This window comes from Manis pentadactyla, chromosome 8 (genome assembly GCF_030020395.1).
Source record: "Manis pentadactyla isolate mManPen7 chromosome 8, mManPen7.hap1, whole genome shotgun sequence".
Classification (NCBI taxonomy): domain Eukaryota; kingdom Metazoa; phylum Chordata; class Mammalia; order Pholidota; family Manidae; genus Manis; species Manis pentadactyla.
The window spans coordinates 100,789,756-101,334,204 of record NC_080026.1 but is presented as its reverse complement, the minus strand read 5'-3'; the positions used below and the strand labels follow the sequence as shown (position 1 = coordinate 101,334,204).

Below are 544,449 nucleotides of genomic sequence, written 5' to 3'. Positions count from 1 at the left end.
TTATGGGGTTCTAGGGCAGTTGGTGGGGTGATGGTCGTGGCTCTGGCTGATTGGCTGGATCTAGGGGTACTTGGTGGGGTGATAGGTCGTGGCTCTGGTCAATTGGCAGGGTCTAAGGGTGGTGGGTGAGCTCCTTGCTGACTGGAGAGGAGAGAGACCAAGCTCCGATTGGGTGAAATAGGATCCGGGTCCTGATTGGCTGAGGTAGGATCCGGGTCCCAATTGGCTGAAATAGAATCTGGGAGCTTGCCCTTTCAATGATATATGCAAAAAATGCATGTTTTCCATTGCAACATTATTTGTGACAGCATATACTAAAATATTATGCAGCTGTTAAAGAAAAAGAATGAGCAAATTCTTTTATGTACTGATATGGGAAGATCTCTAAAAAACAAGTGGAGACAAAGTGTAAGAATATGCTAATATTTGTAACAAAACAGAATCTATGTTTATTTGCTTATGTATGCATAAAACAGCTCTTGAAATGTTCGCATTAATGATAATATAATGGGAGCATACATGTTTACTCTACTTGCGTATATTTTTCCCTAAACTGAACGCGTCTACTGACCAAATAAGCTAGCGTTACTTTTCATAATGCTTAAATTTGTAAAATCAAATTTCTGTTTAACAAAATTGAATTATACTGATGAATTTTACTGCAATATGTTTTACAGTTTGTTAGCTTGAAGATAATTTCTAGGATCTTTAGGTAACTTAAAACCTTGGACGGATTGATCCGTGGATATTCATTGGGTACTTTAAAAAAATGAAAGAATGAAACATGTGCAGTAAATATAATTTAATTTTGGATGCTTTTGCTTCTTTTTTTTATATGCTATACAGAGCCTATCTCTTTGGCTTTGTTAATGGAAGGCAGGTAGATCTAATTCTAAAATCCATGCTCTTGCATTTTATCAGGCCTCGGACTCTCGGCCCTCGGTGAGTGCTGATGTAGTGAGGGAGGATGCAGTACACGCTGCTGGGAAGACCCTCCTCGTGTTCACAGATGCCCGTGACTCTGCACCTACTTCAGGAAGCAGAGTCAGCTGCTGGCTCCTACTTGGGCACCAGCTGGCTTTCCTGACTCCCTGGAAACCTTGAACTCCCTCCAGGGGCCTCTGCAGGCCTGTCAGGCTCTGCCCACACCTTTTCTACCCCCGGGAAACTCGCAACCTACATATAAATAAGGCAAGGGAACCACAGTGACAGGCTCAAGAAAACTCAAGAAAGCAGGTCAGAGGCAGGCAAGGGAACTCACATTTACTGCTATGGTAGATGTTATTGTTACCCCCTCTTTGCTGGTGAGAAAATTGAAGCTTAGAGAGACGAGGCGACCTGCTTATGGCTACACAGTCAGTGAGGATAGAGTCAGGGTTTGAACTCAATTCCCTGCTTCCCCTACTAAGGGATTCTAACTCTGAAATGCTTTGAATAGTTGGTCAAACAGGCTTCTCAGACAGCTTACATTTTACCCCAACTCCAAACTCAAGTAGCAAAATGAGATCTCCCTAGAAAGCACTGCTGACAAGGTTCTCAAAGAGCTGGGGGTAAAGCCAACTGACCCCTACCTGCCAAACCAAGAGGGTCCCGGAATCATGGATTAACACATCCTTGGGAAATGTCTATGGCTTTTCAGATTAACTGATTGACACTGAACAACGTGAATGTGTGCAAAAGTATCTCAAAGCTGAGCAGGTGGAACACCTTGCTCAATCCTGTTAGGCCTGTTTCCTCCACCTTTAAATGTGGCTTCATCACTTCAAAGAGCACCAGGTAGGTAACTATTATTGCTAAGCTCTGGGATAACCAATAGAAGCCACCTCATACGGTAGCAACTGAGAAATCTGTTGCTTCAAACAGTGCTTGGCATAAAGTTGGAATCAGTGAATGTCAGCTATTAGGGTTATAGCTATTGATATTATCATTGTTATTATTAAACCTCTGCCCTCTCCCCACATTCCCTTCTCCCTGTACCCAGCAGATTTTCCCATCTTCCTACATCTTTCTCTACTTGAGGGGACTTGGAACTGTGTGCAAGAAAATGGGTAGATTTTTTTAAAAAACAAGATTTCTTAAATCTTAACTTGTCAAGCACTGCCGCCCTTCTCCACCCATACCCACACCCCACTGGTTCACTATCTCTGACCATAATTTGGGTGACCCTGGGCTAGTACCCCCTCCACCTGTGTGGGGAGGTGGGCCAGCCCACCCAGCACCAAGGGTTCTCCTGGCCAGGTCTTGCCTGTGGCAAGATGAGACAAGGAGGCTTTGTGGGGCTTGACCCTCCCAGTCACCAAAGCCCTTTCAACTGGGCTGACCCTCTCCCCGACCTCCATCCCCAGAGAGTTGGCCAGCCCCATTTCCTTTTTCCCTTGGTTCTCTGCCTCGGGGCCTCTGAGAATAAGCTCCCTGCTCTCCTCCCCACCATTTGCCCATCACACAGCCAGGGTGGGAGCCCTGTGCACAGGCCGCAGCTTTGCCTCTGGGCCCAGGCCCCCTGGGAGCAAATCCCCACATTTTTACATGGTATCTGGGGGGCCTTGGGCCACCTCATAACTTCTCTGAGCCTCTCATGTGGATCTGGATGCCAACTGCCAGGGTGGGTGATGGAAGCATTCCATGAAAGAGAAGCTCGGTACATGAGGGCACTTCGCATCTGCAGGTGGTTGTGGGTGTTTCTCCCCAACTGCTAAGACCTTGCCACTCTGATCCCCAAACACTCCATGTGCTCTCTTCTCACCTCTACCTCCCTCCGGACTCCCTCACCACCTCGTTACTCACCTGGAGCCTGAGAGTCAAGAGACCATGCAAGAGCATGGATTTTAGAATCAGACCTACCTGGCTTTCAAGATCTGCCCCTCTGACCCTGATCAAATATATCTTATCTGAAAAATGGAGATAAAGACCCCTTGCTTATAGGTTTATTGGTGATAGGTTTATTGCTGCAAAGATAAAATGAGAGCACACAGGTAAAGCCTTTGCACAATATCAGGTTCAAAGAAGTTTAGCAACTAAGAGTAGCAATACAAAATGATACCTACTGTCACTAGTCCCAGCTGGCCACCAGCTTGCTTTGAGCCCTGGTATATAGTTGGCATATTTCCATAATTCCTGGCACTCATGCCAACCTCCCTTATTTTTCAATTCATTGGCCGTATCTAGAGAACACTGGAAGGAAAAATTAACAAACTGGGTCCTTATTATCATCTTGTCCAGCAATTTTCCTTTGTGTGTGTAGGCTAATTCCTATTAGTGTGAGGAAATACACTGGACTCTTGAACAACACGGGGGTTAGAGGCATCAACCCCCATGCAGTCAAAAATTCACATATAACTTGACTCCCCCAAAACTTAACTATTAATAGCCTGTCCACCAGAAACCTTACTGATAACATAAACAGTCAATTAACACGTTTTATATGGCATATTATATACTGTATTCTTACAATAAAGTAAGCTAGAGAAAGGAAAATATTTTTCAAGTTACAAACCTCCAATTTTCCAGTATACTTATTGAAAAAAGTCCATGTATACATGGACCTGCAAAGTTTAAACATGTGTTATTGTTCAATTAAAAGCAAATGGGTTTCAAAACACTTATGTTAAATTCAGCCATTTTATAGAGTAATTCAAATAGTTTTTCTAGTTCTACTGGATTCTCTGAGAAAGCAATTAAATCTTCACAATGCCTCTTATTCTCATCTGTGTCTCATTGCATTGATCAGGCTGTGAATAATGAATAGTGATAATGGTGCATCTGTACCTCAGTCCTGGCTTAATAAGGAATACCTCTCTCCTTCCTGCTGTATGTAGCGTGAACTATGTGGAAGGTAAAAGTAGTTAGTTGTTTAGGAAATGTCTCTTTATTTCCTTTATTTCTACCTGTTATAGCATTTGTTGTTTTTAAGTCTGGGATGGCTGTTTAATTTCATCAAATAGTTTCAGTATTTATTGAAATGATAAGATCATTTTATTTTTGTTTCTTTACCATGTCTGTCATAGCAGACATGATGGCTAGAGATTTCTGTGGAATTCCACTGGGAATGAATAGCTCACCAAAAATTTATTTTATGTTCAAATTAGTGGTTAAAGGATGAAGTATGAGATAAAGAGCATTAGGATATTTAGATGTCCACTGGGGGGGAAAAATATGTTTGCATCTTTCCTTGCAACCACATAAAAATTCTAGATGGATTAGAGATTGTACTTCAGGAAAAAAAAACCTTTAAACTATTTTTTTTAAATATTGGAAAATATTTTTATAGCATTGATGTGAGGAATCATAAACAAGTTTTAAAACCTAGAAGACATGAAAGAAAATATTGAGAGATTTGGCTACCTAAATATCTGAAACTTCTGTATGATAAAAGATACCACAAAGGAAGTTAAAGACAGTGGAAGAAAACATTTCCAATGTATGTAACAGGCCTTAGGTTAATTATCAGAATATGTAAAGAAAAGAGGAAAAAATAGAAAAAAAAATGTGTTTGAAAAGGCAAACGAAGCTTCATTTCACTCATAATAAAGAACATGTAAACAAAAATAACAAGGTAACACTTTTTATCATCAAACTTTCAAAATTTTAAAATAAATAACCAGTGTTGAATATACATAAGCTGTACATGATTTCCTACAACTTCAGGGTTCTTCACTCCACAAGTATTTTAAGAAAATGGCGCCCCCTGCAGCACAACTCTGACATGGACTACGCCATATAATTGGGTGCCTTCTTGGAGCGGCTCTCAGAACCTGGCCCCTCCTATCTATGGGTTTATTGAGTTTTTGGCATATCCAGCAAAATGTAAAAGGCCCTCTGATACAATGATTCCTCTTCCAGAAATCTAGGAATCAGTCTTTCAGAAATACATGAATATGTAATAAGTACCTAAAAAGAGATGCAAAAGAATGTTCATTGAAGCATGTTTTATATTGGGAAAAAAAGCAAACTCATATACATGTCCATCAAGAGGGGCTGGCTGGTCTGGACCAATAATGGTGCATCCATTCATGAGATATATTGCAAGTCTTCAAAGGAGTGGATTATGTGCACTTACAAAGAATGACCTTCAAGATTCCTTGTTATGACTGAGATGAATATGAATGTGAAAGCAAATCTCCAAAATATCTAGTATTTAATCCTACTTATGTATGTTTGTGTCTAAGTACATGCTAGATAGACAGGCTTGCACAGACAAGGAACTGGGAGAGTCCCCAAGCTGAGGGGACTGCACTGAAATCGCTGGGCAGGGGGAGGTAGTAACAGAGTTTTATGTTTTTCTCTGTATGCTTTATTACTCTGGCACTCTACCACAACAGGAAAATATTGTATATGTGTTGTTTTTATTGCAAATTCAAAATATTAGATAGCCCACTCCTTATGAGCTGTAAGAATCCCTGTGAGTTGAGCTATTCTTTGACAAGTTCTCACCTGGCTAAACTACCAAGGGCTGTCCTATGACCAAGTGTGAGAAATTCTTGGCATGACTGAAATGAATCTTCGGAGCCAGCTCCTCTGGGCATCCTAATCCCCGTGAGAGCTTCTTAACAATTTAAGTCCAAGCCTCTGTCCAAGATCTGCTGACTCAGAACCAGAATTTCTATGCCTGAGGCTATTGTCTGCAGGAGGAAGCTGAGAAGTGAGAATTACTGGTTAGTGTGGTGACTGCACTAGACAACTCTCAAGTCAGCAGGAACAGAGAAGGCAGAGAGGCAGCCTTGATCAGCAAGGGTTCCAGGGAAGCCTAACAATAACCCTTGATGGATAAAGACATTCTCCTGGGCTTGTGATGAAGGCTCACCTCTTGCAGCCAGGGGAGGCACTTAAGGCTCTACAGCCTAGATGTTAGGGCACCTTTCCTCTTTGTTTTCACTAAAATGTAACCCTTTTTTTTGTGCTTATTGGGTAGTTATGTCCTCTGGGTTACGGTTCACCTGTTGGGTTCTAAACTGGTAGGAGGTGAGGATGATTTGAAGTTCACTGAAACACCTCCCCAGCCCTTAGCTGCACGCACTTAGAGTAGAGAAAGACATATTTTATTATTATATTATATGTATATTATTATTTAAGCGCTGGCCTGCAGAAGCAGCAGAACTGGATTCAAATCCTGACTCCACATTATGCCAGCTGTGTGATTTTAAGCAATGTTCTTAACATCTCTGAGCCTCAATTTCTTAATTTGCAGACAAGACATAATTATGTACCCCAGAGTTGCACTAAACATCAGAGGGGTGGTATAAAAGTAAATCAAAATGTAGCTACTATTTATTAATACTACAGTGGTTTCTAGCTACCAACTACTCAAGGGCAGACATAGGTGAATATGAAAATTATTTCATCTCCTTCCAACTCTAGAATTCATCTAACACTATGGCGTACAGGGCTTAAGTATTTGCTGAACACTCATTCTGATTCTGACTCTATCAGGGTTCTAGGCCTTTCATTGCCTGTAGGCCATTTTACAAGGAAAGTGTAGACAGCAATGCAAAATAATTCATGTCTATTGATAAGCAAATCGTTCCTGTTCCCTCACGGTGTGGAGGCAGCCAGTTTACCTCTCTTTGGCACCTGCATACCAATAGTCCAGGTCTCTGGTCTTTGGACTGGTTGTCACCTCTGACTTGTTCCCTCATTAATGAGTTACATGAAATCTTCAGCACTATCTCATTTTATGTCTGTATGAAAGTCATGACTTCACCTTTTTTTGAAAGTAACTTTTAACCTTACCGTGATTCCTTTAGAAGACCAGAATGTTTCTATAGCAGACAGACACCACTCCTGAGTCCTCCTCTCCGGTCCAGGCACTGTTAATTACTTATTTGTGGGTGGGCAGAGAAAAGCTCACTCCGCGCTGTCAGGGGTTCAGATCCTGTGCCATCGCTGTCGGTGACACCAGGAAGGCACCTCTCCCTAAGCTTCAGGCTGCCGGCCTGGGAAATGGGCTCCTAAGGGCCGGGCGCGGCCGCTGAGAGCGCAGCCCCTCAGCCTTCTCCAGCTCTTTTGCGCCCGGGCGCCGGGAGGCCCCTTCCTGGGGAGGCGCCCAGGCTGGCACGCCGCCCCCTCCCCCCGCGGGGTCTCTGGAAGGGGCGGGTTCGCTGCAGCCAGAAGGCCCGGAGCCGCCCAGGAATTTAGGCTGGGACTGCCCGCGTTTCCTCCCAGGCGGGTCCGGCGCGATCCCGGGCAGGGCGGCGGCGCGCGGACGCAGCGCTCGATCGGCCGCCGGCACCATGCGGCTCCTGTTCTGCGCGCTGGCCGGGCTCGCCCTGCTCCGCGCCGCGGGCGCCTTCGCGGGTGAGTGGGCCGCGCGCGGGCGAGGGTCGGGGAGGCGCCGACCGCCAGGAGGGAGCACGAGAGGTGCAGGGAGGGAGACGGAGGCAGCCAGATGGGGAGAGCTGGAGAAAGGGGAGCGTGCAGCAGGGAGGGACCGACGGAAAAAGGCAGCGGAATAAACGCAGAGGGACAGAGAGAAAGGGAGAGGCTGAGGCAGAGAGGGACTTTGGAGGTAAACAGATGGGTGCGATCTATGAACGAGGGTAGAAAGAAAAAGGGGTTTGAAAGGCAAAAGGAATAAGGGGGAAAGAAATATGTCCAGAGATAGTTGGGGAGCGGGGGGAAAGGGGGAAGAGACAGAGAGAACAAGGACCGCGGGGGGTGGAGGTCAAGCCTGCAGAGCGGGGCACCTAGAGGCCCGGCAGACGCACCCAGGCCTGGTTTACCTGGCATTGCCTTGGCAGCTGAGCGCCAGCAGTGCACGGCCCAGGCCCGGCCCAGCACAGCCGGTCAGGGGCTGTGCAGGTGGCCTGGGTGAGGAGGCCAGTCTCCCGGCTTCCAGAGAGCTTCCTGAGGGTGGGCGCTCCCTGGGTGAGTGGGAGGGGAGGCGGGGGTCGTGGGGAGAAAGGGGCCCTCAGGGTGCTCCACTGGCTGGGCTCCTTGCGTTGCACTGTCCCCTCTACCCTTCCTTGACAGTTGTCTCCGTGCTGACCCTTTCACGTGGGGCTCAGACAGGGTGGCTGCAGATGTACACACAGGTGGTCATTCCACCACACTGCTTCACAGTTCACAAGCCACGTTCCCGTTCACCCAGCATCTCAGCCAGAGGCAGCTGGGGCTCATCCCAGCTGTGCAGGCGAAAGGAAGGCTCAGTTCTCTGGTCGGAGCCGGCAGAGCCCTCACCACGCATCCAGGCTCCTGTCCCCTCGGTCAGATCCTTCCCTCCATGCCCGACTGCTCCCCCTCAACCTGAAGCCGGAGATGGAAGTCACCCAGGGGAAGGGCCCTGCGTTAAGACGGAAACCACCCTCACCCCACCCAGTCCTTTTCAGGGCACAGTGGGCTGTGCAGGTCTGATGGAAGGGGAGGTGCCTGGCAGGGAACACATGTCCACACACTCTAGCTCCTTCTCTCATGACCTCTCTGAGCCTGTTTTCCACCTGTTGAAGACCATCAGTGGCTTCCTCACAGGTTGTGTGAGGCGTGGCTGTGACCGTGGCTGGCGAGGCGCCAAGCCTACAGTGCACGCACGTCCTTCTCTTTCCTTTCCCCCTCCTTACCTTCCTGGCATCCCCTCCTCCAGGACATGAGGGGACAAAGCCGAGTCTGTGCTGCCTCAGCGGTTGCCCGCCCACAAGTGGCTGGCATTCTGTGGCCCCTTTATCCACAACTGGCACGTGCACTTTCATTTAAAACCATTTTGAACGTTATTTTCTTTGTGATGATACATGCTCATTGCTACAGATTTAGAAAAAAAGAGGAAAGTATAAACATATTAACATAATTTCACATTGAGTTCATACATTTTTGTGTATAACCTTCCAGAGTTAAGACAATATGCCATTGTTTTTCTTAACTTTTGATTATGGAATCGTCTGGATATAAAAACAATTGTATCGTGAAACCCTGTGTACTTATCACCTGCTTCAGCAAGTATCAATTCATGACCAATGTTATTTCACTTCTCATCCCTACTTTCTCTCCCCTCCCTCAGATTATTTTAAAGGGGATTCCAGGAATGATCTATGATTATTTCCTTATGTATCACTAAAAGATAAGTAATCTTTTAATAAACATTAACTGCAATATGGTTACCATTACATCACACCCTAAAAATAGACAGCAATTCCTTCAATTCACCATATCTAATCAGTGTTCAAATGTCCTTGATTGTGTCGTGCTTTGGTTTATTTGCTTCAAATAATGTGCATTCATTGCTCTGGGCTAATATGTCTGTTAAGTTTCTTTTAATAGGCAAGTTCCCTTCCCCCCTTTTTTCCTTAAAATTTATTTGTTGAAGAAACTGGGTCTTTTGTCCTATGAAATTTTCCACGTTTAGATTTTAGCTGATTGCATCCCCAAGGTGTCATTTAAATGTTCTTCTCTTCCTCTGTTGTCTGTAAACTGGTAGTTAGATCTCGAAGCTTGATCTAATTCCAGTTAGACTTTTGTGTTCTGCACGAATACTTTAAGATGGCTTATTGCTTTAATTTGCATTTCTTTGATTACTTCTGAGGTTGGACTTTTTAGAACTGCACATTGGTCATTTCTGCCATTTCTTGTGAATTACTTTGACTTTTCAATTGTGGTATTGGGATTTTTCATATTGATCTGTAAAAGCTCTTGATGTATTGAATGAAGCAAACTGTTTCATGCAATTTGTAGGGATGTTTTTTGAAGTCAAGACTCCAGCTGAGTTCCTTTCCTATTTTACTATCAGGGGAGGGACCAAAGTCCTATAGCCTAGTCCTTTTAACCATCCTCAGCCATGCCTCAGGGGCCACTGGGGAAGCTCTCACTGCCAATGTCCCAAGTCCTGGTGGACATCTGTCTTCCACTGTGATTCTGATTTTTGCTTTGGGTGAAAGAGGAAGATGCTGAAGGGCTGTGGTGAGGATCACAGCCTTTCTTCTTATAAAAATGGATATTGTGGGAGTGAACCACTTAAAGACAGTTTGATCCAAGACACACGTTTGGGCTTTTGTGGTGCCTGAAGACAGCTGCAAAGGTGCCATGTGTACAGGTCCCCTTTGTCCCATACCTGTCCAGCCCCTCATTTTACAGAGGAGGCAGCTGGCCCTCAACTGCCAGGGGACTGCATGGACAGTATCAGGCAGGTAGGACTCAAATCCTGGCCCCACCACCTACTGGCTGTTTAATCATGGACATGTTACTCAGTCTTTTTGATCTTTGGGTGTCTAATCTGTAGAAAGGAGATGCGAGAGTACTGAGCTCCCAGAGAGAATTAAATGAGAAAGTGTGTGTAAGCGCTCAACAAAAGCTTGGCACATAAGTGATCATAAATTGATAGTAGCTGTGAATATAGAGTAATGTTATGCCCACTCCAAAGGTGAAGAAATCAAGGGTCCAGCAAGTTGGGGTTGGCTGGCAGCAGAGCCCAGAGAGCTGGGTCGGCCCTGAGCTTTTTCTATCCTTGTTGAAGAAGCCCCTCCCAAGCATCCCTGGATTCCTCTCCAGGCTTAATTCTAGAGCAGATGCATGAGAACTGGGCAAGGTGATGTGGCAAAGAGCATTGGTTCCATATGGAGAGGTGGAGCTGTGGGGAGCTTTCCCTGCCTGGCTCAGTCTTCAGCTCACCTGGTAAGTGCCCCTACATGGCATTTGCACACAGTGTGACAGTTCCAAGTGTTCTTCACATTGCAGGATCCCCTTTGATCAGTGCCAGAATACTGCAGAGTATACAGGGTGGGCAGATCCCCTACAAACAAGGAAGCTGAGTGGGAGGCAGAGAGCACCGTCAGTGAGCCAAGCGGGAGGCAGAGAGCACCGTCAGTGAGCAGTGGGGCCCGTGTGCTTGTTCAGCGTCTCCAACTCCAGCCTTGTGTGCTTTCCACAGCATGTGGGGAGAGATTTATCCCGGTTGGCTTCTGAGACCTTCTCAGCCTTACGGAGGTTTTGGAGTGTTCTGGTATGTTATAACCCCGTGGATTGAAAAACACAATATTCCAAGATAGAAGGAATCTGGGCTCCTGTCTGACATCAGGGAGTAGAGCTCCCTGCCAGCCCTGACCACTAGCTAGGCTGCCCCTGAACTGATGATACATGAGAAAGAAAGAAACGTGTGTAATTGAGGGAGGCTCTTTGTTAAGAGTAGCCTAGCTTGAATCTTAACAGTACTGAATGTATTAGAATGACATTGGTAAGCTGTCAGAGTGATGGGCAAGGCTCGAGTACACATTTGGAAAATGACCAGAGACCACGGCATATAGGAGGAAATGCCCCTCACAACACAAACCTGTGCCTCAGAGTCCGAGTCACTCTTAGGTGGCTGGGAGGTCTCTCTCCCAGAGTTTCAGCCAGAACAATTGCACATATTGGAGTTCTTCATACAGCTGTTTGAAAATAATATTCTTTTGTTTAAAAGAAAAATCCACTGATGGTTTTGAATTGAATCACAAATTTTAATACAAATACTGAATATGATAAAATTTATCATTCTATTATATTGAATGCAGTGAAATATCATTAACCCCCAAAGGATAAACATAGCTAGTCAAAGCAGATAGTATGTCTTTGGTGATTTGGAAGGTACACCCCACACCATCAAGGTCACCACTAAGAAAATATTTGCCACCACCTAGCATGGCAGAGACCCTTTGAGTTGTGGGTGCTTCCTTAGTATCCGAATCCCACATACAAAGGGTCTCCTATGCCTGAAAGTGGGAGGAGACCGTACTTCCTGCCTCAGCAGATAGGGTCCCAGTGGCCATGTCTCCAACTGGAGGAATTAGCCCAGCATCTCTGCCTGGGCCTCTGGCCTCTACCGGCTGCCTGCCCTCACAGTGCACTGTGCTCCACCCATGGCTGCTGTCCAGGGTACAAATAGGCCCTGAGTGGGAGCTGGGCCAGGGAAAACAGCCCAGCATCCAAGAAGGTCCATTTTCCAACTGGCTGGGGGGGGGAGGGAGGGTGGGGGTGCAGGAGAGAAGCCTGGGGCCACAGCCGAGGCTGCTCGAGGTCCATCATGGTAAACCCCCAGCCCTCCTCACTCCTCTCACTGGGGTGTCTGAAAGCCCAGGGAAGCAGGCATTATCATGACCCCTTTCCACTGATAACGAAGCTCGGAGAAATGGAAGGCACCCAGGTCTTGCCTTGCTGGGGCTTCTGGTCCACTAAGCACCTTGTGATTGATTCACCCCAGTTCTGTCCTTGCAGCTAATGTTTGAGGCCGTTCAGCAGGCTCTGAAAGACGCAGTGTGGATGGGCTGCATGTGGGTGGCAGTGCCCCAGGCCAGCCTCGTCTGTGTTACAAAGAAGGCAGCAGAGGCTTGGGGAGGAAAGTTTGCTACAGGCCCACACCAACTCGTGGCCTGGCCGGGCTGAGAACAGGGGTCTCCAGTGTGTTTCCTGCCGATGTTCGTTGAGGTCAGTGTCACAGTGGTGCAGGGGAGCTGTGAGGGCCCTACCCCAGTTTTCTCTATCCACGACCTTGTTGAGAGGCCTGGATGAGCTCATGGACAGTTGTGCAGTGGGGCCCAGGCGAGGTTCCATCCAGATGTGAGGGGTTAACGCTGTGTGATGTGCAGAGCAACCGCAGCCCAGCTTTTTCCCTGGAGGGTTTTGGGAGCCAAGTTAGACCTCATCGCAGACACGCAGAGAACAGGATGTTTTCGGCCAATGGCGGGGAGCAGCTTCATGTCCGTGACTCACAGAGCTGGCAGAGCCCTACTTGGCTGGCAGAGTCGCATTGCTTACTCTTTGCCTAAGGGGGTCCTGGGGGAGGGCAAGGGGGGCTCAGGGGAAAGACTTGGCCAAAGTTCCCCTGGGCAGAGCCTACGGAGGATGTGTACGGACTCAGATCACACTGGGACAAACCCACTCTTCCCAGACAGCCCTCCCTTTGGGTGCAGGCAGCTCCTCCTGTCCCTTGAAGTCTATACCCGTCAGGTTGAGCACCCCTGTTCTTTTAGCTGAGACAAATGGGTCAAAATTTGGAGTCTCTTCTAGACCTGTATCTGCCTATCAAGGGCCTTCTCAAGCCCAGAATGGAGTGCAGGTAGGGTCTCTCAGACCCACATTTTGCATCCACGCATGCAGCCCATGATGCTGTCTGCTTTTTGCTAAAGGCCCATCAGACAACTGGCTTTTATTATGGAAAAATTTCAAACCACATACACCAAAGTGAAGAGTGGTATTAACTCCTATGTCCCCATCACCCAATTTCAACAATTATTAATCTTGGCCAATCTTGTTTGCTCTAAATTCCCACTCATGCCCCTCCCCACTCCCAGTCCTGGATTATTTTGAAGTAAATCCAAGAATTCATAGCATTTCATCTGTAAATATTTTTCAGTATGGAGCTCTAAATGACTCCCTTTTAAAAAATAACCAGTGCTTTGGCAGCACATATACCAAAAAAAAGCATTATAATGTCTCCCTCCCTCCCCCAAATCTACAAGACCATTGTCTTTTTTTTATTAAGGTACCATTGATATACAATCATATGAAGGTTTCACATGAGCAACATTGTGGTTACTACATTCTCCCATATTATCAAGTGCCCCCCACCCAACCCCATTGCAGTCATTGTCCATTAGCATACTAAGAAGTTATAGAATCAATACTTGGAAGACCATTGTCTTTTTTTTTTTAATTTTTAAAAATTTTGGTATCATTAATATACAATTACATGAGCAACATTGTGGTTACTAGATTCCCCCCATTATCAAGTCTCTACCACATACCCCATTACAGTCACTGTCCATCAGTGTACTAAGATGCTATAGAGTCACTACTTGTCTTCTCTGTGCTTTACTGTCTTCCTTGTGCCCCTGCCTACATTATGTATGCTAATTGTAAAGCCTCTTATTCCCCTTATCCCTCCCTTCCCACTCATCCTCCCCAGTCCCTTTCCCTTTGGTAACTGTTAGTCCATTCTTGGGTTCTGTGATTCTGCTGCTGTTTTGTTACTTCAGTTTTTGCTTTGTTCTTATACTCCACAGATGAGTGAAATCATTTGGTACTTGTCTTTCTCCACCTGGCTTATTTCACTGAGCATAATACCCTCTAGCTCCATCCTTGTTGCAAATGGTAGGATTTGTTCTCTTCTTATGGCTGAATAATATTCCATTGTGTATATGTACCACATATTCTTTATCCATTCATCTACTAAGGAACACTTAGGTTGCTTCTATTTATTGGCTATTGTAAGTAGTGCTGTGATAAACATAGGGGTGCGTATGTCTTTTTGAAACTGGGATCCTGCATTCTTAGGGTAAATTCCTAGGAGTGGAATTCCTGGGTCAAATGGTATTTCTATTTTGAGTTTTTTGAGGAACCTCCATACTGCTTTCCACAATGGTTGAACTAATTTACATTCCCACCAGCAGTGTAGGAGGGTTCCCCTTTCTCCACAACCTTGCCAACATTTGTTGTTGTTTGTCTTTTGGATGGTGGCGATCCTTACTGGTGTGAGGTTGTATCTCATTGTGGTTTTAATTTGCATTTCTCTGATGATTAGCGATGTGAAGAATCTTTTCATGTGCCTGTTGGCCATCTGAATTTCTTCTTTAGAGAAGTGTCTGTTCAGATCCTCTGCCCATTTTTTAATTAGATTATTTGCCTTTTGTTTGTTGAGATGCATGAGCTCTTTGTATATTTTGGATGTCAACCCCTTATCAGATATGTCATTTATGAATATATTCTCCCATACTGTAGAATGTCTTTTTGTTCTACTGATGGTGGGAAGACCATTGTCTTTTGAAGAGGCTTTTCTGAATTCAGTAGAGGGAATTAATGAAAAGGAAAATGTAAAAACACAAACACAAATTGTTCTCTATAAAGATGCTCAAAGTGGAAGGAAGTCTGTCCCTGCTCTTCATTCTCTCCCCTGAGAGGGAGAGCTGGGATCCAGACAGAGCTGGAACCAGGGCATCTCAGGGTAGGGGGCCTCAGGCAGAGCTCCCGAAGGCCAGCTTGCTGAGATGAGGTCAGGGGAAGGCCAGGGTGCTTGGGGTCAGTCATTTGCTGACTGTGTGAACCTCTAAGAGTTAACACATTCATCACCAGTGAAACAGCTCACCATCTCCACCCTTTATCCTCCCACCTTCTGGCAAACTTCATATATCCCTTTGGGCAACTCAGCCAACCTCAAGGTCTCACAGTTACAAGGGTTTTGCACCTAGAGAGATCAAGTCCAATAACTCTTACCCCCTCTCTGCTTCAGATGCCCAACTCTGTGGCAACAGCCTTGATATTATCACTATGAAGTTTCTCTCCCTCTAAAAGCTAACATTGCAGTCTGTTCCCCCTGGTTCCTTCTGTTACTCCCCTCCTTCCAAGCCCTCCAGGCTCTGCAGCCCATCCATGTCTCCCAATTCATTGGCCCTCTCCCCAGCCACCTCTCCTTCCATTCCAAGCTGGAGTCGATTTGCTAGTCAAATCCTCAGTCTTTGCTCTCTTGCCCTGCCCCACCCTCATCCTACGGACTCCCAGGTTTCAGCTCCATCCTGCCAGTTGACTTTGCTGCTCTTTACCCAGCCTGCTGAGCCACTGGGGGGTGGGGGGTGGGGGGTGGTACTGGTGCTCCCAAAGGTCCTCATTGATGTTGGGTGATCTGCACGGTGGTCCTGACACTGCCTCGTCAGCCTCCTCATTCCCTTTTGAAGCCCTCTCTTTATTCAAGACCCCTACCCAATGGTGTGACAAATTGGTTTTCAAAAAAAGAGAAAGAAACCTTTCAATTTCCAGGGTGTAAATCTCTCACCATGGCTCCCATTTTATGGCTATGTTTGATAAGGACTCACAGAACTCCTGAAAACTTCACAGCTAGCTTTCACTTCCTCACCCTACATGACTTTCCAGCAGATGACTCCCCTTTACTTTACAGAGGGAATAGAGGCCATCAGATGGGAGCTTCCACAATTTTTTGGCCCTGTAAGGGCAAGTTCACCTTTGCCCATTTTTCCCTCCCTTCCCTGCAGGTGTTGCCCTTACCCCCACCACCGTTTCTGGATTCCACAGCCTCTCATCTTTTCAGGAAAGGCATTCCTTCAGTTCTCCTGTCTCCCTGGCTATACACAGGGTCGTGTTCCTGCAACACTTAGAAAAACAGAAGCAAGGACAATAAATATACTCAACACCATGCCAGGTTTCATGAAGACGTTTTCCAGGATCCAAGTTTCCACCTCCTGACTCTCCTTCCTTTCTCATCCCACTAACCGAGACTTTGCTTGCCTCCACCCTCCACCCGAAGCGCTGGGGTGGAAGGTAGCAGCGATTTTCCTGTTGCTCTGGTTTTTGGTTCTTGTCTTGCTAGACCTCCCTTACTAGGTCTGCATTAGACCATGCTGGCCGCCTCATCCTCTGTAAACTTTTTTGCTTCTCTGTTTCGAGGAAGGTATCCTCCCTCCTGAGGGTCAGTGTTCTGTGAGGTTCGCCAAATCTGATACCCTGCAGGCATCTTAGAGCCACCCACACAGAAACCTGAGCTCAGAACCAGGGCTCTAAGACTTCTGGTGTGAAGGTTGGTTATGCCAGGAAGAACCAGGGAGGGAAAAATGGTGAGTCAAGAGTTGAGGAGATCTTCCACTTACCAGCTGTGTATGGGGGACATACCGATTCACCTCTCTGCCTCAGTTTCTTTACGTGTGAATTCGGGATGATAGCTTGTTGTAGAGACTGAGTTTTAACATACGTGTTTACCACACTGTGTGGTACACAGTAAGGACCCATCAAATGCCAGATGCTGCGCCTGGTCACCAGTGTCACTGCTCCTACTGAAGGATGTTCATGTTCTCCCTCCCTGAGGACCGCAGCACTCTCCTGCCTTCAAAGACGAATCTCTCCAGTATGTTCTCTGGATTTTAAAAATTCATATATGACAATGTGACTCTTCTGTTAAAATAAGCCCCCAAACAGGCATCGTGCTTGGTTGATAGGCCCTCTGTAATCTCATCTCCAACCCACCCTGTTCTTTCCAGCCTCGCCGAACTCCCTGAGTGTTTGTGCACCAAGCTGTGCAATTTCTCACCTATCTTTGCACTTGCCATCCTCCCTGGCTAAACCTTTCCTTCCTTACCTTACCTGTTCAGGCAGGACCTCCTTGAGGAAGCCCACCTGGGTTTGTAGATGACCACGGCCATCAAGAGAAGTGAGAGCCAGGGGCAGCCCCTCACCCACACGCCGACCTACACTGAGCCTTTCTTTGCTGCTCTTTGTGACTGTTTTCCGGACCTACCTCACCCAGGTTCAGGGCTTTCCATGAGTCTTAGTATCATGGGAAAACCGAGGGCCCCACAGTGACAAGACTTGTTTTCCCACAGCTGCTGAGCCCTTCATCCCCTCCCGAGGAGATCCAGCTTGGAGCACAGGGTGTGACAGACACATGGCTGTCCACAGCCGTTTAGACGTCATAGAGGAGGTAATACGGGTGACCTGGGTGGACGTGCAGCTTCAGGACCATCTGCTGGTGGGTTTATGGGACTCAGGCCAATCTTGCTTTGAAATATATTGGGGAAATCTAGGTGAATCCTGCAGCCTGGCCAGTGTTAAATATCTCCTCGCCCTGCCTGGGCTTCAGGCTGACCAGCCCCCAACAGACCCTGCCTCCCCTGGGGTCTCCTTGCACCCAGCCAGAGAGCTGCATGTAATTACCAGAGGGGAAGGCAGAAACTCAGTCACTGTGTTTTGTTATACAGCTCTTGGTTGTAACCTGGGATCCGTAAGCATATGTGGGGGAAAAAATGACACTTTATTTTCACAAATCTTTAACTTTAACTGAAATTTAATGTTCCTATTGACTGTGAACACAGACATCAAACCGTGTTAACAATACTGTGACTGTTATCAATAGACATCACAGATAATTTCATCTCATAATTGAGACTCTCAACATATCATTTATTCTAATCAGTGTGTCAAAATTGCGTTAGTTATTAGACCTGATGTTAGACCATGTTACTCAGTTAAAAAATATAGACGTTTTTACATCAAGCATTTAATTTTTGATCCTTGAATAACATCTTAAGGCAGTTGGTATCCTTGGACATCCTGTATGTTTTATTTTTTTCAATTGAAACATTTTTCTGAGAAGGGGCCTGTAGGCTTCACTGGACTGCTTGCTAATGGGGTTCATTCATGAAAAAACAACACTGAAGAAAATTTCTATCTCAAACCTGTCATTTGGCAGTGTTGCCACCAGGGGGCAGGGCCACAAAAGGAGTGTGAAGTAGCGAAGCCCTGAAAGTAAAAAGGGGATCGCGGAGCTGCCCCAAGCCCTCAAACCGTGACTGAGGGCAACCGCCGAGCGCCGAGCCGGGGCGGCCGTGGGGAGCGGATCCCTGGGATTCTGTCATCCGGGAACTGGGAGGCAGGCGGGGCGGGGCCTGAACAGGGCGCCCCGTCCTCGCCCCACGGTCCCGCCGCGGGCGGCCAGCTGCTCCTTGGGATGAGGTCGGCCCGCGCCCCCACCGCCCCCGCCCCCATCTGTCCTTGCCCCAGACGGTGGAGAAGACGGTGGAGCACCTGGAGGCTGAAGTGAAAGGCCTGCTGGGTCAGCTGGAGGAGCTGGCCCGGAACCTGCCCCCGGGGCCCCTCAGCCCGGCCGCAGACCTGCTCGGAGACGGTGAGCCGGCGGCGCAGGGAGCAAGCAGGGTGGGGGGGCTGCTCCGCCACACCGCGGTGGCCGGGAGAGCTGCAGACAGCCGCTCCTCCTCAGGACGGAAGGGGGAGGAATCGGCCCAGCCCCCACCAAGGGTTCCCTGCTCCCCATCCCCAGCCTCCGGAGTCCCTGGCCCGAGTCCCTGGCAGCACCACCCTAGCAGAGGGCAGCCTTCCCCACTGGCCATTTCCACATCTCAAAGCTCCTCGGCTCCGTCATCTCCCTCCCAAGGAGCCACGCCTATACCACCACAAAGCCGTCTAGGGAGGACGTGTCCCTGCGGGGGCAGCGCAGGGGTTTGCCACCCTGCTCCCCACTGAGCCCAGTGTTCCCCGGGGGCTGGGAGGGAGGGCAGGCCCCCTTCCGCGCCCCCTGCTTGCTCACTCTGAGGCCTCCCCCTTTCTTCCAGATCGCATTTGAGCACGGGATCTGGAGTTGCCCAGCAGCTGGAAGTTACTCACCTGTCAGCAGCTCTCCTTTGAGAACAGGGTCGCGCGTTCTGACATTCCCTCTTCAGCTTGTGCAAAACCAAAGCTACTCCTTCGACCCCCGCTGTGTCTGAGCGTGACCTATAGCCACAGCCCCTTCTCCGTCTACTCCCATGCCGCCATGCCCCCAGCCCTCCGACCCCCGCAGGCTCAGACCTGGGAGCCCTCAGATGGTGTGTGCTTCTGCCCTCCTTTTTTATGGGGCGGCCAGAGCAGGGGTTGGTTCACAGAGGGAAGGCACCTTGGGACCTGGATTGTAAGGTGACACTGCAGAAGGGCCCTGTGAGCAGCCTTTCTACTAAAAATGTGGCCATAAATGAACAGCAGTGGGCATCTCCTAGGAGCTTGTCAGAAATGTGTAACTTTGGGCCCCACCCAGACCTACTACATTTTAATTAGATCCTCAGGGGTTTTGTGTGCACATTGTTTTAAATTTTTCTACTAAAGCAAAATTCACATAAAACCCCAAATTGTAAGCATTAAACCGTACAAATTCCGTGGCTTCAGTGTTGTGCAATCATCCCCACTAATTCCTGAACATTGTCATCACCCCAAAAAGAAACCCGTACCTACGAAGCAGTTACTTCCCATCCCCGGCCCCCACCCTGCCACCCTCCATCCCTTGGAAACCACTAATATTTCTGTCTCTCCAGACTTGTCTATTCTGGATACTTCATATAAATGGAATCATGTAACAGGTGGCCTTTGTGTCTCCCTTTTGTTCACTGAGCATAATGTTTCCAAGGTTCATCCATGTTGTAACACCTATCAGTACTTCATTCCCTTCTATGGCTGAATAACAGTCCATTGTATGGATGCACCTGTTTAATCCCATAGGTCTCTTAGGCACTGTTAATTTTCCTTCATTCTTTTTTTCTTTCTTCTCCTCAGATAGGGAGTTCTCAATTGACCTCTCTTAAAGTTTGCAGATTCTTTCTTCTCAAATCTCCTCTTGAACCCTTCCAGTGATATTTTAATTGGCTATTGTGCTTTTCAACTCTGGAATTTCTATTTGATTGCTTTTCATAATTTTTCTCTAATAATATTCTCTATTTGATGAGGCATCATTCTCCTGTTTTCCTCTAGCTTTATTCATGGTTTCTTTCAGCTCTTTGAAGTTGATTTAAAGCCTGTGTTTAAGTCCAGTATCTGGGCTTTGTTTTTATTAACATACTTTGTTTCTTTGTATGCCTCATGATTTTTGTTGGAAACTGGGCATTTTGAGCATTTTAATAGAACTCTGGATATTGGAATCTTCCTCCTCCCCAGAGCTTGCTGTTGCTGTTTTTTTCTGTTTGTTGTAGTTTGTCTAGCGACTTCTCTGAACTAGCTTTTTGAAGTTTGTATTCTTGGTCAGGTGTGGTCAATGAAGTCTGTTCAGTTAGCTTATTGGTCATTAGTGATACAACAAATTTCATTAAACTCGTGAAAGCAATCCCTCATTCCACCCACCAAAACAAAATCCCCCAGTCTTTGTGGAAGTGGTGTGCATGTGTTGGGGCACATGGTTGGACACCCAGCCCAGCAGTCTATGACTCTGCCTTAGCTTTCACTTCCTGTTTGTTGTAGAGCCTTAAGGTCAGCCAGATGTGAGAGTTTACGGCCTTCTCAAGACTTTTTAAAGCATGTGCTCAGCCCTGGGCATGTGTGTGGCCTTCTAGACTTCCAGGAGTTTGTGGGATCTCTTCAAAACCATGATTCCCCAAAGCATCTCAGCTTTTCCTTCCCACTTTCCAATTTGTCTCCTGTTTGCCCCGAGTGGTACCCCTTTCTCTAGGCATCAGTGGCTAATAAATTTGCCTTCAAATGTTCCCAGGGTTGCTAACTCTTCCTTTGGAGATTTCCAAATAAGGTGGAACAAAAGCAAGACATTTGAGCCAGTATTTCAGGAAGCAACCAGACAGATCAAAATCAACGACCATAATTCTTGAGAACAAGATCGTTTCTGCTCCCTCGGGTGCTAGAACTCATACAGGGGCTGTAGTATTCTGTTTTCAAGGCTGCTGCCAAGCTGGGGTATGAGGGACAGTGCTGGAAAAGTGAAAATGCGGCGAAACCCTCTCACTGACATTCAGCTTTTTTTCCCCTTTCCTTTGTTGTGCTTTATTTATCTGGTTGCTGCAGGCTCTCAGTTTCCGGAGTTCTGATAAAGTTGGCTCTGACAACTGTTGCTGTTTGACTTGTTGCTTTTGTGGAGGGACAGACTGTCAGAGTTCCCTACTCCATCCACCACTTTTGCTGACTACATTGAAATTTAATAAATTCTCATATAGTCTACTCTTCATTTTATAATGGCAACAGAGGCCTAGAGGGCAAGTGACTTAACCAGGGTAACACAGCAAATCAGCAGCTGAGCTGAGCTGAGAAAAGGGACACTTGACTCCCAGACTAGTGCTCTTTCTATTTCAGGACTACATCTGGTCCTCCTGCTGAGAAGGAACCAGGTTCAGAGTAGACACCAGTATTAGGCCAAGGAGAGCTTTCCAAGGAGCAGGGGCTGAGGGTAAGAGGCCTTACAGAGTTGGGGGCTTGACTGACTGAATCATTTACCCTGCATGGAGCCAGATGGAGGACTGAGTGATGCTGACCCTGGCTCCAAGGAACACAGAGACAAGCTTTCAGGTGTGATGGGGTGAAAATGTAAACATCTACCTGCCTAGGGAAATGATTTAGCTTGATTTCTGTTTCCAGGTCTGACTCCCTATCAGCCAGGACAGAAAGGAGCTGATGCAGAAATAAGGGGCCAAGTCCTAAGTGAAAACTATCACTCCCTATCAGAGCAAGAGGATGGACACGGCCCGGCCACCCAGCTGCCGCTCTGACCATGGGCCTGCCCAGGTTCATCTTTCAGACCCCTCTTGCCAGAGGCTGGGGGTGGACTTGTCCCACCTCCCATCACCTGACAGAAGTCCACCCTTCCACCTCCTCACCTGCCCTCTGTGGGAACAGTTTCAGAAGTCCCGTCTCGGCACAGGAGCATTTAGACACCAGCATCAGCAGCACGAGGCCAGCGGGACACAGTGCCATTTCCCAGCCCCTATGCCTGTTTGGCATGTGACAGGGGTCCCAGGGACCTGCATTTTACAATTTCTGCAGGTGGCCTGACACACGCCAGGGCTCGAGAACCACTTCATGATCACTTCCCCGCCCACAGAGCTAGCACTCCAGGCGCCACCCCTAAACCCTGTGCCTGTGACTCATTCACCTCACACTAGATCCGGCCCTGCCCCTCACACAATATTCCTTCTGTTGCCCCGAGGCTGCTGAAAATTTTCTCAGGAACAAATTCGTCTGCCTTGCTATCCCAGGAGTGACATTAGGTGTGTGGGTGGACTGGCCCTGACTCACATCTCTAGGCGGCAGGAAAAGACCCAGTAGAGTTTTCCCCAAGAAAGACGGCCTGTAGGGCAGGATGTCTCCCTTCCCATCTTTCTTATCCTGAGCATGATGGACAGGGTTAACAACCTCCCACGGCCCCTGGGAGGCAGCAGGTGCCTTGCCCAGAGAGAGCTCAGTGACAATTCACACAGTCCCCTGGTCCACATGTACCATGGGCCAGGTCCCTTGGGCATGACCAAGACAGCAGCCAGAGGGACAGGAAGGTAGGAGAACCAGGAGCAGGATGAACACAGGGGTCCTCCTCAAGTGTGTAGACCAGGGGTCTCAAACTCAAAGGCCTGCAGGGCCAACCAGGTAACATACACAAGGTATAAACAATAGGGAGTGGTGGGGCCTATGGCAAAATAGACAGCATGTGCTTAAAATGGGGCTGCTAAAACTTGGCTTCAGAAGCTCCTGCTATGCAGAAATGCTGGGCCAGTATTGCCAGAATTTCTGGTTTTCCAAGAGAAACCAGAATTCTAGGTTTTATAAAATATGAAGCTTTTCAATGCTTAAATATTGGCAACAAATTCCAATGCCTAAAGACTCTGGGGACCAAAGTAAATGCAGGTATATGTTAGACACTCCCTGCTGGACACCAGGTTAAAACCCCTGGTGTAGACAAGGCAAAGTAATGTCATGGAAATTTGAGTGGTTTGAATCTAGGCCCTGACACAGCTCAGGAGGCCACTGGGGTCAGCCTGAGTTCATGGCACATGGTGTAATGCCAAGCAGCCCATCCCACCAGGAAGGTCCCTGCTGGCTACTAGGGGGATGGAGGCTGCCCCAGGGGGGCAAGCATGCTGGGTCTCGGTCAAGAAGCTCCAGGAGTGGAAACTGAGGCAGAGCTGAAGTGATGAGCAGGGCCTGCACTGGCTCCAGTGCCACATCAGCCTCCTCTGGCTGGGGAAGGCAGGCGTAGGTAGACCAAGCTTATGTCCAGCTCATAGCAGCTCTGTGCCTGTTGTTAACCCTGTCCGTTATGCTCAGAATAAGAAAGAAGGGAAGGGAGACATTCTGCCCTACAGGCCATCTTTCTTGGGGAAAACTACACCGGGTCTTTTCCTGCCTCCTAGCGATGTGATTCAGGAGGGAGCGCCAGGCAGATGTCTACTCTGTGAATAAGCCTCGGGCCCCTGCCAAGGCCCAGCTGGCTCAACCTCACACCCAGGTGTCTAGATGCTCTACTTCCAACAGAGAAGGTCAGAAAGGGAATGAGTGGAGACCCCTGACCAGCAAGGCAAGCTCCGAGCTTCTGGATAGGACACGGTGATTTTTAGAAACTACCACTTTTGGACTCACCCTCTCCTGACACCTCCAGCCAAGGGGCAGAGGGCCCACCATGACCACACCCAGGAGCACCCTTTTAAACTGAAGGGTCCCGAGAGAAAGCGCTGGTCTGTTGCCTCTCTGGGTCGTCTCCACCCTCCTCTCTAGCCCCCACCGCAAAGCCTGCCCTAAGAGCCGTGCACACACCCTCCCACCTGTGCTCCATCTTCAGGACCCAGGTGAAGGACCACTCTCTCCCTCCTCGCCTTAGGTGTGCTTCACTGCCTGCACCTGATCAAGATCTCTGCACCTTTTCAGCACTGGGCCCTGGGCCTGGATTTCAGACACCTCCCTTCTCATGTCCTTATGACCCGGGGTCCCTGCAAATTACTTTTACTCAAGGTTTCCTGAATATAAGTTTCTATTTAAAGTCGTATGAGTTTTCACCAGGTATTTTCTAAGGCTAGAATCCCTGAGCCATGGGCAGGATCCTGAAGCAGAAGAAAACAAACCGGCACCATGGACACATTCCAGAGCTGGCAGACTTTAATTTAGAAAGTTTTTGACTGTCAACATTCAGTTTTAAGGCACATTCCAGGAAGCCCTGTCATTGGCAGGGAGCTGGCTTTGTTCTCATGGTTTTACATGGAAGAAGGAACAGATGACTTTCTGGCCTTCTGTTTTCTTTTCTAAAAAGGAGTGAGTTTGGCAATAACAAAGCTGATGACACATTCTCACCAGATGCGCAGATCACTGTTAAAGGCCTGCCCTTTTACTCCTCAGTGAGGAATGGTAATCCCCCACCCAGCCTCTTTCATTCCAAGTGTGTACACAGCAAAGAGACTTGTATGCACCTGTCTGGCAATGACGACAGAAAAATGCCTCCAAATAAAAATATAAAATTACACAACTAAGATGAAGCCAAGAGTCTCAGCCGCAAGCCAAGGGGAATGTTTGCGTGACTCAAATAAAACATCTACGCTAGCAGCAAGAGGCCATAAGGGCTGGGAAGGAAAAGCATCTGAGAGTTTGGAGCTGACCCAGGTCGTTCAGTGCGAGTGTGAAACACAGATCAGGAGGGGCGGGCAGAGGGCCCGGCTGAGGCTCTACAGATGGTCCGCACTGGGATACCTGGGGGTGCTATTTTGAGGACTTGTGAGACACAAATGGACATACTTTCGACCTTTTTCTGGCATCACTGGCAGATGGACAGAAGTAAGCCACCAGGCACAGCTCAGTCATTGCCACCACAGATCTTCAGCAGAATTTTCTGGTAATCCCCCGAAGTGTCTCCCTGGTCACAGAAACAAAGAGAAGACCAGGTAAAGGAGTGGGCATTTGCAGGTTCCCGCCTCCAGATTTTCTGCCCTGAGTGCCCTTACAGAGAAGCAGGCCCCATTCCGCTGCGCTGGTCCAGAGCGGGTGAGAACCTCACAAGCTCTGTCACTGGGACACAAATGTTGGCCAGTGCAGTGCCACTTCTCCTAACGCCCCCATTAAAAAACAGAAAGCTGCACTCACCCCAAGGATCAAATCACAATTTGAAAAGTAAACAAACACAGCAAGGTTTAAAACAACTGAATAAACCAACCAGCCCCCACCTGGGCTAGTGGGTTTTCCCAGTGCATTTTCATGGCACTAAGTTGGGATTATACCTTTAACACAGTATTATGTCTGGCTCGGGAAATGTGACCCCCATGATGGGTCTGCCCAGGGGAGGGTGTTGTAACTTGGCATCCCGGTTTGCACTGCTCTCTGCTCCACCTGAGTCTCCCCACTTAACTCAGGAGTGCAGACCACACGAAGCTAATTTCTACTAATTTCCTTCTATCATTTCCTTCCTTGTGGGCAAGGCCTATGGCTTCTTCCAGTAGCTGGCGGACACATAGGAGATACTTCGTGAGTAATTACTAATTCTCTGCTATCAACAGCATCATTTTTAGAGCCAGGGAAATGGAGCTGAGCTTCTCTGTGATATGCTCAGTGTCAAATGCTAGTGCATCTGAAATCAGGACCTGGTCACAGTGACTTCCCTTTCAAGGTTGATGTGAGTTCAGAATTTACCTGGCAGACCACCCAGACAGGAACAGAGTTTGTCAGACTGGCCCTGGCACACAGCAATGGGAGAGTAGTTACTGTTCATTAGACACTTAGTGTGTCACCCAACATTCTTTACATGGACCACCTGTTCAAGGCTCACAACACTTCCTGGGGGAACTCGCCTTAATGATGGTGGAACTGGGGATCAGGAAGCTCCATGAGATCATGACTAGCAATGAAAAAAGCTAGACTGGACCCCAAGTGGTGTGACCCCAGGGCTCTGGCTCTCAACTGCCCTCCTAGCTGCCTGGTCCATGACGCTAAGTGAAGAAGGCACTCATGAGTGAGCAGAGCTGCAGGGAGCCGTGGCCCGGGAGTTCTTACTGACACATCACAGTATCACGGGGCACAGAACTCTGAGGGCCAGGCACCAAGGTGGGGAGGTCCTGTTTTCTCTGATACGGAAGTTTGGACCCCTCCCCCATCCATTTACACAGTGGCAGAAGAGCTGGTTGCTGGGGATGTAGGGTGGGGGTGACAGCAGGGTCGAGACCCACCCTACCTTCAGGTGCTTGCAATCTGTTTGTGGGCAACTGGGCAGACAAGTGAGGGTTGAAGAGAGCAAGTGTGTGGTCCATAAATAAGACACTCGTGCAGTGGAGGCCACCCTAGGAGAGTTCATGTCCAGCTCGGGGTGAAGGGGATGTTGGGGTCGCCAGGGAGGTCCGTGGGTGAGTGGTACACCAAGAGGCAGCCCAGTCCACCCCAAGGGGCCCGTACCGAGATGTCGTGGTACAGCGACTTGCCATATAGCCGCTTATACTCCAGTCTGATGTCCAGCAGGTCGACCTCACTGCGAGACACCATGATGCGGATCAGGGTCCGGTCCTTCGTTCCCATTCCCTGAAGAGAGTTCATCACGGGTGTGGGTGACGGGTCGCCCTGCCACCCATCTCCCCAGGCACTCTGGGCCCCTCCTCATCCTCTTAGCTGAAGTGTGGCTGTCTAATGCCTTCTACCCTGAGCAAGGTCCCTGCACACAGGTGGGGCTAAGACACCCCCCACCGAGGCTCCCGCACGTGGGAGTTACGTACCCTCATGGCCTTGTTGAGCCTTTCAGCAAAGAAGGCTGGAGTATTCTTGAGACACTTCACTAGAAGAGAAACACAGGGTAACTCGATCTGTAGAAAACTCTTAGCTCGAGAGGGCATGGAGCACACCTTTCAGAAGGTGAGCCGTCACACCCATCACTGTAGCCATCTTCCTCCAGCCCCTTCTCCTCTAGGCTCAGTGAGCCCATGACCTCGGCTCCAGCTCTCTGGAAGAGAAGCGCGCAGAGACGGGCACCAACCCAACCTCTCTCCTGGCAACTGAGTAGAGACGGGGGCTATGTAGGGAAGGAACGCAGTTGGGAGATGTGGAACGACACTGTTGCTCCAGCGGGAGGGGACAGCGGAGGGTGCCATGACCCTCACGGAGAGAGGATGGCCGAGTGGAGTGAGGGTCTCCCTGGAGTTCTCAGGCCATGACACCTACCATGGGGGGCACTCGGGGAGGTGAGGAGTCACCATTCCCCATCCAGAAAGCTCCAAGCAAAGCAAAGCAAAAGCGGAGCAAATGTGGCTTTTCCCAGGTGGTATAAGATGCAGCGGAGACAGCTGCAGAGCGGGGGCCCAACCCATCCTGGGTGGGTCCTGGGGCCCATTAGGTCCTGCGTTAGAGGCACGGGCACTGCAAGCAGCAAGGCCATCGTCCGGGAGCCCAGCCAGCTTTCCTCAGCAATGGCCTGTTTTGCTGTTGCAAGTAAAAATATTTCCACGTGGTTCCATCACTAACATCTGACAACTGCCCGGGGGATGTATTTTTAGAGGAGACTTGGCTAGATATGAGTCATCTTCCTCCGGGAGAGCAGCTGGTTGCTCTCCCACTAATACCACGCTGCGGCTCCCCATGGCTGCACCTGAAATCTAAGCAGGACACCTCCAGGACAGAGGGGGCACAGCTATGCAGAGAACTGGGAAGCAGTCTGACTTCCCACCGTTCAGGTACGCTGGACCAAGCAATCCTGGATCCTGTGGTTCACTGCACTACCCCTCAGCCAGAGAATGGGCGAGCAGCCTGAACACTACATGCCCGCCCTCCCCAGAGGGCAGGTGGGCAGGCAAGGCGAGCCCCAGACACCTACCCACAGCCAGCATGCCCTGCTCCAGGTCCCCGGACATCTCCCGGCAGATGCTCTTCTCAATGTCTCGGCCTGTCATTCGCTGATATTCATTGAAGACTAGCAGCAAGAAGAGAAAAGTGACATGTTATGGACTGAGTTCTGTCCCCCCAGATTCACATGCTGGAGTCCTAACTGCGGGTACCTCAGAATGGGCCTGAATTTGGAGGCACAGTCTTTAAAGAGATAATTAAGTTAAAATGAGGCCCTCAGCGTGGCTTCTCATCCAGTGTGACTGGGGTCTTCCTAAGAAGGGATCTGGATACACAAGGAAACACTGGGGATGCAAACACGGGAGACCACGTGAGGACACAGCAAGGGGGCGGTCCTCTGCAGGTCAAGGGGCGGGGCCTCGGGACCAACCTACCGACACCCTCACCTTGAGCTTCCCGTCTCCAACTGTGAGACGGTATGTCTTTATGGCTAAAGTCACCCAGTCTGCGGCACTCGGTTGTGGCAGCTTGGGCAAACTAATACAGGACACGTGATGAGAGGCCTCTCCCACTCCCAGAACCCAGTCTCTCACGGTGTTCCCAGCAGCCTGGATGGCCCTGCTGACTGTGTCTGCCTGGCTCTCAGTCAGCTACATCCTTCACCCCACAGGTCATGTGACCCTACCCCCACGCCTGCTCGTGTGACCCCCTCACCAGACTGCTTACCCAAGTCACACCTTAATAGCCCACCCAGTACCCACACCCCCCCACCCCTCCGCCCTGACACACACACACACACCAACAGAATGTTACCTCTCTCCTCCAATCCCTGCACTTCCAGCCCTCGCCATTCCTTCTCCATCATTCCATGACTGAGTCTTGTCTTTCTCAGTCTCATTGTGAGCTAACACCCATCCAACCACATCTCACCCCAGAAGAGGCTGAGCACCCTGGGAAGTAGGCTTAAGTTCCTAGAGAGGCAGGGGGCACGACAGAGACCTGGGTCCTACCTCTGGCTCTGACCCTGTACATAAAACCCCTCTTCCCCAGCCCGGGTCTCTGTATCCGCCAGTGTTCTCCAAACTTCTGTCATTTGCATATCAGTGTCGTGATTTCCTCCACATCTGTTTGTCTGCATTACGTAATATTCCCTTCAGATCAGCACCTCTTTTCTCCCAAGTGACAGTGTTTGTGAAACCATGGGTTTGATAAAGATATTCTATATTCATTAAAATAGGTAATGGCTAAGGTGAAAATATGCTCACTCGTGCCCCATTAGAGTATAATGAAGAGGTTGAAAAGTGTGTCTGGAGCCAGATGGCCTGAGTTCAGATCCGGCCTCTGCCACGTCACCAGCTGGGCACCCCACTTCCCCATCGCCCTGTGCCTGCCTGCTTAGCTGTGGTATGCGGAGACAAGCACCCGTCTGCGTGATCACGAGACCTAGTGCACGCAGAGCGGGGACCTGGGCTTTCACCCATGCCACCAGCCCATGCTGCTGAGTGTGGTCATCATTCTCAGTCCTCAGCCGCCCTCGCGCACAAGCCGTGCTGACACAGCTGGCCTCCAGCTCTGCTCCTCCTCTGGGTGCAGGGGTGGGGCCTGTCCTCAGGCCACTCACTCTGCGGGCTTCCTCCCAAGGGGACCGCCTGCAGTCCCAGAACCCCCGAGACCTGCCACCCCCTCACAGTTCCCAGACTTCCACCTTCAGCCCAGACTCCTCCCGACCTCCAGACTCACAATCCGGCTGCCTACCTGAGACCCCCACAGCCCGGGCTCCCGGTTTCTCTCCTTCCTAAGGCCTGCTCCAGCCTCAGCTTCCCAATCCCAGTCCAGGGCCCCACCATTCTTCTACTGGCTGGGCCAGAGGAATGCTCCCGTCATCTTCAACTCCTTTCTTTCTCTCACACTCCACGTCCAAATCATCATCAAACAGGCCAGAATCTGACCCTTTCTCACCACCGGGCGCTGCCACCTGGCCCAAGCCACCTTCATTTCTTCCCTGATTACTGTAGCAGCCTCCTGACTATATTCCTGCTCTGCACTGAATCCTTAAATCTTCTCAACAGCCAAGGAACTTGCAAAATCTGTGTTCAGTCACATCCCTCCTCCACTCAGAGCACCCCAGTGGCTTCTTGTTTTATTCAGGATGAAAACCTAAGTCTATACAGTTGTCAGCAGAGCCTCCTACCATCTCTGGGACCTCCTACCAGGACTCACCTCCTACTCCTATGCATGCCATCTGCTCCAGCTTCACCAACCCCCTTTGTTGTATCTTGGTCGCCCTGGGAGACCCCTGCTCAGGGCCTTTGCACCTGCAATGCCCTCGTGTTTTTAAGCCCAATGTCATTACCTCAGTGAGGACTACTCCAAGCACCCCTCCCCGACCCCTTCATCATTCCCTATCCCTATTTCTGACACTACTGTTTTTCTCTAAGAGATCTGCCATCTGGTACAGATTTCCTTTAATTTTTTACTGCCTTCTCCCCAACCAAGAACGTGAACCCCATGAGCACAGAGATTCCATAGTGATGTAACCTACCGCTTCTCCACACCTCCACTATGACCTGGCACATGGCAGTTTCATTTATATATTTGGAATGAGTGAGTAAATAAACGTTACTTAATATTATTAATCACTATGTTTTGTAATGCCACACTTTGGGAACACATCAATCAGGTTCTCTTGAAGTTTCTTTCAACTCTAATATTCCACATTCTGGTGTATAAACATACCAGCCAAAACAAGCTGGCATTCCTCCACCTTCTCCTTTGCTTTCCTCCAGAACCAGGTACTTGGCAGATGCTCAGGAAGCCAGCTGATACTATTTTGTAAATCACCACCAGGGGGCTCTTTTAAGGACATGAAAGCTCCGTGCAGAGTGGAACTACCAAGTGTCCCTGCAAGCTGTTTCCCTACCACACCTTGTCTGCCCTTATCTAACTGGCCACCAGGAAGCCTGGGACTACCCTACCTGCCACCAGGTGGGCCCGGCTCCGGGAGCACAGAATCGCGTTGAACTTGGACTCATCTGTTCCCAGGCGGTTCTCCCCAGCTGCGTACAGCTCCTAGATAGACAGACAGGAAGATAAACGTGCAATGCAGGCCCATCCCAGATACCAGGCCTGGGTCACCCAGGGGAACTGGGCAGTTTCCAGGCCCTGCAGGCCCAAAGCAGAAGGAAATGGGGGCAGTGGCTCAACTGTGTTCCACTTGCTGTGAGGTCCTGGACACCATCTACACATCCCCTCACTGGGCAGTCCAGAAGACTTTGATGCCAGGTTGGAGGTGGGATGGATACTCAGGGCCAGGAGAGGTGAGGCAGACTGGGACTTAGGACTCAATGAACAGTTTTAACCCAACCAAAGGAGGAGCAGCAGAGAAAACAAATGATTCCTAGTTCTGCTACTAACTTCCCCCTGGACCCTAGGCAGGCCACTGGCTCTCTCTCAACGTCATTTCCTCATCTCTAAAATGCGAATGTTGTATTAGATCCATTGTAAAATTGAAAGCATAAAGGGACCAGGTAGGTAACTTAAATGAAGAACAGGCCAGTTATAGAACCAGAAAGTGGTGGGACCAAGGCTAACCACACAGAGGAGCAATTACCTCTCAGCACCAGCTGAGCACTGTGACAGAGGAGCACAGGCTCATAGTTGCCAGATTCATTTCTCATGAGAAGCCAGAAATCCAGACTTCTATGTAAAATTTCCCAGTCATTAAACAGTAGCTACCCTATATATGAGGGAATATGTGAGACAATTAAGTAATATGTCAACTGAGAGATCAGTTATGGATGTGGGATTTCATGTGGCAGGTACTTTGCCCATGTTTCACTGCATACACCATTACCTTTATAAATGGGCTGAATTTGCACTGCCTGTTAAATTTTTTAAAGTCTGAGCCTAAAATGTTTGCCGATTTGCAACCTCTGCACCAGATGGCTCAAAAGTGCTTTCCACAGCTTAAGTGTCCATTGATAGATGAAAGGACAAAGATGTGGTACACATATACAATGGAATATTGCTCAGCCATAAAAAAGAATAAAATCTTGCCATTTGTAAGAACATGGATGTAGCTAGGGGGTATTATGCTAAAATGAAATAAGCCAGACAGAGAAAGACAAATAAATACCATGTGATCTCACTTAAATGTGGAATCTAAAAAAACAAAACAGAAACAAACTCATAAACACAAAGAACAGACTGGTGGTGGCCACAGTGAAGTGGGGTGGAAGGATGCGTGAAACAGGTGAAGGGGATATAAAGGTACAAACCTTTTATTATGAAATAAATCTGTCTCGGGGATGAAAGTACAGCATAGGAAATATAGTCAATAATATTGTTACCTTTGTACAATGACAGATGATAACTATGCTTATCATAGCAGAATGTATATAATTGTTTAATCACTCGATTGTACACCTGAAACCAATATAATATTGTCAATCAACTTCAAGTAAGAAAAAAAAGTGCCTTCCAAGGCCTCAGAGGGCAGCTCTTAGATCTAGAGGCACAAATAGCCAGGGGCCATCAGGGGCTCAGAGATCCCATAGACCAAGGTGAGGCAGGAGCAGTCCAGAACTAAGAAGACAGAGTGGCAGGCACGAGATCTGGAAGTTGAGGCAACTCTACCTCAGCTAGGAAATGGCCTACAGAAAACTGGAAAACAGGAAGAAGAAAATTCCCACTGGGGCAAGGGCCAGAGCCCGAGAGCTTTAAGGGATGCTCGGCCCTGAATCCAGAGATGGGAATGGCTATCTCAAGTCAGGGAGATGTTAAAGCACACCCTGAAGGACAGCGTCTGGGACCAGGGGGTCTGTGTGCTGTCTGGGCACAGAGAACAGAGCCAGGAGTCTGGGCTCTTAGCTGGGCTCTGCCTCCAGGTTTCCCTGGGCATAATGGTCAACTCTCCTGAGCTTCAGTTTCCCCCACGTGGCAAGCAAATGGACCAGACCAGAAGAGCGGCTCTCCTCGATCCCTAACAAGGGGCATTCCACGGAGGTCCTCTTCCACCTGACCATCAGTAGAGAAAAGGGTACAATGGCAGCTCCTGGCAAATGCCATGCTGTGAGGGGCAGGTGCAACGATGGGAGAGACGTCTGGTCACCTGCCTCCCACCAGGTAGCAGCAGCTCTCTCCAGCCCGAACTGCTATGGGCTGAATTCATTAGTGGGAAGAAAACCCAAACTCCTCCAGAGAGGCACTCAGATGCCTGGACAATGAGAGAAAATGGAGAGACTCTTCCCCTTTTGTCTGTAATTCACACCAGGACAGGGACGAGGGCAGAATTCTAAGGCTGCACAACTCGGGTGACAACTGGTTTCTAGGCTCAAACCTTCCAAAGCCTATTAGCAGGCATGTGTAAATTCTGTCCATTTGCAAACTTAACTGTATATGCAATGAAACACTGGAAAAGTACCAACTCACATGAAACCCCACATCCATAACTGATCTACCAACTGTTGTTTACCTCCCATGTTCCTGCTTATAGATGGGGAAACCGAAGCCTAGAGGTAGGGTGATGCACGAAGCCACACAGCTGATTAGCAGCTGAGCCAGTCTGAAACTCACAGCACTGGAACCCACTCCTTAAAGGTTGCTCTTTCCACCCCAGAGCTCTTCCCTTGTGAAGCAAGAAAGCAGGGACCTCCTCCCCTACAACTTAGGAAGGCCAGGTAGGCTGGCCTGGCCATCACACTCACCTGGGCATCTCTCTGGATGAGTGACATGTCCACATTTGTGCTTTCATCCCGGTTGCCCTGAAAGGAAGCATGTTGTACAGTCCAGGTCCAGGTCACTCCCTGGAGCTGCACACCCACCCACTCCCTCCTATTCCTTTTCCACACTGCACAAAGACCCACCTCTCTTCGCTTTATTCATCCCTGTCCATCATGGGAAAGGTACCTGAGAGAGGGAGATGAGTAGCCGCTGGAAGTGCCCTGACGTGTCACTTCGAATGGCCTCCTCCAGGGTCTTTTTGAATTCTAAAAGGGAGATGCGGGGAAGGCCCAGCCTGTAGCCCTGTGGACGAAGCTGCGCACTGCAGTTGCAGTCAACAGCAGGCACTAGCAAGACAAAGGCCTGGGAGTCCTGGGCGCAAGGAGACAGGTGACCCATGTGGCCCTCTCAGGACATGTAACTGAAGATCCAGGAGGGGCTGTGACCTCTAGGCTGACCTGGCCTCTGGTCAGGCTTGGCCCTAACCACACCCAAGAGGTTTTCCCCAGGCTTCCCTTCCTTCCTCACCTGCACCCTGTGTAAACAGCAGGCAGGGCTGGGTGTTAGATCAAAGCCCATGTGTTGGGAGTGATAGTAGATGAGGCAATATGAAGGCCAGAAAAGAGTAAGAGACCCTGGGAGAGGGTGGAGTCCAGGCCTTGAAAGCACAGGGATCCACAGAGGGCAGAGGGCAGAGGGCTGGGGACAACCTAACCTGTTTTGTAGGCTCTGTTTAATTCCCGGATGTGCTCGTTGCTGCGGGAGGCGAAGATCTCGATCAGACAGGCTTCATCGGTGCCAGCCCCCTGCAGTGGCAAAGACCACAAACAACTACAAGCATCTTACAGCACCGGAAAGAACAAGTGCCATGCTTCTGCCCTCCCTGTGGGCACAAACCCCAGCAACAGAAGCAGTGACACAGATACCCTGAGCGCCACAATGCTGCCGCTCTCCTGGTCTGTGCAGCCAAGCTGCCCTCCACAGCCCAGGCAAGTACTGGAATGGCAGCAACATGGCGATGAGTGGAGATCCCAGGAAGGCTCACCCCCATCCCACCCACCAGGAGACTGAGAATCAGAGAGATGTGAGGCTTGTCCAAGGCCACACAGTAAATAATGAGCTGAGATGTGGATCTGTTTTACTTCAAGTTCAGTCCATGAATGAGATGAGAAACAACTGAGAAAATGGGTTTAAAGCTAGAGAGTGGACATGTGGAAAGACCAGAGTCCTAAAGCGGACCGTGGAGCATCTGGAGACATCTAGGGAAAAACAGCAGCAGCGAGGATAAGAGAGACACATGTGTCAGGACCGGAGAAGGCAGAGGACAAGGTCAGCAGCCTAGCTTCTATGAGCTCAGCCACTCGCTAGCTATGTGACCCTGGGCACATTACTCAACCCTCTGCCTCAGGCTGCTTATCCACAGAGGGGAGTGGGGTTAGCCCCTCCCTCATGGGAAGTGATGAAGATTGTGCTGCATGTGTAAAGCACCTTGAACAGTGTGTGTCATGCAGGAAGCACACACAGGGTTACTGTTTTTATGATTATGGTTACCTCTACTGTTAAGTTTACAAAGAGCTTCCATTAGCCATCTTGCTTGTGCTCACATCACAAGAGAGCACCCACTTCCCCATTTCACAGCTGCTCAAGGACACACAGCTAGTCAGTGACAGCTGACCCCAAACCAGTGTTGTGTCCAGCACCCCACAAGCACCACCCCCCGTGAAGCTGGCTGGAGGCGGGGGCTGGGCAGTCACTCTGCAGGTGCCCTCCCCAAGTGCCTCCTGACCCCCTGCCTAGAAGCAGCAGGCAGGTGTGTCTCAGTGGTGTCCTCTCTCCCTTCCAGGCTCCACACTGAGTGCTCTGCCTCTCCTCCTGGGGAAAAGTCATTGTGCCCATCAGGCCTCTGAGGAATGTTAGATTCCTTCTGGGGTATTTGTTCAATTCACAAGGATTCCCTCTTCCATGGGAGCTGCCCCTTTCCATCCACAGGATACTTGCTGTGGGTCTTGGGAGCCACAGAACTGTCTGTAACTACAGGACCTTCCCCTTGGTCATAACTGATTGGCCTGGGGGGAGATAGTGAACCCGAACTAAGCCAACCAGAACATGCCCCCTATGTGGAATTTGGGCTCAGCAACAGCTGATCTCTTCTGTGGTGGACTCTGTGATAGGTAAACAGAAAGGGGTCAGCAGAGATCCCCTGCCAAACAGACACAGAAGAGGCTAAGCAGCAGATGGAAGAATGAAGAGGACACTCAAGAAGCACAGACGAGAGAAGTCCTGCCCTGTCCATCCCCATCACTCTCTATGCCAGGCTGCTCATCTTTATCCTTATAACTGATTCTCCACCTGTTTTGCTAAAACTCCTCAAGGCATGCCTGCTCTTTGCTAGTAACAGAGTCCTGATGAATAAGGATGATACTTCCCTTCTTACCACTGTATCACTAGCTTCCTCAACAACCCCAGCTCCCACCATGGTTTTAGATGGAGACTTAGATGCTCCCTGATGATGAACGACACCTCACCTGCTTCTTAGAGAAGTCACTGGAAGTTCCCCTTTCTATAGCACTTGGACTTCAACCCAAGAGGGCCCAGGAGCCCCCTCACAACAGCAGCTAATGAATGGGCTAAGACACAGCATGTGGTCCAGGCCTTACCTGGGCTGTGTATCCTCACATGTGAACACACACACACACACACACACACACACACACACACACACACATACACATGCACAAGCATGTACATACCTTGATGGCATCCTTTATCTCATAAGCGTCAAATAGGACTGGAGTCTTCATCAGAGCCAAGATTGTCTTCTCAAAGTTTCCTGACAGTTCAGATTTCAGATCTTTGATCAAATCCTGATTGGATATTCAAACAAACACACATATCTATTTTGAGAATCCACAGAAGGTGACTAATAGGAACAATGTCCTAGATCTGAGGACTGGCAGCATCTACATTAACTGGGGCCTGGCAGAAAAGCCAAGTCTCAGGCCCCAGCACAGACATGCAAAACCAGGGTTTGCATTTGAACTAGCTCCCTGGGGATCCACAGCACATTAAAGGCGGAGAAGCACTAGGTTAGAACACTAATCTATTCAATATTTATCCAATTTTTACCCATCTAAGAGTCAAAAGCCCAAAGTTCATTTGTTTAGCACTGAAAGTCCCTTCAAAGCTCTCCTATCAGCTAAGCCTTATGCAGAGGGCAGGGATGGGCCGTGTGGGAGTGGAGGAAAATAACTTGCCTATGGTCCCAGTGAGTTGTGGCAGAGCCAGGGCTAGAACCCACATCTGTGGGCATCTCTTATCAAACCTCAGTATCCTATGGACTTTGGGATTTCTCCCTTAGAGGGTCCTTCACCTTTAGAAGATGCCATCAGCCGAGAGGCCACTGCCTAGATGGGCAGCAGGAAATGCCCTATGGACCTTGCTGTCCATCCAGAAGATCTAGAACCACTTGGCCCCAAGGAAAAGTGGGGGTGAATAGGACTGTGCTGGAGGATATGCCTCATTTGGGGAAGACCAGGACTGCACCCCAACATGTACCTTCCCATAGGCCGTCTTGAAGGACAGGAGGATCTGCTGCCGCTGTTTGTTGGAGCGACTCCCCAGGCAGTTGATGATGGCCTGCTCGTCAGTTCCTGCAGGAAGAAGAGTGGGCATGGGCAGGATTGGGGACATGGGGCTGCTCTGCTGCTGGAGACTTCCCTGGCCCGGGCCCTGCAATTCTCCTGGGCATCCCAGTTTCAGCCTCGTGTTCCCCCTCTCTCCCACCACCACTGGGGCCAGGTTGCCTCCACCCAGCAGCCCCGCAAAGAGCCACTATGTGACTGCCTGGGGAGTCAGGGGCAGTCAGGATTTGAGCCACCCAGGGTTCTCACCAAAGCCTTTCATAGCCTTCCGCAGGACCTCGGCATCTCGTAAGGGGTCAAAGCCAGGAGCATCTGTGATGGTGCCTTGGTTTCTAAACTGTTTGGACAATCAGACTTAGGTAAGATGCTCTATCCCCCAAGATGTGAGATTGGCCCACCCGAGACTCCAGAAATGACCTTTTCACTAAAAGCTGAGGTACCTGAAGGACCCTGCAATCAACAGCACAGAGGCCTCTATGCACATTAGAGCACAGAGTGGGCCTAATATGACTGTTCTCTGTCCTTGGTTGTGATACTGAAGTTCGGCCTGGCTCCCATGGCTGGCAGCCCACCTACAGCTGAGTCCTGATGCTGAAAATCTGCCCTATGCCCATGTCTTCCAGAGCTGGACCAGGTTCCTGATGAAGGGGAGGCCTTGGGAGCAGGGGCCACTGGCCTCTGCTCAATGCCTCACCACCACAGGACACATGAGCACACATCAGGTCCTCCAAACGGGGCCTGGCTGGTCCACAGATCACAGCTGTGCAAATCAGAAAAAGGCGTTCCCTCCAGGGGGACACAAGTGTCCAACCCTCACAATGGTACATGTAGCCCAACTACCACTTGTACTAGCACTGGGTTCCTTGCTCCATTTTCCACTCTATGACCTGCTTGGCTGCACAACTTCTTCCTGACATGACAGCTACAGCCCCCAGCAAACTTGAATTTTTTGCTTAAACTGTCTCTAGTTTAAATGATCTTCTGTGGCTAGTATACAATGGTTTTAAGAGAGTGGAGATAAATGCAGAGGAAAGATAAGGGGGATGGCAGAGAGGGAGGATGGAAGGCAGGGCGGGGTGGGGGAATGTGTGGGCATGAGGGCAGGTCGGGGGGGGCCCTCTGCCTAAACACAGTCAAGCACGTACCACTAGCCCTGCACTACTCTGGTTGGCCATGTCACCATGACAGTGAATCCTAGGCTCTGCCAGCATGACATCCTCTCCAAAATGAGCCAACAGCAGCCCTGAAGGAGCTGCCAGAAGTGTTTCCTAAGCAAAGGAGACTTTAAGAGCCTGGGAGGCCACATCAGGGGACGCTAACTAAGAGCTGTTGGGCATAAAGCCTAGAGCTCAGTGGCCTGAGCATTCTCTTTTAAACACAGAACCCAGGCTGTAAATTACACAAGAGGAATGAAGAGAAGCCAGGGGACGTTCAAACCCAATGTGCACTGGAACATTAACCATGTGGGGAGAGAGGCAACTCCCTCAGGTCTTCTGGAACTTAAAGTGGGGGTGGGCAATCTGTGAGAAAGCAACACTCTGCTAAAAGAAGTTGTAACTGGGGGATGGAACCCTTCCCTGCCCGGTGCTTGGCCAGCAGAGGACACCGGGCCACATCTCAGGCCTTTGGGGCCCAGGCCTGGCTTGAAGGTAGCACAGGGCTACACTCACCTGGGCTGGGGGCACAGCAGGAGTGACAGTCCCAGACCCTTGGTATCCAGGGTAGCTTGGCACCGGCAGTTGCTGCTGCCCGGGGGGTGGCACTGGCGGCTGCCCAGGGTAGGTCACTGGGGGCTGCTGCCCTGGGTAGGGCCCTGGGGGCTGCTGTCCAGGCACAGGGGCTCCTGGGTATGGTGGATATGAAGGCACCCCTGAGGGTGGGTTTCCTCCAGGCGGTGGGTACATTCCATACGGAGGAACAGGCTGCTGGGCAGAAGGAGGCTGCCCAAAACCCGCAGTGGGGATGGGAGGGTAACCGCCTCCAGAGGCCCCAGGGTACAGGTTTGGCACGTTGGCTCCTCCGAATGTCCCGGACATGTTGGCTGCCTGAAAATCCACAAAGCAGAGCCTAAGACCGACGGCCCCGGAGGCTCGGCTGCTCTACATCCATCTGGCCGTCCCTGCCCTGAGCCTCCCAGGAGCCGCACTCAGCACCCAGGCAGAGTCCGAGCACTGCCAGCTTCTCAGTGGCCACCCAACCTGAAGCCCCTGTCCCACACCCCCTCCACCTGCACTTCTGACCCCTCTACCTGCTCTTGTGCCCAAGGACCCACCCACATTTGCTCTAGCATCACAAGGCTTATTATGGCTATTGTCTCTCCTCAGTAGAGAAGTATTCCCGGGCTGAGATTTTTGTTTTGTTTTATTCACATACCCCCAGTGCCTAGAACAGGCCAGGCACAAATGAGATTGTGTACTAGTTGCCCTATTTACATTGAACATACATTTGTATTTAGGTTATAAAATATACTATTTTACAAGGAGATCCACAAATAAAAGTAGCATGTTGGCCTGTGCTACTAGGCAGCCAACCAGAGTATCACCCCTATGCATAGGCATGCACGTGTGTGTGGACACCAGGACACAGCATGTGCCAGCACACACACGTCACCTCAGCTACCCTGGCCCTATGTTGAGCTCTCAGTACCTAGTCCACGAAGAGCCCACCCCCCAGCCAGTCTCCCACAGCTGAAAGGCATCTGAGAGCCCATGTGGCCCAATACACTCCCTTCCCCTCACTTTACAGATGGCAAAACTGAGCCACAGACAGGGACCGTGAGCAGGTGGGAGCCCTGATGAAAACCCTATTTCCTAAGATGCAGCTCACCACATTCAGTGCCCACAGGTAAACACACAGACACCTCTGAAGCCACGGAAGCCGGCAGCCTTTGTCCCACTGGCCGTGCAGGTGTGGCCCAAAGGAGCGGCCCCAGTAGGAGGGCTGGACTCACCATTCCTGAAAGGTAGTCCTGGTTGAACTGCCCTGCATAGTTGGCCACGTTGTCCAGCCCAATGGGGGGCATGCTGGGTGGGGGGTAGCCAGCACCTCCCCAGGCACTGCCACCTGAAAGCAACACAGGCCCTTCATCCCCTGTCGGGCCCCTGGGAGGTGGCCCCCAACAGGAAAAAGCAGAGCATCAAGCTCCCAGGTTGCAGAAGCAGAGCCAAGCAGGGCTTCGAGAACAGAACAACGGATCATGAAAAACACTTGGGCAAGGAAATCTAAGAAAATCCTGCTGCCACAGGAAGCGAAGAGGGAACCTTTCCTCATTCTGGGGAAGAAGGCGGAGTTCAGCAATTACTTCTAAGACTTTCTGTGGGCAATTACGGAAGTAGGAGGGCTAAGGGCAAAGCTGCCTTACTGGGCTCACCACTGTGGAACAGGAGCACAGACATAAAACTAGTCATCTGGGGACACTGTGCTGAGCCCCGGACAGTGGTGAGCTCGGGGGCATGAGAAGCCAGACTGATGCTAAGGCAGGGGAGCTGGGGCCGGTGTCCTGCTGATTTGGCTATTTGCAATTCCAAATCTGTAAGAGGCAGGGAGAAGCAGGTTGAGAGGATGGAGGGAGGCAGGGCTGGTCATGGAAGGCACAGACCCCTGCCTTTGTAAGGACAAGAGCAGTAAAAAGCCCCAGCTCTGAGAGCAGCAGAACGGGGCTGTGTGCCCTGGGGCGACGCACCCAACTACTCAAGTTCACTTTCCTGAGCTAACAAGCGAGGATAATAATTAGTGTTTGCCTCAAATCGCTGTGAGGATTAGCAGAGTTAATGCTGTGCAGGGCTTAGCTGGGCACTCAGTGAGTGTCCTGTGTTACTGCTGTCACTGCAGGGCACCCAGTGAGTGTCCTGTGTTACTGCTGTCTCTGTGACCAGTAGCTTGGCAGCTAGCATCGTCGTGCAGACCAGCTGGTGGCCTACAGGAATGTAGATGCATTCCTGTCCATGGCAGTGAAAAGGCCCTTGGTTTCATTTTCAGCTCCAGGACTCCATAACACTCAGGAGTCCTCCCGGAACCACCCACCTGCTCCCGCTACTGCTGCTCAGGTGCTGACAGAGGCGGCAGTGCTGGCACAGGGACAGTAGCACTCGTAGCAGAGGTGAATGAGGCCAGTGCTGGCCAATCTGAGCCGGGGCTGGTTCAGAGGGAAAGGGCCCACCCAGTTCAGCCTCTGACAAGCCACCTCCTTGCTCCAGACCTGGTTCCCACCTAGGGAATGGGAGGGGGTCCAAATGGCCTGCAGGCCATCTGGACTCAAGGACCTCGGCTCTAGGGAAATGAATGTGTCTGGTGGTCTTCTAGGGAGAGGAGCAGAGTAGCTCAGGCCACCTCAGGATGACCAGCTAGAATGGTCCCTTTTCTCCCCCTTGTTCCGTAAGCCCCCATGTTTCCCTTCCTACTGTGGGAACCAAATCTCATTTCAGGAACCCAAGAGGGGCCAGGGCCAGAGAAGGTGAAGAGAAGCTCTGTGGCTGGGTCTGAGATCTGGTGACCTGACTGCAGAGCAGCCTCACTGCTATTGGCCCACAGCTTCTGGCAGTTGTGGCTGGGACATCTGACGGCCTCTACTTCCTCCCTTAGCAGGCAGGACCCTGCCACTGCAAAAGCATGCACTTTGAGCATGGGGCAGGAAAAGTGACAAAGGGCAATCGTTACCTAACAATGCTTTGGGGGACACAGTGCTAGAAGCTTTGCCTGGCTATCATCTTGCTAGTATCTGGGGAACTCAGTTAGGCAGATACTTAAATCCATTTGCAAAAGAGAAAAACTGAGTCTCAGAGAAAAGAAGGCACTGGCCCGCTGCCAGCAGCAAGTAAGGCAAGAGACTGGGTTCTGGCTGGGTTTTTGGTCCAGTCCTGGCTTTCCAGAAGCAGCTTCAAACCCAGGCCTCTCCTGGCCCCAGGTCCATGCTCTTCTCCAGCCCACCCGACTGCACTGTGGGGGGATGATGGGAAGAGAGGAAATGACTGAAAAGCACTCTTACTGCTCCAAGGCTCAGCCCTAGACCCTCTTACCTGGGGCAGCTGGTGGGTAGCCACCTGTGGGTGGAGGATAGCCTGGGTAGCTCATGGTTAGATCTGAAAGAGAAGAAGAAAGCACGCTCAGGCCCTGCCGGGAGCTCCCACCACCCTTACTAAGAACAGCAACACGCACAAGCCAGGCACCAGCAGGAGAAGTTGCATAGCCCTGACTTGCGGCAACCCAGTTCACCCTCCATGTGCCAGGTCCCACCAAGAAACAGAAACACGGAGCAGGCCCATGCCCATGCCTCACCACTGTAGGACTCACCACCCCAAGCCGGTGGGTTTCCTTCAAAAACCCTTTGACCCACACTTTACTCCCACCTCTGTTGACAAGAGATGCTGTGTGTATGTGCTGTCCTCTGACCTCAGAGGGTAGGGAGGGCCTCCTTCTCAGGGTCCAGGTCTGCTTGTCTGTATTTTCACTGTCCTTACCATCCATGCAGCAACAGGAGAAGCCAGAGCCCCTGTCTCCCTGTGCCCACCCTACAGGCCCCAAGCCAGCCAGAGGGGCCTCCGAAGTTGATCTGTCCAAAGCTATACTTTCCATTCTCCAGCCTCTGGTTCATCTGGCAAGGGAACCTGGCATGAAACCACCATTCCTAGATCAAGAGGAGACCTCCAGAAGTCTCATCTGACCCAGATTTGAAATCAGGGCAAGTGAGGCAGCACCATCCATTTCTACGGGTGAGGCAGCTGGAGCACAGAAAGGACAAATGACTTACAGATAAGCAGTAAGGAAGGAGAAGAGCCTGGAAACCAGGGCTCTTGCCTGTTGGTGCTGGGTGGGATACCTGCTCTCACAAAGTCCCTCTGCACACAGATCCCTCTGCTGTGTCCCATGCCAATTAAACTGCCCAGGTGGGTCACAGACCTGCTGTGACACCTGTCATACAATCCACCTACTCTTGCTAATCAGTGGCTGCAGTAGTTTGTAGGGCAAGTGAGAGTGTGAGGAAACCTGTAGGCCCCCTTCAATCACACCTGCTGACCCCAGGTGAGCTGCTCCTCCTTGCATGCTGGGCCTGAAGCTAGTTCTCAAACTGCAGTGTGCACCCAAGCCCCCCGGACGGCTTGTTAAACACATTGCTGGGCTCCACCCAGAGTCTGAGCCAGTAGAAGCAGAATTTATATTTCTAATGAGTTCCCAGGTGATATTGCTGGTCTGGGGACCCCACTTTGAGACCCACCGCTCTAGACACTGTTATCCACCTACGAGATTCTAGCTGCCCTTCATAGGTACGTTGGAGAACTGGGCATGTCTGAAGCCGAAGGGCTTTCTTAAGGTGCCACTGGCCCCCACAGGCTGAGCCTGGTTCTCAGCCCTACAGGCCTGGTAATTTGTCTTGTCAATGTGTCTAGAGGTGACTGTAGGCAAAGCAGCAGAAGGCCAGACGATGGCCCCGGGACCTGGGAGAGAGCTAACATTAGCTACCTCTGGCATGGGCCAAAGATCCCCTCCTTTTCGTGCTGTGGTGTGGTGGCTGAGGGCCCCAAAGGTGCTACCCTCAGTCTGACTCATCACCCTGTGGCTGAAGAGCCGTCAGCACCAAGCCCTCCCAGGCCCTGCCCTTGGCCTGACACTGCTGCCTGAACACCCAGACCCCACTGATGAGGAGACAGCCTGGCAGTTTGAATGACGGGTGGGCCAAGCACCTTCTGATAGGAAAAGAGAAACTGCTGTGTGGGAGAACAGGGTGAGCTGCGCTGCGCTCCTGACACCTTTCTCTCTGGAGGCCACCACAAAGCAGAAGCTCTGGGCACCAAAGACTGAGCCCCCACCCCAAGCCTGGTCTCCTCCCAGAGGAATGAAACCAGAAGGCCCCATCCACAGGCAGGCAGGGGAGGAAACCAAACTAACACGAAAGCCGGGGATGACTTCCATTCATCGAAGTTCAGACACACCAAAGATGTAAATGTAAAAGTGGCCCCAAGCCCCAAAGACAGTAAGAAACAAGTAAGGAAAACAACATAAAGGCAACAGAAATGAAGACTGTAAGAAAAAGGTTTTACAATGAAAAAGAAAAGACCAAAAGCCACTAGAGAAACTCACATGATGTGAAAAGCATTTAGAGGAAAGGCACCACAATGAGTCCCCTCACTAACATGCTAAGAGAACTAACTGGCAATGAAAAATACAGACATGTCAAAATTAAAAATAATCCTCTTTGACCCAGAAACTCTAGTTCTGGAAATCCATTTCCCAGACACACTTACACCTGTGTGAAATGACACTTGGACATGGATTTTACTGTGAGATATTACCTGCTAAAACAAACCCCTGAACATCCATCTTCAAGAGGCCAGTTAAATAAATCACACCAGATCCATACAATGGATACTCTGTAGGTATTTTTAGAGTTAGCCAGCTCTATATATGGGGATATGAAATGATTGCGTTATTAGTTATGGCATAGGACTATGTGTATACTAAGTCAACATATTTTTAAAAAGAAATGCAAACATACAAATTTAGGGGCATGTGTACACACACACACACACACACACACACACACACACACACACACACACCATCCCTGGAATGATAAACAAGAAACTGGGTAACACTGGTTGCCTTTGGAGGGGAAAATGGGGAACAGAAATGAAGCTTACTATTTATATTGCATTTTTTTTCCCCACATGCATGTACTGCCTATTCAAAAAACAACTTTAAAAAAGGCCCAATTCAAGTGGGGATTTCTGAGCTCACTTGAGGCCACGGCTGTTCTTCCAAGATTTGAATAACTCACACAGGGTCCATTCAGTCCAAGGCAGCTGGGCTCTGAGCCTGAGGTTAGCTTTATTACATAAATATACCATGAGGCTCGGACCTGGACCACTAGTGTTCCCTGCCCAGGGCAGGACCGCAGGCCGGCCTCGGCCCGCTCACCTGGTGATGGCACTCATTCTCCGGAGGGCTTCGCAGAGTTCCCACCAGAGTCCAAAACTGTCCCCCGGCCATGAGCTCTGCCCTGGCCCCACAGACCAGTCTAATCCCTTGTCGAAAGAGCATGTGACTCCCTAGCTCTTCCCCCTCCCCAGGAGACTACCACGTCTTCACCTCTCCTGAGAAAAAGGCTCATTTTTCCCCACCATTCCCTGCCTGAAATAGTTTCAGGTCTGCAGCCCACACCCTTCTCTTTCTCTGAGCTCTCTTCAGAACCAAAGGTGCGGTCTGAAGAGTGCAGGGCAGGACCGTCACCCCTCCCCTGGCCGTAGCCCCGTCCCTGCATCAGCACACTTAGGCACTGTGCAGAATGTGCACAGCTGGTGTGCATTCCTGGTGAGTTTCTCCCTGCCGCTCTGCAGTTGCTCCAGCCTGAGATCACCCGAGATTCTGACTGACACCAAACACCTCAGCACTCTCAGCTTTGCTCTGTACCCACCAATCTGATAAGCACGGCAGCACTGGCGTTGGCGTTCTTCCAAGTAACTAACACAGACAAGGCCAATGATGGACACTCCCGAACTGTCGGTGCTGACCACTCCCCAGCCCGACAACAGCGGGTACAGGCACTCAACCAGCCACCCTGGCTCCACACATTCCCCTATCTCACTCACTACAGTACAAAAAGAACCTCCATCAAGTGAGGATTCTAACACGTCCCCTGTGCCTAGAGACCCTCCAGTTTATCCACATAATAATCCCCAGGAGAAAAGCAACACAGCCTCATAAGTCCCAGTGAATAACCAACTGCCGCATGTCCTAGGGGGCTGCAGGGACTCGCACGAGCTCTCTGACTCACCATCTATGTTCTTTCCCTCCTTTGGTGAAAATTAAGAAATTTACCCATGTCCAGTCTTTGGGTAACTTTGGCCTCTGCTTGTTCTCAAAAAAGACCACCACCAGGGTTCTTGATGGAGTCCTCCCTGGCAACCTGGGGTTGTTCTGCTTGGAGGGGAACTCGGGCAGGGCTGCCAGGGGACCCTCACCTTCCCCTCCCAATGCCTGTCCAGCCCTCCATGACAGAGGGGATGACAGGGAATTACAGTTCAGCACATCTGCCTTCTTTTGGCATCCACAAGGACCACACCTCTGCACCAACCACTGCCTTTCCCCTCCTCCTGCCCTTTGACAAAGAGAAAAGGTGCCTGGGTGGGAATGCTCCACACTGCTGCAGCGATTCTGACAGGCCAGGCCATGTGCCCCGTTCTGTGCCAGCAGCGGTCATGCACTCTGACACAGGAACTCACCGGACAGAGCCTCTTGCACAGCAGGCAGCTGGTCTCTTTAGGGATTGCTGCAATTCTTAAGAAACCAGCCTCCTGGGAACTTCTGGTCCTGCTGGTCCGAGGGCACACTGCAGCACACACACCACCCTTCCTTCTGCACTGGGGCCATCTACCTGCCGCTGTCCAGCCCTCTCTTCTGAAACTTTGCAGAGCAATCACCTGATGGACTTCCTAAAACCCAGACTGCTGGTTCCCCTCCCACAGTCTCTGAATCAGTAGGTTTGGAACAGGCGCCCAAATCTGCATTTTCAGCATGCTTCCAGATGGCGCTGATGCTGCTTGACCACAGGTCACACGGGATTACTGGGTTCCACTGCCTCATCATGCACGAGAGTCACCCGGAGAACTCGCTAAGATCACCGGCACCATGGACACAACCATTCTGGGCCCTTCAACATGGGGTGGGCCCGGAAATGTAAACAAGCACCCATCCTCATCCCCCGAGATTCCGACGTTACTGATTCTGTGCTCCGTGCTCTAGGAAACACACTTTCCTGTCAGGTACTCAGACACTTCCCAGCTTATACCTCCTAGCCTTGGCTCCTGGCAGTAAGCCAAGAACAAGCACCAAGACCTAGCCATCCCGAATCCCACCAGAACCAAGCCTCAGAATGTTAGGTGAATATTGAACGAATACAGCGGGAATGCAGGGGGCTTCACAGGCTCTGTAAAAGGGCCTCCTCCCCAAAGCTGTGTATACATACACGAGTGTACTGTTAAATTTCAAGGGCTCCACATGGGAACTAACCGGAGCCCCCAAACACAAGAATCTAGGAATGCTGTGTTTGGAGAAGAGGCAAAATCATCCAGACAGAAGAACCAGGCTCCCCCCACTTAGCCATCCTCCTACCTTAATAGGGAGCTTGTTATTGCCCCTCCCCAACACCGGGAGGTGGAGACAGGGGCCTCCAGCAAGCATGGGCTATGCACATCTTCTGGTGAACTGCCTGACTTCTAGGGACCAGGGAGGGAAAGGAGGGCTGGGTGATGGCAGGGCCATGCCTGGCACAAGGACATAGAAATATCCTCCCCATAGGACCAGCTCAGGGCTCAGGAAAGACAGAGCTTGCTACAGGCTAATGCTAAGTGGAAACAAAGGCTTGGAAGCATCATCCCTGGGCTAGAAGCCACACAGCAGTGAGACCTCCTGCCCGTCAGTGCCCAAGCAGGCCTGGGCTAGAGTGGATGCTGCCATAGGATGACCCCTCCCCTGGCCTTCCCCAGCCTAGGGGTGGGAGTAGTCGTCTGTGTATTTGTTTTTCAACATTAAATTTTCAGTCTGTTCTTATACAAAAATTTGAATATAGAGTTTAGGTCATGCAGATCAGATGATCTCTGCTGATAATATATTTTAAAATAAAAGGAAGACAAGCCATAGACTGCAAGAAAATGTTTACAAAAGACACATGAGAAAGGGCTATTATCCAAAATACAGAAAGAACTCTTTAAAAAACTCAACAATAACAAACAACCCAAGTAAAAATGGGCCAAAGCCCTAAATAGACCTCACCAAAAAAGATATACAGATGACATATAAGCATATGAAAAGATCCTCAACACCATACATCAATAGGGAACTGCAAATTTAAACAATGAAATACCACTACACACCTATTAGAATGGCCAAAATCCAAGAGTGACACCACCAAGTGCCGGTGAGCAAGTGGAGCAACAGGAACTCCCACTGCTGGTGGAATGCAAAATGGTACAGACCCTTCAGAAGACGGTCTGACAGTTTCTTATAAAAGTAAACATACTCTTACCATGTGATCCAACAATCATATTCTTAATATTCGCCCAAATGAGTAAAAACTGGCCCCCACAAAAACCTGAACGTTTATAGCATCTTTGTTCATAACTGCCAAAACTTGGAGGCAACCAAGATGTCTTTCAGTGGGTGAATAGATAAATACACTGTGGTAGATTCAGACAATGGGGTATTATTTGGTGCTAAAACAAAATGAGGTATCCATCAAGCCATAAAAAGACATGGAGGGAACTAAAATGCAAATCAGTAAATGAAAGAAGCCAGTCCAGAAAGGCTGTATACTGTATGATCCCAACTGAACGACATTCTGGAAAAGGCAAAACTATGATGACAGCAAAAAGATCAGTGATTGCCAGGAGTCAGGGGGTAGGGAAGGATGAACACGCAGAGCGCAGAGGATTTTTTAGGACAGTGAAACTATTTTGTTTGATAGAAACCGGGTGGATACATTACTCAAAAAACCATAGAATGTACAATACCAAAAGTGAACTCTAAACTATGGACTTTGGACGATAACAATGTGTCAGTGTAGGCTCATCAGTTGTAACAAATGCACCACACTCAGGGGACATTGATAATGGAGAAGGCTGTGCATGTGCAGGGGCAGGGGTACATAGGAAATCTGTACTTTCTGCTCAATTTTGCTATGAACCTAAAACTGCTCTAAAAGCAAATTACATGTAAACAGAAAAATAAAAATAAAGGAATACGCACAGACTGTAGGGAAACTGAAACTGAACAGAAAGGCACAAAGTGAAAAGTGAGTCACTCTCCCCTCTAGCCCCTAGCCGAAGGTTACTACTGAGCAGTTTCTAACATATAATTCAAAACCACCCCCACATAAATGTATATGCATACATATGTGTGTATATATATATATATGTATATAGTTTATAAATATAATTTTTTTTAGAAAAGAAAGATCTACTTGGCTGATTGCAAACTTTTCTCGTGCCAGTACAAAGCTAGGTTTGAGCAGGTTCTGGTGTAATTCATCATCCACATTCTTGCCAGGCATACCTTCTGGCACTGTTTGGAGAGGTGAAGAGTTAGCCAGCCTTTAGCTGGTCTGGGCAGCTCCTGGCCTCTATACCCGACCCTGAGAGCTCTAGGCATTCCTCCCAGGTCACTGGGGCAAAGATCCAGAGCAGGGTGCAAATGGGGCCCAAAGGAAGACAGAAACTATTTAAGGTAGTCCAGCTCCAAGAATCTCATACGGGAAAGGATCCCAACCAATCACCTGGAGCCCAGGCCACCTCCCCGGACCTGCCTACCCCATGAGCTAACAGGGAGCTTCACTGCTCAGGGTTCTTCCTTCCGCTTGGATTTTAGGATTCCTGAAGGCAACACCTCTTTAGGTTCTCACGCTAATCCTAGATTTACAGACTCCCAAAATATTGACACTGGAAAGGATCTTGAATATTACCTAGTTTCCAACCTTGGTTTGGAGCTAAAATACAGCAGGGACACCGTTCACTTAAGTCACAAATGCACTAGGGAGAGGGTCTATGGTAGAACTCTGCCTTCCAGAGCAGAGCCTGCCTGCTTCCCCTAACAGGGCCATACTGCAGAACCTATGATCACTTCAACCTGAGCTACGCTGGCTTGCTTGGTGTTCTCAGCTGGTCCTGCTGTCAGTGACCTACTTTAAGACCTTGCTCCCCTCCTCCCAGGGCAGAAATAAGACAATGCAGTAAATGTGCTTTGAACCATGGTTTGTCATGGATGGGTGTCATGGCCAGAAGGTTCCAGAAACCCTCGGGTACCTCTCTCCACAGTGATGGGGAAGGAGAGAAGCCAGAGCTCTGACACACAGTCATTCAAAGTTGGCTGAGGTCTAACCTGGACACAGCTCAGCCTTACCCAGCAAACAGGCAGCATGAGGTGAGCTCAGTGCTTCCTGAGCTATGTTCTCTGACACCAACTTAACATCTTGCAAGTTGAGAATTTACCAGGTACCCAGTTAAGAAAAAGAGAGAGAGAAATTAGTGGTACAAAAACTTTAGAAAATGCTGCCTACTACATCCCCTTCCAGAAAAGTGCCAATTTATAATAATATAATAAAAACTCTGAGAAGTCCTGTAACAAAGGAACCTGCTTAACTTTATCCCCAAATTTCCTAAATTTATTAGACAATAATAAGAGTAGTTAACATTTATTGAATACTTATTATATGCTAGGTACTGTTAAGTAATTTACATGGAATTTAACTTTACAGTTCTGTAAGACAGGTACTAAGATTATGATCCCCATGTTATACTAAGATAATGATCTCCATATTAGAAATAAGGAAACAGGTATGGAGAGTTTATATAAGTTGCTCAAGGTCACAGCTAGTAAATGACTGGGCCAGGATTCAAACCCAGGCAGTCAGGCTCCAAAGCCCAGGACTTTCATCCCTGTGCTATACTTCCTCAAAGAGCCCAACACTCCCCGAAACCAGTATTACAAAAACAAAACCTTTAAAAACACTGGTTGATGGAATAGCATGAGATTAAGAAGCAGGATGTCAGTCCTCACCATGTTCCCAGGCACTTCATCAAATGCGATATAGGGGGAAGAACATTGACTCTGAAGCCAGACTGCCCAGGTTCAAACCCTAGTTCTGCTCTCTACTGGTGTGTGATCTTGGGCAGGTTACTTAACCTCCCTGAGCCTCAGTTTTCCACATCTATCTGTAAAACTGGGACAGTAATGGTTTAATATCAAACATGTTCTTATTATATAATTTCACATCTCATTGTATCAGTTTCCCCGCATAAAACAGCCAACAGGATTAGAGGACCCCAGAGGACACAGGCCATTTGATACTCTGGATGAGGAATGTGGGAACAGGGAGGGGACAGGTGGGGAGCTGGGGAGTAACATGAGAGGCAGGAGAATCTGGACACCGTGAAGGGCAGAGGGTAGAGGAACGGAGTAAAGTCTGCCAGTTTCTTCTCCCACACCAAGCCCAGCCCCACAGCAGCAGGTCTTGGCTGTGCTGGATTTTCCAACCTCCCTGAGAAACCACCAACAGGAAATTGGCGGCACTTTCTTTCCATCCCCTCTGCATGCCTGGGTGCCCCGGGGCCTGGGCCAAGCTCCAGGGATGGGGGGTGGGGGTGGGGGGAATAGGGCGGGATGCCCCTTTGAAAAGGCCTCTTGCAGAAATAGCCTGCCTGGGAGGAGGCTCCTGCAGAATCAAGGCCCCAGCCCACACTGAGTTCAGCCCCGGAGGCCCTGGGAGCCTGCTGTCAGTACTTCCACTCAGTGCCCCCCTACACAGCATTTTTCTCAGCTCCCTTTCCAGACCAGGTCCTGGGAAATGAGAAAGGGCGGGAGTGAGGCAGAGGGGGCCACTTTCACATAAAGATGCAAACAGCCAAAGATTTGCACAGAAGTCCCCCTACCACCGGCTCTACAGCACAGCTCCCTGGCAAACCCAGGTCACTCTGATTCCGGGGAGAGTTCCCTTTGACATCTGCCCACACCAACGGACTTCTGGAAGAGCCAACACTTACCCCTAGTCAAATGCCAATCCCAATTTGGGATTTCTGAGGAGTGGAAAGCGGGCCACCGAGGAAAAAGGTGAACTCAGACACAGTGTCAATATAGGCTGACACCCAGGCCCGGAACTGGCGGGGGCTCAGGTCCTTGTAGATGCCAAAGTTCTTATGACAGACACAGTGGCACCAACAGGAAAAGCCCCTCACCCAAGTCCTAAGTCCGGAATGTGATCAGGACATAAGGAAATACCGCTCCCCACCCCCCACACCCGGAAATTGTGTACTGCGTTTCTAGGCGCAGCCAGGCGGGGAAGGTCAGGCCTATGGCTTTGTTTTACCACTTCCGCATGGGGGAAGCTGCTCCCAGTTACACCACCGGTCAGAAGGGGCTCCTCCCAGGACCAGCCTGAGATGCAAAGCAGGAGGGACTAGCAGATGCTCTTCAAGCATAAGCACCAGAGGGACCTGAGGCCTCCTTGCTGCCCCCACTAGCGTTCATGTCCCTGCATTTCCTGCAAAGTCCAACCCACATGCATTTCTCCAGGACCACCTCAGGCCCTCAGGGGCGCACGGGGCTCTAAGCCCTGCGGCACCTACGGTCTGCACTAGGCAGCCCTCCAGTGGCTCATCTGGGAGGGCACTTGGGGAGCTCCCTTCTGAACCCTTCCCTCATCTGGTGGGACAAGGGCAGGCTGAGTGGGCTGGTCCCAGGTCACGCACCCTAAGCATCACCGACATTGGGTCTCATACATCGAACCCAGATTCTCTGCAGGCCCTTCTCCCACTCAGTTCCTCTCTCCCCCACCCTCTAAACCAGTTTCTCCATCTTCCCACAACCCGACACTCCCCCATCAAGAGCTACAAACAGGACAGTCACGAGATATTTCTCAGCTGTGCTGTATGAGTTTTGGCCATGGCCGACACGGCTCTGATACCATCTTCTAACACTGCTGCTGGGCAACCGGGCTGATGCACAGGGTTTTGGAGTCCAATGACAATAACTCCAATTCACACTCACCACTTGCTGGCTGTCCTCAGACAAGTTGCTTGACCTCTTTGAGCCTTTTCCCTTACTTATAAAATTAGGGGCATCTATCTTACTATGTGGCTGTGAGAATTCGATGCACTGATACACACATAAAACTATCCACCATGTAGCTTATTAGCACAGAGCAGGTGCTCAGTTAATTTTAACTTACTCCCTAAGAAGCACTGGACTGGTTGCTAGAGTCTGGGTTTGAACTCTACCACTTGCTGTGTGATCTTCCCTGGGCAACTTAACCTCTCTGAACTTCAGTGCTGTCTGCAAAGATATTTATTACCTGCCCATCTACTCTGGAGTTACTATGAGGACTGAATGAAGTAAGAACAGTGAAGACCATCCAAACTTGTTCTGTGTCTGGTACACGCCTACCAGGTGTCCAGCCACAGTAAAGAGGGTGTCTAACCAATCATACGGGCATGGGGTGCCTCAGGAGAATTCTGATAAGGGGAAAGAGTAGAGGGGAGGGCTTTTCAAGCCTGAGATCAAGGCACCATCAGGTTCCTTGATTAGCTTTTTTCAAAAATACCCTAGAGAGTCCACACCCTGATCCCCCAGAACCTATGAATATGTTACCTGAATATGTGACAAGGCAAAAGGGACTTGGCAGATGTGATTAATATACCCATCTGAAAATGGGAGAGGATCCTAGATTATCCAGGTGGACCCAGTCTAATTATGTAAATCCTTTTTTGAGCAGAGACCCTTTCCTGGCTGGGATAAGGAGGAAAGAAAAAATAAGGAGAAGCAACAGGAAGCATGAAAAGCTTTCCATCCATAGGGGAAGGGGCCATGAGCCAAGGAAGGCGGACGGCCTCCAGAAGCTGGAAAAGACAAGGGAACATTATCCTCTAGAGCCTCCAGAAAAGATACAACCCAGCCAGCAAATGTGCTGAGACCCGCAAGGTAAAACTACAAGACAGAAAAGTCGTGTGGTGACACGGTGCAGCTGCTGCGGCAAATAGGGCGGGTCCTCAAAAATGTAAGCATACAGTCCAGCAAGTCCCCTTATGGTATCTGTCCAAAAGCACTGTGAGCAGGGAGGGCCTCAGGCGTGTTCACACACCAACGTTCACAGCAGTATTATTCAAAATAGCCGAAGATGGAAACAACCCAAATGTCCCTCATGGATGGGACGGATAAAAAAAATGTGGTGTATCCATCACAGAATATTATTTGGCTTAAAAAGGAAATTCTCACATGTGCTATAACATAGACGAAGCTTTAAGACATTATGCTAAGTGCAACAAGCCAGTCACAGGAAGACGAATACTGGTTAAGTTCACTTACAGGAGGTACTCAGACTAGTCAAATTCAGCAACAGAGAGTAGAATTGTGGTTGCCAGGGGCTGGCGGGAAGGGCGGGGGGCAAGGAGGCAGTGTTTAATGGCACAGAGTGTCAGTCTGGGAAGAGGAAATAGTTCTGGAGATGGATGGTGGTGATGGCTGCACAATAACGTGAACATACTGAATGCCACTGAGCTGTACACTACTTTAAAACACTTAAGATGGTAACTTTTATATGTATGTTTTACCACCAAAAAAAGTTGTGTGGGGTTAAGCCACTAAGGTTGTGGTAATTTGTCATGGCAACAATGGAAAACTAATACATAGAGTAAGTGACCACTGTTTCTCTCCTTCCCTCCAGATCCTTCCATGGTGTTCTCGTTGGAAAGGCCTCCCACTCTCTTTGTCTAAGAGATCCGAGGGCAAGTCTACCTAACTCAGCAGGCTTTCTTTGACAAGGGAAGTCATAAGCCACCTACACTACACAAAACCATTGCGCCTAGAAAAGAGGGGCCAGGTGCTGGCCTTTCCCATGTATCTGAGAATAAGAGTTCAATAAATTTTGCCCATTTGTATTCTAAGTCGACATGAGTCACCATGGTGAGACTCTGGGGCTTTTAAGAGGGGTCTGTGTGGCCAGGCCAGACACACCCAGCCAGCAATGCAAATGTTCTAGGGGAGAGAAAAGGTTGGCATTGTGATCTGCCAGGGAGGGGCAAGCACACCCCACTGGCCAGAACCACACAACTAGATGATTCCATTCATTCCCACCTACCCTTGGCTCTGATTTCACAAATGGGGGAACTGCCAACCAAAGGGGGGAGAAGTGACCTGCGAGGTGACACAGAAAGATCCTAAAAGGGCTGGCTGAGGACCCCCACTTCCTGCCCCCAGGCCAAGAACTGTCAGAAAGGCAGAGTGCTACCCAATCCCTGGGGTTATACCAGCATCTATTGGGGAAGGTCCAGGTTTTGTGGGGCCTGGAGCATATGTAATTATAGGGGCCCTACACAACATTACATTTTTTTGCAAATTTTACAAAACCGTATGACTTTATAAATTCACTGCCATGGTCCCTCCCAGAGTCTTGGAGGGGCCATAGGCGAGTGACATGGTGGGAGGGAGTCCCTGAAGCTGCAACTTAAATTTCATTAGCCTCACAGTAATACCACTTCTGGGCTCACAGAGGCACCCAGGGCTGGGCTGGACTCCCAGAGGACAGAGCAGGGAAAAAACAAAGTCCTGGCCTGTACCAAGCTTTCCCTTTAGCTGGGGAGAGAAACATAATAGAGCAGTTATAGGAAAAAAAACCCACGAGGGGTTTAAGAGCCATTCCCAGGAAAAATGCAGATTAAGGCTGAGAATCAGGAAATTCACTCTCTGGGAGTTGAGGGGGTGGTGGTGAAGAGCGTCTAGAAAAACCAGCCTCTCGTGGATGGGGCCTGGCAAACCTAAGGCTCTCCTGGGCATCTCCCTCCCTCACCCAGTCAATGCATGAGTCTGCAAGGGGTCAGTGGTGGTCAACCTGTGCTGCCCAGAACCTAGGGCTCTGAAAAGGTCCTGCAGTTCAGACATTTACTTTGGTGTGCGTGTCTGTGTGTTTTGGGAGTAGGGGGGCATACTGCAAAAGAGACTTGGCCTGACTTAATTTTCCTTTTTTCAATGTAAAAATAGGAGATCTGGCAACACAGATCTTGTATTTCCCTGTGGTAGCACACAGCTAAGGCTGCAGCAGCTGCGACCTTCAGCCAGGTGTTCCTGCTTCAGCTGCCCACTGTCCCCACCTGGGCTGTCCCTACATTTGTAATCAAAGGAACAGATGTCGCCCAGGCCCTTTCATATGGAGGTGAGATCAGCCATCTCACCTCCATATGAAAGTCTATCACAAATCTCCTGCCACAATAAATTGGGAGAAGAGGGATTGCAGGTAAGACTAAAGACAGCAGGGAGGCCCCGATCTGCCCATTGCCCAGACCTTGGGACCTGCTGGAAAGGTTTTGAGAAGGCTCAGTCCCTCCAAACCTAGAAGACCTGAGTGAGAGAGTATTCCAGCTCCAAATGGCTGAGGCACCACTGCCTTGCCTGGAAGCCCCAGGAAATTTCTTCAAATAACACTTAACAATGTCTTCTTGTAGTGGCAAAGTCCCCAGCCAGCCTGGTACAGCTGGAAGCTGAAAGGAAATCCCCACCAGAGCCTGTAGATCACACTGGAGAAGAGTCTCTTTCAGATCTCAGGTATGTGCTGACCCCTGTGCAGATGGAATTCCAGGCTCTGCCAAAGGGCCTTGGGCCAAGAGTTACACTGTGCAAGAAAACGGAAGGTTTCAGAAGTATATGTGTGATGAAAATCACAGGAAACACATGTCTGTGGTTCAGCGAAGCCGTTATCTCAGCACTTTCCATCTTCAGGACTTCTGCCCACACAGTCCGTCTACCTGATCTGTCCTTGTTTTTCCACCTTCCTGGAACCTATGTCAATCCCAGCCTTCCTTTAGATCAGATGGAGCCCCACCTCCTTCAGGAAGCCCACCCTGATCTCTCCACCCACAATGATCTTTCTTCCTGGAACTATCTATTCTTGGCCTAAAATGTTTCTATGTCCTCCAGTGTTCTAATAATACTCCCCCTTTCCCAGCCCCTATGAAAGGTACACATATTGCCTCATTATTTATTACCTCAGCCTTCACAATGCTCCTGTAAGACAGTTATTTATCCCCTCAGAGATGATTCTTGACAAGCAAAGGTCACACACCCAACTAATGCCAGGGCCAGAATCACTTTTTGCTGGGCCTAGAAGTGAAAGAGCCAGTGCCCAGGCTGTAGGATAGGCCTCTCCTCCCCCACTGGCAAGCACAGGACACCTTGACTTATCTCTTCCACATCCTGGGTGGCACTTTTTTGGTCAGAGCTTCTGGTACACAGGCTCCAGAAATTCTGGGGGCAGAGAGGACACAGCAGGGACATTCCCCTCTCTCCCTCTCCCACCAAGGGAGGACCGCAACTGCTCTGAGAGAGTGTAGGAACAGCCCTGACTTTACTGGAAGGGGTAGGCAGCCCCACTTTCTGCAGAGACTGCAGAGCCCCAGTATGTGATATATGGATCTGATGTATGGATCACGGGTACCACAAGCCACAGAAGCAAGCCAGGGAGCCCCAGAGCAGCACTCTACCAGCCATGACCCTATCTCCTAGGCAGTGAACAAAACGCCTACAGAAAGGGCTGTTAAACATTCAACTCCCCACCTTCACGCCATGGATTAAGACTAGCTGGTGCCCTTGTCAATCATTAGCCAAGCACTGCCTGATTCTGCCCTCCGAGGGCTGGCACCTGAGGCTGTCCAGCCTGGAGAAGTTCTGGGCAAAGCAGGATGGGAGAGTGGCAGCGGGCAATGTCTAGGCCTTGCCAAGGGGCTGAACTTGAGCAAGCTGGTTCGGACAGACACCTCTTAGGAATAAAACGTCCACTCCCAGTGCACCAGCATTGGATGACGCAGGAATCCTACAACATCGGAAATGGAAAGGGCCTTCATGAGATCATTTGCTTTGACTGGCTTGTTTTACTGAGGTGGGAGTCCGGAGGGCAAAACGGGCCTGCCTGAGGTCTCAGGGTTAGTGGGGTCAGGACAAAGGCCAGAACCCCGTTTCTCGACTTTCAGGTGGATGCCTTGTGCCCAGGCTGGCTGCCCCTCCACTCAGCACACTTATGGATGCCGACTACCTTCCTGGGCTGGAGGGCAGACCTGGGAAACTTCAAGGCTACACTGGGAAAGCCAGAATGAGAAAGTGACCCTGCTGACTCCCAAATAAAGTCCATTCAATCAAGGCACACAGAAAGCATCACCTGCTCCAGGAAGCCCTGTGACACTGTCTCTCCAGGTTCCCCTCCTTATGAGTTAACCCCACTGCAGAGAACAGAGGCTAGAGGCCACTTGTTCTGATCTCTCTTGGGAATCAGGAGCCACACTGACCATCAGCCCCAGTTTAGTTCAGGATTCAAATGGCCTTAGCCCCCAAGCTCTCCTGGAAATAGTCACCTAGGGGTAATATCTGGAGTTGAGGAAGGCAAGTGGGGAGGAGGAAGCACATCAAAACACTCTCCATCCCACACCTGGATCTTGGGAGGGCCACCCTGATCGTGTGGGGCCTGTGAGATCAGGAGGTGGCTCCAAGTGGTAAAACGCCTGGCTGCCAGACCTGACTACTAACTGGGAACAGCCTGGAAGCAGCCATGACTCTCAGCTTGCCTGCCTACTCCCAGCCCACAGGGTTGTAGGCCACCATGCCCCGCACTGTCTGCAGGCTTGCCACTGTCCCGATGTGTCATCCCCATGTCCCAACCAGAGGAGTACTGGTTTAGCCAATGGCGAGACAGGTAAGCACTGGAGTTTCAAACTAAGGACAGCAGTGCGTAGTGTTCTAGCAACTTCTGGTTGTCCCGGCACAGCCATCTGCCCCCTCTTCCTTAAGTAACAGAACACTAATTGTAGCCTGGCACAGCGCAGCCCCAAATAATGACGATGTTTCCAAGCCTCCAGGCAGCTAGGCAGGGCCACTGGGGTCAGGGGTCCTGGGCCACACGCATATGGGAGTGCCCAGGGCAGTGCTGCCACAGTGTGCCCCCAACAGGCACAGCCTGGGCACTGCCCCAAGTGAGAATTCTCAGGCCCCACCACAGACCTCCTACGTCAGAACCCTGATGGGTGGGTCCCAGGAATCTGGGTTTTAACAAAACTTCCAGGCTATTCTTACATAATCTCAAGTTTGAAAACCATGGCCCTACAGAATGCTGGGAGCAACTTACTTAAGGAGCCTGGTGCCTGGACAACCTCATGGAGCAGACACTCATTAACCCTGGACTCCAATTTCTGAAGATGGATAAGCTCCTCTCTTAATTCATGAGCAAACCTGAATCCTACTGCAGGTGGGTTAGGGAAGAAGCCTGATGAGAAAGTTAACCAAGAGAGCAGAAATTTTGGAAAGAAAGAATATAAGCATAATAAATAAGAGAAAACAAGATGCAAGGAATAAAAAAAAGACTATCTGGTATGTGAACAGTCTGAATTCTCTGCCAAAGACAGAAACGACCAAATTGGTTTGTTGTTACCATTGCCTTTGGCCACAGTCATGTGTTGATTTTATGAAAGAAACATTTTTTTTCCTAAGTGAGAAAGGAAAGTTAAAAATTAAGGGATGGGTTCCTTCCTAATTACAACCCTTAAATAGAATTCGTGCCTCATATCAAATTTACCGAGTATCATAATTCTTCCAAGTGGTAAAGATACCTCAAGACAAATGCTGGGCATAGAAGCTACAGGGCATAAATATGCAAAGAAGTAAAAAGCTAACCATTTCAAACAACAAGGCTTCTCTCTCACTTACCAACTTTACATCTCCCTGTATGGCCCCGGAAGATGACTGGTTAGCCAGAGACGGGTAAGATTCCTCAAGGGAGGAACAACCTAAGACAGGCACAGTCGCAGGGGGGCCATCAGGTGAGAAACTGGGGATCAACAGAGGTGAGGCTTAGAACCTCACCCCCCCGTTCTGAGAGAAATCTTCTGCATACGTGGATGTTTTATTGCCCTTGTCTAGCTTGGATTAACACATAGTCTACAGGCACACACCTGATCATCTACATTTGCTCTCTTACAACACTAAACTATGTTTTCTACCTTTATTTTGTATCTACCTACCACTTCAGCATTTTATTAAAAATAATAATAATAGAGAAATGTGGTATCCACATATAAATCAAGTATAAAAATCAAATGAGTATTCATATTTGAACTGTTTATAGTTCATAATGCATGAGCAAAACCAAAAGTTTCTGTGATGACTGCCCTTGTACTGTTCACTATGTAACTTATTCATTATGTAAGAATTTGTTCTCCATGTAAGAACTTGTTTGTTATGCCTCAGAAGATTGGAGACTGACGAAAATTAGGCTTGGGGTGGATTAATGATTGTGCATTGAGCATTGACTCCCCTATACAGAATTTTATTGTCGTTAACAACCATTTGATCAATAAATATGAGAGATGCCCTCACAAAAATAAAAATAAAAATAAAAATAAAAATAATAAATAAATAAATAAATAAATAAATAAGGGATGGGGAAAGACACACAGGTAAACAAAGAAAAACAAGAAGGGGAAATATTAACATGAAAAATAAAATGTTGAGGATTTTTCAATAACCCTGCTTCATCAGACCCCAGCCATTTTTTTTTCCAGCCATTTATCAGCCTTTATCTAGAAACACAGTACTTGGAAAACTGCCCCCTAGGATTTCATAGTAAAATACGGCTTAGCCATTCCAGCCCTTGAAATAGTTTGTGTCTTAAAACACAAGCATAGAAAAGAGTGTAAGCCTCAGGGGCCCAAGTTTTAAAATGACATTTGGCCCTGGGACATTTCTGTGTACTCTTTTGTCACATCCTTTGGGGAACAGAGAAAGTCCACCTTGCTGCCACAGAGGAGGAAGGAAATGTGTAAGTGAGTCAGAGCTGTTCATCTCTTTGGACCACAAAGAGAGAGAAGGGTACCCAAGCCTGTCCTGAGAGTTTGCAGGCAAATCTCATTTTATCCATCCTTCCTAGAAATATGGCTATCACAAGACCACTGGACAGTCAAGAAGGGGGAGCTCATGATAATCAGAGACCTGAAGCAGGTGGAGGTGACCTGATTAAAACCTACTCCACAGGAGTCTGAATTGAAACTAAAGGGGCATCACTTAAAAACCCCTCTGACTGATGCCTGCCTCTGAATTCTGAGCCTTTCACTTACTCTTATAAAATGCACTTATTTATTAATTTTAAGACTGTAAAGAAGGAAAGATTCTCCCAGCTTCTTAGCAGTATATTCTCCTTAAACACATATATGTGTTTAAGGCCACAGGCCAAAACCAGTAAATAAGCAACAAATGATACAAGGTACAACCCACATAGATAAGCTTGATAAACCTGTATAAACCAAACATGAAAGTCAAATTAATATATCTAGAACAACAGTAAGGAAAGCTTGACTTTTAAATAAAGAATATATTGAGAATATATGATACATCTCTCAGAATTGGACAGTTTTAGCAGGGAGATAGAGGGCACGCTCAAGTTAACAGATAATTCTAAAATCTGTGTCCCAGACAGCATACATTGTCTTCTTTCATGTCCATGAAACCTTTTAATACTAATCATGCAGCTATCCACAAAGAAAATCTTAATACGGCCCAGTAAAAAGAGATTTTTGCCAGCCATATTCACGAATCACAACCCAATAAAACTAGCAGTCAACAAGTATGATTATACCCCTCACAAAACTACTCAAAAATTCAGGACACTGTCTTCTAAAAACTCCTTGGACCAAAACAAATCTACACAGTAACTGGAAAGCAATGGAAAGGTGAGCATTTCACACAAAGGCCGGTCAGCTAGAGCCAGATTCAGAAAAAAATGTTGAGCATTATATGCTTTTTAAATTAAAATAAATCAACCAGTTTAGATATTAGAAGTAGAGAAACAAAATAAACCAGAAGAAGGAATTAATAATAAATAAGATTAATGACTAACAAACAAAAGAGAAAGGAGAAAGGATCAAAATATTATCATCTAGTTAGCATCCCATTCGTAATGACTAGTAAAGACACATTACAAGGCCTATAGTCTGTCCCTGATTTGGTAAACCTAATATCATAAAAATATCAATTTTTCCTTATAAATAAAAACATTCAATGACATTCCAATCAGGATCCTATAGATCGTTTACTCCAACACTGTTTCAAATTATAAAAACAGTCAATGCTCTCAATACCCATCAATAAGGGAAACGTTGAATACATTATAGTACATCTGTACTACATATAGAACACTCCACAGCTGCTAATGACCTAGAGTAACAGTAACTGGGAGTTACTGTCTGGGACAAATTAATCAAATACAAGCTGCAGAGAGAGGTGTACAGCATGAATCCATTTTGTGAAACAAACAAACCTTTAGAGGTACCTGTGTCAGGGTGACATGGAGAAGGTTAGGAGAGATCCTTGGCTGCAGGTCACCCACACTGAAGTCGTAACTTCTCAGGGTGGAATGGGAGGAGTTGGAGGGGTTGAGGAAACAGAAACCGTCCCTCGATGGAGTCGGTCTTCTTGAGCACTACGCTATCCCTCTCCTTCCCTTCAAAACCAGTATTTTCAAAGCTTGTCTACACTTCGTACGATATCCTTACCTCCTGCTTACCCCTCAACCACTCATTCCAATCTGGCTTTTGCTCCCGTCATCCCATCAAACAAAGCAGGGGTAGCTAAGGTGCTGAATCTCCTCCACATCACTGCATGGTAGCAACGGCCCCCACTGGACACTCCCTCCTGCTGCAGATGACTCACCCTGGCTTCCCTGAGGCAACACTGGCCCGGTTTTCCTTCCCACTCTTGAACTGCTCTTTTTATGGCTCCTTTATAGGATCATCTCCCTTTACTCAGCTGTTTGCGGTGAATTCCTCCATCTCATCACACCTTTGACATCAAATACAACCTAGACAACACTGGCCCTCTGGCCCAGACCACTCCTGAGCCCTGGACCCACCTGCATCCTTGGTAGCTCAAAGGCATCTCAAGCACAACACGTCTGAAACTGAATTCAGGACCTTCCCTACCCTCTCATTTAGTGTCCCATGTCTCAGGAGAGTTCAGGAGAACCTAGGGTGGGTGGGGGTGGCTTTTGCTTTTGTGTACACAGCACGTGGCTAGGCAAACTGTCCTAATATCACTAATGCTGAGTTCAACAGAAATATGCCTATCACCCACTTACTAAAAATAGCCGTGACCTTTTAGGTGGACACAAGCTTACGTCTGCTACCACCAGCACTCCCTTCCCCCACATACACACCTTTTTCCCCCCAGAGATGCTACTCCCCATAATCTGCCATATGCTCCCTCTGCCTTCCCCTTAACAGCCTCTGAGTTTCTTCTCTCTACCCTCACTCAGATTTCTTTCTTCTCAATACCCTTGAAGCCAGCCTCTCCTCATGCTCCAGGTGTTAAAGGCTGGTGACACCTGACTTCTCTCTCAATTTCACAAGCAATTCCTCCCTTCTTTTCTGCTAAGGCAGTAGGACCTTCAGGAGCACAAGCCCCTGGAAAACTAGACACTAAAAGATCACAGAACCAGGCATCAATCACCTGCACACCCACCTTCAAAGTTCCTTGCAATAACACACCAGGATATCAACATTGTCATAACCACCCCTTTTGCAAACATCTTCTCACGAGATTCTGCAAACAACCATCTGAGGTAGGCATTTTACCATCCAGAACACTGAACCCTGTATGGCTACATGTCCTTGTCCAGCAGGGATGAGGACTGTCTCCCAGCTCCTTGGCTGCCCTCACCCGTTCCTTTCTCACACCAGTGTAGCAAGGCCAGTTATGGTTCCAGTCATAGTTCAGGCTTTACCGTTAGGATCCTCCCAAACACAAACTACCATGTGACATCAGACCTTTCATTCATGGGGCACAGGGGTCTGGATCAGTGGGCCTAATGCGATGTGGTTTCAGTGCCTATTAGAAAATGCCACTGAATTTCAACAATTCTTTTTTAAAATGCAAATTTCCAACAAGGAACCTTTCCTTTCTTCATTTCCCCTAAGAGCTTCCCTATCTAGGTATCACTCAAATCTCTGACGTCCTGGGGTCAATGGGATCCAAAGAAACTTGAGTTGGCTTGGCTGTGACTGTGAAGCACACCCAGACACAGACTGCTTAAGGGGAAAAGAGGGCAGCTCAGAAGAGAGAGGAAGAAGGCGGTGTCCTAGGAGGAAGGAGGGGGAAGGGCTCTGGGTCCTCTGAACATCCAGCACTAGGCAAGGATTTCATTTCTACATTCATCTCCTGCCCACACTTTTCTTTTTCTTTTTTTAAAAATCTCTATTCTGCAGTTAATTCTCCAGAAGAACCCACACTAACCTATCCTGGCTCAGTTCTCATTCCTGTCATCCCACACTACCCATCCTCCCCCAAATCATGTGACCAGGATGTCACTAACTGATCTTGGCTTTGTAGGTGCAGCCATCCCGGATGACCATCATTAGATATCCTGTCTATCATTCTTGCCCTGGCTATATAAAGGAATCAAAGGGACTCATGCTTGGCCTCTCAGCCAGCTCTTACTCCCACCTCTCAGGCTGGACTCATTGCCATCTCACTCTCCCCATCTTTTTTCTTGCCTATCCAAACCCAGCCTTCAAGGTCTAATATTTTAACAACTGGGAAACCTTACTTGCCAGTCCTGCCTCTTTCACTCACCTAACATCAGCCAAGCAACCACATTAGGCAAGGCCCATACTGGGTGCTGAGATGAGTAAGAAACAGCCCCTACCTCCAGAGACAAAGGACAGGGCAGAGATAAGACACATGGCCACACAAATACTATACAAGGTGACTACTGAGAAGTGACGTCAAAGCAGTGGAGGAGAAGGGCTGCATATCTTATCTTTTCCTGCTAGGAGCAGGCACCTGGATGGCTCCCAAGAGGATGGAGAAGAGTGGGCAGAAATAGGGGAAGGAGGGCATGCCAGGAGGGCAGAACAGCGGCTGGATCTTCAGCTGCAAGAAGAGTGACAGCTATTATTACTATATTATTGTGTACACTCACAGATGATTACTTATGCAGCAGGCCCTGCTGTAAGCTTTGTGTCTAACCCAGGTGACATCCACCTTGGACTCCCAGGTATGGCATACCAGTCACCACCCGTTCCGGTCAGTGCCTGAGCTGTAGAGCTGTTAAATATATGAACTCACAAGAAACCTCATGTAAACATCACAAGAAACCCTGTGAGGTATTATTTATTACTCCTACTTTAAAGATGAGGAAATTGATGCACAGTAACTAGAAAGAGAAGAGATCAGGGAGGCTATAGGAGCTGGAGATCATGAGCACCCAATTGCCAGGGCAACAAACTGCCCTGGCACCTCACCTGGCCTACCTTGCCAGGGAACACCTTGTTGCACAGAGAGTGCCTTGAGGAAAGGGACCCTGTTAATCCCTCTGGAATCCCCAACAAGTGACTGAAGCAAGGAAAGAATGAAGGGACATAATGAGAGCCAATTAGGAGTGAGTAAGGAAACACATCCTGCCTGTCCAGCTCCTGCACTGGGCCCTGCCCAGCTCAGCAAGTTTCTGCTCCTTTTGGGTGGGCAGGACAGGGGCTCACCCCTCAGAGCACCTGTCCCTATCCAGGTCAGGGCAGCAGAAAGCCACATGAAGGTCAGAGAGAGAGCAGTATGGCTGGCTGCCTAGGATACCCAGGGCTGTGCTAAAACACCAGATCTCCATAGAGAGGTCATTGATTAGGGGGGTGGGGACAGAAATGCCCCAGGTAGACTGGTCCCAGCTTGGACTAGAACTAGCTAGCTTAATTCTCCTATCCAAAGTCTCTAGATGAGAAACTTTACAACTCTATTCTCAACCAACAGACCTGGCTGGCAACCTTTTTAAACCTTCAGGACACTGGGTTGAGCCCATGGGGAGATTAAAGTCCAAGAATCCCTCCCTGAAACTGTTACTCAAGACTGGAGAAGGGAGAAAAGCTGAGATAGCAAACACAGGGGTGGGCATAGCACCTCCAGGGGATGGGTCCCGCACTCTTTTAAGTGCTTTATTAAAAAACCCCAACAGTAGCAGCTCCCAGGATTTGTGTCCTCCCAGATCTGGAGGAAGGTTCCTGAAAACAGCCTCCTCTACCAGCTAGCTAGCTCTCCTTAGCACAAGCCTTTCGCGGAAGGGCACATAAACTCTTGAGAATTCAGCTAGGTCAGAGGGGCGGAGGCCACCGGCCATCTCCACATCAAGCCAGTACACTTGGGGCAGCAGGTCACCCAGTTCCAAGACAGCCCACGCAGGGCTGAGCTCTCGACTCCCGCAGCACAGCACAATCACGTGGCCCTGCCCACCAGGGCCGAGCAGATGCACCACCACCCACTGGGAGGGCAGCCCCCAGCCGCTGATCGAACTGGGGCAGTCAGGTCGAGGCAGCCGGTTCGGGACCAGCTCGACACCCTCCCTCCCCAACCCCCACGCTGGACAACCAGGAAGCCGCAGAGCCCGGCCGGCAGGGGAGCCGGGCAGTCCCGGGCCTCACCGGCGGGGGCCCTGGAGCGCTGCCGCCACCCCGTCCAATGTCCCCGGCCAGCCGGAGAACCTCACTCACCTGGCCACAGGCCACGGGGGTGGCGGGCCGCTGGGGACAAACGAGAACGCGCACAGCAACGGCTCTCTCCACGGGTGTCCCGGGCGCGGCGCCCTGGGTGAGCCTCGAGCTCTGTGCCAGTGGCGTTCTTGGGGCACTCGGGGGGCTAAGGACACTCCGAGCACTCCGGACCCGCAGGCGCCGCAGCCGTCCGGGCGGGGCGGGAGGAGGAGACTGCGGGGCGGAAAACTCCCGGGGCGCGGCCCCAGCAAAGCTTTCAGGGGCGTGGCCCTGCCGCGGCCCCACCCCCTGGCGAGGGCCAACTGCGGCTGGGGAGTGGGGAGCCGCCTCCCCAGTCCTAGGCGGAAAGACGCAGGCCTTCCGGCCCCAGGGAGCGCGAGGGGAACTCCGTCGGCCCCCAGAGCTCTGCGTGGGGCGCCTTCTGTCCCCGCTCACCTCTGTCCTGCCCTGCTCCTCCCTGGCTGAGAGGAATTCCAAACCCCCTCCAGCAAGATAGGCAACGCGTCCTAGGTAAGAATGGTCGCAAAGGAGAGTAGTTTCATACTGAAGAAACCCAAAACTACCTCAGCCAGGTGACCAAAGTTAACACCAAGAGTGATAAATCAACAGTGATAATACTGTATGTGCCCTTGGGGTCTTCCTCCCAAGAGTAGGTAGTCCCACTCTCATCATGGGGAAAACATGAGAAATCCCAGTTGAAGGATACTCTACAAACCGCTCCACCAATACTTCCTAAAACTGTCAAGGTCAAGAAAAGCAAGGACAGTCTGACACACACCATCACAGCCAAGAGAAGCCTTAAGGAGATAAGAAAGTTGAGCGTTATGTGGTATCCTGGATGGGATCCTGGAAAAAGGACATTAGGTAAAAATTAAGGAAGTCTGAATAAAGTATGGACGTCAGTAAATAATGCATCAATATCGGCTCATTGTAGCAAAAGCACCATACTAATTTGTTAATAATAGAAGAAACGGGTTTATGAGAACTATTAACTTAGCAATCTGTAAATCTAAAACTTCTGAAAAGTAATGTTTTTTTTAAAAAAGGTCATGCAGGTAAAGTATGATTATATGGTAGATATAAAATATCTTTTAAAAACTGAGATTCACTCTTCACTCCCCCAGCCCAGCTCTTACAGATCTAGTCCCATTCCTCTCCAACACACTGGATGTGTTTACGTCTGTGGGTATATATTCACGTAGACGTACTGTTCACAAAACCATGCTTCAGTGATTTTGTTTTTCTGTTTTTTGTTTTTTTGTGTGGGGTTTTTTTTTGCAGTGTAGTCTTTTTACTTACCATATCTTGGAGGACCTTTCCATGCAAGCGCACCTGGATCAACTTGGTTCTTTCTAAGGTCTGCACACTACGCGCCATCGTGTGACTCCCTATCTAGCTCCTTATGGAAGGACATTTAGGTTGTTGCCTATTTGGGGCTGTTACAAACAACGTTGCTGGTCCTACTTGCATTTTAACAGCGCAAGGAGTGGGAAGGGCTGGGCGCTGTGGGCCAAAGGAAGACTCTGGCCTCCGCTCTGTCCCCGCAGGGGTGCGGGTGCTGGGTGGAAGCTGCGCTCGCGGCAGCCTGGCCGCAGCCCCACTGCGCATCCCCGACCTCTCCAAGCCCCTTCCCCCAGGGCGTGGCTCTCTGTCTCGGCTGGCCTGCATTTTTTGGAGATGAGCTGGGTGATGAGGGTGAAACTCAGGCCAAAGGCTCTACAGCGCCTCGGAGGAAACGCCCCGCGAGCTGAGGAGGGGAGGGTGGGTGGCAAACAGGAGACTCACAGGCTTGGCTGGTACTCTGGTGGAGGTGCGGCGGCACGGGGGCGACCCCCCGCGGCCTGAGGCGGGCTCCCGCTCTGGGCTGGGCGCTTCTCCCCGGGAAGTCCCCTGGAGCCCACCCGCCGCTCTGCCCGAACGCCCTGCGCCCGCCCTGCGCGTCCTTCGCCCCCCGACGGCCGCAAAGGCAAGCGTCGCTGAATGGCTCACTTTTCTCGTGGCTGAGCGAATGCTTCTTTAAATAATTAATAAATCATTTAGAGTGGAATTCCTTAAGTATGTAGCACACGCTTTCCTGACTCAAAACTAAGCTCTTCAAGGCCAGCATGGTGAATAGCTACCACAGTGTTCATCTTTTTATGATTTTCAAGTACTCATTTTCAACAAACTTGTGTTGAGCTGAGTGGGGACACCGTGTGGAGAAAAAAACTGAGATTTGGTGTTCAAACACCAGGGATCTGACACTTGAAAGTAATGCGTTCTCCAAGCCTCGGCTTTCTCGCCTATGAGATCTTAAAAATGATCTATAAAAATCCATCAGGTATCTCTTACAACACTAAACTCTGTTTTCTACCTTTATCTCGTATCTACCTACCACTTCAGCATTTTATTAAAAATAATAATAATAAAGAGAGAAATGTGGTATCCACATATAAATCAAGTTTAAAAATCAAATGAATATTCATATTTGAACTGACTGTGTATAGTTCATAATGCATGAACAAAACCGAAAGCTTCTGTGATGACTGCCCTTGCACTGTTCACCATGTAACTTACTCACTATGTAAGAATTTGTTCTCCATGTAAGAATTTGTTCGTTATGCCTCAGAAGATTGGAGACTGACGAAAATTAGGCTTGGGGTGGATTAATGATTGTGCATTGAGCATTGACTCCCCTATACAGAAATTTATTGTGGTTAACAACCATTTGATCAATAAATAAGAGAGATGCCCTCACAAAATAAATAAATAAATAAATAAATATATATATATATATATAAACACACTTCCAATTGTAAAATAAATAAGTAACCGGGATGTAATGTATAGCATGAGGAATATAGTCAAAATATTGTAACAACTTGGTATGGTGATAGCTGGTACCTAGAATTATCATGTATATAAATGTTGAATCACTGTGTTGTACACCTGAAACTAATGTAATGTAATACTGTTGTCAATTGTCAATTACCCCTCAATAAAAAATAAAAAAATAAAAAATAAAAAATAAAAATAAAAATAAATCCATCAGGTAACCCTCGCTTCCTGCTTCATTGCTGCTCAGAGCTGATAAACATCAAACAAGGAAAGGAAAGTAAGTGCTTTGTTAAAAAGTCACGTGTTACAGAGCTTTGAGGAGTACAGTATTATTATAATCTTTCTTACTTTGATTCATTCAACAGATGAGTACAGCCAAGGTGACTGGCTCTGTACTGAGGACCTCCTAACGAGCGACGCAAGAAAACTCCCTTGCTCTAAACATCGCTTTTCTCTAATGGAGAAACAAATTGCAAATACCCCACATAATAGAGGCTTGCAAAAAGGATCCCTCTGAGAAGGTGAGAGGCTGCTGAGGATGGGATCCAGAAAGACTTCTGATCGGCTTGCTATACTGTGCAAAGAATCGACTTTTAATTTTTTAATCATGTTGAATCTTTTTCAAAGGTGATCTTTTTAGTTTAGTTTCTGCTTTTATCTTCGTAATTTTCTGTGGATTTTCTCTCTGGTCTTTTTCTGGTCTCCAGATTTGAATATTAGGGCCATTTATTTTAAGAATTTTTTGTTGTTTTCTAAGAAATGTATGTATATTAAGACCATAAATATCCTTCTAAATCCTGCTTTAGCTACATGTCACAAGTTTTAATATGCTTTTGTTATCTCTTGGTTATAAGTATTTTGTTTTTTTCCTTTAGGATTCCTTCCTTAAATCATGGACTATTTAGAAGTGTGTTTTATACTTTTGTTTTCAAAGTTACATATTTTTAAAAAACATTTTGTCATAGATTTCTAATTTTAGTGCTTGTAGATGAGAAAATGTGCTTTTTCTTTTTTTTTTAATTTATGAGACCTCTTTGTATGTTAAGACTTCTTAACATACATATTGTTTTTGAATGTCCCAGTTTTTGTGACTGTCTATTCACTCTTCATGGGTGCAAAACTCACTCTCCGTACCACTCCATCCAATTTGCTAATCTGGTTATTTAAATTGTTAATATCCTGGGGTTTTTTTCCTGTTCAATTCACTGATTTCTGAGAGAATGATTTAACATTTTCCACTTTTATTGTAGTTGTCAGTTTCTTCCTGTAATTTGGTCCGATTTTGCCTTGTAAATTTGAGAGCAAAGTATTAGGTTTATACAAATTCAGTTGTTTTATCTGTTGGTGATTTACCTCCTTTTGTCACTTCTCTCCTAAAATTTATTATACTTTCTATCAATATTGCTATCTAAGATAAGTGTCTAGTATAAATGCTCTCTTTTTTTCATTCTTTCTATATTGTTCTTTAGGTTTGTCTCTTGGAAATGATATACAATTTTTTACAAGATTTTAAAAATTCACCTGAGTATCTGCTGCTAATTGGTGAGTTTAACCAGCTTATACTGGTAATGATTATGAAAATATTTGGACTTATTTCTGCCCTTTTCTGTTTTTGTTGTTGTTTTAAATATGTATACCCTCAGGGCTGATATTCACCTAGAACATGTTGGCATAACCCTGCAAATTGTTACGTTGAAGTTTTTCCATCCTGCTTGGTAAATAGCTGTTGTCTTGAGACCTCACAGGTCAGCACCCCTCACTTTCCCCTTCCTCTAGCCACAAAAGGAGCAGTATTGTTGTCGGGCAATCCAGTCTGGGGAGATCTCCCTGAGCGCTAGGTGAGACCTTAACCCTGCTGAGGGTTCCTGACTCTGTTTGACAAAGAATTCGTAAACAGGTCAGACAAGTGTAGGTAAGGAAGGAATTCATTCAAGTGAGAGTATCTGCGAATGGCAGCAGCCATGCAGGCAGTAGAGAGCAAGGAAAAACAGAGGGAGAAAATGAAAGTTCATTGAACTCCTGCTCCGTGTAGGGAAAATCCCTTGCCAACTCCTAAAGCCAGGGTCACCTGGCAGCCAGTGTCCGCTTCATCTGCACAGTGTGGGAACTAAGCCCCTACCACCCCAGAATTTTGGAAAGCCACAGAGCACTGGATGGAGTGAAATTATGTTCTGAGAACTTCTCAAAGCAAAGAAATGGGATTTTTCAGGCAGGCTGCCAAAGAACATGATCCTACAGCTGCAGTCCCATCCCAGTCACCCAGATGACAGGAACTTGCAAGCTCAAATCAGAGACCTCAGTAGCCCTTCCCTACCTGTCTGAAGTAGAACAGAGAAAAAGAAGACTTGTGCTTAAGACTAGAAAAGTGAATGAAATAGCAAAGTGACAAAGGCATTTACCAATGGAGGTGGAGGTCAGCAAGTTCTTGTCTTTATAATGAAAAAAGAGTTCAGGGATGAGTGAAATAGGCTTATGCAACAAGAAAGTTTATTTACTGAGACAGTATACACTCAGATGGCAGTGCGGGTGACCTCAGAGTGGAGACGCACTTAAAGGTTTAGGATTTGGGTTTTTAAGGATTTCAAGAATTGAGTAAAAGGCCAGGTAAGCATAGCCTGATATGTGATTTCATGGTGTCTGTCTCCAGTGAGAGACATTATGTCACCATCCATTAGTCAGTACTCTAGATATTCTGTAAGATAAACTTAACACAAGAAATTTTTTGGTCCTGTTCTTCAAGACAATGGTTACCCTGAAGCAGTGGAAACATATCATTTAGAACTGCTTCTCCTGTCTTAAGGTAGGATAGGTTGTTGGCTAATCACCATAAAATATATTAGGAATCTTACCTCCTAACTCCTTAGTTTTTAAAATGGAATCTTAGCCTTAAGCTGGAGTCCCTCCTGTTTTACTATACTATTTGTATCTTGGCATTTTTCATCATAGGCAGGAAAAATTAATCATGATGCTCATCCCATATCCCTGTTCTACCTCAGTAGTTGTCACAGGGAGGGCTTCCAGGACCTTTGCCAAATCTCTAATTGGTCAGCAAACTGGCTATGTTGCCAGGCAGCTGTGTTTGGGGAGATTTCTCCCTGCGCACTAGGTGAAGCATGAGGAGAAACCTCAACCTGGACAGGGGAAGGTTCTTGACTCTGGGTGAGAAAGAATTCTTGAACAGGTCAGACGAGTGTAGATAAGGAAAGAATTCATTAAGGCAAGAGAAGGAGGGAATGGCAGCTCCTTGCAGGCAGCAGAGAACAGGAAAGTGCAAGGGAAAGAGGGAAAGTTCCTGGCCTAGGGCAGATTCCCTCGCCAACTCCTGAAGCCAGGGTCACCTGGCATCCTGTGTCCGCTTGGATGTGCATAGCATCAGGACTGGCCCCTACTACTCCAGGACCTGGGGGAGCTGCAGAGACAGGATGGAGTGAGATTATGTTCTGAGAATTTCCCAAAGAAAGGAGATTTTCAGGCAGGCTACTAAGCAGATCTCACAGCAGCAGTTTCGTCCAGAGCACCCAGGCAACGGAAACATGCAGGCCCAAATCTGAGCTCTTAGCAACCCTTCCTACTTATCTGGAGTAAATCAGAGACAGAGTGAACACTAGGAAATGAAGTGAAATAGCAAAGAGACAAACCACAATAATCTGAGCTGAGAAAGCTTTGTTTGAAAGTACATACTTCCAGGGGTCTTCAGAGAGGAGGCATACTGAAAGTATGGGGATTCTGTCTTTTAAGGCTTTCAAGAATGTGGCAAAGGGCAGAGGGGGGTTGTTGGGTGTAGGCTTGACTTGTGGTCTCAAGATGTTTATCTCTGGTGAGAGACACAATGTCTCCGTTCCTTTATTATCAGTCCTCCAGCTAATTCTGCTAAATAAACCCAACACAAGGGATTTATTTATCCTGTTCTTCTCCAAGATAGTGGTTACCCTCAAGTAGTGGGGACATATCGGTTAAGACTTCCTGCCTTGCCTTGAGGTAGGCTGTTGGGTTATTGTCTGATTACCAGAGAATATGTTAGGATTTTACTTATCAACTCTCTGCTTTTTAAAATGGAATCTTAACCTTAAAATGGAGTCCCTCCTGTTCTCACTACACTACTTCTATCCTGGCATTTTTCATTATAGGCAGGAAAAGTTCATCATGATGGTTGTCCCACGTCCCTGCCCTACTCAGCTAAACAGGTGGCTTAAATTTTGAATATCATGAGAAAAATGCTTTCTCTTTGTTTCTTTTTTCTCTTTTCCTATCTTGCTTCAATTGTTTGAATTTTCTTTGTTTAAACAAGGGTATGATACTAGAATTACAAATCTATGAATAAATAACTGCTTACTAAACACCTTTACCAGAATATCCTTCAAGAAAACTCAAATTTATAATGTAATTTAAATGTAAAAATGAATGAACTATCCTTCCCCCTCAACCTGTGTTTCCTCATGGGGTCTATATCTCAAGTGAGATACCACTTTCTGCCAGGCATCCAGGCTAGATGTCTGACAGCTACTTGATAGCTTCTCTGCCAGAATCACCTGTCAAACTCTGTAGGTTAAGGAGGATTTACCGTGCAGCTGCAGGGCCCCTCGCTTCCCTGGGCTCCTCAGAGGAGTGGCTTAGCAATGTTTTACGTGGCCATGTTTCCCTAGAATTTGCAGAAGTAACCTATTTTAAGTGCAAACAGTTAAGATGGCTGTCTCTTTCTACTGTGAGTTCTCCATCTCTATTTTCCTCAAGCCCCTCATGCTGGAGTGGCCATAGGCATTTTTGGGATCTGGCTGGGGAAAGGTGAGCTGGAAATACATTCAGTATGGGTTTAGTAGGGTATGTTTATTTTGTCTGAGGTCACTTCCACATGTAGTTACGTGACTGCTAGTCTCCAGTACAGTAATGGTTCCTAGGAACCCTGTTCTGATTGGGACAGCAGAGCTAGACATGATATCTCAGTCATAAGCATGTCGTACAGCACCTGTTTGGAAAATATGTAGGCAGTGGTAGGGATACAAGATTTGACATGCACAGAGCTAGAAACTAGTCTGTGGAAAACTCTTTCAACCATCATATGTAAAAAGTTTTCAGCGTGTAAGTCTATTCTCATCCATGCTTATTTAGAATGGATGTTCTCTCCTATAGGTAATATATTCAATAAGGCAACATATACAAGTATAACATACACACATGTATAAATGCACCTTTTCTGAACAATTTCAGGGAACATATTTTTAGAGCTGTTGTGTAATAAGGCACAAGCTATATATAGCAGTGCTACATACAAATAGGAGTGTGCCTATGTGGGAAATTAAATGTTTGTGTTCTGCTTCTCACTGTATCAGATTGTATCTCTGCTTATCTGACATATTTTATCCTGCTGCAACCTGAAAATTCTAGCTGTATGTGCTAAGAAAATATAAAATTTTGTAACTTTATGTGTTATACATCTACAAGAATAACAGAGCTCAACCCACCACTACAATGAGAACATCCACGACAAATGACAATATATTTGCAGTGATTCAAGAAATGTTTAAGATTAGACACTATGCAAGAAAACTTAAAATGCCCTGAAATCTCATCACTCATGCATGAAACTTAATGAAAGTATTTCTAAGTTTGGCAATAGTTATAAAACATTTACATGATATTATCAGCAGCATTAACTGTTTGCAACCAAGGTAGCTTACTTTTTATGAACATATCCCTAAAACCTTCCCTTGCAGGCAAGATTGCCAAGACAGAAATGTCTGCTTCTGCGTCCGAGCTGTGTAAGGGTGTGAGAGACAGGGCAGGGTCCAGATGAATGACAAAGCCAGGGAGGAAAGGGTGGCAGCTAAGCCCCAAAGACCAGGTATGAGAGCACCCACCCAATGGTGCACGCTGCCCATCCTTGCCCATTCTCTGGATTCGTGAAATGGTTTTCACTCTCCATCATAGTTAGTTAGGCAAGCAGTATTCTTGCAGGAAATATCATGAGCAAACATGAGTTCATTGTCAAAAAATTATATACCATTTGAGAAGCACCACACCATGAAAAGGAGACTGAAGAAACATGGTAATCATTACTAACATTTACTGAGCGCTTACCTGTCAGGCACTGTTCTAAACATATTGCCTGTAGAAAAAAAGACATGAACACTACCAGCAATCTTTTAAGGTAGGACTACTTTTATCCCCATTTTACAAATGAGGAAACTAAGGTGCATGTGGTTAATTTCCTGCAGTTTTACAGTTTAGAAGCCACAGTTCTGCCACCCCAGGCTGTCTGCCTTCAGATTCTAAAATTAAACAGAACAAATAGGACAATTAGTACTGAGCTTTGAAGTCAGTATAATTAATATTCTCAAATAAGAGAAGATGAAAAAAATGAGAGTTGCTGGAAGTGAAAAATATATTTATCATTAAAGAAAACTCACTTCTGTGGATGAGCCAATGGTAGTGTGTATGCAGCTGAGGAGCTAGTGAGCCTAAAGATTGGGCCAAGCAATTTTCCCTGAAGACAACAGAAAGGGATAAATAAATAGAACATAGACAAGGAAAAAGAATAGACATGAAGATGGTTCCAGAAGTGCCAACTATCCATCAAGTGTAGCAAGAGAGGCTAAAATAGTAGATGTCCAGTTCAACATGGCTGATTGACAGCACAAGTTTATTTCCCCTCCCCACCCAAATCCCAATAAAATGACAATATAGGAATAGCACAGGTAAAACCCTGCAAGGGCAAAAGGAACAAGAGAGAAGAAAATAGTGGACAAGAATTTTCAACAGATTTCTTGAAGATAGAAAGCCTACAGAGAGGTGACTGACTTGGCAGAATAGAGGATGCTTTGACTTGGCTGCCCCCAGAGGAGAAAACGAGGAGAACCAGCTAATTCTGCCCACCTCACCCCCAGAGCCTCAGAAAGTCTGAACCCTTAAGAATGTGAGGTACAGGGTGAGGCTGCAGACAGGGGAATAGGGGCACAGGTGGAAACCCCAGGTCCCTCTCCCTACCTGCCTTCAGCACAGGTCCCTCCACCTACGGGAGGAAGGAGACGTATTTTTCCTATCAACTGAACTGTAAGTACAGCAGAATGAGAGATGTGAGGCACAGGGATCAGGGAAGAAGAGACGACACATAGGCTTGAACAAGGATTAAGGAAAAACCTGCACGTTGAATGGTGGGACCCCTGTCCCTAGGAAGTGAGCAACCTGATTTATAGTCCACAGGCCAGAGACTAGTGGATTTGTCTGTAGAAAATGGGCTTCTCAGACAAAGGTCCTCCAACGATAATTCTCTGCATGGACCAGCTATGCAGAGTGCTTAAGTGCCCTGCAGCGCTTTTCATCAACCCACAGGCCCCGCCCACACAGAGCTACCAGTCACCCTGTGCCTCTTCCCTAAATGCAGTATCCAGCCTGTGAGGAAGGCCTGGTTTGCCAGACACCAAGGGGTTTCTCAGGACGTGGAACATTCTGTACTAAAACTGGTAAAGTCTCTGGCAAACCAGGATGAGCTGGTTACCCTGCTCCTGCATATACAAGCAAAATGCATAAACTTGACTTTTACATAATAATGTGCAAGCCTGACTTTCTGCACACACAGCTTGCAGGCTGTGAGCAGAGCCACCTGCTGTAATTTATAGGGTCTTGTGGCAAAATCTGCCAAAAACTATACCAAGTGGTTTTGCTGATTCTTTTCCAGCCTTTGACACAACATGTAGAGACAAATGTGGACTACAATATTTGCAGTTTCCAGTTGGGTAGATAAAACAAAGATGTGTAGTGGCTCCTTTAATTTGTAACTTCAGTTGCTTAAAGCCACTTCTGGATGGGCTGTGGGTATACTTCCTTCCTGGACTTTGTGCAGCCTACCAGTCAGTGTTGGTTCTGAAGGGTTCAGCATTCCTGTGCCATGCAGGTTGTTAAATATGGTATCACCATGCATCCTGCCCTGCGCTAGAGAACAGAAAGCTAAGCATTCTCTTGGATGCAAATGCCCTGATGTTGATCTTATTGCCTAGGAGTGGTTTTAATTGATACTGCTATTTCATTACTTCCAGAAACAGGCTTCCGATTCTGGATCTGAAGTAATCATTTGAATAGATAATCTCCAACTTTAGGGAGTTTATATAAAATAATTATGAACAGTAGTTTACCTTGATTAGTTACCTTGGGAGTACATTTCACAACCAGTTTAACTAGGAGGGCCTATTTCTCAAAATTAGATGTGTTGCACATTTTTGCTTGTGTGGCAAAATAGGGTATATGGCTACACAATTGCTTTGCAGTTTCTCCAGGCTATTTTTTACTATCATTGCACACTATGATGTGGAACAGTGGGGGCTCAATTATCCATTTGTTGCTTTGCTGGAGAACTCTCAGAAGTGCCTCCCAAAGCAAATCTTAGCTCTGCCAGGAGGGGGCATCCTTGATGCACTTTGGAGGGGATGTGGGTTGGCCTTTTCTTCAGAACATGTTCTTGCTGGTATACGAGTTTTGTAAGAGGATAGAATTGAAGTCCCAGTTCAGGTTATTAAGGCACGTGGCTCATTTCTTAATTGACAATGGGAAGTACCAACACTCCAAGTAGAATCTCAACCTCGTAGGCACAAAATACTTTTCAAAAGCTTGGCTGAGGAAAAGGCTGTTTGTGGATGAGTGCCTGCAAAGTATGAATTCTATTCAATCTCCAGACACACAGTCTTAAATACATTACCAGTGTAGCCAGAGCAGCGGAATTGTGTGCTTGACTGCCTCCCATGGCTTCATAAAGAATTACTCTTAATGCTTTGTGCTTTGATTGGTGGCCCTCAACCTACAGGGAAGGACATTATGCAAAACAAAGTTTTGAACAACCCTCATCTGTTGTAGGGATGTTCTGCAGACACATTGCTTATTGAATCCACAGAGGCCTCTCCATGAGGATCACTCATAGGAAAGAACATGCTCTTTGGTCTCACTATCTGAAATAGTTGCTTTCTCTTAGCAAATACTCTGGATCTTATAATGGGGCGTATTTCCATCTCCCCCTCAGCTGTTAGGGCCTTACAACTAAATTGGAGAACAACCAGGAGATCTTACAAAGGGGAATAATACTCAGGTTGGCACAGTCGGGAAGTACGGAACCAGTGCATTTGGTGTTGGCAACACGCCCTAGCGGCCGGGCCTGCCATGGTGAGTGTCAGGGAATCCCCTCCTGGGAGAGGGCTGGAGATGAACACAGGTCCTTCCGATCTAGTCTGCAGATCACCCCTGTCCCTTAGACCTCAGGGTTGGGGTCATGTATAGTAGGGTGATGATGCAGAGAGAGAAGGACCTGCACCCTTCTCCCTCCCCAGCTTTCTGTCTTTCAATACACATGGCACAGTTGGGAACCAATGGGCACTGTACATGAAGTCAAGTGTCGTATGCTTTCCATTGTGTCACCCATCACAGTCCCTAGGTCGAGGTACAGTCTCACCCCGAAGTTTACTTATCATGTGAGCCAGGGAAGCTATACACTGTAGAGGTGAAAAGGGTGGGCTCTGGAATCAGAAGGCAAATTTCAAATCCTGCCTCCACACTCAATAGCTGAGTGGCCTTTGACAAAAATTTAGTCTCTTAATCTGTAAACAAGAACAGAAACACTGCTTGCCAAACACAGCTGTTTCAGGAAACACAGTATATGACTACAGTGAGTCACCTAGCAGTGTCTGAGACAAGAACAGACATTTGCTACGAGGAAATACATTATGGTGGTTAAGAGCTTAGGCTTTGGAATTGGATATACTGTGGTTCAAAGTCCAGCTCTTCCTGGGCCAGCTGGGAAACCCTGGACATGTTTCTGACTTCTTCAGTCCTTAGCTTTCTTTGTCTGCAAGATGGGCTAATGAAACATATAAAACTCTTGGCACATCACTAGATATGAACTGTGTGCTCTGTAAATGATAGCTCTAATTGTTTCTTAATTTATTGCTACACCAGTAGAGAATGCAGCTCAAGCTAAACAGACAAGAGGGAATGCCTAAGGGAGATTCTCCAGAGCCAGCTGCCAACCCTTTGTGGTAACAGAGGAAGTGACCACATCTCTAACATACAGTAATAATGGAGCTGCTTAGATTTATCATTTCCTGTGTGCTAAGCAGTGAGCTGAGAGCTTTATATTTTTATTTTATCTGGGATTGGGTATGGTTGATCTTAATATTTAGGGGGCCATAAGTACTGTATCAGTTTGGGTCCAATCAAGAGAGAGAAACCCACATAGGGGTTTGAGCAATGGGAGTTTAATATAAAGAATATTATGCTATCCTACAGTATGGGAGACTATATTTGTAAATGACATGCCCGACAAGGATTAACATCCAAAACATATAAAGAACTCACATGCCTCAACACCCAAAAAGCAAATAACCCTATTAAAAAATTGATGGAGGATCTGAACAGACACTTCTCCAAAGAAGAAATACAGATGGCCAACAGGCACATGAAAAGATGCTCCACATTGCTAATTATCAGGGAAATGCAAATTAAAACCACAATGAGATAACACCAGTTAGGATGGCCAACATAGAAAAGACTAGGAACAACAAATGCTGGTGAGGATGCAGAGAAAGGGGAACCCTCCTACGCTGCTGGTGGGAATGTAAACTAGTTTAACTGCTGTGGAAAGCAGCATGGAGGTTCCTCAAAAAACTCAAAATAGAAATACCATTTGACCCAGGAATTCCACTCCCAGGAATTTACCCTAAGAATGCAGGAGCACAGTTTCAAAAAGACATATGCACCCCTATGTTTATTGCGGCACTACTTACAATAGCCAAGATATGGAAGCAACCTAAGTGTCCATCAAAAGGTGAATGGATAAAGAATATGTGGTACATATACACAATGAAATATTATTCATCCATAAGAAGAAAACAAATCCTACCATTTGCAACAACATGGATGGGGCTAGAGGGTATTATGCTCAGTGAAATAAGCCAGGTGGAGAAAGACAAGTATCAGACGATTTCACTCATCTGTGGAGCATAACAACAAAGAAAAAACTGAAGGAACAAAACAGCAGCAGACTCACAGAACCCAAGAATGGATTAACGGTTACCAAAGGTAAAGGGACTGGGGAGGATGGGTGGCAAGGGAGTGATAAGGGGAATAAGGGGCATTACGATTAGCACACATAATGTAGCAGGGGCTGCACGGGGAAGGAAGTATAGCATAGAGAAGACAAGTAGTGACTCTATAGCATCTTACTACGCTGATGGACAGTGACTGTAATGGGATATGTGGTGGGGACTTGATAATGGGGAGAATCTAGTAACCACAATATTGCTCATGTGATTATATATTAATGATACCAAAATTTTAAAAAAGGAATATTATGCTATGGTAAAAGAATAACATAGGGTGTAAAGAGAACCTTATAGGGATACTCTCCCTACAGCTTAGTAAGAGTACCCAAGGAAGGACAACCCTGGAAGGGGGGCTCCCTTCCCAGGCTGGGGATCAAACCTCACTGGAGGTGTCATGACAGTGCCCTGGTGGCAGAGAAGTGTGCTGGTGCCTGGACCAGAGCTTGTCTACAGTTGCTAGACAGGCAGGAAGCAAACCACTAGGGCACACGTGAGCTACAACCTGGTGGGTGGGCATGTGAGCACAGAGAGGGAGCCCAGTGACAGTGTTGGTGGGTGGTGCGGAGTGCACAGTGTCTGTGTTGGGAAGGTCGTGGGAAGGTGATCACCAGTTGGACAGGACTGCAGAGTCCCAGGGGGTGTTCTGGGCACATGGCTGGGCAGAGCACCACAGGACGTCCAGCATCTGTCGGCACCAGCAAAAGGAGCCCCTTCCTCCTGCGGCATTCTCCCAACACCCTCTACTGAGGAATCTTAACATTACACTCACTGGAGAGGAGAGGTGCTTATGGGAATTGTGCCCGTTATCACAGAATAGTTGTTTGTGGGTGAATTTGGAGCTGAAAAGTAATAAATTGATAACTAGCACAGACACCTTGGGAGCAATTGAAGAAAGCTGGAAACAAACGTGTGGATCCCTGTACTCACGCATGTGCATGTATGTATAATAACCACCTGCTCATGGGGGATACCACTCCTAGGGTGTTCACACACCCCAAGTGAAGAGTGCCTGATGGGAAAGTTCTCCAAAGGCCGGCCCATCCATGGTTCCATGGCAGCCCTAAGAAAGCCTCCACAAAGCATTCAATCTGCTGGGGGAGGTGGTGCAGGGTGACATGAAAAACCTGGCCAGGAGGTTTCCAAAACACTGTCCCAGTTATGGAGGGGTGACATTCCTTCCTCCTCCCCCATTCCCTTCCATATTGCTCATGCACCCAAGGGGACACCTAAAGATTCTAGCAGGGCAAGGCCGTTTTCTTTTTGCATATTCATTTCCCGCAAAGCCTAGCTGTCTATCAGCCTGGATGCACGGTAGGCACTATGCTAGGGACAACAGGCCTCATGGGTCACCACGGACTGTCCATAAACACCAAGGTGCTTGTGCATGGTGACAAACACCAGCCTCCATATTTCCTACTGTTCCTGACACAGAGGGCCTACTCATGACCTTACTGGGAGTAAAGGTTGAGGCTCCTATCCCACTCCACTGCTATTGGTGGGACTGGATGTTGGCAGTCATCAGAGACCCGTGAAGCAAGAAATAGATTCCATTAGGTGTTCAAGAGATGTATGATGCATAAATGGGACTCTGCCTACATCCCACATCTGGCAGAGTCAGAAGGGGTTCTGGGAGTCACGTGTACTCTGGCTAAGACTGCCCTTTCCCGCAGCCGCACTACCTTTGGCAGAGTGAAGAAGGCCTCTGGAGCTCCATATATTTCTGTCAGGCCCCCAACTCTCTGCTCTCAACATTCACTCCTCACCACCAATATTTGTCTTGAGAGCACCAGGAGTCATCTCACTATGCCTGTATCCGTGTCTGCCTCAGTTACTCCCAGAAGCTCAGGCCCCCAGACCACCCCGTATCTCCCAGACTTGAAAGCCCATATAGCTCTATATGGCTCTCTCCACTCTCCCTCCAGCCTTTATTTGTCCCCATAAACGTACGTCACCTGACATATGATACAGTCAACTGATTTGTTAGTCTTCCCCAACTGAGGGTAGATTGTTTTGTCTCTTCTGTTAACGGCTATATTCCTGGCATCTAGAACATACATGGCATGTGGTAGGTGATTAATGAATATATGTCGAAGGAGTGAATGAGCAAACAAGGCATCTTTAATTCCCTGTGTCCTCTGGGGCTCAGTCTCGTTACTACTTCCCCACCAAGGGCCTAAACCACAGGCCTCTCCCACTGGCCTACCCCAGCCATCTAGCAGCTGCAGAGCCTGGGCTGTGGAGACAGGCAGGCTTGGGTTTGAAACCTGCCTCTGCCTCCTTGAGGTGGTAACACCTCCGTGCCTCAGTTTAGCTTATTTGTAAAATCTGGAATTTGTTGTCAGGAGGATTCAGTGGCAGGCATGTGTAAAGGGCTTGGCACAACCCTGGCACACAGTAAGTGTGCAGTAAAGGATGCTTTATTAGGAAGGCAGTGGAGCCGGGTGAGGAGAAACATATCAGCTTTATGTGGGGTGCTGTCTCCTGTTGGTCGGCAGGGGATACCTGAGCACTGTGCTAAAATGGGTTCCGGGCAGGCCTGAGTTCAGGGGGAGGGAGCCCCCTAGTTGATTAGTGATGTCTGTCTTGGGCATGGGTGCTAGCAGGGTGGAAGATAAAAGAAAGTAACAGACCCAGGCCATACGCTTGCCATTCAGATCTAGAATTTCCATCATTGCTCCTTTGTGTATCTTGGCTGTTTTCAAGGAAAACAAGGAAAGAGCTCCTCTCTTTCTAGGAATGCTTCCCTAACCTCACAGCTCTTTACAAACAACACCTTGAAAATGGTACAGTCTGCTCCTCTGAGCCCCCTCTGAGACTCTGCTCCTCTGAGTCTCCTCTCTTCTGTGCTATTACTTTATTATTCACGACATAGCATTTTAGATAATTTTTTAAGTTTTGGGTCTCCAATCTGCATATACAGGATGAAAATGCCTTCAGGAAAGATTTTGACTCTGAGGACTGATTTAGTAGAACTAATGTGGTACACTGGACTAGGAGCAAGAAAATCTGATCTACCTGACATTAAACCTGGAACCTAATTCTAACTGTAACCGTATCCTTCCCATACACGTTACCCAAGACCTAATCCTAATCCTAACCCTAGACACTGACCCTAACCCTACACCTTTATCATTAACATCACCCACACCTCACCGTAAACCTCAGCCTCAATCTCACCCTCACCATAACACTGAACCCAGACTCTAACTCTAACCAAAACCCTATCCTCCCTGTACACCTTACCAAATTCCTAATCCTAACCCTAACTGCGGCCCCTGAACCTAACCCATCAGCCTCACCATCAGCTTCACCCACATGTCACCTTACCCCTAAACTTCAATCTTACCCTCACCATAACATTGAACCCAGACCCTAACTCTAACCATAATCCTATTCTCCCCATACACCTTACCAAAAACCTAAACCTAGTCTAACACTAGGCCCTGACCTTAACAGCTCACCATCACCATTAACATCACCCACACCTCACCATAACACTAAACCTCACTGTTGCCCTCACCCTAACCCTCACATTAAACCCAGACTCTAACTCTAACCAAAACCCTATCCTCCCTGTACACCTTGCCAAATTCCTAATCCTAACCCTAACCACGGTCCCTGAACCTAACCCGTCAGCCTCACCATCAGCTTCATCCACATGTCACCATAATCCTAAACTTCAGTCTCGACCTCAACCTAACATTAAATCCAGATCCTAACTCTAACAATAATCCTATCCTCTCCATAAACGCTACGCAAGACCTGACCCTAACCGTAACCCTAGCTGCTGATTCTAACCACTCACCCTCACCTTCAATATCACCCACACTTCACTGAAAACCTAAACCTCAAACTCGCACTTACCCTAACATTAAGCCTGGACCCTAAGTCTAACCTTAAACCTAACCTCCCTTGCACACATTATCAAAAACTTAACCCTAAACCTAACTGTGGCCCCTGACCATAAGCACTCACCTTTACCATCAACTTTGCCCACACCTCAACAAATCCTAAACCACAATCTTGCACTCACCCTAACACTGAATGTGGATCCTAATTCTAATCATAACCCTATCCACCCTGTATACCTTGCCAAAATCCTCACCCTAACCCTAACCCTGGCCCCTGAACCTAACCTGTCACCTGCACCATGAGTGTCACCAAAACGTCACCATAAGCCTATACTTCAGTCTCGCCCTCACCCCAAAATTTAACTCTCACCCTAACTCTATCTGTAATCCTATCCTCCCCATACACTTTACCAAAAACCTAATCCTAATCCTAAACCTAGCCTCTTACCCTAACCCCTCACCCTCATCATCAACCTATTGTCTAGGTCACCCAAACCTCACCTAGACAATAAACCTCTATCTTGCCCTCACCCTAACATTAAACCCAGACCCTAACTCTAAACACAAACCTTTCTGAGCTGGAAACCTTACCATAAACCTAACCATAACCCTAACCTGGGCTCCTGGCACTAACCCCACACCCTCATCATCAACGACACCCACACCTCACCATAAACCTAAAACTCAATCTCGCACTTAGCCTAACATTAAACCCAGACCCAAAATCTAACAGTAACCCTGTACTCCCCGTACACCTTACCTTAAACCTAAGCCTAACCCTAACCCTAAACCTAGCCTGTGACTGTGACTCATCACCCTCACCATCAACGTCATCTACACATCACCATAACCCGAATCCTCAATCTCGCCCTCACCCAAACATTAAACCCGGACCCTAACTCTAACCATAAGCTATCCTCTCCGTAAACATTACCCAAGACCTAACCCAAATCCTAACTGTGGCCCTGACCCTAAACAGTCAACCTCACCTTCATTGTCACCCTAACCTCACCATCAGCATAAAACTCAATGTCGAACTTACCCTAACATTGAACCTGGACCCTAACTCTAACCGTAAACCTATCCTCCCCATACACTTTACAAAAATCTTAACCCTAACCCTATCCTTGGTGCCAGACCCCAACCTGTCACCCTCACCATCAATGTCACCGACACATCACCATAAACATAAAACTTAATAGCGCTCTCACCCTAACATTTAACTCACATCCTAACTCTAAATGTAACACTATCCTCCCCTTACACCTTACCAAAAACCTAATCCTAACCCTAGCCCTGGCGCCTAACCTTAACCCCTCACCCTCATCATCAACGTCACCCACACCTCAACTTGCAATAAACCTCAATCTCACCCTCACCCTAACATTAAACCCAGACCCTAACTCTAATCATAACTCTATCCTCCCCATACACCTTACCAAAAACCTAATCCTAACCCTAGCCCTGGCCCCTGAACCTAAACTCTCCCATCACCATCAACGACACCCACACCTCACATAACCCTAAACCTCAATCTTGCACGCACATACCCTAATATTAAACCCGGCCTCTAACTCTAACTGTAACCCTATGCTCCCTGTACATGTTACCCAAGACCTAACTCTAATCCTAACCCTAATCCTGGCCCCTCACCCTAACCCCTCACTGTATGACCTTGTGCAAATCACCTTGCCTCTCTGAGCCTCAGTTTCCCCAAATGAAAAAGGGACCCACAAGAAAGATATCTCCCCTACCCACTGTACCTCAGGGCTGCCGTGCAAATCAGCACTTCACAAGGCTCTTTAGAGAGTAAACGTCCATGTCCTTGTCACCTATTGCTGTGCTTTCCTCCCATCACCATGTCCAAAAACTGGAGTTTCTGCAGATAGTCAGTATGCTTTTTCAGCAAACGAGATGGAGGATGATTGCCTCAAATAGGAGCAAATAGGAGCAGTGGGCATTCTGGAGGCGCTGACAGCAGCAGTGAGAGAATGGAAAAGAAAAACCAACTTTTCTCCCTCGAGGCCTGCAGTTGGGAAGTTAAGAGCTGGGAAAGCTAAATGCTGTCATCTGCTGGTCATTTTCTGTATAGCAGCACCAAAATACTAGTTTTACGAAGTTCTTGTTTAAACTCCACTAAGGACCTGAAGGGAGGAGGTGCCATTTCCTGAGCACGCACTTATAAGGGACCCTCATCAGGGACACTATGAGTAGAGACATGAATTAGCCTTGGACGCTGCTGGTCAAAAGAGGACACGGTTTCCGGAGCTGCCTCTCAGTGGCTGTGCGCCTCAAGCACATCCTTTGACCTCTGAATTTAAATTCTCTATTCAGGTGGATGGATGGGGATAATCCCCAAAGATCCAGAGGAAGCGCCTTAAGAGATGAAGAGGGTGTTGTAGATGGGTACTGAGAAGGGAAGGAAGGGGGTGTCCTAGACAGACTAAGTTCAGGGTTTCAAGGGAAGCCCTTGAAAAGCCTGATGTGTTTTGTTCTCTCCCCTTGTCCCCTTGTTTGAGAAGCTGAAGGTTAGGCCCCAGACCTCTGAGCACCTGTCCTCCTCTGACTTCTGCTCAGGAGAAGGGACAGTGAAGTTGGAAAGACTTCTTGAAGGAAGAGTGAATGCTATACCTGTGTCATCTCCACCGACTTTAAGAAATAGAACCATACCGTTACCTTTGATTCATTCAATTGTATGACCATATTATTATTTATTTACACATTCTACTGTGGATGGACATTTGAATGTTTCCCATTGTCTCCAGTTTTTTGTTCCCTTGGACATCCATACCCATACATTTCTGTCAAGTACATAACCAGAGGGTGGAATTGTTGGGTTTATGGGAATGAAGTTTTAAAAATAATATTCACTTATTATCTCTTTAATATCAGTTGTATTTAATTGATACATTTTTTCCATTCCCAACATTGATAATTTTTATCTGTTTTCATGATTAGTCTTGCTAGAATTTTTGTTTTGTTTTTGCTAGAATTTTATCATATATTTTTGCTGTTTCATCCATGAGTTTTTGATTTTGCTATCCAGTTGCTCTGTTTATATGTGATGATTAAGAGAGATTTAAAAATGATATTATTGTCATATTGCCATTTTCTCAGAATCCCACACTTTTATTCTTATTTTTATTTTTGAAGTATATTTCAGTAGGTATAATTGGCCTTCAACTCTAGCTATTCCCTTGTGCATTTACCTCAATATTTTTAAATTAGATGCTTTTATTGCTACTGAACTAAGAAATAAAACATGAGGACGTAGGGCTCTTTTTATCCCACCCACCACAAGCTCACTGCACCACTGCTAACCTGGAATTTCTTTTTACTGTCATTCCGGTCTTCACATTGCTAGTTTTGGTGTTTTTTCTTGGATTCTATATTTTCCTCTTGGTTGGTTTACTCCCTTATTTTTCCACAGTATACCCTCCAACAATTTTCTGAGAAAGAACACTTAGAAGGTAAACTTTTGGAAGTCTTTCATGTGTGTAAATATCTCCACCATCATACTTGAGTGATATTTTGGCTGGATATCCAGTTCCATGTTACAAAATGTTTCCCCTAGGAATTTTGAAGGCATGCCTACATTACTTGTTAGGTTCCAGTGATTTTGTGAAGAAGTCTCATGTCTTGCTGATCCTTGATTTTTCTTCTGGATGTCTCTAATTTTTTAAAAACAATTTCTGGAACTCTCCTTTTATTCTTGAATTGTATAACATTGCAATGATGTGCTATGCATGAATTCTTTTTCATGAATTTCACAGGGTGCTAGGGGTGTCCTTTTAATCTGGAGATTCATGTTTGTCAGTTTGGGAAAGGCTGTTTTTTAAAAATTATTTACCTAAGAATTTTTTTCCCCTGTTTTTGTTACTTCTTTCTGGAATTCTTACTTATCAAATGCTGGATCTCTGGATTGATCTAGTTTTCTCACTTTTTTATATCCTATTTTCTATCTCTGTTTCTTCTCATATTAGTTTTTGGAAGATTTCTACAATTTTATATTCTTTCTGTGTAATTTTCAGTTCTGCTTTTCCTTAAATAAAATCCATTGGATTTTTTAATCCTGTAACTACTCCTTTTTGTGTCTTTTCTACTGGCCTACTCTTGTTCAATGTTTATTAATTTTTTAATCCTCCTGAGTGTCTTCATGATATAGTTTCACGGGTTTTCCTGCCTCGTTGTTCTGTTTTCCAGGATGTTTCCTAGGTGTCTTGTTGTTTTTGTTTGGCCTCTGCCTTTCATGTTAAATGCTTTCTGATAATTTCTGGAAATCCTTAAGTGAGACACTAAAACATTTATTGGAAGGTCTGTGTCATGAGTAGGGCTTGCCAACTGATGTGCTTCACTCTAGGGTGACAGGGTGGGGACCCCAAAATGCAAATTCCTATAAATATTTTGGGGGGAGAAGGCTGCCATTTCCCCCAGAGAGAAATCCACTGGTCTCCTGCTTGGCATGTGCAGTTGGAGTAATAAATCTTCTACCAGCATCGTAGAGCAGAGGAAGATGTGTGGGCTCTGTGAGCTGAGAAGGCAGGAGCCTCAGGGTTCATGGTAGCATCTATGTTTAATATTCTCTGTTGATTGTAGCACCTAATGCCCATCTGTGGCTGAACCTGGTGTATCTGAGGCCAGAGAATAAAACATTTCCTCTGAGTAGACTTGCAGTGTTTTGCTGAGGTGGAAGAGGGGTAGTCACTGAACTGATTGGGTGGGGAATCTAGGAGTGTTACTGATTTTTATTCGTACTCTTTAGCCAGTATTCCTGTTTTTAGCCACACCCTATATAATGGTTGCCTTAGTTTGCACAAATGGCTAAGCCAGGGTAACAAAAACAAAAACACCTAAACATATAGTGGCTTGAAGAAAAGAGAAGTTTCTTACATGAAACAGTCCCATGGTTAGCAGTCCAGGTTGGCAAAAATCTTTACTCCATATAGTCATTCAGGAATTCAGGTTTCTTCCATATTGTTACTCTGTTACCTGCTAGAACATAGTCTTCATGTGTGTGGTCAAAGCAGAGCCAAAGCAACTCTGTGTTCCAGTTCTGAAAAAGAAAAGATAACAAAAAGCAGACACCTGGGTGTTTTAATGCCCAGACCCTGAAATGGCATATATTGCCTACACACATTTGATCACTGATAGCCAAGTCATATAGCCACATAACCATAGCTAGATGCAAAGGAGAATGGAAAACGTAAGATCGAGCTGAGCAGTCATGTGCCCTACTACCAGTCCATTAGCTGGTCAATGGGACAGAATTGACAGTCCAGAAATAAACCTATACATTTGTGGTCAATTGAAATTTCAACAAGGGTGTCAAGAAAATTCATTGGGGAAAGAACTGTCTTCTCAACAAATGGTGCTTATAGAACTAGGTAGCTACATGCAAAGAGCAAAGCTGTGTTCCTCAAAAACTAACTCAAAATGGATCTCAGGACTAAATGCAAAAGCTAAAACTATGAAACTACTAGAAGAAAATATGGGAGTAAATCTTCATGACCTTAGGTTAGGCAAAGCTTTCTTAGATATCACACCTAAAACACAATCAACAAAAGAAAAATTGAGAAATTCATAAAAATTAAAAACTTTTGTGCTTCAAAGGACACCATCAAGAAGGTGAACTAACAAATCACAGAATAGGAGAAAACTTCTGCAAATCATATGTCTCACAAGGGACTTGTGTCCAGAATATATTAAGAACTCTTACAACTCAACAATAAAAGCAAAAATAACCCAATTTTAAAATAAGCAAAATATCTGAAAAGACATTGCTCTAAAGAATATATAAAAGTGGCCAAAGATTACATGTTCAGCATGGTTAGCCATTAGGGAAATACAAATCAAAGCCACAATGAGATACCACTTCACACCCAGTAGATTGGTTATAATAAAAAGACAGATGTTGGTTAAGATATGAAGAAACTGGAATCTTTATACATTGCTGGTGGGAATGTAAAAGGGTGCCACTGCTGTGAAAAACAGGGGGCTCCTCAAAAAGTTAAACATAGAATTATCATTTGATTCAGCAATCCCATTCATAGGTATAGACCCAAGAGAAATGAGACATAGGTCCACACAAAAACGTGTTGATGAATGTTCATAGAAACATTATTTCTAATAAACAAAAAGTGTGAACAACCAAAAGGTCCATCAACTGATAAGTAAAATGTGTATATCCAAACAATTAAATATTCTTCAGCAATAAAAAGGAATAAAGTAATGATATGCTACAACATGAATGAACCTTAAAAACACTATGCTAAGTGGACAAAGACATTCATAAAAGACTATATATTATATTCCATTTATATGAAGTGTCCAGAACAGGAAAATCTATAGAGACATAAAGTAAATTCGTGGTTACCTAGGGTTGAGGGAGGATTGAGAGAAACTGGGAGGGACTGCTAATGGGTATGGACTTTCTTTTTGGAATTAGGAAGATGTTCTAAAATTGATTATGGAGATGGTTACACAACTCTGAATACATTAAAGAATTGTACACTTTTAAATGGTATGTGAATTATCTCTCAATAAAGCTGTTTTTTAAAAAAGGAAGTATAATTATTTCTGTTTTCCTTTCTTCATAACTGGCTGGATGCAGATATGATGGCAGAAGTTAATGTTCAGATGGAACATTATAATGTTCAGATGGCAGCTATGTTTGGATGGAAAACACAAGTGAGGCTGGAATAGCAAAAATATAGAAAGAGCCTGACATTGTAAAGGTGCCCTGTCAGCTCTGGACTACCTTCCATGCCTCACATGACAGAAACACACTTCTGTATTGCTTAAACCTCTGAAATTTAGGGCATCTTTTCTATAACAACCTAACCTGTATCTTAACAAACATGGTTTTTATAAATGTTTGCTGGTTGAATGAATGAAAACGGATGACTGTTGATGTAGTATTGAACATACGGGTGATATACTCTCTCCGAAAATCTAATGGGACCTTTTTTTTATATGAATGACTATTCTGTTTATAGTTACCTCTGGGAGTACTGAGATACCGCCTCACTCTAAAATACACCAGGAAACTAATTATGTAGAAGAATTTCCAAAAATTTGGAATGAGGGACTACATTAGCTTTACTACAGCGACTTATTATTGTTCATTTGCTGGTTTATATTTTATTTTTAGCCTCTTGTTGGCAGGGAGCATGTGCTTTTAATTTTTTTCTTTTGGTGACATCTTAATATGTTTGAAAAGACTTTGTATCTTCTAGAACTAGTACATGCTGGAAGCATTATTTCTTTATTAAATGACTGATAATACAAAGCTGTTGAGATCATTTTGTAGGGTAAAAGGGAAGTAACATTTCTTGAGCACCTACTATGTATCCAAGATTATGGAAAGTGTCTTGGAATTTGGTTGACTTGAGGATAAAAGCAGTTGACAGAAGTGTTCAGAGTTGGCCTCCAAAGGAGGTGAAGCTGTTACGTTTTGCTGGCTGTGTGCTCCACCTGGGAGTATTGGGGAAAGGTGAAGCCTTCACTGGTCAGGTGTGGGGGCTTAATGAATAAAAATTTCAAGAATTGTGCTGGTATATACAACCAAGATCTAAAATGAGCTTGATAAGATATATGAGAAGCCAAAATAAACAAGGAGAAATTTGCTACTGGTTCATGTTAACATTTTCTCCTTGGGTTCATGATTTCAGGGTAGGGGAAGATCTGGCTCAGGAAAAGTCCTTGGGGAAAAGTCTAGGGGTTTTGATTGGCTCCAAGACTAAAACAAGTTTTGAAAACCTATCACCATCTTTAGCAACATTAACAAAAGTTGGTTAACAATAAAATCCAAAGCAAGGGTGATAATAGTCTCAATCTACATGGGTCATTCTGTTAGACAAGGCCTGTGTTTGGTGTTGAGTATATAAAATGTACAAAGTCTTATGTTCAAGGATAGAAAACCTATTACACTGAGTAATGAGCACTCCAGTGGGGGTACAAATAGTGCTGAGGCAAGATTATGCAACTGTAGGAATAGAATGGCAGAGGGTAGTCAGGGAGCTCCCCTATGTGAGTTGAGTCTCCACATTCATTGATATCTTGAAAAATAATTAGGATTTATATAGACAGACATTTTAGTCCAGATGGCAAAAAGATGGACACTGGCAGAAGGGCATTCCTGAGGGGAACAGTATATGCAGAACGACAGTCGGAGGCCGGTGGCTTAGGATGAGAGCAGACTGTATCTGGGTAGCAAGACCTCAAGTGGTGGCCAGAGAGGCATGCACGGTCTGCATGCTATGCTGTGGGCCTGCAGGCTACTGAGAAATCCTGAGTAGTAGGGTGACAGGGTCACCCTGGAGGAGGGGGACGGGAGGAGAAAGGTGAAGTAGCAGCAAGATAAAGGAACTTTGGAGGGTAGATCAGAAATGTGTAAAGGGAAGTGTTGTTATTAAGTTTCTGCTGTGGGAGTTGAGGAGGGAATCTCCTTTGATCTCCCCAGGAAATATTCTGTACACTGTTCTTATCAAGGTAAGATGGGAGAGGGAAAGGGAGATCGTCTGGAAGCTACATGGAGGGCAGGTCAGACCTGAAATGCTGGAGAGAAGTCTCAGGAGGGCAGAGTTACTGAAGTCCTCCAAGGCCTGTGGTATGGAAGAACGGGCAGACTTGTGTGAAGGTCACAACCATGTCCTGGGGGCAGAAATGAGAGGGAGACTGATTTTGATTCTAACTAATTATTAGAGCAAGCCATTTAGAAATAGCATGGATTGCTTCCAGAAGTACTGAGCCGCCTGTTACTGGAAGTACACAAGCAGAAATTGGCTGACCGTCGGCCAGAGAGGCTGCTGTGTGATCCCTGCATGGAGGGGGATGTTGATGGGTGACCCGGAGGCCCCTAAGCTTTTGATAGAGGCTGAGAAGGGCAGTCTCATTCCTTTGCATCCTCAGCCAATTCACACAGGCACCGAAACAGTCACTTTCCATTTATTGGAAGGTGTTAAATTCCACCTCTGTGTTCAGACCAAGGCTTGGGTGACACATGGCACATCTAGAAGGAAATGTGGTAAAAGGAGGCAGAATCTTTAGGGAGAGAGGAGGGAGAAGGGTTTTTGTTGATGATGATCCAGAGTTTAGACTCTAGGGGCCAAGAAAATCCCATCTGGGCCAGGTGTGTTTTCCCTGAGGGCTGCGTCCGTCAGGGTCTCGGCAGGCAACAGGATCACGTCAGATGGCACTCACGAAGGTGCTGCAGTAAGGAGACTACTGGCAGAGGTGTGGGCCAGTTAAGGGAACAGACGGGGACTGGAGAGGCTCCCAGTGACCAGCAACAGCGGGAAGCCTTAACCACCCCAGCTGAAGGGATTAGGAGAGGACATTGTGTTCAGCGTCCCTTGAGAATGGAGCCGTGGCAAAGGGGTCTCCTAAGGGAACTGCCATCATGGAGGTCACCCCTGCAGTAGGAAATATGCTGATGAAGACAGAGAGGAGCCAGGGAGAAACACCCCCAGTGCCACCCCTCCTGCCTTCCAGAATACCACTGTGCCGCCCATGGGCCAGCCCAGCCAGCAGCCAGAGCCAAGGAGCCAGTACGTCTGTCTACAGCGGGGATCCTCCCCAGCACAGAGCAGAAAGGTCAGGAAAGTATGGGAAGAGGTGACAAACAGAGAATGACCAGCTTAAGGGCCCCCTTCCTTGGGCTGTGTGACAGCCTGCTGCCTGCAGTGCGGACACATCAGGGCACTCCTTTGGACCAAGAAGATGAAGGCACAACCCTGGCAGGGCAGACAGACCAGAATGAGCCAAGTTCCCAAAGCACGGGGTTGCTGCCCCAGCTCTGGACAGCTGCCATTAGGACTGTTGCATGAGAGAGACCCAAAGAGTCAGCAGCTCAGAGCTGCCAACCTGTGCCCCCCACAAGCTATTACAACCTTCTGTGGAGTTTGGAGAAGGACAGGGTCCGTGTCTTCCAGGAAGCGGTAAGAGCTCACTGCGTGTCTGTGCAGTGCTCTACAGGGGTCTAGCCCCTTGTTGCCTCGGACTCCCAGCCCTGGGATTGCTCAGAGCAGCTATAACCTTGCTCAGAGAAACTCTCCTCCAGGACAGACATCCTTCCAGGGCTTTCTGAGCAGGGCAGGCAGGCGGGGGCTGGAGGGTGCTGCAGCCCCCTATCTCCTCCCCAGCTGAGCTCTCTGTCCTGTGCTGGTTGATGTTCTTCCCGTCCCTAACCTCTCTGCCCTGGACAGCCCCTGGGAGAACAGTTACTGCAAGGATCACCTCCTGCTGGGTCCTGAGGTGAGAGGACATGCCCAGCACACAGCACCATCTGAAGCCCTCCGTGACTCCATGACGCCTTCCCCTGGAAGCAGGAGGGAGGGTGAGGGAGGAACATGCTCTCCACCCAACCATGCTTCCTGCCTGGTCAGGCAGCAAAGCACATTCAATTTGTACAAATTACTGATAATCCTATTTTGTATTGTTATTTCTTCAGGTTACAAAGCAATTTCATACAGAGTTTTGTGCCATCCGAGAAGTTTGGAGAAAGCACTTCTCAATCCCATTATGCAGATAAATAAACTAAGGTTTAGAGGGGTAAAGTACCTTCCCCAGTGACATGTAATGGTAGCCAGCTGGCCTATAGGAGAAAAACCCAGCTCCTGATGTTTGTGCCAGAGGGTCTTCCCCTTGTCCCAGAGAGCTCTGCATGATGAAAGAAAAGCTCCCCTTCCTTAGTGGGCATTTTATGAAGTGATGCTTAGATATTTCTGACCTTCTCCCTCTGCCCTGTCCTGGAACGGAGATAAAACAGTTGCCTGATGGATACCTCACGGGGACTGGGTTAGGAAGTTGGAACCCTCCCAAGTCCATAAATAAAAGAGATAGTTTCAGAGTGCTTGTCTAGATGCTTCAAGCCTGTGCTTTACAAACAACTATGGGGTGTGTATGGCATATGTGTTGTGTGTGTGGTGGTGGCCCCATATATAATGTGTCTGATATGTGGTGTGTGTTTGTGTGTGTGTATGAGGGGGTGCATGTTGAGTGTGTTCACAAGGGTGTGGGAGGGTAGGTGTGTGTGTGTGTGTGATGGTTCTGTGGGTAGATTGAGTATGTGTGTATGGGGTGTGGATATGTGTTGTGGGCCTATGATGTGTGATTTGTATGTGTGAGTGTGTGTGGCCTAAGGCTGATGATAGTGGGTGTGTCCTCGTGTGTCATGTGATATGTGTGAGTCAGTGGGGTAGAGCATGCATGGGTGTGAATGAATGTGTGTGGGGGGGTAGGGTGAGTCTGGAACTGAGGGAGCCTGACAGGACCCCCCACTCTAGCAGCACATGTATCACGGCTCACGGTCCCCCAGGTGCCAGCCCCTGCGTCACCCCCTAGCTAGGTCAGCATGCCCAGCCCAGGCCTGTGTCAATGTGTCAACTGTTTCTTTTGTTTTATGCAAGACCCAAATGCTTGGCACCACCAGGGAGTTCATGCTGGCCGGACCCCTGATGGCAGGTCCCCTCTGGGCCCTGCCAGCTGCCCTGTGCTCCAGAGGACCTGCCCCCACAGAAGGGCCTCCTCCCTTCCATGCCCTAGCCTGACCTAGAATAGCCACATCAACTGCTCTTTGTCCTCCCACCCCTGGAAAGCCCGAACTGCGCCTGACGCCAGCATTCTAAAACTTCAACCCTCGGGTGGGGGAGGTTGGAGGCCCTCAGCTGTCCCCCTCTCTGGGCGGCCTGCCCCGAGCTCCCGCCTTCCAACTGCCCTGCCACTCTCCCCCTCCCACCCGAGCTGCCCTCCTCACCCTCGTGGCTGTCCCTTCCCTCTCTACTTTTAAAATAGCACTTTCGCCTTCTAATGCTGTTTAATTTACTTAGTATGTGTCCTATTTGTCCCCCTCCCTGGAACATAAGCCCCATGAAGGCAAAGCTCTGTTTTGTTTTCACATGGGCCTGGAGGAGAGAGCACACATTTCAAAGCCTCTCAAAAATATGTGTGGGAGGAAGAGGCGGACAGAGGAAAGGACTAAACCCAATAGCCCACCTGGGCTTAGGCCTATGGTGAGGGCTCCGGTGGGGGGCAGCGGGGCAACTCCCCTCCCCTCTGCCACCCCCACCACTCACACCTCGGGGGACAGCCAAAGGCCACAGGGCAGCCTCTGGAGCTGGGGATGGGAGGCCTGTCAACCTCCCAGCCAACAGGCCTGATGGAAGGCACAGCTGTGGGTGGGAGGGGAGCAGTGAGGAAGAATGTGTTCAGTTCATAGGGACGCAACTTCTGGCCTGGGATGGACTTAATTTAGCCTGAGTCTGGGGAGGCGGGCAGATAAATGCAGACAGAGTGGAGTTGTTTCCCCAAGCCTGGGGGCTGTGGCTGGGAGCCAGGGTTTAGTTCAAGGGTGTTACTGGCCAAAGGGGTCTGAAGCCAGGCCCAGGGGGGCGGTGAGATAAACACCCGCTTGGGACAATCCTTCCTTTAGAAGGTCAAGAAAGCCAGATCTTACCTGCGTGGGCCACGATGAGCCAAAAGAGTTTACATGCTCACTGTCACTCTGTTGAGGGCTTTCCAGCCTGCAAACCCCTTTCTCGGCTGTGGTCTCATTTGGGCCCCACAGTGACCTGCCGGGGAACTGAAGTTTCCATTCCATAGTGGAGAAGGAAGCTGTGAGGTGGGAAGAGGCTTGCGGGAGCAGTAGGTGGCGGCTGGAATGAAGAGCCCCAGATCCAGCTCTGGTTCTCCTGTCCCCTGCCTGCTCGCTGGGACAAGACTGGCACACTCATTGGCTTCCTGTGCTGAGGAATGGGCCCACTGAGGAGCAGGACAGCCCCTGCAAACCTGTACCAGGCCCTGCCAGGAAGGCAGAGCAAGCCCATGTTGGGAGGTTTGATCCCTGGGTGAGCTGCAGATTAGGCAAGCCTCCGCTGCTCCCTAGGACCCATTTTCCCCACCTGTCCAGTTGATGGTGCTTGAGAGGGCTTTGGTGAGACTCAGGCACAACTAGGCTTTGTGCACTGGACTCCACTCACTGGCCAGGAGCTTCAGAGGCTTCTCCAGGAGCTCGTTCTCACCCTTTCCCTTTCCTCTCACCTTCCCTTTTCTTCCCATTCATTTGTCTGGCTGCCCTGGGCCTTAGGATCTGAATAAAGGCCAAAGCAAGTCAGGCTCTTGAGGGCTCACTGCCCAGCAGCTGCTCCAGCAGGCCACCATGGCCACCTTAGTCACCGCTTGGGCAGGAGAATGCCTGACGTGCACATTTGCATTCATGCATCCCTACTGGAGGACTGACACTTTACGGGAGGGTGATTTTGGAGGGGGCCCTGCTTACCCTGAGGGTCAAGTGATCATAGCAGGCTTTCAGTGACTTTTGCTTTAAAATGGAACCAATGATGGAAACCCAAATATCCACAGCAGATGAATGGAAAACAAGACGTGGCACATCCATCCAAAGGGGTGCTATTCCTCCATAAAAAAGAATGAATACCAGTGCATACTACAACAGGGATGGACCTTGAAAACATTGTGCTAAGTGAAAGAAGCCAGACACAAAATCATGTTACATAATTCCATGTATCTGAAACTTCTAGAATAGGTCAGTCCAGAAAACAGATTGGCTGGGGAAAGGGGAGATTGGGGAGTGACTGTATAATGAGTGTGGGGGTCTCTTTTTGGGGTTAAAAATGTTCCAGAACCTTTTTGGTTTTGCGCAACATTGTGAATGTACTAATTTTCACTGAATTGTAACTCTAAAAGAGTTAATATTATATTATGTGAATTTTACTTCAATTTTTTAAAGTGTGGCTAATGCACTGCCTTCAGGGTGCCTGGACCTCCCAAGCTCTTCCCGGTTGCTGCCTCCAGATGCCACCAGTGGGCCCACCCACATGCTCTTCTACTCTTACCAGGGATCAACACTTCAAGTCCAGACCAGTCCTGACTGCAGGCAGAGGGCCCTTCAGCCCCTCATGCCTCAGTTGTCCTAGGGCTTCACTAAGCTTGATACAGCAGTCCCCATTTAGTTAGTACCTATTGTATACCTGTTCCCCACTAGGCTACCAGTGGTAGGCAGAGGCATCAAGGGGCCTCAGGCAAGATGTGGCTGATATTAGAGTCAGCACTGCCCCTGGGCCAGGGTTCTGAGCCTTCCTTAACCCAGAGGGAATCCCCAGGGACCTCTAGGGTCTCACCAGGATCACTGTTCAACAGCCTCATCTGGAAAACTGGGGCCCAGACAAGGTGCACTTGACCTGCTCAGAGCCCCATTGCAGAGCCCGTTGGGACCAGATCTCATCTCCTGTCCAGCACTCCTTCATTGCACCACGCTGAAAACCTAAACAAGGAGCAGCAGCAGGGGGCTCAGTACCTCGCAGTGTGAGCCTGAGGTCCCGAGAGACCCCCAGGCCTCCAGTCTCTCTCCCTAGACTTCTCCTCAGTCCTGCAATCCTGCATTAGAGGCAGGTTACCTGGGAGTAAGGGACAACTATTCATGTTTGAGGCTAGTTTGTAATCACAGGCAGACTGTGTAGAGTCAAAATCACCCTTGAAAAGATCTCAGGAATCAGCCAGTGGGCCCCTCCACACAGTCCCTCAGCAAACCCAGGAGAGCAGGTGTTCCTCCTGTGTTGGCTCAGATCCCTTTTTCTTGGGTGGACACCAGACGAAGAAGCTGGCTGAATCACTCCCAGCATGGAAGGGAGCATGTACTGTGCCAGAGACTGGGACCCAGCCCAGGGCAACAGATTCAGCCTTCCCATCGCTCACCTCATCCCGAGCACAGTGGGATGGGGGGATCAGCCACACCAGCTAAATCAGCATCTTCTACTCTCACTCATGGCCAAATGTGCTCAGCTGAAAGGCCAACATCCCTGGCTCATGCGGTGTTTGGTATCCAGGTGGGGTAGATCCCTGCATGCTCTTCAACAGATGACTGGTCTGGTCTTTATCAAGCCATGTGATTGGGTGGAGAAAGATCATGGGCTCAAAAGTTAGCAGAGCCTCAAAACTGGGTTCAAATCCTACCTTTTCCCTTTCATATTACAAGTCAAGTTTCTTACCCTCTCTGGTTCTCCATTCTCTTATTTGCCAAAAAGAGAAAGCAAGAAAGTTGAGAATGAAAATGAAACCAGCTTTTCATGTAACAAGCATTCAGGAAATGGCAGTGAGCGCATATGTGCGCACACACCCCTCTGCCCTCTGGGGGATGGGCTTGATGGGGATATGGAAAGGGAGGCCAGAGGCCCAGTGACCTGGGAGGCAGTGGGAAGAGGCATTGTGGGACTTGGTGGAAGGAGGAGGCTGGACAGGCTTGTAGATGGGGGTGTTAGTGAGCCAAGAGACACCCGCCAAGTCTGGTCTGGCTCTGCCATGCTGGGTAGAAGGTGTTCAGGAAGTCCAGCCAGCCACGGAGCAAAGGGGTGGACAAAAATCTAAGCATCATAGCTGGGTCTGAGGTTTTCGGCCTTAAGAAGAGCAGCAGGAAATGTGTCTCCGAGTTGAAAGGCCCAAGAAACCCTGAGTCTGAGCTCCCTGAGGCTTCAAGAGACCTGAGCCGAGTGGCTGTGAGCCTTCTGGATCCCATCCAGACCCCTGGCAAGCCCTGCACGACTGTCTATTTGACTTATGTCGGGGAAGAGAGGAGAGCAAATGAGGCAGTGGGGGTGGGGGGGAGCCACGCAGCTGTTCCTGAGCTGGGCGCCTTGGGAAATTTGAGCTGAGCCGCAGGCTGCTGGCAGGCAGGAGAGGGCCTCTTGGAAGCCTACTTCTGAGGCTCTGGCTCAGCCTCGCCAGCAGGCCCCGGATTAGCTCAGCAGTCTTCTCTGAGCTCTGAACATCTGCAGCCTGGGGTCCACTTCCCTCTCCCAGCCCCATGGGGCAACACTCTGGATGAAGGGAGGGAAGCTGACAGCTGCAATCTGGAAGGGGAGGTAAGGAGAGGCCCCTGACTGGCCTAAGACTCAGGGATTAGGTCACAGCAATGGTTCAGGAGCAGCCTGTGGCCTCATTCCAGAAATGCCTTCCCTTTCCCCAGTCTTGGGAGCCTGAAGGAGATGTGAATGAGGAGGAAAGGAAGAGTAGTAACATCTGTCAGCCCCCCTGGGTACCAGGGATGTGCTGGGCACTTTACCTGGTATTTATAATTTCTCAAGGTTGTTTTTTCTTATTTCTGTCCTTCATTTGAGAAAACAGGCTCAGAGAAGGTAAATAACTTTTCCCCGGTGACCCAGTAAGTTAGTAGCAGAGCCACGGTGAAAACCCCAGTCAGTCTAACTCTCAGTTCTGAGCCGCCTCTTTCTCCAGGGCCTAAAGCATCAGGCCCAGGCCGGTCCGAGTGGAACCCGGGCTGGGCCTTGCCTTGTTTGCCAGCCGAAGGCTTAGTGCATTCACTGACCGCATCACAGAGGGAGGGCGCTGAGGAGGAGGGAAGGGGCCACAGGCCACTGCTCCTGGATTCTTGTGTCCAGGTCTCACACTGCAATGCATCCAGAAGAAAAGAGCGGGTGAACGTCAGCTAGCCAAATCATAGGAGACTCCCTGACCAAATGGACTCCGTAGTTCAGGGAAGACTCAGAGGAGGTGGGGTAGCTGCTGGCTGTGATCTGACTAACGTGCTCTATGTGACTGGCTCAGGCTGGGGTTTGCTGAGAGAGCGAGCAATACCCACATCTCAGTGGCTTACACAACCAGGACTTATTTCTTGCTCATATTCCAGCACAGGTCAGGAGGGGGCTCTACTCATCCTAGTCACTCAGGGATCCAAGCCAAGTGGGGTTTCTTCCAGACATGAGACCCCGAACACTGCAGCATAGAAAGGACATGAACCTCACACTGGCTTTTAAAACTTCCATTCCTATTTCCTTGGCCAAAGGAAGTCATGTGGAAACACCCAGCTTCAAGGGGCCATGGAGCACAATTCCACCCAATGCCTGAGGCTGGTGGAAATGTTTGACGGGCAGCACTAATGGCCATCTTGTGGCCCGAAAGGGTAACTGGGCTATGTGTGGATGTATTAAGAAGTTGATTTTAGCATGACCTTCCCAGGGAAATAGTGAGTACCCACCAACAGAGGTGTACACTCCAAGGCAGGGTGGGTATATCGCAGGAAGGCAGTGGACGAGACTCTGCCACCACTGGAGTGATGAGAGATGGTCTATGAGGCAGTAAAAGGCAGTGGTAGTTAGGGGCAAGGGCTCTGGAGCCAGAGGTGTTTATATTCAAACCCCATTCTCTCTTATGAGCTGTGTTACTTTGTGCAGATTATCGAACATCTCTGCGCTCCAGTTACATGGGGGTAATGACAACTTCATAGGGCTGTTGTGAGGATTATGCGAGATAATATATGTAAAGCCTGTAGCACACTGTGCCTGGCACATGGAAACTCTAATCAAGTCAGTCGCTCTTATTGTTGTTCTCATTCCTACCCAAGATCCATGACTACCCCTCATGGAATCCTTGGTGGCATCCAAGGATGGAGGCCACTCACATCCCTAAGACCTTAGTCAGCCACCAGGCAGAGTTGGGAGAGTTCTGTGCACTGGCCAAGCAGGCCAATCTTCCCTTACTACTGCCACATGGTCTATGGAGGTGGGGCGCTTTTGGGGACTTCTCTAACCCATGCCTGCTCCCTAATATATTTTCCCCTTCTCCTGCCTCCAAGCCTGACTGCAAAACAGTTAACTTCCTCAGATCATCCCCAAATCTTCCCTGACAACCACTGATCTGGTTTGTGTCTCCACAATTTTGCCTTTTCCACAATGTTATATAAATGCAGCCTTACAGTATATCTCTTGGTTGCTACCTTTGTAACTCTAATTAATATGTACATATCTTCAGCTGCAGACAGTATTCCCAAGCTCCCCACTGTCTGATGAAAGCTGTCCATGTTCCCAGACATCAGAAGGAGGTGTGGCACAGTGAGGTGGTGTGTTTAGGGAATGGGTACTGGAGCATTGAGAGGAGAAGGAAGTCAAGAGAGGCTTTCAGAAGAGGAAAGAATGGAGCTGAGCCTGGTCCATTTACTTTTCCCAGGACAGCTGCTGGTCAACCCACTTTCTGGGTCTGTAAGCCCTGACATGCAGTACCTGACTTCAGACACCAGGGGGAAGACAAGTGACTTTGTTGGGCCCTTCTCGGCTCTGCCTGGAACTTAGGCGGCGCAGCTCTCCCCGCCCCCATCCCTTTGGGCCGTGAGAGGAGGAACGGATTCTAGGCGCTCAGCTCTCGGCCTCCCACCCCAACAGAGGCTCGAATTCATGAATGCTGTTTCAACGGTAGTTTGCAGGCCTTCTGTTCACTGATACTGTCTCACCTCTATTCCAGGTTCTCAAAGTGTGGTCCCTAGGGCCCTCGCATGGGAATCGGCTTGTTAGACATGTAGATTTCGCGGCCCCACTCCAGGAGATGGGGCCCAGGAATCTGCATGTTTCATAATCAGTTCACATTTCCTGTCATACACAGGAGAGACTGAAGCTCAGTGAAGTCTTTACACAGTCAAAGCCTGTCAACCTCTTCCTGCTTCTCTTCCCTATTTTCCATAGCAGTTTCTGTGTAAAGGGTCCATAACTGGGGAAACATGGGATGTTTGATTCCTAGAGATTCTCAGGGCACACCACCATGCTAAAATCCTTGTGGTAAAAAAGACTGTGTTATTTTGTTAAATGTAGCATTCTGCAAATTAATCAACAGGGAACCCCCTTTTCCCTTGTTTAACACCTACTTACATGTAATGTACCTTGAGAAAGGTCACCATAAGTACCATCAGGCCTGACCCAGTTGTGGTCCCTGCAAACATTAAGCACCTTGCCACTTTTAAACCTTCCCCTAACTCTTGCCTAGACACACAGGCCTAAACTAAGCCCCCCTCCCCCAGGAAGTCTTCCTAAATCTCTCTAGCACACCCGTCCTAGGGCTTCAGCCTCAAATAACTCTCCCTAAAATAAATAACTCTCATGTTTTGTTACTTACTGGATATTCAGCTCTAACCAGTTACATGGGGGTAATGACAAGTTCATAGGGCTGTTGTGAGGATTATGTGAGATAACATATTAAAGCCTGTAGCACACTGTGCCTGGCACATGGAAACTCTAATCAAGTCAGTCGCTCTTATTGTTGTTCTCATTCCTACCCAAGATCCATGACTACCCCTCATGGAATCCTTGGTGGCATCCAAGGATGGAGGCCACTCACATCCCTAAGACCTTAGTCAGCCACCAGGCAGAGTTGGGAGAGTTCTGTGCACTGGCCATGCAGCCAGGGCTGGGCCTAGCTTTGTTTGCCTGCCAAAGGCTTAGTGCATTCACTGGCTGCATCACAGAGGGTACCCTAGAAAGAAGAGGTAGGCCCAATGGCAAGAAATTACAGAGAGACAAGTTTAAGTTTAATAGGGAAAACAAATTCTGGGAATCAGAGATGCCTACAAATAGATAGTGGGCTTCTCATTGCTGCATACAGATAGTGAACGGTCAGTCTGGGAAGAGATGAAGAGGATTACTGCATTAAAAAAAAAAACTAAATAAAAACAATGTAAATAATAATTTTATGTTTCTAGTACTTGACATTTAATAAGTTGTTTTAGTAACTGAGTTTTGAAATAGTCTTGAGAAGTAAATAAAACTTATTCTGACTTCAGGTTCAAGATGGCAAACTGAGGACACACAGCAGTGAACAAAACCGATAAAAAGGCCCGCCCTTGTGGAGATCACAGTCTAGAAATTCCATAGATTTTATATTAGCCTTGAGACACTGGAAGAACTTAGGGACAAGGCAAAACAAGACAAAGAAAAAAGAAAGGCAACTATGAATTCCAAAGAAAAAAAGACAAGAAAAACATAAAGGCAATATAATTACAGCATACTATCCCTATTGATTATATAAACAATATTTATGTAGCCATAAGAATATGAACACTTTTTCCATTTTTTGGAAATAACTGATTGACAAAGAATAGAAACTTAGTGATGATTAAAGACAAGTGTCAATGCTCACCATTTTGAAAATAAAAAAATGTATGGTCAGTGGAATACTTGAGTTGTGAGGCTGAGGAAGACGAAGTAAAAGATGGAGGAGTTAACCTAATTCTCATACAGGGTTGTTGAGATATTGAGTAGAGTTGATAAAACAAGGAATAGAAGTGTAAGTACATTGTTTAAATATTCAAATGTAATGTGAAGACATAGGTTAGATAGATAGATGATAGATAGATAGATAGATAGATAGATAGATAGATAGAACATAGAGGAAGAGACAAAGAAGGGAGTTTATATGAATTAAATTCTCATTTGTCATACTGTAGTCAATAGATATCTAAAGTTGGTAAATCAAGAAATGGATCCATAGACATTTGATTTAGAGTTTTAGAGGCTTAGCCACTGAAATAAACAAAAACATAAATGGTTAAAAGAGGTTGCCTTGGGGAAGAAAGTAAGGGGCAGGGAGTATTGGACCAAGAAACCTGTTTTCATCACACACATGTATATATTATTTCTTGGTTTTAAATATATATAATGTAATATATTATTTTCATGTTGTTTTTTAAATTAAAATCTAGCTTCCCCACTAAATTGATGAAGAAACTGAGGCTCAGAGAGATGAGGTGACTTTTCTTAGGTCAACAATGCTAGAAAGAGAAAGGACCAGGAATGGACACCACTCGCATTGAGCTGTATCCATGGTGCTGCTCTGAACAACCCCGAGAGTTCCTTCTCACCCAGCAATTATGGTTCACCATCCCTTCAAAACAATGCTTTTGCACTGCTCTTTTCTCTGTCTGGGGTGTCCCTCCCAGCTTCTTTCCCTGGGATGTGCCTGTTAATTTTCCATGACGTAGCTCTATGTCAATTCCTCCATGACTATGACTCTTTAGCCCTCCACCCATACTGTCCCTGCCTCTGCTGTAATGTTTATTTATGATCCCATTGCATCATAAATATTTGGTTATCCATCTTACTGTCTCATTTGTTAGACAGTGAACCCCTCAAAATAGAAGTCTCTATCTGCTCCAACACTGTATCCCAGTTCCCACTCCAAAGCCTGCCACCAGTCAATCAAAAGAGTTTGGGAAATTTGTGAATGGATGGAGCACATGCATCTCTGACTCTAAGATTCTGGGCTGGTGGCCCGAAGCTCCAAACCCTGGCCACAGGCCTGACAGCTGTGGAAAAGGTTTGAACTACTAGGTTCAAACTCATCCCTAAATGACACCCCCACCCCCAGTCTTCATATTCTATCACCCTTCTGTTTTTTTACTCTCCTCTCACATCCCAAGGCTTATCTGAAAATCTCAGCACTCCACAAGGCATGCTCTAAGAGCCAAGTGCAGTCTACCATCTGGATTGAATTAAATCACTGACAGAATTATGTCCCCAAGTCAGCAGGGGCTGGAGGAAGGCCTTGGGGAAAGGACCAGACCTTTTTTCCTCAGAGGGACTTATTTAGAAGAAAAATAATGTGTTGGTAAGAGCTGCCCAAAGCGGTGGGAGCAGGGAGATGGATCGAATGAACAGCTCTCGTTAGATATGTATCCTCAGGAAGGATCTTAGTGTTTCTGGGCTTCTGTTTTCTCACCTGGATAATAGCAGAGGTGATACATGCTCTGTGGTGGTGGGATTAAATGAGACAAAGCACGAGGAGGTGTCTGGAACAGCACTGGCTCAGAGTGGGTACTCAGTCTATGGTGACCCTCCCTTCATATCTAGTTTTTTTTTCTTTTTCTCTATTTTTGATTTTATTTTTATCATAGTTATCCATGGGCATAGTTAAAGAGGCAAACTGTTCTTTTGTTACAACAAAAACTAGTTTCTCCAAATAGCTAAAGCAATCCTGAGAAATAAGAACAAAGCTGGGTGTATATCATGCTCCCTGACTACAGGCTGTACTACAAAGCTATGGTTACCAGAACAGTATGGTACTGGCACAAGAACAGAACCACAGATCAGTGAAACAGAATAGAGATCCCAGATATAAACCCACACAAATATGGTCAATTAATATACAATAAAGGAGCCATGAATACACAATGGGAAAAGAAAGCCTCTTCAGTAACTGGTATTGGGAAAACTGGACAGCTACATGCAAGAGAATGAAACTGGATTACTATCTAACTCCACATACAAAAGTACACTTGAAATGGATTAAAAACCTAAATGTAAGACATGAAACCATAAAACTCCTAGAAGAAAAAAAACAAAAATCTCTTGAACATAAGCATGAGCAATTTTTTCTTGGGCACATCTCCTCAGACAAGGGAATCAAAATAAAAAATGAACAAGTGGGACATCAAACTAAAATGCTTCTGTACAGCAAAGGACACCATCAGCAGAGCAAAAAGGCAACCTACAGTATGAGAGAATATATCTGTAAACAATTGATCCAATGAGGAGTTAACATCCAAAATATATAAAGAACTCATATATCTCAACATTAAAAAAATAATAATATGATTAAAAGATGAGTGGAGGACCCAAACAGACATTTCCTCAAAGAAGAAAGACAGATTGCCAGGAGGCAAATGAAAAAATGCTCCACATAGCTAATCATCAGGGAAATGCAAATCAAAACCACAATGAGATATTCCCTTACACCAGTCAGAATGGCCACTACCCAAAATATAAGGAATAACACATGTTGGCGAGGATGTGGAGAAAAGGCAACCCTCTTACGCTGTAGGTGGGAATGTAAATTGGTGCAGCCACTGTGGAAAGCAATATGGAGGGTCCTCAAAAAACTAAAACTAAAAATATCATACAATCCATTAATTCCACTTCTAGGAGTTTACCAGAAGAAAACAAAACCTCTGATTTGAAAAGATATACACACCCCTATGTTTATTGCCTCATTATTTACAGTAGTCAAGATATGGAAGCAACCAAAGTGCTCATAAACAGATGAATGGATAAAGAAGAGGTGGTACATATACACAATGGAATATTTTTCAGCCATTAAAAAAAATCCTTCCATTTGTAACAACATGGATGGACCTAGAAGGTATCATGCTAAATGCAATAAGCCAGGTGGAGAAAGACAAATACCATATGATTTTATATGGAAAATACCATATGTGGAATGTCAAAACAAAACAAAACAAAATGAACAAAAGAACAGTAGACTCAGGGACACTGAGAAGTAACTGGTGGTTACGATTGCGGAGGGGTTGGGGTGGGTTGTGGGGAAAGTGAGGGGGATAAAAGGGCATGAAAATTTTCATTCATAATACAAGTTGGTCACAGGGATGGTAATACAGCATGGAGAATATAGCCAATGATTCTGTAACATCTTCCTATGTTGACAGATAGTAACCACTCTATTTGGGGTAGGATGTAAAAATATAGGTAACTGTTGAACCACTGTGCTGTAAACTTGAACCAATACAAGGTGGTATATCAACTATACTTCAATAAAAAAAACTAGTGTCCCACTCTGTTTTCATTATTTATTTTTCCCTAGAGGCAACCACTTCCAATAATTCTTTTTAATGATTTTTTTGGTATTTCCATATTTCAAAATAACTTGCTTGTATTGATAATTTCTGAATTCACCTATTGAAGGACATGTTGGTGGCTTCTAGTTTTTGGCAATTGAAAATAAAGTTGCTATAAACATTCGTGTACAGGTTGTTGTGTGGACATAACTTTTCAACTCATTCGGGTGAATACCAAGAAACATGATTTCTGGATTGTATGGTAAGCCTGTGTTTAGCTTTGTAAGAAACTTCCAGACTGTCTTCCAAAGTGGCTGTACCATTTTGCATTCCCACTAGCTAGGAATGAGAGTGGCTGTTGCTCCATATCTTCACCAGCATTTGGTATTGACAGTGTTTCAGATTTTAACCATTCTCATAAGTGTGTAGTGGTATCTCATTATTTTGATTTGTAATTCCTAATGATGTTGAGCATCTTTTCATGTGTTTTTGCCATCTGCATATCTTCTTTAAGGAGGTATCTGTTGCCTATTTTGTAACTGGGCTGTTTGTTTTCCTACTGTTCAGTTTTACATATTCTTTGTATATTTTAGATACAGGCTTTCGTTGAATGTGTGCTTTGCAAATATGTTCTCCCAGTCTTTGGCATGTCTTTTCATTCTCTTAATGTACTGAACTTTTATTCTTATTATATGTTTAATTTCTAAATGCTGCTATAAACATTTGCACACAGGCTTTTGATAGGCATAAGTTTTCAAATCAGTTGGGTAATTAAGAATTTCTGACCAATCGTTCCTCTTTGTGGCTCCACCTTCACACCCGCTTCCAGAGGAAAGGGGGGCTGCCTGTTTCTAAGCCGTTGGGGGTTCTGCAGTGTAAATCAACTTGCCTCATGGCTCTCTACCTGCCTGTTTATGATTCAGCTGTCTTTGGCCTGCTAAGTTAGTTATGTTCTTCTGTCAGCTTCCAGCCTGGAAAATTATGTTGCATAATTCTCTCTCCTAGTCCCATTATTTTTGTGGGTTTATACCTTTTCTTGACCCTTGCACTGACATTTCAGTGGGATGGAGTGAAAGCTAATGTCAGTGTTCCACTCACCAACTTCACCCAGAAGTGTTCTCCTTTCCTTTCTCCAAGGCTGGTATTTGATCTCCCTGGGGATGGAGTAGGTAGAGCCAGTGTTTGTAAAGTCATGGCTGCTGTGACTCCAGTCAGGTGAGAAGACCCTCTGCTCCAAATCTCTCTCCCAGGGCTTGCTCTAGTCAGGGCCTCAGTCCCAACCACCCACCCTTGCTGATCCCTTCCTTAGGGCTTTGAAGGCTCAAACCTGTTGAGAAGGGCAGGGTATGGCTCAACATTCTGACCTGGAAACCTCAGAGCAAGGTCATGTCTTGATTTGACTCAGCCTAGAGAAATGACACAAATGGTTGGGGACAGTAAGAACATTGCATAAACCATGGGTAATTGAGAAAACCTCAGAGCAAGAGGCCCTGGAATAAACTTGGGCCTAAACATTTTCTAGTCTCTGGCACATCCTTCCTCATCTCCTTAACAAACAGTGTCTTGCAGCCAACCTTCTGGGGAAGTGATGGAGGTGGTGAAGTTTGGGGATATGGTCAAGAAATTGAATGATCGGGTGTTGAATGGAGTCACCTCCCTTTGTCCACCCTCTAATACCGTAGCCTCATCTCTTTTCACTCTGCAGAGACTGCCTTCTCCTTGGGTGATTCCATCCACTCTGAGCCCTGGCTTACAGCCAGTATCCTAAGGACTCCCCAGGTTCCATCTCCAGCCACATCCCCTTCCTGAATTCTAGCTGAGTAGAGGTGGTTCGTGCTGATGTACCACAGATATGAGAGCCAATTATACTCTGTGCCATGCTTTCCCTCCTCAGATCAGAGCCCATCATCTGCTTTGGGTTACTTAAGGATTCCTCCAAGTTTCTGGCTCACTTACATTTCTTCTCATTTCTGAGAACTGTTATGTATTATTTGGTTGCTTTGAAATGTCCTTGTTATAAATTTTTTAGGTCTTTGGGTCAGGCGAAAGACAGCTATGTGACTGAAGACTTGGAAGAACACGTATCTCTTTGCCTGAGGTTTATTTTAGAAGGACCTTCTGATATTCCTTCAGCCCTTAAACCACCTTAAGATGAGTAAAAGTCTGCCTTCCTTGGAGGTGTATGTTCCCCAGCCTCTTATGAAAACACAGTTTAGAGTCTCATATCCACTTAGAAATTTATTTTAGAGTTTATTCTAACCTTTATTCTTTCTCCTACGTCATTAGCTCATCTCTCAGGGGGGTTAAGAACAGCTTCCAAGCTCTCTGGTTTCCCCTTCGGAAAATACACTGGAGGTTTTGTTCCCATGGGAAGGAGGGGATGAAAATCTGGTTCCTAGGATGACTCCATAGCTATTTAACCAATTACCAATGGTTTATGCAATGTTTTTACTGTCCCCAAGCCTGTACCAGTAAACCTTTACTGCCTATGGGATAAAACCCAAATGCCTTGTCCTGTAATTAAAGCCACTAAACATCTGCAGCATCACCCTTATCTGACAACTGCAAAGAGTCAGTGCAGTACAGAGTTAGGAGTGTGGGCCCTGTAGCCAGACTTCCTGAGTTCCAGGCTGACTCTGCCACATACTTGCTGGGAGACCTTGCGCAAGTTACTTAACCTCTCTGTGCCTCATGTTCCTTCTCTATAAAGTGGTAAGTGATGGTAATACTAGCGTAGGCCTCACAGAGTTTCTGTGCATGGTGCTCCAAAAGTGTTCCATAGCTGCCATCTACTCCACTTCCCACCCTCAAATCCCAAGATAGACCCTCCTCCCCACTCAGACTGGGCCGCTCCCTGTTCTCCTCCCCAACTCTGAACTTGTGTTTGACAGTCTTCAAGAGCACAGATTAAATCCTCCTCTTCTTTCTCCTTTCTTTCCCCTGTTTCTTCTTCTATTATCAGTGATAACTACCATTTATTGAGCATTTACAACATGCTGGCTGCTTTTCAAGTGTTATTTTTTTCAAAGCTTACAATAACCCTGAAAGGCAGGTAACATTACTCCTATTTTATAGATGAGGAAATTAAGCCTTAGAGAGGAAAGGTAAGTGGCTCTGCCAAGTTGCGGAGTGGAGATTTATTTGTGTCCATCTGATTCTGTCTTCCATGCAGGCTGTCTCTCCCTGTCTTATTGTCAGACATTCACTGTCTGCCATGCCAACCTGCAAGGCCACGCTTGGGTCTCTCCATATTGCGAATTACATAAATTACGATGCTTTTGGTTCAAAACAATGGAAACCCCAACTCCATTGAGGCTTAAACTAGAAAGGGAATTTGTTGTTCACAAAAATGAAATGTCTGGAGGAAAGGCAACCCTCAAGCAAGGGTGGACCCACAGCTCATCAATGTCTTCTAGGGTACCACTTTTCATTGTTCCCTGCCCTGCCCTCTCCTGTGGTCCTTGTCTCATACTAATGCCAGCTGCCATGCAGCCTCAGGATGGCTGTCAGCAGCAACCAGGCACTTCAGGTTAGATTGCCTCTAAATCCTGAGGCAGGGACGGAAGATTCAGAAGTTATCTGGGAAGCAATCCCAGGAAACACTAGGAGGAAAATGGGAAACTGACACAGAGAAGGGAAACAGTCCATAAAGCATTATCTAGAAAATTACATTTGGAAAGCTAGAGTGCAATCTCACTGAGGAATTTTAGGGAATGGCATAGAACCATGTATCAGAGTTATTGCATCAAGTGGCCCTGGTACTTCTGGTTCACTCCAGGAGCAGGCAGAGTGGGCGCCAGCAGCCAGAGAAAGCCTCAGGCAAAGAAAAGAAAAGCAACAGTTGGCCATTGGAAATGGGACAGGGGATGTGGGGAGGGTACCTAGTGCATCTCTTACACCAAGTGTCGGCTTCTTCAGTCATGCGCACTGGGAGAGAGAGCAAGCCTCCCCAGGGCCAGCACACAACAGTCCTGGGCTGCACTCATGCCCACACCTGTGTCCAGGTGCATACTTGGCCTGATTGCCTTAGTTTTCAGTTACTGCCCACCCAGCAACTATCACTGTGGCAAGATGGGGTCACAGTGATTGGCTGAGGCAAACCAGGGCCTCCCTGCAGCACCGAGGGTGGGGCCAATCCCACCAGAACTGCATGGCAGCTGTTCTGGAATGCCGGGAGGGTGGGAAGGATGCTGGGAAGCGAACGATGGTGATCATCGCATGTGTATTCCCTACAACAAAAGGAATGGAATGGAAATAAAGCTTGAAAGAGGAGGAATGCGGAAACCTGGGAGCGGAGGCTCAGAGAGGACTTTGAATGTCACATAGCCCGCCCCACTAGTGCTGCTGCAATTCCCTCCTAATCTGTCCTCCAAGGTGGCAGTCAGTCTCAGCTTGTACACCTCCAATGACACGAAGCCCACTGACTCACAGAGTAATCCACATTTGTTCTAGAGACATCTCTAACCACTAGGAGTCTCTAGTATTGACTTGGAATCTTCCTTTCTATGTCTTCTCTGGGGTTTCCAGGACACATCTGCTTCATCTGCCCTAAATCTGAGTCCTATAGGGACTTGTAAACAGTGATTACATTTCCCCCAAGATTTCTCTGGAATAAACTGACCACTCCCAAGCCTGTCACCTCAGAGATGGTGGCCACGGAAATGCCCAACATCTGGAGTGGGGGGGTGGGGAGGCCCTCGGGGCAGGCATATTGGAGCTGGTGGAACATCAGATGAGTCTCTTCTCCTTAAGCATTAGCCAGTCTTCAGGTCAACCACAGTTTACTGCCCAGAAACAAATGGACTCAGTCACAGGGAGGAGCCCCAGTCCCCTCCTAGCTGTATTTGTTTGGAAGATGTGACCTCCCAGACACACAAACACCCTGCCTCTCTCCCTCCCCAGCAGCTCCCACAGGAACGCTAAGTCCCTGGTGATGGCCACGTGCCCTGTGACTAGACTTCCTGAGGTCTAGGCTGCTCCCATCTGGCCACACACATCCAGGCCCCACACCCAGCTTTAGCCCTGACCCCCGACCACTGCAGAGGCCTGCAAGGGGTGAGGCAATGCATGACAATGGAAGGAGTCCAAGCTGGAGTCAGAAGCCCTCCAATGAATCCTGCTACACTGGGATGAGTGACTTTGCCTCTCAGAGTCTCAGCTTCCTTTATCTGAAAAACAGGGAAAGGAACTCATTTGCAGAGGTGCCCTGGGAATGTGGAAGTACCAAGCATACACTAGGGTCTTAGCAGGTGTGTGTATTATGGAACTTTACTGGGGAAAGCCTCCCTTGACACTCTCCTGATCATCATAATCTGTTCATGTGGTTACCAATCTTTCATTCTAGTAATGCTGCACCTTTGAAGACACCCTATGATAATTCTTCTATCATGGAAACACTTGTAAGCAATTCCCTTTCCTCCAAGACGCCCCCACATATTGGTCAGATAGGACAGTGGTCCTACCCTCTCCCCAACCTCCAACTTGTATAGAGAGGTCTGTCTTCCTATAAAGCTTTCTGTAACTCAGTCTCCCTTCCCTCTTCTTGGGAACTGTCCCTCCCCCATTCATACATCTATATAGGAAGCACCTTGCTGGATTATTACCCATTCCCTGGCTCTCCGTTGACTTCACGATCTTCCCCATGCCCTAAGCCATGCTAAACAGAGTTCTCTGGGATTCCTCATGTTGGAAGTGGAAGAACCCTTCCTTCTCCAAGGTGTGTAGATCTGGAGCTGCTGGCAGCCACGTGGAAAACAACAGCTTGCCTTGAGGGAACAAAGCTGACACACACAGAGAAACAGAGGCAAGACACAGCATGTTTGAGTCACCCCGGGTCGGGTGATCTTCAGCCCTGTCTGTCCCATCACTTAGTGCCGCAAACCAATCTTAGAATACAAAAAGGAATGGTCTGTTTTTCTCAGCCTCTTTGAGGTCCAGCTGACTGAACTGTGAGTGGATATTTGACCCAGGAGGAATCAGTCCAGAAGCTGTGACCAATCAGATTGTGTCCCAAAGAATTGGAGCATAGAGGATCAGGGTCAGATATTTGCCAGTGCTGAGCTCTTGGGGTAAATAGAGCCTTTGGGGGAAGTCATGAGGAATTCTTACACAAGCAGAAATGAAGCTCAGGTATAGAAGCAGGAGAGCGGCTGTGGGGTGGCCTGGGCTGCTGGCAGTTTCCCCGTCCTGTTTTCTCTCCTCAGGAGTTCTGCACTGCCTGGGCTCTGGCATTATGAGCTATTCCAGCATCCATCTGGTAAACCTTCCCTTTGGCTCTAGCTACTCTGGTGGCCCCTGTTCCACACCCCAGGCTGTCCTGTCCCTTTGACACAGCCCAAGATGGAGGCAAACAAATAGGTCTGTGTCCACCCATACGGGGCGCAGGAGAACGGGTCTCTGTGTGACCTGGGGCTTTACATTTAACCTTTTAAAAAAATTGAATTAAAATTCACATACATAAATTCACCTTTTTAAAGCATACAATTCAGTGCTTTTTTAGTTTATTCACAGAATTTTGCAACCATCACTGCTAATTCCAGAACATTCTCATCATTGCAAAAAAAGGAATCCCATATCCATTTGCAATCATTCCCCATTCTCACCCCCTACTCTCCCTTCCCCTGGCAGCCCCTAAACAGCTTTCTCTCTGTGTATAGATTTGCCTATTCTGGACATTTCCTATAAACGGAATCATACAAAATGAGGTCTTTTGTATATGGCTTTTTTCACTGAGCAGAATGTTTTCAAGGTTTATGTTGTAGCAGGTATAATTACTTCATTCCTTTTTATGACCGAGTAATATTACATTCCATTGATCCATTCATCTGTTGATGGGCATTTGAGTTGTTTCCACCTTTTGGCTATTGCCAATGGTGCTGCAGTTAACATGTGTGTACAAGTATTTGTTTGAGTACTTGTTTTCAGTTCTTTTGTGTATAGACCTAGGAGTAGAATTGCTGGGTCATGTGGTAATTCCGTTTAACTCTTTGAGGAGTCACTAAAATGTTTTCTACCGCAGCTACACCATTTTACATTTCCACCACCAATTTCTCCACATCCTCACCAACACTTGTTATTTTTCTTTCTTAAAATAGCTAAGCTACTGGGTGTGAAGTGGTGTCTCACCATGGTTCTGTTTTGCATTTCCCTTATGACAAATGATGTTGACTGTCTTTTCATGTCCTTTTGGCCATTTGTATATCTTCTTTGGAGAAATGTCTATTCAGATCCTTTACTCATTTTTAAAAATGGGTTATCTTTTTATTAATGAGTCATAATAGCACTTTACATATACTGGTTACAAATTCTTTATCAGCGATGTGATTTGCAGATATTTTCTGCCACTGTTGGTTGCTCTTTTGCTTTCTTGATAGTGCCTTTAAAGCACAAAAATATTTAATTTTGATGAAGTCAAATTTGCCTATATTTTTCTCTTGTTACTTATACTTTTGGTGATATATCTAAGATATACTCGGAGTCTTTCACCTTAAGTTTGGATTCTTTCCATCTGTGGAGTTCTAAATTCTGCCTGAGATTTGCAAATGCCTTCCTATTACTTGCATCTTGAAGAAGTCTATCTGTCTCGGATTACCAATTCCCAGGGGCAGTGAACGACTCTGAAAAACAAGTCCACACTGTGCAATTAACTAAAGCTTGAACGATGATCGTGATAATGACCCAGGGATCGGTAAGTCCTCCCTTGAGTCTAATGTCATATTGCAGAACAAATCCATTTCCCTTTCACAGGTTCTGATGAGGACTCTGACATGAACGCTCCAGAGAAAGGGGAGACCCTTGGACGTAATGGAGGGAGTCAGCAATAGCTGACCTGCTTGGAGTATGCCCACCAGTAACAAGAATTTCCACTAAGGCTGACTTTCCACCAATCCAGGGCAGAGGTTTGTTGAGGGGCAGGGGCAGGCACAATGGTGGGGGCTGGCAGTTGGCACTGCCTCTCTCACTCCCAAAGAGAAAACCATGCTGCCTGGCAAGATGAAGTCTCCAGCACTGTCAGCTCTGGCTCAGGGCAGGAATGCGGGCAAGACAGGCACATACAGAGCTGAGGAGGGTGGCAGCTCGGCCTCTGGTCTCCGGGGACATGCTCTGCGGCTGTAGCTCTCTTTGGTCGGCCCACCCTGGAGCTGACTGCTGTGGGAGGCTTGTCTCTGGGGCTTGTCCTAGGTCATGCCAGTGCAAGCCAGCCATGAAACAGGCGTGCTGTCAACAGATGGGGACCACAATGATCAGCCTCGAGTTCCAGACTGCTCACACCCACGGGCTGGAGAAGATCTCACCAGCACATCCAGATCTGGCATCATTTAGAAAGCCCCTACCATGTGCCTGTGCCAGGCTCCACAGGGCCCTCTGTCCTGGACCTCAGCACCAGGCCCAGCACACTGTGGGTGTTTGGGTCAAGAATCCAGTGATCCTTCTACACTCAGAGGCCTTGGAAAGGGCCTGGGTTTTCATGTCAGAACAGTTTGTATGTCAGACTACCACTTAATCCAAGTGTGATTTGGGGTAAGCCACTTAACATCTCTGAATTTCTCTCCCACATCTGAGAAAGCAGTGTTACTGTTGTCACAGGGTGGCTGTGAGAGCAAATGAGGTGAGGTATAAAAGTGTCTACTGTCTGATGGAATGGGCTTGATAAATAGAAAAAAGTATAATCATCTACTGCAGGGCCAATTTTCAGTCCTGATTTCCATTATCTCTTTTTTAATCTCCTAAATGGGTACCTCTATCCAGATCTCCCTCCTGAAGACTGGAATATCTAATCAGTCCCAGGTCTGCCCCTTGGGAGTCTCAGGACACCCAGACCTGAGCATGTCCATGCTGAGCTCATTTCCCACTGAAAACTTCCTTTTTTCTCCATGTTTGCAGGCTCAGTAAGGCCTGACCATCCAGCCAGTGACACAAGCCAGAAAGCTGGGTATTATCCTAGAGCTTTGCTCTCCCAAATTCCCATACCCACTCGGTCACCAAACCCTCTTTGCTATCTCCCGATTGCACCCTTCCCTCCCTGTCCCATGGCCCATGCATCGTGTGGTGCCCCATCAGGGTTTCCTGGGACACTGTGACATCACACATTCCCTCTCCCATGTCCTCCAAGTACCTCTCTTATACCAAGTCCAGCAGGCTTTTGTGCCCCCACTTTCCCCAAACTGCTCTCCTCAAGGTCCCCAGGGCCCGCATGATGCCAAATCCAACCACTTTTAGCTCTCACCTTCCCTCACCCACAAGTGGCTTTGACACAGTGGACTCTCTCCACCCTGAGATACCTTCTTCTTTTAGTCTCCAGTGCATGATTTCTTTCCTCACTCAGGCTGCTTCTTCTCAGTCCCTCTTGCTTCTTTGCCCTCATCTCTCTAACTTCTGAAATGTTGGCATTCCCTGGAGCTCATTTCTTAACTCATTTCTCTACCTATACTTTATAGATCTCATCCTGTCATATGATTTTAAATATCGCCTATATGTTGTTGATTCCTAGCTCCAATCCAGACCTCTCTTTAATTTGTGTGTCTAACTCCCTACTTCATATCTCCATTAGAATGTTGACCAGACATCTCATGTGACCCATGTCCAAACTGAGCTCTCAAGCTTTCCCATAAACCTGCTCTCTTGCACTCCATCTTCCCCCTCTCAGTTAATAGCGACTCTGTTTTCCCAGTTGCTTAGGTTAAAAAAAAAACACCTGGTGTTATCTCTCACACTCGACAAGAAATCTGTCAGGAAATCCTGTCAGCTCTACTTTTGGAATATATCCAGGAACCAGCCGCTTCTCACTACCTCACCAGCTAATAAGCTGTTCCTGGCCACCATCACTTCTTGTCTGAATTGCAATGGTGGCCTCCAATCAGTGCGTGTGCTTCCTTCCCTACCTTCTGCTAGTGTGAGTTGGATCATGTCACTCCACTTAGAACCCTTCAGTGTCTCTCCGGCACTCACCCAATAAAAGCCACAGTTTTTACAGTGACCCACAAGATCTGCGTGGGAACCCGCTTCCTCTCTAGACCTTATTGCCTTCTACTCTCCCTCTTGCTCTTCCAGGTCCTACTCTATGTTCTTCAAACATGGCCAGTCCTGTCCCGCCTCAAAGCCTTTCCCTGGAATGCTCTTTCTCCTGTCGTCCCAAAGGTTTTACTCCTGCATTTCATTCAGGTCCTTGCTTGTCACCTCCTCAGAGAGGCCTACCCTGACTGCCCCATCTAAAACACCACTGCTGACTTTTATTTTTCTCCTTTCCTGCTATATTTTTTCTCCTTAGCAGCTATTTACTTCATTTGCTAAACATGCTATTTACTTTACTTATTTACTTGTTGTGATGGCTAATTTTGAGTATCAATTTGACTGGGCACCAAGATACTTGGTTAAATATTATTTTGGGTGTGTCTATTCTGGTGTTTCTGAATACTAACATTAGAATGAGTAGACTGAGTAAAGCAGATTGCCCTTCCTTAATGTGGGTGGGCCTCATCCAATCCATTAAAAGCTTGAATAGAGTCAAAGATTGAGTAAGGAGGAATTCTCTCTCTGTGCCTATCTTCCAGCTAGGATATTGGTTTTCTGCCTTTAGACTCAGACAGAAACTGCAACTTACACCATCAGCTCTCTGGGCTCTCAGGACTTTGGATTTGGATCAGAATTAGACCATTGACTCCTTTGGATCTCCAGCTTGGCAGCTGCGTATCTTGGGACTTCTCAGTTTCCATGACCATGTGAGCCAATTCCTTACAATGAACTTCTCTACATCTATCTGTCTGTCTATCTATCTATCTATCTATCTATCATCTATCATCTCCTTTGGTTTTGTTTCTCTGGACTGACCCAGACTAAAGCACTTGTCTATTGTCTAAATCTCTCCACTAAAGGGTGAGTTTGCTGACCGCAAAGATTTTTGTATGTTTTGTTGACCAACAGTTTTATCTCCAGTACATAAAACAGTGCCTGCACAAGGCAGGTACTTTGTATAAGTCTTGGTGGATGAATAATTCCTCTTGGGTTTTCTGCTTGCTAGGCACTCCACTCCAGTCTGTGCTCTACCTTGTAGTCAAGGCATTCTGTTGGAAGCACATATTTGATCCTGCCATTTCCTCAACCAAGAATTTAGTGGCCATAGAGTGTGATTGTATGAGGTTCTCCAGCACCCCTTGGAAGCCCAGGCCAGTCAAGAGAAGGCTTCCAAATTGACAGTAGAGATTTTCTGGGAAGATGAGAGGCCAGGCAGTGGGACCTGTGGGATGCTGGCAAGACTGATTGACAAGATGTACCAAGACAAGTCAGATGGATGGGGAAAGAAGAAAAAAGTAAGAGTAAGAGAAGTAGGGTAATAGAGTTGGAAGGAGAGGAATTTTGATCTAAGAGAGATGCTTGCATTTTCACTGCCAGAGCAGGTGGTTCTGAGTGACATGCCAGAATGTGTCCAGGGGAAGTAAGGGCTGGAGTGCAGTGAAAGTGAGGTTCCCGGAGGTGAGGCAGTCAAAAAACCAAGAAGGCAGGGCAGTGATGGGACAGCATGTAATTGATCACCTCCTTTTGAAAGTGAAAGGAGGCAGTATTGTTTTTTTTTATATCATTAATATACAATCACATGAGCAACATTGTGGTCACTAGATTCCCCCCATTCTCAAGTCCCGATCACATACCCCATTGTAGTCACTATCCATCAGCATAGTAAGATGCTATAGAGTCACTACATGTCTTCTCTGTGCTGAAAGGAGGCAGTATTAATTTACAACTTATGCAGGAATAACAGGCATGAGCCTGGACAGTCCTGAACAAACCAGGACACCTGTTCATCCTGATGCTTAGCTACTCAGGCTGGTGGCGGACCTCGGATGGAGAAAAAGACATTCCCTTGGTGTGAAGTCACAAGGGACTGACAGGGCGTGCAGGCAGGTGAGCACAGGGTGCTGGAGGTGGTGTGGCCAAAGCCAAGAGGTTCACCAAGTGGGGGTTTTACAAGAGGCAGAGGAGCCTAGGTGGGAAGCTTTGCTGGGGACACAGGCTCCATCGTCACACCTGTTGAGGGTTGTTGAGCTGGAGGATTAGATTTGCTCAATCTCATACATAAGTCACAATTTTTTGGACTTTCCCGAGCCTTTTTGTCAACCTCATAACTCTCTTGCGAGCAATCTGTTGGATGTCCTGTTATCAGAAAGTGAAACCCGGCAAAGTGTGATTTAGGTGATTGACCTAAGGCAAGTTGAGGAGATTACTGAAGTAGGGTTGCCAGATAAGATCCAGGACACCCAGTTACATTTCTATTTCAGATAAACAATGAATAGTTTTTAATAGAAGTATGTCTGAAGTACTGTATGGGATATACTTGTGCTTAAAAAAAAATCATGATTTAAATGAAATTCAGATTTATCTGGACCACCTTGATTTTTGTTGTTGTTTGTTTCGTGTTTTGTTGTGTCTGCGTAACTCTTGCAATCCAGAAGGAAGGGGAATAGGCTGTCCGAATCAGAGAGCCTTGTTAGTGGCCTGCAGGGCTGGGAGGGAAGGCCAGGTCTGAGCAGGGCTGACAGAAGAATGTCGGTGGACGATGGTGGCCAGTATAGCCAAGTCAGTCTGTGGGCAGGAGGGCCAATGGGGGAGTGAAAATGGCTTTCTGCTCATGACTACGCACACCTACTCACAGTCAGATTCAGCTCTGGGAAGTAGGCACAGATCGCTATGCCCTAAGTGCTAAGGAGGAAGCTGAGGTTCAGGGAGGCTTTGCTGAGGGTCTGGAGTTGGAGCCCAACAAAGGAAGGGGTCTTAGGGAAGCTCACCAGCTCAAGCAGGGTTATGGGGAGCCATGGGAAACCCTGAGACCCACCCAGCAGGCCCTGGGGAGCATGGTGCCTTCCAGTGAGGAGCAGATGGGCACAGGGGGTGGAGAATTAGCCTGAGAGAGCCATCACTGGGGAGGGAGGGTGAGGCAGCGAGAAGATAAATGACCAAAGCTCAGGATCTGCTAGTAAATCATTAGCCTTCCCCAGAACACAGAACTGAAAGCTGCTATTATAAAATAAAGAAATGAAATGAAATACAGCCAAAATAAAATAACAAAATGTAAAGTAATAAAGGTGCCAAACCCTCTAATAAAGTTTTAAGAGAGCTGCAACTGCCATAGGGCCAAGGTAGGCTTGAGGACAAAGCCTTTGGCTACAGACTGGAAAGCCCAGGAGCAGCAGGGGACAGTGGAACCCAGGGGCCAGGGCCGAACTCTTGACGTTGCTCACTCCCTCAGGATGACCTTACCGCATCTCTTAGCTCTTTGGGCCTCAGTTTCCTCTGGTTTAAAGAGTAAAGTGAGGGGGTGCGCTAGACAGCAGTTCACAGCATGGGTTCTGCAGAGGAGCTCAGGGAGATTCTTCAGGTTACTTTCCAATTATAAGGAGATACCAGGTGCTGTCCCCAGGTTTTGGGGTCAGTGCCTTCCCTCACCAGCTTGAATTGATGCCCTACTGTGTGCCAAGCAGTGTGCCTCTTGCCGGGCAGTATACCTGTCTTCATGGGGCTTACATCCTGGTATGTGTGGGTGGCCTAGGGAGAGGCATATCAATAAATGCAGTAAGTGAGCAGGGAGGCAGCATTTGAGTTGAAGCCTGAATGATCTGTGCGGCCAGGCCAGTATCTGGGGCTGAGAGTGATCCAGGCAGGGAGACAGCTAGTGCAAAGCCTCTAAGGAAGAAAGAAGGCCAGTGATGAGGAGAGTGGGCACATGAGAGGGTGGGGCAGGTTCTGCAGGGCCTGAGGGCAGTGTAAGGCCTCTGGGCTTTTCTCAGGTGTGGTGGAATCTACAGGAGGATTTTAAGCAGCCATGTAACAACATCTGACAGATGTTTTAAAACAGTGGTTTAAGAAATACATGTTGAGAACTTTATGCTAAGTGAAATAAGCCAGGCTCAGAAAGACAAACAGTACATGAAACCACTTAGATGAGGAACCTAACATAGTTGAACGCAGAAACAGAGAGTAGAACAATGGTTGCCAAGGACTAGGAGAGGGACATGGGGAGTTATTGGTTAAAGAATACAGAGTTTCAGGCATGCAAGATAACTAAGCCCTAGGAATCTACTGTACAGCGTAGTGCCTATAGTTAACAACATTGTATTGTATACTTAAAATTTTGCTAAGAGGGTAGAACTTATATTAAGTGTTCTTATCACAAAAAAAGAAAAAGACAGAAATGCATGTTTTATCATGACCAGGTATACCAGGTATGTATACAAGTGCATGTTTTTTAAAACATATCAAAACAAAGTATCACAAAACAATAGTTATTTTGTGCAATGTATTCTGATGGTCTCACCTCTTCTATTTCATTAAAATAAAAATCAGGCCATGACCCATCCAACTGATTTCACAACTCACTACTTGGTTATAACCTATAGGCTGCACTGTTTTTAGAATGTTGCTCTGGCCCTTGGGTGTAAAGTATATTGTGGGGGGAATGAAGGGAGGAAGGAGAAGGAGTCGGAAGACCAGTGAGGAGGGTGTTGCACAAATCCAAGCAAAGAGGATAAAGGGTTGGACTGGGATGCAGGCAGGGAGGACAGAGGCAGATGGGCAGACATGGGATATATTTTGGAAACAGCGTGGACAGGACTTACTAATGAACTAGATGTAAGGGAGAGGGGGAGGAATTGGTAATGACTGGTTTTTGGCTCAGGTTGCCGGGGAACAGCAGTGCTGATTCTTGACATGGGTTACCATGGGGAGGGAGCAGATTTGCAGGTAATCAAGAGTTGTCTTTGGACCATTCAATTTCAGTGCAATTTCACTTCCTGCTGTAGGCTTAGAGTCAGCTCCAGAAAAAGTACACAATAGGTAAAAAGCCACCCCTTGTTAAAGGGGAAATGTTAAGGCAAAGCAAAACGTTAGGTAATATCTACTCAGGACTTAACTCTGTGCCAGGCAGTGTTGAGAGCATTACATATTCATTTAATTCTCAAGATAATGCAGTGAAACTGGTATTATTATCTTCATTTTATAGAAGAGTCACAGAGGGGTTACCTGCCTTGTTCTTAGTTACACAGCAAATACCCCCTGGAGCTGAGATGTCGACCAAGTCTTCCTGATTGCAAAATATAGCTCTGTCAAGGAAAGAGGTCCTGTTTCCTTTGGAGAACGTTGAATCTTGACTTGGAAAGATGTCCACACGATATTGCAGAGCCGAAAAACAAAAGCAGGACTCAGATCATAAACAGTACGTGCAGTTTTAATCTGCTTTCAGGGTAAAAATTATGTATGCATATATGCATAGATAAGAGACCAGAATGATGTATATCACCAAGTTAACGGTGGGATCACAGGTGGTTGAAATTCTTGACAGTGATAGTATGCAGCCACTGTAAAAAAATTTATTTTAAGAATAGGGGAAACAATGAGACAGTGTTTTGTGCACCTAGAGTGTGATAGACACATGAAACAAATAAGACATGCTGCGCTGGAGGCCTCAGGGGACCTGCACACCCATCTCAGGACTACCTGCCACTCACTGCGTGGCCCTCAGGCAGATCTCAAGCTCTCACACCATGGGGTCCTCAGAGGGGGGTCTCAGGGGAAGTGCAGAGGAGCAGTGGTGTCCTGGTCAATGTTAACAACCAGCTCTCAAAAAACACCCTTCATTTGTAGCTTTCACTGATCTCCTTGATATAAATACTCCCACCGGCTTTAAGGTTGTACTTAGAGACAAACACAGATGAGGAAGAGACACATAGCAGCACACTAATACAGCATTTCAGCATGAAAATATGATATGTGCATTACCTCAAGAACATCTATTTGCAAAATGTAATAAAATAATTAGGGTGTAATGAGTTTTGAGCATTGAGGGCCTTTGTTTTTAATACAATTTACTTAATTGTAATCTTATGTGATTTAATTTTTAATAATAGCTGTGTCTAACAACTGGCTTACAAAAATCCTTAACAATGTAGCAACGGCTCCAGCGTGGGCCTACTGTAGCACACCACCGCCTAGGAGCCTTAGGGCTCTGACAGGTTGAAGGTCCAGTGTTAGAAGGAGCTCTGAGCCCACTGAGGCCACCGAAGGTGGGAACTGAGCTCACTCCTGGGCCCCCCAAGGCATCTTGGCCAGAATCACAGCCTCTGGCAGGAGAGAGGAAGGAGCATAGGAGAGAAGGACTCCAGCCAGGAAGGCGAGGGCAGGAAGGGCTGGCGGCACCAGGGTTATCATGGGAGCTGTTTTTCTCTGTCTTATCAATGGCAGAAACCAGGGAAACAATACCCCTGACTTAATATCACTTCATGAGCCAACAGGAAAAATCCCCCAAGCGTGGGTCTGTGATGAGTTGGCCAATCTGGATAGGCCTGGAATCCTCCCCAGCCCTGAGCTCTCATGCTCTGCCTGCTTCTGCTTTCCATATTTCAGCATGTTGATTACACAGCTCTGAGTCTCAGTTGCTCCTTCTTGGGAATGGCCTATCCTGCCGGGCCTGGGGACTTCGGAGGGAGCAGCTACCTGTCCCTCACTGTGAAGACAATGGCAGAAGCAAGGTCAGCCTTCCTGCATGGACACTATCTGTTCTCTGTGTCATTTTCAGTTTGGGAGCTGCATAGGCACTGAGAATATCACCTCTGTTCAGCAGATTTGGAAACTGAGGGCCAGGGTGGTCAGGGAGGCTGCCACAGTGCCAAGAGAACTAACTTCACACACATTTGGCAAAGTTAAAAATTTGAAATCAAGTTTTGGGGACAGTGTGGACCCACAGGACCTCTTATGCTGGAAAACATGTAGCAGTGTCTTGTAGAAGTGGATGTTTATGTAGCCTACGATGCAGCAAATCCATTTACTCAAGAGATACTCTTACAAATGTATGTCAGGAAGAGTCTTAGCTGCATTGTTGCAAGAACCATCAACAAGCAACTGACTGAATAACTGTGCTAAGTCATACACTGAAATAGAATACAGCAACCTGAATGAATGAATTGTGGTGGCATAACCTCAAAATGATTACAATTTAAAAACCTCAGTATGATTAAAACTTCAAGATGATTCAAATTTAGCAGTACTATATTAAGTGAAATAAGTCACAAAGATTTTGAACAATATCATACCTTTTAATAGAGTTAAACAACAAATCAAAGATATATTTTTAGAATACATGCATATGAGACATAAATAGGAAAACAAGGGAGTGATTCCAGATGGTGATTATCTCAGACTCTTGGGGGAGCCTGTGGGATTGTCAAGGGGTAAGTTATATATAAGTTACTGTCAAGGTCCTAGTGTTTATGTTGGCTGGTTTTTCTTTTTCACAAGAATTATTACATTGATAAACAAATGATTACAGAGTAAGGATTATGGTTAATGCCCTTCTGGGCACCTGAGCTGAGCAAGAGGCATTGGAAATCAGAAAACTTGGCTACTGCCACCAGCTAGTTTTTCAGGGGCCAACTCAAAACCACAGATCCAGAGACATGTGATGTTCCTCTTATATTCATCAGTTTTCATATAAGTAAAATGATGTTTTTGGACAAGGTTATCTTTGAATCCCTTTATTAGTTGAGATAGAGCAGCTCTGTGCTGTAACAAATAAGCCTCCAGTCTCAGTGGCTGAACACCAGAAAGCTTGTTTCTAGCTCACACTGCAGTCTGAGAGGTCTTCCTCATCAGCTTGCCTTCAACACTGATTTAGGGATCTGGCCTCTTCTGTCTTGGAGTCTTTCACTTCCCACCTCAAGAACACAAGACAGAAAATGCAGAAAACCCACACCTACTCTAGCTGCCTCACTAGAGACACACTGCTTCTACTCAGCATCCTGTTGTTGAGCGTGAGTCACATGGTGCCAGCCCAGCTGCAAGGGAGCTTGGACATGGGTGCTCTGTAACAGTGGCCCTCCCTGCCAGAGCTGCCTATGTTTCTGCAATCCTTGAGTCTCAGAGTTGTTCTAGACTAGATTTGACAGTTTCCTGTCTCTGAGTCTACAAACCACAAAGGCTTTCTGAGTTTATTCATTTATTCCTTAAGTAAACAGAGGGCCTGCTCTGATCAGCACTGGGTGAGGCAGAGGAGCTCATAGTCCACTGGTGGTGCTGGGTGGGATGGGAGGACAAATATCACAATATTGTGTGAACACCCTACAGTCAAGAATAAAAGAATATCTAATGGGTGGGTGTGAGGGTGCAGGTGAGGGTTACGATTGCAAAAGTCTTCTTCAAGAAAGCCATTTTTTCAGCTGGGTCTTGAATGGTGAGAGGAGACTGCAGGAAGGCGAAGAGGAGGCTGTTCCTCACAAGGAATAGCATGTACAAAGGCATGGAGGCAAGGAAGGCCTTGTATGAGTGGGAAAGACCAGTTAGTTTGTTTTGTAGGGTGGGGTACACATGTGGAGTATGGGGTGGAGGGTAGTTTGTACCTGCAATTAGGGTAGAAAGGTGCTCAGGAGTCAGAGGTGGAAAGGGCCTTGAGTGTCATGCCCAGTAGGTGTTTATCCAGCAGGCAGCCATGGATAGATTCTAAGTAGGCAAGTGAGGCCAAGGGGTAACTGGAGGGCAGTTTCAGCCACTTCCCTTCTGTTCTTGGATGTGGGCAAGACTTTTCCCAAAACAATGTGGAGAGCTCTGCATACCCAACTTTAGGGTGAATATCTTAATTTCTGTCTTCCAAAGAGATGTCCCATAAGCCTAAGTACCCAGAATTCCAGGGCTACCCTCTTGGCTCCAAGAGGACATGCTTGCATTTTGATTGCTGGTCCCTGAGCCAGACATCTTCTTTCCAGCCTTGGAGGCCTGAGGTATCTCTACAGGTTGAGGTTTGATAAGAGGCTATTGATAAAAAGTATATGGCTTGTTTTTCAAGAAAAGTGGATCTCCGCCCCACCACTTCTCAGCCCCATCTCTGCCCCACCACTTCTCTGAGGGTCATTCCTCAGGAGCAGGAGCCCTGCTAGGCCTGCTGCTCTGACTTTAAGGAACGAGTGACCCAGAGCTTCTGCCAACTTGCCCTAGGCTGTGCATGAAGGGCTGGGCTGAGAACTGTAGGCTTTGGACTGGTGCCCCTCATGCCCACCTTACAGTGTCTGTCCAGCCTTGAAACCAAGCAAGAACTCTTTGGGGGCCTTTCGAGGCCAGGGCCATCAGAGTGTCTGACCCCTTCCTGTGTCCTGGGACTCAAACAACAGTAGGAGGATTTCACACATGAGGAAACTGTCTAGATGAGGATATTCAACTTGTGAATGTCACACAGCTTGGAAGAAGACAGTCTCGAAAGGCCCAGGCACTTTTCACTACTCAGAATCTGCATGGAGTAGCTGGTTGAGTTTAAGGTTCCCGGATCTCCCCACCTTTTGTGGTTCTCTATGTTCCAGAGTCTGGGTGGGGCCTGGCAACCTTGAGGCTGCCCCAGTGCTATTATCTTCACAGTACCGCAACAGGTATGTGAGGTTAGTAGGGCCTAAAATCTAGCAAGCATTCCCCCGAGTTGTATGCCCTGACACCAGGGGGCTGTATTCGTGGGAAGAGGAGATTGCAAATTGTTTTCATCTTCTGGGTCAGCTCCACCCTTACTGGCAACCGCGGAGTGCTGTGTTGAGAAGGAATCTGAAATCCTGTCTGGGAGTCCTGCACACAGTGATTTCTGTCCTGGGTGGGGGATGGGCTGTGGTGCACAGGGAGCATATTTGCCATTTTGCTATCACTGCTGTAAACTGACACCTTCTATGTCAACACACAGCCCAAAGGAACCCAATACCCAACCCTGGCCCACAGGAGAGACAAAACTCACCCTTCCCTGTGTGTACTTTGCCGTTTATTCCTGAGGCATGGAGTGCCAGTAAATTCATGAGGGTTAGGGATTTCTTTGCATTATAAATCACCAGGAGCTGTTTTTTGGAGAAATAAGCAGTATCAATTTGCACAGGATTGTGAAGTCCTCTCTTTTCCCTCTGCTCATCTCTGCCTGTCTTTCAAGCCCAAACTGAAGGCTGATTCCTTCATGAAGATTTAGCTTGCTCTTCTTTTCAAAGTTTCTCCTGCTGCTGTAGCTTAAAGTTCTTGGTTTCAAACTCCATCAAACACCCATCAGACCTGTTGCCTGGGCAACCTTAGGTGTCCTACAAACACCTTCCTTCTTCAACAACCACCCCAGTGAATATTACTCTTACGGAAATTATCAACACCATGCTTTCCTCCCACATGACTGTTTGCACCTTCCTGTTTGCATCCTCATTTGACCCTGTCAGCCACTCAATTGAGAAAACTGAGGTTTACAGAGAGGGCAGAGACTTGCCTAGAGCCACTTAGCCAGATTTCTTTTCTCCAAATCCTGTCTTCTCTCCATTGTCCCATTCTAGAGACCTCAGGATGGACAAAGTAACCAGAAAGGGAAGGGGGCAGGGACCCAAGTCTTACCTGAGAATTCTCTCCTACCTGAGGTTCTGAGGACAGTGTATGGGGCCAGAGGTGCCACACTAGCCAACTGCCAGACCAGGACCAGCGAAGGGACAGCTAGGATGTGGAACAGACTGGGAGCAGGTGGCTTAGCCATCAGGCTACCTGGGTGAGCCTGAGCATCTCCCTTTCCTTCTCTGGGCCATCATGTCTACCTTTTTGTAAATTCAAGTCTTGGGCTAGGACCTCTGACATTTTAAATGCAAGGCTTATTAATGTGTACATGATTGGACTGGGGAGGCCCAGAATTCAGGCCTGGCCCAGGCCTCTGATACCCATCTGGTCCCTTCACCCATCCCCCCACCCCACAGGAGGTGCTTTCTCAGGGAATCCTCAGGTCAATCAGCTGCTATCCAGACAACCTGCCTGTCGGCTGCTCAAATTTATTGATCACCTACTGGGTACAGAGCCCATGTGTTGAGTGGGTGTGTTGTGGCAAGAAGAGAAAGAAAAGTAGCTGTTTATCCTTCAAAGGAGAACACAATCTGGCCATCACTCCAACCTTTGACCTAGCAAGCATTTTTGAATCATCTACTGTCTATGCACCAGGCCCTATGTAGGAATTATGGGAGATGGGGTATTTGAAGGGCACAGAGGCCATCAAGGTGGTTACCAGGTATGACAGGCACCCTCACAGCATCAAATCACTCTAGGAACAGGGATCAGATGACTCTCTAAGTAGGTGTCAGACTCAGGCTGAGGCTGAGAACCATGACAGAGGGCTTTGTGTGGCTAGAAATTTAGTTATCCATAGGCCCCATCACTATCTATTTATTGCCTTATACCTGGTGGGACCTGCTTGACCCCTGACACAATTTGACTTTGTAACCCAAACTAAGGAAAAAAACCAACTCTTCAACATAATGGGACTATCCTCACCCAGAAGGAGAGTGGAGGGCAGAGACAGAAAGCTCTGGGCTGGGGCTGGGTGCCTCATCCCCAACTGTCTGCCTGTGTAATTCAAAGATGTCCCCTCTCTGAACAGCAGTTTTCTCTAAAAAATCTGGGGAAAGTCTAGTCAGTGGTTCTGAGGGCTATTCCTCCTCTCCCCATCTTGGAGCCTCAGAAGTAAAATTCCAGAGATGACTTCAAATAGTTTCAGGAATAAAGCGGTTCACATTTATTTCCAACAAATGTGTACCTTCTCTTTAAACAAATAGGTTTAACACTTTTAAAATATAAAGGATACTATATAGATGTATCTTGGATAAATAAAAATATACTATGATTGACAATTTGGCACTGGCACAAGAACAGACCCATAGACCAATGGAAGAGACTAGAGAGCCCAGATACAAGCCCAAGCACATATGATCAATTAATATACAATAAAGAAGCCATGGATTTATAATGGGGAAATGACAGCCTCTTCAACAACTGGTGTTGGCAAAACTGGACAGCTACATGCAAGGAACAACAACTGCTGGCAAGGATGTGGAGAAAGGGGGACCCTCCTACACTGCTGGTGGGAATGTAAACTAGTTCAACCATTGTGGAAAGCAGTATGGAGGTTCCTCAAAAAACTAAAATAGAAATACCATTTGACCCAGGAATTCCACTCCTAGGAATTTACCCTAAGAATGCAGGAGAGACATATGCACCCCTATGTTTATCACAGCACAATTTACAATAGCCAAGAAATGGAAGCAACCTAAATGTCCATCAGTAGATGAATGGATAAAGAAGATGTAGTATATACACACAATGGAATATTATTCGGCCATAAGAAGAAAACAAATCCTACCATTTGCAACAACATGGATGGAGCTAGAGGGTATTATGCTCAGTGAAATAAGCCAGGCGGAGAAAGATAAGTACCAAATGATTTCACCCATCTGTGGAGTATAACAACAAAGAAAAAACTGAAGGAACAAAACAGCAGCAAACTCACAGAACCCAAGAATGGACAAACAGTTACCAAAGGGAAAGGGACTGGGGAGGGTGGGTGGGAAGGGAGGGAGAAGGGGAATAAGGGACATTATGATTAGCACACATAACGTAGGGGAGTGGGAGCACAGGGAAGGCAGTATAGCATAGAGAAGACAAGTAGTGACTCTATAGCATCTTACTACACTGATGGACAGTGACTGTAATGGGGTATGTGGTGGGGCCTAAGAATGGGGGGATTCTAGTAACCACAATGTTGCTCATGTGATTGTATATTAATAATACCAAAAATATATATACTATGATTGGTATATGCACTATCATTTGTATTAATAACTGCAAATTGATAGACAAAATCTTTGAAAACAATCAAATGATCTGAGACAAAAAGAAAAAATCTAAGGGGTTCTTGGGTGGTGACATGGTGGGAAAGGGAAGCACTTGGTCATCATTGAAGTCATTTCAGGTCCAAGCATCTATATAAGTGCACCTGTGCAGGTAGTAGGAGAAATCCTCCTGGGGGGGTGGGGAATGGTGGAGAGCTGACCTCCATGGGATATATTCTGACTGTCAAACTCAAACCAGTAAGCTCAGAAACATCCCCATGGTAGTGGTGACCATCCCCATTTTACAGAGGAGAAAAAGAGTTTGCTCCCAGAGGTTAGGCACCATGCCAAGGTCATTCAGTTGGAAGGTAGCAGAGCTGACACTTGAACACCGAGTGGAGCTGCCCCAGAGACAGGTTTGAGGAGGGAGAGGTGACTCTCGGGGCGCCTTGCCACTAGATCCCTGGCGCTGGCGCAGGGCAGGTGCCAGAGGACTACCCCAAACAGAGCGGGAAGACCCCAGGACTTCCGGGTGTGTCAGGCGGAGGGGACGGGGACTGGGATTCCCTCGGGTATACTTGGAGTAGCTGGGTCCTGGGAGGCGGGTGTCAGCCGTCTTCCAGAGCTCCCCTGGACCTATTTGGGATCCTGGCGCCCCGCCGACCCTGGTAGGGCTGGCGCCGGAGATCAGGGCGGCTGAAAGGGGCGAGAAGCGGGGCCGGTCCAGAGCAGAAATACGAGAAGGGAGAGGGGAGGGAAGGCCAGAGAAGAGGCTGGGGAGTCCTTCCTGGGGCAGGAACCCAGGCCCCCCTAGGTGGAGCCTGTCCGCAAAGCGATTTTGCAGATGGAAGGAATTAAGTGGGAGGAGGAGAGTCCTTTGGTGATAGAGAAAGGAGGGAGAGAGAAGTGTGGTGTGTGTGTGTGTGTGTGTGTGTGTGGTGTGGTGTGTGTGTGTGTGTGTGTGTGTGTGTGTGGTGTGTGTGTGTGTGTGTGTGTGTGTGTGTGTGTGTGTGTGTGTGTGTGTGTGTGTGTGTGTGTGTGTGTGTGTGTGTGTCTGGGACCGGGAGGGGAGGGACAGGGCGATACACCAGACTAGACGGAAATCGGAAATAGACGAGCCACACACACACACACACACACACCAGAGAGAGACAGATAGAAGCTATTTAATCTGAAAGAGAAGAGAAAGAAAGGAAAACAGAAAAGAAAAAACGAGTGGAAATGAAATAATTTGACAGGGTTTGGGAAGAACCGGACAGAAGAGCCAAGAGCAGAACGAGAGAGATGGGTTAGGCCGGGGCAGTCAGCAGCTCCTGCCGGCTCCCGGACCTGGTAAGGGGCCGCCCAGGGGCGGGCCAGCACGGTACTACATATGCAGATAAGTACATTTCCCTGCTTACCCCGCCCTCGCTACTCCATATTCAATAAAACGGCCAATGGAGGACTAGGACAGTGCCATAGGGGGCGTGGCCTCTGTGGACCCCTCCCCTGGAGCGGCCGCCGAAGAGGTCAGCACTGAGGCAGATAGCGGATCGCGGGGCGGGGCGGGGCCGGCGGCGCAGAGGGGGCGGGCCCAAAAGTTTCCTGCCCAACTTTCGTGCCTCCTTCCTCCGCCAGCGCGCGCTGCGGCTGCAGTCGGGGGGAGGCGGCGGCGGCGGCGGCTGCGGGCAGCGCGCGGGGCGCTGGGCACCGGGCGATCGCCGTCGGGGCTCGAGCGGTGGGCAGTGGGCGCAGGCTCCCCGGTGCCCGCCCCTCCGCGGCGGGGGGTGGGGCGCAAGCGGGCGGCCGGGGAGGGGCCGGCACAGCCGCCGCAAGATGAGCCTGCTGTCGGCCATCGACACGAGCGCCGCCTCGGTGTACCAGCCAGCCCAGCTGCTCAACTGGGTCTACCTGTCGCTGCAGGACACGCACCAAGCGAGTGCCTTCGATGCCTTCCGGCCCGAGCCGCCCGCCGGCGCCGCTCCCCCAGAGCTGGCCTTTGGCAAGGGCCGTCCGGAGCAGCTGGGCTCGCCCCTGCACTCCAGCTATCTCAACAGCTTCTTCCAGCTGCAGCGCGGAGAGGTGGGTGCTCCAGCACGCCCCCGCCCTCCGTCGACCGTGCTGGGCCTTTTCCTATCTGCCCGCTCTTCCTGGCCTGGCCCAGCCTGACTCCCTATTGCCCGGCCCTGCTTGGCTTGGCTTTGCTCAGCTCTGCCAAACTCGTCGCCCGATGTCCCCGGGGCGCCGGGAGCGCGTCACCTCCCGCCTGAGCCCGGCCCAGAGCACTTCAGGCGCGGGCGGAGCCCTCCCGCCCCTCTTCCAGCCCCGGGCGCTCTACTGGAAGGGGACTGGGGGCGGGGGCCGTCTGGGCGGGGGGCTCTGGATTCTCTCCAGTCGGGGCGCAGCCAGGGCGGGGAGCCCCTTCCTGGTGTCCGTCCCACGCCCAACCCCGTTCCCACCCGCCCCCGACTTGGCCACCACTGACTGGCACCGAGAGTGAGGATTCTGCTCCGAGCTCCAGTGGAGGGCCCAAAAATCTTTTTACCTCCGACCTCCGTGGTTCCCGACCCGAAGGGCACCCTAGAGAGCAGTGAACTAGCCAAGAGGGCTTTTCCTGCTGTTCTTATACAGGGACCCCCGAGATACATCCTCCAGCTGCTTGCCCTCCCCCAGCCACATAGGAAGTGGCTTTGAGGGCTTGACCCCACAGACTGCTCTGTCCCCCGCCCTCCCAGCCTGGAAGGAAATGAAAGGGAAATCCTCTTGAGCTCTTGGGAGCAGGGCTGGATAGGGGGAGAGGTTCCAGCTGCCTAGTGCCTTCTCCAGAAACCTGGGCCTGCCGAGTTGCAGTCTGCGTGTTGGGTGGGTTCAGCTACAAAGCCAAGGGGCAGTGCATCTTCCCCAGCCAGATGAATACACAGACTGTCAGGACCTCCCAGCCCCTTGTCAGTAGTCTTCTCCAGAGCCTTAGTAGGTACTTGTCTCTTCTTTCAGCTGGACTCTTCTCCTCCATTCCCACTTACTCCTGCCACATTTGGGATTTCAGAACTTTCTGTGGCCTTCAACCCCCCTTTTGGCAGCTCTCTCTGCAAAAGTGCAAGGGGAAGGGTGGGGGGAGAACAACATGTGGGTTACGTCTAGACCTGAGCACACCAGGTAGTCTGAGAAGACTTCGAGTCCGAGTGGGTTGGGAGGGGAGGCCTGTGTATGCATGAGGGTGCTGGATGTGGGAGAGGGAGGCTGCGGGTCACCCCTTCTGGCCCCTAATGTGTTTAACTGTGTTAGTATTGGCTAGGACATGGACACATAAACACTGGCCTAAGACTCAGAGGTGGGCCAACACCAGGCAAGCTGAGAGAAGGACTGGTTGACCTGTGTTGTGCCAGCTGGGCATAGTTGAGGGAGATGAGTCTGGAGAGGTACACTGTGGTGCCAGGCACAAGTATTTGTATGTCAAAGCTCTTTGTAAACTGTAAAGCACTCTCTCCACATGAGGAGTTGTTCTTGGCTGGGAACCTTTCTTTCTTGTAAGAGACTTTGCCGCCTCTTCAAGGAACGGGCTTCAGTGGGTAGTGACTTTGGAGGGCAACTTGTGGGGCATTTCTTAAGTGCCTGGATCTTTTCAGTTGTTTGTTCTTTTATCAAACATTTGTTGAACTTCATGTCAGCCACTGGGATTCAGTTGCAAGCTGGTGGGGGCCCCAGATTAGAAGACAGGTGATCAGTGGGTGATTTCACGGGTGTGCTGTGGGAATCCCAAGCGAGGAAGGTGACCATGACCCACAGGTCACGTGGGATCCCTGATCAGCCTCCACTAGCCTCCCTCTGCTCCCACCCAGTGGTGGTCTCCCCAAACGTGGGTCTCCACTGAGAGGGCCTGGGAGTTGTGAGCCATTAAGAGTCTGCTGAGGGGGTAGGATGTTGTGCCTCCTCTTAGAAGTTTCTGGCATCCAGGATCCCAGCTGTATCTCAGAGACACCTTGTTCTTGTCACTTCACTGCCACTTACCTCAGTTTCCCCATGAAGTTGCATTCCTTCTCTGGGTCCAGTGTAGAAGAGGCTGGTAAAGGTTTTCTAGAGCAATGGTGGAGAAAAATCTATAGTGGCCTGACTTTGGGGGAACCCCTTGTCTCTGGTCCCTGCGTTCTCCCCAAGTGGTGTATATGGATTTGAGAGCTACCCGACAGGAGAGGGTGTGTCTACAGACAGGCTGTGTTGGGGGAGGTAGAGGGGCTCCACCTGTGCTCACAGGCCAGCGGCTTCCTTGGAAGGGCTGGAGGGTTGTGCCTGCTGACTTCTGGAAGTCTCTTGGCTTCAGGCTCACTCACTCTCACTCCATACCCGCTTTACCTCTTAAACCCTCTTGGAACCTCAGCTGTGCTCCTGGGGACAGGCCTTCCCTGCGTCTAGGGCTTAACCAGTGACTTAATATGGCTCCAAAATAGCAACTGGCCAAGAAGGCAAGAAAAAATACTCCCCCACCTGAATGCCACTAGGGGGCTGGTTTGAGAGGAAGCAAGTTATGTGTGGAGGGGACTCTATGAAGGGACCTAGGGGCCCGGGAGTGTCACCATTCTGTACAAGGCCTGGCAGGCCCAGTGGCAGTGCCTGCGGATGTGACTTGCATGCTGACTGCTGACCACGGCCTGTCTGCACCAGTCCCTGTGCCAAGAGCCCACCCCCTCTTGCACCACCCCCAAGCTTCTCCCACCACAATAGCAAAACACCATGAATGCAGCTGGGATTTGGGCGGGGGGGCTGAGGACATGGGGGCACAGAAGCTCATTGTGCCCCTGGAACCTCAGCTCTGGAAGCTGAAGATAAGCCAAGGGTTCTGAGTAGAACACTGGCCCTGGGAGCAGAAAGAGAGATGGTAGAGTTCACATGCAAGTGCAGGAACAGCACCAGGAGGTGACTTGGATGCTTGGGGGGACTCTTCAGCTTGTCAGCCAGGCCAAAGCAGGCACAGGTACTTTGTACAGTATTTTAAAAGGCCTCTGGGTCTAGAGACTGGGCTCTGTGAACCTCAGATGCAACCCCTGATCTGTGGCAACTACATGTCTTTGGAGAGAGACCCCTGAGGCTTTTGGCTGAGCCCCTCCTCTCTCTCTCCCCAGGTACCCAAGGAAGGCACCTAGAGGGGGTGGAGGCTGGGCAGAATGGGGATCTTCCCAGCCAAGTTTTGTCTGGAATTTAAGTTCACATAGTGGGGGCTCTAAGACTCCAACTCCAGAAAAGCAGAGTTACCCCTTTGTTGAGCACTGGCCCTTGGCCCCTCTGATGGGTGCCCAGAATCCCTCCTGGGTAGTCCCTGTACCCCCTCAAGGGAAGATACAACTGTCCACTCCAGGTCAGATTCCTAGGACAGCTGTTTTCTTTGCCTTCCTCCAGGGACAGATGTGACTTGAAGTTGTGGCCGTATGGTCAAGTGATGTTTTGTGGTATCAGGGGAAGGGCTTTGAGGTCAAATATGTTTGGAAAGCATCATATACTGTCCTTCCCTTGGAGACCCAAAATGCCCACTAGCATAGTAAAGGCTCTGAGAAGTCCTGTAGTACAAAGCCTATTAGGCTTTTGTCAACCCATTTTCTATTACTTTGACCAGCGATTTTTTTTGCCACAGAATACCTGCCAGTATTCTTCTGAACATCTGCAATCCCCAGGTATGCTCCATTGAGGCACACCTCTCCCTTGCTGGAGTGTTCTACCCTTACGAAGCTCTTCCTAGAGCTGTTAACCCAAGTGTTCACCCCAGGTCCTAGCAATATCTCATGCAGCACTGGAGAGCCCATCCTCTTTGTTGCTGTGATCCACCCACTGGAGATTTGAGAATAGCAGTGAGGATGTCATAAGGCTTGCTAGACAGGGCTCCAGCCCTTCAGCACAGACAGGGCTATTAGGATTCTTAGGGAGTGACTGTGGTATCCTGCTCTAAAAGGTCCCCAGGTATTAAATAAACAGGTCAATAAAGGGTCCTCAGGTCTTGACAGTCTTCTGGAGGTTTTGATGTATCACCTTCACAGGCGCCTGACCAGTGTGAGAACACAGCCACATACCTATGTGAGGATGGAGGTTTGCCCCACTGGGGCTCACAGCGGGCTTCCAGGGCTGATGTTAGCTCCCAGAAGCCTTTGGAGTCTGTGTGGGGTGGGTGGTGGAGCCAGCCCTAGGCCATGGGAGGAATGGCCACTCCAGTCCAGCCAGGAGCTGGGGAGGATGGCTGGCTCCCCTGGCCAGCCCTAGGAAGCTGAGCTGTGACACAGGCAAGAAGGGCTATCTGTTGAGGGCCTCTTGGCTGAGATGGCCTGACCCTCCCTCCATCAAACTAAGTTGACAGGGCAGGCTTAGGCTCAGAAGAGAGAACACACCGCATGGATCTTCTGAGTCAGGTGGGAGAGAGGAAAACAAGCGGCTGTAGTAATTAGCAATCAGCAGTGGCAGTGAGCTAGGTGCAGTCAGAGCAAGGAAGAGGGCCCTGCAGAGAGAATGGCCCCTGAGGAGTGGCCCCTTACTCTTTGGTGGTGCTTCATTCTTGGTACTTTGCCTCACAGCTCCCATTTAACAGAAGAAAAAGCAGGAGCCTGGCAAGTCTCCCAGCAAATCGGTGGCAGAGCTAGATCTAGAACTCTTATATATTCGAATGACAGTTTTCTCTCTGGCTCACCCTGCTGATCTCCAGGCTGGCTTTCACCTGGATCACTGGGCCCGGTGCAGGGCAGGCAGTGACCAGGGGCATTCTCTCAACCCTCAGTGCCTTTTTGTCCCTGATCCCAAACCTTTTGAAGAGAGGTAGGCATTGCTTGTGGGTGCTGGGTTTCCTGCTGTGTCCCTGCTGCAGCCGTTACCCAGAAGCCCAAGATGGGGCTCCATGGGATGGGAGCAGCCATGGCCTGGCTTGGGAGAGGCAGAGGAGATAGAAAGCAAACACTTTCTAGTACTTCCATTTCATATCGTAGCCTGTGTGCAGCATCCCCATTGTCCAGATAGGGAAACTAAGGCTCTTCAAGAAGGCCATGATACAATCAGGGATTCAGTGGCTGAACCAGTTCTCCAGCCGAGGTCTCAGGCTGCTGTCCTGTGTGTATGTGTGGTGGTGTATAGTCTTTTACTCTGTCCTCCTCTGGCCATACTGGTCTGCTAGAGGTTTCTGAAATCACCAAGCAGCCCCCTTCTCATAAGCTTTTGCAGTTGTTATTGCTTCTACCTAAAATGCTCTTGCTTGCCTTTGTACAGCTGACAGCATCCAACTTACTTCTTCCTGGCACAAGTGGGTGCTCATTCTCTGAGAGGTTTTGCCTGGTGCTGTGGTGGGGGGCACCCCTCCCTCCAGCCTCTGTGTTGTTGCACATGCATCTGCCAAAGCATGTCTTGATGATTGGTGCGTTAGGAAATAGACATTGTATGTGTCTGTCTTCATAGCTCTTGTTGGCAATCTGAGAGTAGGAATCCTGCCTTTTTCCACCTCTCAGTGCCAGTATCCAATGCTCGACCACTGTCTGGGACATACCAGGTGCTCAGTTAACATTTACCAGGTAGATTGGTAGATGAATGACTTGAATTGAACCCTCTTCTCCTCTCTTGCTTCTCCAGATGTGTGACTATGTGAATGCTCTCTGCGGTCTCTTAGCCTCTTGTTTTATCTCATGGAAGAAATGGTGAGGGGCTGGTGGGTTAATTGGAAAGAGCTGACTTGGGAGATAGTGAAACTCTGTCCCTAAGGGTGTCCCAGCAGGAGCTTAGGTGTGCTAATGGTTCTGGACCTCCTTTGGTTATAGACCTCTTTGAAAGTCTGAAGACAGCCAGAGTTCCTGTCCTCAGCACTAACACACAGTGTACAGGCATATGTGCACATGCAGACACATGCATTGGCACATGATTTCAAGGGGATCGTGGCACCCTCATGTTAACAATGGACCCCAAACCAAGGACCCCTGTGATAGAGGCTGCAAGCCTCAGTGGTACCCTAGAATGGCTGAATATGAGGGTCCCTTCTAGTCCTCAGGTTCTCAGATCCCTTCTTTCTGCTTTTATTCAATTATTACATCCTAGGAGTGAGAGGCATCTTGGTCTCCAATGCTTATGCTTTAGCTGGACACAGGGCATATATATGCCTGCCCAGGGAATTGTGTTTTGCATGCCCTTGGCCTCCAAGAGGCAATGGACCTCCAAGAGGACCCTTGGGGTTCCTGGGTGAAGAGTCCTCTGTCATGGCTAGCCCACAGGTCAGCTTTGGACTTTGGAAGCAGGAGCAGAACTGGTGTCTGTCCACACCTGGGTACCCTCAGTCAAGGTGGGGCTTCATTTTCCCATCAGCCAACTCCTTGCCATGATGAGTGGTTGTCTCTCTCTCTCCCCAAGCACAGCCCACATCTGCCTCTGTCTGTGTATGGGAAGGGGGGGTGTTTGACTCCGAGGCTGGAGCCTCAGATTGACCCAAGATAGATAGATAGAGGTGGAAGAAGTGCAGATCCCTTGGAAAGGGGCAGAGTCACTTGTGAGATGAATGGTTTCTTGTCCCAAAGAGAGGAGAGTGTGTGTGTGCGTGTGTGTGTGTGTGTGTGCACACATGCATACACGCACGCATGTGTACACGTACATGTGTGGTGGGGGGGCATACGGGGCGGCTTTTGACAATAAGAAAACAGTTGTTCAGCTGATGAAAGGAGCCCCACAGAGCTGGGGAAGAGAACCAGAGAGTTGTCCCTGCTGGGCTGTCTCAGGCGTTGGGGGCAGGACTAGCATCTGCTTTGGCCAGGTCCCCTGGGACACAGCCCTCCCCACCCTGTGCTCCCTGCATGTGCACCTCCTGTCTCTTCTCTTCTCTGCTCCTGTCTCATCTCCTGCTCAGCTGCCCTCAAAAGCTTCTGCTCACCTGCCCTGACTCCTGCCTGTCCCCTCCCACTGTGCCTTCTTACTGTCCTCCGGGGAAGGAGGGGCACACAGCTTGGCGGGTGGAGTCATCTCTGGAAATCTCTGCCTCCACACCTAGATCCTTCAGCAGAACCACCAACCTCAGAGCCCAGACCCTCATGCAGCTCAGAGAAGCTGTGCCTCATCTTACCAGGGCCGAGAGGCTTGGCAATATGATGTCATAGGGCCAAGGAGAGTGGTCCACGTCTGGTGTTTCCTTCTGGCTACAGTTCCTGTAGGAGAACCTAAGCCTTGGCAGCTATGTGGGGACTGAAATATAACAGGCCAACAGATCTGGGTGTGAATCTCTCCTTAGCCACATACTGGCTGTATTACTTTGGGCATATTGCTCAGCCCCTCTGAGCCTCAGTTTCCAGCTCTATAAAATGGTGCAAATAATGCCCATCCAAATAGTGTTCTTGCCAGGTCCAAGAGCACTAAGAGAGGAAAAGCACCCAGTCAAGTATATGACACAAGTAGGATCAGAACAAATGTTAGTGTTTTCCCTTCTAACTTTCCTCAACATCCAGACCAGAACCCTGGAGAAGTTCCAGCAATGGGCAGCAGACTGACGCTCTGTCCTCAGATGTGGCATGAGGATCCCACACTTCCTGCTAGCTGCTGGGGTCACTGACCCAGGGACGAAGGGGAGGGGGTTTCCCCCCAGGAGTGATCTAGGCCTAGATGGCTCAGAGGCTGCCACCCACCACACTACTGGGGCTGCCCTCAGCCAGTGCCTAGAGCAGCTTAATCTGGGGGCAAACACCCTCCGATGTAGTCCATGGAAACTCAGAGACTCCACGTACTTTCAGGTGTTAGGGCATCCATTACCTCGTCTATCAAGCGGGGCTCCCAGGCCCTTCCCTGCCTGTGATTATCTGCACCCAGGAGCAGCAGATTATCTGCAGGCATAAGGGGCAGCAGGAACTGGGCTCTGGGGCAACGGGGTTACAGAATCTTTGCCTTTAGGGATGCCCAGCCTTGTGGAGAGATGAAGAGGCAAGTTCATCTCCTCTTCTGAGTAGAGAGACTTCCGAGTTCTTCCAGGCAAGGGCAGGGGAGTTCTGGAGTGGTCCCCACCCTAGCTTACAGCACTGAGGGTCAGGGCTATGGCCAGGAGGTCCAGGAGGTGCCTAGAGGAGGCTGGGGCCTCTGTGCCAACGGGGCCACAGGAGCACTGAATCTGTGCTTTCCATTCTGTCCTTTGGGGCCCTCAGCAGTGAAGGAGGGAAGGGGTGGGTCCAAGGCTGCACCACTAGTTAGAACTAGATCAGGGCCCAGGTCCTGGAGGAGGTTTGGGTGACACAGAAGGGGCATCCCAGGGGGAACAGCAAGTGCAGAATAGAGGGAGAGAAGCAGTAGCCCCAGGGACCGCAGAGAGGAGCAGCCTGGCAGCCGCAGAGTTAAGGGCTGCCTGATGAAGGGAAGCTCCTGCCTTGCCTTGCCCTCCAGCCATGGACAGAGTATTTAGAACAGATGGTGCACATGTGGATTAAGTGCTCTCTGTGTGTCTGGCTCGGGGACATCTTTGAGAACCTGGGTGTCTGGACCTCAAGACATAGGACTTTTCCCTACTCCATGTTACATTTTACAGACAGAAACCCAGGAGGCCAGACTCTACTGTGTAGCTGAAGGGGAGGGAGCTCCCTGGGCCCTGGCCTCCACTCCGTCTAGTCCCTGCAGGCCTTGCATAGGGCCTGCGGAGAGGCTGACTCGCCTTTCACCTCCCTGGCCTGAGTGTGGGGCTTCGGAGAGGAAACAGCTTGCTGCCCCACCCACCCTCCAGCCAGCTGGCAAGCGGGGCTCCTGGCTCTTTAGGCCTGCCTGTGTGCCCTGGCCTGGGCCTCAGTTTCTTCATCTTCAGTGTGAGAGTGAGGTTGGGTCAGCTGACTGCTCTGGCCTTCAGCAACAGGTGGAGGTACCTGGCGTTGGAGCCAGGAGAAGGCGGCCGGGGCAGCCAGGAGGGCCAGGGTGGAGCCCGCTGCACGTGGGAGAGGCTTTGAGGGAGCTCTGGCCTTCTTCTCTGACCTGGAACTGCCCGCGGTACAGGGGCAGATCCAAAGCTGGGACCCTCTTGAAGTAGGGGGCAGGGGTGTCGAGCTGCCAGGGAGAGGGAAGCCTGTGGGGCTGCCCATGGGCAGGGGAGTGTGGCCACAAGATGGGGGAGAGGTTTCTCAGGGTATAATTAGTGCACTTTCTGGCACCCACCAAACTTCCCCTTCCTCCTGACAATTTGCTGCCAAAACAGCCCTGATTCCTGTGGACTTGCTTAAATCTTTACCAGAAAAAAAAAAAAAAAGAAAGAAAAAGAAAAGAAAGAAAAAGGGGGGAAAAATAAGAGGGTTGTTATTTGTGAAATTGCATTTCCCAGCCATGAGGGTGAGTCATGCCGTTTGGAGCTTCAAGTTTCTTGTTTGGATGAACTTTTCTCTGGGAGGCCGGGGCAACAGCCGCTGCCCTCCCTTAGGCCAGTTTGGGTGGGGAGAGGCCTAGAGTCAAGTGAAGGAGAGACCCTGGTGTTGCAAAGTCCACGTGTTCCCAAAGCCAGTGGGGGCTGGGCTGGTTGTACCTGAACTGTCGGGGGAAGCTTTAAAATGCTGCTCTGGGCTGTGGGGAGAGGGAGTGGGGAATTGGTGCTTAATGGGGACTGAGTTTCAGTTTGGGATGATGAAAAAAATCTTGGAGGTGGATGGTGGTGATGGTTGTACAATAATGTGAGTATACTTAATGCCACTGAGCTGTACACAATTTAAAAATTGTTACAACTTAAAAACTGTAACAATTTAAAAATCGTTAAATTGGTAGACTTTATGTAATGTATATTTTACCACAATAAAATGATGCAGATTCTGGGCCCTCAGTCCCAGGGGGCTGTTTTGGTAGGTCTGAGGTGGGGCCTAGAAAATTATTCCCCAGGTCATTCAGTACAAGTCTGGGCACACTCGTCTCATCTGTAAATGGGGACAATGACTCATGGGTGGGCATCAGCTACCTTCATGAGGGTAAAGTTTCCAATGCCTGGGACACAGTGGTGCTCAGTATATGTTACTATTACCATCTAATCCCATTTCCATTGGAACCCTCACCACGCCTCTTAAGGCTGTATAGTATCTGCTGGAATACCTCCAGGGTGGAGGCCCCCCTGCCTGTCAGGATGGACAGCTTTACTGTGGGCCCTCTGAGAGCTGGAGAGCTGCCCTCAGACTGAATGCAGTTCGGGTGCTGTCTCCTGCTGGTCCTGGGCTTCCTGGCAGCCCTTGGCAGTGGTCAGGCAGAGGTGGTCATTAGGAGCCTTGTGTGCTGTGCCCTGTCCCTGTCGGCTGACTGTGTGTTGGCCCTGGGTGGCCCTGGATCTGGTGTCTGTACCTGTCCTCCCAGATCCCTGTCTCCGGTCCAGACCCACATGAGAGGGAAGAGAAGCTCAGGGAGGGAAAAGGCTAGCGGAGGGTCATGTAACAGCGTGTCTGGGGAGCCGAGAAGACTAGTAGCATGCAGATGGTAAGGCTGAGTACCCCAGGAAGGGACTGTCAGACCCCAGAGGTGGGCTGAGTAGGGACTGAGGGACACACATGGAGGGGCGGGATCCGCCCTAGCCAGGGAGGGCTACTGATCGCCTGGGGCCAGCCCCCAGCCCTTCCCACACTGAGGGGACGTGGAAAGGACTGTCCCTGCCCTAGGCCCCTGTGTGCCCCATTTTTGTAAGGGAGCCTGAAGCAGCCTCCTCTCAGGGGCGCTTCTCCCCCACACGGCTGGGGACTACCGAGAGCAAGGTTGTATCTCTCCACTAGACCCAAGGCTCCCCAGGGTCCACGGTTCACTCCTGGAGTTCTTGAGCAGCTAAGCTGGGGCCAGGGGATGTCCAAGCCCCATGCTCAGGTTTGTCAGTGACCTTCCTGGAGAAGCTGCCTCTTTCCAACCTTGGCCTTGCCCCAGGAAAGGGAGCCCATGGCCGTTCCCTGCCAGCCTCACAGGCCCCACCTTTGCTAAATTCCAGTGGGCCTTGCTGCCCATAGCCTGTGACTCCTATAAATAGTGGCTGTATACTCTAGGAGGGGGCCTGGGCCGTGTCTGCTTTGAAGCCAGGCAAGACATCTGGTTCCTGTCAACTGGAGGTGGGAGAGGTGGGAGAGGTGGGAGAGGTGTGCCGCTTCCTCCCTGGGCTCCCAGAGAGCAGGCCTGGGCCAGTCTGCACAGTCCCTGGACACAGTCTGCACAGGCCTAATGCTGCAGGAGACCAGACAAAGCACTCAACTTCAGTCTTTTCTTATGTACAGCAGAAACAGTGCTAGAAGCTGATGTTCCTCTTCCTTATAAGATGGAGAAACTGAGTTAGCTTGGAGATAAGTGACTTGTCTAAAGTCACACCCCCAAGTAAGCGGCAGAGCCCACATTTCACAAGTTGCTTCCGCTATACCTCCTTACCTCTTGCGGTGTGTAAGGAAGAACTAACAATAACAGTTGTCAGCATTGTCATTTACTGAGTGGTACCTAAGTGCCAGCAAGAGATAAAGTGCTTTATGTCTGTGACCTCATATTAGCTTCACAGAAACCCTAGGAGGTAGCTACTATTATTCTTGTTTCTCCAACAGGGCCGCTGAGGGCCATAGTGGTTAACTGGCTTATGTATGGACACAATTAGAGTTAGGATTTGAATCCAGGCTCCAGGGTACCAAAGCCCATGGGCAGCCAAAGGAATTCACATATGTGTGTGTGTGTGTGTGTGTGTGCACGTGTGTGCACACGTGTGCATACATGTATCACCCATGGAAATTCCCAAGGCCACAGCTGCAAACGAGTGTACCCAGGCTCTCGGAGCCCTCACAGCCTCTGTCCCCACAGGCACTGAGCAGCAGTGTGTACAAGGGGGCCTCACCTTACGGCTCCCTCAACAACATCGCAGACGGCCTCAGCTCCCTCACCGAGCACTTCTCCGACCTGACCCTCACGTCTGAGAGCCGCAAGCCTAGCAAGCGGCCCCCACCCAACTACCTGTGCCACCTGTGCTTCAACAAAGGCCACTACATCAAGGACTGCCCCCAGGTAAGGCGGCCTGGCCCAGGTGGGGCTGGGGGGCCTCTCCTGACCTGTGGACCGGCTTCTGTGGGTACACAGACCCAGCAGGGTCCCCTCCCCATGGCCTTCTGGTCCCTGTCTTTTTGTCTCCTCTGGCGTTTCTGAGGCAAGGCTGGCTGGTGTAGACGGGACAGCCCCAGCCTGGGCCTGAAGTGGCTAGTCAGCAGTCTGGGTGGGAAGCTCCAAATCTTGTTGTGGGTCTTCCAGCCCCCCGGTCTTCCTGCTAGGGTGGGCCCTGTTACAGTGGGGCAGGGTGGGGGCCAGTGGTCCCCTCACAGCTCTCCTGAGTCCCCATCTCCTCACACTCACAGGGAAGGAATGCAGGCTCTGGGCCAGGGATCCAGATGTGCACCCCCCCAGACCCCACCTCTGCAGCAGCATTTCCTCCTCAGCACGCTGTACGCTGCCTACTGCCCCCAACTTTGTGCCTCCAGGACGAGTCTGGGCAAAGGGACCATGGCATGTCTCCCTCAGGGTGGGGATGGGGCCAGGAGATTGAGGGTGTTCGGAGCAGCTACCGGCTCTCACCCAGTCTTTTCACCATGACAGGGCAGGGCCACAGGGGGCACATCCCACTCACAAGATGACCCCTGACTCTGACAGATAGGGCTTGGAATCCTGGGGAGAGGGGCTTAAAGTTGTTTAAATGCAGTACAAGATTATCAGTGATTTTTTCTACTATTTTTTCATATTTTCTAATGTTTTTCTAATGTGGTACTACTTTTATTTTATGTATGTAATGGAAATGGAATCCTGGAAACCCAGAAAGTCCATGAAGTCTACCCTCCCAATGCTGGAAGCCAAGGGTGGGGCTGGGCGGGGCTGGGTCTCATCAGGACCACTGGGAGGCCGAGATGTGCTTGTTGCTCATTGCTCTTCTCAGAAGTGGCCATGCCCTGCTTGAGGTCCTTGCTGCTTACCAAGTGGCTGGGCACAGCTGCATCATTGCTGCCGGGAGCTTGTTAGAGAAGCAGCATCTCAGGCCTAGCCCTGACCTGTGTTTTAGTAAGATCCCCGGTGATTCGTGTACACCTGTGGTCTCAGCCTCCCCCAACCCCAGGCCCTGAACAGTGGGGGCTGACCCACTGCTGGCTGTCCTCCAGATCCACACGCCGGTGGGCTCTGTGTGCCCCTCAATGTACACATGAAGCAAGGGGCCCTTAGCAGGAGGAGATCTCAGCAGAGGGTAAGGCACCTACCCGCCAGGGGTTCTCTGTGTGGGACAAGGGGCAAATGGACAGCTGATGATCTGGTTGGTCCTCAGAGATGTGCCCATGGCCCACCAGTCAGCAGCCCCTTGTACCCCTTCCCCAGCTGAGCCCCCAGCACAGGAGGCCTCAGCCCTCAGTCATTCACTGCAATTCACAGTTCACAAACTTCCCTGCATCGCCTCCTGCCTGTGAAGTGGGCAGGGCAGGACTTAGCCCCAAATTAGGAGGAGGCAGGCTCTGTGCTGCATGCTGCCCACTCATTGTTGCATTAGATGCTCACAACTACCCACTGTGTTCAGTGCTCTTATTAGCCTCCTGTTACATGATGCTTTGCTTGAGTCAAGAACTCATACAGGATCATGGAGGCAGTCATTGGAGGGCTGGGGTTTTAACCCCGGCAGGGAGGTGACAACTCAGACACCAGTGGGTGTGCCAATGCTGGGCTAGCAGCCTGGGAGAGCTTCCAGGTGAGGGAGGGCTTGAGTGGGACTCGCAGGCTGTTGGTAAAAGGGTGACCAGTACCCAAAGGCAACAGATGGTGAGCCAGGGGTGGAGGGATGACGAAGGCGTGTTTTAGAGTGTGTGTGCACACACTGTGCTCTCTCCAGACGGGGCCAGTGCTCTTCTCACTGTGGGGGCAGAGGGTCCCTGCCTCGGTGCCTCTCACCAGCACAGTGCTAACCCTGTTTCTTCCTTGGTATGGATTACACAGCGTGCTCACTCATCTTGTGCAGGGCTGTTAACTATGATGGAAGCAGGAGTGACAGCCACATTTTACAGTTAAAGACAGTCTCAGGTGCAGTGTGGAGGAGAGTGCAGAATGTGTCTGAGAACCCCGGTCTTGGAACCTTAGCGCTCTGCTTCCTTTTACATCCATGCCATGCCAGGCTCAGATTTCTATGGCCTATTGAGCCTCAGTTTCCCCCTCGAGCTCGTAGAGGCCCTCTACTGACCACGTCTCAAATCTGATTCTATTTGGGACTCCTGTAGGCCCACGGATCTCCTTCCACCTTTCATGAAAGTTTCATCATCTGTAAAACGAGGCTAATGAGAACACTAACACATAGGACTGTTGGAAGGATTTGATGAAGTAATGCATGGAAAATGTTTAATACATGCCTGGCACCCCATAAGTGCATAATAATTGCTGGCTAGCATTGTTTTTTTTCCCCTGGGTCACAATGGAGAGTGCATCTACCTGGAAAAGTACTAGTTATTTTGTAAGACTGGAATATTATAGAATGCTCCCCATCCCTCACCTGACCACAGGCTCCAGGGGCATGTGCTGGGTTAGATTCATCTCTGTATCTTCATGCCAGCCCAAGATATGGCACGCAGCATGTGCTCAGTACAAGTTTTCCTGAATGAAGGAACATGGAAACCTTTGTTTCAAATGAAATATTATGTAAGAGCTTGGCATATATATTTAAAAGTGGAATGCTTCTTTTGCTAACAGCTTTAATGAGACAATTCACATACCATATAATTTACCCATTTGAAGTGTACAAGTCAGTGATTTTTAGTATATTTACAGAGCCATTCAACTGTCAGCACAATCAATTACAGACATTTTTGTCACCTCAAAAAGAAGCCTCATACTCTTTAGCTATGACCGCTAATCCCCAACCCCTAAGGATTGTCAGCCCCAATTAGATTGTCAAACACTAATCTACTTCCTGTCTCTAAAGATTTGCTTATTCTGTGCATTCTATATAAATAGAATCATATAATATGTGGTCACTGGATTATTTTGCTTAGCATATTGTTTTCAATGTTCATCGTTGTAGTAGCATTTATCAGTTCCATGATTTGGGAAGTGTTCCATCCTGTTCAATTTTCTAGAATAGTTTGTGAGTATTTAATATTAATCTTTTAAATGTTTGGTAGAATTCACCTGTGAAGCCATCAGAGCTTGATCATTCTTTTGCAGGTAGATTTTTTTAAATCACTAATTCAATCTATTTGTTATATAGGTCCATTCACATTTTCTATTTTTTCTTGAGTCAGTTCCTATAGTTGTATATTTCCAGAATTTGCCTATTTTATTTAAAGTTATCTTATTTATTGGCATACAGTTGTTCTTAATATTCTCTTATAATCCTTTTTATTTCTGTAAGGTCTGTAATAATGTCACCCTCTTTCATTTCAGATTCATGTAATTTGAGCTCTTTTTTTTTTCTTGGTTACTCAGATAAAGTTTTGTCAATTTTGTTCAGTTTTTCAAAGAACCAACTTTTGGTTTAGTTGATTTCCTGTATTTTCTATTCCCTACTTCATTACTTTCCACTCTAATCTTTCTAAAAATTAGTGGTAAAATTCATATGATGTAAAATTTACCACCTTGGTCATTTTTAAGTGTACAGTTCAGTGGCATTAAGTACATTCACACTGTTGTGCAACCATCACCACCATCCATCCACAGAACTCTCTTTATATCTTGCAAAACTGAAACTCTGTACCCATTAAGCAATAACTCCCTGTTTTTCCCACCCCCAACCCCTGGCAGCCACCATTCTACTTTCTGTCTCTATGAATCTGACGACTCTAGGTACCTCATGTAAGTGAAATCATACAGTATTTATCCCTCTGTGACTGGCTTATTTCAGTTAGCATAATGACCTCAGAGTTCATCCATGTTTTAGCATGTATCAGAATTACCTTCCTTTTTAAAGGCTGAATAATAGTCCATCGTGTCTGTGTGCATCTGTATGTGTATATATGCATCACATTTTGTTTATCTATTTATCCATCAGTGGTCAACTGGATTGCTTCCACTTTTTGGTTTTTGTGAATAATGCTGCTGTGAACATGGGTAAACAGATATCTCTTTGGGTCCTTGCTTTCAATTTCTCACTCTAATCTTTATTACTTCTTCCTCCATCTTACTTCAGGTTTAGTTTGCTCTTCTTTTTCCAGCTTCTTGAGGTGGAAAGTTAAGTTACTGATTTTACATCTTTCTTTTCTTTTTTATGTAGATGTTACACCTGTAATTTTTCCTCTGAGCTGCATCCCTTAAGTTTTGGTATGTTATTTCTTCATTTTCATTTATCACAGAGTACTTTCAAATTTCCCTCATGATATCTTCTTTAACCCACTGGTTATGTAGGAGTGTGTTGATTAATATCCACCTATCTATGAGTTTCCCAAATATATCTTTTAAATGATTTCTAATTTTATTTCATTGTGGTCAGAGAATATACTTTGTGTTATTTCAATGCTTCTAAATTTATTGTATTTTTCTTCATAGCCTAGCATTTGGGCTATCCTGGAGAACAGTTCATATGCTCTTGAGAAGAAGATATTCTACTGTTGTGGTGGAATGTTCTATAGATGTCTGTTAGGTCTAGTTGAATTATAATGTCTGTGTCTTCTGTTTCTATTAATGTTCCCCTAGTTCTTCTATCCAATATAAAAGTAAGGGTATTGAAATATCTATTATTGTTGAATTGGCCATTTTTTAGTTTAATTCGGTCAGTTTTTGCAGGATGTATTTTGGTGTTCTGTTATTAGCTGCACCTGTGTTTACAGTTGCTGTATTTTCCCCATGGATTGATCCATTTACCATTATAAAATGTCCCTCTTTATCTCCAGTACCATTTTTGTTTTAAAATCTGTTTTATCTGATATTACTGTAGCCAGCTTTCTTATGGTTACTGTTTGTATGATAGATCTTTTTCCATCCTTTTACTTTCAATCTATTAATATCTTTGGATCTAAAGTTTATCTCCTGTAGACAGCATATAGTCTGGATCTTGGATCTTGGTTTACTTTTTATCTAGTCTGAAAATTCCTGCCTTTTGTTTAGATGGTTTAGCTTATTTGCATATTGATAATGCTATTATTAATGCTTTTTCCTACATGCTATTATTGATATAGTTGGATTTAGGTCTGCCATTCTACTTCTTGTTTTCTAAATTACTCATATCTTCTTATGTTCTTCTGTTCCTCCTTTATTGCCTTCTTTCATACTGTGATAATTTTCTAATATAATGTTTTAACTTCTTTAATGCCTTTTTTCACCATTTTTTAGCTATTTCCTTAGTGGCTGCCCTAGGGCTTATTTTATACATCTTAACTCATCAGAATCTGCTTCAGATTTATACTAACTTAATTCCAATGAGATACAGAAATGTTACTCCTTTATAGCTCTATTCTCTTTTCCCTTTTTTGTGGCATTATGGTCATTTATATTATATCTATAATTCAACAAACAGTAACCATAAGAAAGTTGGCTATGCTAATATCAGATAAAGCAGATTTTAAAACATATAATTTTATATGTTTTAGAGAAGCTGAAAGAAGAAAGGAGAGCAATTTTATATCTATAGCTTTTTCATATTAGCTTTCTTAATTCCCATTTTCAGTTCTCTTCATTTGTTCCTGTGGATTCAAGTTACCACCTAGAATCATTTCCTAACCCAAGACAGATTTGCTCCCCCACCATCTCCTGTGTGCTGTTATATATTATAGCACAAATAATACAATTATACACATACTGTTTTATACAATTGCTTTTAAAACCAGCTAAGAGTAGAAAGGAAAAGAAATATGCACTTACACTCTTTTACAGTTACATAATCACTTTATCAGGGCTCCTTGTTTTTTCATGTGGATGTGTACTATTGTCTGGGTTCACTTGCTTTTAGCCTAAAGAACTTCCTTTAGTAATTCTTCAAAGGTTGGTGAGCTAGAAATGAATTCCGTTTATCTGGGAATGTCTTTATCTCACTTTCAGTTTTTAGAGATAGCTTTGCTGGGTATAAAATTCTTGGCTGACAGTCCACCCCCACCACCACCACCATTTTGAGCACATTTAATATGTTATCCCACTGTCGTCTGGCCTCCATTATTTGTGATGAGAAGTCAATCGTTAATATTATTGGAATTTCATTGTAAGTAACATATCATTTTTCTCTTGCCAGTTTCAAGATTTTCTCCTTGTTATAGCTTTCAGCAGTTTTGCTATGATGTATTCATTTGTGGAGCTTTCATTTTGTGTTACTTGGACTCTGTTGAGCTGCTTGGCTGCATTGATTAAAGTTTTTCATAAATTTGGGAACTTTTTAGCCATTATTTCTTTGAATATTTTTTTCTGCTCTTTTCTTTTTTTGTGGAATGATTTTTAAATGACCTAAATACTTTTAAAATCTTAAATGGTCTAATTGGGGATGGAATGTGCATAACCCTAGGTCAGCCCTGCCTAGGCCCTGAAGCTGCCCAGGAAGCCCCAGGCTCTGAGGAAGGCAGCAGTGAAAATCCTGTTAAAACATTCACTGCCAGTGGCTGGGGTGGTAGGACACAGGAACCAGGGGATGGTGACCTATTAATTGATTCTTGTCCAACCTTAAGGGTGGAGAGAGGTGTCCAGAATTGAACTTATCAGAAAGATGGCACTTCTCACGGGTCCCAGGGGCAGTACAAGGGTGACTGAACATTACAGGAAGACTGGGAGCCTCAAAAGCAGAGGCAGAAGGTGCTGAAGATCAATTTCCAGTGTTCTTGAAGGGCATCCCCTCGTTGTGGAGTGAAGCTATGCCTGGGCCAGGGTCCATCTCCAATCAGTGTCAACACTGGCCCAAGAAAGCCCAAGAGTCAAGAATGTCTACCATTCAGTTCTTGAAAAACATCCTGCTGCTCTCCCCACAGTATGCCAGGCCTGCAGTTCAAGGGTAATAATATTATTAACAACAATAATAATAGTCTCTAAGCATTGAGTTTACCACTCAGCTTAATATGTGGTATGCATTAGCTCATTTAATTATCTCAAAAAATCTATCAGGTCAATCACCAGATGATAAAACTGAGGCTCAGAGAAGTTAAGTGACTTGCCTAAGGCCACAGAGCCAATGAACAGAAAATCTAGAATTGGAACTCAGGCCTTCCTGATTCCAGAGCCCTTGCTTTTTAAATTAGGCTCTACTATCTGCCTTAGCATCCAGAGTTTGACCTCTACTGTCCTTCTCAGAAAATCATGGTTCTTTAAAAAGATAGGTTGCTGGAAATAGAGACAAGGACAATGGTGGCAGAGGCCAAATCATGCCTGGTCTTCCAGGTTGATGTGTCTGGTAGATTCCATTCCTGGTTTAGTCCCAGGGTCTAGTGCCCTAGTGCAGTCAGGGTTGGGGATGGAGGGTTCTGACTGCCAGCTCTGATGGCTACAAAAAATCCCAACTGACTGTAGGAAAGGCATGCTTTCTGCTGGGCCCACCTGCAGAATGACGTATGCGTCTAACACTGGCCTTGCACACCGACATGGCAGAACTGTGAAGACCTGAGTGTCAGTGTCTCACTCTGAGACAGCTGTACTTGTCTGCATGGGTATGTGTGTTTGTAATGGGGGCTTGACTTGGTGCCACATGCATACCCAGGACACAATCACTTGACCCTTCCTGAGCTCCTACTGTGTACCAGGCCTATGCAAGATAAAGCCCTAACCATGTCCTCAGTGGGACAGACAGAAACACTACTGGCTATAGAGTGTGATCAGGGCAACAGCTGAGGTTTGCACTGAGAGACAGCTCAACCTGGGGCTTCATGGGAGGCCTCAGAAAGGAGGAGTCTGGATATGGCGTGGGGAAGGCTTCCAAGCAAACATGTAAATAACAAGAGTATGCTTTCTGGGAACCATAAGCCCTTGGTGACTGCTGGCACTTTGGGTGCCTGAGGGGAGGAGTGGTAGGTGTGGTTGCAGCAGGTGGTGAAGGGCTTGCGTGCCAGGCTGCACAAACTTGGACTTTATCTGGAGGGCAGGGAGAAGCTATCCAAGGGTTTTAGGTGACATGCTCATATTGGCATTTTGAAAGAGTACACTGTGGCAGGTTGGAGGTCAGGCTGGAGGAGGCAAGACTGCAGATGAAACCAGTCCAGGAACATGGGTAGATGATAAGACCAGATTTAAGGCAAAGGTGAGCAAAGGTTGAAGGTGAGGGGACAAATTCCTGACACTATGAGAAAGTATCATCTAAGGAGCATGGTGACAGGCAGATGAAGAGGAAAGGGATAAGATGTCATAGAGGTGGCCATCTGGACAAATAGGGTGCTAGTATACTAGGATACAAATATATCTGCCTGAAAAAATAGGCTCTCCTTCACTTATTCATTCAACAAATAGTTATCAAACAGCTACTTTGTGCCAAGCACATGAACCACAGTGAACAAACCTGGAAAAGTTCCCACTCTCATGGAGTTTATGTTCTAGTTGGTGAAGCCAGGCAATAAGCACAAATCAAAAAGAAACTGTGCAGATATCAGAGAGCAAAAAGTGCTCTGCAGAATAGGGAGGCTTTCGTAGAGTGTCAGACTGACTCTCTAGTAGGAGAAACAGCAGGCACAGTGTTGAGGGCCCATGATTCTTTTAGAGGCCCACAAAAATGTTTTAATTTTTATTTATTTTAAAATTAAAAGAGAAATGAACATAATAATAATGAAAATTCAGAGAGGGAAGAGAAAATATAATAAAAATGAAAAAATGGATATTTGTTTATACCAATGCAGTTGCAAAATATCATTTTTAATGACTTTTTGTTTGAGGGAAGGGGCCCACAGTAGTGATAATGTGACCCTAAGAGTGTCTGGTGGCTGCTTTAGATTGGGTGGCCACCGTGGGCCTCTCTGATGTTAGTCATGAAAACTCTAGCTACTACTGTTTCTTTAGAGCTAGACAGTTTTGAGGTTCCATAAGCCAACAATAAGGACCCTGATGTTAGTTAAGGGATATCTTGTTGAGGTCAAAGGAAACAGCTTCAAATTTATCACCCAAAGACCAAAGTTAACTATTTACCAGCTGTGCTACCTTAGACAAGTCACTTAACCTCTCTGGACCACCTTTCCTCATCTGCAAAACATATCTGCAATTTGGAGTCATGCAGGGCTCCCTGCTTTAATGGCCCACTCAGCACCTTGGTAGAAACAGAAGCTGGGGAGTGGATGGGGGCAGTACAGCTAGGACCCCGTGTCCCTTCTCTAAGCCTTCAGGCCACCCTCATGGCAGTCAGGACAGGCCACGCCCAGCCTGGCAGCCCCCTTCAGGCGCTGAGCTGAGAGCAGCAAGTCTCTAAGCCTTCAGCTTCCACCCACTCCCAGGACATTCTCGGGGAGCTGGTTACTCCTTTTAGGGAGGCCTGAGGGATGTCGTCACCTGTGCCTCCCATGTCCATGTGTCCAGCTAAGGACCAACCAGGCACAGTGAGGGGTCTGGGGAGGGCCTGAACCCAGGGGAGCTGCCATTCCTGAGTCAGCATGCCTGGGCTGCTAATGAAATCCAGATGTCAGACAGAAAACAATCATCGCCCCCACCCATCTGGCAGCTCGGGTTTCTTGGAGATTGCAAAAGAAGAAAAATAGAGCAGGGAGAGAATCAAATCCTAGAACAGCTGAAACCTTAGAGGCAGGATGGAAATAGTTTCAGGGTCTTGCTGGGGGGAGGGGCAGGAGGCAAGGGGAACGCAGAGGCTGGCCAGGCCCCCTTCCTCTCAGCCTGGTCTCTGCAGCTCTGGGCCCCCAGCCCTTGCACCTCACCCCAGGCCAGAGCAGGTCCTGTGGGGTACATGAAAGAGCCGGGAAAGCTGTGGCCACCAGCCCATGTCTGATCTCTTCCCGGGGTTTCCAAACCCCCATTCCAGCCCTGACCTCCCTGCAGGCCTGACTTTCCTCTGGGGCCTGAGTGGCTGGAACCTGGGGAGGGGACAGGCAGAGAGGGACTCAGGGTGTGCTGGGCTTGACCTGCAGACCCTTGGGCCTGGGACCATTGATTAGTTCAGAGCTGCTAGTGTCCTGGTGGGGAAACAGGTTTTCTCACAGGCTTCCATGTTATGGAGGCTCAACAGAGGGAGGACGGGCTAGAGGGGGAAGAAAGGAAGGAGGCAGGGAAGAGAAGAAGGGAGGAAAGAGAAGCAGCATCATTACATGATTCCGTGAGGAAGGCCTGGCCCAGGGCAGGTGGCCTGTGTGTGTACATACTAGGTATTTCAGGGGTTCCTCTGGAACTTGGGGCCATTTGATGGCCATGGGGCCTGGGCTGTGATGTTCCAGCACTTGGCACAGCCCCTGGAATGTCGCGGGCACTCGGGGAATGTCAGCCGGCATGGGTGTTGATGAGGAACAGTGTGGTGCCTGCTGTTTGGCACAGGTGCTGACGCTGGGGAAGTACCCCAAGCCCAGGGCCTCTTCCGTGGCCGTCTCCTTGTGGTGTGGTGGTTCTGAGCCTGGCCCCTAGAGTCTGAGGTCAACACCCAGCATGCCTCATGCTAGCTATGCACCTTTGGAAAATTAATTCAATGTCTGTAGGCCTCAGTTTCCTCTTCCGTAAGATGAAGCTAATAAAAACCTACTTCATGGGATGTTGTGAGGGAAAATGAGTTACTTTATCTGGAAGGCTTAACAGAGAGCCTGGTACATTGTACACACTCTGGTGGCCGTTGCGACTGCACTATGACTGCTCTTGCTATCATGCTTTGGCTCAGAGGTTTCATACTGGTTCAGGAAGAAGTTCCAGAGGTCTGAGAAGGTGCTTCATGGCTGGGGGCAGCATCAGAGGGGTGCTGGTCCTCCCATCCCACCCTCATCCCGCACGGGCATTGCCCAGGGGATGGGCTGCTGGGAGGCCCTGTGATGAGGTTGAGCTTTCTCGGGAGCCTAGGGATGAGGCAGGACAGGCTCTTGTGACATTGGGTCACCCAGGTTGGCTTGAGGGGTGAGAAGGCACAGGCTCATCTCTATGCAGGTAGGTGTTCAGGAGGAAGGTGATGGGGCGCGGTGGAGAGCCCTGCACCCACCTGTGGGCTGTCAGCTCCCTTCTGGCCCAGGCAGAGGCATGGATCCACCAAGTGCTTGCCCGGGCCCAGACAGGCGGGAGCAGCTGCAGGGGGGTGCATGGAGAGGTGGGCAAAGGGCGTGGGGGCTCATGCGACAGCCACTCACTGGTACATCCTTCCTGCAGCCCTGAGCCTGGCAGGAAAGCCTGAGAAGGCCAGTTTCACATCCTTAGCTGCCAGTTCTCCTTTTAATGAACCTCAGATGGTGACTCGGAGCCCCCAGGAATCTCACCTTGTCACTTGGCCTCGCCGTCTTTACCTGAGGGACAGAGGGGCTGGTGGAGCCTGGGAGCAGGACCCAGACCCACGGCCTCTCGTGTGCCAGGCTCTTGCCCTGCACTTCTCACAGAGCTTGTTTTCCTCCTGAAGTAGCTCAGGGTGGTTCTGCAGGCCCTGTGGGAGATCTTGGCTGTGTCATGCCTTGGCCCCCTCAACCCCTGAGGGCGGGAGAATGCAGAGCAGACAAGTCTCACTGAGCTGGGCTTAGACTTCGCTTCTGCTCTGTCCCGGCTGTGTGTCCTTGTGCAGATTGCGTAACTTCACCCTGGCATCTGGAAAGATGGGCTCATGCCACCTTGCAGGATGTTTGTGGGAAATGTGTGGGCAAAGCAGCCAGTGCGGTGCTTGGTGTCCCACAGCATTCAGCAAACGCAGCTCTTGTTAGTATTCCGTGTGCGGTTGATGGGCCTCCCGGAGCCTTATCTGCCCTCAGTGTGAGTGAGACTCACGAGGCTGGCTTCCCAGGGTTGACATGATGTAGATGAGAAGCAGCCTGGGACACAGCAGGCACTGACGCCCATCTTTCCCTTTCCCTGCCCCCGCCCAGTCAGGCCACTTAACCACGCGCACACCTGGGGCTCGCCAGCCTCTGTGCCCTCGCCTATGCCTCTCCCCTGGCCCTGCAGTGCCTTTCCCTAGTTGCTTCCCTCTGCCCCCTTTCACGGCCCATCACTGGCCCACAGGCTGTGCTCTCTGAACCCCACTTTTCATGACCAGCAAGCCAATGCAGGACCTGGTTCTAAGGCCTTTGATGGCCTCTTACTGTCTTGCCTCCCCATCTAGTCCCTGGAGGACAGAGAATGCCCCCTCATTGTGTGGCCCCAGCCTGAGCTCCAGGAGGTGGTTCCCAGTTGTTTGCCATTTGAGTTCAGCTGAGCCTTCTTACACCCCAGGACTTTGCCTGTGTCATGCTCTCAGCTAGTAATTCAGTCTCCTTTTCTCGACTATCTCCAAGGCCAGCCCAAACGTGCCCTCTCTTGTGGAGCAAACCCCTGTGCCACTCTGTGCCCCCCACCCCCTACTCCTACCCTGTCTTGCTGAGCCCTGCCTAGCCTGGGATTGATCCTCCTGGCACACTCCAGAGGGCTCGTCCCAGACAGGGTCTGTGTCTGTTTGGCTGGAAGAGTGGGCATTGGCTTTGGGGTCAGAAGACCTGAGCTCTTGGCCCAGGCCTCTGCTTAGTAGCTGTTCAACCTTGACCAAGTCAACCCTGCCCTTGAGCCCCCATGCCACCAGAATCCTTGAAACAGCATCAGCAGTGAAGCCCACGCTCAGGGCCTCTGTGAGATCCAGAGGCAAATGTACATTGAAAGCTGTGAAGCTGTCCCATCTGCCCAGCACCCAGTGTGCAGCCAATCACAGGCCCTGCGTATAGCAGGTCCTTGCAGAGTGTTCACCAAAATGATCAGTGGTGAGCGGGGGAGAGTGTATCAGCCTCTGGAGCTGGGTGTGAGCCAGAGGGCTGCCCTGGCCCCGCCTTCTTCTGCCCAGGGGTCTTGGGGATGTATTTGTGGTGGCAGTGGTTTCCCTTCCTACTACATCCTGGGTGGTGTTTCAGGATGGAGACTGCATTCGGGTCCCTCCTGCACCCTGTAGCTTTGTCAGGGGCAGGAGGTGGCCCAGCCTCTGGGTTTGAGGACTTGATGCCACTGCCTTGGCGTGCCTTTAAAAGCTGGGCTCTCTTCCCCAAGGTCCCTGTACCCCCATTTTAGGGTTTAGGCTATGGAGAAACAGGGCGGCAGATGTAGGAAAGGAATGCCCATGGAGTGGGGTGAGGGCCAGGAAACACTAGACCTCCCTCACGCTTGGCTTATGAAACCCCTCCGTCCATTATCTCATTGGATTTTCTAGCCTGTGCTGCCTGCAGTCTGTCTGCCCACCTTCTCTCTCTGCATCTCTTCCTTCTTTCTTTTATTTTGTAGCACAAACAGACCAGGTAACTTGAAAATGTTCCCACAGTTGGTTAGAATCAGGCCAAGTGTTGTCCACCCCAGGGCCCAGCCTCTCCCACAGCCCTTCTCTGCCCCATAAAAGCCGTCCTTCCACTAGGACACACTGTGCACCTGCTCTACAGGGCCCAGGCAAAAATTGGGCTGTGGGAGAAAGTAGCCCCCACCTTTCCTCCCTGCCTTGCATCCTGGCATTTCCAGGGCTTTGGCTTGGGAAGGAGGCCTTCCTCAGGAGCCGAGTATCTCCCATCCCATCCATTGGGGTGATGGTGAGGGGGAGGTGTCCCCAAGGAAGTGAGCATGGTGACAAGGGGTAAAAGCCAACAGAAGCCTAAGCTCCTCTGTTCTTGCTGGGGACAGGCCTGAGCTCTCCATATCCGCCAGTCACTCCCTCCTCCGTGTTCCCAAAAGGCCCTCACACAGCCACCTTAGTATTTTGTATTCTGAATATGATCATGGGCAGGGGTGGGGTTGGGACAGGAAGTCCATGAAATCGCCAGCACAGTGCCTAGCATGTAGTGAATGCACAGCAAATGTGAGCTAGTTGGATCCTGCCCCCGGTGTCTGCCATGGCACCTGTGCAGAGGCGGGACCATCATGTGGACATGGTGCTAACAGCACAATAACTAACCCTTGCCGGGAGGCCGCTATGTGCCAGGCACTGCTCTAAGCACTTTTCATGTATTGACTTATCCTCACCACAGCCCTCTGGGCAGGGCACTCTCATTTCCCCACTGCATGGAGCAGGAAACTGAGATGCAGAGAGGGTAAGTGATTTGTTCAGGGTCACACAGGTCAGATGCCATCCTAGGCAGTCTTTCTTCAGAGGTAGTGCTGTCATAAATTTGTGGGGAAGGAAGGAAGAAATGAATAAGACTCAGTTGGGTGTGGGGAAGGAAAGGAGGCAGGGAGCCAGTGTTGGCTGAGTACCCTCTGTGTGCTGAGGGGCCATGCTGAGTCCTTGCACATCACTGATGTCCTCAGAGCTGCCAAGGAATTCTCCCAGGGTCACATAAGGGCCAAGGTCATGGCTGGGATTTGAGCCTCATGAGCCTGGCTCTGCACCGGGCTGATTCCTAACCCCCTGTTCCACCAACTCAGCCTACTGGGAACCAAATCACAGTTCAGGGAGGGCTCCCCAGAAACCTCTGATAGGCCTCAGGGCAGAGGAACCAGCCTCTGTCTCCAGACTTGGGTGGAGGCAGAACAGGGAGTCTCTGGGTAGGGACTCTCATTGCCAAGGCATGTGATTCTAACCAACCTGAGAAGAGGGAGAGTAGCCAGGGGGGTGACCTTGAACAAGCCCTTTGTCCTTGCTGCACCTGTGTCCCTTCTGGGCAGCAGACCCAGAGATGGGTGCCCCACCTACCCCTCCCAGCTGCCGTGTGCATCTCATGAGCCCACTAAGCTGGAGCGAATTGCAGGCCAAGCTGAACCAAGTAAGGGGTTCTGAGGAATAAAAAAATTTTACTTATGCACATCTAAAGGCTTGCTTCTCAAAGTGTGGTCTGTGGACCATCACCAGGAGCTTGTCAGAAATGCAGGAACTTGGTGCCCACCCCAGACCTGCTGAATCAGAACTCAGAACCTGCATTTGCAGAATCCCCCAGGTGACTCATGGGTATGTTAGAATTTGGGAAACTGGTCTAAGGAGTATGTGGGCTGCTCCTTCCCCATTCCAGAGGCTGCCTCTTGGGTCTTCTTTCCATAGCCTGATAGGCGTTCTTGTCTGGAAATTCCCATCTCCTTGGAGTAAACACACTGGCCCAGCAGTACCGCTGCCCCACTAGTCTGCTTAGGAGTTGTGAGCCAAACTAAAACAGTTGGACAGAGGCTCTGACAGCCTCTGTCACTCTCGCAGCCCCTGATGAGACCACCCCAAATTTTGGGAGAGTGCAGCTGAGCCAGCCAGACCTGCATCAAGGGTAGGGGAGAAGGGGTGCCCTCAGCCAGGGTGCAGGAGGGCTGGGGATTTTCTTTGAACAAGTAAAGGACATTTGCACCCAGGTAGTCTCTGTCTTTATGCAGGAAAGCCAAGGGCTGAAACAGTAGATGAAATATTTCAGGTTAGACATAAGAAGGAACTTCCTAATTGACTGGGAACAAGCCAGTGATGGATGCCAGGGGCTCCAACCCCTTAAATGTGTGGCCATGTTGCATGAGATCAGGAGGCTCGAAGGGATGCCCAGAGGTTCTCTGTCCAGCCTGGGCCTTAGACCGTTTTGACCTAGAGAAGCCAGCTGACTTGTCTAAGGCCACACAGCAAGCTAATGACAGTGAGGACCCCAGGCTTCTGACTCCCCATGCCTGGGGCCTTTCTTTATTACAGGCCTCCCAGGAGGCTGAAGCTGACCTTGATGAACCCTCCAGCTGCCCTTTATAACAACGTGGAGGGCTTTGAGCATATGGCTGGGGGAAGGGAACTGCCGGCTTTGGGAGCCTTACACCCTCCAGGTGTCTCACTCTGTCCCAGCCCACTTGGTCCCCAAGACCACTGGGAACACCTCTGTAGTAGGTGGCCTGTGAAGTAGATGCAGCAAGTTGGGGACAGGGTCCTTGGAGCCAAAAGCATCCAGGTTCAGGAAGCAAGTTGAAGTCTGAGGGGTCTGACCTTAGTGTAGAGGCCAGGGACCCCCACGGTCGGTGTAGCCTTGGGCCAGTTGCTTCCATTCTGTTGGCCAGTCTGTAATAGGAAGAGAGGTTGACCAGATCAGTGATTCTTCACTGGAGCTTCACGTTAAAAAAAAAATCACTGCAGAGTTTTTTTTTTTTTTTTTTTTTGGTGCAGGAAATTCTGATTCAGTAGATGTGGGATAGACTTGACCATGGCATTTTTCGGCTCTCCAGATGATTCTGTGCGTAGCTGGACAAAAGCACCTTTGCCCAGGTCTGAAGTGGTGGGAAGCTGAGGCAGGTGGTGCAGAGGGCCTCTGAGCAAACTGTCTTTGTCCTGAGATTCTGAGAATGCAAGATTACAAGGTTGCATGAAACTCAGAAATGAATGTTCCGGGGGGTCCCACTTTTACCCCTGTATGATGTTCAATCCCAGATTCTTAAATCATGTGATTATTATTCAGGGAAAGTAGGCTTCCTGCACTGGATGATTCAGAAACTTGTTTGTTCTGAATTTTGTGGGTTTTAAGAGTCTGAGGTACTATAATCATTCCATATCTAAATTGGGTGATTCTGAACTCTTCCATGTTTTTCTGTGTTTTAATATGCCATTATTATTGTTCTTTGAAATGAGGATTCCCCACATCTATGATTTGGGCGCATTACTAATCTGAGTTTTAGAGATTCTAAGGATCTATGCTACTATGGTACTAACATTTTTAAAAATCCTAAATTCAGCAAATGTGTGATCTGTCATTCTGTCTGGGCAGTTGCCCATCAAGGCCCAGAGCCTGGCCTTTGTCTCCCCAAGACAAGGTGGTGATTGTGTAAGTTTGGACGCTTGCCCCCTCGCCTGCTTGGCCTAGATGGCCTCTCCTGAGGGGAACCGTGGGGGTGGGGAGAGCAGAGAGCCCTACAGAGCTCTTTCTGCTCTGGCTCCTGCTCCGTCCCTGATGGTAGAGGAGTGGAAAGTGAAGCAAACGTGAGGAGTGTGTTTGGCCGTGCAGCAAGAAGAGCAGTGCACTGGATGTGTAGTTTCCTCTTTTATTTCTTGGTGCATTGGCCCCATCTCAAAACAGAGCTGCCGGTTTCCAGAGTGTCAGCTTTGGCTCAAACATTAGAGACTATCACATCCAAAGCACCTCCCTAAATACACATGGACACACACACACACACACACACACACCCTGATTCCAGATGGGAAAACTGAGTCCCAGAAGAGGAGGTGACTAGCCTGATAAAGCTGGGGCCCAAATCCAGGACTCCTTAGTGTCCAGCAACTGCGTGGTGCCTTCCAGCCAGTCCTTCTCATACCTCAATTTTTTGCACAGAGCCTCAGCCTTCTATAGGACAAAGTCAACTTTTCAGTCCTTTAGAAGTGACAGGGATTGACAGCCCCATACCTCAGGGATTACACATTTATAGCCTGTAGCCTGGAGGATTTCACCAGGTCCAGGAGTGGCTCTCCCTGCTCCACGTGACCTCCACTGGTCATTTCCTGCCTGCCAGACCACACAGTCTTCCGTTTCACTCCCCCAGGACTGGTGCACGTCAGGCTTAGAGACCAGGACGCAGAGGGTGGGCTGGGAACAGTCAGGCGTGGGGTGGGAGTACTTACTGGGTGACCTTCAGAAAGTCCCTGCTCCTCACTGGGCCTTTCCATGCTGCTGGCCAGTGGATCGTAACTCACAGTTGCTGAGGATTAAAGGAGCTTCTCTATGGGAAAACCTGATGTGCTGGGAAGGGGCAGAGGCCAGCCTCACCCACTGCCGGCTCCTCACCTAGAGCCTGGCTCTCTCCTGCTCCTTGTGTTTGTTGAAGAAGACTGAGTGGGCTTATTTATATTTATGAGAGGGGAAAATTCAGGATTTTGGAGATTTGCCTGAGTTTTCAGAAGGTTGGCAAGATAGGGAAGAAAGAGTATAAAGGCCTCTGGAATCTGAGATTTTAGGCAAGTATCCATGTAATGGTGATGAGGAGTATGAGTTACTGAGTTCCAACTGTGTGCCAAGCACTTTGTATTCATAAGCCCATTAAATCTTCTCATCTCCCCACCTGATGGATATTATTATTCCCACCTGAGTGGTGGGAAACAGGCTCAGACAGGTTCATCAACTTCCCCTGGTTCTTGTTGCCAGTAGTCAGAGGCAGGATTCAAACCCAGGTCCTGGGCTGCATGGCCAGAGCTCTTTAATTTTGTGCTCAGCTGGCTGAGAGGATGGAGGATCAAGAGAGATATGGTGGCCACCTCCTCACACAGCCAGGGGACAGGAAGACATTGTCTAGAAGAGACAAGAGTGGTTGCATTTTCCCTCCCTCAGCATGGCTCTGCCAGTTTTCCACACAGTTCTTTTTGTCATTTTGAGAAATCCAGGGCTGCCTGTGGCTGACGGGCCCTGACCTACCCCTCAGCCACTGGAGCGTGTGGAGCAGAGGGTTCCATGTAGCATTGCACACGGCGTATACACACAGAGCTTTGAGTGTGTGCGCCATCATGTACACCCCCACCAATGAGGGCACACTCACACAGAGGCTCATGTTGCTGCACGTCACTGCCAAGCCTCAGGAGCCATAAGGTTGCTGGGAAACCAGCAAGCCTGCCTCCCCTGGGGTCCTAGAGCAGATTCTAAAAGCTGCTGTTGCCCTCCTGGCTATTTGCTCCCCAGTTGGTTGACTAAAAATGGAGTTGGCAGGTCATCTAAAGGTGTGTGGCCATGAGAAATACCTGTGCCACACTGAGAACCAAGAACATCGGCGGCATGCTTGTCCAGGAAGTTGCCAGGCCGCTGCCCTCCCCACTCCCCATGCCTTCCCAATCTCTCCTGACTTTCTCCTCTAGCTACTTATTCCAGGCTGACAGTAATGTCCAAAATGGCCACTCTGTCCTTTACCTTCTCCCCAGAGGTTCCCTGCTCTGAGCCAGGCCCATGCTGGGCCCTGGGACCAGAGGAATCCTACATGGCTTCTGCCTCTGAGGACGAGGCTGGGGAGAAGGTGACAGACACACACAGTGAGCGGGGCATCCTAAGTACTTCCTGCCAAGATGTACTGCAGGCCCAACCCCTGCAGCCATGCCAAGTGATTAAGCCAAACACCTCCGAGTCATTCTTGACCCCTGGCTTTCCCTCCTACAGGGCACCCCTAGTCCTGTTGACAGTACCTCCTTCCTGTCTCTGGAGTCCCTCCACCTTTCTCTTCTCTGCTACCCATCCACAGACCACACCACCATCACCTCTCACTGGCCATTGGAAACAGCACCTAACAGGTGTCCTCCTGTCCAGTCCCTCCCCTGCCCTATTTGTTCTACTCTCCACATGCAGCATTACCTTCTTGAAATAGCAGGCGAACCTTACCACCCCTGATTTTACACCCTTCCCCGGGTCCCCATGACACCAACTCTGCAGTGTAATCCCGAGCCCAGAGTGGTCTGGCTTCTAAGGAAGCTCTCTTGGGCTTCCTGCACCAGCCCTTTGCACAAGCTGCTCTATCCACGCAGATCCTCTCCACTCTATCTTCACCTGGCTCTTCGTGTACTTCCAATGCCCTCCTCCCCAGGCACCCTGGTCATATACTCCTAAAATAGAGGGCTCCACTCCTTCGGAGCACATCTCTCTGTGTACAGATCCATGCTCAAGTGCGTTACTTTCATCTTGAATTCAGCACGAATTTACTGAACCCTACGATGTGCCAGGCACTGTTGTAGGCACAGGGACATTCCATAGTGAACAAAAAGCCAAGGGAAGAATGCAGCTCACATTCTTGTGTGACGACAGAGAGTAAAGAAAGAGACACAAACTGGTGTGCTCTGGTGTTGGGTCATGTTCAGATACCATTGTCAAGGACAGCCTCTCTGGGGAAATGACAGCTTGAACAGACAAATGAAGCAGGGAACAAATGATGGGAGATATGCAGGAAGGACACTCCTGGCTGAGGGAACAGTAGGAGCAGAGGCCCTGAGGGGAGGCAAGGATGTGCTTGGCCTATTCAAGGAAGAGCAGGAAGGCCAGCGTGGCTCTCCTGACAGCCTCACCCGGAGGTGGACTGTTGGGGAGGGGAGAAGCTGAGGCACAGGGCTGCTCCCCCTTCTCCCACCTCCTCCCCCAGCTGGGCAGCCCTCCTCTGGGGTACATAGATGGGCACTTGTCTTGAGAGCCCCCCTCCCCCTGCCCCTCCCAATGCACACAGGGACAGGAAGTGTTGGCCCTCGCCTCCCAGCTGCCCGGGTGGGATGCCACTGAGCCAGGCTGGCCTGCCTAAGGAGGGACAGAGGCCCCATTGAGCCTGTTCTCTAGACCAGCCGGGACAATAGCCACACTGAGGACCAAGGACATCGGTGGCATGCTTGTCCAGGAAGTCGGCAGGCTGCTGCCCTCCCCACTCCCCATGCCTTCCCAACCCCTCCTGACTTTCTCCTCTAGCTACTTATTCCAGGCTGACAGTAATGTCCAAAATGGCCACTCTGTCCTTTACCTTCTCCTCAGAGGTTCCCTGCTCTGAGCCAGGCCCATGCTGGGCCCTGGGACCAGAGGAATCCTACGTGGCTTCTGCCCCTGAGGACGAGGCTGGGGAGAAGGTGACAGACACACACAGTGAGCGGGGCATCCTAAGTACTTCCTACCAAGATGTACAAAGTGTAGAGGCCCTGCCGTGGGCAGGGGACTATCTGCCGGGAGGGCTGGTAGGGAAGGCTTCCTGGAGGCAGAGTCATGGTTCTACAGCACTTCTGCAGCCAGGGTCATAGTTTGAAGGCACAACAGCCATGTGGCACAGGCAGGGCCAGACTAGCACCGGTTACAGACCCCGAGGTGGAAGGGAGCAATGGCCTCTGCCTCACGACAAGCTAGGGCTCGTACTGGGATCATGCAGGCCTCAAACTCTCTGCTTCTCTAGCTTGTGTGTTGTTTACCTGAGGGACGTTTGCACCAGAAGGATCTGTAGAGCTCACCGAAGCCAGGAATGCCAACGCAAATCGTGTACCTGTCACCGGCAGCGCTTGGCCGTGGGGAGGTGGGAATCATACCGTTCTCGCCGATCAAGTGGAGTAGGAAGCAGCTGCAGAGCCCATCTCAGCACTGCCCTGGCAGCAGGTGACTGGAGGAGACACACAAGACAGGGTGTCCGCCTTTCCTGTTCTATTCGGCTCCCTCACTGACACTTAGGGAAACAGACCCAAGTGGGTCACAGAGCATGTCGGTGGCAGCGTGCTGGGGCTGGGATGGGGGTGGGTAAGAAATACCCACCTGAAAGCGGTTTAAGTTGTGACACTTGAGAGGCTGGGACCGACCCTGCCGGGCAGCTTCCCTCTCTAAGAAGGGACCCCGGCACACCTACCCCCTCAGTGCTGTCCTCACAGCTATAATTCTTTGAATGAGATACTTTTTTTAAAGAAAACAAGCCAGACTGTAAGTTCGTGGGGGCCTGTTACGACTTGTTAGCCATCCTGATCATTCATAGTGGACACTATACATGAGTGTGGAGGGCATGAGGGGAAGACCGGGTGGCAGGCAGGGTAAATGCACACAGTGACTATCCCTCAGTCCCGTCTTCGCTCCACAGTGGGTTGTTTGGCTCCCAGGGGCCTGTAGAGGGCAAGAGGGACCCCTGGGGGCAACATGGGCCCAGGCGCCAAGCTGGTCAGGTACATGCCAGTGCCCAGTATGCATCCAGCCTGGTTAGGGCTGAGCTTCCTGCAGGAAAACTGAGGCTGGGGGGCCACAGGAATGAGCTAGGAGTCTTGTAGGCTGAGAGCAGGGAGCTGAACCGGGATCGCCTGACTTCTGGGTGCCCAACCTGGCCACCAGCCCCATATGTATAATTCAGGGGCTGACTTTTCCTGACAGCTGGGCCCCTTGGGAGCCGTGCGTGCCAGTGCCAAGGCAAACAGCCGTGGCAGAGGTGGGGCCCAGGATGCCTGCAGGCTCTGAGTTCCTTTGCTCTCCTGCGCAGACAGCGCCGGAGCCCTGAGCAGCCAGGCCGCCTGCTCCCTTCATTGTTCCCCGTGATAGTTTCCAGATGCGGAGGAGTCACAGGTTTGGGACTGAGCCAGAGGAGCCAGGCCAGCCCTCCCCCAGCATGCCGCCGCCACCTCCACCAGCACCAGTCCTACTTTTAAAGAGATGGCCCTTCCTCCCACTGCAGGCTATTGCCCCGCTCCCGCCTGGCAGCCTCGTTGTCCCGCAGCCAGCCCAGCTCCTGGGGAGAGGAGCTCCGGGCTCCATTCCCAGCTCTGACCCTGACTTCCTGTATGGCTTGGGTTACTGACTTGCCATCTCTGTGCCTCCGTATCCTGGGCTGTAGAATGGGTATGTGGTGGGCCAGGCGGGTGGGAACAAGGTGGCAGTATGGAGAAGACAGCATCTGACTGACACCCCTGCCTTAACACACCGTTCCCAGGATCATCTAGAGCAGTGGTCCCCAAAGCAGGTCGTTGGACCAGCGTGAGCATCGCCAGGAACTTGTCAGGGATGCAGATCCTCAGGCCCACCCCAGACCTATTCATTCCACAACTCCAGGGACGGGGCCAGCAGCCTGTGTTACAACAAGCCCTCTAAATGGTTCTGATGCATACTCAAGCTGAAAAACAACCTGTGTTCTAGAAGTAATCTGGACATCTGGAGCCAGAAGGATGGAATGCAGACTTGGCAGTTGGGTAGTTTTGGAAATGAGCTTAAGTCTCCCGGTAAGGAAAATGGATCGATATTCCCACCACTGCATTGATTAAATAAGGCAGCACACATCCTGGTCAGCCCGGCTTGCACACCAGAGTTCTTCTGGGACAGATGTTCCGCTCCATGAAGGCAGGTTGCACATCTGCCTGGCTCATGCCACCCCACCACCACATCAGTAGCGTAAAGGAGCCAGCTCTGCCCCCTGGCAGAAGGGTGTGTGTGAACAGGTTGCCATGTGTGCACATTGCTTTCCTTCACGGGTGTGTAGTGAGCCCCGGTGCTGCTGGAGGGATCTGTGGCACAGAGAGCAACAAGATGAGCCACACAGGGGCAGAGACCACAGGGCAGGGGTCCCTGCACGCAGGAGCAGTCAAGGAAAGCTTCCAGCTGGGAGCTCACTTCCACTGGCCTTGGCTGGGAGGGGAGGTGACATATGCCAGATAATGGGACGGTTGTGTGCAGATGTAGGTATGAGAAGGAGTACCACCAGCTGGCCTCCCTCTCTTGTAATGCGTATACACTCCTCAGGGTCCAGCAGAGTTACTGTCCTGTGGGCTGCCCGCAGAAAAGTGCAGAACACCTCCATGCCTGCCCCTGAAGGTCAGAGCTGGAGACCATACGGGAGGCCTGTGGCACTGTGGGAATCAGCCAGGCCTGGGTTTGGATTCCAGCTTTCCTACTTCCTCAGGCAAATCTTCCCACCCCTCTGTGCCTTGGACCTCTCATCTGTAGGGGTTATAGTGAGGATGGAATGGCTGGTGGAGGTAATACTGCACATAGCACGACCTGTGCAGGTTTTACAACTGGGGAGCCTCGGGCCCAGGGAGAGAGATGGAGCATCTAGGGACACACATCGTGGCTCCATCATCCTGCCTCCTGCAGAGCCATGCTGAGCACCTTTGCCCTTGGGGACAGTGGGCAAGGGGTGTTTTCCAGACTTTCCCACCCGCAGGTGAAGAAAGAAGGTCAGCTACAATCTGGGCTGTGGGGATGGGAAATATCAGGCTTGCTGCCTCCCCTCAGCCCCCTAGAAGTCTCATAAGAGTGCAGCTATTCCTCTGCCAGGACCCACCCTAAAGAAGAAGAACATACATAGGTTTGTGCTGCAGTCTGATGCCTTGCAGTAACCGTGACATGCACACATATGCATGTACACACACAAAAACCACACATATCCGCATGCACACGCACCCTCTTGCCCATGGCCTGTTCTCTGATTTCCAACACCAGCAACACTGTGGAACCATGGCAAAGGCTGGCAAATGCCTGGGCAAGCCTCTAGAACCTTTTAATCCCTGCTCTGCCCAAATACATTTGCTACAGGTGACCTTGAAACCAGTCCACAGCCTTCTGCACCTCACTAGGCAATGAGGGAATTGGACAGCAGCCAGAAAGACAGGTTCAAAGCCTGACACTTAATTTCTTTGTGAGCTTGGACAGGTGACTCCACCTCCCTTGGCCTCTATTTCCTTATCTGAAAATGGGGTCACAGTGAAGCTACCTGTCAGTCAGGTGCATGGCCAGCACCGGCATGCAGTGGGCACTCAGCACGGTCAGTTCCTGTCTGTGGTGGGGGTCTCTGAAGCAACTCAAGCTCCAGCACTCACTTTATGAAAGTTCTAAGAGGTGGGCAGCATGCTTCTCTTTCTAGCCCTCAGTGGCCAAATGAGGAGATCAAGGCCCAGAGTGAGCAGGGATTGATGTGACGACAGAGCCAAAGCTGGAAGTAAGGCCTGCAGCCTCTCACCAGGCAACCATGGGAGCCCCAGCCCCTGGCCTCTGCCGGAGTGGCCCCAAACTGCTGACTTCAGTGTTTCACCCGCCAGTGCAGATCAGCTTTCTTCTCTGGCACTCAGCCACCCTTTGCACCCTTCCCCCATTGCTATTCTGAGCTGAGTTCCCCTGTCCGCTCCTCCTAGGGCTGTGGCCCTCACACCCAAAGCCCCATTCCAGGCTGCGGCCACCACCTCCTACTCTACCACCTTCTTGCCCCCTGCCGTACCACCAGGATTTGTGTAACACCTCCCTCCAGCTGGGTGGGGCTGGGCTGGGCAGGGCCCCATAGAGCCAGGTCATGTCCGACCAGGCCTTGCTTAGGGACAGCCTCAGATGCAGAACCAGGGACCTGCCAGCCTGTGCAAATGGCACTTCTAGGCTGAGGCAGCCCTTAGAGTGGTCAGTGCAGCCCAGAAGGGGCGTCCTGGGAGTGGAGAGAATCCATGCCAAGACCAGCCCCAGCATTTCCACCTCCTGCCTGCGTGACCATAGCCCATATATCTCACCCAGCATGTGCACGTGTGTCCACACTGGTGTCCCCTCCAGATGCCAATGTGTTCTTAGCCCCACCCAGGGTGCTCCAGGGGAAGCAGGAGACACAGGAGGCCCCACATGGCCACAGCACACTTACAGACTAGTGGGAAACAAGAAGGCAGAAACAGCAGTTTTTGAAGATTCTTTAAATTCAGGATAAAATCTCTGGCATGCTGGAGGCCCGGTCAGGACAGGACATGACCCAGAACCGAGCGAGTGGTGCAGACCACAGAGTCCCCAGGGAGTTTGGGGAGCCAGGGCCTGCTCCAGGGAGGCAGTGGGAGGGTTCTCAGCTAGTGCGCTGAGCCTGGAGTGAGCTCAGCCCATGGAGGGAGCACCCCAAGGAGGGCAGGTATCCCTGTCGGGGAATGGGGAGGCCAGAGGGGTGGCTCTTCAGCTTGGCCTTGAAGGATACATGGACATTCTCCAGGTGGGGAAGAGTTTGGGGCCTAGGGCACAGCAAGAGCAAAGGCATGGCTGGGGGAAGTGGGTGGGTATACATCATTTGCAGAAAATGATTCTGTTGTTTGAGTGTAATTTTATAGTACGGAATCACAGCACCGAAGGTTAGAAGATCACCTTGAGTGTTTTGCCTCAGTCCAGCTGGTGATGGGGACCATTGAAGTATCTGGGGGAGACCCTGCCTGGCTGAACCAGGGTGGCAGCTGCAGTGGGGGAGGGCATAGGCAGAAGAAAGGGCTTGCTGAGCGAACGGGCCACCCAAAAGGGACGCACAGGGACCTGGGAACACTCCGGAGAACACATGAATGGTTTGCAGACTCAGTAGTGTCCAGCTGTGGGCCAACCACAGGGAGTCTGCGGATGCTGTCACCACCCCCTGGGGTGGCGGCAGGGTGGGCCGGGGCTGTCTCCACAGTCACAGGACGGCAGGGAAGCCCAGAACTTTTGCAATCGCTATGATTCGGATGTTTTTCACCCCTTTGGCCTGGCCCCTCTTCCTCTCCCCGCCCCTGATCTCTGATCCGTGCGGTTTGCTCATGGAGGAAAGCCAGAAGCAGGAAACAGATAACTTAGGGAGTGGCTGTTCATGTGATTAAAAAGTCTGCTTTCCAAAAAGTTTCGCCTGAGAGTACTTCCAATTGCTTGGCCTCGGGGTGGGGTTTGGAGAGAGGGGCTTCTGTTGCCTTGTGGGCCTGGGCCCCGCAGGGCCATGGGCACTGAGCCGGGAGGCATGTGGGGGTTCTGGGCCTCACACACCTGGGGGTCCCGGAGGGGCCTCTTGGTCTCTGTCGGGAATCCCTCTCTGTGTCCACGTGTCTGTCTCTTTCCTCTTTGGATCATTCTCCCCCTTTCTCTCCCTGCTCCCTGTCACCCACTGTCCTTCTCTTCCAGACCCTGCCCTGTCTGGCGCTCACGCGGTTCCTACCCCACCCCACCTCCCAGCATCCCCTTACTCCTCACGTTTGCTGCCTCTCTTCCCCCATCTCTCTGTCTCCCTGTTTGCCCCTCTCTATGGTGGCTCTTTCCCTCCTGTCCACGCCCCACTCTGTGCCCCCTCCCCAGGGTTTTCCTGAGACCTTTTCCTGGCACTGTGAAAGCTTCCATTGTTCCCCTGCACTTTGACAAACCCCAGTGTTGTGGAATCAGGATGGCATTTTTGAGGTGGCTTTGGGCTGGAAGGGGTGACGAGGAGGCTGGGCTTCCTGGGCCCATGCTGGGCTGCTCCAGGAACCCAGAAAAGGGGAGGGGGTCTGGGGGCGGCATTGAGGATGCCTGTGCTAGACAAGCGGGGCCCTTGAGGCTCTGGAGGAAACCCAGGGTGGCCTCTCGCAGTGTCCCTCCTCCCAGCGGCCTGCAGGCCCCCGCCCAGCCCACCTGCCCCTCTGATCCCTGCTTCCTCTGGGGCCTCCGTGGAGCTTGCAGCTACCCGAGCCAGGCTGCAGAGGCTGAGGCGGCCTCCTGCCTGCCTCCCCGGCTCTGGGTGTGGATGTGTGAGTGTAGGGGTCTTTGGAGGGTCCCTAGAGCAGTGTCACAGAGCACAGGGGAAGGCAAAATACGGGTCCTCACACTGAACAGACTTGACCTTGGATCCTGGCCCCACTGCTTATTAATGATGTGACTTCGGACAAGTTGCTGCCCTGTCCCAAGCCTCAGCTCCTCTGTCATTAAGGTTAAGAATGCTGAATTTGTAGGCCTGTTGTGTTGATTAGCGATAATCTCATTTGTCATGCAGCAGCCCCATGCCTGTCACCTAGGAGGACTGGGTGAAGCATCGCCTCCGTCTGAGGGCATGGGTCCAAGAGTGTTTCTATAAGTGCGAGTCTGACTTGGGTCCGGGCCTGGAAGTATGTGGCCACGGGTGTCTGTGACTGGTGTCGACTGGCCATAGTTGAAGAAAGGGTCTCAGGGCTAGCCCCTTGGAAGGCCCCTGACTGAGAGCATCCCTCATCTGTCTTGTTTACTTCCACATTCCTGCTGGCTTCCACAGAGCCTGATGCAGAGTTGGGTGCTCAATACATGTTAGTTGAATGAATGAATAATGGAGGTAATAGCCAGAGGCTGAAGGTTGGAGGTGGGGTTGTGTTCCCAGGAGCAGGCTTCTTCTCTAATTTCCTCACAATCATTTCATGGAGAGGCTGTGCAGGACATGGGAAGTGTTGCCTGGGAGCCAGTAGGTAGGCTTCACAGGGTGCTCGGCCTCCCTGGGCTTCAGTGCGCTCTCCTGTCAGCAGAGAAGCAGTGTTGGGAAGTGGCTGGCGCGTAGTAGGTGATCACTTAAATGTCAGTGCCCTGGCTCATCTGCTTGGGATGCCCCCTCACTTGGTGGAGGAATAAACTCAAACTCCAAGATGGGCATGGGAGAACCAGGACCCAAACCCAGGCCTCTGACCACAGCCTCTGTTTATTCCCCATTGGCCAGGCTTGAGGAGAGACAGCAAGGAGGGAAAGGGGCACCTGTGGGTCTGAAAAAGGGGGCTCAAGAGAGGAGGCTTCTGGGAGAAGGGTACCACCTTCTCCAGCAAGGGCTCCTAGCCTTCAGAAGGGTCCCCAGAACCCTCTCGCACTATCAAGGAAGGACCAGTGAGGCTGTGCAGAGTCCTGCATACACAGACCAGTCCCTCTGGCCCCTTCATCCTCTGTATCTTCATCTGTGGAAAGGGCATTTTAAACTCCTGAGACCCAGTCCTCTTCCTCTCTCAGCTTAGGCCAGGACCATGTCAGCTGCCTGACTGCTGGTGCACAGCTGACAGGTGGGACAGTGAGCTCTCCAGGGGCCCATCTACTCCCTGTTTCCTCCCTCTGCTCCTCCTGGCTCCAGTCACTGCTTCTCAGCCAGACACACTGTGGGCCAACCTGGCCCTCCATGGTGGAGAGGGGCCACATGAGTGGGGCTGCCGAACACACTGACTTATGGGCCACAGAGAGGAAGGTGACCCTGTCCAGTGTCCAGTGTCACCCCCATTCCGGAGATGGGAAACTGAGTCCCAGAAAGGGGAAGGGATGCTTCCAGGGCCATCCAGTGTGCCCAGGACCCATGACAGTAGCAACTCTTTCCAGCTTCTCCATGCTGGCTGGGCAGGTTCCTTATCTCTGTGCAATCCAGGCACTTTGCAGGGCAATTGAGAGAGTAAGTGAGAGTCAGCCTGGGTTCAAGTCCAGATTCCACCAGGTCTAGCCTTGGACAGATGACGTCACCTCGTCGAGCCTCAGTGTTCTCATCTGAAACCAGGGACTAATCATACTCAACTCATAAGGTGGTGGTGGTTATAAGAATACAAAGAGACCCTAAATACCCTCTTTAACATTAGGTGTCTAATTAGCCCTGACTAGATACCTAATGAGTGTGCCTATGACTTTGTCCCAGAACTTGGGCAGGCACAGGCAGAGATGGTGCAGCCAGGGCTAGGGGCAAGGCCTGCATGTGGGGCCCACAGCCAGAACCCTGTATCCAGAGAGCAGAGGCTGGCATCCTGGGGCAGAGCCCAGCATGGAGTCCTGATGTACAGGGCATAGCAACAGGTACTTAGCACCCCCACTCCGCTCACCCCTCCTGTGCTCAGGGTACCAAAGGCAACAAGGTCATCTTCTTGCAAAAGGTACTCAGTCTAATAGGGACCAAGGGGAGAGCAAGCTTCATGCTAAAGGCTGACTCACTCCTGGTAGGACCTGATGATGCAGGGGCAGGGAAACTGATGGGCAGAGTGAGCAGTCAGGCTCTCATGCCGTGTGACAGGTGTGGATACTTTCATCTGTCCTCAAAATTGAGGGAGTGGATAGGATCTAGGAGGTAAGAAATCCACTCCATGGCTGTGTGGAGAGAAGCCCTATGGGCACAAACATGGTCCAACAGAACCAGCATCCAGAGGTCAGCCAGTGCCCAGTACCCAGGCCCCAGGGTCCACATCTGTAGGGGCAAAGGGGGTACAAATATGGACAGAGTTACCATCTCTTTTGGGCTCCCAGCACCTTGGGATAGTGCAGGGCGCCCCCTTGTGGGCAGGAGGGGCCTGCAGACCCAACGTCTCTCCATCAAAGTCATACCTACTTGTTAAAGATAATAAATTAATTAGAACAGAGCATCCTATCTCCTGGAGGCAACCTCTGAACCCTTCTCACTGATTTCCTGCTGGCCCTTTTCTTGCCCATTTTTCCTTTTTACAGTTTTACTCTGGGAGCAGTCTATATTCAGTCTTTTATCCTGCTTCCCTTACAAGCATTTTCCCCAAACCTTAAAAAAAATCCTTGTAAATATTACAATGCCTTTTGTCATTTGTCCAATGGATGTAACATCATTTAGCGAACTAGCGTATTGGTGTTAAATATTTAGCTCATTCCAGTTTCTCACTGTCATAAACAATGCTGTGATGAACATCCTTGAATCCTCTGTGGTCCACAACTCTGATAATTTTTTTAGGATGGTTGTGCAGAAATAGATTTGCTGGGGGGAACAGACATTTTAAAAAAGGTTTTAAGGCTTATTGCCAAGTTGCACTTTAGAAATGCAGCAGGAAATGTACCTGTTCAGCCCCCACCACCAGTAGGGCCTGAGATTGCCCCCTCTCCACACCTGCCTGGTTGGGAGGACCCTCAGAGTTACCTAGTCCAACTGCCTAACCAAGGAAGAAGTCCCCTCAGCACTCTGCTTACATAACCCCAGTGACAGGGAGCTTACCCCCTCCTGGCCAGCCACAGAAATCTCAGGAGCTGTTGGGGAGAAGATACTGGAGAAGGGCCCAGATGGTGTCAGCACCTCTGCCCCGTCTGCTGGCTTGCCTGGATGGCTCCTCCCACCCTCCACCCAGCCTTGCCATCGCTGCTCCTTGGCACAGGCCTTTCCCACCCTCCCACCAGCAACCACCCACTTCCCAGACCGCCCTCCACAGAGATTCTAGCCCTGGCCTGGAGGTCCAGACACAATCCTTCCTCACAGCTCACTCCCTGATTTGTTGTGTCCTCGAACCAGTCCCCTTGCCTCTCTGGTCTCCAGGGGGCCTGTCTGTGCTACAAGGGGTGGCTTCTGAGCCCCAGTGAGCTTTGCCTGGGCTCCTGGCAGATATGATTCCCCAGAGGGGTACGTGGCAGGGGCCTGGGTCAGGAGAGCCTGATCCGGCCTGGCATTCTTCCCAGCCTGGGCGGGTGGCAGGCCCTGCAGAGCCGCAGGCAGTCACTGGCTGTTTCATGCTGAAGTTTATGAGAAGGGGCTGTGCCTTTCTGGGAGGAGGCAGGGGGAAAGTGTGGGGGGGGTAGAGAAGTCTTTGTTCTATCAAAAATTCCTACTCCCTTTCCTTGCCCTCGTCCGTAAGCATAAACAATGTTGGAACCGAGCCCTTCCGGGAAGTGGCTCCCAGCTGCCAAGAGCTGCCCACTGGCCTGTCTTTCCCTCCATCCACTGCCTCTTCACCCCGACTCTATAGGCCATTTCTTCCTTCTGACCTGAAGGAGGGCACAGCCATTGGGCTGGGCTGAGCCAGAGGCCCTTGGGACCGGGGGATATCTCCTCATGAGCATGGGCCACAACCTCATGGTGGGGACACACTTGGGGGTGACAGACAGAAGAGGAAAGCCAATCAGGGAAATGCAAATTAAAACCACAGTAAGATATCATCTCACACCAGTAAGGATGGCCAGCATCGAAAAGACTAAGAACAACAAATGCTGGCGAGGTTGCGGAGAAAGGGGAACCCTCCTACACTACTGGTGAGAATGTAAGCTAGGTCAACCATTGTGGAAAGCAATATGGAGGTGCCTCAAAAAACTAAAAATAGAAATACCATTTGACCCAGGAATTCCACTCCTTGGAATTTAGCCAAAGAATACAACTTCTCAGATTAAAAAAGACATATGCACCCCTATGTTTATCGCAGCACTTTTTACAATAGCCAATATATGGAAGCAACCTAAGTGTCCATCTGTAGATGAATGGATAAAGAAGATGTGGTACATATACACAACGGAATACTATTCAGCCATAATAAAGAAACAAATCCTACCATTTGCAACAACATGGGTGGAGCTAGAGGGTATTATGCTCAGTGAAATAAACCAGGCAGAGAAAGACAAGTGCCAAATGATTTCCCTCATTTGTGGAGTATAACAACGAAGCAAAACTGAAGGAACAAAATGGCAGCAGACTCAGAGACTCCAAGAATGAACTAGTGGTTACCAAAGGGGAGGGGTGGTGGAGGGCAGGTGGGGAGGGAGGGAGAAGGGGACTGAGGGTATTATGTTTAGTACACGTGGTGTGGGGGATCACAGGGAAAATAGTGTAGCACAGAGAAGGCACATAGTGGATCTGTGGCATCTTGCTGCACTGATGGACAGTGACTACATTGGGGCATGGGTGGGGACTTGATAATATGGGTAAATGTACTAACCACACTTTTTTCATGTGAAACCTTTATAAGAGTGTCTATCAATAATACCTTAATAAACATTTTTTTTTAAAAAAAGAGAAGGTAAGCCAAGTATACCTAGTGGGGCTCGGTGGGCCTAGCCTCCTGCTTCTCAGGCACAGGAAACTCTTTGGCAAGTCCTGCCCCTTCCCTGTGCCTCAGTTTACCACCTGTTAAGGGGTTGATGATATTTCCTGCCCCATAGGGTCATAGAAAGAGTTGAATAGGAGCCTGACAGGCCACGGAGCCCTTAGCACAAAGTCTAGCTCATAAGTGGTACTTCATAAATGCCTGTTCTCTTTGCTCTTCCCTTTGCCCTCTGCCAGCAGTATCTGTAGAGCCTCTACAACCTTTCTCTATCTCTCTTGGTTCCTCCCTGAAAGTTCCAGAAGGTGAACACACCTAATGCCATTCCTTTTTGTTTGCCATTTCCCCCACAAGCCGGGGATAGTGAGCCTATTCTCCACCCAGGCCTCCCTTCCATCTTTGAGACTTGCCTCCTACGATTTATGCCCACTGGTCTCAGCCCGGTCTCAGACCTAGTCTCTGCGTCCCCAAGAACACATCTGCTCCCTCTCCCTATACAGGCCCCAGGAGAGCATGGTGCTGAAATCGCCAGTGGTTACTGAGCGTCCAACCACGAAGTGAAGACTTTCATATGCATGAATGTGTCAGGTCCTTCCAGCCACCCTGGGAGGCAGGCCCTTTGTCATCACCTCAGGTTTCCTGGTGAAGAAACTGAGGCACAGAGAGGCTGAGTAACTTGCCAAGGGTCACCCAGATAGCCACAGGCAGAGGCAGAATGCAAGCACATGTGTCTGGCCCTGAAGTCCAAGGTCTGAACCCCATCCCATCTGCTGGGGGGTCAGTTCCTGGCCTGATAGCAATGCAGCAATGGTGTGCTGAGGACATCTGGTTCTGCAAAAGGCCAGAGCCCCTGTCCCTGGGCCCTGCCCAGCAGCTCCCAGTCTGGGATGGATAGCTCCAGGACGCCTGGTTTTCAATTACGTGTGGCAAGGCCTCCCGACTCACCCCTTTGCTCTCCTGCCCTCTTCCTGCTTCTCCCTTTGGTGCACACTCTGTATCTTCTTTATTTGTTTGGGTTTCCTTCCTACTCTTTGCTGAAGCAGAGACTTTTTGGGAGCCAAATTGTCAGTTCTGCCCCAGTTCTTACCCTGCAGTCTGCTGAGTGTCCCTGGGATGCCTTGACCCTTCCCTCTGATGTCTTGACCCCTGCCCTTTGTCCCAACTCTATGAAACCAGATGCCAGGTCCTGTCAGTCTCTGAACCAACTAGCCTACAGAACCAGAATGGACCTGGTTGGTGATGGCCCCCAAATTTTCCCCTTCAATCAAGAAATAGTCAATAGTCTCAATCAATCAATCGTCTCAAATCCTACTATTGTGAGGCACCCCATGCCTGTCCCTCATCCCCCTATAAAATGTGGGTGGGGTGCCTTTATGGACAGGGGGACATGAGGGAATTAGTTCATCTAGTACTTTATTTCAGGATTACTGAAGAAGGGAGGCCGTAGAAGCTGGGGTTGCTTAGAAGCTGTGGGTACCAGGCACCAGCTAGAAAAGGTGGCCCCAGAAGGGGTTAGAGGACCCCCTGTACACTCACTATCCTGAGACCAGCAGAGCTCACAGGGCCCTCAGAGGCACATGTTGACCTCTCTCCTGCAGATTGCCTGGGCCACTGGCTCTGCCTGCACGCTGGGTGCTCCCCTGAGAGCCAGCCCTGCCTCAGCACAGACTGAATCTTCTCCCCAGTATATCACAGCTGCCAGGAGGCCAGTAAGGACCCAAGGCCCTTAGGCAGAGGGCCCAAATATTCAGGGCGTTGTTGCCTCTAAGTTTAGATTTACACACTCAGCATATATGTCCCTTTTTAGTGTTTTGCCTGAATTCCAGTAGGCTGTCACCAAGTGGTGGTAATGGCTCCTTGGAAAAAAGTAACATGATTACTGAAGGAAAATTATTATTTTATATACTGGTTCTATTATTAGAAAATAATAATAACTAATATTCCATTTTTACTTTTATGTGTGAGTCACTATTCTAAGTGTTTTACATGCATTATCTTATTTATCCTCAGAACAGTCTTACATGGTAGTTCCTATCATTATCCTTGTGAAGTAACTTGCCCAAGATCACAGAGCTAAGATTTGGATTCAGAGTCTGTGCTCTTAAGCTTCATGCTTTCTAAATAGGCAATTACCTAGAGAAACTACTATGGAAACATCATCTCATAGCCCATGCCTCTTAACTCAACGACATATGAATTCCCAGGGGCCCTTGTTAAAATGCAGATTCTGATTCAGTAGATCTAAGATAGGGCCTGAGATTCTGCATTTCTAAGAAGCTCTCAGGTCATGCTGCTGATGACAATCTAGGAACCACACTTTGAAGAGTCACAGTGTAGAACCTGTGTTTAAGCCTGTCGCAGACTTAGAGTGCCAACTAGGTGACATAAACTCAGGGAGCAGCTGGTTGGAAGGGAGGTGACATGGAGGATGTTTAGCGGTCAGTCTGGTGGGGCAGTCATTCTTCAACATCAGTTGATAGTCACCAGCAAGAACTCTGGACCCATGTGGTCATATTTCTATGTGAAATCTCCCATTGTCAAATATTGGGGCAACGGAGTCAACTTTATTAAACACTATACAACTTGTACGTGAATGTTCATAGCAGCACTACTCATAATAACCACAAATTAGAAACAACCCAAATGCCTATCATCTGATGAATGAGTAAATAAAAGATGGCATATCCATACAATGGAATATAATTTGACAACAAAACGGAGTGTAGTACTGATGCATGCTACATGGATGAACCTTTAAAACACTATTTCTGTGAAAGCAGGCAGACATAAGAGGACAGTTATTGTACAATTCCACTTATATAAGCTGTCTGGAATAGGAAAATCCATAAAATAGAAAGTAGATTAGTGGTTGCCTTGGGTGTGGGTAAGAAGGCAGGGTAGAATAGCAAGTAACTGTTAATATATACAGTTTTCTTTGGGATACAATTTTAATGGATACAATTTCTTTTGGGAGGTGACAAAAATGTTCTAAAATCAGATTGAAGTGATGGTTGTGTAACTGAATATACTGAAACCCATTGAATTGGACACTTTAAATGAGTGAAATATAGGGCTTATGAATCATACCTCAATAAAGCTATTAAAAAAAAAGCACCATGCAGGAGAGAGCTAGATTCTTTAATAGATAAAATGCAGTTACAGATCAACAAGAAAAATACCAGAACCCAGCAGAAAATAAAACGCCAAAGAGTATAAAGTTAGTTCATGAAAAGGAAACACAAATGGTTCTTAAAAGCATAAGAAAATTCTCTCTAGTTCATAGTAAAAGACACACAAGTCAAAGCTACTCTGGGAAGACATTCTACCTCTTAGATTGGCAAAGCTGAAAATTCTGTTGGTGAGGATGTGGCACATTAAGTTGGTTCACCTGCAGTGAGGTGGGGGCAGCGGCAACTTGTCATCACCCTTAAAAATAAAGTGCACATACCCATTGACTCTGCAATTCCATTTCTAGGAATTTATCCCATAAATATATATACTCTCATGTGTGCAAAATGATATGTACAGATAAACAAGGTATTCATTGGAGCACAGTTTGTAACAGTGGAAGAGGGGAGATGTTCTGTAATCGTGACCATCAAACAGTGTGGAAGTGGCATGGAATACTGTGCAACTAGGAAACAGAAGAGGGCAGCTTCTGTACTGATGATGTGGGTCCATGTGAATGAGGAGCAAGAAAGAATCTGTGTGCATATGCAGATCTTGCATGTGTTTGCAAATGCAGGCTGTCCTTGGTGCCCTGTGAAGGAAATTAAGATTGCCTCCAGATAGGGGAGCAGCGGTGGGGAGCAGGGGTGAGGGGGAGATGCACTTTCACTGCCTACCATGTCGCACCAACTGTGCCCTTGGTGCCCCTTCAATACTCATGTAAACCACACACCATGTGGGCCAAAGAACAGTTGTGTGCAGGTATGTGTGACTGCCAGCTGCCTCTTTATGATGACAGAGTTAAAGAGGTAATTCCTAGCCACCATCAAGAATTTTGTCCCTTAAATCGGAAAAAGATACACGTCCCCAGCCACCTCCTTTTTCCTCTGTCCCAGTTTGGGCCTCCCAGCCTCAGGATTCCCACGTGTGCTCTGGGGGTGACCCTGATTTTCTCCAGATTGGAGACAGACGGTGCCTGCGCGCGCAGACAGAATATGAAGTCTGAAGGGGGAAACTGGGGACCCGGTGAGCATCCCCACATGAGAATGAGCAGCATGTTGGCCGGGTGGACCTCAATCCCCGCATTTGCTTCCTGTCTTCTAGGCACGCCCCAAAGGTGAGGGTCTGACCCCATACCAGGGCAAAAAGCGCTGCTTTGGCGAGTACAAGTGTCCCAAGTGCAAGAGAAAATGGATGAGTGGGAACTCCTGGGCCAACATGGGGCAGGAGTGCATCAAGTGCCACATCAACGTGTACCCACACAAGCAGGTGAGCTGGGCAGGGCCGGGCCTGGGCCACAGGGCGGTGACTGCCCCGTAGTGGGTCTCAGTTTATCCTTCGTACAAGGAGGGTGAGACCAGAGCTCTCCAAGCTGGCCCTTCCTTCCTGACTCATCTAAGATGGGAGTGAGAGCACCATGTCCCTGGGGAGGGAAGGAGGAAAATGGGGCTGAGACCACAGACCCCAGGTGAATTTTGAAACTAAAGAGCTGGGGGTGCTGTTGGGAGACAGGAAGGGTGTGAGGGTAGCAGGATGCTGTAGAAAACGTGCCTCTCATTCACTTATTTGTCAGGTTGACTCATGTATGTGGGGCAGCTGTTGTGTGCCAGGCACTGTGGTGGGGCTGGTGGCCAAGGTACTTGTGGGCCTGTCCAGGTAGGAGGGGCAGAGGAGCTCACCAGCGGGGACCTACTCACTGCGGGCTGCAAAGAGAAGGCCCATTTACTCTGCTAGACCTGTCACAAGCCAGGGGACAGCCATCCTAAGAAGAGGGTACAGTAGGTGCAAACGTCCTGAGGCCACCTGAGCTTCGGGGGCTCAATGCCCAAAGCTCAGTGTCGTGTATAGAGAGATTAGTCTGTTGGGGGGATGGCAGGTTGAAAGTGGAGAGACCAGTGGGAAAGTAATGGCCACAGTTCTGTGCCAGCTGGAAGAGGTCCAAACTAAGGAAGCTGCTATATATCTGGGTCCCACACAAAGGGTCAACGGATTGGATGTGGAAGGTGAGGGAGGGGCGGGAATCCAGGAGAACAATCACACTTTGGGCCTGCGCACCTGAGTGGATGGAGCTGGTTGTTACCGGGGCCGGCAGTCTGGGCTGGGGCTGGGACATGGCTGTCGGAGATAAAAGCCAAAGTTCTCTGATACACATGCTACATCGGAGATGTTCCTGAAGATCCGAGTGGAGATGTAAGGAAGGCAGTTGGATTTGTTACCTGCAGCTCATTGGAGAGGTCAAGGTGACTCCTACATAACTGGGTATCACTGGCCTAAAGATATTAGGGACTGGATGAGATTTCCTGCCGAGTGTAGACAAAGTGGAGAGGGGATTCCCCAGAGCACGTGTTGTAGAATCACAGCACTGGGTGTCCAGACGGAGGAGAAGGATCCCTTGAGGAGGGGACCAGGGAGTGTGGAGTCCTGGAGGTCGGGGGCAGCACTGTTGGAGAGGGTGGTGCTAAGAAGTCAGGTTTAATGACTGCCCTTGAGATTTGGCGACAGGGAGGTGGTCCCCAAACTTCGTGGACCATCACTTTTATATGGAGAGCTTGAACTAAAACCAAGGTTTGAGAACCACTGAAGCCGATGCTCTGCGGGGCAGAGCGGAGAGGTTGGCCCGCAGTGGACCTGTTGGCTGGGGCAGTGTCCGAGGAGCCATGACGGGAGGCTTGGGCCGGGCCACAGAGAGAATACCTTCCTGTCCACCCTCCCCTGGCTGGGGTGTGGGAGCCAGGAAGCTGGACAGAGGGCAGGTTCCTGAGGAAGATCAAGTCCAGGACATGGCTGAGGGGGTGATGGGAGAGAAAGCCGCTACTGATGAGGTAGTCGGGACACTGAGGAGCTGGGGGGCAGCGAGTCTCCCCTGTGCAAACTCAGTTACCGAGAAGGCTGGCAGGCCCAGGGGTGGGGGAGGCGGAGGGGTGAGGGGTGGGCTTCAGGAGCCCTTAGGGAAGGCAGCCCTGCTGCAAGGATCTCAGGGGGAGGGCAGTTGGTAGGCCAAGGGTGCAGGGCGGAGTGGCCCAGAGGGTCAGGGTGCACTTCCGGTGAGGGAGCAGCGAGTGCACAGTTGGGGGACAGGCCCGGTACGGAGCACTAGAGGGTCAGAGGGCTGAGGCAGGGTTCAGAGGGAGAGGCTGGGCTGCATGGGGCTGCCTGGGAGGTCACGGCACGGAGTTGGATCTTCATTGTACTAGAAGCAACTGGGAGCCACCCTAGAGGACTCCCGCAGTCGAAACATTTTGTGGCTTTATGACCCTCATGCGGGCCTCCGTTCTCTCTGCTTGCTGACCCTCCCTCCTGCTGCCCCCAGGGATCTCCACATTTCCCACCCCCCACACTGTAACACACAGGCAGACAGACTCAAAGCTGGCTGTGGTGGCCCAGCAGACCAGTCTCCTTAGTGGAGGGGACAGGCCCACACCTAACAGCACTGGGGGAGAGACTGAGGCCTGGGAGCACTGAGACAAGCCTGGCGACGCAGTGGGTGGACATAATTTTCACAGTGTTTTAGGAGCACGGCCAGGGAATGGTAGCGGAGGGGGGGGCAGTCTGAGGGAGACACAGTGTCCTGGTTCCTGGAAATGCCTGAGACGGCCTGGGACTGCAGTCCAAATGCACCTTCCCTGATGTCAGTCAGCACTTTGCCCCCCTGGCTGTACTCTGCTCTCCCAGGGGTCCTTTGGGCTTGGCTGGTGCCACTCAGAGGGGTCCATTTTTTCTCTCACTGGACACACTTGATGAGAGCTACCCGAGAGCCAGACCTACAAAGGCACCAAAGGAAGACCATGTTCAGTGGCTCCCATTCTCCCAGGCGCTTCTTCTCCAACCAGAGGGACAAGATTCCATCACCAGGGTTAGCGACTGGCATTTAGAGAAACCTGGTCCCCACTCACAGGCGTGATCATCCTCTGGCTGCCATTTGTTGATCCCCTACACACCCTTCATGTGTGCTCTGCCCTCAGAACGGGTGCCCCGCTGATCCCCATTTCCAAGGGAGGGAAAGCACCATTCTGAGAAGAAGCCATGTGGCCTCCCTAAGGTCCCTGGGTGGGAAGTGGTGCCTTAAAGTTGAACTTGCACCTGTGTTTGGGGACAGTCTGTTGAACTGTTGGGAGCCAGCCCTGAGGCCAGGCGGGTGTCAGTTGGCCGCACATGAACTGGGTGTGCTGGGAGAAAGTGCTAAGCTGTGCTCCCAGCTCTGGAGAGGAGGCAGGGCCCCGGGTGAGTCTCATCAGTGGGAGATGGTGGGTATCGGAAAGATTATAACAGCACATCCTACCTGTCATCCCTCCACCACCCCAAGAGGGCAGCTCTATTGTCTCCCCATTTACAGAGTAGGGAAGTGAGGCAAGGGGAAGTTAGTGACTTCCCTAAGGTCAGTAGAGAACCTAGAATACATGAAGAGGGATCAAGTCTGGGCCAGGGGAAAATGTGGAACCTGGAGGGAGCAGATGAGTGGCCTGGGAGGGAGGAGGGGAGCAGGGAGGGTCAGTCACAGAGGCTGGCTGGGGGGTCAAATAGGTAAAGGGCCAGCTCCTGCAGGGCTCAGACTTATGGGTGCTTATGTCTGTGCTGGGGGTCTGGGAGGTTCAGACCTTATGACTCTCATACCCTGTGCAACCTGGGCAGAGGGGCAGGGCCTGGCCCATGCGCCTGAGACAGACGGGAGAGACCTGCCACAGTAGCTCCTGCCTCCTCAGTGGGCCCCTATATTGCCCTAGCATGTGGCAGGGCACAGCAACCATGCCCCTTCTAAGACACGGTCCATTCCTGGCTTCTGCCACCTTCCCCAGATCAGCAGTGGCCTCATTGGCCTCATTGTCTCCATCCTGCAAAACATCAGTCCCAGTGTGGCCTCCCTGACCAGCCCACATCTCCATACTCCCAACCAGTCTCACGGGCCCAGCCCAGAAGGCTCTTCTAGGGCAAGTGGCTCTGTTCTTCCCCTCACCCAGTGAGTCAGCCCTGTCTGTTGAGCACCTACTATGTGCAGTAGGGAAACTGAGTCCCAGAGAGATGGGACTGGAGCAAGGTCACCCAGCCAGCCAGTGCCATGGGCCTGCAGCCCAGATCTCCTGTCATGCAGCCCCAGGCTCCTTGCATGGGCCACTGCTTTGCAAGGATATCCTTCCTCAGGAAGGTTACGAGCCAGGTAAGGGGTGGTGTCCCCACTGCAGGGCTCCCCAGCAGTCAGAAGCCCGGAGACTGAAGAACTGAGAGGAGGGCTTGGAGTCCCCATCCCCCAGATCCCTTCTCTCAGTGAAGAGGGGCTGCTTTTTTTCTCCTGCCCCCTGAGCTCTGACCTGTGTGACATCCTTCTCCTGAGAACCCTCCACTTCCCCCCACTTCCCTCCCCTACCACATCTGTTTCCTGTCAGGCTCCAGCTGCGGCTCTCCCCTGCTGGTCCTCTGCCCCAGGAGAAGAAAACACTAAAGGGCTTGCCTCACTGCAAGGGGTGGGGATGGCCCTGGGGAGATCAATCCCAGCAGCTGAATGTTTTCCCTCCACAGAGGAGAATTCTTGACAGCTTCCCCTAGCTCTCCCACCCAACAATGGTGCAGGGCTGAGCCAGAACCCATGGAGAGAAGGGGCACTGATAGGGTCATAGCCAAGGGGCAGAGGTGGCAAGGATATTGCAGGGGCTTTTCCACAGGGACTCAACTGGTTCGTCTGCTCTCAGCCAGTCCCAGCCCTACATAAGAATAAGAATACGTGATATTAATACTGGCCAACACTTTGCTCTTTTGTACTATCAGGTACTAGTCTAATAATTCCCCATATATTAATTTATCTGTTCTTTACTACAACCCTATCAAATAGGTACTCTTATTAGCCTCTTTCATAGAGGAGAAAAATTGAGGCACAGAGAGGTTAAGTGACTTGCTAGAGGTCACACAGCAGTTACCAAGTCTTGTAGAGTTCTTTGTGGTTATAAAGTACATTAAGACAGTCATCCATTTGCTTCCTTATCAGACATACAGCAAATGTTACTAACTGCCCACTCAGGTTACAGAAGGGTAAGTTGAGGTTCTAGAGGAGAAAGGTGTTGCCCAATAGCCCTTGGCAGATAGGTGGAGCTGCAGGCCCCTGAGCAAGACCCTTAATGTAAGGGAGCCTCAGTTTCCTCACCTGTAATATGTAAGGATGGTAAGATGCCCCTCACAAGAGGTTGTGAGGCTAGATGGTCTGATTTATGTGGTAGCACTTTGCAAAGTATAAGACATGGGGAGCAAGGGTGGTGTCAAGCCGGCTTGCTCTGGCCTCTCCAGCCCCACATGGAAGGCAGGTGCAAGGAGGGGGCCCTGACCAGCACAGGAGTCAAGAAAAGGAGCTAGAAACCAGGCTGGGTTTGGTCTGGAGAAGCAGACACTTCAGAACCCACACCAGACCTACGGGAGCCAAGCGGAGAGTCTGTGGCTGAGATCACTGGGGTGGCCATACAGGGACCCCGAGTTCAGCTCAGGATCAGAAAGCCCTGCCTACAGAGCAGGCAGTGAACTGAGCCAGGCTGCTCTCCTGGCAGGGAGCTGCACAGCAGTGAACTGAGCCAGGCTGCTCTCCTGGCAGGGAGCTGCACAGCCCTGGGGGCTTGCTGGCCATGCCAGTGGGATGCTTGGAAGTGTTCATCAAGATGTCTGGGAGGGCAGGTGACGTGGCCTAAGGAAGGTCGCATCCTTCCTGCTTGGAAGTGTGGCTTCAACTTATACTGACCTACCCGCTGGAATCCCCCTCCCATTAATAATAATACTAAACAATAGTAATAGCTTCATGATTTCCATTGAGATTTAACAATTGCCTGAGGAAAGTGCTATGAACATCCCCTTTTACGGATGTGTAAATGTAGGTTAAGAGGGGTCGGGTGGCTTGCCCAGGCCACACAGCTCCTAGGTAGTTTGGGTCAGGTCTGACATGAAGCCAAACTTTTTCTCCTCTTCCCTGGCCAGAAAAGCTGGTTATCTGAAAGGCCCTTGACATGAAGCCAAGGCTTCTGCGCTTTTTCCAGGACTTCCCTGTGTGGCTTTAGGCCTAAAAACACAGAGATGGGCTTTACGATCTCTGAACCAGAACCCTGCCCACCCACAGTCCCTGTGCTCACGTCCTAGAGCCTTCTTTCCTTCCCCAAACTGGCTCTGTCAGGCCAAGCAGCGCAGAACTGGGCGGGAAAGCCACTGTGCTCCTTCTGAACAGTTTGTAGTCTGCCTGGGGGCAGCATTGACCCACAGCTCCTGCCCCCACTGGACCATCTGGGGTCGTGGTCACTGGCACAGAGGCTCCTGTCGTTCCTGCTGCCTCTCCTGAGCATGTGGCTCCCAGGGGGCCCAGAGTCCCCCGAGGTCCATGCAGGGGACTCTTTTGCAGGTAGGGGTTGAGGGTGGGGCTCAGGCTGCCAGCCAAGAATCTGTCTTGCCTCAGGAGCTGTGCCTAATAACCTCCATAAATTTTCCAGGCAAGCAAGTCTTTGCTGGCTTTTAAAAGCCAGGGAGGGAGGGGAAAGGGGAGCATGGAAGCTCCCCATGTAACAGATATAACAGAAATGTACCTGTACAGGCCTGACGCTGTTCAGTTTACAAACATCTAGACATCGGAATCCTCCCAATGTCCCGCCAAAATGTGCAGTGATGGCCCACCTTACAGATGTGGGTGCTGAGGCTCCCTGAGGCTCCCAGTGAGTGAGCAGCATCATAGGCCTGGCAAGTCGCCTCCCTTCCCTGGGCTTCCATTTCTCTGTTAGGAAAGGTGAAGTTCCACCCTTCTGACCCCTTAACCAGGGCAGTCACTGGGCCAGGCCCTGAGATGAGGGGCGAATCAGAACACCAGCTGCTGACCCCATGGAGCTAAGGGCTCTCTCACTTCAAGCCTGAAGCACTATAACTGTGTCCAGGTTAAACTCTCCTCAAGTCCTGTGGCAGTACAAGCAGGCACAGGGTGACAGGTGGGTCACCTGGGAAGATGTGCTGGAAGCCAGGAGATGTGGACACGTGTCTTCCTTGCTCTGGGCCTCGGTTTTCCTCACTGGGACAATGTCTGGGCGCCGCTGTCTTGCCTGTATCCCAGGCTTTTGTGAGGTGATGGCTGCTCAGAGAGTCCTGGGGAGGGACAACGGGCTCTGGGTACAGGACCTCCCTCCCATAGTGCTGGCCCCCGTCCAAGGCCTTGGCCTGTGCCTCCTGGGATGCATGACTGCAGCAGGCCAGAGGCAGAAGGGCCCTGAACACCTGGGGAAACTCTAGGCTCTCTCTCTGGGCCTTTCTGTGTATCTGTGTCCCTCCTCCTGTCCGTCCGTCTCTCTGTGCTGCTCTATGTCTGTCTCCTCCCTGCTTCTCTTTGTGTTTCTGCTCCCTCCTCCCCACCCTTGGGCCTCTTCCCCCTTCCTCTCTGCAGAGACCCCTGGAGAAGCCCGATGGCCTGGACGTGTCCGACCAGAGCAAGGAGCACCCCCAGCACCTCTGCGAGAAGTGCAAGGTGCTGGGCTACTACTGCCGCCGAGTGCAATGACCTGGCCTGCCGCCTGCCGCCCCCGCGGCCACCCTCCTGCCAGCCAGAGAAGACACCACCTCCCCTGTGTTTCTCCACGTTGCTGCGTGTCCCCGTGTGCACGGGGCCACCCTCGCAGGCTCCCAGGTCTGGGCGGGGCAGGCCTAAGTTCTTGTCTCATGTGTGTTGACAAACAGTGTTACTAACGCAGCTGTCCCGGGGAAAGCTGGGTCTCTGGGACTCCCTGCTGGTGGGCCTGGGGTCTGTGGGAGGGGACAGGGCTGAGCAGAGGTCAAGGCAGAGGACCCCACAAAGCCCTCTGTGTCCCCCTCGGACTCTCCTGCTCTGCTCTGAGACTCCCTTTGGGGTAAGCAGCCTTGTATTGGCCACAAGTGCACTAAATTTACTGTGAATCCCAAAGCCTGCAGGGGACTGTCTCCCAACACTAGGCAGGCTGCCTTCTCCCACCCCATTACCTTCCAGTTTGCCCTGTGTGCAAAGCCACTCTCAGAAAGCCCCATTTTTCTGTCCTATTTAAGTCAGTGATCATGGGGAGCTGACACCTGTTCTAGCAGCTGCTGGGGAGCAGGCATCTCTGTCCCATGCCCACTTTGAGCCCCAAACCTGATGTCACCGGCATTGCACCTGGGTGCCACACACACACACACCCTTCCCTTCCCCCTTCCCCACGAATAGATCTAGAGATGGGGGCACTGAATGTTGGGCAGTGTTCCCAGGAGTGACTTGAGACACAAAAGGCAACACCTTCCCTCTTCCAACACACATTTCCCCCTGGATTTTGTCAACCACATTCCCTTCCCTTCTTCGCCTGCCACCCACACTGGGGGACCACCCCTTGATGGAGGTTGCAGGGCCCAGCGGGGAAGCTACTCTGGCAGGAAGGACACAGGCCTGGCCATCTGGAGACCTAGGTGCAAATGCTGGCCCTGCTGCTGACACACTACGTAACCCTGGGAAGGATGTCTCATCCCTGGGCCTCAGTTACCCCATGAGCTAAGTGAGGGAGTGACTCCAGAGAGCCTAGAGGCCCACCTCAGTTCTGACACTCTGGGATCCAGCCTGGCTGAGCACAACCTCCTGAGCAGAGAGCTTTATTGGGAGAGTTTCGCCAGGTTTCTTACTGCACACCATCACCATCAGTCACTTAAGAAGTCAAGCTGAGGGATGCGAGTCCTCCGTGTCACCCCCTACACCCCCAGCCCTGCCTGCTGTCCCCTAACCCTGGCAAAACGAAAGGGAGGGCTCCCACTTCCTCCTCACATGGGGCAACCCCGAGACAAGCTACAGAACCTCTTGTTTGTAAGATGCGGACAATGATTTCCCACCTCCCAAGGGGGCAGGGAGGCTTCTGGGCGTGACACCCCGCTCAGGGAGACCGCTGTCCTGCCTAGCAGGAGGGCTGTGCTCCCCGCTCCCCCCTCTCACCAGAGAGGCCCTGTTTTCACTGTCACGCCACCCTTCCTCTCTCCCGGGGAGTGGGAGCGAGCCGGCTCTCAGGACGGGGCCCCTGCTTGTGCCCTGACATTACGCCTCTGTGGAAAAAAGTCAGACCATGAAATGGCCTGAAATTCAGTGTTTACTATGGCTCTAGGACACCCAACCAGTGCCCAGTCGCCTTTTGTTTTCAAATGAAAATGCTTTGTACAACTGAGGAGTTACAGTGAAGTGCTAACCGGGGTCCAGGGAGTGATGAAGGTGAAGAGAGGAGTGAGTGTGCTGGCAGCTGGAGGGCTGCAAGGCGGACTTCAGGGCCTGCCCTCTGAGCACTTAAAGAGAGTCTGTGCCCAGCCTGAGCCCGCAGCTGCCTCCCTGCCACCCACAGGGGCAGAACGCTCTGCAACCACTGTGAACCCCCGCCGGCCCTCTGGCTAAGCCGCTGGGGACTCTCCCAGCAGTTCCTGCTCTCTCCATAGCGTCAGGGCGAGCTGGCGTCCCCTAGCCAAAGCTCTCTGTCCCCGAGGAGAGGCTGTTACTGTCCGTCATCCCCAAGCATTGCTGAAGATAACGTTGGCAGTGGTATGTCGTGTGCTGGTCTCTGCTGCGAGAACCAGGCCCTGGGCCCTTCAGGGACCCAGCTCCACATAAGGACCATGGCCCCTAAGTGGACTTTCCAACTGTGCTGCGATGGGGGGGAGCCCACACCCTACAAAGATCCCAGGCGGCAGATGCCTGGAGGCCAGAGCCTTCCACAGGCCAATAGGAGATGGGATATCACCCCAAAGTGACCTTTTCAGTGGGCTTGTCCACCTGGCAGCCATTGCTCCTGCCGTCTGTGCAGAGCCGGCCACCTTGGGGGCTGGGCCCTCCTGCCAAAGGCGGCCCCTCTCCACTCCCTCTCCTGCACTACTCTGGCTGAAGTGGGGAGCTTTCTGTGGTCAGTAAAAGCCACTGCTGTCCAGGCCAGGTGCTGTGAGAACTAAGTGCTCAGAGGGCCTGGGAGTCCAGGGGACAAGAAAGTGTGTGGTTTTAGTAACGTTCAAAAGGGACAATCGCTTGCAGTTAGTAGATCTAGTGATCTAGTCAGAAGATAATGGTGTTTACCCCATATGAAGTATTTGATAGTTCTACTCGTGAATTTGTATTTATTTTGAGTTATACTTGACACAGAATTCCTTTTTTAAAGAAAAATACTATGTGTGTATTTTGAAAAAAATTCATAGATGTTAAAACTTCTGCATAGTTACCAATTTTTCTCACAACACTGAATTTGTTACCTTCTCCCGAAAAATCTTCACGGTGAGTTTTGTCTGTATATATTTGAGGGCCTTTTTTTACAAAAAGAAAAAGAAAAGAAAAATTTAATTGCTGGGTTTCTGAGATTATAAAGAACAAACAAAAAGAGAGGTATTTTCAAAACTTCGTAGCTTTCACCAGGGCAATAGAATATCAAACGATTTCTGGAAGTATTTGGAAACCGTCTGGTTGAGCTGCAAGGGAATATTTATGGTAAGAACTTTTCTCTTTTTCCTATTGTTAGTCTTTTTCTTTTTTTTTTTACTATGCTTTGATCTGTAAAAAGTATGCAACTGAACTACATTAAGAAGGAAATATTGTCTACATAGAATATTATATGAAGTTGGTACATAATTCTGATGAGGAAAAAAAATCTTCGCGATTCTTTAAGCCATATTGTTGTTATTCTGTGTTGTTTTCCTTGGATGAAAATATCAGTATTAAGTAGCCAGCATAATATTCAAGTACTTAGTATTCAAGTATTAATATGTTCCTGTCGTGTATTTATACATATGTGTATTTTGCAGACTGTTGCCTCTTTTAAGGGAAGCTAGTATTAGATATGTAGTGAAAAAGGGAATGTGAGCCCTTTGAGCTTCTTCAGCTGAGGAAAACAAACAGCGTTGGGAATCCATTCTCTCGCACCTTCTTGTTATTATCTTGTTAATTATGGTTATTAATTTTGTAGAAGGGTGGGCAGGGAGTTGGCGGGGGGCGGGGAAGAAGAGGCCTGTGCCTGACTAGCCCCCCCACGGGCAGCCAGCCCCAGAGACCCAGAGACGGCCTCTGCAGCTGGGCGGAGGGGTCCTGGTCCGCAGGGCCCCAGAGGCAAGAGGAAGCGGGAGGCGGACTCCTCCGTGCCCTTCGTGGAGCTTTGCCATCTGAGCCAGGCCTCAGGGCCCCATGCTCTTTGAGCTTGGATTTGTCAGCCAGAGTCCTTACACCTGCCCTCCAACATCTAATAGACTTGAATCTACCCTAAATGAATATTTAATCCAGCATCACTACATTGTAGCCCAGTGCGACAACTAACCCTGAAGTCTGGGAGGCAGTCCAGCCTTCAGGGAGGTGGCTGAGCCGTCCCCGGGAACTGGGGGCAGCTGGGCCCATCGCTCTCTGCCGCCGGCCTCGCTGTTCAACCTCCTCCACTTCCTGTAGTGACCCCGTCCATGTCTGTATCTGTTAATATATGTGTGTCCAGCTAAAAAGACAAACAGAACCCGTGGGCCCAGCCTGGAGGGTCTTGGAGAAAGCTCCCCACCTCTCCGAAGGGCCGCCCTTGGGATGGCATTCCGTTGTGTGCCTTATTCCTGGAGAATCTGTATACGGCCTGCCTATAGAAGTATAGCCTTTTCATGCTGTATTAAAAAGACTTGTGAAAACAAGAGGCTCATGGGTTTCCTTGTTTACACAGAGCATCGATAGGGAGCTGGACGTTCTCAGACGTGTGAGGCTGACCAGGGTGGGAGGGACGTGGGATGCCCTTTTGCCCCTCTGCGTCTGGGTCATTTGTCTTTGCCCTGCCTCCACACCACTGATGTGCCTCCTCCCAGCCCCTCTGCCCCCAAGTGGACACTTTCCAAGGCACAGGCCCTCCCCAAGTTGGGCCCCAGACTGGGTGAGATTGTCAGCATATTAGGTCACACGTTAGCTCAGCAATGGGACTCCCGGTGACCATATATAGGAGTGAATCTTCCTTAGAGACGACAGCCCCAGGCTTCGCTGCCATGGCTCACGCAGCCTTCTCGCCAAGACTGGGATTTGGGTTGCAGACACTGGGCATCACACAGCAGTCTAAAGTGTCTGGGGCCTCCTAGGAAGTCCCTGGGGTGGCTGTCATGAGATAGGACCCTTACTGAGGGCGACGGACAGGGAGCCACCACCTGCATGCGGCCCTTCAGCCCAGGGTCTGTGCTCCGGCTGTTTTCAACCTCGCTGTTCACCTGACTCACCTGTGGGGGCCATGGTCCCACCCCAGGGATGCTTGAGAACTTGGCCTGGGTGTGTGTCCTCAGGTTTTTAAAACCCCCAGATGAGTTCAAGGTGCAAGGTTGAGAAGGGCTTTGAAATGGTCCCTTGTGGTTCTGTGAGGCTGATGGTGACATCAATGAGGAGGCTGGTGGGAGGTGGGGAAGGGGGAGCTCCAGCCACATCGGAGGGGCACCCCATCCTCGGCTCCAGCCAGTTGTTGCTATCAAAGAATATACTACTTGGAGAGGAGCAGGGTGGAAAGCACTGGAAATCCGGGTGGTTACATGAAATTTTCCCATTTTTTAGTTTACTAAATTTTTATATAGTATACAGGTCAAACCATATGTCTGCAGGCAAGTTCATACCTCCAGACTGCAGCCTCTGTGATGGACCACTGATCAGAGAGGAGTGGGGAACAGGCAGGAACAGAGACCCCCCTTGACTCCAGAAACAGTACCTGTTGTCTTATTTGAGGTACACAATGAATCCTGGAAGCTACCAAGCCTTCTCCTGCTTATTAGCACAAAGGGAGAATTCTCCTCCTGGGGCCTGCCCTCAGGGTAAATGGGTAGCAGGGAGGGCCGGGAAAGCCTGCACTGTAGATGGGTATCAGCACAGCCAAGCAGGGGGTTGCAAAGGGGACACCCAGCCCAACAGAGAAGGAGGATCTGCAGCAGGCACTCTGCCGGCAGCCCTGGAAGGGTGCCGCCCTCCTCCGTACAGAGCTGAGGATGGGAGCCTGAGTCTGTCTCCGATCACCCCTGTACCCAAAGCCCTGCCCGGCCCTGGCTGCGTAGCTGCAGCTCCCCCAATTTCCCTAAGGATAGTGTGCAGATGAGACAGCCCAGTGAGCACGGGCCAGGTGCAGGGCTTGGCACCCAGGGAGTCCCAGGGCACATGGATCTCTTGCCCCCACTGTCTGTGGCTCAGACAAAATGCCTTGCTAAAGATCACACAGGGCAGAAGGGTCATCAAGCCTCCCACCCAGGACCCAGGGTCGTTTGCTCACCCGGCAGGCCTTCACCGAGTGCCCACTGTGCTGGGGCTGAGGCTTCAAGGTTAATGGTTGGTTATCTGCTCTTGTGTGTCAAGGTGCATGTGCCTGTGTGTTTGTTTTGTTTTGTTTTTCCATGGAAAGAAAACAAACCCAAGGCAAACACAGCCTGCATTTCGACATCTCTTGGAGCCGTGGAAACCAGTAATTGCCCTGGACAGGAAGGATTTCCGGTTGGACTCAATGTCCATGTCCAGAGGCAGCCAGCTGCTGAGGGCTGGAAGAGACCAGATCCACTGCAGAAAGGAGCGTCAGGGGACCCAGAGAGGATGCCTGGGACCATCCCTGCCTCCCTTTGAAGCTGATATCCACCTCCACTCCCAGCATTTCTGTCTGGGCAGAATTTGAGGCCCCAGGAAAGGGCTCATCTGAGGTCACCAGCGGCCAAGTGTCAGTGTCAGGACTGGAATCCTGAGTTCTCATCCCCGGTGCTGTGTTTTAGAGGTAGACCGGGGGCTAAGCCGAAGGCAGCAACCTGCACCAGGCCTTGGTGGAAGGAGCCCCCAGGTGCCTACTCCAGACACAGGGAAGGGGAGAAGCCACGGGCACTCAACCACTCCACCCTTTCCCACCTCTGCACCAGAGCCCCTGGGAGCTCTAGGGCACCTCCTGTAACCTGGACAGGCTCCTGGCACCACTCTCTTCTCAGGCTGCAGTAGATACGGGGCAGCTCCTGCCCCTGGAGAGCCGCTTCTCTTCCTGCTGGCCCCACTGCTCCCCTGCAGCTCCTCACACCAGGAGGCTGGGCCCAGGTGCCGGCAGGCTTCTGCACTGGGCCGGCCACAGGCCCAAGTCTTCCCTGGCTCTGTGGCCTCATGCATGCTCCTAACAGTCCTGGCAGGAACCAGGGTAGGGAACAATACGACAGAAAGAGAAACCGAAGGCCAGGGAAGGCCCTAATATCCAAGACTGACAATTAGGGTCCTCTGTTGCACCCTCTGATCTCTACACTGTGCTGTTTCTGACCCTGACAAGAGACTGTGGGTGGATTTCCTTGGCATCAGGACCAGTGCCCTAACCCAGGGCTGTGCCCCACAAGGAGCTGGGAACTGGACCTCCGCCTGCCTCAAATACCCTGACCCCTCTCTCCTTGGCCTGGGAAACCTAGGGTCAGGCATCAAATGCCACCCCAAGCTGTTCCCCAGCCAGTGCTGCCTGGGCCTGGCCCCCTGTGGTGTTGGGGAGAAAGAGAAGAGTCAGGAGGAGCTGTAACAAGGCAGGGCGACAGGTTCGGCCCCTCCAAAGTCGGCGCCTGGTTGTTCCCTGCAGCTCTGGCCAGGCGAGGAACAGCCTGTCCTCAGGCACAAAGGCCCCCCTAAACATTATCCCCCATTTACCCAGTGATGTGAGAGGCCTGTTGCTCATCCCGCCCCCACCACACACACTCACATACCTATTTGCACATACTTGCACACACTTAAACATCCACACATTTACACTCATGCCCACAATGAGGCATGAGGCAGCCCACTGGGACTCCTGTTGGGGTGGGGAGCCCTGGGACGCTGTCTCCAGCTAGAACAGTGCTACTGCAGGCAGCAGCCCAAACCCCCAGGGCAGGCCCTCACCCTAACCCTTAGCCAGGGGCCACTTTTAGGGAGGAGGCAACTCTGGCCCAGAAAGCTCATGGCCTGCATGTAAATCTGCCCATCTCCTTCCCCACAGGCCATGAAGCCCTCACCAGGAGCCGAGAACCCTGAAACCCTCAGGCAGGTGAAAGAAGCCAAGCCCCACCCAGCCCAACACAGTGAACAAGCTCTGTCCCTGTACCTCAGACAGTTGAGAGAATCCATGTTTTGTTAGGTGTGATGGTAGCATTGCAAGCAGGTAAAAATGTCCCCATCTATTAGACACTGGAGGATTCATGGTGCAGTGAGACAGCACCTGAGCTTTGTTTTCAAATAATCCAGAATATAGGATGAGTTATTGAAATGGTGGGATGGCTGAAGCAGGGAGATGGGAACCTGGAGACCTATGTGCTATACTGTCTACTTGTGTGTGTGCTTCCACTCCTGGGTGGGAATGAGGCCAGAGGGGAGCCGGCCAAGCAGGTGCACCAAGACAAAGTGTGGGGGGGAGGGTCCCCATACATGTTCTTGCCCCCACCTAGCACCTCCCATGATCCTCTAGAGGGGCTGCTCAGGCTTTACCTATGCATCGCCAGTGCCAGTGTGGCCTGGCATATGGTAGGGTTAAATGTGGAATAAATGAGTAAACAAGATCCTGCCAACATCTACTGAGCCCCCTGCTGCACCAGCCGGTGTGCTTCTTGACTTACATGCATCATTTCTAATCTTTGCAACAACCCTGACATGCCAGGATGAGTACCATTTTGCAGATGGAGAAACTGAGGTCCAGAGACGTTGGGTAACTGTCCAAAATTGTTGGGCTAGCAAGAGCAGTGCCTCCTGTGCAGCCCCTTCCCACCCATCACCACTAGGGCACGTCAGGTCCAAGGCCTAATCCCTGGCTCCTGCAGCTCTGCTGCCTCCCAGACAGCCAGGCGGCCAGGCCAGCCTGCCCTCAGTCCTGGGCCCCTCACACCTGCCCAGTGCTGCCTGCCAGCCTGCCTGCAGGAGCTTGCAGCCAATAACCATCTCACGCAGGCCCTGTGGTTGTGGTTTATGCAGGCCTGTGTGGAAGCCAGAATCCGGGCCCAGTTCCTCCTCTCCTACCACAGAGCTCCCACCTCTCCCTCCACCTCTGTGCTTGAAAAGTTCCCAGGGACCCCCATTCCCAGGTACAGGGGCAAGGGAACCCTGCTTCTGCCTCCACTGCCGCCAGGATGAGCCAGGTCAGGCACCTGCGCCTTTTCTCCCTAGACACTTGCCCATCCTTCTCCCCAGAGCCTTCCTGAAGCCAGTTACCCTCCCACATCCTGCATCTGGGTCCAGGAAGTGAGGGGTCCTCTCCCCAGCCCAATGTGTCCAAGCTGGGAGCCAAGTAGCATTGTCCTCTACCACCCTCCCCACATGCCCCTCTCCCACCTCTGGTCACTCCTTGAGGTTGGGGCCAGCCCCCACAGCCACTCCACACCCAGATTCTGAAGCCTAGGGGGTAATTGGGGGTCCAAGTTCTATCTTGTAAGTCTGGGACTTCCTATAGCCACCACCTCTGCCAGCCCACCCACATCCTGGCAAGGACCCTGGGGTCAGATGTACTGTACACAGAACTGCAGTTTCACTTCCTAAATCTGTCATCCTAAGCAAGTCACCTCCCCCTCTGAGCCTCAGTTTTTCTTGTAAAATGGGAATGATAATGCCTGTCTACCTGAGGGTCATGTTTAAACAAGGCAAGGCGGCAAAGCATTTGGCGCCTGGCATGTGCTCAAGAACTGTTAGCTACTGTGTCAGTCACGGAGGTGATGACAGTCCCCTGGGCCTGTGCCGCCTGGTCCTCCACGATTCCCTTCTGCCTCTGCCTCCTGTCAGCCCCTTGAGCTATGCGTTCAGAAACCTTCACCTGACCAGGCAGCAGGAGATGGAGAGCCTGCACCTTGTCCCCTGGAGGGACTGGGATCGGTTGGTTCCTTGGTCTGTAGGCCATTCTCCTCCCCTCTCTGGGCACCCACGCCCTGTTCAGTCCTGGCTGGGATTCTGCCTCGCTTTCCTCTTGTGCTGAGGCAAGGGTCCTTTGCCTATCATATAGCTGGTCCTCCTCTCCCTGGGAACCTGACCCCAGCTCCACACCAGAGTAGACTCTGCTTTAAGTTGTGTGGTTCCCCCTCTCCAATCCTCACCAGCTCAGAATCCCAGCTTCCTTATTGCAGGAATCAACTGGTCCCTGCTTCCCCCTGGTGGTTAAATCTGAGAACTGCAATTTCCTGCAGGCAGCAAGCCCGTGTAAGAGACAAAAGGGGAATTTTTTTTTCCAGACCTGTGAGTCCTGACCTCCCCAGCACAGGGCTACCCAGGTCTCATGCGTCTATGCTTGAATAAGTGGTAAGATCTGAGTTTTACTCCCTTAGTTAAAAAATAATGCATTCTCCAAGAAGAAAACAAATCCTACCATTTGCAACAACGTGGATGGACTTAGAGGGTATTATGCTCAGTGAAATAAGCCAGGTGGAGAAAGACAAGTACCAAATGGTTTCACTCATCTGTGGAATATAAGAACAAAGGAAAAACTGAAGGAACAAAACAGCAGCAGAATCACAGGACCCAGGAATGGACTAACAGTTACCAAAGGGAAAGGGACTGGGGAGGATGGGTGGGAAGGGAGGGAGAAGGGGTGGGGGGAAGAAAGGGGGCCTTACGATCAGCATGTATAATGTGGGGGGGCACGGGGAGGGCTGTGCAACACAGAGAAGACAAGTAGTGATTTTACAGCATCTTATTATGCTGGTAGACAGTGACTAATGGGGTATGTGGGGGGGACTTGGTGAAGGGGGGAGTCTAGTAAACATAATGTTCCTCATGTAATTGTAGATCAACGATACAAAAAAATAATAATAATAGTGCATGCTCAATGTGAAGTGGAAACAACACAGAAAAATAGGAAGTAGGCTGTGAAAATTCCAACAGGCCAACATCCCCCAGAGGTCACTGCTGCCCAGAGTATAGCCATATCCTTCCCTAGTCTTCCTGCTTGTATAAATAAATGTATGTGTAATGTGCACACAAGCACATGCTAACAGGATTATACTTGACACACTGCTCTGTAACCTGCTGTCCTCAGCATCTTTCCCTTTTAGCACAGAGATCTTTTGCCTAACAGCTGATTGGACTCCTTCATTGAGTAATGTATTTATCAATTCCCTATTAAAGGATTTGAGGCATTATCGCTTTTAAAAGTCAATCTATAGCATCCATAGGGGGGTGGGAGAAAGGGGAGGGCTGTACAACACAGAGAAGACAAGTAGTGATTCTACAACATTTTGCTACGCTGATGGACAGTGACTGCAAAGGGGTATATAGGGGGGACCTGGTATAGGGGTGAGCCTAGTAAACAAAGTATTCGTCATGTAAGTGTAGATTAATGTTAAAAAAAAAAAAAAAGCAGTTCCTGTGTGGTGACCTCCAATGAGCTCTACACAATGATATAAAGGGCATATAAAAGTGTAGGCAAAGAGCCTGTTTGTGTTTATATAGAGGATCAAAGCCTAATTTGGCTACCCCAAAAATGAACTAAGATATGATATGAAAAAGAACTTTCAACATCAGCACTCTCAGGAGGACTCATGCCAGAAGATGATCATCAAAAAAACCCCAACAAAGATCCACGCACTGCTACAGCTGTAGATGCACTCATCCCACCAGTTCCTGGACTTGCCATGGGAATGAAGAAGGAGATATCTAAGCTGGCCTGTGCATACAGTAAAACAACAAATTTGACTGGATCTATACTGTTGGAACTCAACCAAGAATTAGGAGAAGTGCAAATTGTAGCACTCCAAAATCTTACAACTACAGACTATTTACTGTTAAAAGAACATAAGGGATGTGAACATTCCCCAGGAATGGGTTGTTTTAATTTATCTGAATTCTCTCAGACTGTTCAAGTTCAGTTGGACAATATCCACCATATCATAGACAAGTTTTCACAAATGCCTAAGGTGCCTAACTGGTTTTCTTGGGTTCACTGGAGATGGCTGGTAATTACAGGTATGCTTTGGTTATGTAACTGTACTCCTAATACGTTAATGTGTGTGTGCAATTTACTTAGTAGTTTAAAAACTATACATGCTGAAGTTACTCTACAAGAAGATATGTCAAAGAAATAATCAATCTCCCCAGGTTTTCTTCCGCCTGCTACTTCTATAGCTTTTCTTCTTCCTTCCTAATTACAACCCTTAAATAGAATTCGTGCCTCATATCAAATTTACCGAGTATCATAATTCTTCCAAGTGGTAAAGACACCTCAAGACAAATGCTGGGCATAGAAGCCACAGGGCATAAATATGCAAAGAAGTAAAAAGCTAACCTTTTCAAACAATAAGGCTTCTCTCTCACTTACCAACTTTACATTTCCCTGTATGGCCCCGGAAGATGACTGGTTAGCCAGAGACGGGTAAGATTCCTCAAGGGAGGAACAACCTAAGACAGGCACAGTCGCAGGGGGGCCATCAGGTGAGAAATTGGGGATCAACAGAGGTGAGGCTTAGAACCTCACCCCCCCGTTCTGAGAGAAATCTTCCGCATATGTGGATGTTTTATTGCCCTGGTCTAGCTTGGATTAACACATAGTCTACAGGCACACACCTGATCATCTACATTTGCTCCCTTACAACACTAAACTATGTTTTCTACCTTTATCTTGTATCTACCTACCACTTCAGCATTTTATTAAAAATAATAATATAGAGAGAAATGTGGTATCCACATATAAATCAAGTATAAAAACCAAATGAGTATTCATATTTGAACTGACTGTTTATAGTTCATAATGCATGAGCAAAACCGAAAGCTTCTGTGATGACTGCCCCTGTAATGTTCACCATGTAACTTATTCACTGTGTAAGAATTTGTTCTCCATGTAAGAACTTGTTCATTAAGCTTCAAAAGATTGGAGACTGACGAAAATTAGGCTTGGGGTGGATTAATGATTGTGCATTGAGCATTGAACCCCCTATACGGAATTTTATTGTTTTCAACAACCATTTGATCAATAAATATGAGAGATGCCCTCACAAAAAAAAATATATCTATATATACACGCACTTCCAATTGTAAAATACATAAGTAACCGGGATGTAATGTATAGCATAAGGAATATAGTCAAAATATTGTAACAACTTGGTATGGTGATAGCTGGTACCTAGAATTATCATGTATATAAATGTTGAATCACTGTGTTGTACACCTGAAACTAATGTAATACTGTGTGTCAACTACCCTTCAATCAAAAAATAAATAAATAAATAAATAAATAAATGAAAAGAAATAAATAAATAAAAGTCAATCTATTTTTCTTGATCACCTTCCTATTTGGAGCAGTAGGAAGATTTGGCACCAGGAGAGCTGGGGTCTGAGTTGACAGGTCTTAGGCCACTGTCATCTATCACACCCCTGTGGCACTCCAGGCCTATTTTTCCCATCTACACAATAGGGCACGGAGCTCCATCTAGAGTCCTTCCCTCTGATGATCCTTCTGACCTATGATTCCATGTTGGGTTGGCAGGGCCCGCAGGCTGCCATGGGGTCATCATACAGTTTTTGGGGTGGTGCAGGGAAGGGAGCTGAGACCCCCAAAAACACAAGGTCAAGGGCCCCAAAACCTGACGCCTGGGGTCCAGTGATCACTTTGACAGTTGTGGAGAGGAACAGTTTTAAGATGCTGCCTGCTCAGACCTGGGAGGAGCTGCTGGCCCCTGGTGGACAAGGCTGACTCGAGGGGAAGCTGCGGTCTGCCCCACCTTCCTCTTCTGCTGCCGAGCACACCCGCCGGGCTCGCTGGTTTCTCTTGGAGAGGAATGTGGGCATCCGTAATGGGCTTCCCCACTGTGTTGACTCTGGGTCTTATCCAAATAGTGAGAGACTATAGTCTCTTTGTAAACAATTCAAATAATACAGATTTCTGCTTCTGGCCAAGATGGAGTAAAAGAGCGTAGAATTACCCTCTCACTTTAAACAACAAAATCAACAGAAAAAACATATGCTATGATGGTTTTCAGACATTGGACAAAGGCAGCACAGAACAGGGATTCCTGAGAAAAGGAAAGCAAATGAGACGAGCTCTGAGGTTGCAGCGTGTACTGTCTGGACCATTTCCAGGTCTCCAGGCAGGGACAGGGAAGCCACACAGAGCCTAGAATGCTCCCTCCATTGAGAAGACAAAGTTGGCAATTTAGGGAGGCAAACGATAGGTAGAATTTTCAGATCAGAGGACTGGGAAGAAGAGACGTATGTGGAGAATGGAGACTGGCATAGAGAGGAGAAAGATCCCAGAGAGAGGGCTCCAGGTATGTGCATTTAGCTGAAAGCTGATCAGTAAATGCATGGGATACAATTACCTAAAGCTGGTGACAGGACCCCCAAAAAGGAGCAAGCAGAATTAAAATCCCCAGAGCTAATGGGGGCCAGAAGTGCTTTGATTTCCTACTGGCTAGACTGGAAAACCTCATAATAAAGTACTTAGAGCAACATGACATCGTAGAGGGACAATACTGTCTCCCTCAAAAGGATGCTCCAGTCTCAAAAACAAGTGCAAAAACAAAGCTCAAAAACAAGCTTCAAAAGAATAAAACTGTTTCCAAGTAACTTATTTGCATTACAGAAGAAAGCTTAAATATAGGTGCTTGCTAATGATTTTCAGCCCCAGGCAAGTTCGCTATGAATGATAGTAGAAGGTTCTTGGGTCAAAAGGGTTCATTACGGGCTTGTTCTCCTGGTGGTAGGTAGAACACTAGAGTTACATCTGCATCCAACAGTCTGCAGGTCTGTAATCCTCTGTTGTCTCTACCTCCTCGCAGAGCACTGGGCCGAGCTCTTTATATAGTGACTCAGTCAATAATAGCTTACTGCCTACAGGTGTGGAAGCAGTAGCCTAGCAGCAGGCTAGTTACACCATCAAGTGGTTTAGGTTCAGTGAGGATCCTGGCCATAGGAACCCCAACTTTCCCCACAATAGGAATACAAAAACACCTAACACTTAACAAGGTAAAATATCTGGCAACCATTTAAAAGCTAAGTAAAGAAACAGAAATATGATCCATTATGAGAAGGGAAAAAAATCAGGAAAATCAGACACAGAAATAACACAGATGATAGAATTAGTAGACAAGGACGTTAAAACAGTTATTATAATTGTATTCCATATGTTCAAAAAGGCAGGGGAAACATAAGCATGTCATAAAGAAACATGGGAACTACTTTTTAAAGAAGTATCTCAAACTGCTAGTGATGAGAAAAAATTTCTGATATGAAAAATATACTGCATGGATTAACAGCAAATGAAAAGAAGAAAAGATGAGCGATTTTGAAGACATAGAAACTATCCAAAATGAAACACACTGATACAAAATGATTAAAATAAAAGAACAGGGTACCATTGAGCTGTGGGACAATTTTTGTCAGTTTAATATACAAATCAGGAATCCCCAAAGGCAAGGAAAGAGAGAGAAAGGCAGAGAAAGATTTTCAAGGAAATAATTGATTAAAAAATTTCCAAAGTTGATGAAAACTATAAACTCAAGCAGCTCAGTGAACCCAAGAAATAAAGAAAACCAGATCAAATCATATCATAATCCATTTACTTAAAAATCAGCAATAAAGAGAAAATCTTTAAAGGAGATGGGGGCCAAAAGGATACATTACATACAGAAACAAAAATTAAAGTAGTAGCACATTTCTCATCCAGGAAAAAAATTCAAGGCAGACAACAGGAGAGCAATATCTTTAAATTACTGAAAGAAAAGAAGTGTCTACCTAGAATGCGAAAACTCAGCAAAAACATCTTTCAAAAACGAAGGCAAAGTAAAGACTTTTCAGATACACAAAATAATTCATCACTAGTAGGCATGTACTACAAGAAATATAAAAGTTCTTTGATCAAAAGAAAAATGATACCAGCTAGAAGTCTGCATCAACATAAAGGGACGGGACATTGGAAATGGTTACAATGTGAGTAAACACAAAAGCCTTTTAAAAATTCTGATTTAAGTTTACTTTGAAGATAAATGACTACTTAGAGAAAACACAATCTCAACATATTTTGAGTTTATAACATATGTCAAAATAAAATGTATGACGACAGTAGCACAAAGCCCCGCCCGCACTGGGAGGGAAATGTGCTTTACTCAGTCACCAGTTCACATGTGAATCTCCTCCAGAAACACCCTCACAGACATACCCAGAATAATTGTGACCAAATGTATGGGCACCTCATGGCCCTGTTGACACATAAATTAACCATCCCAATATAATAGTAATAATAATGCCACGATAATTCTGGACAGCCTCTAAAGGCTGAGACTGATCTGAGAGGCATAGTAGAACCAAAACTTTTTCTGCAGTGGACCTTGGGCACGGATCTGACTTCTGGCCCCCAGAAGCCACTCACAGAGGAATGCTGTCCAGTCTGGGCCCACCCATGCCAGACCCTCCTGATGACAAAGGAAGAGCTGCGGCACCTCCACAGGCTGAGGCATGGAGAACTCGCCTTTCCCAGTGCTATGAAAGAGCACACTGCCCCCCAGCCCCCCAAAACTTGGGCTGACAGGCTGCCCCCACCCACCATCCTACGGTTATCAGTCAGACTCCTTGAGGAAAGCAATTTTTTTTTATTAAGTTACCATTGATACAATCTTATGAATATTTCACACTAGCAGCATTGTGGTTATTATATTCACCCATATTATCAAGTCCCTCCCCAACACCCCATTGTAGTCACTATCCATCAGTGTAGTTAAGATGCTATAGTCACTACTTGTCTTCTCTGTGCTATGCCTTCCCTGTGCCTCCCCCCCTTACATTATGTATGCTAATCATAATGCCCCTTTATCCCCCTCTCCCTCCCTCCCCACCCGCCCTCCCCACCCCTCCCCTTTGGTAACCCCTAGTCCCTTCTTGGAGTCTGTGAGTCTGCTGCTACTTTGTTCCTTCAGTTTCGCTTCGTTGTTATACTCCACCAATGAGGGAAATCATTTGGTACTTGTCTTTCTCCACCTGGCTTATTTCACTGAGCATAATACCCTCTAAGTCCATCCACGTTGTTGCAAATGGTAGGATTTTTCTTCTTATGGCTAAATAATATGAGGAAGGCATTTTTGTAAGTGCAGGATCTCATACCGGGTTCCCAAAGCATCCACCTGAAAATGTTTCTAGAAGGAAACTATCTCTAGTGAGCTCCCTTTGAATTATGCCCACTCAAAACTACATGAAAATTCTCAAACTTTAGCAGAATTATTCTTTTAGAATTCAAATACCTAGATCCCACCCTCAGAGATTTGTATTCACTAGGTCTCAGGTGTGGCCCAGGAAGTCCTTGATTCCTAGAAGAACTGCTCTAGTCCTGACCAGACCTGGGAAACATTTACAGACAGACCTTTTCATGGAGCAACATTCTACAGAGCCCAGGATTGTGTTAAAATTCTCCTACATTCTCACACATGCCATACAAAAGAAGCCAATCTTTGACAAATAAGTAAACCCTGCATGATTCCATTTATACAAAATCCTAGAACAGGTGAAATTAATCTGTAGTGATAGAATTCAGTGGCTGCTTGAGAAGGGGCACATGAGTATCTGGAGAGGTGAAAATGTTCTCTAAATTCAGCGCTCAGTGTACGAATTTGTCAAAAGTCATTGACTATCCATTTAAAATGTGTGAATCTTACTGTATAAATTATACCTCAATGAAGTCATTTTGAGAAGTTATCATGTGTTTACTCAGAAAAATACTTCAGGTATTTAAACACACCATGTTCACATGACATCACATGATTATAGCTATGAGAGTACGTGTGACTCACTCACTGCCTCATTCATGCATTAGGAACCACATGCTGGCAGTAAGTCAGTATCTTATTTGTATCTTACTTAGGCTCCCCTTTTATGTAAGACCAGGAGCAGGGCCTTGTGCACAGTGCTCAGAAGAGAACTGCAGTGAATGGCCCCACCTGCAGCAAACTCAGTTTTTAGGAAATTCCTGCATATTCCATATTCCTACCCCATACAAGACTCCTCTGGATGGAGGGACACACACACACACTCCTCATAGACAAGAAAGTGCTCTGAGAATTAAACAAGCCCCACAGGCTCTGTGACCCTGAGACCCCCCTCAGAAATCACCACGGGCCAGCAGGACACACCTCAAGTGGCTGTCCCTCAAACTTGTCAACAGCACTCTTGCCTCCTTAGAGTCCTCAGAGGTCAAGAGAAAACCCCGCAGGGACTGCAGGCATGGCTCTGACCTCAACAATCAGAAGAGCTCTGAATGTGCAGGTCTGGGGACAAAGGGTGCCTGTGCATTCTGAAAGGCCTCCAGCAGAAAGCCCTCTGATTGGCAAGTCCAGGGTTCTAGCCCTTGCTCTGCCAGTTGACTCACAGGGTCACCTTGAGCAATCGTGGCTACTATTGGGGCCTCAGTTTGCCCATCTATAAACTGTAACTTGGGCTGGTTGAGTGATGACCAGTTATTATTTGGCTCAAGATCCCATTCTTCAAATGAAACCCCTTGTAGTATCCCAGTAAGAATGGAGGTTATCTGTGACTGAAAACGGGATTCAAAGACCCATGCCCCAGTCTCCCCCTTATTTAACTCTGAGACCCGCTAAGGCTCTTGAGAATTGTTGAAACTGCTAGGTCGGCTGAGCTCCCAATCCACGCAGCTCAACCCTAACTTCATGGAAACTCTCCATGACTCCCAGTGACCCAATTCCAGCTGTGACTTAAGGGACCGCACAACCTGTGACCTCCTAAAACCTGATACAAGGAACCCCACGCTCTCTTTGACCCAGCTCCAGCACTCTGACCTCAGAATCTGACTACGGACTTGGAATCTCATATAATCTGGGAAACCCAGTGTGAAAGAATACTCTCTACACCAGTAACTAAATTGTGGGTATTCTATTGTTCAGACAGTATAGACAGTATAGCCCCAGGCTTTTTAAGAAGTTCTTAATCCTCCTCCCACCTAACCTGCCTTCCCTATGATTCAGAAACACCTAGAACTTAGTTCCAAACTTAAATGGCACATCTAGAATAAAGTCACTGCCTGACCTTAATCACAGATCCTTCTCCTCTAAGACCCTGTCTCACGGAAATGCTATTATCCTTGTCACTCCAGAGTGCTTAAAATGATGTGCTAGGCACTGTGATATGCACTTTATGCGCATTGCATCTGACTCCCACCACCCTGTGAGGTTCACATCATCATGTTATCCCACTATGCAGCTGAAGAAAACAGTGACTCAGGGTCACCGAGAAAGAGCTGGGATTCAGGGTGGGGCCAGTGTTCAGAGGCCAGTTGGAGTGGGCCCAGTTTCCTTATCTGTAATACAGGTTGACAATCATACCCTCCTAGGTTGCTGGGGGATTAAATGAGACAATCTATGTAAAAGCCCTCAGGACAGCACGGGACCTGCAGTAACTCAATAAAGGTTGGCTCCAAATACTTGCTTCTCACACCACCAGACACAGTCTTTTATAGAAAATAAGATTTATTTTCACATTTAAAGTGAGCACAAATAAATGTTCCAGACGTGTATCATACACATAATCAGTAGATGTAATTAGACACAGGAAAATCAAAGCTCACCAGAAAATACACACCGACTTTTTCCAGAGCACGTGGCACTCACAGGCCATTCCTGTTTTCACCTCAGGAACTCACACTCACTAGGCACAGCTTGCAGGGTTCTGTTCCCAGGTGCATCTGTTTCTACCCTAACTCTCCTCAGAAACAGCAGCAAACCAACGGGATTCACAGTGGCTGGGATAAAAGGCCTCGGCGGTGGCAACCTTCACAGAAGCCCCAATGCTATTCGAGAGGCAAAGCTCTGGGGTTCTGTGGTCTGTGCCACCAACTCAGGTCAATCCACAGGAGGGGGCAGTTAGTGTCACAGTTCCACCTCCAGGAAATCTCGTTAATTAAGTTACTCCAATTAGGAAGACAACATTAAACAGATACAACTGCCCTTTTATCACAACAGCTCTCCCCCTTGGTGAAGGGAAAGGCAGAGACGTGCATCTGAAACCAGCCCATCACTGCCCCCCATGGTCCAAGGAACAGGTAAACGTGGGCTGGGCCGCCACAGGCAATGCCTGATGAGGAGTGGGGACATGATGTCCAGGTCAGTTGTCCAGAAATGGGGCTGTGAGGAAGGGCAGATGTTGGGGAAGCAGTCTGGTGGGTCCTGTGGAGGTCCAATATTCCTGAGCCTTCCTCAAACACACACAGTGACAGTGGGTGGGCACAGGCAACTCTCTCGGGCACCTCTGCTGGGAGCCTGAGGCAGCCCCCTGGCTGAGTCAGCACACATGCCGCTGCTACTGGTCTAGCACCCTGGCCGCGGCGGGTTAGCTCAACTGGCCACAGTCTGTGATGACGATCTTCTTGGACGTCTTCCCACTCTTGGAGCCAAAAGATTCTATTTTCTTCACGACATCCATGCCCTCTTTGACATGGCCAAACACAACATGCTTGCCATCCAACCTGTGAGGCGAGCCAGGTAAGAGTAAGAGGACTGTAATGTCACCCAATGTCATGGTCATTTGGCCATGGAATGATTAAGACAGTCATTCTGAAGAGAACCCACACTGAAAAGCTAGACCCACCCTTTAAAGCGCTGGTATCAAGCTTTGCTGAGCTCTGCAAAACAGCCTGGAGGACGCCTCCCTTCTGGGGCATGTTCTGCCTTGTAGTCTGCATGCCCGTGCCCTTGCCCTTGGAATCCTGGTGACCTCATCTATGAAAAGGGGATCATTCTAGTTCTGCACAGGGAGATATTAAGATACTGACTACTCTGAAGAAATGAGGTCTGTGTAAATGGAACTGTCTTAAGTCATGAATTATAAGGTAAGAGCCAAGATGACAACTGTGGAGAAACTATGCAAATTCTGAGCAGCTCTCAACTTGAGAGAGTTCCAAGCAACTAAAAGGGGGTTTAGTCCCATGCCAGTAAGTCCGAGACTGGTTACAGCCAAGGGCAGAGCTGCAGGAGCCACTGGGGCTTCCATGGAAGAAGCAAAGAGCAGGCAGAGCCAGCAACGACCTGCCCAACCCAACAGCTATGTCCTTTCTGGCCTGGGGCCTAGAGGTGATTATATCTCCCCACCACCCAGGTCTCCCCAAAGTCCTCAGAAATGAACTTTATTAAATCTTAGCTCCCAGCCAGCTGTTGTCTGTCCCTCAGCCACAGATGCCTCACGGATAGGTCACAGGGGGCTTTGGGCAGAGAAACTTACTAGATAGTAGAAAATTTACCAGGAACACATCCCTAAAATCCATGGACATGTGGAAATGACAGCCTGATGAGAAATCTGCTGTGACATTCAAATGCCTGCTGTGTTCCCCAAGGTACACTTCAAGGTGGAGGTAAGCCAGAGAAATGACAGGCTGAACCGAGCAAACAGGCTTCCCTACAGGTCATCTTGAGGCCTAATATGTTCGCAGCATTTCCCAAATGTATTTGGTAAAAGAATCCCTTTAGTGTGTGTGCAGAACACACTGAGAAAATGCCAGCTGACAGCACGAATGTGAAGCTTAGAAAAGGCAGAGTTGCAAGGACAACCCAAATTCTTCCTCAGTGCTTTCCTGAACTTTCTCCTCCTCAGAGAGACACACAGCCCAGGTGAGGGCCACCGAGCCAGAGCAGACAGTCCAGTCTCAGACTATCTTGCCCTGAGAACACACCCACCCTCCTCCAGCTTCAAGCCCACCCCCATTCCCAGAGGGCCTGCAGCCAGGGGCAGGGAACTCACCAATCCGTCTTTATGGTGCAAATGAAGAACTGGGACCCATTAGTGTTGGGGCCCGCATTTGCCATGGACAGGACACCTGCAGAAATAAGCAGGAATGAGCCATGCTGCCTCGGGAGGCATCTCACCTAGCAAGTCATTCGGAAGAGCAGACAGCTCAAACCACACCAAGGACATCTGGGTCTGAGGATCCTGAAGCTCGCAGGAGAACCAGGGCCCAGAGGACAAGCTCCCCAGAGCCTGCCCGCCTTTGCTGCAACAGAGAGGAAGGCCTTGTGGAAGCCTTCCGTGGTAGAGCCAGAGCGTCCCCAGCCCTGACATCTCGGCTTTTCCACATTGCCTGTTGGGTCTTAAAGGTGACACAATGCTGGGGCTTCACTTAAAGGCTCAGTCCGCTGAAGGAAGGAAGGTGTATCATGGGATACAGAACAATCAGTTATCAGACTGCAGCCTCCCAGGCTTGCCAGGCAGAGCAGAGGCTGAGTCAAAGCTCTGGGGCACTCTGATAGGACCAGCAGTCCCCACTCACCTGGGCCCACATGCTTCAGTGTGAAGTTCTCATCAGGAAAGCGGCTTCCGTAGATGGATTTCCCCCCCGTGCCATTGTGGTTGGTGAAGTCACCTGCCTGAGAGCAGAGCACCTTCTGAGTGGTTGTCCACTGGGGCTGGCAGGGGTGGGGAGGGCACCACTGCATTGCTGGGACGCAGCCCCCAACCCACCCAAGGCCCATTCAGACAGCAACAACTCAGGCAAAAAGGTAAAAAAAAAACAAAAAACCCAATGATATAAGGACTAATATAATAATATGGAAAATAAACAAAAATAAAATAAAGCTTAAGTATTTTCTGCTACAATAACTTCCCTGATTTCCAAATGATTCACTTTTTGTCTAGTAAGTTTTTAAATGATCCCCAAAGGATCTAAAGGCCATTCTGAGATGATTCTTAATGACCTAGAATTTTCTACCCACAACCTTGGAGGGTCAATAGGGAGGTGGCCAGGGGCCTGCATTCCCACATCTGGTCTGTGGGAGCAGCAACAGCTAATACAGCGCCAGTTCTCTATGATAAGCCCCCCTCCCTGCCCCAGCTTCTCCCCTTACCAGGCCTAATGGGTTTGCTAGGCCTCACAGACCCAGGAAAGACTCCACCCAGGGCTGGCATCTTTCCTCATGGCTTGCCTGAGGCTTCCACCAGGAGCTGCAGCCCAAGCCCCCAACCATGGTCAGATTGCTGCTTTCCTGAGATGGGATCCTCAGGTAAGAGAGTGACCTGACCAGCTCAGCTGAAATACCCACAAATGACAATGAGATGTCCCCAGAGAAGGATGATTCTAAACCCTGGCCTGGGCCTCCCACTGCTGCCACCTCATGCCTCAGAGAGCCCTCCAGTTTTAGAAGTCCCTGCCCTTGCCTGCAGCTGTTCAGAGGAAGACCTAGCCTGGCTCAGGACATCCACATCGGCTCCTGCTTCATTTCTAGGCAGAGCTGGGAGGCTCTGCGGCAGAAAGCCACAGGGCCCTGCCAGGCCTGTCCCACTGCCACGGCCTCCCTGCCCCTCCTGGCATTTGCCACATTCACGTTAGCTGGACCAGGCTCAACCCACTGCCACTCACCATGATATGACAACAGCCACCAGGTCAGGGTGGAGGGAATGAGGGGAGAATTCCGGGCTGAAAGGACTTCAAAGAGGTCATGACATCCATGCCCCTGCCTCTGCTGGCTTCAGGACATTAACCCTTGTCTTAGCAGGGTCTGACCTAACAGAGAACACCCCCAACATAGCTTGGGTCCTGACCCCTGGGGAAGTTCAACGCCTACTTCAAAACCTCTGACACAGGAATACTAATGTTTTTAAAAACCAGGTAGGACACAGGACTATAGAACATATTCGTTTAACTGGACAGAGAAGCTCTGAGGACAGACCAGCATGTCCTCTCCCCGCCACCCTTATCTCTCATACCAAGTGCTCAGCAGGACATGATCAGATTGTCTGAATACATGGTCTTCCAGAGCCTTAAGATCTACCCCCGAACCATGCCCAACCAACCTCCAAAGTCAGGTCTCCCTCCACAGGCTCAGCTTCCCCAACCAGAGAGGCGGGGACGTCCTGCCACTGGCCCTGTTGCTTCCAGGCAGGGAAGAGCTATGGCAGCCCAGGCAGGCCACAGCCTCTCAGGGTGAGACCAGGCCAATAGAGCAATTAGAGTTGCCCCCACCCCCACCCCATTCAGAACTTTCCAGGCACAGGCAAGAGCTCACTTGTTGATCCTCCTAACAGTCCTAAGAGGTTCCCCGTTATTATCCTCACTTAGAGAAGTGGAACCCAGGGCACAAATAGGGCTGCAATACCTGGCACATGAAGGACGGAATCACTCTGTGGAAGGTGGAGCCTTTGTAGCCGAAGCCCTTCTCCCCAGTACACAGGGCTCTGAAGTTCTCTGAGGGTTGGAGGAAGATGCAGTTCAAGAGGGCCAGGCCTCAACTCCAGGGTCACAGCTGGTTTTAGCCAGCTCCCCCTCTAGCCCCCAGGAGGTGAGCAGAGAGTGATAAAGACCCTAGGCCCACCCCCTGGACCAGCTCTCACTGTGTGACCTGGGACAAGTCCTCTCCTTCCCTGACTTCAGCGTCCAAGCACTGTGGCAAGAACACAAGCTAGTGGCTCTTCTAGCACCAGGTCAGTGGGCAGGGTGTCTAAGGGCTGTGTAGCCACAACCCTGCCCCTTCAGGTACCAGGAGAGAAGAAGTTATCCTAGGGGAAACTTCTATGTACCTTTTCCTGATTCTGAGGCTATACCTGTCAGGTGGGCAGGGCCAGTACTGAGGCTCAGGGAGGGACAGAAGGCTGCCTTGGGTACCCGGCAGCTGAGCCACACGTGAAACTCCCATCTGGTCATCAGTCTCTGTGCACTGACTCCTCGTACACACCAGCCTTGCCTGGCCCCTCTCTCCCATTGAGGCCAGACTCAGAAGGCCCCAGGCCCTGTCTTACCTGCTGTCTTTGGGACGACATCTGCCTTTAGCTGTAGGGAGAGAAAAGGGCCAAGAGAAGGCAGTCAGTCCAGAGGCAAGTAAAGGAAGGAAGCTCCTGACCACCAACCCCCACAGCAGCCAAGGAGGCTGAGGAAGCATGGCCTGCCATTCCAGTCCTGTTACTCTCAACCCTCTGGAGGAGGCATGCTAAGCAGCTATCACTTCTGCCAGCTGCTTCCTGAATCCAAGGCTGGGAGAAGTTGCCTAATGTCATCCTGGCCTACTACGGGGAGTCGGGGCAGAACTGGCAAGAGCTACTACTAGGAGGCCCAAAGCTACAGGGACTCAGGGCCTGGAGGAGACGGGGGCCCTGGGAGGAACCAGTCCACGCTCTCCATGCTCAGATGGGGAGCTGAGGCTCCGAGACGGCAGGAAGGGTCGGGGGAAAGGGGAGGCTGGAGCCCCATCAAGGCCACCTCTTGCCTCCCAGCTTCAAGAGCCCTCCATTTTCCAGGAGAGGAAACTAAGGCTTAACGGAGGCCCCTTTGCTGAAAATGGGGGCGGGCGTGAAGGCTAAGGCGCAAACAGCCTCTCTCCATTACTTTAGCTTCCTTCTGTTACCTTCCCTAATATTTTCTTGCTCTGCTTTTCAAAAAGGCCCAAGAGTCAGGGGCAAAAGCTGAGTGTCGCCCCGAGGAAGATGTCTGGGGTTGGAGCTGGGATGAAGGGCTCCGGGCACACTGCCCCAACTCTCAGGAGGGCCATTTCGGGGTCCACCTGGTGACCAGAACCCATGGCCTACCCGGCCGCATCGCCCGCGAGGAGGCGGGCCCGAAACCACCTTTGCCCTTTTCCCAGAGCCCAACCTGAGAGCCGGGTGGCGGGAGGGGGCCAGGGCCCGCTCCGCGGTAAGGAAAGGCCCCCAGGCGAGCGCCCGCCCAGGCCCGCAGCCCGGCCCTGAAGCCCCGACGCCCACGTGGGCCCGCAGCCCGGCTCCAGGCTCGGGTCCGCGAAGCCGACCCCTCCCCCACTCCGAGGCCGCCGGCGGGGCCCGGCCCTCAGCGCCCGCAGCCTGACCTTGAGCTCTCCCCTCCACACCTCCTCCCCTCCTGCCTCCAGAACTCCAAAGCGCCAGGGGAGACCAGTAGAGGGCAATGTGAAGACCCTGGGCGAGGGGGACACTGAGGCCCAGGGCCCGGGAGGGGGCGGCAAGATCACCCCGGGAGCCAGACTCGGCGCCGAGCGGGGGTCCAGGGCTCTCCCAGGGCCGTTCCCCTCGCCCCGTCCAGAGAGGTCCGGCCCAGTGGTCTCACCTCGAGCACCACGCGGCCGAGCGGCTGCCCGTCGGCGCCCACGTCCAGGTACACTAGCGGGTTCCCGGAAGAGGAGGACGGGTCGCGGGTGCCGCCGCCGCTGCAGGCGCGGGCCGCGGGGAGGCGCCGCGCCGCGGAGCGCGGGACCGGGAGCAGGCCGAGCAGGCGGGGGCCACACCGCAGCGCCAGCATGGCAGGCGCGGGTCTGGGGAGACCAGCGGTGTGGGCAAAAACGAAGGACAGCGAGAATCCCGCGAGTCCGGAGGGCAGAGTTTGGGGCACAAGCGCGTCGCCGCTTTTATTGGCCGATGGGCCTCGTGGCCCCGCCTCCGCCCGCCCCGCCCCCTCCGGGCCTCTCCGCTGGCCGCGCAGCCAGGCTGGCTGGTCGGCGGAGCTTGAAGTCCCTCGAACTCTCCCCCAGTGGGGTCAAGGGACAGACCTGAAGGACAGACGTGACCTCTTAAAGGAAGGCCGGTTCCACTTTGTGAGGTTCCCAGCAGATGAAAACAAAAATGGAAAAAAAGGATAAAACGTGGTTAATTTCAAAATATGAGCATCTGTATGGTTTTATTTGAACATAACAAAAATCTACATTGAACTGTCCCTAGCCTCATTGGCCCTGCAGAGAGACTGAGAGAGACAATGGCCCTGAGAGTCAAAGAAGATGATGACCAAAGGCAGGGTTAGAGCGAGATGTGGCCGGAAGAGACAGGCAGAGACGCCTCCCATGGAGCCTCCAGGCCTGCCTGCCCGACCCGGGCCTGCCTCCTCTGCTTCTGGAGAACGGGCTCTTTTCCAGCAAGTCCGGAGATTCAGCCTGGGCCCCTCACGCTCCCACCAGGCCTCCATCCCTCCACCAGGACTGGCGCTCACTCCCCCTCTCCAACCCCACAGATCGACAGCCCTAGTCCCCAACAACCAGGGAATCTGGCTGCTGACCCCCTCCTACCCCTACGCACCCCAAAGCCGCACCTCCAGCTAACAGCACAGGGGCCATTCCATAGGGAGTGCAAGGGAAAGTGAAAAAGCAAGACAAGAGAAGGGGAACTGCAAGGAACCGCAGTGAAGGGGATTTACCCCACACGCTGACGCGGGCTTCACGGGAGCCAAAGAGGTGCAGGAGGCCTGCAGTAAATGAGCAACAGTCAGGGGCCCTGAGAGAGCATCTGGGCTGATACCTGCACTCTCCAGATGGGAAACTGAGGCCCAGAGAGAGGAAAGCACTGCCCAGGGCCAGGAGAACCCCGGAGTCCCCACCCCACCCGTCAGCTCACATAGCCCTTAGCCACACCAAGTAGATATTAGTGGTGCCCTGCAGTTCCTCAAGCCTGTTCTTGGAGCCTCAGTTTACCCCCCACCCAATGAAACATGAGGAGCCCTGCCCCAGGTATGAGTGGCCTTCAAGCGTGTAACCACTTTAGTTCTCAAAGCCCTTCCCCAGCCTCCAGCTGCCTGCTCTCCTGCACAGCCTGCAAGGCAGGTCCATGTTACAGATGGTAAGAAGCAAGGCTCCGGTGGAGTGAGCCAGGGGAATGAATTGCCCAAGGGTGGAATGCTGGAGCTGGGAGGAGTCTATCTGACTCCAAGATGAGGGTTTATTTCATATGTCAAAGCCTTCTCCCTGTCATCAGGAGCTCGTAATTGGGGACAGGGTGAGGAGGGCAAGAGAGACAAGTCTTAGACAACACAGCAAGATAGAAACAGAGAAGTTAGCCCAGGCTGTGGAACTCAGGGGACAGGGGAGATGGCCTCTTCCTTGGGGTTCAACCTGGAGACACCTGAATTTGAGGGACAGAGACTCTCAAGATTCCAGAGGGGGATGAGCCAAAGCCAGCCCAGAGCTGGGAAAGGTCAGGGCACCTTCAAGGAAAGACTACAATATTGACTGTCACTGGGGAGGGGCCTCGGGGAGGCTTGTTGTATGGCACTAGGGAACCACTGATGGCACAGTGCTCCCACCCCTAGGCCCCTGGACTGAGAATCAGCCTCCTTCACTCAAGTCACTCCTTCCACCCTCTTTGGAAAAATGAAACATCACTACTACTTCCTGCCTGAGCTAGAGAAAACTATCTTCCCCACAGGCTCAGCTATGAAGTCATCCCTACCTGTACTGTGGCATCAGAGAGAGGGAGAGTCCCTAGACTGAGCCATGACCTGAAACATGCCCAGCCCACGAGGACTCCCAGCCTAGGTGAGATCAGCGGTGTCAGCACTCACCTGGCTCTAAGGCTACTTATAAGCTCTGTGTCATCCTCAGAAACAACATTTTCTCTCCACTCAGCCCAAGGGCTTTCTCATCCTGGGTGTTAATGGTTTTTAACACCTGGGGACCCTGTAACACCATCTTTAGGCCTCACAGAGCCAAAGACGAGTCTGCTCATGCTGACATTCAAGGGTGGCAAACCCAGATGCCGCTGTGGGCATGGATGGGGAGGGGTTTTCATGAATGGTCACTTCCAGGGTCAGTCGCTGGGACAGTGCCTCAGGTAGAAGGAGGCCTTGGACTTCATTCCTCTTGGTTCCATTTGAGGGAGCTGGGGTCCAAAGAAGCATGTGTCATGGGCAGCTGACAGGGAACCTGGAAGAACGGCTCTTGGGTAAGAACTCGAAAAGCAAGCCAGTGCTAACAGGCCAGGGCGATTGCAGCACTCTCCAGGAGTGTCCCCAGTGACATTCCCAGCCTTCACAAAGCCCTTAGGAATGCATTAGGCTCTCTCTGCTGGCTTCCAGAAATCATGGGTGGGTCTGGTCCTGAGCATGCTGTGAACCAGAGCATGGTGGGAGGTAGGGAGAGGCAGTCAGGGGAAGTTTCCCTCAGGGAAAACCTTGAGGTAGGGTGGTGGTGGCACACTGACCAGACAGAGGCCCCAAGGGAAAATCTAATCAAGCTCTCCTTCCAGGGTTCAGGGGGCCTTTAAAAGTCACTGTGTGATCTAGGCTGCTGGAGGTCCCTGGGAAAGGCAGCCGGAAGGGCAGGGCAAAGCTCACTCCCTGATCTGCCTGGTTCTCGGACAAGCCATCTGGCCACCGAGTAGAGCGCACAAGAAACTTACCTTCTGAGTGTATCTGCTGTCCACTGTGATCCAAGTGGCTCAGCTAGCTCAGGAAGATTTCCTGAGAAGCTACCACCAAAGGGAAGAGTTTTGAAGGACAGTGAGGGCAGGCCCTGGGTCCTGAAACTGTGGGTTTTGGAAACAGGCAGAACTCAACTAGAGACCTGGCTTCCCATCTCATTCATTCGCTCATCCATTCATTCGCTCCACAGCTGTTATCTGCACCCCTGGTGTGTGCCTGACACTTTTCTAGGCACTAAAAATACAGTGGTCATTAGATGAGAAACTAAACTTATATTCTTATGGGAGAGAGTGGGAACAACAATAAAAAAAGAAAAGAAAAGTAGAAAGATGATCTCAGATACTGGTACGTGTTACACGCAAGTGAAGCAAGGCGATGTGCTACAGTGTGACTCGGTGAGGGTGGTGCCCACATCATCAGCGGGCTCAGTGTGGCCGCCTGGCCAAGGAGGAAACATCTGGACCAAATCATATGTGGCCATGTGAGCTCAGGCAGGTTGTATTTGGCTTCTTCGAGCCCGTTTCCCCATCTGTAAAGAGGGCTTAATAACACCTACGTCACAGAATTGTTCCTACTAAGGAAAATGACATGGTAAAGGGGCCTTGAACATACTAGGGCCTGAGTGAATGAAGGAATGAATAAATGAATGCACATCACCTAGCCCAGGCCAGCTGAGGAGGCAGAGTCGGGTAAGAAGGGTGATTGGGGTGAATGGTATTATGCCCTAGGGATATGTATCCAAAGGTGCATGCTGTGGGAATTTATGAGTCGATTTTTACTACTGTCCACCCAAGACCGACCCTAATAATATGATAATGCTGTCTTTACACCAAGAGGCTTTCTTAAGTATATGCACAGCCATCCCATCTTTTGATACACAAAACAGCCTGCAAAATTGGCTGGGCCAGGCTATTATCTCATTTGACAGGCAGGGAGGCGGATACGCAGTAGCAGGAGGCAGGCAGCCCCGTCCTGCACAGAACAGACAGTATTTGAGCCAAGGGCATTGGGTTTGGGCTCTTTCCACTCAATAAAAAAGTTGTGACAGCGCCTTTCCCCCACTCCCACCCACCGAGGCAGTAAAGATGGTCCCCTGGTCGCCATGGCCTGCTGTAGTCCCCTTGCCTTGGGTGTGAGCTGGGCCTAATGACTCCCTTCTAATGAGCAGAATATGGCAAAAATGCTGGGTTGCCACTTCCAAGATTAGGATACAAAGAGACTGGTTTCTGCCTTAGGCTTGTTCTCACTGTCTCTGCTCCCCAGCTGCTATGTTGTGACACTCAGGCAGCCTGTGGAGGACCCGCGGCGTGAAACCAAGGCTGACAGCCATGTGAACGATTTAATGGTTATAGATGTGTAGTCTGCCAACAGCCATTGGAAGTGGAGCCTGCAGATCAGGTAGAGTCTTGGGGTGGCTGTCACCCCAGCCAGCAGCTTGAATGCAACCTCTGAAGGGGTCTTGAGCCAGAGGTCCAGCTAAATCACTCCCAGACACCTGACCCACAGAAACTGGGAGATAATAAATGTGTGCTGTACTAAGCCCATCAGTGTTGAGGTCCTTTGCTAAGCAGCAATAGAAAACTAATACACGGGGCATCCTGTCCCCAGTCAGGGCCCTTTAAAGGCCAGCTCCAATCTCATCGCTCCATGCACAGCAAGTCATTTGTTCTGCCATATCGGCAGCCTTGTATCATCGGCCACTCTAGGTAAAGACCTCATGGGCACAGTCGGGGGGAACTGACCCCAAAAGACAGAGTTGACTTGTCTTGGTGAAGACATGGAATGGGCTGGCTATTTTTATCTCACTCCTCTGAAGGTAACTACAGGAAGCCTGAAGGAAGAAGCTGGAAGGGAGTCCTTAGCAAGGTGGGCCTGACCCAGGGTTTGGCCATAGCATCTCAGTAGCCTCTGGGAAGATGTTACCTCACTTTATGATCCATGCTGAGTTCTGCACTAAGCATTTTCTAGACATTGCCCCAATCCTCAGGAGGACCTCACAAAGTGGAGATTAGCCCTATTTTACAAATGAAGGAATGAGGGCCCAGAGAGTATAAAAAGGTCACACTAATGCAAAATGGGGACTGGAATTCTCAGTTCCCCTTGGCATGTGTGCCTTCCTTCAGGAACTGGGGGGTCCAAATTGCACCTTTTAGATGGGCTACACCAGATATCATCCCTTCCACGCAGCCTTTTCCAGCTGGCCTGACACTGTGCTGGGTGATTTAGATCCCCCAGCCCATCTAGTCCCTGTGATAACTCTGCAGAGGAGGGGCTGTGGTCCCCATGTGATAGATAACAACTTCGAGGCCGAGAGGGAGCCTGCGAGTTTGCCCAAGACTGCACAGATACCAGGTGGCTGAGCTGGGTTTGAACCCAGGTCCCTCCTCTGACTCCAAACTCTCACTGACCCTCCACTGGCTGGGCCTTCTTGCGCTAAAGAACCTACGATTGCCTTCCAGCCCTTCAGGGATGGCATCCACTTGCACAGGTGAGCAACACGTAAACACACAGCCCTGAGTTTATTCTCATGGTTCCTCCCCAGAATCAGTGACCAGCAGGACCCAAGAGGTTCCCAAGCACAGGCCATGTCAGCCTCATGCACACCCCATTCCCACTTTTGTCTACCACGTAGTGATTGGCATCATTTCCTAGGAAACAGGACCCCACTACCAGGTTCCTTCTGCCAAAACTAAAATGCTGCTTTGGCAGGCCTTGTCTGAGCTCTGGGCTCCCTGCCATGGTCACAAGGAGGCAAACAGCCTGCAATTCTACAATCACCTTTCCCTTTTTTGGTCTGTTTCTCCTGTCAACCTGTGTAATTTTCTTGAATCTATTGGTTTGACCCTACTCTTGACTTACTCACATTGATACCTCTCCCTCTTCCTTTAAAATAAACCCCCTTTGAGTCAACAATGCCTACCCTCTAATGGATATTGCCCACCGGTGACGGCAAGTGTTTGTCTCCTCTTTCAATTAAAATAAGCACTACAGTCTTAGGTGCTTGATAAGAATAAGAATAGCTACCATTTACTGCACATTTAATACATTCATGTGGTAAGAATTTACATTATTTCTTAATCCTGAAGAGCAGGTACTAGTGTTAACTGTTCTATGTAAAGGAGGCTCTGAAGCTGGCAGGGTTATGTGAGCTGTCCAAGATTACACGGGCCTTCTCTCAGGTTAAGGTAAGTAGCCAAGCAGTCTGCACTTGGCCCAGCTCTGCCTAATCCCAGGACTTGGCTCCTCTATATCTACTATTACTGAATTTTAGTATAAAAGGTCACGTCAGACTGGTAAAGGCCTCTGTGTAACAAGGACCTCAGATATTAGATGAGTTTGAGGCTCAGAAAATTGATTGGTGCTCAGGGTGTATTCCTAAGACAGCACATCAGTATCACAGGTTCTGTGCTGGGCTAGTCCGAGCACGTCAGCAGAGCATGGCATAGGCCTCAGTTGCACATGGACAAACCCAACAAAGTCAGCAGAAAATACAGCCAGGAAGGGGAGTGAGGCACCCTGAGAATCAAGGGTGCAGAACAGCCCTAGCAAGGCTGTTCATTGAGGGGTGGGTGGACACAATGCCATCTCTAGACTGATGAGGACTGTCACAGGCAGAGAACACAGCGCGGCTCCCTAGGCCTGGAGTGGGACCAGTGAGACCCAGATTTGGGATTATTTAGAGGAGAGAGTTTTCTATCCATCCGTGATATCACATAACAATACTTTGAAGTAGTAAACTCCCCTTGGCTGGAGAGATGCAGGGGGAGGACTCCTACCCAGGGCTGGGGATGGGACCAGGTGACCTGTGAGGTCCCTTCTAATTCTGAGACTGCAGTTCAGCTCCCTTAGGTGGAGGCAGCGTAGGGAGAAGAAATAGCAGGACACATACTCAAATTCATTTATTGGGCTGCTGGTGTATGAAACCGTAACAGTCAGAAGAGAATACTGGGATATGGTTACTGTTTCAAAATGGTCGAAAATTTTGAAGCAGAGAAGTAAATGGAAGAAACCATAATGAAAATGTGGAATTATTTGGTGGCATGCATATTCATCCATGTTGTACACATCCTTACCTGCACCCACCCCTCAGCTCACCGCCCTCCTCGGCCCACCTGCACTCTTCTCCCGGATGGGTTCCTCACGGCTCCTCACAGTGGCTGCTCCTCAACCTCACTGCCGCCACGGTGCCCTTCTCCACAGCCTCAGCCAAGGCCGCTCTCTCTGACGCTAGGCTGTCCTGTCCCCATCTCCTGGTTTCCCGCTGACCTCTCTGGCCACTTCACATCACTTTCTCAGCGCTCCCTCCACCTGCCCAGCCCTCTCTTGTGGATTTCCTGAGGCTTTATCTTTTGCTCTGTCTATTCTCTGTCTACACTCCCACCCAATCCCAGGATTTATCTGGGCTCGGGACTCTCAACTCCTCCAGGTATAGACAAGGTAGTCTGGGAGAGCACTTGGCATGGGGTAGTGATGGAGAAAGTCCAGGGAGGCTGAGCAGCTCTGGATGGGCAGCTGTGTGAGAGTCTAAACTATTGGCTGGCAGCTGAGAAGTCCTGCAGAGGTGGCAGTCCTAAGTGACCTGTGCTGGGGGACTTGGAGGAGGCTTGATTGGAACTTTCACTGGAAGTTCGTGCTCAGCCATAATGGGGTTTCTGACAGCATGACCCCAAGCCTGGGGCTGGAGACAGGGCCAAGTTCCAGGGAAAGGGAGGCAGGTCTCCATCCCAGTAGTCTGAATGGAAACAGGACCCAGAAGGCTGAGGCCCAGGCAGGGTCCGAAAGTGGAGGGTGGGTGGGGCTGGGGTCCAGGCTGCCCAGGCCCTGGGTCACTCTCCCTCCTCTCTCCCTTACTCATGCATTCCCTTACTTCTTCACTGAGTAACTACTAGTAAGACTCAATTACGTTTACCACAGATGCTGAGCACTGGCCAGGCCATTTGTTACCTGAGCTTCCACAAGGCTCCAGTTAGAAGTAGGACTCATCCTAGCACCTGTAGGAGCTGAGCTGCCAGTGTTTTCAAACATGTCCACAATTTCATTGCCATTCCTGACTTCAAGAGATGGAGCCTTATTCTTCTTCTTGCCTCAGTGACTAGCTTCTAACCAGCAGAATGTGGTTAAAGTAAGGCTGCTAGTCTTCCTGTGCTAGGCAATAAAGGCCACATGGCTACCGCCTGGCTCTTGCTTTTGGTACCCAGCTTCCATGCTGTAAGGAAGCCCAGGCCACGCAGGGAGGCCACATGAAGGCATTCTAGCTGATAGCCCCTGCTGAAATCCCAACTACCAGATGTGTGTGGGAAGCCTTTGAAAGGACTCCAGTCCCGGCCACCGTCTCCCTGCAGCCACTTGAGAGCCCTGAGTGAGAACCGCCCAGCTGAGCCCCATCCACCCTAGGAATCATGAGACATGAGAGTGAAAAATGATGGCTATTGTTACACACTACTAGCTTTGGGGTGGTTCGTTATGAAGCTGAGTTAACGGGAACACCCAGTGGGGGATGTGGTGGACACCTGCTGGGGCTGACAGCTCTAGTGGGTCACTTCCCTCATGGGTCTACAGGATCTTCCGACATCATGGCCTAGTGGGGGCTCACTGTCCCTCTTGCCCCATCCTTCCTCCCTGATGTCAAATAAGAGCACTGCCATCCACCCAGCTCCAGCTGCAAACTGAGTGTGTCCTTTGATTCCTCCCTCTCCCTGACTTGTCCCATCTAATCTACCCCCACGCATCTATCCATTTCACAAAGTTTTATGGAGCACCCACTCTGCGTCAAGCTTTGCACTGGTATCATGCATACACTAGAGAGCTAGGCTGACCTGTTCCCTGCTCTCAGGAAGCTTACAGTAAAGCAAGTTTTTCATTATAAGTGGAGCAAACATGGATATCTTAATCCTGGTGTGCATTAATTAATGTAAGCACAGTGCTGAGCTCTTCAGATTCATGCAATAATTGAATCCTCTTAACCCCATGAGGAAGAGATATCCTCAGATAACATTAGCTCCACTTTCCAGATAAGGAAGCGAGGGCACTTAGTGGCTGGCAGGTCCCTGAGGCTGGGGTGTTAGGAAGTGATAGCTTCTTTCCAGCCCCCACTTCTTCTCTACCCTCCTGCTGCTGCCGTGGGGGACACCCCCCAGGTCCTCCAGTAGCAGAGGCTGAGGCAGAGGTTTCCTGGGGGATCGTACCTGTGAGTGACAGAGCAGGGAGCGCCACCAGCGGGGACAGCCAACTTCCATGCAGTTCTGCCAAGCCTGGACCCACCCCCAGGAGGCCCTGCACACAGGTGGCCATTAGAGGAGGCCCACAAGGTTCAAAAGGCCAGGCCTGCATATCCCACCTTGAGAAGTTGTTACTGGGGAGTGGCCTTAGCTCCTGATGGTGCTGTCAGCTCAGTCCATTCCTTTCTGGGGAACCTCAAATTCTCTCCTGAAGGGAGAGCCCAGGGTGCCCTTCATGGCTGCAACCTGGATTACCAGGACAGCCTCTGCCCAACTGTGCCTGGAGTGACTGTACTAAAACATTTATCTTTCCCCTGGGAAATCCACTGACCATTCCCATCTCCTGCAGGATAAGGAGCAGATTCTCGAGTGGCCAATCAAGGCCTGCACCCTCCCACCTGATGCCCTCCCCCGCAGTGCTGACCCTTTAGGGACACAGGCTGGAAGCAGACAGCCTGAGCCCGCACAGGAGCTTTTGGCTGATTAGCTGGGCAGATCATCATTGGCCTTCTCTTTAGGTCCTCCAAAGATGGCTGCAGGGTTCAGCGCCACTGGGAAGGCACCGAGCTCGGAGCCTGGCACAGAGGAAGGGTGGAAATGATCTTCTGAGCCCAGGCTGGCCTCTCAGTCAGCATGGCCACAGAGCCCATGACGGGCTGGCTTCAGATCAGGGGAGTCTCTGTCCCCCTTAAGTTTCTGGGAGAAGAACAAGTGAAGGGGGGGCACTTTCAGGTTCTCTCCATCTTGAGGGACCAGAGAGGTGGGTCCAGTCACACAGGCAGAAGGGGGTGTGGTCCCTGAGCCAGTCCTGGCAGGGTCACCATGAGGGGCTGAGCTCAGGCAGAGGTGGGGAGAGGGAGAGGGAGGAATCTGCCTGACTGTGAGTGTGTGTCTGGTGAGGGTCCGGTGGCTGGGCCCAGGCCTGCTCACCCTCCTGCCTGATCCCTGCTCTAGACCCATCAGACACTGCGGTCAGACTGCTGCTCAGTGCCCGGTCCTGCCCGCACCCTGCAAGCCGCTGTGTAGGAGGTCTTGTTTGCTGAGATCCCTGGTCCTGCCTGGTGCCAGCCTGGCCCAGTCGGCTGAGCCCCCCCCCAGGGCTGTCCCCACAAACCATCACCTCCAACAAAGGGCCAGTGTCCTCAGGAGGGCAGGTGCTATGGAGGCAGGGCAACAGCCAGCCTGCCAGGGATTCTGGGCGGCCAGATCACAGGGGAGTGACCAGGGCCTGGCTGAAGGCTAGGGCAGGCAGGCGCTTCATTGTTTCTGTTGGTTTTTGAACCACTGCCCCGATCAAGAGGTCAAGGGAAGGAGGCAGGTAGAGAGTTGGGCTAGGGAACTGAGCTATATTCTTCAAGTTAGTGGCTTGAGGTCAGATGAGGTTCCCCCAGGAGGGGCATGTGTTCTCTACCTCTCCATTGCTGGCTCCAAGCCCCACCCCAAACCCCTGGCCCCAGCTTGACTGGAGACCCAGCAGCAGAGAGCTGGAATCTATAGCCTTCAGCCCGAAAGGAGACCATGCTTCTGTGTGGCAGCCTGTGCCCTATCCCTCTCCCAGGCCCCATTTCCTTCCTGGCCAGCTCTGCCCGATTATTGAAACTCCTGCTCAGGCCTGCTGCCCTGCTCTTGGATGCCAGATTGGGCCACCCACTGGTCCCACAGGGCCAGCTTTCAAACATCCACTGCTGGCCAGTCAGCCCCAGGGGAGGTGGCCCCTCCAAAAGGGGAGGCACCTCTCTCAGTGCAGGCTGGCCACAAATAAGATTTAAGCCAATGGTGGGCTAGGGATGTCAACCATCTCAGGCCACATCAATAAAGGACAAGTATCTAAAATGAGGGAGTTGAGAGAAACCTTTGCTCTCTGCAGCTCTGGCCTGTGGGAACTGGTCTATCCAAAAATGCTGAAAGGACTGTCAGAGAACAAGGACAAATGAATGGAAGTTATAGAGAATAATGAATGAAAGCCACAGATTTCAGGAAGTAAGTATAGACAGGAATCTGTCAAGAATTTTGAGTATGTTGTGTTTTTGCCACCAGATCATATGTCCCTTGGGGGTCTTGTTCATCTCAGTAACTCCACCACCATCTTGGTGTCTTCCTATCTGTCATGGCTCAGCTCATGGTTATGGCAATAAATACTGGAGAGATCAATAGGTAGATGGATGGATGAATGTGTAGGTGCTGACAGAGGATTTTGGGGGTCAAATGGGTGGGTGGATGGATAAGTGGAGGGAAAACTGATAAACAGCTGACTTCACAGACAGGGCTGGGGAGCTGAGTAATCTTGACTGAATCTTGCATGGACAGAGGCCAGAATGGAAGCCACATGACCCTTACCAGCAGAAAACCGAGGCTTCTCAAAGATTTCTTACAGAAGATGCAGAAAGCACTAAACATAAGAGAAACGATGAATAACTTAGACTTGTTAAATTAGTAACTTCTCTTCATCAAAAGACACCATAAAGAAAATGAAATAAAGTGAAGCTGTGAAGTATGAGAGGATATTTGTAATACATACATATATCTGATAAAGTTTGTATTCAGTACATATAAAGAACTACTATAAATCAACACTAAAAGTAAACAGTGGTCAAAAGATTTGAACAGGATTTCACACACACACAGAAAGGGGTATTCAAGTGACCCATAAGCATATGAAAACATATGCAGCACCATTAGTCATCAGGGAAAAACCAATTAAAACCCAAGTGAGATACCATTATACTGCCACCAGAATGGCTAGAATTAAAAAGGGTTGGGGAGAAGGTGGTGTAGCTGCAACTTTCACAAGTTGTTAATGGGAGTGTAAATTGGTATAATCACTTTAGAAAACTCTTTGACAGTTATGTATAAAGCTAAAAATATGCTTACCTATGACCCAGAAATTCCACTCCAAGGCATATATCCAAGAGGAATGAGTATATATGTCTACACAAATACTTTATATGACTGTTCCTAAGACCCTAAACTGGAAACAACCCAAATGCCTGTTAACAGTAACATAGATCCATACATTGTGGTATGGCCATACAGTGGACTACCAACCACTTAGCAATAAAAAAAGAACAAACTACTGACACTCAACAATATGGGTAAATCTCACAGACATTATGTTGAGCAAAAAAAGGCTTAATACATACAGCTGGCCCTTGAACAACTCTAGGGTTAGGGGTGCTGACTCCTGTGCAGTTGAAAATCATGTACCACTTTTGACTCTCCCCAAAACTGAACTGCCATTAGCCTACCCTTGACTGGAAGACTTACCAATAACATAAACAGTCAATTGACACATATTTTGTATGTTATATGTATTATATGCTGTATTCTTACAATAAAGAAAGCCAGCGAAAAGGAAATGTTTTTCAAAATGTCTCAGATCTCCAAAAAATTTTCCAAAATATTTATTGAAAAAATCCCCCACATATAAGCAGGTTGGCACAGTTCAAACCAGGCTGTTTGAGTGTCAACCATACTGTATGATTCCATCTATAGCAAGTACAAGAGTAGGTAAAACTAATCTATGGTGAGAGAAGTCAGAATAGTGGTTACTTCTGGGGACAGGATTAGCAGGGTACAAGAGGGTACAAGGAGCCTTCTGAAGTTCTGGAAATGCTCTTAATCTGGGTGGTGATATGTGTATAAAATATATAATGAAGGGATGTGCTGTCATTAAAAGTACATCTCTATAAAGCATTTTAAAATATATATCCAAGTTCCTTTATTCTTGAAGAATTCAGTGCGCTGGCATGGAAGTGGGGTAAAGGGAGGAGCCCAAAGGGAGCAGTAACGTGGCTTCTTCAAAGATTCACAGTTCTCAGGGTTCACAGAAATCTCAGGAATTTCTTAAGAAGAGGCTGAGTCCTTGCCTGAGGCAAGGGGCTGGGTCAGATGATGAGTGCCGGTACTTCTGGGGAAGTCCAAAGCCCGTGGTAGATGACGACAAGGTGACACAGAACTGGGACTTTCCCCGCCAGCTCTGCCCCACGCCCCCATACACCGCACCTGCTGGGGCGCACCAGAGTGAGCCCGCTGGGGGCTGCTGTGGCCTCCCTGCCCCACTGGGCAGCACCCCAAAGGGCAGGGTAACTCACAAGTTTCCCGCCCACAGGTGCCAAGGAGAGAAGAGTCTGTGTCGGCTGCTGTGCCAGCGGCTGCCCACCCTGTTGATATCAGAGGTGCGAGGGAGGTGGCAGGAGGATGGCAGGTCTTGAGCTCCTCCCCTGCCCCTCAGGGCCTCAGTCCTGTCCTTTGTTAGCTACATGGGGTGGTTGCACTACACCTCCCAGGCAGTTCTTACTGGAGGCTGCGAAGGTTCCCTGGACATCCCAAACCACCCCCAAGCCAAGGGGGGCTGGCCAAGCCTACATCCTCCTCCCCACAGGGGAGCGAGCACTTCTGGAAAGCCTGCAGCACTCGGCTGACCTCATGGAGCTGAAGTCACCTATGCTTCTCCTCTCACGAGGCAGGGAGCATCACAAGACATTGGCAGGTGACAGCTGGTGAGGCCTCTAGTCAGGACAGGGCACCCGGCACACCGGGAAGTGGAGCAGCCCAGGCAGGAAGCCCACAGGATGAAGCGCGACCAGGATGAGGGCTGACCCATCACAGGTGCCAAGAGGAACCTGTGAGTCGCACCTGCCTCTTCCCTCTCCCAGCTGGCCCCCTCCTGTCAGTCAGGAGTGCCCTCTCCATCCTGCCCTCTCCACCTCCTTAGCACCCCTCTTGTCTGCCCTCCCTCCCCATTCTGCTCCCCTGCCTCAGGCCTAGGCCACAGCCCCTCATCTTAAGAGACTGCAGGAGGCCCTTCCATGTGCTCCAGACTGAGCCCCTTGGTCCAACTTCCTCATGCTTCCAGGACCTGTGCCTTGACTCTAACTTTATTCAAGTATAATTTACATTCAGTAAAATGTACAGATCTTAGGAGTAGAGTTTGAAGAGTTTCTTTTTCACATGAGCTGATTCAAGTATCCTCAAACCTTTTCTTGTGAAATGTTTGTTTTAACCTAAAATCAGAACTTAACATTCATTGCTGTGAAATTTTTCTTTAATTTTTTTCCCTTTGGTTCATTATTCCAAGCATCTCAAGAAATTTTTGGATGCTGATTATTTTTTACTACCTTTTGACAACCTTCACCCATTTTTCCTACCCCCTGCCTCTGGCAAACACCAATCTGTTCTTTGTATTTGTGAGTCTGCTTTTTGTTTGTTTTGTTTTGTTTTAGATTCCACATGTAAAGGAGATCTTATGGTATTTTTCTTTGTCTAACATTTCACTTAGCATAATGCCCATAAGGTCCATTCATGTTGTCACACAGGCAAGATTTCATTCCTTTTTATGTGGCAGAATAACATATATATATATATATATCTTTCTTTAACATATATAGAAAGAATTTTCTCTCCATTCATCCCTTGATGGAAACTTACTTTGCTTCCCTCTCTTGGCTATTGTAAGTAATACTGCAAGGAACATGGAGCTGCATATATCTTTTCAAATTAGTGCTTTTGTTTTCTTTGTGTAAATACCCAGAAGTGAAATTGGATGTATGGTAGCTCTACTTTTAATTTTTTTGAAGAACCTCCACACTGTTTTCCTTAGTGACTGCACCAATTTACATTCCCACCAACAGTGCATGAGGGTTCCCTTTCTCCACATCCTCCCCACTCTTTATTTCTTGTCTTTTTGACAACAGCCATTCTAACAGGTGTGAGGAAGTATCTCATTATGGTTTTGATCTGCATTTCCCTGATGACTGGGGATGTTGAGCATCTTTTCATGTGCCTGTTGGCCATCTGTATGTGAGTTTAAAGAGTGCAACCAACACCCTAATCAAAGTCTAGGACATTTCCATCACCCTGGAAATTTCCCTTGTGCCCCATTCAAATCACCTATTGTACACCCAAACAACCTCTGCTTTTTTACCCACACACATGAGTTTTGTGGGTTCTTGAATTTCACGTAAAATGGAACTTCGCAGTAACTATACAGTACATATTCTTTGTATCTGGCTTCTTTCAGCTGACATGTTTTTCATCCTCATCCATCTTTTGTGACTTGTTGGAGAAGATTCCATTTTATGAACATAGTTCAATTTGTCTATCCATTCTTCTGCTGATGGACTGTTAGGCCATTTACAGAATTTTGTACTAGGAAAAATGCTGCAGGCTTTTGTTTGACATATATTTGCATTTCTTTTGAAGAAATACCTACAGGTTGAATTGTGGGGCTATGTATTAGATGTATGTTTATCTTTATAAGAAATTACCAAACTTAAAACTCTTAGAAGAAAACATAGGCAAGAATCTCTTGCATATAAACATGAGCAACTTTTTCCTGAATGCATCTCCCCGGGGAAGGGAAACAAAATAAAAAATGAACAAATGGGACTACATCAAGCTAAAGCTTCTGTACAGCAAAGGACACCATCAGCAGAATGAAAAGGCACCCTACAGTATGGGAGAATATATTTGTGAATGACAAATCTGACAAGGGGTTAACATCCAAAATATAGAAAGAACTCATATGCCTCAACACCCAAAAAGCAAGTAACCCAATTAAAAAATGGGTGGAGGATATGAACAGACAATTCTCCAAAGAAGAAATTCAGATGGCCAACAGGCACATGAAAAGATGCTCCACATGTCTAATTATCAGGGAAATGCAAATTAAAACCACAATGAGATATCACCTCATGTCAGTTAGGATGGCCAACATAGAAAAGACTAGGAACAACAAATGCTGGCGAGGATGCAGAGAAAGGGGAACCCTCCTACACTGCTGGTGGGAATGTAAATTAGTTCAACCATTGTGGAAAGCAGTATGGAGGTTCCTCAAAAAGCTCAAAATAGAAATACCATGTGACCCAGGAATTCCACTCCTAGGAATTTACCCTAAGAATGCAGGAGCCCAGTTTGAAAAAGACATGTGCACCCCTATGTTTATCGCAGCACTATTTAAAATAGCCAAGACATGGAAGCAACCTAAGTGTCCATCAGAAGATGAATGGATAAAGAAGTTGTGGTACATATACACAATGGAATATTATTCAGCCATAAGAAGAAAACAAATCCTACTGTTTGCAACAACATGGGTGGAGCTAGAGGGTATATTTTGCTCAGTGAAATAAGCCAGGAGGAGAAAGACAAGCACCAAATGATTTCACTCATCTGTGAAGTATAAGAACAAAGCAAAAACTGAAGGAACGCAACAGCAGCAGACTCACAGAACCCAAGAATGGACTAACAGTTACCAAAGGAAAAGGGACTGGGGAGGATGGGTGGGAAGGGAGAGATAAGGGGAAAAGGGGGCATTATGATTAGCCCACAAAATGTAGGGGGCATGCACAGGGAAGGCAGTAAAGCACAGAGAAGACAAGTAGTGACTCTATAGCATCATCTTACTACGCTGATGGACAGTGATTGTATGTGGTTGGAACTTGATAATGGGTAGAATCTAGTAACTACAATGTTGTTCGTGTAATTTTATATTAATGATACCAAAAGTAAAAAAAAAAAAAAAGAAATTACCAAACTTTTCCAAAGTGGTTATACCATTATGAACTCCTGCCAGTAACATATAAGACCTCCACATCCACACCAACATTTGATATTGTTAGTCGTGTTAATTTTAGCCATCTTTTTAAAAACCATATCCAAACAACACAAATGTCCATCAGCTGATGAATGGATAAACAATTCATGATAAATTCATGCAATAGGATACTATCTGGCAATAAAAAGAAATCAAGTAGGTACATGTTACAACACAGATGAACCTTAAAAACACTATACCAAGTGAAATAAGTCAGTCACAAATGATTACATATTGCATGAATCCTATTCTCTGAAATGTGCAGAATAGGCACATCTATAGACAGAAAGTAGGTAAGTGCTTGCCTAGGGCCAGGGGAACGGGGAGGTGAAGGGATGACAGCTAACGGACATGGAATTTCTTTTTGGAGTAATCAAAGTGTTCTAAAATTGATCATGGTCATTCACAACTCTGAATATACTAAAAGTCATTAAATTGTACACTTTAAGTGGGTGGATTGTATACTGTGTGAATTGTATCTCCATAAAGCTGTTTTAAAAACCACACCACATTTAATTAGCCAGCTGTCCTCTGTAGCTCCCCAATGTCCTCAAGGTAAAAACCCAGATTCTCAGACCCAGATTCATCAACATCCTCTCCCTCTTCTACAAGCACAGCAGAAATCTTGCCATTGCCAGATGTGCCTCTGAACCTTTGCACATACTCTTTCTCTTTCCTGGAATGTTTGTTGTTCCACATCATTTCTGACTCACTCTTGGTGACCCAGCTCACATGACAGCCTTGTCTTATCCTAACTCTTCTGTTCATTCATTCATCCATTCACTCAACAAGAAATTATTAGGCATCTGCTGTATGTTCATCCATCCATCCATTCATTCATTCATTCAACAAGAACTTACTAGGCATCTGCTGTATGCCAGACTCTATTCTAGGCACTGCAGGTGGAATGGGCTACATCCCTAATGGAGCTTCTGTGACTGTCTGCATGAACAAATATTAACTGAGCACTTAGTGAATGTGAAGCCTTGTGCCCCTCTGATCTCCTCTGTGTTCCCTTGGTGCCATTGGTTCTTCAAAGCCCTCTGCACTTTCACAAATTGACAGTAGATCTGCCTCCCCAACAAGGTTAGGGACTCTGTGGGTTAGGGACAGGTGATAGAGCAAGGATGACACCCTTCGATGGGTACCTCCCTCCACAGCTTATAAAACCTTTGTGGGTCCCTGGTCTCATCTGCCTGCTCAGCTTCCCTGTACAGCAAGTGCGGAGTTGTGAAGAAGAGATGAGGAGGCAGGAAGCCCACAGCCACTGGGGCCCTGAGAGAAGAATGGCTGGATTGCAGGAGGTCACACAGCTGCTGAAGAACTCTGACAGGAGGCTGGTTTATCTCTCTGCCCTGGGAAGGCTCCTTGGGGCTTAGCCAACTGTGAAGGCTGACGGTTGATGTCCCCATGCCAGGAAGTGGTTCCATCTCAGTTGGGAACATGGCCCAGGGGCTGATGCTGTGAGTCACTCTCTGTGGGCATTTCCATCACTCAGGCCGGGGCAGCATGTGGCAGGACTGTCAAAGGGCAGCTGTGTGTCTCCTGAGCTCCTTTCCTGCCCTCAGCCTGGGTCAGGTGAGTCACAAACACCTGAGTATGAAGTTGTCCTCTGGGCCTTCTCTTCCAGGAGGTATGCAGTTTACATGGAAAACCACAGGAAAGGGCCTTGCAAGCGCGCCTCCTTCATGGTGTGATTAATGCTCACATGGTAATGGTGGCTCAAAGCACCCTCCATGGACACTTGGCTTCTATTTGTACCTGTTCCTTCTGGTCTGTTCTGGCAGCAGCAGGGGCAGGGCTGGGCCTTGAGTAGGCAGCATGGGGTATATGAGACCTCCCTGTTACCTGCATCCCTGGGACTGTGCAGACACCTCCCTTGGGTTGCCGGGTCAGGACTGGGAGGGCTGGTGAGATCGCCTGCCTGGGTCCTGTCACTGTCCCGTTTCTCCTGCTGTGGCAGGGTGCAGGGGAATTCCTATCACACCAGTGATTCCTGGGGCTCTTCCCTCCTTCAGAGGGCACCAAGTCCTGGGCTGCTGGGTTTGAACCCTGGGACAGGGTGTCTCCGACCCTGCTGCACCTGGAGAAAAGAGGCCCACAGGGTATATTCCTATTTCTCCATCTGCATACAACTGGCAGGCTGGTGCCCTGCTCATCTCCAAGGCGCATCAAGGCAGAAGCTGCTGCCTCTCTAGACCTTGAGTCCTTGCACTACTATGGAGCCCGGGGGTCCTGTTAGGACTGGGTCTGAGGATGATGTGTGTGGATGATGAGGGTTTACCCCCATCCTTCCCTTCCCTTACCTTGTGCTCTTCTGAAATAACTACAAATCCAGAACATCCTACATGGCAGAGATGAATTCCCCTCACACTGATGGTCTGGGGACCTATGGCTATGTGACAAACTAACCCAGAGCAGCAGCTTCAAGTAACAACTCTGCTCATGGATCTGGGAGCTGACTGGCCCCAGCTATGCCGTTCTCCCTAAGGGTCCTGTGGCCTCAGCCTCATGGTGGCTCAGCTGGGTGGTGGCATCACCTTGCAGGTTCCCTCACTCCCATGCCTGTGCCCAGGCTGGAAAGGCAGACAGGTGGGGCTGCAGCATCCAGGGCTCCACGGGCATCTCTGCTTCCTGGTGGTCTCTCCATGTGGTCTTCCAGTATGGTGGCTCCAGATAGCTAGACTTTGTACACGGCAGCTGGAGGCTCCCAGGTCTAGAAAAAGCACCCATGTTACATAAACGTGACCTTTTTCCTGACAGTAACCTTGATGTTACTTGATATTTAGGGGGCTCCCACTCCTCCCTGCTCTAAACTGCACTGCAATGAACCTCTTCTGTTAACTTGACAGTGACAGTGAAGGGCATCCTGTCCACATCATTTCACTTTAATTTCTGGATTTCTTCCCAGACCACAGAACTGGTGGAGAGATCTCAGTTTGTCTTCTAGACAGACAGACAGAAACACACACACACACACACCTTTGTCATGTCCAGCCTCCCATGATTCTTCCTCCTCCTAATAACACTCTGGCTTTCTTTGGAGGAAATGTTTCTTTCCTACATCTTCTGTCTTTGTGGATCAATGTATCCAGATGCCTGAGCCCTACTGTGTAAGCCAGGGGTCTGCAAACTTTTTCTTAAAGGGCCAGATAATAAATATAGGTTTTGTGGGCCATGAGGCAAAATCAATGCTATAATATAAATACTTACATAATCATTTAAAATGTAATCACCAAAACACATGAAAACCATTTTTAGTTTATGGGTCCTTAAAGCAGAAGCCTGGTTGCATTTGGTCCAGACTTGTAGTTTATGGACTCCTGGTATAAACTACAGGGGTCTCTGAGGCACCTCTGACCAGATTCTTCCTTAGAGGTCTGTGGGGAGGGGGAACCTCAGCTTGACCAATCAGAGACTCTCTAGCAGGACATGATAACAGGACAGGAGAAAAAGTTGGAATTCATTCCTTCTTTCCTATAGCTGTGCTGGGGAGGCTACCTGTTCCTGGCCCCAAGCCTTTCTGGAACAGCGCTCCTACAAGCTCATTTCCCATTCTCCCTTCCCAGCCTCTCAGCTCACCCACATCCTTCCAACAAATGCCCTTTGTCTTCCCTGTGGTAATCAAACTTGGTTTCCATTGCTGGCACCCAAAGCAAACTCTCTCACAGATATACTAGTAATCTGACTTTGGCCAGCCATGATGGAATTTTCTGAGCATGCTTTCTGGGTACAGGATCCCAAAAAAGCCCAGGATGTCGGACCCCATGATCCTCAGTCCTGGGACTTGCTGTGGTCCCAGGCCCTGAGACCTTATCCAGTTTGGCCTTGGAGTCTCCAAGTCCCCAGATCCTATCTCCTGTGCACCCCAGGAAACTCACTCTTCTTCTTGGGGTGGGGTGGCACAGCTGGAAGGGTGGCTGGCTGGCACCAGCCCTGCCCATGTCCACGTGTCTCTCAGGGCACTTTCAGGAGTTTGCCCTGCCTCCATCAGTGCAGCAATTGTTTCTAGGTTTAGGCCAAACAAGAAGGAAGTTGCTGCCTTTGCCTGGGAGAGACAAAACTACAAGATGAGAAGAACCCGAGTTTGTGAGTGACCGCACAGATGGCACCTGCCTGGGAACATCCTCATTCAGCTGTGACACAAGCACTGTACTAAACCACTAGTAGTTCAGTATTTATCTACTACCATGGCATACCCCAGCTCACATATCAGGAAGAGCAGAAAGAGGAATGCGATTCCCAAAAGAAGCTAGTACTGTGCCCAGAAGAAGGGAGAGGTGCTGAAGGCGGGATGTTAAGTGTTGCCCAGGAGCACCGAGGGTCAGGCTGCAAGACCACCCAGAGAGGGAGCCTAGGGCGCTGCCAAGGGCAGGGCTACAGATTCCTGCGTGTCCTCACCAGCAGCGCCCTGGCCAGGGCAGTCTTTCTTGCCTCGCGCAGAGTCCTTAACAGTGAGCAGCAGTAATAGGGAGAAGGGGCCACTGGTGAGACCTCAGAGTTGCTCAAGCCCACTGATGCTGGAAACTTACCTTTGACATGTATTGTAGCAGTCACCCTTTTGGTTAAAAAAGGTAAAAAAAAAAGCTAGAAACCTCCTTTTGGTCTAGAGGCAGGGGTCAGCAGATTTAACCTTTGATATCAGAAAATTCCTAAGAAGGAACAAGGAAGTCATGCACTCTGGAGGGGAGGAAATAAATCCCAGGCCAAGATGGGGGTCTAACAGCAGAGAGCCTTTCTGAGCAGGAAATGTTCAGAGAGCAGGCCAGGCTTCTAGCCCAAGAGGGGACATAGGCAGCTATTGTGCAGTCTTTACGTTGCAGGCCAAATTCTTGAGTGAGGGAGGTCATGTGACTGGTCACTGGTCAGCTAATCCTTTGTGTCTGTCCTGGTCTAGTTGGCTGAGGGCAAGGGGGGGAGTTGGTCATGTGGGCCAAACATGGCCGCTGTTCAGCAGAGGCAGTTTCCAGAGAAGGAGGGGAAGGAAGAGTAGACTCCCAGAAGTCTAGTGTGGCATTCTGGGATGGGGGCAAATATCGGCAAATATATGGAAGGGAGAAACAGGGTTGTGCATAATGATGGCTGAAAAGAGAGTAAAGTCCAGGGTTGGGATGGTGGGGGATGGTACCAGCCTTGGGATCTGCAGACCGTGTATGCCTCTGAAGGGCTTTAAGCAGGAGCAGATGTCTCCAGTGGATCTAGAGGTTGCAGGACATTGTGTTAAGCTTTGCCCTCGAGAGTCCCACAAGTCTGGGCTGCTCCTCAGCCCTGCCACTTAAACCAGCATGTGGCCCTGGATTAGAGGTCAGTGAATGGGAGCCTTTGAGTCAGATGCAGCCCACATCTGGGCTTTATTTGGGCCACACAGTATCTGTGCATATTTTTGTTTGCTTGTTAACAACATTTTAAAAGGTCTGCATTTCCAGGTTCTCTTGCAAAATTAGATCTAGCAAACAACTGGCCTGCATTCTCACCTGGCAACAAGCGCCCAGAGAAGCGGATGCCCATTGGTCCCAGCCTATGCTCTCTAGTTGCCTGCAATCTCTACCTCTTCCAACTATCTGCCTAGTACTGATACCCTGGTGTCTTGGCATTTTAGCAACAGGTTTCACTGTTGTTTGCTTAGAGAATTAATGCTTGTGTAGTAGGCAGAATAATGGCCTCCCAAAGATGTCCACCCCTTATTCCTGGAACCTGTGAATATGTTATGGCACATGGCAAAGGGAAATTGAAGTTGCACATGGTTTATTGGAAATCACACCCTCTTGGCTAATTGTTAATTTTGATAAGAGACATGGTATAGTGGTTTTCTGTTGCTGCTGTGAACAATTACCATAAATGTAGTGACTTAAAGCAACACACATTTATTATTTTACATTTCTAAAGGCCATAGGGAAACTTGTTTCAGGAAAAATGGGAGAAAATAAATGTCTTCAAGAAAATGAAGAATATTTCTGTGCATTCAATTTGCCCACAAACTGTATCTTATACCTGACTCTTTTCACTGAGTACCTTTGCCTGTCTGGTACTGTAAGCATGAGGGTTTGGGATGTCCTTTTCAGTAAATTATTTATGTTGTCTGCTTCTCACTTTTCTCTTTTATAAAATGGCATTTGCCTTGTGGTTTTGTTATAATGAATAAACAAAATTAGACAAATGAAGCAATTAGTTTAGTACCTGACATATAGTAAATGCTTAATAGATGGCAGTATGATTAGCAGTAGCTAGACATGTGAGGAAGGATAAGCTAGGTTTTGCTGCAGTAATGAATTAACACTAAGTATCACTGGTTTAATGTAATAAAGATGTACTTATTATTCAAGGTACATTTCCAACATAGATAAGTGGGAGGCTTGGCTCCACAAATTACTCAAGGATCTGGGTGGATGGAGGCTTCACCATATTGTAGTTGTACCATTTGTAATACATAGCCTCATCACATGGCAGGAGACAGGCATGCCAGAGAGCCTCGCAGTAATAATCAAATGCTTTGGTCTAGAAGCACCACACATTATTCAGACTCATGACTCATTTTCTAGAATTGTTCACACATACCTCACAAGGTGGGGAGGTGTAATACTCCCAAGTCCCTGGAAGGTTAGGAGAACCATATGAGAGAGTGACAGAAGTCTCCTTCACAGTGGATCTGAAGAGCACAAGACTGAGGCAGAGAGACCAGTTAGGAAGCTGTGAAGTTGTCCAGAGGAAAGCTAATGGTGGTCTTGGCTTATGGTAACAACACTTGGATACAGAGAAGATATCAGATTAAAAAGATATTTAGGGAGTCATCAGAACTTGGTTGTTAAGGTCATAGGAGGGATTGAGATACACATGGAGAAGCTGCAAACTGAGAAAAGGGTACAAGACCAACAGAGACTGCAAGAACGAAGATCTGCTGTCTTACGTGGGGCTCTCTGGCATTAGAGCCTGAGATGTGGATTCTTGTGAAGTTGATTTATTGAGGGATTGCTATTCAGAAATAACCCATAAGACCTGGGGTGAAACAGGGAAAGGCTACCCTTGGCTTGATCACAGAGCAAGAGCTTTGGAGTGTAAACTGTACCACAGAGTAATCATCACTTAAGGAAGAGGCCTAGCATTTTGTACTCTGTATTAGTCATTATTTGTGGGCTTCCCCCAAGAGGCTGCAACTTCCAAGACACAATGTCACCCAGGGGCCATTCTCTGGAGACGGGATAGTTGTGAGCTTTAAGAGCCAACATGCATGGTGGCTGGGGGATGGGTGCCTTGGCCCAGCAGAGGGGCTGTGTGTAGAGCACCACCATGTCTACTGAAGTCTATTCCTTGTACTGCTCAGATGTACCTGCTTCTCACATCAGGCTTATTCCAGCTACCTACTGATAGACATAGAGTGGCCAGTGGTTTGGGAAATACAATGCAAACTGAAGGACAGCATCCCATTCTCAAAGGATGTCATCTCCAAGTTGGTACCTCAGCTGCACCTTTAAGAGGCCATTCTACCATTTCTCAGGCCTGCAGCTTCTGATTGGTGCAACATGTGGCAGGACCAGAGGAACCTCTAGTCACGTACCCACTGCCTTTTCTGTAACCTGGATCTTAGTCTACAGTGATGTTGTATGAAAGCCTGTATCAGTGAATCAGATACTCTGTGAGCTCTTTGACAGTGGTGATGGCCTAAGGATCCTTAGGAAAGAGAAGCAAAGCTATACCCAGAATAAGTATCAGTCCTGGTCAGGGTGAGCCCCTGCCCTTTCCAGGACAGGAAGGGGTTCTACATAATAAACTTGCCACCAAGTTTCTCATTGGTCTCCTCGTGGGATTTCTGTGTCAGGGGTCAGCTTTGGTCTGTGTTGATGACGGGTTGGACATGTATCAGTGGCAGTAGCTAGATCAGCTTTGGTGAGAGGGAGCCCCACCTGTTGTGCTTGTATATAACTTGATCTCTGTCTCCATGGTGCTCTGTTTGCCAGCCCACATTGTGGGAGCGCTGGGTGGAGGGTGAGGGGTGAGGACCAAGCCTGGCTGACACCCACTGGCCAGACCATTCTGCCTCCTGGTGGTTCAGAGTCTCTTTTGAGGTGGACATGCTCGGGTGCATGTTAAAATGTGCCACATGGATCCTCACACTTGCTGCCAAATCCCATAGATCCATCTACACACCTCCTTCCCAGTCCTCCCTGTCTCTGATAGTCCCATTTTGCTCTTTCCAGTTCTCTAACTGGCTAGCTAAACCATTTGCCACTGCCCACAAGTATGTGTATCTCCTCTTCTCAGGTCACTTCTCTCTCTATGCAAAAGAGATGACCAGGTGCATTGCCCAAATCTCTGCCCAGTGGAAGGATTCCCTCTCACCAGAGGCTTTCAGCTCCTTGACGGGGCCTCTAACACAGACCCAGTCCACTTGCAGCTCGCCCCCACATACCTAAGTGCCTCATCTGTGAACCAAGTTCAGGAATTTTCCTTCTCTGCCAGATGGCTATAATAAACTCTCTATGTGGCAATATATATTGCCAAGGGAGAGATGTTGGTGCAGCCATCCCCCTCCCAAGTCTTGGGGTCTCACTCCTCCCCTACTGGGGGCCTGATTTGGGCAGCAGGCCTGGCTCCACTGAGCACGCAGCCCTCTCTGAAGTTCTGCCCCTTCCATGGTGAAGTCCTTGCCTCATGGCACTGTCTGCCTTCCAGCTGCAGACGATAAGGGTGTCTCAGTACTTCCTGCCAAGAGATTCCTCAGCCTCTCACACTTTGTTTTCAATCACCTATTAAGAGATCTGGGACTGTAATTTCCTTTCTTCAGTGAATCAGCAACACTCAGCAAAAGCCACTCAATTCAACAGTCTTAATGCTTATTCTTTCCTCCCACATCTCAAATTCAGAGACATTGCACCAGCAGGCACACCCTCACCTGTGTGCCATCCCAGCACACAGCAAGCAGAAGTCACAGCTGATCCCAGCTACCCTGTGCCCTTGACGATCAACAGTGATGATGTGTCATTCCCACCTGGTCACTGATCTGCCTCCAATGTTCTGTCCTCAGAGGTGGTCTCCCAGACCCATTCCTGCCACATGCTGTCTTAGGCCTGGTTCCCTAGGGGCAGAGCCTGAGACAGGCTTTCAGATTCCCAGAACCCATTGAGGAAGTGCCCTCAGGAGAAGCCTATAGGAGAGGGAGGAAGGCAGAAAAGGGAAAGGGAAAGAGCACAGCAAGCCTGTGTCTTCAGGCAAAGTCTAGTCCTGACAGGATCTACAGGGAAGGCTGGAACCCTGACCACACCACAGCCAAGAGGCTGTCCTTTGATTGCTTTTAGCACTCAGTCTTTGCCTGGGGGCCTCCTGGCCATCAGAGAGTGGGAGTGAGGGGGTGGGTCACCCCCCAGGTGAGGAGGTCCCTGTCTGCTGAGGGAATTTCTCTGGAGAGGAGAAGTTGTGAGCTGTGGCCAGCCAACACCCTTAGCAAAGGAGGGATGGGCACCGGCAGGTAAAGGAGACCCTGCCGGAGCTCCAGAGTACCGAGTTATTACAGAAACCTGTGAAGATAACAAAGAAGGCACATCAGAGGGACTCACAGAGAACCAGAGACCCAATAGAGGGGGCTGTCACAGAATCCAAGAGAAGCGTGTTTCAAGGAAGAAATGGCACCTGTCAAATGCAGCTTTGAGGTCCAGTCTTCAAAAGTAGCATGGACTTTAGCAACCAAGAGGTCACAGGTGAGCTTGCAAGAGAAGTTTCAGAGACCTTTACAGACTAGGCAGACAGGCATCGAGGATGACGGGTGATCAAGGAAAGAGTGAGTGTGGGCAGTTTCCTCCACTAAGAAGCCTGCATGAAAAGAAATAGAGAGAGACTGCAGTGAAGGGTGGCGACAAAGGCTGTTAGAGCTCATGATGCCAGGGCCCAAAGTCCAGACCTGGGAGGGCAGTTACAGGAAGCGTTTGGCGGATGATATCCCTCCCAGCAGAGGAGGCCATGGTGTCAGGGGCTGGTCCTGACTGGGGAAGGGACACCACATCCTCTGGGGAGCCTGGGTGCAAGATAGGTAAAGGTGGTGGGGGGAAGCAGGTTTGCAGGGAGTTAATAGGGGTCTGGGTGGTGATTGCATAGCCTTCTTAGAGCGAGGCAGGCATGGCGGAGCAGGAGGCTGGAGCAGAGGATGAGGGAAATGGGTGGACGGGTGGGAAGACCATGCCTTGAAGTCTCAGTGAGGTTGGAGACCCTGATCTGTCCTGGCATCAACCTGTAGAGCCAAATGACTTTCCCCAACAGCACCCTATGGTCTTATATAGAGGGACAGTCATTGGGTGCAGGTGGGGGATTTGTATGTGGGACTGGGGAGAACAGAAGCCCAGGATGACCCATGGGCTGGGGGCTGTGATATGTGGCCCCAGGTGTGGGAAGGGAGGGCAGCAAGAGGTCCGGGGGACTAAACTCCAAGCTGCCCCTTGCCAAGCCCTCAGCTAGGCTTTTGCTGTGGACTCTCCTCATTCTAGGCCCACAGTAGGAAGCAACCCATTTCAGGAGCTGTCAGAGTGCTGGGTCCCTGTGCAGCCTTGTGAGGCAGTCCCAGGCCTGTGTCAGCCGCATCCCTGGGTTCAGGTTCTGCAGCTGGAATACCAGCAGGGTTTGTTTTTCATTGCCATGTTGTAGGGCCCTGCCTCTCCCTCCTCACCCCCTGCACGCTTCCTCCCTTTAAGGCAATGGCATTCAAACTTTTTGTTTTTAACCACAACCCACAAGTAAGAATTAATTTTACACCATGATTCGGCAGACACACACACACACACACACACACACACACACACACACACAACTGCAACGAGAGTTTCATGATACAGTCCTCATGCTTGCTTTGCTTTGTAGGCTTTTACTGTTTGCTACTTTATTCTCATCCATTTCTTTAAAAAGTGCTGGTTGCCACCACCCAAGCTGATTTCTCAGGTCACTTAACGGGAAGCGCTGCTCAGAGGCGGTGGGGAGCTGCCCCTTGTGGAAGCTGTCACTGACGCTCCCCGCCCCTCTTCCTGGAGGAACATTCTCAGAGAAAACACCTCCTACCCCGGGGGTGCTGGCAGAAGATGCCTGCAGTTTAGCAGGGAGCAGGATTCCTTTTTTAACAAATTCTCCTTCTCCAGTCACTTTCTGTCTCCCAAGAAGAGAAACAGGCCTTCTTGGAGGAGCCCAATGTAGGGACCTCCAGGCAGCTGATTCCCCACTGGCTGTTCCGTGGCTGCTGTGACCATGCACCCCTCATCCTGCCTGGCTCCTGCACACACGCCCCCTCACCTAAGACCATCACATTCTCCTGGCACACCTTCCCACACATACCCCAGAGACACTCCAGGGAATGTATTTTGGGGTGCCAGCCCCCACTTCCCTCTCTGGACTTGCCCTCACCCCACCCCCAAGGGGAAGGCTGCGCATGGCAGTCACAGTCTGTTTCTTCCTTCAGAGGCCAGAGCTAAGTGGAGGAGGGGCGGCGACTGGCTGCTGGGCTCTGAGAATCAGATTCACTTCCCCAAACTTCCATGGGAGACACGGGAAGGATGGTGCTCCTCTCAGGGCCGAGGCCGCTTGACAAGTTAGGACTACGGCCCGGGGAGGGGCCGTACAACAGAACCCCACGGGGAGTGCAGCCACAGGGAAGAGAAAACCTACATTCCCCTTGGTGGGAGGCAGGGGTGTTGGGAAGTGGGGTGCCAGAGGGTGCCACTGAGAGACAACAGGGAGAGCTGCCTAGTCAGCAGCCCAGGATCTGTGCAACCTTATTATGCTTCTATTTCTTTCTTCACTCTGAATGCATGGGCAGAACTCTGGGCTGAACATGGGTAGGTTCCTGTTCCTTAAACCCACAAAACCTGTGGGGTGCTTGCTCTCAGGCATCAATCAGCACCACATGCCCTCCCTAAGTCCTCCACGCCCCACGCAGGGCCTGGTCCTATTCAGGCCCCCTTCCAACTCCTGCCGGTCCCACTGCCAGGATCTGGGGCTGATGGCGACAGGAGGAGATGAGGGCACTGGGCCCTGAGCTCTGTCACCTGGCCCCAGGTCCCAACACCTCTCCCAGGGACACCCATGCAGGCACTCCTCCAGCTCAGCACCCAAACTGCTTCCTTGTTTTCTTTTTCTGCAGGGTAATGGGGCAGGGGTGGTGGTTTAAAAGCAAAAACAAAAACACCCAAACCACCCCTTAATGTTCACAAAATAGCTAATTTGCCAAACCTTCATTTTTGTCGATTTATTTAGAAAAAAATTAACATGGGCAAATGAGATACCTCAGTGTTACAACAGAGTATAGAAATGTCTAGCAATAGTCAAATAATTTGATCTTTAAATACAAAATAACCACATGAACACCTAATATACAGGTTTCATCTGAATACATATTTATTAGATAAATATTAGAGGTTGTCACATCATCTAACTACATACAGCTTTGCAAGACTAGAAATCACAATTAGTTTTCTGACCAGTTTAAAGTATGAAATGATTGCATTGTACGTAGATGTACAAAGACGATGGCGGTGTCTGTGGGAGTTACTTCAGGCTGCACTGTGGATGTGTTTATGTATGTATGTGTGAATCACCTGCGATCATGATATCAAAAATTATACAAAGTATGAATTTGGTTACAATTTTCTTCCGAAATCCGTTTCTTTTCATTATTTCCATAGCACCCTAAAAATACACAGGTGGCAGGACTAGTACACTGAAGCTAAATAGTACATGTAGGTAAAATAAAAACAAAACAGAACAAAAATTCCTTTCCACACAGTGTCAGAATATATTACATGAGAGACAAATGTGGAGAGAGACCTCACAAACGCTAACAAACAAGATCTAGCTTTTCCACATTAGGATGGAGTTCCAAGCCTTTTTGTTTTGTTTTGTTCTGTTCTGTAAAATAAAAGCAATACACATTCCAAGGGAAATGAATGCATCTGTTAACATGTCTCTATTTCTCATTTACATATGTACACACGTCCCTTGAATCGCTGCTGCTGACGTTGCCCTATCTAGATGGGTCAGGCCGAGGGAGCAGACGTGTAGCTCTCTGAGGGGTTGGGGCTTCCATTAGGGAGAAAGTTATTAGAAGTCTCTTAGAAAATAAAATGGCTACAGGGAACATGGTACATGGGTAAAGCTTCAAACCAAGACGGGTGATTGCCTGTACCTGGGCCTTTCCGCTTGCCCACCGGCGCCCTGTCCATCTTGCAGAGGCAGCAGAAACATGCCTATGGCCTGGGTGGATGCTTGCCATGGAGAAGTGGCTTGCTGAGGCCTCGTTTTTGCTGAGGTTACTTATGGCTCCAAATAGTTGTCCAAAAGGATCAGGAAAGCATCTGCCCGGAGTTCAGAACCACCCGCTTGGGGAGGCTGTCATCGCCTGAATCTGTTGCCAGCTGGGGCTTGCTTCAGTCCCGGACGCCTTTATGCCTCCCTTACCCCCTGGCCTGGCTCCAAAATCACTCTGCTGGAGTACAGTTCCAGAGTGCCGGCTTCAGGCACCAAGATTCAGGAAAGCTATTCGCAGAGCTTGCTGGTGGAGGCTCGCCTGGGAGGGGCCCCAAGAAACCTGCCTCAGGTGCTGAGCCCACGGCTTTCTCAGAGGTGACTGAGGGAGGTGCTTGGAGCCCGGGCTGTGGACAGCAAATCGACCCCCTGCACCAGAAAGCTGTGGATAGGTCAGTGAGCAGACACCCTGGTAAGAACCAGAACAAGACCCCTGGCCTTTCTGGGAAAAGGTAGCTTGGCAGGAAGCAGGAACTTCTAAGGCAGGCATCTGTCAGTCTGTCTGGGGCAGAACATTCCCGGATGGCCTGACACAGAGCGCGCCCACCTGCTGGGGCTATCACGCCCTGGCCAAGGACGGCCACATGCTAACCCGGTGTCTGTCCCCACTAGCCAACTGGGGATGGCTCTAAGCAGTGGGCGGCCTGGTCCTCTAACTCATGGTACAGCCGCCCTTGCTCTTTGTCCCTTCATCTGTACAAATAGCCCTGGTTGCTTTTTTGTTTTTGTTTGTTGTTTTTTTTTTTTAAAAAAGGACTCGGTCTTTGTCATTGAGTCAAGGTATTTTAAAAACACCAGCAAAGGCTATAACCAGGTCATGAAAATGTTGAATATTATCAAAGACAATACTAAAATATTCACAAAGATATTTACAAAAGCAATTCTTAAAATAATTGATTTGCATACTGAACACCACGCTGTTTGAAAAAACCTTGACAACAGGACAAAGGAAAGGTGGCGGGGGTGGGGGGACAATGGCAGCTTTCCTCCAGAAAACCTTGTGCCAGTCATCTGGTCCAGCGGCTGGAAATCAGCTGGAGCCACCGTTTCGGTCAAATCCAGGAGTGCTGGGGACCACCAGCCACAGAGGGAGGCGGACACAGAGAATGCAGGCAGGGCACAGGGCGCGGGAGAGGGCCCCAGGCAGCAGCAGGGAGGGGCGCAACGAATTCACAGGCCACCAAAGTGACTGGACAGCATCAGGCCACGTGGCCGAAGGGAGCACAGAGGAGCCTGAAACGACACGGACGCACACGCTACCCGGGAGACTTGGGAGCGGAGACGGAGTGAGGCAGTGGAAAGCCAGAGGCTGCTTCCGCTTGAGCGAGCAGGAGTATGGGTGAGGAACACAGGGAAGGAGGGGCTGGCAGCCAGCTGTGGCGTCTGCAGAACCACTATGCGGTGCTCTTGGGCATATCCCGGCACACGCGCTAACAGCCTGGGCTGGAGCCAGGGGCGGCCTCGAACACAGGGACAGGCAGAGAGGCCGGAGAGACACCAGTGCCTGGCATTCCTGCTCCTAAGTCTACGCATGCGCCGGCGTCCATGCCTCCCCTGCCTTTCAACTGCCCCACCTTGCTGTCTGGGTGGACAAAGGAGAGCTAGGACAGAGGGAAGCGGGTGTCCCACATTAACAGCCTGGGAGAGGTGGGTGGGGAGCAGGAGGAAGGAAGAGAACAAACACATGGAGAGAAGTGGTTTGCTTGCTGTCCAAGTCCAATGTTCCTTTTCTCCAGATGACTTTGTAGCTTTAAACTGTCACTTAAAAACAGGGAGTGGCTTGGAGCAAAATTTTCAGTTGCTGTTCCTATTTGACTCCAATTCAGCTGGCGGCACTGCCCCGCCTCGACTAAGGGCACAATAATTTTGGCTGGGTACTCTCTCTGCCCCCTCCCCCGCCCCAAGGCGGGGCCCTGGCCTGAGTTCAAGGTGGCAGAGCCATCTGCTGGGTTGTCCTGGCTCTGAGGAGGCCCCTTTCCCACCAGTCCCTAAGCAGGAATGGCACGCCCTCTCTCAAACAGATTCTTGTCCTTTTTCTCTGCTTTCTGAGAGAGTGTTTACAGGGTATCTTGGCTTAGAGGTCAGGGGGCCAGAGTGATGACCTAGGCCCCGAGAGAGTTCTCTTTCCCAGAGGTTTGTGCTTTTCTGTGGTGGGTGGTGGTGGTGGGTGGGCTGTTCTCACTCCTGCCAACTGTCACTGCTCCTCCAAGGCTTGGAGCCCACCTGAGTCTCAGGGGGCTTCTTTCAGGCTCAGTCACTTGAAAGAGGCTCTGGGCTGGGAAGCAGGGAGTCAGAGTTACAGTTTAGAAACTGGAAGAACCTTGGGGGCCTGGGAGGTCGTTTGGAACCAGCACACAGAGGGACCAGGAAGCCATCGTCGGTGTGTGCCTCTCAGTGGGCCGGCTCCCCGTGGGGAGGGGCATCTTCAGGGCATGCTCTGGGCGCAGGTTGCAGCCCCACACAGCCTTCACAGTGCGCCTTCCCGCCCCCTTCGCAGCAGGGGCGGTCTCAGGACAGGGCTCCCTGGGGGACAGTGTGTGTGGGACAGACAGGGAAGGAGACAGAGCGGGAGGGGCGGCCCCGACGGAGGGGGGCGGGCTTCAGTTGTTCTCAAAGAGAGACAGGAGGTCATCATTACTATTGCTCGGCAGGTCAGGGGGGTCCAGGTACGAGAGGAGCTCGTCAGGATTTGTGAGTTCTGGAAGGAGCTGGAAAAGAAGTGCAGAAGCCCAGGTGAAGTGCCAGTCGAGGGGCCGGGTGGCCCGGGGTAAGGGATGCAGGGACCCCAGGCCTGTGCGCATGCCCTCTGCCTGCCTCCAGGGACCCTGGCCCAAGTGGGACACTCTTGAGTAGGGGCTGTGCCCAAATGCTTCCAGGCCAGCGTGCTAGTCTGGGGCACATCCATGCTTATTTCAGGCCTGGGAGAGAGGCGCCCTCAGCCCACGGGCTGGGAAGGCCCACGCTGGGCTTCTTCGTGACCGGAATATTCCTCTGGCCCTGAGACCCTGCCACGAGGAGCTGCCGGCACGTGGGCCTTCTAGCAGAAACCCTGTGGCTCTGCATGTAGTCTGTGGTCCCTGAAGCTCCTACCACTTGGGGCCTCTCCTAAGTGGTAGCTGCTCCTTGGTGAGCCTGTGGCTGCTGGCAGCACCATCCTTCCTCATGGCCCCTGGGCCAAGGCTGCACACTGTCCCTACCCACTGTGAGGTTCCTGGGGTCTGCCACATGCACACCCCTCATGAACCTAAAAGCATCTCCACTGGCTTGGTCTGGGGAGGGGATCTGGGCGAGAATCTAAGATGGCCACACACTGAATAAACCCTATTCACCATAAAGACTCTGACACTGCTGGGGCTCAGGGTGACTGTGGGGCTGGGACGCAAAGGACGGGAGCAGACCTCCAAGCTGGCAATCTAGAGCCTAGGGGTGTGGGATGATGAGGGCAAGTTGTGGTCCCTTCCCAGCCAGCTGCCAGCCCCCACTGTTCTGAGCACCCCTCCCCACCCCACTCTCGTCTCAAGACGGGTGACCCCTGAACCTCAGATGCCCACTGTTGCCTCAGTAAGCTGCGGCGTGACCGAGGCTGGTCCTGCTGTCACCCACAGGGGTCTCTCTCAGAGTGAGCGATGGAGCAAGCAGAAGCACAGGGCATGAAGAACACACGGACAAAAAACTGGAGACAGACGTACACCAGCGAGACAGAAGGACCCTGTCCCTCCAGCCCCTCCCCTGCCTCAGGCCAGAGAGTGTGGCAGACACGGAGATGGCAAGCTCAATGTGGGGGGAAGAGGAGGGGGTGGGAGGAAGGGAAGGGATCTTCCTGAGCTGCCTCCAGAACCCCCCCACAGGGACTGTGTGGGGACCTGGTGGGGAGGTGGGGCTGGGCTGCAGGCTGAGGCCAAGGGGCCGAGGGGCAGGCACTGGCAGGTGGCATGGGGATGCTCCCCTCAGTGAGGCTTCCTGACTGTGGGGCTCCCTGGTGCTACAGCCAGCAGAGGCAGGCTGGCTAGGCCCCCATCCACCACCCACCCACCCGCTCAGAGCTGTACCGCCTCCACCCTGGGCCTTGAGCCCTCAACACCCACCCTTGCTCTTGGGCAGGTCCTGGTGCCAGGCCTAGCCCCCGGCCAAAGCAAGTGGCGACCCCAACTTACATCCAGCGAAGGCTCCGGCATGTCAGATGCTCCCTGTGCTCCGGCCTGACCCTCTAAGGCTGAGGAGGGGTTAAAGGTCAGGTCGCTGTGTGGATGGTTGCCGGGAGCGGCCTGTGGCGGTTGCCGGGGAGGCTGGGAAGGAGCAGCAGGAGCCCCACTGTGATGTAATGGAGGCCCTGACTGGCTGCTGGGGTGTGGGACGTGCAAACCTTGTGGTATGGAGGGATGGGGCTGGTCAGAACTGCCAGCATGTGGCATCTGTGGAGGAGGAGAGAGCAGGAGAAAAGAAAGGTGAGGTGACGAGGTATAGCGACGAGATGCCTGGAGAAATGAAAACCAAACCAAACCAAACCAGGAAAATAACAAACCCCCAAAACAAAGCTACCCTTTTACAAAGCCTGATGGTTTTGTTTCTTTTTTTTTTTTTTTTTCAGAGAAACAAACAAAAAAGTCCTCCCCAAAAACTGCCAGTCAGGGAGGTGTGGAGAGGAAGGCGGGGTAAGGGGCCTCTGAGGCTGCGTGGGGCCGGCGGGGCCGCAGCTAGGGTCTCTGAGATGAGCAGACACTGAGTGCCCAGCCGCCTCTCCAGCTCAGACCCATCCCCACAACGAATGACAGCGAGGGAAGAATGGAGAAGCAAACGGGCATGTTTCCAGGGAGCGGGCAGGCGGGAGGGGTGCTGTTAGCAGCGTGGCGCGGGCCCCCGAGGGCCAGGGAGTAGACAGCAGACACGGACAGACAGCATGGGGCAGGCGTGCAGCTCAGATGTGGGTCTGCGCCCCCACACAGGCCTTGCGCGGGAGGTGTTGATGGGCAAGCAGGTTCCTTCTGAGAGCCCAGTGTGGCAATAGCCAGTGCCTCAGCACAAGCCCTGCCTGCTGCCAGGTGTAGGGTGGAACTGAACCAAAGTCAACGGAGCAGAGCAGGGGCTTCTCAGCACTGCCAGACCCTTCCTCCTGGCCACCCACCTAGGCGGCTACAGGCTGCACCTGCAGGATGCCTCCCAAGGCATGTGGGCTCACTAAGGGGGTGTCTTGCTGAGGTTGGCACAGATGGTACTTCTCTAGCAGATAAACTAGAGGACTCCCACCCCACACGCCATGTGCGATGCACCTGAACACCAACCGCCTGGACTGGGGTCGGGCAGGTGGGGGGTCAGGGGGCGCATGGTAGTGAGATCTAACCTCCCCTGCCAGCTGTGTGCTGTCCTGAGATTTGGGTGGAAGGCTGAGTCCAAGCCTTCATCCACTACCAGCACCCTGGCAGGGCCCCAGCCCCACCTGCACTGTGCTAGTGAAGGGGAGCTCCCTGCCTGGCCAGGCCACTTGCTCAGAATGGGCAGCCTGGTGACCGAATGTCTCCTCGGTCTTTAGCATCTTCCTCCCCACCCTGTCTTCTGGACCACGTGGAAACATTACTTTCTCTCCTCCTGGGTTTGGAAACGGCAGCCACACCTTCCCTGATCTTCTCCAGACCCTCGTTCCTCTTCCTGTTTTCCCTACAAGCTGCTGTGGGCTGGCCTCTGTGCCTGGTCCAGGTGGCCCCACACAGCACAGTGCCCCTTTAGCCAAGAATGGGTGAGACCACACAACCAGGGGGTTGGTGACCCTGGGAGACCACATATGGGATGCACACAAAATACAGAGACCAGGAGAGGGTGTAGGGACAGCCACTATAGCTGTGTGAGACCAGCTTGTGACGCCCACCTGTGCCCGTGGATGCCCCACAGTGCACATCCTGGGGGGTAGGGGGTGGGTCCACACTCCTGGAATAGCCCATCCCAGGACACAGTCCCTGGATCTGATGACACAGCTGTACCCCTTGGCCCTGACATCCTGCCAGAATGCCCCAGGGCCTGGAGGGGCAGGTGCTCACTGGGACCTGCTGATACACCTGCCAACCTGCCACCTGTCATGGGAGAGTCCTTGTGTGAACCAGCACTTGGTTGCAGCCCTCCTGCTAGTCCCCATGTGCATGGGAATCCTTCCCAGCCGCATGCTTAGCCAGGCCTGTGCCTGTATCACCCCACCTCACACAGCCGTATGCCTGGGTCCAGGTGCCATCTAAAGAGCCCAGAAATGCGGAAGGACAGCGCTTATCTAGGGAGCATCCTGGGAGGCTGTGAAGTCGACTCACAGGCTTAGGTCCCTCTGCAAAGGCCCCAGGCAGTAGGACTAAGGCAGGAGAGAGCCAAGGATGGGACACAAAGGGCACCCGGCTACCCAGGGCTGGGAATCTTGAGAGCTCAGGATGTGAGTGTGGGGGGTTATCTGGGTGACTCCTGGGAGTGCAACGCTGAGGTCTTAGGGAACAGGGCTGGGAAAGGGGGTCCAGGAGAGGTCCTCAGAAATTGGCAGCCCCATGGGGCTGAAAATAACTTGCAAAAATGTGCTGAAGCCTGATGAAAGCAGCTTTTCCCCATTGGCATTCTGGGGTTCCACGGGGAAGTTGCTGTGGTGTCCCTCACCCAGAATCCTGGTCGATAGTCACTCATGCTGAGAAGTGGGCAGCTCTGGCCCACAGGACAGCCTCTGGCCCAGTGGTGGACCAACTCCATGTGTATACAGAACAACCCAGAGGCCCCTTGCTTCCAGGCCCTGCGATGGAGGATGGGAGGGCCTGGAGTGGCGCCCTCTGGTGGGGTCCCACCCAACTCCACCGACAAGCACTGGCGAGATCCCTGGAGCCTTTTCTCAAGCTGGTGTGGCCCAGGACCCACAGCCAGGCCCTCAGTGACTGCTCCTCCTCCTCCTAAGGTGAGAGACCAGGGACAGACAGAATGACTGAGGCCTCAGACTTCAGCCCTCAGGCCTCGGTTTCCCCGAAACACCAACTGTTCTCCCTCCATCCAGGCACCACCAGAACTTCCGCCCCATTGGTGCACAGCTGGTGTCTGTCCTGCTGACACCTGATACCGGGCCCAGCCCAGAGCACAGACTCAGGGAATGGCTGTCACAATGACGGGGCCCATCTGGTGCTCACCAGATGGGGACTCTGGAGATGGCTGGGCCTCCTACAACTGTCGTCGGGGCGACAGGAAGGGGAGGCCCCTGGATGGCACGGGACACCTTACCAGCGAGGGGCTTTCTCAGCAACATAGAGTATGTGATACTATGTAAAACAGGATAAGAAATGAATACCCTCAGGATAATAAGACATTCCAACATTTCTTTTTGCAGAAGGTGGTGATACCCTAAAAATTCACACCCCTGGGGAGTAATTGCCTAAGTTTGGGACAAAAAATCTAGATGGCTGGGGCTTCAGTATGTCAGTAAAAGAGTGTGTGTAAATGGAGGGCTGTGGGGGGTGGGGGCTGGGGGCATATGTGGGGCATGTGCCTGTGTATATGCAGGATGGAGCCTGAAGCTTCCCCCATCTCCTGAGAATCCCATGCCCTTCGGTGAGATGCTAAGTCCAAGGATGCCAACAGGCCATGACCAGTCTCGGTCAGGCCTCTCACTCCCTTCCCAGCCCCCAGACCCACTTCTCAGTTCTCCCCCTTTGCCTGGGAGGGAACTAGGCAAACAGCAGAAAGGTCCCGGGGGAGCCCTCTTCCCCCACACCCCCCTGGGGGTGAGGGAGGTACTCACAGTCTCCTGCATGGGGTGACTGAGGGGTTTCTCGAGGGTGGCCATGTTGTTGGGCATGTCCGGTGGGTGGGAGAGCTGGGGGGGCCCATGCATGAAGTCGTTCATGGATGTCCCGCCAGGGTTCCCATGGGGGAAGTCAAAGTTGCCATGGCCCTGGTAGTTATTGCCTGGGGAGGGAACAAGAGGGCAAGGGGCTGTCACCCAGAGGGAAGGGAGGCTGCAGCCTTAGACCTCCCGGCTGTAGGACGGGGTAGTGGGGCAGCCTTCTCCAGTGGGCCCCAGTGCCCCCCAACGGGTGCAGTTCTAGGTAGGCAGAGGGGCAGTGTGGGAGGAAGGGACGGCCAGGCTCCTGCAGGTGGGGGGAGGACATGGCATGAGGCCCAGGTGTGAACCTCCCACAGCTCCCCTGCTCTCACATCACTGGGCAAACCTGGGTCCTGGAAGGAGGGCAGGACCTGCCAAGTCCACGAAGAAAGTTTCTTCAGACTCACGATGGCACCATTAGAAGCCAGCTGTCTGACCTCCCTGGCCACTCCCCACTTCTGGTACGTGGCTGTGCTGAGGGGTCTGGAGATCAGCATGCTGGGAACTGTGGCTGGGTGGCTAACCTCTCTGGGCCTCTAGGCACCCAGGAGACCCAGGGACTAAGAGCAGGGATACTGTGGGGACTGCCATCCTGTGCCTGAGGTGGGATGGAGATTTTCTAGGAACCTAGCACAGTATGGGTACAGCTTGGTCTGGGTAGCAGGGTGAATAAAACCCAGGAGGGCCAGGGAAGGGCCACGAACTCCAGTGGGAGTGCTCTGTTAGCCCCAGGGCCTGGCACCTGCTTGCCCAAAGTCAAGGAGCTGTCCCCAGGGCTCCAGGAGTCCGGAGAGGAAGCCGGGCAGGGCGGGGTAGGAGAGGTGGGAGGCTGGCTCGCGTGGCAGCTCCTCACTCTCCCTTCCTAGCTGGGTGCCAATCCACACAGCTGGATGGAACCAGGGGGTTGGACAGAGAGGGGAGAATGGCATTGTGTGGGGCCCTGTACCCGAGTCTGGTGATGTGGGGTTGTCTTTGTGGGTGCACGTTACCTCTACCTCTTTACCTTATGCTCTCCTGGCACTTGCCACCATCAGCCCAGAAATCCTGTGCCCCTGCTGCGACTTCTCCCTCCCTCCCTACTTGTCCAGGATGGCCTACCTTGGCTGCTGTAGTCACTGGAGTTGGTGCCCCCAGGCGGAGGTGGGAGTGGGTAGGGGGATGGCCCAGGGCCCAGGGCCGCGATCATCTCCATGACGTTGGGCATGATCATCTGGCTGGGACTCATGGTCTTGAACCGCTTGGAGGGGATGCCATCGGGGTCATCTTTAATATGTAGGTCCGACTTGATGGGCACCGGCCGCCAGCTGCATGTTGGGTCAATGGTGACCTCTTCAAACTCAGAGCTAGGGGAGTAAGGGCATGGGGTGGAGGCCTCCGGGTGCTGGGCTTGCACACAAGCACCCGGAGCTTGGCAGATACTGAGATGTCCTTGTCTAGGCCCCTTGCCCCTATTCTCGCCACATTCTGCATGACAGAGGTGTGGGGGATTTTTATAGCTGTTTGAAAGATGGGGAGACTGAGGCTAGGAAAAGCAAGTGGCTGGGCACGGGGCAGCTGGCCCCAAGACCTCCCAACCAGAGAGTGACTGTTGGGGGCACTGACAGCATCCTGCTTTGAGTTTGGTCCTTTCTGGAAAGTTGATTTGCCACCAGGTACAGAACAGTCTGTGGTAGAGTCACAGAGAGGTGGGAGATGTGGGGGTGTGGTCTGACAGCCTAGGGAGGAGGGGATCTCACGGGTGTCCACATGCTTACCTCGTCCAAGCCAGGCCAGCACTACCCGCCCCACCCCCTGCCCGTACTCCACGCCCCTAGCCAGGGAGGCCCACTTACTGCTGGATGGCATTCAGGATGCCCCACATGTACTGATCCACCTCCAGGCCCTCAAGCAGAGCGGTTTTACTGGAAAAGGAGAGAGGGTCTTGGCGTTTGCTTCGGAACCCTGTTGTGGGGCACAACTCTCCTCCCCTGCTACATCTTTAAGACCCTGCTCCTACTGCTGGTTACTATCGGGGGTGCAGAGGATCCTGAGCTCTTCCCCTCCATGGCCAGGTGAGGAAGCTCCCGCTGGGGAGGGGACATTACTCACTTGCACACGGGACACCTCCAGGTCCCTCTCTCACAATTCAGCTGCAGGTATGACTCCAGATCAAAGCACTGGGGAGGCCAGGAGACAGATAAAATCACGACTCTCAGAAACCACTTCGATGCAAGTTCTGTTGCCACTGGGACCCATATGAACCCCTCCCACGAGGGAGGGAAACAGGTGGTGGGACAGACTTAAGAGGTGGCTGCTGGGTGGGGTGATGACCAGTGTCACCATTCTGTGTCTCACAGAGCAAACTGGCCACACCGATTCCCTACACAATTCTGCTGAGCACTCCTCAACTGCCCCCATGCCCAGATGGCCCGCGCCCATGTCCTCTGAGAAGCCTTCCTGCCCGCCACCCCTCCACGGCTGCTCACTGATTCTGCCACATGACAGCCCCTCACTGAGGAGGGCAGTGTGGACTCCAGCCTCTCCATCAGCCCAGCCCAGGCTGAGAACACACCTGGTCCAGTCCATCAATGGGTGCCTGAGAAAGTGACCTAATGTCCGTTGTGCTCACAGTATTGTCCCAGAGGGAGGCTCTTGCCCCACGAGGAAGCCCCAGGCCAGCTGTGTGTGAGGGTGGGGCTGAGAGCCCAGCCTGGCCCTGAAGCCTCCTCTCCTTCCCCAGCCCTCCCTGCATGCCCACGCCAAGGCAGGGAGGGCTTCTTGTCCCCTCTTCTGGGGTTTCTTCTCTGAGCAGCCCCCCTCCCAGGAAATGCCACCCATCTGGGCTGCCCACAGTCACTCGACAGCCTTTCATTCCTCCTCCACTTCCTGAGCACCTGCTCAGAATAAGGCCCTGGGACACAACAGCCACCAGGCAGAGGTGTCCCTGCTCTCAGTCTCCAAACCAGCTGTGGCCTTATGTGCAGGATTCTGGGCTGGCATCTGACATCTGCCAGGGCAGGGACTATCTAAATCCAGTTCTGCGGCCCCTTGGGAACCTAGGCCTTTGCATGCAGAGAAGATTCTCAAAGGATAAATGATGGCTGGAGTGAGGGACATCAGCTGCTCTCATGGCCATGGCATCCTTTGTGGATCTGAGACAGGCCCTGCTGCCCCCTCTGCCTGTCCCTACCATCCCAGCCAGCCTCCAGGTGGCTCCCCACCAAGCCGCTCCTGCTGGGACCACCCACCTGGACATGCTTGCAGTCATGACCTCGAGCAGGCAGCTGGATGCGCCGGAATGTGATAGGGCACTTCAGGGACACCTTGATGGCGGTTTGCTCCACGCCATCCTCCCCATTGAGGGTCGTGTTGCCTGACGAGGCAGCAACGCTGCTGAAATTCCGCTTGACTGTGGGGTGGGAGGCACAGGTGCATAAGGAGGGCAGGGTCATACTGCACATGCCCCCCATACCGTCATGGGGCCGAAACACCTGCTTCTCCACCCCCCCCCCCAAAACACTGGGAGGTCCTGGCAAGAACTGCAGTGCACCCAGCCTGGTCAACAGTGAGCTTGACCTGCCAGGTGCCCTGGGCCACCCAGTACTTCGGAAAGGCAGCCCCCAGGTGCAATGTGTGGAGTACACATGCCCCTGCAGGTGGCCATGTCAGTTCCCTGGCTTATGAAGAACAGGTCCCCCCACCACCACCCCCTTTCACCGGGAAGGGAGACTTTCTGCAAAACTTGCAGAGTCCCTGTCTGGCACTTCTCTGGTTTTCCAGGTCTGCAGACGAGCTAGCCACCCCTCAGGCACTTTTGTACTTAATACTTCAAGTGTGGAAATGGAAATGGGCAACTGCCTGGCAGGATTCTAGGGCCTGGGGGTAGCAAAGAAGCACAAATGAAGTGGGGAGCAGTATGCAACTTCCTGCCTGGCACTCCCAAGAGTCATCTCTGCTAAAGGAGTGGACTCTGAGCCAAGGCCCTCCCCCTCTAGAGTTGGGCATGAGATGTTGAGGTGGGGAGTCTGGAATCCACTCCCATGCCTCCCTCCTGGTGAAGATCCCTGCTTCTCCAGTTCCACCCATCCTTCTAGGTGATCACCTCCTCCAGGAAGCTGGGCCTGTCATTTTGTTTTAATCTGCCTCATGCCCTGTACGACAATAAGCCAGGTCTTTTAGGTGGTCCAGAGTTACCTCCATGTTTTACTGTACCATGTTCATCTGATCAGCCCCACAGCCCCAGTTGGATGGGCATGAGTTGGGGGTGATGGTTGGTGACCAGGAACACTGAGGGCCCTGGGTGCCATGCATGGAGCCGAAGGCTGGCCCTGGGTGGATGCTGGGCCTGAGTGGGCCTGGGGGCAGGTCTCACTCCCTGCACCCCACTCACTTTTTGTGATGCAGTGCTCTGCAGGCAGGAGGCGCTTCTTGAGGAGGCCTTGCAGCACAGAGCGCACAGAGGGCCGGTGGACCAGCTGCAGCACGAAGAGGTGGGACTGTCGAGAAAGAGGGGATGCTGGGTCCCTGCCCCATGGCCCAGTGATGCCACCCTAGGAGCAGGTCCCCAGGACTTGGGAGATAGTCCTTGAAGCCCAGGATGTGTCCTGGGACCTGTGAGCCTGGGACCCAGGACAGGGTCACCACCGAGGGACAGCTGCCGCTGCTCTAGGCTGACAGGCTGACTCTGACACTGAAACACCCCTGGGAGGAAGTTATGAGACACCCAGCATGGATCCTGGAGATGGCCTGGCTTTTTAACCTCATCCACCATTGCTCCCCATCTCAGGCCCTCTGTACTTTCTGCCAAAGGGCAGTGTCCCTGACTTCACTTCCCCAGGAAGCCTTCCAGGATCCCCACAAGCCCCGCAGGCTCCTCACTCTGACAGCGTCCCTGGCCCTATAAGCCCTGTCTCTGGGTGGCTTCAGGATCTCCTGTGTTCATAAGGATCAGAGCTTTCCCTTCTCCCGTGTCGTCCACTGAGGCCAGCAAAGCAGGGAAGGCAATCTACCTCTCTGCAGATCCCGAGCAAGCCCTGCATGCCAGGACCATGGCTCAGATGGGGTCCTGGATCAGTGAGTCACAGATTTGAGGGACAGACAGACATACAATTCTAAGACAGGTGGGCTGGGGCAAGAAGGGAGAGTTGCTGCCAGACTTGGTGGGGCTGGGTCAGGGGGAAAAGGTGGTTAGAATATAACAATTTCTTGACAGTGAGGCCAGAACAGAGCATAGCTTGGAGAGGCACACCTAACGTCACAAGTCCAAGAAGGTGGTGGGCACAGGCAGGAGTCAGGAAGGGTCTGCGGGAGGAGTGAGCTGAGTACACAGAGCAGATGGAGGCTGCAGTTCAACAGGGGAAAAGGCCAAGTTTAAGGCCAGAGCAGCGTGGCTTTGAAGGTCCACCTGGGTTTGGATTTTATTCCACAGCCATGTGGAGACTGGCTGCCTGTTTCTGAAAGATTCACTTTGGTGGCGGTGGGGATGGGGGACAGAGACCCATGGGAAAGGCTGAGGACCCCAGGGGCTGAGGACGGGGACTCCTGCGCTGGGCCCCTGGCCGCCCCCATACTCACGCAGCAGCAAGCCGTGACGGTGATCTGGATGGTGTTGCGGCCTGGCTGGCACACGTGCTTGAGGTGCAGGGGCTTGTGGGAGGTCTTGTTGTCACCACGCTCAATGGTGAGGGGTGTGGCGTTCACGCTGACCTGCACCGAGGCGGGCCAGTTGGTGTTCATCTGCCGGTCCTCGTGGTGGTAGCACTTAAACTGCAGCTCCAGGTCAGACCTGGGGGTGGGGCCGAGGCCCAGATCGGCTCTGTGAGAGGGCTGCCCTTGCCTCGACGCCTGGACCCTAACTCGCCATAGCCGCACGAGTTCTAGGACCCCTCAGGACCCCATACCCTCAGCCACGACTGGTTCCCCAGCCCCAAGCTCTCCCTTCGCACCTAGCTATTCCCCCTGTCCACATCGCCAATCAAAACCCATCCCAACGTTCCCAGCTCCCTCTACAATCTCCTCCAGTCCCCCTCCTGTAAGATGACTCCTGTTCCCCAGAACAGAGACAGAGGGACAGAAAGGACAGATGCTAATTTGACAGGACTAGCTGGGAGGCTGATGATGCCCATCCTGGACAACGGTTAGGAGAAGCCACCCAGGCCAGAGCCATGTCTGGTCCAGTCCCACTGCAAGGTGGGCCGCAGGGACACGGCACTGAAGGAGTGCCCATGACCCCAGTATAACCCCGGGGAATGAAGAACAAGCAGGGCCGGTGGCCAAGGCCCTGGGGGGTGGGGTGAGCACGCCCCTGTGCAGGACTCCGTACCCTCCTGCCCGAGCGCCTGAGCTCCTGGGCCCTTGCGCCAACCCCAGCTCTGTCTCAGCCCTCACTGAGCCTGCTCAGTATGGCTGAGGCAGGCAACAGGCAAGCTGTGTGTGTGTGCCCGCGCCCAGGGCAGGCCCTTCTTGGCCCTCAGGGTGCTCCCTGGCAGCTGAAGGGCTCTGTCATAGGCCCCGCCAGGCAGTGGGAGTCCTGCCTGTGAAGGAAGGGCTGAGGGTGGGGACAGCAACAAGTTCAAGGCCCAAGCCCTGCTCTGCGGCTGCCAGCTGTGAGAACCCCACAAGCCAACCAGCTTCTCTGGCCTCACTGTCCAGAGAGCAAGCACTGCTCACTCACAAGATCAAACGAGATCAGGTGTGGAAGGAAGGGGACACAGGGCCTGGCACAGCCAGGACTCTGCATGCTGGTGTTCCAGTGTTTGAGCAGCAGCCCTGCCTGGAGGCCAGCCCCTTGCAATCTGCAGGCACGACTCAAATCTGGTCCTGCCCGACTCAGCCTCATCTTTCCACATCCCTGGCTCTGGATACAAGCCATGCTCAAGGTCCCCCTTGCCAACTCAGGGCCTCCACAGCAGTACCTCCTTCTCAGCCTTTAGGTCTGAGCGAGTCTCTGGGAGGTTGTCTCTGACCACTCAGGGTGGCCTCAGGACTGGGGTCACAGCTGCTCCCTGCCCTCAGGCTCCTATGCCTACTGAGGCTGCCTGCTTTTTTTCCCTGTACCCTCAGGTTCCCTGTGACATCCCCAGGACCTAACACACAGCAGGGCCCAGTCCATGATGCTGAGCAGGTGAAGATGGCAGGCAGACACTGCTGCCACCTCTCCAGGGCAATGCTGGGGCCCAGGGATATCACCACCAGGTGCCTCTTCCACCCAGCTTGGGCCCATTTCCCCTGCCCCCCATCCAACACTCACCTCCACATCAGCGTCTGGTGGACCGTGGGCCGCAAGTGAAAGACATGGTTGCTGACGGCCAGGTTGTGCTCCAGACGGAAGGGCTCCAGCACCACACCATCCCGCACGGGGAACGTGAGCCGCAGCTCATCGTTATGGTTAGCTGGGGCGGGGTAGGAGGTGGATGAGCCACAGCCCGTGGCCACCACAGGCACACAGCAACATGGGCTCCAGGTGGGTGGGGGTCACTCACCCTCATGAGGCACAGGAACACACGGGGTATGTGTGTGTGTGTGTAAGCAGGGCCACAGAAGCTGGGCTGTGTGCCTGGGCACGCCTCAGGGAGCCTCTACTTCTTCAGCCCACCCGACCCCATCCCGACCATCCCTTCTTCCCACATCCCACCCATCTCAGATCTGCATGCCCTCGTCCCCACCTGCTCCCGGCTCTCCAAGGCCCAGGCTTCTCCTCTCAAAGCCTCCAGCCACTCAGGCAGGTTGGAAGGAGGGTTATTCGTAGCCCAGTCCCAAAAGGCAGTCCGACTTCCATGACTCCCACCCACTGGAGCCTTGCAGAGCCGGCCAGACAGAGGGAGGGACAGTGGGGTGCTCACCTGGGGGTGGCGGCAGAGCGCTCATATTTGGCTTGATGTCAGGTGGAAAGGGTGGTTTAACATCTTGGCTGGGAGACAGGTATGGGGGAATGCTGCTCCCCGGGGTCATGGGGGGCGTGGGGTTCCCTGGAACAGGTGAGTGGGGGTAATTTGCCACAGGAACTGGCCTGGGTGGCTGGAGGGAAAGAGAAACCACATAGATCATAGGGTCACAGAGATAAGGAGGGGACATGGCTGTGGACCCCCCACCAACTGCAGGGTCCTAGGGCTACGGTCCCCGCTCCCCTGAGGAGAGCCCCCAAAGGGAAACCCTCCCATCCTCCCGGCTGGCGCTCAGGCCTCTGCCCCATCAGAAGACAAATGAGACAGGCAGGCCCACCCTTCACGTGGGTCATGGCACTGCTGAGTTCCTCCGGTGTACCCTGCCCATTGGACAAAGGGGACACAGGCTCAGGGTGAGGGGGCACTTGTCTAATATAATCCTGGGAGGAGAGGAGAGCTGGGATCAAGCCCACATCAGGACTCCAGGCTACACCCTCCACCCCCACCCCACTCCATGGGGGACCCCAGGAGTCAGGCCTGCAGCACCAGGGGGGCAGCTGGCTCCCCAGCAGCCTCTTTCCCTTATGTTCTTGGTCCTTGTCTTGCATTCTTCCACACTGGCCAGGTCCCCACTTGTTCCTGGCCCACCCACCTGGAGCTGTGGATTCTCTGTCCCGGCATTACCATGCCCAAGAGTAGGTGACCCAAGAGTGCAGCCCCACCTGCAGGCCCTATTAATGCCCAGAGAGGCTGCAGCAGGAACGGTCAGACCCCTGAGGCACACAAATGCATGTGGGTAATAATTCCTAAGACGAAAACGGGAACATACCCTATTGACGTTCCCCTGGCTGTAGTTACTGTAGCTGCTTCCCGAGAAGGTGTTATTTTGTCCATTAAACTGCTCTGGCTGTTGAACAAGATAATTCCATGAGTGTGGAAGGCAAGAAAACTTATCAAAAGCCCTCTCTTCCTTCTCATATGAAAACCAGCAGGAGTACAGAGGATGCTAAAGAGGCCACCCAGTGTAGGGGTGAGGAGCAGGGCACACCTTTGGGGCAGCCTTTCCATTCCCTGTCCACAGCTAGTAATTTAGCAAGAGTTCACAAAAATAGAAACACCCAGTGTGCTAAAGTTGGAGCAAAAATACTAACCATACATGGCAGGTGGTCATGTAAGTTGGCATGATTCCTTGGCAAATAAATGTAAAGTATTTCCAGAGTTTTCTTCCTTCCTGAAAATTACTTTTATAATAATCCCAAAGAAGGAAAAAACTATGTGCCTGAAGATACTCATGTCAGTGTAATTTCAAAAGTGAAAAATCAGGAACAACGCAACGTGCAACAGAAAGAGAATGGTAAAGTACAGTGCATCGATCTCGGTGGAATGTTAGGCAGCCATCAAAAGTGAAAACCACGAAGACTCTATAGGAATAATAGTGATGTGCTTATGATTTCAGGTCAAGTGAAAGAAACAGATTCAAAATTATTACATAACGTGTTGGTGCCTGCATGCATGTAAAGAGACAAGGTTTAGAATGAAATGTTAATATGCTTAGGTGGATGCTGCTTCTTTAAAGGTATTTCCTTATTATTATCTTGTGTGTGCTGTAAATAGTAAAAGGAGAAGGAAAACCACTGTCTTGAGCCCCATGAGAACAGGAACCAAGGAAAGCCGGTCTGACGGTTTAGCCACCACATGCAAAGCTCTCAGCACATGAGGACATATCCAGAGATCTCTGCCTGTCCCCTGGTGACTTTGGGGGATACCCAGGGGACAGATGACATAGGTGGGGGTAGAGGTGTGAGGTGGTGGGACTCACCTTGTAATACTGCCCCATGTTGACCGTGGGGGGCGGGTACTGCCCGGTGTTCGGCTGGCTGGGCATCCTTTGCCCAGGGTAGCTGGGAGAGGTGAGTGGCCGTGGGGGGTTGGGGGTCGGGTACTGGCCTGGCTGGGTGGGAAACTGGCTGTTTGGTCCATATTGCTGGTTTCCATAGTTGGGCTGTGGCAGCAGAGGAGAGGGGAAAGGTCTTGAATGTCATGGAACTAAGCCATTCTCTGGAATGCCAGGACTGCCCAGCCCCCTCCCCGCTGTCCCTGAGATTTTCTACCCTCAAAACACCCTCCCCACCCAGACATGGGAGAGGCTGAGCCACATGCTGCCTGAGGCCCCTTGCTCTGACATCCAGGGACACTACCTTCCACCTATCGGGCTTGAAGGCCACGAAGCTGTCTTTCTCAGAGCACCCTGCCCCCTAAACTCTGGAGGAACTCTCAGAGCCTCTTGTTCCCACCGTTATGAGGGGGCTTGATTCTAAAGCCCGCTCTGCATCTAGCGCTTGGTAAGTGACAGAGGAACACAGGCAGCAGGATGTGCTTCCAGGCAGGTGGCCCTCCTACACACTCTGCATTCAGAGGCTGGGAGGTGCTGTAGTACCCCACACTGAGGTTTGGTTTAGGGCCATCTGTGCAGAGGTTGGGAGGACCAGGACGGTGAAAGGCCAACCCTTCTCAGGGGAGAGTTGACAGAGAAGACAGCTTCAGGGTGGGGCAGGCTTGGGCCTCAGAGATCTACCAGGTGACACACACCGTTCCTGCTCACAATGATCCCCACCCTCTAGACACCTTCCCCATCTGCAGGATCAGGTGACCTCAGGGTCACCTGCCACCCAGACACCCGAGGCCATTATGTCTTGAGGAGTCGGTGGTTTCTTCTTCTCTGTCTGATGAAACTCCTCATCTATTAACTGTCTCTCCTGCCCTCTAGGCTCAGGGTCCAGGAGGCAGCTGCGTCCCAATGTCTGGCAAAAAACAGGCCCCCAGTAAACACTTGCTCAACAAATGAAAGAAGGCCCTGGGGTCAGACGGCAGAGGAGGGGAGATGTCTGTGTCAGTGCTGAAGAACTTTGTACTGCTTGCCCTGTTGTGACATGGTGGCTGCTCTGTGACACTGAGGTTCCCCGTCATATCACTGGAGGAGAGGAAGCAGAGGCTGGGGCCTGCCCAGCAGGCTAGAGAAGAGAGACTTGGTGGAAGCAGGTGAGCAGACTCCAGCCTCTGTCCCAAGGTTCCAAAGACTCAAATATGCTGTGAGCATGCCACTGCAAGGTGAGGCCTGTCTTCCCACACAGGGTCAGGCCAAGCAGGCTGTGATCACTCAGTGTCACAGCCTAGTGTCAGGCATTTTGAAGCTGGTAGCATCAACATTCTATGAAGAGGATGGCTTAGTAAATATAACCAGGAGGTTTTGGGGTGCCCTGCAGTGGCAGGAAGAGCTGGGAGCACAACACTGCTGCAGGCTAGTGACTGGGAGTCCCACTGCCTTTTCCTTAGACACTTCCTTGGGAGCTGGCAGCTTGGAGGCTGCAAGTGCACCCCTAGCAGGGCCGGTGGGGACATGGGCAGTTGGGAGGAGAGGGCTGGGAGGGCACAGATTTGTGTTGGGCTGCGTGTGGGGGTGAGGCCAGCAGCTTGTCCCTCCCACCCACCACATACCAAGGACAGCCAGGGCCTCCGGAGCCACCATCCTTCTCTGGCCCCATCCTGGAGTGTCAGGGCTTGACCCAGGCTCCTGAGTGTCTGAGGAGGTCCCTGACCTCTCCCCATCATAGACTCAGGACTCCTCCATCATGGCCAAGCCACCCTCTAGCCTGAGCTTGGATGGATGCCAAAGGGAATCACACAGACATCTAAGGAATTTTAGGTCTTTGGGCTCTAAACCCACTGTAAGCCCAAGCTCAAGGCCATAGTTCCAAGATACAGGGGGCAAGCTGACCTGAGAACAGGTGTGCAAGCAGAGTGTTGGGGGGAATGCTCTGGAAAGAGCTTTGTCAGGGTGAAGAGGAAAGACAGGCGTCCTGAGGAATGTGTTCCAGGCCAGGGTTCTGGGGCCTGTGTCTTCTGCAGATGCATTATATCCTTACCCAGATAGGCTACCTGCTGCCAGCTCCTTTCCGAGTGCTAACTGAAGGCCTGTGACACCCGCTCCAGGGTGTCCTCCCTCTCAGACCTCACGTAAGCTCCATACACCCCATCTCTTGTGGGTTCCTGCTTAAAACTTATCTTTCCTGCTGAAGTCTCAGTTCTGGAGGACAGGAGGTGTGGGTCATGCTTCCCTAAATCTTCACCCCACCTCTGTCTGAGCTGGCTGGGCAGCCCAACAGGCAGGGTTCCTCCCAGCAGAGCAGCTGGGAAATATACTGTCTGCCTTCCAATCGCTTCTCAGCAGCCCAGCCTTCAGATATTTTCAGGGTTTTGTCTCATCTTTCATTCTTGGAAGTGAGAAGCCCTCCATGTGGGTGTGAGGAATGTGGACCCAAGGAGGTTTTGTACCTTACCAAAGTTACCAGCTAGTGTCTATGCCAAGACAGAAGAGAATACTAACAGCAAGTCCTGCCTGCTGAGTGCCCGAGGATGCCAGCCCACGGCAAAGTGCTTCTGGGACATCCTGTCACTCAAGCCTCCCGAGCAGCCCTGGGATGGTCACTGCCGTTCACAACTAAAAAACCCTGAGACTCAGGAAGGAGATATGACTTCCACAAGGTCTTCCAGCTGAGAAATGGCAGAGCTGGTCTTTAAACCCAGAAGTCCCTGATGCCCAAGGCTTTGCCTTTTGGTCCAGGCTTTCCAAAGGTCAATCCATTCCCCTCCCAAGGTACCACTTCGATGTTTTCAAGCCCCAGGTCCTCCTCACCTCCCACTTTGCCCACCACCTGTGTGCTGTCACACTCACCTCTCCTGGGTATGGCCTCTTTATGCTCTGAATGGGAAGGGACTGGGGCCGGGGGCCCGGGTAGGTCTGCTGAGGCATCCGCTGCCCATGTGTGCCAAAAGGGCTGATGCCGGGCGGCCGGGGCTGGTTCATACCCATGGGAGGGCCGCTCATCCCCGAGGGTGTCATGCCAGCCGCCATGCTTGCAGGGTTCATGCTGCCCCCCATGGAGGCAGGCCCCCGAGGCCCGGGCTGGTTCATGAATTGGCTGTTATACGCCTGGGTGGGACCCATCTGGAAAGAGGAACAGACCTTCAACGGGAGAAGAAGAAAAAAAAAAGAATAAAATGCCACATGCATTGAAAGTGCAGGGAGGGAAAGGTGGGGGAGGAGGGGGACTCTGGGTTCGGGGGACACTTTCCTGTGTGGCTGCAGCTGGTGACCAGGCCCCAAGGGAGTGCTGGTCTCCTGGGCTCAGTGCTGCCCTCTCCAGGCCACACCAGAAAGATGCAGCCCAAGGAGTGTTACAGGAAGGGGCACAGTCACTCCAGTGTACAGGCAGCATTTCCAGGGAGGCAGGCAGGGTAGGGCAAGAGGGTGGAGGGGTGGGGAGGGGTGTGGGAGGATGGCAGTAGATGAGGATGGAGGCAGGAGCCCCTTTCTTGGAAGCCCTGGCCCTGCCCTTGGTCGCTGGCCAGTGGAGACACACCCTTCATCCACGAAGTCTGATGCAGTCCCAGCTCCCACCTCTGCCCCCCTGCCCCGCTGTCCCTTTCCTGCAATCCCTGCCGCCATGCCTGCCCTGGATTTCTGCGGGAGCTGCCCCTCTCCTTCCAGCCCCTCCTTCTGAAGGGCATGTGAACAGAGCTGGGATCCGGGCAGAACCCTCACATGGAGTAACTAGGAGGGCACTGGTCTTCAGAGGCCACCCAAGGGACAGACTGATGATAAGGCTATTTTAGACACTGAGCCTGCTTTTTGGTGAGTAGGGAGGGGCCCAGAGAGACATATGGAACCTTTCCCCATAGGCAGACACACGAGCCACCAACCCACACAGAAAAAAACACAAGCACCCAAACGCCACCCCCGCCACGCTGACACACCCACATCCTAACACACACCCAACACTTCAGCTCCCCCAGCGCACACAGCCCCACAGGTCCCAACATCCCAACTTGGACTCCTTGGGGCTGTCTGCCTGTCTGGTCAGGAGTGCAGGACTAGTGGGGTTCTTACCGGTCCATACTGGTTTATATCCTTGTTCTGTGTCTCCTGCAAGGCTGCCACAGTGGCCGTGGCTGTGGCCGTGGCTGTGGCAGCCGCTGCTGCCACTGCAGCTGCTGCGGCGGCAGCTGCCGGCTGAGTGAAGTCAGCAGGCGGCCTGGTGTGTGGAGGGATGCCCATGCCTGCAGGGGCATTAGGACCCCCGGGGTAACTGCAGTGGGGAGAGAAGAAGGGAAGAGTTACATATTGCCTGGGTCTGAAGGGGAACCCATGACAAGCCTTGGACTGTGAGGGAGAGGATGGGGCCATTCCAGGGGAAGCGTCTAGACCCAGTGCCCAGACTAACAGCCCGAGAGGACAGGCGCTTCCCTGTGGGTTGGCAGCTATTTGTGCAGGCGCTCAGTGACCACCAAGCTGCTGTGCTCCTGGCGCCCTGGCTGGGTGCCAGCTGGTGCTCTCTGTCGTGTGTATTAGATCGCTGCACCTCGGCTGCCCCATTCAGCCCACCTTCTGGAGGACACCTAGCCTCAGAGAACCCAAGCAACTTGCCCATGGCCCTGCGGAGGTGGATCGTGGGCTGCCATGCAGCTTCAGGTGTGCCTGGCACCTGTGTTTAACCACGGGCCCTACTGCGCTGACACTTAACCAGGGCTGACGTCAGCCCCAGGAGCTGGGAGGTGTGAACCTAAGGAGGTGGTCTTGGACAGAGCAGGGCAGCGAGATGAGGAATGGGTGCCTCTGCCCCACCCCACTTCCCTGGGATACCTTCCTGGGGTTCCCTGCCCATTCCTCCCTTCCTCTTGAACCAGGGGATTCTTAGCCTCTGAGCAGTTCTGCCCCAATAACCCACGGGGTAGAGCTGGTCTTTCCACACCCCATCTACAGCTGCTCCTCAGCTCTCCCGGTCCAGCTCTCAGCGTCTTCTAACTCATGATGGTAAGAGGCAGAGAAGGGCCCCTCTGGGGAATGTAAAAGCAGCTCTTCTGCCCCCATGGGCTGCCGGCTGCCACATGCTGCCCAGCTGCTGTAGCATCTAACCCGCAGATTGGCCCTGAGATTGGGGGGTGCCTGGGTTCCCTCAACTGATGTGACAACTGGAAGGAAGTGCCAGGGCTCACCCCCACTCCCCAGGCCAGGAAGTGTGGTGCTGGGATCTAAATCTGACTCTTCTGCCTGGATGGAGGGCGAGAGCAGGGCTGATGGTGCTTCTGAAGGTGGCCGCCCGGGCCAGCCTGCTCACCTGGCCCCAAAGCCCCCACTGCCGGGGTAGTTGGGCCGGCCGTACATGCTCTGCTGGATGTAGGGCTGAGCAGGCCCGGCCTTGGCTGAGAACTGCTGCTGCTGACCAGCAAACTGCGGGGAGCTGAGGCCGGGGTTGCTGGTGGTCATGCCCGACGCCATGGGGTTGCCGCCTGGATTCATGGGGTTGTTGGCATTGGCCATAGGGTTCCCGAGGACCTGTGGGTGGAGGGAGTGGTTGTCACCCAAGCAGGTACCAGAGGTGACATGGAGAGGAAAAAGGAGAAATCAAGGTGGGTGGAGAAAGTGAAACAGAGGACAGTGAGGGAAAGGAGAGAAAAATAGGGCATTAACTGTTCCCAGGGCACACTGATTAGAAATGAGTAACCCAGCCTGGAACCAGGCAGCAGAGATGAGACCCTCGGCCTGGGATGGAATAAGAAGGGGCTGGGTCTGCTCCAGGTGGCAGTTGGGACACCCTGGCCTTCTCAGCTCTCCTGCCCTGCAAAGGGGCCCAGATGCCCAGAGGATCAGGCCACACAGAGACTCTGGGCTGCTGCTTTGTGAAGGAGAAGAGAAGCCGGATTTGCCAGCTCTGGAAGGCAGCAGGATCCTGGCGGAGGAGTCCCTGTGGCCCAAGACCACAGGTAAGCCCAGTGGTGCCCTCCAGGGCAGTGATCAACCCTGAGCCTTCCACGTGGCTGTGGCAGAAGCCAGGCAGGGAGAGAAGAGTGGAGGAAGTAGGATGGAGGGAACGAGGGCAGGAAGCACGTTTGACTAAAGGCATGGAGAGGGATGTGCCACAGTATAAAGCTCGACATTTTGTTGAAATCTAATCCAGGCCATCCAGGGTCAAAGGCTCCAGATGTTGGAGTGTGGGGGCCATGAACACCCAGGAAGTTCTCCTGTTTACCCAACCAAAGTAAACGTGGGCTAGGGAAGAACACCCAGTGGTCTGTCAGATGAAAGCCATTCCCCTAGGAAGGCCCTAGGATGGGGGCAGTGCCACCCTCCTGAGGCAGGTGTGGACAAATCCTGGGTGGAGGCATGCCCACAGATGGGTGTGCCCTAAAAGCTGGTCTTTCCAGCTGGGCAGAACCTAGCAGACAAGGAGGGCTGGCAGGGAATGGTGACCAAGGGCCCCAGGGCTCGGGGGATGGTCCTGTCTAGGCGCGGCTGTGGCTGGGGGCAGGACAGGCTCTTACCTGGCTCTGGGATGTGTTGGTCACTCCCCAAACCGTGGTGACCACGGAGAGGGAGCCGGGAGGCTGGTTGGTGTTCTGCTGCCAAGGGACAGAGTCATAGGGGAATGACCCATCACTGCAGAGGGAGACAGAGTGGAGATCCTCAAGGGCTGCAGACAAAGGCTTACAGGGAGGCATATCCCATCACCCCACCATGCTCTGCATCTCCCAGCCAAGACTGGTGACCCTCATCTCAGTCAGTCCTGGATCCCTGGGCCTAGCACAGTGTCTGATCTAGAACAGGCGTGGCAGGCATGGTGAAGGACCGTGCAAGTGACCACCTCTCCCCCCATCACTGCAGAGGGGCCACCCATGGCCGTCTGTCGCACCTTAGCCTAGGTCCACAGGCCATACTATGGAGCAAGAAGGGAGACCCACCCACAGGTGCCATCTAAGCTCTTCCTTCAACCATGCATGGACCTTAAGTAGCATTCCAGAAGGCACTCTGGCTCCCCAGCCAGCTTCCCCTTGGAACTTCCTGGGCGCTTCTCAGAGCCCCCTTCTCAGTCTCAGCTCTGCCCCTCCCTCCCCACTCCTTGCAGCAGGTCCCTGCAGCTGTCCTGGGATTTGGCCTTTGGGAGGAGCTTCCTTCCATCACTCTCCCTTCCCGATTTGGAATGGCTGGTGCAGGCCCACCTGCCATGCTTCCTCCCGTTCCCACCCCAACCTCTCTTGTGACCTCACCACGCTAACCTTCCGCAGACACCCAAGATCGTCTGCACAAAGACCTTCAGTGGCTTCTGGTGTTTACAAAGCAAAGTCCAAACTCACACTTCAGAATTAGTTCACCCTGTTGGCTAATCCCGTCCGACCCTGCTTCCCACCTCGGCTCCCCTCTCTCCCAGAGCACCACAGCTGTTCCCACATCTCCCCAGTCTCCTCCTTGGGCCCAGCAGTACCCACCTTGTCTGGTGATATCTCCTGAGAAGCCCGCAAACATCAGAAGCCAGGACTTAACCCAAGGCCTGACACCCCACCCTGCGCACAGTAAGTGCTTAATAATGGCTTCCTCTTAGTTGCCGTGATGGAGGCAGAGTGAGATCCAGCAGGCCCTGGGGAGCGAGGCGCAGGGGCATGAGCTTGAGAAAGGGTTGGCGGGCTCACAGCCCAAAGGAACTGCCAGGGGTCCCGGCCCCCAGGAATGCTGGGCTGGGCCTGCCTCTCCCCACTGCGAGTCCTGCACTGACTCTCTGGCACCTCTCCCTCACAGAAAATCCCAGACAAGGCCCCAGAAGAGCAGAGAAGCAGAGCACCCATACCTGCGGCCCCACCTGTGCCCATGGCACGCCGGTGGGAGTGAGGCCACGAGGCAGCACTGTCGGGTACCTGGCGGGTAGGCCGGGGAAGGGGCAGCAGAGGGTGGTGTGGTAGGAAAGTGCCTCGTGCCTCAGTCTGGCTCGTGCCTTTATCACAGGAGGTCAGCAGAAGGCAGAAGTTCTCACTCATGCCTGGAGAACTCTTAACCCAGCTGAGTAGCCAGTCCGGGCCCTGGAGGTACAGAGGGGCTGGGGGCTGGGAGCTGGCCTGGAGGTAAGGACAACCGGGAAGGAGAGGCAGTCCTGCACGTCAGGCAGGCAGAGGGGAGCTGGGGTCTGAGTCTTGCATCCTGCTCCTTGCCTGGTGGCCCTGGTATTGGTCAAGTTGGGTGGGTGCCCTGCACAGGTGGTCAGACTGGAGGGCAGGCCCATGTATGTGTCACTGACTGTCTCCCCATGCTTGCTGTCCCCCTGCCTGGACACCCCCTCTGCCTGGCCAGCCCTTGGCTTCTTGTCTCTGCTCAGAAGTTGCTCACTGGAGGGGCCTGCCTCAACTCCTGGTATAAGAGCAGTGTCACACCTACTCCTCTTCCCTCTTACCCTGTACCCTGGGTACAAATCCTGGACTGGTCCCTCCCTGACTCAGGGCCCTGGCGCAAGTTCTCAAGACTGCCTGTATTCAGTTTCCTCATCTGTAAAATGGGCATAAGAATGGCAACCCCACTCCACTTTTCCAGCATGTTCAAACTTCAGATCATGAAATGTGAGCAGGTCATGACACTGAAATGGCATGAGGAGAGAAAAGACGGAGTGAAACAGAAAGTAATCAAGTGTGAGTACACAGTAAGGATGAGTATTGTTCCCTGAACTTATGTCTCGATTTTATACACAAGTGTGTGTAACCTGGGTCATGGTGTAATAGCTGCATTTACTGTGGGCCTCAGTCAAGTAAGACTGTACAATACAGGCCTTGGTGCTGTTAAGTCTTAGTCAGTGTGAGGTCTCTAAGCATAAGGCTTAAAGAGGAGAATACAGACAGAAAGGCTTTCTCCAGTGGAAAGTAACACACACTTTAGGATTACTCATGATTTCTGGGGGACATCAGTAGGCCTAGGACTTTGTGGAAAGAAGTTGTCCTCAGGGAACCCAGCTCTCCTGCCTGCCCCCTGCCTCTGCTGGCCAGATGACATGGATCAGCGGAAAGGGGACGAGGCCTAGATGCACAGGCCAAAGGTGACAGACAGCTCACAGTCTCTGCATCTGGGGTGGCTGACTGGGGACCTGGGAGTCCAGAGCTTGGGCGGGGCTGAGAAGTACAGAAAGTAGGCAGTGGCCCTGCTCCTCAGCACAACTGGGCTGGAAGAAGCTCTGCTCTCGCATGGTGGCCCCTGAGGACCCGGGCCACGGCCTGGTCCCAAGGGCTGGCACACCAGAGTCTTGCAGGGAGGCCTGAAAAGGCCATGGTTTTAATCAAAACAGAGGAGACTCTTGGCCAACCCCTTTCCTGTGGGGCCCCTTGTGCTAGATTGACTGGGACTGAACACAGAACCCTGGAACTTAACAGCACAAGCCCGAGTCTGTCTTCTCTCCCCAGAACACCTGCCCTCCAAGCTCCCATCAACCCCACAGGCTGGTGTCCAATTCTCATCAAGGTTCCTATCCTTTCAGAACATGCCTGGCTGGCTCAGGGAGTGAAGGCCTTGGGGAGGGCTCCACCTGAGCCCCGGGGGGCTGGCAGCTGCTGCCTTACCACCTCAGGCGGGGAGGCCCCAGCACACTGGGATACTGCACAGCTCACAAACAAGCTCCCAACTGCCCTGCAGCTCCGTGGGTGGCCCCTGTGGGCGGAAAACGGCTCCTTCCTGTTTTGCCCCCTCCACCCCAAACTCGGTGAGAAGCAAGCCTAACCGACTTTCCCAAACTGAGTATCCTGTCGTCTGGCCAGAAGGTTCATTCCAGAGCCCAGGCACATACCTGGTGTGCACGCATGTGGATGGGGGACACATGTGTGCATGCACATGGGCCCTGCTGCCATGTTGCTGTGCACACGCGGGTAAGAGACAGGCACACACATGCAGGAGTGGTTTCGGGGACCTGCCGCCCCCACTTGCACCTGCTGCAGAAGCAGAAGTGGCAGCCGCGCCAACACGGCTGTGACTCATCTCCTGGGGAGACGGTCTTGCTGCCGCGGTGAAGGCTCTCGCCCCCACAGGCCCACGGCAGCTGTCAGCCCTGGCTGCACTCACACACTGCTATCGGGGGTGGGTGGGGGGCCCGCTCCCCTCATCTAGAAGAATAAGACAGGTTCCTGGGCCTTGTTGGGGAGAGAGGGGCCTATGGTGATGAAAAGGAGGCCTAGGGGACCTTGTGGGGTGTCCTGAAGCCCCTTCCCTCCCCAGCAAGTACTATTTAACCAGCAGATATGCTCAGTCAGGTCAGAGGTCCTTACTTAACACTTTGGGGCCACCCACTGGGAACCACTTCCCTCCTTTTGTCCATACCTGATAGCAGCTCCAAGAGACACCTAGGCCCCTGGGATCCGAGAATCCCACTTCTGTAATCATGCCCAGCTCTGTGCACCCCCAATACAACAAGCCCTGGTCTCATACCACAAGCTGCCCCTAGCCACCGTCCTGTTCAGCCCAAACTGCCCCCCAAATTCTTTTCCATATACAGAGGCACCAGTGCCAGAAGCCACTTGGGATCTTAGCAATGTTCTGCCTGCCAAGCACCTCCTAACAGCGGGGCAGTTGCTTTCTCACCTCTGGGCCTCTTCTCAGCCTGGGATGCTTCATCCTTCCTGTGAAAAATACCACTCATCCTTTCTAGGCTCCTCCTCCAGGAAGACCTTGTAATGTCGACTGGCCTGAGCTCCACTTGCTCCACCTGTTCCTGGGCCCCTAGAGGGAGCCTGAGTGACAACCTTCCTGCCTTTTTCCTTCTGCCCCAGGAGCCCCCGAGTTCTCAGGCTACCTGTGCCTGGCATGATGTCTTCACATACCCACAGGGTACAGGAAATCTTTGCTAACCAAAGTGCCAAGGAGAAACACCACCTCTCTGTGTTTTTCCTCTGATGTATGCGGAAGAATGAATAAATGTATCTGTTCATTAAGCCTGCTTGCTGACCACCTACAGTGAGCTCGTGACCACATGGGCACTGGCACAAGGAAGTGAGAAGTCCTGCCCTCCAGGGAGGGACACAAGGAAGCTAATGAAGGAGCTACTTTCTCTAGGGTTCAGTGTCTTCATCTGTAAAATGGGGATGAAAATAGGCCCTTCCTTAGAAGGCTGTCTGTCATGAGGATTGAGAACTCACATGTATAAGGCAAAAGACCATGTCCAGCATACCTTGGGCACCTTAAAATGGTTCCTGCTATTATTGTTATGATTTATTGAGTGGCTTCTAGATGCAAGGAACTATGAGAACTGACATTCACCTAAGAACTCATTTAATTCCTTGAAGTAGGCTTAATAGATGCATCTTGTAGGAGCAGAGGTTCACAGGGTCCCAGAGTTCATTGAGGACAAGGGTGCCAGGTGGGCCTGAGCACATCCACTGTCTCAGGGAGCTGAGTACCCAGTAAGGCAGCACTTCCCCAAATAAAGATGGTGATAACAAAAGGAAGGCTGTCTGGAAGTCCACAAGAATTCCAAGAAGGGGTATAGCTTCCAGGGGTTCTCAAAGATGTCACGTTTGGGAAGCCACCCAGTGAAGGGACAGAGGATACATAAAGAGTTTGGCCTTAAAGACTGGCTGCAGAGAAAACCCAAAAAGGGTCCCCAGAAAAAAAACAGCTTATACATCAAATCACTAGTTGTGGCCTGGACTGAGTATAATGGCAAACATTCAGGGACTCTGACTAGACATTTTTAAGGGTGATATTCAGATGGCAGGGGGAGGCCTTGCAGACAGTGGTTAGCTACCTGGCCTCTGAAGTTAGACCTCTTGGGGTCAAACCTTGGCTTGGCCACTGACGATTTCTATGACCTAAGTCAGCCTCAACTTGCTCATTTGTAAAGTGGGACCAACACTCTCCTGGGATGAAACATATGAATACAGGTAAAGTTGAGCACAGTGCCTGGCACAAAGTCCCTAGGACTCTCCTGAGCAAAACCAAGGGCATTTTCCTCTGTTTCCTCAGCACATTTTTTTCATATAAAAGAGTTCTTCACACTGTAGTTACAGTAGATGGCTTACATGTCTGTTTGCCGGCTCCATGGGCACCGACCAATGTTTGCTAAATGTGAGAAAATGAGTAAAGCCCATAAAGAGGGAGTGAGGTTCCTGGATGCCTCCCCTGGCAGTGTCTGCAGACATTCATGGAGGGATGAGGAGGGGAGGGATGAGTTATTTCTTCCTTTGCACTTCTAACAGCCACTTTATTTGGGAGAAATAACAAATTCCTATTAAGGGTATTGTCAAACCCTAATTAATTTCCCTGATCTGGCTATATTGGTCCCATCTCCGTGCAAGGCTACAGTGTTACCGCTAATGAAACACCCAGCCGGGGAGGAGCTGAAGCTCCCACTCTCTTTAATTTCGGGGAGCCATTAACGGTGCTCTCCATCATCACAGTCACTGGGGCCTGCTTCCTTTCTTCCCTGCGGTGAAACGTAGAGAGGAACTTTGCAGCTAACTGCATATTAGAGGGGTTTAAATTTTTTCATTAGGAAGGGAGAGAGGAAAAGATCCTTGCATCTTGGCAATCTGGATCTGATGGGGCAGGATTTATGCCCCCCTTATTGCTTTTTTTTTTTTTTTTAATTTTCTGGGGGCAAGAAGAAGGGTCTATGACAAACTGAGCTTGGGGTACAGCTATGTACAAAAGAGCAAACAATTTAAGCTGTAAAGGTGGTGTGATGGGACCAAGGAAAGGAGCCTGGGGGTCAATTTTGATCAGCCCCTTCTTTGTTAGTCGATCACCAATGAGCACATCACAGTCTGATGGCACTGGGTGCATGAGGCATCCTGTGTGCTAGGCCTGGAAGCACGCTGTAAGCCCCGCACTGCTGTTATTCCATTTCTCCAGGGGAGGAAACTGAAGCACAGAGAGGTTATGGAACTGCCTAAAGTTACCCAGATAGAAGATGGCACAGCCAAAACTCAAAGCCCAGCAGCCTGGCTCTAGGGCCTGTGTGCTGCTGCACAGAAGGAAGGCCATGGCCCACACAGAGTCCCAGGGGAGACCAGGGCCCACCCAGGAACCCCTCCTCTAGGGGCCGCTAACCTCTCACCTGGAAGAGGACGGGTGGCACCCGTCAGCTTTGGAAGCTTCCCCAGCTCTAGCAGGCTTTGATTATAATCAAATTGAGAGTGTAAACAAGATTTATTAGGCTTTTAATTACCTTTGCAGCACTGATTTGCATATGGACAATGTGCTAATCACAAATGACTTTTTTAATGATTCATTAAAAAATCTGGGGAAGACAGCAATATTTGTTGGCTCAAGTCCAGGTCACTACAGGAACTGTGAAAGGGTCCTACTGCCTGGCCACAGGCTTTCCCAGTTTGGGAAATTACGTGAGGGACTTAGAAGGTGATGCACCCCGCTGGAGTTTCCCTGGAAATGAGGGACTTCCCCCCGGGGAAATTCATGACGATACAGTAGAGACTGGCTAACTTTGAATCAGGGGCCTCAACAGCCACAAGCACTCGGCCTTAGCCCTGGGCCTGAAGGGACATGGCTGGTCTTGGTTCAGCTGACAACACATTCTGGTCTCAACTGCCCCACAATAAAATGGAAAATAAAGTGCAATGCAGATCAGAATCAAGTTAAGGATCAGATACCACTTTCCAGATCTTGAATGGCTCACAGCTGGGTGAAGGGCAGATCACTGTGTGTGGTTCAGTACCCTGCCCTCCCCGACTTTCCCTTCTGATTCTGCCATTCAGGGTGGGAGGTGTTTTCCAGAGTGCCCGCCCCCTCAATGCCCTCTGGTAGGAGGCTGCATTCCAGGGAACCAGAAGGTTACCGGTCAGTGCTTCACCGGGCTTCCAACACACTCAGCTCTCCCTTTTCCGAGAGGCTGCCTCTTTGCATTCTGTCATTCATGGGTATGCTCAGGGAGCTGAACTAGTGGCTCTTCTGCCCCCAGCATTTCTTGGGAAAGTCAGTCTGAGTCAGTTGAGTTCACAGAATGCACCTACCTACCTCCCAGACCAACTCCTTCAAAGTCAAGGCCCATGTCCTCTGGGCAGCCTCTTGACAGTCAGCCTGGCCATCTTCTTCCTTTTAAATCCCAAGGCCAAACCCGCCTGTCACCTAATCGTGACCCTGCCTTGATCTGCCAGCTCCCAATCTTACTTCACTAAGTCTTAGTCTCCATTTCTCCCTTATTTTTCTTACTTCCTGTTTAACCCCAGAACCAAATGGTCTCATACCTTCAGCTTAACTCAGCAAAGACCTGGCAAAGGGCTAGTTGTGGTCTAGATCTGGGGCACTCAGTGGTCTGACTGGCCACAACCAAGCAGGTCTGAGGCAGATCTCTGGGGGGACTACTTGGCAACAGCTTTACTAAAATGACTTGGAGGAGGGGAGGATGGAAAGGACATGAGATGTGCTAAGATGAAAGGCAGAATGATTCTGGTAGGACTGAGTTAAAGGAGCTAAAGTGTAACGAGGGTAAATGCTGAGTACGCAGCGCACGATGCATCCAGCCACAGCCTGTTCTCATGGCCGGGCAGCTGTTCAGAGAAGTCCTGCAGCTTTTAGCTGAGCCAGGGGCAAGAGGTGGAAGGTGAACAGAGGCAAGTTTTGCCTCTAGAGCAGTGGTTCTTAACCACAGGTGATACCCCACCCCCAAAACGTGGGAGGGTGCTTTTGCAATGCCAAGGGAGGGCACTAGAAGAACCAAATGGGTAGGGACCAAGATATTAAATGCCCTGAAAAGTCCTGCACCATGAAAAATTACCTTGGCCCAAATGCCAACAATACCACCCTCCCCAAGGCCCCCAGAAGCATGCACAGAGGAGGCCTATTTTAAGAGCTGAAGTTGTCATAGCCTGGTCAGTAGTGAGGCAAAGTCAGTGATAGTACAAAGTGCTTCTGACTGAGGCAGGAACTGCATGTTGAGAGCTATCCTGCCCAGGCAGGGGGCTAGACCAGAGGAACTCCAGGGTCCCTTATGGCTCCGAGAGTCAACAGTCTCTAATTCGATTTATAAAGCCTGGCCAGCATCCAACTTTCCGGCAGCACCTCAGTGGTGTGACCTGGGTCTCCTGCAGGTGTTCTGGGCTGCAGCTGCCTAGGTCAGAGCTCTGACTGCAGATGGCCCTCTGGGTCACCTAGAGGGGCCCACACAGGGAGAGCAGGCAGCATGGCAGGCTCTGTGGTTCCAAGGTGAGCCTAGCCGGTATAGTGCGCAGAGTGCATCTCCAGCTCACCAAGGGACCTCTGAGCAGTACCTGGGGACCTGCCTGCTGAGGCGGGTGCAGGGCAGACCGGCCAGTTCCTTGGTGCCGGGCGGCTTCTGGCAAGCCCATTCCCACCTGTGACCTGGGGCTCCTGGTGGCTCTGGCCCTGAGCTGGGGTCCCTCTCAGCGACTGTCTGGCCAGCTTGGGCTGGCTCTGTCCTTGTCTGGTGGTGGGACCAGCAGCTCTGTCACCTTCCTAAATCCCTTCTGGCCCTGGTATTTCTGGGTTTGCTCAAGATCCTGCTCAGGAAAGAGAGAAGGCCTTGGGTCCAGGAGTGTTAACTTTCTGTTGGAAGTCTACAGCCTGAAGAAGAGACCCACATCCACCAAAGGGACAAAGAGGTCAGGCTGGGTGAGTGAGACCATCCTTGCAACCAGTTTTGATGGAGGAGAAGCAGTGCTCACTCACGAGGATTTAAGAAAACAGCTGCATTTTGGAAAACATAGTATCTGCACAGCTGCTCAGAGGCCCCACCCCAGAGTTTCCACCTGAGGGGCATTTCGAGGAGACGTGTGGGGCCCAAGCACCCACCCCAGCGGCCCTGGGCCCCACCCCGGGGGCACAGGCCACTCACCTGTGTGACAGAGTGGGTTTCATGGAGCTCATGGAGCTGAGGGAGGGCTGCATGGGTGGCTTCCCGGGGGGGTCGCTCTGGCGGCTCTTCTGATGCCGGAGCAGCAGCAGGCGGCCAAGCTCCTCGCACCAGGACGACAGCAGGGCTGGAAGGAAGGACAGGATGGTCAGCAGGCACCTCGGCCACCAGGCCCTGCAGCGCCCACCCGCACCTCGCTCCCCCAGGCTGGGTGCTGTGGATGCTGGCTCTGCTCCCCACTGGGTGACGGTGGGCGGGAGAATCACAGAGCTCCCTCAGGTGGCCTCAGCGCTCTCACCCGGAGGTGGGACCAACACCCGCAGGACGACTAGGAAGCTCCTGCTGCCAGAGAAGCAAGTCTAAGGAGGCCTGATTTTCACTTTAATGAAGGCAAAAACCGGGTGGCCAGGGTCTTCAGCCCCACTGTCTCAATGAGGAGCTCCTCAGGTCTTGTCTGAATCACACCCTTTACCACCTTCAGCTGGCACTAGGGGAAGATGCCCACATGCATGATGCCCCAGTGGCAATACAAGGCTGCCACTTCAAATTACCCAGATCCTGGACAGAGTCCCCTGTCAGCCCAAAGTCCTGACAGGTAGGGCTGGGGACCCTCTGAGACCCTGCCAGGCTCTGGCCCTGCCCATGGCTTGGGCAAGCTCTATCAGGAGTGGGCAGTGAGTGGGGTCTGGCATCCTGGGGAGCAGTGAGTTCTTTCCTGTCCCTCACTGGATGGGCAAGTCTAGGAAGCAGCTATTAGACGAACAGGAGAAAACCTGTCCAGTCCCCATGAGCTGACTGGAAGGGAGGTGCCCATGTTCCCAGTAGTCTGCTGGGGGCCAAGGGGGCAAGACAAGTGTGGTGGTTTTCGTGGGGAATGGGGCTGGGTGGCAAGTGGTCCCACCACAGCCACTGGGTTCATTTGCTTGGCTTATATAGTGGCCAATCAAGATTGTGCATGGGGCTGAAACCCAGCCTGTGCCCCCTCCCAAGAGGGTACCTGTTTCTCCCTCCAGGAGGGGATGCCAGTGGGCAAGCTGTATCTTAAAAGCTGCGTCCTACCCCTCTCTGTAGGGTTCATCTTGCCACCACTTGCACAGGGAAGAGGGTGCCAGGGTGGAGAGGCCCCCCCAGCCTGTGTGTGTCTGCTCAGAAACTGGTGCCCAGCACACATCTGCTGCAGCTGGAGGAGGAAGCATCCTATTCAGAGACACTGGAACAAACAGAAATGAATTTCCAGATTGCTCCATTCTTTTCCCAGGCCCCTAGTTGCTGCTTCTTGTGCGGGAGGGGCACTGGGCATCTGGAAACTCATTTGCATGCCAAGCACGAGGCCTGCTGGATCGAAGTGATGGAGGGATTGCTTGGCTGCCAGCACAAAGGACGGCCACAGATGGTGCCGCCTGCTGCCCACTCTGCCCAAGGCTGCCCCTCCCAGCCCTTGCTCCTCCCAGGGACCACTATGACATGTGGGAGGGGATGGGAGGCACCATGGGGGCATTCAGAATCTTCCTCCAATGTCACAGGGCAGTCCCCTGCTTGGTCACGGGCAGCCCTTGTTTTCCTATCCCTGGTGGAGTGGTTCTCCATAAAGGGAACAAAGGGAGGCTGGCGGCATACTAGGGCCAGGCTGTAGAGGGCCTGGGATGCTGTGAACAGATGTGATGTATCTGACAGCCACGACACAACACAGATGCCATGACAGCCACATTCCTACAACCAAGAGGGAAAGGATGGAGAGGGAGGGAGGCTCCACCCCTCGCTCCCTCGGCCTGAGTGGCCAGCTAGCACAGAAACCTCGCGGCAGACCCATGGTGGGCGGGTGGGCAGCCAGAGAGCATGCTCTCAATGCTCTCACCATGGTGCAAAGCAACGAAGGCTGTTCTGAGGCAAATGCCAGTTATGACAACACGCAGGGTTCTGAAGCCAAATGGGGAGTCTGAGCACTGTCAGAGACCCAGGGGGACCGACAGACAGAGGCAGGTAGGGGATCAGACAAGGACAGAAAGACAGCCCAGTGGGGTGGGTGTATGGGTGTGCCCTGCATGTGTGCCTGGATTTGGGCTGTCTGTACAGGTGGAGCTGATGAGGAGGGTCCTGCCTGCAACCTTTTCTGGTCAGGGTGGGGCATGGAAAGGGCTCCTGAGCACATGCTCTGGGACTTGGGAGGTGTACCAGGCTTGGCGTGTCCCAGGATGGGTTGGGTAGGATGGGGAGGCCTGGTGAAGGGTGCACAGAGCACGCCTGTTTACAGGAGGAGTTTCAGGAAGAGATACCAGCCATCTTACTACCTGGGCAGCCACTGTGGCCAGCTGTCTGCCTTGTCCTGTGAGTATTAATCACCCCAAGAGTCTGTATTCCACCACTGAGAACTACATGACCTTGGGCAAATTACACAAGCTCCACAGTCCTCAATTTATCTGTTAAATGGGCACAATACTAATGCTCATTTCATAGGATTATCACATTTAAATGACACTAACACCTATAAAGTGCTTAAAATAGTGTCCAGTGCACAATAAACATAGAGTCCCCGAAAGCATTGTGTGTGGTCTCTAGAGTCGGGAGGGATGCCTGCAAATGCGCTCTGTTCACTGAAGGCAGTAAAGCACCTCAGGAGCAGGAGAAATGACTCCAGAGGGTGTCAAGGGAGCCCCAGTAGGTACCTGGGCCTGAACCACCCAGGGGAGGGAGGGTGGGGAACAACGGCAGGCAGGCAGTGGGGAGTGGGGCTAAGTGGCCTGACCCGGGAGTCCCACAGATGGGGCTTGAACTGTGTCCTGCCACTCTCTGGCTGAGATTTCACGTCTTGGAGCTCCTGTTTCCCCACCTGTGGATCAGACTTAACAAGAGCTGCCTACCCCAAAGAGTGGACATGAGTTGTCAGTGTTGTCAATCAATTACAGGGGTCTCCAAGCAGAAGCCAGAAAGGGAGGACGGGTGGACCAACAGACCCTGTAATCCACAGCAGCCCCAGAAAAGCAGCCCCTCAGTCCCAGCCCCACCACACAGCCCCAGGAGAGCTGGTGAGAACCGACCCTGGCGCCGGTCCACAAGACCTGATCTCAGCTCGGGTTCTACCACCCATGTGACTCCTGGAGCAAGTCACCTACCCCTTCCTGTGCCTGCCTCCTCATCTCTAACGTGGGGTGGTGGTAGTTTTACTCCCCATTTCATGGGGGAGTTTAAGAATGAGCTGAGTTACCATCAAGAAGCAGAGGAACAGGGGCACCCAGGAGGCCCACTAGGCACGTAGCAGGTGCTATGCGTGTTTGCTACAGTGACATTAGCATTATTGATCTTGGTTGGTAGATGAGTGACTGGCAGGATGGGCCTTGGTGTCTCTGTCCACCTCTAATACACAGCAGATCACAGAGACAAAGGAACTGGGTAGGTATGCAGCTCTGGGAGTTCACAGGGGATGGGGTGGGCACAGAGTGTCTCTAAGCGCCAGGCCCCAGGCTTTGCAGAGTGGCCCCTTCCTTCTGCCTCCTTTCAAGCTGCTGAAGCGAGTACCAAGGGGCAGAGTAAGGAACACACAATATATCCTGCTCTACCTGGGACACAGGCAGCAATGATGAATTCCCCCTTCAGCCAGTGAAAAAAGGCGCCTGCAGCCCTGCAAGGGAGGTATTTTGGCTTCCCTAGGGTGTCTGTAGGACTCCCCAGGGGGTGGGCAGCACGTGGCTACCTAGCCCAATGGCAGCTACTTCAGAGGGGGCTCCTTAGGATCCAGAACAGCCCGAAACCCAGGCCTCTCACTTGGCTGTCGCGTTCCGGAGGGCCACATTCACAGGGGGTGGGGGGGCAGTGGCACTGATGGGTCAGTGGAAGGGAGAGGGGGTTCCAGCCAGGGAGAAGACATGACAGGTTGACCTCTCATGCTCCCACTACGGCTCTGCAGCCTATCTAGGGAGTCACAAGGGACAGCAGGGTTTCCACTCCAGACCTGCTGTGGACTCAAACAACTAAGGTCATTTGCCAGCAGCACGAGTCTTACAGTCACATTATGGTGTGACTGGTGGCATGATTTTCTTCCCTAGTGGTACATAACATAGGGATGTGTGTGACAAGGGGAGGTCTATTAATGGGATCAAGTACCTCTAGGGGCCCTTGCACCAGAGGATGCTATGGTGCAGGCAGAACAAACTCTGAAAGAGAAATGGAAACAAATGCCAGGTCTGTGAGTCAGGAGGGTGCAGGACGGAGGTCTGAGGAAGGGCATCAAGGGAGCCAAGTTCCTGACATTTGCTCCCCCAGATCTTTCTGGCTTCCCCCTGCAGCCAGCAGCCACTACAGTGCCCTGGAGGGACAAGAAAAAGGAAATCAGATATAAGAGGGAGGGAAGGTCCTGAGAGGAGGTGTGGGGCATCTTTGTCCTGCCTTGTCCCCGATGTGCCTTCTCTGGGGGCAGTAACAGCCCATGCATTTGCCTCTGTACACTCGGCATCTGGAAGAGGGGATGCCCAGGGTGCGATGACCAGACAGGCTAGTGCAAAGCTGGTGCTGCCAGCTGGACCCAAGAGGCAAGAGGCAGTGTGAGGAAGAGGCCGCAAGGCCGGATTTGGGAACTACCTGGGCTCCAGGTTGGGAGGGTGGAGCTGCATTCTCCAGACCTGCCAAGTTACCAGCAGACAGTGAGTGGGCTGGGGTGGAGAAGAGGCAGAGGCTGGAGTCTAGGCAGGTCATCAAAGAGGTGGACAAACTTGCCTGGGCACACGTGAAAGACTGCCCCCTCGCCATACTTGCTTTGGATTTGAAAAGGAGCCCAAGACTGGAGGCAGCCATGTGGCCACAGGAAAAAAGGCATTTGTTTCCTATGGAGGGAATGGGGGCAGGGGTGGAGGTGGGGAAGGCCTAGTCAGTGCAGTGTCAGGGGGTACACATTCCTGTAAGGTCTGGGGATTGGGAAGGGACAGGAGCAGTAGTGGGAGCACATGGCTGTCTTGGGAGGAGGGTACAGAGATCTGGATGGAAGGACCAAGCAGGGCAATTATCAAATGCACAGCAGCCTTGAGAAGCTACACGCAAAATGAAACAAAGGCATATTAAGTATCAAAGAGCATCTTAGCGGCTAGAAGGCTGCTGGAGAACAGGGGAACTCTGTGAGTGTGCGAGTGAGTGTGGGAGGGACTTTGGGAGACCCAGGGATGGGGCAGGGTTCAGGGGCACCCAGGAGGCCCAGCAGCTCTTGAAGCAGGCTATGGAGTAGGGCTGAGGAAGAATCCTGCAGAGCAAGGCAGAAAGCGTCCCTGGGAGCACACAAGTAGGATTCACTATTAAATGGAAAATACTAATGCTGCATTTTCAAATATTTCTATTCCGTCAGCTTACTAAGTCTATACAAGACCCTCTGAAATGGCAGCAGAAGGTGGTATAGTCCCATTTCCTGCAGAGAAGTCTGGCACAGGCAGCTGGAGGGCTTTGCCTGGTGAGTCAGGAAGAAGAACCAGGCCTCCACACCGGGCTCCTCCCAGCTGCCTTTCCTTCCCCAAGGATGGAAAGGCATCCCAGTTCTGTTTGCACACCCACAAGGATCCCAGGAGCATCTAAAACCACCTCAGGAAGACACTCCCCCACCCGTCCACCCATGGGTCATTGCAGCCTGATTACCTTTACTGTCTCTCCCCTTTGCTTCTGCCTGTTCCAATCACCTTCCGCAGCCCTGAATTATGACAAGAGCGTCCTATCATTTATCTCAGTCTCCAAACCAGCCTCCCGCCAACCCTCACACCACAAGGCAGCCAGAGGAATTTTTCCGTAAATGTATTCTGATCACCTCTTTCCCATCTGTGTCCCCAGAGGGTGCACAGGGCCTGAAAGACGGTAGATGCTTGATGGATGCAGAAATGAGTGAGTGAGCTGGGCTACCCAGGGGAAAGGTTGTGGTATTCTACAGCGAGAGCATGAGCTCATTGGGATTCAAGGGTTTCATTTCTGCAAACCTAGGGCCCAGCATGGTGTTTGGCATAGGCTATGCAGCACGAACACAAGACTAACAGGCTGAAATGAATCACAGCTAGATAACCCGAAGCAGAGGGCGGGAGAGATACTGGGCACACCACACCTGAGACCCAACGACCAGGGTAACGCCTGTGACCTGGAGTCCTGAGGCTTTCAACCTGCCAGCAGCTCCCCATTCCTTGGGGACCCGGCCTCGGGAGCATCAGTCCAGAACAGAATCCCATCATGATGTGTCCAGAGACTGGCACTGTCACCAAATGAAATCTGCAACCAAGAACCCAGCTGCCTGGGTTCAAATCCCAGATCAGCCACTTACAGCCTGTGTGATCTTGGGTAAGTTACTTAACCTCTCAAGTGATACCTGTTTGGTGACATGCACCCCATTGGTGGGCTACTCCAAAATGGGGAAAGAAAAGCAAGCAGTTTACAGAAACAACGTCAGGCCGTGTCACTGGGGAAGCCAGCTGTAGCTCTAGTTTTTCTCTGCTCATGGGTTGGCCCTCTGCTCATTGCATGTTGATGGAGCCATCCTGCAGGAGGAGGGCCAAGAGCCTACTCAGAGCATCTCACCCAGGGGTTCCTGGAGATCCTGTTGCTCCTTCTCCTCTTCCTGCCTCCCAGTCCCAGGCCACACCCTCAATGCCCCCACCCACTTCCTCTTTCCTCTTTCCAACATGGGGTTCTGGGGCCAATGTCCAGGGAAGCTGGGGAGTCAGAGACACTGGAGACGCCCAGCCTGTGCCTGGGGACCAGGGTTCCACTCCCCAGACCTGTGCAGAGAAAAGGAGGAGTGGTGAGGGCCTGGGAGGGGAGGGTGAGGGGCTGGAGGACCCAAGGACTGAGATGACACAGCCTGGGCTGGTCTCCCCATCTCACCTGTGAAGTGCAAGGGCAGTAACAGCTGCTTACTGGCCGGGCATGAGGAGTCCTAAGGCGGAGGAAGGGCCCAAGCTTTCAACTGCATGTGAGAGATGGTGAGTCTTGTGCCAGAGTCTCAACTGGAAGCTATAAAGTGCTGACTACTTCCTGCCTCCAGAAGGGAGTGGCCAAGGAATAGATTCTCGAGCCAGGCTGCCTGGGTTCAAATCCCAGCTCAGCCACTTAGCAGCTTGTGTGACCTTGGGTAAGTTACTTAACCTCTCCGTGCTTTTCATTTTCTCTTTTTGTAAATGGGCATAATAAATACTACCTCACTTCTAAGGTGTCATGAGGATTAAACAAACAATACATACAAAATGCTAGTATGATGCCTGCCATGCAGGAAGGTTTTTATAAGAATGAACTGTTACTGTTTCCTTGTAACTAAGAACATGTCCCTTGAGGATATCAAAATGCCTGGGGCCCAGCATTGTACCTTTTCCTTCACACTGGGTGCCCTCCGGGCAGGCAGTGTTGTTCCGTAGCACCCAGCTATACTCATACCCAATGTTTTTCCTGCTCATACTGTATTGGGCAGACCCCAGGCTCTCATGGAATTGAGCCCCAAAAGCTGCTCACTTCTCACTCAGCACAGGCCCTGCAGCCCAGGCCAGTCCTCTGCAGCCACTCTCTCCACACTGGGCCAGCAGGGTGGCTGACACAGGGCATCTCTCAGCCCCTCCTCAGTCCCCATCCTGTGTGTTCAGCCAGAGGTGGGACAGGGGACAAGAGCCCAGGTCAGGATTCCTGCTCTGACCCATGACCTCTGAGCACATCACATCTACAGAACTGTTACTCTGTCCGTCCTCAGCAATGGGCCCTCACTGCTGAGTGCCCCAGAAATGGAAAAAGCCCCCCTCCCCATTTTCTCAGGTCATCTCCTGAGAAAACACAGGAGGCACACGCCCATGGAGGGGCAGAGCCAGGAACAGTGACTTAAAGCCCTAGGGCCAGAGGCGGCAGCTGCTCAGCTCAGGAGACCCAGCATCCACCCTAATGCGGCTGCTGACCCAGTTGGGCAGCTGAGGCCATGGGTGCACACCTCTGAAATGGGGTGGCATAACCCTACTAGCGATGGGGAGGACCTAATGGGCTGATAAGAGCACAGACAGCCCTTTAGTCTTCCCAGCTGCCTGACACCCTGTGCCTCACTGCAGCCTCACAACGCCCCCCAGCGAGGGGCTGACCGAGGATGAGGCTGCCTGGGTTTCAAGAGGCAGAAACAGGCCTAGGCAGTGATTCAACCACAGTCCCACCACAGGACAGCACCCTGCTGCTGGTCCAGGATTGTTTCTCTCCTCCCATGAGGCTGTGATGTCACAAATCTGAGAATAGGCACATCCCCAGGAGATGGCTCTGTGTGCCCCCCGCACCCCCCACCACACACACAATTCTACTCCATCCTAGTTTCTTTTCCCTGGTCTGCTACCAACTTCCTGTGTGACTTCAGACAACTTCCTCCCCTCTCTGGGCCATATATAAAAGAGTGGGTGGCCCCATGAATCACCCTCGGTCTCACAGCGGTGTCGTGTCCCTGATGGTGCTCAATGTTGCAGGTGCTGTGGGATGAGCCGCCTGTCCGCCCACCTGGCCTGGACCCTCCCCCTTCTCCCAGCATGATGGAAATGGCTCCAGAGACCTCACCTTGCCCACATGCCCCGTTCACTAAAGCCCTGAGCCCACAGTGTGGAGCGGATTTGCTGAGGTCTGACAGCTGGTGTGTGCAGGACTCGGGGGTGGAAGCCCAAGGGATGGGTGGGAGGGGAGGACTCTGTAGCCTTGGCTGCTGCAGCTGCTGAGGGGTAAGCAATTCCCTCTGGTTACAGGAAACATTATTCAGTGGGGGGGGGGGGGCAGGCTTGTGGGTTGGACTTCAGTGGCCCTGACAGCTGACCCCTGGAACATAAAACGAGAGATGTTTTCCTTGCGGGAAAAAAATTTTGCCTTCCTGCAAACCGACTATATCACTGCACGACCAACAGTAGCAGCAGCACACTGCCCTGTTTCAACGGCTTCTTATTTTTCCAGATTGTTCCCACACTCTGCTCCCTGCTCTGTCATCTCCCATCACTGTGTGGGTAAGAAAGTCCAAACAAGGAGGAATCGTCCGTCCTCTGGCCCTTCAGCTGTAAGTGTCCCTCTGCGTCTGTCCTCTGCGTGCTGTGCTCAGGACCATGTGCAGGAAGGACTGAGCAGGTTGGTGGCGTGGCCGCCCCCAGGTGTGCATGGCGGATCCCAGCCCACCCTGCCCAGCCCTGCCTGCTTCCTCATGCTTGACATCTTGTCGTTTCTGGGCCTTGGTCTGGCCCTGCCGAGGGGGCGTCTGGCTGCTTCCTCCCTCCCAGAACGCTCCTCACATCCCCCCGCCCCCGTCTCCCCAAGGGCTGCCTGGGTTGGCAGGAGCTGGGAGTCTCAAGGCGTGTGAACTCACCCTGGGAACTGAACTCCGGGGACCTTGGAGCTGGCAGGGCTGATTCCCAAACCGGTTTGGCGTTCCCTCACCCTGTGGAGGCCGGGCCTGCAGGGCAGGATGCTCCGACCGAGGAGGAGACGCTGGACAGGCAGAGCTTGTCCAAGGGCTTTAGGAAAATCCCTCCCCACATCACACCACCAGCTGGGTCTTCCTGGATAACTCAGGGTTAGTTGGAAAGACATCCCCAAACAAGCTCAAGGCAGCATTTCTATCAGAAAGAGAACGGCCCTTTCTTTTTAGTGGTGCCCCCTCAATCCTGCCAGTCTGGGGAGCCACCACTGCATCTTGTGCCCCTGCGAGGTGCTGGCTCACATACCCTTGCTCCCCAGACCCTCACAAGTTACCTGGTAGTGGGGTAGCCACAGGATCCATCTTAGAGATGGGGAGCAGGCACAGAGAAGACGGTGACCTGGCTCAGTGCGTGTCCAGGCTCAGGGCAGGCCAGACCAAGGCAGGATTTTCTGTCTTACTCCAGGGATGTTTGCTGGTAGTGGGGCAAGCGTGGGGATGTAGCCCACCTCAACTGGACATTATACAACATTAATAGCAAAGCAAGTAAGCTGGAAAGGGGAGAGGGTGAGCCACACCAACAACAGACTGAGGCCTGGAGGCCTCTGTGCAGTCACCCCCCCCTATTCTGGGAGGACACAGTTTCCAACAGGGCAGATTCCTTTCGCTACCCAAGGATTGACCTTGGCGGGTGGGGTGCCAAGAGCCAAGAGTCTCCTCACCTCCATCTTGCTCCAAGGGAGCACTGAGCAGGACAGAAGAGAGCCCAGAGGTCTGTGAGACAAGCCCCTGCCTCCCCTGCCCTGCCCCCCACGCCCAGGAGCCATGCCCCGAGAACCACAGCACCTGTACAGCCCTCATTCCAGCAGGCGCCACCCTGAGAGCCTGTTTTCTTTTCTGCACGTACAGTTTCTCCTGGGGGCTAAACACCACTGCCTGTAGAAAGCTGGAGGAGGTAGGGCGGGGTTAAGGGAACCAAGTTCTCCCCTGGGTAGGTTACTTTTTTTCCTGAGGCTTCCCAGCTGGATACTGGCAGTTTGGCTGTGTCCTCCCACCCCCAGCGCGAGGAGAGGTTGGCGTGAGGCTGGACCCTTCTGAGGATCAGTCAGACCTGGAGTCTAAACACAGCTGTCCGACTTCGCAGAAGGCAAAAGGGCAGTGAGTCGGAGCTCTGACAGGCCTTGCTGTGCGGCTCCTCCCTCTGCCCGGCCGCGTCCAGTCCTAGACCCTGGGCTCTTCCTGTGGGAGCCAGGAGCCAGTGCCAAACCCCAGGACCCTCAAATGGTGATTTTCTTCCACCCAGCAGGGCTCACAAAGCCAGAGCAAACATTCCTGGGGTCCTAGTCCTGAGACTAAGGATTAGGGGGGTGCTGATTCCAGGGCACCTTTGTTTCAATAAAGGAACCACCTGGAAAGCTTCCCCACCCTAAAGACGGAATGAGGGGGGTGTGCCCTGGTGACAAGGGCAGGGAGAAATTTGAGGCGGCAGGACTTTGCCTGGTGATCCACACCCTTGACTACTCAGAGGTGGCTTCAGGTCACTCACTGCTCATGGAGAAAGAGCATATTCAGGAAAAACCTGCTGACCAGAGCCTCAGCTCTCCTGCTGCCAGCCATTTGGACCATCCTCCCCCCTGTCCGCTTCCTCTGGCTGAGTGACCTGGTTAACCTCCAAGGATCTCAGGTTCCTGGTGCAAGAGACAGACGGTGGTTCCCATCTCCCCACTCTGGGCCTGGGAGGGTGAGACTGCACGGAGCCGAGGCTGAGCCACACGGCAGGTGCTTAGAGGTGGAGGCAGGCTCCCACTCCAGCTGCACCCACTTGGAAATCAGGCAGGTGTTCGCACTCAGGGACACATGACCTGGCCCCCGGGGGTGGCATTTAGTGGCAGATTCAGATGCTCCTTCCTGACCTTGCACTGTGGGAGATGACATCCTTCCAGTGGGCTCTCTATTCTGAAATGTGTTGCAGCGTTTCCCCTCTAATCCATTTATCCAGCAAGAGCCTGCACATTTCCCGTTTCTGAGTCTTGGATTCCTAATCGGTCCTCCACTCCTTTTCCGAGAAACATCGAGTATGGATATTTGTCAGCACCCCAGAAACCACTGGTGCCTGGCTGTTCCTAACTACAGCAGGGGTTGGCCGTGGATAAGCTGGCCGCCCGAAACATCAGTCTGGCCTCCATTCATCCTACCGGGCTCTCTTTCTGAGCTGCTGGGGACCCTGATACATTTTGGAGATTGCCATTCTTTCAGCACACTATCTATTTTAGTTATGTATAGGTAGACACCATTCAAAGAAAGCCTGACATAGAGACTGAATTTATAAAACAAAGGTGGGTGGGGTGGGGGGGAAAGGAGAGTTTTCTCTTTGCAGAAGCTCCTTTATGTGATAATATGATTCTCCGTGGTTTCTTTAAACATCCAGCTGCCTCGTTGCAATGAAAATAAGAATCATTTATAAGAATTCCATTTACATCTAGTGCTTCCTGGCTGCACCTGTTACTCAGAGTATAACAACTGGGTGACGGCTAAGTGAATCTGTCTTGGATGGTGAGGTCTCAGGGCAGGACTGAGCAACTGGGTCTCCAGGTCAGGGGTTCCCAAGTTTGCCTGTGCATTAGAATGTCTGGAAGGCTTGTTAAAATACAAAGTGCTGGGCCTCACCCCCCTGTGGGGTGTCTGATTCAGTGGGTCTGGGGTGGCACCTAAGAATTTGCATTTCTAACCTGTTCCCAGGGAATGTTGACACTGCTGGTCTGGGGACCCCACTTTGAGAACCACTGCTCTAGATTGAGAGGTGAGCTCGGTTGCCATTTGGTGCATGAAAGGAGTGGGAAGGAACCATGTCTCCCTTTCCCCTTCTGAGTTCAGAATAAACACCAGCTCTCAGGCGAGGAGAGCCCTGTGCTTGGCAGACAGTCTCCGACACAGCTGCTGACTTCCCCTCATCTTTTCGTTTGTGGTCCTGGAGGTCTAACCCTGCACTCCCTTCCTGGCCTTGGTGCTGGAGAAAGAACACTGGGCAGGGAGTCAGAGGTGGGTGAGCCCCAGTTTTATCTGTTGAGCTATGAACTGTGTGGTCTTGGTCAAGTCTCTGACAGGTGTGTGCACCTCAGTTTCCTCACTTGCATGTAAACCTGTGTCACCTGGCTGCTCTGGAGGTGTAACAGGGCAACCCTGACAGTGGCTACTACAGGTGCAGAACTTGATTCAGACCAGGCAGTTGTTCTGAGCACTTTGCAGGCATCATCTCACTTAAGCCTACATTCCGCAAGGTAACTTACTATTGTCTCCTCCTAACATGATGTGTTAGCTGTATGGCCCTGAGCCCTCTCTGCGTTGGGGTCTGCCTCACAGTGGCTGTCAGGACCAAGGTAGGTCCTGCAGTGCTCAGCATCCTGTGGCTCAGGACGCAGCCCCTGGGTAGTTGCACTGGGCAGCCCAGGCAGACAGGTGGGGGACACACAGCAGCCTGGGCCATCTGCAGTTCAAGCCTGGCTCCCTGTTTCTCTTGCAAAGCAGGTGGGGGAGGGAACTGTCATTTGTTTAGGCCTCTGCAGTGTTTAATCACCACACAGCTCTCCCTCCTCCCTCCTTCCAGCGCCTGCTCTCTCCCTGCAGGAAACAGCGCTCTGCCTTCTGCCTCTGATGGAGGCCATGAAAAATTAACACAGCACCCAGAGAGAAGCAAACACTGGGACGGAGAGGGGTGTGGGAACCAGATGACCAGCTGGCCCTAGCCAAGCAAGCACCAGCTGGGCAGGCTGGATCCTGAGGGGGCTCTGAGGGGCCTGCTGGTCATACAGCTGACCACCCAGCAGGGACACAGAGTCTTGGGTGGCTGTCAGCCTGGGAGTCCAGGGCAAATCTGACGGCCTCTGAAGGAGCTGGAAGTAGAGCCTGGGCTTTCCAGGGATCTCAAGCTCTTGGACAGTGTGAAGACAAGGACATATTCTCTGCCTCTGCCCTGAAGAGACCCAGGCCATGTAGGGACATGCCCTCGGGGAGGCAACTGCAGGCCAGGCAGAAACTCGACACATCCCTTTCCTCCATTCTTTCTCCGGACAATCTGTGACGTCAGGATCAGTACTCCCAATTTCCAGGAGGAAACTGGCACTCAGAGGTAAAGGAACCTGCCCAAGGACAACCAGCCGAAACAACTGGCATAGTGGGATCTATTTATTTTTAAATTAATAAAATTACCTCTTATTCACATAAGTGATATACAAATCCATTTTTATAAAGCTACCATTTCAGACAGAGACCAGAAGAGGGATTAAGGCCCACATGTGCTGGCCTCCAAACCTATTATTTTTCCGTGACTTCTGATGGTTCCCCTCTATTACATTTCATATCCTCCCTTCTTGACTCCTAAATGTTACTGTGAAGAAGTAATGTGTACATGCGATTAAAAATATATAGAAGTGGAAAAAGGGTATGTACCGAAACTGAAAAACCCGGTCTTCCTGACCCCACTCTTGTCCAGTTCCTCTCATCAGGAGCATCACGCTAGTGGCTTTGGGTTTCCCTTCTCGAGTTAGTCTGGCCTTTGCAGCAACTGCCTGAAGGTTCTTGCCCTGGATATCCATGTGGTTCACCCCCAAATGCCTTTGTCCTACTCCTTTCTCAGTGAGGGGTTCCCTGACCTTTCCAGTTTATTAGTTCAACACATCTCCTGCCACCCAACTCCCTCTCTTTCTCTCCTTGCTTACTGGTTCTTCATAACACTCATTACCTCCTACTTTTTTATCTTATGTATCTGCTGAGCCCCACTCCCTGGCCTGGAGCAAAAGCTTTTCCAGTGCAGGGGTTTTTGTGGGCTACATTCACTGCCATAGCCTCAGTGCCTAGGACAAAGCCTGACACACAGGCAGCAATCAGCATTAATGGAAGGCCCGGCATGGCCATGGGAGGTACAGGCACATCAGACCCTGACACAAAGGGTGGCATGTTGTACATGCTGTTCTCAACTTCTTCTTTTAAGAACACATAGTTTGGCTCTAACAGATTGTCACACCTAGAGCACAGAATGGTGCCTTTCCTATCGCTTGCCTCTCCAAAGACCAGCCTGGTCTGGGGCACACAGCAGATGCTCAGAGCTTAGAATGACCAGACTGGAAACTTGACCCCCTACCTCATACCACAGACCAAACCTCCCCCACCCCCAATACACTGTCTGGAGGATGATATAAGAGAATATCTCCATGACCTTGGGATTGGGGAAGATTCTCAAAGAGGACATGGCAGGCACTAGCCATAAGGGAAAGGTGATAATTTTTCCAACATTCCAGTGGAAAACTGGTATACCCAGATATCTCAGTAAGAAAAGGCCAGCCCAGGGTGTCAAGAGAGTCTGAAAGAGACAGAAGACACAGAGTACATGGTAAGGCCCAGGTTCAAGAGCTCTGGGGAGTTGGGATCCCCAAGTCTATCTGCAGTAGCCTAGGAATGCTTCTTAGTGAGGTGACTCCATCTCACTCCTTCCCCAGTTCTGGCTTCTTCCTCATCCTTCCTGAAGACCCAGAGAGAAGACAGAGCCCCCTGCCCCCCTTCCCTGCCCCACACAGAGATAACCAAGCAAGAAAAAACAAATTAAAGAGCCCAGGAGCCTGGCAGGGCCTTGGGAAGTTTGGCTTGACAGAGCAACAGCATTTAACAAAGCTCACATCATCCATCACTGGGGCCCAGTCATTTAGATACCAGGCATTTGATTACACTAATATGGGCGGCTGGGGCAAGGCAAGGCTGGGCGCTTCCTACCCTTGCCTACAAATTAGACCGTCACACACAATCCGATTACCTTGACTGCCACATTTATCTCAGGAGAGGGGCCATCCATCACCTCTCAGCAGCTGGTGCTGTGCCTCCTACCATGGGGGGAGTGATGCATGCCCCCAGTTTCAGTAGGCTGTGCTCACTCACTTATTCATTCCACCATCCACTCAGCAAACATGGCTACAGATGCCCACTGGGGTGGGCCGTGGACTGCAGAGCAAACATAGGCTGTGTCCTCAAGGAGTCCATGGAAGGGGAGGCATTCATGGAGATAAAGGCAATAAAGGAGAGCTCAGTGTGTCCAATACAGCTGATGGGCCCCATGTATGTCCCAGCTCCCTCTCCTTCAGCTGGAGTCCTGAGTGTGATGTGTCATTGATCTAGTCTTCAGTGTCACATTTGTGAAATGGGCTACTGCAGTGCAGCGCCGTCCACCAGGACCTCTGCTGTGATGGAATCTACAGCTGCACTGTCCAAAATGGCTCATGGGCAATGCGTGCCTACCGAGCACCGGTAATATGGCTACAGTTACTGAGGAGCTGAGGCATTACTTGGACTTAACTTCTGCGGCCACATGGGACTCTGGCTCGGGTGGTGGGTGCTGCAGAGCCCTGCAGAGTGGGTGCTGTGTTTTCAGGGCTGCACTGAAGGGCAAACCAGGTGGCCTTACAATGCCCGCTGCAAAGCTTTGCATATGGTAACTGCTGACCGAGGCTGGGTTACTGCTCGCAGGGAGGGCTGGATTCAGAAGCCAAGGAAACCACAGCTGTTACTAAAAACCCTGAACAGAGAACACGGTCCTCTTTGCCTTCCGTAGTCTGGCAGGGCAGGGAAACACCAGTTTTAAAGGAAAAGCAGTGAGGCTCAGAGGTAGAGATGGCACAAACCATAAAGTGGTAGAGACAGAACTCGAGTCCAGGTCTTTGTGGCCTGAATCCCCTTGTCTTCCCAGTGGACACCTGACTACTCAGGAGATGCACAGCAGAGGCAAAGACTCAGGGTGGGGTGTGTAAGGGTAGGTCTGCTGGGCAGGCAATGGGCAGCAGCCTCTCCTCCGGGCTGGTATCCACTCAATGCAGCACGGAGGAGGTGGGTGCCAGGCCCTGCCCAGCATGCACCAGTCCCTCAGGCCAAGCCGAGGGCAGCAATGAGGCCTCTCCTGGCTCAGGGGAGAGCAGGGCTAGTGGACAGAATTTTTGGTCTTAAATATACCAACTCTACATGGGGCTCTGTCCTGAGATTTCTGCAGTGACAGGGAGCCTCAGTGACATTTGGACCAGGAAAAGCATTCAACATCAGGCTTCTCCCTGCTGTACGGGATGCTAGTTAGCAGATGCCGGAAGGCTGGCAGGCCTGGGTTCAAACAGCTGCCACTGGGAACCAAAGGGCTCTGGGTTGAGTTGAGTCCCCTTACAGGACTGCAGTGGGGATGAGGGCCACCAACACGAACAGAATAGGGCACCCTGCAAGCACTCTCTTGCTAGGACCTGTTCAAGTTATAGTTGATGCGTGAATAAAGTCTGAAGTGTGTAGGTCCCTATTCACGTGGATTTTTTTCAATAAATACATTGGAAGCTTTTTTGGAGATTTACAACATTTGAAAAAACTCATTTGAACCACATGGCCTAGAAGTACTGAAAAAATTAAAAAGTTACATATGGTCATGTAGATATACTAGTCTATTTTATCATTTACTACTATAAAATCAACACAAGTCTGTTAATTCAACAATGTAAAATCAACAATTAGTCGTTAGGTTTTCAGGGAGTCACAAGTTACACGCAGATGTTCAACTTTGCGGGGAGTCAGTGTCCCAAACCCCCATGTTAGTCAAGAGTCAACGGTATTGGTATTGCCTGAGATCTCGGGGCAGGTCTGACGCCAGGTGAGACCCCCCAGGCTGTATCCTGCAGATCTGGGAAGGCTGGAGAGATGGCTTCTAGGAACAAGAACTACAGTAGGGCCTGGAAGACCCCACTTCTCACTGATCGGCTGTGTGACCCGGCACACCCTGCATCATCCTGTCTCCTTATCAGAAACAAGGATAAAATCACAAGCATGCACAAACCCTTCTGTGAGGATGAGATGGAACACTCAAAAGCACTTACAACCTGGATTTGGACAAATGTGATGGAATCTCAGGCTGCCAGTGGGCAGGCTTTCCCAGTAACTTCAGAGCAGCCTGACCCTGGAGTGAAACCACCTTCCAAAGGGAGGACAAGGTCCCAGAGAAACAGCTGAGATTGGGAGCCAGTGCACAGACATTCAAACGACATACTGCTGGCTGTGAACTTCGCATAAAACCAGAGGCTGGAAAGGGGCAGGCCCGGGTTTCTGGAGGCCCACCTTGTGAGTCTCTGAAACTTGGGCAGCAATAGCCAGCAGGATCCCAGGAGTAGGCTGAGCTGACCCACTGGGCTGGGCACTGTGGCCTGGGCAGCTGGGTAAGATGCAGGGGACACAGTGCAGCTGTAGGAGAAAGTAGCAGGCTGCCCTGAATGGAATATAGAAGGTTCCTGGCATGAGATCACCACCAGACTGGAAGATGGGGAGGGAAGGCTGCAGGATGGGGGCCAGACCAGGAGAAGAGCCCAGAAGGAGGAGGTGACCTGGAGGAGCCGGAGATGAGATGGGAGTGGGGAGAGGGATATACCAGGGGAGGTGAGGAGGCCTCCCTGGAACACCCCTCCCCCCAGATTCACCCTTCTCTACTGTCCCAGCTGAAAGCACACTTAGCCACTCACACATTCGTATAGATGAGTCTATAACAAACCATGCCAAGAAGGGCAAGGAGCGGTAATTGAAGGAAAAAGAGTGGGGTCGGGGACGGTGGCAGGAAGCTTTCCCAAGCAAGCCAACCCCTCAGACAAGGAAGACATCTCAAGAGCTCCCCAGTGAGGACCTGCTACTACCAGGACCACCAGTATTTCCCCCACCCTGCTAACACTCTTTTGTTGCCACTTAAACCAATTTGGGGGTAATTCTGCTGGCAATTGTCTTCCGATTTACAATGAGGCTCAGTGATTGCATCGAGGCTGATGGTTCAGGCTGTAATTGTATGGTAATCACTTCTGTTTATGATCGATGTGGAAATCACTATTGTTTTCCGGCAGGCTTGTTAAATCAAAAAAGTGCAGGGGTGGGAAAGGAGGGTTTATTTCTGTGAGTTGGAGCCCTGGGAAAATGAAATTAAGCAGAGCAACCCAATGTGGGGGGAGGCGGTTCTGATGGCACCCTCAGCTCAGAACCGAGAAACAGAGACAGGGACACAGAGAGGCAGAACAGTGAGACAGAGAGAGAGACACAAGTGAGCAGAGACACAGGGAGGTGAGCAGGGACACCTAGGAAACGGCCAGGCTTGGGGGAGAGATGGTCAGATACACAGGTACACACAGAGATGCTGAGATGGACCCCACTGCTCATATGTGCAGATGCAAAGAGAGACATACTACGAGAATTTCCCCTTACACACACCCACACTTTATCAGACCTGCTCTCACCCGTTCCTAGAGAGGAGGGGACAACTCAGGTGCCAGGTGGTAGGCCCAGCACTACCTGCTCCTCAGGGCTGGAGCCCCCTACCTGCCCCATCTGGGATGTGCCTGCCCTCTCCTTGCCCCTGCCCGTGGCTGCCTACCTGCCGCCTAGAAACAGGGTGGCAGATGGCACCTGGGGGCTCAAGTGGCAGGAGCAGGGCAGTGTTGTGAGCTGAGCCGCTGTTGTGCAGAACAGGGGGAGCTGCCCACCTGGCATACAGAAACCCGAGCCTCGCAGAGGCTGCAGGGAACAGGCCTGGGCTGGGTGAGGGGCAACACCTCCCAGGGCAGCCATGGGCACTCCATGGCACCATAGGACCAAGGCAGCCCAGGCTGGAGGCCAGGGCCCTGCAGGGAGTGAGCCAGCACCAGCTGCTGTGCGCAGTTCAGACAAACCTCTAGACTGTAGGTTGAGCTTAGCCTACAAGGCATAGGTTTTTTCAACTACATGCTCTTCGTCCTCAGCAAAAATGTATGGGAACCATTGGGTAACATACTGAAAATCACAACTATGACAAAAAATATTAGGTATTTAGTTTCCACAGCCTACAGGCCCGATGCCCTTCACCTCTGCCAGCTCTCGTGTTGCCTGACCCCTCTCTACTTGCTTAATTAAGCCACCCTTCACATTTCATGAGATTCCAGGGAAGCCCCGCCCCACCCAACTGGACCTTCCTCTCCTGGCCCCATGGTGCTGGATGTCACGCTGACTGCAGTGCAGAACTTCAGTGGCCCAGACCTGGCTCTAATTAGCTCAGGGAACAGGGACGGGCAGGATGAGGCCTGTCATACGGGTGAACTCAGATGGCTAGCGCGAGAACAGCACTCACCAGCCTTCCTACCTGCTTCAGCGTGGGCATGAGGCCACCCTGACCTGATGATGTGGCTTCCCTTACACCCCCACTCTGCTGTCATGCCCTTTGTGTCATCCTCAAAGGTGGCTCTGGGATCATGGTCAGTAAGCTTAGCCCTCCTTGAATGGGGGAGAGGACTGACCCCCATCCCCTACAGGCCCCCTCAGCCTGGCCCTGAACTTGCCCTGGCCCAGCTGCCTGATTTCAAGCTCAGCAGGGCATGCCAGGCAGCCGCTGGTAAACCTTACAAGTGGAGCAACCACTCCTAATTGGACTTTCAGGATTTGGCTTAAGAAAACAGACTACTTTCTCCCCAGGGACTTCGCTTCTGAAGTATATACAAACAAGTGATAGCTGTTCAACATTAAAAACAAAGTTCGCAAAAATGAGAATTTAAGCTGCGATGAAGTCTACATGAGAAGCATACCCCAAGGGTGGGGAGTATGTGTGTGTGCTTATGTGAGTGTTGTGTGCACACGTGCGCAGGACCTCGCATCCACGCGGGAACATGCTGGATGCTCAGCAGGTGGACATCTTTTGGGGTCACAGTCTCATCCTTCCTCTGCTCAGGAGCCCCAACCAAGCCCCGGATCTCATGGTCTGGACCCCACACTCCCTCAGGCTCCGCTGGGAAGTGGGGAGGAGGAGCTCCTGGTGGTCAGTGAAGACTCCCTCTCTGAAGGTGGAAGCCAGAGTTGGGGCCTCAAGTTCACCCTGATACCTCCTCATCCCTCCCTCAGTTCCAGTAACTACCTGATGTTGGTAATGAGAGTATTTCGCCTGCCAAGGACGAGAAAGTACCACATAGGTAGAAATACCTTTTTGGACTCTGAAGAGCTCTAGTAACAGCAGGTATTTTTACTCCCTGTTCCAACTCGTAACCTCAGGTTTAGAGGCAGCCAACCACCCCTGACCCATTTACTTAACACCCTGCTCAGGTCCCTGGGTGGGGAATTCAAGGTAAGGCCAGCTGGCCGAGGTGTTCTCCTTCCCCACACCAACTCCCCAAAGGGGAAGAACAGCCCAGGCGAGTTCACAGAGCTGATGTCAGGATGCAGAGGCTCAGGGGAAGGGCCATCTTGAAAGGGGCCAGACCACCGAGGGGGCTGCTCCCTGCCCAAGGCCCTCTGATCTGATGCTAAGCAGGACAGGAGTCAACAACCCCATTTTTCAGGTGGGGAAAGTAAGGGCCCAGAAAGGCAAGCGTGACTTCACGTGAGAAGTGGAACGCAGGTGGTCTCTACTGTGCTCTGCCATACCAATTATTTGAAAGTCTCTGCAGGTAGCTGAGAATAGTCACAGAATTCTCCCGCCACTGGAGAGAGGCAGAGAGGAAGCTGTGGATGGGCAGGGCTGCTTTCCCGGGGGTGAGGGTGGGGGGGGCGGGGGGGAATGCCCTTTCCGCAAGGTCTGGGAGGGTGCTGAGTCATCTTCCCAAGGATGGGCTTCTCAGGTCCGCTCCAGTGAGCCTTCGAGGACCCTTCCCCTCCCCCTGGAGTGGTGCAGTGGAAAGGGCTATTGGGCCAGATGCCCTTGGCCATCTCCCATGGGGTGGGGGTCTCATGGTGAACCCTCCTCAGAGCTCCACAACTGCCCTCTGGTTTGAGTGGGCTAAGGGCATGCCTTCACTAGGGATTGGGCAGAGCACAGCGACCACCTTTGTCCTGGACCCCTTCTCAGAGTCATGGACCCCCAGGCCAGTGAGGGGGCCATCCCTCCTACCCTAGCATGGTGGTAACAACTAACATTTATGAGATGCATTGTTTGTGCCAGGCACACGGACTCGGTGGTCCTCACGGCAGTCTCGAGGTCACTGTAACATCATCCCTGGTTTTGGACACAGAGGCCGAGGCGCTCAGAACTTGCCCAAGTCGACACAACTGGCCAGTGGTGGGGCTGGCTGCACACAGCTTGGCCCTGCCTTTCCCCATGCTGCCCAGCATGGCAGGAGGAGGGGTGCAGACACCTGCATGCCCCAAAGGGATTGGGATGTGTTACCTCTGATACACACACACCACCTGGCACCCAATGCACTCCCTTCCACGTCGCACATACACTCCCAACACCCATGTTCACCCATCAGCACAAACCTACAAGAACACTGCCACAGACCCTCACTGAATAATCATTCAACCTGTAAATGTGCCCCACACGGCCAGACACATGTTCAATTTCATGGGTACACTATATCTGTACGCAGATGCAAAACCCTCAAAACATTTTTAAACATTCTACCTTATACTTCTGTTCTCCAACACACATCTCCTGCAATAGGCCCAAGCTCACTTCACTCCCAGGCACACATGCGGCCCCGCACCCAATGCCTTCAAGCTCTGACATCTTCCTGGGGACTTTAAGCTCCCAGAGGGCAGGGACCCTGTCTTATTTCACATTCCCCAGTGCCCTGCCCAGAACCAGTTGTTCATTTGTTCATTCACTTATTCAAAACATTAATGTGTACTTTTGCCCATTTGGATTTGGAACACACAAAACTGAATGAGCTATGGCCATGAACCTGAAGAAATACAACATCCCCCCACTAACTGAGGGCTGTACTGAGTGCTGTGTACCTACAGTAAACTGGGAGGGTCACAGATGCGTGTCTTAGTAATAAGCACATGGGCACAGAGGGCATGCATCCAGCTTCCTGAGCAGAACGCCACACTCACTCAGTAGGTCCTGTTGTTACAAGAGGGCTGTGAGGTGAGGGCGCCACCGATTCTCTAGAACACACAACTCAAGTGGCAGAAAGAAATCTCAAGCTCCAGATCACCTGGGTGGGGGTGTCTGCCAGGCAGGCAGGCTGCAGAAAACAGGTATCTGAGGCCAGGGAGGCTGGGTTCTGTCTGGGCAAGAGCCCCTGGGGCAGCACAGGGCACCCCACTCCTGGTAGAGAGGAGGAGCAATCAGGAAACCACAGGCTGGGAAGAAATCTCCATGGGAGAGGCTATAACTTGAGGACAAATATCTTATCCAGGTCATCAAATGCAAAATTCCTCAGAGAAGGTACAACACCATGCAAAGCTCTGAGAGGAGTATCAGCCCCCGAGAGGCCTGAAGCCAGGAGGCTTAATTCCACGCCAGGTGGGCGGTGCCGGGGCCATGATGCTCTTCCCCAGGAGGAGCCTGCCCACCAGGACTGCCTGCTGTTCACTGGTGCCTTGGCGCAAGGGCACTGAGACCGTGGAGCACCCATCCCTGTTCCAAGGGTCAAAGTGGCCCGTCTGGACAGAAGGAGCTGGACAGAAGGAGCCGGAGCCTGTGCTCACAAAGGGAGGCAAATGCTTGGCTCTTCTCCCTCTTCTTGGCCTGGTGCTGACCTCTAGGCACTCCCTCCCTGGGCTGGGCTGCCACCCTGGGGTGCGAAGGGGACACTAAGAAGTCACTAGAGGCCCAGTGGTTAAGGCTGTCCCGGGTCCAGTAAGGTGGTGGGGGGCAGTGGGGCACAGCAGTGTTCTCTCTTTGGGTGGTGCAGCTCTGCACCCCCAGGGCAGTGGCACCTATGCTCCCTGCAGGGCATCTCCTGGGTGTCTCCAGGACTGCCCAGGAGCTTCTGGGGCCTGCTGGCAAATGAAAAGCAGACGCACCTGAGGGTTACACAAGCTGTCCCAGAGCCCTGCAGAGAAGCCACAAACTTCTCTAAGCAAACACTGAGGGAACCCTGAGCTCTGGCCAAGAGCTCTCTCAGGGCCCCAGCGGGGAAGCAAGGGTGCTCTTGGCTTCACGATTCCTCAGGCTGGTGGGGGAGGCAGGAGCCGAGGAAAGGCACCCCCATGTGCCAGGTGGAGGCTGGGGAGCATTCAGACAGGCTTGTGCTAAAATAGAGGATTGTGAGGCAGAGAAGCAGGAGCATGTGTTCCCAGAGGAATGGGCCTTCAACAAATACAAGGAGACCTGTGACAGGGAAGCAAGGATAGCTGTGTTTACTCTGGGTCCTGGCACTGTGCTCAAAGTTATAGCTGGAGTATACCCTTTAATCCTCCACAACCCTATGAGATGGGTATCATTCCCCCATTTTACAGATGGGGAAACTGAGGCTTAGAGGTTTCAGGGTGTGGAACAGTCAGGAGAGGAGGGGTACTGCCAAGAGGAGAGGGCTCCCAGCCCCTAACCCATAGGAGGGCCATGCCCTTACCCTTTGGAAGACCCCCATACCCACTTGAGGGGAACCCTCCCTGCAAATGGCTAACCCTTACCTCCTTCACCCTTTCCCCATGGAGACAAACTCCTCCCAGGAAGCCTCTTGGTCTAGCCCCCGACCCCAGCTCCTCCAGCACACAGCCTGTCCTCGGAGGCATGTTGCCTCCTTGCTCCCCAAGGCTGGGCCTTAGTGCTGTTCTGCCTCCTAAGCCTTAGCACCAAGCGCCCAGGGTCCTGGGACTTCCCATCAACTCCTTGTTTCCTTTTACCGAGTTTCTTTCTGGAGCCCTTAGGACAGCTGGAAGCCAGGCCCGGACCCACAGGCCTTACTCTGAAAGCCTACCTTCTTCAGGGCTACTGACGCCTCAGAAGCAACTCAACACGGCATGGCTCAGACCTTCTGACCAGAAAATGGATCCTACACAATCTGGAGACTCACAGACCCCAACAAACTATCCCTGGACCTCAGAGGGGAGCAGTTCTTGTGTCAGTCACTCAGAGGGCTTCAGGAGTCCAAGGCAGAGATGGACAGCTCCTTTTCCAAGACGGAAACGAAAGTGGGTGCGTGTGCTGGCTATGCACACTTCCTTTAGAGCTGGGACACACACTGGGGCCTCCCAGAGGGCTGCCAGCAGGGTCAGCCCTGCAGCTTCCCACGAGGACAGGAGAGGCAGGCACACTCACAGCCCTCTCTCCGCCACGGGCCTCCCCAGACTCTCCTCGTACAGCGGTCATGCAGGAGTCCGGCAAGACCTCTCTGGTCACAGCAGAAAGTGTGAGAAGCAGCATGCAGACAAGGAAACTGAGGCCAGAGGTGGAACCAGGACAAGAAAGAACCCAGTCTCTCGGGTATGGAAACCCAAAGCACAGCGGGTTTGGGAGCTAAGTGCACGCTGCAAGGGAATTCAGTCAACCTGATAGTAAGGAAAGCTGCCACTTACTGAGCAATTACTATGTGCCAGACACTGAGCTAAGCGTTTTCAGCTGCAACTCATTTGTTCTCCACTGCAACCCTGCCAGGCAGAGACAAGTATTGGCAGCTCTATTTTACTGACTAGGAAACAGATGCTTAGAGAAGTGACCTACCCAAGTCACCCAGTAAATGACAGATGTGGGTTTCATAATTACTCCCTGTCACTGTCTTGGAAGGACATTGGGTGGCCCCATCTGAAGAGCCCTAGGGGGTGGGACAGGGATGTCCTTTGGGGCTCTGTGCTTCACAGAAAGAAAGGGAAAGTCCAGGGCGCTGTGCATGGATGGGGTGGGGGTAGGTAGGAACAGCCAGTGCAGTTGCTAAAGGGAGACAGGCAGAGCCCTCCAGCTTCCAGGTCCCAGGGGCCTGCCTCCCTGTGGAAACATGGTGACAGCTACATGGGCCCTTAAGACCTTCAGGTGCAGCACTGCTCAACAGAACTTTCTGTGATGATGGAAAGGTTCAACCACAGCAGTGTCCAATATGGTGGCCACTTGAAATGCGGCTAGTGTGATTGAGGAACTGAAAACTTAATTTCATTTGTTTTTTACTAATCTACATTTAAATAGTCACATGTGGCTAGTGGCTTCTCTATAGGACTGCACAGTAAATCCAGTTGCTTCCTCCTACAGGGGAGCCCCAAGAAAGGCAAGGGTGCCTGCACTTCCCACAGTCAACCGAGGCCCCTCCATGTCTTCCTGGAGTACTGCGTTTGCCACAACCCACTTATGCCCTGGGCTGGTCACTTAAGAGACACTTAAGCACCCAGCACTGATACAAGCCATGGCTGTCCTGTGCTGCAGCTCAGTCTAGTGGGGCTGACACCCAGGTGGGCAAGTGACCTCACAACAGACTTAGGTAAGGTTGCAGGTCCTGAAAGCACAAAGGAGTGAAGGACTGCCAGGAGCCAGGGTCTCCTGTCTGTGTGCGTACTGGGGGCGGGGGACCAAAGAAGGCCACCTGTGGTGGCATTTGAGTTGGGCCTGGAAGCAGGAGGATGGAGAAGTAGAAGAGGTCCTTGGGCTTCTTGCCCTTCCCTCTGCAGTAGGCGCCTCCCCTTCATGTTCTCACATGGGGGCTAAACTACTTTAACCCTGTGAGCACACTGTCAATCTGCCAAGCAGATTACATTCCTGGGAGGTGGAGAGGGTGCCTAGGAGTGTCCAGCTGCCTAAGATTCTGACTGAGGGGACACTGAGGTGAGAGTCCAAACAATGCATGCCCAGAGGCTGCCCCCTGTCACCTGCCAGTCCCAGCCCCAGGGAACTGTTCACATTGGTTTAAAGCCTGCCAGGCCTGACTGTAACTCGGAGGAATGAGAACTAGGGACAGACTCCACAAACGCAGTTTTTTTTTTCCAGGAGCGAGCAGAGGGTGCCAGGGGGTGGTCTGGACAAGATCCACCAATTTCCCAGAGGTCCTCAGAAGAAGAGCTGGCTGCCCTTGCCCCCCACCACAGTCAACCACGAAACAGGAACCCAGCAACAAGAGGAGGCTTTCCATTGCGTCAGCAGAGGCAGGGATATTCCCGCATCAGAACTGCGAACTAACACTGCTCCCCCACTTCCCAGCAAGGATTCCTGCCTGTGACTTAGCAGCATCCCACTCCTGGAAGCACTAGACATCCCAGAGGCCTCTGTGAACACCTTCAATGGCTCCCCACTGACCCCTCCCAGGGACAGAATCTGTGCTCCCCACCGGGGTTTCAGCAATGGCTCCACTTCCCATGCTCACCTCTGCTGCTTCATATGCAGGGACATCCTCCCTGCTCCTAAAGTGCCACACCTGGTTTGTAAGTCTTTGCATCTACCAGTCCTCCCACCTGCCATTCATTCCCCTCTGGCCTAGGGCCCAAATCCTACCCAGCTCCAAAATCAAGTTCCACCTGGAAAGAGTTTCAGGCTACTCCAGCCGCTAAGTCACCCTTTCCCTCTCTTCCTTCCACAGCTCTTAGGGTGTGGAGCAGAGGTCTTTGTTCCTTCGATTCTCCCTGCCCTGCTACACCTGTTTCCCAATGTATCATCAGATGCCAGTGGCAGTACCCAAAGGCAGGGCCGACCTATTGCCATCTTTTGGTCCTCTCCCACCCCCCACACACCCTCTAACACAAGACTAGTAGCTGAACTCCTGGAGGGGAGTCTACCTTCAAGAGATGAGACACAGAGCAACGTTCTCAGTACACAGATGAGAACAGAGGTCCCCAGAGGGGAAGTGACTTGCCAAAGGTCACACACTCATTTGGCACCAGATCATAGATAATCATCAATTGAGGGCTATGCCCCAGGAGCCATGTCTCCTCCCGTGAACAGTATCAGAATTATCTGGGGAAGCTTTACAAAATCAAAGCCAAATCACAGAGGCTGGGCCCTACCCTAGAACTACAGAATCTCCAAGGTGACTGGGGAGCCCAGCCTCCGGGAATGTGGGTATACCGGCTCCAACCCCTGTTCTTCATTCACCAGACATGCAGAAAGTACCCACTACTGCTCCAGGGCAGGCACTCTGAAGGACCGGTCTCTCCCCATGGGTGGCTGGAACCACGGCGAGAACCCAGCAGAGTCTTGGGAACTCGGAGGAGCCCCTGGAGCTGGCTCCAAGCACAAGTCAGTGCCGTGGCTGAGGCTCCCAAGGGGCAGGAAGGGCCTGCTTCTTGAGCATGCTCAGGCAGGTGGGTGGCAGAGTGCCTGGCAGGCCCAGCCTTAAGCTCCGGGCAACGGGGTCAGGGCCTGGCTGGCTGTCAGTTTTGAAGGGCACACAGCACATCAGACTCTGGGTTACAAGAGTGTTGTGGGCATCCCCAGGGTGGTCCACCCTTACCCCAGGGAAAGGGCCAGTAAACAGGGGCCTTTGAACACCACCCCTACCTCACTCAAGGGGACTGGAAACATGGGAGTGTCACCAAAGGCCCTCTCAGCCCTCAAGCTCCTCTGGATGGACCTTGATGACCCCGATCCAGGCATGCTGAGGTCCCTGGCAGAGAGCCACTCCTTTCACCACACCTCTGTCTTCAGTGGGCTTAGGGCCATGGGGAGCTGGAGGCTGCAGTGAGGCCTGATGCAGGGGTGGGGTAGGCACTCAGGACACAGGCACACAGCCAGAGCCAGTGACCTCACCTCAGGGCTGGAACAGGAAACTGAAGCAAGGCGCAGTTAAATCTTATATAAACCTCAAGTTCAAATGGCAGACTGGGATTTGTAGTGGACCAGAGAGGGCATCAGCTCCATTCAGGTCTGCCCTGCGGCACATGACCTTGGGCAGGAAGTCCCTTCGCCTGTCTGGGCAGTGAGCTGACTACCCTTCCCTGTCAGTGGTGAGCGGCCTGGGAGCTCCCTGAGAAGCTGGGAGTGCTTGGAGAGCAGGGGCTTGTTTTTCCCTGAGCAGATTCCCTTGTGAGGCTGTTGCTTCTCTGCCAGGCCCTGGGAGAGTTTCCTCCTGCAGCTGAGGCTTCTGGGGGAAGTGAGGTCAAGTGTGGTTCAGCAAATGCCCGGGGACATGAGGGGCAGCAGGCTCTGGCAGGGTGGAGGCAGAGAGCATTCTGTACCAGCCAAATGTCCCCAAATACTTCTCCCCTTCGGGCTGGGGCTTGCGCACCTCTCTTGGAGGTGGTGCTAACGAGGCTGGCCACAGGCCTACTGAAAGGGTCCTTCCCTATGGAGAAGAGCCAGACTCTCCCTTGGGACCAAAGCCGCATGGATCAAGGTAAACACCTTCCTCACCCAGAAAGCCTCTCTCTCTCCCTCTCTTGCAGCTCTGCCAGCACAGAACTCTCTGTTCCTGGGGACCTGAGGCTGAGCTGGCTCTCCTGCCCGATCAATGGATGAGTTCACAAAGACTGACGCCTACCAGGCACCAAGACAGTCCTCAGGGAGGTCTAAGGCTGCTCCTGGGACTGCTGCCCACTCTTGCCCCCTGGCTGACCTCTGCTGGGTGGCAAAGGAATTGGGGGACCTGAGGCTGCCGCCACTGGCTGGGTGACCTTGGGCAAAACTGAACCTTGGCTTGCTCCCTGCTAAATTTGGAGCACTTGGCTTGTCTACACTCCCCTCACAGGGAGGCTGTTAGAAAGTAGTGTGCTAAGAAAAGAGAAGGTCCCTTCATGGAACGGGCTCCCGTGGGCTCTGGACTAGTGTCCTCACCTCCCTTCTGCCCTATGTCTCCATCCTTCTAGGCCTGAGCTGTCCAATGGAACTTTCTGCCACAGTGGAAATGGCCTATAATCTGAGCTGCCCAATCTGGTAGCCACGAGCCACATACGGCTGCTGAGCATTTGAAATGTGACTGGTGCCAATGAGAAACCAAACTTTTACCTTCTGTTAGTTTAAATTTATAAACACCCACATGGGGGTTATGGACCACCATATTGGATGGCGCTGTTGTAGACAGCCTTAGTCCCTGGGGCATGACTCAGAAAGATCCATCAGGAAGCTCCTAGGCAGGACTTTGGCTGAACATCTGTGGGAGCACCTCTCTCAGTCTGACTGTCTGCCACTAGGCTAGGAATTCATCTAAGGGTTCTCAGGAACTGGGCATGGCTGGTTGCTTAGTCAGGGCTTGACCAGCACTAAGTGCTCTTTCAATCCCTCCATCACCTTCCACTCCAACAGGGGAAGCAGCACCCATGAGCTTTCTGCTCATGTAGACACTCAGCAGTCACTGAGGACACGTGCCAGGCACTGTGGCTGGGATACCATGATAAGTAACACAGAGTCCCTGCCTTCAAGAAGCTCACAGTCAAGGCCGAGCTCCAGTCAGAGCTATGACTGGCTTCCTGTCCTCTACTGGGTGGTCATGGTTTTCACACATCAGTTTTGCCCCTGAAACTGAGGCTCCCAAGTCCGAGTGCATAGGCTGTGGTGAGAACCAAGAGGAGAGAGAGAGAGAGGTGAAGGCAAGCTGGTTGATGGGGAGTCTGTGTAGGGGAGTAGAAACAGCATTATGAAGCAAGTCTCAAACTCTGCAGGCTGCTGCTTCCGGTAAAGCCCCAGATTCTCACCAAAGCATTGCTATTTGGTGGTTTCTCACTAAGGAAGTTCAGGGTAAAAATAGCTCAGGAGGGGACTTGAATCCAGCTAGTTGGGGGTAGTCACTGCCTGACTAATACACAAAAAAGGGGAACAGACTTATTTGTAGCTATGTGGACCCCAAGACTCACAGTCCCCTGTCTACCCCCCCACTGTGGGACAGGACCTTTTGCTCTGTAGTGGGTGGGAGATGAGCATTATGTCCAGAGCCCCAGGCCTGAGCCCCTATACACAATCTGGGGGTCACACTGATTTCAGTGGGCACCACCTTGCCTACTCCAACTAACAACCTAGCAGGATTACTGGCCCATCCTGCAACCCACTGTCAAGGATCGGCTATTAAGAAGCACTCTGGCACCAACTCCTTGCCAGCTGCCTCACAAAACCCTCCTGCTGGAAGAACCACCAGCCATTCCCCTTGGCTGTCTGGCAGTCCAACTTGATGGTCAAGGGCATGGGACCTGGGCCTCCACCCTGAGAATAATGGTCACCTGAAGCCCATCTAGAGGGAGGTACCACCTCCTCCCACTGGTGAAAAAGGTTGGGGCAGGTAAAGTCACAGCCCTGACCTCTCTTAGTCTCAGAGCTGGCTTCCTGGTGGACCCAGGAATTGGGACCTATCTGGTGCTTTAGGCACTAAGGCTTGTAAGACCCCAGCACGACAACCACGTGCTCAGGACCATCAAAAACAGTTCTTTGGGCCTGGCAGTCATCTGAAAAACCCTCTCTCTAAGGCCTTAAACAAGATCCTCACAGTCTGGTGTCAGGCACCACCAGAAAGGCCCTCTAGTGCAAATCCTGTCTCTTCTCCTGTAGCCAGCTTCCCAGCAAACACTTGTCAGAAGTATGCTAGCACCCACCACCCCTCCGAAGGGCGCACTGCCCAATGGTGGCATTACCAGCGTCCGTGGGGATCTCTGGGCTTTTATAGTATTATGTTAGGGCTACATCCTGACAAAGGAGCAGCTTGAAGTTAAGGACCCTCGCCTGATGCCTTAGCAGAAGGCTTCCTGGTCGATCTCGTTTTTGCAAATAGGAGTCCATAGAGGACAGAGCCTTGTAAAATGTCTGCTGGAGGACCAACACTTCACCTTCGGGGAGGGGATGTTGGGGAGTGCCCTGGCCCCGGGGTCCCAGGGTAAAATGCGGGCCCTTCTGTGGGCGCGCAAAACGGGCCGTGTGCACGCCGATGCCACTCTCGCGGCCAAGCCTCGGGCTGACACCATGCAGCACACAGCGCTACCCACAATGCACCGGCCCTCCTCTGTCACACACAGGCACGCACACTCACCCCCGCGCCCGGAGGGAGCCCGGGCCCAGCCCACGGGCCCTCAGGCTTCGACCCCTCCAGCCCCGCGCTTACCTAGAAGTTGCACCGGCCACGGTCCCGCCCTGGAGCCCGCAGGGGGCTGGGACCCGGTCGGGGGTGGCTGCGGAGAGTGACTCCGGGCAGGGTTCAGCCGGCGCCGAACAAAGGCTGCGCGCAGGCAGCGGGCGCCGCCTGCATCCCCGCTCCTCGCCCGGGCGGCGGCGGCGGCGGCAGCGCAGGGGCCCGGGCGGCTCCGGCGCCCGCTCGCTCCGCGCTGCCCGCTCCGAGGGCGCTCCGGCTCCCGCGCTCCCGCTCGCTGCCGCCCGCCACCGCCGCCGCCGTCCGGCTACCGCACCGCACACATCAATTATTCATCGCCCGTCTTCAGCTTCCCGGGCGAAGCCAATCACAGGCGGAGGCTCCGCTAATGGGGCCGCCGCCGCCGCCGCCGCCGCCGCCGAGGAGGCAGCCAGCCGCGCGCCCGGGCTCAAGCGACAGCCCTCCGGGGACGGGGATGGGCCGGGGGCGCGCGGGGGCGGGGGCACACGCGGCACGCCAGGGAAACTTCCCACGGCCCGCGACCTCCGCCACGCGCCCGGACCCAGCCCGCGCGACCACCCACCCGGCGTGCGCCCCCGTGGGGTTGGGGGCTCGGGGGAGGCTGGGAGCACCACGGCGGGGGGAGGGGAGGGAGGAGGAGCGCGCGAGGAAGATGAAAGGCTGGCAGACCTGCCTCGGCGTCTCCAGGGAGCCCCGGCTCGCGCGCGCCCTCCCCGCCCCGCTAGCCTCACCGTCCGCCCCCCGTCCCCCAGCCCGCCGCCCGCACTCACTCGCGCGCGCAGACAGTCGACCCAGCCACTTTGCTGCAAGGGAGCGCGAGCGGGTAGGAATCGGAGGCAGCTCACATTTCAAACTTGCACGCAGGGGTGGTGCTGGTGCACGCCGCCGCCGAGCGAACGCACGACCCGACGAGCGGCGCTCAAGCCTCCGGGCGGGGGCGGCGACCAGGCCCTCCCCCGCCCCCCCCTCCCGCTTAGGCAATTAATTGGAAGCAACACTTGTGCGAGCAGAGCTCCCGGAGCGCTGTCGCTCAAGGGGGCCGCCGGGAAGGAGCTGGCGTTGGATGACCTCGGGTGTCTCCCGCCCCCCAGCGAATCCTCCCAAGTGGTCATGCTAATGAGGGTCCAAGGCGAGGTGGGGGCGGAGTAGGGATCTGGCTGGTCTGGGAGCGGCCTCGGCCGGGGGGCGGGGCAGGACTGGGGCATCCGGATTGTGACCTGGGTTTAAAGGATTTTCAGGACAGGTTAGGGTGCGGAGAAGGCAGGCGGCTTGGCATTTTCCCTGGTACAAGGGCCCCTGCCACCCCTGGGATTCCCCGAGCGCGAAGCCCACAGCAGGATGAGAGGGCGCACGTACGCTACTCGAGCTCCCCGACTTTGGGGAGTTCCTGTGCTCTGGGCCAGCGGCGGTAGGGAAGCCGGGGGCGGCTCCTGTGCGCAGTTCTGCCCGGCCCTGCCCGGCCCTGCTCCGCCCCGGGAGCTGCTGCCTTCCTGACATTGCATCCTGTGGTGACCATGGCCTCTTCCTTCCAGCCAGTCTGTCGCAAGGGCTTTTGGCGTTGAGCTGAGTTTACCCCAACTCCACCTCGCCCCCACTCCCCCACCCCCGCCTCGCAGTCACTCCTGGAAACCCACCCGCAGCCCTACGCCAAAGGGCTCGAGCCCCTCCCTCTTTGATGGGCACTTCCCGTTATGGTCACCCTCTCCTGACACTTTACAACTCACTCCCCCAGCCCTGCCCACCTGCCAGTGAAAATTTCTTGGTGGCCAAACAGCCCCAAACAACAAGGAAGGTAGGTGGGGCTCCACCGTTCACCTTAAATAAAGGCAGCCAGACTGTCTTTAAAAATCTACACTGGGTACCGTGCACTGTTCTCCATGTCATCACTAGGAACTGACTGGGACCACTAACCTTTGACGTTGCTTCTCCTGACTTCATTCCCGATACTTCATCTCTGTCCTGCCCCTTTTTTTCACTCTGAGCCTCTGGCTACCCTTAAACCTTCCTGTCTGTCCCTACTGCCCACCCTGGAAGTGGCTGAGACAAATCACTTATCTAGAAATTCTTGCTCCTTGTTTGATATAAATCGTTAGCAGGCTCTAATCCCACCCACTACCACTTGAAACATCACTTTTGGGGATAGCATTTGGAAATGCAGTTGTCATGGGCTTTCCCTCCAAGGAGCTGGTTAAATGGATTAATTCATACTTCATAACTTGCTGCTTTTTGGATAAGAACCAGCTTCTTGAAAGAAAGGTTAGTTGGCAGCCCCTTTCTGAAGGGCCAAGGAGAAGGAGGCAGCCAGGAGAAGGACTCTGCTCTGCACAAATTCCAGGCTCTGCTGTGTCACCTCCTCCAAGGAGCCTTCCCACATCTTGGGTTAGAATGGTTTCTTTAGGGGATATTTACCCACTGAGACGTTCATTGGGGGCTCTGCCCTTGCAAGCAGTTCCCATAAAGGCTTGGGATCCCAGGAGAGAAGAGCCCTGTGGCCCAATAAAGCCTCTCCTATCTTTCTCACTTTGGTTGATCCAGTCCCTATTGCAGATCCCTAGGTAATGTACTCCAAGGCACAGTGCTCAGCCACTGACACACAGAAACAGACGCACATGACAATTTGGTCCAGATTTCAGAAGAAAACGTTGAGATGGATGTCCCTAAAACCAGGTTTCTACCCCTGATGTGGTTTTAACATAATGTCAGATAGTCCAGAATTCAAACAACCAGGACATCGCAAATAACCAGAACGCCCGGCTCCTTTCTTTCCAGAAGTTCTGTGCAGTAATAGTTCACAGTATTAATCTGATCCTTAGTGCTTTCTGAGCCACCAAAAACCCAAATGTTTGGAAATTCCAGGTTCATTCTTGAAATACCCTGTTATGTGTTGGTACCATGTGGCCAGCCCCAGGCACTGAGTTCAGAAAAACTGCTCCAGCCAGAATTTGGACTGGAATTGAGCAGAGGTTTACACCAGAGGGACACACCTGGCGGTGCTGCCTGGGAAACTAATTTACAACAGCCTCACCGGTCCCCCTCCCCCACCTCCCAGGTCTCCCAGAGACCCACTCTAGGAAAAGCCCCAAGGTGGGGTGGAAGAAAAGCATTAGTATGCTTATTTAAGCTCTTCAAGCCTGGGATCAATTGTTGACTTTACCCAGGTAAGCCAAAAAAAAAAAAAAAGGAAATACTATCCCCTTAGCAGATTTTCTTAATTAGAGAAACAAATTGTTTTCAAGCATCTATTCACAGGCTAGCACTGAAAGTCTGCCGGCCAAAGCTGGGGTTTTCACATGCTAATTGGAAGGCCCGGCTTGGCCCTGTTCAAGCTCTTTTCTGGCCCACTTGGTTAGCAAGCTCTTATTAATACTGTTTGCTCCACCCAAGTCTACAGAAATATGGGTACTCTGACCAGTTCCTGCTTCAGAAGGGCTTCTCCCCACTTACTCTATATTCCAACTCTGTTTCTCCAACTTCCAAAGCTTTGCTCAAAAGCCTGGAGCCCAAAGTGGCCTGCTCCACCCCCTGGGCGCCTGGCTTGATAAGGATCTACAGGAAAGGGGCTGCAGACAAAGCGGCTCTCCACCTCTGCCGGCTAGTCTCTAGGCCAGCTCTCTGAGTGACCTCGGCGAGGGGGGCACAGCCCAGAGGAATGACTTGGGAGGCAGAAGAAAGTTAGAAGAAAGGGAAAGCCGCGGGTCCCGGTGCCACGGCTCCTTGATGAATGCCCGCAAGCACTCGGGAAGCCTGATGCGGGGATCAATAGCGGGTGGTTTTTCTCCTGGGTGTTTGAACTCCTCCTGCCTTGGTCCCTGGCGAGGAGCTGCCAATAAATCACAGCGCTGCAGCCCAGAAGGCAGCAGCGGCTCATTCCCGAGGACTTGAGGGTTAGGATGCTTCACTCAGCTTGGGGAGCCTGTCATGCAGAACCCACCTCTGCAGGACCATGGAGGGAGGGGACCACAGTTGAGCCTTGAGGTGCAGGATACACCTCAGGGCTCCACAGCTCACCTACAGAGGATGGGCCTCGAGGGTCCCGACCCAGCCCAGGCCAGCAAGGAGAGAAAGAGCAAAGCCACCTAGGATGTAGGTCACCCATGGGGTGAAAGTGGCTGTGCCCCTGGGCCTCCAGGCTCAGGGCAGGGTCACCTACTGTGCAAGGCTTTGTGTGGTGGGAAGCCTAGGGGCATAAAAAAGTCAGCCTCCCTCTGATGGAGAAGAAGCAAAGGTAGAACAATGAACACAAGAGGTGGACCCAAGAGGTGGCTTTTCTCTGCACTCAGTTCTGAAGAGCTGCAGAACTGGGTGGGTCTTCCTCAAGCAGGTCTTGCTGATGCAGCAAGTCTCAACAGGGATCCTGATGTCACCCAGGCGGGTTTGAGTGCTGAGAGGCAGAGTGAAGTCAACAGGGAGGCCTGGATGGGTATCCATCCGCATGACTGTGACAGGCTCAAATGAGCTCAGTCCTTGGGAGCCACCTGAGCCATCTACCTGCACACAACTGGTCGTTCTCATGAACACGGAAGGGACTGCAGGGCACAGAGTGCATTCAATAAAGGAACCCATCCGTAGTGGAGCATCTATCTCACTGCCAGCTCAGCCCCTCCCTGCCCCCATCCCCCCACCCCCAGGAAAGCTTAAGCAGCAGCACTGGGCATGAGTCAATTCAGGGGCTCTGCCTCCAGCGACCCTCTCTTGGGTCTTCTGTCCACCTCCAAGGGGCTGGGGCACAAACTCCCATGTCTTTTGATAACGCTGTTCCCTCTGCCCCATTTCCTTCCCCTTTGCCCTGGTCAACCTCCTCAGTTCTACACAGTCTTTTGGAAGGAAAGCACGCATGACGTTCGGCTCCCAGCTAATGCAGGTGTCCCTCCCCACATATGGGGACAGCAGGAGGGCACACTCCCACTTGGAAGTGGGACACAGCTGGACGGCGGACGGAAGTGCTGGATGGTCACATCAGAAGCCTGGGGGACAGCTGACATGTCCTCTGATCTGTGGATGCCGCCAAGCTCAGCAGACCCATGCTGGCCGTCTGCCGTGTGTCCACTTGGACACAGCTGGAAGCCCCACTAGGCCTCTCCCATCTTTCTAATAGCAGCACTCACAGTGACCCAGTTTGCTGGTTGCCAGGCATGTTTCAAGGCACTTTCCAAGGATCAACATTCCATCCTCCACCATAACCCTCTCTGATAAGGTGTGATTATTACTCCCACTCTACAGAAAATAACATTGAGGTGCAGAGAGGTTTAGACAACTTGCTGAAGGATTTGAATGACTTGGGAATCTGACTGCAAAGTCTGTGCTGATGCCATCATATTCCATTCCTAAAATGGGACTCAAATTTCCAGAGGACAGGGACCATTAAGGTCACATGGTGAGTTGGAGTTGTGATGAGAGCTGTGTCCCCTGACTTGGGTTTTATATTCTTTCCAGCACACCGCTTACATATGCTGAAATATTTTCTTTCTTTGTGTTTCTTTTTCATGTGTTTCTTAGCAGCTGTGATTGTTAAGCATCCACCCAACATTGTGGGTTGGTGGGGGCCCCACCTGAGGGGGGTTTGGGGGACATGGTAGAGAATAAGACCACCTGGTTCAGAACCTCCTGACACTGCACCTTACCTACCTTCCTGGATTTATCCCCAGCAAGGCCCACATCCCTGACTCTGATGGCATTCCCAGAAGTCTGCATTTGGCTTCTTCCCAAATCTTATAATCATTTCATTAAGAAAACAAAACCAACCCTGCCCCACACCTCCACTTGGCACCTTCAAGAGGCCCTGTGATTGCCAGGTTATTGGGGATCCAGGAAAGCCACCAGCCAGGCTGAAGGAGGAGAGAGGATGGGGGAGGGAACCCAGGCACAAAGGGGTCACTCAAGTGGAATCAGGCTTCAAGCTGCCTGTCCTTCTACCTGCTCAGCTGGGAAGGTGGCTGCCTCCCTGGCCGTTTGCTCATGCCACTGTGATGCTTGCAGCTGTTCAGCCACCAGGGTGTCTCCTGGACAGAGATTCCGGCAGGCAGGGTCACAGGGGAGACAGGAAGGAACTGGCCATGTCCCCACTAGCTGAGGAGCTGGTGAGGAGGGGATGTGCCTGGATTTGGAAGCTGAGGCTCAGTAAACAAGTACTGACTAGTTTGTGGCCCTGGACAAGTCACTTAGGCTTCTTGGGCCTCTGCTTCCTCCTTTATACAAATAAAGTGAGGCTGCCTAACACTAGGTCTGAGGGGAGACCAAAGGAGATAAACCAATAATTCTCAAGCGGTTGAAAGTCTGTGGGTTCAACTGCATCTCCGAGAAAAGATACTGAAGTCCTAATCTTCAGTACCTGTGAAAGTGCCCTTATTTGGAAAAAGGTCTTTGCAGATGATCAGGTTAAGATGAGGTCACTAATCCCATATGACTGTGTCCTTATAAACAGTGGACATTTGGACACAGAGGCAGACATGCAAACAGGGAGAACATCCTGTGAAAATATGATGCTGCCACAAGCTGGGAACTACAGAAGCTGGGACAAGCCTGGAAGAGGTCCTTCTCTGGTGCCTTCAGAGGGAGCACGGGCCTGCTGACACCACACCTTGATCTCAGACTTCTGGCCTTCAGACTGTGAGACAAAACAATTCTGTTGTTTCAGCTACGCAGTCAGTGATACTCTGTTGCAGCATTCCTAACAAAATATTACACCTGGTGACATTGTTAAGCTGAGGTCACACAGCACATCTCTCTCATCTTAAATGTTTTCCTCTAGTAGCTCTGGCTCAGTCAGTGTAAAAGCCCAAGTCCTTATTGTGACCCACAAGACCTCACGTGACCTGGTCCCCCTCACCTCCCTGACCTCATTTCCTTCAAGTCTCCCCTTGGTTTACTTGGCTCCAGCCTTGCCGCCCTTTGGCTGCAAGTGCCCCAGACGCTCCCTCAGAGGTCTGCCAGACATGCTCTTGTGCAGGTAGCCAGGCTCACCTCCTACCTCCTGCAGGCTTTCACTCAGGTGACACCTTCTCAGGGAGCCTTCCTCAGCCACAGTGCCTGTGTGCAGTCCCTCCCAACACTTGCTATGACTCTTTCCTGACATAGTTTTGTCCTTAGCATTGATGACTGGTGTAGTCCAACTACTTCTTTTGCTAACACTGTCTCCCTTTCTAGAAGGCAAGGTCATGTCAACAGCAGCTTTTGTCTGCTTTGTACATATTATACCGACAGTATCTAAAATACGCCAGGCAGATGCGTGATACTTGCTGTATGAATGAAACAAGGGCCAGGTGTCTGAATGAGTGAGTGAGTCAAGGAATGAACGAGTGAATATCAGGCTTTGCGGTACCTTGCTCTGCCTGTCTGCCAGCCCAGAGACAGGTCTCCAACCTGCTGTCTGGAAGAACATGAGTTGTTTCTCAGTGGGGGCAGCCTGCTCAGACAGGAAGCTTAGGTCAGCTAACAAAGGGGCTGCCGGAGGTGCTGGGGAGCTCACCACCCAGACCTCTAATGAATATCTTCCCATTGATTTCTGGAGTCGCCTTTGAAGGGAAGGGATGGCCAAGGCAGCTCGAATGTCTGTGCCTCAGCAGTCCTGGGGTTTCATCGCTTCTCCCAGTATGCAGCTTTGACAGGGGCTTCTGGATGGCCCCTGGGTTGAACTGACATACGTGCCCTGCAGTTGGAAAGACAATTCCCTTTCTGCTCAAGCTATCTGAGTTTCTGCCTGCACAGGCCAGGGCAGCCGAATTCCACTTTTGATGCTCCCCTGACAAAGGCTCATGTACACCCCAGGAGGATGCTGTCCACTTTGCAGAGAAGAGATGAGGCTCAGACTGGGAAGGATTTAAGGCCACACATATACTCTGGCCCAGGGCTGGGGGACCGACAGGTTGAATACAGCAACAAGCTAACCTCCTCGTGGCCTGTCAAGTCCAGCCCTTTCCCCTACAGAGCTTCTACTTGTCCACTGGAATCATCAGTTTGTTTAGTGTTAGAGTAAAGAGGCCCTAGTCTCACTTTTTAAGTGAGGAAACTGAGGCTCAGAGAGGGGCCAGGGCTTTCTCCACTCACACAGCAAATTCATGGTAGAGCTGGTTCTAGACCCAGGACTCCTGCCTGTTCCAGCGCCCCAAGCCATCTCTCCCAGGGCAGTGTTCCCACCAACTATAGTGTCAAGGGCATGCTCTCCAAACTGTAAAGTGCTAGACAGACATGAGGGCTTACTATTCTAGAGGACTCTTGGCCATCAACTGCCTCATCCTATGAGCTGGTGGGATTTAGATGGGGTGGGTCTGCATTACTCCTCACAGGGAGGTGGGGGCCAGACCCTGAGTCTCCTAGCTGCTTTCCTCATTCACAGTGGGAGACACACACAGCAGGAAGCTGAGAGGAGGCATCCAGTTTGGGCTCAAAAGAAGGAAGGTGCTTTTCTGACAGTCAGGACTGCCCAGAGAGGGTAGTGAGCACCTTGGCACCCAAGTGTGTGAGCAGAGGATGGAAAGATGCAGAGGGGATATCCTACCGGTAGGCTTATGGCTTCTGAGGCCCCTTCTGTTTTGGGGTGCTCCAACAGGTGAGAGGAGAGGAAGTGTGGCAGAGAAGCATGCCCGAGCACCTCAGTGTGTTCTGGGCAGCAACACCACAATTTAGGAACTTCCCAAACCCCAGTAAAGTTTGCCAGGAATCCATCACCAGGGGTGTTTCCCTTCCCTCCTCCTGAGGGTCCCATGTAGGAGGATGTTCGCCCAGGTGCCCACTTCCTCCCAGCCCAGGGGATCTGGTGGCTTCCTTCACTCCCCAGTGTGGTTTTAGGCACCCCCCACTTCTGGGGGCTCTGGACATGAGCGGACAGGCCATGCAGGAATCTTTGTCTGAGGAAAATCCAAAGTGGCTGCCAAAGCAGGGCAAGGAGTGGGAGGCCTGATGTTGAAATCAGGATTTGCAGAGCTGAGCTTGGCAGGTGGGAACAGCACACTCCTCTGCCCAGAAGCCAAGTCCTCAACTGAGATAGATGCCACCTGGGAGAGAGGCTTGGGGGCTTGCTCTGTCTCTCTTGGCCATGGCTTTCCTCCCCACTGTAAAGACATCTAGTGCAGATGCTAGATCTGTCTTTGCTGCTGGGTCACTGCTCTCCAACTCTGGCTGAGGAGGCCCCAAGAAGGGTCTTTACTGAGCTGCCCCCACTGATTTCCTAGAAAGGCCAAAGCAGGCCAGGCAATCCTCTTAAGACAAAGAAGCCACTTCTAAAGCAGGCCTACTATACTCTCATTCTTGTAAATTTATTGGCAGTATATCTGTTAGCATATCATTTTTGGTAGACTATGAGGTCCATGAGAGCAAGGATTTTCTCTCTTTTGATCACTGCTGTATCCTGGGTGGCTCTGTGCATGGCACACTGTAGGTACTCAACAGACATTTGTTGAATAATGGTTATTCACCAAGTCATTATCTCATGGTAGTGGAATTTCAGCTATTCATTACTTTCCTTATGATTTTCCATATTCCTTAGTTATTTACAAGGAGTATGTATTATTTTTATTAGGAAAAAAACTCCATAAAATCACTTTAACTTTAGAATTAAATGAATCCAAAGTTAAGACTTTCCTCCCCTGAAAGGTGCTGTGCATCCTCTTCAGGTCCAATAACTCAAGAAGCATCAAACAACCCAGTAACACCAGCTGAGCTTCTGAGCCCAACTTGCGGGCAGCTCAGGGCTGAGCATGAGCAATAGGCATCACTGGAGAGCCACCATAGCTCCCTTTCCCTCTATACATGGCATAATTCCACCCCAGTAGTCTTGTGTCTGGATACCTGGAATGACCTCCAAACTGTTTTCTCTACCTCTGGCCCCTAGGTCCCTTCTCTACCTGCTGAGGCTTTCTACAAGTAAAGTTTGACCATGACACTCCTTTATCTAAAACCTTCCACGGCTCCCCAGTGCTGTTAGGATCAAGTTCAAATTTGAGTTCCTTCAGTTGGCATTCAAGGCCCTGGAAGTCTCATGCATGGTTTCTGGAAGGGCCCTTTTACTATCCTCAAGTTGGGGTGCTCTTGTCTGAATACCTCCAGCACATCCCTTAAAGATATTTATAAACCCTGGTTTGCCCAAATTTACTCTCCCCCAAAACCTACATGTCAATCAAAGTGCTAGAAAGTAGCAGGGCACGCCGTGGGCTGGCAGCCTGGGTTGGGGCTCTCGAGGAGAAAAAAAATCAGCCTGGGGTTCTCAGTCCTGAGGATGCTATGGTTTGGGACCAAGCAGCACTGCCTCTCCAGTGACTCAGTTTCCCCATCTGGGGTGCAGGCAGTGTTCCAGGGTGCATGGCAGGAAGGCACAGCCTGGGAACCAAACCAATGATCCTGCTGCTACCCCCTCAGCAAGAGGAGCCCATGCCTCCCTCAGGCCCCAGACAGACCTGGGAGTGTGGTGTGTAATTGAATTTGGCCTAATTACCTAATTGCATTGAGGAACAACCAGTACCGACAGAGGCCTTGGGTATCGAGGGTGCTGGAAAGCCAGGAGCCAGGAGGCAGCCTCTAGATTCCCTGGGTATTCAAGGAAGCAATGCTAGGCACCTTTATATCCCTTAACCTCTCAGCTGCTTGGAACCCAGGGAGGCAGATGACACTGTTCCCATTCCTCAGGTGTGGAAACTGCGGCTTAGAGAGAAGTGTCTCACACAGGAACACCAACTCAGAAGCAGTAGGGAGGGGCTTTAAACCCCCATTCCCTCAGCCTTGCACATGCTGTTCCTCTGTCTGGAATCATTTTATCCGCCCTTCTCTCTGGTAGATTTTCTCCATGGAGCCTTCCTGCTAGGGTCATTTTCTTGAGAAAGCCTTCTCTAAGCTCCCAGGCTCACAGCCCCTCCACCTGCTCTTTGTAGAACCTATTGTAATGATTACATCATCTTTGGAGGTTATTTATTTCAGGTCTGCCCTCCCCATCAAGTCTTGAGCTCCTGGATGGCAGGGACCACATATGCCTCACCCACACTGTGTCTGGGCATCCAGTATAGGGCCTGAGACACGGCAGTGCTCAATACATGTTTGCTGAGCGAGTGGCTGAATAACCTCTAAGTTTTAGGCCTTTTCCAGACATAGCATGTTGGTTTCCTGCCATCACTGGCCTGGGCCTCGGGAGTGGGGGTCTCATCTGCAAGTCATATTGCCCCTGGAGCTGTGCAGGAGTCCCTCAGAGTTGCAGGGGAGCTAGAGTGATGCTTCAGGACAGGTGCATCCTGCAAACATACTGGCCTCCAGGATGAAAGACAGGAGGTCCACTCTGCAAGGCTAGGGCTTCAGATACAAGAGCTTGTGGGTGGGAGGTGAATGGACAGGCCCAGGGTCACTCAGCATGCATACAGAGCCAGAACTGGAAGCCAGGCCTGCCTGGGTCTGGGCCTCACTGGCCCTCACTGTGCTGCCCTCAAATGATAGTGAATGCACAAGGCTAACTTACAGAGGGACATGTTCTTTGATGCAGAGAAAATCAGCTGAATGGTGGAATTTCAGGTCTTGTGGGACAAGGCAGGAGATAGATTATTAGATGCCTCCACAAAGGCAGCTGCCCACTGGGCTAATTCACAAGGCAGCCTTGCTCCTGGGACCATCACTCCATTCATGCAGGATCCTGCGCTTGCCAAGTCTCCTTCCTCCTTCTGGAAGGTGGCCGGACCTGATACTCGATTGTGCAGGTCTGCCTGGATCTAATTCTAGTCCAGACACTTGCTACCTATGTGGCCTTGAGCAAGTAGTTAACCTCTCTGAGTCTCACTTTCCTTTCAGCATTTTTGTAAAGATGAGAGGGAAGGATGTACATGCAGTGTTCTGCCCAGCACCTGAAACATGGTAAGGACTCGACACAAGTAACTCCTTGATTCATTCGTTGTAGAATAACGGTAGTATTAGAAGTTTAGCATAGTAGTATTAATAACGGTGGTATTAATAACAGTAGTATCAGCAATAATAGTGGCTGTCATGGGAGCAACAGTACTAGCATTAGTGGGAGTATTATACTGCTCCTGCCTCACCCCTGGCACAATGAGGGGTACCACGAAGATTGCTCCCTCTCTCTGTGCCATTCTCCCTCAGATGAAAACAGGGTATTAGGTCAAGTGATCCCAAAAGGCCTCCACGCTCTTATGTTCATGTCAGAGAGCAAGAAAAACAATACTACTACAGATAAAATTTACCTATTTCTTATTACATATACCTCCTGTTCTCCAAGAGGTCACTGTCTGCCTGCTTCCCCTTTCCTGACCAGCACACAATACCCTCCACCCCCACCCAGCTTTCTTCCTCTCACAGCTGGTTTTTGGCAGGGAGGGTACTATCCACCACCTATTTTGCCTCAGTACTAGGATATGGTGAACAGATACCGAATTTTCATTACACATAGCACAGCTCTACCCTACGTCATTCCAACTAATCCTCAATAGTTCAACACAAATACCTCGATAGCCTCATTTCCTGATGCCACAGCTGAGGCTCAGAGAGGTTATGTCAGTTTCCTAAAGTCACACAGCTTGAAAACGGGGGAGAAGGATGCAACACCAGGGTGACTAACCTCCATGGCAGGATACAGACCATGAGAGTGATTTCTAAGCCTCAAAGGGTCCTATCCCCTCAGCCCCCAGTGCTATTCAGGTGCTCCTCAGTACCTACTCCTGCTGACACATCGTGAGGCTTCTTTCTACATTCCATGAAGAGGTCACAGTCCCATGTACTCCGCAGACTGACCCTTCCTCCTCTCATTGGTTATGGGCCCATCTGTCTGGCCTTGGTCCACAATGATTTAAGTCCCATGCCTCCACTGGCCACCTGGAGAGCCAGCCCTCGGTCACAGCTGGGCTGATCAGCTCTGGGTCTTAATCGTGGTCATCAACATTAAAAACCTTGGGAGGTTTCTTACAGAATTGGAAGCCCTAGAAGTTCTGAGCATGTGTCTCGTATGACCTCAGGCAGTCCCCTGTGCGGTGGCTGCCCTTTTAGGGGTGTTGGGCTCACTGATCCCCCAGATTCACTCTGTACCTTCTGCCTGGATGCCTTTTCTCTTTGTATCAGCTCTTGGCTGTGTAGACATGTGAGTCTAGGATGCTGAGCTGAGGTGGCTCTTTCTGCACAGGGAGGGGGTGTGGGACCTGGACCGGATGCCTAGCCTTGGCCTGGCCAGGGCAGCAGTGCCTTGGAGGAAACACTCGGCCCATGGGGCCACCTCCACCCTCCCAGTCCTCTCTCTTTAGGGGGAAACGCCTTTCTCCTTCTCTTTTGTTGACCTCCCATAGTCCCCTCTCCACCTAGGGTGGGAGAACAGCTGTGGAAGGCTTGTCCCCAGTGGGTGGGCATGCCAGTCTCCCTTGGGAGATCACCGAGGAGCCCGCACTTCCACAGTGGCTCACAGCCAAATGGATGGGGCATCGCACCGCACGTTCCCAGCCTCCCAGCTCCCCTACAGAGCTTGAGAGCACACCAATTTCCCCGCCCTCCGTGAGTGGGGAGGGTGAGCTCCCATTTTCTCTCTCCCAAGCCCCATTTGCACAGTCGTGGGCCCTTCACACATGTGGGCCCTTTGCCTCCTGGCCTCTTGGCAGACGCTTAATTGGAAGAAAGTGATTCTCAACATCTGGGGCTCAGATCTGAGAGTGGGCTCCAGCCACAAGGGGCCTGGAAGAAATGTGGATACATGCAATAGTGTGTCTTCCTCAGCTGGAGGTGCTCAGGAGGGAGGCAGTGCTAAAAAGCAGCAGGCGTTTGGGGCACGGCGCAGGACCAGGCTGGGGCAGGGTGTGGGTGCTGCACATGAGCCCAGGGCCTAGAGCAAGTGGCTGCAGGTGACTCCCAGGCAAAGGGACCAGTGGTGCATGGAGCTGTGAGGGTCCCTAGAGGAAAGGGGAGACAAAGGAAAGGAGGGCGAGAGGGAGAGGGAGACAGAGGGGTAAAAGGGAGGAAAAGCAGGGGAGAGAGAGAGTGCGAGAGAGGGGTGGGGAGGAGGAGAGAAGGACGGAAAGGAAGAGGGGAAGAGAGAGACACGCAGGACAGAGAGGCAGAGGGCTGTTTTGCTTAGCTTAGAGAAAGGCTGTAGGCAGGAAATGGAGCCTCCCCTGGCAGTCCACCAGGACAGCAGTGTCCCCGCAGAGGTGCACTGTGTGTAACCCCACTGTGTGTGTACCCAGCTGTGAACCCTGGGCATGGACTTCACGTCTCTGAGCCCCAGTTCCCCCACCTGGAAAAGGGGACAGAGCTCTACCTCGAGGGCTATTGTAAAGAGTCAAGAGGCCCAGCTGTGTGAGGTGGTGGTGCTGGGCTGTCTCTGAGCTGTCCTTCATTTTTCCAACCCCAAATGGATTGGGAGCTAACTGCTGGACGGAAGTGGCTGGCCCCAGTGGGTTCCACATCCCCACCCCTCAGCTTCACCTCCTGCTGATGTTGTCTTTTTTTCCTAAGCAGCAGTATCAGTATGCGAGCTCCTTGAAGACACAGGCAATCTTCAGGGTTACCCTAGTGCCGATCACACTGTCTGCATATAATAGGTGCCCATACACGTTTGTAGAAGGGATGAGCTCAGTTTATCCTTTGCCCTGAGTTTCTGCTGTCATGATAATTATGTGCCTGTTTGAAAGGCAGATTCCTCATTCCCCCTGCCCCACCTCCAGTAATTCCTGTTTCTTGCCAGATACAATAGTGGCTCTTCATCCCAAACAGGTGAGACTGGGTCCTTTGGAATTCTGTAGAGGAGTCTGGCCCTAGGTGGTGTTTCCCACCTGGCCAGCCTCAACAAGCCAGGAAATGTGCCTAGGAGTACAATGAAGCAACTGCTAGCAGCTCTTCAAGGAAATCATTGGCCAGAGTTCCTAAGCTCTGGGGTCTGTTTCTCTCTGGACGCAGGAAGAGCAAGGGCAGTAGGCGCAGCCGCCTTGGCTGTGCTTCCTTCCAGCCACCTGCCTGGCCACCACCCTGTCCCTAGTGAGGGGAATTACCACCTTGCAGAGCTTCCACTGAAAAACACAAACACCTGGTTGCCTGGGCAGCACCTTACCAGGGTGACGCGATCCAGATGGTCCCTTGAGAGGCAACTGGGTTGCCACGGAAACAGAATTGCTGCCGCTTCAGCCAGGGGACCTGGATTCTAGATCCATTGGACTCCAAGTGTAGAGAAATGAAGTGATTTGCGTAAAGTCACACGGCAAGTAGGTTTCAGAGCCTGCACCGCAATGCAGGACTTCATTGTCAGAATGATTACATACAGAGTCATCCTGAGATGTCCACTTGTTGTTAAGTACTTTGTACCCCTCATTTTGTGAGATGCTGGGAGACGTGGCCAGGGTCATACGAGGCACGGGGGTGAGGGAACTGAGCTGAGCCCAAGTCAGCCTGATCCTGACGCCTGAGCTTAGACCCCTGCCCCATGCTGCCCCCACTCTGGTTTCCAGATTTTGGCTCTGCATGTCCTGAGACCAGTCCTACCCCAGAAGGTAGATGGCCTGACTTGAGGGTGGCCAAAAGCATGGAGGGAGAAGGCCAGAGGCCTGCAGGCTGAGATCCATAGTTTCCAGGAACTGGCCCCTCCTGAGCCTTTGCTTTGCTGTGCATGTCGACCTGGACAGCGTATGAGGGGCAAGAGGGCAGGGGTCTGTTGGCCAGGACCTTCCTCCCTGCCCCTGCTTGCCAAGGGGCTGCTCACAGTGAGCCTGAGCCCAGAGAGAGGGGGCAGGACCAGGGAGGAGGAGAAGGAGGAGCAAGTTCTTGGAGTTGGGGCAGGCCTTGGGCCACACCCATCCTCCTTCATTCTCCTGCTTCTCTCCGCTTCATTTTCAACCAATCAAATATCCATCTATTCAGAGCCATCTATGCACTCATCTCTTGCGTTGTTACAAAGGATTTGAGTTATTTTGGGCAAGTGAATGAATCTTTGGGTCAATTTTCCAATCTATAAAATGGGTTGGCTTGTTGTGAAGATCAGTGCTAATGTTCATTAAATACCCAGCACAGTGCCTGGCATGAAGTGGGAGTTCAATAAATAGTACTTTAAATGTTACTTTCTTGAAAGAATTTTGGGAGGGATTTCTGGGAAGATGGAGACCCTCAAACTTCCCCAGCCCAAGGCACAGACAGGGCTCTGCTGGCCCTGCTCAGCCTCCCCTAGCCAGCTCTCTACTCTCTACTTCTGCAGGTGTCTGCCCCTCTTCCTGGGGGGGAAGGGTAATGCGCTTTTGCCCCCATGTGACCCTCTGTTGTCTTGGAGACACCTGGAGCCTCCGAAGTGAAGGGGCCATTTCCCCACCTGAGTTAATAGGATCCCACTCATCTCCTACCCCCTTGATGGTGGATGTGACTAGCATTTAGTGTTGGTCTTACCAACACATACAGGTTGCTTATTTTCTAGACCCCAAATCACAACTCATGGCCAGGCACAGGGTCTTGTGTTACGTCGGGTATGGGAGGCATACTAAGAGAGTCTAAAGGCTAACATGTTGGAATAACATTGCTATCATGTATACAGCACTTACTACACAGCAGGTCCTGTTCTAAGCACTGTGCGTTCATTAACTCACTTAATGCCTGTGATGTAGGCATTATTATTATCCCCGTTTTTCAAATGAGGCAACCGTGGTGAGTAAAGTGACTCTTCCAAGGTCACACAGCTGGTGAGTGGAGGGCTGGGTTTGATTCATACCCAGGCAGGCTGCTTGAGAGTTCATACTTTTAATCACGACTCTTCTCTGTGAAATAGCTGAATGGTTTCTGGAAAAAAAAGTATTTGAAATTGGGGCCAACCAGGCAATTCTGACAATAACAGGGCACACATCCTGAATGCTTACTATACGGCAGGCATTCATGGGAATGTGAGTGTTGAGTAAGTTCAAAGATGTGAGGAGTGCAACCTACCACCAAGGACAAATCACTGTCAAATACTCAGTACTTCCACCTGCAAGCAGCTCCGGGGATCTTGCCAGGCTCTCTCAAGTCACTACCATATCTTTCCATGGACTTCATTTCAATCCGCTCATAGAGAGTTGGGGGCAGCTTATATTCTTATTTCAATCGTAATTCTGGCTCTTTTTCATCAAGTAGCCCTGGTCAAATTACTCAGTCTTCCTAAACCCCGGTGTCCTCATCTGTAAAATGGGGTAAGTCATGGGGATCATCAAGTGGGACAAGGGCATTCATGGGATGCTCCACACAGAGCCTAGTCCGAGAATGCTGAGCAAGGATTTGCTACCTGCATGACTGAAAGAGGCTGTAAATCAGATTTTTTCCCCCCATCCAGACGTCCTGTCCTGGCCCTGTAAGTCTAAATAGGCAAGAGTGCCAATTTCTGCACCATTAATTCCTGTCTGTCTAACCTAGGAGGTATTTACAAGACTGGGGCTTGTAATGCTTGCTTAAAAAGTTCCATAACCACTTTGCCCACCTTCTGCCAAGTCCCTGCTTCATTCTACTCTCCTATCCTTGAATCCTCTGAAATCCCGCCTCTGGGGGTGAGAATGCTAAGCTGCATCTTAAAACCAAGGCTCTGCCTTCCTTAATCCTCTTACCTGACTATTCCCTCTGCAGAATTAATTGCTGCCAACAACGGCTTTATTCACTTCTTGGGCATACATGGCATCCTCAGGGCACCCTGGGGCAGTGGGGATTGTTTTGGCAGGACCTTTATCCCGAATGCACCTTTTGGTTGGGTGGCACTGTGGTTGCAGGGTGACAACCTTGGTGACTGTAGGGTGATAACCCTGGGCCCTCCCAATAGGCTGTGCCTGCTCCTTGGGGGACACCTGAAGAAAAGCAGGGATGGGCTGGCCCTACTTCTGCCCTTCCCCCACCCCTCAGAGCCTCAGTCTCCTTCTCTTTAAATGGGAATAAGCCTGCCTTGGCGATCTCACAGGACTGGATGAGGGTGGCCGTGTAAAGGGGTGTGTTTGTATGATTACTATCATTTCTCACCCACAGAATGGGACCATTCATCTATTTCAAACCCTGAAAGGAGGGACTGTGTGTGGTGCATTTACATGCGTTTGTAGCCCCGGTGCGCGGTGTGGACCTGGCACCAGATGCTAATCATTCCTTGCCTTGAAAACTCCTGTTTTAGTGTTTTTTACTTTGAGAGGCTTTCTCATGCCCATGATCTCATCATTCTTCATGGAGCCATGAAGGTAGAGAGATGGTGTAGATGCACTGGACTGTGGAGGGCCCAGATGTTGGTAGAACACAGTCTTCCCCAGGCGGATGGAGGCAGAGGGTGGCACCCAGGCCCCTGTGGCCTTGATCAGGGCTATCCTGCTTGATGGGAGCACCCTCAAGTGTGGACTAAGGGATGTGGCCCCTGAGATGGCTTTCGGTGGTCACAGGGCCCAGTGAGAAACATCAGCTCTCTTCCCATGTTTGGAAAGTTGCCATTTCAAGGAGGCTGGGGTGGTGGGAGGGGGTGTCTCCATTTCCTAAGTCCCACCTCCCTTTTGAACTGGCAGACAGCTGACCCTCTCTAGTCGCGGAGCAGGTACCTGCACCTAAACCCAGACGCAGAGCTTGGGCTCTGCTGTCCTCATTTAGAGTTAGTTTCTAAATGTGGCAAGGGAATGGTCTGCTAGGATGGTAGTGATGTTAAATACAAAGTTTCCTTTTAAAATTCCCATAGTGAAGTCAAAATAAGTGAGTAACAATATGAAGGATGCAATCATAACCGGGAGAGAGACTAGAACATGGCAGGGATGAGGAAGATGGGATGCAAATGACTGAAATTGGCAAAGTGCCTTGTCGCTGGCACTGTGGGTGCCTCATCACATACCCTCTGCTCACTGGGCACACTGTGACTCTGTGGGGCGTTTTTGCCAAGGTGAGTACTGGAAGGTGCCACTGTGCCCCACCCAAGCTGCCCTCTAATGAAAACGGGTTCCAGATGCTGGATAAATGTCTCCTCAGCCTTGCTTTTCAGACTGACTGAGGGGCGAGATCTACTCTGTCTCCCAGAGCTCCCCAGCAGGTGCCCACAGCAGGTAAAGTGTTTAACTGTACACTTTTCATCAGCCTCCTTCCCTGTCCCATATCCCTGGCTTCTCTATCAGTGTTTTCTGGGCTCTTTATAAATAAATCACTTTTCTCCTGGAATCTCTGTTGCAAGGTTTGCATCTGGGAGAACCCAAGCTCAGACATGCATCATTTGGTTGAGGTGCCCCCAGCAGCCTCACCTTCCCCTACCTGGAGCATCATGAATCCCTCCCCTCCCTTCGTGGCCCCCACTGCAATCACTCAGCTGGAATGCATGGAGTCCCAACCAGGGCCCATGCTGGGGTGGCAAGGGTTCAGGTAAGAGAAGCAGCCTCATCTTGAGAGGGTTCTGCACCACCTGTCAGGGCCCCAGCCCCCACAGGGGCCCCTGCCATGGGCTGACATCCTCATCCTTCTGCCCGTCATTTTGGACAGGCCTGGAAAGTAGACACTCACCAGCTGGGCCTCAGGCAGCCATGTCCTTGCACACCCTGGCTGTGTGGGAGAGCCAGTGAGCTAATCCCGCAGAAGAGAGGCAGGAAGAGTAACCTCCCAGTGAGCACAGGCCTGCCCCCAGGGCTCTCGGGGGACCAGAGAGGACTGCACCGGCAAAGCTGCTGAGCCAGCCTGAGCCAAGGGCGCTCTTGGCTCACTCCACCCCTGCAAACTCCAGCCAAACGCCAAAGAAACCCACAACCCATCACTGCTTCTGCTTAAAAAACAGAATCCATACTCCCCATGGAAAGGGTGGGAAATAAAGTGTCACACCCTCATCCAAACATATACATTATTTAGAAATTGACATTTGGGTATATCTCCTTTCATTTTGTTTCCTATGCCTAAACAAGTGTATGTTTCATTTTTGCACCTGGTTGAGCTTAACCTGAACATACCATTTTGTTGCCTTTCTAAAAAAGTTAATAGTATGCCATAAGCATTTCCACATAGTAGTAAACTCTTGGAAGACCTCGTTTTTAATGGCTTTCTAGTGGCCTCTGAAATACTCAGCTCCCTTTACAGGGGGCCTTGAAGCTGTTTCCAAACCTGCCCTCTCTCTTTCCTCCCTGGCACTGCTGCCTGTTCACTCAGACATCCCAGGACCAGCACAGCTACCCCTCCCACCCAATTCTTAGCCTGGGAACGCTGTGTCCACAAACCCTCTGTCACGTGGGCTCTTCCCCACGGTTCTTTTTGCTCCAAGAGCAGAGTGAGGCCACTGGATCCGGGCCTCAGAACCCAGGGAGCTGGGGGACAAGAGGACAAACTATCCACTTGCTCACTCAGGGTCTCAAAATGGGGATGACGCCCTGTACTGCAGATCTGACCACCTAGAGGTCCAAGTCCTGCTTCTAGCACTGGAAGCCATGTGACCTGGGCCTGTCTCTGCTCTATTGGAGCCTCAGCGTCTGCCTCTATAAAATGGGCATGCTGATAAGGGTCCCTGTGGCCTCTCACACAGCAGTGAATCAGTGGGTGCTGAAGACATAAACAGGCTTTGTCCATTAAACAGCGCTGACCCTGAATAGGGTCCCAGGGGCTCAGTGACGAAGTCCAGAGTCCTTGCCTGAGCAGGACCTGACCTGGAGTGCGGGGGCAGTCTAGCAGGAGGAAGGAAGCCAAGTCCCTCCCCCACATCCCAGCCCTGCTGAGCTCAGATGTGGGGGTGGGGGCTGGTGTCCAGGAGGAAGTCTATCCCTGGCTTTGACAAGACACTCAGCTGAGAGGCCTGGCATTTCAAGGGCAAGGCCTGCCTGCCCTGCTGTCTCCGGGGGAGCTGGCAAGTGTTAACAAATCCCCTTCAATTTGCACCCACCAATCCCAACCACTCACTGGGCAGCCGTGAGCCATTTTTCACGCAGAGCTGCGCATAGCTTTGTCTTAGAGAGACAGATCTGGCAGGGTGTCCCTGAATGAGGCCATTTGTCCTCCCTAGTGACGGTGATGGGAAGGCGACTGCGTGCTCTGGGGTGGGCAGAAGCAGGGGGGCAGAGAGAGGCCATGGGGGAGGCGTAAATGTTGAGACAGGAGCTGGGCCTCCAGGAGAGGCCAGAAATGTACCCACAACTGTGGGAGTTTGAGAGCCTCCGTTCAGCCAGGTAGGAGGGATTGTTTTCAAAGACAGAGGGAAAGAGTTTATGACCCACCTTCTGCTTAAGGAGTCCTGGGTAGAAGATGACCTGGCTGGCTTCTGATGCCTGTGTCCCAGCCAACCCTCTGATGGAGGTGGAACATTGCCACAGGGGCCCCTGGGGTCAGGGTCTGTCTCTGTACCTTGGAACTGCTGTACAAGTTACTGCAGAAGCCCCCTGGGATTGAGGACTCCAAAGAAGGACTCAGCCTCTCCTGAGTCCCTCCTGTATGGACCACAGGCCACAGACCGGCAGGGGCCCCACCACATACCCGATTCTTCACCTCCCAGGCCTCCCTGGGGTCCCAGCACATCTCAGTCCCTTTCCCGTGGTCTGCTGTTAGGTCCTCTGGGGCTGTCAGCACATCGGAGAAACCAGACCAAGTGGATATTTGTTGACCCAAGAAAGTGATCCACTTTGCAAGTTCTACTCCTAGTCCTGGGGCTCAGGCTGCTGTGCTGGGATGTAAGGATGTGTGTAGAATAGAGATCAGAAGCACACATGCCCACAGGGCCCAGAGGCTTTCCATATGCAGACAATGCTTGGGGTGTAAGGCAGTGGGGGCAGCATAGTACTTGTCCCAGGAGTCTGCCACCACTCAGCCAGACGTGGGGTGTGACCCAAGGTTCCCATGCAAAGGGAGCCAGGTGTTTGACAGTGCCATATCCCAAAGAGCAAAAGTTGGCAACTAGTATGCACTTGTGAAAACCACCAAAAGGTTGGACCTCAGAGATCTGCAGGCCACATCCAGCCCACAAGTGGGTGACTGGCATCTGCCCTCTGTCTTTCCCTACAGAAGACTGGCCTCCTCTTCCTTAGAGGCTTCAGAGGCTGCCTCTTCGAGCCCTGTCTTCTCTCCTGAGTTCTCTGGTCCCATCTCCAATGCCTGCTGGTTCATCCCCAGGACGTCCCTGGGATGCCCTGGCATCTCCCATACCTGCTGCCCTCTCCACATTTTCCACTGCCCACAGCTCTGCTCTGTGTCTCCCATCTCCCAGACAAGAGCCTAGAGCCATCACTGACCAGCTGCAGAAACAGGAGGGCTGTGAAGATGGGCAGTGGGCACCAAGGCTCTCATCTGGACTCTGCCCTGCTTTGCTGTGACCTGAGGCAGGTCATCCCTTCTCTGGGCCCTGGGATCACCATCCCTTGGGTTCTGACATTTCCTATCCTAATATTTTAATACGACTGGGCTGCTTACAGGGGTCAGCTGAGTGAACAACGAGTCATTTGAGTGTGGACAGTAGCTGAGGCATGCAGAGGGCTCTTGAGGACCCCGGGCACAGAGACTGCCTGGTGCTTGGCGCCTATGTAGCCAGCAGGCGTGGGCTCGCTTGGTGCCGGGGAGGCTGACATTTCAGTGCTGCCTGCCAAGTTGCTGAGAGCTGGCACGCGGTGGTGAGTGGGGGCAGGTGAGCATGCTATGGTCTCAGGGGGATGAGGGGAGGCACATCACAAGTGACCTTCTGTGCTAAGGCAGGGGAGGGAGCAGCAGGCCCCCAAGGACCTTCCCAACGAGGTTTCTACCGTGTGAGCGTGTGCGCGTGCTCCTGTGTGCGAGCACACAGGCTAAAGGCTGCACCAGAACAAAGAGCTGGGGGCTGGGTATCTGAGGGGCCCACGTGGAGACGCCTGACTTGGCGGTTTGCTGCAGTGTCTGCTCTGCGCTCACGCTCCGTCTCTGTCTCTCTCTCTCTCTCTCTCTCTCACACACACATATACAGCACAGCACTGCCCCCAGGCCTGAGCTCCTGCTCCAGAGCCCACCAATGCTGGTGTGCACAGCCCAGCCCAGCTCACCGCCATCTCTCCTGACAAAGCATGGCTCCTCTCTGCATGATCTCATCCCACCGGCCCTTGTCTGGCCCCAGCTTGGCCTCCTGACAAGAGACAGACAGGGAGATGGAGTGGGAGAGGGGTGGGGAGGCAGAGGTGGAGAGAAAGGAGAGACACATAGATACACACACACACAAACACACACACACATGCCCACAAGCCTCCCGCCTTTTCTCTCTCTCTCTCACACACACACACACACACAGACATGCTCACCACCACACACGTCGACACACACACACACTCCACAGACAGACAGACACCCTCTCCCCACTATAGACATGAACACAAACTCCCCACACAGGGGGAAAGTCTGAGAGGCAGCAGGGAAGGGAAGGACAGAGAGACAGACATATGACATCAGAGACCCTCAGAGAGAAAGGAGAGGGAGGACATGGGAAGGTAAAAATTGAATAAGCCAGTCAGTCAGAGTGGGGACAGAGTCAGACAGAGACGGAAAGGCAGGAGGGCGAGGAGGATGCAAGAGCTCTGAGGACATAGTATGTTCTGGAACTGCAGAGGCCTGGCTGGGAGAGGCCTGGGCAGGTCCAGTTGTGCCTGGCATGGCACTACACACACACACACACACAGACACACACACACGCATGAGTGCGCACGTGCTGAGGCCATGTGGACCCTCACAGCTGCATCCAGAGGTGGGTTCACCACAGGCCATGCTCCTACCCACAGAGTCTCAGGGAAAGAATGCAGTGGGAAACAGCCTTGCTTGCTGGGCAGAAAGGGCCTGAGAGACGGTGGGGACCATGCTGGAGAAAAGACAGAGAAGCGGAAAAGGAAGTAGTATTTATTCAGTACCTACTGTGTGCCAGGTATTAGCTGGCCCCTCACCTAAATGATCAGGGAATTTCATTTAATCCTCACATGCAGCCTATGGGATAGGCATATAATCCTTTATAGGTGAGGCCCCAGGTCCAGGAGATGGACACTGTGGTGAAGACAGGGGCCAGTGTTGGAGTCGTCTCGGGAATTTGGGGTACTGCTCTGCTCCCCATGGCTTCCCCCTCATGGTCCAGAGTGCCCCCAGCAGACTCCTATCCAGCTAATGAAACCAGCATCTTCCCTTTCAAATGGGCACCCTGCCTTCCCAAGCAGGGACATGGCTGGTATCCTGAGAACTCAGACCCATACTTCCCGAGGGGGTGGGGGTGGCCTGTGAAAGTGACTCGTTGTGGCTGTTACTGTGATGAAGGTTTGATTCCTAATAAGGGAATTATGAATAAGTGATAGCTGAGCTACAGGCATTGCTGGGCCTCAGCGTTCTCAGTGGCAGAATGGATATACTGAGGACACACCTCAGGTGCCTAGGGCATGTCATGTGACATGGAAATGGACAATGCACGGGAAAGGGCTTTATAGACTGTAAAGCTTAGCACAGCTCAGGGTGCAGATGGAGGAAAGAACAAAGCCCTTGTTTCAGGAGAAGTGGTGCTGGAAATAACCCTAAGAGGAGGCAGAGCTATGCTAGAAAGACCTGAGTGAGGTGAAACACTCTCCCAGATGGAGTAGCTTCCCAGATCCTGGTGCAGGAGAACAGAGGCCTCTGAAGTCTGTCTCAGAGTCAGCTGTGAGGGCGTGAGCGGAGCCCTAGGCCTAGAGTCAGGAGGCCCAGAGCTCAAGTCCTGCTCATCATTTTTGAGCTATGTGACAACAAGCAAGTTACAAGACCTCTCAGCTTCAATTACCTCATCCATGAATGCAGATAATACTCTGTGCCTCACAAAGCTGGTCATTGCAGAAAAATGTGGGACAGCACTCAGCAGGTACCAGCAAGGGCATGAGAGACCCTGGGAGGGGGCTGCATAGGGCCCTGAGCCTCTCCTCCCCACAGGGGAGCAGCGGGGGCTTCTGGGACAGTCCGTTCTGTGTTCTTCCTACTCCTCTGGCCATGCTTTCCTTGGTTTTGCCTCTTGCATATCCCTTCAGGAGAAGTGGTGCAGGAAATAACACTAAGAGGAGTCAGAGCTGTGCTAGAAAGACCTGAGTGAGGTGAAACACTCTCCCAGATGGAGTAGCTTCCCAGATCCTGGTGCAGGACAACAGAGGCCTCTGAAGTCCTTGGAATATCCCTTGGATTTATCCATTTTTCTTCCCTCCATTCTCCAGGAAGTGGAACCTTCCTGGTGCAGACACCATCATCCTCATCCTCACATCCCCAGCAATCTGCCAACTGCCTCCTTGCATCCACACTGCCCGCACTACCTCCTCCCACCCCCTGCCCCGTGCAATCTGTTCTTCATGTGCAGCTGGAGTGATCTTTGCAAAATGAAAATTTAGCCATCTTCTCATTACTCTTAGGACAAAGGCCACAATCCTCAGGCCAGGCCCTGTGTGTCTAACTGTTGCTGACCTCTGCCTCTGGGCTCTGGAAACACTGCCCTTCTTTTAGTTATGCCAAAAAGCCATGCTCCCTTCTACCTCAGGGCCTTTGCACAGGCCATTCCCTTTGCCTGGGAAGAAGCTCTTCCCCTTTTCCTTCACCTACTCAACTCTCACTCAGCCTTGGAGTCTCAGCAAAGCCTTCCATGAGTGGTGTCATAGTGTCTCTGCTTTTTCTTCATGGCAGTACTTATCACAACTTGAATTTACACATGCATATGCACCCACATACCCACACACCCACATATACCTGTGATTGTTTGATCAACGTTTTTCTCTCCCTTTAGACCAGGGTCAGAAACTATAGCCTAATACCTGCTTTCAGAAATAAGGTTTTGTTGGAACCAGCCACACTCATTTATTTATCCACTGATGGTTGCTTTTATATAGCCCGCAAGGCCTGAACTACTTACTGCCTGGCCCTGTACAGAAAAAGATTGCCAACCCCTGTTCCAGTCTAAGTTTCCCAAGGTAGGACCATGTCTGTTTTACTCCTCATCCGCACCCGGACCTGGCCAGGTGCCTGCATAGAGCAGCCGCTCACTGGAAATGTCTTGGATAAGCAGCAATTTCTACCTTGTCAAAATTGTATTTACTTAGGTTATTATTAATAACTACAGATTCCGTCAGGAATAGACATCACTTATGAGATTTCAAGACTATTTTCTGGCAAGCAGCTCAATTCAATAGCAATATCCCAACACAGGCTGGCACTTCAAGGATCTCAGAGTAGCTATTGGCTAACGAGAACATCATACACCTTTTATCAGTGACCCATAATCCATGTGCATTGACTGCAAACATACATGGAAGAGATCAATAACCCGCATTCAAGAGATTATGGGTCAAACAAATTTATGAAAACACATCGTGAGATGTCCTTTAAACACTTTCATTAAGGCTGTTTCTATACATACTTCAAAAAACGGATTGACAAATTTAGAGAAAACATCTGTTTTATTCTTACACAGAGGAGGTAATCGCTTTTCTCCTTTTCCAATGAATTGTTGTAACATAAAGAATGTTAACAACATCTAGACACTGCTTGGAAATCTAGACAGATTTCTGAAATGACCCCTGCAAGGTAGGTCTCACGGTCCTTCCTGCCTGCCCAAGGAGATAGACCGAGGCTCAGAGACCACACACTCAGCAAGTAGCAGGCTCGGCTGTCACAGATCTGTTGGCGTTAGAGCTTACACTGCACTCCCTGCTCAAGCAAGGTAATGAGGATGGCAGGAGAGAGAATAGTGTGTCTTTAGTGTACTTAACGCCCTCCAGATAGGCTGCTGCCCAGCATCTTCTTTGGCTTCTGTTTAATATAGGGTCAGGAGCCCTCATGCAATGGATGAGAATCCATTCTCCACTGCAACAGACAATACTATGCTGAGCAGGCGTTTAGAACCCTGAATGTATAATTTATTTTTATTTTGTGTTTTATTTTAAATAAAAAATTTTTTGAATGAATACAATGGAGTGTTAGGGTTAAAAAAGCTGACTCTGGCCTTAAATCCCAGCTCTGCCACTTTCCAGCTGTGTGACCTGGGAAAACCTCTTCAATTTCTCTGAGCCTCAGTCTCCTCATCTGTAAAATGGGGACGATCACAGTGCTTAGGCCACGGGGACACTGTGCTGACAACATGTGACGACACACATCCCCTTGAGCCTGTCTTTGGGGTGCGGTGTGCCCTGGGCCCTCTGCTGGCCCTGAGGGGCCCCCACAGGTAAGAACACTGAGATGAGGGACAAGCCCCACCATGGGCTCCAGAGCCTGGTGGGTGTGCTGCCGCTCCTCGGAGCTCACATTACACCCGGGCGAACAGAGGCACCAGCTGATGGGGTTGCAGACAGCACTGGGTAGAGTTGGGTTCTCCTCCCACCTCCCGATGACATCTGCGAGGTCCCCAGTGGTCACCTACCGGCAGACTTTGGAGTGAACTTGTCTCGGTTCGCAGCACACACAGCCAGCAGTCTGTAGCCAAGGTCTAGGTCGAACCCTTGCTGAGCTGCCACCCGACTGACCACCTGCCAACAAGATGGGGAGGAAGGGCAGGGGTGAGTCACTGCCGGCACCAGGATGCTGAGCCCGGAGTGGGGGATGTGCCTATTTAACAGGTGAGGTGGGCAGGCTAAGGCAGAGCTGGACCCACACTGTGCCTCACTGGTCACTCAGCAAGCAGGGGTAAGTACCTCCTCAGAGGCAGGCCCTGGATCCCAGCCCTGCCCTCAGGGGCTCCAGGCTGGTGGTGGGCCTGACCCCAGAGCCCAGGCCCTGCTGCCTTCAAGGACTCAACTTCAGCCACGTTCTGGAAGTGGGTTGGGGATGCTGTACCACAGTGTTTTGGGCAGCCCCAGGCTGGGGTCTCTGTCCCACCAGCATAGCTCTTCAAAGGCCCTTCCAAGTCCCTGGCTCTCAAGAAGTTTCCCACGCCCACCACGTCTCCCTGACCCCTCATGGAGCTCCTGCACCACCATCGTGGGGCATCTGCTACCCTCACTATTTCAAGCACAGTCCCCACGCAGCAGCAGCTCCTCGGCGGCCCCTCCTGGGTGAGAATCTGCACCAAAGGAGAAGCACCATTTAGGACACACGGTGCCCATGGAGCTTCAGCTGGGAGCTGTCTGACAGACTGCTAAGGCTTCCCCAGAAGGACACGTCTGAGGCGCCTCAGGGCTCGGCTCTGTGCCAGGTGTCCTGCAGCCTCTCAGAAACCGCAGGGTCCTTATGCACAGCCTGGGGTTTGTCTCCAGCGCCAGCACTGCCTTAGCACACAGGAGGCTTCCAGACAGTGTCTGTGCAAGTTTGCCAACGGTTATGTATTTGGACCCTGGAGGTCTCACCCATCTCCTTGTGAACCTCAGAAGTGTGGGCTGGATGGGAGAGAGGTGAGGGTCTGGGAGGGGTCAGTCCTGTGGGCAGTGTGGGACAGGTGCTCTCGAGGCCCCCCTGATGGCCCCATAGGCTCACACCTATCCAGCTTCACTCCTTCCCCACCCATTCCCAGGTGCCCCGCAACTGGCAGGTCTGCTCTTTCCTGCCCACCTTCCTCATTAACAGCAGCAAAATTAGGTTTTCTTATTAAGAAGGAAGGACCTTGGAAAACTTAGTTGTTTCAGGAAGCAGCTGGGGCGGCTCTGGCTGGCTGGGAAAGGAGTGCTCCCAGATGTGGGGGCTCGTTCTTTTGAGAAAGGGAAGACTCCATCGTCAAGCCCCTAGGGACCACCTGCTCCAGAAGCACTTGGAGGGAGGTCCTCAGAGGGCCGTGGGCTGCCATGGGGTTTGAAGCCATCAGAATAGTTCCCAATTTGCCGCTTTATGTTGTAGGGGTTTGTTTTGAGGGCTCAAGGGCTAAAAAGAGTGAGAAAACCATTAATCTAGGCCAACTTTCTCCTTTAAAAACCTGAGGCCTGGAGACAGCATCTGTAGTGACCAGGGAGGCGCTACTGGATTTCCCGTTCTAGGACCACCGGAGCCTCTTGGAACCAGGCACTGCCTCCTGCCCCACCCCATCTCCTGGGAACTCCCTGTGTGGGGAGGAAAAAAGACTTTCTCAGGTTTGAATGTTTGTTCAGCTTCTCCACTGTGAACAGAAGCCCCTGATGCAGAAGTCTTCCATTCCCTGGCCCCCTAGGCCTCTTTCCCATGGGCTCTACTTACTTGCGCCCCCACCACCACACACACCATGAGCCAGAGTCTCTGAGCCACCCCAGGGCAGGGCATCCTCACTGTTACTCTCACTGTCCAAGTAGAAAAACCAGGACCCTTAATTCTTTATGGCCTGTTGAGTATTTCTGGTCCGGGGACAGACACTCTGAGAAGGGAGAAGTGTTCTGGAAGGGTCACTTCTGCGCTGATGCTGACTGTGGTGCCCTCTCTCTTTGGAAGGAGAGCCTTGGGGTGGCCTGAGTGAGCACAGAGTATGTCTGGACTGCTGCATCAGTGAGGCTGCTGTTTGTGGGAAACAAGGGCAAGTAGTATGATGAGAATGCTGGTTCCCAGGTGCAAAGGCTCAGTAAATGCTCTGTCAGCAGGAAGCACTACATCCTCACGATAGCTCCATGAAGGTGGTATTATTTATCTCGGTTTTGCTAATGAGGAAGCTGAGGGTAAATAACAGCTCAATGTTACAAAGCTTGTCTGTGAGAGAGCCAGGATGCAGTCCTGGGCAATTAGGCTGCAAAGTCTGGGCTCTTTCCAAGAGAGACCTTTTCTTTAGCCCACAAAGAGTTAAGGCCATAACTCCTAACCTGCTTGGAGAACCCCCAGGCCCTGGGTTGAGGGCAGAAAGGCAAAGGTCCCTGTTTGACCAGTACTGGCTAATCCTGTTGCCCTGGTTTTTTAAAAAGAGCTAGCTAAGTTGAGCAAGAGGGGCCTGGGGCTGGTATAAGGGCTGTCCTGCAGGGACACGAGGGAATGAATGTCTGCTTGCCACTAAGTGCCCTGAGTCCCGGCATTAATAAGCATCACTGGCAAGAACAGCCTCCTTTTACCAATGCCCAGAGAGGGCAGGGCCTTGTGGCATACTGAGCAAACTGGACCCTGGGACTGTAGAGTGCGTGGGGACCCCACAAGTCCTGTGAGGTGGGTCTGACTGGCAGTGGTGGGGAGGGTGGGCTCAACTGAGCAGCTGTGGTGCTTCAGAGAGGCCTTCTCCACCTCATGGTGCCCTCAGTGAAGGTTCTGCGGGTGGGAAGACCCTCCATCACAAAGGCCAGCAGTGAGTGGCTGCAGCACTGTTGCCCTCTGCTGGCTGCCCAGGCCCAGTCAGCTGGCCCAGCCTGAAAGGGGCTTCTCAGGCTGTCCCACAGAGACACTGGCGGGGAACTGGACTCTGACATGCTCTGAGGCAGTCAGGGGAACTGGGGACACACAGGGCCCGTGTTCCGAACCTGTTCCACCCTGTAATGTACAACCTAAGACAAGTTACTTAACCTCTCTGAGCTTCACGTTCTTCTGTGAAGGTGCAAAGATGCCCCCCGTCCCAGGGCTGTGTGTAGTGTGGGCTCTGACACCTCTACATGTCCCCGTTCTGTCTCTTGGCTGTGCCCTAAGGCCTTCAGGGCAGAGCCCTCACTTCCCACTTTGCACCCATTCTCAGCGCAGGGCCAGGCAGCTTCTGTAGCTGTTGCTACTTTGGAGTCAGACATGAAACTAGGTTCTGGTTCTACCACTTACTAGTTGTTCTACGTCACCCAAGCTACTTAACCTCTCAGGGCCTCAGTTTCCTCATTTGCAAAATGGGCACAAAAGGGCACCCTTGTAAGGGAGACAGCCGGAACCAGGCACAGCTCGGGAATGCTGTGCGGACATGCGCAGCGGCTTCAGCAGTGGGTGCTTTGAGGCTGGGGGGACTCCCTCCCTGGAGACATCGGGCGGGCACTGTCCAGCTGCCGGTTGGTGTCTGTCTCCCTCTCCTACCTCCCATATCTTCTCCTCCCTCCTGTGCTCTGGCCACCTGAGCCTTTTTTCTGTCCCTTGAGCTTATCAAGCATGCTCCACCTTAGGGAGGGAAGAAGCAGCAAGTATGGCAAAATGTGTCCATTTCCTAGCTGAGGCTAAGTGGTTTTTAATTTATATCCTCTAGTAAGCCAGATCCAGAGGAGTTTGTTCCCAGCGGTCACCCAGGGGATGGCGGTAGGCTGGTGTGCTCGGGCTGCCACCTGGCTGGCGGGGGTACGTGTGTATGTCACCCAGCATCACCGAGCATCACCCAGCCTAGGCCCCTTGGGGTCTCTGACCTCTCCCATCCCATTCCTCTCCATGTATCTCGGCTGGGGCAGAGGATGCCCAGGGGAATGGGAGGACTGGCTGCAGGGCCCTGTGGCTCCTGGGGGCTCAGTTGTACCAGCCTGGGACTGTGGCAAGCTGCTCCTTCTCTCGGAGTTGCCTTGTTTGTAAAACTGAGGTGATGCTCCCTTCCCGGACCACCTGCAGGGTCTTCATGAGGATGCAAGGAGACGGTGCCCAGGAAAACGCCTGGGCACAGGATGTCTTCCATGACCACCCCCACCCCACCCCACCGGCAACTCACCCTTTCTGTTGCTGGTTCTACTGAACTCCAAGGGACAGTCAGACTCAGGTCTCTGTGGCTGTGGCCTGTGGGGCCCTTTTATAGCTAAGTAGCAGGCTGGAGAAGTGAAGGCCAAAGCTGGCCATTTGCTGAGTATATGCCCTAAGCTGTGGGGCCATAAGGAAGGGCCCAGCAGAGCTGGCACTGTGCCTTTGGCCACACAGTTTCCAAGTTTCCCCGGAAAGCCACGGCAATCCAGTCAGATCCTACGAGCTCTCCAGGAAGCCCTCCGTAATCCCTCCACCCCACCCAGTGAGGATGTCCCCTTCAGAGCTCCTATCCTCACGCAAGCTACATCCCAGCACTCACCTACTTAACACCCTCCAAGGGCTCCCCATCACCCTTCAGATAATACCCACACTCGTCTCCCTGAGTCTGCAGGCCCTCTGTTGCCTGGTTTCTGCTTCTCTCTCCAAACCTGTATCCCTCTCCCTTTCCTGTGTTCCAGCCATCTGAGACTTCTTTCTCTTCCTTGAACAAATCAAGCCTCAGGGCCTTTGCACTAGCAATTACCTCTGCATGGAGCACTCTTCCTTCTCATCCTCCCATGGCTGACTCCTCGCCATGCAGGTCTCAGCCAGAGGTTACCTCCTTAGGAGACTTCCTGATCACCATCCTGGCCCCTCTCACAGGGCCCTGATGTGTGCCCTTATTTATTCTTTTATGTGTTTAGTGTCAGCCTCTCCTATTGGAAGGTAAGCAGCTTGAGATTGGCCCACCGTGCTCATTGCACTCTGTTCGGTGCCAGCATGGCACCTGACCCACAGCAGGGACTTGTTTGTTGAATGAACAGATGAATGACAGGGCTGGGCAGGGCCAGTTACCGGTCATTTCATGCCCACTTGCCCTTTCAGCCTGGCCAGGGGCATTGTTAGATTTAGCCTCAAGCCCCCACATCCTAGGCAGGGCCCAGCTTCGGGCAGGCTGCTGGTGAATTGTGGCAGCCTTGTGCGTGGTCCCCACCTCCTCCTTCACTTATGGCTGCCAGCAGCTGGGATGGAGTGAGGGGGCCTCTGGAAACATCTGTCCCTGCCTGTGGGGCTTAGCCTGAACCAGGATCCCCACAAAGAGGATTAAGGGAGCTGGGGGAGGGCAGGGGTGCCCCAAGGGCTGGAGGTGAGGAGGGTTGGGAGTGCCGGTGGCCTTCTGATTTGACCTGGTGGCGCCAAGGGAGCCACATGATGTTGGCTTTGGACAAATGGAGGAGCTCTGGGGTGGCCTCAGCTATACCCCTAACTGACATCCCTAAGGGCTGGCCATCCCCTCTAGAGGCAGAGGGTCTTGGTTTGAGTCCCAGGGCCACTTCTAACTGGTGGTGTGATCTTGGGAAATCAGTCACAACAAGTCTCAATTTCCTCCTTTATAACATGGGGATGTTGGCAGGACCAGCCTCATAGAGTGGGTGTGCGGATTCAATGAGGAGTCATATACAGGGGGCCAAGCTTGGTGTCAGGCTCAGAAGGGTCTTGCAGTAATGGCCTATGTGAATGTCACTATTTATTCCTCTTGTCCCAGGCTAGGGCCATGCCTGGCCTTTCACCTCTCTCCTGTCTGGAGCTTTTGAGGAAACATTGCCCCTTGAACTTAACCTATTGCTCCTGCCTGGCAGCGATCCCTCTTGGCCTCTCCTCTCCATGCCTTGGGGTAGCTGGGCTCCCCAGCAATCTGTTTACCCACATTCCCTTCAAACCTGACTCAGCGCCCTCTGAGCAGCTGCTCTCACTAGCTGTTGAGGTCTTCAAATTTGTAGATACAGGTCATGTGGCTGGGGACATTCGGAAACGTGAGCTCTTTCCATGTGTCTGTCAGCTGGCAAGTTCCTAAGCTTAGCAAATCGTGCCACAAGCTCTGGGCGTGGCCTCTGCCCAGTCTGTACCCAAGACCTTTACTAAGGTCTTGTGCATGCAGCTCAGCAACCCCAGTTGCCCAAACCCGGATTTCCTGGGCCTAGTTTAGCTTGGCTCTGGGGCTGCTGGCATTGCTGGGTAGGCTCCCAGCCTGAGCTCAGGCCCCTCCCAGCCGGGGGATCTGAGTCAACAAAGAATGAATCTTGGTGCCATGGTCTCTAGATTTTGCTTCAGACCCAGGCCACAGGGCTGGTGGGCTGGCTTCCTTTACTAAGATGAGTGTATTTCAGTTCTCTAGGTTCTGCTATATGTCCGGGCCTTTTCACACACTGTTCACAATTCTCATAATGTGCTCACTACCCTCCGCTACTCTGTAATTCCTGAAGATGTGTTTTCTCAGTTTTTGGTGACCAGCTCTGCCCCCTAGGCATGATTCCCTTCTCTGGGCTGCTTTACTTTGTACCCGATTCTCTCAGCCACCTCTTTCTACATCTGTCTCCCTCACTGAAGAGGGAATCAGGCTTGGCCAACTCTTACTCATCTTTGATTTCTCAGGACTTAACAGAGGGGATCGTACATGATAAATGATCAATCAATGTTTATCTGGATAGACGGATGGATGTAATAGCAGCTCAATAAACACTTACAGGAATGGATAGATAGATGAATAGATGTCTACAAAAAGAGCTCAATAGATGTTTGCCCAAGTGGATGAATGAATGACTAGATACAAGAATGCCTGAATATCCTTTAAGAGTCTCTGCTTTGCTTATGATTTACCCCCACTACACATTTACCCCCATTAGACTTAGAACTCCCCCAAAGTACATCATGTCCCTCTCATCAAGTGTGGGGAACCCACATAATCTTGAGGACTATGTCTCTCCACCAGACGAGGTTCCCTGATGGTGTATGTATGTTGGGGGTATACACAGAAGGACCATCCCCTCTGGCAGCAGTATCTTCCTCTCTCTCACCCGCTGTTACCTGCAGCCTCCCTGATGCCTGAATAGGCACAGGAGTCCCCAGCGGTCCTCCCTGGATGTGAGCACAGGTTGGGGAAGGTGCAGACTCACCGTTAAACAGCCCATCAGGCTCTGCTCAAAAGGACGCTGAAAGGCTCGGGGGTCTCCACACCAGTCCAGCAGTTCCGTGGCAGCATTGTGGAAGTTGGCAGGGTTCTGTAAGTGCTGTGGGAGAGGGAAAGGGCAGCATGAGGCTCCAGGAACGAGGCCAACAGGCTAGCATGTGGGGATCTGGGGCAGTGAAGGTGCCAGGTCTCAGGGGGGAAAAGCCTGGTAAAAAGCGACAGGCTGGGATTAATGAGACGTCTCCACCTCTCTCTCACCCACTTTCCCTTTGCATCGCCACCCTACCCTAATCCCTGGCAGGATGGGGATTAGTAGCCCCTTTGCAAAGATAGGAAAACCAAGGTCTAGAGAAAGGGGATGATATTAAATAGTAGAGTGTTTTTAGGATGCTGGCAAATGGAGGAGGCAAACCCTGCAGAGTTCAGGAGGTGGGCATCTGGCTCCTATACTTGGGGGCTGGCACTCCTTCAGCCAGGACAGGCTGGCCCTGGAGATTTCTTCTTGCTAACACCACTACCACCACCATAGCCAAGGTCTGGATGCCCACCAGCTCTGTCTTCGGAGCAAACTCTGCCACAGTCAAACAGGGCGGGGACAGGGGGGCATCAAAGAGGCCTCCAGGCCAAACCCAGCTGGGCAGTGGACTCCAGCACACTGTGCCCTTGTTACTGACATACCCTGGTCTGGTGTATGCAGCTCAGCAACCCCAGTTGCCCAAACCCAGATTTCCTGGGCCTAGTTTAGCTTGGCTCTGGGGTTGCAGGCATTGCTTGGTAGGCTCCCAGCCTGAGCTCAGGCCCCTCCCAGCTGGGGGATCTGAGTCAACAAAGAATGAATCTTGATGCCATGGTCTCTAGATTCTGCTTCAGACCCAGGCCACAGGGCTGGTGGGCTGGCTTCCATGGCTAGCCCTTTCATTCTCTTATACTTATCCACATCTTTCTATGCCATACTGAGTTAAGTGCTGAGCCCAGGAGGCTAACAACTGGCTCTGGGTTCTGCAGCAGGTTAGGGGCAGAGCTGGGCTTCCACAACTGGGTGTGATTGTGGGACCTCCAGCAGGACACCTACAGGGTATTCACAAGGGCTGGGGAGTAACCCAGCTGCGAAGGGAATGGTGGCATATCCTGGAGCCCCTGGCCGCCTTGGTGCTGGGAGGGGGGGGAACAGTAGCTCTCCAGGGGCAGCTGTCCTGTCCCAACCTGCAGCATCAGTAGATCTTGGAGCCCAGGCAGGGAGGGGGTCTTAGTTACTGCTGGGTCTCAGAATTAGGAAGGGGGGGGAATGTACTGGAGGAGCCCCTGTGGGGCACTCTGCCTTCACCTCCTACTAGCTGCTGACCTAGGACAGTCCCCCACCCCAAGCCTCAGCTGCTCCATCTGTAAAATGGGGATGATATCGCAGCTTGGCAGTGGGAATTTTTGTGTCTTTTGCCTAAAGTTTCCTGACTGATTTTACAATGTGGCTCATGCAAGGCAAAATTTAAAAATGAATGGAAGACAGTGAAATGAATTAGAATATCCTCTCTCTGTGGGAGAAAAGGAAGAAGGAGAGATGAAGGAAATGAAGAGGGCAAGCATGCGGCAACACGGCCCTCCGTCACAGGGCTGCGGGGAGGACCAAACAAGATGAGGCTCAGACGGCCCCTGGCGAAGCGCCTGGCACGTGGGGTGCTCCCACGTGGGGCTGCCCTTGGCCCTGTCTCCCAAAGGCTCCCCTAGAAGCACAGCTGCACTTGGCAGCTCTCAGCTGGCTGCACACAGAGCTCCCTCTGCAAAGGCAGAGCTGCCTGCACTGGATTTGAGAAGACGGGGGAACTGCCACATATAGAAACATGCCCTTTCAGAGGGCAGCAGTGGGTCCTCACCTCTGCCTCCTGCCCTGTCTCTAAAATATGCCCCCACCCTCCCTGAGCCACGGGTGGCATCTGGGCTCCACATGGAAAGCCATGCAAATCAGCTAATTCCCTGCCCGGCAGCTTCCTACTGCTAACCAAGTTATTCCGTTTATTTACGTGATGTCACACCCAATTAGCAGGGTCAGCAGCCACCACATGCTGTTCTCAGAGCTGCTCGCCCATAGCACCCCCTCGCTCAGCAACCCCCTTTGGGACTCTGGGCTTACCAATGGCCTCTGAGACCAGTCTTTAGGGGTCCAGTTTCGAGCACCCAGCCTTCCATGTCTCGCCAGACTACCTCTGAGCTTCGTTCTCCGCCTTACCCCCGCTGATGGATCTAGCCCTCAGCTTGGGCTCTGGGTGGGCATTTGTGGGTACAACTCATTGGTAGAAAGAATGTCATGTATCCCATTGAGTGGCTGCTGCTTAGTAGCTCTGTGGCCTTGGCCAAGCCTCCTCCCCACACGGTGCTTTTTGTCACACACGTTGACTACGAGGTGGCTGGAGTACACAGAGAAACTGGGTGATGCTGTGAGATGAGCAGGATGGACCTGGGCCAAACCCTGTCTCAGCCACCAAGCCATGCAGCCCTGGGCATGTTCCTGAGCTTCAGATCCCTCATCTGTAAACTGGGGTGGTGACAGCTTTCAGGGCTGCAGTGCAAAGTTTAGAAACAATATATGCAGTGCCATCCCCATTACAGACTGGGTGCCAGGTAGAGACTGCTATTGCTGTGTTTGCTTGGAACTCAGTATGGTTCCATGTTTCTCCTACATGCTCCTTGAAAGTAGAAATAGCACCCTGTTCACCTCTGGAACACAAAGTCTGGCCTGAGGGTAGGCCCACACAGAAATGGTAAGTGATTTAATCATATAAGTGTCCAAATGATATTCCGTCTGTGGTTCAGACCAGGTCCCCAGTGGCATGTGGAGGGGCCAGTGCTGGGCTGTGAGCTTGGCCAGCCTTTGATGGTCTGGGGATGAGAGTACTGATTTGAATCATAGACAGAAGCCTCCCTGACTGTGGCTGTGAATGAATACTCCATTTCCTGCCAGAAAGACTGCCTGTCTCTACAGTATCTCAAAAGATCTGGGTTATATCCACTGGTTGCTGAGTTGGTTGAGGCAGGAGAAGGGGACACAATGCCCTGGATCAGGGATCGGCTACCCAGACCAAGTGATGAATGCATCTTCTTATCAATCTGTGTATCAAATGATCTGTCTATCCATCCACCCATCAATCCATCTAAAAATGAATCAATTCATCCACCACTCATCTACTTGCCCACCCACCCATTCATCCATTCACTACTTTATCCATCACTCATCATCCACTCATCTACCTACTCCATATACATCCAATCCAGAATTTATCCAACCACCCACTCATCCATTCATTTGTCCATTGATCCACCCATTATCTATATTCTCCCACCATTCACCCACCTGGCTGCCCATCCACATGTCAATCCACCCACTCATCCATTCATTCTCCTAGCTATCCATATATCAGTCCACCCCTCCCTTGGCCCCCTGCAACATACTTGGCCCCCCCCGGACTGGGCTCTATGCTAGACTTGTTGACTTAGAGGTGGACACAGCACATCCTCTGCCCCCAAGGAGCTCAGTCTGGTAGGAGATCTGATATACACCCCACAGGGCCTGTGGCTCAAGGGAGAAAGAACAAGGTGGGTGAGGTAGCTGGGGGCCCACGCAGTGGTGGGGGTCAGAGGTGGGGGGTGCATTTGTTCAGAGGGGCACCTGGGGTTTGGGAAAGCTGCTGTGTAGGAATTAACTTTGCACATAAAACCCAGATGTGCATGGCTTTGCACATGCCTGTGACCTCTGAGTGGGGCACGTTGAGGAGAGGGCACTGGTTTTCCTAGTACCAGAGGCTGAAAAGGTGGAAAGGCAGCTGAGCTGCAGGACTGGAGGGAGGCGCACAGAGGTGCTTGGGGGATAGTGCGTGCCAGCAATGGCAAGAACAGGGTTTTGGAGGGAAGACAGGGTTTGGCTCAGGTCCGACCTGCTCATCTCACTTCTACTTCTGCGCTGTAGCAGTGAGGCAGGGCCAGGAACCTGAGACTATGAGGCCCCTAATGGGCGCCAAGTCCCTCCAGGCAGAGGTGGGCACAGCCAGCACCTCCGTCATCCTCAGAGCATGCAGCCCTGCTCGCCTTTCTCTTCTCATGAGGATATGGGACGTCTGAGAATCAACAGTCTTTAGCCAGCCATGGCCACCCTCTGGGGCAGCTGTGGAGTAGAGCAGACAGATGTCAGCCCTGAGCTGTATTTGACTGGATGTGTGTGTGTGGCAGGGGTGGGGGCGTGTAGAGGATGCAGGGACCTCTGGATGGCCCAGGGGGCATCTGGAACCCCATCTGGGCTGAAGGCAGGAGGTACTGCTAGGTGAGGATGCCAGAGGGCACCCTCACACATGTGCTACTCTGGCCCAAGAGCAGAGATGTGTGCACGTGTGTGCGTGTGTGTGTGCAGGCACGTGTGCATGTGGGACAGGTTGGGGGAGGGCAGCTAAGGCAATCCCTGGCCTTCCAGCCACCCCAGCACTCACGGCTGGGTGTGATTATGTTGCCCTTTCTACAGGCCAAGCGAGGTGCAGTGGCAACTCGATCAAGGTCAGGTAGCTAGTGAGTGGCAGAATGGGGACTCAGGTTCGTTGACTGGGAAATGTGAGCCCCGAGCGCCATGCTTTGAGATGGCTGCTCTTGGGTGGGCATCTGCCCATGTGGGACCCCTGTAAGGCCCAAGGGAATAAAGGGCACCCTGGTTCCTGGGAATGCAGAGCCAGAAGTGGGGAGAAGAGTCAAACTGTGAGCAGGTCTCAGGAGGAGCTTGTGCCTGGCACAGAGGGGCTCATGCACAGGGGGCATGACTGTATTGTGGAAGGGTGGAGGCCACGGACAGCTGATTCCTCATAGGCAGCAGAAACTGGGTCAAAGGCAGAGCTGGGATAGAGCCCTGCAGAGCCCCCAGAAGGAGGAGGGAAGGCAGGGGAGGAGGGAGTGCATCGTCTGGTTTCTATTCTGTGACCGTGAGCAGAGGCGTAATTGGCATTTGGGAGAGCTGTTCAGGCTGAGTTCAATCTGTAACAAGTCGTCTTCAATTTCCTCTCCGCAGACCCTGCACAGGCTTCCGAGATAGCTCTCCTTGACACTATGAGAGGACACACATCCTCATTCCTGCGGCCTAGCCTCAGCCCCACTGAGCCCTGGTGTTTAGGGAGGGCAGGCTGTGTTGGGGTGGGGCTGTGAGCCCTGCCCCGCCAGAGTCTTGAGGCCACTGGCCTCCCCTGGTTACCTGAGCTTCCTGCTAAGCCTACTTAAGCCAGGGTCTCACCCCAGCACTCTCCTCCCTGCTGCTGAGCCACTGAGGATAACAGTGGATAACAGCCCCCACCAGCAGTAGCTGATCACCTGCGAATGTCAGGCCTGGGCTACATGCTTCACCCACAATATCCTCACAGCATCCTAACAGGATGCACTTACTGGTCCCCCTAGACAGGTGGGGAAACTGAGGCTACAGAAACATCGGGACAGGCCTGAGATCACAGGGAATACACGGAGGAGTGAGGATTTGGGCCCAGGTCTGTTTCATGTCAAAGCCTGCATCCTTTCTGCCAGATCTGCTCCTTCCTGGAGCGAAATGACAACTTTAGAGTCTGTGCATGGAGGCGGCCATGCTGGGCTGCAAGGGGACTGAGCCCAGAGGATGAATGCATCACTGGGGCCACCACTGGTTGGGGGCCTCCCCACCTCTGAACAATCCAGACAGGATACCGACAGGTGAATCGGCTCTTGAGCTTTATGTGAGCATTGGGAATTTACTACCTTCAGGGATAAGATCATCCCAGCACTGGTGGGGCTGGGCTGTGTGACTTCAGGCAACTCCCGACACCTCTCTGTTCCTCAATTTCCTTTTCTGCAAGATGACCTAATTTCCCAGGACTTTTCCTGTTTACAGAGAACCACTGGAGCAGAGGGGTGCTGAGCTTAGGTCTGAGAAAATTAAACCCTTCACTGCATCCTCACAACAGCTCAGAGCACACAGCAGAGCCCAGAGAGGGCACACCACTGCCCAGTCACACAGCTGATAAGGGAAGGAATAGGGCAAAACCAGCATTTGAACCAGGTATTTGATTCCAGTGTTAGGCTGGTCCATGCCAGCAATGTTCTGATTAAATGGGTGCTCAGGGAGCCCTGGGCGATTGGCCCTTGCCTACCACTGCCCCCTAGAGCTCTGGGTGCCTGGCTGCCCCAGGTGGTCAGCATATCTGCAGCTCTGTCTGCCTGCCTGCTCTGTGCTCGCCAGCTGTGCCTGGCTGTGCCAGGGGAGGAGGGAGGCCGGGCCACACACCCACCTGCTTGATGCACTGCAGTCGGTCATTGGTCTGTTGGATGTGCCTGTCCATAGAATTCATTCTGGCCGTTTCGCTGGGTTCTACCCGAGAGCCATGAACGTCGTCCAGCCTGTGAAGACAGAGGGGAGTGGGTGTCACTGCCGGCCTCACAGCCACCCTCTGGCCCTGGTGGCTGCCAGCAGGTTCCAGGGCTCTTTGCAAGCCATGGTGGCCTCTGCCTCAGGTGGCTCTGTGCTGGAGGGAGGAACTGTGGCCACAGCTGCCCAGCCCTTCAGCACATGCAGCCCTCGGGGAGCCCCACCCGGGCTGAAGGCAGCAGGTACTGCTGGGTGTTCCCTGTGGATGGCTGATGTGAGTACTGCACAGGCATGTCTCCCACAGGATGTGGAACTGCACACTCAGGTACGTGGATTTCTGCACACGTGTGTGTCAGGTGGTGGTGGTGAGGATGGCAACCCCATTTTCAGATTCCTGGTTCAGGGCTTCGCCCACTCACAGTGGCTGTGTGCATGTGCATGCACACGTGTGGGTGGGATCTGCATGCAGTGATGTGTGATGTGAGTACAGCGATCCTGTCATAGGTGCCACATGCTCCCCAAATCCCCCATGCCTTAGAATTCTTCACACTTTATAAACCACAACTCCATTCTCCCATCTTTGCCTTTCTGGGAAAGAAGGGCAGGAATTAGCACCAGTCCCCTTACTTTCCTTAACCAGGTAAGGAAAGTTGCAACTTTCCTTTTCTAACCAGGTAAGGAAACTAAGACTCAGAGAGAGGAGCCGGTGTGAGTCCAGACCAGGAACCAGGGTTCTCACCGCCACTTCATGGCTGGGCGGTCAGGGGACATGGACATCGTGACCCCCAGGCTCATTCTTGCTGAACTAACACGAGTGAGACTTCCTTCCAGGTGGTGAAACTAAGTGGAGGTACCTCCCTCAGCTCCAGGAAACCCCTGGAGTGCCCAGGCCTCTCTAGGGAAGCCGTGACGGCAGAGCTGGAGAGACAGATGGAGAGAGGGGACGGCGCTCAGCTCTAGTCCACACACTCAGGGAGCCAGGCCTTTGGGCCAGAGTAAAAGTCTGCCTATTGGTGGCTGAGCTTTCCTTTCCATAACCCAGTGGGCACTTCAGGCTGCAGACACATGGGTGTCTGGGTGTCTGCAGAAGGTGCTGAACAGAGGCCTCTGGCCCCTGGCCTTTGCTAACCTGTGATGCTGTCCCCAACCCCCAGTCCCACCCCCACCCCCAAAAGGTCCCTCATCTTCAGCCATGTCACCAAAGGTCCCATTTACTAGGCACTTTCCGTATGCTGGGCACCTGCATTCTCTCCTTTACTCTTCATGCACACTCTGTAGGACTAGAATTATCTCTATTTTACAGATGAAGAAACTGAGGTCTGAGATCGGCCAAGTCCCCGTGGCTAGTGGGACCTTGGACTGTGTCTGCCTGTGTGTGTCCATGTCCTGGCTCTCCGGCCCAGCCCGAGCACCCTGGGCGAGGGAACCAGCAGCATGCCTGGCCCCAGCCTTGGGAAGAAATCCCTGTTCCTTCCAAGGAGCTCTTTACAACACAGCTCCTTAGGGCAAAACTTGCTCTTCCATTTGTGCTTGAAAAGGCAACTTATCTATGTGGTTCAAAAAGAAGAGTCCACAAGGGTATCCTGGCCCTGTCCCCAGCCCTAACACACCCTTCCTGAGAGGGTCATCAGTCTCCTGAGGGTCTCATTTTAGGGAAGCAAATATCTATTTGTACTCTCTCCTGATACTCCTTTTAAAAGAATATAAAAATGACTGCATTCTATACACATTATCTGGACCTTGCTTTTTTTCTCTTAATAATATCTCAAAGTTCATTCCATATCAAGACATAAAGACCCTTTTCATTTTTTAATGGTTGCACAGAATTCCAAGGTACTGATGAATCATTTATCCAACTCACATCTGAACAACTACTCTGGCCAAGTGCTGCTCTAAGGTCTGAGGCCCTAGACAAGACCCTCCTGCTTGGGGGGCTCACACTTCAGCCTGAATGATACAGCCTAAAGCCATCTCCAAATTTTATTATTGCAAAGTGTTGCAGGATCACCTTTTATATTGGTCACACCACCCATGTGCAAATTAATCTAGAGAACATGCTCTTAGAAGTGGAGTTTCTGGGTCATTTGGGCATTTGTACTTTTGATTAAATGCTTTCTGGGTTCACTTCATCTTGTAGCTCTCCAGAAAAAAAAAAGGTAAAAATGGGGGTAGTGCCCTACATTTATTTCTTCTACTCTTACCCTGCCAACTTCTCTCCATTCACTCTATCTCACATTTATCCACCCAGATATCCAACTTTCCCACCTGTCATTTATCCACCTAAACACCTGTCAGTCTATTTGTCCATCTATCCACCCATGCACGCATCCATCTAAACATCTTTAGTCTACCCTTGCCCATCCATGTGTACTTCCAACTCACCTAGGAAATCCTTTCCAATATCTGTACTGGAGTGGGTCCTATGCTAGCTCTATGGGACATGGAGAGATTAAAGTGAAATAATTTTCTTATGTTCAAGGAACTCTTGGGCCAAGCCAATATGCACTCCATGTTGCGTATTAGGGGACTGTTTGTTGAGCTTCTCCTGTAAGTCAGGTGCTGGTCCAGGTACTGGGCATAGGCAGACACTAGTATAATATCCCCCTTTACAGATGAGGAAACTGAGGCTCAGAGGGGATAGTACTAGCAGCTCCAGAGTCCTCACTTTCCCATTACAACCTAAACTTCTGTGCAGTAACCAGGGAAGAGCCAGGGGTCCCTGCTGGAGGCTGCTGCCATGTGGGTGTGAGTCAGGGAAGAAGTGGCCAGGGAGTCACTCCCCACGCTACACCTGCAGGTATCCTGAGCAGGGGCTGAGTTCTTCCTCCTGAATTTACCTGCACAGAGCCTCAGCCAGCGCTCACATGGTGAGGGTTCCCAGGGACAAGGATTGGTGGGGGAAGCAGGGACATGGGAGGGTCCAGAGCAGGAGCAAGCCAAAGCCACCTTTGCTGAGGCCACTTCAGTTCCCAGTGCTGGATGCCATCTGAGTGGAAGGACCCTGATGGTTTCCAGGCACTACATGGCACACAGTGGGCTGGGAAGGCCCAGCTCCCACCCCCTGGGTATGGGTGACCACTGGTCCCAATTAGAGTGCAGTTTCCAAAGGGACCCATTAAACAAAGGCCTGGGTTAGCTCTGGAGGAGCCTGGAGGGAAGTACAAAGAAACACCAGGGCTTCTGCAGGCCTCAATTCCCCTGTCCGCAGGCTGCAGCCAACCAGGACAAAGGGCCTGTGGTGGCACAAAAGGCCAGCAGGGGGCGCTGCTGATGAAGCTATGGGCTCGGAGGGCTAGCAGCCGGCACCAAGTGGAGCTTTGGGGCTCTGTCTTCAGGGTCCTTCTCTGCAGTAAGCATCTGAGTGGCTGCAGAGGGACTTTGAGCAACTTTCTCTGGCTTCTAGGCCTTGGTTTCCCCATTTGTAGAGCAGGATGGTGAGGATGTGTATCAGGTGGCTTCACAAGGTTCTGAGGAGGAAAGATTCCCTGGATGGGTATGGATGTTGCTTTGTCTAGGGTCAGAGGCCTTGTGAAGCCTTGATAAATGCTTGTTGAATGACTGACAGATCGTTTCTGGAACCTGGGCATGCTCAGTCCATTCAGGAAAACCCCAAGCAGGCACTAGGAGCCTACACCCACCCAGGCAGTCCCTTGGGACCTAGAGGCTGTTCTTCCCTGTTGAGCCATAGCAGGGGGTGCCACAGGTCTCACTTTAGGAAGCAAACAGTAAAGGCGGAACAGAACCATCAAGTTTGGGTCAGTCTCCAGGTCAACTCACAGGCAATCCTGCCTGGGGGCCTGTGGCTGGACTGAGTTGGCTTCTGAATTCAAAAGATTCTCAGAATATCATTTGCCAGAGGTGAGGTGAGGTCTCCTATCACCCTAACAATCCAGCTGGCTTAATTTTGGGGAGCCTGAGGCCTATAAGTGGTTCGTCCAAGGTCTTACAGCATGTCTGGGCTGATCTAGATACCAGGGGGCTTTTCTCCTAGGTCAGGGCTCCATGTTATAGGAACCAAGAAATGAACAGCTGGGCCTGGGACGTCTGTGAGACTCAAAGGGTGTGTGGCAGCTAGCAGGAGAAACATCACAGATCATAAGCACAACTGCGTGTTGTGTCTTAATCTATAAAAGAACAAATTGCTTGGCTGATTAAGATGACATTTTAAAACTGCTGAGATCAATGGAAAATTGGGGTAATTAACACTAGGAATGGTACTCCAGTCCTTGCAGGGTCAAGGCCTGGAAGGCTAAGGGTCCTGGGAATGGAGCAAGGAGGGGTGGGTTGAAGGAGGCACGAGAGAGTAACTCACTGGGGGACAGTCTGGCATCTTCCATTTGTTCTGCACCTGCTATGTTCAGGCAGAAGGCCAGGCCCTGTGCATTGTTAATTTACTTAATCATTAATCCTTCATGCTCAGAGAGGTGAAGCGACTTGCCCAGGGTCACACAGCCAGGAAGGTATTGGTCTGAAATTCAAACCTTCTACCTTTCTGTTATTCTGTTTGTTCTTTCCATTTCTCCAAGACCAGAGGTCAGAGCCTCCTGGAAGTCCCCACCGAACTTCCTGTGCCTGGGCCCACAAAGATGTCCCCTTAGTTCCATGCAACTTGTCCAAACCCATCCACGTGTTTTCAAGGCCATCCCAGCACCTTGGGCCCAGCATGCTGGAAGGGGGCGTGGGGAATTCCAGCCTGGCGTGGGGAAGTGGTGAGTGCAGCACGGCCAGCAGAGGTCGCCCTCCACCATGGGAGTGTTGGCTGCAGCTTGGCTGCAGACTCTCTTCTTGGAGCCGGGGCTCCTTGAGCCTTAACGAGTTGCTACAAATCCTCGTGGCTGCAGCCCCAGTGTCCACCATGGCTGGGCTCCCTCCCAACTGGAGACCACTGTCAGCCCGGCCCCGGGGTGCGCCCATGGCCCCTGCCCTTCCTGCCACCTGTCTGCCTCGGAATGGGGAATGGGCTCAGGCAGTCAAGCCCCCACCCACTCTGGTCCCTGGCCCTGTCTCCTGGTCTGAGCAGCCATGAGCCTGTAGGAGATGCAAAGCCGGTCAGTTTGTGGGGTCTGGAGGAGATCCTGCTCTGCCACTTTCAGGCCTCAGTTTTCCCATCTGTAAAATGAAGGCTAGCCAGCCTTGGCAGCCCTACAGCATCTTAGGATTTCTGTGTCAGAAGCTCCAGTTGTTTGGAAAACCATTCCAACACGTGTACAATGCTCTGCTTTAAAACTGCCAAGCCTGATCCAAGGCAGCCCCAGAAAATCCGGGAGAGCCGCTGTTCCAGGGTAGCCCGGGTCCACAGATGCTGTCCCTTGCTCAGCTACACACTTTTGCTTACATCTTATACTCAGCTTGGCTTGACTGTGACTAAGTTTTCTGCTGGTGATATCTGGGTTGGCCCAGTCTTCCCAACATCCAGGTGAGCTCTGGAAGGGCGATGCTTGCACTTCTCACCATCTAGCAGAGTGCTAGCCGAGTTTACCCTTTGCAGTACCTAGCACAGAAGATAACACTTGAGAAAAGTTGGCTGTTCTAATGCACACAGCACTGCTCAGAGAATAGAATGTTGAAGACTGGAAGGGCATCTGGGGACCACCTGGTCCCATGCACTCATGTGGCAGGATGGAAGGCTGGGGCTGAAAGAGAGGAAGGACACAGAGGGAGACAACAACTAAGTGGGACTGGAACCCATCTGGCTGGGTCTAAGTAGGACCCTGGGTCATCCGCTTGCTCCCTGGAAGCATCTCTCCTGGTCCTAAAGGTTGGGGGAAGCACCTAATCCTTGGTGGGCTCCTCCCTGGAAACAGAGCAGGGTGCTTTTAGCTGCCCCATAGAAATGTGGAGTCCTGGAGCCAGGAGGCAGCTCCCTAGGGTGGTGGGAAACATCAGCTGTACTAACATCAGTATGTTTACTTTTTCATATGAGTTAACTGGTACATAATACATAGGCATTTGCACACGGGTGTACACACTTATATACATATGTGTCTCCTTTGCACATTTAAGCACAGGTACATGCACATACTAGATTGCTGGCACAGATGTGTGTGAGCACATGCATCTCCTGGCAGCTTGCACAGGCAAGTGGTGGGGTCCCCAGGGGAGCTGTGTGAGCAGTGGTGTGCAGAAGTGATTCAATCACCAGGCACATCTGCAGCTCAGATCCCCCAGGGTGAGTGTTGCTGGCAGCAGGGATGGGGAAGCCTATACCTACAGACTGCAGAGGAGAGGCTGCATTCCAAGACATTGCCAGGGCCAGCGGGCTTGGGATCTGCCCACTGCCCAGCCTGCTGGGAAAGTCTGGGGGTCCAGGGAAACACTCTCAGATTCCAAGAGGGCAGAAAATGTCATGGGCTCTGAGTTTGGTAGCGACCAGCCAACCCCACATTGACAGTGTAAGTCCAGATCTTTCCTCCTGGGCCTGGCCCCTGCCGCCTAGCCCTGCCAGCCACATCCCCTGTCCTCTGCATGGGGCCGCTCGCTGCTTCCTGGCCCGTGCTCTGAACATCACACCTCCATGTCTTTGCCTCTGTCTCCAGCCCAGAATGCCTGGCCCCTTTCATTCCATCAAGGCCTGGTTCAACTGTCATCCTGTGTTGTTTCCCCCAGCAGAGCCACTCACTTCTATTCCCATGTCCCTGGCATCCTTTTCACACACCCGCATCCTGGTGGTACTAGACTAGTGGCGTGTCTTTGCATCTGTCTCTCCCAGCAGCTGGGATGTCTTCAGTTATGGATTCCCAGAGCCCAGCCCTGGGCCTGGCACCCAGCAGGCATTCGGCAATGCTCATCAGATGGATAGATGGCGATCGTTAGGTATACACGCAACCCAGAGCGGCAAGAGCTGGAAACCCAAAGACCCAGTCCTGATCAGAGGATCTTGGGACTGGGAGAGACCCTGATGACCCAGTCTGGGGTTCCCCAAAAGTGATGCACACACCACTGGTGGAATAAGGTGATTTTAGGTGGTCCATGGGTCAAACTTCTATCCTCATAGTGAAGGATTTGGACTAGAACAATTATCACTGGTGAGTTTATGGATATTGCTATTTAGGATAAGGTTAGAGAGTGCTGGTACACCGAAGTGGATTAAAGAACATTTTAAACATAGTATAAATGTGATGAAAGTGACTGAGGTTATGGAAGCACTGATAAGAGTCCAACGTCTTCCTCATCTTAAAGGTGAAGGAGCAGAAGCTCAGAGAAGTGCAGGGACTGCCTGTGGTCACACAGTGGGTGACCCTTCCAAGACCAATCCTTGGTAGCCTTTGTGCCCTGCCCCAGGGAAGCCAGGGAAGAAGGGCAGAGGGACAGGAGATGAGAAGGGGAGAGAAGAGGGAGGGAAGAGGCAGCGCCAGGCAGCTGACAAGGACCAGCTGCTTCCCATTCTTGGCCAGGCAGCTGGAGCAGGCCCTTGGGCCAGCCTGGGGCCTTGCACAGGGTGAGGCCCTGGGTAGGGGTGGGCCCGGAGAGCCAGACCTTCCTGGCTGTGAGGTTGTAGGAGGCCACTTATCTCCCTCAGCCTTGTGCACAGGAAACTGCACCCCTCCCTGCCCCACCGGGCTGAGGAGCTGACTAAGTGAAGTCACTCTGGGGACAGCATTCTGAAAAGGGAAATTGTGATTTGGACAACGGCTCTTCCAAACCCAGTTCCTCCTTCCTCAACTCAGGGAGGGCCCCTATGCCAAGGCTTGACAAGGCTCCAGCCTCCAGCCACAGAGTCCCAATGCTTCGTTTTGGTGCCGAAGGCTCCTGGAAGAGCGGACCCACTTCTCTCCATGACTCCATCTCCCAGCCACCCACCCTCGGCTACAGGAACACTCACTGTCACTGGTGGCTAATGGGATAACACAAAGTACCCTTGGTGTTTCAGGGGGCCTTTCTGAGGGCTGGTGCCACACAGCTACACCTGACAACCTGTTTGAGACCCAAACGTTAACCCAGAGGGAAGCAGACTTGGGAGCACGTGTCAGTGCTGCCCTGACACAGGGGCCAGCCCGCTGCCACAACCCACATGGTGCTGGGCACCCCAGATGCACTTGGATGTGCTCATTCCTCCTGGCATGTGATCCCCAGCAGGCCCAGACCATGCCCTTGAGCCCAGACCCTCCTGCCATCCCCTGGCCACACGCCAAACCTATGACCTCCCAGTGAACTTTCTCTGACATCTTCCCTACTCAAAAGGAGAAGGAGGGCTGGATTCAGCCTTGGACAGGTCACTGGGTTTCCTCTCATCCCCAAGGCTATGCTCCCCCTGCTTTTTGTTTTGTCAGCCTGGAAAGAAAAACAACTGGTAGACCTGTATGTGCCAGAGTCTAGGTTCTCTACTTATGTTACCTCACCTTAAGTGTCAGATTTCTACTGTGGTGTTCCATTTACTATTACCATACTACAGATGAAGAAACTGAGGCTCAGACAGGTCCAATGACTTGGGTCAAGGTCACACCACTGAGAAGTGGCAGTGCTAGGACTTGAACCCTGGTCTGATTACAAAGCCCATGTTTTGTTGCATTGTGTTCTCCATGAGAACATAGCAGGAGGTCCTCAATTGGACACGTCCTTCCCTGGTCCTGACTGCCCTGCATGGGAGGAAGCAGACTGTCATTGCTCTGGGGACAGTGTAATGATGGGGAGCAACAGTCCTGCCTAATGCCCAGTGCTGGGCCTGGGCCACAAGCCTACCTCAGGACAGCAGTACTCACGCAGTGGTCTTGACCTGGCTTTGTCTCAAGGCTCTTGCCTTAATTTCAAAAGCTCAGATACCATCAAGTGTGGAAGAGGGAAGGTGGGAACAATTATCTGAGGGCCCTGAGAGGATATGGGGTGGTATGAAACTGGAGGTGAAGCCAGGGCCCCCTGCCCACCAGCTGATGTCTTCTAGAAAGCTGTGAATACCCTGCAGATGTTCTTATAGCTCTGGCTCTAGAGACAAAAAGATGTTTTCCACTGCCTTCCTACTGTAGCTCCTCAAGTCTCCAAATCCGCCTACTTGGCATTCTGCAGGATCTCTAGACAGAGGCCTGTCCAAGGGAGAACTAGACAGAACTAGATAAGCCCTTAGGGGCCACCTGGCAACAGGGATGGCTTGGCTGTAGTGTGCGGCACCTCCTGATTCCTATACCCATGGCAGACATGGCTAATCAGTTACCACACTCTTCTCACAGAGTCCAGACACGCCTAGTCAATCCTCTCCACACCCTCTGCCCAGCCATTCTTTACAATCTGTTACCGAGACATGAGAAGAAAACTTCTGGGCAGCCCTATCTTTGAAAGGAGAGTGGACAGAGGCCAAGAGATGGGAGGGTATAGTCTTAGTTACCAGCCAATCAATGCATGGGCAGAGATCAGTATGCAGATTCCCTAATTTCTAAATTTGTGCTCTTTTCTCTAAACTGGGAATCAAATCAGGCTCTTCTCAAGCTGACAGTCCATATATGGACCACTCAGGCAAGTTAGGCATATTTTAAGCAAACTTCTATCAGAGCAGCTTGTGGAGAAGTATTATCCCATTTTGCAGACAAGAAAACTGAGGCTCAGAATGGTTGGGTGATTTCTATTCAGTCACGCAGGGCTACTTGGGGTGGGCTACTCCTGCCCCAGGCTGGGAGCCAGGGCCCATCCGTGGAGCCCTCTAGGGGCAAGCTGGGCATCCCACAGGCACCTGACGGCATGCTTCTGGAATGTCTGCTGAGAGATAAAAGTTCACATCAGGTGATCCACAGCTGCATGATGACTTGACGCTCTGTGCGAGGCCCTCCATAGTTTACAAAGGTCTGGTGTCATCGCCTTACTCCGCCCTCGTATCATCTTACACAGGCAGTATAGTTTATTGGTAAGGTCACCAGACTGCCTGGGTTCGAATTCTGGCTCTACCATTTGTTAGCTTCTATGACCTGGGGTAAAATACTGCCCTCTGCATGCCTCAGGCCCCCCATCTGTCAAACCCAAGAAATAATAGCTACTTCATAGGCCACCATGTATGTTAAGTGAATTAGAGAATAGGAAGCACTTAGCACGGCTCAGGCACATGAGATCCAGTGCCACATGGACCCAGGTGGGCCTTATCGCCTCCATCACAGACCGGGGGAGATCCACCCAAAGAGAAGCCAGTGCTTGCTGGGAGGGGGAGATCAATGCCATCGCCTGAAAGATCTTCAAGATTTTCTTCAAAAATCTTTTTTTTTAACTTATTTTTTAACCCTGCAACAACATCTTTGACAGAAGCGCAATTTATGAAACAATGCAAGGGACCATGCTTTGGATGGAGGGGTGGGGGTGAGGTGCTGCTGGCTCTACCTGCCCTCACACAGGGGCTTCTTGGAATGGCCCCCTAGGCTCAGGCCTGGGCCTCTGAGGACCTGGGTGGCTGAGGCAGGGGCCAGGTGGCCAGGTGCCCATGGCCAGAATGCCAGGTTGAGGAGCTGGAGGGATTTGTCCTATCAGCAAAGGCCAGTCATGGAACATTTCCGAAGGAAGGAGGGATAGGATTGGGTGGCGGTAGGGAGATCAGAGAGGAAACACTGTCTATTCTGGGCAAAAGGAGGGCAGTGGCTGGGACATCCCAGACAAAGCTGCTGCGAGTTTTTTCCTCGGAAACAGCTCCATAAGATCCTCCCTGAACAGAGAATTCTCTGGTCAGGCCAGCTGGGGGAAAGCTGCACATCCTACCCTCCTCTAGAGATGACTACAGCATGAAGGGCTTTAAAGAATCTGGCTTTCTCCAAAGTTATTGGATCGCAAAACGCTTTTTCCACTAAACACATTTTAAAATCCCATAGAACTAGTTTTCCCCAGAACTGGCTTTTGAGAAATTCCGACCTAAGGGGAGTGGCTGAAGGGTGGAGAGGCTGGCCAGTAGGGAGAGCAAACGCAGAGGAAAGACAGGCAGGCTTGGGGACGGTGCTCGTCAGGTGGAAACCCAAGTGTCTGCGGGAAGAGAAGCCACATGGCACCTCCGCCGAGAACTAAAACACCCCGGGGGTTGGGGCTCTGGATTCTGAATCCACATCATGGCCAGCTTCATGAAGCCACCTAGATGCACCCAACTGGCAGGAGTCTGTTTGAGGGCCCTTGGGCTCCCCACCCCTGCAAGGCTGGCCCCAACAGGAGAGCCCCAGGCCACTTCCTGGAAGGGCAAGGTCCAGAGCTGGAAGGTCACATGAGCTGCCTGAGGCAGAGACTGGGTTTTCTGGGGGGGATGACCCGTCCCCCACCCCACCCCTGCCGAGAACTCCGAAGTGGAGGCACAGGCCAAGGGGGTCAGGCAGCCAAAGCTCTCCTCTGCCAGGCTGTGGGATGGCAGCCAATAGGAAATCTCTGGTCATAAGTGTAAATACTAATGAGAACAATGCAGGGATCTTTGTCTACAGTGTGTCAGGCAACACTTTAGGTGTTTTATATGGATTATCTTTATAACAATATAGCTACATGTAGGGTTATCTGCACCATCTACAGTTGGGAAAACTAAAACTGAGACGACAGGGGAACCTGGCACCCAAAATCAGAAAGTGGAGAAGCTGGGAGCTGAACCTATACCTGTTGGACTTCAAAGCCCAGTATCCATCTCCTATACCAGGCTACCTCCATACCGTCCTGGGGCTGGGGATTGGGAAAGCTCCTTTGCAGATGGCTGGCCCTGGGCCGTCCTGGAAGACACCTCTTAGTACAGCCACCTGCCGGGCACCACTCTGTGCCACCTCTGCAGGTTGTGCCCAGCTCAGGATTGGACACATGGACACGAGGGGTCCTTTCTCACACTGACCCAAGGAGGTGGGCATCATTGCTCAGAATTTACAGATGAGGAAACTGAGGCCCAGAGAGGATATTAACTACCTAAGGTCATACAGCAGGGGAGTGGGTTTGCTGGTATTAGAACCTGGGTTTGACTCACTTCAAAGGCCCACCCAGACTGACGCAGAGCTAGAACAGGGTGCAGAGGAGGGGTTCCTGCAAGGACTGGGCACACGTCACCACGTGGACATAGCACTCAGTCCCTTGACTGCCTGGCCTTGGTGAAATGAGGGCTGGCGAGATGATTCTTTACTACATGTTCTAGCTTTCCTGCTCTGGTAGGAGGTTGGCGGGAACAAAAGATTAAACAAAGCAAGTAAGATGACATCCCCGAGTTCCAGAACCCTAGGATCCAGGTGAAGGCAGACAAGCCATACCAATTCACCTGCTGGTGGTGCCCACCATGGGCACTAGACTAAGGAAGGCCCAGGGCTGGGCTGGAGGCATCCCCCACAAGCTTTCTGGAGGTGTGGCAGAGCCAGGCCCCGAGGGCCAGAGGGTTTGGCCCCAGCAAGGGCAGTTCATTGGGCACAGGGCCAAGAGGTTGGGGTAGGCTGGGATAAGGCAGGAAGGCCTGTCTTATTTTGGAAATAAAACCACATGCCCAGTGCCCTTTTGACCCAGTCTGGCTATTCAGCTTGGCAGGTGGCATCAGGTTCTTTCTTAAGGGATAAGGTATTGGAATGAAGCAGGACGCTCACAATTCATCTGCTTTTTAATTAACTCGCCTTGCTGCCTTAAGTGATTCCCTGCTTACACTCATTCTTTTGAAAATTCCAAAGTGCTATTTCTGACCTGTGATTTACTATTGCCGTACGTCTCTATAAGCAGTGTTTTAGCTTAAGTGGCAGTTGCATATTAATTACAAAGTTAATTATGTGCTGTGTAATCATGCTGTAATTCATTAGTTTACTCTACACTCTTAGAGTCTCATGCTAATAGCAAGATCTGACAGAGGGTTTCAGGAATCACCAAGAAGGATCTGTTGAAAATCTAGAATGGAGCTGAGAAGAACTCGAGACCCCCTCAAGATGGCTCCCTGGGACCCTTTTGCTTGACCTGCGGTGGGGCTGCTGTGCCCCTCCTCCAGGGTGTTCTTTCAGACAGAGCCTGGCCCCCACTGCCCAGAGCTCTAAAAGCACACAGCCCAGAGCGAATGCTGCCTGCAAACCCTCGTCTGCTGAGGACGGTGGAAAACCCAGCCGGGGTTTGTTCTTCCCCCCACGGAAGTGCAGTGATGGGAACAGATTTGTTTAAAATTACTTACGGAACAGAGAGTCACTTCTAGGTGAAAAATTAACTGCTCAGATCACCAAAACAAAGTGGCCCTGCGAACACTGACAGTGGGGCAGACCTGGGAGGGGCCTCCAGAGGATTCCGGTCCAAGGCAGTTGTTCGGATGGGGAGACCCAGGCCCAAGATGGAGGGAGGGCCATGTCTGGGATTTGGATCAAGGTGTCTTTATGTCCTTTTCCTTCTCAACTGTATCCCTCAGAGCATCCAGGGATCTGCAAGTGAACACTGGCCACATTTCTCTCCTCTCTTTCCTGTTATGTCTCCTAACAAAATGACCTTTGGGATTTCAGGGGCCTGGCTGTCACCCCAAGATCTACTCCTTAGACAATCTCAAACCCTCTGATGCTCAGGTGACTCAGATATCTGTGAAATGAGGTGAAAGCTCCCTGCCTCCCTGCACGGGAGTCAAAAGATGGATGGGAAGGAGAATGTGGGCCTTCCAGACCCTGCACACACCTGACTGCTCCAGGGTCATTCCAGGGGATTTTTTTCTAGAACCATCTCTTTGCAGGCTCAGTGCAGTCAGCCACTTAAATTTTCCCCATGATCCTCTGGTGGCATTTAAAAGTCAGTGTGAGTATAGACAGGCCTGCTGCAAAAACCCTGCTCTCTCTCTGCAAATCTGTGGATCATGTTCCAAGCCCTTGCCTAGTGAGGGGACACAAAGGCTGTGACCTACTCTGGACATAGTGTTCTGGTGGCTGAGACCCTCTGCTTTCCAAATATAAACCTGCTTGTTTTATTTTTGCTGACAGCTGAATGAAAAAATAAAAATGTGGAAGTCCTTCCCCTGCTGGCTCCAGTCAACAAGAGGAGAGAAGGACTCAGAGCCCCAGCTGGCATGGGAGGAAGATAAATAAGAAAAAACAAAACATGTCCTTGTGCTACAGTGGAATGTTTAAAAAAGAGGTGAAAAGCACAAGGTCAGGGGCAGATTTCATTTTCTATAGTTTCAGCAGGTTCAGGGAGGAGGTAGGATGCTGCGGACTTGACAGTTTCAAGGGAATCAGTTTTGGAGGGAACTCATTTTTGGGGAGGGGAGGGAAGGGGGTGTCTTAACAGTCTGTGGTTTCCTTTCCAGGGAACACACTGGTTTCTCTGGCAACAGAGAAGTCCAGCCCACAAAGTTCTGCCAGGAGACCAAGGCTTGGTCTGGGATGTTCCCAGCAATTATCTACCGCCAAGGCCTCGCCATTCTGTTCAAGGGGCAGTTAGCTGGAAGAGTTGCAAAAAAGTCGGCTCTCCAAAGATGTGGGCACCAGTCCCCATCTGTCACCCCTGTGTTTGTGCAAGCAGCTATTCATCCCCAGATCACTGCTTTCTAGGGCCTTATGGCTGAGCAGGTAAAAATGCCAGAAACAGCCTAGAAACAAGCCTGCGTTTGACAGCCCTGGAGGACCCCTGTGGAGCAGTAACGGCTCTGGGGTGGGTGGCCTCATGTCTAGCATGCTCTAGCCTAGTGTGGCTGGCACACAGGGGATCTGTGTCAGAAGACAGCAGGTGTGAACTTCTGCACTCACCTCCTCCATCCAGGCTTGGTCACATGGTTCCAGAGGCACCCCGTGGATTTTAGAGCCCATCTTCCCAGAGGAAATATCCCACCTGGGAAGAAGCCATCCATGCCTCAGGTGTGGGAGGGAGTATCGGGTGATGGGAGAATGAGGAGAGGAGGCAGGCGATCACATTTGCAGTGCACTTACCATCCGCCAGGGCTGTGCTAAGCGCTCCACATGTATGCTCCATTTGTCTTGCTCTCTAGTTGCCTGGTGAAGCAGGCGCAATTATTCCTTGCTGGAGGGAATGAGGGTCAGGTGACCTGCCCAGGACCACCCAGTAAGTGAGTGGCAGAGCTGTGAGTTGCACCTGCCGGTCTCTGAGCCTGTTCTCAGAAGAGGCGTGAAGGAGTGCTGGGCAGGGAGAGGAGAGTCGCTCTGGCTAGCAGTTCCCTCCCCTGGTGGCAAAAGGGAGACAGAGATCCCCAGATTCTCTCCTAGGCTTTCCTTCTAGAGCCTTCCCCAGCATCTAAACACTCCCCAGGAAGACAGGCTGCAGAGCAGAGCCACCCGAAGGCTCTGAACCAGGGGCCCCAGTCCCCACACTCCACCTCCAGGCACAAGTAGCATTGGCTGATGTTTCCTGAGGCCTGATATTGCATCCATTATAAGCTTTATCTCCCTTAAGCCCAGAACAGCCTTATGAAGTAGGTAGTAACAGTCCATTTTATGATGAGGAACTGGGGGCTCAAATGCATGTCCAGGTTCACACAGCTGGCAAGAGGCAGAGCTGGGATTCAAGCCCAGGTCTGACACCAAAATTCAGGTATACTCTTAACTAATAATGAGAGTGATGACAGACACATTTCCTGAGCTCTTACTATGTGACTGCACTGTTATAAGTATTCTTCACATATTAACTTATTTTATTCTCTCATCCATCCTATAAAGTACATGCCATAATTAGCTCCATTTCACGGATGTGGAAACCAAGGCACAGGGCTCTGCAAAAGCAACAAGGCCAGGGGCACACAGCTAGGAAGCCACTGGTGTGGATGCAAGGTATGGATCCAGCCAGGCAGGCTCCTGAGCTCACACTATGATGCACTGTTTCTCTGACCACTGGGTCATCCTGCCTCCCAGCCCTGAGTCCTTGATTCTCTATGATTCTGAGATCCTGTATTGCCTGGCAGCAGCTGGGAGCCTAGGTTTTTCCCTTCCTAGGCTCAGCTCCCTGGAGAGCTTTCTCACACCCTGGGAGAACGTCAGCAGGACCTGAACTGAATTTCCACATGCGTGTGTGAGTATGTGCATATGTGCTCCTCAGGCCGAGTTGCACTTAGGGTGTGTGTGCAGCTGATTTATAAGCCTCAGAGAAAACAGAATTGCAGATCTCATCCACAAATCTCCTCTATCAAGGTGCTTGTGACAGATAGACACACCATGAATTCTCAAGAACAGGCAGCCTCTCCCAGCCTGGGATCCCTCATGCTTCTGCTCCTAAAATAGGCCCAGGTGACCTGGACACCCATGGGCTGGCTCTTCTGAGGTCTCTCTGGTGGCCAGCAGTCTGGCCAGTTCAGCCCTGGGAGTGGTCACCAGCCTTGTGGGGACCCACCCTGCTCATCAGAAAGGCTGGCTCTTCAAGACCTGGCCCCAGGGAAGCCCCCTGAGGCACAGGTACCTACCTCCCTGAGGGTCTCACCATACTGCTGGCCCTCACACTGGTCCTCACAGATCAGACACTGGGGAGCAGGGCCAGTTAGCTCCTACAGAACTGAGGAGGAGGACACCGGCAAACATCTGCTGGACAAGTACTGTTTTGCTTGTACTATGCTCAGTGTTTCGAGTTTGTCTCATTTGATTGGCATGTGAACCCTCAGGGGCAAGGCTCAGCGATCCCAGATCTCAACACAGGCAGACCCTGTGCTGAGAACCATTCCACGTTTCCTCAAATCCTCAGACCCCACTGGAGGTCCTTGGGCTCTGTCCCTGGCACACAGACACTCACTCCATTTCCCCCAGAAGGGACAATGGGGGGCCCAGGTTTGGGTCTGGTTGGGATCACCTCATTGGTGTTTAACCCCATCCCAGTTCCCCTAGCTGCGAACCACTGGGAAATGTTTCCAGCTTCTGCACACCCAGAACCAGTGTCGCTATACTCCAGGTCTGGTTCCCACTGTGGCCTCCAGTCCTAGCTCTGGGGGGAACACTGTGATGGCAGAACAGAAAAGGGATGCCTGCTCTCTTCCCCAGACTTGCCCCGTAGAGCCTTCCCCAGCTGGAATGGTGGCTGCAACAGATACCACCAGACCGTGGGGTCCAGGACTTGGGCCCTCTCGGGGGTCTGTAATAGCCCAGACAGTTCTCCTGATGCCCCCAACCCATGTGTGGGAGGATGGGCAAGGGCAGGCAAGGAGGCTGCCAAACTGGGGAGCAGTCAAGGGCAGTTTTGTCTCTTCTGTCTGGAAAATGCGTTGGCCTTGCCTGCATGATTATTAGGAAACTTAAATGAGCATGAGAGAGTTCTTGACCCTCTTGAGCCTACACACACGTGTATCCTGCATATACACATGTACACACACATGCATGCACGCATACACAGGTACACACATACACACTCAGAGCTGGGATGACATCGGGTTACAGGAATCCCCATCCTGGCCCAGAGAGCACTCCACACTAGGCCACCCCTCCTGTGCGGTGTCTTAGTGCTGGCACCAGGGCCAGAGTCCTGGCTCCTCCTCCTCCAGCTCAGGCTCCCTCGGCCCCAAACCTATAATCCCTGGCTGGGAAAATGACAGCCTTGCCCAGCAGCCACCCTCGGCCGACGGGAGGCTCTGGGCGGTGGCCGCAGTAGTGGCTGGCAGGCAGCTGGGACACACAGGGGACGAATGCCGTGGGGACTGTGGGCTTTGGGGTTGATGGAGGATGGATGAGGGGGAATGAGGAAGGCGTGGGCACAAAGACCCAGGGTCAACCTGAGGTTAACCCTCTGCAGGACAAGGCCCAGGGTGGGTCAGCAAGGGGTCATGACCTTGGAGCCAGAAGCACAGGGAGGGGGTTTTTGCAGGGAGGCTTAAGGCACAGGGCCCAAGACCCTGGGCAGGCTGGCCATGGCCCTGAAGGTACTAAGGCAAGTGATGTTCATGGTTTGGGAAGCTGCCAACACACCAACACAGGGCCAGGGGATCTGCATTTAGAACTGAGCCCTGGGATTTGGCTGCATCTGGGTGGCTGCTGAGAACCCCTGGGTTTCTACTGTCCCGAGGAGGGACTGGGCTTTCTCCTGCCTGCGCCGCCTTCCCCTTGTCACCAACCTTTTGACAGGAGGACAAGGCCACAACACTGCCATAGGTACTCCGACCACATGTGCTGAGCTTGGCTGCTCACTACCTGTGTCTTGCTCTTGATCTGGGGTCACATGGGCCCTCAGCCCACCTCAGTGGGGAACGGAAGACTTGGGTTTCTAGGAAAGGGACATGCCATCCTAGGCCATGCTGCCCTGACTCCCTGTGCCCTTGGACAAATCGCATGCCCTCTCAGCCTAGGTCTCTTCATCTAAACCAGGTAGCAGGGTGAGGCCGGACTTGAGACATGGAGCCGTGAGGGTGGATGGAAGAGCTTGAACAGGAGTGGGGCAGTGTGAGTATCTGGAAACTGCCTATGTGAGCTGGGCTGGGAGCCTGGGGTGGAGGCTGGGTCTGGGGTTAGGGTTAGGGTCAAGGGTAAAACTGGAGTGGGGGTCAGGGTGGGGTTTCTCTGACTGGCATTGTCTGAAAGAAAAGTCCCATGTGGGCATTCAGTACTCCAAGCAAGGGTCCTTGGCAGCTGCCCCATGTCTCTGGATCACATGGAGGGACCAGCTGAGGCTGTCTGCTCGCTCGGGGGTGGTGGTGGTGGTATTGTTTGTGTGGAATCACTAAAGAGGGCCAGCTTGGGCTCCCACACCACCAGGGAGCCCTGAGGAGTAAGGAGGTGCAGCTAGCCTCCCTTGGACTCAAGCCCTGGAGTGACAGACCACAGGGTAGGGGTGCCCAGGCCCAGGGGAGAGAAGCACCCATTAAGGTATCAGGGAGTCTGGCTCTGGGCAGGGTCAGGCCTGTGGGGACAGCCCAGCTCAGGCAGGGGGCCAGGCACCTCCGCAGACACAGGCTGTGCTGGGCCAGGACTTCCTGCTGGCATTCCCACAGCCACCATCACCCCAGTCGTCCTGTGGGATATTTGGAGACCCAACCTCTTTTCAGAAGGTTATGCTCGAGGACAGGGTCATCAGGATGAACCTGGTCACACAGGAGTGCCAGGGTGTGCCAGCCTGGTACCTCAGGCATTTCTTCTGTGCATGCCACTCAGGAGGCCAGCAGAGACCCAGGGCTGGTCTCTGCTGGGGAGCAGGCCCACTGCCTTCTCCTGCCCCCCACCTCCTCTCTCTCCTTCACTTGTGACCTCCAGGATGGTGTGAGGCATGGGCCCACCTTCACTCTCAGCGCCCCTCCAGGAAGAGGCCAGATGGGCAGGTGGTAGGACAGGTGGGCGAGGGGCCAGTCAGTAAAGGATGAGGCCTGCTTTTCTCTGCCCAAGGATGGTGATCTGAAGCCAGGGGCCAAGTGCGAGGGCAGGTGGCACAAGTGGCGATTCTTCCTGTGGCTTGCCCGCCTGGTGTGCCTGCTCACCCGCTGCCCGGTCTCTACTTGCCTTGGCCTCACCAGCCCCTTCCCTGCCCCCTCATGGGCCTGAGATGGCTGTTGTCATGACAACCCTGCTCATTCAGTCCGGGGATAATGAAGCCAATGTGTTTCTCATTTCCATGAGCTGGAGTGCAGAGCAGAGCAGGGGAGGGGACTCTCCCCTCTCAGCCCCTCCTCTGAGAGAAGGCAGTCTGGAGAGAGAGAGTGTATGAGGCCTGACCAGTGGAGGCACAGACACCAGCGGGGAGAAGGTAAGACCTGGAGCCACCCAGCTATGGGCTCACCAAAGCAGTCATGTGGCTGGACAATGCCAATTGGCATGGCAGGCCTCCCTGCCAACATCCAGACCAGGAGAGGCAGCCTGGAGCCTGGCAAAGTGGGGCGACATTTTTAGCTGTGTGACCTTGGGCTAGTGGCTTCACCTCTCTGGTCTCACTTCCACAGACACAAGTTCACTAAGCATTTACTGGGTCCCTTCTGAGTGGCCTTCTTCATTCCTGGAGACAGAGCCCCTGTCTTCCAAGAGCCTACAGATTAGCAGGAAGAGTTTGCACTGGGCACATTTCTCAGCTCTAAAAATGAGGCCAGTAACTCTTACCTGTTGTTGTCTATCTTTGAACTGGTATGCAGGGGGGCACATGAAGTCATGCCTGCAGATGTGCCTGGTACACACGGTGCTTTACAAGTGCTAACCTCTCTTTTCTTCATCCTGGGTCCCTGGCCTACAGCCCAGTGAAAGCAGATGTTTAAGAAATTCTCCTACGTGCGTCAGCAGGCACAGCTGCCCCAATGCCTTGCCTTCCTCTCTGCGTCTGGACGGGGCCTACCTATTCGGTGGAGGTGAGCAGGGCTGGGCAGGGCAGAGGGCAGGGTGGTGGAGTGGTGGCCCTCAGCCAGCCGACACTGCTGGTGGGAGGGCTCATCTGCCGCCCAGAGGAGGGAGAGCAGGGCTGTCTGGGAAACTCAAGGCCCACAGTCCTGCCATCACACCTCCTCCCCCAACCCCTCTCCAAGGGCAGGAAGCCAAAAGCACTCACGCAGAAACCCTGGCTTGTCTCCCCCCGAATAATTCAATCACCTTGGAGGCCAGTGGCCCTCTCTTCTGGCTGGGCTGACAGATTAGAGAGGGGGAAGGAAGGGAAGCATGAGGAGGGAGGGGGCGGGGGAGACATGGAAAAATCAGAGCAGGGCTTGAAAAATGAAGAAATAAACCTGCCAGGAGGAAGACAGCCTCGATCTGTCCTCCATAAAGCTGTCTTAGGGCCACCAAGGACGTTGGCGGGGGGAGGGGGCCGGAGATGGCTCCTCCTGGGGCCCCTGCCACTCCCACTCAGCTGGGCTCCAGCCCCAACCTGGTGAGGGGCTGGGGAGGAGGGGGGCCGGGTGGACTTGAAGGTTAAAAGGGGCAGAAGTGTGGGAGGCACAACTCTGGGGAGAACAGGGCCTCTTCCTCAGTTGACTCACCAGCACCCACATACGGTAAGCACGCAGTGTGGGGCGGACAGGCTGAAGGAACGCATCACGGTGTCTGCAGGCAGTTGGCAAGCAGAGCCTTTGCAGCAGGCTGACAGCCACGGACACTCGGATGGAGCCCATTTACCTATCTGCCCATTTTACAGACAGGTAGGCAGGCCAGGCAGGCACAAAGTCCCACAGCAGACCAGAGCTGGGTGGGTTCTGCAGCCTGGGGTCCAGGCCAGGCCACCTGCACCATGAACTACAGGCTTAGGGGCCTCTTCCCTGTGTCTCCAACAATGCCACATCGCAGCTGGCCTAGGCCAGGGGCAAAGCACACATATGAAGCGCTTACAGCCCTAGTTCTCCTCTGTGTCCTTCCATAGGACCACTGAGAATCACATTTTCTAGGAACACTGAATGACCCTGAAACCTGCTCATGATGTGAGTCCAAAAGAGAAGAAAGATAAATTATTAAGTGACCAGAAAGAAATACACTAGAATGTTGACTAGGATGACCTCTGGTTGGGAGGATTATGGGCAATTTTAATTTTCCTTCTTTCAATTTTTCTGTGATTTTCAGGCTTTCTACAAGCATGCAATACTTTTACAATAAGGAAAAAAGGACATTATCAGAGTTTAAAGTAAATAAGTCATTTCCACTAACCGCTACTTGCACTAGAGTCTCCACTTACAGGACGAAGTCTAAGAAACTTTTGCTGGATTAGGCAGCAGTTTAGCAAAGGCACATATGCCCACTTGTGAGAACCTCCCTCTGTGGCCTGCAGGCCCTGGAAAGTCACTCCAGGCAGGAAGGAGAGGACCACAGTTGCTCTCATTTTGCTGTGCGACTTTGGGGGAGTCCTGTGCCTCTCTGTGCACTGGTGTTCTCCTCTTATCTTTCTTATAGAATGGGTGCTGAAGACTAATGGCCTGGTTGAACTAGACTTGGAAGGCTTCATGAATTAGGGTGCAGGACTTCTATAACTGAAGGGATACTGGGGCAGAGGGGGCAGCTGAGGTGCCTCCAAAGACTGGACAGTCTGGTGCAGGGTGGGGAGCTGGGCTGAGTAGCGCCAGGAGGCAAGGGGCCAGCTTTCATCCCCTGTTTACAGTGGAAACACAGACTTGAAAAGGTTTCACTTTTCCACTGTTTTTGTGGCAGTGCTGTGGGAGCAGGGCTTCCTGAGAGCGAGGCCAGCTTTCCAAGGCCACACTGAGTCCAGCCCCACGCCGGCCTCTGACAGGAAACATCATGTTTTCAATTTACGGGTCTCTGCCAGGCGCTGCGAGCAGGCCCATGCCCCACCAGCCCGGCTACGCAGGGAGACCAGTGGTTCCCGCTGCAGTTGGGAACACTTGGCTGGCCAGGTAGAGCTCCAGGACCCCAGAGGGACCCTGTGAGCTCCCCCGGGGCCTTGCTCCAGGATAGCTCTAGCTGCAGGCACCTGGCAGTTTATATGGGCTTGTTAGCAGCTAATGACTACGGTAACCTCACTCCACAAACTCCAATCCCTGACCTCCTGGCTTCCACATCAGTGAGTCCTTCCCCCTTTAAGTACAGATGGAGAAACTGAGGCCCACGGAGAGAAGAGGCTTTCCAATGCCACCAGGTTAGTAGTGGACTAAGAATGACCTCAGCCCAGACTGGCGATTCTCACCTGTGTCCCTGGCAAAGTGGGATTGTTCTGCCTTCCCCATGTCTCCCCACATGATGGATACAGCTGACTTCCACTGTCTACCTGTGAGCAAGGCCTGTGATCACATTTAAGCCACAGAATAAGTCTGTGAGCGGTCTGACTTTCACATCTTATGGATGAGGCAACAGGCCCAGAGGGGTTAAGAAACCATTCTAGGGTCCAGCAGCTACTGACCATGGACCTGGGAGTCTTGGACCACACCACCAAGCTGCCCTCCTCCACCCCTTCCGGAGGCTGCTCTCCGCTCCGTTCCTTGGTGTTTGGAGCAGCCCTTACCCAGGCTGGTGAAAGTGTCACCCCTACCTGAGTCCTTTAGGCCCCTCCCACCTCAGGTGCTTCTGGGTGTCCCTGGTGGAGTGAGCAACACCTGCAGCAGGGCGTTGTGCAGTGAATGCCTCAGGCTATGCTGATGGTGAGGAGGCTGTGCCCTGGCACACAGGAGGAACTGACGCTCACAGCCCGCCTCCCTGCTGCACGATGGGGAGCAGAGCAGTAGAGAGGGCCTCAGAGGGCTAACGACCTATGCTGCTTTTCCCCTTGCTAGAGCGTCGCCTCGTGGAGGGCAGGACCTGGTTCCTGCTCACTGAGGTTTCCTAAACACTCAGAAGAGCGCTGGTACACCATAGGTGCTAAACAAACATCTGCTGACTGCCTGACTAAGGAGTGGCGGTTGCGTTTGGAGAGAGCTGGAAGCTCTTCCCACCAGCCATGTGTTTTATGATGTTTCTAGGGGAAGAGGAGACACATTCCTGTCCTAAGGGCCCTTGGGGCCTGGGCACTGGCCCCATCCCATCGTTCATCACAGCTGCAGCCCTGGCGCCATCTGCCCACTGCCCTCCCATGCCCTGTTGTTCACTTTCTCGGACTTGCTAAGTTCCAGCAGTAGACAAAGGGTGCATTTTCAGGGATCATAATCCCTTGCTTGTTTGTTTTTTTCACAAACTGCCCCCTCCCGGCTTCTTCCCATCCAGGGCATTCCTGTTCCCAGATGGGGACCACTTTCCAGAAGGGTGGTAATCAGGCTCACACTGGCACCCAGCTCACTGCTAGTTGGGCCAGGGAGGCCCACTGTTGGTGCAGACACAGTGCCTTCCAGGCTTGGAGGACACCAGGGCTGCCAAGGAGGCCCAAGGCTCAGGGCTCCAGCTCCAGGCTGCCCCCTACTGGCTGGCTCGCAGGAGCCGAGCTAGGCCCTCAGGAGTAGGGAGGAAACTATACCCAGCCTGCAGAGGGATGGAGACTGTGCGTGTGTGTATGTACAGGGAGTGGGGAGGGATGCACATATGGGCATGCACATGTGTGTACTCACCCAGGGAGGGAAAATGAGAGACTGAGGAAAAAAACAGCAAGAAGGCCCGTTAAGAAAGAGGGCCCACGTTAGGGAGACAGAGACAAACCAGCACTGAGACGGAGTCAGAAGCCCCAGGGATGGGAGTGGCTGTGGGAAGAACGCCCCCTGGCGTTGTGTAGCACAGCTGCCCTGAGCAGGACAAACAGGGGTGTTGAGGAAGGAGACAGAACGGGTGTGTAAAGGAGACGCTGGGCTGAAAGGAGGAGCGCCGGCAGGAAGACCACCCGGACAGGGAGGCAGAGTGCAGCCCTAGGCACACAGGGGTGCGGAGCAGCTGAGAGGCACAGAGGTGGTGGTGAGACAGACAGAGAGGCTCCAAGCCCTGGAGGACTTTCTGGGAAGACTTGGTTGCCACCAGCGGTCTCCTTCCCTGTCCAGGTGCTGGGAGGTCAGTGTCTAGGAACTGAGGAAGACAGGCTGCTGAGCCCCACGAGGCCCCACCCTGCCCTGTGAGGATCCCTGTGCTCTGGGCCCTCCAAGCCCTAGGGAGGTGCCCCAGGTGAAGCACACTGACTGTTCTCCCTTCCATCCTCACCTCCAGCTCATGCTCTGGGGACTCCTAGGGAGGAGGAGCATGCACCATCTCTGGGATGACCCAGGCCCCTCAGATAAGCCCCTTCTTATCATTGGGCCTCAGTTTCCCCCATCCAGAGGAGGTGGGATCTATAGGTTTCCTAGCTTCCCCAGCAGCTAATATCCTCTGCCTCCAGAATTTCACATTTGGCCAGCATTTCTACGTGCTCTTCCCCACCACCCCCATTTCGGAATGAACTCTTTGAACTCTTCCAAGTCCCGTGCCCACTGGACTTGCATTTTAAAGCCCACCCCTGCAGAAGGACACGTCAACCACAGAGGGGCTCCCCAACATGAGCACCCCTTCCTTACCAGCACCCAGGGCATGGAGATGCCACCTAAACACACTGGTCTCTGGGCTCTGACATGCTGGATTTTAATGAAAATTCAGTGAGAAATGATGCAGTTGTGTCCCTCTACAGATCAAAAGCTGCACTGGCTCCTTGCTGCCCATCAAAAAGAGGCATGATCCACCCTTGGGACCCATCACAGGCCACTGCTCCCACTGGCCTCTCTGGAGCCAACATCTGGGTGGCTGAGGATTGGCTGTGTCCATTGTCTTCGCTCACATTGTTCCATCCCCTTTGTCTCAGCCTTTCCCTGCCCTTTCCAGTGACAGCTGTGTGTCCCAGGTGTCCCTGCTGCTCAGCCCACCCTGGCTGTGAGAACCACCTGAATTCATGCCAGGAAGGGCTCTGGGCCCTGAGGGTAGGCCTGACTCCTGCTGAATCTGGGGAACATACCCGCTACTTGCCTAATCCTCCTGGGCTCCAGCCAGGAGGCTCTATTCTTCTCATTTTAAGATGAAGAGGAAGGGCCTCTGGAGGGGCAGGTGACCTGGACTTTGTAGCTGGAGACCTGAAGATTAAAGATAACTGATCTGTCAGAGACAAAGCTGATATGCCTCCAGGAGGCTGTCTGATCTTCCTGGTGGTAGGGGACTCTCCCCTGGCCATGCCTGCAGCAGGCGCTCTGTGCCTTGGGTCTGGTTCACTTGAAAGTTAGATGGAGTTGGGTTTATATTTTGATCCCATCTCCTGGTGGCTGTGTGACATAGGTGTGCTTCTTAACTTCTCTGTTCCATAGTTACTCATTTGCAAAATAGGCCTTATGAAGATTAAATTAGGTGATGCATAATATATAAGGGCCAAGAGCTAATTAACACAATTACATTAAGATTCCCCCAAAATACACACACACACAAAGCAGTTATCATAGTGATTAACAGCAAGAACTGGTTCTTAAATCTTGGCTGAGTGATCCTGGGCAAGTCAGTTACTCTGTTTGCTAATCAATATCTATTCTTAAAATCCTTCCTCATTGCTCTCCAGGAAACCCCCTCAAACTCCTCAAAAAGCAGCAAGCTGTCCTTGGGGCTTGAGGGATTTTTTGGCAACTGGGATACATAGGCTGCCCCTCTGACCCTTTCTGTCCCCCTTCTGTATTCAGCCACCAAGCTCCTGCCGCCACCCAGAAGCTCTGCAGCCTAAGCCCCTCTGATGGAACCAAGCAGGCCTGGTGTGGCCCAGCCCCAGGAAACCCTGCCCCAGCCCCAAGTGGTTTCTCTGGCCAGCTTCTTCTTGGAGTAGAAGCCATAGGTTTGGAAAAATCATATTGTACTGAGAGTAAGAACCTTTAATTCCCATTGAATTTCCCATCTAACTCACTGCCTCCTTCCCGAGCCAGCCCCATAGTCATTACCATTTAAACACTTGAATTATCAAATGGCCAGGCACCAAGGGCTGGCAGATAATTTACTTCTATTACAAAAGACCAAATCAGGGGAAGAGCCCATTCTAACCACTGGGCCTTCATCCTCCCCAGCAGCTGGGAAGGCACCAGAAGGACCTGTGTAAAGACCAACAATGGAAGACTTCAAATGATTTCACAGTTTGTGTCCACCTCCTCCTTTGTGTCAAAGAAGATGGAGACCTGGCGCTCCTTGTGTTGGCAGCGAGGGCTGGATGGGACAAGCCCTAGCAGAGAGGCAGGACCATGTGGAGGACACAGTCCGCCAACCGGAGACTGGCTGCTTTCCTAACCTCTCCCTGCCTCAGTTTCCTCATCCATGAAATGGACAGGATGCTGGTCCCCACCTCATAGGTGCTGCCGGGATGGAGGGGGATGATGCACTGCCTGCTGATGCTGTTATTATTATTGCTGTCCAAGGGCCCAGTGGCTCAGCTGTTCTCTGCCTTTCAGAGCACAATCATTTTCCTCCTGTCTCAGAGGCTCTCAGGTGGGAGGAGGCAGGTGTCTGTCTGGGGTGTGCCCAAGAGAGGCTCCCACTGCAGCTGGACCCTGAGCAACTTGGCCTGTGTGCCCCCACTTGGTCAGGTGCCACACTGTGCCCCTGGTGGGCACCAGCTACCTGGTTCTGAGGAATTACTCTGGGCTGCTCTTGGCTCTGTCCCCTGTGCCACGCCTTGCCTTGTATTTCCCTGTCCCTGTTTCCTGCCCAGGTTCTCAGTTGATCAGGAGATACCCAAGCAGGTACCATGTATCCTTCATTCAATCAGCATTTACTGGGAGCCCGCTATGTGCTGTTCATTCCCATAATGCTTATAAAACAACTACTCTGTGCTGTTCATTCATTCAATGGGAATATGGCCTACAACGCACCAGGCATAAGCCCGTGGCTGCCTTACACCACAGTCCCAGCCTCCCTCTGCCAGCAGACCTCCCTGCCACTCCCTGCTATACCGGAGCCCAGGTGTGTGCCTGCTTGTGCTCTGGTACAACTGCCATCACCCCTGCTCCCCCCACCTCCTGCCCCTGCAGCTCACACAGGCGCAGGCATGCGTGCACTTGTGGGTACTCATGGCCATCCATCCGGGGTTCTGGCCTGGGCCACACCCTCATCTAAGGCAGTGGCTTTTCTGGTCTCATCCCTGGCCCCACATAAAATCCATGAACTCCTTTGCATGTCACTCTGCTCTAACCAGCCTCCCACAGGAAGCCTTCCATAACTCCCTCTCCGCAAGGACTCCACCTTGATCTCAGTGCCTTCCTGGCCCCGGGGCTCTGGGTATCACTGAGTCTCTGCACATGAACCCTGGCCTAGACCATGTCAACCTGAGGGCTGTCTCAGGGCCTTCTGCTTCCTTGTCTCTAAAACAGGTTGGCACAGACCCACACAAACAGTAGGTGCTTATTAAACACTGCTGCCTTACTGACCACAGATGATAAGTGTGGGGAGGAGGGACTGGCTTGAGTGAAGACCTGGAGGTGAGTCTTGTACCAGGGGCCAGGTGTGAATGGAGGACCCAGCTGGGCTCCCAGCCCAGGTAAGAGACAAAGTGCCCACCCTGGCCCACATCCAGGGCTGGCTGTGCAAGCAGGGTGCCAGTGGGCACAGCAGCTCTGGTCCCTCATCTGAGCGATGACAGTGCAGCCCAGACCCTGAGTTCCAGGCCTGACATCACCCCAGGTTGGGGGTTGAAGGCCCCAATGGTGAATGATTCCTCCTCTGTCACCTGCCGGGCCCCAGCCACCTCAAACAAGGTCTCAGGAGGACAGGGTCAGCCTTTTCACCTCTGCTTATTAATTCCCCTGAGCACCACCAAGTGGAAAGTGGAAGGGAGCCAGGAAGCAAGAGCCTTCTCATTTCTGGAGCACTTTTCCCTCAGTGTGGACATTCCTACAAGCCTCCAATGGGGGCTGTCCTGGCTGGGCAGAGTGGGTGCTGGTGACTTAGGTTGACTGTGCAGGTCAAAGAAGAGTCCAGTGTCCAGGAGCACGCTGCCCCTGGGTCCCTGTCCTTAGATGGGCCTGTTTCTTCTCAGAGGCTGCAGATGCCGGTTGAGAGCTCAGGCCTGGCAGAGCTGCATTCCCAATGGACAGCTTAGGAAGGGGTGTGGTGGGAGGCCACTGTTCCCTGGTGACCTTGCAAGCAATATTCCACCCTGGGCCTCAGTTTCCCCATCTGTAAAAAGAAGGGTCTCCACCGGGCCATCCTCCAGTTCTAATACTCCAGGCTTCCACGTGTGTTAACTAGTAAAGCTCCAAGGCCCCTCAGAGGAGCCCAATGACCCCACTCCACCCTGCCTCCCTTGGCCAGCTCCAAGTTGGCGGTCTCAGCTGGCAGAAGCAATCTCAGATCTGAGTGGATCTCAGTAGATGCCTGCTGACCTGAGGCCTCCTGGAAGACCCCAGGGAACCACCACAAAACAGCACATGACGCTCAGGAAACAGTTCTTCTGGCTCTGGGGCTTTGGAGCTGGCAGGCAGCTGATGACCCAATCTCCCTGGGGCCAGAGGAATGGGGCTGAGACCCACAGGTCTGCCTCAGGAAGCCAGGCAGAGGGGACACCAGGGAATGTCCTTCTGATTATCATGGGGTTTTAGGAGTGCCAAAGAGTAAGCTCTTCCTAGAGCACTTACAGATCATCTAAACCCCTGGTTTATTCATGAGAAAACTCAAGCCACAGAGAAGGACAGGCCTTGACTGAGTTTACCCAGTGCCTGTGACAATGGCCAGGCCCAGAAGCCAGCTCCCCGTTGCGGGCATCAGTGTGCCCTTGACTTCCCCTATCACAGGTATTCCAGGAGCACTGGTCACAAAATCAGAGCCCTAGATGCAACCTCAGACTCTCAGAATCAGACTCCAGCAGAGAGGCATGAGACTGCATTTAAACCCGCACCCCAGGGGGCCTGTGTGTTGGCATTTGAAGGAGGTGCTTGTGTCTCCATCTCAAAGTGTTATCCTGAAAGGTCCCACTCGGGAGCTCCAGAGAGGACCTGAGGGGCCAGTATATTGGCAAATGGAAGTATCTGGGCACCAGATTTAGGGGATGCCAACGTCAAGCAGATGCCCCAGGGCTGAGGGCACCTGTCTATCATTAAGAGAGAAGACTACTGCTACTGCTGCAGGTCATTTCCATAGCACCCCTCACAGGCAGGTGGCTTCTTCCTTACTTTACAGATGAGGAAACAGACAGCATTAGCAATGGAGTAACTTATCCAGACTCACCCAACTGATATGTGGCAGAACAGAGATGTGAACCTAGAACCATTTGTCCCTAAAACCCATGCTCTAACCACATGCCATACTGCATCCTTTACCACCCTGAAATTTATGTGAGGGAACCTGTAGGTGGTGAGCTTTCCAGCAGTGGAGGCTTGCAAGCAGCAGATAGAGGAGCTCCTGGCAGGCAGGGGTTAAAAGTGATCAGCCCTCTTGGAGCTGTGACTGGGGACAACTAAGCTGGCTATAGGATGCAAGGGTGTTCATTGTATTTCATCTACGCATAGAGAAAATGTTCCTAATAATTACAGGTTCTGGTTTGTCAAAGTTTTTCTGGCTTAATCCTTGGTCACCCTGGAGCTGCTGGGCAGAGGATGGTTGGGAGACTCAGCTGGGAGGGCATCTGTTGGGGACAGAGAAGGCAGGAGCACAGGAGAGCTGGCTCCCCAGGCGATGACAAGGGCAGGGGATGGAAGGTGGCTGGGGTAGGAAGTCTGGGTGGGGGGCTGCTGAGAGAGCTCACCGAGGTCATCCACTGAGAGCTGTCACATATTAGGTGTGTCACCTACTGGAGTGTGGGGCCCCACGGAGGGGGCACGATGGGAGCATTCCATGGAGGTTATAAGCAGAGATGCTCCCCCAAAGAGCCTCAGAGAAGGAGTGGAGGGACCCAAGCAGCTGTGAGGCAAGATGTGCTGCTTTGCAAACCAGAACTAAAGGAGGGTGCAAAGCACGTGATAGATGTGAGGGAAAGCACCTACTGAGTCCTACAACCAGGGTGGGGTGGGGCTGGCACTCCTCAATCAGCTCTCTGGGAGTCTATGTGGTCCCATGACCCAGGAGTCAGGAAGGTTCTCAGGGCACAGTTCACTGAGCAGCTACGGCAGACTGACATCTGTGAGACCACACTGAGGTCACTCCTCTTTATGCCTGCCCAGGCCATAGCCCAGAACTCAGACACAAGTGGATCTGATGCTCAGGTTACTGGGGCCAAGAGAGCAAATATGGGCCATGCAGCACATGACACTATTTCTCATCGAGCCTGCATAGCTTCAGAATCCTTCTTAACACAGCCTGCTCGGCACCTGAAGAACAGGCATACTAGATAAAATCTCCTTGCGATTCCGAGGGTACACAGGCTGGGTGCCTGCTGGCTTCCCTTTGCCATTCAGCACTGGTGTACCAGAAACTGTGCCAAGGCCATGGCTCACAGCCTGCCCTGAGCCTTCATGGTGCTTCCAGTCTAGCAGGGGAGAGAGCAGGTGGCTGGCTTGGAACAGCAGGGACAAGGAAATGCCACAGGTGTGCTGGGCTGAAGGAGGGGTTGGATGCATCTCGCTGGGCCAGCTCAGCACGCACTGGCTCTGCAGCCCCCGGCTGGCTGGCAGCAAAAGGCAGCCCCTTTGAGGGGGCTCCTCCTTGAGCAGTGGCCCCGGGCCTGCCTGTGGGGAACCCATGGAGGGAGGACCAGCCCAGCATCTGAACCTTCCACGACTTTCTGCCACAATGCCTGAGCAGAGGTGAACAGGCGTCCAGCTGTTAACAGAGCAGGCAGCAAAGTGCAGCTGGAGGGGCTGTGGGTAATAAAGGGTCAGCTCTGGAGGCTAGGGGGCTCTGGAGGGACCACTCTGCTGCCAGGCTGCTCCTGAGAAACACCTCGTCCCTGGAGGCCCCTCCAGGCTGGCGGGAGCAGGGCCAGCCTCGGGGCAGATACTTCCCTTCCCCTCTCCTCCTGGAGCTATTTTTGCCCCAGGCATCTCCCCATCCCCTGGGAAACCTCTGGGTTCACAGGGACACACCCTTTGGACATCTGTGCAGTTCAGACTGTGTCCTGGCTGATGCGGGTGGGGGTGGAGGATGGGGCAGTCTCCTTTCTGGCAGCAGATGGGCGCTCTGATGCCCCGAGCTCCATTTTCCAGGTTGAGTGCTCCCTGTCAGGAAGCTGGGAGCAACCCAGGGCAGGACTGACCCTCACTTGGCACAGCCTGTGATAGCTGCCTTGGGGCTGCCTGGGACTAGGTGGGGAAGCCCAGGAGCACTGAACCCACCGTGGGGGGATGGAATCCTTCACATCATCTTCCCTCAACTTCTGTGGAGGCTCAGTGGCCTGGGTGCTAGCCACAGTCCCACCTGCCATGATTGACCTTGATGACCAGCACAGTGTACTACAATTCCTTATTTGGAACTGTAGGACAGTGGTGGCCTCGCCAACAGAGTACGCGCTCCTTCAGCAAACTCTCATCTGCAACAGGCCTTCCCCAACCTCAGTTTCCCCACCTGCAAACAACAAAAGCAGATCCACCAAGGCTGTGCTGTTGAATGCCAGGGACCACATTTGGCAACTGAACACTGGGGTCCAAAATGTGGTGTATGTGTTAAATATACACCAGGCTTCAAAGACTTAGTAGGAAAAAAGAATGTAGAACACTCACTATGTTATCATTCTAATGTGTAATCAATACAAAATGAGAAACGATGCGGCGGGCAGTCTGACGAGCACTCCGAAGGGCATAAGAGCACAAAGGAGATGTTCAGACTTCAGGAGAGTTCAGGGGGCAGATGACCAGGGCCTCTGAGAAGTGGACGCCATGGCGCCCATGGGGGATGGAGGTCATGTCCAGCCTATGGAGGAAGCAGGCTTAAGGAAGGCTCCAAAAGGCTCAAGCCTTCTAAAGCATACAGCAAAACGGGGGAGGGCTGCTGAGGCAGGAGGTACAGAAGCAAAGGTGCATCAGTGGGAAGTGTGATACAGCTGGGGCGGGGTGGTGCAATGGAGCCACAGCCAGGGGCCCTGGCAGACGGCTAGGGTGTGATGTGGCCATGAAAGAAGGCTGGGGCAGATGGTGGCAGCTCTGAATGCCGGCCTGAGTGGGCTGGGCACACGGCAGGCACTCCTAGGAAGACTGGCTCACCAGGCACTGGAAGCCGAGGTAGCTCCCTGAAGGCATCAGCTGAGTGGGGGCATCTGGCCACCAGGCCCCACTGAGACTCCCCAGCCCAGCAGATCTCTGGGAGGACACCCTCTGGCTCCTCCTCCCCTCAGGAAAGGACAATTTATTTATTCGTGAGTATACACTGGCTCCTGCAAGGCAGCCAGCTCCTGGACACTCACTTCTAATTATAGAAGGAATTTTGTTAGTGTTGGAGGGAAATGCTGGTTTCCAACAACTCCTTTGAGTGGACACAGGCCTTCTTGCTTCCCTGCTTTAGCCTGTGGCTAGTGGCCCACATGCCCCAGACAGTATAGGGTAGCCACCTAGGCAGGTCTCCCTGAGCTGGGAGATTGGACTCCATCCAAAGTGGATGGCATGGTGGGTCCATGGGGATGGGATGGTGCCTGGCCCAGCACTTGGCTACATGCAGCGTGCAGGCTCCATGTGGCCTCAAGTGTGGGGCACTGCCTCAGACACCTCCAAGGAGCACGGCGGGAGGGAGGAGTGTGTTCCCAGAGCTGGATAAACAAGTGAAGGGCGGCAGGCTGGGAGCCGGGGAAGTCTCAGTTCTGCTGAGTCCTGGTGATGACAGAGGCCATGACACAGAGCAGACTTGCCACTAGGACACCTGGCTAGGAGCTAGGAGTGTCCCTGAGGGAAAGGAGAGCAGAGAGCAGGTCCCAGGCTCAGGGGAAATTCCAGAGCCAGGCTTGAGTGGGAGCCACAGACATGACAGGACAGGGAGAGAGCAGCAGCTGAGGAGGCAGAGTGGGGCTGCTGGGTGTGAGAAGACAGGGGAGCTGGGAAGCAAGGGGGGCACGCACAGAGAGCCAAACAGAAAGAGACAGAGACAGCCACATGATGGCAAACAGAGGCAGAGAGAGAGAGAGACACACACACACACACACACACACACCCTCCTTCCCTCCAGGGGTACAGGCCCCACACACAGGTGTGCTGCATAAACAACTCCCTTCTCAGTGGCCCTCTCCTGCCCTCCCCAGGGGTCTCTGGGAAGGGGCTCTGGAGGGGAGGGGCTTTCCTCTCTGCCCACGTCCATCCTGGAGAGCCTTGTGCTTCTCCTAAACTCAGGAATGCTCTGAGCCCCACCCTCCCAGTCTGCTGCCTTAGTGCCCTGTGTAGCCCCAACCCTGGCATGCATACTTTTTAGTGACGAGGAACTCATTACCTTCCCAGAAGGCAGCTTTAACAAAACTCTATGGACAGTTTAAACTGTTGGAAAGTTGAAGTTGAGGATGCCAAGGAGACAGTGAGGTCGCCACTGAGGGGCCCAAGCTCTGCTGGCCAGAGTCTACTGGGCAAGACTGTTCTTTCACCATTAGTTTGGAAAGTGACAGACTGGCCCATCCCCCTGGCTGTCTCTCTGAATTGTAACAGAGCTAGAGAAACAATGTCCTGTAGCCAGTACCACCTCCTTGCTAGCTAGCTTGTATCCAAGAAAATCATTCATTCATTCACTCCCTCAATGAACAAAATGTCAACTGGGCAAACACAACACACCAGGATGTGGAGTGAACAAGTATATCGTTTAATACTCTTTTTTCCCCTGACATCTGCCCTTCACCCATTTTACAGGTGGCAAAGCCGAGTCCAGGGAGATGCAGTGACTTGCTGAGAGTCACACAGGGAGCTGGCAGTTAAGGGTAGAGCCCCAGACATGCTGTTGCAGGCGCTGACCATCAGCCAGCCCCGGGAAGAAAGGGAGAAGTCTGCATGTCCTCTGTCCCCAACCCCAGCTGTTTCTAGGACACCGAGGTATTGATTACCACCCTTGCTTTGCAGAGGTTTTCTTTTCTTTTCCACCAAGGCTTTCTGTTCTTCCTTTTTTTTAAAGAACAAACTCTAAGCCACTCCTATGATTAATTACCAGCTGCCTAATGCTCCGCCACTGGCAATTTCTGGAAAGGGAATGAATTACCTTGAAAAACATCCGAAAAGAGAACCTGCCATGAAGGATAATTTCAAAGGTCACCTCACACACAGCAGTGGGTTCCCCTTGCCAACTGAGCTGCCAGCAGGCCCTCCTGGGAGGGGCAGGCCACCAGCCTCCGGGGGCCACCCTCTGGCTCCTGAGGGCAGCCCGGCTTGGAGAGCTGGGCAAAAGCTGTAAAGCAGAAACGGAGGTTGTTTCCTGAGCACCTATCCTGAGCCTGCCCCATGGCCCCGCCCCTGGTCTGTAAGGCACTATGTGCTGCTTAATTCCAAGGTACCTGGGTTCAAATCCCCACTCCACCACTTACAGCTCTACGGGTTTCTTAACCACTTTGAGCCTCTGGAGAATGAGGCATTAAACACACCTCCTCATGGGATTACTGTAGGGAGAAATATGAATTTAAGGAGCATAGTGCCTGGTATACTGTAGACTCTCACCAAGCTGTAACAGTTAAAAATACTCTAGCTTCTAAGCATCCCCACAACAGTGCTCTCAGCAATGCTGGCATAATTATCCTCATTTTCAGATGAGACCACAGACTCTTAACAGCAGTGAAGGCACTAGCCCAAGGTCACGCAGCTGATAGCAAGGAGCCAGATTTCCTGCAGTGGGAAGGAAGATCTACCCCACTCCCTGGTTCCAGAGACCGACAAGCCTAGAAAAACCCCAGGGCTTGCCTGGCCTTGCACCTGGGCATCTGGGAGCACAGGGGCCTGAGGAGAAGAGCTGAGGGCAACAGAGGGGAGATAAGGCAAGTCCTGGGGCCAGGGGGAAGACTGGCTTCCCCAGCTGGAGCCCAGAGCCTTGGGACAAAGGGCCCTGGCTCAGGCAGCATTTTTGTGAAGGCCTCTCATCTCTGGGTTGAGAGGCACAAAGTAAAGAGGGATTACACAGGTTACCCTCTGGCACAAGGCCAAGTGTGGTCAACCCTGAAACGCAACTCTGTGATGAGACACTCTGGTGTCCAGGCCAGGTGCAGGCCCAGGAGGCTCATTCTCAGGACCTTGTGGCTCCAGCCACTGTCCGGAGCTCCATGAGGGGCCCAAACCCTCTCACCAGGCATGACAACTAGTTCATGTCCATCTTGGCATTGGTGGGTGCTGAGGCAGGAGGGAACGGTAGAAACTGGGTGTGCAGGAAGAAGGGAGGGTCCCAGCATCCTTGACAATAATGCTGACATAGCTTCCCGAGTGCTTACTGATGGCAGGAATGCTGGTGTACCTAGGTGGCAGGTGCTGCAATCCCAGCCCTCCTTTATAGATAGGGAAATCGAGACACAGAGAAACCATACAAGATCATGGAAGACAGGCAGAGCCAGGGTCTCAGTGTGGGCACTCTGACCCCAGAGCCGAGAGACTTGTGAGTGTTCATGTGTACACCTCAGTGTGTTTATGGGAGAGACAGGGATGGGCCAGTCCCAGCACCCATTTCAGAGAATAGGCCTCTGTGCTCACCCAGGCACCCAGCTCCACCATGTTGCTCAGGGCACAGTGTCCATGCACCATGTGGTTCAGAGTGTGGACAGGGCTGCTATGCCAAGGCTGGGGACACCAAAGCTGCCCCGTTCCCAGGTGCACCACCCACCCCTTGCCCTGGCAGTCCATCCGGGGGGCTGGCAAGGTGTCAGCAGGAGTGGCCACACCCAACCCGCCCCTTAGGGTGAGACTCCAGTGAAATGTACAGTGTACTGGGGAGAGCACCTGTCCCCTACTGAGGACATGCCTACCCTTCCCCAAGTATCCGGGCCAAGCTGCTCCTCCCCGCCTGCCTTGGTGCACACCTACCTCCGTGGCCCGAGAATCCCCAGCGTCTCGCGGGGCGATCAGCAGCTCAGCCCCTCCGCCTCACTCCAGCTCCATCCTGCTGTGATGAGAAGGGGAGGTCAGCAGTCTGCTTGCAGCAGGACCCCAGAGCTGACAGTGCTGCCATAGATAGCCCACCCGCCTGCTTGCCGGACCATTTATGGCCAGCAAACCAAAGTATCCCCATTTGACAGATGGGGTGTCTGAAGGACTGAGAGACAAGGGGCATCACAACACAGGCGGGCCCCTGACATCCCACACCTGCCATTTGAGTATGCAGATGCTTCTGGCCTCTCTGGGTTTCAGTGTCCTCATCTGTCAAATGGGATCATGATATCTCTCTCTCAGGGTTACTGAGAGGGCCTTAAGACACATGGTGACAAAAGCACTCAGCATTCATTCATTCCCTCGTGAAACATCAACACAAACCCTGAGCTGCAAACAGGACAGTGATCCCTGCCCTTGTGGTGACTCTGATAACCAAATGATACATGATTAAAGTGGCATCTGCCAGAAAGAATGAGAATAAGGGATATGCAGCGTAGAGCCGAGGCTCGAAGGGGCCTCTTCAGGGACACAAAGTTGAAGGATGAGCCAGAGAGAGGTAGGCCAAATGCGTGGCACAGGATTCCAAGCAGAGGGAGGAGTATATGTGAAGACTCCAAGATAGGGAAAAAAGCTTGACTCAGTGGAGAACTTGAGTGGGTGGTGAGGCAGGTGTGAGGAGGGAGGGAGGGAGTGGGGTGCATGGGGGCCAGGAGGCAGGACCAGCCACTGAGAGGAGAATGGGAAGCACAGGCGGGTCTGAGCAGCTGACGGACATGACCCGAGTTCTGTTTTGAGAAGACCCCCAAGGGTGCTGGGGGAGAGTGCTCAGAAGGGACAGGAGGAGTCGGGGAGACCAGGAGGCAGAGCGGCAGGGCCTGCTGGTGCCCTGGGTATGCAGGGACGTGATCATCCTTGTTGGGCAGGAGCCAGCTGGCCCATCTCCTCAGTGGGCCCCTGATACTCCTGGCTCCATTCCACTACCCACGGGGCCCCCCGGGAACCCCAGAGGACCAGAGCCAAAGGCCAGAAGCTGGGTTCCCCTGGAGTCCTGGCTGCAGGGTGGGAACCCCAGAGCCCCAGGTTCGAGTTTGAGCTATGAAGGTGCCTTGCTGGGCGGCCCTGGGCAGTCGCCATGTTCCCTGCACCTGTGTGCCCTCCTCTGAGAAATGGCCAGCCTCAGTGCATGGCTGAGTGTCTCTGGGAACGAGGCCTGTGGCTACCAGGAGGAATACATATGCCACATTAAACATGGGCTCCCACATGCCAGGGACAGCAGCCAGGTCCCACCTCACTGGGCAGCAGGTAGAGTCTCCCAGGGAGAGAAGTGGGTACCGGAGACTTCAAAAAGAGGCACCAGGGCCTGGTGTTCGACATGTGGGCTCAGTAATAAGAAGGTTCCAGTTCAAGTCCTGGTTTCACCCTCCTAACAAGTGTGTGGTTTTGGGGAATTTCTTACCTCTCTGTGCCTCAGTTTTCTCATCTCTGGGAAAGGATATGGGGATAATGAGGGACCTCCTCCAAAGAGCTGTACAGACTGGATGAGGTAGTGCCCGTAAGTGGAACATGCACGTAGCTTTCCAGGATGTCAGCTGACGTATAAATTTCCTTGCAGAGGCTGGTGCTTGGCTCTGTGGAGTGCTGGGCTCCTAAGCCCCAAGTTTCCACAGCCGGGCCTGGCACCCCCAGCCCAGCATGGGAAAGAGAATGTCTCCACGCCCCAGCCCTTTAGCTCTGGCCGCCCCACTGTGCTTGCCATGGGACACAATTGGCCTGTGGTTGCTGACTCTGACTCCCCATTTCACAGGGGAGGAAACTAAGGCCTGGAGAGGGCCTGAGGTTACACAGCAAGTCCGTGACTAGGGTAGAACTGGAATCAGCCTTCTGCTTCACCACTGCCCACAGCTCAGGCCTTTCCCAAAGGGAGGCTGGCCCACATACCCACTGACAAGGAGAAAATAATTATTTTGGCAGCTGAGACAGAAGCTAGTGCCAGAAAGTGCTCACTCACTCACTCCAGGTCCCAAGGAAGGCTACCCGCCCATCCTGCCTCAGCAGTTCTCTGGCTCACGGTGCACACGTGTGTGCCTCACGGCTCCGGCCACCCTGGGTCTTTGGTGGTAGACTTACACAAAGGGGCACAGAGAAGAGACCTTCTGGTCCAATTTCACACAGAGAGGGCACCGCACAGTGGGGGCCCCAGTATGAGCCTGGGCCCTCACTGGGGACTGACCTCCCTTCCCTATGAGCTTGCATTGGACCCCCACCTGGGAAAGAAAGAGGACTGGGAGGCTCACCTTAATGAGTCCATACTGGGGGCTACGGCTGGGATATTTCTTTAACTGTTGGTGAAATACTGTGAGGCAGAAATGAATCTAGCAACCACAGTTTACATGTGAGGCCCAGAGAGATTCCCTAACTTGCTCAGGTCGCACAGTTACATAAGTCATGAGTAGTAGTGAGGAGTAGCCAGTAGTAAGGACAGGGGCAGGATGTGAGCAGGAGGTCTGCCCTCACTCACACTCTGCCCACTACCAGAAGACCAGCCTGGGAGCTGCTCAGAGCCCTGCTCAGAGGCAGACAGCGCTGGCACCCATGCTCCCCTGCCACTGTGCTGGGTCCCCTCACACTGGATGGGTGACCCAGATCCAGGTAGGGCTCTGAACACAGAGGAGATAGTGTCCACCTCCTCCCCCAGCCCCCCAGGTCCCCCAGGTCAGGCTCACAGCCTGTGCAGCTTTGGCCACCTGGTGGGGCCAGGGAGAGGAGAAGGCCCAAGACACATCACGCGTCTCCATGCCTGCCCCCAGCCTGACCGGAGCACAACTGCAGACAAGGCAGGTCCACCTAGGGAAGCAATAGCTGCTTAAAAGACACTTGGCGCCAGGGAGTGGGGTACTGAGGCTTGGGGCTGAGTGGAGGAGGTGAGGCCCACCCAGTCTCCCCGGGGATGAGTCCCTGCTGCCCAGAGAGCCCCTGTGGTGTCCTCAGCCCAGCACTCTCACTCCAGGGCTGGGGTGGGAGGGGTGAGGCCCTGACCACAGGGCAGCTTCTGACTGTGAGGGCAGAAAGAGGTGTGCAGACTGCAGGCTGAAACCTGCCTGCCTTCTTGTGTGTTTGCAGCTCCTGGGAACAGGGCAGGACAGTAATAGGTGCCCACTTAGCAGAGCAGGAAACTGAGCTCTGAGGATAGGGTTGCCAGAGGTGTCAAGGTGGAGAGGGACAAGGCTGGCTCTGGGATTCAGAGGTCATTCGGTGGGCACTGTCCCGAGACCCTGATGCTCTCTCCCAACCACACCCACATTCCCATCCCTGCCTTTCTCTAGGGGTCTTCTGGGAGGACAAGCTGTCTGGGGCTGGGGCTGGCCCAGAGAGATGCAAGGGCCGATCAGGGATTGTGCACAGGGGTACCCGTGCCACAGCATATCCGGGATGTGACACCATGTAAGACCAGTGCCTGTGGCTCTAGGCCTGTGGCTAAGTGGACTGGTTGCTCTTACAACCACCAGGGTTTGGGCACCCACATTCTGGGCTGAAGCCCTGACCCTGTCCTCAGCGGTGAGATTAAGGGCAAGGATGGGTAGAGATGGGTTTGAATCTCTGCTTTGCCGTTTAATACTGGGTGACTTTGGGTAAGTGACTGTGTATCTCTGAGCCCTATGTCCTTTCTAAACACAGACTAATCACACCTCCAGCTACTCACCTACCAGGGGAGGATTCAGGCTAACCTTGTAGAGCCTGATCATGACACTGACCTACCCACAGCCACTAGGAGGAAGGGCTGGACTGCCCCAATGTGATCTGTAGGGCAGGGGACCATGGCAATGGCACCATGAGCTAGAGTTCAGGGCTAATCATACACATGTCCCCCTTATGCCCTGGTGGCTGTGAGGGCTTAAGGAGACATGGGTGCCTGGATACAGGTGTCACATAGGAAGGAACAGTCAGTGAATGGTGACTGTTGAAGTTTGGGGAAGGGGTAATTGCTCAAGGTCATAAGTAGCCAAGTGGAACATGGTCACCTATCCAAACTGGGTCCAACCTGCTGCCCCACTGGCTAACTGATCTGGACCAGCTCCCATAGTACTGACCCTCCTCACCCGAGCTGGCCTGGGCAACACTTCCTATCCCCATTTTACAGATGGGCAAACATCTGGTCCTGCAGGCCAGGGGCCAGGGACCCAGTTTCTGGCCCTGCACAGGGAGGATGGCCTCAGATGGAGCTCCCAGGCTCACTGGGCAGACATGGGTCCCCCACCTCGGAGATTCGCCCAGGGAAGCCTCCCCTTACATGACCCTGGGAACAGGCCCCTCATCCTCCCCTGGAGGCCAGGGCTGGCTCCAGGAGCAAGACAAATATTTACCCTGATGGTTATCCACACAGGGCTGGCTGCCCTGCCTCCCACATTCCTGAAATACATGTTCCCTGACCTCACCAAGCTGGGGGTTGTCGGTGGGAGGAATCCAGACATGGGGGACAGCCAGACCGAGGGTCCTGGGCCTAGGTGGAAGCCGAGGCCGGCTGGCCAGGAGGAAAAAGTGCAGCTTTGAATTGTCCCTCTAGGGGAGGCCCCAGGCTCATCTTGTAGAGCAGGACATCAGCCAGAGCTCTGACATACCCTTAGACCATTGGGGGAGGGAGTTGGAGCATCCTAGTAGTGCTGTAGTGGGGCGGGGGCTACCCAATGCCCTCTGAGTCTGTCGTTCAGGCCTCTGTCACTAGGCCTTAGCTCCTCACACCTGCTGCCATGAGACACATACAACAGGTGCCCGCTGTGCCTGCCACAGACAGATTCTCACTGCTTCCACGCCGTGGCCAGCACAGTCCTGTCACCAGGGAGCTGTAAGGTCCATTTTACAGATGAAGGAACTCAGAGGCCAGAGGTCACATAGCTGAAGGCAGTAGAACGTGCACTGTCTCATCCAAAGCACGCTTGCCACAGCTCTGCATACCAGCTCTGCCCATCGGAACCCTGCCCACCTTTCAATGCCAAAGGACTGTTTCTTTCTTTCTCCTTGCATAACTAAAATTGGGTGCCTGGTTATTTCTTTGGCTGTGAGACCCTTGTCCTCACTCCAGGCACAGCAGAATTGAGCCCAGAGGCTCAGGCAGCTCTGAGTGCTCAAAAAAGGACTGAAATCCTGTCTAACCAAAGAGCAGTAGCTGTAGTTGGCCTCAAGGAACAGATAAGAAAGCGGACCAAGTAAGCTGGCTGTTTGGGGCCCAGAGGAATTCCTGGGCAGGGCTACCGGACAATCACGACTACTCTTGGTTCAATAATCCTGTCTTTCTTCATTTCCACTGGGAATATTTCAAGCTGTTCTGAAAGCCTGCCCACAGCCAGGCCCAGGCCCAGGCCCAGGCCCAGGGAAGCCCCGAATGTCTGGGCCTGTGCCCCTCGGCTCCCTGCCTCTCTCTCTTCTATGTGGAATCTTCACAAGCAGCTAGGGAAGGGCAGACTGGCAGGGTTTGGCTGACTTGCGGGGGATGCAGGAATGACCTGTAGGTTGCCTGCAGGTGGGGAACACTCAGGTGGCCAGGACACGCCCAGTGCAAACCCGGGGCCACACTCTGGCATTACAGGGAACCCAAAAACTGGGTGTTAGGGAAATGCCAGGGGCTCCCAGAACTGCCTTCTCCACCTACCTAACATCTCTGAGACATGGTTTCCTCATTTGAAAAATGGGGGCTATCAGCTGACTTCTAGGGGTTGTTTCTTCATTTGTTCATACACTCCATTCATTCATTCATTTCCTTCTTTTGACAACTAATGACAGTGCCTATGATTTGCTAGAGGAGGAAGAGAAGGTGAAGAAAAGATTTGCAGGGGAGGCAGGGAGAGGGAAGGCCAGAAGAGGGCCAAAGGCCAACATTTGCCAGTATGTTTCCAGGGTATTTGCACACTGTCTACTGCAAGGAGGGCAAGACACAGGAAGAGAGGGACAATTCTAGCGCTAGAGGGTGTATCCAGCCTGGAAGTAAAATGGGGGGTCAGGGGCATCATCCTCCTGGGGCAGCGGCACTCCTCCTGAGCAAAGGTCCAGAGGCTTGGCAGGAGAGCAGCTCTGGGCCACTGAGAGAATTACAGGTGGCACCAGGGAGCAGGAGATAGCTGCAGTCAAGGGGTAGGGGCACATGCAGCCCTCACACATGCAGACATGTCCCTGGGGGCCCCTCCAAAGCTTCACCCAGTACCCAATCCTGATATGCTGTGTTCAGAGCCAAGCTGGAGTGGTGCCTCCTCCAGGGAGCACATTCAGGGCCGGAAAGTCCTCGCTTTCTCAGTGAGCATTGCCCAGGCCCCAAGGAATGATGCTCACCCATCCTGTCACTCAGAGGTGCTCTTGCCTCTGCCCACTCTGCTGGGGCAGCCTGGCATCTGCCATGTGGTCCTGCACTGCCCATTTGAGGGTTGCCAGGAGGAACACTCCTTGTCCCTATCCTGGGATATCCCCAATACCTGCAGCATTAACACAGCCTGGTAGAGTCTCTCAGAAGAGTCCTTGGAGGTCCTCCATCTAAGCCTGACACCTTACAGAGGAGGGGACACAAGTCTAGGAGGACAGGGGTGGGTCCAAGACTGGGATGAGAATCCAGGTCAGCTCTGGTGTTGGAGGCTGGACTGAGGAGCTAAGGTTTCATGAGCAAGTCACCTGTCCCTCCAGGTCTGTTTCCCCTTCTGGGCTACCACTGGCTGGAGAATTAACTGAGCTGACATTATACCCATGACTGACGCAAGGCTGGGCGCACTCTCAGCTGTAGGTTCCATGGGGCAGCCTGGACTCCAGGCCCTGTGCTCCCTCTACTTGAGGAGGTGGACAGGAAGGTCAAGAGGCTGAAAGGCACTGACACTCCCAACAGTACGTGCAAACTGCCTCACAGCAAGTGTTCCTGATGACCCCTTTCTGGGTGGGGGCCAGCCCCCAGGGGCCACACTTCCCAAACAGGCATCCCTCCAGGGTTCTGGCCTCATATGGGCCAGTGCTGTCTGAGGTGACAGCCGAGGCCCAGATCGACAAATGCTGGACAAAGGAAAGCACTGCTCTTGCTAGTGGGAGGCAGGAGGTCTGGGCATGGGCCCTAATGCCACCCAGGCCTGGATGAGATCCTGGTTCTGTTGCTCGCAGGCCATGCAGCCTTAGCCAAGTCCCTGTACCTACCCCTGTCTTGGTATACTCAAAGGTGCAATGTGAAAGGAGAAGGTTTAACTGGGTAAGTGTGTGGTTCAACCCCTGGACCTTGGAGAAGCCAGGCCACAGGTGCTCTTCTGTTTATAGGAACTGGAGAGCTCAGTGGGAGTCTGCAGGGCTGCTGCTGGGAAGGCTAGGGAAGAAGAGGGTTTTGGGGTGTGTTAATCATCATGATCATATGATGCAGTCGCCATACACTGGTGCCTTTCCCAAGATGCCCCACCAAGGCAGCTGCCCAGAGAAGCCTGATTGCCCCCACTGGGTCTTGCTTACATGCAGGTGAGTTCCAGGCCTGCCTTTGCTGCGTATGCTCCCTGACCTGGGCAAGCGCCTTCCCATCCCTTGCAGTCTCCATCTGCCATCTGTACATGGGGGGAAAGATGCCTATCTAATCCTCCAGGGTGCTGAAAGGACATTAGGAGGTGGAGGATGCAGCCAGGCCCTGTGCCGGGCTGCAAGGAGGTTCCTTGTTTTGCTCCATATGCTGCCAGCCTTGGCAGACCTCGACTTTCCAGGCAGCCCTGGGGCCCCGCCCAGTCAGAGCCATCACACACCCAGAGTGTGTCCAGGGGCCCCACCAGGAGACACTGAGAACTGCACACCCCCGCCCCCTGGCCCTGTGTTTACCAGCTGAGGCTGTCAGGACCAGCCTGGGATCCCCTTCCTCCTCTCTTGAGTCTGGGGTCTCCTGGTATTCTTTCAGAAAGAGGGGTTCCCTCAGCCCAGTAACTTGGCGGGATCTTGGGGAAGCCATCCACCCCTGCCCATTCATCTTTGGGACCAACAGAACCTGCCCTCTGGGACTGGACCCCTGGATGGGCTAAAAGGAGAGTCAAGGCCAGCCCCCATGATGGGTGTCTTCTGTTGCCTGTGCATCCAGGACAGGGCTTGCTGATAGAAGAGCCCGCAGAATGCTTGATGGGTGAATGAATGCGCAGTGATGGGAGGGGTGGTATGGAAGCAGGTCTACATCAGAGACCACAGCAACTGACCCTTGCATGGTGCTTACCACATCCATACCAGGCCTGGCTCAAACAAATGCTGTTTACATAGGTTAATCCATTTAGTCCCCACAGTGATTCTGTAATGTGGTAATTTTATCCCCATTTCACAGATGAGGGAATTGAGGCTCAGAGACATGAAGCCACTTGCCCCCAGGGCTAGAAAGTGGCAGAGCAAGATTCAGCACAGGCTCTGGCCTTCGGAATCCATGTGCTGCTCACAGTGTTGCCTCGGGCCCCTGGGGAGGGTGGAGAGAAAGCTCATGAGAGGTCATCCAGACCAGAGGTTCCCAGTCAGGCTCTTGGCCCTGTCCCAGGGATCTGATTTAATTGGTCTGAGGTAGGCTACCTTTCAAAGCTGCCCTGCGTGTATGTGCAACAGGCGCTGAGAACCCTTGGTCAGCCCCACCCTCACTCTTTGGTAGGGGAAAACTGCTTAGGGAGGCAGGGAACATGCGCAGGGTCCCCTGTGTCTTGGCAGAGCCTGGAACCTGGAGTTTAGGTTTCCTGACTTCTCTGTCATGGGCTTTGAGCTCTGGGAAACAGCACTGTCAGCCCAGGAGAGCAGCCACTAAGCACAGAGTGAGTGGGAGAGATGAGGCAGAAAGGAGAAGGGAGGCCAGAACAGCACGCAGCCAGATGACACACAGGCCCAGCAATTCCTGACTCATGGCCACCCATCCTGTGACTCCACCCACTGCCACAGTCCCCACCCTAGCTCACACCCTACAGCCCACTGCAGCCCCCGGAGACCCCCCTCCCACTTAGGACCAGAAACCCACAGAAGGAGGAAGGAGCAGTGGGGCTCCACCCAGGGCTGGGTGGGAAACCCAGACAGCCCCAAGCCAGGGGGACGCTGGGACATGGAGAGGAAGACATTAGCACTGACCCCTGCCCCTCCCTGCCACACCCTGCATACTGCCAGTCTGTGTTAGCCAATGTCCCGTGGACCACGTACCCAGTCTATGGGAGGAAAACTGAGGCCTGCCGAGTCCAGCTGGCGCTGATAAATACTTGGGCCAACTTTCTTAGCCTTATGACTCCTTTTGAATCCAGGCCTCATGCCTGGACGCGCATATCAGGTTTCCCTGCTGCTAGCTCCTCTTACTCCTCTATCTAAGAACCTTCACTGGCTCTCCATTGTCTTCGAGGGCCAGTTCTAACTCTTCAGCCTTATATTCAAGGCTTCAGCCTGCCTCTGACCTGTTACCTTTCCAAAAACATGACTGGGCCTCCCATCTCTGCACCCCTACCCACATTAATCCTGCTGCCAGGAATGCCCCTGGCCCCAGTGGTCTGACACACTGGGAAGGACATTAACACCAAGCAAGTAGCCACAGGGGTTCATGTCTTTCTCCCTGCTTGGGGGTCATCAAAGACTTAGTGCCCTGGCTCGGCTGGACACAGTGATATCTGGGATGCATGAAGGAGGGTCTGAGGCAGAAAATCCAAACCCAGGCTGTCCTTACAGGGTATAAATTCATCCTACCCCCACCCCAAGCCCTTTATCCCACGGATGCTCATAGCTGGACAGAACTTTTTCCTCCTTTCTTTCTATAGATGAGGCCCAGACTGACTGACTGACTTGTCCAAGTGCACCAGCAAGCTGGTGGTGCACACTAGACCAAAACACTGGTCTCTGAGCTCCCAAGGCTAGCCCCACTATGAGGCTGTTCTTGCCAGGCTCCTAAAGGTGACTGACTGTCTAGGGGAAGTTAAGTCATCAGCATGTATGGGTGAGGGAGGGGTGTGGGCCCAGAGCTTCCACCAATGGAAGGCCCTGGCAGGGGGTCAGAGCAGGGCAGCCCGAGAGCCTGAGGTCCAGCTTCCTTTCTCAAAGAGGGCATGATTCTTGGCAGCAGCTCCCACGGGAAAGAGTAGAAGCACCACCGGAGGGAAACACGGGGTGGGACAAGGGGGTGCCGGGCAGGGTTTCCTGTTGGGTGGGTAACCTGTGTGGCTGTGGCCCTGGGGCCAGGCCAGGGTCGGGCTTCGCCTCATCCCTGGCTCAGGCCCAGTATGGCAGTATGGGACTGAGTCCCATCCTTTAGGCCTGCTCTAGCTTCCTGTCCCAGTGGCCCCACCCTGCCTGGGACAGAGGCAGGGCCCCAGGAAGCCTCCTCAGAAGCAATGACACTTTCTGGGGCAGGAGTGGGCAGGCTGCCCTGGCCTGCTTGGTGGCCTTCGGCCTCTGACCTCTGGACCCCTAGCCGTTTGTTTCCCAGCAAGAGGCCTTGACAACAGCACCACTGGGTTTTCTTCCCAGGAGCTCACCTCTTCAGGCACAGCTGAGCAGGGGCTGAAGGGCTCCCCTCCTCCCTGGGGCTCAGACCACCGTCTGCCCAACTCTGGGCAGAGGGGCAGTGTCACTTCGCAGGAGCCATGCTGAGCGGCCAGGACTAAAGGGAGAAGCTGAAGAGGGACAGATATCAGGCCTCAAGGCAGGACCTCCTAGTGCTTAAAGATGAGGGGCAGCATCCCAGCTGGGCTGGGCAGCCCCACACTGGAGACAAAGTGAGTCAAATCACAGGCACAGTACCTAGTCCAGTGGCTATGGGGCCACCCATGGCCTCCAGGTGAACCCAAGCCATTTTTTATGCCTGAAGAGCTAGGGACTCACCTGTCCACAGGTGGGGATGTGGTGGAAGCGGAGAGATTGGTAGCCTGGCCCAGTGAGAGGGAAGAGGATTGAACAAAGACACTGAGCGCCAACCCTGCCCTCTTGATTTCCTAGGGCACAGGTTACAGGAGGCCATGGCATCCCAGGTCTCTTTCAAATGGGTGACTCAGAAAGCAAACAGGCCAGAGAGGGCACCATGGACCCACCAGGGAAGAAGGCCTCTGGTGTGTAGCTGGGGAGCAGCACAAAAGGAAGGCTGTTTGGGCCTGACAGGGGCCAGGATTTGCCTGAGATCCCCCGGGGCACAGGGACAGAGCTGGGATCCAGGTCTCCTGTCTGCACCATGGGCAGCCCAAGGACCTCCCCAGGGGGCCCACTGGGAAGGTGGGTCCGCTCGCTTGGGCAGGGGCTGACTTTGGCCACACACAGCTGCCCAGTGCAGGATGCTGATGGCTTGTTCAGACTACTCCAGTCAAACAGGCCCTGATGGGGTGGTCTGCAGGCCCAACTTGATACTCTGACTGGAGGAAGGGAAGCTAGGGAGGGACTTGATCAAGGAGGCTAAAGGCCTAAAGTTGGTGAGCCTGAGGTAAGCAGGTGAGAAGCCAGACTTTAGCCAGGGTGGCCAGGGCACAAGCTACCAGGAGTTACTAAGCCAGCCATGGGGCAGCAGTGAGCCTCCTGACACTGGGGGCATGCAAGCTGAGGCTGGGATACGTAGACCTAGGTGGCATTCTGGGACTCGAGTCTAGTAGCTTTATAACTACCTCTGCCCAGAATCCACATTCAGGCATGGGTGGCAAGATGGCCACCAACCGCCATCCCTTTTATGGGTAGGAGTTTCCCAGTTATAACAGAACAGCTTTGAGCTCCCAAACCTGTGGGGTCAGCTGTCCCTGATCCCCACCCAGTGGCTGCCTCTCCTGGGCATCAGCTTAGCCTGGACCCTCAGCCTATCCTGAGATGTTGCCGGAGGCTGGCTTGGCAGTAAGCACCTTCAGGACCAGGGATGTGTCTTTTACTAAGCACAGGCCTGACATACTTTGCTGCCAGGAAATGTTTGTCAAAGAAAGAGAGAGAAGAAGCAGGGAGGAAGGGGGACAAACAGACACGTGAACCCAGGTGGGCTCTCAGAAGCATGGCCCCCAAAAGCAACCACAGCCCTCCTCTTCCGCCAGGCCCCGGGGGAACTGTGCCCTCTATAGCTAAGGGGCACCGTGCAGGCCGGTGAACCTGGAAGGAAGCTGGGGGTGCCCTGTTCAGGGGGATTCTAGGGCTGCCATTTCCCCTGGGGCTCTGCTGCCCAGTTGGGCTCAGAGAAGTCCCCAGGTGTCTGGGGCTCAGGGCACTCTGCTCACATCTGCTCTGGAAGCTCTGCTCTGGCTCCCACATCTCTGGAGGAAGGGGACCCTCATCCCGGCTGCTCAGTCCGTGAGAGACTCAGTGCCATCTCTCACCTTGCCTATTGGACCCTGCCCAGTGCTGGGATTTCATCCTCCTGGAATGACTAGGGCATATATATGGCGGCCTTGTGACAAGAGCACAGGGTCTTTGCATAAAAGGTGATCCTGCCCATCCAACAGGAGGAAAATATGTCACAGGCATGGGGCTTCCACAGAGGCTCTAAAAGATCTGTGTCCTAACAATCCTACTCCAAACCCTGGCCCACAGTAGGAGCTTAATACGTATCTGCTGCATTAATCCATGGCTTGCTGGATGCATATGGGTAGGCCTGGCTTTGGCTTTTCTGCTGAGGGCCCAGGACTCAGCAGCATGCTGCAGGGGACATGGCAGATAGCAGCTGTGTCTGCATGTGCCCCTCTGTGTGGCCGGGGCTCTGCCTTTCAGCTCCTCCTGGACAAAGGATGCTCACATTCTCCATCTCAGGGCTGGGAGTGTTCTTTGTAGTCAGCAAGCCCAATACCGTTTCTGGGCAGATGGGGGTTGGGGAGGTCCAGGGAGAGCAGGGGATCAGAAGCAGGTCCATTCCCCAGGCCCTGGCCTCCCCACACCAGATCCGGAGGCTCAACAACTTCAGGAGCTGCTCAGAGCAGCTCTCGGTCCTGAGTGATCCCCATATCTGCCATCCACCCCAGTGTGGCCCCCTCCCCAGGCTCTATGCCTTGGCCTTCTGGCTGCAGCCGGCCTGAACTGCTTACTTAGACAAACAGGGAAAGTGGCCACATGACTGGCTAAGGTTTCCTGGACCAGGCACACGCGCGCGCGCACACACACACACACACACGCACACGCACACACACACACACACAGCCACTTGTAGTGGGTCAGGTGGTCAGGCGGCCCAGCAGGGCAGGGACTGGCCAGCTCAGGTTTCTGTGTCTCTGAAGGACAAGTGGTCAGGCCTGCCTTTCTTCACCCAGAAGAATGCCTGTTCCAAACACTTGTTTTTTGCTTCCTGGATGTGCCTGGGACATGCTGGATTGGAGAGAGTGGAGCTGGGGGGAGGAGGGAAGGAGAAGGAGTGGGACGAGCCTGCATCCAGCCCACTGGCCTCTGTCTGGTGTTTTCCTTCCGTCCTCCCCACCCAGAGGGCAGATGCCTGCTGGGAAACTGTGGCTGCCCAGCTGCTCTAACAGCAGGCAGAGAGAATCTCGGAGCCCAGCGTTTGGATGTGGGGCAGGAGGGGAGCCCTGAGGACTGAGTTCCCGCAGACCTGTGAGGCCTCGCACCTAGACCAGCGGTTTTGCAGCTGGACTCTGGCCCAGACACCAGGGCATAAAAGGAGGGGAGAAAGGGGTGTCTGGTGCAATGGGGCCAGAGCGGCTCTGTCTCTGTCTGTTTGGGATAGGTCTATAGGCCAGGGTCTCGAGGGCTCTTCCAGCTTTGGGGGTGTGTGTCTCAGATACTCCCCCAGAATGGCAGGCCTTCCTTCACAGTCCTGAGGCCAGCCCACCAAGGAAGATGGAGGTCACATCTCTTGGCAGGTAGGGCTGAGACCTGGCTTTAGGGGGACCACCACCAGCTCTGTGGGGGTCCACAGCCAAGTCCCACCTTCCCACACTGACCTCCTTGACCCCAGCAGCACAGAAACCCACTGCAGTGAACCCAGGAAAGCCCAAAGAAATGAGGAGCATGGCTGAGGGCTCTCAAATAAAAGACAGTTCTGGTCAGGCCTCCTGCTAGGCCCTTCTTATCATCTCACTGAATCCTCACAACCACCCCAAGGGGTAGGTGATCTGTCACTCCGTATTACAGATGAGGGGTCAACAGCAAACTGATGGCACAGGGTTGATAAGGAGTGGATCAGGACCTGCACCCAGGGTATCCACATCTAGTGTCTACATTCTTAACCAGCACTTGCTCTACAAGGGTCTGGGCCCCCCACACTGGGCCAGGCCCATCCTCTACAAAGCTTGAGACAAGGTCAGAGGGTCAGGCCCTGGGCGTTGCAGGGACAGACACCCAGCCAGCCCCGCCTCTTATCCTTGGCTGTGCCAGGCACACTGGAAGCCACTCTTACACATGGTCTCTGGGAAGGGGAGACCACGGGGGTACAAACAAGGGGAGAGAAAGGGAGAGAGCTAGGGTGGGGGTGGGAGATGGAGACAGACAGAAATAGAGAATGGGCGAGAGAGATAAGGAGTGACGGAGAACTAGAAAGAGAAGGAAGATGGGAGAGATGACAGTGGGGAGCAGGGTGGGAAGGAGGGAGAGAGGGAGAAAGCCAGGAAAGCCAGGGGAGGGGGAGGGGGGGCAAGAGAAAGGAGGAAAGCGGGACCGGGAGAGGCGGGAAAGGACCTCCAGGCGAGGGCTGGGGATCACGACAGCAGGAGTGAAGGAGGTAGAAAGGCAGGTGGGGGTCAGGAGGAGAGGCCTTGGAAAACCCAGACACAGAGGGAAAGCACACCCGCCCACCGAACATTAAATACCCAACAGGAGATGACAAATCAAATGGGAATTACTTCGGTAAAAACATAATTAGAAACTTGATTGAAGTTAAACAGAATTTACATAACACTGCAAATTAACTTTACACGGAAACTATTCACTGGGAAGGCAATGAAAAGGCATTTCATTAGTAATCTATATTTAAACAATAGGCACAATGGAGCCTTCTGATGAGGAACTTGGTGCTTCCAGCCCGAGCTGCGAGTGCCAAATACTGTTGGAGGACAGAAGGCAGTGGGTGCTCCAAGAGGAAGTGGACAGGACAGATCATGCCCCTGCTAATGGAGGTGGGGGTGGGTGGACACATTCTGGTATAGGTTCTGCCCTTGACTTACGGTGTGACTCTGGGCAAGTATCTTACCTTCTCTAGGCCTCTGTTTCCTCGTCTGCAAAATGAGGAATTTGGAGAGGTGGTTTACAGAAGGTGACTGTAAGTCTGGATTTTCTAGGAGAGCCCCGGAGTTGGTAGGGGGCAGTAGTAAGAGGCTGGGCTTGGGATTCAGATGGACCAGCTCAAAGCTCCACCCTGCTATTCATTAGCTGTGGCATTTGCAAGCTGCTTCCTCTGGCCCTGGTTTACCCATCTGCTCAATGGAGATAAGTCCACTCCTGCCTGATGTCATCCAGGCAGTGGAAGGATTTGGGGAAAGACTGGGTGGGGACAGGCTTAAAGAAAAGCGGGTCTAAAAGCACAGAATTATTTGTCCCATCTGCCTGGCACACTAATTAGATTACCTGCAGCCTCCTGCCACCTACCTGCCAGGGAGCCATACATCATCAGAGTGGCTTTCCATGGCTGGCTCTGCAGCCAAGTCAGAGGAGCATCCCCCCAGAGACCTGGGTGGGGTTAGGATGGGGGGAGTTTCCAAGTCCCCCCAGCTCCATCTTATTCTCAGTGTGGAGAAGTCCCCCAAACCTTCACAACAGCCCAGTGTCACCACTGGAGCAGATGGGCTAAACTGCCCCTGCAGCCCCCTACCCGGCTGTGTGCTCTCCCCCACCTCCCATCCTGCCTCACGAACCCTCTCAAGCGCCTGCCCTGGTCAGTGGCTCCTCTCTGCAGCCTTTCCTGGTCAAACCATGGCCATTCTCTTCAATGAGAGCCAAGTGCTGAGTGCAAAACACCCCAGACGCACAAAAGTGGCTACTATCTCCTACCCATACACGAATACAATTGCCCACCAACCCCAGCGAGTGCTTCTCTAACTGGTGAGCATACACGGGCAGCTCTGACACCCACTCATAGTCCAGGAAGTTTTTACAGTTTCTTTCAATATAAAGGATCCAGGCAGGGTTAGAGATTCAATAGGAAGCTGTTGGGTGTCCTTCCCATGGCAGGCAGCTCCCACCTTCAGCCCTGTGTTTTCAAACAAGTGCTCCAGGCAAGAGGGAGGTCTCATGGGCCCAAGACCCTCAGAGGTGAGGTAGGTGAAGCTTCTTAAAAGAAAGTGCAAAGTATGCAGACATTAGAGCAAGAGTTTCAGCTGAGACCGGGGAGTGCCATCCAGAGAGACAGGGAGGGTCCCCAGACATGGGTCCACCCACAGTCCAGCTAGGCAGGTGTGGAGGGGGAAGTTGCTCTGATCCCTCCTCCCTCTTCACCACCCCTCTCCAAATAGAGCTCAGTTATTGAGATCTCTGAGCTTTTGTTATACTGTTCCCTCTGTCTGGAGTGTCCTTTCCCTGTTTTGCCAGCAAATCTTCCTTGTCCATTAAGAGCCTATTCTTTCGGTTCTCCTGCCTCTCCGGCTGTACCTTCTCTATCTCCTTTACTGCCCCCACCCTGTCTTCCCTCCCTCTGGGGCCGAATGCCCTGTATGACTCAGCCTCAGGCTTCTGATCCAGTCTGTCTCCACTGGCTCCCAAGGTGACCTCATCAGCCTCATGGCTCGCAACACCATTTATTCATGACAGCTCCCACATTTATACCTCCAGTTGGACCGACCTCTGCCTCCCAGACTCAATATCCAACTGCCTACCCATCCTTTCCACTTGGATGTCTCAAAGGCATCTCGAAGTTAATACGTCTACAACACAACTCCTTGTCTTCCTTCAGCCCTCCCCACCATCATCCCCGGATGAGTAATGACCACATGGTTCTACCAGGGCCTCATATCCCAAACCCAAGAGCCTTCCTTGACTGACCCCTTCGTCTTGGTCCTCCACATCTAATCCACCTGCAAGCAAGCTGGTTGACAAGGTCTTTGAAATATATGCAGACTTCAATGTTTTCTCCCCTCTTCCCCTTGGTCCAAGCCACTACCACCTCCACCTGGAAGTGGGCAACAGCTTTCCAGCCATCTCCCAGCTCTGCTCTTACCTGCCTACATGAGATCCCCAGGATCTCTCTGGTTTCCCGTCCTCCCCCTTACTTCCCTGCTATTTCTTTGAGCATGTCACATACACCCCAGCTCACTCTCTCTTTGCATTCATGCCTCTGTTCAAATGTCTTCTTATCAGAGGCCTTCCTTGACCACGCTTTGTCAAAGAACACTTTATTCCACCCTGTAGACTCTGTTCCTTTATGCAGCTAATTTCCTTTCTCAAAACTGAGCATTACCTGACATACTATATATCACAGTTTAGGTATTTATTGTCTGTGTCTTCTCATGAGAATGTTAACAGTCACGAGGACAGGGAGTTTTGTCAGTTTTATTCCCTGCTGTATCTCCAAAACATCAAGCGGTTCCAGCATAGAGACATTCCCAATAAACACTGGGGGCATGAATAAATGAACAATGCCACTTCATCTGAGAAGCCTTCCCTGAATGTCTATCTGCAGAACCATCACATGGCCCTTGGTCGCTTCCCCGTGCAGCCACAGACACTACATTAGCCTTGAGTTCTGTGCTTAGGGAAGTGGGCCTGGCTCAGGGTCAGATGTCTGCCTGCCCTCCATCTCAGGGCAGGCCTGGTCTGAGCCATCTTCACAACCCAGCCCTTAGGGTAGGCCTGGCCTGTTGTAAGAGTCAGTGAAGTGATGAGTAAATGGATGGTTGGAAGAAAGCATGGATGGATAGATTAGCCGATGGATGGATGGATGAGTGAATGGAAGGATGGCTGGGTGAGATGATGGATGGATGGATGGATAGGTGAGTGGATGGATGATGGGCGGGTTCCACCACAGCGCATAATAAAGAATGTGGTTGCTTGGGCTCAGCAGCCTGACTTCTCTGAGGAGGATGGGCCAGACCAGGGCAGTATAGTAAAAGTAAAAGTATAGAAGATAATATGGCAAATAGGATAAAGCCGAGCTGCTCTGGCACGTGCCCCTGGCATGCCCATCTGCTTCTCTGTGCCTTGGTTTATGGTCTAATAACGCAGGTAATAATTCTTGCCCAGAGCTGTCAAAGAGATCACTTTGGAGTTTCAAACATTGTCACAAAGGAGACCATGGCCACATCTCTAGAGAGACATATCTCTGGCCAACTCTGCCTTAGAAAATCTTCTCTCTGTATGCCCCACCTGGCCCTGCTAACCTTGTGGCCTTAACATTACATCTGTAAGGGCTAGGACCCCTGGCTATGGCCCCAGAGTTCAGACTGAGCCAGGCTGCGAAGATGGATGAACTCCAAATAACAATCACTGAATCTTTGAGACTTGGAGTAAAGGGGGGACCCATTTTAGAGATGGACAAATTGAAGCCCAGAAGCATTTTGTGCTAGACGCACACAAAGAGTCACAGAGAAGCCCTGCAGCCTGGGTCAAAAGGGCTGGGAGAGAAGGCTGACAAGCCTGGGCTCTGGCTCTGCCCTGTTACCCAGCTGTCTGACCTCACCCCTGGCTGAGATTCAGGTGAAGGCAGCAGCATGGCCCTGGCTTCAGGGCAGCAGGGGTCTGCTGTTACCTTTCTAGATCTGGCAGCCAAGTGATGGACGGCAGCTCTTTTCCTCAGCCCCCTCCCAGCACTGGTCTGATGCCAGTGGGCCTCCTCCTCATCGTAAGTACATAGGGAGAGAGACAGGACACATGCAAGCAGCCAGGGGTAGAGACAGCACTCCACTCCCTCCCACCACTGTCCCCCACCATCAGGCTAATCTCAGCGGCCTCTTGGGCCACTACGTATGCCCCGGGAGGCCTGATCCCTCAGAGCCAGCTCTATTCCCCAACCTGCAGCACTCCAACGAGCAAGCCAATCCTCCTACTGGGATTTTTAAATTAAAAAAAAAACATCTAAGTTTTGTTTCTTCTTGGGCTTGGAGGCTTATGTTGTCTTTCTCTTCTTGGTGAGAAAAGTAGAAGCCATCGCCTTCCCAGGCAAGGTGACAAGGAGAAGCTGTTGGGGTATTTTTAGGAGGGCCTTGCAGCATTCTCCAATCTGCTATGCCTGGCTTCAGGGAATTATCTCACACAACTGGACAGCAGCCACTTCTAAAGTCACTCTTTGACCCCTGCCTGAATTCTTTCCTCATTGTGAACTGCTCACCAGATCTCTGATCAACGCTTGGAGCCATTTTATGTGTGCACACCTCCTTGGGGAAAGCAGCTCCCCCACCGCGGGCCCCTCCTGCATAGAGAGCTGGGTTGTTTTGCTTAAAATGGACAGAGGAGGTCTAGAAATGGAGTTTAAAGCAGAGAAGAGCCCTGGTGATTATTTATTTTGTGTTCTCCAAATGTCAGGCCTTCTCCTATGCCCTTCATGACTCCTGGTCCTAGCTGAGTCCGGTCTGTATGATGACACAATTAATATTTACCTTTACTTCAATTCACTTATTTTTAGCTCCAATCAATCTGACCTCGTCCAAAGCAATCATAACTATGAAATAATTGGTTTGGTATGCTAGTCATAAATTGCTAATACACCTTAAGAAGTATACAACTTATAAAACAAAATTATACATTCTTTGGACACTATATAATTCTTGGTTCTTGTCATGGGTTATCAGAGTTACGTGGGTCAAGCTTTGGCAAACTCACTATTGTTTATCAACCTTCTCCTGTGTGGAAAGACGGAGTCATGAGGAGGGACAATTGGCTGAGAGGACCCAAGCATCCCTTAGCAAATAAGGCCAGGGGAAGTAAGGGGGTCAAAGTCATGGTGGGCTGGCAGCTTTTAATACTGTTTTGTCTTTCCAGCACTGAGCGAGACGATTTCTTCCCCCAAAATGAACTCCGCTGTGGGCAGAAGGCCTTGGGAGGAATTCGGTCCCAGGATGGGGTGAGCCAGTGGAGGGCTGCAAGCCCCACAGAGGCCCAGGGTCCAAGATGGCATGTTTCTCCATCATCTCTAAGGCCTCTGGTTCACCTCTGCCCCTTCCCATCAGGCTCCCTCAGGCTAGAGTTGGTCAGAAGTAGAATCCCCTCTCCAGTTAGATCTGGGAGCACGGAATGCACCCCTGAGTCCCACAAACTGTGCTCCTGCTCCCTGGTTCTTGTGCTTCTGGGGCCCTCTCTGGCCTGGGTCTCCCTGGGTGTGCCTTGACGGGGAGAGCCTGACGGTCCTAGAGGCCTCGCCTCACAGCTCTTGGGCCTTGCTGAGCCTCTCTGTCCTCTCCTGCTCTGCTCACAGGTTGGAGACCCTAGCTGGGCCCCTGGCCCAGTGCCCTGGCTGCCTGCCCCTCCCGCTGCAAACAGGATGTGGGTGTCAGGAGGTGGAGGAGAGTGTGGGGTCGGGGTGGGGAGTGGCCTCAGGATGCGACTTCCTGAAGCCTGATGGGTTTGCCACAGTCAGTTGGGCCCAGGACCGCACAGCTGTGAGTTATAAATGTCCCTGTCAGAGCTCAGGCCGAGAGGCCCTACTGCCAGCAGAGGTGCCGGAGCTCTGGCATGCGCTCTTCTGGGAGGCCCTCCCCAGCTGTCCCGTCTTCATGAACTCTGGGCTCTCTGTGCTCTTTCCCTCTGAGTTGCCCGACACAGTGGAGTCTAATATCTCCTCCCCCTGCCCACTCTGCCCTTCCAGGTATTAATCTTGTGGTTCCAGCTACCTTGAGAGCTCTCAGAGGGCAGGGGCCTTCCTGGGTCTCCACCCAGGCAGCCACCCTGGTGACAGCCTCAGGGGCAACTGCCCCAACCCAGCAGCCTGCTTCCCATGACCTCAGCTGCCCCTTGGGCTTGCCCAGCGGGGTGCACACAGGGAAGGGGAGGGGAGATGGGGCTCCAGCTTGCAGCCCAAGGGCACAGGGCTCTGCACCCTGCTAGTCAGGGGTCTCCTTTAAGAGGACCCCCTTGAGTGTTCCATGCTCTGGGCCTACCCTCCTCAGGGTTCTCACAGCCTGGGCTGTGAGGTGGGGACCTCAGTTTGGGGTCCTCGGGGGTGAGTTTGCATATATACCACTGTCTACAGGGAGAGAGGGTAGGTCGGTCCGTCCAGCCCCAAGGCCTGGGCCATCCTCCTGCTGGGGCCACCAGGTGGGCAGCACAGGGCTGGGCCACACAAATACAATGAAGGTAACAGGGGTGAGCAGGGCATGGTCCAGGTCTGCAGGGTCTGAAGCTCATACTATTTTGGAGATCCTCTTCAGAAATAAACACAAAATTACAAATATATATTTAGAATGAGAAAATGACAACAAATTCCTAGAACCTTAGGAATTCAGGCCCCTTTGGACAATTTACCACCTGCTTATGCACAAATGCTCCTGAAAGCAAGCTGCCACCTCTCCCCACCTACAACACGCCACAGCTGCCAGCAAAACTCTCACCTTCACAGGGGGGGTGCAGGGGAAGGGCCTGGAGGCTGAAGCTTCATGAGTTTCCCAGTAAGTCTACTTCTGACCAGTAACAGTGATGAAATGGATGATAGTAACATCTAACATTAATGGGCCTTTATCTGCTGCCATTCTAAGTACTTCATGTGAATTCACTCATTTAATCTTATCAAACCTAGGAGGTAGATACACACCCGTTTTGACAGAAGAGGACATAGACACAGAAAGGGTAAGAAACCAGCCCAATGTCACACAGCTAGGGCACAAACCCAGATAGCCTGGCTGTGGTGCCATTATAAGCCCTCACCCACTGCTTTTTGCTCCTGCTCTAGAGGGCCCTAGAGAGTCTTCCCTGCCTCAGAAGCTCCAACAGCAGCCACAACTAGGGCCAGCACAGAGTTCTGCCCCCTGCTGATGAAATTCAGTCCACACGAATGCTTACACAACCTACTGACCAACCTACCTACTGGTTCCTGCTTCCTTATCTGCCCAGAGCATGCTGGGGTCCTCTCTGTGGGGAGAATTGAGCACCCAACTTGACTTTCTGGGGCTGGGGGAGTGTCCCAGAGATGAGTTGGGCCCACCCCAGAGACCCCGGGGTGAGGGGCTGCTGAAAGTCACCCATCATGCTGTCTAATTGCCTCACATTATAGATAAGAAAAAGGTGGCTTGGAGAGAAGTGACTTCCCAAGGGTCAGCCAGCGAGTGGTGACCTCACATGAGGTCTGAGGCTGGTCCGCAGGGGTGGGGCAGGTCACCAGCAGCCTGGGGGTGGCCGAGGCCTGGCCAACAGGGCAGGAGAGGGAGGAGACACCTGCCTTTTGGCCTCCTCGGAGCAGTGCCTTTGTTTTCTCTCTTTGTTTTCCATCTGCCTGCATCCCCACAGCCTTCCAGGCTTCCCCTGATTGTGTGCAGGGCGATAAAAGGGCAGATGAGCGGGAGATCTCTGGCGGCAGCAGGGCCACCTCGCTCAGAGCACAGACATGGTGGCGGCGGGTGGGTGGCTGGGGGGGCCTGGCGGGTAACCAGGCTCACCACCAGCTGCACTGAAAGCTTCTCGGAGGGACGCTTTGCACATGGTTCTCAGAACCCTCGCAGCATCCCTGGGAAGAAAGTGCAACTGTCCCCCATTTTACAGAGGAAGAGACCGAGGTCCCAAAAAGTGGGGACCTGGACCAGACCCATGGCCTCAGGGATCTCCAATAGGCCATGCTGACCTTGGCTCTGACCTCTCTGGCTTCCCAGAGGACTACCTGACCTAGGCAAAGCAAGTCTCCCTTTATGTCTAGAATTGGCAGTTTTCAGACTGACCAGAAAGCAAGAGAGCAGAGGGTCAGCCAGGGTCCCACCCACCAGTGTCTGGGGAGCTGGCCAGCCAGGGAGTCCCTGAGAAGCCACTCCCCACACCTGGTCACTTGATGTGAGATGGAGCAGAGTCTGGCTTTCTGGCCTCCCTGAAACACAGTCCCATTTAAACTGCCTCTGAGGGCAAATGATTCCCCTGTGGTGGGCTAATTGCTCCTGACTGCAGGGCTGGGGAGAGAAGAGCACAACTCAGGGGCACTGTTGGCAGGGGCATGGGATGGGGCAGTGGTGGCCTGCAGGGCAGGGACTGGCCAACCCTGCCCTCAGGTCTCTGATGCGGATCCTGGCTTCACCCACCTGGCCTCCTTACCTGGTGTTCTCAGACCCTCCCCAAGTGTGTCCTGAGCTTTGGTTACTAGGTACTTTAAGCCACATCCATGTTCCACCTAAATTATCTAGGTAGTGTTATAAATCCCTTTGAACCACTCACTTTCTTTTTATTTAATCTCATCTAAAGCAGTATCAGTATCAGTGAAATCATCAGACTGATGTATTAATTATATATTTTTCTAACTCACATGAAAATAAATACATAGTATTTAGATTTGAAATTCAGAGCCTCGCAGATGTCCTGGTAGTCCGCAGTGCACAAGGCCCAGTGGTGGGTACGGGCAGGTCCTGGGGAAGCCTGATTAGTGTGGTCAGGCAGTTGTGGGAGCAGAGCCCTGTGCTGGACGGGGAAGTGGAAGGAGGTGGAAGTTTCCAGAAGGGCACACAGAAGGTTTGGTTTGGCCATGGGCTCAGATCAGGCTACCTCTTTCCTCCACTTGGTCTGGACTTTGGTCCAGATATTTCTCTAGCTGCAAATAAAGCCATCTCCCTGCAAACGCCTTCTGACAGTTGCACGATATGGCAAGACAAACACTGGAGGGTGAACTCAGACACCTGGGTCAGGGGTCCACCCCTACCACTGTCTCACTGAAGGATGCTGGGCCCCTCAGTTTCTCCATCTGCGCAGAAACAGTGAATGAGCCAAAGGTTCCTCTTAGCTCCATCAGTCAGACTGCAGCTCCTCTGAACCCTAATGATGTGTGGTGTTCCTGGTGACCCCTGAGCCTCAGACATATCTTCTAACTACCTAGGAAGACCTCCTTCGAGCCATTCTTCCCACACCTGATTGGGGACCTCGATGGCTTCTGGGGTGCAAAGGGGGACGGGGCCATCCTGTGTGACAGCTATAAAATTAGATAATCAGCTAATCACCAGCAAATTAGCATCCCATCTTTACATAGAACAAATATAGTATTTACGTAAAAGTTGTTAGGAATTTCTCTCTTTTTAATTAGCAGAAATAAATGCAAAATAAATGGTAATTAGGCAGCTGATGGATTTGATAGTACAATTATGCCTGCAGCAGTGCCCCAGTCCTTAAACGCTGTGCACTCTGAGGAATCAGAGGAGCCTATTTATATAGTTTATTTATAAAACAAAGTTAGCAGGAACAGAGGGGTGAGGTCTGGGCACTGCTGGGGGAGGAGGTCCAGGCTACAGGGGCAGGGCCCTAGGAGGAGAGGGAGCTTCAGTACCCAAGGAACGGGGGCTGCGTGCGTTGGGCTGTGAAAATGCACCACCAAGGCCCCCATGTGTCTATTTCAGGCCCTGCATGTGTTGCTGGGAAGGGCCTCCCTGGCAGGAGAAGAGGCTGGAGCAGTGCGGAGGGGCTGGGAGCAGCTGTTCCATGTACTCCTGTCTCCCTCCCTCCCCTGGCTCCCACTTCTCTCTTCTTTGCTAGCCCTATTCCTTCATTGAGCATTCTCTGTGCTGCACCCAGAGGCATATTTTTTCCAGAATATTCTCCCTTTCCTCTAGGAACTCCAGGGGAACCAGGTACAAAAATAATGTACCCACACACTGGGATTAAGTTCCAGACCAGAGGAGCACCCAGTGGGAGTCCAGAGAGGAGGTAGCCTAGAGCAAGAGAGAGGAGTCGGGTTTTGAAGGATGCATTAGAGTTTTCTGAGAAGGTGGAAAGTAGCAAAAGGCAGGAAGGTAGGAGACAGTGTCCTGTGACTGCAGGAAAGCATATTATCAGGGGCATGGAGGCGGGAGCCTGAAGCAGGGCCTCACTGCAATGGGTCTTGAATGGTAGGCCAAGGGTTTGGACTTGATCCTAGACGCCATGGAACAGTCTGAATGGCTACCCCACTCCAACTCACAGTTCTTTTCTTAGCTACCCCTCCCCCACTCCCAGAGCCAGGGGGAGGGCCAGGTCCACAGGCCATTAGAGCAGCTGGTCCAGCTCAGCAGAGCAAGCATGGTGCAGGAGGCTAACCTGATTATGAGGGACAGGAGGTTTGTCTGAGGGGGAGGGAGGAAGGGCAAAGGGAAGGGGGGTTATGCTGGGCCCCTCCTGGGTCTCCTGAGTGAGAGGCCTGTCTTTCCTAGAACAGAGCAGCCTGCCCTGCCCACAACTGTAATGGTGGGAGGCCTGGCCAAGCCTCGGGGAGGGGAGATGGTGCTCCCTGAGGGCGCCCTTGACCCCAGCCACGCTCCCCATTTCAGACTCACACCCCAGCCCCACCAGTACCTTGTGCTGTGACCTTACAGGGCCACTCCCAACTCCAAGCCACACAGATTTGCCTTAGAAACAAAGGCTTGACCCAGAATGGGGGACAGGCAATGACAAATACCACTGTAGACACATCCCACAGATTTGGGGCATGGGGTTATTAAAACCTCCCTGACTTGCAGGGATTTAGGTGATGCAGGCACTCCACAGTTTGCCACAGTCTCTGCTGTTCCCTCTTGCCTTACCGCAGCCCAGTTCATGGGTGTGTATGACATGCTGCAGGCAGCTGAGACCCCCACAGGGTGACCACCTAGGCCCTTCCAGCTGACAACCTGGGATCAGCAGACAGAAAGGCCAGGGGCAGGTGAAGGGGCAGCAGAAAGGCTGCTAGTAAGAGGAGATTTCCTGTCATTAGCCTGGCAGGAGAAAGATGGGCGTGCTCAAGGCATGGAGTGCATCTGGTGGCGGAAGACGAGCAGCCCCCCAACTCCAGCCCCAGTGACTGCCCTTGACTCAGGCTATCTGTCTCTAAATTGGGAACAATCACACCTGCCCACTCAGGCCCCAAGGTCATTAGAAAGCTGAGGCAAGCCCATGGTAGTGATCGGAAGGCAAAGCCCCACTTAGAGGTCTGACTGTGACTTTGAGGATAACAGGAGGTTGCAAAGGACTTCACAAAGGAAAGTCTCGCACTCCCCAGCATGAATGGCTCACCAGCCTGCAGACCACCCCTTCAGAAAAGCAGCAGCGGCAGCCCCATCAAAGTCTGGAAATGGTGCCTGTTATCTGCTGTCACTCTCGGGAAGGAGCTCTGAACTTGTAAGGGGAGACAAAGATCACACCGCACCACTTCCCTGCTCTGTAAGTTGCATTCCTGCCTTTGGCCAAAATCAATAAAAATCTCCACTATGGTTGTTTCACCAGCACAAGGAGCCAGGCCCCTTGCGGTGACATTCCACCCTGGGCAGGTGCTGAGGATCTCTCTTCATCACACAACCACAGCTCCACTGCAGGCAGGGGGGAAGTGTGGGGTGGGGTCTGCAGGGGAGCAGCGCAAGGCAGGGGGCAAAGGGGGCTACAGAGAGCTGCTCTAAGTGCCTCTCCAAAGACAAGCCCGGTGCTATTCATCAACTGGTTTTCAAGGCTGTGAGAAATCAATGGCATTTGTGCTGCAAACTCATCATTAGGACAGGAAAAACTCTGCAATGGAATTGATTTGTTTAAATATAATAACACAGTTTAACAGAGAACTGTGGGGGCAGGGAAAGGTCCTGGGCAAAGAGGACCCAGCGTGACAGCTAAGAGCACCAGGAGGGGAGCCAGCCCTGAAAACCCTTCCAACAAGGTGGCCCAGCCCCAGCACTGCCCTCACTCCCTCCCTTCCTCCCCCAAAACCTAAGAGTGGGCACATGCTGCCACTTAGCGTGAGGTGGCTCAGGACTGGTCTCAGAAACGCCCCGCAGCAGCCTGTGGGTGAACTCAGAGGCCCAGCTGGTCACCACTGTATTGTTCTTGGAGGTGACTTTGGTGGTGAACATCAGTTCAACCCAACAAACTCTTATTAGGCTCCTATTGTGCTCTAGGCACCTGTGCGGGACCATGGGGGAAACAGAATAAATCCTGGTCCAAGCTCCAAGGACATTCCGTGGGGACAGGGTGGAGAAGGCAAGTGTGCCAGTGACAATGTGAGGCCAGGAGGTCTGGGCTTCCTGGGGTCTTTGGAGAGGTGGGAGAAGTGCTGGGGCAGGATGAAGGACAAAGTGGGGACATGGTGGGAGTAGAAGTGGAAGGTCCATTCAAATAACCTGGAAGAGCCCATCTGGAAGGCAGAACCCTCCTCTCATGGACAAAGTACCCACCTGCTCTACTGATGAGGACTGATTTTATTGATTCTTAAAATGTTCCAGGATGCTGCAAACACTTAACATCTGTCATTTCATTGAATCTCACTGCCTCGTGAAGGAAGAACTATTATTACCTACATTCCACAAATGATACCACTCAGGATCAGAGAAGCTAAGTGACTGCCCAAGGTCACACAGCTAGTAAGCAATAGAGCAGGGCTCAGACTCCAGAGCCTGCAGACTAACCACAGTACCCGCTGCCCTCACTGAGGCTTGGGCTGGAGACAGATGGCTTCCGCTCTCCGGTGGCTCAGGCATGAGATAGATGTATGGGGGCAGTACACGGGGGAATCTGAGGAATGGCATGGAGTGGGCAATGTGTCAGGCTGGTGTCCTGGTCATGGGCTCTGCTGCGGGCCGGCCCTGCAGTCTCAGTGAGGCTGGAGCACTGGGTGCAGAGCTGGCCTGGCACTCAGGGTACCCTCTACTTCACACCAGACTCCTTCCAACCTCCTGGTTGGAAGAAAGCGGTGGGCTAGGTCCTGGAAAGGCATGTCTGGGGGAAGAGACAATAAGGCAGGGAGAAAGGGCTGGAAGAGGCTCAGCCCTCATCTGCAGTGGGGAGGGCGCAGGCAGACTGAAGTCCTCAGGGAAGGACTGGCCACTTGGGGCAAATTCACTGAGCTCAGTTAGGCCTTGATGTCAGCCTTGGAAGTTGCGCTTTGTTTCCGGTGAGAGTGGGAAGCCCAGGGGGCTGAGAAGGTTTGGTAATTAAAAGGCAAGAAGTCAATGAGACCTGAACACCAGCAGAGGTGGGGGTGGTAGGGGGGACACAGATCCAGAGATGGTTAGGGGGGGCAGAACCAACTGATAGGTGTGGGGATGAGGGAGGGGGAGGTGTCAAGGAAGACCCAGGCACCGTCCCCAGCCCTCTGGAGCTTGGATGCCCAGCTTTGCTGAACCAGCGGTTGCCTGAGTCAATATGAATTGACCAGGACCCCAAGGAGCACTGGGCCCCTCCCCAGAAAGCCCTGACGGGGAGGGCACTGTTGGCCAGCAGGCCACCACCAACTCCACTCTGTCCCCCTGATGACCTTCCTCCTTTGTCAGCAGTACTCTCCATCAGTTCACCGGGAGGGCCAGGGCAATCTCTGCCTGCCATCTGGGCAGGCAGTGGGGGCTCACTCCACCTTCCCTCTTTTAAGCAAGAGTTTTCCAGAATGCCTCTGGAAAGCCAGCAGCAGAGGTGCCGAAGCCCTTGGTGCAGCCGGGGAGAGGAAGACCTGGTGAGGGGCAGCCCAGGAGCACCAGGCATGACCCACACCCTTCCTGCTGGCAGGGGGCAGGTAGACGAGAAGAGGAGGCTGAGCCAGGACACTGGAGCCAGGTTGCAGGGGAAGAGCAAGGATGATCCACTAGAAGAGCCATCTGGGAGGTGTGGGAAGGGGGCCCAGGATGGGCCTGAGCCCAGAGGGCACCAGCCAAGGAGGGGGTCCAGTGGGCTTAGGAGTGGGGCAGAGGCTTTAGATAGGGCTAGCATGGCCAATGGACCTGGTGTGCCTAGAACTGAGAGGTTTCTGGGATGTGGAGCTTCCAGTGCTAAAACCTGGATGGTTTTCAGTTCTACCACTTCCAGACTGTGCACAAACTCCTGTGCCTCAGTTTCCCATCTAGAACACAGAGCTTAGAAGAGCACCTCATGTATGGCTGTCATGAAGACTAAATTAAATAATGTGTGAAAACTGCTTAACACCTGAAACTAATCAGTCAACAGATGGCAGGTGGCCGCTGCTATTCCTATTGACTGCTATGACTAGTCTTACTAGTACAAGGTCCAGCTGACACCCACTGGATGTCCAACCAGTACCAGGCCCCGCTCTAAGCACTGTACGTATGTTGCTAATTTAACCTTGCAGTGCTTGTGAGTAGGAGCCATTACTATCCCCATTTCAGATGAGGGAACCAGGGCCCGGAGGGGCCAGGCCATGGACCCAGGTTCTCACAGCCAGCAAGTAAGAGCCCCGAAAACCACTTCTACTTCCATGGGGCTGACCCCACAGCTGGTGACATGTGGACCAATGTCAACACAATTCTGGTCACACTGACCCAGGGCCAGGACTGGACAAACACACAGCTGGGGCAGGCCACTCTGCAGGTAGAGGAATGGGCAAGGGACCCCTGTTTGAGGGAGACCAAGTCTCCACTTCTCAACCTAGGTCTGCAAGACGTTCCCCTTCTGGTCCAAACACATCAACAAGATGTATGAGGTTTCTAGGGTCTATTTACACAGCAAGAGAAAGGAAAGCCCCCAGGGGTGCCCATGCCTCCCACTGGCCCCAGGGGCTCAGCTCTCTTGACGTGGCACTCCATGCACATTACCTCCTTTCATTCTTACAGCAACACTTACAAGGTCAGTTATGATGCCCCTTTCATAGATGAGAATACAGAGGCTCAGAAATGTTTGGAGATCACAGAGCTGGATTTAAATACGTCCAGCTCCAAAGTCTGGGCTCCCCCGGCTGCTCGTGTGATGGGAGGAGCAAGCAGCATGAAGGGAAGAGGCCACTATTTGTAGATCTGTGTCGGGCATGGTAAAGGACGTGAGGTGAGCGTCAGAGGGGCAAGTCTCCCCTCCCCTTAGAGTCCAGGCAGCCCAGAAGAAACTGGCAGCCTGGCAGGGTACTGTACCAAGGGAGAAAAGAGGTGGGTGCCAAAGTTCAGGCAGGGTCCCATCACCCCAATACCTGGGGGTACAGGCGACCTTGCAGAGACCCCTCTTCAGTCTCAGGAGCTGAGCATGCGATGCCATTGCTGACCCAACCCCTAGGTAAGCCTCAGCACAAGGAACCACACGCTCGCAAGGCAATTCGCTTCTAGCACTCAGGTGAAAGGTCGCTGAGGTGTCCAGGCAGGCACTGGCTGGGCAGGGGCTCTGGGAAGCTGACCATGGTTATTTCTGTCATCTTGATTCAAGAGGGAGGAGGCCCTCCTCCCCACCAGGTAAATGTCAGCACCACTGGTGGACCCAGCCGATAAAATAGCTGGAGCCAAGGAGAGAGGCAGTGAGCGGGGCCTCTGCCTTGTGGTTCCTCACCTTCTGGGGTCTCTCTTCCTCCACCTCCTCTTCCCAAACCCTGGCTCACCTGCCTTGGGTCCCTGAACAGGAAACCCTGGCTCAATCCCAAAAAGAGTTTGACCAGGTACCTGGGACCCTGGGTTTCAGTCCTGGCTTGGTTGTGTGATCCTGGCCAAGTCTCATGCCTTCTCTTGTGATTCTAGTTTCTGCTTTGGAAAATGGGCTCCTGCTAAACCCACCTGATATTACAAGGGGAGCCAGATTATGAAGAGGCTTTGCATGACGGTGGCTTGCCCTTCCTGCTGTAGGGTTGTTGCTGTTTTATTCCAGAAAAGAGTTCTGGGCTTCCTGAGTGGGAACCTGGGCCAGCCCCGAGCTGACAGGCCTGAGCTGGCTGCTGTGCAAACTCCTGGGGGGATTTATGCAATCCTTGGTGCTGGGAGTCCCAGAGCCTGTGGCTGTCACTCTGCTGAGAGGAGAGGGTCAGAGAGAGGCCGCTTCAGGTCAGTGGAGGCACAGCAAACACAGCCTGAGCTGAGCGCAGGGTTGCCGGGAGGGCCCCACCAGGAGCGCCCCACCCAGAGGGGGCACCAGCCCCCACAGAGCCCACAGCAGATGACAGGCCTGGCACTGGCACACAGGGCTCAAGGGCCACCTCCTCTCTGTCAGGCTTGGAGCTGGCCCACAGCTTTGGGGAGGGCTACCTACTCCCACTCCCTCCCCCAGAAGCAGAAAGGAGTCAGTTAATCACAGGAAGGAAAGGGGAAGCTCACCCCACAACTCTCAGCCTGGAGTTTACTCTGACAGCCAGACCCCTAGCCCATAGGTAGGTCTGCCCCAGGGGGCTTAATCCCCCATCCTCCCAGTCTGGGGAGACTCCAGGAAATACCTAGAGCCTGAACCCACCTCTCAGCAGCCTGAGAGAAGCCCTGGGTCCAGCAGCAGTGATCAGCTGTCTCCCAACTCTGGGGGAGCCTAGGATCCTGGAACCCAATCACACCCTCCCCAAAGGCAGACTCTTCCACTGAGGCACTGCTCTGCTGTGGCTCCCAGGTACCTGAAGCTTCAGGTATATCCGAGGGAAACTAAGGCATGGAGGTGGGCAGTGATCTGCTCAGAGACACTTAGCAGGTTAGAAGCAAAACACAAATGTCCTCCTTCTGCCATCTGGCCTCCAGGGGGCATCTCCAACCTCATTGCCTTTCCTGCCCGGTCTCAGCCCTCTGTCCACTGATCTGCCCCCAGGTGCCTTGGGGCCTTGGCCCAGCTGGTCCTTTTGCTTGGATGTTTTCACTTCACAGTCATGTTCATTCTTCAGGGCCCAGCCAGGAGTGCCACCTCCTCCAGGAAGTCCTCCCTGACCCTTGAGTCCCTTGGAGCTTGCAGATGCATATTCTAAGTACTACAGATCCAGCAGCCTTCCAGACTGCAGGCCACTGCGCATTCTGCTGTGGCTCAGCAAAGGGAGCTGATGAAGGACATGGGTGGCTCCTGGTTTCCTGAGCCCACTTTCCTTCCTCACCCTCTTGCATTTTGTCAGCTTTCACATTGGGCCCTGACTCTAGAGCATTCCCTCTGGACCTGCATTCCCCCTGGGCCTGCAATCTCCAGCCCTCACTCAGCTCTCTGGGTAAACAGATGGGAGGAGAAGCCCTCATAGCAGCAGGCCTCAGCAGGAGGTGGTGATTACAGGAGGCAGAACACAAACAAGGCTTAACGGAGCCAGGTCTGAGGGCACCCTACACAGTTCCCAGTGCTGGTTCTGGGTGATCTCTGCAGACTCCAGAACTTCCCTGGCTGTACTCTCTGTGCCCACAGCCCCTCAGGGGTCAACCCTGCCTTTCTGCAAACACTCTGCCCACAGCCAGGTTACCACCACTGCTGCAGGTCTTGGGGCCCTGCCAGTGTCTACACTCACCATGCACACAAAGCTGCTGAGGGTGTCAGTGAGCTCAGCTGGAAGCCTGGAGCACCAAGCTGGGCTACTTTGGGGTGTACCTTCCTAACACTGAGCCTCAGTTTCCCCATCTGTACCATGAGGGGTTGGGCCAAATGATTTCTAAAGACCAGTCCTCCTCCAGGAGGCAGGGATGCTAATTCAAATAAAGTTGCCGCCCTTGCAGCCCCACCTGGTATCTGCTCCCTCCTGTAAGGTCACCAAGGCCTTGGACCTGGGACACAGGGCGTGGGTGTGGCTGTCCTCACCCTAAGTGTGTGGCTCATGGACCAGAGGGAGGCAAACTCCAGAGCTCAGTGGGAGCCAGGTGAGCAAACATCAGCGGGAGGGGGAAGCACCCACAGTGAGTAACACCCAAGGCATCCTGCATGGTACAGTTTACCAAATCCCGGCTTGTCCTTGGGCAGCCCCGTTGGTGGCTGAGGTCAGGGGCTCCTGGGGTGCGCGTGCAGTCCTGCACACCTACATGGTGATGACACCTGATCAACAAGGCTCCCACTGGACTCTGGGAGAGCCAGAGGGGCCCCCTCCCACCTCCCGGCATCTGTGTGACCCTGGATTGTGTGATCTCTGGCTCTTTCTGTCCCTACCACATTACTCAACAGGTTCATCCATGCCTCCCTTCCAACTCCACCCCTGGGCTAGGTTAGGCCACATCAGGCAGGGGTGCAGACAGTGGCAACAGAGGGTGGCTCCTGGGCTCTGCCCTGGGCAGCTTCACATTTCAGCATTTTGGAAGATTGGCTTTTTCTCTTGGAAAAGACCTCCAGGCCCTGGCCCAGAAGAGGCCCCAGAGATGCCTGGGTGCTGAAGAGGGCTGGTGGAGCTGGAGGACCAGCTAGCTAGATAGGCCAGCCCCCAGCCCTGCCCCTCCCTGCTGTCACCATCTCTGGGTGAGTTGTGAACCCCAGCTCATTAGGCTGAAGCCAGCCCTCCCTTCCTGGCTGTCACAGAGGAGCTACCAATGCTCCACAGCCTCTTTTGGCTCCCCTCTCTCAAGATCAAGGTCAAACTCTGTGGCTCAGGCTTTGAGGCCCTTAGACGCTGCCTCAGCACCTGTATCCAGCTGTGGCTTAATTAATGAATCTTCCTTGCCAGCTGCATTCCTGATCCATCCCATCAAGCTGCACAGAGACCCCAGGAAGACCCTATTCCTCTGTGTGGGGATCTAGCTTCCTCCTCCACGCAGTCTCCCCTGCCTGCCTCCTCCAGCACTGGGGAAGAGCTGCTCCTCCCAGCTTCTGCTGCCTTCACCCACCGAGGGCACCCATCTAGCGTGCTCAGCACTGGAAACTCTGTGACCTCCACCCCAGCCCAGGGTTGTATCCACCCAGCTCCTCAAATGCAGATTCACTTTCGGTTGGCAGCACCTAGCACAGTGCTGGAGCCTGGTAAGCATTCAACACACTCTGGCTGATGAAGTGAAGGGATCACCCAGCAAACAGAGATAATTTGATGCAGTTGGGAAAACACATATTATGGTATCAGATAACACTGGGCTGAATCCCAGCTCCACTGAAAGCTCTGTGACCCTGGATACATTTCTTAACCTCTCTGTGCTGAGTGTCCTCATCTGCATGGGAGAATAATCCCAGCTTCACTGGGCTGTTGAGGCCCTTGAAAATACTGACCTGCTCCAGTCCTCAGATTTCACAGACCAATGAACAACGGAACTGAGGCTTGAATGAAAGTCCTACTCAGAGGGCCTGCCTGGATGGCAGCCCTGCCCTGCTGACCCAGGGAGGGTCCCACCTCGGCAGGAATGACCGGTGGGCTCTAGACTAGTTCCAGGCTGGAGTAGGAGTTGCAGGAGCAGGGCTGGCTGCAGAGGCCGGGGGTGGAGGGTTCTGGGCTGCAGGCAACACATTCCAGGAAGGGAGAGGGGGGTGTGCATTCTCAGCTGGCACTGAGGACTGACAAGCATGCCACATGGGGACCCTGAGACCCCAGCTCTGTGAGGCCTGTGTGGCCATGGCCAGGCCTTCTGTGAGCTGGGCTTGGCATTCAGGGTCTTTGCAGCCAGCCCCAAATTTGCATAGTGCCATGTAACCCTGGAAATCTGCTGACTGACAACTGATGGCATACCTACTGGCAGCTGGGAGGGGCTGGCCAAGGAACATGACTGTCATTCTAGGCCCCTGCCCACACCCACAGAGCTTGTTTAACAGCTGTTGGTGATCACCTGATATGAAACCCAGATCCAGCCTAACCCCCATCCTGCTCTCCCCTACATCCTTTATTAAATGAAAACCCAACCATGTCACTGCCCCGGGGGCCCCCAGCCCTTGGGATCAGCCCCATCACTCACCTCTGATTTGCTCACCCACCAGTGAGCCATAGCCTATGAGGGCTACCCACATTCCAGGCAGTGCTGCAAGGACGTCTATGGCTTCACTGACTCCCTCACAACTTGATGAGGTAGGTTCTATTATTATCCCTACTTTGCAGATGAGGCAATGAGGCACAGAGAGGGTAAGCCACCAAGCTGAAGTCACAAACAGAGTGTCAGAGCTGGAAAACCCCAAAGCCTAGACCCAGAGTCTATGATGCCCTCATCACCTCTGTGCCCTCTGCATTCATCCACCACAGCCTTGGAACCAAATACACCTGTCTCCAGTTGGCCTGGCTGCAGGAACTGGGCCAAGTCACCGGCAGGAAGGAGCAGGGCTGGGGGCTGGCCAAGCCAGCTGGCTGGACTTCCAGCTCCACCAGGCCCTCCTCAGCACCCCAGGCACCTCTGGAGCCTTTCCTGGGCCAGGTGCTGGAGCTCTTTACTAGGGGGGAAAACCAGTCTTCCCAAATGCTGAAATGTGAAGCAATCCCAGAGCAGAGCCCAGGAATCACCTCTGTTGCCACTGTCTGCACCCCTGCCTGATGTGATCTGACCTCAGCAGCACAGGAGATAGAGTGAAGGTTGTACTCCTGGACTCTGTCTTCCCATCTAGTAAATAGGAATAGGACCCTTCCAGGGTTTGGTCTGATGGGGTATGAAAAGGCTTTGCACCTGTAGACAACTCTGCAGAGCAAGGGGTCATTGTAACTCCTGGTTGGGGGTGCTCCCAGGGCAAAGGTCTGGAAAGAAGGGCTGGGGTAAGAGAAGGCTCCATGATATGTGACCTGCAGGAGTGACTTTGCTAAGCAGAGATGGGTAGGCAAGGAGCAATCAGGCAGAAGACTCTGAGTAACACAGATGAGGCTCCCCAACCTCAGGTATATTTAGAAAAGCACTTCAAACGGGCTACCCGAGGTCAGAGAATCCTTCAACACCAGCTGCCAGAGGGGCTCTACTCCCACCTTCACTGAAGCCACTGTCCTGGGATGCTGGGACAAGCTGGATGCTGGCACCACTGAGCCTCCAGCTGCTGTGGGGAGGGCAACATCTCTCTCATTGGCATACAAGACTTGGAGATGATGGGACTCGCTTGGGATACTGGGCTGGTAAGTAACTGGTGGAGCCTGAACACAACTCAGTTCTTTGCACTTAATCCCACAATCACTACACTTATTCTAGGCAGTGCTGGCTTCATGGGTAATTGCACAAGGCCCCAAGCTTAGAAGAACCCACTCTGAATGAATGTCCTGCGGCTGCCATCTTGAAATCCTAAATAATTTGTGAATAATAGGCCCCACGTTTTTATTTTGCACTGGGCAGCACAAATTATGTAGCCGGTCCTGATTCTAGGAGAGTCTCATGGACACTTGGGGAGGGGGAAGGGCCAGTGAATGGACTTTCACTTCTCTGGGACTCACAAGAGCCAGATGCTCTGCATGGTCTTCTTTTCCCCCTTAATCAACCTAGAAAATTTCTCATTTTCCAGTGCCTGTTACCTCCTGGAGATCCTTCCCAGATTTCCTCCCAACTCATGGACTGGCCGCCCCACTATATCAGGCAGAACCCACAGCTCCTGTGTGGGGGTGCCACACCCAGACAGTGCTAAAAGGCCTGCTAATGGGTGTGCAAGCACTGCTTGCCTTCCCCAGGAATGGGCCCCCAGGAGCTGCCTGCTGGCCAGGTTTCCAAAAGAGATCATGCTAAGGACATTTTACACAAGGGTCTCAGAGTAGAAGTTACTAGATCATGCCCAGACTGAGCATGGGCCCCAGAGAACAATCTACCTTTTTACTTGCAAGAAAATGGACATGCTTTTCCCTGGGAATATGGGTCAGGCTAAAACACAGGTAATCCCAGGAGCCCCCTTGGGAACCTTCTCCAACTAGGTGGGGCCCTGTCAGGAAGGGGGTTAGGGGGAAAAGTCTTGAGTCTGGGGATGGAGCTGCAACTTCCTGGCTATGTGGCCCACTCACTCTGAGCCTCAGTTTCCTCATCTGTAAAGTGGGCATTGAGTGACCCAAAAGGAGCTCACTGGAAAGAAGAGCGCAAACTCTGGCATTTGATGGCCTGGTCTGCAGCCCGGCTTTAATACTTTACCAGCTTGGGCCATGCCTCATTTTCCTCATGTGGAAATTGTTCAGTGAGGCCTACTTCTCGGGACTCTTGGGGGAGATCAGCAAGCTCATGTAGGTGACGTGCAGTCCCCCAGCAGGGACTCTAGTGTGGTTGGTGTAACAATACTGGCTCCACTGACCCCAACCCTCCAGGAGCCACCAGGGGAAGAGCATATGGGGGCAGGAATGACACAGATGCCACCAGCTGGTCATGCCCATAGCTCAGAGGGTGCTCTGGCCCTAGGAAGCTGGGATGAAGTCCCCAGAAGGTGAGGGGCAGGGATAAGGCCCCATGTACACCCCACAGCAATGCCCCAGCACCGCCCCCCCAATAACTGCTTTCCTCTGGTGGGAGTAACATTCCAACCCACTGAAGCCCTGCAGGGTGTCAGAACTGTTCTTGCACCATACATTGGTAGTCTCTAATCCTCATGACCAGCCTGGAGGTGGGGGGCAGATGGTGACTATTACTGCTTCCGGATGAGGAAGCTGGCACCTGGAGAGGGGAAGAGCTCATCCCTGATAGTCCTCTCCCTGCCACGGCTCAGCCTTGGCCCACAGCTGCCCAGTCACTCCAGGAGCTGATGGAAGCATTTGCTAGTGAGAAGCCAACAACCCCTGACAGCTCTTCTCCTTGGAACACATCCCTCCTTGTGTGTGCATATCAGCATACCTGTGGGGAACATCATGAACACACAGGTTTTGAAGTTTATGAACGTGTGTCTGGGGGCCTGTATGTGCATGCAAGTCTATGTGTGTGCAAATGTGTATGTTTACAGCACACATGAGCATGAGTTATGTCTGTGTATATATGCATGGTGAGAGTATGCTTCTGTAGAGCTCTGCATATATGACCATCATGTATATGTATGCATGTACCTATTTATATCTTTAGCACACATGGATAGGTTTAGAAGTACACATGTCTGTGTGCACAAGTATGCATGTGTACATGTGTTCACAGACACAGGTAATGTGCATTGGCAGAATCCTCTGAGACTACTACTATTTCCAGATGAGAATGTCATACCTATGTGTAACTATAATGCCACCTAAACTGTCTTCTGAAAATCTTGGCCCTCTCAGAGATGTTTTGGACCACAACCTGGCCCACTTCCTCCATGAAGCCTTCCTGGATTCCAGACTCTCCATACTCACTTAGAACTCCAACATTAACACCACATCATGGCAGCTTTCTTACCCTCATGCCCCCCACCAGCCAAATTTAAGTCCTGCCTCAGTCTCATGATCACCACTCCTTGTCCATGCTCATTGTTCCAGAACTAGCTGAGATCTTTGACCTCTCACTGGGCTCTTGGGACAGTACCACTAGTCTCTCTGCCTCCAGCTGGGGCCCCTCCAATGGCCTCTCCAATGCAGCCACCTTCAATAAGTCACTACTTGACTTAGAACCCTCCATGGTTCCCCACTGCCCTTGGGAGCTAAGTCCCCAGCCTGGCACTTATGGCCTTTTACAATCCTCCCATCCCCTTGCCAACCTCATCCCCCATCCTCCCAGTCTCTCCCATCCATCCTCTGCTCCTGTCCTCTGACATCAGGCCTGGTATACAGTAAGTGCTTAATATAAGCTTGGGAAACTGAACTTGGGAGGCAGAGGAGAGAGAGCCTTATGTAGCCAAAATATCCCTCCTTTAGAAAGGGCCTTGTATGCCACCTCACGAACCCCAGAGGCCCAGCCTGGTTCATATCATATCACATCCACAAATGAGTCACGATCCCAGGCAAGCAGCAGCCACGGTCACCTTGTAAATGTCCCTCCCTATGCCTTGAGTTGGGACAGGACCCAGCATTTCTGAGGACACCCATGATTGCCCTGAATGATCCCCACCCCCAAGAAAAGGCTAGAAGAGGCAGGTAAGGCCAGGGGCAGGATAGTCAGGGGTTAGAGGCTGGTACACTGGAGCCACACAGACCTGAAACTGGACCCTACAGGGGCTCAGCCAGGTGTGTGACCTCAGGCAAGTTACTTCCCAACCATAAGCCTCAGTCTTTTTGCCGATACAATGAGGGTGATAACAGCGCCTGCCTCAGTTAGTAAGATGAAAAGAGTTAAGAACTATATAGTACTCAGCACAGTGCCTGACACACAGCTAAGTGCTCAGAATGTTAGAGAACAGCATCATAATTATTCTCATGAACAGATCAGAGAGCCAAGGCTCTCAGCAGTGAAAGGACAGGCCTACTCACGGCCACTTGGCAACAGAATAAAACCAAACATTCAAGTCCCAGTGGAAGATACAACCCCCTCCACTCTCTCTGGCTCCCTCTGATAGGAGGAGGCCAAGGAAGAAGTCAAAACTGGAAAATAAGCCCCTTTCCCAAACTTCTCCCTGATGACAGCCTAGCTCTCAGCCTCCAGGACCTGAAACAGTACCAGCCACTAGGGCCAGGCCCCGCACAGCAGACACACAGTGCCAGGGGCCGGCCCACCCTGCTTACCTGCTGAGGTCTCTGCCGACAACTGGACTTGAGGCTGCTGAGAGCGTCAGGAAAGGGGCTGTGCTGGGAAGGAGGCAACGGTCCCAGTGATCCGACTTGGCCAAGTACAGCCACTGCAAATCCTAAAGGAAAGAGGAGAGGGCACAGTGAGCTCCAAGTTGATCCTGGGGGCAGTCCCCGCCCTCTTCACCAACCTCTAGGTACTGCCTACCCAGGACCCTCTGGTCATCTTCTAAAAGGCAGAGCTGGCCCACCAAAGTGGAGCCATCTCAGAAACTGGATGCCACCCTCCACCCCCTAATACGAGCCCCTCCCCTGAACTTTGAGGTAGAGGCCCAGCAGCCTGGTTCCCCAACAGCCATGCCAGCACATGCCCCGCTGTGCTATAGTCAGCCCAGACCCCTAGGCCCCCAGTCCTGGGCACGCCTGGTGCTTTGCTCGGTGCCCTTTCTCCAACTTCTGTCTTTCAAAGCCCCATTGGCCTTCAAGACTTTGCTCAAATTCTTCCGTGGAACCCCCTCTGACCTAACCCTCTTTTCTCTGTTCATCCCTCAGGAGGCTTTAGCCTAGCTGACCATGTCTCCTTCAGCTATCTATAGGCAGGTCTCCAAACTGGGTGGAGCTCCTGGACATCAGGAATGAGGTCTAGTTTATCTTTATCCTCTAATGCTAGCAAGGCCACATAGACTGCTCAGTGGGTGGATGAATGAATGAATGAATGAGTGACTAAAGAATGGGCAGTGAAGGTGTTCAGTGAACAAGCTGAACAAAACTGGCCAACTGGCCTGAAATGGTCTGCTCTATCAACTCACAAATGAGGCAACAGAGGACCTGATGGGAGAAAGGTTTCCTCCCAGGGTCCTATAGCAAAAAAGAGCAAAGGCTGGAAGTCAAACCCAAGTGTCCTGGCTTTGCCGCCTGCCTGGAGCTGTCATGGACAGAGGCTGCCATGGCAGTCCCCTCCAGCTCCTGTGTCCTCCTGTGCAGCTCATGCAGGCACCCAGCTTTCCTGACTGTGGGGAGCACAGGTCATCTGGTCTGATGGCCTTGCTTCCCTCAGCCTAGAGGTCTGAGGCTTGAGGGTGGGCAGAGAGGGGACAATACAGTAAGCCCCAGGGTCAGAGCGAGGCCTCTCTAAAGTCTCACCAAACCTCACTCCCTTCCAAGAGGCCCTTCTGGGCTTCCCAAACACTGCTAGAGGGGCACACACACATGGTCACCACTTTGGGAAAAAAGTTTGGAAGCATCCCCTACCCTATCAGCAACCCAGCTACTCCCCTTCCACAGAAATGTGTGCATGTGGTCATAAGAAGACATGTACTAGAATGTTCAGCAGTGCTATTCATAATGACCAAAAAAAAGAAAAAAAAAATCTTCCTAAATAGCCAACAGCTATAGGATGGATAAACCAGTGTATCATATTAACACACAGCAATGAAACAAATAATCTGCAACTGCATCCAAACACATAGATAAATCTTTCAAACACAATGATGACCAAAAAAAAAAAAGACAGACACAGTAGAAAACATACTTAAGGAGTCCATTTATATAAGGTCAAGAACAGGCAAAATTACTTGTGATAGACTAAATATGGCTACAGATTCTTTGCAGCAAGTCCTATCAAGAGGTGGAGTCTACCTCTACCTCCTGAATCTGGGCTGGCCTTGAGACTTGTTTTGACCGATAGCATTTGCTGCAAGGGACATTTTATGACTTACAGATACTGGGCCTCAAGGGGACCTGCTGTTTCTGGCCTGGCCCTGTTGGAATGCTCCCTGTCTATGGAAGGAAGCTGGTCTCCCTTACTGAAGGATGGAGAACTGAGGCCACCCAGCCAACAGCCCGTAACAGCTGCCAGATGTGACTGAGGTCATCTTCAACCATCCAGGCACCTGGCCCTTAGACTCACATGAGGCCAAGGTAAACCAACAGAGGCACTGCCCAGGTAGACCACAGAATTATAAGACATAATACATGGTGGCTGTCTGTTTCAAGCTTAGTTTTGGGGTAGTTTGTTGGGCAGCAAAACATCACTGATAGTATGCCATTGGAAGTCAGGATAGTCATTATCCTTGAGGGGGAGCAGTGACTGGAAGGGGACACATAGGGTCTGGAATGTTCGGTTTCTTGATCTGTACAATGATTATGTGAACATGTCCATTTCATGACAATCTGTCAAGCTATGCTTAGGATATGCTCACTTCTCCGCATGGATGTAATACTTCAATAGAAGCTAAAAACAAACCTTCTGTAGTTGTCCACCCAGGCATACCAGATCCAACCCAGCCCCTGCCCTGCTGGCCTCACCTCACTCTTCTCTGCACACTCACGGGGCCACCTCACCCCTTGGAACCTGGGATGCCTTCCCCTTCCTATTGTGCTGCAAGCCTAAGGGCAGGGGCACCTCCTCCTGGAAGTCTGCCCTGACCGCCCCAGGCCTTGTTCACATGCCCATATTCACACAGCTCTCTCTCTGGGGCTGGGTCTTCCTGAGTGTGGGGTTAAGTCTTTCCCTTCTGTCTCCCCAGCTTTTGGAGCTCTCCAAGCAGGGTTAATTGGCACCCCTCTTCCTCTTCCCCAGGGTTGAGACCCCCACAGTGTTGCTCTGCTGATCAGAGTAGGATTCCTGGGGGGAAATGGTGATCATAGGACAGGCTGTAGGCAGCACCTCCTGGAACCTAGTCTTCTCCTACACAGATCAAGGGCAGAGCTGAATCTGGGGCTGCAAAGAGGTTCTACAGAACAGGGGAGGACTTCAGGGTCCCCTGTTTTGCAGTAGATGATATATCTGTGAAATCTGTACCACCCTTTCCCTCTAAATTATCTATTAAAACAAAACAGCGCCCAGCTGGTAGCCAGCATGGCATCTCTGCTGGAACCATGCAGATTGCCAGGCAGAGCAAAGGAAGAGTGGTGATGCCAGGCGGGCATGGGCTCTGCTGAAGATCCTCCAGTGTACTGACTTGTCTCTGTCAGTGCCCAGTGAGGAAGAGGAAGTCCTCCCCTGGCCCCCATCCTCAGCCCTCAGGTACCTGGTGGGGTCTCAGCTGACCCTCAGCACCAGGGCCTCAGTTCAGGATGCCCCTCTCTGGCCCTGCGCCATCTTTGCAGATCCAGCTCAGTCCTCGATAGATGTGTGACCCTGGGGGAGAGCCCCCTGGCTTCAGTTCCCCACTGTCACAGAGATGTGGCTTGGTCAGCCATCTCTGATGAGCTACATTTTTCTCTCCTGTGGAAGGACTGGCTCCTGACAGGCCAAGGTGGTCCTAAGGCCCAGGTCTCTTTCTGCCTGTGCTGGCAATGGTGCCTGCCAGCTGTAGGCTGATGTGTCTGCTGCAGGCCACCATGGGCAGACCATGGCACCATGTCACTCATCTGACCCTGGGAAGGGGTGCCCAGGCCTGGAGGGCACAGACCCTCCTGGCCCCCATACCTGGGCTATCCCTGGGGCCTTCTCCCTGGGGCCTAGAGCCCTTTGCTAAGAAAGGAAGATCCTTGCCCAACAGAGAGGCACAGATAAGCCAGAGGGTGGCCAGGATGGGAGAGGGCAGCAGAGGCAGTAAATCCTGTAACAAAGATAACTCCATGCATATGAGGGCAGCTGGGTAGGTCCAGCCTAAGAGCAGAAGGAGCTCTGGGCTGGAGCACACCTGGCAAGGTGGTGCGCTGTCTCACCAAGTGGTGGAAATCCCATCCCCGAGGTGTGCAAGCAGAGGGGTGGCCATGTTAGGGGGCGGGTGCTCTAAGCCTCATAACTGGAGCTGTACTATGTACTCCCAAAACTCCTCTGACAAGAGTCACCTGCGCTGCTCGTTAAACCCACAGCTTCCCAGGCCTCTCCCCAGAGAATGGAAGTCTGTGGGTCTGGAATGCAGCCCAGGAATTTAAATTTTTAACAAATTCTCCCAGGTGATCCTTTGCATCTGCAAAGTTTGGGGGAGCACTGGCAGATGACATTCCAGGTCCCTTAGGGTCCCGAGATGAGTGATTCTGAGCCCGGCTCCACACCACCCCTACCCCATCTGGAAGACACGGCTGGCAGCAGGCTAACTGCATCATTAAAATAAAAATGATTTAAAGGCTTTAGAAGGGGGCAAATACGTCAGGGGGAGGCTAGCTCTCAGCCCACGGTGGCACCAGCAGCAGCTCCTTCCTAGCCCCGTGCGCCCCCCAGGGTCATCCAGAAAAGCTCAGCATTTGGGGCGGGGGTGGGGGGTAGGGGGTTGAGCTGACAGCTGTTCAGCTGCTGCTCAGTGAGACCCGGAAAAGCAATTATCTTGCTCTTAGCAAAGAGGCACTGGCTTTTACCCGCCCCCCTCCCTCCCACCTTCACACACACACACACACACACACACACACACACACACACACACACACACACGTGCACGGGCCAAGATACTGCTTGTTTGGCTCTGAGGCCGCCTCCCCCCACCCCCAGCCTCCAGATTCCTCTGACTTGCTCAACTCCATCCTCTGAGCACATTTCCAACACTTAAATCATTTAGCCCTCTAAACCGGAGACGGCAAAATGGGTGCTATTTCTTAAAAACATACAGAGAGTGTATTAAATTATTGATAGCCATTAAACAGGGGGAAAAAATTAAACAGCTCTCAGCTCTTATCAATCATTCATGCAGTTTCCACCGGGGTGCTTTCTGGAGAGTGATCACACAGGCAACCCGGGGAGCCGGCTCCCACTGGCAACCAAGGCTCTGGCCGCTTGGAAAAGAAGAGGCCTCCGCAGCCCCCAGCAATTACAGGGGCGGGGCCTTGAAGGGGGTCTGGAGCAGGGAGGTCGGCCTCTCTGCTGGCGAACTCCCTCCTCCCCTCTTCACGGCATCATTAACAAAGGGACCCTACAACGAGGCCTTCAGAAACCCCCTTAAGCAGATCTAGGCACCTTTTATTGAGCGTCTACTATATGTTGGGATACACAGAAAAATAAGCCTCAATGCAATCACACAAGCAAATACGGGAGCCCTTTGCAGGAAACCGTGACCACATTTCATTGTGACAGGAGCCATAATGGAGGTTAGAGGGTGGCTCAGAGGAAAGGGGGACAGCTCTGGCTGGAGGACGGACTGCCAGGGAAGGCTTCTCCAAAGAAGCAATTCTTGGGTAAATTCTTGCCCAGAGGACAAGTCCAGGAAGGGCATTCTAGGGGGCAGTACAGCACAGCAGCCTAATTATGTTTGTATCTGAGCACTCCATCCTGGCAAGAGCCCTGTTACTGGTGTGTGGGTTAGGGGCTTGGGCACGGTAAGCAGGACAGCTAGCTGGCTGTCACCTCAGCCCCTCCTCCAGGCACTGCTCAAATCCAGGCCAGGCCAGGGGGAGATGCACAAGGTCAGCCCACCCACCCCAATGTGGTGGGCAGGAGGTTGGGGTTCACCCCAGCTGCCTGGGGCAGTGGCTCCTTTCCCCCCTCCCACCCAAGGCAGATCCATTTCCTGGCTCTGACTCAGGACACCTAAGCCAGAGTGACGCAGACAACAGAGGCTGCAGGACTGGGACACCGCTGGTCTCCTGGCCACAGACAGGCCTGGCACAGCTGCCTCTGGGAGACAGGCTCCCTCCTGCTGCTGAGCTGTGCCAAGGACCCAGGCATCAGGGCTGTGGAAGCCAGCAGATACCTGATACTGCCCCGCCTCTCCACTTGGGGACCATCCACAACCAGGGGCCATTTGAGGCTCTGAGGCCAGGCCAGGCTGCTGGCTGCTGCAGGGAACAAAGAGGCAAGGCCCATGCCTGCCCAGCCCCTGCCCGCCCAACACACAGGGAGAGTGTCACATTCTTGAATGCCTTTCCGAAGCTCTCACTTCTCAGGAGGCTGAGCAGGGAGCTGGAGGAGACCCTGCCAAGTGTTGATAGCACCCTCGCCAGAGAAAGCTGCTGTCACAGGGAAACATTCTGGGGATAGCGGTTGTTTACCACCAGTGCCTGGGACTGTCAAGAAATAATCAGAAGAAATTAAATTTGCGAAGTTGAAAAGGAAGCCCCATCCTCACAGCCCCAGACATTTTGACTTGGCTCAGCCTGCTCTATCTTGCCTGGTTTGAGGAAATACCCTTAAACCTGCAGGGAGGTGGGGGAAGGTGGAGGGGTTACATGTGCAACCAGCCAGGACTAGGAAACAGGGACCCTGAACTGTGCCCCAGCTCTGGCATCTACCCTCCCCTCTCTGGGCCTCAGTCTGATCATCAGTAGTGAGACAGATACACTTTCAGACTTAGTAAGACCTCGTGATCTACCAGGACAGGGGTAGCCTCCAGGCTGTCTACCCACAGTCTGCAGGAATACATAGTTTCTCAAGGCTGCCTCAATAGCTCCACTAGGCTCACCTGCAGACATGGGGTGACAGGGCTGGGTGAGTCTGAAGAAGTCTTCAGCCATCTCCCTGCCTCTGCACAGATCCATGCTCATGCTAAGGGAATATGGCTCTGCTGGGTCGCTGTCACCCATCACCTGGATTGCTACATGTGACCCCTTTGCTCTAGTCCTCCTCCACACAGGTGCAGGGACTCATGCAAGTCTCGAGCCTCAGTTGGCACAGAGCAGGCTGTCAAGGAAGATTTGCTGACCAAAAGAATCAAGACACAAATGGGCAAATGACCTGAAACCCCAAATCAAACACACCTGTCCCTGCTCAGATATCAGCCCTGACTCCCCAGTGCCAGCAACCCCCACTGCCAAATTCCCAAGTCCTCTAAACTCTTCAGCCATGAGTTGTGCCCACACTTTCAGCGGTCTCTCACAGCCTCTAAACTCTAGCCATCACACAGCTACTACACCTCCCCAAAACACCTCCCCTAGATTTTCATGCCCCAGGGCCTTTGCATGTGTTATTCCTTTCTCTCCCCAGCCAAGTCCTGCTCTGGGTCAGGCTCTATTTCCCCCTTTGTAACTGTTGAAACACTTCATATTACATTAGACTGGGTTATATTCACATCTGATCTGAACTAAATGGGGGCACTAGGAACACAAACAGGGTTCCTGCCATCAGCACTCGGTACACAGGGTCAGAGAAGTGCCTCTAGCTTTACCACACTCTAACCAACCATGCTAGCCCCTGGCCTGAAGCCCAGAATCAGTTCTTCTTAGCAGCTAACCTGCATAACTCTTGTTATAATTTAAAAAACCATTCCCTGGATAGTAGGTGACACGTTCTCAGCCAAGTGTAAATGAGACTGTACTCTTGGAGCTCCCAGAGCTGAGAAAAGGGGCAGGCTTGGGAATTTCCAGGCAAAGGCCAGCAGAAATTGGCCACAAATGAATCATTAACTCTCGAGTTGAGAGCTCTGAGTGTCTGGTGCCAAGGTCTTGGGCTCTGGCCTGTGTGGGCCACTTGGCCTTGCTTGGCTCAGGCCTGAGGTGGCCCCGCCCCTACTGCTGGCGATCTGCTTTAGCCCACGGCCACTGGTCACTGAAAGCTGAGGCCATCTAGGCCAAAGAAGCCTTATAGGAGAGGGCATGCCTTTCCCTAGGAATGACTCCAAACCTTCGCCCTTCTGAATGTTCTCCCTTCCGGTGAGCTGAACGCCCTGTCCTTTAAGGTCTGGCTCCAGCCTGGCCTGCCGCCTCTCTTCCTTGCCCATCTGGGCCACACTTGGCCCCGACAACCTATGAGACCCTGCAGCCCCCGGCCTGGGCACAAGTGGCTCATTTCACTGAAGCCTCTACTGAGATGGGGACTGTGTGCCTCTTTGGGACCCCAGAGGCTGGCATGCGGCAGGGCACAGACCAAGGAGCCTACACATGATGGGTGTTGCCCATGGGTGCCCACTTCAGCCAGCAAGAGGAAACACCTGGGCTGGCTGCAGGGTATGTAGTCCTCACCTAGCTCAGGTAAGACAGCAAGTCACCTTCTGGGCCTCCTTTTAGAGCCTCAGTCCAGCAGGGGTGCAGTTGAGATGGGGGTACAGGGGACCGCTGGCCTCCCACTGGGGAGCCAGGTGGCTGTGGGGAGCCTGGCACCCTGAGTCCCAGGAGCCAACAGGTCAGCCCTGACCACCTCCTTCCCAGGGTGCCATCCTGCAGGCTGGGGTGCAGTTTCACCACAGGTCCTCTGAGCTGCCCTGAAGAGGAGCCTGGACTCGTCGTAGGTGGGGACTGATGGACATGAAGTCTGGAAACACAGATAATACTGTAAGGTAATGGTAATAGATCCCTCACTGTGCATTCACCTGTGTTTCCAAACTTAGTGTCCACCTGTATGGCGATAAGGCTGGCAAAAACAAATACTGCCGACTTGCCTGGTGGCTTTGTGTCAAGCTCTGTGCTATACTCGACACACATTTCTCATCAATGTTTCTACCACATCATGAGGTATGTACTATTAATATGCCTGCTTGAAAAATGAGGTATCAGCGGTTCCTAGGCATTCAGATGAAGATAAAGGTGAAGTGACTCGCCGAAGTCCCAAAACTATAGTGTGGCAGCTGGGGATTCAGATGAAGCCGTGTGACCCGGCCCCCACACAGCACCCACCCACACTGGCAGCAGAACCTGGGCTGGAACGCCAATCTGCCTGAATCCTGACTGGACTTCTCCCATGACATGGGGCTACTCCCATGGCCCGGCACAGGGGAACTGCCAGCTTGTGAGCATGGTGGGGAGCATGTGTGACTCAGTGACTCAGGAGCACAGCACAGGGACTCTGGGATGCTGCTGTGTCCCTTCCTCCCTCCCAGCCTCCCCCAACAGGAATGAGGGACGGGCTGGAGCTGCTCTGAGGGTGAGCCCACTTCCCTACTGCTCTGTAGGCCCCGGGGCCATGGCACTTTGCACTCATGTAGCACGGCGGAGTCTCACTAACAGCCTAATGATCAGGCCAGAGTGGCTCAGCCAGTCACACTGGTCATGCTGTGCGTATGTGTGTGTGCATGTGTGAGTGTGGACGGCGTCCATCTGAGGAAGACAGAATGAAGTGGAGGCCACATGCCCACACACAGGTACCCTACTCCCCCATTACACTCCGACACAGATGTGCAGACACACACACTCACACAGATATGTACACACCCCTCACTGGTGCAAGCAGGCACATCTGTGCTCATCTGTATACGTGCTCATACCCAGAACGGTACACATATGCGTTAGGGCTGATGTAGCTTGGAGGCCACTGAGCAAGGACGTCGACAGCCTGGGTGCACGCACACACGTACAGTGTCCAAGAGAGTAGGCCAGGGGAACAGGTAGGCAGGTGGCCATCTGCAGAATTGTGTGAGAAGCTCCTTGCTACCACTGTGCTTGTATAATCAGGCCTGTCCAGAATAGGCCCATAAATCAGGAAGCTACCTGCCATAAGCATTAAATCACTGTCCCTAGGACATGACACTTAGAATGGGGAAGCAGCCGGCATCAGGCCCAGGCTCACCGTCTGGGTAGGGAGTAGTAGGTAGCTGCCATTTGGCACCCTTCCACTCAAGGACACCTCCCCACTGACCCCCAACCCCCCCCCCCCCCACTCAGAAGCCCTCTCCTGCTAGCCCACCAAGCCTTGCCTCCTGCTGGTCTTTCCTCCCATTATACTTTGCTTCCTCCTCTCTTAGCCCAAGACCCCTAAGTTCACTCCCCAGGTGGGGTGCTGCCCTCCCACCCCAGCACTGAAGGCGTCTCCCAGGCATGTAGGTGTGCTGGGGCTGGGGGCAGGGTGGTGGGAAGTCCATTTCCAGGCAGGAACACTAGAATGCTGTGTCCAGACCTGGGATCTGGGCCTGGGACCCACTCCCAGCTGTGCCTCCTGTAAGTCACCTCCTTCTCTGGCCTCACATTCCACTGTCTGTAACATGGAGACTGAATGGGACCTCCTGGGGCTGCTAGTCCTGAGGGCCTGATGCCAGGGAAAAGATCCTCCATGGATGCTGATTAATTACAACTATTAATAATACAACCATCTGCATCTCGTGGTGGAGAGAGGGTGATTAAAACTGGGCCCCATGCCCCAGCAGTGGAATAAATGGGTCTCCGGGTGGGCCAAGGTGTCTTTGAGCAGGCCTACATGCAGATCCACGGTGGCTGTGTGTTGAAGAAGGGTTATTTATCCTGCACTGCTCAGACAGATGCCCAGGGAAGAGAGGCAGACAGGCAGACAGACAGAGGGGACTTGGCTCATCAGCAGATGAGCAATAGACAATTACCCTGTGCCAAGGCTTTCGGGCAGGATTCTCTCTGCCTACCACTGGGGCAAACCAAATTGGCCTCTCCACTTCTCCTCAGTCCTGTCCCCACTCCACAGTGGACCCCAGAGGCTCAGCTGCAAGGAGTGACAAGGGGGTAGGGATGGAGGCTATCCTCTGGATGCTGTCATCCCCCAAGGCCAGGCCAACCCCCCGCACCAGTGCTCTACGACTGGTCCCCAGGGCTACCTGACTGCATGCTTCTGTGCACCTGTACACTCAGGTCCTCTGCCTGGCAGGCCCTTCTCGTCCTCCCAAATCCTGCCCCATAGCCTCCTTCTGAGGACTAAGCCTTTCTCAATGCCCCCTCATGCAGTGGGGCTGTTCCTCCTTCTGCTGCCCATGGGGCCCAGCACACCTCTGATCTGGCCTGTCCACCCAAGATGCTGTCTGTCAGTGTACACATCCACCTCTCACCTCACACTCAGCAGGCAGTGGGCTGCTCTTGCCTGCCCACTCTCGAGTCCTCAGTGCCCAGTAAGGAGGGGGAGCCCCTGCATTGCCTGCTGAAGGAGTGAACACCACTAGGTCCTAGGGAGCCTGACCCTGAGCCTGGCATTGTTAACCTGTTAAATCACAACAGCCCTATGTGGTATTTATGCCCATTTTATAAGTGAGGAAACTGAGGCACAGGGCAATAGAGGAACCTGCCCAAGGTCACATGGTCAGGCAGTGGTTGAAATGCAAAGCAAGCCACTTGGCTTCAGAGCTCTTACCCACCAGGCTCCAGAGATTCCATAATGAATTAATGAATGAATGAAGTTTAAACACTGGGATGTATAAAGTCCTTTGAGCTATCTCTGTGAGTGGAAGGCAAAGTGGCCAGGATATGAGTGTCCTAGGTTCAGGCCAGGTCTCTGCATGAGCAGCTGTTGCAACCTCAAGCAAATCAGTTGCCTGCTCTCAGTTTCCTCACCTATAAAATGGGGGCAGATGCGGCTGCCTCATCTACTGGCCAGATGGGAAGGCAATGAGTGAGCACTCTGAGGACAATCATAGAGCATGGTCATGATGTTTGTGCAATAGCCCTGGCAGGGAGGGGTCATGGGATGCACATGGGCTTCATGAGCATAGGGTTGTGCTGACCCTCAGGGGTCTGTGACTTGGTTGGGGAACACCCCCTGCATAACAGGCTACCCAAGGAGCACTTGCTTCATTCCAACAGGAGTTTCTGGCTCAATCACTGGCTGGCTACCATGCCTGGTGCTGGCAGTATAATACAGATGGGTTCCAGGTGCAGGCTTGGGGGAACACCCAAGTGGCAGAAAGTCCGGTGCCCCACCAAGGCTCCTTCCCACACCCATGGCAGCCATCACCAGTCAATCCCCATGCTCTCTTTCAGAGCTCACGCATGACCTCAGAACTGCTTTTCTAAAAAGAACTTCAGCAAAACCTACAGCATCTGACATCCCTGTCGGTGGAGCAACTACTACATTCTGCCCAGGTCAGCCAGTCCTGGCAGACGTAAGGCCCAGACCCAGGAGAGGGACTCCTGTGGCTCCTCTGTGTTATGGAGTGTAGTGGACACTTCTGAGTATGATGTGGTTGGAAGACAAGGACTAAAATGTCCTTCCAGCAGCCCCTCCTTGTCCACTTCTATATGAGATAAAAACGTGAAGGAGATAGAAAGTTCAAAGAGGTGAACAGTAAAGAAAAGGGCAACCCCAGTGGTCAGCACAGGCCCTCATGTTTCCTAACCATCTCCCTGGTTTTGTCATTTCCTCCCTCCATCCAGACTGCCATTTGTTTAATATTTTTCTGGAAATCAATTCACTTTTTTTGCTAAATTACATTTATTTTTTAAAAACCTTTATAGCATTACCTTAAATATAGAATTAGCCTCTCTCACCATGAATAGAAGTTAAACATAGAAACAAATGCAAGGATAGTAAACAATGGCATTATTTTGCTGCCTGCCTGCTGGAGGCTTCAAGCCCCCACCAGCTCATTCTATTGAAAAAGGAGACCAGCAAGTGTCCCAGGCCTTGGAGGCTGTACTCGATAAAGCCAGAAGGTTGGGGGGGACTGGGGGCAGAGCGGGGTTCTCAATTGTGAACCTGACTTACCCTTTGTGTACCTTCGAGGAGCAAAAGTGCAGCTCAGTGATGCTCGTGGGCTCTGAGAGGTGGCAGCTAACGTGTCAGTTACACAGATGGAAAACCAAGAGGCTCAGAGAGCTGAGCCCACTGACCCGAGGTCACACAGCACGAGTGGCTGAGCCAGGCTTTTGACTTGGACCTCCTGACTGAGCACAGGGTTCTGTCCTCTCTGCTGCCACCGCCGTCTCAGTGCCACACGGAGTCACTTAGGCGGAGTGGAGTCGCTCTGACCTGCGGCCAGCATGGTACCAGTTTTTACTCCTGAAGTTAACAACTGTGATTTAAGAGGTTATTTGTCTTAATTTTCGGGAATCAGTTTCTCAGGGAGGACATAACTAATGCATCGGACTCGAGGAGCTGGTCTTTTTAGGAAATATTTATAGCATTTTGAGACAGTTTGATGGCAAATGGATGCAGCATCTGCTATTTTCCGCACTTTCCACAGCTCTGAAACCCAAAGCAGTTAACACACACACATGCACAACAACACAACAGCAACCACATCAATGATGATAGGAAAGCAAACTCCACCTCTTCTTTGAGAAATAAAACACAAAATTGGCATGATTTTGGAGCTCTTTACTGCCTCTGGTTGAAACCCCAGTGCTCTTCTACTAGCAATACCAAAAGCTGACGCTCAGAAAGCCAGGGCCAGTGGGCCAGTCCCCAGGGCCACGGTGAGCTTCACGGCCTCCAGTTATGTTTGGCAGGACTCCCAGGCCAGGGACTGTGGCTCTCCCAGGAAGCCCCAGCAGCAAAAGAGCCCTCCCCTGGAGTTCAGAAACTTATCTGCCCACCTCTGGCTGCAAACTGGAGAGAGACAGGGAAAAAGCACCCTCCAGAAACTGAAGACATTCTATGACCGGGAGTTGAGCTGGTCACTCTCCTCAGGTGACCTCAGTTATTCATCCGTCTTAGGTCCCTGACACTTATTACCCCCATTTTGTAGATAGTAAAAACTGAGATTTAAAAGGCCTAGCAATTTCCCCAAGGTTATAATGCCTGTGTGATAAGCTAGTTCCTTTGACCCTGCACAGGCATCCTCGCATTCCCGCCTCTTTCCTGTGACTATCCTTCGAGTGGCTTCTATGCTGTACCCTCTGCTCCCCGGGGTCCTGCACAGCATCTCCACAGACTCCAGGCCTCCAGGCCTCTCCCCACACCCTGACCCTCAATACCAAACCTCTGTAATCAAAAGGCAGTGTCTGGGGCTAGAGGCCAAGTTGCTATAGGAGCCTGGGGACCCTCCGCTCATCCTAGTGTCTGAGGTGGGAACTCTGTGGCCCAGAGAGGGAAGGGGACCTGTTCAGGGTCCCACAGTCAGCTGATGACAAAATGAAGGAGAATCAGGTTTGCTGTTCAAAATCCCAAAGGTGCTGCTACTTCCTCTGTTCTTGGCATCCTGGTCCAGACATGAGGAGCTCTGTTGCTACTTCACAGTGGGAAGTCAATCCGGATGAGAACGGGGCTTGGCAGTGACCCCCAGGGCCCAAGTCCAGCCAACAGCCAATGGTGCTCCAACGTCCCCGAGCATGGCGCCTTGTAGTCTGTCCAGCCCAGCATTTTGAGCAGAGCCTTCAACCCCTGCTGCAGAGAGCCTCACGCACTGCCCACCCCTATCCACACCCGCCTCCAAGGCAGGGGACCGGAAGGCCCTCATCCATGATGCACTGGGACGAAGCTTCAGGCCGGGCCCCAGGGGAGCACCCGCCCACACAGCCTGGCTTGAGGCTGGCAGAGAGTCCGCAGACTGGAGCCTGGCTCGCCTCATATGGCCACGCCCCTGAGCAGCCCTCTCCCCTAGAATGTCTACAGAGGCAGCAAATATGTGTGTCCGGAACAGCCTCCATCTCCCGGGTCCTCCAGTGGCCCCTTCTGATCAACTACCCTGTCCCCACCCCAACCCAGGCAACAAATCTGAGAGTCAAGGAGCCATCCTGGATTCAGGTGCTCACTTTCAGCCACGCCATCTGCCACCTCCACAGTTCCCAGCTATGTTCTTACCTGCCCACCTCCGACCAGCTCCTTTGCCTGGGCAAGGACCACAGCCCCTCAGGGGCTTCCCACTCTCACTTCCCTCCTGCTCTTCCTTGTAGCCATGAAGTAAACCTTTTCTGCTCACAGGCATCCCCACGGGCCACACACCCTGCACATCTGACCCTGGCCCACCTCACTAAGTATGTTACTTGCTCCCCCACAGTTGCTGCCCTCCAACCCTTACTGGTTTCCCAGTCCTGGGGCCTTGACACCTGCTATTCCCTCTTACCACCTCCTCCCCCACCATGGCTGGATCTGTTTTATTTAAATTTCTCCTGATCTCCCTCATCTAAAACATATGCCCCTCCACCTCCCGAGTGGCTCCAGAGCACAGTCACTCCCTATTATTCCTAGGTCGTATGTACTGCAAGCTGATTAGTGTTTATGCATATACTTATTTATTATCTGTCTCACCGCTACCCCAATGACATTAGCCCAAGAGAGTCAGCACCTTGTCAGGCAGGCTCCCTTCTTTATATTCAGTGGCTAGAATAGTGCCTGGCACAAAAATCAATGCTCAGTGTTTGTTGAATGAATAAGTGAGTGAATATCCATGATCTTGTTAGCTCACCCCTCTACTCCCGCCAGCCAGGTTGAGACTTAACTCACTTCATGGATGAGGACACAGCTGAGATGCTGAGAGGTGCCCTGAATGCCGGGGAGGACACAGTGGTGAAAATGCAAGCATATTCAGCTGGGACCAGGCCTCCTGATACCCAGACCAGGGAAGGTACAAGGATTGGAAAATAAGAGCCCATGGAAAAAGCATGAAATTGTGTGGCTCCAATATTTCTCTTGCAACTTGAAATGTCGCCTTTCTGAAAACCACATCCTGCCCCCTGTGAGCTGGTCTTGGCCTCAGCTTGTAGCCGGGGGCAGCCTCACTGAGATCTGCCACCAGGCTTCTTCTCTCAGCAGGTCCTGAATTCCCTGGCCCAGCATGAGGCTGATGGGGGAAGGGCAGGGGGCAGAGGAGGCCTCCTCTCGGGGTGGGGCAGGAGGAGGGGGCTGAGCCAAATGCGGGTCAGGCTGCAGTACCCACAGCCCTCCAAGGGCTAAAAATAACCATGTTTACACACTGCCAGAATTGGGATTCCTGCCTCCCTGTCGGCAGGGGTTCAGGACTTCACTAAGTCCACAGTCCCCACTATACATCTACTCAGGCTGGGTAATGCCTGGTCCAATACAGGTGAGGACTAGGGCTTCCTGGGTTTGTTTCCTCGCGTTCTTTTAGGTGGAGGGAGGTGAAGAAAGCTGTAGGAGCTGCGATTTCATCAGGAGAGAGCTCACCAAAGCCAGAGGGCTCCTCTTCCCGGGGGTCAGAGGTGCAGCTGAAGCAGGAGTTACAGAGATGGCAGCCAGGTCCTGAGCCCTGTGGAGACCCGCCTAGTTTATCCGGAAGCTTTGGGAGCCATGGTGCTACGGGGGAGCTTGGGAGCCAGTTGGTGGTCCAACTTGTTGTGTGACCTAGGGCAGGACACTTCCCCTCTCTGGTCCTCTATTACTTCTCTGTGTTTTGGCAACTGTCAGTCAGTAATTGATACCTTGTTCCTCACATCACATCCCCAGAGCATGGATGGCTGATGGTGCATCCTCAGTGTGTATGTATTTGGTGGCAGGGGGTGGGGGGCAATGGGGGCCTGCAGTGTGAGAAACAGTGCTCGCCTCTGGGGCCCCACAGCTTGTCTTTCTGAGGATGACACGGCACATCTGCCCGGATGGCTGTTGCTTGGCCACCCTCCTCCTTCCCTCCCTGCCCTGGTTCACCCAGGCGGACTTTAACACCAGAGGGGCAGGTGCTAGTCTCCTGCCTTGAAGTGGCCCCTCCCTCTGGACAAACAGGCCCTTCTCTGACCTCAAAGCTCCTGTGAATACAGCCATGCCAAGAAGAAACATGAAGCCTGTCAGAGGGCTGGCACATTGGTCAGTCACCCTCCTTGGGCAGGCAGTGCCCAGCAGGCATGGACCTTCCCCCTACCCCCAAATGCTCACTGGGCTGAGGTCAGACCTCCCAGGATCCAGGAGCCCCTCGCCTTCCTTCTCTAGACTTGGGAGGCCTGGCTGATTTGCTGCCCCTAGACAGGAATAAAGTCCATGCCTGCTGGCCTCACTTTAAGGGTGGTACCTCTCTGACGACATCCCACTGGTACCCTGAGCCTTTGTACGTGCTGTTCCTCTGCCTCAGATACCCTTCTCTCACTTCTTGGCCTAGGAATTTCCCACCCATCCCAGAGAACTGACTCAGTTGCCTCTTTCTCCAGCAGAGTGATCACAGCATTTTGCCAGTGCTGTGTGCCCTCCTCCATGAGATAGTCAGTAGCTCTCCCAGGGCAAAGACCTTGTCCTGGCCACCCACAGGGCCAGCACACAAAGGTGCTGAATTAACTCTCAAGGTAAGACCTCAGTCTTCCTGTCTCAGCCAAGGCCACCCCTTGTAGCACCTCTAGGAATGCCTTCAAGATTCTACAATCTGCAGTCAGCACCACCCTTGTCCTCCAGAGGCCCTGGTCCTGTCCTGACCCCCCACAGCCCCATCCTCCGTGCTCATCAGATTTGCAGTTCTTAACCAGGTTTCTAAATGCACCTACCTAGGGTGGTGCTGGGGTGAGGTCCTGTATCTGCAGTTAAAGCAAACACTGGGGAAGTTCTGTGTGTAGAAGCCCCGAAGGACCCCCCTGCCCAACCCCTGACACTTGGAATTTAGTCCCCTCGATACCACAGCACCCAGTGCCCCCACCAACCACTGTCCATTCCCCATGCACCCCTTGCTCCCACGGCCAGGCCCCAGCCAGCATTGAGCCTCAAGCCCTCTCTCCTGGCCAGAGGCAGTGTTCCTCAGGGCCCCTATGAGAACATCTTCCAAGCAGCCATCAGCGATTGTTCTGTAAATCAGATCTGGCTATGTCACACTACACCCCAAAATCTTCTCACATTGACTCTGCACCAAGGACAGATTCTAAGGCACTGATGGCATTCATAACCCTTCAGGATGGGATCACGCCCTACTGAGATTCTTGGCCTCACCTCCCACCCACCCAGGCCTGATGCCCTTCATTGCACCTTTCCTGCTGAGCACACCCTGACTTATCCTTTGGGGTGGACCTTGAAGGTCACCCCCTATGGGAAGCCCTCCCTGAATGCCCTTTCCCAGCAGGCTGACCTGAGCTGCTCCACTCAGCAGGTTCTCACCATGGCCACTAGGCCCTCCTACTGTAGGAATGTCATCCCATCTTGTTCCCCAGTGAGGCTTTGAACTCTTGGGGTCAGGCCAGGACCTGTCACCCAGAGCCTGGTACAGGGTTGGCACTCAATAGCAGACATGTCCTGGGCATCACAGGGCATGGCCCACCACACGTCCAATTAGGTGGGCATGAGGACCCACATTTTGGTAATAAGGAAGGTGATGTTCAGAGGGGCTGAGGATTTGTTCAGGTCATATAAGCAGTAGTGCTGGGACCCAGGCAGGGTAGGACCCGCAGGCAGCAGTGCTCCTACATGGCCCCTGCTCCTCCTCCTAATGCACCTGCGGCTAACACACATCGCCACTTCTCTCAGTACCTCCCCCAGCCCTCACTCCCACAGGGGTGACCCTTCCCCCAAGTCCCAGGGCGGGCAGGGGCTCAGGCTTTTTATGGAAAGGGATTTTTCCCATGCAAACCACCTGCAAAGTGCAGATCCAGCCCATCCTTCAGAACCCAGAACAAGTGCCAGCATCCCAGGCTCAGCACCAGGAGGGTCCACAGGGTCATGGGAGCTCTGAGAGGTACAGAGAGAGCCTAGGGCAGACCTGGGCCCAGGCGCCACCTCTTTTGCTTGAAGTGTAGTATAGGCCCCTCTGTCTTTTCCACACCCCAGTCTAGCAAGATTGCTTCCTCTTTCCTGAGACCCCAGAGGGCCTCACAACCCGGCCTTCCTTTCAAAGCAAACAGATGCTGAAACAGCAAGTAAATCCTGGGGTTCTTGCAAAGCCATGGAAGGAACACATTAAAGGCAGATGGGGTGGGGGGAGGGGATGCCTGTCCAGTGGGGTGGGGTAAGGCCTTGTACTCAAGGGACCCCAAGAGCACTGGCCTCCCTACACTGGTATACCCAACTCCCAGGCCCTCAGGGAGGGTCCCCAGCAGGTCTGGGGCAGCCATGGTTGCATTGGAATGCCCTTGTCCCTACCTGCCCCTGTCTGTCCCACCACCCAGGGGTCCTTGCTGTGGGGTCCAAGGCTGTGGCTCTGGGGTGCTTATCAAGCAGACTACAGGTTATAAGCTCTCAGGGCCTGCTCCCAGGGAGCAGCCAGGAGCATTTGAACCTCAACCCATAGCTGGGATTTGCTAATAAAATCATTTCTATTCAGTCCATCTGCCAGTCAGAGCCACCTGTCTGCGGCCAAGCCCCAGGAGCCAGTGCCAGTGCTCCACACTCACATCCTGGCTCTCAGAACTTCTCCAGCCCCCTGAGCCCAACTTGCTAATTAACCTCCCAGCTAATGATGATGACCTCACAGGCCAAGTCCTATGAAAGGTGCTGGCTCCGTCCCCATATCACCTCCTCAGCTAAAATCCCAGCTCTGCTTCCTACTGGCTGTGTGAATTTGGATGCCCTCTTCACCTCTCTGAATTTCATTTGTATGGCCGTCAAGTTACTGGACAGTAAACTGAGATAATCATGCAAAAGTAATGCCAGTATTCATCAGGTGCTCACAACGTACCAGGCCATGTTCAAAGCTCTGTACCAGCATTAATTCATTTATGCTCACAAGATGTCTCTGGGGTAGGTGGTTCTGCTATGACACCTCTTTTACAGATGAAAAAACTGAGGCACAGACTGGTTGAGTCGCTTCTCCAAAGTTGCCCAGCTGGTAAGCATGGGAGCTGAGATTCAGCCCCAGCAGTCTGGCACTAACCATTGTGTGATGCTGCCTCCAGGGGACTTCTGCCTTCTCTGTAATACTGCTGGGGGCCTAGCCTTGTCAAACTCCTCACTCGCCCACAAACTTCCACGTGCATCATGCTTTAAAGTTCCATGCACATCTCTGGTCCTGCAAGCGTTCCCCCCACCGATCCCACTGTCTAATGCTCCCCCACCTTCGTCTACCTGGCAAACACTGCTACATTAGCTCGGACAGTCTTTTGCCTTCCCTTCTGATCCTTGAGTGGTAGAAATGACCACTCAACCACTCTCCCCTCCCCAAGCAATAGACTTCCATCAGAACCCTTGGTATTGGGCAGGGGCCAGTGGCTTTCTGGTCCCAGTAGGGACACAATAAATGTTGTGGAGTGACTGAGTGACCACTGGGGTCTGGTCCAAAGGACTCTGGCTTTGCGTATCCTCCTGGCCCAAGCCACCTGAGAAGCTCTTGGTAACAAGGCCCCATGGAAGGGTTCCAGGACATCAAGGCCCCCTCCAGTAGCTCTTCCTCCTGAGAACACTTGGAGGGGCAGTGAGCATCCAGGGGGTCTGCAGAGAAGTGCCGTGAAGACCACATATGTAGTGAGAACAAAAGCCCAAAGTGACAGAAATTGATAAAAACTTCACCGCACTGCTGACACCCCATATATCAAAGGCCCCAAATCTCATTCTCTGCTTGCCTCCAATTTCTATCAGAGCTTGCCAGCTGCACATTTATTGAGAAGTTTGTGATCTGACAGGCACTGTATTACCAACATTAATGATGCATCAGTCTCTAGAATTACTGGGGAAACAGTCCAATTGATTTTATTATTATCTCGAGTTCTTCACATTTCATTCCAGGCAACTTGCTACCAGAGTTTCTGAGCAAGGACCAAAGTGCATACTGGTTTCGGGGCCAGGGCTGACCTCAGGTGGGAGAACTTAGGCTTGTCCTGGGACCCTTACGGACAGCTCTTTCACCCCTCTGCCTTCTCCTCCCTCCATGACAGCAGGAGGGTCACTGAAATGCCAGGTGATGGAGAATAGTAAGTGTGGCTTCCCCATGGAGAGAAGAGCTGGGGGACAGAACAAGAGCTTAGGCCAGGCTTCCCATTCATGCTGCAAAGATGGACGCAGCCGGGGGGAGGCAGAAATAGCCATCCATGTCTCTGTCATCTGCCCCTTGGCTGGGGCAGGGAGCTGGCCCTGTATGGCATCCATAAGCAGATATGGGCCCATGTCCACACCTGAGCCCATGCACAGCAAGCAGCTCTGCTGGCTATCTGGAAGCAAGGGGAAAACTCAGGAAGAGAGGGGAGATGTGGAGGGTGTCCACCTTGTCTCAGGCCACTTGGCCCAGCTGTGCAAGACTCCTTTCAGTTTCTAGAACATGCCAAGCTCTTCCAGTCTCAGGGCCTGCCTTTGCACAGGCTGTTTACTCTGCCTCAGCTTCTCTCTTCCCCCCTTCCCATCATCTCATGGCCCTCCTCAGAAACGCCTTCCTGCCTAGAGGTCCAACGTAAGGTGCCTTTAGTGGTCCTCTGCCAGCAGCCAAACTGGCCATGAGGACTGAGTTTCAGGAACCCCAGGTGGCCATGAGGCATGGATCCCCAAAAGGCTTGAAACAATGAAGACTGGACTCTGAGGAAGAGACCCACTGCTCCCAGAACAACCAAGTGCCTCATGGGGGTGCAGGGGCCTGGGCAATGTCTCTGGGTGAGCAGGTGCTCAGGGCCCGTGTCCACACAGGAGGATTTAGAGGGTGCATTCCAGGCCCAAGGCAACAGACAGGTGCAATAGGAGACAGGAGCAGCACGTCTGCCCTCGGAGCAGTCAGATAAGAAAGACAGATGATCCTCTGAGTAGACAGGTGGACTGGATGCTGGACAGCCTGCTTGGCCAGGTGAGAACTGGTTAAGTGCAGATGAGCAGGGTCACTGTGAACAAGGGCCACCGTGGAAGTTCTGGAAGCTTGCAGGGCAACAGAGGGTCCTTGTAGGGGTGATCTTCTAACTGTTGGTTTTATGGTTATTATTGTTATTTATTATTATCTGGAATTAAATCAAAATATTTGACTTCAGGGATAGCGTTCTGATTTGAAAACAGATTTTTTTTCCTGAAATAAGTATTTCAAATACAATTTATTTGTAAGCATCTGCCATGTGTCCGGCTCTATGCTAAGGACTAACTGTAGGCTCTAACACTTCCTCTAACAACTCCCATTATTCCCACTTTCTACACATGAAAATTGAGGTGCTTACAGGAGAAGTCAAATGCCTGAGGCCCCATAGGGGGAAGGTGCAGGACATGAATTCCAGCCAACCCGGGAGCCAGAGTTCCTGGACCCCAAGGGGTGGGGGGAGCAGCCCCCTCTGTTCAGGGATCCCAGGCCCCTGACCAGCATCCAGCCCCATTGCTCTCTGCAGAGGAAAGTGAGGCCCAGGAAACACCCAGCTATCCCACAGCAAGACAGGGACGCTGATACACCTACTGGGGACCTCACCTCACTGGATTCTCACAACAACCTGGAAAATAAGCACTACCTGTTTCATGGCCAGGGAACATTAAGTCTTCAGAAAGCAAAAGACTGCAAGCGGCAGAGCACGGTTTGGACCTAACTCTGGAGGTTGTCTGGCAACCACTCTGCATCCAGCCCACACTCCTGGAACCTGGCTCTGGCGCCTCCTTCCGAGCTGTGTGGAGAGCAGAGGCTGCCCAGCCCGAGAGCCCGTGGTGGCTGTGCGCCTGGCACCTAATGCCACAGCCACGGTAAACAGGCCCAGCCGCAGCCAGACTCACCCGGCTTGCCTGTGCCTGGGGAAGCCAGGTCAGAGGACAGTCCCTTGGCATTCTAGCAGCATGCTCTTACTCAATTAGGCCCTTTCTGTCCAAAGGGCAGCTGTGACGTGCGGAATGGGTCTGCGGTGTCAATATGAGCCCAGCATTGTACGGCTGGGACATACAATGCCCTCGGTCAACTGTTTATTTATAAATCCACCCAGGGCTCACTGCGCTCTTTACACTGAGCTCTTTCCCAAAATGCAAATTGGCTTCTTCCTGTAAGTCAAACCGGCTGGCTCAAGCTGATAAAAATCGTCCCAAACGGGCTCTTTTATCTCCCTAATACAGAAAGTCCTCTGCACCCACACCTCCTAGAAAGAGGAAGACATGTTTACACTGCTTCATGGGGGCTAGCTCAGGAACAGGCCCTGAGAGACTCATATGAGGGGGTCAATAAGGGCAGTGGGAAAGGTTCTAGAATCTGAGACTTGTATTCAAATCCTGTCTCTAACATGTTCTAGATTTGTGGCACTCCATTGGTATTTAAATGCGATAAAAATAGTTCCTTCCTCATAGGGTTCTTTGGAAAATTTTGTGCCACAAAACTGCATGGCACAGTGCTAAGACTCTGATTAAATCTCCTGAATATGGTGGTGGTGGTGGTGCTGGTAATGAAGAATAATAAAATATTTGTCATTATTATTATCTGAAGCTTGGACCTGCCACCCAGGCTTTCTTGCTGGGTGGCTTCAGGAAGGTCCCTTTTGTTCTTTGAGCCTCAGTTTCCCCCACTGTAAAGTAAGCCCTCAGGAGCCTTTCTCCTGTGGCTGGTTGCTCAGCTCCCGTGTTGCCTGCATCATATTCAAACAGCTTTGTGGGTACTCTTCCCAGTACCCTGTCTCTTCATTCTCTCAAGGGTTCTTTTATCAGAACAAAATCTGTTCTTGAAAAAAAAAAACCATTGCATCTTATACAAAAGACCACCCATCTCCCAGCTGGTGTCAGGATTTCTAAACAGCCAGAGCATCACTTAAATGCACATGTCTTGTGCAAGGCTTGCTGGGGGATAACTGGGATCTGATAAGGGCTTGTTACCACAAGACGATTAAGGGGCCTCCAGGTGGCGGGCAGGAAGTGCAAATAAAGGCAAAATGGACCTAGAAGTCACCAGAGACCAAGAGACATGCACCGGAACCTCTTAGTGGAGGTTCCAAAACTCACAAGGAGGCTGTGGTGACAACCGGGCTTGCCAGGCAATGTGGAGCCCTGCCCACAGAGGGAGGCCCAAGCCTCTGTCATAGCAGGGAGCACCAGTGATGGCGCACGCGGCCTTCACCGCAACGCTTTGCACCCCGGAGGCAGGGGTTACCACGATGGACCCATTTACAGAGGAGAAGCCTGAGGCCTAGAGGAGGGACGTGACTAGTCATACAGCTGTTGGTAATGAATCCTAGATGCCCAGGCTGCCTCCAAGCCAGAGATCCAAGAGGGAGGCCAGCAGCCATGAAACGGCCACACCACAGTGGCCACCAATTTCTGTAGTGAGATGAAACCTGGTGGATAATATCAGATCACAAAGACCTTCACCTCCCTCTGCCTCATTTACTTCTCACAGCAGCCAGCCAGACAGGATGGGAAGGTTGTTCAATCTCCCCATTTTGCAGGTTGAGGACAGAGACTCAGGGCCGTGTCACCCCAGGCCAAGCCTGAGTGGACCTTCAGAACCCCCTGCTGCTGCTGTCACCTCCTCCTCACCCCCTGGGCCTGGAGGGCTGGGCTCCAGGAGCCGCCAGCCCCTAGGTCCCAACCTACTGGCCTTTCCACCCAGCACAGGTTGGTGGGTCCTGAAGCGTACCCGAGGGACTCCACTCACCCGTGGAAGCAAGAGCTCCAGTCTCGCCCTCCAATCCAGGCAGCTCCCTGCAGCCTGAGTAATCTAAATGCGGCTCTGTCCTTGTCCTTCCTATTTAAACCTCCCCTCCCCCACCTCTAGGATAAGTGTCCTGTCCTAACCCTGCCTTCCCTGTGGGGTCCCCGCCATCTCTGGAGACTGGAACATGGTTACTCACCATGAAGCCATGGGCACTGGCTGAGCTCCCCCAGACCCGGGCTGTGAGCACCTCCCTTCTTTTGTTCATGCTTTTCCACCTCCTGAAAGTGCCTTTCCTCCCCCTCCTTATTCTGGCTAAAGCCTCTCATCTTCAACATTGTCCTCCAATTCCCCCTCCTCCAGGAAGCCCTCCCTGACCACTCTAGCCCATTCTCATCTCTTACTTGCTCCAAGTTCTTGGAACTCCTTCAAGCCAATTCCTCTGGCACTTTCAGTATGTATTGTTCCTATCTGGCCAAGTTGCCAAGGCTTAGTTTCCAATTTAGATGGTGGAACTTCTTGAAGTCAGGTCTCAGGGTTTTTTGTTTGGCCATCCTTCCACTCAAATATTGCCTTAGCCTATGCCACTACACTTCCCCCTACCCACTGCCTCCCCAGTGTTAGGGGATACAAGAAACAGGGCTCTGGCCTTTTAGAAGGCGCTCAAGTCTAGAAACAGGAAAATAAACAGGCACTTGCCACCCAGCATGGTGGGGGCTACAATGGGGGAAAAGAAGATGCTCCAGCAGGTCCCCTGGGACTGGAATTGTAGGCAAGCGACTAATCTATCAGGTTTCAAGATGAAGGAGGTCTGGGTGGGAGGTTGGTAAAAGCAGGCTGGGGGAATACTGACCTTCAAGGCCAAGGCTTCTGCCAGCAGACAGGCAGAAGGATGTGCTGGAACTGGCAGGACAGCATGGATCCCTGTACATATATTCCTGACCCTCTTGAGTGAGCACCCCACAGCCTTAGCTCCCAAAATGTTTACCAGCCTTGCAGGTGGGCACCTTTTTGTTTCCTGTTTTCCAGAGGAAGCCTCTCCAGATGGGCTGGCAATGGGAAATGCACCCTGCTAGCTCTTGGCCTAGTGGGCCCTGGCCACTCTCTGCAACTGTGAACATTTCAATGAATGGGTTCATTGTTCTTGCATCCTGAAGCCTTCTCTGGAGAAGGGCATGGGTTTCTAGAGCAATAATCCCAGTGTGGAGGCCTTTGACCGCACCCCAACCTCTAGCTCCCTGTCACTCCAGCTTGTGTCCCTGGCCCTGTATCCGAGAGGGGGCAGAAGATCTTTCTCTGGCCCCCAGCACATGTAGGGAGCCTACCCTTGTCTCTGCCTCCCTTCCAAGCCTGTTCCAATCTGGGCCCCCTATGGGTCTTGAGCGATTGTCCCATAGGCACTGTTGAGGGGGGCGGCCAGGCCCCCGTGGATGATGAGGAAACGCTTTCCAGCTGCAGTGTCCCATGTCGCTGTCAGCAGCTTCCCTCCCCACCGCTTTAGAGGCATTGGAAAACAATTGAGCATCCCGGGCACTGGGCCTGGGCGTCCCTGCCCCTCCTGGGCTTGTTTTCCCATCAGTAAAACGGGGTAGCTAAAGTTGAGGATGGGCATGCTGCCTCCAAGGTCCCTACTTTCATTTTAACCAACCACACCTGAAGAAATAGTGGTCGGGCCAGTGCCCAGAGTAGCGAAGGGTGTTCAGAAGGCAGGATGGAGAAGAGGTACAGCTGTCGATGGCTGCAGAAGCCTTGAAATCTGGTAAAAGACTTAATCCTGCATAATGATTTACAAAGTGACAAGTAAAATAGATTTACCGTGACAGCTTGAAAGGAGAACTACAGAAATAAAATTATACTCTGGCTCATCCTGTCTCTCTGCAACTGTCCCCTCCCTTCTGAAAACCAGGAACTCATGTGCACACACATGCACATATGTGCCTGGGTAAAAGGGAACAGGTGGTCTTGAAGGGTGGCAAGTGGGAGAGGGACAAAGGGGGACACAGGTCTGGCCACTGTCCTGGAAAGGGCCATTTAGTTCCTCATTCCAGGTATAGCCCATGGAGGTCACACTCACAGTAGCCCTCCAAAGCCAGGTGGCCATCCCCATTTACAGATGAAGACACACTGGCTGGCATGCCCAGCATGGGTTTCCACCTTCAGAGAGCACACAGCAGGTACCCCGAGAGCCTGCAGGCCCAGCACATTCATGTCTACCTGACCCCTGTCCGATCCAACATCACAGTCCTAGGGTTCCTAGGCCCTAGGTTTTCAGGGCCCAGGGAGAGGGCCTGCTGCTTTTCTGGAATGAGGCAGGGACTCCAGCAGTGCTGGGCCAAAACCAGCAGAGAGAAAATCAGAGAAGATCACAAATACCCTCAGCCAAGTTCATCTCAGAGAAGGAAAGTGGGAATACTCCTGCCCACGATGCTGGGTTCAGGGGTGGCATCTCATTTATCTGTCGGTGCCGTAGTGCTTGATCTGTTTACACAGTGTCAAGGGGTACATTTTTCTGCACTGAGGAAGGGAGGAGGCACATCCAGGCCCAGCTTTGTCGGGGGAGAATACTCCAACATGCCCCTGTTCTAGCCATGGACCATAGAGATGCTCTCCCTGGCGGCAATGAACTCAGCTGCTCCTGGCTCTGTGGCGGCTCACACCTCTCCCAGTGAGGCACCAGCCCAGGTAGCTGCCAGGCTCTGCAGTCAGGGTCAGGGGCTGGCAACCATGCCCAGAGGATTACTCATTTGTACCAACAGGCATGGGCTTAAAAAGAAAAATTGGAAAGGGGCCATATTTAGGGAGAAAGATACCAGACTCCCTTTAATAGCTGTGGGGCCTGAAGCAACTTCACCCCTGAGCTCCAGCTTCTGCCTGGTTAAAATAACCACCTGGTTAGAATAACACCACCCACTTTTTTGGGTTGTTGTGGCAACCTGAGACCCCAAAGAACCATGCCTGGTGGACCACAGGTGTCCCAAGCACATGAGCTTTGTCTCAGGCGAGTGCGAACTGAAATGCCTTTTCAGTGGGGACAGCTCAAAGGAAGATCTAATCTCAGTCCTACCTCAGTGAATTCACCTGTACGTGGCCCGACCACGCCTCCTAAAGCCTCTGCTCTGCTTCTGGCAATGACTGGAGGGACTGAGTCCCAGGTAAGGTCTGTGGAGACTCTTAAGTGTTCCTCCCTGTCACCCTCTGGCTGACACCTGGCAACTCTCAGCTTGGCAAAATGCTGTCCTGCATCTCTAACCGATATAGCACGGGGATGTGCCCAGGCAGGCCTGAGCATCCATGTTTACCCAACAGAAGGGTGTCCCTCCCTCCCACCCTCCCCCAGCACATTGGAAGGTGGAGCCCATTTGCTCACAGACTTGCCTGCTGTGTAGGCTGTGTGTACGAGGCTCCGGTCTCTGGCCCTGCCCTGGGAGTCTTGCCCAAGAGGCCCTACAGCCTGACCAGGTTGCAGCTGCTGCACCAATTCTCCCAGGAAGCCAAACCGAGGAGGGCAGCAACACCGCACAGCAGACTCCAGGCAGCCTCAGACCCCAGCAACTTTGGGCAAAACAACCCAGGCCAGGAGGCACTCCAGGAAGCCCAGTCCAGCCCAGCTACCCATCTGGCTCTAACTGGAGAGGGGGAGGGCAAAAGAAGGGGCCAAAGGAGTCTGACCCTGTACATAGGGCAGCTGTGACTCCAGGACTGAAGTTATTCAGTTCTTTCTCAAGCGAAGTATATAAGTCACTTGCAAGACATCCACCTAGAGTGCAAATACATATACACACATAGATATTTCCAAACCATAACACCTACCAGCTCTGTGTAAAATACAGCTGTCATTTATTCATTCACTTATTCAGCAAGCATTTTGCAATGTTTGCTAGATGCCAAGCATGGTGCTAGGTGCTAGGTGCCAGGGAGTCACCTGCCTGTGGCTGGGGTACCTTGAAGGTAGTTGTGATCCTTTCATAGAAGGGCTGCAATAGTGAACAGTGGTCAGAAAAGGGGCAAAAGCAGGAGACCAACCTACTCGATAAGGCTGGTACATAAGGGCAAGTTAAGGCTTGAGCAGGGCTTTGTGGGATGCTTAGGAGTCACCAGGCAGACAAAGCAGAGAACAGAATGTGCAAAGCACACACAAGTGACAGTTCAGCAGGGGCAAAGCACAGGGGCCCTGAGTGCTAGGCTGTAAGTGGTAAGGAGCCACAAAGGAGTTTTAAGTAGAACAGAGGAGGTAATAGGATCAGAAGAGCCTTTTACTAAGGTCATATAAGTGACAAGAAGGGGCAGCTTCAGAAACATATGGGAGGTGGAGCCTGACTATGTGCTATGATCTGCTAGGCTCTCGACAGGGCTTACTAAAAAATGGATTTTGTTCTTAAAAGGTCCTTTATCTTGAACACAACTCCAGTAGGTGAACATAGCAGAGTAAAACCTATGTGCTCAGAGAATTGGAACTACCTAGGTAGATGAGGATTTCCATTGCATCTTTCATCTCTCTGAGTCTAACTGAAAACCTTCTCGGCTCCAGGCCATCTGGGGCTACAGGAGCAAGACCCAACTGGTCCCCTCACAGAGGGGACAGCCGAGTGAGAGAGAATGCAGAGGGCTGGGGGAGGCCAAAGGGGACATCTAAAAGGCCCCCAGGAGGACACAATGACAAAACTGAGGCTTGCCAGTAAGGAGGGGCTGAGACTCAATATGCCCAACCCAGCAGATGAAGCCTGAAGCTCTGCGGACAGATGGCAGGCCCCTGCTTAATCAACACGAGCACTTTCTGAGTAGATGGGAGATACATAACATTCAATCTTGGGGAGCTGATGGAGGGAGCCTTGCCTATCTTAGAGGTAAAAAAAAATGCTCAAACAGGCTTCCAAAAGCAAGTTCCAACTAGAAGGGGCCTCAATGCACATATAAGGAAACTTAGGGCAGAGAGAGCCAGGGCCTTGACTAGGTCAGGAAGCAAATCTGTGGCTCAGATGGGGAATGGGTCCCCTGACCCTGGCCAGGGCCCTTTCCAGTGCCCAGTGCTGCCCTGGAAGTGTTATTCAGCCCAACACCAGGCACACAGGGAGTGGCAACAGTCAGGGAAAGCACATCTGGACAACTACACGGGCCCCTGGCCACTGGGAGCCCTTAGAGAGGGAGGTACTTCTCATACACAGGGCCAGGTTCTCCTTAAGTTTCTGGCTTTCATTCCCAAAGAAAATGTTCACAGGGGCATGCCTCTGGCAGAGGCCGTTGCTGCCTCCGGCTGGTAATCCCAGTGAGTGTTTTCACTGTGCACAAATGGCCTTCCTCAGTGCCCCGCTCCTGGCAGCCTTGGGAGTGGGTACTCTGCACCCATTTTACAGATGAGCAAGCAGGCCCAGAGAGCCCAGAGGCCCTCCCATCCCGGTCACTCTCTTCCTGGTTTGATGATGAAGCCATCATTTGCCAGATGGGAGTCAGGGTGGGTGTTAGCAGGCTGAGCAATGAAGTGGAAAGAAAAAGGTGGGTAGGGGAAAGGCACTGTCCCCACCCCACCCAACCACTGCAGGCAGCCTCCAGGGCTGCCCAGGCTGCCAGCCCAAGCCCTCTGCTCAGCACCAGAATGCTGAGCAGGCAGCGTCCAGTGGAGGCAAGGACCACTGCCAAACACTGGCTCTGGCCACCTTCAAGGTGAGGGAAGGAGACCCAGGGGCCTGGGCAGGTTCAAACCAGAGTGAGCTGGTCTGGCTTCTTCCCCACAACCCACCTTCCTGGTCCCCTGAGAGGTACTTCCCTCTTTGTGCCTCTGCAAGTCATGGGAATCCCAGCCTGCCTGGCTGCTGAAACTCTTGGATTCTGTAGTTGCCTGACCCAGGCAGGTATCTTCCTGGAGAGATAAATGAACAAAATGGGGAAATGGAGTCTGATAGAGGGCAAGAGCCCTGCCTGTGGCTACGTGGCGAATTGCAGGCACAGGGATATGGAATGTTGAGAGTTAGAAATGGCCGTATTAAAGTGCCAAGCAAGCCCAATGCCCATATGTCACTGACAGGTAAACTGAGGCCCAGGGATGTAAAGGGCCTAGGGTGATCTTGAATCTATAAGAATCTAGGACGGTCATCCTAGATTGATCCTATGGGGCCAAGATAAAGCTGCCCTCTGTGACCCCAGCCTCCAAAGTTAGGGAAGTTGCAACACTTCCTTGTTTCCATAGTAACTAGCTACTGCTCCAAGAATACACTGAAATGTTTTGTTTCCTCTGTGCCGGCCCTGGGCCAGGCTGAGAGGACACGCAGAGCGGAAAGAGGGGGTGTGAAGGGAGGTACAAACCCAGCCCCAATTCCAGTTGGTCCCAGGCAATGGAGTGCAGGAGGGAGAGAAACAGGAGAATTTTCAGCGGAGGAAGAAATCCTGGGTCTATAAGTGCCAGGGAAGGAAATTCAGAGCTGGCAGCTTTTGAACTGGGCTCTTAGGGATACACAGGAGCTCATCAGATAGTGTTGTGGGGGTAGAGGAACTGCCATAGGCCAAGGTCCCAGATAGCACATTAGAAAACTATAGTACATCAAGTAAAGTATATGCAAGTGTAGGAGATAAATGGAAGAGAATCACACTGGAGCCCAAAGGCAGAACGGCAAAATTACAATGAAGAGTAGGTTTGAGGAACACCTTACCATGCCTCTATTTTTTCAACTATTAAATGGCACCTATGACAGAGTAGCTTATGGCCACACAGGAGGTGACAGTCATGAATGGAAAAGTGTGCAGACACACAGGACTCAGGGACCTGGGCCAGCTCTTCAGTTGCAACCTCACAGCCTGCTTTGCAGAAGCAGGCAGGCGTTCCCAATGGGCTTTTGGGCATAACCCAGGTCAGCCTTCAAGTTACAGCCAGGATCTGACCTTGTCTCACTACTTCCACTGGGCACTCTGGTCTTTGCCACTGATATCCTCAGCTAGATTACTGTAAAAGCCACTCTGCTGGTCTCCTTATTTCTACTTATGTCCCCTACAGTCTATTCTCAGCTCACTAGCCAGAGGGATCTTCTTAGGGGACATATCAGATAGTCTTGGTTCTTTAATTAAAATCCCCCCATGATGTCTGAATCACAGAATGAAGTCAGAAGCCCTTCCCATGCTCCGTAAGGCCCTCTGTGACCTGGTACCTGACCGCCTCGCTCAAGTCTTCTCCCATCTTCGTCCTCCCATTCCACCCAGTCCTGCCTTTCCTAGAGCACGCTACACATGCTTTTGCCACAAGGCCTTTGCATGTTCACTGTGCCTGGAGTACTGTCCCCTCTGCTTGGAGCTCTTTTTGGGGTTCACTCCTGTACTTCCCTGAGGTATCTGTTCAAATGCAGCCTCTTCAGGGAGCCCTTCCCTGATCATTCCATCTAAAGAAGCCCAGTCCTCCACCCATCTCCTTATATCACCTTATCCTGATCTGCTCAAAATACTTAACTCAGCATGATGGTGTGCATTAAACTGTTGACTTGTTTACTAGCTGTTTCACCTCAAGGATATAAGTAGGGTCTCTGTCAAGTTCACCGCTGTATCCCTAGGCCCTGGAACAGTGCCTAGCACATAGTATGTGCTTAACAAACTTCATAAGGGAATAAGTAATCCATTTTTCTTGGGGGGCTGGGCAAGTTGGGGCATAAAAGGATCCAAGGCCCTGCTCTCCCAGGAGCAGAACACTGGAGGCTCCACACCAGCCAGGAAACCTTGTTCTCAGGCTGATCTAAAGATCCACTGGCAGAAAACGTGTGCTGCCCTCCCAGTATACCAGCTCCCCAGACCTGGAAGGGAAGCAAGGGCCTAGTCTGAGGGCCTGAAGAGCCCTAAGGAAAAGCAACAGTTGTTATTTGTTACCCTGTCCCTAATTCCATATACACTAGACCTGGGAAGCCCAGGGAATCAGCCAGGGAGCGGGGATGGAAGGAGGCCAGGCTGGCTAAGGTAGGAAGAGTTAGTATCTTGCTGGCTTTGCAGCCAGCTTCCTTCCCTCTCTGGGCCTTGGTTCCCTAATCTGGGAACCAAGTCTGGACATCTTTGCATATTCAGAGCTCTGGGAGGGGCATGCCAGGTTGAAACTAGGTCTACAAATTCAAGCATTGTCCCAGGCCAAGGTAACATCCTACAGTCAGCTGGACCAGACACCTGGGCAAGGGGTCTCAGATGGGGTCCTAGAAACCCCATTTTTACCCAGGGTGACAGCTGGCAGAGTGCAGAGTAGCCCTGGCTGGCCAAGAAGTGAAGGGGAGTACCCTGGTACGGGGCAGCAGCCCCAGGTGGGGCCCCAGGCTGGGGGAGCCAGCTGTCTCACAGAGACCCTGGGGAACACCTGCCTGCCCCCACGCCCAGCAGCAAGAGGAGGGTAAGTCCCAGGTGAGCCAGAGGCCATTGCCACAGTCAAAACAGACTGATCTCTCCCTGTGCCTCACTCTAGCTAAGGGTACTCTAGTAAAGTACCAGGGTGGGGGCCAGGCACTAGCTGATGGTTGGGATGCCTGAGTTTTAGCTCCAGCTCTGTTATGGACTTGTCCTGTGACCTTGGGGAGGCCTCTGTCCCCTCCAGGGTCAGACTCAGCAACTAAATGAGAGGGCTGCCCTAAATGAGCTCCATGGCCTTTCAGCACTGACATTATCATCTATGGTAATAAAGCATTATACTCCCTGACGCTGTGACACTGCACAGCATGCCAAGCACTGGCCCTCCCCTCTAACCTTTGCAACAGCCCCTGGGGGATACTGTCAGTGGGAGGCAGTGCCATAAATTCTGACTCCAAATCCAGTGCTCTGTGCAGACATCCCAGGTCTCTGGGGCCTCAGGACACTTAGGCAGTATATTCCCTGACAGAGCAGTAGGCAGCAGAGCTGGGAAGAGAGAGGCTCAGTATGGCGGGTGGGGGGGGGGTAGGCAGACAAGGAAGGGATTACTACTCACAGCCCCCTGGCTACCCTCCCAGCAAGGGGCCCCAGCTCCAGGGGAAGATGAGCATGCTGGGAGAGGCTAGGACGATAGAACCATCTGGCATGTCTGCTTAGAGAGCAGAGGCTGGGCTACTTTCCCTCTGAAACCAGTGAGACACTGTTGGGACCTCCCCAGCCTACTTTCATGTCTCAGGACCTGGTTTAGACCATTTCCAAGCCAGGCCTGAGGTCTCCACTGCCCAGGCTCTTCCCAGAAGCAGAGATAATGAGGAGACCTAGGGGATAGAAGGCCACCTCTTCCAGGAAGTCCATTCTGCCCACCCCAACCTTGGCCTCAGTCTAGAGAGGAGGAATCTGGAGATACATCCATGACATAGAGCATGGAAGGGAGTTCCTCAGAACTGAATTCACCATACTCTGCATGGTCCTGAGATAAGAACTAAGGGGAGGCATTCTTCAGGCTCCTAGGTGGGGAGAGCTGCTGGGAGGCAGGAAACAGCCTATCCCTGGAGGTGTGCAAGCCCACACTGGAAGGTACTCTGCAGGGATGCTGCAGAAAGGGCAGAGGTCATCTGTGTTACAGGCATCAGATGAGGTGGCTGCCAAGCTGCCTCGAAGTCTTGAGACTCAAAGGTCTCATGAATACTGGGAATGGTGTCTGGAGCCCTTGGTCGGGGGATCACACTGGCCCAGCCATCTCCAGGGAGCCAACTAGGGAAGCAGCCGTCCACAAGGCAGAAAGTTGTGAGAATTGTGGGGCCTGCAAGGATTCGACGCCCCAAACATTCCCAGTCTTTCTGCCTAAAGGGGTCTGCCCTTCAGGAGAAGCTCAAACAAAAATGAAGGTGTGCCTCAGGGCTGGGGTGGGAGGAATCAGAAAGTCATCCTTTTGCACAAAACAAGTCAGTGCTGAACTCAAAGATTCAAGGAAGCTCCTTTCACAGCCATGGCTCCGTCACCAAATACCGGGCAAGAAATCACACCTGAGGTTTCCTTTTTTCCAGGAACAGAAGCTCAAAGGGGTCCTGGGCCTGGGGGGGATGGAAGGTGGCAGAGCAAACCCAGCAGGAAGGCTGATGGCCAAGGAGTCCCCGTACCTGCTCCCTGCCGTCACAAAGCCCACTCCTCAGACTCCCAGAAAGTCAGGGACACAAGAACTGTGAGCCAGGGAGGTAAAGAGACTTGTCCACAGTCACACAGTGGGCCTGCCAGCATGGGAAGCCAGCTCAAGCCCAGAGCATTTCCCAGGGCTCCAGGGTGCCTTTCCCTACTAACAGCAGCATGACACCCCAGCTAATGGCTTACAACTCACTCACACCAGCAGCAAGGCATTCTAAAGATAGGGTGCTCCTCTGTATGGAAATGTCTAATGCCAGGGGGCCCCACTGCCACAAAGAAGAAACATTAACCCAGGCGCAGCCAGCAAGGTTGAAACTGGCATCCCAGCCCAGAGGAGGTAAGCCCTAAACCTAGTCCTGCTGAGCCCTCTAGAAAAGGGAGTGGGCAGGGACTTCCACTCTTCACCCTAGTCCCCAAGCTCTTTCTCGGGACGCTGAATCCTGACACTCTGGTACACCTCATAGAGGACAAGACAGAATGGTTTCTTCAGTAAGGTCAGCTGGCACAGGAGACCATCCCCTGGGGCCACCTCAGCCTCTGAACCAGGCCTTGTGTCCCAGGGACCTACCACTGTTAGTGACTGTGGTCAGGTCCCTTCCCCTTGGCCTTGGTTTCCTAACCAGTACAGTGTCAAGCTGCATTAAAGCAGGGGTTGTAAACACAAATGTCTCCACGGCTAAGGAGATGACCCAAATGAATTGGAATGGAAGGGTTTGTGGGCAGGAGGTGGGGAAAGACAATACAACAGCCCTGTTCCACTCAAGGGCCAGAGTAATTTGAGACCCTGGATGAAGGCCATGGTTCTCACACTGCTTTCAGGCATCCAGATTGATTTAAGAATCTGAATAAAGCCATGGACCATCCCTCCAGAAAAGCACATGCTTGCAAAGGTGTGCATGCAGGTTCAGGGGCTCACGGCCCCTACAGGCTGGACACAAGGCCCTTCCTGCTCTCACAACTAGCAAGTCTCTGAGGTCCATCTCCAGGGACATGGCAAAGGTCCCACTCCTGTGACAAGCTGGCCTTGCTCTCAGGACTGCCCAACCACAAATAGATTTGTGGTCTGGTAACAATAAAAGAAAAGGAGGAAAGCAAAAGTGACAGAGACCTGTAGGCCCGAGGCAGGTAGAAGTCAGGCAGAACTGCCAAGAAAGCAAGTGGGGGGAAGACTTCTGTCCATATGGAAGCTGTCCTGTCCTACCCGCCATGAGGACCACAAGACATGGATCTGAGAGCTGAACCCAGGCAATCTAAGAGCCTGAGACAAATTAGTTGCCCAAGAAATGCCTGCTATTAAGACATTTATGGTAGACTTTGGTAAGCTGTTAAAGTTATAAACAACAGCAGGGGCACCAAAACATGACATCAATAGGAAATCCCACCCCCCAACCCCACACCCCTCAGCCCCTCTCAGTGAGACATGCTGGTGCAGGGGAGCCAGCTCACTGTGTGACCTGCGGCCAGTCCCTTTACCTCTCTGGGCTTTGGGTTTCCCCATCTGCAAACCAAGAAAGTTGGATGGAGACCCACGAAGAATCCTCCTACTTGCAATTGCCAAGTAAGGGTGTCAGAACCCTTCCCCAGAGGTCTCTGTGCCCCATTTGTGCCTCGGCCAGTGTTCTGGCTGGTTGGAGCTGTACACTAGCTTTGCCCAAGGTCTGCTGTGGGGCAGGATGAGAGTCTGGGCAAAAGCCTGTGGACAGGGTAAGGCCCAGGCACCTGGCACCTCCCCCTCATCCTGAACCCACTGTCTCTTCCTCGTGCTCCCACCTGGGCCTGATGCAGGTAACTTCCAGGGTGGAGGGAGAGGGCTCCTCCCCGCTTCTTCATCCACAGAGGAAGTGTAGCAGGAACAAGGCTGCAGGCCATTAGGCCACAAAGAACAAAAGTGAGCATTTGGAGGACTAGGCGGGGTAGGGGACAGGTGGTGGAAGCCAACCATCTTCTTGGACTAAATAGTCCCAGGCAGATGGTTTCTGTTTCACCTCCCTCAAATCTGCCATGCAACCAACCATTGTGTTTCAAGAAATATGCTGCTGGGTTGGGGTTCTCATGTCCACCCTCCTGGATTCAGGGGTACTGCTGAAAATGACCCACTCTGATTCCTTACCCTAAGAGCTTAGAAATGAATTCTGTCCTTGCCAGGTTCATCTGGCCCTTCCCAAATCAAAGAGGGTATGGCATTTATTTATGAGCTCCAAAGGGTGGCTAATGGGGCTGCACCTGGCCAAGAGTAGATGTTCAATAAATGTTTAGTGAATGGATCGGCCAGTGAGATGGGGTTCCAGGCCTGGCTCTGTCACTAATTTGCTGCTGCCCTTGGATATTGCCAACTGTTTGTTTCCCTAAGTTGGGTTTCCTAGCCTATGAAAGGAACAGCCAGATCAGGTAACCCCTAGAGCCCATTGACTCTATACTGCCTGCTTACGGGTGCAAAACACAGAGCTAGGGAGCTTCCAGAGTGGAAAGAAATTTCAAACATCCCTCCCTGCTGCTCTGGAGCAAAAAAAGAGGACAGGATGTGACTGCTGGGTGGAATCCTCCTGGGCAGGGGTTCTGAAAGTGTCACAGACATCCCCTTTCCACGCCACCTTCCCTGCAAGCTCCAGTCCCTGTGCATGGATGACTGGAGCTGTTGGGGAATGAGAATGGAGGTTGGGCAGGACAAAGGATAGGGAGTGAGTGCAGTTTTCATTTAAGGCAGACATCACAAAATAATTTTGGAAGAGCCACTGAAAGTACAAAGAGATTGCATTTTAATACCCCTGTCATGCCCCTCCCTCTCCAGCCCCTGCCCCACCCATCAGTATAGCTTTGTCATTTTCTGGCAAAACAATAACCTGCATTGTATTGGACCCTCTAAGAGATCAAGAATCTGGGAAAGACTACTAAGGGAGGAGGAGAAAAGCTCCCATATGTGGGAACCCTGGAAGAGGCAAACCTGAGTCCTCAGCAGAAATTCTGGCCAGAGGAGGTGACAGCTGTGTATGAGGGCGTGTGGGAACATGCATGTGAGTGCATGTATAGGTAATGCCAGCTGGGGAGCAGGCTACAGGACAAATGAAGCACCCGAGCCCCTATCTCTGGGTGTAGACGTCTCTAGAGGGTTCCCTAGCCCCTGGACAATTCCAGACCTGTCCTGAAGTCTCTGGGGGCAAAGATCACAAAACCAGACCACCGGTCCCTGACATCCTGCCACTTCCAGTCACTGAGGTCCTGGGCCAGTCTCTGACCCTGTGTTGACCTCAGTTTCCCCATCTGTACAGTGAAGGGCTTGAACCAATGATCTCTAAGGGCCATGCCTGCTCTGACAGTCTGGGGTGCTAAGCCTCTACAGGAGAGTACAACAGATCATTCAGGCTCCCACCCCAGAAGGGAGTCCCCAGTCCCCAACTGGCTGGCTGAGGCTGGAGCTGGGGCAGGGTGGAATCCCCACCCCGTCTGTCCTCAACAGCCTGCCATGGCTAAAACCTTCAAGTGGTTACAATTACAGCTGAGCTAACAGGATTAGGGGAGCATTGAAATCTAAGAAAATCTAATTAGCTCAGACACCCCGGCCTCCCCCAGCACAATTCTGCAGCAACCTCAGCAGCTGGGTCTGACAGGCGGGACCTGGGGCCCTCCTGGGTCACAGTCATTACCTGTACAGGTGTGCCAGGCTGGGCCAGGTTTCCTGGAGAGGTGCCAGTTCAGCCTGCCTAGTTGCTCCCTGCTCTGGACCCCCACCAGCTGCAGCCTTGTCCTGGGGGGGCCCTCAGATGAGCCTCAGAAAAATCAGGCACAGGAATGTGGGCAGCAGGCAGGCTATGTTAAGTGGCAGAAGGGACCCAAGGGCCCCCACTGGGTGGCCACTCCACAGGGCCTGGGGACTGACTCAGCCAGAGGAGGGGCAGGCTGAGTCAATGTCCGTATCTATAGAAACCATCACAGCCCAGGAAAGAGGCTTAGGCCGCACAGGGACCCAGGGCCTGTCTCTGCTTCCTGTTCCATGGCCAGGGGTTGGGGTGAAGCCCCATGTACAGACACATGTGCCCTGGCATTTGTGGCAGCATTTGGGGCTCAGAGCAAGCTCTGGCTGTCAGATACTGTGACAGTTAAAAGAAAAGGTCACAGTTGCTGGGAGTGTGTGCTGTGTGCTGTCAGGTGTTGGAGGCAGAGACAGGTAAGGCCTATCTGTGAACCTTCCTGGGTACAGCGCCCCCTCTTTGACCTTGGTCCCCTACTCCCCATTCCCTAGGTCCACACAAACTACTGCACCCATGTCCCTTCCTAGCTGGTGGACTAGGAAGGCAGAGGCACAGAATATTGGCACCTGCAAGGCCTGGAGTTGAGTTGTGCCTTGGCCACAATTCATTTCACCTCTCTGAACCTTGGTTTTCTTCTCTGTTAAATGGGGGTAATGCCAGGTAGCTAGTTTCCACTATTGTTATTGAAGCTGAACAAAGTTGGAGAGTGCTTCTAAATCCACCAAGTGCCGTACAAAGGCAAGGGGCTGTGCTTATTACTGTCATCAAGCACCTTGTGGCAGGCAGCCAGCTGGTATGGTTAATTATTTATTTGGATTGATCTTCCTGCCCTTGCTGGCCTGCAAGCTCCTAAGGAACAGGAACTGTCTTACTCATTTCTGGGTCTCTCACAGGCCACGGTCCTCACACTGTAGACTCTCAGGAAATATCTTTGGCATCAATGCTGGGCCCCTGACCTGACCCTACCCCTCATTATGTATCTCCTTCCTTCTCATACCAGACCCAAGGAAATAAAGTGCCAAGAGGCAACCTGGCACAAAGACAGATGACAGTAAGCCCTTCAGGCCAACCCTTCCCATTTCCCCAGGTCACTCCCAGTAAGGGCTGGAAGCAGCCATTTGAAGCTGTCTCTCTACCCCACATCAGTGTAGTGTGGCTGGCCAGGACACTGGTCTTGGATCTGTGATCATTCAGGAAAGAGTAAGTGTATGGTCTGGAGGCCCCCCAGTGCCTCCAGCCCAGAGTGAGGGTCAGGAGGGATTGATATTCAGAAGGCACGCCATGCAGCTGAGCATGCTAACAGTCAGAGCAGTCCACTGAAGGCAGAAACCTCCCAGAGGTGGTGAATGCTCTGTCATGGGGGGAATGCAAGCAAAGTCTGGACAATAAGCTGCCAGGGAGGTAGGCTTAGATGGAAGGGCAGCTTCTGGAAAATGCTTCTAGCACCTCCAATCCAACCCACTGTGCTCCATCCATCCTGCATCCAGGGCCAGCCAGGCCTTTGGGAGATACATGCTCAGGGCTCTCATGCTCACATATGCCTCATACTCATGGCAACCAAGTGGGATCAGAGGGATTCTGCCTTTGGATCCATTTTACAGATTAGGAGACTGAGGCCCAGCAGCGTGAAGCTACTAGCCCAAAATAGCCAGTTAGCTATAGTTATAGCCTCCTGACTCCTCTCCCCCATCCCCTCAGGTAATGGGAAGAACCACCTAATCACAGTGAGCTTCTGACCTTTTCCCAGAGCCTCTGCCTGGGACTAGTTTTCTCAGTATCTCTTCATCCTCCCTGAGGACAGGGCCTAACCTCAAAATCACCCCTGGAGCTTATACCCAGGCAGGCTCTGCCTCCTCCCTTCCTCAGCGCTTCTAGGGACAAAGAGCTCCTCCTCAGAGGGTGTAGACAGAGGCCACTGTGTCCTGCTGAGAGGTCAGAGCAGTCACCAGGCAAGGCTGCAGCAGGGTCCAGGGTAATTACTGCAGCCCAGCCTTTGTTGTCCACACAAAATCTAAGGAACCTCATAAAGATGAGGCCATGATAGGAGCCGGGCAAGGGCCCTCGGGAGAAAGTTATGAATGAAAACGTACGGGACCCAGTCACGACCTGGCAAGCCCTTCTTCCTGGTTCCGTGACAGAGTGCCCAGAGAAGCTTCCGGAAATTAACTTGTTGGTGCCCAAGTTTCTTTAGCAACGTCTCACCCTGAGGCTGGGGTCACAGTTGCCTGTTGGAATCTGGCCAAGGCCAGAGAACTTGGTGTCTGTGTCTTCACACATGGGTACTCTGGTGGCAGAACTCTCAGGACACAGCAGGAGTCGTGTCTTCCTTCCTCATCTTCACCACCCCCCCACCCCCGTCTCTGTCAATCAGGAAACAAGTGAAGTCTGCAGCTCTTCTCAGCTGGATCCTTCCCTCAGCAATTTTCCAGAAAGAGTGGACAGTGGACACCTGTCCTGTGTCTCGGGGGTAGGGATGGTGATGACGTTGTGCTACTGTCACCAGAACAATGTGTCTGTGTGAGAAACCGGGATTCCATAGTCCAACTCCAAGTCTCTGGATCTTGCTTCACCTTGCTCCTGGCTGTGAAGGGAACAAGGATCCTCCTCCCCTTTTCTCAAGAGGAAAAAGGGACATTTTGTTGCTACAAAGAAGCCAGCAATCCGTTTTTGCAAAGACAGAGCTAGTTATCAAAGTTTCCCATACGTCCAACGATTTTATTCCCCACTCTTCTCTGCAAGCCATATTCTGAATGCCTCAAAACCTCAATCCAAAAACCATTCAAAACTCTTGAAAACTCCCTACTGTTCCCTTCCCCTCCCCCGCTCCCCAGTCCTTGCCACCAACTCTCAAAAGTCTAAAGTTTTGAGATTTACATGTGAAAACAGCATTTCATAACCTTGTGACTTGGGACAAGGAGATGCTTCTGTCCTTTTGGGAAAAACAAAACCCAACCAAAATCATAAAACCCAGAAGAAAAACACCATCTCCCTCCAAAAGCATTCCCTTGGCCCTGAAGTCACACGTGCTCTGTGGCAGAAAGGGCTTTCAATGTGTCTTTTGTTTGGTGCTGGTGTTTCAACATCCTCAACCTGAAGAGAAAAAGGTCAGCACAAGGCTTGGGGCGCTCACACGGCCAGGCAGCAGGCAAGCAAGGGGCCAGGAATTCCTCCCACTCTAGGCCCCCTCAAAAAGCAGTCGGGACAGAGAAAGTTAGGGGCTTGCTCCACCATCTAAACTTCCCTGATAGCTTACAAACAACTTTTACACTCCGGACCAGACCATACAAATGGCAGCGAAGGCAAGTAAGAATTCATCACCAGCCAAGCTGCCCATTCTCTAACCAGAGCGCCTGCCTCTTTATCTCTACCTTCAAAAAAAACAGTAATAAGCAAATGTAGGCACCTCTGGGAACAGCTTCTGGCCTCCTGCCCTGCCCTGTGTAACCAGCCTGTCCTCACACCCACGGGGGAGGAGGAGACAGCACTGGTTAACCCTCTGGTCTATCAGGCCCTGTTCCGATGTTGCAGCAGAGACGCACACTGTTGCTCAAGAAAACCCTCCAGAAAACCCTTGGCACCAGCAGGCAGCTCCCTGGGGAACCTGCCCAGCACCATGCCAGGGGCTTCCATAGGCAGCTGCCCTTTGAGGTCTGTGGGTTTGGGCCCTACTATTCCAAACCCTGACCTGTCCACCCAGGGGCTCCAAGTGGCCATGGCAGAGCAGGGAAGAGGAAAAGACTGCCCGAGCAGTGCCCTCACCCCGCCAGTCCAGCTGCCAGCTTCTTGGAGGACCTCTGAGAGAACATTTGTTCGGGCTGCCAAGTTAAATCTTCCTCCCTCATGTCAAGGCATTGGAAAAGCAGTCAGGGGAAAGAAGGGAGAGAAGAGGGAAGGAGGCGAGCAGGCGGGCAGACTCTCAGAGCCCCAGTTACTCCGCACTGCCAGCCAGGAAGCTTGAGGCTCCCAGGCAGGCGCAGCTGGAACTCCCGACACCCAAGCAGGGGCCGGACCCCCAGGCCTCCAGGGTCATGAGCCGGGTGCCAGGCGCCCTTGGACATCGCCTCGGGAGAGGTCCTCGCTCGGAGTCCCGCTGGAGGGGCGAGGTAGGAAGGGCAGGCAGAGGAGGAAAAAGTTTGCAGCTGGTAGAGGGATAGGGCTAGGTGGCCTACAGTCGGGCTGTCCCCGGGGAGGGGTGGGGGGCCCGCCGCTTGCCCCGGCGCGCTCCCGCCCTCCCGCTCTCCCGCCCGGGTTGTTTACATTCCTGGAGTGTCTTTTAAACCCGGGACTGAGGCTGGCTCCCGGCCTTCTCCGGTGGCTCCCGGGCAGTCTCCCGTGAAAATCTGCTGGCGCACAATAGCCGGGAAGGCGGCCGCCCCTCGCCCGTGCCCCCGCTGCTCCGGGGCGGGGAGCCTGCCCTATGCACCGCGTCCTCTCCCCGCCCGGCTGGCTTCCTGGACAGATGTCCCGGCGAGGGGGCGATGTGCGCCCGCTGCCCGCGCCCCAGACGCCGAGGCCGCGCTCCCCACTGGTTTTCTTCCCAATCAAGACGCCAGGAATGTGAAACAAGCTTCCAGAGCCCGCCACCCTCCGCCCCCGCCCCAGCCCCAGCCCCAGCTCATCCCCGGCCGGGCCCCCCAACCTCCTCCCCGGCCGGCCTCCCACTCCCCCGAGGCCACCGCCGCCGGCGACCAAGAGGAAGAAAGAACACGGGGAAATTAGTTTCGTATTTGCAACGCGCGCGCGCGCACACACGCACATCTTCCCTCTGGGCTAACCTCCTGGCCAGGGCAGCCCCGTGCAGGCGTTGGCCTCAACGCCCCTCGGGCTTCTGAAGACCTACAGGAAGCCCCTACACACACCCTTTGGCGTTCCCGGCCGTACAGTGCACCGCGTCTCCCGGGCAATTCACATACAAACAACTTAACCGCGCCCCCACCTCCCATTTACAAAAGTGTATTTTCCCTAGAAATTCAGATACTACAACTTACCACCACCAACCCTTGCCACCCCGAAATCCGATGCGGTCCCTGGCGGTTCTCGTATACACTGGCGCACAACTTCGCGTCTCCTCAAAGGAGGCGAGAGAGACCGAGGTGGTGCTACCCAGGTCCTTCCCTCCCGCCCTCCGAGAATCGCGGTCCTGCCCGGCCCCTGGTTGTACAGAACGAGGGCCGGAGGCGCACCGGCAGGAGGCGGGTACCAGGTCCGCGCGCGCACAACCGCACTCATACCCCGCACAGCCGACAAGCCCCGGGCGCCGCGCGCCGCCCAAGCTGGCTCGGCACAGCCCGGCTTTCGCCGGTCGCCTGGGCCTCGGCCGCCGGCCGCCAACGGGAGCGCATTGGAGCCCGGCCGCCAGCCACTTGCCCGGCTCGCCTGGCCCCGACGGACCCTTAAGGAAAAAAGCCCCAGCACCCAGCGTCCCGCGTCCGCACCCCAAGAGTCCACAGGGGGCGGGAGGAAGGCCCGGGGCCGGAGAGCGCCCGGGTCTGGCTCCAAACTTACCGGGCGCTGCGAGCGCCGCTGCCGCCGCTGGAGGACGCACAGCCGCAGCCGCCGCAGCCGCTGCCGGGCAGGGCCGGCTCCAACCGGGAGGAGCGCTGTGAGGGCGCCGAGATTGGCTCCGTTTAGCTCCTGCTCCGCGCGGACCGGGGCTGGGGTCACCGCGCTGCGCCGGCGCTGCTCGCTTGCTCTGTCTCCCGATCGCTGTTCGCCCGCCCGCCGCCCGGCCGCCTGCCGCCGCTCGCTTTTTTTATGTCCACAGACAGTGAAAAGGAACTCGGCGTTAGGGGGTGAGTAAGTGAATCAACTCGCCCGGAGCCGAGCAAGTTGAAGTGTCAGATTACATTGGCTATTCTATTTCCAAAGGGCCCCGCGCCGCCGGCCGCCCGCAAAAGCCGGAGCGGAATTTTGGATGGAGCGGAGTGCAGCGCCGCGCCGCCGCAGCCAGCGCTCGGCTCCGGAGGCTCTGCTCTCGCTCTCTGCCCTCTCTCCGCTTCCTATCGCTTTCCTTTTCGCCTTTCTCCCTCGCTTTTCCTTTCCCTTATTTTGTCCTCTTTCTTCCCCTCTCCTCTGTCTCGGCCTTCTCGTTTTTTCCCTCTATGGCTCTGATGGGCTTTGCGCGGCAACCTCCCCCATTCTGCCATTCACCTCCCTTTTTCCTCCCCCTTTCCCACTGCTCCCTGACCGCCCCGACCCCAGCAAGTTTAGGAGAAAAATGCTGAGCTTAGGAAGGGACCACAGTGGGGAGGGTCTAAAATTGCCTGGCTCACCAGAGTCCCCCCTTTCGCTGGCTCTCCCCCGGCTGGAGTGCACTCGGGGCTGCGAACCCGCTCAGGTACTCGAATTGGGGGTGAGCGAGTTGCTAGCAACACCGCCAGAGCTTCCCTCTGGAGGCGGCTTTGGGGTTCCTCCCAAAGCCCAGGGGCTGCCGATGGGGCGAGCAGAGGACACTTGCCCCCACCACCAAGGGCTATGTTAGGAAGGCTGGAGCACTGTCCCTCAGACGGCTTGCAAGGAGCGGTGCGCACAGTCTGTCCCCGGCACCCAGTGCGGTCCAGCGACCCGTGGATTCCCCGAGGCGCAGCAGGGAGCGTCCCGGGCCCAGTGCGCGCGGGCGGAGCGGAGGTAGCGGGACCCGGGCCCAGTCCCTGGTCCTGGGCTGGGCACTGGCCCAGGAGCCTAGGAGGGCAATGCCACTCAAAAGGCGCAGTTAGGTGCGCCCACTCGCAGGTTCTCCTGGCAGACCACCCCCGATGCACCTAAGTGCGCGCCCACCTTGGTTCACATCTACTGCCACTCACACGGAAACTCCTACACAAACGGCACCTACTTCGCGCCCACACTCAGTATTACAAACATGCTTCCACACGCACAAACACACACCCACACACGTACACTCACTCTCAAAAAATATGCCCGTGTACACGGCTATAGCAAGCACGCTCACACAGACAAGCAATCTTGTGCGCACACATATATACATCGCTATGCACCCCCGTGTGATCCTCAAAAACCAAACCGCGAAACATTCCCGTGCTTTTAAGTCCTCACGTTCACGTACACATACAAACACATGTCCTCCCCGCTACTGTCCCTTCCACTCTCCTTCCTCAAGCCACCCCCCATTCATGATTTGGTGCACCCTCAGTCCCAAATTATAATCAGCGCTCGCACAGCACGGGTTGGACACACGCGCGCACGCACGCGCTTCCCTCCCCTCCCAAGCGGGGGAGGTTTCGGCCCCGCTCTCGCTTCGGATTCCAGGTGTGGCGGTGGCTCCGCGCTCCGTGTTTTTCAGCCCGCCGCAGTGTCGGAGGCGAGGCGAGGAAGGGAGCTGGAATAACAAAGGCAAGTTGGGGAGAGCGCAAGGGGGCGCAGCCCTAGCGGGGCCGCGGGGGGAGCCCTACTCCGCCCGGGCTTTGGTGGCTGCTAGGGTCTCGGGCGCCAGGAGTCGGAGGTAGGGAGGGAGGGAGGACTGGGGTCGAGGGGCGGGGCCGCGGTGTGACGTCAAAGAACAATGACACCGCTAGGGGCGGACATTGGGAGGCAGCAGGGGCGGGGGTCTCCCCCGGGGCCTGAGACTAGCGGAAGACGCCCTGGCCGGGCCCCAGCCGCTGCCTGATTGACGAGGCCCGCTTGGGAGCGCGGACGTGCCATGCAGACTCGCGGATCGCCCTGGCCTTCTGGGCAGTATTCAGCGTGGACCCTCGGCCAACGCCGGGAGCAGGCCGGAGGACCTCCCCTTTACCCCCATTTTAGAAAATCCTTCAGAGGGCTTCTTTGACCTCAGCTTGAACTCCTTCAGGACCAGGGAGATCACTCCTTCCACCACCGAGGGAGAGGAGGCGGAGTGAATTTGCCAGCCCTGAATTCATTCTCAAGACTATGCTAGTCTGACAGCCAGAGAATTCAGCCTGGATTCCTGAGGGCTCAGAGGATTGCAGCTAGGTCCTCAGGGGCTTGGGAGGGATGCTGGGAGCCCGCTTGGTTTTCCCAGGGGAGATTCTGCCTCCCTATTCCACTAGGTGGAAGAGAAGGCACTCTTTCCAGGCCTCAGTCTTTCAACCTGTCACATGGACTGTTACCGTGCCGCTGCTCCCGCACAGGTGGCCACTGAGCACCTCTGGGGAGGGTGGATGGTATGAAAGCCTCTAGGGACACCAGGGAGGCATAGTCCCAGCACATTCCTGTGTGAGGGAGCCCCTCCCCCTCAGCCTCTGGGTGGTCCAGGTTCATCAGTAGGGACATAGGTGTAGCCTGAGAAACCCTGTAGGCAAGACACAGAGTTGGAAAGTGGAGATTCAGCTTGTTGCATGGTGGCTGGAGCTACAGCTGCCCACAGCATCTCCACACACACTCCAGCAGTTCATAACATTGCAGCAGCCAGAAATTCAAAATCCACCCCCATCCCCAATCCAAAACCTTAGGACAAAGTTTCTGGGTGTTTAAGAACCTGGAGGGCAAGAATCCATCATCACCCAAGAACCAGACCAGTTCCTATTGCCTTGATGACCACCTGAGTCAGGATGCTCAGTCCTCTCAACATTTATGTACCAGTCCCTCAGTGAGTGATAAGGGCTCACTATCTCCAGGAAGTGGGGGTTGCAGGTGACCTTGGGGCTGACCACTCATCCTCAAAAGCCCCTGTCCAGAAGACCTGCCCCCCACCTTGCAGCCCCCACCTTTTTGCCTTTACATCTGAAAACTAGGAAGCTACTGCAGAGGGCAGAGGAGCCGAGCCCTGCCCGCAAAGCATGCCCAACTCTCTGTAGCACGGAGCCAAGGGTAATTTCAGCTGTACTCAGCTGGGCAAGTGGAGCACTTGAGGCAGCAAATCTGAGAAACCTCACCTGGGCCCTGGGTTTGCCCAAACCTCTTGAGACCCGAGGCTTCAGTCCTTGGGACTTAGGTGCTTGCTATCTCTATTTATCTTTCAGGGAATTAACAAGGTAGGTTGGATCTTTGTGGGGCTTGGAAGAAGCTATGAACTTACTTGGTACCTACTGTGTGCTGGGGACTGTGGTGAGGACCTCTTAGCATTAGCTTATTGAATTCTCACATTGCCTTGAATTAGGAGCATTACTGTGAGTGAACTTGCCCAACGTCAATCAGGATTCAAACTCAGGTTCTCATTAACAAAGTTTCCTGCTGGCCTCTCAGCCCCAGCTCTGCAGTCTTCATCTGCAGACTCTCTGTGTAGTCCTGAGCAAAACTAGCCCTCTCTTGGTTTCTGTAAACCAAGGGCAGGATCTCCTGACAATGGTCAGGCCTCTTTGGAGATGGTGTGTCCTGAACCCCCATCCTCTTGGCCTTGGTCTTTGCAGGCCTAGAGGCCAGGGATGAAACAGAAAGGAAAATGCTTTTACTTCCCAGCCCCTGAGAGGGGGAAGGTGGATCCCACTCAGCCAGTGCAGGGCAATAAATCACCTGACTCCAGGGGCAGCTTCAGTACTCATTAGGAGGGTGTGAGCAACATGAGACTGGCCTGTGGGCACCAGTGTCAAATCTGGCCCATACCTACCTTCAGAGCAGACATAAATGCTATTAATTTCCTTGTTCTCTGGGAACCATCTGTGGGAAAGAAGGCCGTTGCTTACACCTTTACCAGGGGAGCATAGAGCCAGGAGCCAAGAAGTCCAGGGGTTCAGGAGGAAGGCAGTGGTGGGAGGCTTTAGGTCCTGGGGCAAAGAAGAGGACCTGGGTAGGGTGCAGTGAATATGGCCTCCTCGGCCAGGGGGCCCTTGGTGGGCTGTTTCAGGGGACTGGCATATATGGGGGTGAATTCCTACCTTTCTTGTCTCCATTCTCCACCCCTCACTCCCCAAACGGGTAATAGGGGATAAAGGGGTGGGAGGAAAGTTAACTTATTGAGTGCTTACTGTACATCAAGCACTTTGGAAATATCTTGTTGTTCCATCCTCTCCACAAGCCAGAAGGTAAAATTCCCCCTGGAGGAAAGAGGCTCAGAGAGGTTAAATGACCTACTCAGGATCTCAGCTATTTGGTGGGTGGGGCTGGGATTGGCTCCAGGCTGGGCCTCAGGTTTAAGAATGAGGACTTGCCTTCATGTCATCAGGCTTTAGTGCAAGCAAGGTGACCTTCTGAGTACTTTGGGGTGGAGTACTCTTGCTCACCTGCCAGGTAATGTTCAGGGGCCCCTCTCATGGTAGTAGGGGTAATAGGGAATACATTTAGTCTTCACACCTGGATGGATCCAGGAGGCACTGGGTCCCTGCCCAGCTCCAAGGCCTTTGCTTCTAGGAGTTGGTGGCAGGTCCAGCAGAGAGTAGGTATGCCTCCTCTTCAGCCCACTGGGCTCCCCTGGTTGGCTTCCTCCCTATTTTCTAATCAGATTGCCCCCTCCATTCTGAGACCACACCTTCCCTGCCTCCTGGCCTTGGCTCTCCCAGGTCCTTCCACCAGGCATGCCATCTTCTAGTTTCTATCATGTAGCCTTGCCCTAAGTTTCCAGGCCCAGCTCAGTGAGCAACCCCCTTTGTCTGATGGGAGGCCCAGGAGAGCTGACTGAGAGCCTGCCTCGGAAGTTGGAATATCTTCACACCCAGCCCACCACTGTTAGACTTGCTGTGGGGCTTGGGCACATCACAGGAGCTCTCTGTGCCTGTTTCCTCATCTGCCAAGTGAGAGAGCATGGGACACACTGGATGTCCAATGGTTTTTTTGCCTCTCATTGTCCTGTGATTAAATGGGTCTGAGCCTTCCACCCTTGGACTGAGCTATGGTGCACTTTAGGGTTTGAAGTGTGCCCTGCTTTGGGGAGTACTTTCAGAGGGCCCCCTTCAGCCAGGTAGGTTCAGGAAAACAGGTACACAGACGGAGCTGTCCAGGGCTACAACTGTCAAGGACCATGAATAGCTAATGACTTTAACACCTCGCTTCATGAGGTACCTCTCTGAGCTTCACAAAGATCCTTTTATGGGTGACTAAGCTGAGCCTCAAAGGGAGGTGGTGGCTTTCCCATGGCCACACACCTGCAAAGTGTCAGAGCTAGAACAGGAAGTGTCGGAGCTGAAACAAGGTCTCCTAATCCAGGGCCCTCTTCCCCACACCAGTGCTGCCAGATGAGTGACCTGGGAGCTAATACTTCTGGCCCTGCTGGTGGAGTCTGGGACAAACAACCAGAGGAAAGTCAAGCCCCCTACCTCTGTCCTGACAGCTCCCGCACCCTCTGCACCCTGAGAGAAGGGTCCTCCTCCCTAGCACTGGAGGGGGTGGAAGCAGATCTCAGAGCCTCAGCATCTTCCCTCCTCACCTTTGAGCAATCTTTCAGCCTTAGGGCTCAGATCGCCTTGCCCTGACTCTGTTGTGTAGGCATGCTGGGTCGCTTCCAGAACTGCCAGCGTTATATACCTGCTCTTACCTCCTCATGTTCTTCCTGCCTCCTGGGACATGCCCCTTCCAGCGTTCAAGGCTACATCTACGGCCACCTGCTCAGAAGCCTACCCTGATAACTACAGCGGATGTGTAGTCTATCTGGTCTCAACCCCCGAATGCTCCTGTCCCTCCCTCCAGCAGCATCATTATCATCGTCACAATTACTTATTAAACTCTTACTATGTGCCCTGCAATGAGTAGCTCATATAGGTGAACTCCTTGAATCTTCACAGGAGCTGATTATTATTAGTAGTAGTAACTTCTCCAGTTTGCAAGTGAAGAAGCAGAGTCACAGGGAGTTTTATTTGCCCAGTGGACACCTCACTAGTCAGGGAGGTTATTTTGATGTGCCCCCATCTCCCCGTCCCCAGCTCTCCCTCTCCTCCAGACTGCAGGCTGTAGGACAGCTCATTGCTGTATCCTATCACCCTCTCATCAGTGTGCCTGAGTGACTGACAAGTGATCAAGTGCTCTAGGAGATGCAGGGGGAACACGAGGATGAATGAGACTCAGCCCGCCAGGAGCTCACCGGCTATCAGGAAGGACTTCCCACAACAAATGCCACTCTAAGAGGCTGGGAGAAGAAGAGTTGGCCTTAAGTGGGGTCCGGAAGGCAAGCCTTGGTGGGGACCATGAGGGAAACAGAGCAGAGTGAGGCATGGGCCTATCTAAGGTCACACGGCAAGTGCGGCAGCAGTGGGCCTGGGACCCCAAGCTACCAGTGTGACATGCCTTCTTGCGCCATGCAGCCAGCTGTGGGGCCCCTGTGTCTGTGCTCTTTTTCAAGGACACAGTATCCCAGACGCTTCCATGATGGTGAGCTGTTCAATGAGTGACTCTGGTCCTTCTCTCCCCTCTATTAAAATTTTTTTTAAAAAGAGGAAGAAAGAAAGAAAGAAATCCAGGCATTGTTCCTGACTGCAGCTGGTGCCAACTAGAATCTCTCTGAACAGAATGGAGCTGAGAGCCCAGCCGCCCAGGGGCCTGGCTGCTGACACAGGGCCTTTCTCTTTTGCTTTCCACTGAGGGGGCAGGCTAACATTACAGTCTCTCCATGGGCACCCTCTCCCACCTGCCTCCCTGGCCCCAGCTCTGAGCTCCCCACTGCCTTCACCCTGTTTGCAAACATCAGATGCCACTTGGGAGGGTTAGGAGGACTGCCCCTGCCTGCTTTCCTTCCTCATCTGTTCACAGCCTGGAGTGAGCTGGGCCATCTTGTTCTCCCACCCTACCGGGAGGTGCCTCTGAATATTTGTCTGGGACAGTGGCAGAAATCTTTCCCCCATGGAATCATTCAGAACTGGTGTGATTTCACAGCATACCAGGATTTTCCATCCTACCTGACTCGGCAGGTGCCAGTCCAAGTTCACCCATTAAGGCAATTTGCAGCAGTGATGACTTGGGGGTTGGGAGGGTTTGGAGTTGGGGATGGCAAAAAATAGCTCTGCAGAGACACAAGTAATGGTTTTTAAAGTCGATGGGTAGCCTACTCCCTTATCTCCCAGAGATTTGGTCTTAGGAGGAAGAGGGTTCCCCAAACTCTCCCTTGCTGTCTTCATTTCATCCTCCCTCCCTGCCCCTTTAGAACCTTGAGCTCTGTTTTGTACCCCCTCCCCCAGCACAAGCTGCTCTGGCCCAGATTACCCCAAGCATCAGCCCTAAGAGAGCATCAGCTTGGCCGCCATCCAGTGTCCACTGAGCACCTTTGGGCTTGGCCTGGCCATCAGAGTCAGCTTTGAAAGCTTTTCTTTCCCTTCTATGGGTACAACACTTTAGAGTTTGTAAAGAGCACGCTACATCTCACCTGAGTGCCGCAGCAGCCTCAAGAGGCAAACAGATTGCACAACCCACTTTACAGCGGAATAAACTGAGGGATTAGAGGCCCAGTGGTTTGGCCAAGGTCATACAAGAAGGGGCAGCGTTTTTTGAACCCTGGTCTCTTGATTCGATGTCACTAAGCAGGCGTGGGGACCCAAATGGTAATGGTCTCCGAGGATGGCATTCCCAGCCTTCTAAATGCTTCTGGGAGACAGGATCTCAGATGCATTGATTCACTCAGCAAATATTTATTGAATACCTGCAATATGCCAGGCACAAAATTAGGCACTGGGGATCCAACAGTGAACAAGACAGGTATGATCCATGCAGTCACAGAGCTTAAATTCTGATGGATGAGACAGATGCCAAACACACTGTGCAGGAAGACTTCCCATCCGCCCTGGTCCAGCCTTATGCTCTGGAAGGAGCCCTGGTTGGGAGGCTGAGGATATAGATCCTAGTCCCAGAGTTGCCTCTAACTCCCTGTGTGATGTAGGAGGTTTTCCACCTGTGAAATCTGCAAGCATGTGGCTCCCCACACATTTTCTCAGGTCTCTTCCCTACTCCCAGCCTCTGAGTCAAGAGGTTAATGATTTCCTGGCATGAATAATTACCCTGATTAATTTTTCTTAAGCCTGAACTTTTCATAGGCTCTCAGAGCCAGAAAGGGGCTTTTGAGGTCGTCTAACTTGAGCCCTTCACTAGGCAAGAATCCCTTGGCCTCATTCTTCCCAGGAGATTACTGTCTCTGCTTGCATCCTTCTGGGAATGGGGAACTTGCTTCCCCACATAGCAGACACTGCTCAGTGGTGTGCTGGTAAGAGTTTAACATCTGGCTCTCCCAAAGTGGAGAAAACCTGATTTGTAGCATTTGCCGGTTGTCATGGTACATACTCTCACCATGGCTGACTTCACATCAACCAGGTCACACAGTTTCTGAAAATGTAATAATGGGCTCTGGTGAGCCAGTCCTAGCCAGCTGCAGTGCACCACTGTCCCACCCCACTGAGAAGCCTGGGCCCACTTCACTTGTGGATAGTTCTTACTGGTACTGAGCAAAACATCTATTTGTCAGGATCTCTGGCCAGGCAGTCCTGAGCTGCTGCTCTGGAGTATCATAAGACAAAGGGACCCGTTGGCCTGGCCGCATGCAGCCCTTCAGGTCATTGGAGGAATTAACCCTCTCTCTTCATGACATGGGAAGTTCCTGGGCCAACTGGCGTCAGGGCATAGTCTCCTCCCCGTTTTTCCCCCATCCCTCACTCCCTCCCACAGATACTTATTGGGCCTCTATGACCACCAGGCACTGTGTGAGGCATTGTGGACACAGTGACCCACGTCTTTGCTCACACTGGCCTCTCCAGCTGGGAAGTCTTTCCTCGGCAACTGTGCTCAGATGTCATCCACTCTCAAAGCCTGCCCTGACCTCCACCCCTTCCCCTCTGAGGCAGGCAGGCGCCTGCCCTTCCAGAGCCCTTATCGGCTCTGTTTGGTACTTATCACTTTCTACCTTGGATTACAGCTATTTGTGCACATGGTTTATCTCGCTGCCAGACCGAGAGGCATCACGGGCTTGCTGAAAGAGCGTGGACTTTGGAGTCCCACGACCTGGCCCTGAATCCCAGCCCTGCCACTTAGGGCTGTGAGTCCCAGGAGAGCTCACACCACCTTCTGGAGCCTCAGTTTCCTTATCTGTAAAGTGGAGCTTTCAAGGTAGTTTGACCATTAAATGAGATTAGCGATGTAACCTCCCTTTCCTGTTGCTGAGAGGAATCCCATCCTCTTGGGGACAGACATTGTGTCCAAAACCTCTTTGTGATCTCCCGGGTACAACAACATAAATGTTAACAACAATGGCAAACACTCATACAGCAATTACTGTGTACAGCTTATTGTTCTAAGAATTTACGTATGTCACCTCATTTCATTCTCACAACAACCTTGTGGCATTGGAACAATTATTATTCCCATTAATGGATGAGCAATCTGAAGCACAGAAAGGTTAGATAACAAGCCCAAGGTCACACAGCTAGTGAGTGGGAAAGCTGGGTATCCAGAGAAATCTCCAGAGACTTAGGTGTTTAACACTCTGGTATGTGGCCACAGTATAAAGGCTTGGAAGGGGTTATAGAGCTGTGTGCATGTATGTGGGCCCATGGTGCACACCAGCCTGTGGATATCCTAGCCCTGACCTGTGCAGTGGGGCTGAGGGTGTACATAGAAGTTTCTGGGCTGCCCTCTAGGGCCTCCCAACAGGTAAAGTGGTTAGTGCTAAAGAGAGGAATGTCTGTAGGTCCCTGGGGGATAAGGGGCTGCCACTAATGAACAAGGCAATCAAAGAAGACTTGATGTAAGAGGTGGCATTTGCAGTGGGCCTTGACAAACAAAGAGGATTTGGTCATGGATGGACAAGGCAGAGAGAACAGCAGGAGCAAAGTGTAGAGGTGGGAGGTATATTAGCAGTTCATTTAGGTGTCAGGCTAGATATTCTCCTGTGTTCTGGTGGGTGGGGAGGGCAGAGATGGTGACTGTAGGGAAGGGAGTGTTAGTTGTCGAGTCTGTGATTCAGGAATCGTAAAAGGAACTGTTTCAGGGGCCTTGAAAGGTAGTACAGACCCTGAAATGCTGAGAACCATTTGGGCTGCCCTGGGAGCCAGATTGGCATTTTGCTTCTCTATAAACTACTCTGAGATTACAAAGTCCTAGGTTCCTGAATCCAGCTCTGCCTCTTTGTCCACATCCTTCCATTTCTATGAGCCTCCGTTTGCCCATCTGCAGAATGAGCATGAAGAGTGGACCATGCAAGCCAGTTGAAGGATGAAACGGCTGGTGGTGGGGCCATGTCTGCCACTCCTGTGGCAGGAAGTACTAGAGGGGGGATGGGAAACCGGGCGGAGCAGGGTGGGAGGAGCTCCATGTGCACCGCCGGTGGGTGCCAAGCCTACCAAGTTGGCTCAGGTGTGCCTCGTGATTCTTCCAACACCACATGCCCCATTTTCCCCAGCACCGCCAAAGGCTGCCCAGCTCTACTGGCTTAAAAGCAATCTTCCTATAAGGCTTCTGCAAGGACAGCTCCTGGCAGGCTCTGGGCTGATTTTGTTCCTTCAGCCAGCCCAGTTCAGGTCAGCTCCCGTGACCCCTCCAAGTAGCACTAATCCTACCAATGAATCCTTTGGGGGAATTCACAGTGCGCCAAGTGCCATTTTCAATGCTTCCCTTACACTGGCTAATTTAATCCGCACAACTGCATTGTGATTGCCCTCTCCAAATGAGGAAACCGAGGCACAGAGAGAGGTTAAGACAGATAGTCCCACAGCAGTTCCATGGCAGGGAAGGTGAAGCCTGAAAGATGGAGACCACCTGTGCAGCCTGGAAGCAGGGCCTGCAAGATGGTTGTCTGGCCCCCTTCTAGCTGTTGCCCTGTGGGAAGCATTATGATTCTGAACCCCCTCACACTTATTCTTTCTGCTGATTTCAGAGTTCTCAGGCAGTGACTCTGCCCACACATGTGCCTTATGTCTGCACACTCCCAGCAACTCTGCCCACATATGTGCCCTTTTGTCTGCACACTCGACACCCTGGCCACCTAGACTCCCACAGACATACACAAGGCTCACCATCATAGGTCACAGACTGGACCCACCTTGCCCCAGTACACACACAGCACCTGGTCTTTGGGCCTCACAGATACACTTGCACCCAGGCACCCACCTGGCCAAACCCACTGAGATACACATGCAAGTGTCCCTGTCCCTCACACACTGGTAGATCTCCTTACACACACACGCACACACGCACACACTCTGGTGTCCCCCAGCATGGTGGGATCTGTGAATTTACATTGCATCCCATTGCTCCACATCTTGGCTCCAGCCTCTGAGGATGTCCCTCTGCCCAGACATCTTCGTTCTTGGCCATTTATGCTGGTGGTTCCAGAACGTGTGCATCCACTTTTTACCGCAGGTCTCACCCAGATTGTGGCCTCTGCTCTGCCTCCAGTAGGAACTAGGCCTCAGGGGTGTGGCAGGGGCTTGGGGCTGGCCGGCTACCCTTCCCCCACCTCCAGGGGCTGCAGGAGGAACAGCAGGAAGAGGAGAGTGAATTAATCTTGGCCTCCCCTCCCCCAGGCTCTCTGTGATGCTAATTCCCTCCGCCTTTGATCCAGCCCAGGCCCCTAACTCTGAGCAGGGGCAGACACTGAGTTTGGCCTGAGATTAGGGCTGCCCTGGGTGAGGCCCCTGGGCATATCCCCCCATGCGGCAGATTGGGGTTTCTCCCCTGGGGAGGGGTCTTGGGGATTAGAGCTCTGGTTACTGACCCTTTCAATACAATGCACTCTTTGCCAGAACTTTCTCATTTTCTCTCCTCTCTAAGGGGCTCCTGGGGCTCCCATTCTACACAGGAGCAGAGGGAGTTTTGGGGTGGGGGGCATGCTGGGGGGATATGTGGAGGAGGGGGGAGTGGACTCTAGAGGCTTCCGGGCCAGTGAGCAATGGGACCAGGCCTGCAGCACAGATCTTCTGACCTCCAATCTCACCGTTTCCACTGAGGGTCCGTCTTTGTTCCAGTGACTTAAGACAGTCAGACAAACAAACAGTGTTTACGGAGTATTCCCTACCCCCCAGGAGCTGTGCATCATCTCATTTTGACCTCACAGCACTTTATGGTAGGGAAACTGCTCCATGTAACTGTGCTGTGACAGTAAAGCCCAGGTCACAGGCTGACCAGAGTTCCTCACTGGACAGACGGGACACCGAGACTCGGAAAGGGGAAGGGACGTGCCCAAGCCGATAAGGGAAGGTGGCTGGGCATTCATCCCCCACCTTCTAGCTACACCCAGTATTCTTCAAGGAATAACTGGAATCTTCTATAGACCCAGTGAAACAGGGACGTGAGTCCAGACACGCCCATCCTGCACTGTCCCAGAGTAGGGGATGGGACACCCGAGAGTATGTTAAGGTCAGGTAATCACACAGAGATATCTCAGCCAACCCAGCCTTGGAACAGCCTTGTAAACAGGCAAAAACACAATTAAAACTTTCATTACATGATATTTCACACATATAAAAGAATATTTGTAAGCCATGAAACACATTAAAATGAATGCTGAGAACCACTGTACATGAGAACCAGAGTTTCATGGACACCAGTAAAGCTCTGCCCCTCCTGGCCTCTTGCTTTCTAGAGGGAACCACTGCCTTAAGTTTGTTTATTACTCCCTCTCTATTTTAACAAATGGTTTTAGCATGTATGTGGGATCTCTGGACTGCTGCACTTTTGAGGCACTGAGTTATAAGCCGCATTCTCGGGGGGGGGTGCTTTCTTTAAAGGGGACAGGGAGGCGTGGGGTTTGAGGAGCAACTCAAACCTGCAGCTGGTTCTTCCCTTTACAGTCTGCCTTCTGCACCAGTTGCCATGCTGCTCGGGGCTTATTTGAGGTGTAGCGCCCCATTTTGCCCTCTTACTGCAGAGAGTGCTCTGAAAGGAACACCATTTCCTGGTCCAGGCAGCAGAAGCAGGGCAGGTAGCCTGGCAGCTGGACATCTCCTGAGCAAGGCATGCCACCATGCCTTTGCATAAGCTGTTCCTCCACCTGGAATGCCCTTCCCATTGTGTCAGCTCAGGAAACCCTGCTCCTTCTAGGGGCAGCTTGAAGGTTTCACTTTTGGGGAGGCCTTCCCTGTGAGCCCTGTCTGCCCACTCCCAGATGAGTTGGATGTGCCCTCCTGTCCTCTGACAGAGTCCTTGGGAATCCCTCTGGCAGCCCTTTCCCAGGGAAGATGTTCTAGTAGCTAGCAAGAGCAGACTTGATCCCCAGATCTGAGGCACAGTCAGGTGTCAGACCCAGGCAGATGCTTGCAGAATGACCAAGGAAGAATCTGGGAGAAGGTGATGGCAGATGGGCATCCCTGTGGAACTCTATGGCCTGGGGCCTCAGAGGTCCTGGTCAGTTTGCTCCAAAGCCTGGATGGAGGATTTGGAGGGAAGGCTGGGAGGAGACTCTCCAGGGCTTTGAGCTGCTGGTTACTCACCTGCTGTGTTCCCGTGTGTGTGCAAGACGTAAGTGCAGGTCACTGGGTGTGGCAGCAGGTAGGTGTGGTCACAGGAGTGCACACGTCCACACGTGCTTCCACATGTGCATGCACACACCTGGTCCCAGGCCCACAGGCCCTGCAGAGCATGCAGGGGCACTTCCTTTTCCTGTTCTCAGCTTTCCTTCTTGGAGAAGCCAATTTTCCCTCTGAGCATCCCACAGCCCACATTTATGGAGTGTCTGCTGTGTGCAAGACCTGAGGGGTTGGCTCAGCAGTGTGAGGAGCAGCTGGCTCCCACATACCTGAGGGGACAGGAATGACAGAGGGCTCATACACGGTCTTTCTGTCCTTTCCCACTCTCTTTCATGACTTAGCCCTAAAAGCCAAGTGCCATTGCCTCAACTTCCCAAATGCGGCCCCTTGAGTCCAGAGGCCAGAGATGAACAGCACTGTCACCAGTGCCTGACTCTTAGTCTTGGGTGCCAGATGACGCAGGACCTGCGAGAAACCCCTGTTTTCAAGGAAACCTGGCATTGGGAGGGGCCCCCAGACTCCTCTCCCTTCCTCCTTTTTCCACGATGGCAACTGCGCTTTGGGGCGGCATTACCCTGAGCGTTCGTTCTGTCGGAGGGTGCCACAGCTGGTAGCAGCTGCAGGGAGTAGGGGTAGCTTTGAGCTGAGTCAGAAAAGACAGTGTGGGACAGTGTCTGAACTGGGCACTGGTCACCTCTTCCCCTAGCACTTACACACACGCATGCCCAGAGAGGTGATGGGAGTTGTCTATGGTCACACACAGCCAGTGCCCTCTGCCTTCCAGTCCTGGTTTCTCTTTTAACTCAGGCTGCTCTAAAAGGGGCCTATGAGTGCCAGCATTCCTGCCTGCCTTCCTTCTGAGAATCCAGACCCCGGCGGCTGAGGGAAATGATCAGAGGGGTGGTAAGTACCTTTGGCTGGAGTACCTGTGGTCTCCGTTCAGCTAGGAGGGTGACATGGGTTAGCCAGTGTGAATACGGGGCCCGGAGGAAGGGATGATCACCGTCCTTCCCCCAGCACCCAAATGCAGCCTGGGAGTCCCTGAGTGAAGGCCTCTTTCCTGTAACGAGGGTGGCACTCTCACTTGGCAATCAGAATCTCTGGCTCTGGGCTCTGATGGCCTTGGGCAAGTTCAGGATTCCTCATTTTCAGCTATGGGGTTATGGACAGGCTGCTTCTCTTTGTCGAAGCTCAGTCCTGAACCTGTACCAAAAGGATGAGCACCCTCACTTCACCGTGTTTTGGGACAGTGGCCCAGGCCCATGCCCAAGAAATGGCTGTTGAGGTGTTCTGTGCTTATTCTTGAAACTGCAAGGCCAGGCCGCACTGTGTCCAGACCACGTGAATCATATCTGAGAATCAGAACAGCATTTGGGCCTGCCTGTGACCCCGGGAAAGCTAAGCTCCAGTCCTGACACTGCCTTACCAGCTTCAGTGTGTCATTGGCCCCCTATGGTCCCAGCATTCTCAGCCCCAAAAGAACATACAGATCTGAGGGTCACATGGGTCTAGAGGAACCCATCAGTGGGAAGGACCTTGCAAATCACAAGGCTTGTGCCCCCTTTGCAGATGCTGTGGGTGGGGAAGGTGTAGGTGCTTGTTGCCCCTCATTGGGACCCCAGCCTCTGCACCCAGGCCCAGTACTCTGGCCTTGAGCTGGGCTGAGAGCTGTGCAGAAGGAAGAGCTGCTTTTGTTTGGGGACTCTCTCTGAGTCCTGCTGCAGCCCTGTACAAGCCCCCAAGCTGCCAGATTGGAGAGCTCGCACTCAGGGATTCTGAGGCCTTTTGGAGCTGGGAAGTTCATACTTGAGGGGCAAAGGCAGCCTGGATGTAAAGTGTGTCTTTTTTGGCCCTTAATTACCCTTCTTCACCCATAGGTGGAATTTTCACTCAAAGAGCTAAAGAAAGGCGCCCGCACTGCTGCTGGGACCGGGTTTCCCTGCTGCCTTTGTGCTGCAGCTGCCAGTGTGGCAGTGGCACCCAGCTCAGGTTTCTGATTTTAGTGATTTCCTGAATTCATTCTGCTTCCAACCTCAGGGAAAGGAGGAGAGGTGATCCTCCTGAAAATTCACATAATTGCTTTTATTTGATTTTTATTAAAATGCATTCAGGAATAATGTGATTGCCCCCTTTAATATGTTGTTCATCAGTCTGGCATGGGGAATCTGCCTGGAAAAAGCCTTGGGTGCCAGAGCCTGGTATGCAGGCCGGGCCCTGAGACAGGCCCGGGGACTCGCTCTACCCTGGCTGAGAGTTGCACTAGGGGAGCCACAGCTCCTGTCTGGGGGGGTGGGCTAATGACCCAGCTTGGTGCACTGCCTGGCTTGCTGGAGGAATGAAGGGTAGAGCTGAGTGTGGCATGCTATGAGCACACTCTAGATGTCCTGCCCCACTCCCTAGCCCCTCTTCCTGCTCATGTCCTCTTCTCACCTCCAGTTCTCCAGCGCCTGAGAGGGGTGGTGGTCTGAACTCCTAGCATCCCTCGAATCCACACTCTCTTCTGACTGCCCCCCAGTTGCTGGCACCTTTATTGTACCTCCAAGTTGGTCTTGTTGTCTCAGGCCCAGGGCCTACCTAATCATGCAACTGCCTTGCTCAGAAACCGTGGTGGCTTGCAAAGACCCCTTTCCAGCCAGGGCCTTTGCACGCAGTGGAAAGAACCCAGACCTCTGGTCAGTCCTGATTCTAACTAACCCTTGCTCCACTTTATGCAGTGGGATCTGGGTAAGTCGCTGCCTTTCCAAGTGTGGCTTATTGATTAAGGAAATGGGAGTATCAAGACCTTCCCAGTAGGGTGATTGAATACAGAGTGAACAAGAACAGGGGGTATGCAACTCATACAGCATGGGGAGTGGGAGGTGGTGGGCAGAATCATGTGACTTGGCCTAGCAAGAGGCTGGAGATGCTTAACAAATGCTTGGGGAGAGAGAAAGGGCAGATACAGCTCTGGCCCCCACTGAGGCCACAGACCAGCTGAAGTGGCCACTGTGACAGTGACACCATTTACTTTTAGGACTCCTGCCCCCATCCCCTCTGGCTCCTCCCCTCTATCCAGCATAAAGTTCTGAACAGGACTGGGCCTGAGCTTGCAACTGAGCAGGTAACAGGAGGCCAACTGTTCACCTGCCTTTCAATGCCCTTCTTGGAGGTGCGGGGGAGAGTTGGGAGGGGTGCAGTTTCCAGAGGAATGCCAGAAACACATTTGCTAGGCTTCCTAGAAGCCCTCACCCCAGAGTAGCCACATGCTCCAGGCACCCCCAAAGCATGTCTTATTGCCCTCTTTTAGCAGTCAAGGTGATTGAGGCTCAGAGAGGGTGAATGACTTTCAGGGTGCCCCAGCTAGGAAATGCATGTGGTCTCATGGCCACAAGAAAATAGGATTGGCTGGTGACTCTTAACCACCCCTGCAGCTGTTGGTGAGATGCTTTTGTAGGGTGGGGGTTGACAGGTGGGCCATAACTGCCCTACACACCGGGGTGTGGGTGTGGACCATGCATGTCAGAGGCAGGCCCTCTCTAATCGGCCTCCAGAAGGTCTTTCTAGGATGGTCTGCCTCTGCTGGGGTGGGCTGCACAGGGTGTCAGGGAAGCATGGGATTGGGGCATGTGCATTCATATTCACTTTTACAGCCCCCTGGGGGGCTTTTAATTTCTGTGAAAAAGCCCATCTTCACTTAAAAATGACAAACCAGACAAACCTTTGTTGTGCTTTTCCTTTTTATGTGTTTGTTTTGATGCAAATTATTTGATAGTAGATGCAGCCAGAGGAATTCAGAGAGCAGAAGCAGTAGATGTAGAAATTCAACTGTGGGGTCCTTGACGGCCAGTCAGGGCCCTGTCATCTAGCTGAATGCTCATATAGGGCTTGGTACAAGGCTTCCTCTCCCGCTGGCCTCTCTGACTTTGTGCAAGCCGTCACCCCGACTGGAGTGCCCTCCTCTGTTCTTCTCTGCTTATCACACTCTTCCTGAGAAGCCCAGGCCAAACCAAACCTCCTTGTACCTGTCCCCCTCTGGGTTCCTCATACCCGCTCCCTCTGTGTGCTTGCTTCAGGGGCTGCCTGGGCTCCCCAGAACTGGTTCATGTCATCTCTCCAGGCAGGCTGTGCATCTAAGAGGGCAGGCCAGTCCTCAGTCATGGGGAGGGCCGTGCAGGCTGCTGGGAATGACCTCCAGAGTCCTAACAGGGGAAATCCTAGCCCAGAGGGGTAAAGGGTGGCCAATAGTTTCCCCAGAACTGAGGGGTTTCCTGGGATGCAGACTTTCAGTGACAAACTGGGACAGCCTCGGACACCCTAGCTAGAGAGCCCACGGTTCAGAAGCTCCCAATTCTTGGGCCAGAACCATGTCTTAAGCTGTCATCATAGACCATAGGCAGCTTCATCTGGGGGAGAGGGACATTGGGGCCCACTGTGGCAATGACAGCCCAAGGCCATTGATGATTGGCTGCAGAGCTAGACAAAGGCACCACCGGTCTTTGAGCCTCTGGCTGGTTCCTACGTCCAGGCCATTACTTCCCTCAGAGCATCCTGGGTGGGGGACACAGCTCACAGCAGGCCAGATACCCCAGAAACAGCCTGCCCTGAGGCAGAAGCTTTGCTGAGCCTTGGAACCCTATGACCTGAGTGCCTGGCAGGGCTGGGTGCCACCCTTGGGCCACCTCAGACCCCCACCCCCAGTTCAGCAGTTACAGGGGACTGAGGAGGGGCTGAGCCTCTCTGGCGCCCCATGCCCACCTCACTGGCTTCTCCTGGCCCAGATGAATAGAGCCCCTATCAGATCTCTGTTTCTCTCCTCCTTGAGGCTGTCTCTTCCCCCACCCCTGAAGCCCTTTTTTCCTCCCTGAAGCAATGTCACCAACACATGCAGCCCACGGAGGTGTTGGTTTCTGTTGCTTTTAAAGTTTCCTTTTGGTGAGTGGGGTGAACTCCCCATCCCCTACACTGTGGGCTCTAGCAGGGCATCCACAACCCTGAGCCTCTGGATCTTGTGTAAGGCCAGAGATGTGGGATAAACACCTGCTGTGTGCCGAGCACCCACTGTCTGTTCACACCTCCATGGGCCGCCGTGAGGTAGGGGCTTTTCTCATCTCCCACAGGAGGCTGTGGAGGCTCAGCACTGGTAGCTGGGGCCTGGCACGATGGACCCATGGTCTGGGCTCTGCTCCTGGCATGATGCTGTCTTCAGGATGGCCATTCAAACTTCTCCTTCCTTACCTGCCATTTCCCCACCCACCCAAGGCCAGGCTCTCCCCAGCCAGGGGGCACAGCTTCCTGAAGCCCCTGTGCTGGGTTCATGCCCCTCTGTGCATAGGTCATGAGCTCTATCCACGTCATCAGGGCTGGCGTCAAATTTCAGATCCTCCTGCTCTGTGACCCCCAGCAAGTTACTTAGCCTCCCTGAACATCAGATGACTTAGCTGTCAAATGGGAAACCTGGAGAAGTCCCTGAAAGAGCCTGGTTGCCCTAAAGGCTGTCCAGCAGGGGGCTGGAGCCTTTGTTAGACATTTGTCTGCTTCACAAAGGCCTTGAGAAGCTTCGGTTGTCAGTTCAACTGGGGAACCTAGCTGGAGTGATGGGTGAGTGAAGGTGGGTGAGCAGGGGAGCACCACGATCAGGACCATGTGGGCAGCAGAGTGGATGAGTACTACAGGGGAGATGGGGAGGCAGGAGGCTGTTGAAGGTGGCTTTCACTCCCTTTTCAGAAAAATAAGGTGACCCGCTGTCCCCCAGGAATAAGAATCATGGAGGCAACACTGTCCCATCTGGTCAGGTACTAGACTCCTCCCATGACAGGTTCCCTGCCCTGGGCCTCCTCCCAGGTTCAGCTGTCATGCCCTGTGGGAGGAGGAACTGGGGGTCTTAAGAGGTCCCAAGCTCCAGCCCATCCAGCAGCCAGGTATGAGGCAGAGGTGGCATCCTCTTCTCAGCAGCCTTGGTGTCCCTGAGAATTATTGGTAATCCAGGCCCATCTGAGAACCATGGTTTCCATTTCTCACTGACGCCCATCCACCAGGTTTCCTCTTTTGCTGTGAGCCTCCAAATACTACCCCAGCACTTGAGAACACTCCCTCCCACCCCTCACCTTATGGGCAAAGAAATCCCTTGGGCAGGGCAGTAGCAGGTGTCTGCACTTTGCCCTCTGCACCTCCAGCCACTCGTACATCTGGGACAGCACAGGGAAGCTCATGACACCAGCCGCTGGTGGAGGGGCATGGAACTCTTGTGAAAGACTCACCTTTTCTGTAAAGTGAAGAATCCCCCTGACGTGTGTCTCTCTCTGAGTGTCACGGGCATCCTAAAGGAAGAACAATCCTCCCCACCTGTGTTGGGCCTCCCTGGGGGTAAGCCACAGCTCAGAGTAGTAGAGGAAGCCAGGCCACTTGTGGAAACTTTACTGTCCCCCTTCTCCTGAAATATGTCTGATGGAGTGGAGAGTGGGACCGCCTTTGTCTCAGTCCATTCCAGCTGCTGTATCGGAATACCACCAACTGGGTGGCTAAAGCAACAGACATTTATTTCTCACAGCTCTGAGCCTGGAGGTCTGAGATCAAGGCACCTGCAGATTTAGTGTCTGGTAAGGGCCTGACACATGGTTCATCGATGGCTGTCTTCCTGCTGTGTCCTCACTCGTGGAGAGGTTCCAGGGAGCTTTCTGGGGTCCCCTTTAGAAGGCACTACCCTCATGATCTAATAACTCCCAAAGGCCCCACCTACTCATACCATCATGTTGGAGGTTAGGATCTCAACATAGGTATTTGGCAGGACACAAGCATTTAGACCATAGCAACCTTGCTCTTGCTAAGGTTCTTTAATGCAAAAGAGTGTTTGAGTCTCAGAGCCCCTCTGTGGCCATTGTACCCATTTCCTAGACAGACAAACTAAGGCTCTGGGTGAGAGCTCAAGCTTCCTTGCTTGTCTTCAGAGGCTGATTCCTTGGGTGTTTGCTCAAGAGCAAAAAGTCTTTCTTTGCTGGCTTCCAAGGCAGCCCTGCCCTGCTGCCCCCATGGCCCTCAACTCCTGGCCTGAACAGAGTCCCTGCATAAGAGGAGGGATACTTCTCCTTGCTGACCCTATACTGCTCCTCACCTGTTCCTGTGATACTGGGCTCCTCCACTGCCCATCTGCTCATTTCCGTAATTGAAATATTTCGCCAATCACTTCTAATTTTAACTCTCATTAGGACCCGTATCACCTACAAGGCTGACAACCAGACACCCTGGGAATGGCCTGCCTTGCTCTCTCTCCTGGGGGTAGAGGCCTCTGGGGTAGGGAAACAGTGCTCCCTGGATGCCATGGGCATCCTGCTTTGCTGTATGACATTCCCCAAGACTGTTACCTTGTCTGGGCCTCTTCTGTACCACCTGCGGTGCCTGTCTCATGGGATTTCAGGAATCAAAGGATATGGGCACTGGGGAATGGAAGCCCTTTCTGTGGGCTAGAACATTGGTTTGCCAATTTCAAAGCTCTGTAGGCTTTTGCCTTTTTTATGCTTCCTTGACTTGCAAGACCACCCCACTTTGGGGACAGATGGGACAATAAAGCCCACTTGGGCAAGTGGCATAGCTAGGAAGTGAGGGAGGACTCCAAGTCTGTGCTCTAAGACACTGCTGCCTCCTCTTGCTCCAAGCTGCTCTGAGCCCATCCAGCATCCCTCTTTCTTCAGCCTAGGGCCACCCATGCTGGGCCTCCAGGCCCTCTGCTCAGTGTGGAGAAGCTCCTCACCAGCTTTCCACAGCCCCTGCTCTGCTGTAGAGCCTGCTCTGGACCTACTGAAGCTGTGTCTTTGACCCAGAGGTGGCAGCAGGCACAGCCCTGGCCCTACCCAGGCCTGCCATGGTCTCCTCTTCCCTGTCAGGCCTGGGCCTGGGGAGTGATGCCCACCAGCTCAGTATGAGACACTCTGTGGGTTGGGTCCAGTTTGTATCAAAAGATCCAGGATCAGGTCTGGGTTCTGTCAGTGATTATGTGGCCTTGGATCATCACTTGCCCTCCCTGGGCCTCAGTTTTCCCATCTTGCAGTCATTATGGTCCTAGGAGGTGTATAGGTATGAAGAAATGAGAAAGGTTAGCTCTTCCACTTCTGAGTTGTGTGTCCTCAGGCCTAAGACTCTCAGTTACCCTCTGAGTAAAATGGAAATAAAGAAGCCTGTTCATTCAGACTCATAAGGAACTAACATTTACTAAATATTCTCTAAGGCTTGACCTTGTGCTAGCTGCTTCCCAAAGCACTTTCTCCTGTGGACTCCTCATCATAGTGTATGAGATTTGAATCTGAGCTGAGAATGAAATTAAATGTTTTATTTTTAGTCTTTCATATGATGCCTCTTTGTGGCCTTTCCTGGCCTGAGTCTAGGGATACAGTCATAGATGGCTTCATGGAGGAGGGTGCACCTGGTCTGAGCTTGGAAGGATAGAGTGACATCCCTTATCTGTGGGCAGGAGAGATCAATGTCCTGACTTCTGGCAGCATCTGATCCATCTTGGTTTCCCTGGGGCCCCCATAGGTAGGAGTTTGGGCTACAGCAGTCAGCTGGAGACTTCAGGTGCCCTGAGCCACCCTCAGGATCCTTGGTATTTGGGGCGGGAGGCCTAGGAGGTCCCCTGCAGTGTGGTGTGAAGAAAAAGGAACATCAGCCCTCCTCTTGGCCAGACATGCTCTCACATGGGCCAGGAGACAGGTTTCTCATCTTGCCTAACTTGTGTGACCTTGGTCAACTGGCCCCCTATCCCTGGGCTTCAGTTTTCTTTACTGAATGCAGTGGTCATGCAAAGAGTAAGAAACAGTCAGTATTTCTTAAGTATGTACAATGTGCCAGATGCTGAGCAGAGCACTTTACTTCTATCAGCTCATTCAATTCTGAGCTGCCTCTGAGGGGAGCTCTGTATTTTGCCCACCTAACGGGAAGTGCAGGCACAGAGGTGCTGAATAACCATCTCTAGGCGCCCCCACCAGTGATAGGGGAAGACAGTCTGAGGAGTCCTGGAGCTGTGCAGGTAGGTGAAAGGGCTGCTGAAAGAGCAAACCTGACAGCCGCAGCGATGCCTAACCTCTGTAATTTACCCCAGCCAAGCGCTTTACAAGGACCACCCCATGTCAGCCCTACAGCAAATCTTCCAGGAGACACGATTATTGTTCCTACTTTACAGAGAAGGAAAGGAAGGTATGTCGCGGAACTTGATCAAGCTCACCCGGCTATTCGGCCATGAGCCAGAGTTGGAATCCAGGCAGTCTGACTTCAAAATTTACAAGATATTACTGTGAATAAATCTCCTGGCACATAGGAGATGGTATAAATTAGGTACTCAATAAATAGCTGCCAAATTGATCTGAAAAAAGAGAGCCAATCAGGTCTTTGAGTCCTGCGGTCCCAGCCTGCCATCTCCATGTGCTGCTGCTCCTTGAGGCAGGAGGAAAAGGCAGCCCCAGGGACCGGTGAGAACAGTTTAGAGTGCTGCGCCAACCCTTTAGAGGCTCCCCTGAAGCCTCCGGGTTCCACCCTTTCCCCCTCCCAACACTACATTCCTTTTCTCCTTCCAATGACTCCTTTTAAAATAAAAGTCAATTTTATTAAGGAATAATTTATAAAAGGCACACATTTTAATTATACAGTTCAATTTGTTCTGACAGATGTAGGTAGTAGTGTAAACATTGCTCCACTTAAGATAAAACACATTTCCATCTTCCCTCAAAATTTCTTTATGCCTCTTCCTGGTGAATGCCTGTATTAATTACAGGTGGGTGGGCCTATTTTGAGAATTTATTCTGTTCCACTGACCCATGATTTCCTTATACCACCACACTCTGTTGACCACTGTAATGATATAGTAAGTCTTAAAATCAAGCAGTGTTAAAGTCCTCCAAATTTGTTCTTTTTCAAAATTGTTTTGGGTATTATAGGTCCTTTTCATTTTCACGTAAATTTTAGAATCCATCTGTCAATTTCTATTTTTAAAAAAGTTTGCTCTAATTTTTCATTGGTTGGGAGTTTTCTTGTAATATTTTTGTCTGGTGTTGGTATCAGGATAATGTTGACCTTATGAAGAAACTGTGAAGTGTTCCACTCTCCTCTGTATTTTAAAAGAGTTGGTGTTTGATTGGTATTATATCTTCTTTAAATGTTTGATGAAATTCTCTATGAAGCTTTGTGGGCCAGGAATTTCCTCTATCAGAAGGTATTATGAATTAAATTTCAGTACTAGATATGGAACTATTTATGCTTTCTGTTTCTTCTTGTCTCAATTTTGGTCATTTGCGTTTTGGGGGAAATTTGAACATTTAAGTTGCCAAAGTTATTATCTGAAAACTCAAAATATTCTTTTATCTTTTTAACACCTCTAAGATCTGTCATGCTCTGCCCACTTTGATTTCTGATATTGATAATTTATGTTTTGTTGCTTTTTTCTCAATCAATCTAGCTAGAGGTTCAGGTCTTTATTGATCTTTTCAAAAAGCTTGAGCTATTCGTTTCACTGTGTTTCTTTAGTGTATGTCTATTTTCTAGTTCATTAACTTTTGCTCTTTATTATTCCCTTCCTTCTACTTACTCTGGTTTTAATTTAGTTTTCTTTTTTCAAACTCCCTGAGGTAAATCAATGGTGTATTGGTGTTAGTCCCTAAGACCACCCAAAGGTTCAGTGATTTTCTATGAGGACTTATAGGGCTCACTATATAATCATGTTCATTGGCAATATTTATAACAACAAAAGATACAAAGCAAAATTGCAAAGGGAAAAGGCACATGATGTGGAGTTTGAAGGAAACAAGGTACAAGCTTCCGAGGATCTGCTCACAGTGGGGCTATGCAGGATGCAGCAAGGAGTTGTGACAGCACATGTGAAAAGATGTCTACCAAGGGAGCTCATTAAAGTCTCAGTGCCCAGGGTTTTTACTAGGGGCTTGTCACATAGGCGCCTTCTGCCTGGCACATAGCAACATTCCAAACTGCCAGAAACAAATAGTGTTCAACATAAACTATATTGTTTACATAAATTGTTTAGGCACAGAAAAATCACTTTTATTAAGGAATGACGGGAACCCTCCTAAAATGTAAGTTCCCAGATGCCAGTCAAGGGTCAATCTTGTAAGCAGGCCTTCCTAAGGATAATGGTCTCGCTTATTCTGTTAACTCTTTTCTGCACAAATATTTTAAAACTATCATTTTATCTGATACAGGCAATTAAAGCTATACATTACCCTCCAATCCACTCTTTCAGCTGCGTGTTATAAATATTGATATATTGTGGGGGTTTTTTTCATTCAGTTCAAAATATTTTCTTATTCTCTTGTGATTTCTGTTGCCCTGCCAAGTTCATGGACCTGTTTGTCTGTAATGTCTTACCTGCTATTAATTTCTTCCTGTGAAATTTTCATTTCACAGATTATATTTTTCATCTTTAAAAGTTCTGTTTTCTTCCCTGTTGTTTCCATTTATTTCTTTTTTATGTTTTCTTTTAAATCCTTTACTATTTTTATAATAAATACTTTAATGTCTTTGGTAATTCTATCATTTCTGTTCTCTAGGTCTGTTTCTATTGAGTTATTTTTCTTCCAGTTATGAGTTATGTTTTCTGCTTTCTTGCATGTCTAGTGGTTTGTGTTTGGATGCTGGACATTGTGATGTTCCATTGCTGATTGTTTAGATTTTTGTTGTCTCCTTTAAAGAGTATTAAAGATATTCTTTTGACAGGTAGTTAGTTTACTTGTGGATCAACTTGCTTCTTTTGGAGACTCATTTCTTAGCTTTTTAAAGTTAATAAGTGAGGCTTCTCTGCTCTGTCAGGTCAAACTTGAAGTCTCCCAGCTCTGTGTGAGCTCTGTTAGTTGTCAAACTTACAGTTCCCGTATAATAATTTTTTCTCTGATAGTTGGTCTTTGCCTGGTCCTATCAAGTCTCACCTTAGACACATACAACTTATAATTTATTCTAAGGTGATGCAGATTTCTGGAGCTTTCTCTGCCTAGCTCCCTCTTCTTTGATGCTCTGTCTACAACTTCTAGCAGCCTTAGACTCCCTGTGCTCTAATCTCTACCTCATTAGCTCAGCAAGACTGTTATGCTCCAGTTGGATTCTTTCTCTTTGTTCAGTCTTCTGGAACATGTCTCCAGTTAGAAAAGCAAGACAATCATTGAGCTAACCTCATCTGTTTTTCTTCTTTCAGGAATCACTGACCTGTGCTTCTGTGCAAAAACAGTTGTTTCTATGTTTGTTCAGTGTTTTGTTGTTTTTTATGGTGATAGGGCTAATCTGATTACCAGTTACTCTTCTATGGCTAGAAATGCAGATTATTGACTCCTAGAACAATATTCAGGGCGGCTATAAGTTCATTTGGAATAGGTGTGGAGGAGGACATCTTAGGAGAAGGGGCTGCAGAAGGGAAAGTTGTGAGTTTGAGGCATGTTCAGGATGGTTATATGGTCAGGATGGTTATGTGGTGTGTGTGCAAGGAGGTTTACAGGTGAGCAGAGGATGGACAGGAATGTAGTCGCAAAGGAATGGTAACCTAGGAGGTTGCACATTATTTGGAGGTCTTAAGGAGGCTATCACTAATTACTATTATTATACCTATAATAACAATAGTGTGTAACTGATATATTTTCATGTGCCAGTTAGGCTTTGCGCAAAGCTCCTTACATCTCATTTACTCCTCCAGCCAGCTTATAAAAGACTGCAATGTTACTAGGAATTGCCAAGTGCCATGTGTTTTTCTGAGCACTTTACTCAATTATTTCATTTAATCCCCACAACAACACTGTGGTAGGGACTATAACTATGCCCATTTTGCAGATCAGGAAACTGAGGCACAGAGAGGGTAAATGATTTGTGGCCACACAGAGAATAACTAGCAATTACAGGTGATTTTCTTTCTTCCAAAACACTCTTTTAACGTTATTGTAATGGTGTTCTTAGAATGAAAAAGAGCTGCTTTTGGGGCCATCCCAGCATCTGTTGCACTCCATACAGACACTATGAATGTTAGTGCATGTGGCTGCTGGGTCTGGCAGTCAAGTGGTACCTACAGTGGTTTAAAAATCACATCTTCAAATTCTTTGACACTTTTCCCATCAAAGGTGAACTATAATTCTCCTCCCCTTGAATATGGGCTGGCTTTAGCGACTTGCTTCTAATGAATAGAATGTGACAGAAATGATGCCTACTGATTTGGGGGGCTAGTTTTAAGAAGACAACTCTGCTTTCTCCTGACTTGTTCTCTTGTGACACATGCCTTGGGCATCCTAATCTGTTTTCTGTCCCTATAGTTTTACCTTTTCTAGAATGTCACATAAATGGAATGATCCAGTGTGTGGCTTTTAAGATTCATTCATTTTGCTTTGTGTATCAGAAGTTTGGTCCTTTTTATTTCTGAGGCATTTTGTTAATCCACACATTTGGTATTCATTTGTCCATCCCAGGGCTGAGCACATGATCAATGCACAACAAGCAGGTATCACGTGGCCAAGTGGGTGAGTGGAGGGTGAAGGTGGGGACTCCTCTGCAAATCTGTTAAAGCTAGGCTTTGACGGGGGTTCAAGGAGGTAAGGTAATGATGTTTCCAACTCATTTATCACTCATTAATTCATAAATATTTACTGTGTACCTACTCTGTGCCAAGTGTTAGACTAGGTTATAGTAAATAGTTCCTGCCTTCACAGAGCTGGCTGTTGAGCTGAGAAAACAAATAACTCACCAGTTAACATCAAGGGGGATCTGTGCTGGGAGCAAGGAAGAGCAGGACAAGGTGGGCAGAGGAGTAGGGAAGGGTGAGGGTGGGAGGTGAGTTGGGTATTTTGGACTGGAGAGGGAATCTTGGCTGGACATGCAGATTTGGGGGGCAATGGCCTGGAGAAGGGATTGGATGAACTTGTCTGGAAATGAATGAAGTGTGGAGGGCCAAGGCCTTAAGACAGAGACCTGAGGAACACCAGGATTTAAAGAGGAGGAAAAGAGGTATACAAGGAAGACCAAAGGAAATGGCAATGAGAACAGAAGTGTAGACCAAGGAGTGCTGCAGAGCCAAGGGAGAGAGAGTTGAAAGGGGAGGCAGGGCACCAGGAGGAATGCTGCTCAAGGGTCAAGGCAGACAAACTGCAGGATCCAAGGATGGCCAGTCCTGTAACCCTAAAGATGACTCTCTTGATGGGGAGGAACAAAAGTCAGAGTACTGGCTGGTGAGGGGGTGTGGAAGGGGAGAAATTTGGACACATTTCTCTGTCTTGCAGTTTGTTGTGAATTGGGGAGTGAATGGAGCTGGTGAGGGACCCAGGATCAAGGTAGTTTCAGGTGAGAGAAGCTTGGGTTCATTTAAGTGCTGATGTGAAGCAGCCAGGCAGGAAGGGACCAATTATCTGGTTATCTATTGCTGAGTAACAAAGTACCCAAAATGAATGCCTTAAGACAACAGCAATCACAGCTATTGGATTGACTGGTCTCAGCTGGTTTGCATGGGGTTGCAGTCACCTTTAGGTTTGACTAGAACGTCAACGTGGCTCACTCACATAGCTGGCAGCTGGGGCTGGCCATCGGCTGGGAGCGTGGCTGGGGCTGCCAACTAGAATGTCTTGGTTCTCCTCCATATGTTCTTTCCACTTTGATTCTCACAGCATAACAGCTGGATTCCAAGAGGGAATATTTCAAGCACTCCAAAGCAAAAGATACAGATATTTTAAGATCCAGTCTTGGAGATTACATGGCGTCACTTCCTCCACATTCTGTAGGTCAAAGCAAGTCACAGGTCAGCCCTGATTGACCGGGTGGGGGAAGAGACTCCATCTTTTGATGGGAGGAGCTGCTAAGAAGTTGGGTAAATTTTAATATGACATAGGAGAAGTTGAACCTGTATGAGAATAATTGATGGATCCATCGAGAAAATTGCAGAGGCCCCAGTGCACATGTAGTAGGACTGGCTTTAGAGGGGAGAAGGCTCGGAGTGGGGTTCTAGGAGGGTAGGGCCATCTTGTATTTGATCAAAAGATCTGAGCAGGTCAACCAATCACAAGGTTCTAGGTTGTATAAACCACTCTGAATTTTTCCTTCCCTTTAAAGGATAGGTAGTAGAGAAAGCCTCTCAAGAACAACACACATAATTAAGTGCTAATATGTGGTGTTTATCAATTCTGTCAGTGGTCCTCCTTGATGGCAATGTTGTGATGCCCATTTTATAGGTGAAGCAATTGAGGTCCAGCAAGTCTTCTGAGTTTGTGCAGATGTGTTGGTTGTCAGTGCATGGAAGGTATTTGCTCTCTCTTATCTGGGGCACATGCCAATGTCATAATAATTTCTTACAGAAGGGAACCCTTAATGGACTTGGAGTGAAATTCTCATCAGGAGGGGGGATCAGGGAGTAGGGGCATCAGCTCAAGCCCTGGCTGCCTGAGGGGGTCTTGCAACGGGATGGAGCCTGGGATTGTGAGGTCCATGTCCCTCAGGACAAGTGGAAGGAAGGAAGGAAGAGATGCTTGGCTGCAGAAACTGTGGACTAGTGACCACCGTCTCTGTTACCCTAATCATGCACTCATGATATTAATAAAAATAATTTACATCATGTGACTGCTTTTTAACTAGCTGCTTTCAAGACTTAAGACCAGGATTATAAAAAGCATGCATTTATAAATTATTAGCCCAGAGCTCCTAAGCACATATACTTTGGGGAACACTTTGGTAGCACTTTAAATTAATTTATTGTCATTCATTCCAGCTGTCTATGATGTAAACCTTCAGCCATAAATTTGTACCATCATCTGACACACCATTAACTAAGGTGCTGCCCAAGCCAGAACACATAATAAAACATTCAAATACAATTTCTGCAGGGATATACGTTCTCCGTTCTCCTTCTCTTCTCCTCTCTTCTCTCTTTCCCCTCCCTTCCCCTCTCCTCCCCCTTCCTGCTCTCTCCCTATTAATGACAAGCAACATGGAGAGAAGACAAGCACTTGGGAGTTGTGTTGACAAAGGAATCAGTGCAGGTAGGACCCACTCTGCCCCATGACCCTCTGCAGAGCTCATGGGGTTTCATCCCATTGTATACATGGGACATCAAAGGTCCAGAGAGGGCATGGGTTTGTCTAAGGTCACACAGCCAGCAGAAACCATGAATTCTATCCTATCCCAGTGCCTCCTTGGTAAGCAGGCTGAGTCTTTGCTCTTGAAAACTTTGGCCTGGGCATGAGTGACCCCTGGAACTCAGAATAAAACTAAGAGCAGGGAATAAGATTTCTTTGCCTAGGAGCAGGGAATACAATTTCTTTGAGGCGAGTTTCTGGTGGGCCAGTTAGAAAAGAATTTGAGGAATATAGGCAAAAACAAGTAAAGAATGGAGGGTTGTTAATCTTGTGATCACTGCCTTTAAACATCAGAAAGACAGAGAATAGCTTGTCTTGGGGACCAGGGTGACAGAGCTGGCACACTGGAAAATAATCCCAAAAGGACAATTTGGATCCCATGGGGAAGAACTTGGTAATGATGAGAGCTGGCTGAGGTTGAGGGAGTTTTTTGTCACTGGAGATATGCAACTGGAGGCTTTGGGAGACATGGAACAGTGTATTAGTTTCCTATTGCTGCTATAACAAATGATCACAAAAATTGTGGCGTAAACAACACATATATATCATTTTACTGTTATGGAGGTCGGAACTCCAAAATGCATCTCACTGGAATAAAATAAAGGTATGAAGAACTACATTCTTTCTGGAGACTCTAGGGAACAATTGTATTCTTTGCCTTTTCTGGCTCCTAGAGGTTCCCTGCTTTCCTTGACTCATGGCTCCTTCCTGGGGGCCCTTGAGAGCCAGCCCTGTCTGCTGCACCACTCATGCCATCATCTCCCTGGTTCTCTTCTGCCCGCCTCTTCCACTATATGTATCCTTGTGGTTACACTGGGCCCACCTGGATGGTCCAGGAACATCTCCCCATCGTAAGGTCAGCTGATTAGCAACCTTAATTCCATCTGCCATCTTAACTCTCCTTTCCATGTAACCTAACATGTTCCTATGGTCCTGGGACTAGAATGTGGACATCTTTGGGGGTCTATTACTCTGTCTACTGCAAATAGGGAGGGAGTAAGGACTCTAATGTCTCCCTCACAGAGAGAGATTCTCTAATCTGGAACCAAAGGACATTTTATTGAGATATGAATTTAAGCAAGATGACGTATGAGGGAGAAAAAAAAAGAGGAGGAAAGAAGTAAAAAACAAAGAGGCAGCACTTGGGGATGGGACAGAAGGAGAGGAAGATAGGGTAGGAGAAGCGGTAGAAGGAAGAAGAGGAAGAGGATGGGAAATGCAATCTTATCCCACATCAGATGGCTTCAGCCCCTCTACTTTCTGTGAGGTCAAGCCAAGCACCAGGAGACTGAAATCCAAATACCAGTCTGCCACAGGCCAGGTATATGACCATAAACCGGTCTGCTGTGCACTCTCACTGACTTCATTTTCTCCATTGGTAAAATGAGGTCTCTCTGCCTTAGCCTTGATAGTCCTCCGAATGACTCATCTGGAGTGGGTCATGGTGAGGGAGGCCAAGGGGAATGCCATGCTGGGACAGGCCACGATGGTAGGGATTTTCCAGAAGGGCTGCTTGATAGGGTAGAGGCCACACTCTCCCCCAGCGGCCAACTGGCTATTGCTGCTCCTTGAAGGGAGGACTGTGCAGCCCTGGAATTTGGAGGTGCCAAACATGTATCCATGGCCAAATGCAAGATCCCTTAAGTTTGCCATGCTCCACCCATGTTAAGGGCAGGCATCCTGTCATCCTTCCCCACCACCAATTTGGCTATCTTAGCCTCATCCCTGAAAGGGACAATCATCCTGGGGATCTGGCCATGGGAGAGTTTTGGGGCACCCTGGAAGGAGCCCTGTAAGAGGCTGTGTATTCTCTGCTGACACTCATGGCATATTTCTCTTGCACACTTAAGGGCAGGGGCCAAGTCTTGCTAAAACCTCATCTCTCCATCTCCCTCATTTCTCTTAAATCCTACAGATAAAGTCCTTCACTCAAAGGGCTTTGGAAAGGTAGAGTTCACAGTCACTCTAAACTACTCAGTGGCACAATGTCTGGCACATACATAAAATATGTGGTCCATAGTGCTCTTCCTATCTGAGCTGTCCCTGGCATGCCATGTTTATTTATTCTCAAATATGCCTTCTCTTCCAACATTTGCCAGGGTCCCTGGCCCAAAATAACTGTAGATCTGAGCTCTGTGGCTTCTCCTTATGTGACTGGACCTTTGGGGTGGATGTTACTGTCTTTCTTTCACCTAGCTGAACTTGAGTAGGCCCTCAAGAACCACACAAACTGTGACGTCCCCAAGGCAGGGTCTGTGTCTTATAGGTCTCTCAGTCTCCAGGAGCCACCCCCAGCCAGGTCTGTGTAGGTTCTAGTTCAGGTGTTAGAATGAGTGGGAGCATGTTGGGAGTGGTGAAAGAGTTAGTGCTCAGATGGGAGTTCATTCACTCAGCAAGCATTGCTCAGCATTGCTTCCATGCAAGGCCTGGTGGGAGGTGAGCTCCTGCCTCTGCCCCTGCCCTCCAGGTACTCACTGTATGCGTTTGATGTTCATAGGCCTCTGTGGTGGGTATGTGGATACTGACAGCAGAGGGAAGGCGAAAATTCAGGATAGGGGCATCTGTGAGTCCTCGAATCCTCAGCACCCACTCTGTGCTCCAGTCTCCTCTTATCTCCAACTAGAACTTGAGAACCAAGAACCAATTCTATCGATCAATTATCTGCTATCTGTGGTGAGAGCAGAGCTGCCTGGCCAGAGAAAGCTCAGGGGAGGGGCAGGGAACCAGGAAACAGACAGGGTATGTAAGAGGAGCCCATCCCCTTGTCTGGAGTATACACCATCGTGGGCACACACTGTGATTGGCGTGCACCCCCACACCAACTTGTACATCTTTGGGCATGCCCATCATCTCTGTCTCAAATACACAGTCCCACACTCTCACAAGGCCCTCCAAATGTACCAGTTGTGCTCATCAGCCCACCATCATGCCTGCATCTTTCCTGCAGCCTGTCCTCAACACACATGGCTTCCTACAACCATGCAATCACACACATCCTTTCCCAACATCTGCCCAGACAGCCTGCTCCTACACGTCCTGCCCACTTCCACACACCTGTCCTACACCCTGACAATTACACATAGCCTCACATATCTCCAGCACACGTGCGAATACACAAATCCTCCACACACATGCCTTGCCAGCATCCATGCTGAGGGCTTCTCCATGTTCCCCAAGGCAGAGAGTGGTGCCAACATGGACTGGCCTTATGGGGTTTCTGAGGACAGATGGATCATTATCTGGAGCCAGTTGGTTTGGTCTGAATTTTTGGCCATGGAATCAGAAGACCTGGATTTGAGTCAGAAGCCTAAATTTTCTAACTTTGGGACCCTGGGTGAGTCCTTTTCCAGTCCAGACTTTAGTTTCCTCATCCATGAGATGGCAATAATGCCAGCCCCAGTGGGTGTTTCCATGATCTAATCAGATGCTATCATGGAAGTGAAAATGTTTTGTGAACACAAAGTGAGTCACTTTGTATTATTATTGTGTTTGCCTAATAACCATCATGGTTATTGATGAGCCAGGGTCCTTTGGAGTAAATACTGGAAAGTCCTGTTGATGTGCTTATGACCAGGAAACCCAAACTGATCCTGGTCATCTTGAGGGGTTGATATCCCTGGTCCTGACCCTCCCACCCCAAATCACTCAAACCCTGCAGGACCCAACTCCTTGCCCGAGTGGCCCTGCCACCGCCCCGTCGGGGCCACAGACCACAGCGCTCCTCTCCGAACACGGCTTCTCCTCTGCCTCCTCCCGCCACCTCTGCCCCTGCCCTTGGCTCCCTCCCCCCAAGACTTGGGGGGCAAGTCTCCACCCATCACGTTTTCCCCCACCAGATTTTCTTGCCAGACACAAGTGTCGGCAGCATGAGGGGGCCGTCATCACACTCAGGGCTCCAGGAGAGCTCTGAGGAGCTGGGGTCCATTATGCTCAGTGGGGTGAGGGCAGCACAGGTGGGAGACAGTGGGATGGGTGACGAGGTGGAGCAGCAGGTAGAGGCGGTGCCTCTGGGTGTTGTGGCGTGTGGCTGCGGGGATCTCTGTATGGGGCGCGGGACTGCTGCGGGTGTCAGGAAGTGTGAGTGTGTGTGGGGTGTAGGTCTGTGTGAACAGGGATGTAGCCTGCATGAGTGTGTGGGGTCAGGGCACATAGCTGTGCTTCCTGGAAGAGTGAGGCTGTTCAAGTGTGTTGTGTGTATGTGTGTGTTCATGTGTGGATGCGTGTGACCTTGTGAGGATGTGGTTGTGTGTGTGTGGTTGTGGTAGGTGCTGGGGAATGTGAGTGCGGTGTGCGTGTGTGTGGTGTGTGGGACGTCCATCAGTTTAGGCGTCTGTGTGTGGTGTCTGTCAGTCTGGCTGTGGGTGTATCTGGGAGCGCGTGCTTGCTTTGTGCGGGCAGGTCCATCTGTCTGAGGGTGAGTGGGTGTCTGGGAGGGTGGCCGGGTGTGTGCGCGGGTCTTTGTTGGGGCACGGGAGCGTGCGCGCAGCGCTGTGGTGAGTGCGCGCGGGGGCGGCGGGGTTGGGGGGAGCGCGCGGGCAGGCAGGCGGCCAGGGCGCCTCCCCCTGCTTCCTCGCGCACAGTGGCGGGGCTGACAGCCGGGCGGAGAAGAAAACTAGACGTCAGGGAAATCAGTCAGAGACAAATCGATTCCCTTTAGAGGTGAGGAAAAGCAGATGCTGCGGCTGCTGGTGGCCTGTTAGGCTGGGAGCCACATCCCTCCCCAGCCAGAGCGCCCTCCCCCACTCCTCGGAGCTGCCAGCGTCTCCCCCGCCGCCTTTGTTGGGGCCCTGCGGGCCTGCTGCTGGGGCTGCCTCACCACCGCGTCCCCTGCAGGCCAGGGCGCTCCATGGAGCCCACGCTCCATGTGTGCATGTGTGTGTGTGTGTGTGTGTGTGTGTGCGCGCACGTGTGACTGGGGGTACAGACTTGGTTGTGGGCCCATCAGAGACAGTGGGTCACTGACTTGGCCAAAGAAACCCAGGGACCTGGAGGCAGGACTGCTGGACCAGGACTCAGGCCCCCTGGCTGCTGACCAAGGGCTGATCTCTGCCACCATCCGCCACCCTCCTCCCCTCACCACCTCTATCCCAACGGCTCTCTGAGCAGAGCTTCCCCTTCCTACCTCTACAGTCCATTCAGGGAAAAGTGCACGGGGCGCTGGCCCACATGAGGCCCAGGCTCAGTTGCATTAGTCCTGCTGCAGCAGGGAGAGGGTCTGTCCCCAGGTCCTGCTGTCTGCCAAGTTGGCCCAGATCAGGAAGGCCCAGATCTGCTTCAGATTCAAGTGCGGGCCAAAGACCAGCCTCTGAGCCTCATCTCCCTAGTGGGGTGTCGGGGGGTCCATGGGCATGCAAGTCCTGAATCAGCTGCCAGCAGAGCTGACACCGTGCGGAGGTTGGGGGGATGCTGATCTCCTGCCTGGGTTTTGCTAATGCCTCGACTGTGGGGTTGTCCCGCATTCCAGACTTTCCTTTCTGCCACCCCCTTTCCACTGGGTCGCAACACCCAGAACAGATCAGGAAACAAAGGTGAAGCCTGTCATCGCACAGAGACAGCGACTCTTGTTCTCAGAGTATTTCCTGGCTCCCTTAGCCAGCATCCACAGACACACACTCAGCAGAGCTGCTCAGCATTGTTCTGGGCTGGGCCCTGGCTGTGGCCATGAGCAAGACAACCTGGCCCTCGCTTTAGGAGCCTCGCATCTTGCTGAGGGACACACTGTGGCTCTGGCTGGGGCTGAGAGGTATATGGTGGGAAGGGCCCCTCACTCCACCCTGACCCTGACCTCCTGGGCCCCAAACTGTATGGCTCCATCTTCCTTCCTTTTGGGACAGCTGGACTTTGTCAGGCACAGATGCTGTGCTATTTGAGCATGAAGTAGTTGAGGCTGGAGCTGCTCCGTTGAGCAGGAAGTGGGAGATTCGACTGTTCCAAGGGCTTGGTTTCTGGGTTGCCACACCAACAAAGACTCCCCTCCCTGACCCTCCCCTCTGCCCCTAAAGATCCTTGAGACCTTGCTCTCTGCTCCCACTCTCAGGCATGTCCTGCCCCATGTCCGCTTGCCTGAGCCCTCCATGGCCATTCCTGGACCTGCTCTGAAATCTGGAACCTGCTCTGAGAGGCCTGTGTTCCAGCCCTGACTCTCCCAGTCTTGGCTGTGTGTCCTGAGACAGGCACTAAACCTCTCTGGACTTCGTTTCTTCCTCTGATGAAGATCTGGGCAGTGCTTACCTTGGAGAGACCCAGAACAGCTGTCAGTTGTGAGAGCTGCTCAAAGTAACAGTTGTGATTTTGTTACTGGTGGTCAGGGGGATGGCCTGTGGAACCCTTTCCAAACCCCACCCTGGCCTAGATGCCCAATGGCCAGCCAGAATAAGAGGGGCCGAGGATTGATTTATAAATACTGATTGAACCAATTTGGGGCCAAGGCCAAGCCCTGTTGTGGGCAGTCAGCACCTGGCACCGTGCATGGCCCATGAAATGTACCCAAAAAATAACTGCTGAGAGAAGAAATGGGTGGTATCATGAGTGTGGATGTTTTTGGCATGTCCCTGGCCCCCAAGAAGCTTATAGTCTGACAGGGACTCATTGGATGGGACAGGTAATCAAGTTCTGACTCCAGCTCTGCTTCTGACTGCTCCTGGCCTTCCTGTTTGTCTCTCAGTAACATTGGGAGCCCTGTGACCTTGGAGACCATTTCCTTCTGGGATATTAATACCACCACTAATAATAACAGTAGCCATTGAGGCAGGAGCAAGTGTACTAATATTAGCTGCACCTGTTGAGGGATGGCACGTGCCAGGCCCTCTACGTATGTTTTGCTGTCAGTCCCCATGAGCCCTCCCCTGCTTCGTGAGCTGGACTCATCATCTCCATGTCGACACACAGGGAACAATGCTCTGTACATGCCCAGGGACCCAGGACTAGGACAGAACTCAAGGTATTTTGGTTGGGCTCTGAGGATGGTGAGGAACAGAGGTACTCAGCTGATCACAAGTGAGGAAGGGCTTGAGCAAGGAGAGAAATGTCAAGGGAGGGTTGGTGAGCCAACCCCAGGGCTGCAGGCAGGGCTGGGATGAGGTGGGCAACAGCAGGAGCTGGGGAGCCCTGGTGAGGCCGCGAAGTGTCTTTGGGGCTGTGGCGCTGGCATCATTCCCAGTGGGCCTCCTGCTTGCCGCCTCCCTGCTTCCTTCTGCTCCATGCCAGTGCAGGTGCTCCCTTCTTCCTCTGTGTGGATGTGTTGGACCCCAGCCCCTGCTCCCCATAGACATGCCAGCTCTCCCTTCAGCTGCTCCCCAGATATCCTTGCATTCCCTCTCCCCTTGCCCAGTTCACTTCTGACACCTCAATTCACGGTCCACAGCCCAAGTCATCTTTCCGCCCTCCTCCAGAGCCCCACCCCTGTCTGCCTTTGGCTTGGGGTCCTGTTGCTCGGGCACCATCCCTCATCCATTCAGTGGGGTAGATGGGTACTTTCAGACAACAGTTCTCAAACTTGGCCTCAGGACCCTTTTATACTCTTAAAAATTATTAAGGACCTGGAAGAGCTTTTGTTTTTGTGGTTCTATATATTGATATTTGCTATATTAGAAACTAAAACAGGAAAATCATAAAATACTTATTTTTGAAGAATAAGAATAAACCATTACATACTGATGTATTATATTTTTTATGAAAAATTACTACTTTCTAAAATGAAAAAAATGAAGAATGGCATCACTATGTGTTTGCATATCTCTTCAATGATTCACCCAAGAGAAGATGTCTGGGTTCTGTCTGCTTCTGGATCTAATCTGTTGAAGCTTCTGGAAAACCCCTCTGTATGCTTACAAAAGAAAGAGTATATAAGACAAATATGCCTTCTGACCTCACAAAGCCTCTGGAAGAGCCAGGGTCTTAGATTGTCCCTGATGTGGCCCATGTAGGGATTCCCGGTTATGTTGTGCCTCTCAACCTGACAAGTGTCACAGCTGCCCCATAATCCGCTGAAGGCAGGACTCTGGACCCAAGAGTGTGAGCATGAGGTGAATGGAGCCATGACAGATGGGTGTGTTTGGAGAGGCAGAAGGGAGACGGGGTTTTCCAGGCCATGGGGAATGATTGGGCACATCTTCAAAGTGGGTAGGTGAGGCATACGGCCAAGGCTGGCGGAGGCCTTTAGGGCCCCGAGCAGTGAGAAGGTCACAGTGCTTACTCCCATCCTGCGTAGTAGCTCAAAATGAAGTTTATTTTCCATAGTGATGCTAAGCTACTCTGTGTATTGAAGTTGCAATATCCTTTTCCTAGTTTCTGGATTGCAGAGCTGTGGATGGTGCGCAGACACAGAATTGTCTGATTTTTTTGGTGTTAGTTGTATTGGTGCCTGTGGTGAGGGCTTGCTCTGCCTCTTAGGTCATGTATGGGCACTCAGGGCAGGTGATGAGCCAGGTGGGTGTGGATGGGGGACTGAGAAGGGTGCCCACTGCCAAGGGAGGGCCTGAGCAACCGGGCCTGAACTTGCCCTCCTGGGGCGTGGCTGTAGGAGCCCTGTCCCACGCTGGAAGCCCCAAATCTGGGGTGGGGTAGGAACAGTCTCTCCCATGGTCCTGGTCTCTTATTCCTTGTACAGTGTGGGGGGTGCTCAGGAAGGAACAGAGCTAGAGGACATGGGCTTGGTCAAGGGCAGAGGTCTCAGGGCTGTGTTATGATCTATGGACCCACTGAATCCCAGCTCTGCCACCTACTCCGTGCATCAGTTTCCTCATGTGTGAGGCAGGTATGAGGGTGTCCAGCTCATAAACTTGTCTGTAGCAAAGGCACAATGAAAGAAAAGGATTAAAGCATCTGGTACAAAGAACTGGGCCAGCTCCATGAGGTATGAGCTTCATTTTGCTTTTGTTCGGTGCTATAGATCAGATCCAGGTTCACAGCAATTGCTCAATAAATATATGTTGCATGAAAGAAGTAATAAATGAACACATTGGCAGCTCTGGTAATGCCAGTTCCTCCCCTAGACAATTCCTGGTCCAGCCATCTCAGGAGGGGAAACTAATACTCAGAGAGGGTAGGGGATGTGTTTAAGGCCATGTAGCAAATGAGTGCCTGAGCTGAATGTTGAACTCTAGTTTTGCTACCATCCTGCATGACTCACAACAAAGAAGGGTTTCTGGGGGAGGGGGCTGCACCTTTCTCTGTTGCATGTGCACATGTGCATATGTGTGCATGCATGCATGCATGCATGTGTCTGGAAGCCCAGAGACTAGATTCCCTTCTCTCCGGGACTACTGCCTCCTGCTGGAAGGCTTGTCATGGTGCCTGTCCTGCCTGGCCCCTGCACATTTCACCTATTTAGTGGGATTGCTGTGCAGCCCAAACCCCCTACAGGAGGGTGTTATCTTATGGACTTAATGAAGCCGTCATGGCTTGTGAGAGCCCAGGCTGGCCGCTCCAAGTATGGGAGGAAGATGGGGGGGTAGGAGATTTAGTGGTGGGAGGTGGAGGTGGTATCATATCACCCTTTGTATCCCAGGGCTGGGAGGGGCACCTTCCTTCTCCCTCCTGCTGAAGTCCCCCAGGCCTGGTGACCCTGTCTTGGCCATGGTTCTATTTCCTAATGGGTATTGTAAATCAGCTGTTCTGCTTTAACTACTCAAAGTGTGGCCTGTGGAGCAGCAGCTACAGCCACTGGGAGTTGATTAGAAATGCAGAATCCAGGCCCCCAGTCCAGGCCCTACTCCAGACTTTCAGTGTCAGCTTCTCTGGAGGTGGCCCACAGGAATCTGAATTTTACAAACCCTCTTCTGATGCTTATGAAAGCTTAAAAATCAATACTTTATACAATTCCTCAGCAGAAATATGACATTCAGCAATGCTGGAATTAGAAGGGGGTGGGTGTTTCCTGGCTAGACTTAGAATCCTATTTATTTATTTTTTAATTGAGGTATTAATGACATGTAACATTATATTAGTTTTAGGTATACAACAGAGTGATTTGATACTTGTATACATTGCAAAATGATCACCACAATAAGTCTAGTTAACATCCATTGCCACATATTTGCACAAGTATTTTTTCTTATGATGAAGACTTTTAAGTTCTGTTCTCTTAGCAACTTTCAAATATGCAACACAGTATTATTGAATTGTACATCGTGTTGTACATTAGATTCCCATGACTTACTTTATAACTGGAAGTTTGTACTTTTTGACCCCTTCACCCATTTGCCTTCTTCCCACTACCCCAGCACCCACCAATCTGTTCTCAGTGTCTATTACCTTGGCTTTTGTTTGCCTGTTTGTTTTGTTTTTAGAGTCCACATATATGTGAGAACATACAGTATGATGACCTTGTCTTCCTGTGACTGATTTATTTCACTTAGCAGAATGCCCTCAAGGTCCACCCATGTTGCCACAGAGGATAGGATTTCATTCTTTTTCATGGTTGAATAATATTCCCTTGTGTATATGTACCACATCATCTTTATCCATTCATCCACTGATGGAACATTTAGGTTGTTTAGATATCTTGGCTATTGTAAATAATGCTGCAGTGACCATTGGGTGAGAATATCTTTTTGAATTAGTGTTTTTGTTTAGAAACCTGTTTCAACTGTATGTTCAGTTGTCTGTCCATCCATCTACCCATCCATCGGCCCATTCTGCATTCAGCAGACACTCAGTTGCACCTAGAAGTGAAATGGGAAAGTGTGCCATCCCCACCCCCAGCTGTGACACTCTGCAGTGCCGTGGAGGAGATGGCCTTCTGCCTCCTTGATTCACCAGGCACACTAGTGAGTGGTTCTGCACAATAGTCACTTGCTTTAATCTGAGTGTGTCTCTGGTCTTTAGGCCTGAAGGAGCCACCCTAACCAAAGTGTCCAAGAGGGTGGGGGAGAAAAGAGTATTTATTTGGTATCTATTATATGCTAGGCATTTTCACATGTGCTGTGGCACTTCACCCTTTCAGCCTCCCCGCCTACTGGGTGAACTATTCTCACTTTTCAGATGAGGAAACTGAGGCTCCAGAGGCAGAGGGACCTGACCAAGGCTGTAGAACCAGAAAATGGCAGAGTCAGAATTTGAACCCAGATCCCCCTGTCCCTGGAGGCCATGCGCTTTCTTCTGTTCCATGTTACCTTGGTCTTGGTGGACCCGGGCTTGATAGCTGGAAGTTGAAGGGCAGGCTGATTTGGGACTCGCTTCTGACCTCCTGTACTGTCTGGAGGTTAGCAGGCTGTCTGTGAGGTCTGTCACAGGAGCTGTGTAAGCAGAGACTGGGAAACCCTGTGTGGTCCATGTGTTGGTGGTCCGTGTGTGTGTGTGTGTGTGTGTGTGTGCATGCACGTGCATGTATGTATGTATGTAGGGTTGAGACCAGGTGACTTTGAAGGCCTCCTTCCTCCTACAGGGGTGGGCATGCTCAGGCCTGCTCCAGGGTCAGTGCCCCCATGCGTGGAGGCTCGGCAGCCAGCTGCTCATTATCTGTGGCTCCTCCGAGGGGACCCTGCCAGCTCCCAAACAGGAAATGTGTCCAGAAAGCTGTAATTAGAGCTGGGAGCCACAGGCCTGAGAGGTGCCTGCTGCAGCTTCAAGTGCCGACATGCTGCCCTGGTTAAGTCCCTGGGAGAGAACCCAGTGAGTCAGGTCCTCAGATCCTCTCTCTGCATGTGGCACCCCCCACTCCACCCCATTCTTCCTGGAAGGAAACCAGCATTCACTGGGAGCCTACTGGGTGTCTAGGTTTCACCTGCGTTTTCTCTTCCATTCCTCTCCAGAACCCTGAGAGGAAGGAAGCATCCACCATTATGCAGGTGAGGAGTCTGAGGCCCTGACATGTCAGAGACAGCATTTGAAGCCCTGCCTTTGTGAGTGCCTGGTCTGTTCTGCTCACCACTGTTTCTCCAATGCCCTATACAGTGCTGGCACTAATTGAGTGCTTAGTAAATATAGGGGGCACAAATGAATTTTGGGTAAATAAATAAATAGTAACAATGCTACTAGCAGCAATAGCAGTGATGCTCCTTGCTTAAACGCTCCCAGCCTCCTCTGTCTGTGCCTTAAGCTGGGCCAGGAGATGATGACTTCCATAGCACATTATTTTGGTCCACGTAGGACTGCTTTTACTGAATTGCCTAAAATATGTCACTCTCCGCAAAATCATCTCCATAAGATTTGTCTTTATGTCTACTCTGGGAATTTTATAATGAAGAATGTTAGGAAAAGTTCTTGCTTTACAACCAGAGCCAGTTGTGCCTTTCCTAAATATAGGACTTTATGTATTTATTTTTTATTTCATGGACATCATATAACTGACCAGGTTTCCCCTTTTGCACTTGTCACTAGGAAGCTCAGATCCAAAATTCTGATCCTTGGAGATAACATTTCAGACTTTATAGTCTCCATTTTTGAGCTAGCCAGATTTCTGGCTTATTGTCCTTTCCTCTGTCTTGCTTCCTATTTTCATATCAATTTCTAATCTATGTTTTACTGTAATACTTCCTTGTAAATCCATTATAGATTTATGCATGCTTTAAATAATTTTCCTTGTAACAAGGCAAGACACATCTAAGTTCATGCATGTGGCACTTCCTGCATGATAGTCCCAGGCTGACCCAGGATTCAAGTACAGGCTGAAGAGTGCTGGTGCTGGCTCTGCTCTGGGCCACACACGCCTGTCTCTCTACAGGCTCCGGCCACACAGAACCCGGCCGATGGTCCCTGTTCTGTGGTCCGAGGACTGTCAGGCCTTGTAGTGGGTGGCCATTCCCCCACAAGAGTGGGTCTGTTCACAGCCTTCCTCCTGAGCTGTTGCTTTGCTGCCCTGCTTCTGGCTTCCTGACAAGGCTCATCTCTGTGGTTCCTGGTCCCCTGCCTCCTCTCCCTTCTGTGTTGATGCTTAATACTATTCCTGAGACATTGGCTTGACTCCTTTCTCAGCTAAGACTTGACCTTGTCTCCTGGATGTAGTCTGATTCCAGTTGCCATGGGCAACCCCACTTGGTCATCCAGGCTAGCCTTTTGCTGGCCCAGGGAAGGGCGACTGAACCTTGAGGACAGGCCCTGGACAGCTTGCGTCAGGTCTGGGGGTTGGGTAGCTAATATAAAGCAAATGTAATGTTAAGTCTCAGCATTTTATCTCTGGAGTAGACATTTACCGCTAGAGGTAGAATGGAGGGTAATATAGGTTCTTTTTGACAAATGGGGAAACTGAGATTCAACAGATGTGATTTACCCAGGTTACACAGGAAGTCAGAGGACCCAGCCTGGGGCGAGTTCATTCAACTACATCTCCTTCCATTCCAGGGGCAGGAACCTGTCTCTCTGATGGAGAATAGGGTAAAGGGGTCACTGGCAAGGAGGCCCCTCTGAGCACCTCCATCCTCTGAGAACCCCATGCCCAGCTGGGGTCATCAATTGTCAAGAGGGTGTGTGGGCTGCCGAGTTCCTTGCCTTCCTTCTGCAAAGCTACATGATGTTAAGAGATTCAGTCCACACACTCTGCTTACCTGCCTTCTCTATGCAGAAATGGGGAAGGAGATGCAGGAGGAGGTGAATGAGGATGAGGAGGCTTCTGCCTCGAGGCCACTCCCTTTTGGTCTCTGCCAGAATTCAGGGCCTGGCCCTCTGAGCCAGTGAGGCTGCCCCATGTTTTCCCTAGAGCCATGCCTTCTGTCTTTCCTTCGAGGCTGTGGTGTTCAGAGCTGATCACTTTGGAAATAGCGGGATCGGGGCAGTTGCAAGCCCCTCTCCTGGGCATCATGACAGCTGGTGTGGGCCCGTTCTCTGAGTGACTTCAGAGCATCCCTTGACTCTGGGAGCCTGAGTTTTGTCTTCTGTTAAATGGGATCCTGACTCCTAGCTTACTTCCGTTTCAGCGGTGGTGTGCTAACCAGAACCTATTTGTCCTAAATGTTTCCCCATGTTGCATCTGAAATGCTGTGCAAAAACAATTCCCCTGGGGACTCTGTACCTCCTTGCCACTGACTCTCATTGCTGAAGGAAACAAAACCCTCCAAACACAAAAGGCATCAGTGCATCAGAATGCACAGAGTGGATGGCGCTGTTTGAATTGGAAATCACCGAGGTGCTTTGGTTTCTGGTTGGTGTCAGAGCTTTATTCGTGCAACGAGAATTTGTTAAGGTTTTGTTCCATTTCACAAATATTTATCAAGTGAGTGCTCTGTGCTCAGCCCTGTGCTCAGTGTCGGAGCTGGAGAGATAATAAACCATAACTGGGTGCACAGAGCACTGGCTTCAGAGTCAGCCCAACCTGGCTCTGAGCCCTATTTCTGGTCCCCACTGTGTCCAGAACGTTGGGCAAGCCACCTCCCTCTCTGAGCTTGTCCTATGTGTTAAGTGGGAATAATGCTAGCACATGCCTCATAGCATTGTTGTGAAGGTCAAATGAGGAAATGCAACATTTTTATTAACAGTGACTGAAACACTAAGCATGGTTATTGCTGTATCAGGATTGCTAGGAAGACATGAGCCCTGTTTCTGTGGCAGTCGTGGTTCAGGAAGTTATTAGTTATGATGCCAGGAGCTTCGAGCTGGTGCTGTGGTGCACAGGGAACCGAGGAGGCTCTGCGGCTTTGGTGATGATGCAGGTCTTAGGCCGGCCCAGGACTGCTGATGGGGTTTAAGTAGACCCTTCTAGTTTTCCGGGGAGACAAATCTTGTATACGCTAGCTCTCTTACTCAGATGCTGCCCTCAAAGGCTCCTGCTGACATTTTCAGGGAGGGGAGAGTGGTAGTGGTGGTGGGTGTCTGCGTTGGTCTGCGTGGCTATGACAAATACTGCAGTCTGGGTGGCTTAAACAACACATATTTATTTCTCTGAACATGTTATATTCAGAATATAAACAGTTTGGAGGCTGTAAGTCCCAGATCAGGGATGCTGGCTGATTCAGTGGCTGGTGAGAGCTCACTTTTGGTTTGTCGAAGGTGGCCTTCCTGGTGTGTGCTCACATGGCTGAGAGCAGTATCATCTCCCTGCTGTCTTTTCTTTGAAGGGCACTAATCCCATCATGAGGGCTCTACCCTCATGACCCAATTCCCTTTCAAAGGCCCTATCTCCAAATACCATCACATTGGGGATTAGAGCTTCAACATGCACGTTTTGAGGGGACACAAACATGCAGTCCACAGCAGTGGGTTGATTCTTTGAAAGTGTCACGAGAGTGAACGCACTGGATGTGTGGTAGGAAGGGAATTCCAGGCAAGGGGAGGGCAGGGGTACACATGAGCCCTCTGTGTGCAGGGCAGAGTGAGAAGGCCAGCCCCTCCAAGCCCCCCTCCCCTTCTTTCCCCAACCAGGCCAGCATGTGCAGAATTTCCACTGGCTGAGAGTTTGTGTTGGAGTGCCTTGGTGATGGGGGGCAGTGCCTGCTGTGGGGTGACTAGGTAAGAGGTTCTCTGGAAGTGCAGGTGAGCTGGGTTGGGGTGGGGCATGGGGAAGATGGGTAGAGATGCCAAAAGCTATTTAGGCAACTGGGGCAATAGTGCAGGTTAGTGGAACTAGCCTTCCATGTAAGAATGGGCTTTCAGATTCTGCCAGGCTGAATGCAGCACCCATCAGGTCCTGGATCCTAAGGCCCTCACCCTCTATGTTCCATTTATGCTGCTGGAGTTTCTCCATTTTCCCTTCATATTCATTCTCCACCCTTCTCCACCCTGCTCTGTGTTCTGGGAGTGTGGCCTCTGTGGACTGAAGCAAAGAATTTGCGTAAATAACTACCCAGACATTGTGGCCTAAAACACCCACCAGTTTATTCTGTTCATTGATTCTGTGGGTTAGGGATTCAGAAAGTAAGCAGCAGGGACAGCTTACCTCTGCTCCATAGTGTTGGGGACCTCAAGTTAGAAGCCTTGAAGGCTGGTGATAAGGAATCTTCCAAAGACTCACTCACTTGCGTGACAATTGATGCTGACTATGGGCTGGGACCCCAGGCGGAGCAGCCACTGAAACACCTACATGTGGCCTCTCCATGTGGCTGCTTGGGCTTCCTCACGGCATGGCAGCAGGCTTCAAAGAGGAAGCATCCCAAAGAGCCAGATGGAAGCTGTCCTGCTTTTTATGTCCCATCAGCTGTAACCAACATGGTGCTCACATTCAAGGAGTGCTGAGGCCAAGGAGTGTAAGAAGAGTGCCTGGGATGCGAGATATCCATGCAGCTGTTTGGAAAGTGTGATCTGCCACAGGATGACTCAGCAGGAGATGTGATTCATTCATTCACTTATTCACTCACTGGTTCAATCTGCAAACATTTGATGGCTTCCTCCCTGCTGGACCATGGCTTAGTAATGTCTGTGTTTCTCTACCAAATGCCACAGGTCCTGTCATCTCTCCATGGCAGCTCTCACCCACAGGAGTTTCTGGAATCATCCCTTCTCCTTACGATTTTAGCCCCAGGGGTGATAGCAGCGCCCACTCTTGGTGATCCTGGGGTGTTTCAATAGCCTTTTCTGGCTTCCTTTGACCCTGCCCATGCTTTTTAACAGTCTCTTCATCAAACTCTTTTTAGTCACCCTTTTCAGTGACCATTTCCTGCCAGAACCATCACTGATATGTCATACATCATAGGAGGAACCTGGGGCTCAGAGTGCCTTCCACAGTTAGTACCTGGAGAGGCAGGATTTGAAGCCAGAATTCCTGGCTCCATGTCCTGTGCCATTTCCAAGGTACACTAGTAATATGTGGTCAGGAGGAGCTCATTCATATAGCAGGGCCAGCCAAGCCCTGGTGCCCGGTTCCCAGGAGCCCTTGAGCACACATGCTGGGCTCAGCTCCTGACCTGGTGTGACCTTGTTTGTGGCATTCCCAGGACAGGGGACTCCTGGGACTCACCAGGGCCCTGGCCCTCCCTAGGTCAACTAGCTCAGCAACGGATGGCACAGAAGGGTGAGTGCTGTGTCCTCCCACCTGTCACAGGTACTGGTTTAGGGACAATATTAAATCACAGCTGGACACTGAGACCAGAGAGGTGAGGCAACTTGCCCTTAGTCACACAGCATGTGACATGAGAATCCCAGCCCAGCATCAGTTCTGCACACCCCCCAGTCTAGGCTGCTAGAAATTTTAAACAGCTTTTGTTTCTCCCTTGGTGAGTAGTATTGATAGGGCTGGAGGTGATGATGATGATGGTAGTGATGGTGACCACAGCAGTTCACTGAGCAGTTACCATGAGCCAGCACTTGACCTGCATCATCCTATTAGTTATCCTCCTTAAGAATGCACACACTTCCCTCTCAGGGCCATGCAAGTGCAGGGTGGCTTCTGGGGTGAGCGGCTCTCTAACGGCGGCACCTCTTATCCCTGCCCCCACCATCTCTGTGATGTACGTGGTGTCTCAGATGATGGCACCCAGTGCAGGGTGAAGTGAGTTGTTCCAGGTCACACAGTTAGTGACAGGCAGAGTTGGTGTTTGAACTAGGCTCTGTCTGACTCTCAGCCCATGTGCTCATCATGTCCTGCCCAGCCATGGATAAACAGAGACTCAGAGGGATCACAGCAATGCAGGGGCAGAGGCCTCCGTCTCCTTGCTCAGCGCTGCCTCTGTGTGAGTGAGTGTGCAGGTTTTCTCCTGGCTGCCATACTGGTGTCACCTCGGGGTGCACAGCACTCCCAGGAAGCAGCGGCCATTCTACTAAGCTATCCATTCCTGAGGGCTGGGCTTTTCTATTGTAGTTCATCCCAATGCCCCAGCACGGAGCCTGGGTACAGCCCAGGGTACTGACATCGAGGAGATGTTTGTTGATTGTATAAATGAAAGAGTGAATGAATGATTGAGTGAATGAATGACTTCTGAGGTTGGAGAGTGAACCAGTAAGGAGGACAGCCACTGAAGGCCCCAGGTGCTCCAGAGCCTTTCACCTGGATGGCTTCCTGTTTGTTTATGCCAGGGAAAAAAATAAAAATAAAAATCTGACAATGAAGCAAGGCTGTGATAATTCTATTCCCAGATCAAATCACAGCATGGGGAATGCGTTATCATCAACGTGATTACCTTGGGGGAACGGAGACAGGGAGTTTTATTAAATGAGACAATCTAGCTAAAAGGAAGCCTTACGTTAGACTTTGGGCCTTAAATAATATTAGTGTCAAGAGCTGACAAACATTTTGCATATGGCATCTGGGAACAACTGCCTAAGAGTACATGGCTGTAGTGGGGGCTGCTGGGTTAGAGTGACCGGGACAGCAGCAGGCAGAGCGGCTTCCTGGTACAGAGACCATTAGGCCCAGCTTTTCTTTCAGGCCAGGGGGCACCATCCTGCAGCCCTCAGGGGAAGTGTTCTGCATTTCCTGCAGAAAAGATGTGCATGAAAAAAAAGATGTGTGGGAAAAGAGCATCTCATGGAGACCTGATTCCATCCAGATGATAGATCTGGGGAGTCTCAGGAGTCATCCAGTCCTGTTATAGATGGGGAAACTGAGGCTCCAAATGGGAACCTCAGATGGTCAGTAAACTGGCTTAGTGTGGAAGGCAGTTCTGGCCTCTTTCTGGGCCCCAGGCTTCCAGACCCCCAGGCCAGTGCACGTGGAGCTCAGTACCTACCTCTCCTTTTTCTCACAACTGGGGGAAAATTCATAGAATTCTGTAACAATAGTTCTTACTTTCCAAAGACCTAAGCGTGCTGGGTGCTATGCCCAATTTGAGGCTATGGACTATGCCATGAAACCAGTGAGGTGGCATTCCCAATTACAGAGGAATAAACTGAGTCTCAAAGCAGTTAATCGATTGGTCCTAATGACACAGCGAGCAAGAGGTGGAGCCAGTGCTTGAAACCAAGTGATCTGGTGGCTTGGATATAAGCAGCAGTCCCCAGGCCACGAAGCAGGGCACTACCCACAGCAAAGCCAGTGGCAAGTGGCAGTCTTGGACTCCATTTTTTCTCTGTTGACCTTGAAGAAGTCAATTACCCTCTCTGAGTTTGTGACATCATTTGTAAAGTGGTCAATTTGCAGGATTATACCTCCCACAATCAGAGTGAGACCCCGAATTCTGGAATTTGGGTATGGATGTATTTAGAGCCATCCCATCCAGCCCCTATTTCATGCCTGGGGGATTAAACAACTTGCCTGGGTCACAGAGCTGGAAGGGGCTGGGGCAGGGCTTTTCTCCTTGACAGCAGGATGTCAGGGGCTGTCCAGTGCCATCTGAGTTTCAGTCTCCTTCCCAGCAGGCCTTGTGCTCCCGCCCCCCAGCCACTGGTTCTGCCCCACTCCTCCAGGTGTTTCTCCTGTGACCACTGCACCCCCTTCACTGCCCCTGCCGTAGCTCACCCCAACTCAGTGAGGGAGCAGGGCTGGGCAGCAGGGTCTGGACTGAGGTTCAGGAACTGTGGGCTCCAGCCTAACTCTGATGATGTCAGAGGGTCTGGGTTCTTAAGCCCCTTCCTCTTTCTGGCTCTCAAAGTTTATGGTTTTATCTATTAAAAACTAGAAGAGTTTCTCTCTCTCCAAAGTGTATTCCATGGCTCCAGGGGATGCTTTTAGGCATTACAGAAAACAAGAATTCCTCATCAAAAAAGTTCAGGAAATGCCAGGTTAAATAAAGTCAAACAGTTTTCTGTTCCTAATGCTTCTTTATTCAAATACTTGATTTAATTTCAAAAGAAATGCACACTCACTGTGACCACTGAAGAATGTAGAGAGTAAGGCAAATGGCCAATAGCCACCTCCTTCTGTGATTCTCACTTCACAGTGCAAGCCTTGCTAACTGCCTGGGCTGTGTCTTCACACACTTCTCTCTGTGCCCATAAAACACTCTCGCACGCACATAGGGTGTTTAAGAACCTTGTCTTGTTTTCTCCTGAAAGCCTTGTCTGAGCCTTTGACATGTGATGGGCTCTTGATCTTCAAGACCAGCTATGCTGCATAGCCTTTCCATGTACTGGGCGCTTTTCATCCCCACAGAGCATCCGGGGTCTGCCTCTGGAAAAGGCTGAACTAGATGACCAAACACCCGGTCCTCAGTGACTCACAGGTCAGCGGGGAGGCTCTATGTGATAGGGGCGTGTTGGCTGCTCATGAGCCAAATTGGCTGTTTCCCTGGGAGTTGGCTCAGTCCATGGAAACACTGGGCCTGGGTGGGTAAATGCCAGTGCCAAGGGGCCAGGGTCTGGAAAACTGTCCTGGCCTTCACCTCCTTCCTGAGAATGCCATGGGCAGCCACAGTCTGCAGGAGCTGAGCAGACAGGATGAGAAGGGGCAGCAATTTTATATGTTGCTGCCTGTATCCAAGGAGGAATGAGAGGCCCACTTGGTCCTGAGAGCCTCCTCTTAACCCAGATCCTTCCTAGTTTTAGGTTAAATGGACATTTGGCCTGGCTACTCTACTCAGAACTTGCCTGTGTACCAGTGGGTTTAAACTCTGCTCCTCATGTTCACTCTGAGGCCCAGGGGTTCAGGGGTGTGACTGGGGTAACATAGGGAGTTGGTAGTAGAGCCAGCCCATACCTTAGGGCTGAGGACCCTGTCTAGCCTTCTCCAGGTGACTTGAGGTGGGCCATCACACTTTCTGGGGAGCCAAATGTAGGTGCCTGAAGACCTCAGCTCGAGCCCTCGTTCTGCTACCTAAAGTATTGTTCCATCCTAAGAGAGCTCCTAACTTCTGGTCCCGGTCTCCACTTCGGCTTGCACTGGTCCTTGTCTGGGTCACGGCCCCTTTGTAAGGGAGCCTGGGCCTGCTCCTGAGAGCTGTGTACAAACGTCCATTCATGCAGGGTGTTGAGGGATTGAGAGGGATGTCCTTTTGCAGCTTCAACCCTCTGGTGTCATGGTTCAGTTTTGAGGACCTACTAGGTGATGGTCCTGTGCTAGGTGTGGGAGAGTAGAGGGGTGGAGGATGAGAGACTTTGTACCCTCTGGGAGCATCCAGGCTGGCTGAGTGATCCACATGCAGCTGCAGGATGCACACTGAGATGTCCACACGCGCAGGTCAGAGGCTGTAGGAGCCCCGAGGGTCCAGGAGGGAGCAGTTGTGTACTCAGAATGGTCAGGGAGGGCTCTCTGGAGGTAGCTCAGCCTTGAAGGGTAGACAGCATGGTACTCGTAGTGAGCTCATACAAAGGCATGGAGGTAGGAATGGTGAGGTGTTAGAAGCCAGCGTGGATGGCTTTGCTGGAAGGTGGCTTGGTGAGCCCCCAGGGCCTCCAGTGAGGGGCTGCGTGGTTGACTTTACCTTCACTATTGACACAGCTCTGATGGCAAGAACCCAGCAGTGGCAGCCACCCACCTCCATTCTGAGGATGGAAGCTGGCTTCTGTCCCCATTACAGACTCCCACAGGCCAGAGCCGGCTGAGGGATAAACATCTCTAATCGTTAATTACCATTCATGGTGTGATTTTATGACTTTCCAGATAAATGCTCTCTGAGGGAGTGTCAGCATTACGGACTTCCAAGTTTAATGATCTGAGGTAATGATTTAAGGGGTGGGGTCCCAGGTGACTGGAGGATAGGAGCAAAAGCTACTGGGAGGAGAGTGGGACCCCTCAGGAATGGGGCCCAGGGTTCCTGCCCGGGCAGGGGCAGAGGCTGGCCTGAGCCTGAACATCAGGCGGAGGTGGACTGCCTGCTCCTGCCCCTCACCCTCTGAAGCTGTCCACCTGCTGGCTGATCCCTGTGACCCACGTTCCTGGCCAGGTGTGGCAGGACTTCTTGGAGTGGGAGATCCTGATAGCCGTGCCATCTGTCTGCCACGTCAGCCTCTCCTGCCTGGTAGCTTCCCACCTGTAAGCTCTTACTCAAGCGCAGCTGCTCGCCAGGAGTGTTCACTCCCTTTCTCCACCTCCTGTCCGCCTGTTAGCCCAGCGCTGCTGAGAATCCCCCCACATGCTGGGGTCTTGTGCCCCAGCTTTCCCTCCATCTTCCATGAACCAGAAGCATTTCTGAGTCTGTCTAGCTCCATGCTCAGGCTGGGAACCCTGGCAGCCAGGGGGCTGCAGGACACATTTCTGAACCCTCCGAAAGCCTGGCTTGCCGTGGGCACATGGGGGGGTGGGGGCCTTCCTCAGTGTTCACTCTATTCACCTCTCTTTCAGGAGAGGGGCTGCCCTGGGGTAGGAAATCCCCTCACGGAGCCTCCTCTGTGCACATGCTAGGCCCTGGGTGAGTCCCTTTTACGCCTTTGCATAGGGTCAAGGTCAGGGCTCTGGAGCCAGATTGCCTTGGCTCACCTCCCATCTCCGCTGCTCATAAACTCGGTGACTTTGCCAAGTAACTCAGTGTCTCTGTTTCCCAGTTTCTTCACCTGTAAATTCAGATCACAATAGTACCTACCTCATAAGGTTATTGGGAGGATTGAATGTGTAAACATGTGGAGATGTCTTGTTACTGTTTCAGCAGATACATCATGCTGCTACTTTGCTATTATTAGTGTATTTCCTCGAATCCTTACAAGCCCCGAGTGATGGGCGTGTGTGGTGTGACAGAAGGCAGCAAAGTGGAGTGGCCAAGTGTTTGGAGACAAGCTGGCTTCCCATGTTTGATTCCTGTCATGCACTCATGGTGACCCTCAGAAAAGTTATTTAATTCTCTGGGTCTGAGTTTCCTCATATGTGCACTGCTGAATAACAGTAGTAGCTCCCTCCTAGGATTATAGCTCTGATTAAATTAGTTAACACCCCTAAGGTAGTAGCAAAGTGCCTGGCATGTAGCCAGCTCTCAATAAAAGTTGTTGTCACCCCCGTTTGACTGAGCTAATGGAGTGGGGCGCAGTCTCAGTGGGGGAAGGGACTTGCCCAAGGAGGTCATTCAAGCTCAGGTCCTTCTGAGTCCAAAGCCATAGCATATGCTTCTTTGGCTCCCTCTCTCTCCCATGGACAAGGGTCATCAGGTTTAGGCCTTTTCAGATTCCTAAATCCTTTGCTGCTGGTACTCATAACTGGGGAACTGCTACTGGTCTCCTCCTGCCCCAGCACAACTTAGTAGCTCATTGAACCTCAGTGAATTGAGGTTCCTGAAGATGTCCCCTTCCTTCAGGAGCAGGACCAGACAAGGCCACTCTACCACCTTGGCAGGCATGATGGGTTCCTGGCCAATCACTCCCCTTTATGACCAAAGCCACAAAGATTGTCTTAGATTCCCCCTCCTGAAGGCTGGTGCATCCACTCAGCACTGGGTCAGGGCACTGGGCCCGATTCCCTCTCTTCTGATTTGATTCTCCTCCCACCTGGCTGCCTGGCCACATGGGGAGTTTGTCAAATGCCATGTTGGTCTTGTGGCGCTGCCCTGCCCACTGCACAGTGCTGGCCAGGCAAGCAGGATCTGTGGCTCTGTGCTCAGACATCACTTTCCCGTGATAAGGGCCATGTGTACCCTTGAATGGGTAGCATGTCATTCTTCATCATCACTGGGAAGCTGGTGGGCAAGGCTGCCTCTCAGACCAAGAGGGACGCTCAGCCAGCAGACAGCAGGGGGGGCCCACAGCAGGCCCTAGAGGAGGCAGATTTGGTTCCTCAAGGCCCAGGCAGGAGTGTTGGAATAACAGAAGGTCTTCCTGCTGTCCTGGGAGAGAGGAGGTGTGCGATTTCACCCACATGGCCTAGCGTGCATCATGAGATAGTGCTTAAGAGCAAGAACTTTTTGGGAAGGCCAGTTTGTGCGCTCCGTTATACCATGTTTCATCACTGAGGGAGGCCAAATGTGAGTGAAGCTTTTAAAAGGCACCTATTATTTTTTGACACTCCATCCTTCAAAAGCACAGCCTAATTCCCCTCCCCTTGAAGGTGGGCCTGACTCAGTGGCTGGTTGTTCCCACTCATCCGGGCCAGGGGAGGAGCCTAGGCACCACGGAAATTCCTACAGCCAGCCCTGCTGCTGCTCCCTGAACACCAGCTGCAGGCCAGGTGCCAGGATGAGTGGTTTTTTTGTAGCCACTCATTTGCTTCACAAACCTGCCAGTGGAGTAGCTACTACCATTAACATTCCCTTCTCAAAGACAAGGAAACTGTGGCAGTAGCAAATTACTCATATTGGCTATTGAGTCACAAAGCCAGGTGGAGGCCTCTGTGGCTGGCCCTGAGCCTCCCTCTCAGCCACTATGTTCCCCTGCCCCCAGGATGTAGCTTCTCGCAGAGCCCAAGACCTGCTGCCAGAGACCTGGGTGTCAGTCTGGCCCAGCCCTAAGCCAGGCCGTCTCCAATCTAGGTCAGTAAAATGGGGTGGGGGGGGTTCCCTGCAGGGGACTGACTGCATGGCTGCAAGGACCCATTAACCAGACAAGGCCTTGGTGATCTGCAGGTCTGACCCACAGAGAGGGTGGGAGCCCTCTGAGAGGTAGAAGTCAGTCTCCCTCCTAGCAGAGGAGGAGAGTAGCTGGGCTCAAGGTCAGGCAGGATTAGGGGGTCATCAGAAGACCTGTGGGCACAGGGGCTCTGGGAGCTGACCTGGAAATTCACGGCAAAAGTTTGCACACAGTGGAAATCTTTAACACATTGCCAAGAAAACACTATTTGAGCAGGACTGTATGGTTTGCACTTAGTTTTAATAGCCATCTCAGGTAATATGCACCTCACCCTGGGTGTGCCAGCTCAGTGATGCTCCTTCCCAGACACGTCTCCCAGACAGATCCTAGGGGGCCCACTGGTCTCTCCCTATCAACCAAGTCTCTGCATCTCATCAGCTACTGGGAGGTCTTGCCTCCTACTCCCCTTGCTTCTGCGGGCTTCCTTCCCATACCACTGCCCACCTTGCTGCCGGCACCATCTCTGGCCTGTGTGGTCACTGCCACCGTCTCCTGATGCTTCTCTACCTGGGTGCTCTCCCCTCTGACCACTTCTCCATCTTTCAGACTGAGGGGTTTTCCTAAGGCACGAGTGGGCTACTTTTCCTTCCTTGCTTTTAATTCTTAAGTGACTTCCATGGATCTTAAGATCAAGTCCAAATCCCTGGAGTATTTCTAATGGAGCTTTTTGTGCCCAGGCACCCTGGACACAAACCCTGAGTCCTGTCATTGTACTCGAAAACTCCTCTGACTGGGGGCCATGGTGGTAATCAGAGAAGGCTTCCCGGAAGAAGTAACAACAAAGCTGAGGGCTAAAGGATGACTGAGAGTCCATATCATAGACAACACAGGAAAGGTGCTCCAGGACAACAGCACCTGAGGATCTTGCTTGAGGTGCCCCCCACATCCTCCACTCCCCTGTGCCTTGAAATTTCCAAGAGGAAGCAGAATTGTGGGCCGTGCAGCCAGTTGTGCAATGTGGACATTCTGGGAAATACCGCCGATCAGCGGGGTGGTGTCTGCACAGGAAGGGGGATGCAGGGCTGGATTTGCTGAGCCCAGATAAGCAGCCCTGAAATACCCCAGAAAGGAAGCCCCCGTGCGCGGAAGCTTTGTGTGCATGGGTGATAGCATGTTTGGGACGGGCAGGTATTGACTGAAACTGCCCCGCACAGCCAGGAGATAAAACGACAACAGAGGGCTGGCTCTCGGAGCAAGAGAGCATCCTGCAGTGTAGGAACGGGACTGCGACTCTCTCCTTGGGGGGCCCAAGAAGATCCCTGGGTGGGTCCATGGTCGAGAGAGGGGGGTTCTGTATTCTGTTTTTATAACCATCCACAAAGGCAGGACTGAGCAGGGTTATGCTGTGCCTGAGAAGCTGGAGTGCCTAAATTTGACATTTGTTCATAAAATGGGATTGATCCAGCATAATAATTTGAGGTGAATCAATCCCTCTACTTGGCAGTTTGTCTCAAACCCAGCCCTTGACTTAAGGGGTGCCAGGACCCCAGAAAAGAACCAGACTTGGCATCAATGAAGACACCTCTGTTGCAGCCCTGTATAGCTGCCAGTTGCCATCGATGTGGGATGCTGAGCAGCTACCCCTTTTGAGAACCTCAGTCTTCCCATCTATGAAATGGGAAGCTTAGTAACAACCTTTCTGCCCCCTAAGACAGTTGGAGGATCAAACAGGATAATGGAAATACAGTTACACAGGCAGCTGGTGAGCCACGTATAGCCATCAGTGTGGGTACAGGAAAGGAGAGGAAGATGCAGCCTCTGCCCTTGTGGAGCTCATAGTCTGATAGGGAGGCAGATAAGTAGCTGGACTAGAAAATCCCATGTGGAAGGTACCCTGTTCAGGGCAGTTCAAGGACTGCAGGAGCATACAGCAGGAGTACCTCAAACCAGGGAAGTCTTCCTGGAAAATGTACCTTCTGAGCTGAGACTGGAAGGAAGGAGGAAGATGCAGGGAGAAAGGGGAGAATGTTCAGGGTGTAGGTCAGGGAGAAGGGGAAAGGAAATCACCTGAATGGCTCTTATTAGTTAACATCTTTCAGGCATTGTCTCTTGGAAATCTGGTGGGAGTTGATGAGAGTCAGAACTTGACAAATACTATGTGTTTCTGCATGGTGGAGAGGAAAGAGATACAGGACATGGCTGTGCCCCAAGTCATAAATCAGATACAATAATAAATCTTAGGTGTAAAACTAGAAATTAGTACCACCCTTGAAGAATGCAAAGATGGAGACCCACATTATATTCCCATTCAATTTACCAATCTTGTTCATTCCATCAAATGGAACAAGGATGATGGTGAACTAACACTTCCTCCAAGAAGCCTTCATGGACTTCCTCTGTGCTGAGTGAGTTACAACCTCCTGACACCCATGACCTCCAATATGGGCCCCACCTTGGATATATTTGTACACCCTCATCCAGGTTAGTGCAGGGATACCTTGGGCCCTCTGGCCTGGCCTGCCATCCCTGGAGCAGAGTCACTGGTGGACCTTGCTGTTATCCTGAACAACTGACTGGTAGTTTTTCTGTGGTAGCCTGGTGACAAGTTCTAGTGCTTTCCAATCTGCTTCATGTCCGGAGCCTGAGAAGGCAGGCAGGCAGTCCCTCCAAAGGGGGGAAGGGCTTTCAGAGACCTTAGCCCACTCTGTGAAAGTGAGAATTTCCACATGCAGATATTAGCTAATGGAGACCCTCATTACTTGTCATAGCATTAATTTTAGGAGATAGTCCTGGTGCATATTAGGAAGCTATTTTAGTGCCACACAAATTAGACACCTTTATTAGCCATCGGAGGTCAGGGAGGTAATTAAGTACTTGAGGTAGAAGGGAGAGATCACGCTTCACCTTGAGTCTGGTCATTTCCCCTGTGTTTCAGTGGTGTCAGCTCATCTGTCAGGCACTGCCCACGGCCTGATGGAGTCTCAGGCATTCCAGAACAGAGGTGGGCAGGCAGAACGGGGCCTGCCCTGTGTTCCCTGATCTGAGTGCACAATGGGGCCTGACTGGTGTGCCCATATGTGTTGGAGTGTGGCATTGTGTGTGTGTGTATGTGTGTGTGTGTGTGTGTGGCGTAAGCTCATTTGTCTGTGCACACCTGTGTGTGTGCATGTGTTTAGGAGTGAACATGTGCATGTGTGTGTGTGAACAAGGAGGAGTCCATGCATATGTATGTGTGTAAAGCACTTTCCAGTTGAAGTGGAGGAAAACAGAGTGGGCTGCTTGTGAAGTGGTGAGCTCCCTATCATTTGGGCTGCTCATCGGTACCCTGGGCAGCTGGGGTCTTGGGAGGAGCTCTTGTAAGGGAAGAGGGACACTGCAGAGGTGGTGGACGGACTCTCAGCCTCAAGATCCCAGGATTCTGGCTCTCTGCCTTGGGATCCAGGAGACCTGGTTCCTGGTGTGGCTCTAGCATTGCCTAGTGGCCTGAGTGAATCCTTTGCCCCTCTGGGTCTCAGCTCCCACTGCCAGGGAACTTTAGACAGGATACCTCTAGCTGCTTCCCAGGAAACTGTGGCAGTTCCATTTAGGCCCTCTTTGTAGGAGGTCCTCCTAGTAGGCCTTCAAATAGCTTTGGGGTCTCCCAGGCCAGCTCTGGGGCCCCTGTTCCCTGGCTGGGGCAATCAGACCTACTCTAGTGTCTCTGCTTCTCTCCACTGGGGCTGTCAGCTTAGCTGGTGAAGCTTCAGGAATGCCCCCCACAGCACTTTCGGGCTCCCCCTTCGTCCCAGTCTGCTACTCTGATTTCCTCTGGGCTCTTGGGAGAGACACTGAAGCTGTGAGGATCACAGTTTCCTTGCAAAACAAGCAGATGTGAGGATTCACCTCCACTGTCAGAAGGCCTCCAATAGGCCTGGCCTCTGTGACTCACCCCAGGGTGGGATGATAGGCTAAGGCTCTTCAGGGTGCGCTCTGGTGACATGGAACAAGGCCCCCAGAGCTCTTTCTGGCCACCCAGGGCTGCTGGCCCCATGGTCACCCTGGCTTTGGGCACAGTACTTTACAGTTTACTAAGGCCCTTCTCTGTCTCTTGCTTAAGAACCCACATGGTCCTGGCAGCAGTCTCAGTCCATTGGACGAATGAGGAGAGGATGGCGATGCACTTAGGGGCATGCAGCCATCAAGGGACCAAGCTGGGTCTGGTCTAAACCCCTGGAACTTCCATGGGTAGACCCACTGTCCCTCTCTGCTTCTCCTGCAGCCTCTGGATGCTTAGCCAGGCAGATGCTCGTGGGGTTGTGAGCTAAGTGGGCAGCATGGAGAGGCAGGGAGATGGCCTCTTTGGAGGGCTCGTGAGTTGCCATGCCAGACTTGGGCTGGGTTCAGCTGTGTGACCTTGGGTAGGTCATTTCATCTTCTGGGCCTTCCTTTCTGTATCTATAAAATCTTGTCAGGAGGAAAGGAGAAGGACCCATGCATATTCCTGGGGCCCAGCAGGTGTGTCACATATGGTGGCTCCTGCTCCTTTCCCTTCCCCTAAAAAACAAGTCGCTTGGAAGATGGGAGCCAGTTTGCTTGTGAAAGTTCTGGCTTGGTTACTTGACCTGACCCTGTCACCTAGAGCCATACTCTCCCTTTCCTGTCAGGGCCCCATGGCAAGCCCAATGGCCCCATAGTGATCAGAGAGAGACTGAGGCTGGAGAAGCAGAGAGCCGGGGCAGATGGACGAGCACGGAGAATCAGAGCCCCCTGTCCTGCACCGTCAGCATTCCTGCAGGGCTTGGGTGGCCCATGGAGGGCACTTAGCACGCTTGGCTTAGGGTTCCATGCTGCGTCTCCTTGCCTGGCTGAGGTACCATCTGAGTCATCACTTTTCTCTCTGGCTCCTCCTGGGTGCCTGACACATGGTGGCTGTTTGTGGAATAAACAAACAAATACGTTTAGCAGTGGGTGAGGCTCACAGGAAACTTTGCAGGGTCAGGGGAATTAGTCCTGGCTGGGAATGTAGAGTTTATGCGTGCCCTCATCCTGCTGATGAGGGAACTAAGGCTCAGGAGTAGAAGTCCTGGTAAGGCAGAGGACTCAGTGGACCAGAGCAAGGCTCAGTGTGGGGAAGCACGACCTGGGCTTGAGGGTGGCGAAGAGCAGAAGGTAGCTGCGCTGAGGAGTTGGGGGGCCAAGGGGTGAATAAGCTTTTCCCATACTAAGAAGCAAGAGCGTATGGTGGCCCCAGAGTGAAAGTGTGCAGCCCCATTTGGAGCACTGTGGAAAGTTTAGTAAGGTCTGGACCTGCCTAGGCCACAGGGTGAGGCGAGGACAGAGCTGGGACTAGAACCCCATCTGGCCAGGCTCCTTACCTAGTGTTCACTGCACTGTGCACCGTACCCAAATCTAAGGGCCTGGACAGCCAGGAGAGGCTGCGGCTAGATGCCATTCTCCTAGCCTGTCTGCAGACCCCACATGGGAACAGGAAGCCAATCTCCTCCAGGCCCTAGGCCCTACTGGAGATGAGATCTGGTCCCCTGGACAGGGCATGTAAGGTTGCAGATGGCCTATGGCTCAAGCTCATACAGACACCCGACATCTAGGGCTTTGTTTCCTCAGGGTGGTAGTTGGTAGTACTGGGGGAGGAGGGAAGCATGGGTGGCCTCTGCACGTGGTGGCAAATTCGGGCCATCGATTTGTATTTATTTCCTGCTCAAATGATCCAGGCTGGCTGCTACTGGGGTGGGGGGTGAAGGGGCTGCTCTTTAGCATTTTAAGTTTGTAGATAATTGGAGGAAAATAACTCCAATAATGAAATCACTGCTGGATCACATTCTGATTCGTGACAAATCAATTCATTTATGATACCTTCTTTGTCACACTGAGCCATTCTGGCGCTCAGTGGAAACCTCTTAAATTAATAAAACTGTTAAATCCATAAAATCCTCCGTTCCGAGTAGCACATCACAGCACAAGTTTGAATCATTAAAGGAATAAAACTGATAAATGTGAGCTGGGGAGTGTCTGTGTCTGCAAAGAGGGCTGGCTTTTAAGACAGATACAATATAATAGCCATAAGCTCCAATATATCCTCACTCTGCAAAGCAGGGGGAGGGGAAGTGGGGCGGGGCCATCTGCATATTCCAGCTGAGGAGGACTGGCGCTGATACAGACCAAGCCAATGTGGGGGCAAGCTGCTTTGCTGGTGATTTGTGGGACTTCGGCCTTTTAAATAAAGCATGATTTAATAGCAAAGAGAAAAATATAAAGACTTTATTGGGCCCTGTCGAACCTGGCTTAACTCAACAGGGATTTTCCGTAATAGCTGTATTTGTCTGAAAGGGGAAGGATGGCACAGGCTGTTAGATTACACTGCCCAGGAAGTGGGAAGGGACAGACCAGTAGGCCCAGGTAAGCCTGGGTGGCCTCTCAGCTTGACTGCTGGCTGGCTGTGTGACTTTGGGCAGACTGCAGCACTTCTCTGAGCTTCCCTTTCCTTAAACATAAACTGGAGATGGGGATGATGATCTCAAAGAGAAGAGTGCATGAGAAAGAGTTTTATAAACCAAAAAGTCCAAGGGGCTGGTCAGTTAATGGTCATTCTTAAACGTGGTCCCAGATGGTAAAGTTACTGGCAATTCTTACACACAGGGTTGGATTTTTTGATGCATTGTGGGTGAGCCACACACACACAGTATGTTCTGGTCATGTGCACTGTGAAGCTCTGTGCACATGAACTACAGCACATATATCACATCAGTGTGGTGCATGTGTGTACGTTCTTCAAATGCGTAGACCCAGGAGAGAGCCCCACATTACTTATTCAGGCAGATGGGCTGAGAGGAACCAGCAGGAAGGCCAGCATACCAAAAACAGCCAGTGAAGGCTCATTCTTCCTTTCACTTCTGTCTAGTTTAGAAAACACTTGCAGGAGGGTTTAGGGCTCTCTGTGTGCCAGGCATTGGGTAAGGGCGGGCAGGTGGGAGCCACAGGCAATGAGATACTGCCTGGCACTTTGGGTTTGATGAGGCCTTCTCCGTTGTCCATGTGCCTTTTATTCGCTGAATCCATGGCCCGGGCCTTCTCCTTCCCTCACCTCCTCCAGGCTCTTCTCTCATAAATGTACTCTGGAACAGATAGGTTGTTGACTCACTCCCCAATCTAAAAACTAGGAGCTTATCCATTGCAACAGCTTTCAAACTTGATTCACCCACAATAAGGGAACTTTTTGCATTGCATCTGAGTACACACATACATGTTGTGGAACATAATTTTTAGCAAACAAAACCTACCCTTAATGCATGTTTGAGATTCTACTTCACCCATTCCATTTAATTTCATTCTTTTCCATTCTTTTCTCAGTTTTAAAAATGCTGTCTTGATCCACTAAATTAGTTTTATGATTCTCTAATGGGTGTGGCCAGTAGTTTGGATAATTATGATCTAGTCCGCCTCCTCAGTTTTCTGACAAGGGACTTGCCAAAGGCCACACAGGACTGATCAGTCCCAGCCCTGCAGGCTGGGTGGGTCCAGTCTCACAACTCCCAGGCCATCTGCCTTTCCTGCCTACCCCTCTTTCTGGCTCAACCTCTGCCCCGCCTCCCCATCGGTTACTGTGCAGGACCCAGGAACTCCAGAGGGAAAGGAAGGGAGAACTGTCACCAGTGGCCTTGGTCCACCTTCTTGAAAAGAGAGTGGAAGTGACAAGATGGGTCACCTGCCCTCTCCACCCCACAGTGATCAAAGGGGCCTGGGGGCGGGGGAGCCCATGCCTCTGGTATAATGAACCACGTGGGCGCGGCAACCCGACAAGCCTTCACTTTCCCCTAACATCAGGAGTTCTTGACAGCCGGCAGTGCGAGTGCTAATTGCCAGCGGGAGTGAGGGTGCCCGCCCGGCAATCCATATCAATCAAGGGCATTGGCTGTGGCTGAGAGACAAGAAGTTTCCTCGGAAGCTGTCAGACCCTGGTGTGATTACTTGGGACTCTGTGCCTGCTGGAGGCCACCAGGAGCAATGGCCACCTGCCACCCCACTGCCTTGGCCGCTGGCTTGCTGGGCTCTGCTGACAGGTGTGGGGCAAACACTCAGCCTGCCTGGCTTGCCTTGATGCTGTGTCACTGTGCTTGTCACTCAGGGACCAGTGGGCTGCCCTCACTTCTCTTACGGAGGGAAAACTTTGGGTCAGGTTTTTTTTTTTGTTTAATCAAATGTTTTTTTCCCTTGTGGGGAAGCTAAAATGGCTCCCCAGAGTGGCTTTCAAAACTAAGAGCTGCTAAGGGGAACTGGGAGGCTCAGCGGGTGACATGCAGGCTGCTCCATCCTGTGTCGGGTTAAATCTGTGTTTCAGATCAGACTGACTCACAAAGGTTAGCGGGTATCAGAATCACCTGGAGGGCTGGTTCGACCAGTGCTGGTAGGTCCATCCAGTAGGTCTGGGTGGGGCCATCATCTGCATTTCTAACAAATTCTTGCTGCTGCGGACCATGGGCTACAGTGAGGCCCGTTGTCCTAGAAAGTGTTTCCCAGGCTGTGTGTGTGTGCATTGCATATATCTGGGGACTTTGTCAAAATACATGTGCTAGTACATCAGCCCAAACTTAGAACCAGAACTTTCAGACCATTGCTGAAGGCCTGGGAAGTCAGATATACCCTGGGGCTCCTGGACCTGGAATGCTGGGGGCTGGTCACAAGTTGGTCACAAGATATGTCATGTCTCAGTTAAGGGCGGGAAGTACTTTTTGAACATTTGAAGTTTAGAGAAGCAAAGACTGCCTACAAAAATAGTGAGCCCCTGGTTGTAGAGGGGTCCAAGCCAAATTTGGGCCACCAACTTTTAGGCTTTGCTAGAAAGGACCTTGAATGAGGTAGACGTTGGATGGTATTCTGTGAAGGTTTTCCTTCCTAAGAGACATCAGTGAACTGAGGCTTTGGGAACATAAGATTTTGGGCTGGATTTGGGTTTAGAAGTCTCTCTCCCATGTCCCAGAATGGCCTGGGGCTCAGTGGTTTAATTTCCCATCACACTTACTTCATAACCAGCTAGGTCTTCAGGCACCATCTCATCCACTCCTCAGTCGATCCTGTAGCCCCCCACCTATCTGTGAGACAGGCAGGCAGCTGTGTTCCCACACTGACAGATGAGGAAATGGAGGGCCGGGTAGGTTAAATGACTTGTCCAGAGGCCCACCACACTTCCTCAGGGTCTCCTGAGGGGCAGGAGCTGGGCTACCCAGGCCTTCCTGCTGGTAGAGGTGCACAACAGCATGTGAGGCTATACAGCCCCAGCAGAGTGAATGAATAATGGCATATGTCCAGGAGCCTGATAAAGAGGCCTCTGAGTTGTCCACAGTGTCCTCCAGTGGATCTAAGGGTCAGGCCTGGTTAAGGGGCTTTTTGAGGCTCCAATCAGTCTGTGTTCTGGGGGTCTGACTGTTCCCAGGAGTCTCAGTCCAGCACCCTGCCTCTCAATAGGCAGCCTTCCCCCTCCTAGGGCCTTCCCCTACCCCTTCTGTATGCTCGCACCTTGCTATAGCTTTTTTTTTTTTAAAGAAGAAACAGCTTTACTGAGTTATAATTTACATACCATGATAGTGTCCATTGAAAGTGCACAGTAGGATGAGTTTTGTAAAATTACACATGGGGCAGCCATCACCACAATCCAGTTTTAGAACATATTCATCACTCCAAAAAGCTCCCTCATGCCTGTTTTCAGTCAATCCCTGTTTCTGCTCTCAGCCCAAGAAACTACCAATGATCTACTTTCTTTTTCTAGAGTTCTGCCTTTTCTAAAACTGTTAGGTTAAATGACTTGTCCAGAGGCCCACCACATGCAATAAATAATCTTTTGTGTCTGGCATCTGTAATTTAGCATGTTTAGGTGCCCCCATGTTGTTTCAGGTGTTAGGTCTTCTGTCCTTTTTATTGCCAAGTAGCAGTCTAATGTATGGCTAGCCCACATTTTATTTATCCATTCACCAGATCATGAGCATTAGGGTTGCTTCCAAATTTGGGCAATTCCAAATAACACTGCTGTGAACATTCGCATAGAAGTCTACGTAGACATATATTTTCCTTTCTCTTGGGTAGATACGTAAGGAGTCACATGCTAAGCATATGCTTAACTTTTTAAGAAACTGCCCAATTGTTTTCCAAAGTGTCTGTACCATTTTATAGTCTCACCAACAATGTGTAAAGGTTTCAGTTTCTCCACATGCTCTCCAACACTTGTTATTGTCTCTCATTTTTATTAGAGCCATTCAACTGGGTATGTAGGAGTGTCTCTAATTTGTGTCTCCCTGATGACTAATCATACCGAGATTCTTTTTTATGGGCTTATTAGCCATTAGTATATCTTTCGTGAAGTCTTTATTCAAATCTTTTTCTGTTAATTGGGTTGTTGTTTTATTATTGAGTTATAGAATTTCTTCATATTTTCTCAGTACAAGTCCTTTATTAAATATTGGATTTGCAAGGATTTTCTCCCAGTCTGATTCGTCCTCTCATTTTCTTAATAATCTTTTGAAGTGCGAAAGTTTTAAATTTTAATGAAGTCCAATATATCAGTTTTTTCTATTATGGATCATATCTTGGTATCGTATCTAAGAAATCTTTGCTTAACTCAAAGACACAAGGATTTTCTCCTATATCCTATATTTTCCCCTAGGAATTAATATAGTTTTATATTGAGATCTATATCCATGTACTGTGGGTTAATTTTGTATATGGTATTAGGTAAGAATCTAAATTTGTTTTTGGCATACAGATATCCAGTTGTTCCAACAAATTTATACTTGTTGAAAAGACTACTCTTTCCTCATTGAACTGTCTTGGGCACTTTGTTGCAAATAAATTGACCATACATATGTGGGTTAATTCTGGGTTATCTAGTCTGTTTGATTGATCCATGCACCTACCTTTATACTAATACAATGCTGTCTTGAGTACTGTAGCTTTATAGTAAAATTTGAAATCTAGTTGTGTAAGTCCTCCAACTTTGTTCTTGTTTTGCAAAATTGTTTTGGCTATTCTATGTTATTTCCATTTCCATATAAATTTTAGGATCTGCTTGTAAATTTCTACAAAAAAAAAGGCCTGCTGAGATTTTGATAGAGATTTGATAGGGATTTTGATGTCAATTTGTAGAAACATGCCATCTTAACAATGTTGAGACTTCCAATTCATGAACATTTGCTTGGATCTCCATTTATTTAGGTCTTCTTTAATTTTTTTGGCAGTATTTTATAGTTTTCTGTGTATAATTATTTTATTTATTTTGTCAAATTTATTCCTAAATACTTTCTCCTTTTTGATGCTACTGTGAATGAATTGTTTTCTTAATTTTATTTTCAGATTATTCCTAGGTAGTAGATAGAAATATGATTGATTTTTGTATATCCTTTAAGCTGAGATGGTTTTAAAACCAAAATGTCTTACTGCTTCTCTGACTGAGACATGGGATCTATGCCCTAGGTTTGAGTCTAGCTCGGAAAGTTCTTGATCAGTAAAATATGGCAGAAGTAATTTGGGGCCAGTTTCCAGTTCTTTAGAAGCCAGCAGCCTCCATTTCCTGTCTCTTAGGATACTTGCTGCTGGAGCCCAGCCACCATGCTGTGAGGAAGTCCAAGCAGCCTGACAAGGGCCCATATGGAAGTCTGTGAGGAGAGGAACCGAAGCCTCCAGCCCTCGGCGGCACCAACTTGCCAGCCATGGGAGGGAGCTACTTGGAAGCGGATCCTCCAGCCTTCGGGTGAACTGCTCTCCTGATGCTGCATGGAGTAGAAATGAGCATTCCCTCCTGGTCCTTGCCGTAAATGCAGATTTGTGAGCAAGATAAATAGCCACTGCTGATTAGAGCCACTAAGTTTTTGAGGTGGTTTTTTTATTACAGAACTGGATAATTAGAATATTTGCCCTCTGGGCCTGATTAAGTACTCAGGTGAAAGAAATAAAGGGGAAAGGCAGAGAGAAGGAAGGAATGTCTGAAGGCAGACAGGCAGGAAGGAAAAAGGGAGTAAGGTGTGTGAGGATTTGAGCCCCTGCCCTGTGCTAGACACGTGTCTTGATCATTAGAGTTAGACTGGCTCGCAAACACAAAGGCCCTGCCACAACACACTGTGAGAGCCTGACCTCAGGCAGGCCCTTCCCCCCATGGGGCCTCAGTCTCCCCGTCTGTACCAAAGGGGGCACTTGACTCTCTCTGCCATGACCCAGGAGAAGGGCTAAGCCTGGAGAAGGCCTCTGGGCTGAAGCTGAAGCTGGTGTTGTGTCTGGAGCTGATCGGGGCCACCCTGGGAGGCCATCTGTGGCCGTGGACTCCTTGTCACTTTAAGAGTCTGAGTGCTTCTCTGAACTCCCATGTGCGGAGGGTGGAGGAGGAAGAGAGGGAAGACAAGGAAGAAAACCAGGTAATAGTTACAGTGATGCATTGTATTGTTTTGCTTCTTTCTTTTGTACATTATTTTAATTAAACCTTTTGTTTTGAGGTAATTGTAAATTTACATTTAGTGGTAAGAAATAACACAGATGTCTATCTGGTATACCCTTAACCCAGTTTCCCCCAGTGGTAACATCATAGCACAACAGTACAACCAGGCCAGTGACATTGACAGGGCAGGAATGGTTCCCTCACTACTAATATGCTTCTTTCTTGAGAGCAGGTTTCCGCCTGAGTAAGGAGGTAGGCCCTGGGGGCCCGGGGAGCATGGGGCACAGCCAAGGAAGGATGATGGCCCCCCTGCTTCCACCCTGCTGGGGCGGGGCTGTCTGAGGGAGGAGGCAAAGGCAGAGCAGGGGCGGCGCCACATCCCGCGGGCTGGGGAGCCCTGGCTGAGCTGGCTGTTGGCTCAGGAGGGAGGACTCTGGCAGGGAGTGGGGAGGCTGTCCTGGGATAGAGGGAGGAGGTGAGGCCCTCTTGGCCTGCAGGGCCGAATGGTGGGGGTGGCTGATCCCAGGCTCAGGGTAAGGCCACAGGAGTGCTCATCACTGGAGATGCATTGGGGGAGATGGACTGCCTGCTAGGCCCACCTGCGTGGAGCGTGGGTGCCCATGAAGGCTGGACTAGATGATTCTTGGAAGTCCCTCCAGCCCCGAGATGCTGCTTTGGGGACTGTGATGCCAGATCAGAACTCCCGGGAGTCTGCCTGAGGGATGCAGCTGTCCTGGCTGCGCTGCTCTGTGTCCCCCTGCCCCTAACCTCCCCTCCTGGCACAGCCCTTATCTGTTCTGGCCTCACAGAGTCCAGGGCTCCTGTGCTGCCCTGTCCTCCCAGGACCAATCATAGTCACGAGGCCCAAGGTCAGGCCTGTTTGTTTGGAGTTGTCTGGAGAGCAAAGCCTGAGTGGGAGGGGGCAAGGTGGGGGTGCTGGCGGTACTGACAGGTGGCAGCTGGGCCTGGCTTGCACATGCCTCTGGGCAGGCTGACCTCTCTGCTACGGCTCCCTTCTTGGTGTGCTGATCTTTGTATGCAATCCCCCTGGTGTGGATCCCTTTCTTTTCATTCTTTTCATGCCTGTCTATTCTGTGTTCTTCAGTTCTCAGCCAAAGGGACACATCCTCAGAGAGGCCCTCCCTGACTGCCACAAAACACATTCCCTTCCTCTTCCTTCACAGCTCATCATCTACCTTCTGTTTGCTTTTTCCCTGGCACTTTCATAGTCTGTTATTGTCTGTTGGTTCATGAGTTCTTGGTCTGGTCTGTTTGTCTTGCTGGACTCTCAGCTCTGGGTGGAAGAAGAAGGCCCTTTGGCTGTGCCCCAGCCCCAGTGAACGAATGAACAGTAGTGGCTAACACTTGTATGGTATTTATAGGCAGTAGGTAGTGTTCTAAATTACCTATATTAACGGAACAAATCCTCTTAACAAACTATGAGGTAGATGCTATTATGATTCTCATTTTATAGATGAGAAACCAGGACAAAAAGTCTGTGTGTCCACAGCTAGTAAGTGATGAGGCTGGGATTTGAACCCAGGGAATCTGGTGCCAGAGTCCATGCTCTCAGTCTGAAGGACTGATGCCCACCTGCCTTCTGGCCCTGACCTTGTTTCACTGGGGTCCGTTGCTCTCCCCAGTATATATATGCATGGACCTGCCCCCTACCTCCCCCCATTCTTCTCTCCTGGCTGACTGCTCTGACTCCACTAGGCTAAGCAGGTCCTGGCAGGCCTCTCCCTTCTCAGAAGTCCTGTGAGGGGGACTTGTCATCCTCTTATGCCAAAGGGGAAACTGAGTCTCTGCAGGGGAAGAAAGTGGGCTCCTGGCTTTCTCCAGTCCAGGGCCCTTTCTCTGCCTTTTAGGTACATGACCTCAGAGGTGGTATTTGAAAAGGTTGGGTGGGCTCCCAGATGGGGCTCTTCTTATTTCCCAACAGCTCTGGGAGGAGGGCAGCCGGCATGGCTTTTATCCCCATTCTGCTGATGGAAAAACTGAGGTGAAGCCTGTTGCCTATGGTCATCTAGCCAAAGAAGATCCAGACCTCCTGGCTTCCAGCCCTGGGTTCTATCCAGGTACCTATGACACCAGGTGGCAGAGGTTCTTGAGTGGCTTTGCAGGCTTACCTGCCCCAGAGTTAGGGCGGGAAGTCAAGGAGGCTTGAACACCAGCAGAGGTAGAAGACCAAACTTCATGGAAGGTACTCTTTGAGATGTAGGCTCAGCCAGTGATTAATGAATACATGAGTAAATGAATGATTCCCTGATGTATGCCCTACAGTGGAGGCTTAGCCCCACAGCAGGCACCTGTAGGGGCCAGCTGCCCACTGAGTCTCCCAGAACCAGCTTGTTGGACCTAATAGCTCAGGCTGAGGAGAAAATGGTCCCTTCTCTAAAGGAGAGGCATATCCAGGGATATGGAAGGCTTCTTGGAAGAGGTGGCCTTAGCACTGAACATGGAAGGTTGGGGATAGAAGCACTTCCTGGGCTGAAGGATGAGACCTAACAGAGTCATTAGAACCGTGGATTCAGTTAGATTCCATCACTAGGATGGAGAGAGGGCAGGATGCAGGAAGGGCTCAGATCCTCGGTGTGGGGTGAGGGGCTGTGCTTCCCTTGTGTGGGACCCAGAGCAGCCAGTCTCAGAATGGGAGGGCCATTCCTCTGGCTCCTCCCCAGCATTTTCCCAGAGCCTCCCAACCCACCTCTCTCTGAAGCCCACCACCTCCTTGGCAGTGAACTCCAAGGACTTGCTGGTTTAGATTTAATACACGTGGGTCCTGCATCAGACTTCCTTGCAGTCCATGAAAACCCAGACTTTGAGGGGAAGGGACGTACATTTCTTGAAGCCTCAAAGGAGGCAGGCATTTTATATACCATCATTTCCTCCTCACAAGAACCCATGAAGAAGCTACTGTTCTTTTAGTATTTAAACAGCTTTAAGTTTGCCTGTTTAGAGTGTACAGCTCAACGGTTTTCAGTGTATTTGTAGAGTTGTGCATTTGGGACATTCCCTCATCTTCCAGAGAAACAGTGTGCCCATTAGCAGTCACTCTGCATTCCCTTGTGCCACCCCGCAGGCAGACCAAAGCAGGAGAGGGCCTAGTGAATGCCTTTCACTTGGCTAGCCGACTTCCACCCTTATCAAGTTCTATCCACTTCTATCATTTTTGTTGGTGCTGTTGTTGAAGAATCTCAATCAATGCTATTCCAGGTGTGGGCTGTGGACCAGCAGCATGGGTGTCCCCTGGAATTAGTTAGAAATGCAGACTCTCAGGCCCCATCCCAGCCTCCCAAGTTAGAACTGGCCTTTTCCCTAGAGCTCCAGGGGATTCACCTGCACAGTAGCATTTGACCAACTCTGGGATAAAACCAAACTAAAGACTTCCTGTGGCACATCACCTGCCATGTGCACCTCTGATATAGGGACACCATCTTCCATAACTACCAGGCCATTGTCACAGTGATTGAAACAAGTAATAATTGCCATTCTGAAAGGAGGAAACAGACCCAGAGAGGTTATGTGCCTCGTGCCAGGTCCCAGTAGGAATGCAGAGCAGAATTTGAACCCAGACCCACCTGGCTGCATACCTCTCCTTCCACCCTTATTATTCTGCGGGGCCTTCAGCCATGGCCAAAGTCCCCTCCTGTCATCAAGAGCAGCCCGGAGCTCTTGGCAGAGTGCTCTGTGGATGCCAAGACACACGAGCTGCTCACTCCCTCTCTCGGAATGATTGGGTGGCAACGGCGGAGCCTCGGATGATGACCAGGTTGCCAGATGACCACGGTCAGCCAGTCCTCTCACTGATGTTGTGAGAACAGAGGGAGAGGCTAGCTGCTGGGGCCAGGGCCAGCCTCTTCAGACCCAACCTGCCATTGGCCTGCTGTGACCTGGCCAGCTGCTCCCCTTCTCAGAACCTCTGCTTCCTTTTGTGGGAGGCCAGATAAGGTGACCTGGGCCTGGACCCGAGAAAGCAGGTGTGCCATGTGCTCCTCACAGCACCCCACTGGCGGGCCAGTCTGGGCTCTAGCGCGGTGGTGTTCACTGAGTAGCTCCACCCTCCTTCCCCATCTGAGCTCCGCTGCTGGGTGAGGAGCATCTGCTTGCTAAGAGGTACCTGATGAGAAAAGGAGGATGGGTTCTTTCTTTGAGTTTGCTCCAATGGAGCAGAATCAGGGCTAGTAGCTTAGGGCCCAGCAGGGGTCTGTCCTGGGCGTGGGGGGCAGGGGAGGTGGGTGGAGACAGACTAGGAAGGGCAAGTCTGGACGCAACCCTCTAGGGACTGGCAAGCAGAGGTGGAGGGAGAGCTTGGAGAAGACCCCATCCCGGCATCAGCTCTGGTGGTCCCAACTCCTCATTTAATGGATGAGGAAACTGAGACAGCACAGCCAGAACTTAGGGAGTCCCAGGACTTCCCTGACGCTAATGCTGGCGGCACATCTGACAAATGCCATCCAGCTGTGTATGGGTATCGTTTGTTTATTTGCCCATCTTCCCCACCAGACTGTGCATTCTGTGCAACAGGGGACAGTCCCCAGCACCAGGGCAGCCTTGCCTGCTGGAGTTTCCCAGGGAATATTAGCCAAATGCTTGAAGGGGTGCTGTCAGTCAGTATTCAGCAAGTGTCAAATGAGTGCAGGTTTCTGCAATGGGAGGTCAGGGCCAGATAACCCGCAGCGCACATTTGTGGGAAGTGGTAGGAAAGGTCTATTCTAAGAGGTAAGGTTTACCCATGGCCTTGAAGGGTGCTACAGGCAGACAGGAGAGGCATTTTAATTGCTTTCCATAAATAACTATACTATCAACTTGCTTGACTTCGTGGTAGGCTGTCTCTAATCTAAGGAAACCCTTTCCCCATGCTGTGCTGAGCTACACCCCAGGGGGAGTTTACATTTGAGAGGAATGTATTATTAGCTGACATGGGAAATCCATGGGACCTGGGGCAGGGAAGCTTGGGAAGGGCTGTGAATGATGCATAGGAGTTTACACAGTAGGTAAGACAAGAAAGACAGTCTATGCTAAGGGAGCAGCTGATGTGAAGTCATGGAGAGAAGTGTGTCTGAGGAATGTGGAAAAGCACTACAGCTTGCCTGTAGGGTGCCAGGTTGGGTGCAGACATCTTACAAAAACTTGTGAATATCAGTCGTGGAGTTTGGGCATTATCCTGCAGTTCATTCGTTCAGGCATTCAGCTCACTAATATTTACTGAGCACTAGGTTTCAAGCTCTGTGCTAGGTGCTGGGTGTACCTCCGTGGAAAACAAGAATTTGGTCCCTATCTTTGTGGAGCTCAGCGTCTACAAGGGATCCACAGAAAATGCTTAAGCAGCAAGTGAGATGGTCAAACCGGGATCTTGGAAAAATTAAGTACTATGGTAGCTGAAATGGAGGATGGACAGAAGGTACAGGAGGGAGACTTGAGGCTGGTTGAAAGGAGACTGGAAAGAGGACAGGTAAGAGAGGAAGGTGTGAGCCAGGGCTGTGGGGAGGGGATGGAGGCAGGTGATGTGTGCTAGATTCAAGGCAGCTGCAGTCTTTGCTAATCCTGCGGTGAGAGAGGCAGTCTAACTTTTGACCCTTGAACCTGAGCTGGCCTTAGCAGCTCCCTAAGATTTTAGTATAAGAATGTTGCAAGTATTGTGTGGGACATACTTATACCAAACACTCATTCATTGTCAATCTGGAATTTAAATTTAGGGCATCCTGTACTTTGCCTGGCCTCCCTAACCCAAGTGGGGGAGTGTTCTGTGCAAGTGGAGGTGGAGCTTCAAGAAGACTTCAACCTGGGAGAAGGGCCTGCAGTCAAATGTGTAAGACCCAGAGAGCCCAGCCAGGGAGGGACTACAGCGCAGCTTGGGAGGACCTGTGCTGGACCCATGCTGGCACTGGGGCATGTGGTTCGTCTTGGCAGTGGCTGGATTTGGGGGTCCCTGCTGGAGCCTCAGCTTATGTGTGGTGCTGGTGAGTGGGGAGGAGCAAGCGCAGGGTCCACCCTCCAGACAGGGTGCCTGGCTGCAGCATATGAAGAGCTTCCTGTGTGGCTGGGCACCCAGGCTGTGCCCCAGAGAACCCCTTGGAGGCACCTCCTTCCCTGACCCATTGGCTCTCCTTGCAGACTGCTATCTTGGTGAATCCAGACCCCCCCCCATGTCTTCAGAAATGCTGACACACTGGCTCAGTCTGGGGAGCTGTCCGCCTGTGTGTGGAGAAGCTCCGCTGAGCAGGGCTGGGCCAAGGCAGCAGAAAGTGCTTCTCTTCCCTCCTTGGGGGCTGGGGGGATGTGGGACTTGCAAGGCCAGGGAACAAAGGAACTAGTTCTCCATTCTTTCTCCCTCTGGTCTGTGAGGACCTTATGTTCCTAGCCTCCCAGAGAGCCAAATCGTTACCAACCCTGGGCTGCAGAAAGCCCCTGGGAGGGTCACATTCAGGTTGCCACTTGGGAGTCTGCCACTTCTGTCCAGCCTTTCCCTAGGAAAGTGGATCCCAGGTCCATGTGCAGATCCCCAACAACAACCATCTCCAAGATCTCTTATCTGGGGAGGGAGCAGCCCCTCCTCGGTCTGCACACAGGGCTGCAGATGCACTGGGGGAAGCATAGGGCTCTGGTCTGAGTTGGGAAGTCTCTCTTACAGAGATAGCTTCATTCTCGGGGCTCTGGCTAGGAGGCTTCAAAGCTGCCTTCTACGTACATCCTCCAGGGACCCCATTGCCCAGGCACCAGAAGGCCCTGACTGGCCTTGCTCTGCCTACCCCAGTCCGCCCACTCCCCTTTCTCCCCCTTGTCCCAGACACACTGCTCTGGGCAGTGCAAGAGAGACCCTCCAGACTCTAAATTCTAGGGCCAGCCTTGTATGGGGACATGGCTATCAAGTGGCTGAGTGGCCGTGGACAAGTCCCCTGCAGTTCCTGAAACTCAGGTGTCCACTTGTCAGTTGTGACAATGTTCCTCCCTATTCCACAGACTGAGAGTCAGGTGAGAGAGCAATTTTGAGAACAGGGTGGTGATATGATTCATAGCTGGCACATTATTTTTGTCTCTGTTAGAGCACAGCTTTGTTAATTTGTTTGTTTGTTTTGAATATAAAGTGCTGCTCTGCAGAATCAGAGGACAAATTGTTAGATTCCAGCTAGGGGCTTGGGGCAGGTGCCATGAGAAAGGGACATTGGAGATGAGACTGAAAGAACAAGGAATTTTCCATGAAGATGAAATAAAGGGTGTTGGGAAGGGGTAGGAAGAGTGTCTTAGGCACTGAGAATGGTATGTGCAAAGCCACGCAGAGTGAGTGAACCTGGCACATCTGTGGAGCCATGAGCAGTCCAGAAAGCTGACACCCAGGACCCGTGAGGGAGTGAGGGAGGGGGCTGGCAGCCCAAGGATGCTGGGGGGCAGCGGTCATCCTGGGAGCAGGGCTGGAGGCCTTTGCATGCCAGCTGGACGAGCCTGGACTTTATCTGCTTGACAGTGGGGCGCCAAGGAAGGCTCTGAGCAGGCCAATGACACGACCAAAAGTGTTCTGGCTCTTCCGGACACTGTCTGTCCCTCACCCCATCTTCAAGTCCTGCCTCTGCTGTGGAGCTTCTCCCCAAAGTCCCAAGTCTCCCCTCCCAGGACAGCAATGGTGGCAAGACACAGATGCAGCTGCCTCCTCGGCAGGGTGGCAGTCTTCTTCCTTCCAGGGCTGCCCTGCAGCTCTGCGTGGGCGGTGCCCCTCACGTCCTCCACCAAATCTGGCCGATCATGTGAACACGCACAGACTGTGCTCCGTCGCTCACTCTGGGGTGTTGGCGTGAAACCCGCACATGCCTCCACATCAAGGATTGACCTCCATCTCTGGGGTCAGACCAGCTTGGATGGGCAAAGTCATGTCTCTATTTGATTTTCCTGGATTAGACTCAAGCTTGGTGACTGCAACAAAAATAGACCCCCTCCTCCCTCGTTGTTAGGAGAGTTGTTGTAGCTGGATCTGGTGGCTTTGGCTTGTTTTTATTTTTAACAACTAGGGATGTCTTGTGGCCAGAGTGAAGCGCAGGATGCATAAGGAAGAGGGCAGAAAGGTGATGTGTCTGCGGGGTCCCTGTGGATGGGGATGCAGAATTCTCATGAGTCCCTTGATGGCTTCCAAGTCACCTTTATTCACAGCCTGCAGGAATTCTACATGCAGAGCGTAAAGGCCTTAGGGGTCTTCTGGTTTCTCCTTTACTCTATTAGGTGGGGGGGATCCGAGACCCAGAGCAGGGAGACACCAGCTAGGATCACGCTTTGTGGCAATGGCAGAACAAGGCATAGACCCCTGTGTCCTGCTACCTGGTAAGGCATTTTTCCTGGCCTAGGCTGGCTCCTGGCGTGGGGACCAAACTAAGTTAGGGAGAGTGTGGACGGGAGAAGAAGGAGCTGAGGATGGAGTTAAAAAGAGGGGAAGATCTGTGAGAGATACCGAGGGAAGGCTGGTGCTGAGCCATTAGGTGGGAGATCTGGCTTAGATTTGGCCAAAATTGTATATTACTCATGTTTTGAAAGCTGCAATGACATCCCCCAGCTAACCACCCCTCACCCTACATACTGGAAAGGGAGGCCAATCTAAGAAAGACAATATAGTATTTTCCAAATTTTCAGAGGTTGGAGGGAGGAGCCGCCCTTAGCCTCTGCCTGGAGCAAGGCCTGAAGAGAAGAGCTGGGCATTAGCTGAGCACCCACTGTGTGCGTGGCATCCTTCTCACCTCCATCTGACCTCTGCGAGCACCTAATAGGCTCTAGGTGCTAAGGATACAGGTATCATGAAAGACTTACACCTTATGGAGAAGAGGGCTGGCTAAACAAGTACTTTTAACAGAATAACCCTACATTCTGAGCAGTGTCTAACCTTGGATGGAGGAGGGGTAGTCAGCAAAGGCATCCTGGAAGAGGAGGCATCAGAGATGAGAGAATTAAGCAGACTGAAAATGGGAGAGGGTGCTTGTCAGCAGATGAAACAGCGTGAATAAAACTGGGGAGGCATGAAGCTGAGTAAAGTGACTACTGATCTGTAGTGTGACGACACACGCCCCAGCTCAAGGGGAGAGGGGGAAGATCCCGGAGGGCTCTGTGTGGGGCTGCGGCTGGGGCCGGATCGGTAAACGCTTAGCAGCTGGAGTTCATCCTACAGGTTTTTAAAGCCAGAGAATGGCTGGTTTGGATTTGTGTTTTAAAGCTGGCCCTGGCAGTAGCGTGGCAGCTGACTCAGAGGGAGCAAAGACAGGAGGCAGGGGAGGCTGTTGCAACAACCTAGGAAGAGCGGCTGAGGGCTTGACCTTGGGCTGTGGTAGTGGGGATGGAGGCGAGAGGCAGGAGTTGAGAAACATCTAGGAGGGTAAGTTGTCAGGACCTAGTGACTGGATGTACAGGATGAGGGCAGGGCAGAGTCAAGGCTCGCCTTGTCGGGCTGAGCAGTGGTGCAACCATGGCCACAAAGAATTCAGGGGGCGGGCAAACTTGGAGACTCAAGGCTGATCTCAGGTTGAGACATGGTGAGTCTTAGGTGCCTGTGTGGTGTTAAGGTAGCACAGGAGGCAGCTGGAAACCCAGGGTCTGGAGGTCAGGAGGGAGGCCCGAGGTAGAAATGCAGGTTTGGATACGAGCAGACAGCAGTGGTGGGAAGCCCAGGAGGGGTGAGTTGGTGCAGGAGACTGTGTAGAGGGAGGAGGGATCCTCCCTGTGGACCCTGAACTTCAGGGGCTGGTGGAGGAAAGGAGGGCCCCACAGGAGGTTAAGAGATGATAAAGAGGTAAGAGGCTCCAGGAAGAGTGATGTCATGCAGGCCAAATGCAGATCACTGCAGACAGAGCAAGGGTGGGGGCACCTGTGCTGCGTCTCAGAGCCTCTGGCAACAAGGACTGGAAAGGCCACCAGGGAGAAGAAGGGTCAGGAGAGGTTTCGCAGGTGGGAGAGTTCTCAGCTCTTTTGGAGGGTTGGTGGAAGGGGAAAACTTGATAGAGAGGGAGATTCTAGGGGCCCTGGAAAGCTGGGGTATAAAGGTTCTGGAGGGGCCGGGTCCTGTACACAATCAGCAGGGTTGTCTGTTGGGTGGAACAGGGACTGGCCTTTTCCTCTGATTCTGGACAGCGGGTAATCAGGATGGGTGGGGGGTTGTGTTTGGGAGCAGGGCAGGGGCAGCAGGTCACACCTGAAGGCCTTAAGGTTTTGGTGAAGTCGGTTATCTCCAGGAATGCAGGTGGCAGAATGGACAGGGGTCATGAGGAGAGGAGTGAAGGTCAGTGAGGGAAATGGGAATTTGGCAGTCCCCAAGGCAGGTCAGGGGACTTTGGGGTCATGTCGAGGGTACAGCTGAGGCTGGATACCCACAGTGACATTGGCCCCAAATCTCCTGGCTTTGGGCTTTTGCTAGCTCAGTGGGTGGTGTGAAGAATGTGGTTGGCTTGGCCCGGGTGAAGTTAGGCTGCACAGATGAAGGGAAGGAATTGGGGTGCTGGTGAGAGGTTCTGATGACCAAACCATGGAGCAGTTGGAGCAGGTAGTCAGGGGGAAAGAGGCTTTGGGGTTAAACCAGAAGAGGAAGAGCAGCTGGGCAATGGCCAGGGTGGTGGGGGGAGTAGGGTTAGATCCAAGAAGGTCTAGGGGCCAGGGAGCTGCAGCTGGGGAAAGTCCAGGTGTTGGATGCACCCACATGGGTGCTGGAAGCCATCAGGCTCATGGCAGGCCATGGGAGGGGGAAGGAGAGACAGTGATCTGGTGTTAGGAGGTAGGCGGGGAAGAGGAGGGGACTGGGAAGTGGTGTCTGAGAGGGTGGACATGGGGGAAGGTAGTGAGGGCAGATGGCATAAACCCCAAAGGAGAAAAGCCCATGGAATTATGGTCTGGAAACACACCCAGGGATGGGAAGGAGTGGAGACCCTGGGAGCCACTCAAGGAAGGGGGTTGTAGGGGGACAGGAACAGCCTCCTTGGGGACAATGGCGCCATAAGGCCTGCAAAGTTTCTATTCTGAGGCCAAGGACTGAGTGGGTGTACTTCAAGGAAGTGGATCCTAGAAGGGCCAGTGGGTAGGTTGGTTTAGGTATGGTGAGGGACAGTAACGAGGACAACTGGGGCCTCCACGAAGGAGGCTGCTGGGAAGTAGGGCCCCAGGTTCCAGAGAGGCTGGCCCTGTAGGATGAGCTTCCCTGGTGAATAAAGGCAGGGCCAGTCATTCATCCCGCAGGTACTCCTTCATCCCACAACACGTTTCCATGAGACGGGGACTGTTTTCCATAAGTGGGCTACATCAGTGAACAAGATGCTGATGTCTACTCTCAAGGAGCTTGTATTCTAGCTGAGCGGTGGGAGGAGAGACAGGAAACATAATGTGACAAGTAGTATATTTTAGAGCATGTGTGAGGTTGATGTAGGCTAGGGAAAGGGGCAGCAGAGCAGTATATGATACAATGAATCAGGAGTTCTGCAGGCGGCGTGGCAGAGGGCTGGGCAAGTGTGTCAAAATTGAAATGCAGTGGTCAGGATAGGGCCAGGGTAGGCCAGGGCTCTGGGTCTGTGGGAAATTCCATATAGTTTGACATGGGCGGCAGAAGGGGGTGAGGATATGGAGAGAGGCTCCTGTGTGGTTACTCTGATGGACGTATATGGGAGGATTTGGGGACAAGAAGAGTTCTCCAGTTTGGGTGAGAAGTAATGGGAACAGGATGGAGAGGAAAACAGATATTCATGGACATGTGTTAAGGGCCAGCACCGTGCTGGGGACTGCC

General features: G+C 51.6%; 6 protein-coding genes across 19 annotated transcripts; 3 read left to right on the top strand and 3 right to left on the bottom strand.

Moving 5' to 3' along the window:
- Positions 1 to 6,951: 6,951 nt before the first annotated feature.
- Positions 6,952 to 19,793, top strand: PLAC9 (placenta associated 9). The gene is made up of 4 exons (XM_036928815.2): positions 6,952 to 7,290; positions 17,274 to 17,371; positions 18,451 to 18,574; positions 19,020 to 19,793. Exons 1-4 carry the CDS (start codon positions 7,227 to 7,229, stop codon positions 19,028 to 19,030), a joined length of 297 nt encoding a protein of 98 aa, XP_036784710.1. The 5' UTR covers positions 6,952 to 7,226; the 3' UTR covers positions 19,031 to 19,793.
- A 4,483-nt stretch (positions 19,794 to 24,276) lies between these two features.
- ANXA11 (annexin A11) lies at positions 24,277 to 66,569 on the bottom strand. Its single transcript, XM_036928809.2, has 15 exons — positions 66,341 to 66,569; positions 42,320 to 42,382; positions 40,255 to 40,367; positions 38,975 to 39,349; positions 37,554 to 37,641; positions 37,219 to 37,313; positions 36,414 to 36,527; positions 34,379 to 34,469; positions 33,850 to 33,929; positions 33,648 to 33,704; positions 30,918 to 31,011; positions 27,974 to 28,069; positions 26,883 to 26,941; positions 26,569 to 26,691; positions 24,277 to 25,042 (listed from the first exon to the last, which is right to left on the bottom strand). The coding sequence occupies exons 2-15, from the start codon at positions 42,372 to 42,374 to the stop codon at positions 24,983 to 24,985; spliced, it is 1,500 nt and encodes a 499-aa protein (XP_036784704.2). The 5' UTR covers positions 42,375 to 42,382; positions 66,341 to 66,569; the 3' UTR covers positions 24,277 to 24,982.
- A 65,118-nt stretch (positions 66,570 to 131,687) lies between these two features.
- ZCCHC24 (zinc finger CCHC-type containing 24) lies at positions 131,688 to 191,595 on the top strand. 3 transcript variants are annotated; one of them, XR_008998957.1, is made up of 4 exons: positions 131,688 to 132,128; positions 143,796 to 143,996; positions 144,341 to 148,262; positions 148,488 to 150,299. XR_008998957.1 is itself a non-coding variant. In XM_036928857.2 (4 exons), the coding sequence occupies exons 1-4, from the start codon at positions 131,883 to 131,885 to the stop codon at positions 187,475 to 187,477; spliced, it is 726 nt and encodes a 241-aa protein (XP_036784752.1). In that variant the 5' UTR covers positions 131,691 to 131,882; the 3' UTR covers positions 187,478 to 191,595. The 3 variants fall into 3 exon arrangements, 2 of the variants coding, with proteins under 2 accessions (XP_036784753.2, XP_036784752.1); XM_036928857.2 differs by lacking the exons at positions 144,341 to 148,262; positions 148,488 to 150,299 and adding exons at positions 180,085 to 180,249; positions 187,364 to 191,595 and having other exon boundaries at positions 131,691 to 132,128; XM_036928858.2 differs by having other exon boundaries at positions 144,341 to 150,299.
- A 15,372-nt stretch (positions 191,596 to 206,967) lies between these two features.
- PPIF (peptidylprolyl isomerase F) lies at positions 206,968 to 213,180 on the bottom strand. 2 transcript variants are annotated; one of them, XM_036928760.2, is made up of 6 exons: positions 212,880 to 213,180; positions 211,586 to 211,616; positions 210,946 to 211,034; positions 209,124 to 209,259; positions 208,598 to 208,673; positions 206,968 to 207,329 (listed from the first exon to the last, which is right to left on the bottom strand). In XM_036928760.2, exons 1-6 carry the CDS (start codon positions 213,069 to 213,071, stop codon positions 207,194 to 207,196), a joined length of 660 nt encoding a protein of 219 aa, XP_036784655.2. In that variant the 5' UTR covers positions 213,072 to 213,180; the 3' UTR covers positions 206,968 to 207,193. The 2 variants fall into 2 exon arrangements, with proteins under 2 accessions (XP_036784655.2, XP_036784656.2); XM_036928761.2 differs by having other exon boundaries at positions 209,124 to 209,220; positions 212,880 to 213,172.
- Positions 213,181 to 242,102: 28,922 nt separating this feature from the next.
- Positions 242,103 to 466,452, bottom strand: ZMIZ1 (zinc finger MIZ-type containing 1). 11 transcript variants are annotated; one of them, XM_036928780.2, is made up of 24 exons: positions 466,300 to 466,452; positions 423,177 to 423,298; positions 384,089 to 384,167; positions 348,032 to 348,140; positions 341,743 to 341,856; positions 334,668 to 334,773; positions 276,386 to 276,530; positions 267,102 to 267,216; positions 265,898 to 266,115; positions 264,670 to 264,868; positions 263,455 to 263,745; positions 260,542 to 260,724; positions 259,552 to 259,629; positions 258,681 to 258,855; positions 258,089 to 258,230; positions 256,414 to 256,624; positions 255,230 to 255,335; positions 254,088 to 254,248; positions 252,949 to 253,016; positions 252,693 to 252,761; positions 251,959 to 252,203; positions 250,777 to 250,943; positions 247,187 to 247,444; positions 242,103 to 245,740 (listed from the first exon to the last, which is right to left on the bottom strand). In XM_036928780.2, the coding sequence occupies exons 4-24, from the start codon at positions 348,089 to 348,091 to the stop codon at positions 245,633 to 245,635; spliced, it is 3,219 nt and encodes a 1,072-aa protein (XP_036784675.1). In that variant the 5' UTR covers positions 348,092 to 348,140; positions 384,089 to 384,167; positions 423,177 to 423,298; positions 466,300 to 466,452; the 3' UTR covers positions 242,103 to 245,632. The 11 variants fall into 11 exon arrangements, with proteins under 11 accessions (XP_036784675.1, XP_036784679.1, XP_036784677.1 ...); XM_036928784.2 differs by having other exon boundaries at positions 263,455 to 263,727; XM_036928782.2 differs by having other exon boundaries at positions 384,089 to 384,164.
- Positions 464,823 to 532,140, top strand: LOC118933794 (uncharacterized). The gene is made up of 4 exons (XM_036928593.2): positions 464,823 to 464,897; positions 465,761 to 466,586; positions 468,095 to 468,144; positions 531,866 to 532,140. Exons 1-4 carry the CDS (start codon positions 464,823 to 464,825, stop codon positions 531,899 to 531,901), a joined length of 987 nt encoding a protein of 328 aa, XP_036784488.2. The 3' UTR covers positions 531,902 to 532,140.
- The last annotated feature ends 12,309 nt before the right edge of the window (positions 532,141 to 544,449 follow it).

What these genes read in the sequence shown, in the direction of transcription:
- ZCCHC24 (XM_036928857.2), top strand. Translation starts at nt 131,883, where the DNA reads ATGAGCCTGCTGTCGGCCATCGACACGAGCGCCGCCTCGGTGTACCAG. An exon ending in TCCAGCTGCAGCGCGGAGAG is followed by an intron (nt 132,129 to 143,795) that starts GTGGGTGCTCCA and finishes CTGTCCCCACAG; the next exon opens with GCACTGAGCAGCAGTGTGTA. An exon ending in ACATCAAGGACTGCCCCCAG is followed by an intron (nt 143,997 to 180,084) that starts GTAAGGCGGCCT and finishes CCTGTCTTCTAG; the next exon opens with GCACGCCCCAAAGGTGAGGG.
- PLAC9 (XM_036928815.2), top strand. Translation starts at nt 7,227, where the DNA reads ATGCGGCTCCTGTTCTGCGCGCTGGCCGGGCTCGCCCTGCTCCGCGCC. An exon ending in CGCCGCGGGCGCCTTCGCGG is followed by an intron (nt 7,291 to 17,273) that starts GTGAGTGGGCCG and finishes GTTTTCCCACAG; the next exon opens with CTGCTGAGCCCTTCATCCCC. An exon ending in GTTTAGACGTCATAGAGGAG is followed by an intron (nt 17,372 to 18,450) that starts GTAATACGGGTG and finishes TCCTTGCCCCAG; the next exon opens with ACGGTGGAGAAGACGGTGGA.
- LOC118933794 (XM_036928593.2), top strand. Translation starts at nt 464,823, where the DNA reads ATGAGCCGGGTGCCAGGCGCCCTTGGACATCGCCTCGGGAGAGGTCCT. An exon ending in AGTCCCGCTGGAGGGGCGAG is followed by an intron (nt 464,898 to 465,760) that starts GTAGGAAGGGCA and finishes TATTTTCCCTAG; the next exon opens with AAATTCAGATACTACAACTT. An exon ending in AGGGAGCTGGAATAACAAAG is followed by an intron (nt 468,145 to 531,865) that starts GCAAGTTGGGGA and finishes CCTGTCTCTTAG; the next exon opens with GATACTTGCTGCTGGAGCCC.
- ANXA11 (XM_036928809.2), bottom strand. Translation starts at nt 42,374, where the DNA reads ATGAGCTACCCAGGCTATCCTCCACCCACAGGTGGCTACCCACCAGCT. An exon ending in AGATAAAGGATGCCATCAAG is followed by an intron (nt 34,470 to 36,413) that starts GTATGTACATGC and finishes TTGCCACTGCAG; the next exon opens with GGGGCTGGCACCGATGAAGC. An exon ending in TACTCATCTCCCTCTCTCAG is followed by an intron (nt 33,705 to 33,849) that starts GTACCTTTCCCA and finishes GCTTCCTTTCAG; the next exon opens with GGCAACCGGGATGAAAGCAC.
- ZMIZ1 (XM_036928780.2), bottom strand. Translation starts at nt 348,091, where the DNA reads ATGAATTCTATGGACAGGCACATCCAACAGACCAATGACCGACTGCAG. An exon ending in ATCCTGAATGCCATCCAGCA is followed by an intron (nt 252,204 to 252,692) that starts GTAAGTGGGCCT and finishes TTACTCCCCTAG; the next exon opens with CTCTGAGTTTGAAGAGGTCA. An exon ending in TGCCGGAGCCTTCGCTGGAT is followed by an intron (nt 245,741 to 247,186) that starts GTAAGTTGGGGT and finishes CTTCTTTTCCAG; the next exon opens with CTCCTTCCAGAACTCACAAA.
- PPIF (XM_036928760.2), bottom strand. Translation starts at nt 213,071, where the DNA reads ATGCTGGCGCTGCGGTGTGGCCCCCGCCTGCTCGGCCTGCTCCCGGTC. An exon ending in TGTCGTCCCAAAGACAGCAG is followed by an intron (nt 211,035 to 211,585) that starts GTAAGACAGGGC and finishes TCCAACCCTCAG; the next exon opens with AGAACTTCAGAGCCCTGTGT. An exon ending in TGCACCATAAAGACGGATTG is followed by an intron (nt 207,330 to 208,597) that starts GTGAGTTCCCTG and finishes CTCGCCTCACAG; the next exon opens with GTTGGATGGCAAGCATGTTG.